Here is a 550,054-nt window from a genome sequence, read left to right on the forward strand (position 1 = left end):
TAATTCAGCCTTATAACACTTAGCCTCACAAAATCCTATGGTCTTTTTTTCCACCTGTGTCTTTAAGAACAAGATATGTTTTCTTCACGAATACACATCTAAGCCTTTCTCCAAAGAAATATAAACACAATATATGAATTATTTCCTTATTCCAGGTCTCAATATGTAGGCCTTTACCAAAGCATTATACTTGGGCTTACAATAGATACAGCTGTTAGCAATACAGGTTGAGTAAACACTCATAGATCCAGTCATTCCAAATTAAACAGAGATGTTCAGGACATATTGGGCATCCACCTACCCAACAGTGAGTGATTTCTGAGTTTAAGCATTGCCAGTTGTGTTAGGGTAGAAGTTTAGCTTGCTTCTCCTCCCACATTTCACACAAGACCAGAGGACTGCAATGAATTTCTTACTGCCAGATTTCCACTTCCACACTAAAAACAAACAACTGCAGTCTCAGATGATGTTGCTGCTCTGCTGTTTTTTCAGCCATTTGAGGAAGATTTCCATCTTTCCCTCTATGCAAAAGAATCCTGAGAATTCCTTAGAACAACCAAGAATAGTCATAACCTTTATCTATTAAGCTGCTCTTAACTGGACACAGTTATTTTCACTTCTAATATATGAGTGTGTATATGAGAAAATTTGTTATCTTTTTGTTTGATGAAGTTTCTTTATATCAGTCAAAATTTGCACAACAGAAAAATGAAGCCAGCTATAGCTTCTTGGTTCTATTTCAAAACCAAAGAATAAAAAATTTATGATGCTGTTCTGGAATCAGCCCTAAACATACATTCTTGGAATTGTTTTAAAAGAATTCTTTATTCCAAAAATAACTCCATATTACAATATTTTTGATTCAGTGCATGCTGCCCATATTAAGAGTTTAAACAGCTTTCAAAAGCTTAATCTGTGCTTATATCCTTTGTTTCAGGAAAGTATTGTGCAGCTTTCATTCTCTCTGTAACAGGTTAATTGGCTCTGTTATAAACTGAAATCTTGGTATTCCCATTTCTGCAACACTGGTCAACTTTGGTTCCTCTTTAACTTGTAATGGCTTCTGCCTTTGTGTTTTGGAGTGGATGAAAGTGTGTACAGCTCATTCAGGCATCATATTTGGACAAAGGTAGCTACTTTTTCCTGTATTGTTTTATAAACTAAATCTTGACTAATACCTTTCTAAGTGCGCTCCTATCCTAGCAGAATGCTCTATCACACCTTTTGATACACACTCCTCCAAATCTGGATACATTTTATGCTTATAAAACAGTCAGGAACAGGAGCCTACTCTGCATCTTACTGTATAAGGCATGTATTTACAAACGGGGAGCTTTTCATTCTATTTTTGACTTTTATCAACTTCACGTTAAACTGGAGAAAAAGACTTAACTTTGCATGAAGTCAGTGTCTCAACCACTACATGACAGATGTAGTGGTCCTCTCACACCTGGTCTGGCCCCATGAATGATCTATTTTTCTGTTGTGCAGAGGCACCGTCTGCTTAAGCACTTTAAAGCAGGCAACCTTTCAGAATAAAGTCCTAAATGAGTCATTTTCAAGATGGCAACAGTTCCTCAATAGGTAGAGCTCTTCCTTCAATCAAAAAGCCTAGAATTCAGCTCCTCACCTGGATGGTCAACTAATGATGCAGTGTTGACATTACCATATGCTGCTATGATGCTTTCAAAGGACAGACAGCAGCTGATGTCTTAGTGTGTATTAATAGTGAGAAGGGTAACACTTACCCATGCAGAACTATTTCAGTGATACTAACAGTCAGACTAATTCCTTCTCCATATGGATTCTACAAGGAGAAATATTAATATACATAACTGTCAATTAGCTGTTTTTAGCAGAATAACTATGAGATGGACAAAAAGTGATATTACACAAAATATATACATAAAGAATCTGAAAGCAAAATGGAATTATGTTATTGTGTATTAGCTAACACAACACATGTTTATACAACTGTTTATGACTATTTTAAATATGTAGTAACATTAATGCTGATGCAGTACAAAAATGAATACAGCTCAACTCCTTCGTGGTGCAACACATTTAATAACACATTAAGTAAAACACCATGATTATAATTTAGAATGAAAAACTGAAATAGAAATGCTGCTGAAGCACTGTATGAGAGAGTTAATAGTATTGTAAGAACTCTGGCTTCTGGAATTTCCTGCATTTTGAATGCCTGATTTTTTGTCTTGATACTGTACCAAAACTAAAAATTTCCTTTTAAATAAAGGCACAGGGAGGGGAAAAAAAAAAAAAAAGAAAAAAAAAAAAGCATGTTTCCTTAGGATTTTTCTACATGCCTTTAATTTCCTCAGCACATCTTATAAATTGCCTAAGCACAACCTTACAACTTTTTGTTTATCATCAGCTAAACAATGAGATAAGTTTATTGAGGAGGTCTCAGTAAAGAATAATCAATCATGTGCCTTAATGCAGAACAGAGCATTTTCTAGTTAGCTAGATCCATTCATTTCCATTTTTACAAATTCATTAGCATTAAGAGCAGGGTTAAGGAGAACCTCCAGCTTTCACTGGATGGAGCAGGGAACACAACCACTGAGGATAAAGAAAAGGTCTATGGTTTAGTGGGGAAATGTTGGTATTAACTAGGCAGTTGGACTAGATGATTTTGGAGGTCTTTTTCAACCTTGGTGATTCTGTGATACCTCCTGCTACTCTGGGAATTGAGCATAGCATGCCAATCTGCTCTCTACATTCTAGTAACTCCTTTCTCTGAAATTAATACTGAAAACAACTAAATACATTGTGATATGCAACAGTGGATGTATGACTGTGTAAACTTAGAAAAGTTGTTTATACTCTCCATATTTATCTTTCCATTCACTCCTGTTTTTCTTTTCTGTTTAGATGATAAAAACTCTTCACAATAAGGGCTCCACATGTAATTCCGGTTCATGTTAACATCACGGTCACCTCAAAGCTGGTCCAGAAACCAAACGTGTCATAATATCCTTAAAGTCAAGCTCTGTCAGCTGTCTGATTATAGCAGCTCTGCTGACTTCCTAAACACTGAATGCATATGCAGTCCATGAGTACTATTATTTATTCCTCTGCTTAAGAAGAAAGATCATCTAATGCAGATTGCTTTAATGTAAGACAAAAGCTGTTGTTTGCAGGTACATACAGGTCAATATGTTGATCAGTTTTCAAATATCAAAGGCTTATCTCCTTGAACAGCTTCAGACTACTCATAGCAATATTGTACAATCCTCAAATGTGCTTTGTTTTAATGCAAAAGAATACATAAACCAATCTACACAGTAGTCTCAGAATCTAAGTTTATTTGCTGGTCCCACATATAAAGACATGATATGAAATGTTACCTGATGCATGAGAGCAAATAGTAAGTGAAAATGAGAAGACTCCGTATGCAATATAAACAGTATCTGAGGTACTGAGCAAAGAAAATAAGGCAGGCTGAAAAGAAAACTTACAAAATCCACACAAAACGTACTCTTCACTGAGTCATTTTGCGAATATAATCATGGATAAGCCTTTTGCTGCCACCTGTACAGAAATCAATGTTGCACACTGTATTTCAGGATTGTGAAAGTAAGTAGCCTTAGTTGAACAGAACTTTATTAAAACTAGGGACCCAAACTTTTCTCAGCAAGTTTTATCCGTATTCATTCCTGCAGACAAGTTTAATTGCTATTCAGGGGCATTCACTTTAATCTGAAATATCACTTAAACTTTGTTCTCTGTTAGGCAGTCTTAATTAATCAGTATAGAAGCTATTCACAAGCTAAACTTATAAATACTACAGAACTAGCCTGCAGTAGACCAAAGCAGTTGTTTCAAGGCTCTTGAGATTACTAGTTTCATGAGTGTGCTCACATCATCCGTCATCCGTCTTACACTGAGATCATCAGCTTGTTCGTGAAAACTTCATGGTTTCCTGTACATCTCAGAGGCATGCCCTGGAGGACCACTGACACCTGGTGGACAATTCAGTCCTTCCCAGCAACACCGACAGATCCTGGAAAGCAATGAGCACTAGCTGATGGGCAGCAATCAAGCTTGGGGGGAAGTAAAACTGCACAGATTCATCAATAATTAGCCCATATCTCAGCACACAGGGCTGCTAGTGTAAACTAGCACAATCCTGGAAATGTGTGTTCTTAAATAGAGCCTACACACGTAAAAAAGAAAAAAGGGGGAAAAAAATCAAATCTAAATCTACCCTACAGGGAGCTGTCATAAATATTGAATATTACTGTGACTTGATCAGAGTGTACTGATGGCCAGCCATAAGTACATGCCAGGGAAGCATTAAGTTACAAGGTCTACCTTGTGTTTGTTAACTATGTGGAATTTGTTGGTTACACTTTAAATGTAGACAAACAGCAAATACACAAACGTGAAACCCTGTTAAAGCTGTTGGAACATCAACAGTATTGTTGGGTTAAAGTTTAAGTAAAGTAGATCTTTTTGGTGCTCTAAAGTAATTGGGAGTCCACAACCATCAGTGTCAGATATACAATGTACTTAGACCTGTTAGCACTGATTGAGCACCACAATTCACTCTTTGCTTGCTACAATTATCTACAGCTTGTAGATATTCTGAGGTTTTCTAACATCCAGAAAGAACACAGAAAACTTACTAAACAGCTGTAAGAATTCTCAGCAATTCCTCACTGCTTTCTCTCTGCAAAATGATTCAAAGTCTACCTCCTGGTAGATGGGCATTTCTATCTGTTAATAATTACTGAGCAATGGAAAATTATTGGTGTTTTTCTACACCTTCCCCACAAGATTGTAGCTTTGCAAAAAAATCTGCATCTATTCCCAAACCAATCTGTATTTTTCACTCATCAACAATATGATAACTCTCTATAAGTAAAAAGGTAAAAACCTTCAAAATAAATTACCCAACCAGACTATCTTAAATTATTTTTACAAAATGCATTGTTGTGCATACATTATCTAGTTGGCTGTGGAACACTGAGGGCAAACATTTCATAGGGGCTCATGCAAATGCTAACATGGCTAAGTTACATGCAACAAAATCCAGCCAGTGCCCAAAGGGGGAACAAGAGGGTGAATGTGGGACACTAATATGGAAAAAACTGTATCAAGCCACCACAAGAGCAAGACAGAAGGTGGGGATAGGAATGAAAGTAGGATATGTGCTCTGGGATAGTTTGGCATGACTCAGCCAGGCCTTGTAGCTGAGCCAGGTATCTGACTGGCACTAAGGCTGCCCAAAAGACACTGAGTATTGAGCAAGTTATCAAGTTTTTCACTCTCATCTGTGTACCAAGAGAAGTCCTGAATCTGCTGACTACTGATGCCTCTAAAGAATTTCACTCAAGTGGCCCACAAAGCATAGATATTTATATGCCATTCAGGTCTCTTCCTGCATTACCGGAAGAGCAACATACTGGGGGAAAAGTGGCTCTAAAAGGCTGCTTGATAATACATTCTTAAAGATCCAATTGCAAATCAGTAGACATTCATCAGTACAGAGATATACAACTTATACATGAAAGGCACAGAGCCTATGTAGCACTCAAATCCTACTCTGAGCATTTAAACTAAGTCTTCAGTATTTTAACAACGCTGGTTTCTGCACAGTAATGTGTTTTACCCACAGTGAAAAGCTGTCACATTTCTGCAGATACTAAATACATTATAATCAGGTCAGCTACTGGGTAGAGGAGATAGAAACACTAACCACTTCTACAAAATACTATTTCAGCCCTTTTACCTCCAGAGCTGAAAAGAAAGTATCTTCCTTCCAGAACCTAAAGGAAGCCTACAATCAAGAGGGGAGCCAACTCTTTGAAAGGGTAGACAACAGCAGGACAAGGGGACGTGGTTTTAAGTTGAAGGAGGGAAGATTTAGGTTGGATATCAGAGGCAAGTTCTTTACTATGAGAGTGGTGAGGTCCTGGAACTGGCTGCACAGAGAGGCTGTGGATGGAGGTGTTCAAGGTCAAGTTAGATGGCGCCCTGGGCAGCCTGGTCTAATATTAAATGTGGAGGTTGGTGGCCCTGCCTTCTGCAAGGGGGTTGGAGCTTGATGATGCTTGAGGTCCCTTCCAACCCAAAACATTCTATGATTCTATGACGATTCTCTCCCCTGTTGCCCTCCTTCCTCCCACACACATATTTTCTGCAAATATATCAGCAATATATTGTCAATCCAATTATACAACTGCGGGGGATGATTACTGTGACAAAATTCTAATTCACAAACATAACCTTTCTTATATGCTTGTATTTTATTGAGTATAGTTTACTGGGGGAGTAGAGATGGCCTCTACTTATCACTAAGGGCAAACAGATCTAAAAATAATTTTGTCTGGTTCTAATTGATAACACCATACTGGCAAATCTCTTCCGAAGAAACACTAAAGCAAAATAAGCCATTCCCGCTAGCATGCTGACCATCACGGTGGCGCCAAGAACTCTGGGCGCTCTCTTCTTGGCCACTCGAAATGCAGTTGGCAGAACTGCTGAGATCAATATATTGTTGACATGTCCTAAAACTTTGTGAAATGCTTTCCTCTTCAGGACACGCTCATAATATGCTTCCAAGTTCGGCCGTTTTCCATTTCCCCAGTTTCTTCTTGCTAATCCAAGAAATTTCAACCGATGCAACGTGACAGCAAGCGATACATCTGCCAAGCTGAAGAATTCACCACAGAGCCAAGGCTGACTTCCATCTTCTAATCAGAGATAAAACATAAAGAATTAAGAGCTGAAGAGGTACAAATACATGTAGAAACCTGCATAGGCTAGTTCAGTGCTACTTCAAAATGCTAGCAAACAACACCAACACTGCAGCTATGCTGGGATCTGAATGTTTTACCAATCCTCATTGATCACACCCTCTCTCCATTGTTCACAAAATCACTTAAAGTCTTAGGTTCAGCAGCCTAGCCTACATTTGTAAAAAAAGAACCACATTTCAGGTTCAGAAATTAAAACCAACAGCAAATGTATTTTCCTTGAGTACGTTTCTCAGATCTGAATTAAACAGGAGCAGAAAAGGAGGAAGGCTGTCGAGCTTTTGCTGAAAAGCTACTATTTGCCTTCAGAATTTATCATCTTGTCTGAATTGAAATACCTCTATGGTAGTTCATTCAACAGCTTCTAGCTTGCTGAAGATTTTCAAGTCAAAAAGAAGCAAATTAGATGACTAATGTACACCAAACACACCAGCTCTACACGAAGAGAATTTCTGCTACCCGTCCTTCTTTTGTGCCTCTTAGACCCAAAACCATCAAGATGTTTCAGAAATGATGGACATTCACACTCAAAAAGGACTATGCTATTCCCTCCTTATCTGCAACTTTTCACAGTTTTTCCCACAAAGAAGACATGCAAAAACACTGGCATGAATGTTCAGCAGCACCACTGCAGAAAAAGTGAAATTCTGCAATATCTCTTTGAAGTTAATTGCCATCTGAGGGAAGCACCCCACAACACAGGACACCATTGGTCCACTTCAACCAGCTATACAGGTCTGGAAGAATGCTCTCTAAGTAATTTCTGTATTGCTGAAAGGCTATCTGGGAATTAACCCAGTGCATTACGATGACAGAAAGGAAGATCAAAGAAGGTAACCTATGTGAAAGCCACTGTCTGCAGTGGCAGCAGCAATGAGGGATCTAAGCAGTAAGAGAAGCAGATGCTCAGAGATCAGCCAGCAACTGATAAAAACACTGTTCACAAGCTCCCAAAATGTCAATGCCTCAGACAAAACTAAAATAGGCATTTAATAGTCATATGTTTTATTTAATCCTACAAGGTCTGCCAGTTTTCACAAGCTCATCAATATGATACAAGTCAACTCATTGGAAAGCCTGTGCAGCATAAAAAGTAAAGGGCTGCTGGGAATGGCGACAGACTATTGGCTGAACAGGTTTCTACCACCCTGTGTGAGCTAAACCAATATTTGAAACTCTTTCGCTGTTGATTCAGTAGAAAAGTTAACCTAGATTTTCAACTGCTTTTTCAAATCTACTGTCTTAATGATAACTCATAATTATTACAACAGCTATTTACAGAGCCAGATGCACTATTATTGACCTGAGTAGATGCAGCTGATATTGACTGATGCTTCATGCAGTTCCCAGTGAAGTCAGAGGAAGAATTTTTATTAGCATTAGTGGGAGTTGGACCAGAATCTCAATAAGATGACTATTCCCATTCAAACAAAATTCAGCTTTCATTTAGGCAGATGGCAGGTATACACTTTCAAGGTTTTCAAGAGAGCAGGACTGTGCAATGATTAAACCACTTATACAAATTGCTAATTCTGAACATGCTACAAATACTAGCACCCTCTGTCCTTATGGTATTTAAATGAGATCCCAATTTTAAATAAACCGCTTTTACCATTAAAGTCAGGAGCATTATTGTAAACTGAGTCCTTCAACTACAACATCAAAAATAACATTCTGTAATTACAGCTATTCTTGTTTTGTTTATAAGATACTGCAAAATTGTGCAGGTAATTATACTCACAGTACACTGAAAATGTGATCAGGCACTAAGACTTTCACTCACTGACAGCAGCAGCAAACTGAACAAGTATTTTAAACGGTATTGATGTGTTCTGTGAAGTCAGATCAGTGTATGCTAAAAGTATTGCTTTGGATGCATTTAAAACAGACCCATAATGGTGCTGTCAGCCACTATACTCAGTCACCCCAAGCACAAGCATGAACAGGTTTTAGCAAGAATAATTCCTTACCTGGCGTTTCCTCATTTCGACGCTGCAACTCAGTCTCAACCTGATCCAAAACTTTCTCCAGTTCATCCAGTATTTTCTTTAGGTATTTTATATTATCATGATCCAGCAGTTTAGACTAAACATACGTACATGTTAGTTTCTTAATGGATAGAGTTCATACTTTTGTAAGATAAATTTCTACTTAACATACTACAGTACTTATTCATAAAATGTGACTCTTTTACCCACATAACTTTTGGATACTCCTAACAATTCAAATAGCAAAAGAAGTTACATTATAGATGTTAGATGGCACAGTTTGCCTCGTCCTCTAGGGTGCTCAACATCCCAACACCAACACTGATATCTACTTACCTATGAAGTCAGTGGAACCAGTCCAACACTTCAGCACACACTTGAAGCGTGTAGCTGATTTGGGGGATAGACTGCTTCACGCCTTGTAGGTTTAAACCACTGCATGACTATACTGGTAATGACAGGTGAAACAAATGTTTATGTAATGACAGAAAAAATCTGACACCAACAAGCTGATAATGAAGGGCATACAAAACATTTTGAATACAAAATATTTTCTTACTTTAAGGCGCTTCTGTTTTGCTATGTAGGCATCTTGAAGGTCTGGATTTTCTTCTGCAAGTTTTTTCAACTCTGATTCTGTATTACTTATTTGACCTGATATAAAATAAAAATAAATTAAAAAGGAATAACATAAGCTATCCAAATCCACTCCAATTCACAGGAACTTATTAGTAGTTTGTATAAAAATTCCACACCAAAGAAATGAGAAGTAGTACTTCAATGATGGTAGACAGTATCATCTTCTATGATATTACATATTAGGCATAGCAGCGATTGCCAGTTGTCTGGACTGGCTGCTAAAGTGAGCCTAAGCAAGCACTATCTGTTTCAGTATGATCTGATACGAAATATAATTTGAAGCAAAAGGTAGAGTTCACAAATAGTACAAGCCAAGTTTCTTATAGAGAAAGCTACAAGTCTGAAAACAGTTCTGACAAGTTAAACTGAAGTCATGATCATTAATCAGATGCACAAGGAGATTCCTCATGAAACTCTGTGGCTGAAAGGAACAATGGAGCCCTTGAAAATACATACAATATTAAAATACAAATAAAGCATTAAATACTATAATTCATACCAAAGGGAACACAATACAAAGTCTAGTTCAGGTATCCAAATCCAAGAAGAGAAGAAAAAAGAGCTGTGAGAACTGAAAGACTATTTGCTGTGAGTTTAAATTAAGCACATCTGAAAACTACTGAGTTTAAAACCAGGTTCATGTAGGGAGGCTCTCTGATACACAGGGAAATGAGCTACATAACCTGCAGTTATCTCCTCCAATACATTTTTCTTTACATTTACATTTTCTTTACATGATCCTTTAATACATTTTTCCACGGGAAAAGAGTATGTGTAGAAAAGTCCTCCAGGTAAAATATTGACTAGAGGGAAACCATGGAATATTTTACTATTGATTCTATTAGATCCCTGCTTCATCCTTCATCCTGATTCTATATTGCTGTGTTATTTGCACACGGGTTTAAATTGAGCTTTAATGATTTCCATTTGTCAGATGAACATAGGTTACTTACTTCCGGTGCTGTTCCCTGGAAACTTCTTTGTAAGTACAAACAAGATCAGAAATTAAGTATTTACAGCTGTCATAGATGTCATTTTGTTTTGTGTGGCATATTTTCCATCATTAGGAAAATTAACTCTATGGACATCTCAAAAGTGACACCTCCTCATTCCCATTTTCAAATCCTAACAGACTACAAAACAAAAAGTATAAACAAAAATTATTGAGTACTGAAACTAAAATCAGAAACATGCTCAATGTACTCTGCTTAAGACACACTAAAGACACAAGCTGAACACAATCCAACATCTTATGTTATGTGCACTCAGATCTATAACAGTACGTACTACGGATTCTGCTTGTAGCATAGGCTGGAATCATGGAGTCCACAGTTAACTCAGGGTGCAGAATGCAGCCATGCGTGTAGGCGTCCATAGGCAAGGAGTCTAAAAGCTCTCTGTAGTGTTGCACCCTCGGATAATACATGCTCCCTTCTTCCGGCATTAGTCTTGGCACTTCTTCTGCAATACAAAATTAAAGTTAAAAACAGAAGAACCACATGACTGATAAGAACAGTATTTCCAAAGTTACCTCAGTTAGTTCAGCTACCACTAATGACACAGCCATTGAGAGCTTTGCTATTCCCCACTCTTACTCAATACTTTGGCAAAATACATACACGTATGCTTTGGTTATTTGAATAATCCCATTTGAGTGCAGCATTCTACACAAGTAAATAATTAAGAGGCCTTCAAATCATCAAAGCTGATTTGACCTCTGCAGTACTTCTAGGGACAGGTGATAATGGCAAACAACTCTTCCACACTCTGACAACAGAGGTTCTGATAAGCTACTGTACCTGAAACCCTACTACAGCTGCAGTGCTGTGAAAACTGAACATTGCCTTACAGAAATCCTATCCATCATTCCTGCACACAACACAGAGTTTTACCCTGCCCTCAATCTATCCATGCTTTGCCTAATTTGGCCAAAATACCAGTACGAACTGCCTATCATGTGAAGTTTTCTCCACAGCAGAACCATCAAATCCCTGAAACACAAAAAACTGCTCCCTTCTTCCAATCTAAAAGAAAGCTATGCATTTTCTTCAAAATTGATAAAGGCTATTTTCCAGTAACACAGACAAGCAATGTCAAAAGCAACCATATGCAAGTATTTTCTTCCTACTTTTTACCTCTTCACTCCATTTTTGTCTCCAAAAATAACCAATGTGTTCTACTTCCTTTTTTATCCCCACAGTTATTCTGGAACTAACCCGCAATGTACATTATTGTACATTATTCTTTCTTTCTTGCAGAAAAGTAGGATCTGTCTGACAACGGCAGTTGTGCGGTTCTGTTGTATACAGCCTGTTCTGCGGCAGCCTCAGAGCAGAACTAGCACAGCACAGTGCTGTCATTTTTCTACTCCACGCAACCAGAATGGGTAAGAAAGACAGAGCATGTTTATTTACAGCTCCTCATGAACGTACTGGAAGATGGGACCAGATCACATTAAAGGAAGGCATTTTGTTCCATACCACCCAGCACCAGCACAGAATGTTTATTTGCAGGATTATAAAGATTTTGCCATAAAGAGCAGAACGATCACAAAGCGACACAGATCCAGCTCTAACACTGCTGCATGATACTTGTATATGTGAGACAGACAACAGACTGAAATGCCTATAGGATTACCATCTACAAACGTTGCTTCGAGATAATCAATGATCTGCGTTGTCTCACAAATAATATTTTCCCCATGAATGAGGACAGGTACTTCTCCAGACGCATTTAAGCGCATAAACCACGGCTCGTTGTGTTCACTCAGGGGCAGATTTACATCGTGTTCTTCACACGTTAGAGCTTTCTCAGCAATGGCTAGGCGCACCTGGAAAGACACGACCAGATTTAGCAGATATAATGCATTGCATACAGCCCAGCTCCACCCGGCAGGCCGGCTCCGGTTCTGTTTGCCATGCCCCACACTCTGCCCTGCTCGTCCCCAGCGTGATGCACGGACACTCCCTGCAGACCCGCACCCAGCCCGGGGCCTGCAGGCCGTGCCCGCCGCGGAGCCGCCCTTCAGGCGAAGCGGCTCGCCCCCGCCCTCCCCATCGCCGAGGCAGCCCCGAGTCCTCCCCCGTCCTTCCCCCTCCGCCCTCACCTTCTGCGAGGAGAAGGACTGCGTCCAGTGGTACAGCACCAGCGGTGCTGCCGCCCCGCCGGGCTCCGCCATACCCGCCCGCTGCTCCGTTGAAGGTGGGGCGGCCTGCCTAGATACAGCGCGGAGATGCTGGGAACGAGGGGGCCGGCGGAGGGACAGCCCTGCCTACGGGGAAACCGGCCGTAAAACCGGCTGCGGCGTTCCCTGGGGTGGTGCGGAAAGATGGATGCGCAGGTGGAAAGGTCACATGGCCTCTCAAAAAAAATCGTGGGGGGGTTAGGGGGGGCTGTTTGCTTTTCTTAAGCAGGGATTTTGATGGTGGATTCCAGGGTTAAAATGTTCCGTTGCCAAATGTCCCTCATTTACAGCCACAGAAATAAAGATATAGATGTGAAATAATACACGTTGCTTTTGCTTCCAGCTGTGTCCTATCAGTCTCAAGAGAGAAGACTGCTACATTACTATTCCGCAGTGACGGGGGAAGGGGTTGTATGTGAAGTCTTGGGTAGCACTTGATGAAAAAAACCTGAATAGCTTCCATCATCAGAAAGTGCCACACCGGCACACTCAGTTGCGGAGATGCAGTCTCAGATCACACCTCAAGGAGGAGGCCCAGCTGTGCAGGCAGGTTGCACTGCTCTCTGGCTGCCATCAGCCCCCTGACATGAACCATTTCTGTACACCAGGTGATGACCTGAATGAGCTACACCCCAACACTGAGTACAGCCAGAGCCTGAGGGCCCCTCACACCAGCTGTTCCTGTACGCCAAGTGATGAGCTGCCTGAGCACCATGTTCAGAGCTACATCCCAATGCTGAGCACATTCAGTTTTGTGGGAAAATCTGACTAATAAATAAGCAAGGAAATTAATTTAAATCCACTGAAAGAGGCAACAAGTCTTATAAAAGTTAAAAGGGATGAGCATACAAAGGTTTAGAGGCCTACATTTGAAGCAAGTGAGGCCTATGATTAAGGTTACATCAACTGCATGTAAGCAGTCTGCAATCAAATTATGACATTTTACAAATTGTTTTCTTAATTAACATTAGAAACAAACACGAGCCTCTAATTTTTTGTAAGTAATATGACTGTAGTAGATGACATGCCCATGTGTGTACCAAAATCCCCCGCCATAAGAAAGCTTAGATTAGTAAGTACTGAATCTCTTTAATTAAATATATTACAAATACTTAAATGCTTTACATTTCCAAATAAATAGTACTTAAGACAATATGAATTCATAAGGAAGTATGCAAAAGCAAATAATAATGATGTTTTCATTTTATTCATAAAGTGTTTCTCACTGGGCTCTCACACCCTAACATTTTAAAGCTATATGCTGTGTGTATTTCACAACCAGCACCAACACGGGGATCTGCAATATCCCCACAGTACTGACTGTATTTCTGATGACACAAGGTCTCTCTTAGAATATTTATGCATCACCTTTTTTGCTGGAGAATCCACTGGAGGGGGATAAAAAATATGTTTTTATCGCTTGGACATATTTGAAAAAGAATCCAAGAAGAGTAAAATGTTCACTTCGCACGTACATCCATGTTGTAACACAGTATCACAGAATTGTAGGGGTTGGAAGGGACCTCTAGAGATCATCAAGTCCAACCCCCCTGCCAAAGCAGGCTCCCTACACCATGTCACACAGGTAGGCATCCAAGCGGGTCTTGAATATCTCCAGAGAAGGAGACTCCACCACCTCCCTGGGCAGCCTGTTCCAGTGCTTCGTCACCCTCACTGTAAAGAAGTTCTTCCGCACATTCGTGCGGAACTTCCTATGCTGTACTTTCATCCCATTACCCCTAGTCCTATCCCCATGCACTACTGAAAAGAGACCAGACTCACCACTATGGCTCCCACACCTCAGGTATTTATAAACCTGGATCAAGTCCCCTCTCAGTCTTCTTTTTTCAAGGCTAAACAGACCCAGTTCCCTAAGTCTCTCCTCATAGGGGAGATGCTCCAGGCCCTTCACCATCTTAGTGGCCCTCCGCTGGACTCTTTCCAAGAGATCCCTGTCTTTTTTGTACTGGGGAGCCCAGAACTGGACACAGTATTCCAGATGAGGCCTCACCAGGGCAGAGTAGAGGGGTAGGACCACCTCCTTCGACCTGCTGGAATTAAGGAAGAAAGGAACAGGGAAAGCAGTATTTCCTACTTCTGACCTGCCCTGTCACAGACCACCTGCAAACATATTCAGGTATTTCTTACTCCTCAAATCTACTCATCAGTATTGCTACAGAATACTGCCACACTATCCATACAGAATGAAGCCTTCAGCTGAGGAACAAGGAGGTCCAGCATTGCTGGTGTAGGTGGTGTCAGAGCGGGGTTTATGCCACAGGCTGCTGGCAGACAGTAGGCACTCACCCCACAGCCAGGAGTGTCCATGGCAGAGCTCTCACCTCCCCACAGCTTTGCACGAAGCTGTTAGCAGAACTGACCACACGAGGCCTCCCTCGTCTACGAATAGGAGGCAAAGCAACTTCTCCCTGCCAGAGATGAAGAGATGCAGCTGATTCTTTTCACTTCTGAATGAACACCTGTCTACCTATGTATGTTTTCTGACATATGGTTTGATAAATGGGTTTTCTTACCATACTGATAACTGCTCTCTTTCTCTATATGTCCTCTCTTGGGGCTTTTTTAGTATTTTGAATTTATATAAGCATATATATATAAAATATGTATATGTAGTATTTATATGCACCTCTATAATGTTTTTCATGCCCATATTTGTACATTGTGAAAATAACATTTGCAGATACTACAAATAGATAAGCAGTATCAAAATCAACTTACTACACAATTAGCAGATGTATACATTAGGTCAAGATTTCTTCCTTACTTCAGCACTCCCTCGTATTGTCAGGAAACAACTAGGCCAGATCTGCCTTAGAAGTGATTGGTACAAGTAAAAAATGATCAGTTCTTTCTATGTATTCAAAATTAAGTTTTATTAGTCTGAAGGAAAAAGAATCACATGCTTTTTTTTTCTATGCAGAGCCATTATATGTGAAAAGCAGCTGGAATCTGCATATCCATTGTTAGAAGAATCATGGATTCAGTTCCAGGTGCAGAACTGGCAAGGCAGAAAATGGTGCAAGAGTTAATAACAGTTGGGAGAATAAGACAGATTCTATTCTGGACCTTCTATCATCAATATTTATTGGCTAAATCCTAGTTGCAGACTCTGCATTACAGGCGATGACGTGAGTCAAAAAGAGCATAGCACTGAATTCAGATACACAGGTGAGATTTAATATTGACACAAGAACTCTCGTTAAAAATTTAATATGACTGATGACTGACTTTTATGTGGCGTCTAATATGACTGATGAATTAGACATGCAACTATTTAGAAACAGTGAGAACACAGAGCAAAGATAAATCTTGACAGCCACAGTTCAAATGTCCATGCCCTAATGCAAGTATGTGTAAAAGGGACGAGATATGTGGGTAGGAATGGTGGCAGCCTAAATAATTCTTGTTAGTTAATGCATATTCTTAAGAAGTATTACTGAGTTGCAATTTTACATCCATCAAATCCAGCAATCAACAGAATTCAGTTACGCATTCTCAAAGTTACTTGCTATAGCCTACTAGGTTTTCTTCAGGGATTTCACAATATTCTGATGAGTTTCTGAACAGAGTTTCTGAAAACTACACTCAGAAATACTGCTTAATAATTATTTTTTAATAAAATTACTCTATTTCTAAGCTATTAGGAACAGTTCTGCAAATTCATTCGCTGAGTGAAGCATTCAATCACTGAATAGCCTTTCAGAAATGGAAAGGACCTTAAAGATCATCTAGTTCCAATAACCCCTGCCACTGGCAGGGTAACTTCATGTGCTCAGCCTTCCTTGAACCAACTTAAATGTGATTACTTGCATTAGTAAAAACTCTGTTTAAAAGTTCTCCTGTGCACTCTACCTTTGTATGTAGCATCCGGGTGTTGATTTATATCCTGCTTGTAATCTAACAGCGATGACAGTTTACTAAGCAAAGACTGTCATCATGATGAAACAGCACTACCAAGCACACTAGGTTTTGGCTGCCTGAAAATAAAATACAAAAAAATCACATACTAACACAGCACAAAAAATTAATGGAAAAAATAATAATAATATCTTAGAGCTATTGCCTGCAGCCAAAGCCACAGCACTCAGTTTTGAACTAGTAAAATAGATTATTTAGATGCTGAAACAAGGATCACCAAAGTGATTTATACTGATTTCAGTGGGTCTTAGGCCAGTTCAAATTCTAATGCAATCGCAGTGTAACTAGGATGACAAACAGGCACGGCCTTAAAGAAATATGAGGGCTCTGGAACAGGCTCCAAGTTTCAGCATCTTCAAAAATCTCTACAAACAGTTTGTTACATGTTTTATTGAAAATATGGTCAAAACTGTCAATTTACCTTATAGAATGAGCTTAAGCAAAACATTTGATCTTTTTTTTTCAACCAACTGTTCACAAACATATTTTTAAAGTACTTTAAAGGGTTATCTTAAACATCCAAACATTAGATTGAGAAATAGAAAAGCAGCTGCCAATAAGGAAGAGCCATTCCTCATAACAAAACTAATCATTAAAACAACACAAAAACACCTTTACATATTTCCTTTAAATGAGGAAATTCTTCTTTCTTCAGCCTTAATTCTTGCTGTTTCTTCATTACCTTTGAGCAAGCCTGGACTGAAAAATATACAGTAACAGGCAAAATATTTCTGTTGGCAGCCTTGAAACCACACTTTGAGAGATTTCAGACATCCCTGATAGATGAAAAAGTGCTTTTAACAGCTTAGGACACCCTCTGCTCTGGAGCGAACTTTACCAATGCAGGAAACAAGGACAGAGGCTGTTCTGCACTAAGCCAGAGCCTCCCTGCGTCACCCACCCAGCAGGAAAACCACAGGGGTTGGCAGGGCAAGGCCATACAGAATTCTCCCCTAGAGACAGGAGCCATAAACACGGACATAATATTTTGCCTTCCAGAGCAACACTTTGATTTTTATTCCAAATCACATAAATTACGCACCAGCACTGCAGTGTCTTTTCACAATTGTAGTACAAAAGAGACAACAGGGAAACCGTCAGCTCTGATATTATATACTTACTATATTTTCTCCATTTTGAAAAGCTGAAGTAATCTTCATTATATTCCACTTCTTACTACATCTGTATCAACCAACTGGAATTTTTATTCCTGATATTTCCCAGTGGAGGGCCCTGTGCATGCATGACTTACAGTAGTACCAGCCCTCATTTCTATGCCTGACAAAGGGAGACTCACAGCTCCTGTTACACAACCTTCCTTCTCTTCAGGCAGACAGCAATATCCGATTATGTTAGGCCTTTAGATTTTGATTTCTTCTCCATTTTTTCCTTCACACTAACAAAACTGCTATTCCATATTTGACTGATAATTTTTGAGGTTCTCAGCTCCTTACAAAGCGCTGATGAAAAAGCACAAAAGAATTGGATTATTAGCTGATACCATTTAGAAACCCTTAATTTGAGCCTTGATCTGAAGAGATTTCACTATAATTTAAATTATCATTTTAGTCTGTGGATAAGTCTTATTTTTTAAACATCTATGAAGGCAGTAATCAAGTATATTTTAGGTGTACTGAATATCAAGAAATGGGCAAATCTAATGCTTTGTGGATAAAGGTATTTTATGGCACCCAGTTATTTCCAGTGTCTTATGTCCACTGTAAGAATTACTTAAGAAATAAGGATTCTTTGACTTGTTTGTTAAAAACTATCTATGCCACTTTAAACCTCAAACTGTTGATGCCTGAAGTAAAAGAGAACATTAACTATGGCTGGACAAATTCATTATCAAAAACCACACCCACAATGTTCACCTACCTCCTCTTGTAAGCAAGACCCTCATTTATGAAAGTATAAATAGGACAAGATACACTTATGGGCAGCAATAGATCTGGGCACTGAATAGCTGCCTGTGTTCTTTTGGCACTGACTGAAATACACTGGCATGATTTTTTCTCAACCGCATAACGTCACTCACAAATAGAGAACAAATACTGGAGCCACTGCTCTGAAAACACACTTCATTTTACTGATCTCAATGAGATTTTCTTATGAAAATCTCATGTAGTGTATTACTGCCAGCTGACAGAATATTATTTAAAATGTAATCTGACAAAAAAAATATTAGGCTATATAGAGAAAGGGGTGAATTTAAATCCCGCGTGTGTAACTGATACAAATAAAAGCATGAAGTTGTCTCCGTGCCCTATGCAAGTGCAGAGAAGCAAGTGCAGCAGGTGATGGTATGTGTCTGAAATAACAAACCCTTTCCACTAACACCCCAGCTAATATACAGGGTGGGCAGGCAAAGCCCAAACTGAGAAGCCGAAACTAGCTTTTCAAATTTTAGAGAGATGAATACACTTGGAGGTCAGGGAAATGCACTATACCTCAGTTTAATTCTTACCATGTCTATTTTACAGTCCTCGTAGTAAAACACAACCATAAAAACATATAGAATCTGTATTAATAGATGAGTCAATTGGAACAGAGCTTAGGGACAAGGAAATAAAAATGTCCCCTTGGCCCTGAGGAGACAATCTGTGTTTTGAAGATAATTAGACTTTGAGAATGAAAAAATGCCCTCTAACATTTTAAATAGGCTGCTGTCAAACACCTTGAAAGCTCTCATACTTTAATACATTAAGTACAAAGTGAGAAACTACTGAAATAAGTAGGAATGGGGAAAAAAAAACCCAACTTTTTATTCTCAGCCCCTCTGACTTCACTTCAGAGTATATATCGATTCCAATTTTGACATTTTATATGACCTACGACAAAGAGCTATTTTTTAGTCCACCTTTCCTCCTTTACAAAAGCTTCATGTTTCAGTGCTTTTAAGTCACTTGAAAACAGAATCAAGTTAGCATGTAACAAGAAGAGGCTCATATCTTGGAGCAGTGTTTCTCACTGTGATCAAATCTGTAATCCCCTTAAGTTGTGTTTCGTTTGAACTCTGTCTTGTGATACCGTTTCCTCCCATTTTCTTGATATCTCATTGCTGGAAGAAGATCCCTCCTAACTTGAGCTTCATTTGTAATGTTTCATCGAAAGCCTTGAAAGTCTGGTAACCAGCAGACCTGTAGGGTGCTACAAATGTGATCTAGGTCTATCTCAGGTGAAAAACAGCATGACCATATTTATTGCTGATGCTATTCTGGGGTACCTATGACATTCTCCGATCTGGCTGAGCAATGTTCGCCCATTCATCTTTCAACACTCACTCCAAGCATGACAGGATGAAATAAAATTTACTGGTAGCAAGCTTACTTGCATATAAAAGACATATGTTAACAACTTTATTATACACGCACACACGTGTATAATGAATACACGTTTGTTTCAATAAAGGTGTTAAATATTTTGTGGCCTAAGTGGATTAGACCTTGAGGTAACATAAAAAGATAAACAAAACAAAACAAGATAAAACACTCTAGTCATTAAAAGATAAAGAAAATACTATACTAGATAATTCAGATTGTAGAGGCAGAAGCCTATATGTCACCACAAATTAAAACCCAACTTGGTAGGAACTACAAATTACTGTCTATGATATAAGGCTAGTCAACAGCAACCAAGATCAACTGAGCTATTTTACCAAGGTCTGCTGGGGAGGCATAATGCAATAGCTGCACTTCTGCTCGGGGTCTCAACTGTGGACAGCAGCTGTGTCTCCCAAAGTGAAAAGAGAAGAAAAAAAGACAAATACATTCCTGGATGTAGGATCATCTCTTCCAATTCAAGGCAAGCAGATTTTAGATATACAAATGTAAACACCACCATAGTCATTAGAAAGAGAGAGGCACTTCCTATGACTGATTAAATCCAGCCAAGCATCTACACTACAGTTTGTAATAGGCTGGGAAAAACAACATGCAGAACATTAGATTTAGAATAATGGCTTCTTTTTTATTAACAACTTACTGCTGCAAAAACATAAACTTTTATACAAAAGGATTTTGTTTTCTGTGATTACCTTGGGATGATGCTTTGATAAAGAACATAAGGGAATCTGTCTTAGATTTCACACTTGACAGGAGACCTGTTCTGCTAAAAAAAAATACCAACAGCCACAATGTAATTCAAAATTAAGGCTAAAAATCCTCCCAAACATACAGTTTATCTTTAGATAAAGAATAACGCAAGTAGCAATTTATATAATTAATACTTGCCAGAAGCAGATATGTATAACTTATTCATAAGGAGCTGCACACATGATTTCAAGTAACTTCATAAATACTGTACTGCACCTAGAATATAGAGAGAACTATCCAATATTCTGCTTTGGTAGTTATGTCTTTCAAAGAGTAGAAGCTGAAATTTCACAAGACAAATAGAAAACCATTTTGCAGCAATGCAACACTCTATTAAATGTATTTGCTAAGAATTATGTTTTTAAAGATGAAAAAATGGGCTACTAGTATAGGCCATGAAGCTCCATGTACACATGGAGAAGAGGTGTCGTCATCACACAAAGACAGCACAATATTACATTACAATTATTGGAATGTGAAAAAGCCAAAGAAAGAAAGCAAACTAAGAATAAACAAAATTTCATCCCATTTGGGAGTTTTTATTCATTTGCTAGGCTGACTACAACACCAAAACCATTGAAATACTTTTGTTCATGTAAAATAAAACATGAAAGCATTTTCAAGTGTCCAACATGCATGTTAACTGTTGTGCGAATAATGCTTTGTCTCCCAGAACAAATGTTCCTCAATAGTAACAATAAATACATAACTAAGAAGCATTTATAAAGACATAACATGCATCTCTTTGTCTTTCACTGTTTTATCAAAAATTGGCAAAGTAAGCTATATTATCCTCACCAACATCTAATCAGACTGAGGGAGTGGCTTATTACTAGAGGTACTTGCATCATAGCTGCTTAGCCCTGTGTAACCCTTGGAATACTAAAACCCAATTCTTTTATTGAGTATTTTGTAATAGAAACAAGCCTTAGAAGAGATTGTACTGTGCACAGAAATATTCATACAATATTTAACATCAAAGAGCAAATAGCTCAGCTTTTGCCTTGCTTGCAGCACTGATAATGTTTTCTCCATTATCTCACAAAAAAAAAACCCCAAGGTTTATACCTATAACTCATTTCTGGAATAGCAATGATTTTCAGTGCATTTCACAGATGAATTCATTCAAAAGAAAAAGTATTTTATGTTAAATTAATTGACAACTGCATCAGAAGCACTAACAAAACAAGTTTATTGGTAAAAGCAACAGCTGTTTTGTTCTGCTCTTGCCTGGTATAATCCAGGCTTCAAAGCCAAGGCCATAAACATGTATTTTAACAATGTTTTAAAATTTACTTCACATTTTAAAATGAGAAATATCATATCTGTTTCTATTTTAACATCAACTCACTACTTTTAAGGAAAGAAAAAAAGCAAGACATTTTAGTTTTTCTAAGAAACACCAAGGAAATTCAAAAGACACATCCCAGATTAAGACAGTTAAGAATAAATGCAGGTGGCCACACAGTCTCACCCAACCAGTAACTAACCAGACAGAACCAAGGCAGACCTTGAGAATCTCTGAGGTCCAGGGAGCAGATGGAGAACAGCAATCCCCAGTAAAAGTCAGGACAGATGCTTTCTTGAGATGCCACTGCACACATCATCAGGAGAGTGTTAGTTTCCTTAACCACAGAAACATGTTGCAGGAATGGAAAATACAGAGCAGGTATTGTCTACCTAATGAAGAACTTTTTATTTATTTATTTATTTTTAAAACCAAAACCTCTGTGAATGTCTGTAATCACTAGTTATGAAATCGATGATTGATGAATGGGGATTTAGAAGAAAGAATGAATAGGTGGCCTAAAATGTGGCAAACAGCCTAGATCTTTGCGAAGACAGCAGAGGTTCTCAATAGAGGTATTCAGGACCATCATGGCATGGTAAGTACTGAGTAGAGCTGCTGATTTTTTTTTTTTCCATTGCATAAAAACTATGTGTCTGAAAATCATCTCACTCATTAGCTAACTTAAATTATCTGAAGATTTGAGATCTCAAAGATGCTACCTTCCTACAATTTAAAACAAAACAAAATGCATCCAAGGAGAGGGATGTTTTACACATCTCTAAAATAAAAAGGAAGCGTTCCCAATTCTTATGTGACACGAGAGCTGATGCAAATGCTCCAAACTCTAGGAAAATCTTCTGTCAGGCCTTGGAATATCTATGGTATTCAAGAGCTTTGGGAGCTGCTGTCCATACTCCAAAGCACAGAAAAGGGAAAACAGGATTTCAACAACCAAGGACCCACTAGAAAGGTACATCTACAGTAAAACTACAGCACAACTACAGTATGATGTCCTGGGGAAAGCTTTTTTACTCACTAGATGAGTGAGTACATCAAATCTGGCATATCTTTTCATTTTAATCAATGGGGTAAACTGACTGCGAAAGCAGCACTAGCAGCAACTCGGCTAAACGATCATAGAACAAATAATATTTGTAACTCCTGGGGGAAAAAGAAGTAAAAAAAAAAAAAAAAAAAAGAGAGAGGAGAATAGAATTAAAAACAAAAGCTGGTAGTTCTTATGTATACTTTCAGATGCGTAAGGGCGATTGTTTGTATAGATGATCTGCAAACAGAATAATAAAACGATTCAGCTTTAAGAACAAAATAAAAATAAATCTTTTTGCTGGATTATTTTTAAGCTGGATTGGTTCCCTGATCCACATCATAGCTCACTGAAGAAACAGTTGTGCTGGCATGCACAAGCTGGAAGGCTTGGGGGCATGAAAATATATCAAGCCAGTGTCAGCCAAGACCATTGCGTTAAAATCACTAACTTAGATTTTCTCTCTACTGGATTTTATTTTATTATAAATTCCAGAAAGGGCAATCTGTTTTCATGAGGAAATAATATGAAGGGTATAAACATACACAGTTCATCTCAGTGTGAAGGGAAAAGCAGTATCACGAGACAAACATGACTATATCGAGAGCTCTTCAATGATCCTGAAACATTAGAAGGAAGTATACACAAGTAGAAAGTAGGTCAAATTACTAAGGGAAGAATATTAGAGAATAGCTCAAGTACGCAGGGACAAAATCAGAAAGGCCGACTTACAGAACAAGCTAAGGCTGATAAGGGGCAGACAGAAGCCAGTCAGGGAAGAGGAGGAGGAATAGCTGAGGGACAAAGCTGCCCTGTGGGGAGGAAAGCTTTCTGATTTAACTCAGAGATAAATAAACTAAGTGCTGAAAGTAGTCTCACTTCAGCTTCCACTATAAGGGATGTTATATATTTCAACCTCGGCAAAGTTCTTGACATTCATTAAAGGTGATCTGAGTAAAACTGCAGCAGGGTAGTACATGTTGTTAACAGTAATAGTTATTAATTATTAAGGTCTGTGGAATGTATCAAATAGTAAATCTGAACCAAATCCTCTAACATTCAATAATTTAATAACTTTTATTATTGGAAATATATAATTGGAGAAAGTTCAGAAAAGAGTAACAGAGACTTTCTAGGAGGGAAGAAACAAATGCTAAAGACTGACTGGTCTAAAGTGAGATGTGATGAGCAGCTTTCAAACATTCATGAATTTGCTGCAAAGAGCAAAGCAATTAACTGTTTTTATTATCCCTGAGAAAGCAATAGACTTGAATTGCATCAGTTGCAGGATTCAGGCTGCCATTTAGAGAACACTCGCTAGTGACAGAACTGATTCTGTAGATCTTTTTCAGCTGTCTCATTCTCTGGGTGTATTTTCATCAAGTCCAGAATTATAAATCAAACAGATTTGAAGGGTTGGGGTGTTTTTGTTTTTTTAAAGTAAAAGTAACCCTAGTGATGCATTCTCCTTTTTGTTCTGTAGACTTTAAAACAAACAGGCAGATCATGTTGACAGAAACAATATTTCATTATTTTCCTATAATTCCACAGGTATTAATAATACTTGCATACCGTATTTATAAAATAACCTAATACCTTCACACATTAAACAAAATTATCATTGCAATATTGCAATGCACTGAACGTCACTTGCATGGAGTGTTCCATTACTGTTAAAATCACTCGAGAAACAAAGATCATAATATAGATGCTGCATTTCCTTTTTTAAAAGTAAACCTCATTTTTATTTCCAATCTACTTTAGTTCTTGTTCAGAGAAATGCTGAAAACAAAAGTCTGTGTACAAAACATAGCCATCCTGTCTTCAAGTTATAAAAGGATTGGTATCTTTGTCTTGTAAGCTTCATCATTACTTTTGCAAAGAAAATAAAAACTTCATATTCAGTGAGCAAGAGTAGCATCTATGGAATTAAATATGCTATTTTACTGGCTAGGTTGCAGCTTCAAGCTAAAACTGAGGCTTACCAGTGCAGTTAGGGGAGTAGTTTTGTAATGCAAGGAGGTTGTGGATGCCCTGCCCCTGGAGGTGTTCAAGACCAGGTTGGATGGGGCCTTGGGCAACCTGATCTAGTAAACATGGAAGTTTGGTGGCCCTGCCAGGCAGGGGGTTTGGAGCTTCATGATCCTTGAGTTCCCTCCCAACCTGGGTCATTCTGTGATTCTGTGATAAAAAAGTCCCATAGCATTATCATGCCACTATTCACAGTAATGTATTTGAATTCAGCTTACTGAAAAGAAAAAAAAAAAGAAAAAAAAGTGATATGTTTTAATTAACAATTTATGTTAAAGTTATACAGAACTACATTTATAATTGTTCATTTAGACTCCAGGCACGCACACATAAATCAGCACAAATGTTGTCGTTGTTCATATGGATGCCTTTCAAATACCTACCTTGAAGCTTCTCTACTACCTCTGCTTCTTTCTGCCTCCCCCAGCAGTCCTGTTGTGGACTCACCTCATATAACATGTATAGCTCATCAGTTCAGCATCCTGCCTCTGTTCTGCAAAGCACTTAAGAACATTCTTGAGAGCTTTGCTTTATTTGAAAGCAAATATCTTACAGATGTTTAATTTAAAGCTCATGTGCAGTACCACTGAAGCAAATGGGATTACTAAAGTACTTAGAGTAATTCCCCGCTGAATCAGGCTTTTAAGAGTAAGAATAAATGTGCCTAATTTTTATTCATGCATCAGATAGCTATCAGACTAATAGTTTAAACTCAGCAGTTTTGTATCTAGCTAATATTAAATCGCTAGAGTTTAATGCCTTCACCTGTTGCATCTACCATCCCTGCATCGAGGATGTGTCTAAATACAGCCCTGCAGCACAGGTTTTGCATACACACATGTCCTTTAGATGCTGATGTTCTGCATATGCAAATATCATCACACAAGATAATCTCATTAAAATTAATATAAGTAAATAAACATAAACTACAAGCAAAATTACTATGCATTTTAGGATCATTAGTAAGTCACCTAAAGACCCGTCAATACATTTGTGCTAACAGAAAAACATATGTAACTCCCTCCTAAAATTGCCATTGGTCATCTCTGCCCATCCAGGCTCATTGGTTCCTATGATCCGATATTAACTATATGTAGCTTAAATCAAGAGAGTAAATTAAAGAACTAATAGACATTTTGTGAGTGTAATGCTTCAGCACCTTCTTTGTAACATCCTACTTCTGCTCCTGCTCTGTGCCAGCTCTGTCCTTGTGCAGCAGTCTAGGAATACACTGAAAGGCAACAATAAACCATCTTGGTCTTCTGGGATTCTAGGCTAAATCACAACAAGGCTTGTGTCATAAGAAAGAAAATAGGAAAGAGGGATCAATACAAGCAGAGTGAAAGCGGTAAGCTCCTCTGGGATCACTACTGTTTCAATCTTTTCCTTAGCTGAGAAATGCAAGATATGTAGGGCATAAAGCCTGATGAGCTCAGGAAAGAATCAGAGGACTCTGAATTGATCTTCTTCAGCAACACTACTGACTTTTCAGGCTTCAGCTTTCCACAAAAGCTCCCGTTGTACACAGGTCTCAGACCTCAGCTCACCATACATACAGCCTTGCCTAAAGATGCAGGAAAGACTGCCTGGTGTCTGTGACAGAGAAAAGACATTCTTGCCTGGTTTTCCACATTCCACAACTACAGTGTAAAATCCCCAGGGCAGAAAAAAGGCACTGAAACTTCCCTATACTCCCATGGACAAGACATATTTCTTCAATTTTGGCTTATTCTCTTCATATGTGTGCAAATATGTGAGCACGAACACTTCTATCTATGCATTTTCCAGCAGAACAAGAGACACTGCAGCCCCTTTTGGAGCTTCACAGTACACACTTTGCCTGATCAAACAAGATGATGTGGGACATGGCACAGTGATGGTGTTCATCACACTGCTGGGAAGAGCAGGTACTGCCCATATGAGCACAAAGACATGTGCAGAACGGTGTGGTGTGAAGCACAAAGCTTGACAATTTACTCAGCTAAAATTGAATGTTTAATACTTGCCACATTATTTTCCTTCAATTTAAGTCAAAACTGCTTATTGTTGAGCTGATTTCAGCATTAATTTCTGAAGCTTAGCTTCCAGCTTCTGATGGTTCATACTCAAACATTCACATACTGAAATTCTTCATCTGTAATTCAGTTTCTATCCTGAACAGTAATTCCTATGAACTTCTGCTAACATCACTCTGGCCATTTCTCCACACTTCTGTGTCCAGACAGCACCACTCCCTGTGATTTGCAAGTATGATTCATGCTCTTTACAAAATCCCCATTGAAAAGCAACATTTGCTTTCAGATTTTCTTCCCGTCTTGGTGTACGGCTGCAAATACACACAAAGCCCAGACTTCAGAAGAGATGCCCCAGGACAACAACACCTTTCAGTTCCTTCTCCACTAGTTCTATGCTCTTTTGTTTCTCCTGTCATTCACCCCCGCATTTTTATCTGATTATCAAATATCAAATACCCAGCAGAGGAAGACTTGGCAGTGCTTAACGCCGTTCTGTCACCCAGCGGCCGTGGAGCTGGGGCACAACGTGAGATTCTGTACCGAGTTCCCAGCGCCGTTCTTGGAAGGCGTTCGCGCAGCTCTCGAGGCTTGAGTTTCTGCGGCCATGTGCCCCTTTTGGACAGCAGGACTGGGGTGTGATTGAGGACGTGGACTCTGCACCTGAGACCTTAACTTAAAACCAGCGTTAGAGCCCAAAGACCGATACATTTCAGTCCCACCTGTGAGCGCTCTCTCTCTCAGGCTGCGTTCGCTCGCAGCACCCTCAGGAGCTCAGTGCCCGGACCCCCCTCACGCCGCCTCCGCCCGGGAGACACCTTACGGGGGCGTCCTCCCGCGCCCGCTCCCGGGGGCGGCGGTGGCGGCGGCCGGGGGCGGGGAGGGGCGGGCGGGGAGGAGCGGGGGGCGGGCGCCTCTCGCTGCCGCCGCCGGGCTGCGGCTGGGCTGGGTTGGGCCGGGCTGGGCGCGGGCGGGCGGCGGCGGAGCGCTCGCAGTCGCGAGGAGCGGCGGGGCCGGGCGGTAGGCAGGCGGGCGGGTGGGAGGCGGCGGCGGCGCCGCGCTCGCCCCGCTGCCCTGGATGACGGGCGGCCGGTTCGACTTCGACGATGGCGGCACCTACTGCGGCGGCTGGGAGGACGGCAAAGCCCACGGGCACGGCATCTGTACCGGGCCCAAGGGGCAGGGCGAGTACGCCGGCTCCTGGTCGCACGGCTTCGAGGTGGCGGGCGGCTACACCTGGCCCAGCGGCAACACCTACCTGGGCTACTGGGCGCAGGGCAAGCGGCACGGGCTGGGCGTGGAGACGAAGGGCAGGTGGATGTACCGCGGCGAGTGGTCGCACGGCTTCAAGGGGCGCTACGGCGTGCGGCAGAGCCTCAGCACGCCGGCCCGCTACGAGGGCACCTGGAGCAACGGGCTGCAGGACGGCTACGGCGTCGAGACCTACGGCGACGGAGGTGGGCGCCGGCGGGGGGCGCCCCGCGCGCGGCGGCGGCGGCGGTGGGGGGCGAGAGGGGGCGCGCCTGCGTGGGCGCGCTCGGCGGGCAGGGCCCGGCCACGACCGACAGCGGCCTCGAGCTGCCGGGCCGCGGGCGTTGCTCAACGCACGGGGCGCCACAGGTGCCCGGCACCGCACCGATGGGCGGCAACGATCGCTCCGGGGCTCGGCCGCGAGGCGCTCCCGGCTTATCGCTGTCTCCCAGCCCGGACTATAACCGCGGTCAGCCCGTGGCGGGGCAGCTCCCCACGGAGCTCAGCGGGCCTGCCGCAGTTTGGGAGAGGACTCCTTGAGCCTGGGGTTAGGGAAAGGCTGTTCACCGGAGGGTGGTGGGCATGGAACGGGCTGCCCAGGGCGGTGGCCCCGGCCGGAGCTCAAGGGGAGCTTGGAAGTGGATATTGAATTGGTTGCTGATGTGAGGAGACGGGAGTTGGACTCAGACTGTCCCAAGTCTGGTTGTACTGTGATTCTGCGACTCTTGCCACTGTTACCGTGGTAAAATACTGTAAACTTAAGAACAGAGAATCATTCCATGTTGCCGTGTTCCCTCCCTACATCGCTAAGTACAGTGGTTTACACTCATAAACTCAACTGTAGAGAACTCAGCGTTCCGGACATGAGTGAAACTTAGCTGCACCTCCGTGCAATGACTTGCACTGTGCTAAAATGAGATGCAGTCTGAAACACATCAAGACTGAACTGGTGATGGTTGAAATCAGTCCATGCACCATGTGCTCACCACAAGAAGACAGCCACGTGCAGTAGGTCCAGGTACCCCACACCATTTCAGCAGTGCTTTTAAAACCCAGACTTAGTGGGACCACTAAGGACTCAGCTCACTTGATGGGTTATTTCCACCTCATCTTACCACACCTGTGTTCTTTCATGTGCTGTGTGCAGAAGTAACCCCATTGTTTTTAACTTAGCTGTCTGCTGCTGTAACATTATCAGCATCAGTGGAAGTGCCACTTCAACTTGCATGGAACTGCTCTTCAACTTGATCTGGTGGTGGCATCCCTGCCCATGGCATGGGGGTTGGGACTGGGTGATCTTTAAGGTCCCTTTCAACCCAAGCTGTTTTGTGATTGATTTGTCCCATTGTAAAGGAAAGAGCTGATCTCAGTTTTAGGATTTGAGATGTGCTTATTTTTTAATGGAAAGGCTGCTTGCTGCTGTGTTGAGCAAACTGTGTTTGTAACGTGCAAGAAATAGAACTTAACAAAATTAGTGGTAAGTTGTAACTTCATAATGATGAGACTAAAGGACCAGGTATCAGATCTGTTGAATGATGCTGATCGCTGGTTTCTTTAGGGAGTTTTGTTAAGAGATTTCTGATAGAACTGTACAAATAATGTCAGAGAATGGGTGATTTTGTGTTATGCAGAAGGTGTTTACAGATGGAATCCTTTCCCTTTCTGCTCTTTCTGATATACAGGGTGTAGTGAATTGGGTGAGATTCATTTCTATGAGAGAATGCAGTGTTGTGGTTTTTGTACCCAGGACTCTTCTAATCCCCTTGATTATTGGTTATTGTCTTGAGGATTTGAGAGCCTCACCAAACTCACATAGATAGAATTTCAGTTTCCTTTTCAAGGCACAATAGACTTAGAAATTTGTTCAGAATTACTTTGTCTCGTAACTCAGAAGTAGAATTCTAAGTGGCCATAGTCTTGTTTGGTTATTGTTATTGTTTAGTTGGTTTTGCTTTCCAGAGAAGTAAATTGTTACTGAGTTTCACAAACTGAAGTTTCTTGTATCTCTGTCTTTAGACTTCTTGTGGATACTTTTCGTTTCAGTATAATACTGATGATTCAGTGGTAAATTCTGTAAATGTTTAGGCTTTAAACCAACAGGAGGCCCCTTGTCTGAAACAGCACTTGGTATGTACAGCTTCCTCTGTAAATTATTTACTTTTATTAACTGAAATCTGTTAGCAAGGTCTTTTAGACGTTTTGATTCATGTGGAGGGAAGGTGTGAATCCCGTTGATTGTAATGGAAACATTTGTGAATGAAGCCAGGTGATATGTCAGATGACTGCAGATGGATCTTTGTTTTCATGCTCTGGGTACAATGGACAAATCTGCACACTAGAAGAATGTCTGAAATGCCTTTACAAGGCAACCAGATTTACATATGTGCCTTTAACATGCTGTGAAGTAATTACAGGAAAGCTATTTCTGAGAATACTGGCATTGGAAAATGGTGGTTTTTACTATGCAAATTGCAACTTTGCTTTCAAACTCACTAAAATAGGAGCCTTTTTACTGCTGTGTTTTCTTCTTTTTCTATTATTATTATTTTTTATATATTTCTAATTGCTTTGATGATATTAGTAATTGAAGTTGAGGAAGGGGAAAGGAGTATGAACACTGAGAAAAACACTGAGTTACATGTAGATCATGGTCCCCTGTTCATTGTGCATGCTTATGCTTGGCCTTCAAGTGACCCTTCAGGTTGCACCCTACAATGATCTGGAGTTCTGTGCCTTTTCCAGGCTGCCTTGATTTCATTGGATCCATGTAAATCCACTACCCTACCTGAGAACTATTTACAGGTATTTACTATTTACACCCACCTGCAGAGGGACTGCAGCCTAATTTGCTGCTTCAGTACGTGTAAATTAGTTAGCACCTTATGATCCTGCCAGCAGTAGCAGTAACAGGAGTCCTGCTGTAGGAGCTGGTGTTGTTGATCTGTAGGCATCACTGGCAAATGCATGTGAAGAAAAGGCCATCAGCAGTGCATGCATTCATTGATTTCTAAGCAGTCAGCTTTCTAGGTGTTTGTTTATCTAACGTTTAGTCTGAAGAGCATGTAAAAACATTGAGGTGGCACCTAAATTATTAAACCACAGAAGATGAATGTAAAGGTTACTAGTAGGTCAAGCAGTTCCTAGTGCAGTGGCCACTCTGCTTTTTTACACAGCACAGTTTTGCATTTGAGCCACAAGTAGGCAATGGCATTAATGCATCTAAGATACACTTGGGAGCCTGGGGAAGGGTGACATGATGTAACTCTAAGGAGACAGGTTATGGCATTCTACCTTTGAGCAATTTGTCAACAAAAATAACATTTTAAAGCACACTTTTTGTTAGTTCTCAGGCTGAAAATATAAACACCTTCTCAGGGCCACCACAGTCAGTAGAAGCTGCTGCTGAACGGCTGTTGTTTTTCTGTTACAATGGACACCGAGCCTGGCTTTTAGAAAGTGAAACTGAACGAAGTTATTGTTATATGGTCAAAAACAGTTTTAAATTAGCTTTGTAATTACAGTGGTAATTAAAATTTTAGAAGTTGATCCTCAGTGGAACTGCTATAGACAGTGTATTATAATATAAGATGAAACAAGAAAAGACGTGTTGGTATTATCATTCATATTTGTATGGATTTGAAAAGGTATAGAGCCAGGTAGATACCTTTTCAACCAAGGCCATTTTATGATTCTACAGGTCTGCTGCATTTGTATTCTGTAAACTGTCCTCTATGTAACATTAAATATCTTTCCTTTAACATTTAAGTTAAAAAAAAATCAAGGAAAGCATCAGCTTTCTAGCACTAGTATAAAAATCTTTTCTTTTACGAATTAATGGTATTAAAAAAAAATTCTTGTGGCCTGCAAGACTGCATAAAATTCCAACTAAATATCTTCCAAGAACCAGTTCACTATAAATATTCCATTGCCTCATTTGCTCTTTTCTCTTTAGAAGAAACTGACATTGATTTTATTGGCCTAGCAGAAAGAAAAATCTGACAAGCAAACAACAGCACATCAGTTGTCCTCATTGTAATACCCTTTTGGGCAACAGTAACTACTTCTGTCTAAGGAGCAGGGAAAAATGTGAGTCATAATTTGATGAAATATTTTTGAGCTTTCTGTATTTTCAAGTCAAAATATTAGTAAGAAAAAATACAGCATAGGCAGGCCATGGTCGTTTCTACTTCTATAAAATCCTGTGCTGGAAGACATTCTCTCTGCTTTGAGTCAGATGCTCAAATAGCAACGTGGCAAGCCACAGTTACTCTGATGTAATATAATTCTGGGATATAATCACAATTAGAATTGGATTTATTATTTTCAAATGAAATTAATGAACTGATGCAGAATACTGGATTGTTTCATGTAGCAGTGCAGTGTACCTTGCCAGATTCTTAGCTTCAGCAAGTCATTACAGTAGTATGGCTTTTCCAGTTATAATTAAGGACAAACTGTAGTCATTTATGCTCATAAAAATTAATATATCTCTGTGAAATGTCTGTTTAATTAAGAAAAAAAAAACTACTATATGTCTGTATTCTTGCAGTATTTTCAGGATATGTCATATTGGTGTTTTGTGCTTGTGTCTATTTGTTCTTCTCCATATGCTGGGTTTTTTAAAATAATCATGTTTCTAGATTGAGCACCCTTACAAGCAACACAGCAGTAGGTATCCAGGATACAGAGAATGACAAAGAAATGAAGAAAGTTGTTGGTTTATGTCAGCAGCCATCTGTTAAAACAAAAACCTGAGTAGAATTTAGCACTTAGTAGAATTTCTTGAACCTATTTTGTATTATATAAGGAAGAAATGGCACAAATGTGAATGTAATTGCATGTTAACGTTGAAATGCAGCTTAGCTGAAGAGAGGTAATACAGTAAAACAGTAATCAATAGATAACTGACATCAGCACAGCCAAAATACTGTGCTTATAACCGTGCTTATACAAAGGAGATTGAATATCAAAGCAATTGAGTCTTTGAGCTACATCTGGAACTGTAGGTATTTCACAAATATATTTACTGAACTTTATTCAGTCATGGAATTTAATGTTTGATCCTTAGTTCTCTGAAGAATGATTTCTAATATGTATTCAGTTAAAGCAGAATGAACTCAAAGATATTTTAGGGAGAGCTTAATCATACTTCTGTATGAATATTCAGAGTCAAAATAGCTTTTAAAAGAAATAGTAGGTGGGTGAGAAACCTCTTTTTTTTTTTTTTTCTCTTTTTTTCCCCTGTTTTAAAGAAATTTCATAGGGATTAGAATGAAATGATCTTAGAAAGCAACTGTCTTCTTTTTGCCAGGTTTGAGGCACCTCACACACCTTCCTTTGGCTTTCAGAGCCCAGGCATGGGAGTGTGTCTTGTCAAAACGTGCCTGGGAGTGTGTGTCTTATCAAAATGAAAATGCTTGTTGAGAACACAAGAAATAAAATTGTCTGAAACAGTAATCTGATGATAATGCTGTTTCTTGGCTCAGATACAGCTTTGCCTGTACACAGATAAGCATGTCTTCTCATACCAAATACCATGTTGCTCTTCTTTGTACTGCTTTTTGAAAAAATACTCAAAAATAATTACGGTCACAGTATAAACAATGGAATGTAGTTATAGATAGGGTGGTGTGTCATACTCTGTCTATTACTGCCTCGTCTTCTGTATGTACTGCAGCACAAATGGAAGGCAAAGAGTAGAAAAGCTTTCGCATTTCTGATTTCTGTCACAACATACTGCAGAATGTAAATAGAAAAATAGTCTGACTGTATTTTTATATGTCACATCAGCCTTTTGTATTTTTGATAACTGTCAAATAGCTTGAATATTTTTTTTATCATTAAACCCAAGTTCAGCTTCTTCTCAAGCAAAGGACCTACTCTTCTGGGGATTACTCAACAGATGAGGTGGCAGTGAAGGTAGTCCGCTACTTTCCTGTGACTCGTCCTTCAGAAAGGATAGCTAAAGTGTAGCTTGCTTTATACTGCCAATATCTTAGGTAGCTAGTGTACTTTGTGATACTGAGTATACAAAAAAATGTTCATAGAAAGCAATATATACAGAGGTTTTGTTTGTAGGGTTTTATCCTTTACTTCCATTCAAATACATCCAAAATCTTTTTAAAACGTTTGATTGTACAATAGGGCTTTTTAACAGCGGTCTTTAGGTAGTCCTTGGGATCAAAACAATTCGGTGGGTTGTTGAATATGTCCCAACGGTGAGGTCTGCCGTTGTCTTAAAAAAACAGGATGTTTACTTATCCCACTAACTCTCTTTATGAGCAGCTGGAGGCCAGAGCCCAAGTGCTCTGCTTCCTCTCTGCTTTCTTTCCCTCCACCCTTCTCTCTCTTCTTCATTGATCACTTTAAAAAAACATTGAGGGAGTTCTGCCTTTCAGATTTCTTTTGAAATTTCTTCCATGGGCAGAACTGTTCAAAAAACACATATGATGATAGCTACAGTGTTTTAGTTGTCAAAATAAACTACTGCAGCTTGGAAAGCAAGGGCTTTGGTAAGGGGAAAAATGATTTATGAAAAAATGAGTAACAAAAAGTATTTTATGTAGTGCCATGTGCTGTAATTTTTTTCTTCTGTTTCTGGTTTCCATAAGCAGACTTAACAGTGTAGTGTTGCTGGTAGCATACTGAATGTAGACTAGTAGGTCTCCTACAACTTCCTAAATTTAATTTCTGCAAATTACTTTAAAAGGTACATACCAGGGACAGTGGACAGGAGGAATGCGGCATGGATATGGTGTACGTCAGAGTGTACCCTATGGCATGGCAACTGTGATCCGTTCACCTCTACGAACATCTCTAGCTTCACTTCGAAGTGAGCAGAGCAATGGCACCGTTCTGCATGACATCACTTCAGACAGTCCAGCTGGAACAAGAGGAGGTTTTGTGCTCAATTTTCACAGTGAAGCAGAAGCCATGGGAATTAAGAAAAAAGGAGGCTTATTCAGAAGAGGATCCCTTCTTGGTAGTATAAAACTTAGAAAATCTGAATCTAGATCCTCGATATCTAGCAAACGGAGCTCTGTCAGGAGTGATGCTGCTATGAGTAGAATTAGTTCCAGTGATGCCAACTCTACAATTAGTTTTGGAGACGGTGACTGTGATTATTGTCCTATGGAAGACCACGTTGATGCCACCACGACAGAAACCTATATGGGTGAATGGAAGAATGACAAGCGCAGTGGTTTTGGTGTTAGTGAGCGTTCAAATGGCATGAAATATGAAGGAGAATGGCTAAATAATAGGAGGCACGGGTATGGATGTACCATGTTTCCAGATGGCACCAAAGAAGAAGGAAAATATAAAAATAATGTTTTGGTTCGTGGAATAAGAAAGCAACTTATACCAATACGAAACACAAAAACTAGAGAAAAGGTGGATAGAGCAATAGAGGGTGCACAGCGAGCGGCTGCCATGGCAAGAACGAAAGTGGAAATTGCAACTTCAAGGTATGTTACTGCAAAATATATTTGCTTGTCATTGATTTCTCAGGGGAAAAAAAAAAAAAAAAAAAAAAAAGTGAGCTCTTATTGTTGACAAAGTATTCAGAAGTGCAAGTGTTTAGATATTGTCTTTCAGTTTCAGATGAGTACCTATTGGCTTTACTTAAATTAGACATATAAAACTTAGAATCTCAACTTACTTGACTATAGCTATTCATATATGTTCCATAATATGCCATAAAAGTGAATGTCCACGTTCATACATGTTTGCCATAAGTCGAGCTGCTGCAGTATGTCGTTACTGCATGGAACATGAAACTGCTAAGGAAATGTATGAAATTATGTGGGGAATGTGAAGTGACAAAATTATATAAATGTCCTCCGCTTATGCTTACTATATAGATAACTTCTGGGGAATCATCTGAGAGTCTAAAATTGTGCATTTTCCACTGGGGATCTTAACATGCAAGAGTTATCTGAGGGAGTGTGGTGCGAACAGTGTAAGAATAATGGTTGAGGCTTTTGTGCTTAGAGGCTGTTGATTCAGTTGCCAGAAGAGTATCTGCTGAAAAGGTTTGTGTGAGATTTCTTTAGCTCTGAGGCATAGTTCTCCTGCAGTGTGAATTCATCTGGCTTTTGTGACTACCACTTCAAATAACATTGGGCTTCTCCCCACCATCAAGTTTTTGAGATGGAAGGGAAAAGTGGAAGAGTATGATTAGGGAAAAGTGTCACTTCAGCAACAACCATACGGTTATCTGAAATGGAATTGTTATAAATTAGATCAGTCTAGACAGTGTTAATAGGTTTTACTATAGAGACTGGGAGCTCTTTATGAAGCTATTTAATTTTTAATGCCTTCAGATAAGTTTCTGTGGCAGTTTCTCTGTTGTTGGTTTTGGTCTGTTTCCTCAGGCGGGCTTTTCTTGAAATATGCTGCGGACCAAAAAAAGAACCCAGAAATGTGCATGAAAGAAAATCTTCCTGCTATTTTAGAAAGAGGCTGTCACATTACACTTACAGCTGAACAACTGATTCCTGATTTAGTATGGTCACTAGTGTATGTTCAGTGACTCTCCTTTTTCTGACAGTTGTCAAGAATACAGAAAAGACTGAAAACTACATATGTGGGAAAGCTGAAATACATGGATGGCTCATAGCAAAAAGTAGTTGAGACATAAATATGAAGAATTTAGTGTACTGTTCAAGAAGCTTTATGAGCCCTGGTGACCAAAGTAACTAGAGAGTAGCATATACTCTACTGCTTCTATAAATACATGTAAGGCATTATATGACAGCATGCCACATTAGTGAAGCAGAGCCGTAATAGCTAACTTTAAGAAGTTCCTGGATCCCATTCATGTTTTGTCAGTTCATAAGCCCTAGTTCTCAAAAATGAGTGACAGAATGTGTGGATAGGATAATCACCACTTTGAGTCAATATAAAGCTGTTAACAAAACTATGGTCTGAGATCCTTAAGATACAAGGTGCGTTGTATGCATTTCCTCCTTAGGAAGAGATATGTCTCTAAAGTTTTTTGTTTGCTGTTCCTTCTTCTCAAATTGCTTCTTCTTTGGGGCTATAAGTGTTTATTTATTGAAAAGAAATTCTTGAAAGCAGGACAAGAGAAGTCATCTATAGTAGTGCACCTGTGACTATGGACTGCATCTTTGTTTTTTCAGTTGAGTATCTGTCAGACACAGTCCTATGACTACCTGTACTGATATCAAGGTTGCAGGTATAAGTTTCCACTCTTCTAGCAGCCATTGACTGTACTGGCACAGAGTCAAAGGCAAAGAGGCCTGACCTAATCGGACAACATCAAGCATAAATATTACATCAACTTCTCTTGTGAGTGCATATGGGATTCATGTAGTAGAGAAGACGTGATGCTTCCCATCTCTCAAGTTTTCAGAATTCCCTTTAGGATCAACAACTGGGAGCAAGTCCATGGCATTATGTGAACTAAGGGACTGGCATGCTGGCAGAGTCAATAATACTGACTATCCAAGAGTCAGATCATCTGGAAGAGTTTCTAGAAGAGCATTCCAGACTGACTGGATTAGTCCTGTTTCAGAATAAGAGAACTTGCTTCTGTCATCTGGAGACTTGACATTCACTATCGATTTGTGATTGCTAACTGATAACTGTTGCTGTCTAGTTGACAGAAATGAAATACCTTTGATTTACGGTGAGATTACCCTATTACTGATGCAGAATATTGCAGATACTCACTGTGCTAGAAGTGTAGTGGTGGGAATTGAGCAATTACTTTCCTTTACTTAGGTGATCAGAGATTAGGAAGAGACTTTAGCTGCACCCATCTCTCAGACAGTAATTTTCCTGCAGTGTCTTAGATAACAGTTGTCTTGTCTGATTCCTAATGATCACTATTATGGGGTGGATGGAGAGGGAGAAATCCAGGAGTGCCACTCTTTCATTTCTCTAACATATAATACGGATACATATTTTCTATGATTCTACCCATATGGCCTTTAAAACTTTCTGTGCGTATAACCTGACTGATGTATGTCAGCAGCAATGCATTCTGACTCACTGTAGATTTCCACTGTGGAAGATCATTCTACGTACACCTTTCCTCTGACACACACACACATGGTTTTCTATTCCAAACAGCTACAAACCCTAACTTTCCATAGTCAGACACCTTCCCTTCAGGTTGTCTGCTCTTGCTGCTGTACTGTTCATTCCCTAAATGTTTGCTGAGCCAAATGAAACCATACTCCTCTTCATAGCTGCCTGCTGATCGTGTCAGGTTTGGCTGATAGTTTGACCTGTTGCAGATGTCCACGCAGTCATCAGCAAGATCAGCCACTGTTTTGCTTTATATTCTTGATGCCCTTCAATATCAAGAAGTCCTTAATAATCTGTGTAGTCACCCTTTCTCTATCATGACAGTTTGATGTATGAATAGAGATCTAAAAGTTGGCTTATATGTAGCTTCTCCGAGCGTGAATTTACAGTGGCTCTCTTGACTCAGCCTTTGGGGTTTTGAGGTATCTGTACTGAAGTGTTTAGTTACAGCAGCGGTGTTTCTGAAAAGACAGAAGAGGAAGCTTTATAAGAATGTGAAGTGTATGGAAAACTGGCATATCAGGCAAATAATTACAAGCCTCTGCTACCCAGATCTCTGTCCAAAACAGGTTACACATTAGCAATGAATAACAGTGTTTTTAGAGTGATAGTGTAACCTGGGAATTTAGTTTGTACGTTGTAGTGTTGGTAACTATACTTAAAATATTAAGGTATAAATACAAAAATCCTAGGTTTGGGGGAATTACAGAGGTAAATTAGATATAAAATATGTACTTTACCTTTTGGAAGATATTAAAAATCTCCAAATTTTACCAAACCAAGAGACAAACAAATTAGATACCAGATACTTCTCACTGAAAGGACTTTGAACTTCCTTTTTATTCCCATTATGTTTCTTACTTATAAGAGGTATGCTTTGGCAGTTCAGTATGAGAGACTGGATTTTCTTTTCACTTTGTTTTTGCTTACCAGAATTATATTACAACACTTCTTTTACAGTAAGAAAATGCCTTAAGTCCTCCTTGGAAGAGCAATTAGATTATTAACTTTGCCTCCATCACTACTTTTGATGGTATAAACTATAGTGATTTTGGAATTCAATTTAGGATTTGAATATAACCTGCTTTCTTATGCTGAGCATCTCTGGGTGCTTTTAAAGAAGAGAATGCTGTGAGTAAATATATAGCACTGGAACCAGAAAGAATGATGTTTGTTTATGGGCAGTCTTTCATGTGCCAAATTCTCTCTAGGAAAGTCAGAATTACAGGTTCAGAACTGAGAGCTCAGAGCCAATCTTTTCTCCCTCCAGATTGTTCCTAGCTAACGCTCAACTAGAAGTTCTCCTTTTAGCATTGCCTCTCTGGAGAAAAAAGAGCTTTGCAAGTACATAAAAAAGACAAGATAAAATGACAGTAAAAGAAATAGGAGTTGAGTGATAGCGGTAGTGGAGAGAAAGGGGAAAAAAAAGAAATGAATGGATATAAAATATTACCTTGTTGATCTTTTCCTTGTTCTCCATTAATCTTTCAGCTTATAAAACAAAACTCTTTGGAATAATTTAATAATTTGTATTGTCACAATATGCTGCAAGACTGTTTGCCCATCTGAAAAGTTACATTGTCAGGAGTGTTGGTTGTGTAAGCACCTGAGGTTTGACTCTGGCATAATGGTGCCTTTGTGTTAGGCACAGTACAAGCAAATCACCCAGACTAAAGACCTTGCAGTCTGGGAAAATGGCAATGTCCACCAAATAGATGGAAGCTGGCATGTCTGTGAAAGGGCCTGAGATCAAGATAGCAGTAAAATTAATATGTGCAGCTAGTAATATAGAGCAGTTTCTCCTTGTTAATTAGGTGTGTGTGCTCAGATAGCATTACAATGCAAGCATCCAGTCAGGGATCACTTCTAAGGGGGATTAAGCAGTGCCTTTTCTGCGGCCATTTCTTTCTCACAGCAGCTTTTTCTGACTACTCAATTTTATTTTTAATGTGTTGGAGTACAAGTCCACAGATGCTACAGCTTAGGTACAGCCTTTATATTTCTGTATAAACTGCTGAAACTCTGGGTCTGACTGTGTGCTGCAGGCAGCCAGCTTTGTGTTGTGGGGCTGCTGCTGAGTGGCCTCAGTCTGGTGGAAGGGCCACAGGAGGATGGGGTGGGAGGGCTGGCCTGTGAGCTGCGACCCAACACAATGCCTTTGGATTCAGTTATGCATGGGGTTACAGTGGCCTTCTGGAGCTGGTAGCTGTCTTGTGACATTTTCAGTGCTGAGGATAATTTAGAGAGCCTGTCCTGGCAGTGCACCAGCCAGGCCTGGGCCTGTCAGCTTAGCATTGGCTTAAAGATTGAGCAGAGCCTGCTCTGAACCATGCTGCTCACTTGTCTGCCCCAGAACACAGCGGTGGCAGTAGGGCAGCACTTAGCTTTCTCATAATCTCAATTGTGAGTAAATTTTTGGTATGCTGTGCTGCATGTGATGGATTTATTTAAAGGAAGAGCTCAGTAGCTAGTTCCTTCAGGCCTTGTCTGACCACTGCTCTTAGCTTGACCTTAACAGACTGATTTCCAGGAAGAACTACAGTGAGGTGTGTGGAGTCCTACAGTTTGTGTTCACTCTAGATTGCAGCTGCCAGAACTCCCAGCCAGTGCTGAAAAATGTGCACAGCATACAGCTTTCTGTGGTGGATTTGACCAGTTTTACCAAGCTTGCTTTACTTAAGAAACTGAAGGGGACACTTGCAAGACTATTGCTCTGCACATCTTTGAGGTGCTTTACTTATTATAGCTGAAATATGAGCATTGTGTTGAGGCACAGGATCCATCAAATACTGAATGTTTTTATATAAACTGCTTTAGTATGAAGTTGCTTAGGTTCAAAACATTTAGTTTTAATCACTTCTCTACACAGTATATTTGAATGTAACAAAATGCTGTGCAACGAAGTGAATTCTGTGTAACAAAATGAATGCAAAAGTAAGCCTTCTGCTACAATGGGTAGTAATTTTCATGTTAGTTCTGCATCCTTCAGAAGAAACTATGTGTTCTTTGGATCCTGTGAGTTACAACACTGACTTCAGTGGGGCATGTTTTCCCTCAGATCTCTGGTAAAAGAATATAGTTTTAGACCATTTCTCCATTATTTGCCATGGCATGAATAACGATGTCTTTGAAATAACAAACTGTATAAGCTTCTTTATTCAGGTTTGCTTTCTTAATATTTAATGCAGGAAGATTTCATGGCTGAAAATGTATAAAATTACTGTGCTAACATTCAGCTCAAAAATTTTAAAAGCCTAAAGTGCCTATATCAAAGTACACTTATTTACAACCAAAAGTCTGAATATTAATATTAACAGAAAAAAGATAAAAATAAAAATAAAAATGAAAGGCCTGCACTGATTCTAGTGTGGAAGCAAACAAGCATTTCTCAATACCTTCAGGAACAGTTCTATAACAGCAAATAAAGTGCAGCCAGTTCAGGAGTATGATTGGTCTCACTATTAGCTTGTAGTAGACAAAGATTTTGTTACCCCACAGTTACTTTTCTAACTTGCTTAAAATCTAGAGATTTATAGCTTAAGGTTGAAAGTGTTCTTTTCTTTCAAGACATAAGCTGACATTGCAATACTGCTTAAACTAAGCATGAAAGGAAAAGCTCTGTGTCATTTGTTTTTAAAATATATAAACTCTTTAAAATGCTTCTTTGTTTAGATGGATAAGGATTTTTTGCTCATTTTCCAGAATACTTGGTTTAGGAGCTGAATCATACAGTGGTAGTCTAGCAGATGTACATAAAAACCCAATAAGTTTTTGATTGTATTGAGTCATAGTAGTAAGAGACAGTTTTGTTTTGTTGATTGTGTTCGTTTGCTGGTGGACAAAGAATTAGATGAGCTGTTACTGTGACTCTTGTCAGTTACACAGCATCTCAGTTTTGATCTGTGTGTATTACCACAGTTGTTCAAAAGCTAAGCCTCCAACAACATCTGTCTCCACTGACTTTCAGGGGAATTTCTGTGATTGAAAGAAAACTCCATTTAAAATATAAAATCTGTATGGTTTGCAGTGGTCAGTCACATGTGATCCACAGGGTAAAGGCATGAGACTCACTGTATATAAAACATACTCAGAAACAAAGGTATTTTATATCTTTGCTGGTTTATATGCATAAGGCTAGTGTAGTGCTAGTGCAAGCTACAGAAATTTACTTGATGTTTCAATCAAAGACTAAATCAATTAATACAGACATTTCTCAGTTTTGCTCTTCAAAGAAATAAGGAAATTTGCAGTTTTTAACTGTAACATTCTGTACGGTAGAATGTTTTTCAGTTAACAACAACAAAAGTCATTCAAATGATGTAGTTTGTGCCCCTTGTATTGATCTCATAGAATATCTTCCAAATAATAACTTATTAATTCCATGAAAACTGGTGTCATTCATTGAGTGATGCTGTTTTCTTGAATATTAATTTATCATTGATGCATTTTTTGTTTTTTTCTAGCAATTAAAACATTTTTTTTTCTGTATTAATGCATGTAACAAACATTGGTTTACACTTCCATGTGTTGGTCTGCCGTCTTTTGACTACTTCATTATTATTTTCCTCTTTTATTACTATTCTGCTGATACTTTTATGTGCTTCTTCATTATTCTGTGGTTCTCTGCTTTCAAGTGCAAGGTGGAAGAGCTGATCTCTAGTAGAAGTAGATTTCTCCTCTATGAGCTTGTATTCTCTCAAAACCATTTAAATTTATATCATTTCCAACATACTGTTGACTATTCTTGTCATTCCCCTTTGATGCTTCCCCAGGTCTGTATAGATGTAGCATCCCAGGATTACATCATTCCTGAGCTCACCACAAATCCTGTCTGTTTTTGTGTGAGGGGATATTGTTCTGCCTTGCGCTTCACTTTTAGGATTAAATTGAACTTCATTTGTCTTTAAAGAGGGATCTGCAAGTTTTCTGTTGTGTAACGCCATTCACAGATTCTGTTGTTTAGCTGTAGACACATTTTTCCCAGATGTTTCATGAATGTAAGTGGTTCTTAAGACCTTGTGCGTATCCAGTGGCTGGCCTTCCCAATGCTTAAAATGGTGATATAAACTTGTATGTATTATATTCTGATTTTTAATTATTCTTTTACTTTTTCCTGTGTTCCTCCATGTGGGTTCCAGGCAGTTTCTGATAAGGAAATTGCTGTATTTCAGTCTTGGTACCTTAAAAACAGATTGTTTGAAAGTAATGGTATTACTACATTCTATTTGAAAATCAGGAATTTTCTTATGTTTCTAATACAAAACCAGTTAAACGAGAGTTCTCCACTCTTGTCTTCTAGGAGCATAAAAAGAAAGGCATATATTTCTCTTTTATCCCTCTGAGTCTGATAGGCTGACATTTAGGCTTCTTTACTCTTCATACTACTACAGTGTACCACCTCCATTTTACACTCATCAGTTTGCTGACGTGTAAGATGAAGGAGAGAATGTTTTCTGCTTCCGCTTTTACCTCACTTTCAGATTCTGGGGTGATTCATTACAACCATCTTCTCTTTCTCTGAATTTTTAAGTCATTTCAGAAGAAAAATGCATGAGATTACATCAGTCCTAAAGCTATGCAGAAGGACTTATAATGCAAATGTGGGAAGAAGCAAGATTCAAAGATGTCCTTCTGATAAGGCACTCTTTTGGCTGATGTGGACGTACTTCATAGCTGCTTATTGTGAGCTTAAGTTTTATAGCTGTCACTGTTAGAAACTTTGCAGGAAGAGTAAAATTAATAGATCTTAGTTATGACAAAAGATATAATAGCTTCATAGGAACTGTCTCTGCGTGTGTGTTCAACACAAGCTCACTTTTTAAGCTCCCTTTCTAGAATTTATGATATCAATTGTATAGGCATCTTAGGAATATCTTGAAGACGAAGTACATACTGCCTAGCCATAAGATTAAAAAATGTATTTCAGGTATACTAAGGAAGCCAAAATGTAATAATTTGGGTAAGGAGATGCCAGCTGTCAGAATGCTTTGTGAAGATGGACTGGAACATAGAGCATTAGGATGTCTTTTTCTTATGTCTACTGTCTGGAGTACTGCCGTTACCTTAATATAGCTTGACCAAGTTGTTAATTTTAGTTCTACTAAAAATCCAATAATTGCACACATTCTGTTTATATAAATATTATACACACATAGGTTGTCAGTCATTGGGATTGTTTTCTGATTCAGAAAGCAGCATGTTTTTTTTGAAATTGAGTTACAAAGAAGGTGGGAATAGCATTTGTCAATTCTGCAAATATCAACAGAGCAGATAAGCTGGTGAGCTTTTCTGATATTCCAGTTGTTTGATTTATATAGATATATTGAAGCAGTTGTTGATAGCTTCTTTTAAAAAAGTCCTTCCCTTTCTTCCTTTGGTGGCTAAAGGGCATCACTAACTGGTGCCAGATCAGTGTTTTGTTTTGTTGTTTGTTTTTTTCCTAATGCGGGGTTTATACCTTTTTCAGAATAAGGTTTTGTTTGAAGACTGAAATGGGACAAATGAACATTAGTGTGTGCGTTATATGCTCACAGTTCAGGTTACTCCAGCAAAAAATGCTCTCATCCTGCTAATGATTAAAATTTATACAAACATAATTATCTATACTTACTGCTATAGAGAAAAGATACTGAAGATTTTCCTATCATAGTCTATATATGTAAATGTAATAAGTTTCTGATGGACTAACTGCTTAGTGCAGCTTCTTGTTAGCCTTTGTTAACAGGGGGTTTAGAGAAGCAGATATGCATTTAGCTTTTAGCCTGCTGTGGTTCTGGATGGTGACTGCAGAAAGTGATGAGGAAGAATGACAATTATAATGTTCATGAAGGAGTTTGTCCTAAATTTGACATTATTTTTCTTTAATTTTTTTTAATTATTATTTTTTTAATCAGCATATATTCTAGGTGGCTTTTAACAGTTCACTCTTAAGGTTCAGCTTTGAGATATAATTCACCATCCATTTGTCTGCTGTTTGCATCTGTGATGATTGAAATATTGTTTAAGTGGTCTTGAGGTCTGTTAATAAGTTGTGAGAGATACAGTTCCTGAATGATAAGATGAACTTTTGCCAAGAGTCTACAGTAAGTGAGCATTGCAAAGGAGTTTCAGGCAGCTCAGAACACATAGATAGGTAAGCTTTCAGAAATCTCTAACACTCCTTTGACATCTGGATTTTCTCTGTTTCCCACAGAGTTAAGATTGACTGGAATCCTTTCAGAAAAGAACAGTATTACATTTTTGACAAGAAAAATGAATAAGCTGTGCTTTGGGGTTTCAGAAAGGACTGTACAGATACTGGTGTAGCAAAACTTGAGAACTGGCTTCCTTATGGTACCTGTCTTTATGTTTATTTGATACTTCACAATAGATTTAATGCAGAGGCATTTTTGGTTCAGTGGTTCAAAGAACATCCTTAATGATGTTCTGAGGGACCAGTCTGAGAAAAGGCAGCTTCAGCTGTTCTCAGGAGCCTCATTTGCTTCTTCAAGGCCCCTCACTACTCAAGGAATTGTGTTCTGCTTTCAGTATATTTGAGAATGGAAGAGATAATTTTCTCTGAAAAAAGAGAATGAATTGATCTTGAAAATGGTTATCCTCATATGTGAAATTATATATTCAAGTCAGTCTGTGACTTCATAGTGCTTATTTCAGGAAATAGTTTTGGTTTTGCACCAATACACTTGACCAGAAATAAAGTAGCAGTTTTCTCTGGATTATTTGCATTTCGAAAATGCTCACTATTAAACGTTAAACCAGTTGATGTAATATATTTAAAACTGAGATGAGTAATTGTCTCTTCCACAATAGAACCAACTTGCATGTTCCAATGTTCTTTACCTTTGTATTTTGGCAATTAATTGTCTCATTTTCAAATGAAAGTTTCAAGGGAGACAGAAGTTCAATTTATTTAGGTGCAAGTCAGCTGAGGAAACAGCTGTCTTTTCTAGGCAACTTTGATGTTCCCATCTATTAATAAATGAAACTTGGGAATAGACTGAATACAACTTTTAGCAGCTAAGTCTGGTTTTGTTTCAGACAACAGGTAAGGAGTGTGTTAATTCAGGTCAGTATTTTCAAGAATATGTTCTGTTCAGAGGAATCATTTTGGTGTACTTTGCCAGATGCTGCACTGAAATTGTCTATGCAGTTATTTGTTTAGCTTGAGGTGTTGCTGTCTTGGTTTGTGTTATGGGATTGATGTTTGGGGAAATATTTATGAAAGCTTTCAGTATTTGTTTTAGCTCTTCTATTCAGTTATTGTCATATATAAGTTGCTTTCCAACCACAAAGCAGCCTTACTTAGGAATGAATGCTATTAATGGGAATTTTATACTTTTTTCTTCTCATTTTTCTAGAAAAAGTAAATTCCTTGTTTATATCCTTACATTTTGGACCCTCCTATTGCTATCAGTATAATGCATTTTCTTCTCTTGGAAAGAAATGCATTAGATGGATTAGCAAAGTACTAAAAATATCTTTGCTTAACCACCAAATTATATAACCATCCGATTTCTGTCGGCTGCTGCTCTCATACTGTGAAGCATTTTACAAATCTGTATTTTACATCACATCCAGTGGAAAAAGAAAAGCTTTTTTTAAATTTATTTATTTATTTTTTACATCAGACCTTCTTTCAGAGATTCAAGTATGTTTTTAATTCCTTCTTTTTTTTTTAAATATTAAATATTATTTGTAATCCAAAAAGTAGAATGTACTGATGACTGATATCATTTCCAAATCTGAAAGTGCTGCTTCTTTCTTATGCTGTGTTATTTCTTTTCTGGCCACTCTAGTATAGTATGTCTGCTGCTTTCTTTGGATTTATGATTATTTTTTTTTTTGTCTGGGGGTTATTTCTTTTATGAATGATAATTTAAATCTCTACTGAAGACTGTAGATGTCCAAAACAAGATGAGTCACTTTCCAGAAAGATCTTTACAAATACAAGAGAAGATCTGGTCAACGTGACCAGCTGTAAAGCTAGGTGTCTTCTTTCTACACTTTAAGTCATACAAGTGAAAGGATTTGAAGGAGTTAATTAGTTCCAGAGGTCTCTGGAGGAAGAGAATATGAGAAAAATCATTCATCTTCTGTAAGATTAATTAAATCTTTTTCACTTCAAGATTATCCTCTAAATTTCTCTTAAAGATCTGAAGTTATTTAAGTAGTTCGTTCCACTACTTGACTACATAAATAGTACTGGTAAAAGTAGATGGTATAATTTAAAGGATTTTATGTGCATTGGTGAATAAGGAAAAAAAGAGGCTTAGTTTAAAAGGGCAGATAATTAACTGATCAAAAGTGTGTGATGAGATAAATTTATAGATTGCTGGCTTTTTTTCTTTGCTGCAAGAGACTGGGGTTGTATTGTGGTGGAGCTGCTGCCTATAATCACATTGCCTAGGGTTGGGCTGCAAGTTTGTTCTTTGCGAATGTGAGGAGACAAGTTAGCTCCTATCCTAAGGTCAACAAAGCATCACCTTAGTCTGCAGCTACATCCGTTCCACTGTTTGTTTTTCTATTGTGTAGCTATAATGAAAAAGGAGAAAAACAAATGCATGAAAAAAGGAAATGATGTCATCAGAGCAGTCAATTAGCAAGTAAGGGAAAAGACTATTATACAGCCAGCTGGCTAAAGGGCATGAGAACATCCTGAAAGATAATTGGGCATCACTTGTTGAAATACTTCAATATATCCAATATATTAACTTGCTTGGGGTTGATCAGAGTCAGTGCCTACAGATGAGTGAATAAGAACTCATCTATCTTTGGTTGTCCAGTCTCTGGAGCTTTTCCACTATACACATATAAAAGGACTGAAATAATCAAACTTAGCCTGCTTGTCATCTTGCATGCAATGATCAGCACCTCATCACTGTTGTTACTCAGCTACTTCTGAGGGGAGGAACCTGCAGCTAAGTAGGTGTAGGGGGAAAGGTTTGTCAAGATGTTTTAAAAATACCACTTTTAAAATGGTGCCTGTGATGTTACTCTTTTACGGAGAAGAAAAACGTGACTTTCTAAAGTTCTAATCAAAGAGCACTTAAATGGCTTATCACCCATGAAAGAGTGAGTGTAACCTGTCATCTTTAATTTATTCGTATAATCCTGTGCTGAAAATGCTAAACATTGGGTCTGCTGACATTAACAGGAAAACTCCCACTGATTCCAATGATACCAGGGCATCACTGATGGAGCAGTGTTCTTTGTGAGTTGTGTATTTTGAGAGATGGTGAGTTGAATGTACAAAGGCAGCTCAGTTAACAAAACCTTCAGGTTCTCAGCATGCAGTGCTAGGTGTCTGCTCTTCCTAATTCCCACTAAGACTAAAATTCTAGTCTTATTTTATGAGTTGTAGAGGAACTAATAGAACTTCCTGAGATGTAATCGTTTCTCTTTCCAAACACTAAAAGCTTCTGTAATGAGTCAGTGTGTCACATTCTGTCTCCTGTTACTCCTGCTGAATGTTGTGCCATTCTGCACACTGTCCCAAAAAATCCTGAGATTTCAGTATGGTGCAGCTCAGTACAAGTGGGAGTGACAGAATTAATTCTAGAAAGATAAGCCAGCTCAGTTACTAAGGATATCCATATTTCTGGAAATTAGGGAGGCTTGATTTTGAAAAGCCTAACTGTGCGGATACAGCTCAGTTTTTATTGCTCTACTAGAGGACCTCGTTTCTGATTTTGCATCTTTGTGAGAAAAATAACTTACAGATTTCATGTCCTTATGTTGGAAATAGCTGATCATATGGGTTGCTATTGCTTCTTTTTGGAATGCATTTGTTTTTCTGTTGTAAAGATCCTCAGCCTACTAGCTGATCAGGGAAAATAAAAAGCGTTCAGCATGGTTTGTTTGCTTCAGCTTTGCTTGTCCAGCAGATGTTTCTGGAAGGCCATCAAAATCATGGTGCCAAATTTCCCTGCTTATGTGTGCATACCACTTTGCTAGTGGCAGGGCATGCTGGGTGGCTCATCACACATGTGGTGGGACAGAAGCTCCTGAGGAAAAGGAAGGTGGTAGAACCCACTCAGTCAGCTGGATCCTAGCTGTGCTTATGTCCCAAAGGGTCTTCAGTGGCGGGCATGGAATGCGCTGTGAGATCCTGGTAGCAACAACCAGACAGCTGTGTGAAAGAGGAGCAATGGGAAAGATCTTGATTGAGAGTGGGTTGCTGTTACTTCCTAAATAACTCGATCAGCAGCCTACCCACACACTGCTCTTCCCCCGAGTATTTGTTGAGCCCTGAGCTGCCTGTGGGTGAGGTGAGTTGGCCTTGTGAGCCACATAGTGTATGTGCGCTCAAGCCACAAGCTGGACGTCAGGTGCACAGCTGATCTTGGTTACATGAGTTTACCTTCCAAGCATGCCACAAATTTCATCAAATTGATTATGGTGAGGAACAGAGTTAGAAATATATGACCAGGTTACAAGGACTGTGCAATGCTGAGGAGGGCACAAAATGAGCATACAATCTTGGTTCTCTCTGAGGCAGTGAATCTGTTGTACTTTTGTGGTACCATGGAAAACCATCCTTGTTTCTTGAGGCTCCTACCAGCTGAGAGTCAGTACAACTGCCCAGCTTCCAGTTGTGGAGCACACTTGCTTAGTGTTCCACTGTGTTGTGCATATTTTCTAGTCAAGTTTGTGTATGTACTCTCAAAGTGTACAAATGGAAAGACTGCATATTCTAGCCTTCTTTAAGAATAGTACCTGATGAATACTGGGTCACTTGTACATTGATGAAGCCCATTTAGGCTCTGTTAAAAAGAATTTAAACTACCGTGATTAATAGCATTATGCAATAGAGTGAGTTTTAATGGAATGTATTGCCATAGTTCCAAAGGCAGCTAAATATGTAGAATTTAACGTATGCTCTGTATTCAGGAGCCGACCTTTTGACAGTAACTGTGAGATAATATACAGCAGAATCTTGCTAATTCATGCTAAGGACTTAAAAGATTCATCACGGATTACTTCATTTTACAAGTTAGCAAGTAAGTGAAACATGATGACAAAACGGAAGAGCTGCACGCTTCTGCGGTATGTTCTCTGCTAATTTATCTTACTGGTAGCAGTTTAGTTGTAAGGATATTCACGATATACAAGCTAATGGATAGTGATATCATTAATAAAAGCAAAGGGATGTCATGAAATACAGGTTGTTTTAAAATATCTTTAACAAAACAAGAAGTCTTCTAGTTATGAGTGTGTGAGACCAGTGAATTAGTTGTAAAGGCAATAGATACGGGGTTTTAACATTACTAAAAGCGCTCTCTTTACATATGTGATATACCATGGAATAAGTCAAGCTAAATTTACTTGAGGAAAAGAGAAAACAGAAGTAGTATGCAGGTGCATGAGGTAAAAAGCATGTGAAGTTTAATCTTCTGGTTGAATTACTTATATGGAGCTAAACTGTCAAATTATGCTCAATCTTGAAATAGTATTCACAAGGTACTGGCTTATTTAAACACCTCTCATGCCTTGCAGTATGTAGTATGTTTCTTAGCCTTCTGAAGAGTGGAATAGTAAAATAAATATCTTGGGATTAGGACAGAGTGAATATCTCCATTAATAAAGTGTCTGCATTTTGTTATGATCAGGTTTTCAGATTTTTCTGAGTTGTGTTCTCATATTAAGTACTATTGAGAATATAATTGTACTACAGTTAGCATGTTCTTAAATGACCAGATAAAACCTTTCCATAACACCTTAGTATATTGCACTGAGCAATATAATATTTGTTATGATCTTAGTGAAAGGAGGAGCTGAAGCCTCTCTGGACTGGAAAGATCACGCACACTTGTTACTGTGCACTGGTGTGTCAGCAAAGAAGTCTGACTAAATAAGGCAGCGCATGAGTGGAGCTTATCAGTGCTTGACAGGAATATAGTCCTCTAACAGCAGATACAGAAGCCCATCTTTTCTGTGCTATCATTGGCTCTCTACACTGTACATGGACGTATGTCTATCGTCTAGTGCTGATTGTGCTCAAAACTTAGCTGTCTGCCTTTTCTTTTTGGTGTTATTTTATCTGAGAACTCATGCTAGTGAGCTGAAACCCTTATAAACCCAAATTTATTTACATTTGTATTTGTATTTCTATACATACATGTATTTGTATGGGGAGTACTCAGCTTTCAGTGTGTAGAGAAGCAATATACTGTCGCTACTGTTTTTTCTCCTATCAAATACACTGGAGTGGGTCAATGTTGTTTGATAATATAAACGAAAAATATGAAACTTCATGTATATGGGGGTGCCTTTATAGTACTACTGTGCACTAAGAAATGTTCTAAAAGAAAAAAATCCATAACATTACAGAATCAAGTCCTGACTGAATTTGCCTTCGTTGCTGTGAGGGACTGACAGAACTCAAATGAGTGACTAAGTTCCCAGTGACCTTTCTGAGTATGCTGTTGCACTTTGTGTATTTGCAGAAGATTTTTTTCCTTCTGTAGTAAAATACCAGCATCAGTATTGTTTCGGTATCAGTTTTGCTATTAAATGTAGTGTACTTGTCAGATTATTATTTTTTTACCCACTTTGTGCAAGGGTTTTGGGGATTTGAAGATTTTTAGAAATAAAGGCATTAGGACAATAAATCATCTTTAAGATCTGGTGATACTTGATATAGCTGGTCAGCTACCAAAGGAGGCAAACTTGAGACCTGCAGACAAATTTAATAGAAGAAATGAATTTATGCACGTGTGTGTGGACGTGCGTGACCTTTCATTTTTAGGGATATCAAATGCTAAATTCTTATCATTCCTTATTCAAACAAATTATTGACAGAAGTTTGTGTTACCCAAAGTAATAAATGTATTTTACACTGAGTGGGTTTTTTAAAAAATAGCAAAAAAGTGCCTTTCTGTTCTCCACAGCATGCTGTTGATTTCTTGTTGTTCCTGACCATCTTTCCTTTTTCAAGTCAAGAAGGGAAGAAGGGACAGATGGATGAATGATGATGTATTTTTATTATTATTGTTATTAATTACACTGAATTTATCTTTTATTATTAAATCTCCTTAATCTTTTTTGACCTCAGATGTGTTACCCACAGCAGGTTTTATACTGGAAAAAAACAGACTTGATTATGAATTATTGTGATATTACTGTCAATGTGAAGAAGATATTAATTTCTCAGAATAAAATCAGATCCAGTGCACTTGTGGCTTTTTGCTGCACACTGTGCATGTTTTCTGCTGCCCGATACTGTATTTTGTCAAGTCAATATCTTACTTATTTACTCTTCTATCTGCCATTATTAGCATCTTCCTATTCTCCCAACAGGATTGTTCACCCCCTCCTTGTAATCATTCATATGGGAAGCCACATAAGGAATGGGGAATGCTCAGCATCCTTCTGAGAACATTCAGAATGTTCAAAGACTACCTGTATTACATGTGTTATTTGCTTTTTCCAAAGCTGATTGTTCTCAGAATACGGTTTTGTTTTTTTTTTTTTTTCTTTTCACTCAAATGTAGTGCTTAAAAAAATACATCAACAAAGAACTGCAGTTTTAGTTGAAATCCATCTTCAGCAGTGCAATCAAGCCTGACTTGATTGTCCTGATGTGAAGTTGTAATTCAGTAGCATTGTTGTAGGCAATATACTCGAGATGTCTTTCTGTCCTCTGGAGATATCTGTGGTAATGGTACCAAAAGAATAAGCGGCTGATTGAGGCGCTTGCCAACAGAGCACTCATGAAAGGTTGACAGCAGACGTGCAGTGCAATGGACTGTTTGCCATGTGTTTGAAGGCTCCTGTACATGTAATCTATGTGTAGCTCTCCTCCAAAATAAAAGCTCCTCCACACAGCAAATAACATCACTTGCAGGCTGCCATTTCTCTACTGTGCTCAGAATATTTTCTCTTTTTGTTAGAATGTCAGCAACCCCCAAGTATTGAGCTGGATGCAGTACCATACACCTGTGTGTCCTGCATGCAGGGATGTATGATGTGAGCATGGAGATGCAGAACCTGGATGGCCTTGGTGACTATGTAGGAAAGCATAATAAAGCCCTTAAAATTCTTTAATAATTAAGATGCTTTTTATCTCCAGGAATATAATTAACAAATTTTATCTTTTTTTGTTTCTAAAAATATATTTTGCAAATATTTTAGTTACTTCAACCATATTAATTATACAAGTTTGTATTTTTGTGTTATTTCAGATCTATTTTTACTGTTGCCTTTATCAATATTATATTATGTTGTTTTTACACTGTGTGAAGCATCTCGCTTTCTAATGAAGGTAGTTAATGCAGCTCAGCATTCTGCAAAACGTGCCTTGTAGCACCTAAATATCTTCTCTCATGTAGGGGAAGTAATTTGCAAAGCTTAATAATATCATGGAAATTAAACCTTCCTCGATTGTCCTTGAACTTAAAAGCAGAATCTGTTCAGTAACTGTATTTTTAATTGCTGAATGAGACATGTTACAATTTTGTATACGGTTACTTGGTAACATTATGCTGAACTTTAAAAGGAGCAGAATGAAGTTTGGGGGCTGTGCTTAGAAACTTGTTTCCTGTGTAGGCTTCCAGTGCGTTTTGTGGAAGGTGTGTTAGGCACACACAGAGACAAACAAAGAGCTTAACATCACACACTAGTGTGTCACAGACATGCAGTCACTATCGTTTTGTACAAACAGGAACTAAAAATAAATACTTAGGTAATAAAAACATGAAGAAAAAATGACAGTCATTAATCATGGGAAGACATTTTCAAGCTGTAATGAAGCACCTAGCTTTGCTATGATTAGGCTGTGCTTTCAGCATCTTATTGTTTTTCTGTACCTTTGTGCAGCCAATGCTCCTAATTACTCAAAATACAAAACTTTCTGAGATGATTTTTATGTGACTATCCACTGAGTGTGAGCTATCGTTTGTATTCAATGTGGATGAAGTCCCACGTGGCTGATAGTTCATCTCTTCAAAATTTTCTTCATCTGTATCCATTTGTAATGGACTGTACTGTTCATCCTGCAAATCCAGAAGCAGAGTGTCTGTGATGTGCAAATAGGATTTCATTTTCTTTAAGTAAGACAATTTGAAAGCTTTCATACTGAAATCTATTCTATATAGATTATATATATAACGTCCAAAGCTGTAATTCACGTTCTTCAGCTTCTTGCAGAGATCAGATTAAATAAATTTGACAGGAAAAGAAAATCTCCTTCAGTTCTACCTGTTTGAATACATTATTGTCTTTTATGGGACAGGAGCCTTTGTCATACAGTACAGAAATAAAGTTTTGCATTTCTAAGCTTTTGGCAGATGCCTTTCTCACAATGTAAATATAAATTCTGCTTTAGAACACCAAAATGCTACTTCACATACCTGAAACCTCTAAGTGGGATATCCCATAGCAAATATTGCAAACCCTGTCCTATGGTAAATGAGAAGGACAGGTCCTGAGAACTTACACTGAGGATTAAAAAGAGTATTGCATAGACTGTGTGATAAAGAGGCCAAGGCCTGTTTTCTTTGTGTAAATATCTACAGGTTTGAAATTATTCCAGATCTTTTGTGACCTGTCCTTGTATAAACTGCTGCACTTTAAAATATTTCCTTGTTCTAGTAACTCTGAATGTACCAGAAGCAATTCAGTTGCTTTTGTGATTAAAAACCAAAAAGCTGTCCAAATAGTTGGTCTCCCTGCATTAGTTTCTATTGGGGTGATTGTCGTGTTTTCTGTGTGGGCTGTGAGGGGGGGATTGGTCAGAAACTCAAGTTGCCCTTTTAAAAGGATCTGGAAGCAGTATGAGGAACCTATTCCTCCTGAGAGGGGGAGCAGTAGTCTTCTCTGCTTTGCTAGGAAAAGTATGTGAGGTTTGTGAAGGTCATCTATAGTGTGCTAATGCGAGGGATACATTTTCTTTTCTATACTCAAGTTACGATATACTAAGCAAATATTTATTAACAGACCTTTCAGATGCAGTGTAGTGCCAGCAGCTGCACTCTGGACAGACAGGGTATGAGGGTTCTTCTGTCTACTTGCAGACAGCACCTTAGTTGTCTCACAGTATACAGACACAATGTGTTTCCTCCTTACTTCTGTTCTAACCAAATAAGACAGATTAAAGACAGGGGTGTTTCTGCTGAATTGGAGTGTTAGAATCACAATATATTCCTCTGCTCTGATTCTCTGTATATCTTTAGGCATTTTTTCTTTCAGCAGTTAAACAAACAGCTGTAGCACTGTCTAGTAATTATGCTTACGGCTTCTAGGCTTTGCTAAGTGTTCAACAAATTGCTGTAGGTTTTTTTCTTGCTCTGTCGTGGCATTTTACCTAAGTCCAACCATTTCAGATCTTTTCTTCTCTATACATCAAACAGCACTTTAAAGTAGTGTTTCTGAGGTGCATGTTTCCTTTATGAAGTTGTATTTCCCCACTTGTCATAGTTCCTCCCAGCCTTGCTGGGTGCTGGTTGGCTCCTTTGCACATTCTTCCAGCTGTAGAAATTTGGAACAGTCAATGGAACTGGGGAGATGCTTGCTTATACTGTCCTAAATTTGCTCAGATTGAAGGCTTAACTGCATTGTATTTCTACATTTCTACCACTATTTCCTTTAGCTTATCTGTAGACCGTGGTAAGGTTCTGTGCACCTGTTCCTCTAAATCTTTCTCCTCTCTTCCATCTTGTCCTGTCATGAAAATGCAGGGTGAGAAGGGGTGAGGGAAAGAAGATCTCTTACAGGAATTTCTCTTTCAGGGTTGTATTTCACTTTCGAGTTTTACCTTTGTCACTGTAAGATCATGTGCTGAAGTCTTGGCGATGCAAAAGCTAGAAGATGTTAAGAATACACTCCAGAGTGGGGGTGACAATTTGGCCTGTCTGCAGCTGGCTCCCAAGTGTCCTTGAACAAGAGAGCTTGGGAACAGGCTGCATGAATTGTCTTGGTGACAGCAGCCCACTCCTGACTCCCAACGGTTCTCAAACACAGCTGAGAGTGGGTAGGGATTTACTGGATGGAAATAATACAGAAGGGGGAATATCAGACTGGCTGGGCACTGGCATTACTCGCAGTTCACGCTGTGTATCTTGTGGAGTGGGGGAGTCAGGAGCCACCACTCAAGCTCTTTGTAGTCAGTTCCCTGCATTACCACAACAGTTTGCTTAGATGCTGCCCACACTATGGGGAAGAGAGTTAGCAATGGGAGAGCAGGACTCCTTCGTTTCCATCTTCCTGAGCATTGAGCATCAGCAGCATCTTGTTGCCATACAGGAAAAAGCCATGTCTGTGTATTTAGATGAGGCCCAGCAGTGTTTCTTCAGTCAGGTGCAGTGTCTCTTGTGTGGCTGATTGCACTGAAAGGAAAAAACAGGCTTCAAGCAAAACAGATGTGGCTGTGTTTATTCTAAGTCTCAACTGTTGTATTGCAGCCATATCTACATCTATAATGTTCTGGATATCTAAGCCCCGTGTCAGGGAATTACTTATTTGCATGCAGTTTTCATGTGACAGCAGGAGCAGTGTTGATCTCTTTATCCCTGGGGTTCTTTCATGCAGCCACACTACTGACACCTCTAAGTGTTTTATCTTGTCTCTCTTTTGTAGTGTATTATTTTATTTGTTTTGCAAGGCTTTTTGGTATTTTACTTAGCATTGAAGGTGATTACGCAGTTTGTATGTGAAAACCCTCTTTATGTTTCTGTCATAATACTGCTAGCTATCTTCTTTTATTTCCTCTTCCTTAAGATGTTTTGATCAGAGGGAATAGTCTGACACCTCCTTCTTTCAGGGAGATTTCATCAACAACCCTTTATTCTATAAATTTTTGAGAGCATCATTCTTGACTTTTCTGAGTTGTTTCCAAAATAATTATTCAGCTCTGCACAGATGTGCATTCTCTTGTCACTGGATCTGAGCTGTACTACTTGTACATCATAGATAATGTTAAGAGATTTTTGTTTGTTTTGATACCTAAAAGTGGCCATTTGGTGGTATAATTTACTCTCAGTCAAGATCTAATGTTCTATGCTCTTCCTCTGAAATCTCTCTTATGCTGGGCAGTTTATTTAAAGGCATTCATTCTGTTACATCGCCATTTTTAAGCACTGTGTTCTTTCACTTTTAGTTTAGCCACATGTCTTCATTGAAGTATGCAATGCAGCAAATGTTTGCTGACTAAAGGTCAAGCGATCCATATAGTTAGTGGTGCCCCTGCAGCGCTGAATATTTCTTTTGCAGGGTTGGGGCACTTTTTTTGTTGGTTTTCTTTTGTTTGTTTTTAAGTCACATTCCTCTTTCCTCCTGTATTTTTGGACTCACTAGCTTTGTATTACTGGCAGCAGGGTGCCTAGGATTCAACCAGAAAGGTGGGAACTGTTTGCCACAAAAGACCTCTTCAGCTTGGTCTGTGTTGTGCTCCTGGTATGCATGTAGCACAGGTTCATTATAAGAGCAGGCACCCACACCTCAGGTTTCACACTTCAGTGTCCTAATCACCAACAGAATCCCAAAAGATGCACATCATTGCAGATATTGCCTATGGCAATGTTTGCTGAATACTGACCCATATTAAAATGTGTATGCAGTAGATGCAGAGCTTAAATTCAGAAGAAAAAAAAAAATAATGTGGGTCCTGAAAATCATTGTCACAGATTCATGTAAGTCCAGACGACAGAAGGCAAGCTGAATATGTGTCCTAGCATTTCCTGCAGGTAGGTTTAAGATTCCTCATGTCCTAATGTGCTGTTTAGCACCTAATTTATGCATCAGGCATGCTTCCATTCACTGTGAGAGGTTCTAAACAATAGGATTTCTTTACTTCCTGTCTAAATGCAGCGCTGCTGGGCTTCGTAATGCTTTCCCCTCAATCCGTGTTCTGTATAAAATGTCAGCAGTTTTAACCTCCCTGTTTAACTAAGGTGCTCTGAGGACAAATTGTGCATGCTGCAGGAATGCAATAGAAGTACCCAGTAAAATAATGAGTGGATGAGCTTAGTGCCTGCCTCAAAGGCCTAACACAGATATGAAGGCTCCTGTGTCATTCTCTTTGCTTCAGTGGCAGCTAAACAGTTCGTCTTTGTTGTTGTTTTTTAATTAGAGTGTATCTGAACAGCATGGACAGAATTGAAGATAATTAAGTAAACTTCAGGGTGATGCAAGTTAAAGACATTGAAGTGGTTTTGTGGGCGAGGGTAGGAGCAGACTCAGGAAAAAAAAACAGTAAAAATGTATTTTTACGGACCCTTTAATTGACAGTAGACAGATAACTCCAAAAAATATATACATTTTTAAATTAGCCAAAATATATTATTGTTCTGATGATATGTATGAAATATTATGTATTTTAATGAAAAGATTTATTTTAAAATAAGTTGATAATATATCAGTTTTCTATAATACATTATTTAGGCTGCTGAGACTAAGGAATTTATGCTTTTGACATATCAGCACTTCAGTGGGATATGTTGTTCCTCAGCAAGGCATACTTTTCATTGACAGCTACAAAGGAGGATTTTTAATTAAAGTCATCATCATATTCTTTTTCTGTTACCAAATTTCTTGTCATTCCTAATAGAAGTAACAAGTGATTTCATATGTAATGCTCTAGCACTAATTAGCGCAGTTTTTTTACTGCATGTCTTACTAAAAGAACAGTAAATGTAGCTGAACTCGTGAATTTTGAACTAATGCTGTTTACATGTGCAAGTAGCAAAAGAGGATGCACCCTTCCCCCTTCATTGTTAAGTGGTAAATTGTTGCTATGGTGATCGCTCTTTCCATCTCATCAGCTATAACCTGGTTTTCCACATCAACTGAATAGCTGCAAGCAAAGCATGATCTTTATTAATTTTTTTATTATATCACTTAAGATTGTTTTGCAACATAGCTATTGTCTTAGGACATACTGTAAACATTGTGATACAGTGAATGTAAAGCAAGAGATATCTAATTTTTTAGTATATAAATCCATGCACTCATTAAAATAATATAACTGCCAAAAACTTTAAATGTGTTGTTTTGTTTGTTTGTTTTTTAAGCCAGCTTATTTTTGGTGTGTAAGATTCATCTTTTTTTTTTTTTTTTTTTTTTTTTTTTTTTTTTTCCTTATTATTTGAAAGACTAAGCTCAGTGTAAAGATGATCTCCGCTAAGTGATTTGTTGTTTTTTAGCTAAGGTGATGAAAACAGGATAGTTGTAGTAAAAATTCATGGAACAGCTTATTTTCTTGTAGTGTCAGTATGTGTGCATATTGAGAATGCAGAGAGATGCCTGAGCTGTGGCGAGAGTAAGCCAGGTGAGCTGTCGTGGCATCACCAAAGGGCAAGACATACGAATACGTGATCCTGTACATATACACAAGAGATTTGCGTCAGGAAATTCAAAGGCAGAATGAGCATGTGGGCCATCAAAATAATTTCAGAGACCCTCTCTCAGCCCCATTACAAGGATTTTCAGGAAATGGGCCAGATGTTGTGGCAAGCCTTAGAGCTTTTTTCTTTCTGATCTTTTTATGATTTTGTAAATAGTTTATTTGAACATAAATTGATGGTTCTATAAGACAGCATTTGTCTGTAGTCATTTCTGGTAGTGTTCATTGCAATCAGTCTGGTTTCTTTTCACGTAAGATTCAAAATATTTCCGAGTGCAACATTACTGTATTGCTGGGTAGCATATGTGTAACTCTTTTTTTCTGATTTTATTCATGTTCCAATGTTTCTTTTCTTTTTTTCTTTTTCTTTTTTTTTTTTTAAGGACTTTTTTTTTTCCCCAAAATTTCATCTGCTTTACATGTGCCTATTTTAAATTGTGTGGCATGGTCAATAAAGGAGCAAGAAAATATCTTCCTCAAATTAACTGTTTTCAATTTGTTGTCTGTTTTATGGTCCAGAAGAAGACCTGAAAAAGATAGGAGATATGTTCTCAATGGTTGTACTCCTGTATATCATTTTCATAGAATCACAAGGTTGGAAAGGGCCTACAAGATCATGTAGTCCAACCATCCTCCCATTACCATAGCTACAACAAGCCTCTAAACCATATCTTGTAGCTCCTCATCCAGATGCCTCTTGAACACTGCCAGGGACGGTGACTCCACCACCTCCCTGGGCAGCCATTCCAGTGCCTGACCATTCCCAGAGAGAAAAAGTTTTTTCCTTATGTCTAATCTAAACCTCATCTGGTACAACTTGTGGCCATTTCCTTGGGTCCTGTTTGTTGCCTGGGAGAAGAGGCCAAACCCCTCCTCATCACAACCTCCCTTCAGGAAGTTGTAGAGTGCATTGTGGTCTCCCCTGAGCCTCCTCATCTCCAAGCTAAACAATCCCAGCTCCTTGTGCTGCTCCTCATAAGATTTGTGCTCCAGACCCCTCACCAATTTCCCTCTGCAGGGCTTCCCTACCCTCAGGCAGATCAACACCACCTCCCAACTTGGAGTCATCTGCAAACTTACTGAGGGTACACTCAGTCCCCTCATCTAGGTCATCAATGAAGATGAGGTGAGGGACTCCACTTGTGACTGCTCGCCAGCTGGACTTAACTCCATTTTGTGTGAAAACATCCTAGTTATCATGTATGAAAATGTAAATAAGACTCTTACTTTCTTTGTTAGTAGTCTTTTGGGTTCTGTATACAGAATGGTATTTTCTTGTCTCAAAATACTGTGCTGCCATAAGCTTACTTCTCATTAGATGTTCCTGACCTTCATTTGCAAGGATGGATGTTTTTGAATAGTGTCAAAGACCATCTCTCTGTAGAGCAGTCTTTCTCTACTGAGAGAGTTGTACAAGCATAAGCATGTTAGCAAGCTAGACTGATATTTCAAGTAAGAAGCTCAATTTAAGTCTAGAGTAAGATATCTCGAATTAATAAATGCTTATATTTTTTGGAACTACTTGCACAACTACTAAAGGATTAATCCTTTTGACCAATAAAAAGCTCATTAAATAGCCTGACAGAATAATCCATGAAAATGAAGGATGCCATATTTCCATCCAGCTGTAGAGGATGAGCGGTGATTACGAAAGCACACTATAAAGTTGCCCAAGCCAAAACAGCCCTTACAGTGCTCTTGTAATACCTTGCTTACTTTGCCTAGCTCTGTCAGGTGTAGTGTTTAAGTTTCTGAATCTGAGCCAATTCTTAATTTCCAATCATGAAATTTGCACGGTAGTGCAAGCTGAGCCCTAGTGAAGGAATATCTCAAGCACTCTAAGGTATGAAATCCTTGCCTGTATTTTGCTATCATGTGAATAGGTCATACAAAGACTTTGTTGTTTTGTAGACTGGTCATTTTTTGTTGTGGGAAGTATACAAACAATTACAGCACTGAGAGCAAAACTGTTTACGAAAAAGAAGCAGCTGTTGTATATTTTGTTGTCACATTTTCCAAATTCCAACATTTCCTACAAAACCAGAAACAATTCCTCACAGAACTGAGCAGAGGATGACCCGAGGCTCTGTAGCCCTCAGCTGTAAGAAAATGGTTAAGTAGTCTTTTTAACAAGCTCTTTAGACTCCTGCTCATCCTTGTCAATGCCTTACTTTTTTCAAGGAGGTACATATTGGGTAAAGTAATAGAGTTTCAAGCATGTTTTAAGCCTGAGTACCAGGGATCAGCTGGAAGCATGAAACAAGGACTGATCTGAGTGGCTGAGAGTGAAAGAGGATGGTTTCTTTCTGCTGTGCTAGGAAGGGACAGCCCAGAGAGACTGTGGCTTCTTGGCAATACTCTAAAGCCACTGTGGTACTGGGCAGCTGACTGAGGAATATAGGGGAGGCCTTGAGGAGGACACTCACCATCGCCACTTCTTCAAGCAAACTATTTATTGCACTTTTTGTGGAGGCCAAAGCTCCTGGATCAAATGGGCCATGTCAGAGAGGCCAAGTGGTCACTGCCCAGCTTATCACAGGAGTGTCTGTTTCAAGCATTCATGCAGCAGCCTTTTCATCTGCATGAGGCACAGCTCCCTCAGGTGTAATTCTCTTGTGGAGAAGCAGGAGCAATTCCAGCTGCCTACTGAACAGCGTCTTCTCCATGTTCAGAGTGATCAGCTCTGAAAGAAGAGTGTTAGTTATTTTGTAGCCACCACAGTCTGTATCGCTATCTGCGGGCCTGGAAATGTGTCTTGTTCCAACTTGTCCAGGAGCTGCTGGTCAGAAGGTGCGTGGCTGGTTTTCAAAGCAAGGGTGGCAAAGAGGGTGCTGACCATGGTACAGACATGGAGCTACTGACATTTGAGGTAGAAGCTGTTGTGCCAGATATGCCTAACCATGTTCTGAAGAGCTGAGACTGCTGCAGAGCCAGGTTGTGGTTTTTGGCACTTCCGGGCACAGTTATATGGTGCAAAAATGTTTCAGTGAAAACCAAACAAAATCAGAACAAAACCACATTTACCATATAAAAAAGCATAAGGTAACTTCCTATTTTCACTTGGATGTCCAAAAGTGGGCACACTTATGTGTATTTAATATTACCAAACTTGTTTCCTGTAGCCATTTTGTCATTTGTCAATTCCGGTAGCTATTTCCAAGCTTTCCTGCTTGTCAAAGTAAATAGACTTGGTGGCTGGAGAAAAACTAGTAATAAGTCTAATTTCTTACTGATATTGAAACAGATTAGAAAACACAGCTACAACAATAAGCAAGTTCCAAATGTGAAGTTATTTGGGAAAAACATTCAAATTTTAAAGATTTAGTTTTAAACATTTTGAGTATGAATGTACTGGCTAGGAGACTTGATGTTCTCTCACTACCCCTTAGATGGGGAAAGAAAGACATGGAAAGCTGTGCCTGCCAGAGAGTAGCAATTGCTGTAGATTGAAAAACAGAGAATACAAGAGAAACAAGAATAGTTTAAGCTAGAAATAATGCTTTAAAAAATAAAATCCTCTTTTCTCAGGATTCCTCTGGACATGGTTAAAAACTGTGGTTCTAGCTTTACCCCTAAGTGTCAAGTTTGCACTGTTTTGTCTGAATGTAGTTCCACCCCTGACTTCAGGGATCATCTTCACTGATTTTGTTTGTTTGTTTTGGTCTTTGTAATTCACAAAGAGAAAGACAAAAATGGTCCAGGTGAAAGATCCTGTGGGCTGTAGTGAATTTTCTGAGCTCTATTATTTACATTGAGATTTACGGGTAAATTTCATTTGACCATGAATTCCTCTGAAGATTCAGTTTCACTAAGAATACTGTCAAATACTTTCAGTTCTCTCTTTCCACTGTGTAGCTAGGCCCTTTCAAAGCTTAATTGCTTCTGAGCATATTTTATTACCTTACTAACATGCTTGGCTTCTTGCCTATTAATGTTTCTGTTTTCTGACATAAGCCTGCCACTGTTAAGAGGCAATACCATTGCTCAGGGAACTTGCTTAAACAACACATGCTTTGTTCTTCTTAAGCACTCTAAAGAAATGTCATCTGAAGGATAATCGAGAGAAAGACTGTCAGACCTTTCGTAAGTATTGTCATCTGAGATGAGTGAGGCTGCTTGCTGTCCTGCAGCCCTTAAGCCCAGAAAATACGGAAACTAGTTGATGAGAGAAAAATTGTTCCATCCAAAAATCGTTGTAAAAATGGAGAGAAAAATAAGGTTTTTTTTAAGTTTAAAAGTGTCTGGCTCGTAGTAAGTAAATGAACAGACAACAGTGATGTAGAGATTGTTTTTCTTAGGTAAATCACATTTTTGCTGGGATTTTCTATACGTACAGTATTTTGGATTAACTATTCTAAATTCTCTTTTGTAGTCTTAGGATTATGGTGCCTTTTCCTAACGTGATTTGAAAGTGGATTGGATTTTGCTAAGTTGGAAAAGGTACTCACTGCAGAAGGAAGTAGGATTCATGGATTTATTCAGGGACATATCCATTGAGTAATTTTACTTGTGATATTGCCAGTACTAAGAAAAGAAGTTCTGAAGTTTTGTTTGATTCTTTGACATTATGCCCTATTAGTTAACCTAAGTAATAGATCTTTTTTTCTCTTTAGTTAAATTCAAGGATGGATACCAAATATCTTTTAAAGAGAAAGAAAAAGCTTCTGAATTCCGTATTTCACATTCTTCAAGTTTTTAAAGCTTGCATTAGATGAAATTCATAGGCTTTAATGCCGAGCTACTGCAGGAATAAGAGTAATTAGCTGGAGGTGGTCTCTTCTTTGCTTAATTATCTCATCTCCAACAGAGCTAAATTCAGCTCTTGACATCTGCTGGCAAAAATCTCATTCACACACAAGCAACGTTCAGCTGAAGCTCTGCAGTAGACCATGCTCCAGTCTCACCAGATGGCATTTCTTCTTCAGGTGTATATCACTCTGGGTATAGTGTATGCTTCTGGCAAGTTATACTGCCACATGGTTGCTTTGTTTGATTTTAACAACAGCATCCTTCATGGACCTATATCTACTTTAGTCTTATCACACTTGCACATAGTGTCATAAAGATAGCACAGGTAGTTCTTTATTATCCTCTTATGGTAAGAGAGAATGTGGTAGGTATTAAAAATACTTGCTCTTGGTTTGAACATTTAAAAAATCTTCCAGCATATCCAAAAATATGTGTCTATTGTGATCTTGTGTTCTCCAGTTCAGATGCCCTTGCACAGAGATTTTTAAACTACAGATAAAAATCTGAATACTTCAAATTTAATCTGTCTTGCAACCAACATAATCTTTCCTGCACAGTAACAACAAGAAGGACAAATATTATTTTTCTGGAAAAAAGAGTGTTCAGCTATTCATATACCTTCTCTTATCTATTGGAATGCACAAGTTGGGAGGTTCATGACCAAAAACCTAATCTTCGGAAGCAGCTTAACTGCCATGGCAAGCTGTCACAATAACTACCAATGTACTGATAGTCTTGCAGCCTACTGAGATCTAAGTTCAAGAGGTGATAGCACCATTTATGCTCCCAACATAGACACCAGTAGCCATAGTTACCCCAGTACCTTGATACAGATCTTGGTTATAAATGAAGAGCTCCAGCCCTCCAGTCATCATTGTGACCCTTCCCAAAAGCTCCACATCTTTCTTGTACTGGGGGCCCCAAACCTGAATGCAGTACTGTAAGTGGGTCCTCATAAGGGCAAAGCACAAAACAATCACCTCTCTCTCCTTGCTGGCCACCCCTCTTTTGATGCAGCCTGGGATACAGTTAGCCTACTGAACTGCAAGCACATACTGCTGACTAACATCAAGCTTTTAATCCATCGCCACACCCAAGTCTTCCAGCTTTCAGTTCTTTTCCCAGTGTATATGCATATCAGACACTGCTGTGGCCCAAGTGCAACATCTTCACTTGGACTTGTTGAACCTAATCAGTTTCATGTGGGCCCACTTTTCAAGCTTGTTCAGGTCCCTTCCTTCTGTTGTGTCAGCTGCACTGTTCAACTTAGTGTCGTGTACAAACTTCCTGAAGATGCTTTGATCACCCTCTCTGGATAACAGATTTTAAAAAGTAGTGGTCCCAGGGGAGACCCCTTGGGGACACAGATGCCATTTGAGACCAGCCTCCACCTGAACATAGTGCTATTGATCAGAACTTTCTGACAGTGACAGAATAGGGGGACCATTCCTTCTGTGTTTGGTGGTTTGCCCAGCACCAGCCCAATTGGCATCTCAAGGTAATATCTTGTGGGTGGTACTTTGAACTGAGAAACACCTGGCAGGTCACTTGTCTTCATATGAAGTACTATCCCGTTTTTCAGTCACTTTTTAAAACTGTGATCTGCACCAATGAGAGATGAGAATCTTCTTGTTGATTTGCCAGTGAGGTGTGAGTATGTGGAAGATTTGGGGTCATCATTAATGTGTCTGAAAACTCAAAAGACAGGCACATGGGAATGAATCACATCTGTGAGGTCATGTTATTTCAGTTTCTGATTCGGGCAGGATTATCCACATTAATTGATTGCTAAATTCAGTAAAAAAAAACTGTGGTGGGCACCAGCTAAAGTAAAACATGACTAATTTAGAAATAGGCAAGAAAAAAAGCTTGAATATTTTTACAAGAATTCCAATCTGGCCACCTAAGTTGTATTAATTATACAGAGCAATCCTGTTAAGCTAAAGCACACCTAGGGTCAAAGGCCACAAATGACTTGACCTTTGTGGAAGGAAACTATACACCTCAGCTTTGTGGCAGTTGTTTGGCTAACTGGTTTTGACAGCCAAGAAAAATCTTTTCATTTAGGGCAGAGTGATACCTCACTCTTAGGATAACACAGAAGAGCTCAATTTTAATGAAATAAAAGGGATCACTGTTAGGCAAGTAGCTTCACAAGAAGTAATGGACACACTAGGTAACCTGACCAGCAATTGCCTGGAGTATGTAGCTGTAGGCTTCGGGGCTTCTGGAGAAATTGGAATCATTTTAGAGCTTGTGGTTCTTCAACATGTAGATAACAGCACTGTATACACACCAAAAGAGCTGGGACCGTGAGCAATGGGAGATGGGCACATGTGCTCCTGAACACAGACTGTACAACTGCCAAAAGAGCATAATGTCCCAATATCCCTATCACAGTCTTCTCTTAGAAGCCAGCTGCTTCTAAGTACTGCTGCTGGAGTCACTTCTTTTTTCTTGGTCAGTATTCTTGCTTTTGAGACAATCGAATAGATTTAACAAGAATGCTGAGATCTTTGTTAAACTTGTTCTAGAAAATACAAGCTTTCAGACTCTCATCTTTTCCGTTAAGTTTAATTGTTTAGGAGCTAAGGCTTCTGTCTTTAAAAATCATTTGTCTTGTCTCATCCATGCAGTTTCAATCTTCTGTGTTAGAGACAGCTCTTATTTCCTTTACTCCTGCAGTGATTACTCTGTAGATCTTTTGCTTGACCATACTTCTTTACATGAGCTATAGATGCAGCTTCTGCTTCCTTGGCACTGTAAATGCCAGGCAGTTTCTCAAGGTAGATAAGAAAGACCATTTATTTCCTGTCCTAAAGCAATTCACAATTGTCTGTACATTTTCTCACTTGCAGGTTGGTAATACTTTATTTAATTATTTCGTGTTTGAATTATAAGACTGATGCAAAGTCTGCAGGTTTAGGGAGGTAATGCATGATATACCTGGAATTACCAATAAAGGTTTCTGTATCTCAGAATTCTCCATGGTGCTGTCACTGTTTATGAAATATATGGTATGTTTAAATTAGAAACTACACCTAGATAGCTTGGTGATGAGAGAGAATGTTTTGAGCTGTATGATTTGCATCCAAATAACCTGGAACTGAACAGCCTTGCAGTTTCAGTTCCTGTTCGAACCCAGAAAACAGGAGAAAAAGTATATTGTTCTTCTCTTTTAACAAATTACCTGAGAGGTTGCATTTCTACATATATGAATTGCAGTGAACATGCAGTATTGTGAAAATGCTAGACTGAAGAACTTCAAGCTTATATATATATATATATATATATATATATATATACACATATATTTCTACCCCTTCTGTGGAATTCCAGATTGATTGCCTTACTGAAATTTAGATTCCATGTTGCCCCTTCAGTAGAGGTTATTTTGTATCTTGTATTTTCAGCAACAATTTGACTATTTGAAATAGTACTTCACTACCAGACTTGCTGGCCTTTGAAGAAAAAGTGTTAAGTTGTAGTACTTCATAGCTGAATTTGCATGGTTAGGTTTAAGAACAAGAAACTGCCCAAAGCACTAACACAAGATTTCAAGTTATGTTGAAGAAGGTCCATAGAATTCAAAAACTAACATGTTATGGTACATTAGCAGTCTTCTTCAGTGCTGTGCTTCATAGCAAAGATTTCCTTAATCTCAGCAGGCATTTCGCTGCACATCTGTCTCAGAGAGGGTGAAAATGTTATTTATTTAATAGGATTCAAGAGTGAGCCTTTATTTACGATCAACTGGCTTCTCCTTTCTAGTTTGAAATCAGATTAACTATACATCCACTTGCTGCTGAGGCACGTTTGTGACAGAGCAGCAAGATGGCTATACTGAGCAGACCTTCACACTTTTAAAATATTGTCAGCTAAGCATAAGGTCACATGTTATGTTCAATGGATATAAACTTCACTGATAAATACAGCTGAATATCTGACTTGAGTGAGAGAATTTCATTGTTATTATTTTGCCAATTGTGTGAAACTGGAAAATCAATGAATTACCTTGTGATCATATTCTTGAATTATCAATTTCAGCAAGGTTTACTTTCCTTGCAGTATTTATTTTCCATGCTCTTTCAGTAATTCTTCAAGACCATCATCCACTCCTTTAAGCCCCATCAGTACAGGCTTCAGTAGAGGAACTAAGGCAACACTGAGGCTTACTGTGCTTCTGACCTTCATACTTGCCCATGGGGTTGATAAAATAAGGTACATATTAGGTGAATATGGATTTGTATAAACTCTAAGAAGGATCATCTCGGTACACAACCTGACAAGATAATGCACCCAGCCTACAAACCTGCTCCAGGACACTGCCTATCCCAGAATTTATAAACCCTTCCCCTGTCATGATGTATGCCCATAGCATGATGAGACTCCTTCAATGTCCTCAAGAAAAACAGCAGGCAAAAGTAGTCCCCTCTGACCTACTGGAATTCAGCCAACAGTAGCCAGCTACAGGAATTGCTGTAGTAGCACCAGTTACTTCTATAGTGTTACTTACTGAAGATATGAAGAGTAAAGAACTTAGTTGTAACATACGTAGTGATGGCTAATGCATTAGAAAGGCTCTTTTGCCTACACAGCACTATCACTCTGTGGAGCACAGCAAATCCAGTGCTTCATGCAAGCTGAAAAGGCTATAGTGGTTTTGCTATGGAAAAGAGAGAAGATGCAACATATTGCCCTCTCCAATACTCATCAAAGCTCCGAGATCTGCATTTGGGTGTAATTTTTGAGGCTCAGGAATTGCTCAGTAGGGCACTACGTCTCACAAAAATATTATTTGGTGTTCATTTTTAGCGTCAAGTTAGTTTTAGAAATTACACTGTGTAAATAACAAGGTGCTGTAAATAGCTGTTCATGATAGAAAACTAGCACAGGTTGTACAGAGAGGCTGTAAATTCTCCTGCTTGGAGATCTTTAAAGGCCACCTGGGTATGGTTCTGGGCACCCTCTTCTGAGTGGCACTACTTGAATAGGGTTTGGACCAGATATATAGACCCTTCCGACATCAATCATTTTTTGTTTCTTTGTGATATGTATCAGAAAGAGCTTTTTGCTGGAGGTAGTGGTCAGGTTATTTTGCAGATTTTTGTCTTAGTAGATGCTCCAATGCCTACTCGTAGGAATCAGTAAAACCCATCAAACTTTGTCAAGTCTGATAAATCACTTTATGTGAAAAGAGAAAAACAGGAAATCAGTATTGACAATATTGAGATATACTTCCTCTTTCATGGCATATAGTTGTATTTCTACTGAAATTCTGTTACTAGCAGCATAGAAAAGAGGATACTTGCTTGCTGGAAAAGGCAGGAGAAGAATGTCAGGGCTACAAGGGCTGTTCTAAGCAAATTAAAAGGAGCAAATAGACCGTGACTATTCAGAGAGGCTCAAAACAATAGAGTCCTTGAATCTGAAATAAGTTGTTACTTTTACATGTGATTACTACATTAGAATACAGAAATTAATCTTTAGCCTCACAGTGCAGATCTGCATGACTTCAGCTGAACAAAGCAGTTAAGGACCACTCTGAAGCAGGAATAATAGCCTGCTGTGAACTTTCAGCAGTGTGGACTCCACAGTGTGCCCTCAGGCATCTGGCTGAGCTCATCAGCCTTCATAGAACTAGCAGAGAGCAATGTCCTTTTTTTTTTTTTTACTTCAAATTTTCTCTTAGCTAGCAGGATATGGTGGTCATTCTTTCAGACTGGGTAGCACTGTAGGTCACTAACAGAGGGTTAGTGTATATACATATACTTATTTATGCACGTGTTACCTATGTGAGAGAAATTTATTTTAAAGCTATTAACTGTATCTGTTGTAATTGTGTTTGTAGTAAGCCCAGATTTTTTTTTCATGCTAGAGACAACAAAAACTGTGGAATAGCTGTCACCTGCCCTGTGTTTGAAATGTTTGAAATGATTGACTACCTTAAGGGAAGTTAGAGCAAAGTGGGAGGTCACTCTCTTCTCCCAAGTAACTAGTGATAGAATGAAAAGTAATGGCCTCAAGTTGCACCGCAGGAGGTTCAGGTTGGATATTAGGAAAAATTTCTTCTCTTAAAGAGTGGTGGAGCATTGGAACAGGGTGCCCTAGGAGATGGTGGGGTCACTATCCCTGGAGTTATCCAAGAAAGGTGTAGATGTAACTTGTGGGGATATCATTTACTGGGAGTGATGGTGATGGGTTGACAGTTGGACTAGATGATCTTAGAGGTCTTTTCCAAATGGAATGATTTTGTGTTTCTATGATTATTTTCAAATATAAGTCTACTGTGCTCTTTGTTTAAGTGGAATTACATGTTTACAGATGTTCTCGATTGTTAAGATTTCAGTTCCCTACAAGTATTATTCTGAGATAATGAGTGAAAGTTTGTGCTAAACTTTTGGAAAAGGGACAGGCAACACTGTGGACTGTTTTTTTCCCCATAAGTTTTAAAAAATCCTTAAAAAGCATACTAGTTCTGTATAGAGAATGGATTAAGCAATACAGACTTTGTCAAGGACGATGTTTGGCATGGTTCTCATGAATATATTTATTGATGACCAGAGCTTCTGAAAATTTTCTAGAATTATTCCAATTAGAAATAATTTAAAATGTATTTTTCATATTTTATTTCTCTTATTTTTACAAACATTTGAAAGTGATTAAATTCAGTAGAATGATGAAAAATACTATTGTTTAAATTGAAAACAGTCTCTTTTGATGCAAAGATACCTCCTAGTCTCTTCCTTTTCCTGCAAGCTGTTCTTATTTTTCATCCAGTTGTATTCCTGGGTTCCTCATTAGTTGCCTTCTTATGATCAAGGTCTTGAAGAGCCGCCATATATTGGTATTGATAGCATTCTTGTCATACCTCCCATTGTATTTCATTTGTCACAGGTGTAGAGAGCAGTGCAGTTTAAAAATAAAATAAAATTTGACAGGTGGAAAGTGCAGTGCTCTAAATGCACCCTAGAAATTCTGTAAGCAAATGATCACAGCAGTCCCTGTGTTCCCATTTCTTTTCATGGATTTATTTTTTGCTAAATCACTATTGCATGGAGTTCTTTGTCCTTGAAACTCATTTTTTAGGATGATGGAAAAAGATGCATTTCTACTCCCTATTTTTTTCATAGATATATCATCGAGCATCTGAAGCTCAAGAGTGTACTGTTTTTTGTTATGCTTCCAACCAGGTTCAGAAGTTGCTGTAGTCAACCAGCATAACTGGCCATGATGATCAGAAAAAAAAAAAAACAAATTGTTTGCTGGCAGATTTTCCTTTATCTTTTCCAAAAATCTCCTGTCTGCAGGAATTACCGTTAGGAGGCTAGGAAACTGGGAAAAAATATTGCTCTCTAAGGAGACTTAGTAATAAGATCAATTAAGATGTAGTCTATCCTATGAAGAAGGATAGACAAATGCACATCAAGATGTACATTCTAGATGTGCCTGGGAGCTAGTGACATAAAAAGATACTGTCTGTGAAATCATCATTGGGAAAATACCCGAGGAGCACAGTATACAAGGGTGGTTTTGTCCACTGAGTTGTATGTTGCCCCACAGGAGGATTTCCCTTCTGTTTGAAATTATGTTGCACTTATTGCTGAAATGGACGACTATATCATCTTAAGATTTCTTTGCTAGTGCTGAGATGAAGTACAATCAATAAGAAAGAAAAACTTCTCATTCAAGGTCCTGACAGAATAACGGATGGCAGTGAATACATCACATGAAGATGTATGTTATCCATGGGCTGATAGTCTGGTGTGAGTATAAATAATGCCAGGCTAGTGGGACACCTAAGGTTAGGGAGTGTACAGTGTAATTGCAGCTTGTCAAGTGACGCTTTGACAGTGACCTAAAACCACCTTTTAAATTCTGACATCTGCATGTGAGGTTTTTTCTGAGCATCTGGGAGAGTCTGTAGGGCTAGAAGACTGATGAGGGAAATAGAACTAACAGCTGTATGTTAAAAGTGGATTTTCAGAAATACCATCTTTTTTAGGATGCTATCCTTCATTCTCCTGAAATCTTTCTGAACTGCTGACCTCACGTGTGACTGGTATAAATTATAGAAACAGTTACCTCAGCACCCTTGAATTTGTGGAGCAGATCTGCTTTTATTAAAGGGGACCATAGGTGTCTAAAGGAGTATTCAAACTGGTTTTAAACAAGCAGGATTTTACAGGATTGAACCTGTAGTAAAAACGTAGGTTGATGTTCCCAATAAGATTGTTTACATTCACAGGCACAGCAGAATATGCTCACACTGACCACTGCAGAGTGATCATCCATGACATTCAGATGATCAGACTGCAAATGTTTAAAGTTTACTTATAGAGGAGTGAGAGGGATGTCTCAAATGAGGCACTGATGTCAGATGTCTGAAATACGTAATGTAAACATCCTCTAAATCATGTAATCTCACTTCCTGTAAACAAAAGACTATGTCATTTTTCTCACCAAAAAAATGGATTAAAGAAGATTTTTCGTACTCTGCCTAATATCATTTGCAAGATTTTGAAATCTTTTTTTACATGAAATTTATTCAGTGCATTTCAAAGTTGAGTACATCCAAATTTGCCTTCTAATGGCTGTACCAGCTGTGTCTTTCTGAAATATTGGCCTTCTCCATTTTGTCTTCTATATTTTCCACTGTTGAGTATCCATGCTTACACCATGAGAAGTGACTTCTCAGTGTTATTCCAATAATGAGTTAGATGTGAGATTGCAGAAGCTTAGGTCAAAAAGCTTTTCTTTTCAGAACTTTGATTGTTCTGTGGTTCTGACATTTCCCTTCTTGAGACATAGATGAGTTGGGTATTTTTCCATTAGTGGTTTTGTGGATTCTGGATTGTGTTGCAAGGCAATAACAAATTCTTGTTTACACTTGGTTTTTGTCTCTTAGTTGTAGAAAGACTACATTAAACCTTCCTTTTGCTGCAGCATGGGGCCATCCAAGCTGATCTCATACTCGTGTGCCACTTGCCATATCAGTCTCTCATACTGGCTAGGTTTTTCCTTTCTCTGTGTTTTGTTTCAGTACAGTCAAATGCAATGCTTTTTGGAATTATTATCCTTGAACTTTGGGATATACATAATGAAATATCCTTCTGGGTTTGGTTGAATCAGAAAGTTGTATAATCTGTCATATCTAATGCAGTACGTTTCAGATTTTATTTAGATGTTATAAAACTAAAATATTTAACTGCTCTGCAGCAAAACTCAGTTCACATGTGTCAACCCATTATTTCGATGTCTTCTGGGTTATGTTTTGATATGTGCATGAGTGAATTAGCTTTCAAGCCATTTTGATTTGCCTTATTTTAATTGTACATAATTTATGATACTATTTTGTCACAGGATCAGAAAGGAAAATTAAGTATGTTAAGTCAAGGCAATCTTATAAGGTATTAGACCTGTAATCATTAGATAAAAGTATGAAGTCTTTGGCAAAATCTACTTTTTGTTAAGGCCCGGTTTCTGGTGATATATGCTGTTAGCCTATAAATCTTTGTGGATGTAGACCTTGTTTATTTATGCTGTTACTTATGCTCAGGACTGACATCTGGCAAGCTAGCCAGTACCCTCAGTTTATTTTCTCAAGTACTGAAACTAGATTGACTGTCTGCCATTCCTATGGAATTTCCTCCATTTTATGAAATTTCCTCCATTTTTCATGAGTTTTTAAGTAAAATTAGTATTTTTTCAGTTCTTCTAATATGGAATAGAACTTTGGGGGGGGGGCGGGGGTTGGGGGAACAGGAGACAGTGGAAACGAATTGAGACTGGAAAAGAGGAGTTTGCTGAAGCAAATTCCATTAGGTGAGATTCTGTAGGCCAAGGTTCCAGCACTGTGCATATAGTAGCTCTGTTTATGCTTCACTACATGAAAGTTTGATGGCAATGCCAAGCTAGTCCAGTCCTTGAGTGAAGTCGGTTCATTGAGAGGGAACAGCATCTTGAGACTTAAATCCAGCAAGACATAAAGGACTTCAGAGAATTCTGGCTCTCTTTATTGAAGACATATGCTTCATTTGGTCAGTTCAGTCTGCACTTTATAAGCACTTTAAGTTTCGCAATGACACAGAGTTCCCATGTTGCAATATCCGTATGTAATTCTTTTACTGCCCTGTTTCTCTGAAACTCCCATTTCTTGTTGATATTCAGTGACGTCACCTCACTTCTGAGCTATACTATAGTACTGAGTTGCTGAGAGTAATGAAGGTGGAGCCTAGAGTTCCTAAGTAACTCTGTGTAGTTGTGCACAGACATAATTTTATCTTACCGTAAGAGAATAGTTTTCCACTCTGTATTATCTCTGAAAGAAGATGAGCAAGATGATTAGTGCACTTGAAAAATGACAGTCTTTTAATTGCTATATCAAAAAATGCATAGATGGAAATAGGGAAAAAAAATAATAATAATCTTCTAAAGAATTATTCCTTCCAGTTTTTCTCTTCTTTATGGTCTCCTCTTCTTCTTGAAACCGTTTTGATATCTGTAGGAATGTTGCAGAGTTCAACCTCCAAAAGATAGAATAAAAGGTTGTAAAATTTCATATGTGGGTGAAAAAAAAAAGCAACCAACAACACAGGATTCTTTGCTTACTAGAAAAAAATAAGTGAATTTTAGAATTGAGGGGAAAAAAAGGACTTTTTTAATAGAATTCCAGTTTCAGAAGGGATGATACAGGTAGCAAACTGCAATATGTGAAGTTACTCAGACAAACCTGACGATTGCCATAAATTAAACACATAGGTCTCTCTGAAATTAATGTTTCTTATTTATTTCCATGGACACTGCAATGGATACAAAGAGCACAATTTTTTTGCAATGGACACAAAGAGCACTACATTTTTGCCAGCAAATGTAGTGGTCAGATGTGATGGTTTGTCCAGGCCTTGGGAAATCTGGAAAGATTGTCCCAAAGAACAGTGCACATCAGTTTACATGTCACCACTCCATGGAGTGCCTTTTTGGTTCTGGCCTGCATCTATGACACCATGCCTTGTCACTGGTAACGACATGATCCAGGAAACTCTCACCTTCAGCCTCATGTTGGTTCAGTAGGTCCTGACAAACTTGCATATGGTGTTCTTTCTGTTCCTATGTGAAGCATTTGTGAGACTTACTTGGTGCAAACTTTGTGATATTCCAGTATTGCCACCATTGTTTCCAATATATTCATGCATGCCAGCCTCAGCAAGTTTGCTGAAGACACCAAGCTGAAGTGGTGCGGTCGATAAGGTGGAAGGAAGGGATGCCATTCAGAGGGACATCAACAGGCTGGAAAGCTGGGCTCGGGTGAAACTAATGAGGTTCAACACAGCAAAGTGTCAAAGACCAAAAAAGACATAGAGATTTTGGAAAGGGTCCAGAGGAGGGCCACAAAGATGATCAGGGGGCTGGAGCACCTCCCCTATGAGGACAGGCTGAGGGAGTTGGGTTTGTTCAGCCTAGAGTTTGGCCCTGCCAGGCAGGGGGGTTGGAACTACATGATCCTTGAGGTCCCTTCCAACCCGGGTCATTCTGTGATTCTGTGATTCTGTGATAGAGAAGGTTGCGGGGTGACCTCATTGCAGCCTTTCAATACCTGAAGGGAACTTACACCAAGGAGGGGAGTAAACTCTTTGAAAGGGCTGACAATAGCAGGACACGGGGAAATGGTTTTAAGTTAAAAGAGGGAAGATTTTGGTTGAATGTTAGGGGGAAGTTCTTCACTAGGAGAGTGGTTAGGCCCTGGAACAGGCTGCCCAGGGAGGTTGTGGATGCCCCATCCTTGCAGGTTTCAAGACCAGGTTGGACAGGGCCCTGGGCAACGTGATCTAGTAAATGTGTATGTTTGGTGGCCCTGCCAGGCAGGGGGGTTGGAACTACATGATCCTTGAGGTCCCTTCCAACCCGGGTCATTCTGTGATTCTGTGATTCTGTGATTTATCTCCATATGCAGTTCCCTAGTTGTAACCCACCAGTTCACATGGATGAGCTGATCAAGACACTGTTCATTTCATGGTGTGATAACTGTGCATGGCATTCAGAATGTTGCTGGTCTTTCACAATGCTGTCATCACTGTTGAAACACACCATTCACCACCTCACAGTGCGCACGTCCACTGTTTGGCCTCCAAAAACATGCGCTAAGCAGCAATGAGTGGGTACCACTTTTTCCTCATGAAGGAGTTCAGTCACACACCTTTGCTTCATACACAATTCCGTGTCAGGCACCATTTTGTCAAACTGCCCCTCAGCTGCCATCTGTCACATGGTGACAAAACGTAATGGAATGTTGGTCAGTTCAAACTTTACTGCCATAGCACCAACATGTCCCTCTGATGTCATGGGCCAACATAATAAAATAGGAGGCATTACTTTCTAAGCAGCTCTTCTGTATCTCTGAGTAATTTATGCAGGTTTAGACTTTACTGATTTATTTATTTTTCTACAACACAGAAACCTTTTAGTAAGTAACATTGCTAAGATTATTAATTTAGGATAACTTGTATTTGGGAACATAATTGTGGTCCATATATTTGGCAAACTGAAAAGTGAGAAAATTATATATATCAGCAAGTTGGAATCCCTGTGCTTAATAAAAGCTGAAAGATGAATGAAAGAATGTATGTTGCTTATGTTGTCAGTTGACACTGACTGGACATGAATTATAAAGAAATAATGGAAATACAAGATAATCTCAAGGGGAATGGACAGTTCTAAATGGAGTTTAAATTTAGATAAATATTACATAATGCATTCAAGACAAATGGTATTATATAGAAGCATTGTTGCTACAGAGTGCTAGATAATGTTTAAGCCCTTCAGCCCTCAGCATTCCCCCTCCAAGTCACTTTTGAGACATAAGTAGATGGAAATCTGCTTGTAGTGTTGCTGGAAGGGGACACAGTATGATCCTCTCCAAGTCTGTGCTTCTAATCCCTTGAGTGTAGCTCAGAATCCATCTATACACTTACCAACACAACCAACCAGAGAAAAAAGACATTGGTAGCAGTACCAGTTGTCTCACAGTCTAGGAAGCTTAGGCTTTCAAAGTCTGACTGATAGGAGTCCAAATAACATTTGTACTAATAGCAGTTATGCAGTTAATCATTGGTCCTGCAGCCCTTATTCGGTCATGATGTAGGCTGGTATGCTTACAGGCCCCACATACCATACCTGTGCCTTTTTTCTTGGTTGGGAAACAGAAGAGATTTTTTTTGAGTTTCCTCTTCCAAACGTTCTCATAAACATTTTCTTGTTACAGCAGTGGATGTAGAGTGCTCCAGAATAATAATAATAATAATAATAATAATAATAATAATAATAATAATAATAATAATAATAATAATAATAATAATAATAATAATAATAATATTGTAAAAGAGCTCTCGAGAAGATGTTGGTTGTTCAAATGTGGGTGATTTTGACCTGATATATAGAAGACTTAAACTCCCTGGATGAATTACTGAAAATGTACAAAGTGGAGAGACTTTACAGTGGTGAAATTATTTCAGGATACAAGTTGAAGGCTTTCTCACACTGTGTGAAATATAAATGGACTTACCTTCCAGTGGGGCTGTCTGGCTTTGCTATCTCCCTTTCAGTAGTCATCATACCAAACCAACATCTCTCTCCATAGCCTCTGATGATAACCCTGCTACTGGGGGCAGTCAGTGCAAGGCAGAATAAAGCAAGTACAAATAAAACATAATGCCAATGAGGTAATTTGGAAAACATACAGGAAAAGCAAACGTGGAAGAGAGAATGAGAAGAAATAAAAAAAGCAACTGAAAAATTATTTGAGTCTGACAGAAGTGAGTGTGCAGGAAGTAAAATAGAAAATAAAAAATCTGACCATACGATTGTAAATTGAAATAAAAAAGTACACATGCAAGTTAGTAAAGTATCCTGACACCAAGATAATAGAAAACAAATAGTGTGAAGTGAAAAGCATGTATTCACAGCTGAAGTGCACAGCTCTGTTAGATACAGAAGCTGGACTCTGCCCATTTCTTCTGTTTTTTTTTTCCATTTGCCAAGTATCATGCTGGTGCTCACTGAAAAGGCCGTTAGGGAGATGTCTCTGCACGGCCATGTGCACACATTGCTATTTGGCTGGCAGAAGGCCTGCTTGGGAGCATGGACACTGGTGCTGCTCTTCTGTCCCTGCTCTGCTGTAGCTCGTGCTGCCTCATCCCTCTATGCTGTGGATTTTTGGTGTATCAGCAGCACTCATTTCAGCAGCCACTCCATCCTGATCTGCCGGGGCTCCTGATTGCCAGTATGAAAGCAGCAGAACAGCAGGAAGTGATAGGTTAAAAAAGAAATGAAAGGTGTGAGTTAGAGCGGCCAAGCAAGGTAGCGTTCGTTTACCTTCTGTTCCTGTGTGTTCCTACTGTGACTTGCTTCCGCCCCACTTCATGTAGCCGAGCATCAGTAGCTCATTATCTGTGTCTCCATTCAGTGCTTCTGCCACTTTCATACATGCTTAGACAGGATGTGTCATTTGCTTCTTGGCTATAATACTACAGAAAATTCACATCAATAAACAACTGGCAGTACAATTTTCCAATACTGGTCATTTAGTATATTAGCTTTTAAAATTTCTACTGCAGCTGTGACAATAGCATTAGACTATTTTTACATGAGAATAGTCTGGTTGTTCTGTCATCACAATAGGATGATCAGAGTCTAGTTTATCCATGTGCAGACATTATTGTCTCATACAACAGTGTCCCAGTACTATGATTGCTTCATTAGGTTTATGCTACATAGACATAATTATGCAGGAGCTAAGAATAGCTCATCTAATTGAAAATAATGATTATAGAGAAAGAACAGTTTTGATTACTGTTACTAAGCGAGTACATACCGTACAACCATTCATGAACTGCATGGAGTACATATGGGATTATACAGTGTGTTTGTTTTGATTAACAATTTCTTTCCTGATCCTGACTACAAGTTAAAGGTATTGTTGCTTATTTGCTATTCTAACCCTTTTTTTAGAGTCCTAGGGGGACTGATGAGAAGGCAACTTGAGCTGATATTTATTCATTAAATTATGACAAGCTAAGCTTTGAAATAACATTTAGCATTTATCCCCATACACGTTTTAAGGAGGACATAAATAAAATCTTCTCCAGGCACCACAGATGAAACTGTCTGTGGGATTTTTTTATGCCAGTGTTTATACTAGAACCCAATGGGATTAAACATCTTTTTAGAAATGCCATGTCTGCCACACTGTTAATCTCCTACTCATCCAAGTCAGTGCTAACTTTTAATTCTTCCTTTGTCTAAAACACACAGAGCTTTTCTTTATTCCTTGAAAATAAAACTGAATTTTTAGATGGAAGTAATAGGAAATTTGAGGGTTTCATTTATTTTATTTCTTTTGATTAGTATTGCCAGGCCCATGGGATACAAATGGTTCCTTTTATTGTCCTCCTAATTTACTCCTATTTCAACTTTTGGCTAGAACACAATAAGAAAACTCCTGAGATGATGAAATTGAATGTAACTGTTTCAGAAATGTTATGAATCTCTTGAGTAGGTCTGAAAAACTCCACTGTTTTTGCCATGTTTAGCTTCCTCTCAGTTCTAATGAACCATTTTATAGCTCTAGGCTATCTGCTAGAGCTGAGACATGCAGCGAGTGCTGCAATCAGGAATTTTTAAACAGATGACCATTTAAAAATGAGCTGATGAAGGAAGACTGGGGGAAAAGCAATGTGATCACATAGTAACACAACAATCAACTTGCACAGTCTGAAGTGAGAGACATTTGCACAAGCTATTCTTAAAGACTGTTTTAAGAAATAACAGAAGGAAAAAAAAGAGAAGCCGAGGGCAGATTATTTTACTGTAGTTCAGTAATCCAAACAAATCCACATTGTTTTGGATTTGAAATTCAGTGAATTACAAGAATTTAAACATGTTAAGTCCCCATTTATTCAAATGCCTATTGAAATATCAGACATGAGATTTTTGATCCCATTCATTTCCACCACGGCCTGACTATGGGAGACATTCACAAATTTTTAGGCCAATATACCAGTTTTGTTATTTTCCCAGCATTGATCAGTGACTTTGAAATCATGCCATAGAATCATGGAATGGTTTGAGTTGAAACTGATCTCAAGGATCATCAAGTTCCAACCCCTCTGGCAGAGGCAGAAATGTAAAAGTTGTGGTTTTTTTTAAAGGCATTCTACAGTCTCTCAGAAGATTGTGTCTCCTGGTCTCAGAGCTCCCTGCTCAGGAGTCAGTGTAGTGTCCCAGTCTGACCTCCTGTACACTTTGTGTTCTGTGTGTTAGCATTTGACCGTATAATCATCTCAATTTCATTTAGATATTTCTTATTATTGTACTTCAGGAGTTTATCAGGCTAGGTTGTAAATTGTGTACCTACAAGTAAATACGATACAACAATGAGCAGGGTTGAAGAACAGAGAAGAGTAACTTATATGCTTTGATTTGCAGTTGTATAAAGCATGTGGGCATAACAGTGCAATTGTACAGTACAGCGCAATACTGTACTTTCTCATTATTGATGCAACACATAAAAGACTCCTGCATATAACCTGTTTTCTACTCTGTACAGAACTGCACATGCAAGAGCTAAAGCTGATGCTGCGGATCAGGCTGCTCAGTCTGCTCGTCAGGAATGTGATATTGCAAGAGCAGTTGCCAGAGAACTTTCACCAAATTTCTACCAACCAGGTAATTATAGATTGGTTTTGGTTTGTGGCTAGTCTTTCCTCCTCGCAGTAAAATGATTTGGTGTTAAATATTAAATATTATTCCATTTTGAATGGTGTCATTTTTACAGAAACAGTAGTTGGGTACTGAAGACTGTATGTTGCTCCAGGATTTTGTTTTCATTTTTTTTATTATTTGTTGATATTGCTTTGCATTAAACAGTGAAGTGTCAAAAAGTTGGAATCAAGCTTAGAGCTTTGGCTGGTTAATAGCTTATTCAAGATGATGCCAACATAAGACATCAGAGAACATAAATAAACAGAAATTGAGATTGTTTCTGTAATGTTATTAAGGGAAATACCCTTAGTGTTTTTACTGTCTGAGGGAAATCTTGACAGTCTTGGTTAGCTAAGGCCTGTTCTCTGGGAAATTCTTTGCCAATACACACATGGTTCAACAAGTTGCTTTAAAAAGGAGCAACATGGATTTTCCTTTATTTTTTTCTAATATCTTTCCACAAGATCAAAATGTGTATTGCTCCTTAGCTTAAAATCAAATGGGTAAAATGGAATAGCATTTATCCAATTCATTGTATTTTCAAAAGTCTTTCACCTGTCAAATGAGTAAAGCCATACTGTGTTACTGCTTATCTAGATCTTGTCTGAATCTTTATGCTAATAGAAATTATAGCTCTGAGACTCATGTTTGCTTGCCTTCATCTTCTGTTCATCTCTCTTTTAGATATAAAACTCCTTTATCCTTAATTGTACTCAGATTGTGGATGCAGGCAGATATAATTGCCCCACAACCAAAGAACTGTGTTTTTTCAGCACTCTTTAACAGTCCAGAAATTTCCTTCACTTGTAGTGTAAATGATTACTGTGTATAACTTGTTCTTAAGTCATTGTTAGTTAGCTTATTTTATTTTTTTCATTTTTTCTAAGTGTTCTGTAGTAAGGAGCAGTCTGTGTGTATTGAGGTTGGGAGGGCTGAGGCTTACAAGTCTTGCAGTCTGCCTTTGTATCCAGGCTTAAATGTGTCTTTCTTGGGTGACCATGTGTCACATGGGTAACCAGAACTCTAGACAATGCTCTACAGAAGTATTTCAAATAGTAAGACTTTACAGGCTTGAACATGGTATCAATATGTACCTTTCACTGTTGGAAATCACTTCTATACATCCTTGTCTATGTATTCATCATATTAGAGGCCCATATTTACTCCCATGATACTGAAATCGTTTTCTTTTTTTCATTATTTCATTCTTTTGTCAGCTGGTGAACTCTCAGTTTCCAGCAGTAGTTCATGTCATTAATCATAAGTTAAAAAATCCTAACTTTAGTTATGCTGAGAACTAATAGCAAGGACCATGTCAAAGGAAAACTTGGCTGAGGATGAAAATTAGGGAGTTAAAGCACCTGGATTGAAAGTATTTCAAAGCTGCTGAGCCCCTGAAATAAAGAAATGGCTAGAGGACTCAAAAGAAAATATAAGTACTTGATGGTATAAAATGTGACACCAAGAAATTCATCAGAAAAAGTTTTCCATTGTGCTAAGTTGTCTTGAAAATAACTTATGTTGGGAAAATGTATTTTTTCTCTGTAAGCTTAAAGAGCTTTGAGAGATCAGGAAGTATGCTGTCAGTAAGGAGTAAATGCATATACCAAATCAACAAGAAAGAGAGACAAAATTTTGTGTATATTTAGTGTAGTACATACACTTTTCTGTTAAAAAGTTAAGCATTTTTGTCTGTCTGAATAAGTGATTTCTGCATTACCTAAGGCCTAGGTGCATTTCAATAAAGATGAAAATCTTTGATAAAGCTCTCAAATTTCTTATTCTTAATATGAGACACTCTGGGCTATATATCATAGTATTAAACACAATTTATAATTACAGTGAATATTCATAAATCATTGTACCATGACAGTTCTCACTTCCCAATTGCTTTTCTCTCTCGTGTTATGTTCATTAAGACATTCATCAAGAACTGCCAAGAGGTTCTAGCTTTTTAATGTAGATCAAAATGAGATTGAAACGAGAACAAAGTGGTAGGAAGCAAAGTAGCATTCAGCAGGTATGAATAATAGTGTCAGTCTGAATCATGAAGATGGAAACACTATAGAAATCTTCAAATTTAGTTTGCCAGTAGATAAATTCCTTAATATTTGCATATTGGGAAAGGAAGTATGATTGGAAAGATTTAAGCCATAATCTAAGTGGTCAGAAGCCTACAAGGAGCTGTCTCCTGTAAGCTTGTTCAGCTGGGAGTCAGGAAAAATTTTACTTTTACTTTAGCTGTAGCAGAGATTTGGCTAGTGATTGAAAGATATAATGATGGCATATCTTTGCAGAGCCCTACCCACAAGGCTGTAGGTTTTGTGGATTGAACAAGTGTTCCAGTCTTTATGAAGACTGGACTTTACAGGCTTTTTTATTACCAAATAAAACAAATTTTGAAAAATGTCAGCTCTGACCTGTTTGTTTCCTCCAGGCATCACTAAACTTGCAGATGTGTCAGAAAAGAGCGTATCAGGACAGGAAACCAATGAAACCTGAGCCACTTTCTCATTCAGAGGAGTCATCTAGGGACAATTTGAGATTTTCTTTGCTTAGAGAAAAACAATAAAGGCTGTTTTATGTCACAGCCTAGAGAAGGGTAAATGACTAATGGAAAATGTAATAGAAAAGAAAGGCTTTTGGCACCCAGTAAAAAGGGGGAAGGTTGTTTTAATCTTGCACAAGTTTAATGGATGTGACTGACCTATTTATGCTAAATTCTATAAGACATCTCTAGCATTTACTCTTGTAAACATACTGTCAGGAGGTAAGCTAAAGTACACAGGCTGGACAGCTAAGCTGTAAGTGTCTGTATGCATACATATCCTGCAGCAAATGTATGCTGTTCTTTCATTCAGTTTGAATGAATAACATTTGATTACATGAAAGAGGGGCAAAACTACTTTGCTGCAGGGTAAGAGTCTGGGCACTTTACCATGGAGCAATTAAGCTCTGGAAATTGAAATCTGAATTGTTTTATGGCAGATTATTTGTCAAGCCAACCAGCTGCTTCAAGAACACATATTGCTCACCAGAAAAATTCTTCCAGCCTTTGACCTCCTGAGCAAGGCATGAGAGCAATCAAGAAGCGATTCAACAGTTAACACTTGCTAGAGAGGTGAACAGAATTTTAGATTAAATATATGAACAGCAAATGAAGATTTTCTAATAAAAAGAATTACTAGTATTTACCGCCATTATTTCCTGTAATGTTAGGGTACTGTTACAGAAAGAGTAATACTTAACATTCTGCAACCAAGTTTCAGAAATAAAAGCATTTCAAGCAGCAGGCAATTTCTGCAGATTTCTAATGTCTTAAAGAGAAACTGTGTTTTAAACTTCCTTATGACCAGATGTTGATGTCTGTAACCTTGGAAGAAAGCACATCCTTCCCATCTTCCTCCTCTCTGCCGTCTCCATCTCCTCCAGTTCACTAAACACAAACTCCATATGGACAGGAAGGAGAGATTTCTTCCTGGTGCTAATTAACAGGAATGTTCTGGCTAAGTGCGTGTGGACGAGGCCAGATATTTTTATTTAAGAAGCGAATTACAGTGAACATTTTTCCCTGATTAGAGTTACCAGCTATGCCATCAGTTTGTGCCTTAAAGCATAAGGAAGCTCACTAGTTATTCTTAGTCATACAAAAGTCACTTCATTTTTTTAAGTGATTTGACATACTGCTACATCATCCTTATACAACTGTTGTCTAGATTCTTCCCGTGACACCATTTCTCTACAATTTATTGCTTCCCTCTTCTTTTTACACGTCTGGAGAAGTCTACAGAAGTATACAAAGGCACTTGGGTTGTATCTGATAGTCAAAGTAATAAGATGGGCTGAAAGAAAAGGTGGGCTTCAAGTGTTATTCTTGTTCTGTTCTTTCTTTTTCTAACTATTGGCTAGCCGCATAAATTCCGAATTTATCACCAGTCCTGCCAAGTCCTAGGTATAGGTGCCCCCAGCCACCCATGTCATTTGTCCTGCTTAGTATGACGACTTGCTGTCTCAGGTCAATCCCCAGCCCTCCTGAATGCACTTGGAACAAGGAGCAGTCTTGGGAGAAGGCAAGGGAAAGAGAGGTTGCAAAGGAACCAGTTTCATTTTTCCAGGATGCTTTCTCAGTTTTTCCAACATACTTTTGAGTGACATAATGAAGCGACTTTCTTAGGAGGGAAAAAATGCACATAATTAACTTTTTAAACTAATAACAGAGAACCAGTTTCCTGCGGAGAAGTAAAGCTGATGAAATCACTGTAATTTTGTCAGGCTTTCATTATGTATTGAATTAGCTAATTTACATCTAGATGCAACTTGTAGGTTGCCTAGGAAAGACTATCAAATCTGTCTACAAAGTTAGCTGGACTATCAGGCAGCTAGCCTGAGGTAACTGCAGTTTTGTCACTGCTAAGTTGCTATCTTGAAGTTCCTTCTTAAAAGCTAGCCTTAGGTATACTCCCTGAGCTGCTCATACCATGAAAGAAAGAAGTTGGTGCTACCTTAGAGCTTTAATTGCCTCCTTTTTCCTGTTCAAAATTATTCATTTGCCCCAAAAAAAGAAGAACTAACTGCAGGACACAGAACCAGACCACTACCGCCCTGCTCCAATAAATTTCTATATTGGTCTGTCCAAGTGTCCATTAGCCAAGGACAAGATGAATTAAGGTCTATCACATGGGAGTATTATCACAGCAGTCAACATTTCCATTATAAATGCTATTTATAACTGCATCATAAATATTTGTTCCATGTTGAAGTTCAGCTAACAAAATCTATACTGTGAGAACTTTTCTTATGCTGTGAAATTTCACTAGAGGATGGTAACATATTTTTAAAGAATTTTATCATACTAGTACATACTTGAATTACATTGAAAAGGGTCTTATTTTTATTTTTTAAACATACAATGCATTTTACACAATGCATGTGGGTGCAACTAGTTCTATTTGACCACATCAATTAATGCTTGCTGCTGGGCTGTGGGCTTCTTTGCTGTTCTTTTTACAGGAAATGGAGAGTCAGAGATGTATTTTAGAGGAAACAGTAGAACTCTAGAGAAAAAAAAGTGATCTTTACAGCTGCATTCCTTATTTGCCAGTGCCTGAGAAATAGATGGCTAACACACATTTTATTCAGTTGTCACGGAGTTGTTTAGGTTGATCTACGTCCGTGTCAAGGGGGGAGCAGTAGGCCCATGGGCACCCTGACCCCAAAAATGAGGAGGGAAAAGGGAAGGGGGTAGGGAGATGGGAGCTGGGCTCAAGGACACAAACAGAGCAGCGGCAACGATCTTAGGAGGAAAAAAACTTGTTTTACTAACTAAGATATCAGAATACAAGATAATATAATAATGAATAATTAAAAATGAGGCTAATAAATCAAGGAAATAAGAGAGAGAGAGGTTTCCAAAGACCGAGAAGCCTACTTTGAAATTGAAGGTGCCACGGCTTGGAAGCACACCCACACCCACTGCCAGGCAGTGAGAGAGAGCCAGTGTCACTTCCATGACATATTTCCCTCTCTGACCCTGAGGTCCTCTGGGACGTGTAGTTCTTCTTCTCTGTGCTCCACATGATGGTATGATGTGGAATACAAATAGCAAAAATTACAAAACCATGACATCAGTGAAAATCTGCAAGACAACAGAAGTAGAAAGAGTTCGAAGACAGAGAGATCTAAAAAAGATTTATGGGATTCAGATTATAGACCTGAGCAATGTAGACCAATGTAGCATTTTTTAGAATGCTGTAGAAGATCATGGTGAGAATTTGGGGTGGATGAAGATTTCTACATTTTAGTCTTGTTGCAGCTATTTACTCAGATCTTAATCTGAACAGTTGGCAAATCCGGACTTGAAGCATAACCTGCATAGAACTGGTAATTGATTCTTTTTTTTTTCTTTTTTTTTTTTTAATTTTTTTTTTATGATGATGGTGATGATGATGATGATGAGATTAGACAGGGTGAAGAGTGTAAGAAGAAAAGGAAGAGGGACCAAGAACAGAGTAATCTGTGATTCTCTGAAGGTGTAGTTAAGAAGGATAAGAAAAATGAGGGGGAAGTAAGAGGAGGGATCCCAGAATTTAACAGAGGAAAAATGTTCCAGAAAAGGAGTATGGCCAGCCGTGTAAAAGGAGGGTGAAAACAGAGTACTCACACAAGGATATCAGCAGAAGTGGCTCAAGAAGATTAGGATCAGTAAGAGTTTGTTGGGTAGCTGCCAAACTGTGAAGAGTATTGGATAGTTTTAGAAAAGCGGAACAGTAAGGGGATATTGCAAACCAAGAGTTCAGTGTGGCTAACTCAGAGATAAAGGGAGAACTGACATTATGTCAAAAAGGTGAGTGGAATGGTGATTTCTCTTTAAATACAGAAGGTTAGGAATGTATTTGGAAAGATGCCTGAATAGGATGGAAGAGTAAACAGATCACATGGCTTAATTTTACCAGAATTAAACTGATCATTGGATTTGTATGGTTCTGGCATTTCCAGTGCAGCAGTCAGTTCTATTAGCTGACTTCAGACTCAGAGCATTCCTCCTTGATTCCATTGCTTGACGTAAGACATCAGTTTTTCCAGAAATTTCATGCAGCTTAATGAATACTGTTCTGGTTTTGGAGGCATTCAAGGCAAGGTTGGATAGAGCCCTGGGCAGCCTGATCTAGTGGGTGGCAGCACTGCCTACAGCAGTGGAATTGGAGTTAGATGACTGTTAAGATCCCTTTGAAACCAAGCCATTCTCTGATTCTATGTTTTTATGAAATATTGATCCTGAATATTGAAAAATATTGAATTGACCCTTTACCCTTCATGAAAATTGGAGCACCTCCCCTATGAGGACAGGCTGAGGGAGTTGGGCTTGTTCAGCCTGGAGAAGAGAAGGTTGCAGGGTGACCTCATTGCAGCCTTTCAATACCTGAAGGGAACTTACACCCAGGAGGGGAGTAAACTCTTCAAAGGGCTGACAATAGCAGGACACAGGGAAATGGTTTTAAGTTAAAAGAGGGAAGATTTAGGTTGGATGTTAGGGGGAAGTTCTTCACTAGGAGAGTGGTTAGGCCCTGGAACAGGCTGCCCAGGGTGGTTGTGGATGCCCCGTCCTTGGAGGTGTTCAAGACCAGGTTGGACGGGGCCCTGGGCAACCTGATCTAGTAAAGGTGTATGTTTGGTGGCCCTGCCAGGCAGGGGGGTTGGAACTACATGATCCTTGAGGTCCCTTCCAACCCGGGTCATTCTGTGATTCTGTGAAAATTGATAAAACCTCAAAAAGCAGTGAATATTTTTCATATCTTCCTAGTAGTGAATCTGAATGGCACACAGTTCACAAGCATAAATACTCATGTCTAGAGCCCAAACACTGGATGTATTTTACAGAATCACAGAACCATGGGGGTTGGAAGAGATGTCAAGAGATCATCAAGTCCAATCCCCCCTGGCTAAAGCAGGTACACTACCGTAGGTTGCGCAGGTAGGCATCCATTGATTATCTTCATAGAAGGAAAATCCACAGCCTCTCTGGGCAACCTGTTCCAGTGCTCTGTCACCCTTGCTGTAAAGTTCTTCTGCATGTTTGTATGGAACTCACTGTGTTCAAGTTTTAGGCCACTGTGCCTTGTCCTATCCCTACATACCACTGAGAAGAGCTTGGCCTCATCCATTTGCCTCCCACCTCCCTTTAGATATTTATAAAAATTAATCATATCCCCCCTCAGTCTTCTTTTCCCCAGGCTGAACAGACCCAGTTTACTCAGTCTTTCCTCATAAGGGAGGTGCCCCAGGCCCTTAATCATCTTCCTTCTAGGAGTCCCTGTCTTTTTTGGACCGGGTAGCCTGGAACTGGACACAGTAGTCTAAATGTGGCCTCCCTAGGACAGAGGAGAGGGGGAGAATCACCTCCCTTGACCTGCTGGCCACATTCTTTTTAATGCACCTCAGTGGTAGACTTGATTTTTTATTACTGCTAAAATAAAAAGGCGTTAAGAATAAAACAGAGCAAGGAAGTAAAATCTGCTCTTCCTACATGTTTGTGTGCGACCCAAGAGGCAGTGTATCTGACACAGCTTCAACAGTCTATTAACATTTTTTGTCTCACTGAGAACATGTTTTAATGTGGAATAAAAAAGCAAATCAGTGACTGATACACAAAAGGGGAGGATCTACTAAGAGAACAATAAATAACAGAGCCATAAGTATTTCGTTTTTAATATAAAGCTTGATAGACAAATCAGACCTGTTTTGATTCTGAACTTCACTGAATTTGTTTGATTTTCTGGTTTAGCTAAAAAAAGACATGACAACTACTAATTCATAATGTTTTCAAAAGGAAGATCAGCTGCGTATAGGTAGTTTTCCTGTCTGATTATAAGAGGAATGGTGAAAATTGTTGATGAGAAAAAAAAAAAAAAAAGAAAAAAGAAAAAAGAAAAAGTGAAAAATAGCAAGGAGAGAAAAACCTAATAAAATGACATAGAAATTGGTAGTCATTTCACTCTAGTCTTCACAGACTAGCAAAGTATCATGGGTGGCATGTTGTGTATTTTTATAGTGTGGTCAACAGTGTTATTTAAATGAAAAGGTAGTAGTGAAGTGATATGCTGAAATCACAAGCTGCAACAGATTAGAACGAATGTCTGTAATATTTCACATCTAGGAGAAACTGGGTGCTGTTATTCACTCCATGAATTATTCACCAAATTAGTTGGTAGAAATACCAGACTTAGTATTTAAGATGAAGACAGTGACCTCTTCCTCAGAAATGCTATGAGAAGCCCTTTGGGACTGGCAGACTCATGCAGTTTGAGATGAGATGTGAACCAGCTCCTGTTGAAGTCAGTTGCCAAACCCCTATTGAACAGGATGGTAGCCACACTCTTGAAATGTGATACAGGGGGAGAAGCAGCTGATACTATTCCAGTCTGCATATACAGAAGAAGCACGTCATGGAGAAGAGGAGTAATAGTCCTTCTTCTGCATGACGCAAGTGACATTCTGAAATACTATGTCTAACTTCGGGCATCATCGTACAAGGAAGGTGTGGGCACCCTTAGAAAAAGGATAAAAGAAATGTGATTTTACTGGGTAAAAAAAGTCTATTACTAGCAGACTCTTTACACAATTAATCTCTTCAGAGAATATGCAATTATGATAACAGAATTAAAGCTTTTCACTTCTGCACATCTTTTATGATCAACATAAAAGAACCTGAAAACACCACTGCTGTAGTTAACATTTGCTAAATTTTCCAGTGACTTTTTTCCAGCTTTCAGAAAATGAGTTCCCACAGAGGTTCACATATTCTTCTGAGTGATAACAGTGAAACATATGTTGGTCCTAGGCTTCAGCCTGCCTATTGCCTCAGTGCAGCCTGGCTGAAGTAGCCTCTTTTTTCAGTGGAAAAGCTAAAAACATACTTCTCTGGTTAGTTCATATTAAACAGTCTGCAGGTTCCAAAGAATACAGGTGCATTATAGTACATGTGTTATTTAACTGCAAACATTCACATTAACTACAAAGTGTACATTGTCCAGCCAGTAAGAATGAAGCCTGTTCTAAATACAAGAGCCCTATGCCAAAACCATAGTCTTGTAGAACAGGTTCTGCCAGTATTCATCAGCAGTGAGCTAGGGTAAGTAAAGAAAGCCCTGCAGTAATTAAGATTGCCAGTCATGAGCAATTTCTATACCCATAAGCTGATGTCCCAGTGAGGTGACGTGCAGCGCTCACTCTTCTGTCTATCAGGTGGGATAAGTCTGTTTCAAGTTTCTAGTGAGAACAAAATTATTTATTGCAAAATCTAGGGGGATACAAAATAAAAAAACACTGTTTATTTATTATATTCAGATATGTTTATGATTGGATGACTCAAATTCAAATATCCAGGAACTGCTAACTGCCTGGGTTTCTTACAGATTGGAGTGGCATTCATGCTCCTGTTCTGTCATCCTACTTCAGGACTCACAAGTTTGTGATATTGTATATGATTTGGACCACTTGCTGGAAGTCCATTTCCTTTTTTTTATTATTATTATTTTTGTCATTGCAGTTGCTAAGAGCTCAAGTCTAGGTGCTTGATTAGATGCGTTAATATTTTCAAGAGATTTCTTACAGCATTGTGAGATAACAGAATACCATGATCTTTTCAACAAATGTCTTTTTAAACTGAGAATCAAGCACTCTGTGTGAAATGCAGATAGTCATCCATTCACTGGCCATGGTCTTCTGGTGTGCAAACATCAGAGCAGAGTAAACACAGAAGCTTGAGAACTACCCTTTGGTTCTGTCAGGTGTGTACATATCCCTGATGCGTGTCCAGTAAATAAGTAACTCAGCACTCTTGATCTTTGTGAGAGGAAGTGTTTGATGTGGGCTTTTGGAAGGCCACATCATTTCTTTTTATGTCAAAATCAGGAAAATAAAGTATTGGCAGTATTTACAGTGTCTAGCTACTTGGAAATTATTTATTCTACTACATGATAAAGGGATAAAGTAGTTGAGAGTTCAATCTGACTGAAGTGACTACGCTGCATCAGCGCTTGCTGCAGCCTGACTTCCAGCCAATCTGTGCTTCCCAGCTCTACCCACATCATAAGCACCTCCTGATCAAACGTTCACTGCGCTGTCAGAAATGTGAACACAACCTCAGCAAACCAGAATTCAACCCAACATCCATCAAATTCAAGATCCAGATGGTTGCTGTTAACTACATCCCTGAAGTGAGAATCATGTCTATTCCCAACCTGCGCTATTTGATAAAGAGGAGCTTGAGTGTTTGAAGCTGTATATGAGACAATTAATGAGCAATTTCTCCAATTTCCACCAATTATGCCTTATTTAAGGAAGGAAAGTTGCATTTAAGGCTACATTGTTTAACAATACTAACTTTAAATCTTATTTGTAAGTGAACCATTTGGTATTCTATCTTTTACATCCCTGGTTGATAATGTGGCTTTTGTCAGGTTGTGGCAATTACATATTATTATGCACTATCTGTGTTACACTCTGAGGTCACATTGGTAGTACATAACTTGAAGGACAGCAGGCTGCCAGATCAAATCTCAACAGGTCCAAAAAATTAAATGCATGTAGGCATCATTCTACATGACATTCATGGATCTAGTGAGTGTTGGCACATGTTAGTTTCCCTTCTTGCCTACAGTGCAATCAGAGTAAAAAAGCTACCAGGAGTATCGCTTAAGGAAAAAGTAATTTTAACAGCATGAATATTCTGAATTAAGGAATTATTAGGAATATATATGTGCATCACTGGGAACAGGGCATTTCTTTCAAGGAGAATCCCACCTCCAAATTGACAATCAAGTCAGATACCCTCTTGCTGTCTGAGACCCAGACATCTTGCATATTTTTCTGCATTTCTCCAGCCTTTAAACAGCTGTTCCCTTCCATGCCCTGCTGCTGAGATGCTGTAATTGTCACAAAGGCGCTGCAGACATCTCGGGGGATAACATCGTAAACTTCTGTATCTAAATCAATCAGAACATATAATCTCTCAGAGTCCTGTGCCTCTTTGAGCACCTTGGATTATAGTCATCAGTTTCTCTATGGCTGTAATCCCACTCCCTCATACTCCAGGCCTTCTGTCCCATTGCAGCCTGCCAAGATGGCTGACCCGGCTGCCAAGCGTTGCTGAAGCCATAACCATAGCTACGCTCTGCTGAGTTCATCAACACATTCTACACATGATATTGCATAACCATCCATTCATTTAGTCAGAATTCAAGCCAGCAGTCTACCAGTTAAAAGCTTTTTTTTTTTTTTTTTTCCCTGTTAACAAGTATTACCTTTATAAAATTAAGAATAAAACAGAGGAAGTACTGGTGATGTTAATTATAGTTCTTTCCCCCCGCTACACACATCCACAATGGAGCAATAATAAAAAGCTCTGTCTTTATAAATCTTACTGAATATAGTTATTTGCACTTTCTTAGTGACTCACTGAATCTCTTCTTCTAACAGACCGATAAATTATTATATTTCCCTCACCTAGTTTCAATCCTGAATACTGAGGAATAATTATAAAATAGGTGTCCTGCTGTGAAAAATCCAATTTTGGATAATTGCAGGGGAAGGAAAAAAATGGTACTGGATTAATTGATCTTTATGAATGTTCATTGCAGTAGCAAATATGATGAGATCACAGATATTATTGCCAGTGGTAATACTTTAGAAAATTATTGATCACATCAGAAGATAGCAAACCAAGTGATTTTCACTTTTCTATTTCTCAAACAGTAAATAGCAATTTCTGTTAAAAACAGCATTTAAAAAAATAGTACAGTGCTTTTAGAAACAAAAGGCTTAAAATTTGGTTCAGTAGTATTATGACCTGGTTTTCTTCTAGGATGTAATGAGTATTCATAACTAACAATTTCTTTCTCTTTTGTTGTTTTCTGTTTTATAGTTTTAGACTGTGAACATTTCAGAACAAATGATTTCTCATATTATTCTAGAAATGCTCAGGAGTTAAAAAAGAGACCTCTAATCTTGACAGATTTGAGCATCTCTTCAGATAATTACCATGAATAATATGTACTGAAGTTTGCATATGGATTGCAGCATCTGACTTCAGCGACCAGTGGAAGAAATTTGATTTTGTTACCATTACTCCACAGACAATCAAGTAAATCTTGTAGGGAGAGTATAGAAGGCTTGTCTCAAGAACAAAATCAGTCTCTGTGGTAAAGAACACATCAACCTCTAGGTTTTAAGTATAGTTATGCAAGTTATGATGACCTAATTAAGCAAAGTCTCACAGGAAATGCCAAGTAATTCTCAAATTAGCATTTTTGCAGAGTGTAATTACAGCACTTTCCATCCAAATCCCTTTTAAGTGATTTAAAGGTTATGGTTTGGCCTTCAGAAATAAAAGCGAGAGGAGACAGAGGATGCTGTACCTCTTGCACAAAAGCCAGAAAGTTTACTGGTGGAGTGTCAGTCAACCAAGAGGACCAGGTTCTGTATAGCCTGTACTTAGCCTATAGAGTTTTAGAGGACCTGCATCAGTCACACATAGTCCTGGATGCAGGACTAGGCATCCACTGCCCTACTATGGTGAGAGGCTCTTGTTTGTATTGCTTAGTGTCTTAAACATAGCTCAGAAAAAACTGCTCTCTGTAGAATGAGACCTTATGTCCTAGTGAAGTTTTGCACGACATTCTCTCCCTGAAGGAACATACCTGGCACCATGAAAAGGCTTCCTGTGGAGGTTACTTATTGATATCAATAGAATTCTGTCCTAAGTAATTTTTGTTCAGGGAAAAGCATTCAAACCTGTATATCTGTTGCTTGAGATCCTTTGTACATATAAGCCAAATAAGCACATCTAAGGTCATACTGGAGTACATGGAAAGCTGCAAGAGACTAGGATCAATGGATTAATTCTCAGAGGATTTTGTGCTACGTTGAACTAAAATGTGCTAGAATATAGTATATTTAACTTGCCTAATACTATTTTAATTCAGTATTCTAGTATATATATTAATTCTGCATAATAGTAAAGGACTATTTTATTTTTAGTAAAAGAAAACAAAATGGGTGTTCTTTGGTCACTTGAAAATGCATTGTGGCAGTCTTACCACAAAACCAGAATGGCTGATATGTTATGATATAGGTCTGTTTTGACAAATTTATATATATATATATATATATATATATATATATATATATATAATCTGAATAATTTGGAGGATGTAGATTACACTGAAGTGCGGCAAAAGCATGCTGAATTATGGAAATTAGATTTCTGGCAGGTTATTGTATTGTACATATGGACTGAAATTCAGAAATGATCCTGAAGGGTCATCAGCCTACTGTAGGGAATTCTGGTACCTTCAACACCTCTGGAACTCATCCTCCCCTTCAGTTCCAACTTTTTCCTGTATCCCCATCTCTTCTTTTTCACACGGCCCAAAATCTGTCAAACTGGCTAGATTGAATAGGCAGGAGTACAGCTTGAAGCTGAAATATAAGAATAAATATCCACACCTTTTTTCTCACTATCCAAGGTACATTCTGCAGTCCTTCTTGAGCTTGAGATTTCATTCCAAGCTGATAAGACACAAGGTCTCCTAGCCTTCTTGGGAAACACTGCGTTTACACCATCCTGCAAGATGACATTTTTAGACATTGCTTGAGCCCCAATCCTTAAGCAGCGCCCTGATGCCAATATGTATACCTCACTAGGCTATGGGGGAAAGCATGCGGCTGTCACCTCTCCAAAAATGCTGTGGCAGAACCAGGCCACCCTTCTCTTCTCATTTTCAGGGCATGCTGTGCTGTCACATCACTTCCTGGAGACCTTCCAGGAGGAAGGACATGTTACACGAGAACTTTGCAAGAAACTGTAGTGTTAGAAAAACAATGAGTTTGCCTGCAACTAAACCAAAGCCCAACTCATCCACTGCAGTAAATTACATTTGTTCAAATTCAGGAAGGCTGAATGGAAAACCTCATCATAGCATACAGATTTCTCACAAGGGACTGGGCTGATCTCTGCTCTTTGGTGGCAGCAACAGTACATGAGGAAATGGCATGCATATGTGTCAGGGGAAGTTCAGGTGGGTGTTAGGAAAAGGTTCTTCACCAGAGGGTGGTCAGGCACAGGAACAGGCTGTCCAGGGCAGTGTTCATGGCACCAAACCTGTCAGAGTTTAAGGAGCACTTGGGCAACACTCTCAGACACAGGGTTTGAATTTTGAGTTGTTGAGAATTTGAACTCAGTGATCCTTGTGAGTCTTTCCCAACTTGGGATATTCTATGAATCTGTGAAGTGCTGTTCAAGGAGAGCAGCTTCCACCCTCATTTACATATATTACAAATAATACAGTCCTTGGGTTTTCATAAGCTATTTCCTTAATCTGCTGTCTAACTGTCACTTCAACAATGCCATCCAGCTGGAATCACAACAGTATGAACCAAAACTGCCTAATAACTAACACTGAGCAGCAAAAGTCCATCAGTTTTAAGAAGGCAGTAGCAAGATCAGCAAGTCACCATGGGAAAACACACAGGTTCTTCTACAAGGAAAGCTTATCTTTACTTGGTTAGAAAATACTTATTGGATCTGCTTTCCAGACCAGGTGGTTCTTAGGTATTCAGAAATATCATAGGAATATATCTACTGGTTGCTTGAACTAGAAACTGAAAAACATAACTCCTTTAGACTTGTGCTGTGAACATATATGTGTATATATATATATGTATGTGTATATAAAAGTCCTTGGCCGGTCTCCAAAGCTAACATCAGAACAGAGCCAAGAATTTAAGTATCAGAAAGATGTGGCTGGCAGGACTGGAAGCAAGAGATTTATCTCTAATAGCCATATGTGATGTGTTGAAGCGTATGGGAGAGGGAGAGTGGTTGCTTTGTTACACTGAAGCAATTCCTCAGTGTCTGATCAGACTCTCTCAGGCCTAACTTTGATGCAGAGGGTACACCTCATTTAGTTGAGCTCAGTGTTGCTTAGCATCAAATATTGCCATATACCCAGTAAAAATGTATCACTTTTAGCCTGTTTGTTTTTTGTTTTTCCCTCTACATGGAGAAAATGTAGTGTAGCCTGGAGGTCACAGGAGGAAAATCCTCTGTCCAACTTCAGAAGGTTTTTATAGATCATAGGAAACAATGAAGAAGACTGACATTTGTGAGACTCAGGTGTTTCTTATTAGAGTACCTTCAGTCCAAGCTCTGTGATATATTAACAGATCTCAGGTCTTTATCTATGTTGGGTAGTGGAGAGCTGTCTCAGGATGAGAATTTTCTGGGTAGATCAGAAGCAGAGATGCTATAGGGGTACAGGCAAGATCAGTTCGGGTGCTGCTTGAGTAAAACTGAAAGGCTGAAGCAAGGGTGTTCCAGAATGGGGTGCTTTCATTGTAGTAGACAGAGGGAGGAATCTAACATGAACATACGTGTAGATTTCTGTAATAAATAGTTATTACAAATAAACAGTTCCATGGTTTCAGCTTAAATGTTAGGCAGAGCTCTTCTAGGTACCCTTTCTTCTTAATACCACTAGTTTTATCTCCTGTTGAAAGAGAAGAAAACTGAAGTTTGTGTACATTAAAAACCCCAGCATTACCTTATATATCTCTAAAAAGATGAAAAATTTGTGAATTGTGACTGTAACTGACTTAATATGTGGTGACTTTTAGTTTGTGTTCTGCTGCCTTCCTCTTTTATCAGCAGATTACAGAATGCAGGCTTACCTTCTCAAAGAACCCCCTTAAACATCGTATGAGAACAAATCCTAACTTGTCTCGTCTTTTTCAGCAACTCCCTGTTTTCACCCCTGGTTTTCAAAGATACTGAAATCCTTGTGATTCTCCTGCTCAAAAGCAAATCTGTGCCAAGTAATTCTCACTCTCAGCAGTGCTTGCTTACTTACCAAATGATTCATAACTTCCGAAAACTTCATGCTACTCTTTGTTCCTTCCTCTCATCTCAGCTCTGTGTAGTGATGCATGTGTTCTGGCATCTGTAAAAACACCGTATCTGCCGAGCACAGCTAGAGTCTCCTAGAAATTCAAAGGAGGAAAATGTGTGCAGACATTCTTCCCTGGGCACAGAATTTCTTTGACATGAAAAACAAGTAAGCCTCACTTACGGAAGATAAAGAAATCAGAGAAAAATAGACGTACTAGCAAAGATAGAAGCAGAAAAATAGTTACACTGTATTTGGCAGAAGCAGTTCTGAATATATGGAAAGATTGTTGGAGTTCTTTATTAATAGAGCTCCCCAGCATCTGAATTCTCACAGGATTTGATCCTGGAGTCTGGGATGTGGCCTCTGAGAAGAAATTTAGAAGTTGTTGCCTGTTGCCCACTATACAGACAGGTTTACAGCAGTTTTATTTCTATTAAATCAGACAGACCTGGAGCAAAGCTTCTCAATCTGATTGTCTTTATGTGAACTACTGCATAAAAATGCACCTTGATCATCGAGTCTAGTGATAAATGTGCTCATGGGTATTTTGGTAGAATCTGGGGACAGAATATCCTTCATACCAGCTGCTGTATAAGTGTTTCCCTAGTGAATGTGAGAGAATTTGTCTTCCTAGCTTCTAAGAAGAACTGTGTTACCCACTAGAGGTGTTAACTTGGGTTTGCATGTGGTAAGTGATTTGTTCAGGAAGCTAAAGCCAGCATGTGAGAGTTCAAGGCACATATGTATGTGAATAAGACAAGCTGACATGCACACAAATGGAAAAATAAGTGATTCAAGCATTCAAGCCCTATTTCCTATGGGTTGTAAGGACAGAAGAAAAATTTAATTCTGAATGTTAAATACTTCCATATCAGACAAATACTATCATCGTAAGTTGAATAGATGAAGGTAATCAAGGAAAGCATAGTTCTCAGGAAAAAATAAAAAAATTTTTTAAATGGTGTAAGGTAAACCAGTCTTTAGTTCCTTGGACTTGGCTATTATTTTTATTTGTAGTCTCTTAGCTATTATTTTTATCCTGTGGCCCTTTGCAAAGCTGAAGAGGTAAGATCTTTGAACTGAATCAATAAGGATTTCCAGCAATTACCAGGCAGTACAGTAGCTTCAACTAGTGAGTCCGTTAGGGTAGATCCCTACAGAAGTCAGTGAATTTTTGGATAACACTCCTCTAGCCCCAGTATTTTAGCAAGGCCACCCAGTCTGACATCGCAGTGCAATACTTTTACTGTGAAGTCTTATTTTTCTTTTTAACAATAATATTTTTCTTACACTATTTTCCAGGGCCTGATTATATCAAGCAAAAATTTCAAGAAGGAATGGAAGTAAAAGAAAAATCTGAAGACAAAGTTCAGGAACAACCACCTACCCCAAAAGAGTCACCTCACTTTTATCGGAAAGGTACTACACCGCCTCGAACCCCAGAAGCAAGTCCGAGGTCGAGTCCTCCTCTTCCTTCTGAGCCTTCTCCTTCAAAACACCAGAAAAAGCAAAACGCCACTTCTGGGGCAAAACTCAATCAAGAAAAAAGGCTTTTAGCCACAGAGAACATAACACCCACGATTAACAAGCCTTTATATTCAAAAGCACCGATAAAGGAAGAAATAGCTGTGAAACACCAGTCAAAGCTTTCAGCCCATCACAATCCCACCAGCACAGAGAATGGGGAGTTGCATGGTCACTACCATGGTTATTATGTAAAAATGAATCCAACAGTGCTTCCACAGGAGCTTGGGGAAGAAGATGATGAATATGACAACCCATCACCATCAACAGTTTCACGGATACCACACTCACAGAAGCCAAGCCCTGCTAGATCTGGGGGTAAGCCAGATGCCAAAGAAAACAAACCTGAGACAAAAATTAAGAAACCAGAATTTGCTGCACCAAAGAATCCAGCTAATAAGGAGTCACATTCAGCCACGGAAAAAGAAGTAGTAAACAGCTCGGTGAGTACAAGAGAGCTTTTCACTTTTACTTTGCTTTTACCTCTTACTGCTGAGCTTTGTAGCCTGAAGACAGGCAAGACTCAGTCTTCGGTCAAATATTTGTATGGATACAGTCTGCTAGCTAAAATTGTCTGTACAAGAGTGAAATGAGGTGCACACATTCCAGTGCTTAAAAATGGAAGGGGGCAGCTGATATAGTCAAATATAAACAGGCTTTTGAATTGTATACCCTAGTGCATCCATAAATACAAGGGTATTGTTTATGCCTAAAATTCTGTGAGTGTGTGTTTGAGATACATATTTTCAAATATAAATATCTTTCCTTGCTTTTTTTCAAAACAATATTTGGTGTATCTTAGTTTAGTTGATAATTACTAAGTACTAGAAGTTCCACAGTTAGGCTTCTGTCATGATGTGGAAGTTACTGCATATCCTGTAGCTTCTTCCAAAAATCTTGTAAAAAAGTGAAATTTAAGATTTTTTTTCCATCACTTCTTCACGTGCCAGAGAAATGAATTGATGACAGTCACCAGGAGTTGTATAACTTGCAGTTATTCTCATCGTACATTTTAATGTAAATGGTATCAACACAGGAGCTGTAGTCATGTTCTTAAATAAAGGCAATTTTGCAAGCCAGATATAATGACAAATTGTTTAGTATTCTATTAAGATGATACAGTATTTTCTGGTTCAGCCAGTGTATGTTGCATTTTTAGAACTTCAGGCCAAAGAACATCACCAGCAAAACACTTTCAGAAGCCTCTGTAGGCTCCAGAGATTTAAGGAAAAGTCCACTGAGAGTAGTTAGTACAAGGTTACTGCCTCTAGAGCTTGGAAAGTTTATGAGCAACAAGTCATTGGAGACTGGAGGGTATTTGGGAAGTGTCCCTGTATATACTTGCTCTGATCTCATTCTCTAAAGGTGGTTATAATTACTCTTAGAGGTGGGATGCTGCCCTGCTGACTGACCCAGTCCAGACATTCTCCTCTTTTCATTTTCTTCTCTGTGTTGATTGTAGTTCTGAAACCATGCAAAACCAGGTTTTGTGCCAAAGTATGCACTGCTCCTAACCAGACTTGGATTTCAGTGTGATATGAAAAACTAAGCATTCTTCCTTGTCAGAAAATGGAGGAAAAAAATAATACTATAATTCAGATTACTATGGATTTGAATCTTGTTGTTTATAAGTAATGGAATTATCAGTAGTTGAGCTGAGGCTTATTAATGACTAATTAGCATTTCTGTTCCCTGTTAAGAAAAAAAAAAAAAGTCAAATTCAGAACTTGTGATGATAATGAAACTATTTCTGGCCAAGAGAAACTCAAGAATACATTAGTTGTAGATGCTGAATTAACCTACAGCAAATGAGGAAATCTAGATAATTATGATATTGTTACTTTATAAATAAGCATTGCTTTTTTGAAACATTTTTTGTACTCCTGGAAAGAAAAAACAACAAAACAAAACAGTGTGTCATTTTTAAGATAGGATAAACAAAACGACTCAATTAAGAGATCATGTTAGCCCAGCCCTGAGCAACAGATTTCATTAATAAATAATTTTAAAGTGAAAGGTAAAAGAATTTTCAACCAACATGCCCTGTAAAAGGTCTTGTCAGACAAGCTTGAAATCTTCAAGAGGCGGAGGAATGGTGCCCTCGGTCAGGAAGGTCATTTGGTTTTCTTTGGCAGTTACTTCTTCTGACAAGGAAGCCAATGTAATGCAAAGCCTAAATGTCACATTAAAATCATTTTTAAAAGACTGACCAATATTTATCAAATAGTAGTTGAAAAATGTCAGTAATTTGGTATTATTCTTGGATTAATTCTGCTACACTGCTTTATTAACATGCTTACTAGTGGCATGGAAGAGAATATAAATGTGTTCTGATAAAGTTTGCAAAAGACAGAGGAGTTAGAAACCTGATAAAGAACTACAACAGCAGATCACCGGTACGAACTGATCCAAATCACCCGATCAGGAGAGGTAACTGAGCATGAGCACTCAGTCTGCTGTTCATCATAAGCGTTAATATAATCCTTAGATTTACCAACAGGAAAGATTAAGCAAGAGTACGCGAGAGTCTGTTTTATCTGGGTTTGGCACTAGTGCAACCACATCTGAAACAAAATACAATATTCATAAATCAGAGATTGAAAATGAAAAAAAAAAACCAAAAACCAACAACAAAAAACAAAAACAAAACAAAATAAACCACAAGGAAAGGCCCATGAAAAGGAGCGAGAGTGGTTAAAACATATTAGAATGGAAGATTTGAAACAGAAAATCTGTTTGGCACATTAAATCACATACTGTAAGTACACACCCCAAAATAGTTTACAGTAAAATTTCAAAGAACAAGCAGCTGAAAGTTGAAGCTAGACAGATTTAAAGTCTTATTTTAAATTTCTATTAATGAGATTAATTAAATGTACCATCAGTTTTCATCAGTCCTCCCTGAGTAGTTCAACAAAGAACATTTTGCCAAAATTACGTCCTTTAGTTTAGCAAGGAGCTTATATTCTGTTTTGTGCAGATCAGACTAGATGTTCACAGTGGTTTTGTAATCTGCAAATCTGTATTACAGCTCATATCAGCCCTTTAACCTTTCAAATCTCACAGATATGACTCCTATCTAGGGTAATACAAAGCTGTCAGGCTCATGAATGTTTAGTGAGCACACAGAATTTCAGCCTGTATCAGAATATTTTCTTCAGCTCTGGTGAAAATAGGGCTCGAAGTAGTCCTTATTTTTCTTATATGGCATCCTGACCAAATCGTCAGTTGGAGCTGAGGGAGTTTTCACATTAAGAAACCAAGCAGTAAATCTGAACAGCTGTTTATTGACCTTCTAGAATAATCAGGATGAGGGCTGTGAACTTACAGTTTGTTATCTGGAAGGATGGAAGAGCAATCAGGTATAGCACATTAACTACTGTTTACTGATATTACAGCCCTCTGCTTCATTTGGAGCACACTAATTGCATTATTCTTATTATCAGCATGTCAGTAAGGAGGGAATGTAGAGCTTAGGAGATAATTTTTAATATAACATTTTCAGAAGAATGTTTTTCAAAGATATCTTCCATCTGTGTCTATAAATGACTCTGTAGAATACATTTCCTAAAAGTGAAAAGTTGCTAGAAAAAATAACTGATTAGAGTACTTCTCTTTATCCCAGACAGTTCTGAACATGAAGATACTTTAGAATCCCAGTGCTGCATTAGAGAATTATTTTGTTTTATTCAGTAATTGCATTGCTTTATATTCATTCTGATAAATTGTTGTGGTTTGAAAGCACTCACCTGCATTAGATCTTCCAATAAAGTTTAATATATTTGTTAGGGAATAGAAAACAGAAACAAACTCTGAAAAGAGTGAGGAAGTATGACTTGGGTATATGAAATTTAGTACATTTTATTAGATTAACTGGAAGTGCTCTGCTTCTTCCAGGTTTCCAGTGAGAGTGCATTAAGAACATAGATGTAAGACATATAATTTTTAGTTCTTCTTTCCACATATCTAAATCAGAGCTATTTCTCACATCTGAATGAAACACAGACCTTTAAGATGTCCATATGCATTGATTTGGTTAAGAAATTTATTTACAGCAAAGTCCACAGTAGTCATTTGGTTAATAAAATTTGCGGTTCGTATTTTCTATGAATCTGTTACATCTTTAAGAATGTTATTGAAAATCATTTATGCAATGTATTGGTTATAGTACTGATTGTGCAGGTATCCCTAATTCTGACATTATACTTACAAAATATCAGCACATACTCACACCCACAACACACTTGAAATACATAAATGTATATCTCTATGTTCTTATTTTCTACTGCTCAAAAAACAAAGTTTAGAATCGTTCCAGAGCTTCTTTGAAAGAGCAATACGACCCTGTCACAATTTTATCAAGGTAAAAACATGCATAAGAACAGGATGCCAATGTCTCTGTTCATCAGCTGTTCCAAAATAATTGCTAGGTTTTAGGCACTGACACTAGTAAATTGTAGGTGAATCATCCTTTTTTTCACCAAGTCTTCAGAGCCTTCTAGTTATACTATGCTACAGAGATTTCATTGGGACTTAATCGCAAACCATTAGTGTTGTTTCTAATTTCTCATTTGCAGCCTCTGGTCCCAGTATCAACTTGCATCCTCCTATCTCACCTTGAATGTGAGGTGGTTTGAGATAGACTTGGATTTGGATAACAAGTGGGACTGAATTGTAAAAAATGTCATTGTAATGTCTGCTTATGTATACGCATTTGATTTGTCTGATATGTCCTATGTTGCCTTAGGGCCAGGTACAAGCACAGGCACCAATGTTCTGTGTATGATGTTCCCAATTTTTGTATTGTAGATCAAGATTTTTAAGCCACACAGACTATTTAGCCTGGTTTTTATCTTTATCTAAATCATTACATTTGGCTGAACATTAACCCATGTGTTTCTGCTTCCATCTCTTTGTTTACTTAACATGCGGTTATCAAGGAATAAAATTACCATGATGTTAGGAAAATAGACCTCTGTCTGCCTGATCCTAAAAAATCTTTGAGCAAGAACTTTATGCTAAATATAATAGACATTCATAATGCAACGGGATTACAGGAGCAGTCTTAATACTTCCTGGCTCTCTGTTTTAGGAAAATAACTTTCTTCCCTCCCCATTCTGAAACCTAATCATATGGCTGTATTTTTATCTGCGTAAGTGGCTGACGTATTAGAACACGGAGGGGCAGTTTTTAAGCAGGACTGAAGGTTTTCTGATACAGCTTCTTTATTGCACCTGTGCTAGTCACTCTTGGACTCCTCAGACTAATTTTGGCTTTTGCTATTTTAAGCCTTTGCACTGAAGCCTTATTTATGGGAATTGCCATGAAGCATTAAATGTTTATTTCATAGGTATCTGAAGAACAGGTAGTAGTTAACTGCATGATAATCCTGGGTTGTACAAATATTGCTTGATCATTTTTTAGTTCATCAGGAAACTGTTTTTGACACAAAATCTTGGTTATTAGACAAGGAAATACACAGAACAGGTTGAAGGAGATGAAATTTATTTCTGTAAAGCATAGGCTTCATATTATCATAAATATATTATACATTTTTTCTTTGATCTTCATATAAAATCAACAATCAAGTTCTTAAAGTATTGTTTTCTTCTGTCTTTGTAGGCGAGATTTCTTGATTCAGGCTATAATCTCTAAGGTGGGGTTTTTTTGCCTAATTTATCCAGGGTTACTGTGGTGAGATTATTAAACCCATGCAACCTGAGAGATGCATCCATAGAGAAGTCCCTTCTTCCTCCACCAACCTTAATTTCTTAAGACTAATGATAGTGAGATGCTCTTTGATCTGCAGTCCCAACTTACCATTCAGTCAAAAACTTTCTTGTAGCTATCAGAATGCTGTTTCAGGATATCTTATAGGTAATGAGTAAGGCTCATTGGCTCCTTGAACTCCCGGTAGGTCTTCAGTAGGAATAAAACAACTTGATTTTGATGGATTTTATTTTAAATTAGGCAGAGTATTAGACACTCAAATCCCAGTGAATTTTAATGGCATCAGGCATTGATCTCCTTCATGCTTTCTCAGAATTTCTGTGCAGTTTTAGGTTGGAGGCTGAACTATAAAGAATCTAGTGACCTGGCTTTGGTCAAACCGAGTCCCTACAGATGCCAAACTCAAATCTGAGCACAAATCAGTAATGTAATCACACTCCTTGTGGACAGAGATGTAACATTAATGTGTATGTATTACTCCTGTTTGTCATGTGAGATTCTGGGATTATTTTTTTTTTTTAAGATAAGGTCACTCACTCTGAGTGACACATTAACACTCAGGACTGCCAAACTGAGAGATTTGTAAATCGGATGTTATTTCAAGTAAAGCAAGTTTTATTGTTTAAATTCTTCTGATGTGACTTTCTTGTATAAACCTCACAGTTTCCAAATGTAGTTGGTGGGAGTCACCTGTTCTGAAAGAATTGGTGGGAACTTGAATTTCCTTTGCGGTAGGAAAGCACAAAGAACCACAGCTATCACAGTTGGGACCGTGCTAGAAAGCGAAAGAAGAAATGAATCTCAAGTAGCACGTGAACACAGGCTGCTTACATTCCTCTGATTAAAATGTGGTGATGCCTGGATTCGCTCTCATTTTTTATGCTTGTTCTCCATTGCCAAGCTTCTCATATTCTTTGGTGCATAGTGGCTCACTTCCAGTAGGAAGTAGGGAGCACAGTTCCACTTCTGTTCTGTGATCCAATGGTTAAAACATACCACTAGTAAGTGGGCACTTGGTACTCAAAATTCCTTTGGTTAAGGTAACCCTAAACCCTAGTCTTCAGTTTCCTAGTGAATGTTTTTGACATTCTGCCACTAGGCCAAAGGCTAATGTTGCTACTAATACCATTCCCCCATGGCAAAATGTAAGGAGCATCCTGATGGTCACAGGCACTGATTGAACTTCAACACCTAGTTCCTTGGCATACGTATAGATGTATCTGAAGAGGTGCAGGGGGAACATCATGACCTATAGGGACTGAACTGCTAATTAGAGTGAGACTCCCCCAAGATTTAAGCAGTGCTTGACAAAACATATTTTGTGACTTATTCAAGAACTTAGCAGTCCACATCTAGCCTGTTATCATTCCTACTGTGTAAATGTGTGTTCTGGTAGATGTTTAAGTGACTGTTTTGGGATAAGAGTATGTGGTATAATAGCGACTCTAATGTTCAGTAGCTTCCTAGTTACAGCAAATTTTTAATTGCAAGTTCTTATAACTTATTATTCCAAAAGCTGCACAGGAAATGTTGTCATTGCCATAAAGCATAATGAACTACAAGGAATGCTTCTTGTGAAAACTGAAAAAAGAAATTCTGATTTCCAATGAAATGAATTCATTCTTCTGGAAGCCAGTGATCCTTAAGTAGTTCAACTTTATGGAGAGAGTTTGTGATGGGCTTTTTGTGATTCAGGAAATCATTGTCTGAGTAAAAGGTTTTTCTGTTTCTACTTGCACTAACTGCACACCTTAGCACATACAAATTTATGTGAAAATATGTTGCAGTAAACCAAATACATTGACAGAAGAATGGAAAAATTTAGGAACTCCATCTGTTGAATACGTTATTTCAAGTTGTTTATCAGAAAGCCTCCATGTTCACTAAAAACTTCTATAAGGTAAGGATTTGCAACCAAGTTTCAAAGTGGATCAAAGCAAGTTTTTAGTATTGCAAATTGAAATTTATTTAATTATTTATTTGTTTCTCCTGTAATATTACTAGTAGTTTTAGTGAAGTGGCAATAATATATATATGTTTTTTTCCTTTTAACTATCAAAAAAAAAAAAGCATTCTTTTCATACAGCACATCATTGTGCAAAACCCTGCTTCTGCCTTGTAATGGTGTCAGAGAAGGAACCCACTGTATGGATGAGGAACAGTGCTCTGGCTTCAAGTTTGACTTCTTTATTTTGTTTTCTTTTAAGCTGGCACCATTTTTGTTTTTATAGCTTTGTTTACGTTTGTACAGTCATATTTGTCAGACAGTTATTCTCAGTGTGATTAAGAGCTGTGTAATATTATACTTACCTTTATTTATCCAGTTCATTTTTATACAGATGATATTTAGGTCACTAGAAAAGAAGAGTTTAACCAAGGCTACATTTCATGAGCAGAGTCTGTGCTTTTGATATTTAGATAACCTTTCAGAGCAAAGCCAGATCCTGTTTGTTGCTGTGCACTATGTGAAAGATTGCATTTTTGGACATGTGGTTTAGTGGACATGGTTGTGATAGGTTGACAGTTGCACTGGTTGGTCTTTGTGGTTTTCTCCAGCCTTAATGATTCTATGGTTCTATGATTAATTTTGTTCTCTTTGTTTATTTTCAGGGCCCTAACTCAGTCATGATTGCCCTGGTAATGCTGTTGAATATTGGTCTAGCCATTCTTTTTGTCCATTTTCTAACTTGATTGGAAATAGGAAAGGTAAGCAAGGTCTTGTTTTCCTATACAGTCACCACATCCACCCCACCTCAAATTATAAAGATTGAATTTATTTGCATACTTTTAATGTTTCCTGCTTTAATTTTAGCTATGCCTGAATGTGATTCAACATAGTTATTTAATTATGTAACTGTTTTGACCCTTCAGTGAAGTCATGACAACTAGTGGTGTTAGCCCACAGTTCTCTGCAGTTGTGTCATCAGCCTTTTAAATGGCACCAGGCATACTCAGACACAGGGAAGGAGGCTTGGCGTTAGGATGATGGGACGCAAGAGAGATGAAACTTGGAAAATTCAGCCAGGGGCCCAGATCAGTTTGTCTGCTGATGGTTTGTGGCTTTGGGGTCCTCTGAAAGCTGAAGCAAGCAGCCATGTCGGAAAACAAACAAAATAATATGCTGAAGCAGCCCCACCAGTGAAGTGCGTTGGCTTCTCCATCTGTTCCAACAGAGTGTGACTAAACTGGAAATGTACGGAGCTGCACTTTTTGTTGATGGAAGCTAACAGCTGCCTTACTATTTTACCGTCTGATGTTTTTAGTGGGGAGATGGGAAAACGACTGCCAGAGGAATGTGGTCAGAGGATTCTGTTGCTGTGGAAGTGATTCCAGCGTTCACTCCTATCTCATTAGAAGAAATAGTTAGCAGCATCAGTCACCAGTCTTATTCCATTACCTGCTGCTTTTAACATCTCCCACAGTGTTCTGGGAGATTGAATTTCATTTGCCTGTGCATGATTCTGTTCATTCGTTGTTTGTGAAATTTGATGTATAGCCATAACATAGTGTGTAGTCCAACCTGGAGAGCGCTACCGGTTCTGCCTAGCAGCAGAAGCAGAAGATAAAACCTTTCTCTACTCTGAAGGAATAATTCTTAAATTCATTTTCCTAAATCTGAAGAGTCTATTCACATTAAGGTTTAGGAAACAATATACAAATACAATATGCAAAAATTTCTATCTTCCTAAAGAGCTCAAATGCTTATGGCATTAGCAAGCAAAATTCTTTGGAATAAAAAAAAAGTAAGAATTCAAAGTCGATATCAGCACATCCTAAGCTGGAGATGAAATACCAGAATAATGGAAGGAAGACAAAATGTGGAGTTTGCATGTTGATTTATTTTTTAATTTTTATTTATTTTTTAATTCTGGTGCTGTGATAATTAGTGATTTGAATTATTATGTTTCAGCACTGAGGTGTTTTGCCAGCATTTAAAATAACGTCTTGTCTGAGTGCTCATTAATGCCAGTGACAGTTAAGCTAATGCTCATAATAAACTATCGTGATTTTTAAACACTAGTTTTGTGTTGAATACATTCAGGTAGAGCATTTAGACATGTTAAGTGATCGTTTATCGATTTGATGCCTTCAGTGTCTTTAAAGTCCATTTATAATTTTACCTCAGCATTAAAAAATCCTCAAAATTTTTCATTTGGGAAGTTTGTCTTAAGTAGCTTCACAGCCCTTTGTTATAATGACGTGATCATGTTTCTTTTATGTGCCATTATACTGTAATTATTGTACCCTATATTAACCAAAAGCATGCTTACTTGCTGAAAATATGTGGTGTGATCATTTGGAAAGAAAGCATTTTAATTTGAAGCTGCAAAAAGCAAAGGGCTTGTATTACGGTTTATTTTATCTCTGATAGACAATATTTCATACGATATAGTTTTTGAACCTGTTTGTAAACTTTATAAGTGTTTGCATGGTGTAACAGGCGACATTCTTAAAAGTACATTAGCTATCTTTTGATGCAGCATATTAAAGTAACTTAGGTGCGGACTGAATAGAGTGCAGCGAAGCAGCTCCAAGCAGGGCAGTAACACCGTGGTGTTTTTTACAGAAGTATGTTGAGAATCCTGTGTTTTCACCAGTGTGGATAAAGAAGAAAGCAGAAAGAAAGCAAATGAAAATAAAGCTTGTATATTTATTTTTTAAAGAGTCAAAATTGTGTTTTAAATTTAGGAAGGTAATTTTTAAATAAGAACAAAGTTTTAAAAGTTACTGTGTAAGCCTTGACGTAATGGACAAAATGTTCCATCCAACAGTGAAATCACCCCCCATCTCCTTACGTGGAGAGGTAATTTTGTAACTGACATATTTAATTCCTATTAAATGTTTATTTAAAATACTTTATGCTCTGGAAATAATGGGTAACAAAGCTTATGAAAATGTTTATAAATTTAAGTAAGCATGTTAGTACCATTTATAAATATGTATGATTTATAAGCTTTTTTAAAACAAAGCTCAAACAAATTGTTGGTATTTTTCTAAAATGTGCACAGCTGTATTTTACATGAAAGGCTATTTATAATTGGTTGTTATACTGTACACTACATTTTGGACAGCACAATGAAGCCTGCCAATGTACTTAATAATGTCATTTTGTCTATTTAAAGTTTCTTGCTGTCAAAGAATGAACTCTTTATCTATGAGTTTATTTATAATTCTTGACCCAAAATGTATAATGTACAGTTTTCACAACTGTATTTGCTCTAATAAAAATAAGTTGGTTATTAATAGAGTTTCAGACTGGTTCTTCCTGTTTACAAATTGCTTTTGTCACTCTCCAGAAACAACTTTTCAAGCAGACTAAATAAACAAGAAATGAACCAGGAATATAAAGTGAAGTCTTGACCCATTTGAAATTATTGTAAGTTACTGTTTTCAACAAAATCGCTAAGGAAATGTTTTTAAAAGTACCTTTAAAAAAGAAAAAAAAAAAAAGAAAGAAAGAAAAAAAAGCAAGTTTCGTTATGTGTCTTTTTTTCATGTTCTGGGACACAATTTTGGATCTCTAAAATGTTGTATCTTGTATTATACTGCCTCTGCCAAGATGGTTTAATTGATCTTGTTTTAATCAGTGACTGATCCATTAGGAGCTGTCCTTGTAAACAACTACCTTATTTAGATTTCCCTTCTCAAGGTCTTCATGTGTTCACAACTGAAGTGAAGAATTACAAAGCAGTATTTTACACAGAGAAAATTCACCATTACAGTTGCCTTAAGGACATCACATTTGGTGAATTAGTTCATGAACTCAGGATTTTGTTTTCTGGTTCCTGTTCAGATCACTGTCCAAAAAGAGTAAGCCTTCCTGTTCAGTGAGAACATATTTGTAGTAATATTTGAAATAGGAGGGCTGCTCCAAAAGTGATGCCTCCTTTTTAGTTATTTTGGCCCATGCTTTCAGAGTCCGATATTGATGGTATAGCAGTAGAACTGAACCTTCCCACCAGCATTCTGTGACAGAGGGGCAGCCTGACAAAATGGTGTCTGAGTTGGAAGTGCATATGAAGCATAGTTGTGTCACTGAATTCCTCCATGTAGTGGATGTGAGCACAGTAAGGCAGTGGGTGATGCAGTGGCAATGGGTCACATCTGCTGGTGCACGTTTTTACATGCATGGGATGCAGGCTCTTGTTCATCACCAGTGAAAATACATCGCTAATGGTGAATCCTGTGATATAAAGTGGTATTTTGTAGCTCAGGATTTCCTCTCTCAAATGGTATTGTTGTGCACTTTGTATCTGTTGTAGCTTTCACATAAATAAACAGGAGGCATTACTTTTGGAGCAATTGAAGTAATCGTTTATGCCTTATTTATTTTTTTTTTAAGTCTACCATCATGCAGTTTAATTTTAAGAATTTGTATATTCTACATGAGAACCCTGAAGAAAATTTTGTCACTTCAGACAGAGAAATGTACGTTCTTTAGAACCTTAAGCAGACACCACTGAGCAGCCTTTCATGATCCACACTGATGGCTGACATTTTGAGATCCATGCGTCCGTCTCCTTCCATGTTCAGGAATGTAACGCTGACATGAAGTACTTCGTCAGTGAATATGAATGTGATAATACATGCAGGCATCTTAAAAGCAACAAACAAGCAAAAGATTTGCCCGAAAATAGAAGAAAAGATGTTTTCACAGTCAGCTGAGAAACAGCATCTTACCCTGCCCGTCAGTCTTCATAATTCTTAAAAATCAACATGGAAACGCAGGCTTTTTTTATGATGTCTGAAAACAGATTGTTCTTCTCTGAAATATTTATACCGGTGGTTTAGACTGATTGTAAATTGGTTCAAGTGGAGAAGCAGTTCCTATGTCTAAGTGAAAAAACAAACTGTGGGCACACAATTTAAAGCACCCAGATTTGCTCTACTATGGAAAATTTTACCGTACTTCAATGTGAGGGATTTTTGTCTCAGCAAAGCACTTTCTCCAGGCACAGCTGTGTGCCAGCCCACGGATGCTGTAGGCAGCGAGCCATCACCTTTTAATTTGAGGTCTGCTTTCTTGAGCAATTCCATTTATCTGATGAAACAAGGCATGGAGAGTACACAGGAAAATGGCAAGAGGGTAATGACAAGACACTAAAGATTGAAATAAATATGTATTGCTGCTTTTTAGCTTCTTTCCTTGCAAAAGTAAGCAGCAAGCAATGTGAAGAGTGTGTAACCTCTTCCAATTGCGTTCCAGTAGGAGATTCCGTTTGAAAGCAGAAATTTCATGACATAAACTACAAATGACTGTTCAGGTATGGACATATGTTAGAACAAAAATTAATGCAGCTGAGTGCTGACTTCGAAAGGAGTAAACACAAGACAAGAAAAGTTTTGAAATATTTACATAACTCTTAATTACATTATGCAGCCACAACAACCTCTCTGAAGATATGGTTATGCTATATTAAAGGATACTGACAGCACTCTGTATGCAAAGATAAAGGCCTGCAGAAACTCACTACTTATTGAGGTACGGTAACCTTCTTAGCTAGTTGTTATTAATAAAACATGGTTGTGAATTATATCTGAAGGGCTTTACTTACAGCTCATTTGAACCACTTAGAGAGGAGAGACCATCGTACATTCTGTTCTCCTATGGAAATGTAATACAGCAAACAAAGCAAATGAAGACTGGAAATTAAATAAGCCTTTCAAATGAAGTAGTCTTCTCAGTCTCTCATTTGATATTCACAGAAAAAGGAAAAAATAGAAATATGTGAAGTCTGAGTTTGAAGCTGAATATGCCAAAGTGCTGTAACTGAGCCATGCAGAGAATCCATCCCAGGTTCTTTTCTCTCGAATAAAGAATCTCCTCAGTAAGAGACATTATACCTCCTAACTTTGCAGGAGGTAATTTAGTTTCCATACACAGCATCTTTAAGGAAAACTGACCGTTAAAGGCTTTTAGACTTGGAGGAAAAAGTAAAAACGCACCATGTTGAAAGGTGATTGCAGCAAGAGCGGGGCTGGTCCCTTCTCACTGGCGACAGGTGACAGGACAAGGGCAAATGGCCTCAAGTTGCACTGGGTGAGGTTTAGGTTGGATATCAGGAAACACTTCTTTACAGAAAGGGTTGTTAAGTACTGGAATAGGCTCCCAAGGGAGATGGTTGAGTCACCATCCCTGGATGTGTTAAAAACCATTTGGATGTGGTGCTCAGGGACGTGATTTAGCAGAGGATTGTTAGTTAGGGTGGTACGGTTTGGTTATGGTTGGACCTGATGATCTTTACGGTCTGTTCCAACCTGAGCAGTTCTATGATGCTATGATTCTGTGTCTAAACAGTTCATAATGTGGCCATCACTGGAACAGTTGGGTCTACCCCTAAGCCCCATGAAAACAATAGCAAATATGAAGCATGCAAGAGAATTTGTTATAGTATCCTATGTTACTTCATTTTGTTAAATTAAATAAATCAATAAATAAATTTAATCCAGTCATCTAAATTTCATCGTATCGGTATGTGTTTGTTTCAGGTGATGTTTTTCATCATCGCTTGGGATGGGTTGTTGGGGGGTTTAGGTACAACCTGGCTGCACATTCAGTGCCATTTCTCCAAGGGGAAGGTTTGGAAGTGATTTTTCAGTGATGGAAAAGAACAGTATTTCCCTAATCAACCCTCCAAACAGCTTTTGTTGTAATTTTTCTGTGCTGCTTCTATTTTTTTAATTGCCATTTATCCTTCACTGCCCCTGCACCCCTCAATCTGGCAGACTGAATTCAGCTCATTCTCCTGTTCCCCACAGAAAGCTATTTGCCATTCACTCCAGTAGTTTATGGTTTTCCTGTCAAGAACACTTGTTCCAGTTTAACTCAGTATGGCTAGGGAAGGTATTTCTGTTGCAGCTTGTCCTACCCTGAACTACATGTCATGACACAAGTTCAATTTGGCCCATTTCTCTGCAGAGTATTGATGCTAGTTTATGTGACTGTATTCTAATTGCAAAGCTGCACTCACTGGTGGATGTGCACTCACAGTATCAGGGCAGTGATTGAGCCACAGTACTTAATGAGTCAAAGAGGAAATGACTGACAATCATGCACAGAGATTTATAAGGGCTCTCCATAACTCATTGAAACAAATGGTGTCATCACTGAGGAAAAAATCTGCTGTCATCTGGGTTATGAAGTCCAATATGAATGTCCACAGTAGGATTATGAAAAGGACTGTACAGACAGCTGGAGATGAGGTGCAACCGAGACCAGCAAGGAGTCATTTTGAGGGCTGTGGTTTACAATGACTGTGTGCTGTGGTGGTTGATGGATTTGGTACACAAACCTGTGGATTGTTAGATGGAATAAAATGCATCCTGTGTTGGAAAACTATTTTTGCTCACTTGCCTGAGCTTTTGTACGTCTCCCTTTATGTCATACTTGCTCATCAGGAAGCTTTGCAGAAGTGGAGGCATGCACACCTAAACAAGGGCTAGGTTTTACTTCCTTTTGCGGCTTTGGGATTGATTAAGTAGGGAACAATAAATGGCAGAGAAGGAATTGTGAACTTTAAGCTACAGATTTTGAACTCTTGCTTTTTTATGCTGATTTATCTGAATTAGAAAAAGAAACAATGGAGGTAAATCACAGAGTACAATTCCGGGTATTACTTTTCACAACAATAATTTGTATGGTAATCCTGAAATCCTTTGAGATGAGTCCTTGAATCTGAAAGAAGAAACTTATCTACCTTGATTTTGTTAATGGCACACAGTTCACTGAAAAGCATCTTGCCAGAGGCACAGTGTTAGAGCACAAATGATGACTCTTGACCAGGAGTGTTGAGAATGGCTGCCTACATTCGAGGTCCTCACTCTACGCTTAATGAACCTAAGCTGAAACATTTTGCAGCATTCCATTCAAAGACCTTTGTAGGGAAGGGAGGTGGGAAAGCGGGAAGAAATCAGGCATTTCTCTGAGAACTGCAGCCTATGAAAATGTAGAATCTGTGCTATTGCTGTAGGTTGAAAGCATTTAGGGCTGGATATTGCATCAGCCATTAGAGCTACAGGCTCTGTGTGGGCTGTCTGTCAGAATCCAACCCCGGCTCTGGTTCCAAGGGCACACAGGCAAAATGCTTGAGCTAGAAGGAAAGGGGGAGGGGAGGAAGTTCATTAGAAATTGGGCTGCATTAACTCTGGGTTAATTAAACCCTTACATACTTGCAGAGCAGTGTCGTTAGCTGTACTTAACATTGCAGTCTTACTGTATTCAGGACATGTCTCACAGAATATCTCTGAAATGTCGTGGTTTAAGATAACAGTGCTTAATTACTTAGCCGTTTTTAGCCACAAAGTACTTTTATCATGTAATACCACCCAGTCTTCAAAAAGACTGTATACTGCCTTCCATGTTCATTGTGACAGTTCTGGATTTTGTTTAGGCCACTGATGAGAAAGTCATGCAAGTACGGGATTGGCTACCATGGAAACAGGGAAGACATTTGAGCACCAGCAGAATTTCGCAGGGGCTAGGATTAAAAAAAGACATTCTGCAAAGAGAAAGTAAAAAGACATTTACATTTCAGCCAATGGCTTCCATGCATTCCTGCCATACCGAGGCAACGCATTCCTGGCATTGATTGCTACAAGCCTCCACATGTGGCCATGATATAGAGCAGAGCGTGCATTGTCAGGAGGGCTGGAAGAGAGTGTTTAGGAAAAAGGAAGTGCTGGCATGTTGAAGCTGAAAATAGAACAGAAAGTAAAGGAAAAAGAAAGAAGGAATAGAAAAAGCATCATCAGAAGACCTACATATGTTAAAGAGAGGGAAAAGGATTTTATGGAGAGAAAAAATAAGTACAAAGAAAGGGGATGATACTGGGTACATCATAAACTGCAGCTTATTCTGTACAACTGTGAAGAAGGTAGAAGACTGGGAATTAACCATCTTGGCTACATAACAGCTGATCTAGAAAGCTGCTTTCTGTGCCCACAGAGATTGAGACAAAAACAGATGGGCTTAAATTGCATGAAAATTGAGGTCTGTGTCAGGCAGGAAGAAAAACTGTATAATTGTAAGGATAATGTCTTTGGATTAAATAACTAAGAAGGCTGTAGGATTTCAAGGTAGCGTATTTTTACTCTGAACAGGATCACATGATGTGAAGGTTAACCATTATGAATCATTTTCTATGATTTCTGATATTTCCAACGGAATCTGGGCATGGTCAGAGGTGTGATGGAAGGTGAGCTTGTAAAGGAGAGTGAGCCCTTCTTTACATGAAGAGCATATCCACAAGGCTGGGGGAAGCAAAAGGAGGGTATGCTGCAAAAAATAAAATGCTAGGACAAGACAGATGGTAGGGCAGAAAACCTGAACAATAAAAGGTTAAGAAGAATGTGAAGATTTGACACATGAGAGGAAGGGAGAGTTCGCCAAATTAAATATGTGTATATATATATATATGAACTGTAAAGGATGTGTAGAGCAGAAAGGAGAATAAGCAAGAAGTGGGCTGGGAGTCCTGCAAGAACAGCACACTGAGAAACAGCCAAGGAGCCTAAAAAAGATCTGAGCAGAGAACCAACATCAAGAGTGCACTGGCTCTTCAGCAGCAGCTCAAGTGTCCAGTCCCTTTCTTTTCTCAGCCAAATAGATCCAATGGGATTTCATACCATTTTTAAACTGTGAGAATAATTGAAGTTTTCAGGAGGCCTCCTCTTTCTTAAATGTTCAAGAGAACATCTGTTTTCAAAGCCCATAGAAAACAACAGTTTATTGTTGCAGCAGTCTTGATTTCCACTGAAAGAAGTCAATAATGCAGGCACAGTTGCAGTATGATTTATTGATTTCTTGCTTTAAGCCACTCTAAGAAAAATATTTTATCCAATGGGACTTTCTCCCTATTAATATAGGATAAAACACACAAGAAAGAAATAAACAGCCATATAATTGTGCAGGCTTCCCATCTGAAATTCAGAACATTAGCACACAGCTACAGTTTTGCTTTTTTGTGAGCATCTGAAACAACAAAAACGCTGTTGGTATTTACACTGATTCGCTGCTGTACCAAATGTTGCATATGCTCTATAGACTGTGTTGTTGTGAGTCATGCAAAAAATTATGTAACATTTGGAAATACATTCAGTCATCTGCTTGCTACAGAAATACTGCTAACTGATTCTTCACTCTTTTATCTCTACAGTCTTTGTCATCCTTGTTAAGTGTTATTTGCATGCAACTTCCTCAGGGGGAGATGACTCATAGCCAGAGAGTAAGCTACTATGCTCTGTTGGCACCAATGGCCATATGTGCTGCTAATAAAGTGTTGTGGTCCCCTTATCCTTGACAAAACCATGTATTTCATGGGCCAATCATAAATTTCACCTCCTTTCCAAAAAAAATGTCAGTTGTCCAAAGAATTAGCATTCTCCCCCTCCCTGACCACGCACGTTTCAGCCTGTCTCTTGCCTGACCAGGCTGGTGGCAGAGCTTTTCCCTGAAGGCAAAAAAGTCTGAGAAGAGGGACAAATTTTAGACAGGGATTCCTTCCAATAAACCAAACCTCTTCTATCTCTGACTTACCTGAGTGCTCATCAGCTTATGCCAGACCCCACGAGGCTATGTGGGCACCCACACCCCTCTGAGGATTGGCTGCGTCACCCAAGCCCCACCTCCATAGACGTTGCTTTATTGTGCTCAGATGACTAGTGGCATCCAAACGATGGCTGGAAACACTGCTGGCAGCTCTGAGTTCTGGCTGACTGCACACACACAGCACAGGATGCAGCATTTGTGCTGCCTCCTCAAAACCAGAAGCCTCTAGACCAGTGAGCCAGTTGAATGATTTCATGCTTTGTGTCCATGCATGTGCTTCCCATGTGTATCTTGGACAGACCAAAGTCATTCACTGCTCTTCAAAGAAGTGGGAGGGTGTTTTTTTATTTTCTTGGGTTTTTTTTATAGACACACAAACACAAACCCACTGTTGTCTACTGTTGTTTCTTCTCAGCCAGACAGAAACAGCGATTTTACTATTTTCTGTCTGTATCTATGGACATTTCTCTCAGTTGGGCAGCCTGAAGACAGCAACAGTGTTCAGAGCATCAGCGTGGACATGTGATGCTCATCCTTTACCCAATAGACTGAGCACTTCCATAGCTCTATAGCTGCCAGAGTGATAATATACCACATGCACAGAGCACACATCCAGCTGTAAAGTCTGTCATTAGTTCCGCTGGGTACTTATACAAATATTTGTTTATCCAAGCCATCAGAATGTCTTCAGTGGTTGTCTGAATTGAAAGCCTGGAGTGTCTGAAACAAATAATAGAAGGCTGGCCTCAGCTGGCAGGGGTCTGAGTTGTTAGGTGTTCAAATACGTGAGATGCTGACTTATAAAGGAAAAACCAAAAAGGAGAAGCACTTTCAGTTAATCTTACAGCTACACACTAATTGCCTGACATTTCCCAGTCCCAACTTCACCCATCTCATGTTCTTCACATTAAAATGAAAGAGTGAAAACGCTGAAGGAAATGTATTTTCAAGCATGGGGAGAAGCACGACTTGAGTTTATTTTTGGTGGAAATGACCTGAGCTTCCAGATTACGGATGTATGTCCGAGAACTTCAAAAATGATGTGCATGTGGAAATGTTATGTCTACTGGAGCTGAGCGAGACGGGCTGCACACAGGCCTACTGCAACCAGCTAGCATCCTCTGTGTAGCTGACAGGGCTCATTTCATCTCAGTGTTACCCAGAAAATTACAGTCACTAGCCACCCATACATTCAGGATTTAGGGTAAAGAACCAGCAGTGGGACTTACAGCTGCAGGGCAGGAGCTGCAAGTGCAGGCACTGGGAAGCAGCATCCTCAGCCCAGCCCCATAGCACAGAGCACATGGGCTGGGGCTCCACATCCAGGGGAGGCAATGATGGATGTGCAGCACACAGCAAGCACACACACGTGTCAGATCACAACTGGGTGGGCTGTCTGTACCCAGAGCCAGGTGTCTGCAGCATGCAGGTGCATTAGGTCAGAAGCCATTTGCTGTGTCTTGGTACCTACGGAGCATTTTCAATATTCCAGCTACGCATCTACCAAAGCCCTGCTGAAATTCCATGAAATGCTAATGGCAAATTTAAACAAGCATCGAGGATAACAGCAAAAGTTACCGCTTGTGAGATGAAAACAGAAATGGTGCAATTCCATCCTTAGAGTTTGTACAAGTGACCGGGAGCCAGGCTGGTGCTGGGCTCTGCCCCATTGTGCCTATCGAGTGTCCCTGTGTTAGCAGGGAATGTCCCGAGGAGCTGGCTGGCCACTGGCATTTGGGAAATGCCAATTGTGTTTGCCAGGTGCTTGAGAACAACTATTGGCACGAAAGAGCTGGCATGACATGAGTGCACAGGCTGTATTATTCTTTCCTATTCTCTCGACCTTCTCATTGTCTCGGGGGACCGAACACAAGCCTGTTTCAGTGCATACGAAGTATGATGGGAGGTATTTACAGGTGTTTTTACAGTATATTCGTTTTAATGACATAGAGTGGAATTATGGGGTATTATTCCAAAAAAAGACAAGAGTGGTGAACCTGAAATTTGTCTGGAATATTTTCTGTGGAGGCACCGGGAAAAGCCAAGGAAAGCTGAGGTAAGAACGTTTGAACAGCTTACTGTTGAGCTTAGCAGCTGTATGACTGCGTCCTCCTGCATTACTGCCCAGACCCTAACAAAATGCATTAACCACTTTTTGTAACAGGAACCCTTGAACGTGTTCAGTAAAAAAGTACTGTTTCTAAAAATTATGACACAGATAAATTATTTTTGCAGTCCTGAGTTATCACTGTTGTTTAGAGAATGGGCTCTAACCTGGAATGGTGCAAACCCCATTGCTACAGCTGACGGTTTCTTTTTGATTTTCAAAATGCCGCTCAGTCCATCTAACCTTAATACTCACCACTGCAGAACTAATCCAAGTCGAGCACGAGATCAGATCTAATGCAGCAGGCTGGCGCACTCTGCTCTAGAATGAATCACATTGCCTTTAAATCCTTCACAATCCGTGTCCTTTAAAGAAGACACCGTCTCTCCCCTGAAGAAGAGGCTTTGTTCTGGGACCTGCAGGTGCCACCCATGGCATGTCCACATCAGAAACCTGTCCCTGTACCTCCCTTTGCTGTATTACTCCAATCTCATAAGTGAGAAAGTTAGTATTATAATTCAGTGACAATGATGATTAACCACAACTATTTATAAAATGCAGAAAACGTGACTGCAGTCAAACAGAATTACTGGCATAGCGGGACTGGAGTTCTTACAAGCTGATTTACCTTCTACAAGGAAGTATTATTTGGTTCTGAAAGAATGTTGGCTAGCAGCTTTGGATAAATGAGTGGCACAAGTAGAAAAGCCATACCAGAAACAAGAGCTTCCTATGTCTTCCTAACATGTTAAGATCTACCGTTCTCATCTGAGCATCCTGAGTTTTTCCATGCTTTTCAGATTCAAATAATTTGGCCTTGTGGTTTTTAAATGAAAGGTGAAAAAGAAATGCAAAATGCAATGTATTATTAGTGAATGTGCAAGAGGCCCCACTCTGTGCTAGATTTCCTTTTAACTCCTGAAAGTCCTCTTCATGTCAGACATCAGTGTAAAATGTGCCATGCTGGCCCAGCTCCAAGGAGGAGCAGCAGAGTGGGCAGATGGCAAATATTCACACCATTCAGTCTGGGGGACTTCAAAGGGCTACATTTTCATCCTGCTCATTAGTGATGTGAAAGTTACATGTGATAGTCTTAACCTTAGCCTTTCCTTCATCTCCCTCTCAGCCACCAATAAATCTCTGGTATTTACTGAAATGTACAGCTTGCTTAAGGACACAAAGATACTAGACATTGTTTCTCCTTGACTTCATAGAGACTATTCTTGTCAGGATCATCTGACTTCAAAATGAATGCCCATCCACTTCAAAAGTTTACCTAGATTAGAACTTCAGACAAGGTGGGTTCTCTTACTGAGAAATGCACCAGAAAGTGTAGAAAATTTAAGCTTTCCTAACACACAAACAAAACAGAGTATAACGAGGGTGTAAATAATTACTTGGAATCTAATAAAAAGAAGATTACTTATTACATTAATTCAATTGCATTAAGGATGTAATTAGCATCTGCTTAATCATAGAGTCACAGCAATTAAAGAATAAATAAAAACCCCACTCATTTAAAGGCAGGAGCACTCCTTCTGGGGAGGAAGGGGTGAATCGGTGGGTATACACATGTGCACATCTATCCAACTGTTTTCAGCGTGTTTGCTTGAAGATTAGATCTAAATTGAGATTAAAAATGAAATGAAACTGAAGCTCTCAAATTTGGGTATTTCACTACCTTTGGCACTGTGCCTAAACACATCTCCTCACATTCAGTTAAAATCAAGTCGAGCTGTGCAGAACCCATGATTCTTGGCAGATGCCATGGTAAATGTTGGGATGCTCGTCTTTGAGATAGAAACTGAAACCTTCCTACTAACAGATTTGGGATAACATTTGCAAAAGCAGCTACACCTCTTCACTGGAAGAAGAGGGATGTGAGCTTTACCATCTTCATGACACTTGAAATGTATGTAATACTTTCAAGATTTCAGTTTCTGAATAGCCACTTTTGTGTATTTTTTACATTTTCATAATAATATGATCTATTCCAATGGAAGCTCGTGGCAATATCTTGATTTTCAAACACTATACCTGGGATCCTTCACCATCCTTCATTTTAACAAAGGTACCTATGGAAACCATCTTGCCCACAGGGAATTCATGCATCTCTTCCTTTCAAAGCTACCCTTTACAACGCAAAGATTTAGACAAGTAATAGAATAGAGAAGGCATATGCACCATTTAAATCTTAAATGAAATAGCTACAGAAGTAAGCAGGAAATGCTACCGCAAGGACCCATACTAGAGGTATGGAACTCCTAAAGCAAGAAAGTAAAAAATTCATTCTAACTCTTGTAACCAATTATGTATGCTCAGTAGCAGGAGGGTGATGATCTCTCTTTTGTGGAGTAACCCTGTGATCATTAATCACAGCCTTGCTGTAACATGAACTTGGGTGACCCCAAATCCTATATCTCCTCTACCCATCTTTCTGTGTGCCAGAGAACTCAGACAAAAACCTGGAAAGCATCTGGTACCCCTCTAAGGCAGGTCTTGGGATCCCTAGATCACCCACTGTGTGGTGAGCACACATTTGCCCGCCCATGTCTTACAAATAGCTTCAAACCCCAACCCAAAGCAGCATATGTATTTTATGTACATTAGAGATTTTGCTAATTCATGAGCAGAGTGTAAGGGTGCCTTAAACCACTGTCTTGCAATGGCAGCATCCCATTTACACGCACAGCCACTTCAGATGGAAAATGTGTTCAAGAGTAGAACTTGAAATCCAAAACCAGGGGTATACCTATATATATACCTATATATTCTGTTTTGATACCTATCAGGCTTGAATCCAGGTGTGGGCTTGGGTCTTATTTATAAGCCTTTGAATAAGTCCAGATGCTAACTGCTCGTTTCGTTTGAAATAGAAGAGTCCATTTGCTCTTACATTAAATGGAAAGATAAATTAGTGGAACAACTCTTTAGTCTTTCGAATAGCTGTGTTACATTTCTGTCTTACTCTTCAGTTTATTTTGTCAAGTTCTCTTCTTTCTTACAGCTTATTCATATGGTATTCCAGTTCTTTTCATCCACCCATCTCCCCTGTTCCTACAGTATCTTTTTTGACTTAGTTTGATCACTGCTGACCAGGTTATATAAAATACTACTGTTTTCAAGAGTATCCTCATCCCACTGCTGTTCTGAAACATCATTCATCTTTGCAGCTTGTGTTGCACCTCCCAGAGACAGACTTACTCCAGCATCACACTCAGTGTTAGCTTTTGTTTCTCAGCAGAATTGTGCCCTTCACACGTGCAGTTCACTGCACAGCTTGATGAGCTCCCTGTGTCCTCAGAGCTCCCTCCAGTCACTCCACTGAGCTAACTGCACCCGCTGACTCCCAGCGTTCTTCTTTTGAGCTGCAGACAGCTCTGAGCCACAAAACCACACTGCTCTGCCTTCAAACCTGGGTGGGAATGGAGTCCAGTTATACATCCTGCTCTTGGTCTGGAACTCTCTCTGCTTGCAGCTTGGACACTTGACACTTCCTTGACACTTTAAATCACTCTGTGAGTCCTGCTGACTCCTTGCAGCTGAGCTGGAGGCTGGAAGCAGCTCACACACTGCCCTTCATGCCCTGGGGCTGTGCTCCTTGCTGCTGCTTAGGAGATGCAGAGTTTTGTTCTCTCACCCACCACAGTCGAAATGATCCCTGCCAAGTTATGGTAGCAGCCTTGTAATACGTATGTTTATATGCATTACCCCTGTGAAGCTGCACTAACCTGAACATTTTAAATAAATGGAATTTGCACCCAGAGCATATTAACAGAACAAGAACATTGGCAAAAGGGAACCAGTCAGAGTGTTCTCTAACCTCCAGTGAGAGAAGCAGGCACAACAGGCATCTTTGGCCAGGAACCTCTCAGACCAGCTATATCAGCAGGCACAACAGCAGCCAAAATGACAACACCCTGCCTATAAAGTCCAACACCACATCAACCACTTCTCTTTATCCTATCTATCCTGCAAGAGGTCTTCCACACATCTCATGTCAGAGGGAGTGAGAGTCCAGAGCCTGCTCCCCCCACTCATCAACCTTTAAACTGAGACTTGGTGCTGAGTTATCTCTAGCTGAGACAAGCTGAAGCTATTAGGAACAAAATGCAGACACTTTCCTTTGATTAGACAGAGAATCTCTTGAGCAGTGTGCCCCACCTGAGCAGCAGGAGGGTGCTGGCTGGGTCGGAGCTGCGGTTACTTTCATGGATAGCCACTTTCTGCACTCTCCTAACATGCTCAAGTTTCTGAGACCTACAAATTTCTTTCCTGTAGCCAGCACTCATTTATTTTCCATAGTATTTTGAAACCGTGCCTGGCGTCAAAATTCTATTTATAGTTTTATGTGCAACATAATATTTGCTTCAACCGCCAATAGAGTTGTTTATCATAAATGTCAATGGATTACTTACTATGGCAAATTAATTAGTTACATAAATGATTCTCTTTTTAGGGATGAAAGACCGTTAATGCCTGTTGGATTACTTGAGCATTACAATCCTTTGAAGATCTTCAGCATTTTGGGGTATTTAGTTCAGGACTGTTCAACTTTAAAGCAACCAGCGCAACCAATATCACAGAGCTCCAGCAAAGAGAGAGTTGTGCTTAACTCAGGCATTAACAGTACTTTGGCTCGAATGAACATGTCAGTTGTGCTAAATTGCAATGAAATTCCCACTAAAGCTTGTAAGATGGGAACTCACTATGAATTTATTTTGATCAGAGTTAATACAGAGACTATCTGCTGTTTTAGTAATGATAGGACAACTCTCATAAAGTATAAACAGCTGTTGCTAAGTGTCTAAACAGTGGTCAATTTTTACACTTGTTCCTTAAATAAATTTTTAAAAGAGAAGGAAGGAAACTGCAGACAAACATTCACATGGGTTTGTACTTTAATTCCCTTTGATGTTCTGGATTATAGTCACCTACATTTTATGTGCATAAGATGAATACGTATGCAAACAAATGATTGCATAGGAAATGTGTTATTGTTGATGTGAAGGGTACAGTTCTCCATGAAGTATGACAGACTATGTGCTCACAGATGGCACCACTACTACTACTACTACTAATAATAATAATAATAAACAGAGGAAGAAAGCCCAGATGCTGTCTAAGCTGACAGCGTGTTGTGGTGTAACCCAGCAGGCAGCTCAGCACCACACAGCTGACTGCCCATTCTCAGAGGGATGAGGGAGAGAAGTGGAAGAAAAAGGCAACAAAGTAGAATTTGTGGGTTGAGATAAAACTATTTGCTAAGAAAGACAGAAAAGGAAGAGAAAGGGGAATTAATAAAAGTAATGTAATACCATAATTTATATTTACAAAGCAAGCGATGCACAGTGCAATTGCTCACAACTCATCAATGCCCACACTGCCCCCCAGCCATCTCCCCTCAGGTTTTAAAGCTTTTTTACATGATGTCATGTGATATAGAATATAATTTGGAGTCTATTTGGAGATCAAATTTTTTCTTCCATATGCAATTTTGCTTTATTCTCTTCCAACTGAGAAACAAAGGAGTTGTAGTTTTGTTATCAGACTCTGTCAGTTTACCCTAATTTCATAAAGTTGGCAGGAAACAGCTCCAAAAACATCACTACTACAAAGCAAGGCTGAGCTCAAGGAGCTCTCCCTAGTGGGGATGCCTGGGTCAGGTCTGACAACAAGCCCCAAAGGGCACACAAACAGGAAAACTGGGAAACAGATGGAGCCGTGAGACAGGGAGAGGGAAGAGTGTAAAGCTGGTGAGTTCAGCAAACTGGTGTGATTTTTATAAACCCAAGAAGATCTTCTATTGGAAGGACTGCAGTCTGCAGCAAGCATCTGAGCTCTCTGGTGCCCTGAAACCTCCTCATATCAGGGGATCTGGAAGCGCAGCTTCCCCTCTTAGAAATAATGGAGCTGGTAGGATTCTTTTAATATAAGAAATGTTCTCTCCTTCTAACAGCAACTCTCCGTCTATCCAAAGGGAGAATCCCACAGGAGCTGAAGAAGCTGAGTAGTTTTGAGTAGTTCTACCATTGACTGCAGAAGTGTTAGAAGTACAAGCTATTTTTTGGTGGCTCTGGGTCTTATGTGTCCAACATATTAGCTTAATTTGAAATGAGATACGTGTGAACCATTCCATGCAAGCATTCAACAGGAAAGAAGTGTGTAACTCAGATCAAATTGTTAACAGAAGCGAGAATAGACATCAGACTATTAAAAATATACTTCCTAAGACAAGAAGCATGTAAAAATTCTCATCATTTTTACAGTGACCCCTCATCAAATGCACATTCACTTCTAACTTGTTGTCTATGGGACCTCCAGCCAAATGAGACAGCAAATCAATCTGAAAATAAATTAGGGTATTCCGCAGTCTTAGCTACAAAAAGTACGTTCATTAAGAAGCCACATGTGTGAATGCATGGTAAATAAAAGAACTGCTGTATGAAAAAAGTAGCAAATTTTAATACTCTGTAGAAATGTCCAGGTCCTACATAAACTCTTTTCTATTATATGACTTGTTTACTGCACACATAGTATTATGAGTTTTTAAGTTCGCACTCTGGAGATTTTAGCAGAAATCCAGGACATGTTCCGCTGACAGCTCCTCTGTTAGTCAAACCATGCTGTGCCTTGAGGGCTCCCTGCAGAAAACCAGCTTGAAAAGGATCTCAGGGGGTAAGCTCAGGAATTCCCTGCTACTTCCTAGCAGCTACAGCTGTGCTGCACCAGCAGTGCCTACACTGCTCCCAGGGGTGTCTGCTCAGCCCGGTCCCACAAGGCCCCAAGGACACAAGTTCTCCTACTTCATTAGGCAGCCTTCTCAGAAAGCCCTATGTGAAAAAAAGCATTTGTAACATCTGAATGCAGGAATGTTCACACATCTGAGGTGAGATTGCTTCAAATTCACCAGAGTGAACACTCAGCTGAGTAAGTTTCAGAAAATTAATGGCTAGTCCAAGGTGAAAGATGGTTTAGGTACATTCTCATAATCAGGCCTATGCCAAAGAGCAATTTAAATAAGGCTTGTCACAGGACAATGCTGTTCCAGCAGGTTGCAGAGCAGTGTAAACAGGCCGTTCTCAGCAAAATGTCACATGTATTCCCTCTTCTGTACGTTCCGACAGAATCCTGATCAATCTGGCAAAACGCTAGTCCAGATTTATACTGGTAATCAAGGATGAGGATCTGTATCCCAAATGCCGTTCGTTCTGGTGTTCTGTGTACAACCTCTGCACTTCTGAGAAATCCGTGGTTTATCTTTCACTGTAGGCATTTCCAGAAGGATGATTTGGTTTAAGTGGGAGAAATGTATCCGGAAAGCGTGATATCCCATCCCAAGATGGGTGTTTGGAATGCCTGCAGTGAGTGGCCTGATGGAGACAGCACTCTCTTATTCTGTGCGCCTACTGGGCCTGGGTTGTGTGTCACAGAATCACAGAATCACAGAATGGTTTGGGTTGGAAGGGACCGGAAGGATCATGAGGTTCCAACCCCCCACTACAGACAAGGCCACCAGTCTCCACATTTAATACTAGACCAGGCTGCCCAGAACCCCATCCAGCCTGGCTTTGAATACCTCCAGGGGCAGAACGTTGCTAATTCTGAAGGAGAGAGGAGCAGAGCTCCTGCAGAAATTCTATAATCTGAGCCTAAACTGAAGCTGGTTTGGTGTTCTTACCAGGAGATTCTACCTCTGGGAATTAGCTTGAGAAAAAAAGAAAACAACTCCCATTTCTGTTGAACTGTTCCTATTAGTTTTCAGAAAACCAATAATGTAAAGAGCTGTGCAGAAAGCTGTCAGCGTGCACCTAGAAATCAATGACATATCGATTTACTTTTCCTAACAACATTCACTCTATTCTTTTTGGTTCTGTGGATTCTATCTTTGGGTTATTTCAAGATGACCCATTAGGTGAGCCTCCCAGACCCCATGTCCCAGCCAAGAAGCAGGCACCTGAGCACTGCAGTGACCTGCAAGCCTGGGCACAGTGCTAGAAAAGTAGGAACACTGTTGTGTGACTGTAGATGTGATCCAGCACTGTGGTTTCCAGCATTTCTGTGAAGCGACTGAGGTGAAACAAGTTGGTGGTTGTGCTCTCACTCCCGGGGTGCACCTGTGCCTTCTCTAAGATGCTTGTCCAGTAGGAGGGACTGTGGTAGAGGTTTGTATTCTGGAAGTAAATAGAGGTTAATTTCTATCTTAAAAAGTTCACGCTTCTGAAGAGAGTAGAAATGTATGGCTCTGACAAAGCACTTTGAGACTGAATTGAGTCTTACTAAGAAAAATATACTACCAAAGGCAGGCCCAGAAAAAGGTCTGATATAAATACTCAACAAAAGAAGTGACTCTGCAGATGCCAGTTAACAAAGCTAGCTGGTGTTACATTCATTTCTTGGGCACTGTCTGAGTACGAAAGCAGCAGATTTGTTGTGCTGGGAGGTTGACGCTGTGAGTCTCTGTGCTGTGTATTGATGAGGCTGTATGCTATGCTGTGGGTAGGCTGGGTAGAGAGAGCAGCAACCTGCTGCACTGCGTGAGAACAGTGCATCTGCGGTGTGGGTATACAGGAAGGCTACAGCATGGGGATTTATCTGATTTCTGTCTTTATCTGTCTATCCCTTATGCCTATCACTTAAATACACCCACATCCGGAGAGATATGCATCAACAGCTTGAAAGCTCACAGCCTACATAACAGCTTCTGTCAGGAAGTAAAGAGTACCATATTAAGTTAAGACTTCAGTGCAAATAACACCAATGTTGCACACAGAAAAAAACCTCCATTTACCTCCACCCTGTTTACCCTCCATTTTAGGAACAGTGTCAAGAGATCTGTGTTGATGACAACCACCAGGTCTCATTTAATAAAAATTGTGACTTTGTGTCTTCAGCATCTGTATCCCTTTCTTCTTACACAGTGTTTTCATTTTAAATTGGACACAAATGTCAGCAGCATTTTATTAAGTGATTTTATTTTTTGCATTACATAGAGTGACTTTAGGAATGTAGAAAGAAAACTGTTAAGCAGTTGAACTCCTGAAGGGAAAGATTTCTCAAGGTACGACCTCACTGATGTTTGTTTTATTCTAATTGCATTGAGTGAGCACAATTTTCCGAAGTTAAATAAGAACTTTTAGGAGAAGCCTACAGGCGAAAGGCTGGGCAGCGCACTGCAGTCATGGTCACTAACAGAGCACTCAGTGGTCTTCAGGAGCTTGGTACTGTGCTTTGGCTGGAGTGGTCCAGCTGCCAAACCCCATACCAACCTCACAGACACAGCCTTGAGAATAAGACTTTGGGCTCTGCTCTTTTTACACTACCTAAATGTCAGCCGTCCAACTGTCAGCTCTCATTTTGCCATTACAAGTCTTGGATAATTTCCTATTCAACACTATTTCATTTGTGTCTGCCAGGACTAGAAAGTGAGACTGCAACTCCCAAAGCTGCACAATTCCATTAAAAATAAGTACGTAAATCATTAAAACATTTGTCTCCTGTGTTATAAAGAAGGAAAACGTGGCATTTTCAAGCTCAATAAAATCCGGGAAGTGAGAAAATCCAGGGTTTTACTGTATTTTGAAATATCATCATTTTGACATTCTGATTCACATGTTTTGAATGTCTTGAGATGGAAGTTCTATAACCTAAACACAGACTTTTAGCTTGCAGGCTGTACATCTGAAAGGAAACGGGTTTAATCAGCTAAAGAGAACACTTAATAAGCTTCTTAAAAAGAAGTGGAAAGAGTGTCTCAGTTCATATTTTACTGTCAGACCAGCTCAGTTCTGGCATAAACAATGAGGAGTACATCCCAAATTCAGTTTTCATTTACTAAAGGATTGTGTTCATGTCTCATAGCCTCCTACCAGTAATTAAAATGCTAAATATTGCACTGATTTCTTAATCTCACTGCCTTATTGTTTTTAAGGCTGAGACAGTACAGCACTCTCACAGACGTCAGTAAGCTCAGCAAAAAACAAAGCAGTTTCACAACTGAGCTCTGTAATTTAAAATGCTTCTTTTCTCTTTTCCCCTTTCTTTTTCTTTCTCTCTCTCTTTCTTTTCTGTAACTTAATAATCACGGTAATGAGAACCAGCCTGTGTCCCAGTTGTACTTCCAAGATTCTTATTAATGTGTGTACACCTTGTGGCACAGCTGCATCCTGTGCTGTCACTGTGTGAGACTGCAGCAGTTCCCCCAAAATCTCATGCTGGTAGGCTACAAAAATTCAATGCATGGGCATAGTTAAACTTGTTTTTCCCCACATGCATATTTTGCCCTCAGCAGCATTGAATTTCATCTGTCTTTTGAATTCATTACTATAGGACCTTGCTGCAGCTCTTAACAATAAATTTTTAAAGACTATTCTGTGTAATTTTGTATCATTAGCAAATACTGACGCTGTTATTCAGTCCATTTCCTCATAAATTTAAGAATATAAATGAGATCCTGCTGATGCCCCACCAGCGAGCTCTCTTCAGTGTATAAACTGATTGTATACAGAATCACCATGTCTATAATTCAAAACATGTTTTTGAGCAACAAAACTGGTTAACTAGTAGCAAAATGTTAGAGATATCATGCTCTCTTTTCTCTACCTATTACCTAAGTCTCATGACTGGTGAAGTTTTGCAGCTTTGAAGAATAAAAAAGCAGGAAGCAGGCATGGGGTTTTCTGTCTGTTTCAAGGGATTTGCCCTTCAGGAAAGAAAGAAAAAGAAAGAAAAACAATCCCACCAAAATAAAACCACTCAGTTTCATTTACATTTTAAAACTTCCTAACGCTGCTGTTCAGGTTTAATAATCAGAATAAAGAGCACACGGAGGTCTTTGTGATGAGATTTAAAGAGAAAAGTATTGGAATTCCCCATACCTTGGGCTTCATAGCACTAATGAGGCTGAGAACTCACCAAACAGAAATGGATTTTTTAACTTTCTGTCCACTGACACCATGAGGCTCAAAGGTAACCAGACAAAACATATTAGATTTCTGTATATGAAGTTGTACACAATACTAAGAAATTCCAAAGATCCAAAAATCAGGTGAAAAAAACACATATAACAGACCCCTTGGGGGACCCTTGGGCAGTATAAATCCGGAAACAAACATAATAATGGAATCTCCAGTCACCCTTGGAAACAGCTAGCTGTAGCACTCATTAGATAGTAGATAAGCTTAAGTAGATAAGGAGGAACAAAGATAAACCCATAGCTTGCAAATAAGGTCCTCCTTTTTCTTGGGACATCTCTCAGGTTACTCTTTGAGCTGTCAGAGCAGCACTAAGGAGAAAGGTACATACAGGATGGCAGAGCGTGGCAGTGACTTGCAGAAGGTCAAAGGGTCAGGGCAGAGCTGTAAACAGATCCAACCTTCCTACTTCCCTCTCAGCACCTTCCCACACTTTTGTTTCCTGGATTTTTCTGGGAGTCTTGTATTTAAAGGCTGCATTTAGAGACCATATAAGTGGCATTCCTCTTGTAACAGAGAGGTTGCTGAGCAGCTGCTGCTGCCTTCTCACCCTGCTTATCTGGTCTGTTCACTAGCAACCTGTCTGCAAACACTGAGGAAAATAATGTAAAGCAGAACAATAACCATTGGGAGGAAAGGGGGGGAATGGGATTTGTTTTCTGGCTGTTGTAAGACAGCTACTCTTTTCAAAGTGTTGCTTACAACCAAGGAAAAACATGAAGTGAAATGTAAGATATGAAGCATTTCTAAAGCTGCATCACGAAAGAGTACAATTAATCCATGCTGCGTTGGTTGGAACTGGAGTCTCGTCCTTCTCTTCAGCTGTGAAAGCAAGAAAACCCAACCCTTAATTACTACACACTGCTTCTGCTGCAAGAAATACCTTGTGTTTTGTTTTTTTTTAATAATTAATAGTTTTGTCATTCATGTAACTTTAGACTTCATCCAGTCGATGAACCAGTTGTTCAATTAAGCTGTCTCTTGACTTCCCAGGCTTGTCAGTTCAGCAGAAACATGCTTGGCTTCCTCCCCATTCACAGTGGGGGCTTACACCTGTTTTTGTTTCAGAATCAGTACTTCTCTAATGCCTGAAGATGCACGTTGTTGCAAGAACACTATACACTTCACAGTACACTTACTGCAGTGGAATTTGATTCCATCAGAGAAATGGAAATCACTGATGATCTGAGTGCAATAAAACAGCATGCCAGCAGTCTGTTTCTGTGGGGAGGGGATAAAAAAGCCAGAGTTTTCTACTTAGACTTACAATTTGGGAAAAAAAAATGTCTTCCTGAATGTTAATGTTATACATTCTAGATAAACAAATTGAATTTAACCCAAAGATTTCACAGGGTGTATAGGAATAGTCAAACTGACTTCTCGGTCACTCTTGAACATTGTGATTTCTCATCTTGGGAAACTGTAGTTTAGCTGTAATTAGATGATGAAGATCATGCACCAGTGATGACAACAGCAGAGCCATCATACAAACCTGCTCATGCAGCACGTGCTGAGCACATGGCAGAGGTGAGAGGAAGGAATGATGAAAATTGTTAAATTTTCATTAAAAATTAAGTTGTTTACAACTTAACAGGGGGATGAACAGCAGGCAGCACCTTCTATAACATAAACACATTGCCCTGTTTCTCTTCCCTTGCTGCCATCATGACCATGTTCCCTGCAATCTGAAGCAAAGCTAGAAGAAAGAATTCACTTCAATTCAGAGCTTGTACATCACAGTGACTCCACTCTGTTTTTCCCAAATAACAATAGGTGCCAATACAGCATAAAAAACAACCTAAAAATGATACAGAAAAAAAAAAAAAAAGAATCATACACAAGGGTTAAGGAATGGTAACAGTTCAGAAACCAAAAGATGTCTGTGGCTCGTTACTTTAGAATTTGTTACTCTGTCACAGTGACATTTTCAGTATGGTAATAATAATTCTGTAATTCAGTCAGTTTGAATTACTTTTATTTTTAGCATCAGTAAGATAATGCAGTCTTAACTAAACACATTTGGTAAATATCTGGTAAGTAATTCCTTTCCAGAACACCAAAATCTAAAGAAAAATAATCAGTATAGGCAATAGTAGAGGCAATTTAATTTATTTTTTATATATATATATATTTTTTTTGTAAAGAAGGTACAGGAAACTAGTGATTCACCACAGACATGAGTTGATAGCAGGAGGTTATTTCTTATGGTACTTTAGCAATAACCAGTAGGGACAGATCAATTTCATCAAATTGAAATATTCCATTATGATTAGTAATGATCTAGCTCATTTGGCTTGAGATAAGATTCATTCTTCTTCTGTGAATTATAAAGATAATCTCAAACATTGCTGAACCGAAAATGGAGTGGATTGCTCTTTGCAGAGACTTTATCCGTGCAGTTGCATCCATGCATGTCTTCTGAACTTGTGTCATCATTTCTGCTGCTTCTTGTGTTTTCTTCTCATTGGATTGAAAAAAGCAAATATTTACATCGGTGAAGCTTGAGATGTGTGATTTCACCTGGAGCATCCCCACAGTGCTCTGTCAGATTACCACCACCAGCCTCCTGCTCCACCTGCCCCTGAACACTGTGAACAGCCAGCAGTGCTGAGCTTAGACTCAGGCAATGGCTCCCATGGCGTGATGCAGTGCAACCACTTCACTTTTTTACTTGCCTAGGAGCTCCACTGAGAATTCTGGATTGGATTTCTGAAAAGCTCCACAGCTCAACATCTCTTGTAGGGATTAGGACAAGCCCTGAGAAGCATCAGATTGCTTGCTTCAAGCAGAATGATGGAGACTTCTGAATAGCTAAAGCAGTCAGGAAAGAAGCAAAAAATATAAATCCAACATTCACTGAACTTATTTTTGTTGTATCACTACAGATTTGTTTTTAAGAGTATGGAGAATCTCCCTCTTCCTCTGCTTTTGCCTACACTTGTGAGAAAATCCCTCCAAAAAAAAGGTATTTTAACAAGGGCTGCTCAGGAAGTAGTGCCTTCTATTTTATTATGTTGGTTCACACCATCAGAAGCAGATGTTGGTGGTATGACAGTAGAAGCTGAACATTCCCACCAATATCCAATATTTTGTTTACTGGAATAGGCTCCCCAGGGAGGTGGTTGAATCTCCATCCCTGGCTGTGTTTAAGAGCCATTTGGATGTGGTGCTCAGGGATATGATTTAGTGGAGGGTTTTTAGACTTAGGGTTCTGGTTAGGCTGCGGTTGGACTTGATGATCTTCAAGGTCTTTTCCAACCTGGGTATTTCTGTGATTCTATGATTCTATGATTTGTTGCCATGAAGCAGATGACAGTGCAGGTACAGTCTGACAGAATAGCATCTGACATGGAAGAGCATATGAAGCAAAAGTGTGTCAGTGAACTCGTCCATGTGGAAAAAATGGTACTGATATTCATCAATGCTTGCTAAACACTTATGGAGACCAAACAGTGGATATGAGCATAGTGAGGTGGTAGGTAGCGTGTTTCAGCTGCAACATGAGACATAAGCTACATCCCAGATGGATGTGCACAGCTGTCACCATACAAAATGAAGAGTGTCTTGATCAGCTCATCCACATGAACTGGAAGATTTAGCTTAGGAGTTCACAGAGCTGAATAGTGGCTTCAATGCATTGGAAATAGTGGCAATTTTACAATACAGCAAAGTTTGTTCTGGGTAGGCCTGTCCCAAAAATGCTCACACAAGCACAGAAAGAACACCATATCCAAGCTTGTCAGGCTGTATTGAATAAATATGTGGCTGAAGGTGATAGTTTCTTGGATCATATCATTACTGGCAATGAGACATGGTGGTCACCACTGTTAGCTAGAGTCAAAGGGGCAGTCCATGAAATGACAATATTTGAATTTCCCATCAAAAAAAAATAGGAAGGTGAAAAGATTCCGGTTTGACTTGATGGGGAGTCAACGTATCGTTTTCATACAATATTTTCCAAATAGTCACCATTTTGGCTGCAGATTTCATTTGTGTTGTCTTTTCACATGTATTGAGATAAATAAATCTGAATGCCAAACACCAAAAGCTCTGGTTTTGGAGCCATTTCAGCCATTTCAACACATCCTGACTTCTGGTATCAGGGAATCACAGGAGCTGCATACTTGAAGTACATCAGCAGCCACAGGCATGATGTGGTGGCAACACATTCTCTCACCATGGGAACAGAGAGTGTGGTAGTCCTGGTTCACTCTGTTTCCACTCCTCTGCATCTTTCCAAGGAAGCTCCGAATTGGTGGCCAAGTATAGATCACTGTCAACCACCTTGATGTCTTCTGAAGCTTCCTTTTTCCCTGCCTCCATCTCACACAACCATCTTTCCTCTAAATTGTACTTGCAGACTGGCAGGGATTGGGTTTCAGATTGCCACTGGTGTGTTTCATCACAGAAGGATTTTGGAGGCTCCTTGCCCTGGAGGAGCCCTGCAGACTTCCTGCCTGCTCACAGCAGGAACATGTGAGTTTTGTTCTCTTCATCTTCTCACCATCATCATTTGCTGTTAATCAGGAAGCCTGGTTGATTCTGTGGTATCATAAAACCCAGTGAGATGATGGTCCATGCTGAAGCCTGGCTGATCCAGCTTCCCACCACCAGCACAGCAAAAAGCTCTCCTTAGGACAGCGTAATCATATCTATCATCTGAAAACTGGAGATGGAACAGTGTGGAGGGGTTAGAGTAGAGGAAAACCTCCTTCTTTCCTAGGCAGGAATCTCAGGACAGTGCTCAAAACAAACTGGCACAAAGGACCTGAAAAATGTGGGGAGCATCTAATAGAAAGATCATTCAGAAGAATGCAATACCTTTGAATAATATTCAACATAATATTCAGAAGGAAATATATTTGATAGTGGTTTACTTGTTGCACTATAAGCTCTTTTCTGAGAAACAAGATATTCTATGTATTTTCTCCAAATGGGTTCTAGAAGGAATACTGGAGCAAAGCATAGAAAAAGTTAGGACTGACATGGAAATGGTGGTTAATATATAATGGTCTTTGAAAACAATATGTTAGCCTCTTCTAGTGAGCAGTGCCCACTGAAGACCCTGCACATATAATCATAGCATCATAGAATGGTTTGGATTGGGATGGACTTGCAAGATCATCCAGTTCCAGGTCCCTGCTATAGGCAAGGACACCTCTCTCCAGACCCTCTACATCCTAATACAAAAGCTCTTCTGTCTGCAAACCTGTTTATTAACCAGCTGCCTTCCATTCAAACAGTAAGGAGAAAATGGTTGATTATCTTCAGCCCCCATCCCTCCATTTGATATACGCACGGACACCATTACGAAATTTTTCCATGCTCATTAATGCCAATGAATGGCTTTTTTCTCTTCCAGAGAAAGAATATTAGCAGATTTCCATGACCCAGGCCTTTCTTTCTACAGGCCTGCTGGAATCAGTAGAGCTCGCACGGCTGTGGGCACTGACATCCCTGTGCAAGGGCTATCAGCTTGCATTAGTCACAACAAACCTCCTCCCATCTCGCAGGGCCCTTTTCACAGAACAGTTGCTGGACGAAGGTTGCCTTGTTTTTATCTCTTTTGGTTGCCAACAAATGAAATTATAAATGAGTGACAGGTAGGACCACATTCAGGAGCAAGGTTTTTAACAGAGACTTTCTTTGCCTCTGGAAGTTGAGCAGTAAAGCTTCTTCCTGCAAATCCTGGGCAGAGGGAGGGTCATTTTCTAAATCTGAAAGGCAAGCATAGAGGCTTAATTATGAGCAGTGGCCATCTTCCACTAATTTCATGATTTTGAAAGCTATTTCACAGGAGGCTGTGGGCACAGCTTAAAATATCTTGCCCAGTCCTTTAAAATTGACATTAAAAACAAAAGAGTGATTTTTCTTTATTAAAATAAAAAAGAGAGAGAGGGAGAGAGATAAAAAAGGAGGGAGAGTGGAGGGGATGAAAGCAAGGAAATTTGCAGCTTGTTTTGAGACATCAAGGACATCAAGAGAGCTTCCCAAAGCACATTACTTTAAAAGCCTGTTCCGGAGCTCATTTCCTTACCTTTCCTCATCCTGGCCTCACATTATGCTTTAATTTTAATTTCAATGCCTTTTATTTCCAAAAGCACTGCCTATTCACTAGGGTGTATGTGGTCATATTGAGAGGCTTGGTCATGCTTTAGCAGGTGTTGGTTAACAAGTGTTGCTGTACATTCCAATATAGGCCAGACACCAGCCATTGTTCTTAATCTCCTTTAAATATAGGATAGGGAAAATCTTGTATTATACATCAAGGTTTGTTATAGCATTAGCCCTACACAGATAAACATGTTACTAAAAGAGCTGCAAAATAAGTACAGAGGGACAACAAAGACAAAACACGATGTTTATTTCTGGGGCTAGTTTTTCTCTTTTGACTAAGTAATAAGATCAAGGAAAATGATCTTTTCCAAACGAGCAGAGGTGTTCTGTGAGAGGATTGCCTTGTCAGCTCAGAATTTTATCCATCTATGTGTGTTTCAAAGGAAATGCCTTAAAATCAGTAAACAGTGTACTCTGAAGACAATTTAAGGCACTTCTTACGTTTTGATTGGTTTACATCCTGCTGTGGATGTAGAGGAAGAACAGTCAGTGATGTCAACAACAGCCAAAAAGCACACACAGGAGCTGCAGAGAGCTCATAAACAGCACAGGGAAACAAGGACAGAAGAAGAAATGGGGGAACACCAAGTTTGTAGTCATTACTCTGCATTAATTTACCAGGTAATTACATTTACATAGCTAGTAAAGGCACTGAGTAAACCTCAGAGGAAAGGAAGGAGAAAGCACACTACAAGAAGTCCACAGATCTACGTTCCATTTCAAGGCACTTGCAATTACAAGAAAGAAAGACTGACCTACAGACCACACAGGAGAGCTTTGGCTGCTCCAGAATGCAACTGGCAGCTGTGCTGAAGGCCCACCCTTGCAGTCCATCTGAATGGTTCGCAAGGTCTGCAGCAGTAGTGTTCGAGATGTTTTGATTTGTGGCTGCTAATGTGTGCCTAGTCTCATAGTTTTAAACCTGCCTGTGCCAGATTTGCATTTCAGAGCTGCCTTTGGCTTGCCTCAATGGCCTGGCCCATTGGCCAGCTGTATACCACAGCCTGAGACTTGGTGCTGGATGCTGAGTCTACAGGCATAGCAAAGGGTAGCTGAGATAGTTGTTAGCTAAAACACACTTAATTCACACATAGTGATGCTGAATCAGTCATCCTGCAGATCATTAGACATGTTGCCTGCATTAATTTTAGCAGAAGGCAATTCCTTTAACACTAACATTTCTAGACAACTGTGATTTTAGATAGTAACCACCTATTTTCCCAGAAGTCCGTGTTCAAACAAAAGGGATGACAGACAAGAACATGCCCAATGGCCATTTCCCTCCAGCCTACAGCTTCTCACACAGTTAATGTGCCATTTCAGTCCTTCTGATGTACAGAACAGAGGAATCCCATGGGCTGGAATTAGTATGATCTGTTTTACCATTTTTGCTATTTCTGCCAAGTTATGCTGTGATTGTATTGCAGAATCATAGGATCACAGAATAACAGAATCCTAAGAATTGGAAGGGACCTCTAGAGATCATCAAGTCGTTATTGTTATTTATATTTAATGCTGATAAATTTAATGGATCAGGGCATTACCATGACAACCTCACAGAAAAACAGGATGTTTCTGTTCAAGTGGATGGTGGAATGGCTGCCTTCATGAGAAATTATCATTCTAAACCTCAATTTTTCATTCAGTAAATAGGGGGAGTAGGAATCACAGAATCACAGAACTGTAGGGGCTGGAAAGGATCTCCAGAGATCATTGAGTCCAATCCCATTGCAAAGTAGGCCTCCTACAGCAGGCTGCACAGGTAGGCAGCCAGATGGATCCCAAACATCTTCAAAGAAGGAGAATTCACAGTTTCCCTGGGCAGCCTGTTCCAGTGCTCTGTCACCCTCACTGTGAAGAATTTCTTTCATGTATTGGTGCAGAACTTCCTATGCTCCAGTTTATGTCCATTTCCCCTTGTTCTGTCCCCACAGATCACTGAAAAGAGGTTGGCCTCGTCCCTTTGACTCCCACACTTAAGGTATTTATAAACATTAGTAAGATTACCTCTCAATCTTTTTTTCTCAAGGCTGAACAGGCCCAAGTCACACAGCCTTTCCTCACAGGGAGATGCTCCAGGCCCTTTATCCTCTTTGTGGTCCTCTGCTGGACTCACCCCAGGTGATCCCTATCTTTAGTTCCAGGGAGCCCAGAACTGGACACAAATACTCCATGCAATTCCTGACCAGAGCAGCGTAGAGGGGGAGGTTCTCTTCCCTTGACTTGCTGGCCGCGCTCTTTTTAATGCACCCCAGGATCCCATTGGCCTTCTTGGCCACCAGGGCACACTGCTGGCTCATGACCAACCTGCCATCCACCAGGAGATATATGAATAAAAATACAATGCAGGGAAAACTACTGATAGGCTCAGACTATTGTGTGTGAAGCCGTCCATCACTGACTCAATGCTTGCAAGTCCTTCTCTATTTGCCTGAAGCTTCCCATTCTCTCATCATCTGGACAGGGTGGGAATTATTTGTCTGGTGCACAGCTGAATCCAGGCTCAGAGCTGCAGCTCCTAAGCATTAACAGAAACAATACATTTGCCTTCACAGCATGTCAAGAAACGTAGTCCTATGTGCTTTGTTTAAAAATAGTTGTAGGCAAATAAAGCAGCGCAGAAGAACAAGAAAAACTTGATAGGCAAATCCAGAACCTTGCTGGTGTACTTGGGACACTCAGCTGTACTCAGTGTGGCTTCTCAACCTCCTCATGGCCCCTGGACCTCCACGCACTTTGGGATATTGTCGTATCAGAGTTCTGCCTGCGTGAAAAACTGTCAGCTTGCAATCTGAAAGCTCATCTTACTGATACTTTATCTCCCTGTAAAGCTAACAGGGATGAATATACAGCATGTCTTATGAATGCTGCCTTTCACCATCTCCTCCAGTTTCAGCTCTGTTCCAAGAAAGCTGGACAAATAACCAAATGCCGAAGTGTATGAACCTGAAAGTCTGACACCTCACTAAAGGGTGTTACTCAAGTATCAAATATCTTATTTATCAAAAGTGACAAAACTTCACTCGGCCATACAGAACAAGGTGAGCCTAAATAAACCTCAGAAAGTTCAAAAAGGCCAAGTGCAAGGTTCTGCACCTGGGCCAAAGCAATTCTAAGGACAAATATAGGCTGGACAGAGATTGGACTGTAAGAAGACCTGCGGAGGACTTGGAGGCTCTTGTTGATGAAAAACTTAACACGAGCCAGCAGTGCGTGCTTGCAGTCCAGAAAGCCAATGATTTCCTGGGCTGCATCAAAAGAAGGGAGCCAGCAGGGCAAGGGAGCATGATTGTTCCCCTCTGCTCTGCCCTCCTGAGAACTCATTTGGAGTACTGAGCCCAGGCCTGAGGCAGCCAGCACAGGAAAGACATGGAGATGTTGGAGCAGGTCCAGAGGAGACCTTGTAGATGATCAGAGGGCTAGAGCACCTCTTCTAAGAAGGGGGGTTGAGAGAGCTGAGCTTGTTCAGAGACTAGACTTATATTAGAACCAAGTAATCTAGGTCTCTGATGCATTTAACACTTATTAATCTTATGTGACTTATGTTCCATCTACTTTGAGTCAGTTTTTGTTATTGCAGTGTTTGTCAACATCTACCTTATAGAACTGATAAGCAAATTACATTCCACAGCTTTCCTAATTCACTTGCTATTGAATCTAATCACTTATCCTTCTGCACACACTGGAGGAAGGAGGGAAGGAGGGAAGGAGGGAAGGAGGGAAGGAGGGAAGGAGGGAAGGAGGGAAGGAGGGAAGGAGGGAAGGAGGGAAGGAGGGAAGGAGGGAAGGAGGGAAGGAGGGAAGGAGGGAAGGAGGGAAGGAAGGAAGGAAGGAAGGAAGGAAGGAAGGAAGGAAGGAAGGAAGGAAGGAAGGAAGGAAGGAAGGAAGGAAGGAAGGAAGGAAGGAAGGAAGGAAGGAAGGAAGGAAGGAAGGAAGGAAGGAAGGAAGGAAGGAAGGAAGGAAGGAAGGAAGGAAGGAAGGAAGGAAGGAAGGAAGGAAGGAAGGAAGGAAGGAAGGAAGGAAGGAAGGAAGGAAGGAAGGAAGGAAGGAAGGAAGGAAGGAAGGAAGGAAGGAAGGAAGGAAGGAAGGAAGGAAGGAAGGAAGGAAGGAAGGAAGGAAGGAAGGAAGGAAGGAAGGAAGGAAGGAAGGAAGGAAGGAAGGAAGGAAGGAAGGAAGGAAGGAAGGAAGGAAGGAAGGAAGGAAGGAAGGAAGGAAGGAAGGAAGGAAGGAAGGAAGGAAGGAAGGAAGGAAGGAAGGAAGGAAGGAAGGAAGGAAGGAAGGAAGGAAGGAAGGAAGGAAGGAAGGAAGGAAGGAAGGAAGGAAGGAAGGAAGGAAGGAAGGAAGGAAGGTCAAAAATATCAACTGGAGAATGTGAATAACTGACTGTCTGATGTCAAAAGTTCTGAGACTTTTCAATACTGTTTAAAAATGCACTGTGCTAATGCTCATTTGTATAATGAGGATGCTAGACCATAAGGAAATGGTAGTCCTTGTGCTACCTCTTCTTCCATAACTTCTTGGTAATATTTAAATTTCACTTTCTACTCTCCTATGGATTTGATGTCAAATGATCAAATTTGATGCACAGATGAGGTGTTCTGTCCACAAAACTGTGTACAAGGAAAATTCCTGTTAGCCCAACAGATGGTGGTGTGCAGAGCAGCCTGCTGTGCTGCTCACAGCAGGACTTTCCTGCACCTGGTGGGGAAGGCAGGCCTTGAACCTACGCAGGGTACACATCATACCACTTCTCCCTCTGCATCTGGGCACAGAGGGAAGATCTGTGACCTCAAAACCACTTCTTTTTGCACAAAATCACTGACAGAGACCCACTGAGATTTGTTCATCTGCACATCAAGGAGTACCTCAAGTGAACCAAACTCCCATGTGTTCTGTTCACTTCCATGAGGACAATTCTCCCCAAATGTGACCAAGTTCCCATGCGTTGGAATGTGTTGCACGCAGCCTGTTTTTCTGGACAGACATTTCAAGACGTATCCCTACATATTCCTGCATCAAAGAGACTCCTGAAGAAATATTTAGGTTCAACGGTTAACTGCAACCAAAGGCGTTATTCCTCTTCTTGTTTGCTAAGCATTAGACTAGAAGGCATCTTTTCAGTCCCAGGATGACACAAGCAAATACATCATACAAGACCTTTCCTTAAATGAGGAATTTCCATGTTAACATTCATATTTTTATCCCCAGACTGACTGGAAGACTGTTCCAGACACCAATTCTGCAATATATAGGAGTCATGTAGTTTGGAGACTAAATTTTTGTTAAATGGGTGTCTTGTTATCTATTTATTAAAAAGCTCAAGGAAAACATCCTTAAACCTCTAAATAATTCCAAAAAGATCAAAAAAGAACCAAGAATGTGACTTAATACCAGTAGCTCATGCAATGGCATGCACTAGATGCAGGCCCTGAATTAATAAGCAAGCTTTATTATTTGTCTGTTACTGCAGCTGTTTAGAAACTGTTTAGAAACAGGAAGACAGAATCCCACTAAGGAATTTTACCAAACTGTGCCTCTTAGAGACAAAACTATTTGTTGTTCATGAACTAGTGATGACAAAGGAATGCCAGAAATATATGGTCCTATATAATTCTGCATTACTGGCTTGTAGGGAAGTTCAGTCACTCATATGACAAATTCTCAAGGCTGTGAAGTGTTCCTATACCTTATAACAACAAATGGGAAGTCACCAAATGTTTGAAACAGTGCATATGGTTTATTTTGTGCATGAGCTGCTGGGAATCCGTGATGCCTCAGTACCAAGTACTGTTTGCTGTGCAATACAATGACATCAAAGAAAAACAGCAGTCGACCTGATGTACTTGCAATGTTTTTTCATTCAGCACTCAGCATAAGTGAAAACAGTAGTATTGCTCACCACCTTCCAGAGAAGAAGAAAATCCACATAGTATGGGAACTGAAGAAGTACTGATGTTCAAACTCCCTCAAAGGTCTTGGAGGCACAGGGCAAGACAGTGTCTGGCTTGAGTGCCTGGCAGATGCTGGAGACACTGAAAAGTTTAATGTAAATACCTGAATCGAGTTTACTGAAAACCTTCATGTAAATACCCAAATTGAGTTTCAGCACTGAACTTTGACAAAGGAAAGCCAACAGTGTAGGAAAAAAAGAACAAAGATTATCTACCTACATGGGGCCAGGTGGGGAGTAAATATCACAGTAATTAGTGGATCCTGGAAACGCAAGACAGGAAAGGAGAAAACACAATAGAACAGAGCACTGCTTCTGACCTATGGGCTGAGATAGCAGGTGTGATTTTCTTAACAAAGCATGTGTGGAAGGATGGAGGTTTAAGTGAGAGGAGGTATAATTACGAACTTCGCTATGACTGTGATTCAGGTGTTTATGAATAATTCTTCACACTATCAAAAAATCCCCAGGGAAGGGAGATTTTCTGGTGCAAAAACCCACAGTGCCTGTTCTGATATCACAGATAGAAAACCACAGTTGTGCTAACCAGTGAGTTGATCTCACAAGATGGTTTATGAAGGTCCACCAGAGAGAAATACAGTGCCAGAATTGTCAGCTGGCAGATGAACTTAAAGAGAACCAAAAGGGTTCTGCCTGTAACAGCAAGAGTATCTTACTTGCAATGAAGTGAATCAGCATCTGCAGCCCAGATGGTGAAATGTGAAGGGCTGCAGTGCCTGAGAACAAGTGGGAAACTGTAGAAGGTGATTCTCAGAAAGGCTGAAATCACATTCTAGCAGACCTTAGGCTTGCTTTCAATACAAGAGACATCCAAGTCACTGCCTAATAAAATCAAAGTCTTTCCTGGGAAGGTGTATTTATTATTGATTCTGAACAGAACAAAATAAAACCACACAGCCACAAAATGCTGCTCACAGAAATGTATCTTCTGCATCACGACTTACTGACTTTTTACATTCTTTCTAACTTAAAAATTCATTTACAAAAAAAATACACTGGATCAAAGCAAAGAGAGTGTGTTCTTCCCCTCCCAGCATACCCTCTTGATGACTTAATGGGTCGTCTGCAGGTGTTAATACTGCTAACAGCAGAACAGATGAGCAGATATGATGCACAAGAGACAAGTTGCATCAGCAATATTCCCACTCAGCAAGAATGTATCTTTTTTGCTCTGTTACTGAGAGATGTAGAAAATAATTGGTAGGAAAGGAGTGAAAGAAAAAAAACTTTTTAGAGGCTTTTTTGGTTGCTTTTCCTGTCCAATTCTTCAATCCTGTTTGCAGTCAAAAACTTTTATTTTTTTCAAAATTTCATACTACAAAATACATCAAAATATGCCTGATTTGCACTTGGTCAACATGGCACTGCCCTAACCTGTAGCAGACAAACACTCCTTCATAAATGCCATGGCAAAGCAGAGCTCAGCTGCTCATGATTTAATTCACTGGTGTTGGAAAGAAACTTTACACTCAGGCTATCACAGAGCTCATTTTAATGTAGAGCTTTACAATCACTTGGAGGAAAAAAATGAAATAATAACATAAAGCAGCTGGCCTATTTCTGCGTCAGCACATTGCTCGCTCCACCTTTCACCTGAACATCCTGTGCCCCTTCTAGAAGTTCCCTAATTAACCCTTACTTTATCTTACAACTATCAAATGTAAATTAATAGTCATCTGGGCTCATCTTTCCAAGGTTACGCTGCATGGTGTTCACCTGCTCTTGTCTGTCAGAATTAAATCTGGAGACTGCTGAGTTGCTCCATAACGTACGTCACTTGAAGATACAGTTTTTCACCTATACAGCAAAGTGTGATCTTAATTTGGGGTTAATGAAGCAAACAACGAAGTCTCGGGGACTAAAAAAAAAGACAATCTACAAAATGTTTTTTTCCCTCTGGGATGGTAGAAAAGGGTGAAAATCCCTTTTGAGATTTCAGAGCCTCTCTTAACTCTCTTTTTAACACATGGTAAGTTTATTTCAAAACAGCTTTCATTGATAAGGAACAGAATTCCCTTAACTGACCTTAGACATATGCAGGCTCCCAGATGGTAAGGAGCGCTGCTTCAGGCTAAATAAGCAAGTGATGTATAGTGTACAAAACGAGCTGAATCCTTCTCCTGCTCTCAGTCAGCTCAGCTGTGAGTGTCTGCACACAGCAAGTGACTAACGCCCACCTTTGCAGTGCTGCAAAGGAAGTTTTATCCCCCTCGAGTCGCAGCAAATGCAGCCATTCAGATGTAAAGCATTTTCTAATGTATTAGTATTAATCTGTTGATTCTCTGTGAATAGATACGCCTCCTGTTTGCTTGGGAAAAGTCTGAGGGCTAAATTTGCTGTTGGAAAATAGTAAAATTTGAGGCAGCTGCACGCTTGCTTTTATTAGTGACTTCTCAAGTAAGAACCGCGAAACAGATTGAATGTTATTACACAGTGGTAGATGGGAATAAACTGTATTTATACAGTAACCTCTCCAGCAACCATGAGTTTGCAACTGAGGAAAGCAGTTATTTTAGAGCAAATAATTTTAGTAGGTATAACATTTCCCAGTACAAATTTTCACCCTTCGTACCTGGAGAAAGATGTAACAATTGAAATGAATTGCTATATCTTTCTATATCTACTCTGTTTGGATTTTAAACCCTTTCATTTTTTCTTTTACGTGGAAATATAAAAAAAATACAAGAAAGGAAACAAAACTAAATCCAGTGAATAAAACTTATAAGATCTTAGAGATTTTCAGATTGGTTTTATAATTTTGCTTTTCACTTCCTGATCAGCTTTAATTAATGATGTTAACTGTCATGTAGAATTATATATTAATATCTAATTAAAAAACAATAATTATTCACCCTAATATGTTACATTAATTATGTACATAAATAGATCATGTAAACTCATATTAAATTATATAAGTGCAACCGAACAATAAAACCATTTCCATTATTTCTTCATGCTTCTTTCTTCATTAATTTGGAGGTTAAAATACTTTGATTTCCTTTCAAAATGAAAATATAAGAACAACGTATTAAGGCTTCCACTTGTAAGAAGTACCTCAATTTGCAATTAATGCCAGCCAAACCTCAAAGCACTGCAAAGTAGTGCCATTTCTGCACTGTAATAGCTTCCCTTTTCCTTCCAAAGCACAACCACATGGCCTGCATATGCTCAGAATCACACTGATAAGTCCTAAATCTGTCCCTAGAAGAAAAAAAAGCGATCGGTAATGAAACAGGTTTTTGTTTCTGCTAATCTCAAATAGCTTTTGATTGAATGTGAAAGTTATGTCCACTGCTACGGAAAATGCGTACTCTTGTTAACCAGATGTGGAGAATTCAGCATCGACTGAGCAAAATCACATCATGCTTTTCTACCTTCCCATCATTTCCTTCATTTTCTCAAGTCTCTTAATTTGTCTGAACTCAGCTGCTTCTCTGTCATTTGTATCACGAACTAATCGGAATGTTTACGAAGACTAGTAGGCACAGACATGCACACACTTGCTCTCAGGTACATATACAAAAGTAATGGAAAATTACAAGTTTCTGCATTGGGTTACACCAGAGCCACCTGTAACAGGATCTGGAGAAGATAAATTCCTTAATCAGGGTACAGAAACAGTTATTTTAAGAAAGGCAGGATGTCTGGAAGGATCTGGACTTGGACATAAGGAAGAGATACTTTCTGCTTGTTTTGTTAGTGAAGAGGAGATGAGTTGGCTGGATTAAAAAACCGTATCTTGTTGGAACCCTGAGGCTAGCTAATAATTCATGTTTCAGTTTCCAGCAAGATGCTATTGATAGACTAGGTGTGTTGTACATGCCTACTGTTGCCCTTTTCTGGGCAGAATCAACTCCACAGTGCTCTGTATCCTGGGTCTTACATGGCTAGCAGAAATTCTCAGCTGGTTTAAGTGGGTGTAGCTCCATCAACTCACTGGGCGTTTGCCCAGTTACATCACTTGTTGATGTAATTTGAGTTGATTTATTTATTATCAAATTTATTTGAGCTTTAGGCAGATCAACCTCACTCTTGCCTCCACTATTGCCATGTAATTCTGATAGACAGTATTATTGGAACAACAGCCTTTTCAGATCTGTCAGACAACTCATCTAGGTGGCATTTCAGTGGCAAAACCAGCTATGAACTGACTGCAGGAACTGTGAGAGAACCATAAGGAAATCGTGTTTATGGCCATATTTTGTGACTTTTAATCATTCCAGTTCTTTGCCCGTCACTATTAAAAACTGCTATGGAGGAGGAAGAGATTTTTGGTGTTACTGCTCCAACTAGAAGATCTGAATCCCCATTTCTCTGCTAGAACCTCTTTATGAAGTTTGTATGCATGCATCTGTTGCAACTTCAGCACCATTCTTTTGTTTAAGTATTTCTTTTCCTCCCTGGTGTTTGCACCCTTGAGGCTTTATTGGAAAACAGTTAATTTTGCTAGGCTAAGTAACATGTTTTTAAAACATTTCTAAATATCTTTAGTGTCACAGCAACATAATTTTCTGCAAATATCATAATGTGAGTTAGTCAGTCTTAATTATGTATGACCAGGACAGTAAGCAATCTGCAGGAAAGGTCTCACAAGTGCTTTGCAGAGAGTCCTACAGAGAAGAAATTATTCCTGTGAAGCTAATCCCTATGGAACGTCTGCTGTGAATGAACTATTTGATATATTTTATATAATTTCTCTTTTCCACTCCTGCAGTAGATGTTTCTGACTTTTTTTTCCTTTGTATTTTCAACAGAAGAAATCTTGTCATGTTGCAAAAAGCAGCTGCTATTCTTTCCTAAACACATGAGCTTTACTTCATAGTGTTAAATACAATCCTAGTTCTGTTTCTCTCTTTACCAGTCATCCCTTTCTTTTCCTGTAGGAATCATCTCTGTCCTAAATCATGTTGTCAGCAAATTCCATTAGAAAACAAATGCTCCTTGTGACAAGGCCATTAATGAATACATTAAACAGGACTGGAGCCAGAGCTATGAACAGTACACCTTTCTGATCTGAGAAATCTTCCCAACACAGTCCGCAATTGTCTTATGGCTAGTTCCTTCAGCCCTTTTCTCCAAGTGAAATAATAACTTCTCATGTAGTCCCATATCAAAGGCATGAGTGAAGGCAGTAGAGTGCTACCCTCTCTAGCAAAGGTTATCAAAGGTGGATGTCTAGCTAAGTCTGTCACAGTCTCTCACACTGAACTTCATCCCTGTATTTAAATTCCCCCTTTAAAGTGTCTTTTAAATCTTTGTGTACTCTGAAGTCAGAGCTCCATACTACTGACCTGGGTGAGAGTGAGGGTGAGGTCTAGGAAAAAACAGAACAGATTTTCACCTTGCAGCCCACTTCAAAGAGAGCTCTAGTCTTTATTTCACTGCTCAGAGAAAGACCTTTGGCTGTTATCCATTGACTGGTAGCAAATCTGACTGAACCATCCTCACGGCTGCAGCTACCACTTCTCCCACACTGCACTGTAAAAGCCACAGCTGCCTGCTCTGGAAACAGTACTCCCAAACTGGCTGTACCTAGTGAAGACAGAAATTGCATTGTTTTGTGTTAGATCAAGGTCATATTGGTAAATAACTCCATTATTTAGTAATAGTGATACTGGATCATGACTCATAACATGTTCTGCAGTCCGTAAGTGGGTAGTAGAAGCTTTTAATTGTAACTCATAGAAGACTGCATCCCTGCTGTCCTACTACAGGTCATCCCATATACTGTAAGGTCATAGTAGCAGCTCTATAGTCATTCAAATCACTTTTTCTATAAGCTGCAGCTGTTCTCAGAGCTATAATAACTACTTCTCATATCCCTTTTCATGTTCTTCTTTCCCCCACATGCAATCTGTCTGTTATTCCCAAAATTAAAGCACCAAGCTTTATCAATGAGCAGTTAAAGTATGTGTGATGCCAGAGCTCATCATACTGCAAACATTGCTTGAACAGCTGAATGCCTCCTCTGGTATACCATGGAGTTGTTGATGTCACTATCACTACTTCTAGAAACAGCTGTTAACCAGAGTAAGATTAAGAACAAAATCACACGCAGATTTGTGAAGCATTCTTATTTATTTATTTATTTAGTTAGTTATTGTAGATCTCTAGGAATGGATCCAGAGGAAGGCCACTAAGATGATCAAAGGGCTGGAGCCCCTCTCTTATGAAGAAAGGTTGAGGGAACTGGGCTTGTTTAGCTTGGAGAAGTGCAGGCTCTGGGGAGACTTCGTTGCGGCTTTCCAATACTTGAAGGGAGCATATAAACAGGAGGAGGAATGGCTGTTTATGAGGGCGGATAAACCAAGATGGGAGATTTAGGTGTGACATTATGAGGAAGTTTTTCACACAGAGGGTGGTGACGCACTGGAACAGATTGCTCAGGAAGACATCCCCGGGGCATTCAAAGCCAGGCTGGATGTGGCTCTGGGCAGCCTGATCTGGTGGTTGGCAAACCTGTACACAGCAGAGGAGTTGGAACTAGATGATCTTTGAGGTCCTTTCAGCCCAGGCCACTCTATAATTCTATGATTCTATGATCATTAATAAAGCTTTCTTCAGTGTGCCTTTGGTGGCTGGCTAGCAAAGACTTAGTCCTCTTTAAGCTCTTTATTGCATCTTTCTTTTAATGGTCTCATATGTACCATATTTTTTCTTTCCAACCTTATAATCCACTTCTCTTTGAAGTGATTCATGAGTGACATTATGTCACTGCTGCCTTCTCTCTGAATGGCTTTCAAAAATACTATCATAAACTGAGAATGAAAGAAATCTATTATTTTTATAGAAAAGACTCATGAGAACATGTTTCTCACCATGTCTTGCACAAGTAATTATTGCTGTTAAATACATCACTACCATTTCAAGTAGAATCAAACCAGGAACAGAACCCAGCTGTGCAATAAGATGGTCTTTGAGACAAGGATTTTGCAGACAACGGAGACAACGACATGCTGTATTAAACATTTTCTTAGATCAACAATAATGGAAACTCCTTAAAAGTTAACACAATTTTCACCATTTGTGTCATTTGCTTTCTTTTTATGTGTCACTCAACTTGAACAGCGACAATTGCATTTGTATTTCAGCCAGTTCTTTCATCAGACAGGAAACCCGCATTGCAGTTGTTGTGTTGCAAATACTGAGACGGAGCATTTTGAAATAAACAATTCAAATAGGATTTGAAAGAAAATCTTGCAAACCCCTTAACTTAGGGTTTGTATAATCCAAGCCTGTAAAACTTAGCCCAAAGCTGACACGATGCATCTTCCTATGGATATTTAAAAGATGTCTTCTGCATGAATACCTTTCTGCATTTGTACAAAATACAAGAATGGAACAACATTTAGTGTTTCTTTTATTTCTGATTCTTCCTTACACAACAATGAAGGTTATAAAAGTGAAAACAGTGAAAGGTTGTATGTCTGGAGAAGAGCTAGATTTGATTTTCCTCTTTAGCCTAGAATATTTAGTGCACAGAATAGAGTGAACTGTTATTCCCCATATTTCTGCTCAGCAGCTTCTTCACAAACAGCAGGTAGAAAATAAGCTCCACTGTTTTCCAAAGTTCAGTGTAATTACAAGTTGTGTTCCGTGATGAACTTGATTTTTCTGCCACACAGAAGCATGGAAATGAAATATCTCTGCACACTAGAATTAGTGCTGTGTTGAAATAGCATCTCAGAATTCAGACATTTAGCTACAACAGGTAATCATTTCTACTTTTAAAAGGAAAAATAAAAAAATAAATAAAAATAAAAGAACTAAATATGTCTTACTGCTCTAGCATTTGGAAAAAAGATAATGTTGATGTAGCAGTTATTTATTCCAGATATCAGGCCAGAAAAGGAAGGAGAAGGCTGACACACAGAGAATAAGGCTGATACACAGCTCTGCTTCTTGTCTGCTGTAAGAAAAGTGCTGGGAAATTGTTCTGGGGACACTGGGAAGGGGGGAAATAATCTGATCTCAAAAAAAACCCCACTCTCAAATTATTTATTTTAGTGCAATGGAAGAGCCAGATTAACGTGTTTGCCTCAGCTTCATGTCTCATATTATTTCCCTTGGAAAAAAAAAAAAAAAAAAAAGGGGGAAATGAAGACTGGGAAGCAATCAGAGCTCCTGCAGTCTTTGCTCAGGAAAAATCTACAGCTGCAGGGGAGCTGGTTTAGGATATCTCCACAAATAACACTACACAAGGTCCAACTTCTGGGGAAAGGTAGCCAGAACAGTTGTCTCAGAGTGACCTCTTCATGCATCCCAGTCACAGAGATTATGGAAATGGTGATATGAGTCAGCATTTTGCTCCCTGGGTGACAATTCAGATTCAAAATCTGAGTTTGACACAGTTTGGGGAAGTTTAACTCCATGATTTTGAACTACTCCATCTCTGCAAAATTACAGACAGGGTCACTAGGTACTACGGCCAAGGAAGTTAAATATTTGAATATTTGATCCAAATATATGCAGCTTAATGTAAGCCTCCTTGCTCTGCCTCGTAATCAGGTTATATGAGCTGTTTGTAATGGAATGTATTTTCAATTGATCTTCTCCTGACTTTCAGCTAAGTTTTCTTCCCAAAACCATGGATATCATAAGACCCTGTGATTGTCAATTTCAGTCTTTATACTGTAGGGTAGTCAGCAAGATTAGCTTGAGCTTCTTCCCCTACAATTCAGGACCATGTGCCTAAGGGAACAATTCTACCTTCACATATAAATAAAGAATCTGAATATTACAGCCATAATCAATATGATGGAGCACAAAAGCAGCATAAATCCAGAGGCAAAAAGCACAAGTAGGAAAGGTTTTGAGGAGCTAGATGAGCTCAGCTGTGGGCCTGTTACAGCAGACTTTTATTTATAGCTTAGTAGTAGCACACATGCATTCCCCGAAGTCCAAATCTGGCTTGCATAAAACAGGCATGTGTCCAAAGGTGTTTGGACGGAAGCTGGGACAAGAAATACAGGCATGCTGCAGTAGGAGTTTAGCTACTGTTCAGCTGTCTTTCCTTTCACTCAGCATATTTCCTAGCTTCATATTTTTCTCTTAATTGTCTTTTTCCTAGCTTGAGCATGAAAAGGGAAGGAGTCTTGGGAGACAAGTGTTTCACTTGTGCTGAGGAAGGGGCAGAAGAACACAGTGGTGTACCCCAGCTAGTGAATGTTGCTGCAAAGCACCAGCTAGCAAGGCGAGATGGGCATGGAAGTCACTTTCCTTCACCAAGTAACTCACCCTACATCTGTGCCACATCCCCTCCCCTCACCTTCAGACATCCAACAGCAATCTACTCACAGAATGCCTTCTAGCCAATTGGCCAGTTAAATCTAGACAGCAGGCATTCTTCAGACATAGAAAATAATGAATATAAAAGATCAGTAGGCAGATTATTGATCCTTTCAAGGCTATTTAAAGCTAATTATAGCAATGGGTGCTAACTGAAGTAGCTGATGATTGCCTACAACAGAAAATATTGCCACAATCATGTTTACAAAATAATAATAATAATAATAATAAAAATAATAATAATAATAATAATAATAAAAGAATAATTCTAAAACCTGAGAAGTTATATTGCAGCATATGTATTCCACCTTATCTCTTCCAAAGGCAATTTACAGCACTTTGATTATTTGAAGCAAGGCAGCGTTTTAAATACAAACACACTTGTTCTGTCCTCTAAAGTTGGGTATGTTTCCAGCAATGAGATCATCACCAGCACTGGTGTGCAACTCCATGTGGGGTCTCACTGCAAGGCTTGGCATGTGTTAAACATGTCACTATTCTGACAAACAAAAAAAGACTTGAAGTTATTTCAGAATCTTTCCTTTACTCTCCCACTATCATTTCTGTTGATTCATCAACACAATACACATCATCTGTTGAAATCATTTCTTGATTTTTTTTTTCCCCAAAATAATTCAGCAACCTGGGTTTGTTGCAGCAAAGAAAGTAACAGTGCAAACTGCATTTCACCCAGAGCTGAGTCTATCTGGATTATCATCGCAATTTTTTATTAAACCAATACATTTTTAGAGATAATTGGTTCAAATAAGTCAAACCCAAAACTCCACTGGTTGTCACTTTTATCAGCAAGTATCAGGTGCTTTTAAATTTGTTAACCTCTTTCATGAAGTCTCATGGACAGGGATAGGTTTCTTTCTCATACTTTTGCAGGTAACATTTCCTCACATTTCATATCTAAATGATGTGAAGTTTTCTTGAAATTTTCCACTAAAATAAAAAGAAGCATTTATTTTTTTCCACACTGACACAAGTGGCTGATAGCAGAGACTTCTCATGTGAGAGAGAGAAGTCCAACCCTAAATCTAAACAGAGTACTCCTAGGACATGAACCCAGGTTATTCCTGGCAGCTGACCCAGCCCTCTTTGTCTCTTATAGTATTACATAGCAAAAAAAAAAAAAAAAAATTAACTGGGAAAATTTGATTGAAGCTATTGTGCTCCTGCTGGTTCTTCTTGTTTCCATGAACTGTCATTTTCTAGCAAGTAGTACAGTGGCATCTGAAATGCTTCAGAAGTAGCAGTCCTGAGTAGCTACTTATTTCTCTCCATAGACTGTTATTGAGTGAGCTGACAGCTATCTCTGATGCAGGCATTGCAGATGCCTGTAGTTTGAAAAAAGGAATCTCAGCCTGTTCAAAGCTGAATCACACTCTCTGTACCCATGAATGAGTCTTTGAGATATAGGACAATCCAGAAAGTTCTATTTCAGACATATTTCATGGATGAAAATCATTTTTCTGCCTACACTCACTCTCTGCTGAATCAATCAGCAGTCTTCAGTACTCCTGAAGAAGAATTAGACCCTGGATATGAAAAGAGAACATCCTGGCAGAACACAGAGTGCCTAATATTCATGAACCACTATTATTTTGCCTTTTCATTTAAATAGAGATCTCCTTGTACCTTGCTCAGATGGCATACTCGGTGCCTCAGGCAATCCTGTGCAGTTGGCTCTACAGCTTGCAAAGGCCTTGGCTGCATTACAAGTGTCATCTTTTCTAACAGATAAATTGTTCTTTAGCATTGCCTAAGTAATAGGATTTCCATCAGTATCAGTTTTGCATACCTCCTTCCCCTTTTTCATCTCCCTTTTATCATACAGACGCATTAACTGTGAGCATTGCAAAGAAGCTCTATTTATGTTTTAGTTCCCCCGAGTCCCTCTTGCCATCTCCAAGGGAATGGATAGCATACAGGATCAAGTTCCATATTCCAACCTCATGTCTTTTTTTAGCACCTACTTTAAAGAATCCAAGGCCACAGTGCAACAGACAAGGTTTACTGAGTGTGTACAGCACTTGTTATGCAGTAGGATGGTGACCAAAATGAGCTATGCTGTCTCAATGTGCCCACTTCCACCATCCGTTCCTACAAGTCCTGAGACTTGTGAGGAGTCAGCTGAGGTGATGGAATGGGGTTTGTGAATGCACAAGTGGCAGAGAAATGGCTTTGTGAATTCCTAGTAAGGAGATATACCGACAAGAAATTTGTTTACTTTGTTTAGCACATAATCTCTGTTATTAAATCTACATTTTCTTCTTTTCAGTTCTGAGAAATGGTAGTTTGACAGTAATATACAGCCACTTTTATCCCAAAAGAATTGTGTTTTATTAATTAAAATCCATTCCTCTGTTTAAATGATTCCCCTGATGACACAAATTATACATGGCATGAATGGTAGGGTATCAGGCTGAAATGTCCTGAAAAGATACATGGAGCGAGGTCATGCAAGGTCATTACTTCACTTATGGACAGCACACCCTACTCCCTCCTCCCTAAACAAAAGATTTCAATCTTGCTTTATGAAATCCAGACTTAAAATCCTCCCTGCCCTCAGCAGCTGGCCCCTCTTTTCCTGCTGCAGGAACTTGGCTATGACTTCTATTTACCCCTCATGCCTTCCAGCCTGAGCTACCCTGCCCAGCACTACTCCAGGTGATGTTCCAGCTTCTCACCCTATATCTTTTCAGCATCTGGCACTAAGAGGACAAATATAGCAAAACGGTACTATAGCAGCCTTCCTCACCAGTTCCCAAAGCTGAAAGACATGAGGAATGCAGACACTGAGATTGATCTGTCTCTTTAGGTAAGTTCTGAATAAATTGTAGCTGCCCAATGCTGGGTGAGAGTAGAAGAGTTTGTTACCCTACCCAGCATGACAACAAAAATAAACCCAAGATCTACCAGCAGAGAGAAAGACACACGAGCACAGGCTGACGTTTACAATATCTGCAGCATCCAGCTCTCTCCAGTTAGATGACACCAGTTAAGAAAGCAAACAAGTTGCACAGATTTTTCTGTTTCTACTCCCAACAATGTTATTGCTGATGGGGGATAGGTTGAGAGCAACAGCCAACCAAAGGAAACTTTAGCAAATGTGCAGTAATGTGGCTGCATCCCAAGTTGCCATTCAGAGTGTAATTCCACTCCACTGAGGACTCAGCAGGATTGGTTGCAGCAGATAAACAAGTCACTCTGTTATCCTCAAGTGTGTCAAATGCCACCACAATGCTGCCTGGAGAAGAAGGGACTGAATACAAGATTCAAGACCAATTCCTACCTGAGAAAGCTGAAGAAAAAGAATCTCAGCACTCTGCCAGCTGCTCCCTTTTCACAAGCAGTACATACATCCCACACTTGACCTAAGGCAAGGCTTGGAGCTGCGATACACTGACACAGTGATGGTTTTCTCTGTTATTTCTTATACAGAAAATGTTGAGGATGCAAGCAGGGGGATTTGGGTTCCCTCTACCACGGTCCAATGAACTTTAGACAAATCACTTTGGGTATGTCTACATTAAGAGAGTAAAGGCTCAAAACACCTCAGCAATTCCTCTGGGACCTCTCTAGGCCACGAAGAAGAAGCAAGGTGATAGAGCACAAAGTAAACTTTAGCTCACTGCTGGCATTTGGAAGTGTATTTCCTCTTGATATATCAACTCAGGCACAGTTCTGCATCAGCATTTCTGTATTTTTTGGGCCCCAGACTGTTATATCCCTGCAACACCATCCAAGTTCACCTAACCGAAAGGAAAACAGAAATAAGAAACAAAACAGCATAACCCTTTGATGTTCCCAAGTGGGAAGCAATATAAAAGCCCCCAAGAAATATCTTGCATGGCATGATAGACAGTGAATGCTGAGTCTGTGACATAGACCTTTCATTAGTGTTCTTGGAAAATCAATTACTCTTGGGTTCCTAAGTAAATATGTTTGTGTTTTTTTCATACTGAGTAGAATGACAGAATGACCCAAAGAGTATCAACTGCAGCCCAGCACAGCAGAAGTGTAACTTGTCACACAACAACAATGTGAAATATTTCGCAGCTGAAACTATATTAACATGACAGAATCTGAAGTCAGTTAACACTTCTCATTAGAGCTTTTCTTCAGTGTAACTCTTGAGCAAGATGTCCTTAGCCCAAACAAACCCACATTTAATGTTTCTTGAAACACTGCAGATGTTGCCATCTACCTCCTTTCCCTGACACACTTTCTTCTTGAGAAAAGTTCAAAGCCACAAGGTAATATTTGAGTCTCTCTGAGTAGCAAAGGTCGAGACACCTACCAGCCATTCGTTCCTAGGCAGAACTCCTGCAGTCTACTTGCAGCCATACAATGAGTAGTCAGTTTTTCTCTTGGACTTTAATTACATCACTTAGGGAAAAAATTCAACATTAATTCGGGGTCAGGCTATGGCATGGGAACTCATAATAACATACACAGTTTGCTCCTAAGTTTAGTTTCTACCTGACTCAAATAACAAATTTACATGGAAAGTGGCAAGCTCATGAGTTGAAGAAGCAGCTCAAACACTGTCAGTCATCCATTGAGCTCAGCTACTTAGTGCAACAGACATTACCAGAGTTTTACAGGCACTTAAATACTGTCCTCAAACAGTTACTTGCTGACAAATCAACAGAATATGGTCAGGTAAAGTGCCATTCATACATGCTCTGGGACTGCTGAGCAGGCATTGGCTGGCTAACCCTCCATAAGGGTTACTCAGTAGAGGCAGTAAAGCTCTAGTATTTATGACATTATTGCCCCCAGGATGAGGGCACTATACAGCATAAGCACAGCCAGTCTGCCTCATGTGGGATGGATGGGACCCACTGTCCTAGGGCTGCACAACCAGCCAGGCATGTCTGTGGTGCAAGACACATAAGGTGGGCAGTAGTGCTCAATGGCTTGTCTAGGATTCCTGATTGTAAAGCAGCCCAGGTGGAGTGACTCTTTCAGGAGGACTGGGCAGAGCAAAGAGGCTGAATTTGTTTCTCCTGAACCCTGAGAAGGTGCCACAAATATCAGCCACTCTTTCCTGCGGATAATGAATTGCACTATTATACTCACCACCCATTCACTGCAGATCATTATGTAAACTATTTGTGACATTTGAAACATGACAAAGCCACAAAGCCTAAATGCGCTGTCATTCTAAAGGTCCCAATAGAGACAAACCAAAACCATAACTCTGAATAACCTCAGATCACCCTAGTGCTGAGGGAAATGATGAGCAGAGAGGTCTGGCAGCAACACAGACCAGATGTCAGACCAGACCCTCCCCATACTGTTTTCTCACTAGGACCACAGAGTATTGCCCCTCTCCTCCCCTGAACCCCACCCTTTCCCTCCCACGGCTTTTCTTCTTCTGTTTTCTTTTTTTGCTAACAGCAGAGAATTGCTGTATCCCCACAGCAGTTTTCCTATCACAGGATGCTAAGCACTACTTAAAGTCCTTCATTAGCCACTTTCTGTAGATTCAACAAGTGGATCAATGAAATAGGAAAGCAGAAGCATCAGCAGGTGAATGCTGGCAAGCTTCCCTGAGCCACTTGAGGCTTTCTGGGCTCAGCTGCTTGCTCTGTCAGAAACAACCATCCCACAGCATCAGAAGAGGCACTCAGTCCCAGCTCCTGCAGTGCCAATCTAGCAGTGCTGGGCCGAGAGGTCCATGAGGCCATTAAAGGCAGATCCCACAGACCACCCCAGAGCTAATTCTGTTGTTTTGTCACCTCCCTGCAGAATTGTTTTCCTCACTGTTTTCTCACTGTACTGCAGATTGTTTATTCTTATGTATGTTGTTTCCTCTTGCGCAAAGAAACTGAATATAGCAATGAAACATCCAGTATACACTTACTCTTCCTGCTACCAAGTACTCTGCCACTGGAGCTCAGAAGGGACAGGTAATAAAAGATAAGAGGGAAATGCAGGTGAATTCCATATTCACTTATCCTTAGTAGTGATATTATCACTAATAGTGATAGTGAGCTACAGGTGAGCTATTATTTTGCCAGATGTAAATAAGGGTTGGGCTTGACATGCTTTTGAATAAATCCTCTAGTTTGGCAATCAAAGTGTCTTGAGTGTGTCCCCCACCCACACTTTAACCTATTGCTAGTGTACAAGCACAGTAGCTACAGCTGAAAGTGAAATGTCTGTACATCCAGAGATATCAAAGTGAACCAGCCTTGATCTCAAAGAGCAGTAATTGACCTCAGGCATAGAAGCCAGGAGGCTTAAACATGACATTTTGTTAATTGCAGCTTTTCTCAGCAGCAGCAGGAGAAGGGAAACATTTATTGCACGCTCCTAGAAATTCTTAGCAATCAAAGCCACTGGCAGACAGCATTGGTGAGGCGGCAGTGGAGTCAGTTCTAGGAAGCAACACCCACTAATGAAAAAATACTTTCTGTTAGAGAGCTGGGATGCTCTTTCAGACCGCCTCCAGCAAGCTTTCCTGCCAAACACCAAAGAGCTGTAGCACTGAGCATCTTTTAAGAAGGGAAAGGGAGTATTCCACTGAAATCTACTGGGCAGACTTGAAATGAGCTTATTTGGCTCAGTGACTCGTTAGTAGCACAGTCTTTATCTTTGAAAACCTTGCCACTTTCTTTTTCCTTCTTGTTCTCGTGAAGCAAGCTAACTCAGTTGACACAGCCAGGAACTGTATTATGATTCATAATTGTGGGACTAAGAATCTATTTTCATTGACTGGGCAACAGACAGAAAGCTGACTCTTAGGACAGCATGTAAGATATGTGTGGTATGTGGTAAGCTTTGTAGTCTTCTTTGGTAGAGGAAAATTCCCTAGATAAGGACAGTGGTAGGAAAAAGAAGGAGGAACCAGCAGAAACCTTCAAAGAAATCTGAGGTTTGTGTGAGGATCTTATCTCTTATGGAAAGAATCATTCTCTTAAGCTAAAAAATAAGTAGATGTTTAAACATCTAAACTTGAATCATCATGCCTCGAGTAAACCCTGCAAGCACAGATGCAAATAACTCTACTTCACCTTTGGTCTTTCTGGATCAAAGTGTGTCTCAAGGCAGTTCTGATGATTTTGCAGACTTTCCTCCTGAAAAGCCAGAGCAGTGCTCTCTCCTTTTATAAGATTAAATATTATTGTTTCTCAATAAATGTGTAAAACCCTGGTGATTTACAGGCACTTTAAGCCATATATGGTGTATATATATGTATATATATGTATATACGTGTGAATATATGTATATCTCATATTCACTCTGAACTGTAGACTTTTTGAAATCAGGGATTTTCATTAAATGTCACCACCTATTTGGGTTCCCCTCAGTTTATAGAACAATATGCTCATCAAATTAGACTTCATTTCAGGAGTTCAGTAGGCTAAAAGAAAATGAACTGTGGGCTCAGTCACCTTTGTACAGATGAATCTAGCATGTGAGTTCTTTTATTCATCATTTCCCTAGCAATAGATCCATCTCAAAGGGTTTTTTGGTAAGCTGATGTGTTTATACTTCCAACTCAGCCGGATGGTCTATGTATTTCCATAGGTTAGTAGACTCTGAAGGCACTGCCAGACAGCTACTATGCAAAGCTGCAGGAGGAGAGTGCTGCAGGGGACAGCAGGCTTAGGTGACAACAGCCCTTATCTCTTCCTGCCCTCCCTGTCCTGCCCGCACATTGCTCTCACAGTGCCCTAATGGCAATGCTCCCAGCATACATCAGGTTTTGGCATGAGCAGGAGCTGGTGCAATCACAGCCCTTGCAATAGACCAAACATCCAGCAAACTTCTGCCTCAGTCAGTGGAGGTATTGGTGCTCCTCATACCCAGCTGAGAGCATGGGAAAGATCTGTGCTCTCACACAAGCCTAGCTTGGCAGTCCACTATAAGGTAACAGTTGGTGATATATGCTTTCAGCACAGTGAGACAAGTGATAAATGTGGATATAAAAGCATGTTAACAACAAAACTAATAAAATACAACACAATAGCACAATGATCATAGGATGTAACACAAGACACAATTTGCCATTTGCAGATGGTGCATGTCCCATAAAAACGTCATACCAATGATGTCCAGCAGATTGCTCTGTTTCTGTTGGAATTCTGACTATCCAGCCCACATCGTGTTTGATAGCAATGCCCACCTGTTTTTGGTAAATAATAGCCTATTTTATATTTGGCGATTAAAGTTTCCAATCCTTCATTTTGAAAATACAGTGCCACATATTATGCCTAAGAATATGGTCCAAGCTGGAATCCTACCGTAGTTTAGGGTCTCAGAATGAATTACAACACTGCTCTAGCATGTAATTGCTTAACAGAGAAATCCAGATTCAAATCTACTCAAAGGCTGTAGATCCTATTTCATTCTCCTTTTTCCTTAGATCCTATTTCATTTCCTTTTTCCTTCATATATCTGCTAGTATTCCATTCCAGTCAAAATACTTTCCTTCCTTCATATATGTATAAACCTGGGCACATTACTTTGACAGAATAGTGCGTGGAACCTCTTTCTTCAGATCTGAGTCAAATTCACATTCCATTGAGTATCTAGAAAAAGGTAAAACACATTAGTAAGATATAAGTCTCATTGCTGTTGGCTGTAGGCAGGACAAAGTTCAATAAATGATAAGCCAAACTGGAAAGGCCAATGAATGATCATCTCTCTTCATTCCATTTTGACAGCATCAACACCTTCATCTTTATACACTTAAATTTTTGTCACTAGCTCTGCTGTGCAGTATTTTCTGCACCCAGAAAATATTATGTTTTGAATATCATAGAACAAGGATTCACTATCTACTAAACAATCTCCAAATTTGAAGCCACACCCAGCCCACTATCCTGTAATTTCTTGGAACACTGGTAAGGATGAATAATAGTGCATTAGTTTTAACACCAACCTGTTGAGGTATCCAACCCCAGTTAAAAGAAAGCTGCCCAGGAATTCCTTTAGAGAAGTAATATATGCAAGTTCAGCATGACTAGAACACACTGAAATATCTACATTTAAATAAAATCCAGTCTCATTAGGTTGCTTATTAGTTTCAACCACTTGAGCTCATTATAGAATACATAACCTATTAGCAAGTAGGTGAGTATAGCATGTCAAGACCACAAAAAGGAATAATCTTAATGCTGTAGGACTCATATTGGAATGTTTTCTGCTGTAGTATAAGTTCAGATTAATTGTTAATGTTTTTGTAGAGGAAAAAATATTCTATCCAAACTGCAATGTAACAGCTGTGATCACCGGAAAAGTGGCAGTCTTTCCGTCTCTAAATAAAGTGAACAGGTTTCTGTCAGCTTTCACCACACTGAGTCTGTCCAATAGATGTAAAACAATATAAAAATGTGTGTTTGTTTGTTTTGAACAGACAATGACCAATAAAACCAAACACAAGAGACATTTCTGAGAGCCCCCAGCATGTGAGTTTAAGTGAACTGGCTTCATATTATCACAGGATTTTTCAGCACTCTGTGTGTAGTAACACTCTAAGCCGTGGCTGCTTAGCACCTCTCAACACAAGGTACAGCCTGCAAAGGGAAATAACTTCTTGACAGCTTTCCGCAGGTCAGAGGGGTTTTTTGTGGTCTTTTGGTTGGTGGTTTTTTGTTTTCTTTTTTTTTTGTTTTTTTGGGGTGTTTTTTTTTTTTGGGGGGGGGGGGGGAGTTGGGTTTTTTTTTGTCTGCTTTTCATGAAATTTAGAAAACATGTGAGTGATCTTTTTGTTTCTATGGATGAGAACCAAATCTGTACAGAGAAGAAGTGCAGAGGACTAATGAAGTTCTTCTGTCCAGAGGTGGATTCCACCCTGATGAACTCCGTGTACTCTTGCTATAAGGGCAGGGACAGCCTTATCCAAACAGGGAGAGCAAAAGGAACCTGTGCATCCCCATGATTACATCAGGCCATGCAGGAGCTTGAACTACATCAGTCCAAACTGCATCAGTTCATCACTAGTGCTGAAATGAAGCTCCAGCCCATTTGCGATGCCTGCTGCTAAAGCTTTTATGTATACAAACATACATCCGCACACACACAATCTCTTTGATAAACTGTTATGTTTATTTCTGTCTGTGTTTAAAAATAAGCATTTCTAACTAGTGCTGATTAAAAGAACAATCATTTTTACCCACACATATAATGTTCAAAAGCTGCATACAGAACAAATTTAGTAGAAAGGTTTAAAATAAAAGAAAATTTAAAGAAGGGAAATAGAATAGCTGGGGCTTGTCTTGGAAAGGAAAGCATAAAGAATGCATAAGGGAATGTAGTTGGCATAGGGGCAATAAACAAAGTTAATTGCAGAAGCAAATAATAATAATAATAATAAAATTAACACTAAGCCTATAAAAAAGAATGGCAAAGCTAAATCAGAAAGTAATATTGGTGGTCATAATGTTGATGGATACATTCACAGTTTCAACCCAGAGAAAAGCAAACAAACAAATCAAAAGCCCATAAAAATAAAATATGCTTCTGGTTAAAATAAAATTTAAAATTATGGAAAAAAATGCTTTCTGTTTTCTTCAGAATTTGGCTTGGTATCAAATGTCAACATAGGAGTGACCTTGCATTCTAAAATACGGTTGATCCAGCAACCACTTAACTTTTCCACCTTTGCAAGGCAGCCTTGGGCAGTTCTCTGCTGTCTGTTGCTTTCTCACAGTGTCAGTGCCTGTGGCTGGTAGATACTGTTAATCGTAGCTTTTAATTTGAATCACTATTAGTTTCTTGAATACTTAAAGCAGCTATGCTAGAGAGCGAAGCGATCGCTCCCAGGCAACAGAAGCCACTCACTTCCTTTCCAGGGAATACTACTATTTCCAAGCCTTACTTTCAGGGTGATGCTGAATTATGGGCAGAGATGCTCACAGGTAACTCATCATTTGGGTGCCAGTGGGTGAAATAACTTCCTCTTCCTTCCTCAGTGCAAACAGGGAGTAGGGAAAAGGGAGGGCTGTGAGGGTGAGCCAGTCCCCATCCAGTGCCCACAGAAGCAGCTCAGGTTCAGCAGAAGCACATTGCTGGGGCATGCAGCACAGCAGGTGTTCACTTCACTGATGGACCCTCACACCACTGTAGACAGGTCAGTCAGTTCCCCAAGGCCTTGTAACCCAGCTCAGGTGGCGCCTGAGCAATCACGTGCAGCTTTAGTCACAGACAGGTTACAAATCATGCACACATCTTTGGGTAAATAATTCTAATTCTCATCCCCTGATGCATGCTTCCTCCGTGGCTCAGCATCTCTCATGCTGCTTTTCCTTATACAACTCTTCCTGCATGACCTCAATCACTCTCCAAGTTAATTAGTTTGGTTCTAATCAGTAAGATAATTAACATCTCATTTTAAGCAAGAAAATAGTTCTCTTCATTTCTGTGCTGTATTCTTAAATCTGACATTTGCTTCCCACTCAGTAACTCTAGAGAAGCTTCACCTGATAGCAAATCCATGTTAAGTGCTAACTGGGAGTCAGAATCCAAGTTAATTGTAATATTAGAAAGACTTTACAGCTCTGACTCAGAAGAAATACGTGTGATCACTACATGAATTACTGTTTAGGTTTCCTTTGAAGTTGAGTGTATAAAGGTGACTATTCAGTCAGTGCACACTGTTGGAACAAAACCATCTTCAAAACTTCAGCCTGCTGTGCGGAGCTGAGGGAGCCTGAGTCCTTTCACAAGCTAAAAACAACTCCGTGTTGCAGGAGATTTTTATGCCATAGGTAACGTACTAAGGGAATTTGCAAATAGAGAGGTTTTCAGGAATCAGGAGACCTTTAAAGGGAGAGAGTTTCAGAAAGATTTAGGCAACATAACTTATATTTAGGAGAGATTCTCCTTCACCTGTAAACTGAAATTTGCTAAAGGATCTCTTAGGTCCTTGCATTTCATTTTCTGATAGTCAACAAAATCCCAGGAGGTAAAAGCTTTATCTATACCTACTGATTTCTAACATTACTGACAACGTGAGACTGATTTCCACATAGTTTAAACAACTATTCCTCCAGTACTTCAACTCAATTGTCAGTAAAGACATTCCCAGTACAGCTAAACTTTGATCATGAGGCAGTGACTGTGATGCGCTGTGCCATTCAAATAAGTGCTTATTTTTCAGTTCCTTCCCTAAGATGGTAATAAGCTTACAAGGTACTCTGTGACTGCATAAAGGCTTCTCTTCATCAAAGCAAAGCTTTCTGCGGATTTTGCGAAAATGTGTGAATTGCACTGCTTAAAAGGTGACAAATGATTGGGTTATTAAAGACTGAATTGTAGCAGAAAGGGGCGCATTAAAAATGAGTGACAAAGTTTCCCAGTTTGAGCACATAACGACACGGCCTTCATATTCTCTTAGCACTGTTTGGAATTTCTACATAAAATTTCTTGCAGCAGTGACTTTTGGTTGTTTGACAGATTCAAACTGACAGTCTACAGGTGAATGGCTTTCTGCCACGTTACTAGTCTTGAGTCATTCACGAGTGCAGTGACAAGTACATATTATGTGTAGGCACTCATCTTACCAAGGACCAAGCTGTAAAAATCCTTCTAAAAAATGGCTTCATTGACTTAAGCAAGTTTGTGTCATGCTTCAGGATGCATAGAATTTGAGCCAAGTACAGAACTTCCTTTCACATTTGATTGCTCCTTTTTTATTCAGCGGAGATAAGCTCTTCTAGAGCTGCAGTTCGTAGAGCAGTTGTTGGTTTCACAAAGTGAGGCAGTAACAGCCACCTCCATCTTTTATTGTGGGCTTCATTCCTGCTTTGGAAGGGTTACCAAGATTTTAAAAGGCTAAACAGAGCAAATTCCATTTCTTTCTTGAACAATTTAGTATTTACATTGCTGGTTTAAATAGCCAGATTTTACATCCTTTTTCTTTTTTTCAACCTAAATGTATAGAGTAATTACAATCTGAAGCATGCAATCAACATTACGTGGCTTGCCTTCATACTCCTGAAGGGAATAATGCTCTCTTGACAACTCAGAAAATGCACCCTTTTAAGATAAGTTTTATTATTTGGCATATAAATTAGTAGTACCTGGTTTGTGTGGAAATCCCCATTGTTCTGCTGTAACTGACCACCTCCAGTAACAGGGCCAAAGCTTCACCCAGTAGGGAGAGCTTCACCTTCAGTGTACCTCAAAATGCATTGTTTTTTTCTGAGACTAGTTTCCCAACTTTCAGATCTCTAAAGATAGAGAAAGTAACCACCAAAACATCAATGACTTCGTCTAGGGTTTGCATTAATAATCTCGTGTTACAGTATTTTATATAACACAGACATGGTGTATTAATTGGTGGAAAATAATAGGTTCATTCTGCCTACAGTCTGTTTGAGAGAACTGTGGTCAATGTGATGTCCCTTGGAAACATGTAACAACATTGCAAAAAAGGCTGAATTTGATGTCAAATCTATGTAACATCAGCTTAAGTGTCAAGACCATTTATATGGCCAAGGCCCATCACAGTTAGGCCGCTGGCTCCACTTACAGATTGATTTTCCAGCAAAATCCTCCTGCTTAGATTTTGGAATATATCTCACTGTATCATGCTACATGATTTTCAGGCTGCTAATGAATTACAGTGGAAGTCACAGTGGGAAATAAGAATCAATGCAGTTTGCCAGCCATCCTCAGCAGAAAGCTATCTTACTCTGTTCCAAACCACAGCCACCTGGCAGTGTAGCATTTCTGGGCTGCTCTTTGGAGATGTCAAAAGATCTCATTGCGCATTACAAATTTAAGTGTTTTGGGGGGTCACTTTCTTGGGGCTTGAGGTTTATTGTAGGCTTTGAATCTGGCAGTTAATGATATTGCAAAGAATATTTATAATGTTTTTTACTAATTTCATAAATATTTATACAGTAACAATCAGAAAAGCAACTACCCTGATTACAAGCTACTTCCAGAAGACACCGATGGAATCGAAATATTAAAAACAAACAAACTGATCATTACAACTGTAGTTGCTAAATACCTTGACCTTATGCTTAATTTTAGCTCTTCTCACAAAATGGCATCTTAGTCATCCCTGTTGTATTGACAGAATGTTAAAAGAAAGTCTCTTCTTTCCAACAAATCTAATATTGCTGTCTGACTCACTGCTGCTGCAGCATTTTATCCATAAATACTTAAAACATCCTGCCACATTTGATTGTATATTTTATGTAACTGTTTACCCCACCTATATTTTTTTCTTATTTTCCTCCACATGTTCAAAGATTAAACCAAGATTATCAATTTACTCAATATTTTTTCCTCCGCCCCTCTCTATGGAGGGAGGCAAAATTAAGCAACTTGCAGTCCACTATTTTTAAGTTATTTCATCACAATATATAGATAACATTCTGAAATTAATTATCAAAGCAATGCATTTCATTTTTTTTTTATCTTATTAGTCATCTGTGAGTATTTTTTCTATATTTTCATATTCAGAATCATAGTCATAGAACTGTTCAGGTTGGAAAAGACCTTAAAGATCACCAAGTCCAACCATAACCTAACCATACTACCCGAACTCTAACAACCCTCCACTAAATCATGTCCCTGAGCACCAGTTTTGCTTTAGACAAGCAATTTCTTTAGCTTGTTTTTGCTTGCTCATTTGTTTTTTTCTTAGGAACTCCTTTCCTCCATAATTAAAATATTAAAATCTCCCAAGCATTTATAGGTGAGAGCAATTGTGTGTCTAGCAGCCAGAGTCACTGATATGCAGCCACAAGAATCAGAAAGGTCTGTTGCTGCTGGCAGTCTGTTCTTCTGACAGTCATATATGTAGCTTTCATTAATGATGACTGTTGATCTACTTCTCCGAGCTTTAAAGAAACAAGGAAAATTACACTATATGAAACGTCCCAGACATGGGACAGATTCCTTCAATGCCATGTATGATCATGAAGGGTAACTACCAGTCTGTTCAGCTGGTATTCAGAGGTGAAATAAAGTCAAGTATTCTTAAGGCAGGGTTAATTTAGGGTCAAAGCAAATAACAGATTATGCCTGAATGCAATGTGTTTTCCTTTATGTATCTTGTAAATGAAGGGCAGGTTTTTCAATTCTAATACTTTCAGCAGACTAATGCTGAAAATTTGCAGTGTTTTCTGTATCTATCTTTAATTGACATAGGGATTTTTCAGTTTAATTTCCTTTGTTGAAAGTAGTCTATGTTACTATATGAAATATACAGAAAAAAGAAAGAAAGAAAGAAAGAAAGAAAGAAAGAAAGAAAGAAAGAAAGAAAGAAAGAAAGAAAGAAAGAAAGAAAGAAAGAAAGAAAGAGAAGAAAAGGATAAAATGTCTAAATGAATTCTGACCGAAAACAATGTATATATATTAAGCAAACCGACTTCCAAATCCACACTGCATGAGAGATGTCAAACATGCTGGAGAACAAAATTCACAGTGGATGCTCCCAGCTGAGAGAAGTTAGTCTTTGGGACAAACCATTTATCTGCACTGATGTACATGAAGGCTTTGTGCAAAATGGGGATAACAGGGCCAGAGGGAGACCTTTATATTCTGAAAGTGATCATTCTGTCCTTTGAGCAAAGAGCCAGGCTTGCTATTAGAACTTTTGCTTTCTTAGTTATGGCAGAAAGAACTATAAATTTAAAAAAAAAGCACATTTAGCAGCAATTTAGTCTAAAGCCCAAGAAAGAAAAAGTCAGGCAGAAGCTTTGGGAAATGTTATAAGTTATTGGGCCAAACGTCTATCATATATATGCATGTATATAAAGCATATATATTTTTATACACACACATATATATACAGTACTTCTTTGCCAATAAAAATGTATGTGGAGTAAAGGAGGTTGTGGACGTACCCATCTACAGCAGGTGCGCAGTGAGCCATGTCTGGGATCCACAGACCCGATGTGTGTGCACAGGGACTGCTTTCTGTGACTGCCAAAGCCCACTCATTTCTAACGCAGCTGAGGAGACCTTCCACAGCCCCTTTCTCCGTCCTCTGTTCCCTGAGCTCTCTGAGCACGCCAGCTCTCCCTCCTCATCCCTTCCCATTACAAATGTCACATCCCCATCTGCTGCCCCTGAGCTCACTGTGCTGGCAGGCTCACATGAGCAGAAGCAGCAGCTGACGTTATTCAGCCCAGCGTGCCACACTGGCACTCCAAAGGCAATTACCAGCATTTTCTGCTGAGAAAAAAAAGAAAAAAGAAAAATTAATCGGTGCTGTTGCATGTCCCTTTTGATGCCTGTAGCACAGACCAGGACTTACCTCCTGCATCACCACCTCCAGCTCCTCACCCAGACACAGTACAGTTTATCTGCTCAGGGTGACAATGAGTGTTTTTCTCCTACCAACCCAGTCAGTGGCTGAATGATTGCTTTTGCATCCCAGAACATCCTGAGGTGTAAGATATGCTTTTGTACTATCTGAATTAGGTAGAATTTCCTTTCCGACCCCCATCCCAAGTGGTGCCAGCAGATGTGTGTTACTATGGTCAGCAGGACTTCTCCTTGTGTAAAATTATCTGTGCTTCCCTGTTTTATCAAATAATAATGCAGCTCAGAATGAGTGTGCTCTTACTGAAAAACACACTTTACAGGAACTGCTTCTTCTGATAATTACATATTTGGCGACAGAGGGTGAGGGGGTGAAGAAAAGCTATTTTCCCATCTGCAGAAAATCCTGACAACCTCTTAAAAACAACAGTAATGAGGGAGAGAAAAAGGATACGTTTGTGAATTTCATGCTATAGCTGCACAGTGGGCCTTCCTTGATTAATGTAGTTTTGCACAACTAACTGGAGATCTTGGCAAAGTACAGATATATCAGAATCCGTGGTTCTCACTGAATGTTTGAAAGCAAAATACTCAGTGAATGGCTTAATTCACACTATTTGAATTCTGACTGATCCGGGACTGAACCAGGAGACCAAGAAACAAAAAAGTGGATCGAAAGTTTCCTGACCCAATAAATGGAAAAAAAAAAAAAAAAAAGAAAGAAAGAAAATTAAAACTTTATCAGGGACTATCAGCACAATGAGTTCTTTGCCTCAGTCTTCATTGGTACAGTCCTGGTTGATTAAAAACTATGAACTAGCAGTGTGTGCTTGCAGCCTGAATGGTATTCTGGGTTCCATTAGAAGAGGGGTAGACGGCAGGGCAAGGAGGTGATTGTCTCCCTTTACTCTGCCCTCGTGTGGCCCCAGCTGGAGTACTGCATCCAGGTCTGGGCCCTGCAACACAGGAAAGATGTAGAGTTTTTGGAGAGGGTCCAGAGGAGAGCCATGAGGACGATCCAAGGGCTGGAACACCTTTCCTATGAAGACAGGCTGAAGGAAATGTGCTTATTTAAGGCTGCAGGGAGATGTCATTATGGTTTTAAAATATTTCAAAGGATTTTATAAACATGAGGAAATTTACTTTTCACAAGGGTACCTTGATAGTGATAGGATAAGGGGAAGTGATTTTAAGCTAAAGGAGGGAAGATTTAGGTTAGATCTCAGGAGGAAGCTGCGCACTCAAAGAGTGGTGAGATGCTGAAACAGGCTGCCCAGGGAGATTGTGGATGCCACATCCCTGGAGGTGTTTAAAGCCAGGACGAATGGCTTCCTGGGCAGCCTGATCTACCTGATCCATCAGTTGGCAGCCCTGCCCATGGTAGTGGAGTAGGAACTTGATGATCCTCGAGGTTCCATCCAACCCTAGCCATTCTATGATTCTGTGATTCTTTACTGAGTCCAAGCAACCTCCTTTTTTTGGAAGTCCTGAAGGTGAGTTAGGAAAAGTTTGGAAAGGAAGCAAGTAAAATAACAAATTTTGTCAACTACAAGCACCAAATGAAGAGAGAAAAGTGCTGTAGCAACTCTGCATGGAGAATGGGAACACAGAGCAAAGCTTTGCCTTCAGCTTTCCAGTCCATACTGGGTGACGCTGGGGCATGATGCCTGCATGAACTTGACCCCACAGAAATTCTGCCTCCTCACAGGAGAGAGCACAGTACAGCCGTCATCAATGCTGCAGTGAGTGGAAACATTCAATTATGGGCAGAAGAGAAGCCTAAGGCCTTGGAAAGGTCTTTGCTTTATAAAGTTGTGGCTCCTGCACTCTGTGTCGCAATCCTAGCTGCTGGCATGTGTAACCATAGCTCTTCAGCTGGAGCCACACTATAAAAGTCTGCAGCGTAAGCTGCTGAGCACAGATGGTTATCTGTAAATATCTCTATTTAGATACATAAATTCTAATTCTACCTCTATGTACTGTAAACATCTGTAACATGCATAAAGCAGTAAAACACAGGTTTATGAAAAAACATGGGGCATGTATTTGATTCCCAGTTATCGATATTTTTCTCCCACCTTCAGTATTTGCTTCTTATAATAAACACAGCATTTACTTAGTCTAACATCCAGAATTATTCAGGACAACAGTGATCTTGGAACACACTAAAACCTGTTTTGGGCTTTTATCTTACTATTGTTGGACACTTGTGAAAGGGGTACAAGAGGACATCATGGTGAGACTGCATGGTAATACCAATAAGTAAAATGGAAGAAGAAAAGTATAAATGCTGCATAATCACTGACATTTTAGGTTGAGAGGAAACTATTTACAGCTCTAGTAACCTGAATCAATCTTAAGCAGTAACACTCAGTGCTCAGAAGATCCTGACATGGTCTGAGGACCGATTGTATCTCAGATGTTTTCTACTGTCAGTTGGAGGTAATTGTGGCTTCTTGTTTCCAGCCAAAACACAGCTTTGTTTCTTATATTATTATTGATTTTGTCTTAGATTGTCAAACTAATAATTTTGAAACTATTTCTAATAGAGTATTTTTATTTCTATACTCCCCCCACTCCCCACCCCCCCACCCCCCCTCCCCCGCCCTGTCCCAGTGCTCAATTTGAAATACATCTCTGTGTGTTGAGATTAAAAGCTTTACTTCCACTAATTTTCACACTTTGAGCAGCCTGAAAAGAGCTGGTTAGCTCTGATTTCATGGTTTCCGTCGCTTCGAAGCAATCTGCTAGGTATAGCACAACCCAGCGGCCAGTGTGAGCACAGCTTCTGCATGGGCACAATTAATCGGGAAACCAAACCAAACCAAACCAAACCAAAACAGACACGCTTTAATTCGCTAAACCTAAAATCTGGGTATGAAAAGAGATTTCAAAGTACTTTTGGTAACTAAGAAAAAGTTCAAGCTGTAGCTCAGGGAACATTCTCCTGCTTCTCAAGGAGGCAGCCTGGGAGTCTCTGCCCAGCTCTTTGCTCAACACAACATAAAACCTGTGATGTGGTAGTTATAGCTCTGGATGGGTGAGCTCAGTTGTGCTGGGCTGGTGAGACTGGAAACACTCTTCCCTTCAGGTTTTATCAACATCTGCCACAGAACAACTTTTTGCTCCTCTGCTACATCTCTGTGCAGATGGAGTTGAACATTAGGATAACGACCATAAGTAAAAGAAGTCATTTCACAAGTTGGTTGTACAAACGAATTTATTGTTAGATGAAACAAAACAAAACAGAAAAGTATTTTTTTTTCCGAGACAGAAATTCTGTTGCATTTTAAGTTGAATACTTCTAATTATAGTACTTCAAAACTTAAAAATTCCTGTATTGATTTAGCATAGTCTGAAGTACTTGGCTTTTCCGTATCTGAATGCACAGCACTGAAATGCAGTTCTCAGTCTGACCATTTGCAGTTGTGGATTCATTGGGATGCTCAGCTCCAAGAGAAGCTGCATATATTGGCTGAGTGTGTGATCACAGTCGTGCTATAAATGGATAAGTCTCCATCGTGTTGCTCTCCAAACAGAACTTGATGTGTTTGCCTCAGGAAAACTGGAGTGCTTTATGTTTCATAAGATGGATTCCAGTTGTTTGCAGAAGGAGCCTCTATGCTTTGGATTTATTTGAAATGTTTGTTGAATTCAGAAAGCATCTTTTTTCACTATCATGGTGATGTTCAAGCACATGATAGTATTCTGCTCAGAATCATCAGGGAATGCTTGTAAAATAACATCATAATATCCCTAAAATCCAGGAAGAAAACGAGGAAATTAGTGCACAATGCTGCCCATTCTTGGCACAGTCACCCCTTGAGGTCTCAAGCTGCCTAGTGACCCTTTGGTTTAATGCTAAATCATGGTGCCAGAGATGTGAGAAACCTCTGGTCATAGTGATCAGCTCCGCACTGTGCGCCTTACTGAACACAGCATGGGCAGTGGTGGCCCAGCTGTACCCAGCAGCTCCCGGCTCACCTCCCCTCACAGAGCAGCTGTTCCTGGACAAGTAGAATCCTGTTTGTTCAAACCTAAGCCTTTATCACAGCTGCAATTCACCCATGTTTTCTTGCAGTGATCACTACTGTAAGCAACACTGGTCTTTGAGTCAGCTGGGCACCCACAGTTCTGTCCATGTATATCCTGCAGTCTGATCCTTTAAGCAGTGCAACTGTAGATCTAGCTGTAGTCTAGCGACTTGTCACACCCTTGCACAAACAGGATTAGTATACATCAGGACAAAAGACATCATCATCGCCCCTACTGAACTTAGGTCCTACTCTACCTCCTTTGAAACCTTCCTCTTCTGACACAAGCTAGTGATGAGCACTTGGGAGCTGAAGGGTTCTTTGGACTAATCTAAAGACCACAGTGTTTGTACAAGTTTCTTCTTTCTAGTAAAAGCTGATTAGCCATAAGGAAGCATCAGGTATAATCATGTAATTCTGCACTTCTGTTAAGTATGCTATTTTAACATTACTATCTATTTGAATAAAATGAAAAGTACCTTTGGAAACAATGTTCTTTTACCTTTAATGTCAAATTCTGTTTCAATCGTTTCTGTAAAACAGATAAGCACAATAAAAATGGTTACTTAAACATAAAGCTATCAGTGAAACTTCACAAATAACTTCAAAGCAATATAGCATATTTGGAGATCTGTTCTTCTGTTCTAGTCTTTTTGGCTTTTAACTGACATCCTGAACGCTTTAGATGAGAGCCTTTGTCACGCTAATGTTGGTTAGCTTATACTACAGGATTGACTCTTCTCTAACAAAACACATTCTATGTGGGTATAGATAGTATCTCTAAAACACCGCCCAGACACTTACCTGAATAAACTGTTCTGTATGTTAGTAGTGACCCTAGATCCTCTTCAGCTTTGTGTGCAGACCACTCAAGTGTAGTGTTTCCATGTCATTTTAGAAATGTTAGCAATAAAAGTGTCATAGTACAATAAAGGGTACTACTAATCCCAATTTACAGAGATGGAAACAACGCTATAAAGACATTAGAGAGTAGAATTTGAAAACAATTTTAGCAGAGTTCTGCCGCCAGAGAACTGCCTGCTCTAAATTCTGCCATCTGAGTCATGAGGTGAGGGGTGAAATCATGGCTTGACTAGAGCCCACCTGTGTGCAAGCTGTGATTTAGACACTTTGCTCTCAAATGGTGAAGCATTGCACCTTTCAGCACCTTAAGCTGCTGCCGCCAGGAGACAAAGGTTCCAGAGACAGAATGGACACCTCAGTGATGGTTCAAGTGCTATAGCGCAGCTAACCTTGATGAAGCTTCACCTTAATGTTCCCGGCTCTTCCCTCTAAGTGAGATGAATTGATCATAAAGAGAAAATTCTATACGCGTGGGTTGATCAGTTAGTCTTTTCAGAAATCTGCATGGTAGCAAGTACCAATGACCAGGTTATGCCACAGTCTGCAACCTGCAAGGTAAGGTTTCCCACTGACCTCCTTTCAGCCCTCCACACAGAGAATATTCGTCATCAGTCCCACTGCACATAACTTGTCTCCAGCGCAATGCTCTGGCACCTTCATACCAGACTGTGAAGACTATCTTCAAATAGGCGACATCACTTTCTAGTTAAGATATTGCAAGTAAAAAAAGAAGTAACTGGTAAGGAGGAAAAATACATGTGCAGACATACTATTTCGACTAAAAACTATTTTTTTCCTGATATTTCATTTTTTTAAAGTCCCTAAAAACAAATAAATATACATTACTTGAAAACCGTTCTTTCCAGAAAAAAAAAAAAAAAGTTGGTTTATTTTACCAAAAGGCATCAGTCTCAAGAAATATTAGTGACAAATTTCAAAATCTCTTTCAATTTCTTCAGCAAAGACAACAGTGTTCACTTAGCTCCATAGCTCTTCCCTAAGAGATTCCACACATATAATTTTAAGCAGGTATTTTAAACAAATAGTCCAGATTGCTGGTAGCCATCATAAAGTTACTTTACCAGGGAAGTAATCTTACCCCAGCTTCAGAATTTTCACGGAGCAGGTGAAGTTTGAGATATAGGTCACAGGCTAATAGAATCACAGAATATCCCGAGTTGGAAGGGATAAGGATCATCAAGTCCAACTCCAGGCTTCAAACAGCACCGCTCAAAAATCAAACTATATGTTTGAAAGTGCTGCCCATACATGTTTCATTACACAGTTTGCCAGCTTAAAACTGGTTTTAAAGATCAGTTTAAAGCTAGATTTACACACACACTCTATTACCATATTTCCAGTTTCTGGAGTGTGCATATTCATAGTCCTGATGTGCTTGGATATTTTCTCCCCTTAAAATAGCATGGGTCTTTTTCAGACCAGAAAAGGATGTATGCACCAAAAGTTTATTTGCTTTTTCTAGAAGTACCTGAGCTGACTCACAATGGTACGTGCAATGCCAGTCAGTGCTCTGAGCTATGGAACCTGCACAAACAAGTCAAATTCAAACACTCTTATTTTCACAAACAGTTTAGAAATCATCATTTCTGTCCATCGCTGTAGTTTATTCATTCCATTGTTAATCACAGAAAAGTATCTCTTAAATAAACTGACATTTAGGATGAAGTGGCAGTTTTTTGCTTGTGTCACTTATTATTTCTTTGCATTCGGACAATATAATTCTCTAGGCAATAGTGACTCACTTGGAATCCAGGTAATAGCAGCATGCCAGACGGATCTGTTCAGCATGCTGCAGGGTGTCACGTTAAACTTGAAATAATGAGCTGAAGAATCTACAGGATAAAATTATTTCATGTTGTTAGTGAGAATAGATTTCTCCAGTGAATTATTGAAAATGTATGTATGTATACACTTAAAGTAAACAAAAACACAATACAAATAGACCTAATATAAAGTATATATTATACAACTGTGTAATCTAATTATTTGTAGTAAACATTAAAGATCTTTTCAAATGATGCTCCTGATTGTTTACATGGTTAGAAGGCAAAAGCAGCATCAGATTACTTTGTGACTGAGAAGTAAGAAAAGTCATTTGTTGGATGAATTACAATTTGCACTCAAACAGGCAAGAAGTATGCTTCTTTCCTTTTCAAAGTCACACACTTTGCATTAGAATTATGCCATCAGGATCCTCTGATAAAAATATTCCTACTTATGCTAGCTGTGTATTATACATACTAGCATGTTGCCCAAGGCTAGCAGGCCAGCTCAGGTTGCGACAGTGACTTCATCATGATTTATAATGAGCTCTGTCTTCTATTTTGTGGATTCAAGCAAGGGTTGTGCAAAAGGACTGTCTGACTGCTGGTAATTGGCAGTCATGTTCTGATCTTAACTGCGTGCAGGAAATTATGCTAGAAAATGGAGAACAAAACACACCGTAGTCTCAAAGGCTCAGTTTGCAAGCTTAGGCCTAACACAGACGTGTTACATTTTTTAAATGAGTGTTAATGGAAAGCAAAATACCCAAGGTAAACATTCCCTCTTGTGCTTTAGTTTGTATAGATATTTTACAGGTGATATGCACTGGTAGTGCGCATAGACGAGCTTCTTTCCTTGAAAAATATCTATCTCCTAGAATTCCTGCCTTCCTGCCATTGAGTATACATGTTCACAAGGAGCTTGCTTGGCCCTCACAGCCTCCTTGTGCCTGCAGAACTGATGAAAAAAGTCAGTGAACTACATGGATCCCGTCACCTACTGCTCAGAGACAGCTAGCAACCAGCAGAGAAGCTGTCTTGCTGCCCCAGAGCTGCACTGCCCCCCAGCCTGGCACAGCGTCACATAGGCTGTTTTATTTTTCAATATTTTAAGTGTAAAATATTAATTAAATCAGTATGGGTAATTTGGACAATACAGAACTTCCAAACCAAATTCAAAACCCCTATCTTCCAGCTTTTCCTGAATCAAAATATGCCTCATGCTTTCTCTACTGAGTAGTAAACACCTTCCCTCTTAGCTACTGCAAGCCGCCATCGAGGTAATACTTAACATTTATGCAGCATGATTCTTATAACAGGGTGATTAAGACCAGAAATATACACCAGCTGAAACTCTTGTTTATATTTGCCTGATTCATCCAAGAAACATACAGAAGAGAAGGTTCAGTTTGCCTTAGATTAATGTAATTATTGCACACAGGACAGAAAGAAAAGAATAAGCTAGTTTCTACTTACCACAAAAAGCGTACGATAGTTCTAGATCTGATGATGTACAGAGAAATTCACTGGCTCCAGGAGTGAACAAAATGAAAAAGATAAACTCCAACATATTTACTTATTTTGATCGGTATTGGGCGGAATGCTTCATTTTGGGGAAAGAGGAACAAAAATGCAGAATGGCCATCCTCAGCTTCACGTCTCCAGGGAATATTTGTTTTGTTCTGTCAAATTCTCCTAATTTCCTTAATTAATCCTATTCCAGTGCTGTCAGTTATCTTCATCATTAATTTCATGAAGAAAAAGTATTTCTGCCTTTGTTGTTACATCTTCTCCAGACAGAACAGCTCATGTCACAAGTGAAAAAATGAAAGAGAAAACTGTGTGAAATGAGGAAGTGAGAGAAACTAAAAATACAATTACCAGAAGAATGTAAAAGGCAAATGGGGCTGACTCAACAGGAGCAACTGTTGGTAAGGCTTGATTTCACATGCTCACAAGGTTTCCTGTACATAATAAAGAAAACTTACACTCAAACGATGAAAGCCTAGTCCACTCTTACTGGTGTTGTAGTCAATAGTTCTCATATGTTTCCACACTGAATTTCTTACAAAGCTCATCATACCATAAGAGAACTCAGACATTATGGATATAATGCAACCAGTTAACTTGTAGAACCACTGAAGTTCTCCTCTATGTCAGCTACTACCTTCAAAGCTTTATCACGGTTATACTTCTTAATGACAACAACGTTAAAAACCCATAAAATTTCTACTAATGGGCTCTACGCCCCTCCCCCTAACTCTGTGACCTCTTCTGATGCTCTTCACTGCAATCTCTAGCAGAAAAGCTGGATCATGCAATTCATGCTGGAGCATCGAGTCCAAACCCTGAACATTTTGTCAGTACAGTACATGTTAGGGGGGTTGGAACCGGATGAACAGTAAGGTCCCTTCCAACCCAATCCATTCTGTGATTCTGTGACTTCAGCTTTATACAATTTCCCTGACAGAGTACATACACCCCACACAGACTTCAGCTGTTGTTTAACAGGACACTATAAAACATGCAAAACATTTGTAACCATGGTAACATTAGTTATATTTACAAATGGTCTTTTTTTTTTCCTTAAAAGTATCAGAGTGAGTAATAAAATAAACATAAATCAGGATGCCATAGTAGCTGGAAAAAGAAATGCAATAGTGAATCAGACACTGAAGAGTAGCTACCTCATACCTGTGGCCAAAGAAAACATTTGTTTTAAATCAAAAAGCTCCAGCCACTGATCTCGAGTGAGTCTAATCAGTCAGAGAACAAGCCAAGACTGACAGTAGACTCAACAGATCCAACAAAAGTCACAGGCCTGTTTGAAGTAGGTGGGAGACTGCACTGACTGTAGGGCATTGACATGAGGTGACCCTGCTGAATGTGTGCCCCTCTGCTGCCACACTGGGTCTTGCTTCACTGCACAGCACATTGGGTAACTGATGGACTCATCAGAAAGAAATCCGTAGATTTACAAGGTCATACATAAAAGCTCTCATAACTAAAATGAAGACAAACACTTTGTTGAATCCTGTGACTTTCCAGACCATGTTCAGTGCTATGATGTATTTTCTCTCACCTTGTTCAGTGCTATGATGTGTTTTCTCTCAGCTACTGCCATAAATGAAATAGATGAGGAAGGAGTCCCCCCTGGTGGCATACACAAAGACGTGGGGAAGCCCTGCATCCTCTGCTATTCCTTGTTGCAGTTGTACTGCACGAGACTTTTTCAGTACTTAAAAAAAATCGGCATAACTCAGCTTCATTTTTAAAAGGATCTGGAGTCTAATTAGAGAAATGTAACAATGAGTTCTACTGGCATCAGGGCTAAAATTTCATGACAATGAAGTCTGAAACCTTTTCTATCATGTTTGGTCAATAGTGTTCATTTTCTAGAGTATTGTGATCATTTACTTTCATTTCAAACTCCTTCACAACTACATTTCATAGCTACCGAGTCTCACATCCATTTAACAGAAGATAAAATAAATCCAAATTCAGCGAATTTAGGAATTTTCGTTTTGGCTACATTTGAGATGCTGAGAATAAAATGTAACAACTCCAAACCTCCTGATTTGTGTTTGAAAACCTTAAACAAATGTATAAGACTTTTATCTTTCTTTCTCAGTACATCCAAATAAGTGCTGAGACCGCATGTAATTGCTCTTTAAAATAATAACTTTGCATTTAGATCATTGGCTGCAGATGAGTAGTGTGACCAGATGAGCACTGAAATCTCCCTCAGGAGAGCTTTATAATATACTTTAGCATAATATCCCATTGCAAGAAAAAGAGAAACAAAACAACAAACAACTACAGAACCCATACCAACAGTATTCCAGGGCAGTAGAGGAAAGCACTGTGTTCCAAAGTGTTTGTCAGACAGAATTAAATATTATGGAATTGTGGCACATTATGGAAGTGGGGTCATGACCAGGGATACTAGGCAGAGCTGGAGGATTCAGCTCTTCTGTATACAGCTGACGGAGTGCTGGGAGTGCTGAGGAGATGCATCCCAGAGCATTGCACCAGTAGTGAGTTTGTGCCATAGGAGACAGTAAGAAAATAGCTGTAGAAAGGAAAAAAAGGGAGTGATGTGAATTATTCTGAATGTATTTTTTAAAATGCTGTATGCACTTTGGCTTAGTGATGTGATTTGGAGATGTCACTTTAAGCTATCTGACGCTGTTATAAGTGAAGTACATGCAGACAAAGCTTTAAACTGTAGAAATAATTGTGCTGCAAATAATTTTGTCTGTTGCCAGTAAGCTTAGAGTTTATTCTTTCCAGGCCAAGTTTAGGATCAAAGCTTATAGTTATATTCCAAAGTATACAATGAACCATTAAACTTGGCAGGAAGAAGAGAAAGCAGAGGATAAAGGCAGAAGAAAGGGCTGTGTTCTACTTGAGGCTGAACAGTCAGAAATCATACCACAGCAACACTGCCTACCAGGGTATTCAAGAAATTAAGACAGCTGGACAAGTTTTCTGCTTGCTCTTGTTCTTCTCTGCTTTAAATAGCCGCTCATTTGAGCTTATTTTAAGCTACTCTCTGAGGCCTGTATAGCTGTGCTATAATCTTATTACAGTAGATCCAACTCTTAGCTCACTTGTCCCATTTCTTGGGGGGGGCAGAAGAAGGCTATGTGGTCATGAAGAAATTGATGTTATGACTGTGGAACTCCACGGTAACCAAATTACAGCAGTTTAACAAGTTTCCACCTATGAAGTTATAGCGAACAGTCATAATAATTCACATACTCTACCTTTTCATGTTACAATTTCATTAAATTTCCATCACCTTAATTAGAGTCTCACAGTACGGTGCAAAAGTATCTACTCAGCTCTTCCTCATCTTTGCCAATGAAATTACTTTGGTGTGTAATAAAGTACGCTCCAGTGAAACCAGCTAATTTTAGGAAGTGTGCATAGGAATGTGAAGCACCTCAGCACTTTAAAGATTTCTCTTTGAAATCAAAAGGGGATCATTTTCTGATCAGAAGACTGAGGGTCGTGGAATAATTTATTTAAAAAAGAATATGAACAGATAGGTACTGCTGAATAATACAGATGAATAATACTGTGGACAAAGCCAAAGACTTTGAGAAAAACAGAAAGGAACACTGGTAAGAGAATACCACATAGCCAAAAACTGAAAAGAATCTGCCTGTATCCTGTTTTCCAATGAAAACAGCAGTCATCCACAACCTTCTGTAGAAGCTCTTAAAGCCAGAAGGGGATAGAAGACAAGCATCTAGGAAGGAGATTTGAGTCATTTCATATGTTCCTGCTCTTCACACCAGATTGAGCAAAATCAGTACTACAGTAAGATGCAAGACCCAGCTGCTTATAACAAGAAATGGGTTGGCACTGGAAGGCTGCAGGAGCTTGCAACTCCTACAGAAGGTATAGCCTTGCAAATAAGACAGCTTGTAGAGCACGTCTTTCAAAAGACTGAGCTTCTATATCTGTATTTCCTCCAGAATCTCTACTCACATGTATGTACACATTCTTCAAGTCTTATAATTTTTTTTCCATGATGCATGCAAGTTAGCTACAACTGAAAAAAAACTAGCAGAGATGAAAACATTTGATTGTAGGAAACCCTCTGCAATTATAACTGCTTTTCCCCAAAGGTATAAAACTGAAGAAAAATAAACAAGAAAATAGTGGTTCACAAAATTAAGGAACAGGGAATAAATTTAATAAATGAACAGGGAAGGATGTGGAGCAGATACGGAAAAATAAATAAATAAATAAAAACATATTAAGCCAGTCCTCTAGCAGAAATGTGTCAGTAGCAAAAGGGGCTGTTTTGCTTCATGCACATTTTCTAGCTTAGAAGGATGTCAATCATTTCACACTTTCCCACTTGGAAGTGCACTCAGTGCACTATGGAACACATCCAAACTTCAGTATCCTCAGAACTGGATTGTGCGTTATGATAAAATTATGGGTTCTGCAAACTATCTGTATTCAGTTAGACCATTCAGGACCCAAACAGAAATGCATCTATAAGTCTTTTTGTATTACATTTCCATTTTTTTTTGTTTGTTTGTTTCTTTAATTCTAACATAAAGAACACGATACCACTGCTTGAGTACTAATTTGCTCTATCTCAACAAGTTCCAGGGATCTAAACCAAACAGCTATGTTTAAAAGAATCCATATCTGAGAATCCCGCAATTACAAACAAGAACAGTCAAATGCCAACAGGAAATGCGACAAAAGCATTCTTATTTGGTATCCATAACAATGTCTATGAAGAATCAGAGCTTGTTTCCTGACTTAGAGTCTGCCAATCTTGAAGTAAATAAATTGTTGACTCGGCAGAATATTGTACATCCCAAGTAAATTTCACCATCCCCATTGCTGGAAAACAGAAACTGTTTTCACATTTTAATAAGATTGCAATTCTGTATTAAAGTACCATTCAAATAAAGTTATGTGATTACCATTATTTTCAAGGTGCACATTGGAAGTATAAAATACTTTTGTGAGACCACATCATGGCCACAATTATGAAGTACTTATGGCAAAAACCCGGGCTTTTTTCTTATTTATTTATTTATTAAATCATCTATGTGTCAGAAACCCATTACTAGCTTACCTGCATTTCACAGTCAGGAGATAAAGAGGTACCAGAGATAATATCTCCTTGGGTTTGTTTGTTTGTTTATTTTTTGAGAAACGTAACCACCTGGATGAAAATCTCTTCCTACTGTTGCTTCAATTCTTATCCAGCAAAATTCCAAATTTCAACAGTAAAAATGCTTTGCATTCAGAAGAAAAGGCTGAGGATTTTGGTACTGCTCAAGAAGCACATACACACAAAGTTGGGGCCTTCCTTTTATTGACTCTTCAAAACTCCTTCCTGTTCTTCCTCTTTGGCATTCAAAGATGAAGTTAACTTTACACATGAGCACAAGCAGGAATTAACACATCTGACATGAAAACAACATACAAATGTTTAATTTGGTGTAAAACATGACTTAAACAAGTACCATAATCACATGATTAGAATTATTACTGGCCTCCTGCCTTCAGTATAATGCATTAAACATACAAAAATATATAACCGCTTACTTATCAAGTGATATTGGCCTAACAGCGATAGATCAGGCTTTTCCAAATAAAGCTGCTAATATGAATCAATTTGAATTCTGCACATATTCTTTTTTAATTCAATAATTTTTTAAGCCTCAAAATTTTCAGGTCCTTTGTTATTTGTACACAAGGATCTGTCAGTTTATGTGACAAACCTCTGCTTGGTTCAAAAACATTCAAACCCAATTTCCAAACAGTACAGAACTAATTCAAACAAATTAGTCACATGAGAAGATCTTATACTCTTCACTTGAACTAAATGTGACTTCCTTTGCAGAGTTAAAAATCAAGACATATATTTCTAAAGGCACAAGCTCTAAAGAGTATTCTGCAGGAGATTCCCTTTCGTTTCCCTGGCTTTCATAAATGCCAAAAGAATCCATTTATACCACTAGATGCCCGTACTTCAAATCAGTACAAATATTTGTCTTAGCAAGATTTTCACGGCATAGACCTTACTTCTTTTCCGTCTCTGGGAATGGAGCTGCTTGGGAGTGTGATTCTAACCCAGGAAACCATTTAAGTAGCTGTGAATAGTGATTGCTGTGACCCAGCTATTCTTTCCATCATTTCCAGAGACCCACAGACCTCTAAAAGGAGGCTACAAGAGGAGTTAGCAGTAATATCTGCCTGTCTTTTGAAGTGAAGGCCAACCCTACTCTCATGGGATGAAAAGTAGTGTCCATTAAAGAGCCCGACCTTTCTGTGTTAAGTACAGTTTCTCTCTAATCTTAAAAACTTACAATGTGCTTGACAGGTAATGAACATTCCAGATTTTTTTTATATGAATCGTTCCTATTAAAGCAGAGATGGTGAGTGTGCAGAACAGTCCATGCATGTAACAGTTCTCCTGCTTAGTTAATAATAAAAAATAAACCAAGAACAAGCACAAGAAAAACAGAAGCTTTTTCAATGTATTTTGTGCTATTAACTCTGAAGAAGCTCTACATGTTTTTTACAGGCTTAAAAAAAATTAGTACATTCCAAAACTTACGAATCTCAAATGTTACCTGATACTTTAGAAACCGCAATACAGTTTAACTTTCTTTCACATTCGTAATAGTGCACAATGAACATTAAGTGACATTCCTTTTCTTTAAATTATTTTCTTTCACCATCTTTCTCTACCTGCTCGAAATCAAAACAAAAGGCTTTGTCGTAGCCCATGAGACGGTTGTAATCCTGAGGATCCGGGAAAAGAGTTGGATTAACAAGCATTGATTTAGTTTTAGCATAAAATGTTGTAAACATCTTGGTGATGTCTGGAATCTTTACATCTTTCTGATGGAAGACAGTTGCTTTTTCTGCCAAGATTGCATTGTACGTAATAGCTGTGTACGTGTCCATTTCCTCCTTATAATAGAGTCGAATTACATAGCCCTTTGTAAGGATATGCAAAGTAACTGGAGTAACGAATGTAAAAAACCCTATCACCCCATAAAATGCAGCTTGTAGAAGCAGGCTGTCAAATCCAATACCAGTTTTCAGTATGAGGTAGGGTGCCATGAACAGGTTGAATATGCTGGTGGAGTAAGAGAAAAATCTCACACCTACATAGAACAAAAACAAAAATAAGGTTAATACTTATAAGTAAAATTGTCTCTATAATTACCTGTGTTCTGCTACAACAAATTTTTGTCATTACTTGACTGAATTACTATTGAAAAGCCTTTTTAAAAACACTCTCAAATAGAATAAATCATTAATAAGTACCAGGAGGTCCAGTCTTCTCTTCCTGCCACTCTCACAGTTTGTTATATTCATGCTGGGTTTAATCAAAGCTAGTAGCTGACTTTATGTCTGTGATGAACTCTGCTATCATGCAATTATACAGATGTATGCATTTTTCACTTCACAGACAGGAATAATCATTAACGGTATGGATGGGTACTTCTCTCTTCATCAACAATCACATTAAACATTCAGTTTGCATTAAAGAGAAAATTTTGCTTGGTCTCACACTGTGTTTAATTTGAAAAATGTAGGTTATACTACATTCACAAGTATTCTGCAGCCATCTTTCATACAGACTGAAAGACAGCAGCCTGTACAAACATTTGAGGTTTTAGCAGAGTGGAGAGAACATCTGCTTTCTTAATGTTGCATTTAAATTGTTTAAATGTTATATGTATATATATATATATATATACATAAATATATAAAAGAAGCAATAAAGATCCTTTCAAGTTACACACCTAACACTGCTTTTGCTAAGTTTCCTTTATAAACCAATCTTCCATGTTCTGGGTGGTCAGAAGGGGCGGATGTGCTGAGGCTGCGAACTGCTACCCCTTGAAAAGATGCAACCTGGAAGATGAAAGCAACGTCAGTACCTATCAGCACTTCAGAGAATCATAGAACTGAATCATTAAGGCTGGAAAAGACCTCTAAGATCATCTAGTCTAACCATCAACCATGCCCACTAACTCATGTCCCTCAGTGCCACATCTAAGCATTTCTTGAGCACCTCCAGGGTGCTCCCTAGACATCCTGTTCCAATACCTCACCAATCTTCCTGAGAAGCTTTTCCTAATACCCAGACCAAAACACGAGAAGATTCTCTGTGCCCTGAACCTATTCCAAGCAACCTGAATTAACCATTAAGCTTAGGTTATATGCTACCGGATCATTTAGATTGGAAGTCCTCTAAAGTTCAAGCCCAATTGTTAACCAAATACGCCAACCCAGCCTCCCCAGCTCCAGCCCCTTTCCCTCCCGGCGCACCTCAGGGAGCGCCCCGCAGCCGCTCGGCAGCCGCCGTCCCCCGGCAGGCCGAGCCAGGGGCAGGCCCAGAGGGCGGCTGCCAAGCGGGAGCCCGCGGTGCGCCGCACCCCGCAGCCAAACGGGGCCGGGCCGGGAGGCAGCGGCACGGCAGCAGCCGGCGGCGCGGAGCAGCATGGCAGCCACGGCTCGTCCCGCAGCGCCGGTAGCGAGACACGTGGAGAACGGAACGGAACGGGAACGGGAACGGAGCGGTGCACACGGTGCAGCACCGCAGCCTCCGCCGCCGCCACGCAGCCACAACCTTTGGTTCCCCAGCAGGAAGGGCTCGGCTGTAACACAGCGGTGTGACTGAGCACGAAGCTGCGGCTGAGGTTATACCGTGAGAATGTCGGCAGAGAAAGACCTGGAGGTCCTGATGGACGAAAAACTCAACATGAGCCAACAGTGCGCTCTGGCAGCCCGGAAAGCAAATGGGATCCTGGGCTCCATCAGGAGAGGGGTGGTCAGCAGGGATAGGGAAGTGATTGTCCCTCTCTACTCTGCTCTTGTGAGGCCCCATCTGGAGTACTGTGTCCAGGTGTGGAGCCCTCAGTACAAAAAAGATATGGAGATTTTGGAAAGGGTCCAGAGGAGGGTCACAAAGATGATCAGGGGGCTGGAGCACCTCCCCTATGAGGACAGGCTGAGGGAGTTGGGTTTGTTCAGCCTGGAGAAGAGAAGGCTGCGGGGTAACCTCATTGCAGCCTTTCAATACCTGAAGGGAACTTACACCCAGGAGGGGAGTAAACTCTTCGAAAGGGCTGACAATAGCAGGACACGGGGAAATGGTTTTAAGTTAAAAGAGGGAAGATTTAGGTTGGATGTTAGGGGGAAGTTCTTCACTAGGAGAGTGGTTAGGCCCTGGAACAGGCTGCCCAGGGAGGTTGTGGATGCCCCATCCTTGGAGGTGTTCAAGACCACCAAGGTCTTGCCCACACCTTGTGTGCCCCGGTGGCGCAGTGGTAGGAATTCCACCTTGCAACACCGGAGGCCCTGGGTTTGAATCCGCCCCTGTGGCGCAAGTGGTAGAAGTGCCGCTCTGCTACACAGGGGCTCGAATCCCGGGGGTTGGACTCAATGATCTCTAAGGTCCCTTCCAACCCACACCAGACTATGATACTATGATGATGATACCAGGTTGGACGGGGCCCTGGGCAGCCTGATCTAGTACATGTGTATGTTTGGTGGCCCTGCCAGGCAGGGGGGTTGGAACTACATGATCCTTGAGGTCCCTTCCAACCCGGCTCATTCTGTGTGAGATTCTGTGAAACGTGCACAGATAAACATGGCAGCACTGCCAAGGACGAGCGGCCGGGCTAATCCTGGCGCTTTGTTGGCCAGCCATCGTGTACACTCAGCATCAGTTCCATCCGGCCCCGCTGCAAACCTTGTTATCGCACCTTCCCAGCCCTTCTTCTAACATGGCGGACAACGCCTCGCACCCCCCATAAACTACAGTTCCCGGCATGCCCCCCTCCTGCCGCGCAGCACGCCGGGAGCCAGGCGCTCTCACTCCTTCCAAGGGCAATGCGCGGGGGGCCGGATGTGCGCCGTGACCTAACGGAAGCGCTTGGGAGGCAGCTGGCCCGATACGGCGGGGCCCTGCGAGCGGGGCGGAGGGAGCGGCACCGGAGGGTGAGTGGTGGACAGGGCTCGGCACGGCCGGCACAGAGCTGGACCCGGGGTCTGCCCTTGGGAGAGCAGCGAGCCTCGCTGCTGAGGGCGGAGGGCCCGGAGCGCTGAGAGGAGAGGCCTGGAAGAGCCGGGGGCGTGTAGGGAGGTGGTGTGGGAGGTACACAGGGGTTCACAGCCTGCGGTTCTGCTGCTGGGAGCGAACAGCGCGTTAAAGTCTCTGTTAAAGTCAACCCGAATTCCACGCGCCGCAGGGAAAGGGGCTTTCCAGCAAGCTGCTGTAATTAAATATCGCTCTTCAACTTTTTTTTTTTCCGCTACAAATGACGTCCACCCTCTTCTCACGCCGTGCCCTAAAGAAAGGGCAGGAACTAAGGCCGAAAGAATTTAGGATGCGTCCTCTGGGGTTGTTGTGCCAAGGCGTGAAGTGCTATGGCTGAAATGGTCGGTGGATGTAAGCAAAACCGATGGGGAAGAGCGATAGACTGACTGAAGTGTTGTAAAGGAAACGTGCTTCGGAGCAGCCCGTGCTCCTTAAAGGCAGACGTTGTTTTAGTGTAGGTGGCCATGAGCTTTGATAAGTTACTGATGGCTTTAGGTATATGTGTGAAAAGTGTGACACTAGCAGGCAGCTCTGGGGGCTGGTGTTACCTATAATACGTAGTATTATTTAAAGGGGCTTTAAAGATGATTAATATTGAGGATTGTGATATGAGCATTGCACTTTAGGGAGATGTAGCCATAGGTTTGCTGTTTACTTGGGTTTGCTCTGGTTCTGCTGCTGCAGAACTTCAGTTTGGAATGTAGATGTGTGTATATATATATACATACATCTTGCAGACCTTTAGGATAAGAACAGCCTGTATTATGAGTATCCCCTCCCATACTCAATTTTCTTACTTTTGCTATGCTAACAACAAAAGCATAATTGGGAGTGAAGTGCTATTTATTAACTGATAGGGTCCTTAGAAAGGGAGGTGTTTCTCTCTAATACATCTTGAGATCAGCTATTTAGTGTGTAAATAATTTTTTTCCCTGAGATTTGCCATCAACACTGAGAGATTTCAGGTATGTGATCTTTAGAAACTTTAATCACTTCTGGCATTTCTTTGTAATAGAGAAAAATCACGTGATATTTTTTCTTCCTATTACTGAAATGGTGATAGACTGATGTACCAAATTTCTTATAGTCCTAATGTGAGGAGTTAATACTGGTTCAGTGAGGAGATCCAGTTTTGTAAGATACCCTCTTCTGTCTCTCACCTTGTAAATTTTGCCCAATCCATTTGCCCCTTATACTTTCTATGGGAATAAATTAATATCTTTTGAAAGCTTGCTTAACTTCAGGTGGTTTTGCTGTGTTTTTTTGGAATTCTCTCTGCATGCCCTACATTTTGTCCTAGAAATATATATATATATTACTCTGATTATAAATACATATATGTATTTCAGAGTAAAATATCATTCATATATATATATATATATATATATTTAATCAGATGTATATTTATATATTTAATCAGAGTAAAATAAAGGAATTTTTATATAGGATTTTTATAAGTTTTCTTGCATCTGGAAAGGCTCAGAATGTAGTTACCATTGTTGTGAGGTAGTTTGCATAACTGTAGTTTCTGATGAATGTTTCTGATGAGAGACCAGAAGTTGACACTGTATTAATAATTTGGAAGCAGCTTTATTCCCTCTACCAGCTTGAGATATAAAGTAACCAAGGTTTTTCTTGTATATTAGGGAGAAAACTCTGAGACTTATTTTGTTTGTTTCTTTTGGGAATTACTGGAAAGTTTCTTAAGAAAAAAGAATACCTTAAATAAAGCGAGGCCTTTGAGACTCCATACCTGGCATTGTATCTCACCTGTTTGTTTGAAGTAGCATTCAGCTTTAGCTGAACCTTCCTAGTAAATGAGCCGATCTGGCAATCTTGCTATACTAATTTTCCCTCTAAATATGTTTCAATCCATATTTACGTTATATTTTGTGTACCCTAAACAGCAAATATTAAACTGAAGATTAGTATTTTTAAACAAGCTTCTCTTTAGGATCTACATTAGGACTATAGTTTGGAATTTAAGAGTAAGACACTATTGATTTTGCACACAATGGCCTTTCTTTTCTGAAGATTTCTTCCTGATTTACAAATGACACTCAGAAAATTCCACATCTGGCTTCTCAACAAACCCAGGAATTGTGAAGGCATTTTTGCTATTTGCCCCACGTTTTCCGTAAAGTTGATCTTACAGAACACAAAAATGCCACCAACTGAAGCGTACAAAAGACGTGTGTGTGCCTGTACTGCACAGCTAATGAATTGGAAGCCTTTTGAGTTACCCTACACCAGAATCTGAGTTTCAGACATTTCTCTGTGGGAACAAAGAATCTGAGTGCTTGCAAATGTTTGCATAGATTTAAGTTTCTTGCGCTAACTGGACTAAAAAGATGACGTTCTGGAATGTGTGCGGCAGTTGTGTGTGTTCAGTTAAATTAACATAGGCCCATCGACCATATTTTAGCCTTCTGGGCTTAGAAGGTGTAGAAGGAATCACAGAATTGTAGGGGTTGGGAAGGACCTCTAGAGATCATCTAGTCCAACCCCCCTGCCAAAGCAGGCTCCCTACATCACGTCACACAGGTTCTGGGTGTGTTGGTTGACAAACATGCAGTTTTGGCCCTAAGTTAGGAAAGGGGTTGTGGGCTTTCCTTTTTTCTTACATTTGATGCTCAAGAGAAACAAAATCAAAAGTAAACTCACTACACCACACTATTTCTTCTTGGGGTTGTGAGGAGAGTAACGTATTTAAACACAGGAACAGGAACGTTTGCTTTGTGTTGACAATTCTGGTGGTTTATGATACTCATATTCTATCTCAAGGTGTAAATGTGTTACTGCTTCCACTAACTTGTGTAAGCTCATGAACCAGGAAGGGAGTTGACTGAAGAAAACAAGCTGTGGCTTGTGCAAGATCACGTTAATAATATCTCAGATAACTTGGGTGCAGTTGTTGGAAAGAAGATGCTTTTCACTAAACAATCATGTTGAAATGTTCAGATCTTCATAACGTATCATGACACACTTCTTGATCCAGAAGAGGAACCAGTACTTGCTAACAGTGTTTTAGTTTTGTTACAGATTTTCCAAATTTCCTGTTTTCTTTAGCTTGTATCTTTTACTGGATTGATCCTTTTATGCTCTTTACTGTCAGTGTTTTGTCAGAAGAAAATCTATATATGTGACTCTTAGTCACAATTATCACTTTATTTATTTATTTATTATTGCACATTGTTATGTCTGAATAGATAAAGTGGAACCAAGTTCCATCCCTTGCTTCCAAGGTGAATATAGTGGGATGTATGATGTTACTATCTTAAAAGTAGGTAGGCTTCCTGAGCCTTCTGTTTTTAGCGCTGTTATGTTACTTTTGTTCTGTATTAGCAATGCACATTTTATTCTTTGTTAATACTGTTATGTTCAACAATTGGACTTAAACTAAGGAATAATCTTGGCGTGCTTTTCCCTCTTTGCTTATCCTTTTGATGAATTGTATTCATCTTCATTTTGCGAAGCTGAACAAGCAAGACTTTCTAATTTTTTTGTTATACAGCAGGCTTTTTGGTCATGTCAGTAGCTCCTTTCCATAGTGTTTCCAATTTGAACTACTTCTGCCCAGGTAACCAAGAAGATCAATGGCATCCTGGCTCGTATAAGAAACTGTATTGCCAACAAGAGCAGGGAAGCGATTGCCCCGCTGTACTCAGCTCTGGTGAGCCCATACTTCAACTGCAGTGTTGAGTTTTGGGCCCCTCACTACAAGAAAGACATTGAGGCCCTAGAGAGTGTCCAGAGAAGGGCAGCAAAGCTGTGAGGGATCTGGAGCCCCATCCAACCTGGCTTTGAATGCTTCTAGGGAGGGGGCATCTACAGCCTCACTGGGCAGCCTGTTCCAGCATCTCACCACTCTCCTAGTAAAGAATTTCTTCCTGTCAAACTCTACCCTCTTTGAATTTAAAACCATTTCTCCTTGTCCTCTTGCTACGTGTCTTTATAGAAAGTTCCTACCCAGCTTTCTTGTAGGCCCCTTCTGGTACTGGAAGGCCACTGTAAGGTCCCCATGGAGCCTTCTTTTCAAAGAAGATAATGAATTTTCATACAGCTTCAATTTATGTGCTGTTTTTCAAGACCAGTGAGTCACTTCTTTGTGTGATAATCTGTTGCCCTTTTGTCACAGTTCCTTAGTAGCCCTTTTCAGTTCAGCTGATGAACATTTGCATCATCTTACTTTATTCTGTTAGACAATTGTGCTCATATCGCACTATTTTAACACCAGATGATTTTCCTTGTCCAGACTCCATCTAGTTTGCCTTCCTTTCTTGTTATCAAGGAAATAGCAGATTAACTTCTTACATGCTAGGTTACTAACATGTGAGAGCTTGAGTAACCAGTGGGATTATTTCATACTTCCTTGCCTGAAATGGTTATGAAAAAGAGGAGATAGAAGAAATCAACACTCAGCACTGAAGTACTGTTGAGAAGTGAAGCTGTCTGCAATAGCAAGAAACTGCAGCTCTCAGAGATCTGACTCTCTTGACTTTGCTCAGGAATCTCTGTAAAACCTCCTCCAAGTCAACTTGCTTGCTTTTTTTTTGTGGAGATGAGGGGAGCAGTCTCTTCTGCTTTTTCACGCCTCCTTGGGATCCTTCTCAATAGTGAGTAATGGCAGCTCATGCGTCTGCTTGTTGCTCATTGCTTTTCATAGCAATTAAATGAATTATCAGAATTCTTAGGAGACTTTGTGCTGCCCCAACCCCCGGGTTTCTGCTGAATAACTACCCAGAATCACTGGTCATTTTTTGCTGAACCTTTGGGCACGCAACAGTACGTCATTGATTTGTGCTGGGTTAATGTTTGGAGAGTAGCTGTAGACACGAAAGGAATTTTAGGACAGCAGGTGGGTGGAATTTCTCTTTCATAGTTTTCTTTGCCACAGCAGAGATGCAGTTCAATATAGAGAACTGCACGCTGAATCTGAAAATACTAGATCTGTTATGCAAACAAGTGCTTTCATTTCTATAATCCTTTCAAATCGTTTCATGGCACATAACATCTGCAGCAAGCTGAGTGTCAGCTTAGAAGCAGTGGAATTCCTGGTTAACTTACCGTGTGAATACCTACATTAAATATCTGGAGTAGATTACCTAAATGACATTGATGTATGTGTCATGAACTCTCAGTCATCTAGGAAGGGCAGCTTGGAGGGCCAGGTATTTAATGCACACTGATCAGATTGTTCGTTGAGCCTTTTCTTCTCCAGCCTAAATTCCCCAGCTCTGTCAGTCTCCCTGTGACTGACAGATGCTCCAATCCAGGTTGCATTTCAGTGTATTTTGTACTGAGGAACCCAGACCTGGACTCCACATGTATCCCACCAGGGCTGAGTAGAAGGGGAGGATGCCTTCACTCAGTGTGCTGACAGTCGTGTGCCTCCTCGATTAGTCTGGGACAGTCGTGCTCTTCTTTGCTGTAAGGGCACATTGCTGGGGTGTGTTCTTGCAATCCCACAGCCTCTCTACCAGCACCCTTGGATCTCATTCTGACTGAGGCACTGGTTGGCCTCCAGTCAGTACTGTTGCATAGTGTAATTCTTCCAAAGGTGCATTTGCTGTTGAACTTTGTAGAATTCCTGTTTGCCCTTCTCCAATTTGTTGTGGTGTCCAGTGAATACCAGGATACCCTCATGATGCAACAACCCCTCCTGTATTCACAATATACTGAACTGTTGTCTGACTTTTCTTCTGTAGACACACTGTTTATTCTCTTCAGTGCCTTCTGCGCTATGGCGGAACTTGCTTTCTTTATCTCCCTGCTACAACTGTGTGGGTGGTGGCTGTGGTAATACGAGTGTAACAAGCTCCTGAAAAAATATTGGCATGATCATCAAGGGCTGTTAAAAACTATAAAGAAACATTTTCTTAGCAAAACTACAATTTGGAGATTCTAGAATTTGGTAAGCTGGTGGGATATATATGGCAAAGAACAACAACAAAAGCCAACCCAAACCAAGAAACACCAGGTTTCAAAACAGTATTTAGTGTCCGTGACACTGTATGCTTTGTGTTGTCATATTCTTTTTAATAGCCATTATAATAACATAAAAGTTAATAACTAGTGCTGACTTAAGAAACTGTATTAGTGACTAAAAACATTGCCTTGTGTATTTTCAGACGCTCCTATTGCAAAAGCTGTGGTTGAAAAGAAATAATTTTTTTATAAGAAGAGAATGGGTAAGTGGATTTTTCTTAGGTTTTCATTGCTGTTTGTCACGTGAAACATTTTAGCTCTTTAATTGTTAAGAGGAGTTGGGCTATAAGACTCTTAAGTGTTGATCTTGTAGCTTTTTGTGTGAGAGTGTGTGTGTTGTTTTTTATTGTAGCCTGAAAACTTTGGGGAACTTCCTGCTAATGTACTTTTTAGAGTATTTTTGTGTGTGTGTGTGAATGTTTGTTTATTGAGATAAATATCTGTCTAACAGTAAAATGTAATTTATCCTTAATATACCAAATGGTGAAAATGTATGTGCTAAAGTAGAATGCCTTTGTGTTTTATCGCACAAAACTTTTAAATACGGAACAAGAAAATTTCCCTCTATAGCAGCTGAAATTTCTCAGTTTTCTCATTGTTTGCTAAGGTCAGTCTGTTCAATTCCAGCTAAGAGATCATAATAAGGACTGACAGTTAAATTACTGTGCGTGTGAAACTTGGTTAATCAAACCCGTCTCACTACAAGTGATGGTTAATGAAACAAGATTGGAAAGATTCTGGTGCTAGCTATACTTCTTCTGAAAAGTATTTTATTATCTATGGCACTGATGGCAAATTACTGACATTGTCAGTAACTAACTATATAGTAATTCTATTTTTATTTCAAATTCACAAAACAACTTAGTTGATGAGGAGAATATTATATTTGCTATAGCAGCAGGTACAGTGAAAGATAATACATTATAGTTAATGTACTTTATATTTTTTTGTTTTGTTAGAAATAAAAACAACAATAACAGCAGATGTCAAGTTTGTAGTTTGTTTTATCTCTGTACTCCTGCGTGCAGTCATGAAATACTGGCAGTGGATTACTCTTCTAGAAGCGTATAAGTATCATCTAATTTTCCAAGCTGTTAGAACTTTGAAGACTTCCAGTTTTACTGTACTGCCAAAATTAATACTGTCCTGAAAATTAAATCTTAGGTGTGGTGTCGATTTCAAGTATTAATTTCTAACAACTGAAGCAATACTTAGCATGTTGGTTCTGTACTCCATGCAGTATTTGAAGTATGACATTAACTTCCCAATCTGAATATGATAGAAATTGTATATTTATTGAGTTGAGATTTTCTTTGCATTTTAAACAAAAGTGGAAGAAAGGCTTAAAGTTACGATAATCTTTATTACACTTCACAGGAGTGCATGAAGACCAACTCCAAAGTCATCTTGGTTCTGAGCATGATGTGGGTTCAGAATAGTCATAGAATCACAGAATTGCAAGGTTGGAAAGGACCTACAAGATCACGTAGCCCAACCTTCAGTGATTCCTACCCCAAAAAGCATGTTGTCAAAACAGATAGGCAGGTACATAGTAAGACAAAAGAGGGGGAAGAGAGACAGGAAAAGCATAGTCAAAACCATTATGGGGTCACTTCACAAACTTACTGGGTTTTTGTGCTTTCTCACCAAAGTCGCAACATGAATATGCACTAATTTTCTTAGTCTGACTGGCCAGTGAGCAAGGAATTCATTCAGTTTCAGCTTTCTAGCATAGACGTACTTGCTTTGATCGCTTTCATTTCTACTGTACTTCAGAAAGCATTTTTTCTCTTGTAGTCATTATTTCTAAGATATTAGTTTCATATTCAGATGACTTTTAAGTTATAAGTACTGGCATGCCAGAGGTGGCAATAATTTTGTGAATAGAAGTAGCATGTTCTTCAAATGAGTAAATTATCATCTGAAGGAAAATTTCTTTGCTACACAGATTGTTGAAATCATGTCAGAATTTGATGATGGAGAGAGGGGAGATGTTAATCAAAATAGATACATTTTCTAAAAATTCCTCTTTTGAAATAGGTCTCCAGACTCTTCAGAGAAGTCTTGAAATGTGCAAATATTTACCTTATTTTTGGTGGTCTGCAGTGGTTCTTCCATCTGCAAACGTGGTCATGGGAAAGGCTCAAGCTTGTGTTCTTAGTAATTGGAATCAGTCATTGTATACTGAAGCTGTTGTTTTCTGTCGCAGATGGAGAGGAGAAAACATACGGTGGGTGTGAGGGCCCAGATGCGATGTATGTGAAGTTAATATCTTCTGATGGCCATGAGTTCATTGTAAAAAGAGAGCATGCATTAACATCAGGAACAATAAAAGCTATGTTGAGTGGACCAGGTAAGTGTAACAGATGTAATCCTTTCATGTCCTTCTCTTTCTCTGTTGAACTATTTGAATTTCTGTTATATAGTGGACAAAAGTTGGAACAAATAATAACTTGTTCAAACCATTTCTAATTCCATTTCCATTGGAATAGTCCACCTCTGTGGTGCATTGTATACCATATAATTGGACTCTATGTTTCTGGGCAGCTAATAATTTTACGATGTTATTACTACCACTTTCCTCTGTTAAATGAACTTGTGGTCATTACATGAAGCTTGCAGCTTTCAAATTCACGACAAATGACTCCATTGCTACCTTGGTGGTTGAACTTCGAGTATTCACGAAGTCATTATGTCAAGGAGTACTTGAGATTAATGGCACAATTTAGTGTAAGTTTGAAGTAGAGATAAATTAACCAAAGGGAAAGCCCTCACGTGTTACTAAGTTTGTGAGACTACTCCTGGTTTAAGTGTTTGAATTAATTGTTGAAGCATGAAAGGGTGGAGAAGAGAATGAGTTGACTTGCATGTTTTCTTTCTTCTCTACCCTTGTCCCAAACAATTACTTTTGGTCAGTTAAGTAGAAGTAAGCTGTATCAACCTCTGATCCAAATATGGTCATTCACTTTTCAATTGTGATGAATGGAATTGCTGCCAAGATCTATTTGCTGAGTATACTTCCAAATTACTCAATAATAGTTGAGCAGATTAATCAATTAAAATTCTCAGCTTAATATTCTGTAAAATAAACATGAAAATACATTGCGGATCCATTGTCTAATTCAGTCCGTATCTGCCTCCGAGGTGTGCAGGAAGAGTAGTTACAAAACCCGCTCCAAATTTGTTCTGTGATCTGTAACAATATGAAGAAATAAAATGCAAAGAGGGCTGGAAAAGTGTCTCTGTAAAGAAGTCAGCATTTAAGCATGTTTTACGTAAACATTTGTAAGATAAACAAGTTTGCAAGTAAAGTTATTCTTACTGCCTACAGGCCATAATTTCACTGATGTGTAAGCATTTTCTATTTAAGTATGGTGGCATTGTCAATATGCTAACAGTTGTGTTGCTTCCTACTGTTTCTATTATAGACTTTAAGGCAGATTGGCTTCAGTATGTGTGTTCAGATATTTCTACGCAAATATATGTAGCCATTAGTAAATGGCTCTGCTTTGTGGTTATAATGAAAGGGATCTCTACAAGGATATTCCTTTAGAGATGACTACATGCTGCTAGATCACCTATAAATATGGAGTATATGTTAGTGGGCTTTGTATTGTCTTTCAGCTTATTAAGTTTTAAGTTGGGAGATAAGAAAAGCAGTGACAAAGATAAAAGTAGAGGAAGGCTGTGGGACTAACAACAGGATGATTTTGTATTCTCTATGTCATGCTTAGAGGGCACAAAAGAAAGGTTCAAATATACTTGCGTTTTGAGATTTGAGCTTTGGGTAAAATGTTCAAATCTAGCAGGGATAAGCCCTTACAGTATGTAACCTTTCCTCCAGTACAACTAGGGTTTCCCTCTTTGTCCCTACATGCCTTTTTTCCCACAGCTTGTCAAGTTAGTGTATCTTTAAGGCTTCAACCTTGCGTCAAATCTGCCAGAAACCATCCAAGAAATTCAGCCATAGTGGGAGGAGACAGAACTGATGAGTGTGCATATGAAAATATGGAACATATGTAAAACATTTTTTTTTTCTTGAGGAAGATAAATAATAGCTAAATAGATAAATAATAGCTAAAATTTTGTATGTATACCTCTTTTTCTAAATGATATTGTGAGCTTTAGTGCTGAGCACATTGCAGTTTTAGAGAACCTCTCGAAAGCAAGCATCAGAATTACACGTAAATTACTGGTGCAGTGGTTCAGAATATTAATGTGTTGCAGCCTAAATGAACAAACATTTTCTAATGCAAGGGATCCTCTTATTTGTGAGGGTTATGAGTGCAAAACACCCTGCTTTGCACTGAAGAACATAGCAGCTAGGAGTATGGAACCCAGCAAGTCTATTTGGAATATGTTGTATTTTTATGCTGTATTTTATGTTGTATGAGAGTGGTTAGGCCCTGGAACAGGCTGCCCAGGGAGGTTGTGGATGCCCCGTCCTTGGAGGTGTTCAAGACCAGGTTGGACGGGGCCCTGGGCAACCTGATCTAGTAAATGTGTGTGTTTGGTGGCCCTGCCAGGCAGGGGGGTTGGAACTACATGATCCTTGAGGTCCCTTCCAACCTGGGTCATTCTGTGATTCTGTATTTACTGTAGTAAAGTGTTTCATTTTGTGGTGAATTGAGATTCTGATTTTTTTTATTTGTTTGTTTTCCCACAGGACAGTTTGCAGAAAATGAAACAAATGAGGTGAATTTTAGAGAGATCCCATCCCATGTCCTATCCAAAGTATGCATGTATTTCACCTACAAGGTCCGCTATACTAACAGCTCTACGGAGATTCCTGAATTCCCAATTGCACCTGAAATTGCACTGGAACTTCTGATGGCTGCAAACTTCTTAGATTGTTAAATAAAATAAATTATAATAAAAATGTAAAACTTTTTTCAGTATTTAATACATGTAGTTAAGTTAGTAACTTTTTTCAGATAGCATGTTGCGTGTGTGCTGTTGAGAACTGTAAAGTTCACTGCAGAGGCAATTGTCTTCAGTCCTTTTGCATATAGCAATCATTCAGTTGAGATTTGTTTTGCTGCTTACACAAATAAGGACCTTTTCACAACTGAGACAAATAAACAGATATGCCAATTAGTAGATGGCTATGCCTTATCCTTTAGGTGTGGTAGAATTTTCTTTTAATACAGTGACTGTATAAAATACTGGAGTTTAGCTTAATGCTCTCTAAAAGGTAATTATAGTTAAACACAAGTAGTTGTTTAGGGTTTCTAACTTTCTCTTATTGGTCAAGTTTCTAAACATCTGAACTTAATCTCCTTTATAAGGTGGCTGTCCTTTAGCATACTTATACTAACTAGATTAGAAGTGCCCTCTCTAAGGTTTGTATACTGACAGCAATATTCCATTTAAGTTGGAAGTGGAGTACGTAGGAGAATGTTTAAGGCCTTTAGTTTAATCATCATTTAGACAAGTGAAGAAGTGTATTTGATGCAATATTCCTTTCTAACCTGAATTTTCTCCTTCAGTAATTACAAATATTCAAGTCACTAGTCTGTACAGTAACACCGTGATCATACTGACAGTGGCTTTTAATCTGTGTATATTCTGTGTAACGTATAAAGTTGTTCTTAATGTACTGTCACTTGGCCAGATATGGATTCTATATAGTTTCAGTTATGATTTATTTCCATTGTTGTGGTGGATGACGTACTGTATTTAATCTTTAGATTAGCAGTCATTCCAGTTTTCTCAAATAGCAACTGAAATGATAGCAGTTATTCTATTCTTTACCTCTTCCCTGACCTCTCCCTAAAATCCACAGAAAAAGACCCTAAATGTGGAGGCCTTGTATTCGATGGAAAGGGCATTAAGAAGATGTTTTAGGAGCTTTTTTAAATAAATGTAATATAGTTATTTCCAATGTTTTTACAGATATTTTAGAGGAAAAGGATTGGCAAGCCACTCACAAACTAGAGTGAAGCACATTAGCTCTTATTAATTCCTGCTTCCAATTGCCTATATAGATGGTTCTTAGTTTAAAACAAATTTCCATGAAGCAAAAAATGAGAAAAAAAAAAATAAAGAAGAACTGAGACGAAGTTGCTTCTTGTTCAGTCACGGCCTGAAGAACCCTCCTGCCAAAGTAATCTGTAAATGAGAATGTGTCATGAAAAGCAATGCAAGAACAATGTAGTTAGCATTTCCATCAGCTGTCTCTGATTCACATTTTTTGATTAAGAAATGATTGTGCTCTTTTATGGAAAAGTCTCACTAACAGATGCTGGGATCTCTTCATTAATATATTAACTAAGGGTGAAACTCTTGTCTAAGCCTGATTGCCAACATAAACACAATATGAGCTTTTCCAGACAAAAAATGGTAACTTGCATAGGCCGCGCAGTCTGCCTATGGACGAGTTCAGTTCTGACAAAATGAACTTACTCTGGACTTTAGCAATGCTTGATAGACAAGCATTGTCAATGTGTCAACATGTTGATAGATGAGCTGATGTTAATTCACATCACACACTTTGGCACAATTTATCGTGTTTAGCATGGGGATGTTTATGATTAGATTGGTTTTGCATGATAAAGCTGAAGGGTATTGCAAGGCGATTGTCTGAAATCCTATGTCTGAGCACTATGGTCAGTGCTATTAGTATCTCATTTTCAAGAGCACTAAAAAGAACAGAGAAATATCTTGTTATGCCGCTTTTGTTAGCGCCGGTAGGAATATACTCTAAAAGCTGAAGAAGTACTGACGTAGATGTTGAAGTTCCAGCTACGCTGCAGGCTGACAGTCTTAAGTTCTTCAGCCATTTTTAATAGTCTCGAGGTCAATGACTTGAAACTCAGACTGTTTAGTTTAAAATAGAAGTAAAAACAATGTCATTTAAAAAAAAAATAATAAAAAATAGTAATTTGTTTTAAGCATTCCAAAACAACCTCTTGTTGAAATACATTGCGTTTTATGATTCCATGCTCCAGCAGCAAGATAAAAATACCTGTTTTATTTCTGAATGATAATTTCATTGTTTTTTCCTTCAGCTTGATGTATCATACAGTAGCTTTGAACACTCAGGAAACGCAGTAGTGTCCTAGAACACACTATTTGCAAAACCACTGGCTGTTAAGAAAACTAACCTGCAGATTTCTAATGGGGAGGGGGGCAGAGGGAATTAGTGCAATTTCTTTGGTAGTGACATGGGTGTGCTATTAACACATTGGAAAATTACCACACTTAACCCCTGAGTTCTAAATAAATTTCAAAATTGAAAATTTTTAAAACCGTGTTTTTGTGGATTTGTGACTTATGTAGCATTGTAATATGAGTGTGTGGTGAATAAATTGCTAGTATTAGCGTTAGCATTTGAGGGTTTTGAAACATGTATAATATTAATATAATATTAAGAAGTTTTTCTCCTAGTTCCGAAGAATTTTGTTGCTTTAGACAGTGTTTAGATACCTTTGTGCTCCTCCGAATTGCAACGATTCAGTTCTTAAAAGGCCTAATACTGAGAGAGAATGGCATTCCTAATGGCCTCAAAGAGGATATTTTAATGTTCCACGTGCTATAAAACTGAAATCTCTTTTGTTTAGTCTGCTAGTTTTGTATCTGCGGATTCAGATTTTGAACTTTGGCCGTAAAAAGTTATAATCATCTGGATAGGGAGCTAGCAGATATGGTTTAGTGGTTTGCTGTAGGTATGGTAAAGGGAGGATGGTTGGACTCGATGATCTTGTAGATCCTTTCCAACCTTGTGATTCTATGAAATTCTTTACTGACTGCTGGGTTATGGTTTTTTGCAGTACAAGCAACTGACAAAGTCTCTGATGGCCTCCAACGTGAAATGGCTTGTTCAGCTGGAGCAATCTGAAATATGTTTTGCAATACAGGAAATTCCCTTTTGGTTCTGAGGTTTAAAAATGGAGAACTTGTCATCAAGAATCACTAGGCCGTTATGTTTAATAACTGTATTCAACACATTCTTTAAAAGGAATTGCTTTAATAGTGGTAATGTGTAGTTGTTTCTACATACATCTTATTGATGCAAGTATGCACATAATGTCATTCATAGTCATGAGTTGCTGAAGTGTCTATTTCCCATCCTCCCTTTTGTTTTGTTTTTGCTGTTCCTTTGAAAGGGACACCCAGCACCTAAATCTTGATCTATATGATAAACCACAAGGAAATTTTCAGCCCGTGTTTTATGTCAACCTATATTTGCTTTTAAATTTTGTCTCAAACGTTGCATTGTAATTTAAGAGTACCAGCTATTGCAGGGCTGACAAAATCACAGTAGTGTATAGGAGTCAATGAGAAACTGCTAATTGTTAGTCATGTGTGAGGCTCACTTGAGTGTTGGCAGTAGGGCAGCACTGAGAGGGGAATGGTCACTTTTTATAAGCTCAAGTTTTTAAAAGCGTTATACATCATGAAGTTTTGAGCGTGTTACTTGTACAGACATAGGTTATGGTGCAATCTCTTCTCTATGGGAGAAAGGTCACTGAGATAAAAGAAAGTAAAACATTCTGTCATTGCCATGTTACTGTTTTGTGTTTACAGAATAGAGGATTTTCCTCCCACACGATATGGGAGAACTTAGCATGTAGGAAAGATCAAAATTACTCTGACAAATGGAGTACTTCACCCTTTTCTCTTGTATACAACGTTAGTCATGTAATGATTTGTAGCCTCACATGTTGACTGTAGAACTGGGAAACTGAAATTGCCCTTAAAATTTGTACAGCATTTTAGATTGGTGAAAGTAACAAGGTTTTGGATGATGAACTAAAATCCCGGTGAAGAAGTTATTGGTTCTCAGGATAGTGTTGTGTTATGAGTTGTGTGAGAACACAGACAATGTTGGTGACTGACTGGTACTCCTTATTTAATGCCTTTTTGTTTGTTGTATTTTTTTAACTTATAAATACAATGAATTCTTTTGATATTAATTATTAATTAATTAAAACTGGCTTTTTAGATGAGAATTAACAGCTAAGCTTTTTGTCCCTGTTTAAAAAATAACGCAGGTATCCCAATTGCACTGAATAATAGAAAATAGTTGGAAATCATCAAAATGCCCACTACATGAAGCAATAAGTAATCCACGATTTTTGTCTTCAGTTGCTATAAATTCTTGTTATTTTGCTTAGTTAAAACAGAAATGAATTGAATATTTGTTAGGTTGTTTATTTCTCTTGCATAAATAGTTCTTGGCTTTGTTCAGTATCACTGAGGCTGAAAAATAACTGGGATCTATTCGCATTTGGCATAAAGGATTTCATTTAGCTTCTTATACAGGGGAAAGCTTTTTTGCATTACTGTAGTAGACTGGATGTATATAGACTGGATGTATAACGCTTTTCAGAAGTGAGACTCCATTTGAATCAGAATTATTTCTAGTCAATTACTTGAAATATATAAGCAATCTGTCTGTTACACGCTATCATTTAAACTGTTTTCAGATAGTGATAGAGCACTTCAATTATGAAAACTACTTGTTGTCACTTAGGAGAACTGATAGAAGGTATTTAGCTGAAATAATCAAGTAACTACACGTCCTTTTTATTTTCTTAACACAGGTAAGACTTTGTTTCAAGGAAGACATACTGTGTATGAAGTCTTGTCTTTCTTAAGGGGTATTAAAAAACAAGCAGAAAGAACCCCTAACCAACAGGCTGAGTTAGTGATGGTGTTTATAATAAAATCTATTCACATACCCCTTGGGCTTACCGGAAAAGCTTTCAATTCACAGTCTTAAGATAAAAACCTAAGCGATATTTGTATTTAAATCTTAACTGTATTTCTTATCAGTGAGTAGAGTCTGAGCTCTTTGTATGTGACAGATGCAGTAATCATCCCACTTACAAGAGCTCTGGGAAATTATGCTTCAATGTGGAAGAACATTTAATAATTACATAATGTCTCACTAATCTGTATGTCTATTAAATCGATTATAGGTCCTATGCTGTCCTTGTTACTTAAGTTTTGTAGCTATGTATATATTAAAATATTTATGTTTATAGGATTTCTAAGAGTCAGAAGAGTACTGGTGCCAAAAGCATGGTTTGACTATTAATTCAAAGTGTTAACTGCAGTGTACTACTGAAAGAGACAGTTCCCTTCCTTCTCCTGGCCTTGTGTCCTTCTTTCCTTGCAGTAATTAAAACTGTGTGTTCACAGAATAGGACAGATTCTTTTTCTGATCTGATGGAAAATGATCACATGTGATGAAGCCCTGCTCTCCTGGTAGTGACTGAACATCTGCATGACAGTGGGAATTAGGAATGAATTCCTGATTTGGTCTTCCCTGTGCACACAGCTTTTGCTTTACCCGTTAAACTGTCTTTACTGGAATCCATGACTTCTCACCTTTCTGATTCTCTTCCACATCCCATTGAGTAAGGAATAAATCAGCAATAACATTTCAGAGGCAAAAGACATCTTGAAAAGATAGCACATTTTTGGCTATTTATGTAGTTCATTTGTGTTCTTGATACACTTTTGTCTTGGTTTGATTCTATGCCTTTTGCTTGTATGACACAGACGGTGCTTTGTGCAGGTGCGTCAGGTTTGTGTTTATCAGAAGATCTCTGTTCTACAGACGTTTTCAGCTCGGTGCCTATGAGCTTGGCAGTGGGAAAAGTTGGCACAATTCCTCCGAGGTATGTAGTCCTCTGTGCTCCTGAGACGGAGTCTCCTGGCACTGCAGATTATGGTTGCTATGTTGCTGGAGCCACAAAGGGAGGTTGATGTCAACGCGCAGCTAACTTCTGTGGGAGAAAGAGATAAGATGGAAGGCTAAAATGTACAGTGCTCTCAGACAAAAGAAACCAAGTGCGTGTTATTATAGTAGAGGAAGAATGATAATAGGGGAAAGCAGAGGAATAAATATTGGTAATGATAATGGAAGGAATGGAATGTAAAGATCACAGATCAGTAAAAATAGGAAGCTTCTGGCAAAAAACAAAGTTGGCTGATGCAGGACAAGGCTGCACTAGCCCTTATACTGAAGCTCTCCTTCACAAAACCCACCACAAATCTTTCAGTTCCTATCTCTACAGCTGCAACAGATTAAGGGTTAACTGCATGAGTGTTTCACATTTTGTCTAGGTAAGGGTCAACACCAAATGAACAGCAAATTACACTACAACCAGCTCCTTGTGAAATCCACCCACGTTGGGATTTGGGGCTTTTCATTGTTTAAATTACTGAGTAACTTCGAACAAAGAATAGTACGAGCCATCACAAAGTAAGGGACAAAACTGTAAGGAAGAAAATACTCATGTTCATTAAACTTTATTGCAGAGCTGAAAACATATTTCTATTGATTACAGTTCTTACACACACTTCTGTGCCTCTTCATGACTTCTGACCTTGATCAGTGTTTTCTAGAACAAGGTTAAGAAACGGAATACAATGGCTTTGAATCAGTCTTGTCATCCTGTGATTACATCAACAAGAATAGTCAATATGTCCATGTTTATAGCTCAACACATGTCCACTGCTTAAACTTGATGTTCTTGCTATCTTTGTGGCATATGGCGTAAAGAAATGTATTTTGGGATAAACATATGCTTGAATCATGCAAAAATATCAACATCTAGTGAAACAGTATTGTAACTGCCCAAGACAGTTATGAAGAGCTTTGGGGAAAAACAAAAACAAACCTTCTATGTCTATTGAGTGCAGTAAATCTCTGCGATCAAAAATGTATTGAGAGGCTGTATCACTTCTAAGAAAGCATGATTCTGAGGCTTTTGACACTTCAGTGTGGCTTAAGTGAGGGCAGTAGAGCAGTGCCAGCTCACAGGGCTTCAGGTGTCTATCACGTATGACCGAGAATTGAGGTTGGATTTAGAGGGCAAAACGTATAGGATTCAGCTGACATGGCAATAGTTCTTTGTTCCATCCTTATTTCCATTGGGATGGTTTCATTTCCTACTCAAATTGACATATATTCATTTCTGTCATCAGCAAATTCCTCTGAAGCCCATAGGCTCGTTCCTTTCTGCATCTAGCTCATGGAGCAATGATACTCCCTGCCTTCTGTTGGTCCTTTTATTCAGAGCTCTGGAGTTTGTACGCTTGCTTTACCAACAGTAACACTGCTGACACTGATACAGTTTGCAATCTGATGCCACTTTGTGCTGAGCTTTTGTTTTTCTCCAGATAGCCGTTCTCAAAGTTGAAAATACATAAAAATATACTGGAAGGTAACACTTAAAGGTGGAAGCAATACCTTGCATCACATCAAATAATGTGAATACAGAAAGTAAGCAGGCTCTCAGATGTCTCAGACCCATCTTTAGTCCTAACCTTAAGGTGGCAGATTGCAAAGGTAAATATAAACAGAACTATTGTTCAGCCATTTACAGAATCACAGAATTATCAAGGTTGGAAAAGACCTAGAAGATCATCCAGTCCAACCATTACCAGTACTTCCAGGCTAAATCATATTCCTCAGCACCACATCCAAGCGTTTCTTGAACACTCCCATGGTCAGTGACTCCACCACCTCCCTGGGCAGTGCATTCCAATGCCTGACTACCCTTTCTGAGAAATAATACTTCCTAATGTCCAGCCTGAATCTCCCCTGTATCAGCTTAAAACCATTCCCTCTAGTTCTGTCATCGATTACACGAGAGAAGAGGCCAACCCCCAGCTCACTACAACCTCCCTTCAGGAAGTTATAGAGAGAAATAAGGTCTCCCCTGAGCCGCACCCATTAGGCCACCTCCAAAAGGAAAAGCAGGTGCTGCATGTGGTGGAGGGGTGATCCAAGAGGGGCCTTTGCAGCCTTTCAATACCTGAAGGGAACTTACACCCAGGAGGGGAGTAAACTCTTCGAAAGGGCTGACAATAGCAGGACACGGGGAAATGGTTTTAAGTTAAAAGAGGGAAGATTTAGGTTGGATGTTAGGGGGAAGTTCTTCACTAGGAGAGTGGTTAGGCCCTGGAACAGGCTGCCCAGGGAGGTTGTGGATGCCCCGTCCTTGGAGGTGTTCAAGACCAGGTTGGACGGGGCCCTGGGCAACCTGATCTAGTAAAGGTGTATGTTTGGTGGCCCTGCCAGGCAGGGGGGTTGGAACTACATGATCCTTGAGGTCCCTTCCAACCCGGGTCATTCTGTGATTCTGTGATCACCATCAAGTACAGGCGTGAGGGGGCTCATAATGTCCATATTACACACAGCAAGGCCGGCTGTGAGCAGCCAACCCCTCCTCAGGGGGGGGTCCCCGCTCCCCTGCCCAGCCGGCGTTTCCCAACGGCCTCCGCACGCGCGGCCGCCTCACGGCACCCAGCCGGGCAGCCCCTCCGGCCGGCTGCAACCGGAGGCCGCCATCGGCCCGCGCCGGCTCTTCACCCCTCCCACACATCGAGGGCAGCGACACCAAGGACAAAACCCGCCCGCCCTCCTCTCCACGGAGCTCCGGCGCCCGCCCGCCCCGCCTCTTCCCGGCGCATGCGCGGCGGGGAGGGAGACGGGCGCGCGGTGCTGCGTGTGTGAGGGTGCGGGCTGGCGGCGCGGCGGGAGGGGGAGGATCCATCATGGCGTCCATGCAGGTGAGCAGCCTGCGGCGGGGCCGGCTGCGGGGCCGGGAGCCGGAGCGAGACGTCGCCCGAGCGGCGGGAATTCTCTGAGGGAGCGGTGCGGGTGGTTGAGGGGAGTCCGGCGGTTCCGTATGGAGGGAGCTAGAGGGGTCCGGCGGAGGGGCGAGCTGAGGGGTGAGGCCGGGGCCCGGCTGTGGAGAGGGGAGGCGGGAAGACAGCGGCCCTGTGGGGAGCGAGCTGCTCCGGGAAGGGAGGCCCAGCGGGGATGGCCCCGACCCGGAAAGTCCTCGGAGGTGAGGTGAGGTGAGGGGGTGGAGGGGAGGCCCCGGTATCGTCTCTGTCCCTTGGTGGGGTTTGGGGAAGCCGAGGGGTTTGCTGGGGGTGGGGGGGACGCAGGGGCAGCCCTTTGAGACCCCGTTAGGTCGGTGATAAGGACGTGGGCAGGGGATCCGTCTGTGTGGGGCTGTGATTGTCGCCGACGGGGGGGCTGCGACAGCGCTCGGACCCGCGTGGCCCCGTTGTCCCCTCTCTGTGTAAAACGAGATCGTGATGCAGCTTCAGTCCTGCGGGAGGCTGGTTTGGCTGGGGTGGATGGATGGGGCCGCTGGAGGTACGGTGCTGTGAAACACCCTGCTGCTTGACAGGTCTTTCCAGCTGAATTATTTATTCATACCTGCTCCGAAGGAGTGAGTCTTAAATAGTAGTTACAGAAATTGCTCTGCAAGAATGGCTCGCTTTCACTGTGTGCTGTTTGGAGTGGATGGGGATTTACTGTGACGTGCCCAGGACAAAGGATCACTGGGTTTGGTGGCTGTAGCCTCTGTATTTTCTTACCTCACCTGTAACTGCTCTGCTTTACCTTATTTCTTTTCACATTGCATTTAAATGTAGGTGGTTGAATGCTTCTGTTTTCTATCTCCAGTTGCTGTTTCTTTTCTTGTTTTCATTCTGGTAATTTTTTTTTTTTTGTCGCTGCTAATTGGACAACCCTGGAGTGTAGAAATAATCAGATTAATTGTCCTGATAGCCTGGCTTTAGTATTAGTGAGAGTTAAAATGTCAGAACGGTGAACCTTACGGGGTAAAAATTCTACCGGTGATGTTGAGCGCCATAAAAATAACTGTGTGTCTTTCTGAGTTATTGAGATGAAACGGGATCAAGAACTCGAACGCACTTGAACATACTGTACAGAACGTTCTTGATTTAGCAGTACTTTAGACAGATAGTCTGATGCGTCTTTGATTTATCAGCTTAATCTGGCAGATGCGTTTTTGTCATGCTTTTTTTTTTATGGTTAAACTTCGCAACCTCAAGTGCAGAATTGAGGCAGTCATTCATGAAGCAGAACCTTTTATAAGATTCGGGCTGGACATTAGGAAGTATTACTCCTCAGAAAGGGTAGTCAGGCATTGGAATGCACTGCCCAGGGAGGTGGTGGAGTCACTGACCATGGGGGTGTTCAAGAAACGTCTGGATGTTGTGTTGATGAATATGATTTAGCCGGGAAGTATTGGTAATGGTTGGACTAGATGATCTTCTAGGTCTTTTCCAACCTTGATAATTCTGTGATAAAGCGAGAAAGGGAGTTATAAAGGGAGAAAAACAATATAGGGAAGTTACAGTTCTGAAACATGAAGGAGGGAGACGGTCTATGGGCCTCAGTATGGCTGTGCTGTTGTATTTGGCCTATAAAATGACCTTCTGTAGCTTGCATCACCCTTGTTTCCTTTTGATCCCTTTTAAAAAGAGAAATAGTGATTATAAAAAGTGAGGCTGTTTAGGAGGCAGGAGTGACAAATATTGGCTCCATAGCGGGTTGTGTGGAGGTTGTTCCCTTCCTGTAAACATGGCTATCGTAGGGCTGATGTTGTAATTGCTTCCGTTTGAGATGTAGTTGCTGTAAGATCATGCTTTAAATTGTGTCCTCTTGTCTCTTGATGAGACAAATTTACGGAGCTCCTTATGTTTGTTTATATCCTGCTATTTGTATAACGTTCTGAAATAATGACTTTTTTTCCTTGAATTTTAGGCATTTGCTTACGCTATATTAAAAATCTAGATAAATGGAAAAGAAATTCCTTAGGAACTGTTGTTTTGAGTAAGTGGGAAACCTAAACCTGTGTGCTGTAAAGATGCAAGCTGCCCAATTTGGACCCTTATACTGGTGAACAAGATATGAAGGCTCTGAATTACAGAATCACAGAATGACCCGGGTTGGAAGGGACCTCAAGGATCATGTAGTTCCAACCCCCCTGCCTGGCAGGGCCACCAAACATACACCTTTACTAGATCAGGTTGCCCAGGGCCCTGTCCAACCTGGCCTTGAAATTGTAATTCTTCCAGTGAAGAACATTTAACAAACAAAGGAAGCTGCTGCGTGTCATTCTAAGTGATTTTTCCATTCGGTGTTATTGAATTAATCGGTGCTAACATTTAATATGCGAGTCTGTGAGCATACTGTTATGGCAGCGTCATTGGTATTTCTGATAAGCACGGTCCGTTGGTACATAGAAGACATTTCAGTCTTGTTTTAAGCTGCTATAATTTTGTACAACGATATAATGCTCTTGGTCAATTAGACTTTGATTTTAGGTATTCACCAGAATTTCTGTGATCAGCTCAAAGAAATGCAGGCATCCTAGGAAGAAAGCTTTGAAACTGTGTCAGAATCACAGCATTGTAGGGGTTGGAAGGGACCTCTAGAGATCATCGAGTCCAACCCCCCTGCCAAAGCAGGCTCCCTACACCATGTCACACAGGTAGGCGTCCAGGCGTGTCTTGAATATCTCCAGAGAAGGAGACTCCACCACTCCCCTGGGCAGCCTGTTCCAGTGCTTGCTGCTTTTTGCCATGGTCAGTGAAGTAACTACTCAACCTGAGTAGCTACTATAGCTCAGTTGATGAGATGTAGCTCATAAAACTTGTGAGTATGAGTCATTGTGTGCGTATTGAAGTTTTATGCTTTGTTTATGCTGGACACCTGTTGTAGGTTACTATAAGGCTTCTGCTAGAACAATAGAAGTCAGTGTTGTTGTGATCCTGTGTCTCGCTTTATAACTACCATCCAAAGCGCTGACTAATTTGCTGTTGGATTGATTTTAACTTCAGTTGGGCAAGTGGTGTTTTTCTTTTTTTTCCCCAAGAATTTCTCATAAAAGTCCAAACTTGTGCAATTTCTTCCTGGAAAAAGAAATAAAACAAACTGTAAAACTGTGACTACTGTAGAGCAAGCGAATGGAATGCAATGCCAAATCTTCTCTAGCAAGTTCGTCTTTGGGCTTAAAGCTGGATATGATGTAAAATATATAATTTCAGTGCTAAGTGTTGCGTAGACAATGCCTTTTCCTAAGCCCACAAGTAACAATTGTTTACATCTAAAACTTGGAAGATCACTGTATCTGAGGTCTTAACTACTCCTGTTTTACTTCTCTTTGTTCTTAATGCTGAGTTCCTTGAAGCTTTGGGTTGTGGCAGCGTGCATTAAATGGCTTCACAAACATCTATGGGAACTGCTTTAGCCGTGTATTTGATCACCTCTGGTCTTTTCATTACGTTAAGCACGTGAAGCTTGTACCTGTAGATATTTAAAACTGATTAAATTCAAAGCTGATGTAATTAATGACACGCGCAACTACTGGAAAGATTGTAGATTGTCGGCCTTCAGAAGGCATTTGTGTTATCAGGACTTCGGTTTATTTTTTTTTTCTTTGCCCTTGAAAACTGCCTGCTGTGCGGCCACCATCAAAACACCTGCACACATCAAAATCTCAACGCTGCTGCAAAAGCAATTGGCTTCTTGTTTTCCAGATGTCAGGAAATATAATGTTTGAAATATGCCTGTGTTCATTTGGGGGGGGGGGGGGGGGGGTAGGAAGGAGAGAAGGTAAGGGGGCAAGAAAAGAACTCAGTGAATACAACTTTGAGTGGAACCTCAGTGCTGTTGTGTGTATTGTGTGCTGTTGAAGGTCCAGGCACAGAATGCTATTTCTGTTAGATTAAATATTGTTAACAATGAAAATTAAGTAGCTGCTAGAGCTGTATAAGTAATTCTGGGGCGTAAACGTGGTGGGGTTACTGGTAGCAACTACATGACATAGTTAGTAGTGCTTGTGTGTGAAAGAGAGGTTTAGATAATAATCAGATATTAAAACCAGAAGGTGCTAATACTGTCACTTAGAGCAGAATGAGCAGAGTTAAAAGCATTTCTCCTGTCCACTAAGTAGTTGCCAGTCTCCAAACACAGTGAGGTAAATGTAAAACTTGAATTTGCTTTTACTAAAATGAGTTTGTTTAATTTGTTGGGTTTTTTAAATTAACTACTTAGGATGGGCTGGAAGTCCATTGAAGATTCACAGCTAATATTTCAGTTCTTTTAGGCCCTAAGGAGTCTCACGTGCTTGTTATTGTATCTACACCTGTATAAAACGATTTGGGAAATACTGAGCTGTGCAACAGCTGCAGTATTTGTGGGCTAGAATAGAAGAATTCCCTTTATAAATAGAAGGCAATGGGAGACTTCAGTTTATTAGAAGCTGATATACTGGGCTAGCAGCAGATTTGTCTCCTAAATAGGCCAACTATATGTCTGGACTATGGAAAACTATGAAAGCTTTCAACCTGCTATTTTGAACATTGATGTCACATCAGTGTGTGTATTATTTGAAGCACTAAGATAAGAGCAGGAAGACATTTGCTGTGAAGAACTTTTATCCCAGTTGCTGGTAGACTTTTTTGTTCACTCCCATCATAATGCTCTATTCCTGCTCTTAGGTTTGAGAAGGAGAGTGAGAGTGGGGCAGGTCTCTTCTCACTAGTGACAGGTGACAGGACGAGGGGAAATGGCCTCAAGTTGCACCAGGGCAAGTTTAAGTTAGATAGTAGGAAGAACTTCTTTACAGAAAGGGTAGTTAGGTACTGGAATAGGCTCCCCAGGGAGGTACTTGAATTGCCATCCCTGGTTGTGTTTAAGAGCCGTTTGGATGTGGTGCTCAGGGATATGATTTAGTGGAGGGTTTTTAGAGTTAGGGTTCTGGTTAGGCTGCGGTTGGACTTGATGATCTTCAAGGTCTTTTCCAACCTGGGTAATTCTATGATTCTAAGGAGAGAATAGAAGACAATAGATTTGCAAAAGCCTGGGAATGTTGTTGTGTTAAGCTGTGCCCTTGGAAAGCTCTGGGTTTGTAAATAATAGTCTAAAGCAGCTTAGTTTAGCTGATAAATGAGGAAAAGGTGGGCGATTGAGCACTTCAATTGTTTGGTCAAATTCCATCAAGCAGAAAATTTCAGACTAAACACTTCACTATGAAGTTATGGGATGTACTGGTGATACTGCAGGAGGTTAAGTGGTTAAATTACCCCATCTAGTATGGAAGAGGCAAGGTGCAACTTCCATGCAGCTCATCCATTGTCATAGCTGTGCACAGATAGATTTGCTATAATGATCATATCTCTTATGTAGCCTTGTTTCACATTCATAAGAGGAGCTTTCAAGTAGTTTGCAAGCTGAAGTTCTTGCCGAGGTTGGTGGTGATGAGGATGAAGGTCATTCACTCCAAAAAATTTCTGCATCTTTCTGAAGTAGCAAAGGACTGACAGCTGTGCACTTTGGGTTGTGTTTTGCCCTTTGTATGGGCAGAGGTGGCAATGTTAGAAGTGAAGTTAAAAGCAAACTGAAACAAAAAGTAATCTTAAAGTTTTTTTTCTTTTATAGAGGCGGTAAACAACCTTTGGCGGTAGAACATAGGTGAAGTAACCTGCCTTCTGCCTGCTTATAATAACTGAGGGCTTTCAGAAGGTGTTAAGGAATCTTGCAGGTTGTTTCCTCCCTTGGTCACCCACCTCCCCTCCATCAGAGGTCACTTTCTCGCTGGAATTAAAGCAGAGTATTCATGTAGGGGACAAAAAGAAGGGGGTGGAACGCCACCATTTGGTGTTCAGTGAGGAAAGGACAGAAGGAGGTGATCGGGAATGCTATTTGGCGTTTTGTATGCAGTTTTAATGAGTGCTTTTTGATAACAAAACCAGAGTTGTCATATTTTTGTTCAACTTTTAAAGTACTGCTTGATTAGCAGTTCCTGTATGTTTGTTAATATATGTAAGTTTACCAGAGTGTAGCAGGTATTGTCTCTAAAGTAATGGAATAGAAATCTTTGTGGAATTCTATGCTGCTTATATAGATTGGGGTATTTCTTAATTGGAAATAGCAGCCAATAAAGAGAAGGGATAAAGGAACTGAATGAATTGAGACTTCCCAAATTTCCTCCCTGTCCAATTTTAGTGATATGGATTAGATGAGTATTTAAATCCTGTTATAGTTTGTAGTTTCCAACTTCTCAACCCAGTCGTATATCTTGATTATCCTTTATAAGAAATTCCCTGGTAGGCGTGTGGTTGTCCTCATTATGCCAACCCATGCTATTATCGTACATTCCTTGCTTGAACTGAAGCAGCCTAAATGATGTCCTTCAATGACTGAATCATTTGTTTGATTTCTTAGTGCCATGTGGGGATTTCCTGGGCATTGTTTTGTTTGAAGAATCAATTCCAAAAGCAGATTATTAGCTGTCTGTTTTCTTCTTCATTAGTGGATTTCATTTAATTTGCTTTAAAGTGAAAGGTTTAGTGTCAGAAATGGGATTATCTGGTAAAAAGCATTTGGGGCTGTGGTGTGCAGAGTGGCTTTGTGTGTGGATATTGGCTTCTATTTAATTGTTTTGTAGTTTTCCTTTAAGGTTGATCTTGTCTCTTAGCCACTAATTCGGTCATACTATTTATTCCTTGTATCACAGAATCACAGAATGACCCGGGTTGGAAGGGACCTCAAGGATCATGTAGTTCCAACCCCCCTGCCTGGCAGGGCCACCAAACATACACATTTACTAGATCAGGTTGCCCAGGGCTCCGTCCAACCTGGTCTTGAACACCTCCAAGGACGGGGCATCCACAACCTCCTTGGGCAGCCTGTTCCAGGGCCTAACTACTCTCCTAGTGAAGAAGTATGTAGAAGAGGAATAAATTGTTGCTCTGACCTCCTGGGCAGATATTGAGAAATCCACAGCATTCAATATTCGTTGCTTTGTTTTAGAATATCTTGGGGTAGCGCATGTGAAGATAATATCCTGTTTACTGAGCTGAGAGGTCAGCTTCGCAACTCGCCCATCCCTCCCCATTCCTAGTGGGATCTTAAAATGTTCAGAACAACCCAGTGTTACGGGTGGAAACTTCTTCATTCTCTACCTTTAGGTTCCCTTAAGAAGAGAGCGGTGCACAAAATGCCTGATGTTCAGGACTTGAACCATGGATCGGTCTGGGAGAGTAACGTGGAACTGGGCTGCCAGATGTTAACATGTTTTATTAGAAATAAGAAGGAGGGGACTAATCTGCTTCTGCATCTGAGTACAGATTGCAAACCTGATATTCAGCCAAAAATAGATCAAACTGAAAAACAATTCTTAAAAATCAAATCCTGCTTTATTTTGTTATGGACGTATTATTTTGGGAAGCAGCTTTGCAGTGTGAAGCAGCAGCTCTAATTGGGCACATCAGACAATTCATCTTTTTTCCTTCCTCCTCTGGGCCTTGATTAAAACTTACCATAAGAACTTTGATTAGAAACAATTCTCTCAGGATTGTGATAGTCGAGTGTCTGGGTGGCTTGTGGCTTTGGGAGTCTGGGCCAAGTGATTTCACCTGAATAATGGAACATGTGAGTGATCTGCTGCAGCTTTTTTGAATGATCCAGTTGTTAGGAAACAGCATTTCTAGTTTGCAGTAACTGTCACTTGCATCTTTTCTATTGATTGCTTTTACTTTATAGGTAATAGGTAATAGTCTCATGTGGGTTGGAAGGGACCTTAGAGATCACCGAGTCCAACCCCTGGGATTCGAGCCTCTGTGTAGCAGAGCGGCACTTCTACCACTTGCGCCACAGGGGGGTTTTGAACCCAGGCCTCGGTGTTGCAACGCGGCATTCCTACCACTGTGCCACCGGGGTATACTTTACTTTACATATACATATATATATTTATATTAGCTGTGTCTGTTTTTAAGCTTTACTTGTTTCTCTTCTGTGTGACAGCTTTCAGTATTTAAATTTGGCTGTCTAACTAGAGTAACCTGGAAGCAGTTGCAGTAATATTGCTGTTAATAATGTGGTTTTTTGTTTCTGCTGTTTTTTCTTCCCATAGAAGTGTTGCTTCACTAGCAGAGCTGTTTTTCCTGTGTTTCACATTTCGTATCCCCTGAGATCCGAGGTGTTTTTCAGCAAGAAATATGTGAATGGAAGAACCGAAAAACTGAAAGTAGGGTTGTTGCTGCTCTTGTTGTTTCCAGCTGGTGGGTTGTGCCAGCAGACTTGTAACAGCTCTGCTTATGAAACAGCATGGTGGTGTTGTCACAACAGAGTTGTTACAGCTATTCTGGTACGTGGTTACCATTCGCCTTCATTCAAGGCAGGAACACATCTCTTGCATGTGAAAACTTCCTCTATTCGAAAAGGATGTTTTCATGAAATAATTTGTGACTTGAATGAGGGAGGAGGTAAAAACCTGTAAAACAAAATGTAAGGGTTTTTTGTTTGTTTTTTTGCTAAGACTTTATTACAGGATGCTTTTTGTGCTGACAGTTGTAAGTCTTTGGATGTGCAATACAGTAGTTCGCAGTTACTGGAGAAATATTGTTGTGTCCTCTTGGGATGCAGTGAATTGAAACATACAGCAGAAGACTGGAGCACTTAGGGGATTAATCTTTAACTTCTATTTATGAGTTAGCTTTTCTTCCTTGCCGGTCTCAAAACAAGATAAAGATTTGCATTTACAGTGTAGGTCTTGGTGGCCTTGGAGAGCTATTCCTTTCATGTTTTATCACAATAAAGGAAGGGGATTTCTGATGCTTGGAAATAGATTTCTAACAAAAATGACTAGCAGATTTTTTTGAGATACTTATCCTTTCTAGTGTATAGTATTTCAAAATTGCTATTAGATTTCTCAGTGTAGTTTTTCCATGTCCCTATGATAGCATTTAACTGACTGGCTACTGAGTTCTCTACTGCTCAAAGTGAAAAGGCTGCCACATCCCAGCTCAGTTGCCCATCCCAGCTTATGTCAGAGAAAAAGGTGTGATGGTGGAACACTTCCTCCAGCAGAAATGAAAGGAAGCTGCGTACTTGTTTTCCACTGAAGCTTCACTGCTAGAGAGAGTTGCTGTAGCTGCCCATACTATGTCCTGTCTTCTACTGAAACTCCTCTTGGATCTCTTAACTCAGTTTCTCAAATTGACTTCAAACTTTTGGAAGAGAGAAGATTACTCACAGGTGGTGTATTTGACTAAGCTCATTATTTAGTTTTCAGTTTACCCTTTTAAAGAGCTGCACCTCTTAGGTGACATTTCTTTAAATACCGGAATATTCAAGAATTGCAGAAAATTGAAGGTATACAGTCAGCATTCTTCAGGTTTTTGTTTTTCTGCATCATTTTCCTTTGTGAAGTATATTCAGCTCTAAGGAGATAAGTCAGGAATATGGGCACACTATTGAATTTGGTTGCATTATGGCATTAATATTTTATGGCTAATATAACAGTGTATGTGTATTTTGCCCACTCCATTTATGAGGTCCAGTACCTTAATTGAAACAGTATTAATTGGTTGCTTTAATAGTTCTCAACATCCTGTGTATTCGTAGTTGGTTGTGACCATTATTGCCAAGGGTACCTTACTTTCTTACACTTTTGGGTTAGGTTTTTTTGTGGTTTATAGCTTTGTCGGTCTTATAACTCTCTGGGGTTCAGTTTTGTGAAGGAGGGGTGGAACTATTAGAGTTGTGATAATGTGCTTAGAGCTGGAAATAGATACCTGATATTGTGATATATAACATCTGGGTTAATGGTGCATGGTAATCAAACTCACTGATTCTAGGGTCTTCATTCTGAAACCCTGTTGCCAACTTCTGAATCTTCTCCTATCTTAAGCTGCCACTCTGTCCCTTTTTCCACGTTTCTTTCTATGGGGTTTTGCCCTGCCTCTGCTGCTTTATATGATTCTTCAGGAATCAACACAAGTGAGAAATTTAACTGTGGCATTTGAGATGCCAACTCTAGAGCCAGCGCAGTAGCAAAGGAAGATGTGTGCCATGTTGGAGAGGGAAGAACATATATTTTTGCCTAGCAAAGGTTGTTAGAAGCTATTGACTTTGGAGATAAACATAAACCTGAACTGTGGCAGACAGTGGCTGCCATCTTTTTGGATTGAAATGATAAAGTTTGTTGTCAGCTGTCTGAGAAGCTGGCAGGAATTCTGTTGCACCCGGTTAATTTTATTCCTGGCTCCATATGCTCGGAGAAGTCTTAACGTGTTTGACACATGAGAAAATCTGTGGTGGATAACAGAAAGGGTTGCACAAATCCTGTTTGACAGAATTAGCAGTAGAATCCAAGCCATTGCTATGGAAGGCAACTTTAATTACTTGAGTAAACTTTTAGGAATTGATGTTTGAATCAATGTTATGTTCTTTGTTTTCATCCTTGAGTTGCTCATTTCTGTAGAGGTAGGTGAATTAAGTTGTCTTGGTTTCAAAGGCTTCCACCTCTGTGTAAATAGTCGCGTGGACTGCTGGCTGTGCTGTTGCTCTTTGCTTTTTGCAGCTGGTTATTCCTTTATCTAAAAGATTGATGTTAGCTACTCTTGGGTTTCTGATCTTCCAGCTCATTTCTTCCCATTTTCTCTACATAGTGAATGTTTTATATATGATCCTTTTTAGTTTAGTTTAATTGGAAGTTGTATTAGAAATGTTAAGCATAAAATCCTCTCAAAAATAAGTGATCAATTTAAGATTGCTTGTACATTTTTCATTTATTCCCCTTTTTGTAGGTAACTCCTTGACTGCATTCAGTTTTATTTTGTTTTTTTCCTCGGTTGCCTTAAATCAGAAGTGGCCAAGCAGGATGGGAATGTCTGTATGACAAGATGGATTAGCACAAGCATTGGAGTGATGGACTTATGATATGAAATTGAACAGTACTGCAAGCATAAATCCCAAGAGCACATAAATGTATAGAAATCATCTGGGGGAGCAATGGGGGTTATTGTGGGAATGAATAGCTGCACTAGCTGTGTTTTGACTTAGAGGAGCTGCTTGAGATGTTGAAAGAGACTTGAATGTGTGATAAAAAGAGCGATGTTCTTGGTTCATGTTACGAAAAAGAAGCAAAGCTAATAACGATATTTACTTTAGATTTTACAACACAGCTGGAGACCTGCCAATGAGGAAGGACTGCTGAGTGTCAAAGTGCTGCAAGTTCGTAGAAGGAAATACGAATTTACAGTGGAAAGCTGTTTATTTTTTTTTTTTTTTAATTTATTCCTCTTTCATCTAGAAAAATGGCTTCTGGAAATCACCGAACCAAACAGTCTCTGATACCTGTAGGATATCAAGGCTGCTCTGAAAGTAATGCCTCCTGATTTATTATGCTGGCTTATGATGTCAGAAGGGAATGATGGGGGATGGCAGCAGATGTCGAACCCTTCCACCAATCTTCTATTACATGTTGTTGTGCAACTGATGGCAGCAGAGGGGTGGTCTGACTAAATGGCGCCTGACGTGGAAGTGTGGGTGAAGCAAAGGCGTGCAGTTGAATTCTTCCATACAGGGGGGAAGAAGACACTCACTGACATTCATCAGTGCTTTCTGAACATTTGCACAGGGAGGTGGTGGTGGGTGGCGCATTTTAGTGGTGGCAAGAATGGGTCAACTCCTCTGGTGCAGATTTTTATGAGCTGATGAAAATGAATTAATAATGGTGATGACAGGTTGAAAAATAGTGTTTTGTGGCTGGGTATGTGCTCTATCAAATAGTTATTATTGTATTCTTTGGATCTGTTGTTGTTTCCATGGAGGTAAATAGGAGTATACTTTTGGGGTGACCTGTGTAAATAGAGAAGTTATACGTTGCTAGGACATCCATTTTGGCAGTTCTTAAAAACAAATCATATAGAATCATAAAATTAAGGATGGAAGAGACCTCTAAGATCATCTAGTCCAACCATCAAGCCGTGCCTGTGACAGCTCTAGACCTTGTCAGTCAGTGCAGCATCTCCTCTTTTCTTGAGCACGTCCAGGAGCAGCGATTCCATCTCCTCCATGGGCAGCCTGTTCCAGCACCTCGCTGCGCTTTCTGAGAAGAATTTTTTTCCTAATATCCAACCTGATAACCCCGTGGCAAAACTTAATGTTATTACCTCTTGCCCTATCACTAATTGGAGGAGGGCAACCCTCACCTGTTCAACTTTCTTTCTGGTTACTGTAGAGAGCGATAAGGTCTCTCCTGAGCAGCCTAAGCAATCCCAGCTCCCTCAGCCACACCTTATAAGACTTATGCTCTAGACTCTTCACCAGCTTAATTGCCCTTCTTTGGACATGCTTCACTGCTTCAGTGTCTTTCTTGTCATGAGGGGCACGAAACTGAGCACAGTACTCAAGGTGCAGCCTCATCAGTGACAAGTATAGAAGGACGATTGCCTCCCTAGTCCTAGTGACTGCACCATTTCTATTTTCTTTTTAGCTAATCTGCTCCAGGACTATAGTGAGATATGGGGTTATTGTGATCGACCAGGACCCAGCACTTGGTCTTGTTGAAGCTTATACAATTGGCCTCAGCCCATCAATCAGCCTGTCCAGATCTCTCTGTGGGACCTTCCTACCCTCAGGCAGTTCCTCCCCTCTGGATGTCATCTGCAAACTCGCTGAGGGTGTACTAAATCCTCACACCCAGATCATTGATAACGATATTAAACAGGGCTGGCCCTGGTAGCAGCCACTGAGAAACACCTCATGTGACTGGTCACCATCTGGATTTAACTCTGATTACCATCACTCTTTGGATCTGGCCATCCAGGCAGTTTTTTGGTTGGTTTTTTTTTTTTTTTTTTTTTTTTTTTAAATGAAGAGCACACTTCTCCAAGCCATGAGCTGCCAGCTCCTCCAGAATACTGTGGGAAACAAACTGTAACGCTTTACTAAAGTCTAGGTAGATTACAACCACAGCCTTTTCTTTGTCTATATGGGTAGGTCACCTGGTCATAAAGGGAGATGAGGTGGATCAAGCAGGGCCTGCCTTTCAACAACCCACAACGCTGGCTGGGCCTGATCCCCTGGTTGTGTCTCACATGCAGCGTGATTGCAGTCAAGACTGTCTGCTCCATGACCTTCCCAGTTCTGAGGTCAGACAGGCCTGCAGATCCCCATCTTGTTGAACTGGCATGATTTCCATTCTTTTTCTATGTAGTAACAGTTCTGGAAGTGGAACAGTAGTTGTTTTTTGATGATGCAAGTATTTTTTTACTTGTATAACTGTAACTTTTGAACGAGCCAGCAAGAAAAAATGTGATAGAAATTAGTGGATTCTTTTTTGTCTGCCCTTTGAACTACAAAAATATCTCAAGGTATTACAGCTGTAGTTTAGTTGAAGCGAAATTACTCTGATTCAGATGAATGTCTGACTGAGGAAGGGAGTTTTGTTCTGTTGAGCTGACAGGACCTGTCAAAATGTATTTTGAGGGCAGTCTGTGCTTTCTACCATGTGTTCTGAAAGCAGCTGGAAATGATTGTGGATTTTAAGAAAATACAGAAGTGACAACAAATGGAGAAGCTGCTGTTGAAAAAAGGATTAAAATCAGCAAAATAGGATTCAGCAGAGAAGGCTACAATGTATTTAAATGGGGTGGAGGGAGGAAAGGAGAGGTTTAAATGTGTCTAGGTCACAAAGGAGCTGCCCACAAACCACTGTTCCTTTGGTGAGGCTGTAGGCAGTGAATGCTGCTGTGGGTTAGCCACACAGAACAGACAACTAGATCCCATGCAGGTGCTCACTCATACTATCGTGTGATGGGGAAAAGAATTGGGAAGGTAAAATGAGAAGTTGTGGGTTGAAGCCAACACAATAAATGAAGCAAAAGCTGCATGTGCAAGGAAAGCAAATAAGGAATCCATTTGCAGCTTTGCATTGGCAGGTAAACATTTAGGTATTTGCAGGAAGTCACAGTTACGTCATGCATAGGGGTCACTTGGGCAAACATAAACTGTAACTCCAAACCACTGCCCCCTCTTTTTTTTTTTCCCCAGCTGTTACTGCTGACCAGGACTTATGTGAAATATCCCAGTGGTTATTGGGGCCAGCTGTCCAGTTGTGTCATGTCCCTATTCCATTTGTCTCAGCCTCTTCACTGCAGTGTGAAAAATAAAGAACTAGAGTCTGTGTAAGCGCTGTTCTGCAACAACTAAAACATCTGTGTGTTATCAATACTATTTTTCATCTCAAATCCAAAATACAGATGCCTAGTCGCTACTTTGAAGAAAATTAACTGTTCCAGCTGAAACCAGGGTAGAATGCAAGTAAAAAAGTGTTGTTAAGGTAAGCTGAAAACAGAGGTCTGTACCTGTAAGAAGAGTAGGAGGAGTGATTTGGTGTCATTTACTTCACTCGCGTTTCTTACTGTGCAGAAAATTATTCCAATTGCAAAAGCAGCAGAACAAGCAGAGGTGAGGTAACATGGGAAGCAGTAAAGGCTTTTAACTTCGATGATATTTAAAAGTATCTTTGATCTGTACTTACAGTAGAAAGGTGAAGAGGTGACTTCCTTTAGTAATGATCAAACTTTAAGTTTGTGAGCTTGTATATATGAGCTGGCTAAGATTATTGAAAAGGTGTTCATTTGTTGTCCTTTGTCTTGCTATGTATGCTACTTCTAATGTCAGTTTTGTTGCTGAAAAGCAGTTTGCTGCGTTCATGGCTGTCAGACACAAGGAAGTCTTTCCTCCCTGTGAAACAGTCACTTTTCCAGTGTCTAATTTCAGAAACTTTGGAGAGTGCTTTCAGAGACTTCTGATTATCTTTAGCTGCTTTGTGTGCAAGAATGAAGGGTAGGCAGCAGCTTGAAGAATGTGGTCTTCGTCCTTTCTGATACTTCACAGAATCACGGAATTATAGGGGTTGGAAGGGACCTCTAGAGATCATCGAGTCCAACCCCCCTGCCAAAGCAGGCTCCCTACACCACGTCACACAGGTAGGTGTCCAGGCAGGTCTTGAATATCTCCAGAGAAGGAGACTCCACCACCTCCCTGGGCAGCCTGTTCCAGTGCTTGAGACAACATCTGAAGTAATGTCCTTAGGGAGCCCCGCTAGAAGAATGGCTAGGAATGTATTGGAATGAGTTCAGCAGATGGCTTCCAAGATGATGAGCGTGCATCGTGTACACGAGGATATTCATTCTAAAGAAGAGAAGACAAAGGGGAGTTCTTACTTATGTCTTCAGTAGCCAGATGGGTGCTGGGGATAACAAACTATGACTCCTCAAAGCTAGAAGCCAGGGAGCAACGAAGAGATTGGAATGGGAGATATTTCAGTAAGATGTAAAGAAAACACTTTATGCTGTGAGAGCAGTCAAAGGGAGGAATGGATTGACCAAAGGAGCCAATTAAGACTGTTTTCTCAATGATAGTTAGCTCTCACTTTTTCAGTATTAGAATGAATTCTGGTGAGTAGACTGTTATTCCCTCTACAGATTTTGGTCTGGTTTCTCTAGGGTACTGGACAGCATCTTCCAGAGGAGTTCTGTGACTGTTAGTCTGCAGAAGAAGTAGAATTTGATGCTTTATAGAACAAATTTTTAAAGCTTCTGATACAAGCGTATGATGAGTCCTGGTATGTTTGTCAGTTAATCTGTGAGTGATTCGTATGACATGGTTGATCAAGTGTTAAAGAACAGTGGGATTGTATATTTTACTTTTCCAAGTGGGGAAAAAAAGTTATATCCCAAAGCTTCAAATCTTAACTGTTTGTCATTTTGTCTAGCAAAAGGCATTCTCATTGTGTAAAGAATGTCTTGCTTCTATCTTTAGACTGCAGTGGATAGAATAACACTTAGGAAACCTTAGAAGCACTCTTTTCACCTTGACCTGTCTGACGGTTTGTCATGGTGGGGACTGGAGAAACCTGGAAATTGATTATGTATTTTGTAATCCTTAGTGCTAGGTAAGCCTTACATGTCATGTAAGGACATTTGGAATAGTAAGGATGATGGAAATGGACTGGTAGGCTGTAAATGTGAAAGTGTTGGCAAGAAAAGGGAGAATAAGATGTGTGAGACCCTTGACTTTTCTTGTTATATGAACAGCTTGGAAATGACAAAATGTATTCATAATGTTTTATGGAGATAAAAAATACTCTTTGAAAGCATTGCCAATGGTAACACTTTACAGAAGTCCTGTAGTGTTCTGTCTGTTAGTTTGTATAGAAAATGGTTGCAGTTACTGACTTATCCATGTGAAAATAGGTGAGACTTCAATGACCTAGTGGTGTACTACTTCTATAAATATTACTCTGCAGGCTTTAAGATGCAGTTGTTTATAAGTTAAAAAGTAGTTTATTTTTGGCAAAACCACATAATCCTGTTTAGTTTGTCTTCTGTCCTTTGGGATGACCTAGAACAAGGAAAACACACCAATGCCACGTAGAATTATCTTGAACAACAAAGAGAAGGAAGAGTTATACTTTTAACAGCTTGGCAAATTAACTGTAAATGCGATGCTATACGGGGATTACGGAACATCTACTGTTAAGAATAAAGGCACAATTTACATCTTTACTATATCACAAAACTCTAGGTACTCCTATGTATTCTATAATGCAAAGATGGTTTGCTTACTGATGATGTAAATGTTTAAAAAAAATTGAAATGACAAAACTCTGATATTAAGGCCGGTGAATCTGCAGTTTGACTTCTTGGAGCTGACTTTCTTCTTCCTTTGCTTTTAATTACACTTTGTACTTAACGCTAAATTCATTTAAAAATCTTAGCTTTCAGTAATTGATTAAAATTTACTTAAGTGCATGTGCTTATTGTTGAAACTCACTTAATGTTTCAATTATTCTTTACAATTTCTCTTCAGAAAAGATTACAAAAAGAACTATTGGCATTGCAAAATGATCCACCTCCAGGAATGACTCTAAATGAGAAGAGCGTGCAAAACTCAATTACACAGTAAGTATATGCCTGTATGTATCTACACTGTTTAGCTTTTTCTATCAAGCTGAAAATTGTAAGTAATGAAAAGTCCCCTCATGCATCTTCCGCTAATCATTCCAGGTAACATTTTGATCTTCTGTTTTTTATATGGGGGAAAAAAGCATTTTTCTCATTAATGAGCATATTTCTGCAACGTACTTCATAATCGCAGGATCCAGCATAGTGAGTTCACTGAATTTGTGTTAGGCAATTTTACTGTTTAAAACGTGGCAATTGGTATAAACTCGTCTTGGTTTGGGATAAAGTAATTTGAGAAGCTCTTGCTGCTGCTACCCTGTGAGACTCCTCTAAATTTCATCAAAGAACAGAGTAGCTGATTTAGATTTATTTAGTTTCTGTTTCAGTGTTATTAATTTCATCCATTTTTTTTCTAAAGGAAGTGGAGAAAACTTCTTAAAAAGCTTCTGTGCTTAAAAAGCAAAGTTGCTGGAGTTCATTTTTTTGCACTGTTCTTGCTGTGGTTTTACTAATCACAAATAAAACTGAAACAGGTGTGGTTAAGTATCTCTGCATTTCATTGAAGTCAGCAGATGATTTCCTTGTACTAAATTTTTTTCAACTGATACCGAGACTGTGTTAACAATTTTGGATAATTGAGTCAGGTTTTTCTTAGCTTAATTTTAGGGAAATGTTAGATTTCTGCATCTAGTAAGATTTCTGTATGAGAATGAATCTCAGACTATGTTTTCTGCAATATGTTTGACACTGATTGATGGATCAAAACCAAACACTGAGGTGCCTTGTTGAAGTTGTTTCATATTTGTATTTCTGGTGATGGCAACAGACTGTGCTACATGAGGTTTTGTGCAACTGTTGCTTTTTAATGTTCTTGCCTTTTGTGATACTTGAAGCAGATGAATGTTACTGAAACAAATTGAAGTAGCGCCTTCCAGAATTTGTTACTAGTAACAAACCTCTGTGCAATTCATGAATTGCAAGTTTTGTTTCTTTACTTTGTCCTTCAGGAAAAAAAAAGGTAAGCATTTTAATTCTCAAAGAAAACTCAAAAGTTTTTCCTCTTCTTTAAAGAGAAACAGTGACTAATTTTACAGAAGATGAGAAGTTGAAGGATTTTGTGGTTTTTTGTTCATAGTTTTCCATTATTATTAGGATCGCTTTGTTACCAGAGTGCTGCTACATTGTTGTTTCTTTGTTGTTTGTTTGCTACATGCAATTTTTATACCTTTCAATACCTTGCAAATAGAAACTTCCTGTTTCCAGTCCTGCTAGTTTTTTTTTCCCCAAATTGTCACTGAGTAAAAAAACTTCCTGCCATTATAGATGTTGTATATACATGTGTGTATATTTATATATATTTGCTCTTTAAGGGTTTTCAGTTCCAAGTAGAATGTTCTGAGATGATTAATCAAATTGCTGTTACAGTATAGATGTGTATACACTTGGGTTTGAAAGGAACTGAATCAATTAATTGAAGCCCATAATGTAACTGGGTCATTTTAAACTCAGTTTAATTGGTTTCTTTTTAATACACGTTAATTATAAGTTTGGCTTAAAGAAAGAAAACAACAACAACAAAAAAACAATAATACCTCAGTCATAAAAAGAGCAGTTTCCAGAAAGAATTACCTTCTGCTTTTGAAGTGAAACTAATTCAAAAAACAGTGTCTATGTAGTTCTCTCGTGCTGCCTGACCTTAATTCTAATGTTAGTATACTTTCTTTTCCACCTAAAGTTGTGAAGAAGATCCCCTGCAGACCAAACCTTATCTTCTCTTGCTTGATTTCTGGCACATTGGAATTCCCCCGTTCCTGTGTTCTTAAGATATGACTCTTAAAAGTAGCCGGCTGTAAGGGTGGCTAATGTAAAGATGTTGACCAAGATGGTGGTAAATAGTCAAAGGTTATTAGTAAAGAAAACTCACCAGTGTCGATGCCTTGACCATAAAGCTGAGGCAGTCTCCACTGGGGAGCAATCTCCAAGAGATGCTGCCTCAGTGGTGGTCAGCCCTTAAATGAGGTCTCAGAGGAGGTGGAGTCGAGGTCCACCCCTTCCGGGAGCACAGCTACATTACTCTCACCTGTGCTCCCGCAGCTGACCCAACACTTGCCTCAGCTGATTAATCAGAGGTTCAAGCTGTGATTTCCCATACACTGTTACTGATGGATGCCAACATCTGGAGCATCTTGCAGACTAACTCCCTGAGCAGCCTGAAGTCTGCTCTCTCTGTATCCAGTGCTGAAGTTTTGGTGGCAGTTTTCCTGTCACCAAAGATTTGAAACTCAGCTGCTTTATGGTCACCGTAGCCAAAGATGGCTACTGAGTGCCACTTCACTGGCAAGACTCTGTTTACAAGTAACAAATTTGGGAGGGCACCTTTCCTAGTAGACTCCTTTAGTAATCTCCTGGGCCTATTTATATCAGTTAGATGATATTCCCAGTTAACAGCTGGGAAGTAGAAGTCATCTATAAGGACAAGGGCAACTGTTCTAGAGATATCCCTTAATTCGCTGTAAAGTAATTCATTGGTGTTGTCACTCTGGTTGGCTGATATGTAATAGGTTCCTGCAACAGGATCCTTTTTATTTGCATTCCCCCTAATCCTTACCCAGAGGCACTCAACTGTGTAATTGCCAACTGTGTGCACCATACAATCCAACTCTGTTATATACAGTGGCACCCTTTACTTCAGCTGCAATTATAGGACTCTTCCCCATTACAACAATTACCATATTACTGTTTGGGATGTGTTCCTCCTGTAGAGGATGACAGCAGTTCTGTTGGTGCTGGAGGTAATATTGTTTAATGGCTTTATAGACAGCATGGACTGTGGGATTGAGTGCAATGTCAGAAAGTTTGAAGGTAACGCTAAGCCGAGTGGTGCAGTTGACAAACTAGAGGGAAGGTTCTACAAAGGATGGTACTAAATGATCAACAGAACTCTGAAGTGATGGAATTGACATAGCATGGTGTTGCTTTTTGTCATGAATGCTGCACAGAACTTTTTTTTTTTTTTCCTGGCTAAATTAAAACCAAAACATGTCAGTTTATTCCATGTTGTGATGGAAGGATCAGGTACAGAAGAAAAGTTCATCTTATTTACAGTTGCAAGTCATCCATTTTCCATTTTTGTTTTTCTATGACCTTTTCATTTTTTATGCCGAACCTTTACAGTTCTGCGGTTTCCTTGTGTGACAGATTATGTAGCATTTTGCTTCTGACTTCTTCACAGATGTAAGTGCAGGAACATCATTCCCTCTCTCCCTGGGGATGCAGATTTTATTTTAATGAACTGTATTGATGATTTCCTTGCCAGAAAAATAGAAACGTGGAAGGAGAATGCCTGCTACTCTATTTTATTCCAAGCTTATTTTTGTATAAGAATAGTCTTTGGAAGTCTTCTATGTCAGCTGTGTCTCACATAACAGGGAATTGATGAGTCTGTGATGAGTTCAAGTCATAATAATTTGCAGTGCTATGGCAGTGTCTGTATATGAAATACCAAGCTTGTTTCTTTCAAATGTGGGCTTGATGCATTATTCACTTCTGTAATAGCTATGCTAATGGAGAGTTTGGAAGATTGGCTGCATGGCAGTTGATTTTATTTGTCCTGTGCTCAAGAAGTAAAATAATCATCTTTTAGTCCATAATACTATTTTGTTTCTCCATTCTTAGGTGGATTGTAGACATGGAAGGTGCTCCAGGAACGCTATATGAAGGGGAGAAATTTCAGCTTCTATTTAAGTTCAGTAGCCGATATCCTTTTGATTCGCCTCAGGTATCTGCTTTCCTCCTTCCTACTTAATTCTGTCTCTAAGTAATAATTGTGTGGCACATGCTGAATACTAATGCCATTTGTATATCCTAAGGTGAGGTTTAGTTGTCTCTAGAAAAAGCACACCTGCACAATATGTTTAACATGAATTGAAACAAGTGAGATGTAGTGCCTACTACAGTCCACTTAATTTCATGGAAGATGAAAGAATGGTGTATTCTTGAGGTTTCTTTATACACTATGAAAGAACAACACAGAATAGTAGGATGGTTCCTTTTGTTGCTGCACACGAGTGAACAACAAACAATTCTTTAGTCTCCTCTTCAGCTTCTATGTCCTTTCTTAACCTCTTCTACCTTCTCTACTGCCATTGTTAATATGGCTGTCAAAATACTGTTCATGTGGCAGGAATTCTCATGAACACCTGGCATCTCTGAGAGGTCTGCAAATCTAGTGGTTATAATTAAGGTGTGAGCTACTGCTTTCATGGCAACATTAAGTACTGGAGGGTCAACATTACTACTAGGGTGTGGAATGAGCTCTGTACATCCATCTGTCCATTACCTGAGAGAAGTTAGGCTTGGAGGAGGAAAGCAGGTGTTAAGTTATCCCTTCAGCTCTCCTGAGAATGAAAGAAAGAAGAAACAAGAGTGCTTTAGTTCTGGCCCTGTTTCAGCTCAAAGTTTGAAGAGTCATCTCTGCTTTTCTCATGGCTGTTGAAGCTCCAGCAAGGAGTGAGCTGCGGCAGTCACATAAACTGTAAAAATATGTATCTGTAAGGATTAAGGTGAAAACTAGAAATGCTTGTTCTTCAGTCTCAGGTTTTAAGGAACAAACTGGCACATTCCATTCCCATCTGCATTCTATCAGGTTTGCAGTAAGCTTCTCATAGGTGATCCATAAGACCCACTTTGTTTTGATTCCAAGGGGGTACTGTTTGTACTCTTTATCTAACATGTGCATGTGACTGTGTAAAAATTATTGTAAAACAGCAATCTAGATCAGTACACATAGACAAATGTATTTATTTCCTTGCAAGCATAAAAGGCAGTTAAGAATTAAAGCACTGGATATTTAGTTCTTGTTATGGCTAAAATTTCCATCATGCTGTTGTACAATAATTCTCTGCTTTAAAGCTCTTGATATGTAATTCTTTCTCCTATAAATCTACTTCCTCTGAATTGACAATTTGTTTCTCCTGTTCAATCATTTGATTGTTTTCTGCCTTGAGTGTTGTCTGTTAAGCATGCATGCTTAACTAGTCCTGGTTTTCTTGTAAAAATGGAAACATTAGTTAGAAATTAAATACTAAGTTACAGAGGTAAGCTTTTCAGTGCATAAGAAATACCAGACAAAGATCATTCTGCATCCACTTTTCTCTGCTGTCATTAAAAAAATTGCATGCCATTTGAAAAGTAGCTTGAGCTTTCTCACCTCATTTGTGATGAAGCTGAAACTTCTTTCTGGTAGTCAGTAATGAGATGAGGTGTGTGTACACGTACCTGAACTGAGAAAATCTTAAGAAGATGTTGTGATTTGAGTGGTAGAGATTTATTATGCCATTTTATAAAAGATTACGGTGCTTATGTTGAATAAGGAGCTCAGGAGGATAATGCTGCTGTGAGGATTTTGGTTTTTACTCCCTTTTCATTGGTCCTGAGCTGACCTTACGTTTTTGTCAAACTTATTGTAAGAGCAGTAATTGTCAAAATTGATTTTCTAACCTTTATTTTTTAATAGAGAGAAGTTGAGATTCTCAGTGCTGTTCTCTGTTGTTTGCTTCTGTTAAAAGAAAATTCCACTTAAATAACAATTTAAAATATTTCCAATGTGATAATGCAGTATGGTTGTAGGAGTCCTTTATGTTCTAGTTAATAGGATTAGTGCATTTAACTCTTCTTGAGTTGTCTAGAATTTATATCCTATTGTGTTCAAAGAAATACTGATTTGTGAATCTAACCTTCCTAATAGGCAGTTGTATTCCCTAGGATGTTAAAAAAAAACTGAAGATGCAAGATTTAAGAGTTTGCTACATCTGTTGCTTTTATGTTCTTTCTATTTTGTAACTACTCACAGGAAAAAAACTGCATTTAGTCCTTTGTGCTACTTCACCTTCACAAGGCTTTTGTCATTTCATTTTACATTTTGACTAACAGCTCAAAAAATGAATGAATGTAATATGGTATATTGTGTTATTTCTTGTAAATGATAATGTCAGAACCTGCTTTTTTATTTTTATTTTTTACAAAATCTGCATAGTTTTATTTAAAAGTTGAACAATAGATTACATTTTGATGTTTTATTCTTTTTTTTAGGTCATGTTTACTGGTGACAATATTCCTGTTCATCCACATGTTTATAGCAATGGTCATATCTGTTTGTCCATTCTAACAGAAGACTGGTCTCCAGCTCTCTCAGTGCAATCTGTTTGTCTTAGCATTATTAGCATGCTTTCCAGCTGCAAAGAAAAGGTATGAGGTTTTTTTTTGTCCTAGAGTCATTGGCTTGGGTTGGAAGGGACCTTAAAGATAATTTAGTTCCAGTCCTCTTGTAATGGGCAGAGTTGTCTCCACCTGCGTATTTCAGCACCATTGGAGTAGAATAAGTGAAAATTATTGGTTTTCTACTTTGCAAAGTAAGATTTTTTTGTTTGTTTGTTTCTGAAATACTAAAATAGGCAAACCTGCTACATACTTGCCAGTGACAGTGGCGCAGTGGTAGGAATGCCGCATTGCAACACCAGAGGCCTGGGTTCGAATCCCCCCCTGTGGTGCAAGTGTTAGAAGTACTGCTCTGCTACACAGGAGGCTCGAAACCCGGGGGTTGGACTCAATGATCTTTTAAGGTCCCTTCCAACCCGCACTATACTGTGATCTGTATTTCTGCTGTTTGAAAGTATTAAGCTAGAACTGCAAACTAAATAGTACAGTAAATATTTTGTAACTTTTTTTATGGCAACCTGTTTGTACTACTTTATTGGAGAAGAAGCATAAATGAATACTTCTACTTGTACAAAGTCATTATGTTATATTAACATGTAAAGCCAAATTCTTGCAGCTCTGTTAAAATTATTTGTCTCTAAAGGCCACTCAAAACAACTGTTGAAATGTCTGTTTTGCAGATACCTGTGATTTTGCAGTTGTACTATTTTTATTGACTTTGATCGCTTTTATTTCAGAAAAGTAAACAATCTGAAGCTGCTTTTTGGTCATACATGAGTGATGCGGACTTCTATTGTAAAAGAGGTTGCTCCTTTACTCTTGACCATTAGCTTTGGAGTTGAATTTGTGCGGAAGTTAATTTGGTCAGAGCTCCTACATCTGTGCTTTCCCGATATGCATATTTAACATATCCCAATTGGTCCTAGTCATGTGACTTGAGTAGTAAAATACCTCTCTGACTGTTATATCCTCCTACCTCTGAGTTTGCCCAATGATGACTCTTAATAAGAAAACCAAAGAATATGAAATACTGATCAGACATTTGTTGATGGCAACTTAACCAAAGTTTGTTTTTTCCACTCATTCCAAGCTGGAATTTATGGGTCCAGGATGGAAGGGACCTCAAGGATTATGAAGCTCTAGCACCCCTGCCTGGCAGGGCCACTGAACTTCTATGTTTACTGGATCAGGTTGCCCAGGGCCCCATCCAACCTGGCCTTGAACACCTCCAGGAACGGGGCATCCATAAGAAAACTTATTAACTTCTTAAATAGTTCATGTATTTAATATATGGGGATTGTTTGATTATTTGTAGGTCTTTTTTTCTGTTGCAGAGGCGACCTCCGGATAACTCATTTTATGTAAGAACATGTAACAAGAATCCAAAGAAAACAAAATGGTGGTATCATGGTAAGTATTTCACTAGGATCAGGAATTTTGAAGGGTAATCGCATTGGATGTCTTAAACTTCTGAAATCAATAAGTTTATGAAATGCCGTTTCTCAGATACTTGCTGTGCATTTTGTTAATTTCTGTATGTTTAATTTTCATAATTCCCAACCAAAATTTAAACAGCACAGATTCGCGTGTTTTTAATTGTTGGACTAAATTTGAGTAATAGTTCTTGTCAGTTGTCTCAGTCCGTGACAGGCATTAAGTTTTAGGTGGAGGAAGTCCTTAATTAAACTAAAAGTGTTTGTTTTTTTGTATTGGCAGTAACACTTCTAAGGCTTTCGCTGCAATAGAAATACGCTTATGTGTTTCCAACAACCACATATTTTCTGTTAATTCTGTTTTGAGTCAGAATTTTCAGTGTGAGACAGTTTGGGTGACTTAAAGGCTCTTAAGAACTTATATTTAGAAGTGTAGTAATAAGGCTTTACATGTACATGATAAATATGTACTGAAATTTTTCTATTTAAATGGTGTCTGTAGTGCTGGTGCTGTGTTGTTGTTGTTTACTTTTCCTTGCCATCTGCTCTCTATCTGACTTGATACTGTGTGGACTCTTTTCTGCTTCAGCATTTGTCATCTTCTCAGAGCGAGGGTTGGCTGTATGTGCTAGTTCTGTCTGGTCTGGAAAAGAAAGTAAGGCAGGATGGGAGGGATAGAGAGAGGCTGTGGTTTTCTTTTCTCTTCTCTTGTTGGCCAGTAAGTTCTTGGCTTTTCCTAGGAAAATTCTATTAAATGGTAGTTATCAGAAGCCTTTGTCGCTGGGAAAGAACAGGAGAATGCTGTTTGCTTAGATGATGTAGGGAGGAGCTAGTCTTACCTTTAGCTGAAGCATCCATCATAAGACATTCATTTTTCTGCTGTCTCCCCACCCCAGGGAATGTTCTGTTCCGTATGTGAAGTGAGGTCAGGTAGTTTGAGATAGCAGGACTGGAGAGACGGTGCTGCTTTCATATGTAAATTCCTAAAAACCTGGAGATGCCTTAACAATAAATGTTTGAGTTTAATAATACTTGCTGATGCCCATGTTTTTTTGTTTTTTATAAATGGAAGTGGAACAGAATGGAACTGTTACTTATGGTGCTCTGGTGGTCTCTCTAAAACAAGCTGACTTCCATCACAGCAAGGCCAGTGCTGTATGTCGTAGGGTATTTGAGTGGTTAAGAAACTTAAGACTGCTTATCATGTTTTATCATTATCATAACTAATGCTGTTTTTCTAAGTGACTCCAGTAATACTTACACTCTTTCTCTGCAGGGATAGTAGTCTGGATTTTTCATCTTCGCTAGATTAAACAGATATAGACTCTTATTTGTTACAAACTCATTGTCTTCAGACGCTCTCTTTCAAAGCTCCTGCTTCCTCATAGTGATTATCTCTTTGACAGCTACAAAAATGCTAGGTTATACTCAACATCTCCTTCAACTGTACGTTGAGTTTCACATTGACTTCCTTAAGAGTTGGTTGTGCTGTGTCAAAGATTAAAGGGAATCTTCCAGATAAGGTTTTTGTAGCCATCTAGGCTGAAATTGGTTTCAAAAAGCTGTTGTCTATTCTTTTGTGTTGTCAATAAGTAGAATTTTATGTGTGTGTGTGTGGGAAAAGTACATGGCAGTGGGGATTGTTTTCAGCCAGCACTTCCTTACTGCTTTTGGTCTTTGATTTATTTTATTTTATTTTTAGGAGGTGTTTTCCCTGATATTTCTTCTAAACTTCTAATATGCTGCTTAAACACCTCTTCTGTCTCTCTTGCATTCTTACCTATTTTTTTATCCTTACATGTATAACTTTTTTGTTCCTTCCCCTCTTAACAAAACAAAGGCTCTTCCCCCTTTCCCCCCCCCCCCCCCCATATGCAGTATTATTGAGGTCATAGGTTTCTTGCTAAGAAAACACTGTTTGCTGCTGCTTGTATATTTACTGTTTATGGATTTAGTAACGTATGCTGCTTGTATGGCTGCCTTTTCTGTGTATGCAGGGTTACAAGTAAGTGCATTAAAAATGACCAGGTAGTAAGTTTGCTTTCTGTTAACAAGCTTAATATCTCCCATTACCAGTTGCAAATATTTTGCAGGTTGATGTGTGGAATAAAAGGTTTAAATTGGTACGTTTCCTCAGGCAAATATTTATACTTAAATATGAATGTATAGTGCAGAAACCTCTAGCTCACTATATTCTTTTATAACAGGTCCAGTCCCAGTACTTAGAATTCAGTGAATATAAATATTTTCACATTTAAAGTTTTAATGTTACAGTGGTGATCTGCTGCTTTTGCATGAGTCGACCAGCTATAGTTTGTGTTGATTCTCGAGAACTGTAAAAAGAAGTGTTGAGATTGGAAGCATGTGGGTAAACCAATTCTGCTGACACTTTCCGATATATCTTCCTTATGAAAGGATTTCTCAATTTCATAAATGGATGTAGACCTGCTTTTATTTCAAGGGGGGGCAAAATGTTAAGCATATTTGGTTTTTCCTTTTCCTAATGATTGTCTTTCTAAATATTGAATGTGCTAATTATTGTCCTTTCAATTGACTGCTTGCCAATGGTAATACACTTACGAATGTGTGGGTAATAGTTTGTAAATTGCGTATTTTATATTCTCGTCTCTTTTTTTTTTGAGTCATTATTGAACAGAATTGTGAACTTTTTCAATTGGTGTGTTTCTACTGCGACTTAATTTCTGTGCCAGGAATTGCTTATGCATACATCACCTTGGTAATTTGGGCTTGGTCTGTTTATGTATTTACCATAAATACTCTTTTTATTTTTATTTTAAAGATGACACATGTTGATGCCACCATTTTGTGATCCTCGTAGCAGAAGATAGTCCTACTGAGAAAATGAGCACTTTGATCATTCAGTCTTTGAACTTTAACCTTTGACTGGAAGTGACCTATAGGCAAAGAAGACTACTTCCTTTGACTGCATTTTTACTAGTGTGCATTCTGGGCGCATGTTGATCGCTGGTTCAGTCCATGCAACTGACATGCTTTTATTAGTCATACAGTATTAATGCAGGTGTCCAGAAATGTCAGAATAATTCCATTATTTTTATTTTAAGCTTTTGGAAGAATTCCAGGTCTTCATATATTGTGCAATAACACTGAACTCCTTGGCGGTTTTGGTGCATCCATTGCCGGCAATGGACATTGTACCAGGGAAAGGTTTTGCTCCTGCCACAAAAAGATTGATGCGTAATAGAACTTAGGAAAGTTTCAGATATTTGAATTATAAGCAAGGGATCTACCTTTACCTTAAAAGCCACCCCATTCTTTTGTATTTGGATTCTATGCACTGTGATCACAAAACTAGCAGCATGAGTTAACATGCTTAGCTGAAGGACTGTAATAAGATCATTGCATATTTATTAAATTGTTTGTCTGCTGTCAAATTGTTTTGACATGGAAGGTTTTTCAAGTGACATTGGCAGGGAGGTACAATGTTATCCCTATGGTGAAATAAAACTACTTTTTGTATATAGTTATTCATATCTCTGAAGCAAAGGTATGAGTAATTTAGGGTATGAATGATTTAATCAAGAATTTATTTTGGAGATAAGAGAGGATGGCAGTGATATAAACTGAACTTGCTGCAGTCCATAATTGGGCTTGTAATTTGTACTTTAGAGCTTTTTCCAAATAGATTGCACACTGTTATTTCCTGCTAGCCATCAGCATGAGCCCTACTGCCTACACCAATATTTCATTTATTTATGTGTTTGAAAGAAATCATATAACATTTTTGTTTGCATTCACTGTTTCTTTTGTTGTTGTATGTCATGTTTGAATGTTACAAAATATTTTGATTGAAAAGCTTTGTCAGAAGATATTTTCATGTAAATTATTTCTTTACCTTGTAAGCATCATCTTGTCTTTTAATCCTGTACTATAAAAAGAAAAAAAAAAATACATTTTTGACAGAGGCTTAATGTTTTGACAAAAAAGTGTGGACCTTCTTATTTAAGTTTAGACTAAAGTATATTTTCTTATCTTGCTTGTCCCTCACAACCATTATGTTTTGTTTTGTTTTTCTTCCAGGCTTTTACTTCACCCCTTCCTTCCCCTCTCCCCTCCCCCCCCAAAAGAAAAAGATGAAAAAGCCTAAAACCAGATTGATGTATTTTCTATGGAGCAACATTTTATTGAAATAGATAGTTGTTCTCACCACTCTGTAATATTTTGATACTGCAATTAGGTTATCTTTTTAGGAAGCACTTTTATAAACTTAATACCTTTACACGTATGCAAAATTTCTATGACTTTTTTTTTTTACTGTTGCCTTATTGTTGCACTCAAAAATAAAGAATCAAGTGGTCAATATGTGAATGTTTAGATGAAGCAACTACTTGATTAAAAATGAAACAAAACCAGAAAATCAACAGTGACACAACCCAGAAAGAATAACTAGAAAAAGAAACAAACAAAATTGGCTGATAGTACTGAATTTTGTAACTGCTGTATAATAACTGACAAATTTTATAGCCTTGTACATACTTCTCTGTTATCTAATGTTCAAAACATTTTTACAAATCACAGAAGCATAACTCAGGGTGGATAGAGTTCAAATGGATTTGCTTTGGAGAAGTATTTTGTACAGCAATTATTGATATTGTCAGTGAAGTGAGGCTATGATATACTTCAGGAACTGCTATTTTTTCTACTGTATTGAAAATATCTCTTGGCCTTTAAAACTCAATGGTAAAATCTATATAAATTTGATGTGTTTGTATATACTTTCACAAAGAGCCTTTAAAATCTAGAATTCAGATTCTTTTAAGAGCCAAAAATAATCATTTTAAGCAAATGAAATAGTTGTGCTCCTAACTTTTTATTTAGATAAATTTTATTGCTTTAAGTTAATCAAATCTGTTATTTTTGGAAATGTTTCGTATGAATGAGCAGTGATCTGAATATTTAAGCTGTATATTCTTGTTAACTGCTCTTTATTATTGATTGAAAGGATTGTCACATCTTTGAGAAATTCATGTATTCTCATACAACTGATCTAGGTAACGGATCCTTTCAGATAGCCCACAGTGAAGAGACCTTATCTCGATACAAGGTAACGTGTCTGAAGAAATGGTTAAAGCGCATCTTCTCAGATACTTAAACCTTTCCCTGTGTTGGATTGCCATTCTACAATACATGATTTCAAAGAAGCTTTATGACATACTGTATGTATTCTTGTTGGAGATGTAACTCAAAGCATTATGGTTTTTTTTGATCTTTGCTATCGCGTGGACTACGATGAAGTTAACTAAATTTATGCTGCTCTTTAATGAAATCCTCTATAATAAGAGAAAAATCCAAGGTAGATTGGAGTTTACCTCAAGTCTTTTAGTTTACAGTAGAAATGCATTCATTGGTTCTCTTGTAGATCTGTTGGTAAGTTCTCCTATATACAGAGGGCAAGGACAAGGCCTATATACCACTCGAGCCCTCAAAATAATGCAACTATTCTGACAGTGCTATGGTGGGGGTTTAAATTAGATGAAGCTGATGCCATCCTTTCCATAGGGTGACCCTGTGTATGTAACTTTCTCTCACTCGGAGTTTCTCACATGAAATGGTTACAGAATTGGCTTGAAATGATCTTGCTTTTATCTTGTGTCAATGTTAATGTTGTTAAACACTTTGTTTTTGTGTTTAGTGTCTTTATACTATAACACAATAAATTCTTGTTTTAAAATAGATTACTACCCTTGAATATAAGTACGTGTGGACCTTTTCATGGTGGAGTGCAGGAGCGTTGTGCATTATGTTCAGCTGCTCTTGAGACAAAGCTGTTTGTACTTCCTAAAAGCTGTGATGGATATCCAGGAAGGGATTTCTGTAGTACTGAGGTGTCTCTTCTTTCCTCCAGACAACACCTGTTGCAAAGCTGAAGAAAATGATATCTTTAGAAAACAAAACAAAAACTTAAGATAGAATAAATAAAGGAGCTGTGAGATTACTTTTCTCATAGATTTTTAAGTAGTTCCGTACTGTGGTTCTTCATTGTTTGTCAAATGCTTTATATGTCAACGGAGAGTGGGAGTTTCAGATGTTTGTTTATATTTAGGGGAAAGAGAGTTTCTGTTACTTGATTAGCATTGATTGTTCAATGAAACTTATTATTACTTTCCATTTGGATCAGTTTATCTTTAAGATGTGATAGCTTCTGTTTTGGAAAAAGGCACTTCCATGATATCTGAAAAAACCATCTTTGTGGAAAATTTGGTTTTTAATGCACGTGTCATATGTTATGAAGAGTCTTCTGTGTGTTTGATTTTTAGTTCTCACTGTGTTTGAAATTCTGGCCACACATAGTTAACAACAGCTAAGGTTTTAGAGGTAAGGATTTCAGGAAAACATACAATTTCCTTGTCAGTAACTTTTAAAGAGCGGATTACACAAACACTTGCCATGAAAAATGTAGGTATAATGAATATTAAGACTTTTTGATGGGGTTTTTGCTTCTATTGTTGTTGTTTTTAATGTAGACATTTGTTAAAATTAATAGTTTAAAAGAAGAAATGGGAAAAAACTACGTGTGGCGCTCATGTTTATCAGATATGTCTTGTTGCTTTGTGATTCTGGAGTTACATAATACCTGCCTTTGTTGGGGAAAGCTGCTGTAGTTTTTGCCTCCTTGATAAAGAGTTCAGCTTTCTGTTGCACTGTACATGTAGAATGGAGCCTCACGAATCCTCATCATTGTAAAAAGGCAGCTGAATAGTTGGGTGTTAAACTGAATAAAGAAAACTAAGTGGCCGCTGTAATATTCCATTCCAAGCGAGAGGGTTGATTTGGGACTTCATTTGTAATGCTAGTACTTGTTGGCCTGTTGTTTCCAGGCAGACCAGCAGGCTCATAAATACCTTAAAGTAATTAGAGGAGTAGAAAACCAATCCTTTCTTTTACTGTATTAAAACATAATTCAGAAATACCAATTTGAAAATATTTTGCTACCGCTGTTTATTTTTACTGTGATATCAGCAGTGAGAGTTATTTTATTCTCATGCCATATTTTTTCTTTCAGGTTTTAACTACTTAAAAAAAAAAAGTTTGCCTTTTAATCAGTTTTGTGACACTGACTTCTCTTGTTCTGCTCTGTTTTCTGGTATTTAAAATCTCCACAGTAAGTCCTTTAAAATCCTGTCTTGTCTTCAGCAGTAGAGGAACCTATTCTGTTTGAGCACTTCTGAATGGATTCTGTCAAGAAGATCAATATTTCATCTTTTCAGATGGAATATTCTGAGCCCTTTCTCTTCCCAGAACTGCACTATTATCTGGATAGCATTTGTGCAGTCCTTCGGTGCACAGTGTTGCATCTTCAGAGATGAGATGAGCAGAGCAGGTTTCCAGCTATTTAGCATTCTAGTTAACTGCCACTCAAAAGGAAGAACTTGTTCTTCTCTTTCCGGCCTCATGCTTCACATTCAGCCTTGTATCTAGCTTTGTCCCAGTCTGCACTGAGATGATTTGGTATGTTAAACAAGTAGGAAATGAGCAGAGTAGAAAACATGAAAATCTTTTTATCCTTCAGCAAATCGAATCATTTTGCTTTCGTGACCAAGAGTTTTGAAGCTAGTAAAAGAAATTGTACAGGGAATTAATACATGTTGGTTGAAACTCGATTCATATACTTAGAATGTTCTGCGTAATGTGAAGTACTAGACATTTTGTTTTACAGAAACTGAGTTATGTACAGTGAGAGTTCTGAGAGCTGGAAGTCTGGACTGCCTGTGGCTGTCTGTGGTTGAAGATATTTTTTCTGTATGCTTTAGCTCTGTTTTCTAGAAAAAATCCCAAAGGTCCAAAGTCTTCCTTATGTCTCTGTTTAGATGCCTTAAGTATCTGTGCCCAGGACTTATTTTGTGTTCCTCTGCTCTCCCCTTCCCCTCCTTTTAACAGTTGTTTCTAAATAGCAAGGCTGCAAGCACTTATTGGTATGGATGTTTTTGCATATTGTTTTTTGTTAGGATTGTTATCTTTTTGTTGTTCTTAAGTTTGCTTTGTAGTCTGCTGCTGCAGGTCTGTTTCAGAATGCTTGAAAGCTCATGTTTTGTCTTGCGATTGTCTCGTCTCTTGATCTGTGATTTGCATCTTTGCACTTGCTATTATTTTAGACGTAGCTTTTAGAAAGAGAGAGCATCGTGGTTTTCAGCTTGTCATTGCTTAGGTGGAACAGCTGGATAAGAGGACTGAGATAACTACTGCTTTGGTGCATTATTAACAGAATCACAGAATTGTAGAGTTGGAAAAGGACCTCTGGAAATCAACTAGCCTAACTCCCCCCTGCTAATGCAGGTTCCCTAGAGTAGGTTATACAGGAAAGCATCCAGGTGGGTTTTGAAGAGGTCTCCTCTCAGAGGACACTCCACAGCCTCTCTGGGCAGCCTGTTCCAGTGCTCTGTCACTCTCAAAGTATATTTTTTATTTTCCCCACAGTTGTGAAACTTTATGTTTCAGTTTGTACTGGATACCCCTTGTAATGTCATCAGGCACAACTGAAGAGAGCCTGGCCCTGTCCACTTGACTCCCTCCTTTCAAGTATGCAGAAGCATACATAAGACCCACCCCCTAGACTTCTCCATGCTGAGCAGTCCCGGGTCTCTCAACCTTTTCTTATAGAGGAGGTGCTGCAGGACCCTAATCATCTTTGTAGTCCTCCGCCAGACTGTAGAAGTTCCCTGTCTTTCTTAAACTGAGGAGCCCAGAGGACACAGTACTTCATGGTTAGCAGCTTGCCAATTTTTTTTCCTGATGAACTCTTATCACTGAGATTGGAGGTTTTTGATAGAAATCTACCCCATTTGTCATCTTGTCCCTTTCTCTGAAGTTCCTGTTGAGAAGGCAGATTAAATGTGATGGTTTCGATATCTATTTTTACTGGATCACTAAAGAATGGCAGCTGTCATTCTGACTGACTGAATTCATTGCAGAGGATTGGCCTTCTCTCCCTTACTCTCTGAACTGTTCATATGTCTACAGAAAAATATTGGTAGCTGTGTTTCATGAGATTAAGTACACTTTTTAATTGAATGTAGACAATTTATTGATGGTTAGTACTTAAAAAAGTAGTAGTATTGAAAGTATGTATCGCTAAGCAAACGAGCCACAAATGCCTATAAAAATACTCGTCATCCATATGATTTAGAGTATATGTAGCCTAAAGTCTTGGTTTGCAACAGTATTTGAGTTTTCAGGGAGAGAAGAAACGGGGGGCATCACCCTGCACTGATGTGCTGTATATCACCCTGAGTTTAGTGCTCTTTTCAGTCTTTTTATGCATCTGTGTATTACCAAATGCTCCAAGCAGCAATTTCCATTTTAAGTATCGTGCTGAGGTAATGGTTGACTTTGGTCTCCTTAATAGGCCAGGCAGTCCTGTGCTGCGAGTGATTTTCCAAATAGTCCTGTGAATTGTGTTGACTGATGAGGGATGCCATATGGAGATAAGCTGTGCTTACAAAGAGGGTTTGGAGGGATTAATGAGAGGTTGAAGATCAGTTTTGATACATTTCTGAGATTCTTAGAATATTGGTGGTGGCTGATGGTAGCGTAGGATGGTTTTTTGAAGATGGCAACAGTAATTGCACTAAGGTGTGTATTTTACGTTATGAATCTCTTGAAGAAAAGTGGATGAGGGCAAATGCACAGGCAACCATGGCAATCATGCAACTGACGGAACAGCCAAAGTTCTTTGATTTTTGATCAAGATCCAAAGGAAGTACTGTTGGAAAACCTGTATCAATTTGCCAGAATGTGCTAAACAAAGAAAAAACACCGATCCAGTCAAACTGCAGCTCAAAGGGTGGAGAGCCTTCTCTACAAATGGAACGAATGGCTTTCTCTGTACCTGTACAATAGTTGCTCCAGGAATCCCAATAAACTCTCAGCCAAATAGACGTTATACTTTGCCAGACAAGAGATTCTGAACTTTTACGGATAAGTGGATCTAATCTGGTACTTTACTGTATGTTTTTGTAACTGAGAGTCCTTTGATATCTTCCTTTATTTAGTCTACAGGAATTTACTAAATTGCATCACGTGAGTTTTCCTTATATCACAGGTGTTGCAATGGAATGTTATATAAAAAAGCTTTGAACCTTTTCTTAAAAATCATGCAAATGCTTCTTTTAGTCTTTTCACTCATCTAGGTGTCATCCATGTTTATATTATCTACATCTGTGCTACTTGGTAATTTGTCTTAAGCTCATTTCAGCACTTAGTGAAATTTAACAACATTTTAAAGGTTTACTATTTGTATGTGATGTGAATTGGCTCTAGAAAGGAATCTTGCTACCAAGTTTATGCTAAAACTTGGCTTCTTGGCTTTGATCTCTGCAGTAGTTTTATGTCTGAGTGGATATTAAATATGCTTAATAAAAATCTTGCTTTGGTCACGCATTAATCTGGATGGAGATCATTGCATATCCATCTTGATATCTATGCTATATTTTACCGCATGTATTTTTAGCTGTTCATTTTCTTCGAAAGTGAAGGCTTCTGCCACCTTTTACATCTTCATTCTTTGTTTTCTTAGTGGTAAAGATGAAAAAGAATTAAAAAAAACTTGAGGAAAAGGAGGTGAAAACTTGCAAGTTTAGGTCTTGGAGTTGAAACTTAAGGGCTGTCTCTCCCTCCCAGCCTGAATTTCACTGCCAAGGATATGTTTTGTTTTCAATCTTTCTTTTAATGGATGTATATATAAAAACAATAATATACCTGGTTTCAAAGGGAGCTGTATCTGTAGAAGTGTGTGTGTACATAATGGATGAGAAAGGTCTGGCTCAGTTGAGTGCTATAAAGCAGCGTTTTAGAACAACCATCCAATTAACACATTTATATTGTATCTTAAAATATCTTGAAGTCCTTTAGACCCATGTTGCCATTACCCTGACAGCACATAACTGCAAACTGATAATGTGGTGGCAGTGCAAGATAAGCTTTTTATGGATGTGTAGTGCTTAATTTTTCTTAGCAGACACAAAAGACCTTTACTAAGGGTAATAAACTTAATTTTGACAAGGTTGGGAAGTCATGCTAAGAAATCTTCTGAAGTCCAACAGAATCCATCTAACAAATAATTCTTATTTTCAGGATACATTTTTAGGATATTATCTGTTGTCCTATGGAGAAGTTCCAGCACTAGTCGCTATAGCATGTGCAATATGTGGCTAACTACTTGCATGGTAAACTCATCCAAAAATGGCTACTTGGCAGATGAAATTGGGTAGTTAAGTCACATTTGATGTATGTGAAAATGCATAGATTCGGTATTTTTAAATGATGTAATACTGTTTAGTAATGAAAAATGAAAGGCTTAAATCACAGAATCAGTAATTGTCTTAAAACAGGATAGCATTGGAGTTGTAGTGCTGCCAGTTGTCCTTGCTTTTAGTGCTTCCATTCGAGAGTTCACTGTAAGCTTATGAGCATATGTAGTCAATAACTTTGCTTTAGTGTCCAATTGATTGTGCTAAAGCTTGTGTGTCATTATGGACTTCTGTTGAGGGAGAAGCTTTTTCCTATATGAAGAGTCCACATAATGTTGTGTACAGAGGGTTTCTTTTTCTAACTGTGTGAATTCACGTATGACTAAAATAGTCCATGCTCCAAGAAAACAGTCATTTAGAGTCTTACTCATTTGCCATAGCTTTGAATTGCTGTATAATTTTATAACCTTGCCCAGTTGCCTTATGTCCTCTTTTTTCTTTCCAGAGAATGGTTTAATGTCGCTGGAAAATAGAAATCCTTTTAAACTTGTTGCGGGGTGTATTCAGTGTCCTGCAATAAAAGGAGTATTTTAGGAAGGCTAGGCGTTGTCAGCTTTATCATCCATACCACAGCAAGGTAGTTAAGGTTGCTAATGTAGTGCATAGCATGGTTTTATTAGTTTACCTTGCATAGCTGCATTGGAAAGCAAACACGCTATGCATTATGGAAAGCACCTTTCTACTGATTTGCTGACATTCAGCCTGGTTGTGATCTCTTAAATCTACTTCAGGTAAACTTATTACAGTACAAGAACATATTTGACTGAGTGAAATACTTAATTGTCATGTGCAATGTTGGCCTGAACTGAAAGGTTTGAAAAAGCTCCAATTCCTGCTTCTTTTGGGTGACTTTGCCTGTTAAAGTCTTTGACTTGAAAAATGTAGTAGCTGTGGTTGTGGTTAGGTGCACCCTCTCACCAGCACCATCAACATTCTTAGGATGGACCCTGGTGTGCAGACAGAGCTCTGCTCTTTGGAGCGTGGCTTTGTACGTGTTTGAAGTGTGCTGCTGTGATCTGTGTGCAGTGAGGCAATAATTAGAAACCAAAGCACTTCAAGATGGGTGCGATGCTTTCTTGCAACACAGTCAGTGGAAACGGCACCACGTCTGGACTTGTCTGAAGGCTTCTTTACATATCAGTAAAAGGATGGGGGGGAAAAAAAGCTTGTAAACAGCAGTTTAATCTTACAGAATCTATTGCTGCTTTGGCCTGTGATTACACTTTGGCTTTCTCGTACTTTTCTCATGAGTAAAGGCAACATAATAAGTAACAAACCCTCCTAATTCAGAAGCTTAAACTTTCTGTGTTTGTTGTAACAGAATGCTGATATGTAACGATCCCTAGGTTAGTAATTCTTGTATTATTCTCAGTAATTCATAAGGACGTGGTTACATCTGTCTTCGCTGCCTGCAGTCAGGAGATTTGAGGCACTGATTAACCAGAATCAGCTTTTTATTTTCCCTCTAAAGCACCATGGTCTGTGTTTCAGAGGGATAACCCAAAGCTGGTTCTTTGTAAATGCAAGGAAAACATCAGAAATATGAGTTTTCTACATTCAGTGTAGATGGTGAACTTGCGTGCAGTAACTGAATGCACACACACAAGTTCATACAGTTACCCTGCCTAATAAGTGGATGTGCATAAATATTCATGGCATTCTCTCCAGTTACAAGAAGGTGGGTTGTCTGTACGTGAAGTTCTTACAGTTCCATGTGTGGAAAATAAATTAGGAGAACGTGTGATGATGCAAATAGCTGACACAAAGCCAGCCGTGTCTTTGTAACCCAAAACAAATTAAATGTGTAAATTCAAAGTAGAGGTTTAGACCTGGCTTTATTGCAGTTTTGGATACATGAGCAAGAGTAATTAATACTGTGTAGTTTTCTTAATGTCTGAGTGCAATTACGGCTACGGACTATAAAATAATTTGCCGGTATAATTTTTCAATTTTTGCTAACGTTATTAAAAGGGTAAAGCATTTATTTAGGCAGGGCTTGATTATTTCCAGCGCTGGTCTATGAGTACAACAGGAACAAATAATTTCAGGGAGATGCAAAGCATCAGGATTTGGGTCAGTGGGACAACTAATGAAGAGCTGCCTGTCATACCTTCGTGTGGAGAAAATTAGATGCAAGCTGGTGGCTGTAAAGACATTACATCATTTTGTTTGGATTCACCTTGGTGGTGTGTTCTCGAATAACGATATTTATAAAGGAATGGGGGATCTGAGACTTGTGCAATTTAATTGGAAGTGATGAAGAACATTGAATGTATGCTGACAAGCGTTAGTTGTAATTCTTTTTGATTCTGGAAGTGATTGTGTGGTTCATCTGCTGTAGGGAACTCACATTTTAGATGTGAATCATGAGAGATGATCAGTGAGTTGTTAGAAGTCTTTATTGGAATATGAAGAACAGTTTCCATTAGTTGAGAAAGCTGTGTATTGTATTTGCAAACTACTCAGTCGTGCCATGGTTTGTTCATGTCTGTCACTCTGTGTCCTACACAAGGTAATCATGGTTTTAGGCACTTGTGTAACACACGTTGTTCGTGAATGTACATTTTAAAAGTAGAGCTAAGGATGAATATTTTGTCAAAGCCTGTAATGAAAAGGTGTCAAAAAGGGGATGTAAAATCTTCACCCTTGAGTGTTTTCATAGAATCATAGAATGACAAGGTTGGAAAGGACCTACAAGATCATCTAGTCCAACCGTCCTCCCTTTACCATACATACCTACAGAGAACCTCTAAACCATATCTCATAGCTCCTCATCCAGACGCTTCTTGAACATTGCCAGGGATGGTGACTCCACCACCTCCCTGGGCAGCCATTCCAGTGCCTGACCACTCTGAGAGAACTAAACTGAGTGAGGCCCTGAGCAATCTGCTGGGTTCAAAGGCACAGCCAGCTTTAACATCGCCCCGACTTTAAAAGGAGTTGAGAGGCTGTAGAGCAGATGAAATCCAGAAATCCCTTCCAACCAATTCTACTGCTCTATTGTATAGGTTGAAAACATGCACCTGCTTCTGTGGTTCTGTCCCTCTCTTGTCAAGTACATTGCTGCATGGTGGGCTTTTTTGAGGGCCCTGTGGGATCTGTTGAGGGGTAAAAACACATTTGCTGGTGACAAAGTGTAGGGCAAGTCACAGCACTCTATTGTATATGTATGAAGCAGAGTGGATGTATGCAAGAACCATGCACCTCATACTGTCAAAAATCAGGATTTGTAATGATTCTGTTAAGTTGTTCTTACTGAGGGTACTGACTGGCTTTTATCCTGTATCTTATAGTAGGAGGAAAAAAAACCTCAGTCATAAAGGTATAGAAAATGTAAGTAATGACTCATCTCTTACAGAATCTGTCATGACCCATCTTCTAAATGACCAGCTTTTGTGCAAAAGCTTTCATAGTAGCCTCACAAGAAGTATTTGCGTTATTCCCCATTGATATATTACAGCAGAAGAGTACGTAAGGAATATCCTGCTGTGTTCTTCAGCTCAACTCTTAAATGAAATACAAGGTAAGGAATGTCAGAAAACTAAACAACGGAAGGATGAGAAGGGAAGGATGACAAGCTACCACAGCTGAATCAAGGGTGTGTATAAAGCTGTCTTAGCAAATGCTGCATTCCCCAAAGTGTATTTAAACAAATTATGTCACTGTAGCGTTCTGTTGGCGTGAATAAAACCTCGCTGTCGCCTGGATACTCACAACACCATCCTGTCACTAAGCCTCAGTATGTGTGTTTGGTGTGTAAATCACTGCCTCTAATACACAGGCTTATGCAACATGCGTTTGGGGTGCACTATTAGTGTGTGATTATACCCCCAGCATCTGGGAAGCTGGTTGGGCTCAATCCATCCATTATGTTCTTTGCTCTCAGCTGGTGCCCCAACCCCCTGTGTGGTTTCCAGCTGGTTTCAAAGAATATCTATTTGATACAGCTGATATTTCAAGATAGTCAGAAATTGATTTCGCCCATGCCTTAGAAAAATAAAGTTATTACTTATTTCTCAGCTAAAGGAAGGTTTCATTGCTGAGAAATGACATTACAAAGTGCTTTCCATTTTGTTTTTCCCTGCCCAGCCCTATGTGACAAGCAAAGCCCCGAACGATGGCTCTAGGGATGATGCTTTGGTAATAGAACCATAGTGTTGCTGTTGGGTGGAAGCCCTCCAACAGCAGCAGTGAGTGCTGAGGGCTTTGCAGCCTTTCTGGGCAGCTCCTGGCTGGGAAGCCAAGGTTTTGACACTGCTGCTGCTTGGGGCTTCGGGGCCTGTGGCTGCTGCTCCATAAGGGCAATCAGCTGTAGCAGCTGCCCTCCTCTTCACCACGTGCGTTGCTGCAAGGAGCCGTGGTTTGATCGGACATCACGTAATCCGCGTGGACTGAGATGCTGCCATCAGTCGCGTTGATGACATTCAGCCTTCCTCTCACCACTCCTGCCTGGGAGAGGCGAGGGGTCACGCCTTATAGCGAGGCTGTTGTTACACGCGAGGAGGCAGAGCGAGATGAGTAAAACCCAGTTCCAAAAGCTGTTCTCCTGTCGTTCCTCACCGCCGGGCAGCGAGCAGGCAACAGCTCCCGGTGCGGTGTCGGCCTGGGCCGGGCTGCCGATAGGGGGCGGGTCAGGGCCAGGGGAAAACGGGAGGCAAGGAGAGGTAAAGCGCTGCGGGGCTGCGCTCGGAGGAGGTGAAAGGCAGCAGCAGCAGCTCGGCGTGTGACAGACAGCTGCCGCTTAGACGGGCGATAACGCAGCTGGAGTAAAAGCTGCTTTTTCACGGGGCTCTCTCCTCTCTTGTGCGCAACGGAAAAAAACGTGAAATTAAAAGGACGGCGGGGGTAGCAGGGCGAGCGCCGGAGCGCTAACACGGCTCATCCGTCCGCCCGCTGACAACTTGCCGGCGCCGCGCTCTCTGTGCTTGTGTCGCTCTCGTACGGCCGCAGGCGGAGCCGGCTCGGCCGCAGCACACGCGGATAGCGGAGCTCCTCGCTCGGTGCCGCGGACGCCGCCGAGTCAGTGACCGGGGCCGCTGTGGCTTCGCACCTGCACGGTGCTGGCAGCGCCCGGTCCGCTCCGCCTCGTCCCTACCCGGGCACTGCAGCCCCGCAGCCGCCGCGCAGAGCCCGACCGAACCGGCCTGAGCGGCGCGGCAGGGAAGTGGGGCGACGGGCCGGCCGCCCCGGTCCCCGCGGCTCGGCTGCCGCTAGAGGCGCTGCGCGGCCTCGCCGGGCCGGGAAGGGATGTGGACGGGGCCATTCGTGCTGCCGGAGCGGGGGGGAGCGAGGCCGCGGAGCGGCGCCGGGAACACGCCGCGGGCGCCGGGGGTCGGCGGGGCGATGGCGGAGCGGCGGGCGAGGCCGGCGGCGGGCAGCGGGGAGAAGGGCGGCGGGACGGCGGCACAACGGGGCCGCTGCGGGAGCGCCGGGGGGAGGGCGGAGTGGTTGGGGCCGGCGGCGGCCGCCGCGGCGGCGGGGTCAGTTCTCTTTAGTGTTTGCCGATGTTAGAGGCGGCTCCGAAGCGTCCCCGGAATCAGGTAACGGGGCCCGCCGGGCTGCCCCGCTCCCCTCCGCCGTGAGGGGAAGGGCGGGCGCGGGGTGGGGGAGCCGAGCCTCGGCCGGAGGGGAGGGGGCTGCCGCAGCCATGATGTCCGGGTTCTCCTCCTCCTCCTCCCCGCTCTCTCCCCTCCCGCCGGCGCGGCGCTGCCCCGAGCAGCGGCTCCGCCGACCCCCGTGCGCCCTCCTGCCGAGGCACCGCTGCGCCACGGCGGGATGGAGGAGGGGGACGGCGGTGGAGGCGACTCCGCCATCCGCCCCGCGGCCCTCGCCGCCGCCGCCGCCTCCTCCTCCCCCGGGCGCTGGAGCCGGGCAGCGGACGGCCGCTACGGGCACGCAGGTGGGCGCCCCGCCGCAGCCCCCGGTCCGAAGCTGCCCTCGCCTCGGGGCCGGGCGGTTGTGCTCGGCTCGGCGGGGTTGAGGGCTGGGCCTGCCCGGAGCAGCGCGGGGAGCCGGTGCGGACTGAAGCGGTCTCGTTCTCCTTGGCCTGCTGCCCCCTCCCCGCCCCCGGTGTGCCCGCTCCGCACGGCGGGTTCGGAAATTCTTCCTGCGGTTCTTCGTGCTCTCGCACGTCGCCCATCCGTTCGTCTGCGTTAACGTCCACTGCCTTCATTTCATTCACCGTGCTCTTCGCCTGAACTTGGGACAAGGTCCTAAACTTTTGCCAGCAGGACTGCGCCGTCGTGCTCCCAAAATGGATGTCAGTGTTCCTTCCATGAGGCAGCTGGCCGTGCAGTGCTTCCCGGGGGCTCAGCAAGCTCGAAGGCTGCGGGGCTGTGTTTGAGGTGGAGTGGAAGGAGTGGGATGCATTTTGCAACAGGCCGAGGCCCTCCCTGGCCTTCAGGTCTGTGGGAAGAGAAGACTCATCCTGAGTGCGATGGGGTCTGGATGGGGCTGCTGGGTGCGTGCCTACAGCTCAGGGCGCTGCCTGCCCAGCCCACGATGCCTAAGAAGCACCTTTCCTGGCAATGCACCCACTCAGCGTTGCCCTGTGGCAGGCGAGCTGTGCCTCTGCCTGCTAAGGAGTGTCCCCTGCGCAACTACTGTAGTAGTGAATAAAGTCTGTTGCACCGAGGAGTGGGTGGAACATCCCTTCTGCTACTCCTCACTGTGCCTCGGTGATTACTGAGGAAATGCGTGTGGATTGCCGCAGGGCACAAGTAAAGCTATGGCTCTGGTGGAGCTAGGTGGGGTTGGTTGCACTGTGCTCCTGTGATTGAGTGCAGGTTACTTTGTATCTCACCGATATTACTGCTGCCCAGGAGTAAAGCCTGAGATGTACAGTGACTCCAGGTTGGAAATCTGTTTTCTAGACACAGGGAGATTCCACAAAGGCGTTGTTGTGACGCTGCTGCCTGTAAGTGGTGCCAGGTCTGACAGTTCCCTGAATGAAGCCTTTCTGACATCCAGCAGCACTGTGTGATTCCCAGCACTGACTTCCAATCGTGGATCCTCTGCTTTGCCCTAGAAAAACTCCTGGAGAGGGAGATGCCTGCTCTTGCTGTGCTCACTCAGATTCCGACTGCTGGAAGCTGGAGTGAGGCTGCTGCTTGGTTGTGGTTTGTGAGGGAGAGTGCAATTCAGGTTTTCCTTGCTTGAAGGAACTTCTTGATGATGTTTGGCTTTGGCAGAGGCCATCCAGTTTGGGTTCTGGTCAGGCTGCAGTTTGGAGGCGGAAGACTTTAGATCTCATTCCCAGGTTCAGCTATAATGTCAGAGTAATAACACCTTTGAATAATCTTCAGTCCTGAGCTGTGAAAGTGGCTTGTAAAAGAGCTCCCTAATTTTACATGTAGGAAAACTTGGTCAGAGGTGTTTCAATGACTTGACCAAGTTTAAAGAGGCAATTAACTCAATCAGCCCCTTCCTTGGGGGCAAATGCCAGAGCTGAGTCTCCCACAGAGGTTTACAAACACAGCTCCATGGCCATCCTGGTGCGTGTTGGTGAAAGCTGGGTGTGTTGGGGTTGTGAGATGCCATGGAATGACCTTGGAAGGTTAGATGATGTGGCAGAGCAGGTCAGCAGTTGCAGCGCTGCTCCTCCAGCCTCTGGGAGGGCTGCACCTGTCGTGCTCTGTCTCTTTGCTTTGACCTGCCTGGAGCATGTGGCTATTGATCTGCTAGTCCTCAAAAAGAAGAGAAGCACTTGGATTGATCGTGTCTGGTCCTTCAAAATGCATCCTGTTGCAATATCGTGCAGCGAGGGAAGCAGTCCTTGTAAGGTGTGCATATGCAGCGCTACTTTCATTGTGTGTTTGTTTCAGACATCCATGTAGACGTCTGCATAGATTTCGTCCATTAGAGAGCCAAATATCTGCTTCCTCACACCACATGTGGTAGGGAGTACCTAACCTGTGCTCTGTAGCATAACTCTGATAACTTCTGTTAATGAGCCGCCAAAGCTTCACTTCTCTTCCCTTGGCCATATCGATCTCCTATCAGCAGCAGCAACAAAGAGTTCCCTCAGATAGACCTGCCTTTACCAGAACCAATTATGGTACGTTTCTCATCTTTGGATCACACCCACAGCCCGTATTTCTCACAATAATGCCTGATTTTTCTCCCTCTTCCCCAAAGAGGAAGAAAAAGGAAGGAGGAGGATGCTTTCCTAAAGCACCTATGGGTGCTGTTGCTGGAGTCTGTGCAGGAGAGCCCTTCAGGTGTTCGTGCTTCCCAGCCACCCTTCTGCTGGGCTGACCTTGTTGATATCACACTCATGTGAGGATCAAGGTTGTGAGAGCCTGTGTGGAGGTCCTGACCTGAACACTCCTCCTTCCCTGCTTGCTGTTCATTGCCTGCTGCTGCAGTACCTACAAGTTCAGGGGTTCTGTTTGGTAAGGGGGTTTATGAGGCATGAAATGAGGGTGCTTAGAAGCAGGCGGGGAAAAGAATGAGGTGCACATCTCTGTGCAGAGAGGAGGGATCTGTGATGGTGTAAGTGTGGGGGGAGCCGAGCTGGTTGGAGCATGTGGCACAACATGAAAAGCGGAGAAGTGGAATCTGTGCATAACAATATAATAAGAGCCAAGTGCCCTGCTCTTAGTGCTCATGTCTGCTCATTGTCAGTGAGCAGTCACCATCACATTATCCAAAGTGTGTTTGTGTTAGAAGAGCAAGAGTTCAGTTAAACCCCCTGAAGTGGTTTGCAGTGCCTTGGGCTGGGAACTATTAAAAATAAAAACTTCTTGTCACAACTTCTCATCTGAAAATGACTTCTGAAAACCTGACTCTGGTGGTATAAGACTGAAGTCACACGTGTGTCTGTAGCCTGCAAAGTTGGTTCATACTGCGTCTCCAAAGCCACGCTTGTGTTTTTAAGTTGATGGTAGTTGAAGTGTTTCCTGATAGTGAAACCTGTGCGCCAGTGTTAAGTGTCCTCACCTTTGTTATGCCTTACTTTTGGTTTACTCACATATGCTTCTGTATAGTACATGACTAATGTGTAACAAATTTATTGATACTTTCTCTAATAAAATAAGACAGTTATTTCTTTTTCCTAGTAAATAACTTCCTTCATATAAAGTGTTTAATTTTATAGCTCTCTATTCCCACGATCTTCTAATTTAGTCGCTGCTCAAATAGTAATGAGGGTTTCTTTGTAGACTAATTAGAATTTGGGCACAGATTTCAGATGGTGTTTGAGAATGATCATGGTAATAACCAGTGGCCAAGTCATACAGTTTATACACTGGGTTGTCTTGCTACCCTTAGATTCTGGCAGAAGGCAGCTTGCTAAGATGTTGACCATAGTACCACACACTCAAAGGATGTATTTACAACCTCTTGAAAATCTCCAAAGGATTGCACTGCCGTCAGTTGTGCTTACAGTTTCTCTGCCTGCCAGCTTTGAGGAGCAGGGAATTAACACTGGTTCCTCCTGGCTGCAGGGAACGATTCAGAGGGGGTAGGAGACTGGATTTCTTAGGAAAGCTTCTTGCAATGCACATAGTCATCTCTGGGAACAAAAAGACTTCTATGAAAGTCAAGAAACCTCATTTTTACTATTATTGCTATTCTTAGTTTCTTTCTTTCTTTCTTTTTGAATCTGCTCTGTGTTTGTTGTTTCTGGTTTCTTGTACAGTAAACCCAATTAAGAAACGTGGTGTTAGACAATGTAAGGAGATGTCAGTATTCCAGACGTGTAGATTGATTTCAGCCATTGAAGCTGTATTTCTTTATTAAAAAAGAAAAAAAGAAGTTATAAAATGTACTGGGTTAGCTGACTTTTTGGAAAAGAGAACTTTTTCTGTGTCATCCAGACGACGCATCCGTACAACTGAAGTGCTCTGAAGCCAGTGAATCATCATGCACTGTTCCCAAGGTGGAACTGCAGAGTTGGTACAAAGCAATGTTGGGTCAGTTTGTAACATATGCAGTTGTACTGAGACGAACAAAGGACTGAGATACCGTCTATAGGGGATCTGGCTGTGTTATTAGATAAGGTAAAAACAAGAAGTACTCTAAATATTTCTGTTAGAAATTCACCATTCTTTCTCCCGTTTGATCCTCCTCCAGTCCTGCATATTAGCTTGTGGGGCTTTTTTCTTTTCAGAATGTGGTAAACATTTTCTCTTCTTTTGGTTTCAGTCTTATGTTTCTAATAGTACTAAACCAGCCTGCTTTGAGCTGTCTTCCATCTGTGGTGGCACTATTTCTCAGGTGGATGTTGCCAATGTTGTATTGTGCTAAAGAGAAGAGTGTACACTCAGGGTATATTATTTTTGCAACTGGTGGGAGGCTGGGAATCTGGATGAATATACAAAATGACTACAGAGAGGTTTTTGTGAAAATCTTTCTGTCTGTAACTCAGTCCATCACACTTACAGGTCTTGTATGAAATAGGCAAACTCTCTGCTTCCCTTCTGCAATTAAGGCTGTCTGCCCATCATGAAAAGGGCTAAGAACTTATCCTGGATCAGGAGGCAGGTAAAACTTACCCTGCTTTCTGAATACTATCTCTAAACTCTATTGGATGAATCCATAAGGTTAGATATGGGATTAGACCTTTTCAGGAAGGGAGAACACCCACATGGTCTTCACTCGTTTACGACTGAGTGGTCTTCATCAGTTAGGCAAAGCATTAAGCAACTGAAAAGTCACTGAAGATCACAGAATCAGAATGGCCCAGGTTGGAAGGGACCTCAAGGATCATAGATATCCAATCACCCTGCCACAGGCAGGGCCAACAACCTCCCCATTTAATACTAGACCAGGTAACCTAGGGCCCCATCCAGTCTGGCCTTGAAGGTACCAGGACCAAATCCCATTTCTTGGGACTGATGAAGCTATTATTTACGAGGATGTTTCGAATGTGGACTTGAAGCCAGCTGTAGGTTCCAGGAGAAGAATTAACCCATCAGTTTTCTCCATCAGTTGCATTACAGGACTGTGAACTCACTGCAGCGCAGGCTTTGGAGGCCCTTTTTTATGTGACCATTACATTAAAGAGTAGCTTTCTTTGCTATTGTTGCAAATGGTAGCAATAAAGTCAGTGAATGTTCTGGAGCACAAGTCTTACGAGGTGTGGCTGAGGGAACTGGAATTGTTTAGGTTGCAGAAGAGGAGGTTCAGGGGAGACATTATCGCTCTCTACAGTAACCTGAAAGGAGGTTGTAGCAAGGTAAGGGTCAACTTCTTCACCTAGGCCACTGGTGTTGGGACAAGAGCTAATAGCCTTAAGTTTTGCCAGGGGATGTTCAGGTTGGATATTAGGAAAAGATTCTTAGAAAGAGCAGTGAGGTGCTGGAACAGGCTGCTCTGGGAGGTGGTGGAATTGCTGCTCCTGTCAGTGCTCAAGAAATGTGTAGGCATAGCACCTGGGGACATGAGTTAGTGGGCATGGTGGTGCTGGATTGATGGTTGGACTAGATGTTCTTAGAGATCTTTTCCAACCTTAATAATTCTTTGATTGTAAGTCCTGTACAGTTTACCTTTGCTTAGACACCACAGCCATCAGGAGCAGAAGCGATGTGGTTGCTCTAAAACTAATAAAGCTAATGGCCTAGGTCATTCTCAGCTTCCTGATTTCTTCAGTTTTGGCAGCCTAGTTTTTTATTCTAGTTTATGCATTTTCCTCTTCATTTCACTATCATAAAGACAGGGTAGGGCCTCAGCAAGACAGGGTAGGGCCCAGCACCGTGGTTGTACTTGTTCAGTCAAGGCAGTTCAAGTTCCAGGGCCCATTTTGCTTTATTAGTTTGAATGTCTGTGTTGTTAACGATGGATTGCACACCTCTGCTCCACAGCTTTGAGTCTGCGCGTTTACCAGAACTTTTGACGCATAACAGCCAAGATGTTGGTTGGCTTTCTGGGCTAGGAGCACTCCATCCCTTTGGTACTGAGGGTCATTCTTGTTGACCAGTGATAAGACTCCATCAGACACATATATATGAATCCAAATAGCATGTATTTTCTTGGAGATCTTAAAAAAGGGGGCCCTCCTTCCCTTTTTAAGTGTTTTTTATTTATTTGATTTTTGTTTTGATGGTGAGGAATAGGGTTCTTAGATCAGAAATGGACCAGAGTGTTAACTCCCTGCAAGTTCAGAGCAGGTTTTTCTTTCACTCTGATTTAGAGTGATTCCTGATTCACAAAAACTAACTTTACCCTGCTGGAGTTAATGCCCTGGGAGTCCTGAAAGCACAGTAAGTGGTAAGAAAGATTCCTTTAAAGTGAAGCTCAGAGTGTGATCCATCTGTCCATTCAGTCATGGACCTGTACTTTTACTAGCAGTTTTGGCATTCCTCTTATCTGCAAACTTCTTTTTCATTGTCACTCAGTTGCAGGTTCTGTTACCTTTTATTTTGAATCTTTTCGTGTTCCACTGAATCAGGTTGCACTTCCAGTCAAGGTTGTCCTTTGTTTTATTTGTAATTCTGTATCTGTATAAAAGTTCTTTAAAGAATTCAAAATTTCAGTTCACTGTTTCTTTTCCTGTAATAATTATGCTTATAACTTTCTCCAGTCTGCAGAATCCAGGCTTTTCTGAATCATCAGCTATATGGATTGAGATCTCTTATTTGCTATCCTGTAATATATCCTACTCCTAATCATTAGTATGTAAGCAGTTGGAGGGAAAAGTCTCCTGCTTTTGTCATGCTGATTCTGTGTACTCACAGTGTGCTCAACTTGAACCAAATCTCTTTTTACTAGCCTCTTTTCTGCTGTTTGTTGTTAGTTTAATATCCTCCTCACTGATCCAGCTATGGAGATTAACCTCTTGCCATCTTGCCAGATGCGTGTTAGTCTCTGCTGTGCTGGAATGTGTTTGCTCAGTGTTCAGCAAGTTTTTAATGTTTAGCTCCTCTCTGATCGTATAGGCAGAAGTTTTTCTTCAGTGTTTTTTGCCTTTGCTAATTTACACCAGCTGAAAGGATCTGTAAGTGTAATACTGTTATTTTTCCCCTTTCCAGGATTGACAAAATCTTCTGTAATCTGCACCTCCTTGTGGAGATAAATATTTTTTTATCACACCACTTAAAAATGTCTGCCCAAGCATGGATTTGCTATAAGAAATCAGCAGGCCATTGCTTTACTCATGCACTGTACTGAGTTGTTGCTGATGACTTTTTGCATTAGCAGGATGCTTACAGAGTCTGAATTGATGGCTGTTTATTACATATGTTTGGAGAAGTTAGCTTTGTCCTCTTTGGCTTTCTCTGAGACCTTTTCAGCCACATGTCTTTTCCCACCTGGTTTGCTGGAGCTGAGTTAGTATCACCAAGTCACAACCGACTAAGTGGAATCTTTTCACTTCCATAATTTTTTACACTCTGTTTTCATTGCTGAGCAAGGCTTGTGTCATCGGTTTTGCAACAGTTCATGACCTTGCCCTCAAACTTAGCGACTCTAAACATTCCTCCAGTTGAAAACAGTTCTTCAGCCAGATAACTTGGTACAGCATATCTAGTACTCAGTAATTATTTTGCCTTTATTCATCAACTAATGAGGACTACATGTGAGACAGAGGAAGAATGCACTATCTCTGGACTCCACGCAAAGCTCCCAGTCTGACAAGGTAGGCTACATCTATGAGCAGTGTGCCCATTTTGTCCCTTGGTAAACAGGGAGCTAGTCCTAGGAGGTGCATTGAACTCAGCTTGTATTCAAGCATCACAAAACGTGGATATAGGAGAGCTGAGAGAAGGGGGAACTCAGGAGAGTGACTCATGAACGGAGGTGAGAATTTCACTCAGACTTTGAAGTGAAGCTGCAGCATTTTGGAAGCTGCAAGAAACTTAAAGTTGGGCTGTGAAATGCTCTTTTTGTTTAAATATGCTTGTGGATAATTAAACAAATCAAAACAAAAGGCACATAAACCAAAATGGTATCACCTACTTTCAGTAAAGCATTACATCCACCACTTTGTCCACTGAAACATCCTTTTCTGAAGGTCTTGGAGCTGTTATGTTGGGGGATTGATTATAGAGAGAGGAGGGCTGGTTGGAAGAGCCATAAGAATTTGTGAACAGCTATTTTGAGATGTTAAGAGTAAAATTACCAGTTGTTAACACAAAGTGGGAAAAAATGCAGCTTCTTTTAAAAACAGTAATTGAATGAGAAGCTAGAATCTGTGAAGGAGTTCAGCTTAGATGCTGATATCACAAATAAGGAACCAGTTACAAGTTTTTGAGCAATTGTGTAGTGGCAGCATGTCAAGTCTGAGTCATGGGTTTTCATTGACTTAATCTCCTTCTAAACTTTTAAGCTGATGATTGATTGTTAAACTAGTGGCTTAGGCCGCCCTTCTTTTCGGCTATTTTTCTTCATGAAAAAGCTTAGTTACTCATTTTTGTTTAACCTAAGGCAATTGCGGTTTATCTGCTTGACATCTGTAGTTAAAGATGGCGTGATGTCCTCTGCATACAATAGCAACCAATGACCATTTCAGTGCAAACTTCTTTTCATTCTTGGTGCAATATGTAAATGGTTCACTCAAATGACTCATCTCAGAAAATACAAACCAAACAAAAATGTACAGTAACACCACGTTTTACTGAAATTCCACTTCCGTGCTCACAATTTCTGGAGTCACTAAATCTTCATTTTCTTCAGCCTTTCTGACGTGTTTTGTATGGATAAGTGCTGGGGTAGCTGTGAAAATTCGGCACTTAGGGTCAGTGTTGGAGAGTCTCTTGATGATTGTCCTGCTCCACTGACTATGGAACCAGGCGGTGTCATCTTTTGAAGAGGTTACAGGTGTGGCTGTGTATTGCAGACTGGCTGAGCAGATGCGTGTTTTCAGTTTCCAAGAAGTCACAGGTAGTTCAGATCACTTCCTTACCGCGACTGTTAAGAGTTATGATACTACTGTTGCCTTTTGGATTAGTGGTTGCTTCCGGTCACAGCAAGCTAATACAGAGAAAGACATGACCCTCTAGTTTTGTGCATCGTGTTTTGCATGAAACAGCCTAATCTTTCCCCTTCGTGCTGTGGGTTAGGGGCAGATTGAAGAGCGTTGGAATATTTGACAGACTCCATTTTCGATGCAGCAAGTTGACTTTTGTTACCTTTTAGTCTTCCTTTGGCACTTTGAGTTGATGGTCTCATTCATCTCCCTCATCGTTTCACACAGGAGTCTTGTAATTACGCTTCTGAAACTGCCTTAGGCCAAGGCACTTTCCCCAAGAGATATTTGCTCTGGTCACAGAGTGAGCACTGAGGAATTTCCTGATGTTTGAATTTTTCTTCTGACTCACTTTTCTTCAGTGTCCTTTGATAGCAGCAAGGTTTTGTCCGAAGAACAGCAGTTCTTTTTTCCGTATTGGTTCAAGATGCATATTATTGAAGTTTGTCTACTTTGGAACTCTGCTACTTATTTGCCAGTGAAGTTTCCCATTGACACAGGTGGCTCTCTAGCATGCAAAGGACTGGCCTCTATTTTTTCTGATAGGCAAGAAACTGAACTGTGTTTGTGTTCTGGGGTCACTGGGCTTTGCTGAGTGTTGTGAGACACGATGCTGCCTGTGTTACACCTTTCTCAGCATTTTGGTGTCAGCCTTCCAATCCCCTTGGGAGCCAGAGGGATGGCCTGTCCTTCCTCTCCTCACTTTCTGCTGAGGTTCCCTCATTACTCATTTTCAGACTTCATGCAATTTGCATGTGTAAATTATAACCAGTGCCCTCATCCCTCCATTTTCCCTCATTCCTTAGGAAAAGGCTGATCTTTGACAAACACGTTAGGTGTGGCTCTTCAGTCTGCAGTGCTTCTCACAGGAGTTTATTTGCTTCCCTAATTATGTCTGTTAGTTTTAATAAGGTTTATTATCACTTGTTTGTCTAAGACAGGTTTGACTGTAGCCTTTGAGTTGGCTCCAGTTGTCTGTATTTTGACATCCAGTGCAGTTGGAGGTGGAAGTTATCTTGTCTAGTCCTTAGCCATTGCCCAGCTAACCCAAAGATAGCGCTTGCCTGTTGATCGCCTCGGCTGTATTGATTAGCGGTGTAGTGCTTCTGGTTAAACACATGCAGTAGTGCCATTTCGCTGCCTTTTGACATTGAGGTTTGTCTGAACCATCTGCCACATGAAATGTCAGATGTAACATCAGTCTTTGAGAGAGGTCTTGAGCTTCTTTGAAGGTATCCATATGTAATGTTTTTTGGACACCTCAAATGGTGCTCTTAAACTGTGTATGGATTATTGATTTTCACACTGTATTTCCTTTGACTCTGTTGGGGCACTTTGCTTATATTTGGAAACCTAAGTTATGGCTGTATTTACTCCTCACCTGAATCCTTTATATCTTGCTGTACAGCTTTGTCATAAGGTATAGATGCACCACACATGTGGTTGGCCCTACAGATCACACATTTTTTGTCTTGGATACTTTAACTGTAGTGGCATTAAGCAGTTTACTAGTTCTAAAACATTTACTTGTTACGTTTGTTTGTGTTCTGATATATAATATGTATTTCAAGTTGTATGAATCTTATCTCAGTTGCAGGATAAGAAATTTCTGTTCTAGTCCTCTTGCTAACACCTGATAATTAATAGCTATAAAAATCCTCACCTTTGACCATTTTGTTTACTGAGAATGTCTTAGATTTTAGCCTTTTGATTCCATACTTAGTTACCTTATTTGCCTGTTTTATTTTTGTTTGAAAATGTTCCCATCTATTCAAAATTAGTAACTCTAAAAAGAGTCGTTAGAAAATGATTAAATCAGTGACAGATGTAAGGTATTTATTAACAAATAATGATGGTCTAGGCATTGATTCATGCTTTATGTAACAGCTAGGATCGACATAGCACTGGAGATTAGGAAACCAATATAGTTTCATTGTGAAAGAAATAAACATGCAAGATGGAACAGATTCTAGCACAGTCTTCTTGTTTTTGGTTTTAATGTTCTTGTCCTGTGTAGCAATTAAAGGTGGTTGAGGTTTGAAGAAGTGGCTGAAATTATGAGTGAAGATTTTTCATCTGTTGAATTTCTTTTTTCTTTTTATTCTTCCCCTTCTCTGCTTCTCTGGTTTCTAACCAGCAATGGAACCCTCTTCAGAAAACTTCACTGATCGTATATAGAAGTTTGCAAAAGGTATTTCTCTGCAGATAATATCCTGACAGAAATAACTTCTGCATTTTCTGGAAGTCTGTTAGGATTTCATGTTCTGACCTGGCGAAAGCCCAGAGAAATCTACAGCTGCTCGTTCTGCCTGCGTCTGCCCGGCCTTCCAGGGTTTGTGTGAGCCACCTTCTGCTGCCCTCAGAAAGCCAAGGAAGCCACTTTCTCGAAAGCGCAGTGTTTAGTTGTTGTTCTGAGGTTCAGCTTAGTGCTGAGCAAGCAGGTGAACTTTTCTATCGGCCTTGCAGCTCCATTAAACTTGAGTGTTCCTCTGTAATCTCTGTCCATTCACCTTCCTCATTGTGTGCATTTTTATCTTGGGCTGTGAATTGTTTTATCGGACTAACTCAAATAAAAACTAGTGATTTATTTTTTTCTTATACCTTGGGAAATTAAAATGCTTATAAGGCCTGATTTCACTTACTGTCATATATTACTTATATGTTAACTGTTTTGTAGCTGTGTCCAGGTTTCTGCTGAAGTTAAATTGTCCCATTGCAAGGCATTGAAGAGAAATAATAATAATTAAGAAAAAATGTAGGACAGTGTGAAGAAGCAGAACTTCAGTGTATGGTTTGGCAGGGAAGCTAAGCTGATTAGCACAAGTTGAAAGGGCTAATTGCTTGCACCCATGCCAGGTCATGAGTTTATGGCTCGTTGTGTATGGGCATAGACTTTTCTCTGATCTGTCCCTTGCTTGTGTGCTGGTTCAGTGAGGTATCTTAACAGAGAGCTTTGTGGTGGTGGAAGAGTGGACACGGGACTGCCCTCAGCTGTGGCAGCTGAGCATTGGGTCAACTGGCTGCTGTCACACCGCCCCTCTTAGGTCAAGAAGCAACAGATTGATGGAGAAAGGTGCTGAGTGCAAACAGTGTAAGGACCAGCACCGATGGAGTCATCTTTGTACACCCATTTCATGTGTAGATTCTCAGTTTTGCATATTTAAAATGTATACATAAGGTAAATTTTATTACTAATTCTAGAGAGACATCTGCTCGCTGTTGCTTTAACTCATGCTTCTGCTAACCTGTTTCTGCGTGGCTATCAAATTATTTGATTTTAGGGAACAGGAAAGATTGAATTAACTGCTGCTTGGATGGTAATGCAGAGCTGTGTGTGTTCTGTCATCCCCAAATCAGCTGCCAGATACAGCAGTACCACAGCAAAACAAACAAACATGAAGCTTAGGACCGGTATAATATTTATGTGTGTGTGTGTGTGTGTGTGTATACATATATGCAAGTATATATATAGCAGGTATTGCCTACCATATATATGTAAAACGTAAATATTTGTATGTTATACTTTTGCTTTAGAGATTATATGTTTGTATCAAAGTATTTACAATAAAAGTGAGAAGCAGCACGTAGGAGGTATGTTTAACTTTTGGCAGTTTTGTATGCTATTGAATGAAGTCGTATCAGGAGAATCAATGGGTTTAATGAATTTTAAGGCTAAACCCAAACCCTCTTTGGTTAGGAGCTTATGTTAAGAGTTCAGTGACCTGCGATTTGCAGAAGAGTTCCATCAACAAGCTACTAACTACAACAGAGATTGGTCTGGAAAACAAAATTGAGATGCTGCTTGTTTAGACTCTGACCACAGGCTGAGCTTTTCAGTCTTTTCATTGTTGTGGATGATAGAGTAAGTAGTACACTTGTTAAAATTATAGATGCTGCACAGCAGGGTTGGAGGAGACTGTGGACATTTCAGAACTAGAATTATGGTCAAGAAAAATGGAAACAATTGTCTTTTTTTTTTTTTCTTTCATCTTTTTTAAGGGGATTCTAGGAAGACAAAAACAAAGTCTCATTAGCTGCAGAACGGTCAACCTCGCAAATAAAACACAGCATATAACATGCTGAGTAGCAGTTCTGTGGTAAAGGACCTGGAATCATAAAGATGACACTGCTGTGAAAAGCAGGCACTAATTAGAATCTTTAACTGGAAGTATTGAATATATGAGATACAAGATGTCAGTGTCTGGTTCTCATTGTTAGCTTTTGTAAAACATTGAAGTGCTATGTGTCATTGGTTTCACACTTGTTCATGGAATGGACTATGTACAATTTAGTTGCATGACACAGCAGTGTGAGCATGCGATTAGCACACTGCTTATATGTGTATTTTCACATTCTGCTCAGATGAACTTCAACCCTCCAATTGCTGTTTGAGTCATTAGCTTCTCCAGCTGTGTTGCTTTTTCCCATGGAAGCTTTTCTTTTACGTCAGGTTTTTGCTGTTTGTAAGGTTAGCATTTTGAAAGTACGTTTAGCATGAAAACTTCTTGCTTGTGTTTCCGCCTTCCTTGCTGTCTTACCCGAGTTTTTTCTTTCTTTGCTTATTAGACTAGTTTGACATACTCTAAGAATCATTTTACCTCAGTGTTTCATTTGTATCTTATATCCCTAATTGAAGGGTACAAGCCAACGTATGCTCTAAAAAAGCAGAGGATTCTTAATCATTAGGAAAAACAGAAGTAATTAATAATGTTGTGTGGAGCTTTTGAGCATGGCATGGGTCATGCTTAAAAGGTGACATTAATGGGACATTCACATTTCTTCAACATATTTGGAATCTATGCATATAACTAAATTTCCAGCTTACAGGAAAAATAAATGGAATACCTGACAGTGGTATTTTCTCTTTAAAGTCTGAGGGTTTTTTGTTCTGTTTTTTGAAGTGAGAGAAAAATTCACAGCTTGCATAACGCTGAATGAGAAAGTTAATACCAAACTGCCTACTGACACCTGTGTAATTGCATGGATACAAAAGGCTTTCAAAAGCTGAGATGAAGAAAAATGCAGTTACAGTGTATTTACCTCCCTTTAGGAGTCTGGTGGGGCCTTTTTGGTGTAGCTGTGCAGGATAAACTAAGAGGAAAAGCACTGCTGTGTTTCAGAAGGCACCCCAGGCTTTTGGCTCTAACTACAAAACTTGTGGCCTTTGTGCCTACAGACTTCAGCTCTGTGTACGTATCTGCAATGAGGACTGCAAAGTAATATCATTGCTTTGGTGCTGGCGTGGCAGTTGGGGACTTCATAAAGGAACAAAGCTGGCAGTCAGCAGCTGCACAATAAAGATTTCCAACAAAGATCCAAGTGTTTAACTTTGTGCAGCACGAAGAAAAACTCCTTTGTGGGCCCTTTGATGTATCAGCCCCATGGAGGGAGCTGGTTAGCCACTTGAGATGAGGTGTGCGGCCTGTTCCGGCTCTACCCATAATGGCCTAATGAGTTAGCCCTCTTTTATTTGCTGGATTTTCTTACAGATATCCACGTAGAAGACTTGCTGTTGTTTTGATTATGTAACTGTGTTTTTATCTCTGGCAGCTCAGTAGGATCTCCCTGCCTTGAGCCCTACATTTTGGGTTGGCAGTGAGTGGCTCTGTGCTGCGGGGCCATGGTGTGCTCACTGCTCCTAGGATGCCATGACAATGGTACGGAGGTGGAGATGAGTGGGAACATAAAGGTGTTCTCTGACATCAAAGCTCATTTACCTAATAATGTGAAAAGGACATTGCAGTATGTCTGCTATATGCTCTGTTGTTTCTGTCTCAGTGGGTTTTCAGAACTGCTTACAAGTCAGTGATGTGTGTGTCATCAGTATTATATCAGTGGAACTTCGGTCTGTAACAGCTATGTATGTACTCCATAAAACACAATTTTTATCTGAGTATTGGTATGTTCTACTTTCTTGAAAAGAATAAATTCTCAAAATACTGGAAGATAAAAGGTTGCTTGAGAACTGAGAGGGCCTGAGGTGTTCAGTAGCATCTCATGCAGTATGATACGAGTGGTCTTTCTCACACTCACATTTGGAATCTAAAATGCTGTAAATAGCCCAAGGTGTTCCTTAAACTTAAATTATGACAATGATTTTTCATATTATTTACGTTAATGTCATTTTAAAGATGACATTTAATAACCATGGCCTGATTCTGCCATTATTTACTTTGATACTTACAATTAAGAAACTTTTTGAATTAACTCTGATTCATATAAAATATTTGAAATGAGTATTGTGTACATAGTTACATCAAAGAGTTCTATATTCTCCGTCTTGGGTCCCTTTAACAATACTGCTGTGTTCTATGACTCTTTCTGTTAAGTGGGAGTAAAATGTTTGCGGTCTGAACTTAGCCCTTGAGTTTGAACACATGAAGTGTTTGAATGTATTTCAGCTAACTGTGTATATATATGTCACTGTTAGCATTTTACCTATGATATTTATGAAAAGGGCAAGTAATTGCACCTCAGCTTCATTTCTAATTATTATGTTTTCAATATTGGCTCTCCAGAGGTTAAAATCAATGTGTCTTCCCTAAGTAATACAAATAGCCTTCCAAACTGATCATCATCTTCAAAGTTCAGTTACACAGTAATATAATTTTCGTTATATGAGTACAGCTGCGCTGAAGTAGTCCTCCTGCACAGTGTATGTAGTGATGTAGGATTTTATTCCAACTTGTGTTTCCTTTTAACAACTTACTTGGGTATTTTAAAAAAGATTTGAGAGGGAAAGGGTCAAAAATACCGATTTAATACCCCAAAAATTGCACAGAGACTATTTGTTTTATTAAGACCCTAACTAGGAAGGGCTTTTTTAGATGTTAAATGGGATTTTTGCTCAGGAACAGAGAATTACCCAGCAAACGTAGCAAGGAGCTGCACAGTGGTGATGCTCCGTGTGAAGGATAAGGTCTCACTTCATGTCCTGCACCTTGGTCAGAGGAACCAGAGCTGCAGCCAGCAAAGGTCCCAAATCCCAGGCTGTGTATTAGTTGTTATGAGATCATCTCTCTCTGCTCTATGTTTAGTTTGTATGAGCCCTTAAAACACACTTGGTATCTGTTACTGGATAGGAACAAGTGATAGTATCAGGCCACCCTATTTGTATGTGGTCATTGGTATCTGGCATATTCCAAGGTAAATGATTTAGGCGCTGCATTTTGGGCAATACAGGAAATGATGTAAATGTTGATGTAAATACTGTCATTTGATATAAAAAGTGCAAAAGCTCCCAACTCATGCGGATTTGTTTATTGTAGTGATAAACAATGGCACAAGTTAAGATGCAGACGACAGCAAACCTGTCCGGCCCTCCCATGTCCCCCATGGTGCTACCCCTGCCAGTTACAGCCGCAAACACTCTGGGCCTGCCTCCTGCCATGAATGGATCCATTCCGGAGTCGGCTGCCAGCTGCAGCAGCCCCACTGCTGGCCTTGCAGACCCCACACCCGCCAGCAACCCACCAGGTAAGGTGGCTCAAGTGCATTCTGTTCAAAGGAGTCATTTTGTTCACTTGTTAATTAAAAGATTTAAAAAAAAAAAAAAAAAAAAAAAAAAAAGTCTTAAGAAAAAAATAAGGAAAGAAGATTCTGTAGAAAAATATTTTGTCGGGATTGGTTGTTTACTAAGTTAAGTCTCTTTAACTGAGACAGATTTACAGTGGAGTGCTTGTTAGTAATATAAAAGCTCAGAAAAGAACATGCCTATTTTGTCACATTCGGAGTATCTTTTACAGAGAAGTTTTAGTTGAGCAGGAAAGCCTCCAAGTGTATTTCTCTTCCCTGGAACAGAATGTCTTCAGAATGCTTGGCAGTATTCGGTGTTTCCTTTGTAGCCTAATAAGTGCAGTAGTTCCTATGCTGAACTGGGTATAAAATGCAGAAATGTTATCATAATAAGTTAAGTGAGCAGGAAAAGCATGTGCTACGGTTCAATACAAGTAACCTGAAAAAAAGAAGAAAGCTAAGTAAGTAGCCTAACGAAAGTAGAACAAAGTCCTTAAATAAAGTGTGGAAAGATCTTTGGTAGTGTTTTGAGAGTGACTTTATTATTATAAGAAAAATTGAGAATTGGGAAGAAGGAGAGACCATAGTGTTTCATCTGTGTTTTATATTGCAACCTTCAAAGTGTCGAGATGATATTCTGAGAGCACAGTCAGTTCATAGGACATGTTATGCTCCTGAGAATGAACTTTAACATAGGAAGTGTAGCATATGTTTATGCCCATCTCCACTGTCATCTGTATTTTGAAAATATATACTTTGAACTGCACGTATTCAAAGTGATCATTATATAGTGCATATTATGATTGACACATAAAAGGTGTGTTAACACTGAATTTAGCATATTTTCAAATGATATGTTTTAGCCATAGTACTTTTCTTTTAAACATACTACTACTTCTGCAAAGTTTACAGTTGTGAAGTGTACCTCCCTCCACAAAAGCTTTACAGACTCTTTGTTTGCAGCTCCTCTCCAGGATAACATGGCAAACCCCAAAGAGAAGACTCCAATGTGTCTGGTAAATGAGTTAGCCCGTTTCAATAGAATTCAACCCCAGTATAAACTTCTGAATGAAAGAGGGCCTGCTCATGCCAAGGTAAGGTCACAGTTCCAGGTTATGAGCCAGATGTTGAATGTTGAACATATTATGTCTTGATCTTGACAAGCACGATTGTAAAACACAACCATGCTTCTAGTGTAAAGGGTTTCTTACACTTATCTATTTTGCTTTATTATTTTCAGTTTCAGAAAGTACGCCTATGTTTTCTTTGGAGCTCTGACTTCTACCTTTGAGTTTATTGTTGGTCTCTGTAAAGACCTCCTGAGGGTCTTTCCACCTTTTCTATATCGTTTTGGAGCATGTGCTTTTTAGATGTGTGAATCCTTCTCCCCAGTTGGTGTGCCTCTGATAATTAACTGAATTTATTTCATGGTAGCTCAGGCTGCTAGGAAGCTAATCATATGTAGTGATAATAAGACTCCTAATATGATTGTAGCATTAAAGTTTATAGTGAGCTGGCAGTTAGTTCTTGTCATTTCTCATGTTGTTTCAGGTATCTGTCTTCATTTTGTAAGTAGGAATTAGGATGCTTTCAGGTGACAGGGAACACAGAGGGTTGGTCTCATAGTGATCATTTCAAATGATTTTTAATATCCTCCCTCATTATATGTATACTCTGGGGGAGGAGAAAGAAGCCTGATTAAGAGAGAAAATGACATAATTAATAGCTGTGTTGTACTGAACTGTTTCTGGTGTGGCAAAACCGAATACAACAGTGGGCTTGAACTTGCAGATTAGTAAAGCTGCAGAGAGCAGAGAGATCCTCTTGTGCCCTCTGGCCCTCATTTCCCACACCCATCATGTCAGATAGTGCAGAGCTGATGTAGATTCCTGATGTTCTGATTTGGCTGCTGTTGTGCATGCTGGTGGAAGTGATGCCAGCAGGTACAGGACTGGTGAGGTTTGGCAGGCTTTCAGGATCATTCATCAGAAACAAAGATTGAGTTCTTTGCCTGAAAGCATTTGGCATCAGATGATTCACAAGTTGGTTGACTGTAGGTTGTGATGTATTAAGTTTGTTATGCTTTCTGTAACCTTTTCCTATGATGTGGCATGTTCATTTTGTTTTCCATGACTGCAGTTTAAGTGCTTTGGTCATGCAAAAAAGCTGTGCTCTGGGGGTTGGAACCTTATGATCCTTGTGGTCCCTTCCAATCCAAGCCATTCTATAGTTCTGTGGTTCTATGATATGAGTTGTATTACATTTGTATTATAGCTTAACTTTTAGCCGAATAAGATACAGCTCAGACATATTCATTGCTATTTTCCAAGGAGCTGGAATCGTTGGAATTGAGTCTGTGTTAAGTTCACTTTTGAAAGACAGATTTTCCACGAGTTTCTTAGTTTTTCTGTTTTTTGGTTTCCCTCTTGTTTTTTCTAATTATCCTCATAGTGATCAAAAACTGTTATGTGCTGTACAGACTGGCTGTTGCTAAGAAGAATGTTAAGTGTAATGTTGTCCTGTGCAGCAAGTGAGAATGGCACTGGAGGAGAGAGAATAAAGAACAAATATGATAATGCAGGTTGATATACCTTTAGCCTTTGGAAAGCACAGATGTGGGAATTTTGTCTGTGTTAGCAGTTTTACGTAGTGTGCTGCTTAGTTTCCCTGATAAAATGTGTAAATCAGAGTGGAGTCTGCTCTAGAAAACATGACCTAAAGGATGTGTTGCTGCTCTCCATTTAAGGAGTCTCACTTTGCTTTGTTCACACATGTAATGTGTTCCTATCCAGTAGTGGCTTTCATGGTTTTCAGAGCCATGCTCAACCAGACAGCAGCCTCTGATATGATCATGGTAAATTTTTACATCCTTTCTTCTGCTTGTCTTTGGAAAGTAAGTTTTGACAGTGAGGATGAAATGGGATACTAGAAACTGTGGAGCTGTGAGAGAAGTGACATTTCTTAACGGTCTGCTTAGAATGTCTGGGGGTCTGCCCTCTTTCTGGAAAATCAGAAGCTCTTTATTAGCATTAGTTGTGTCTCCAGGCAGATTTATCAGATGGATGTTCCTTTCTTGTGTACTTCTATGTCAGTGTCATCCCAGGAGACAAACCTGAAAGAAAGAAAGACCAAAGAAATTAGGCAGTGGTACAGAGATGAGGGCAAGTGCTGGGGGACATAGCATTTAAAGAGGCTGGGGAAGAGAAGAAGGTTTGGCATGCAGAAAACATAAGGAGGGAAGAATTGCCAAACTGGAGAAGGGCTGACGTCAAGAACACAGCACAGTGAAAACAAGCACAAAGTCTTTGCATTTCTGCTGTCTTGTTGTCAGGTAAACATAGGGAATAAATACTTCCACAGAAAATTGGTGGGAAATGCTGGTCCGTTCATTGCAGAACTGTGAGCTTGGGCCTGAGCACTTAACAGTTTCATTGGCTATTCCAGACTTCGTTTTTAGCCAGTTTTATTCCTTTAATTAAATACCCGCCTTCTACCTGTTTCATTAATTCCTACCTATTGTGCAGTTTACTTACTGATTATTTTCTTACAGAAGGTTTTTATTAGAAGGGTAAGTAAGAAGGCTAGAGCTCCAAGTACACAAGTTTTCAACTTGAAATGTTCCATTTTACTGCTCTAGATAGGCTAACTTAAATCACTTTAAAATGTATAGAGAAAATAACTATCCAAATGAAAATTCTGCTTTATGTTATGTAATTTACTTTATACTGACTCTAGTACATAGATTTCTTTGTGCTTGCATCCAGTAAGTTATACCTACCTCAGAAGATGGGCTATCTTAATTTACCATGTGCATCTGATAGTTATATCCTGCTTTATATAGTTAGAATTTGTATAGAAAAGAGTTTAGTTTCCTATCTTTTCTCCTCTTGTTGTTAGCTGCTCAATTTTAAACAGTACCTGTACATATCATTCAGATATGTCATCTATATCTAGATTATATATCCATCTATATTCAGATTTATTACAAAACTAATGGTTTTAGTAGCATGCTTTACCTGTTATCAACAGGCAGAAGTGACTAAGTTAAAAAGTGTGAAGAAATGTGATCTTAACTGATCCGTATATAGTCTTCCGTGACAATTATTACTTGGTTTTAAGAGTATTCTTTTTTGATGTTGCTATTTCAATTTGCCAGCTGAAACACCAAGTGTTGTCCTCTGTTAAGGACCCACTGATATCTGTAAGAATCAGATGTGTTATCTGAGAGTTTAATACAATGTAAAGAGGTGAAGTATTCTCTTTGTCTCATAGGTTTTCATACAGATTGATGTATGTGCAGTGATAATCGTGCCAGTGTTCACTTGTTCTTTGTCTTGAAGATGTTCACAGTGCAGCTGACTCTTGGAGAACAGACATGGGAAGCTGAAGGAAGCAGTATTAAAAAGGCCCAGCATGCTGCTGCTAGCAAAGCTTTGAATGAAACTACCCTTCCCAAACCAACTCCTAGACCGCCCAAAAATAATGTTAACAATAACCCAGGTATGACATTTTCCTCTGTGTAATAAATCTTATTAGAATGTTGTAATAGTATAACACTGATTAGTATGTTGAACAAGATGTAGGTTAAGATGGCAGATGAGAATCAACCTAGTTCTTTTACAGGCAAGATTAATTAACAACATCTGCTGAGTTTGCACAGGAGAGTTTTAAATGAACAGACTTTATAAAACAATTGAATGTAAGTGAATATTGTTTACATAAGATTCAACTGTATACAAAATGATTGTATGTGATCAACACTAAACTGAAAAGATAGGAACAAAGTGGTCAACATTGCCACAGCAAAGGCTTCTTTTAAAAAAGAGTTTTAGCTATTTTCCCAATGAAAAAGCAAAATTTTACCAAGTCTTATCCTTTGACATTATGTCTGTGGTATAAATGTAAGCTCAAGTTTTGGCATGGTTTTTCTTCTCTGAGGGTTAGTTTCAGTTTCTGGCATTATATGTTTTCCTTCTTGGCAATTTGTACTATTCAGAAGCCTTAAACAGCTTTAAAAGTTGTTTGAACAATTAAAAGAACATACTTTGCTGACTTGCATCATTCATCTTGAGGCGTTACCTGTAAGTTGCCTTCTATACATGCAGCACCTTTTGAGTGGCTGACAGCTGCATGATTGATGTGATCTGTTCTGTCTTATTCGAGAAAGTTAGTAAAAAAAAAAATCAAAACAACTTGTTCCTAACTTTATTTCACACTAATATAAAGGAAGGAAAATAGTGAGGAGAAAGGATAGAATCTTGCTTTCTTACTTCTTTTTCTTTCTTTACACTCCTTTTTTTCCTTCTTTACTTTTTATGTCTGTTAGGTCTATTCCTTTCAGACACTTTCTTACAGTGGAGTCATTTTGCAGTTAATCTTCTCTGGGCTGTGAGAAAGCAGGACCAGCTTGACCAGCTTCCTTGAGCTTAGGAGTGTTATCCTGAGCATTAGACATTAAGGACTGTTCACGAGTGATGCAGTAGGATTCTCATGTTCCATTGGAGATCAGTGCGTTGCTTCTCCAGGACACTGGTTTGATCCTGGGTCATTCACAGTCAGGGTGTTCTTAGCTGTTCTGAAAGTGGGTGGTACAGATCTCTGTTAAAAATGGATCCTGAGATTTTATTCTTGACATTGCACAGTACCACTCAGCTTCTAGATTGTTTCTTTTTTTTTTTTTTTTTTCTATTTTTGGCTTTTAGTATAATTTGTAAAGGGAAAAGCTGCAAATAAAAGAAATAAGCATTAAAAGAATTTATTAAAAACTGTCATGTAACGCTGTATTTTGTTTTAAGTACAGTGTATTATATATTCAGAAGAGAAGGCTGCAAGGTGACCTGATAGTGGCCTTTCAGTACCTAACAGGAAAGAAGAGGGCAGACTCTTTAGCAGTCTGTGGTGACAGGACAAGGGGAAATGGTTTCAGACTCTAAAAGAGGATAGATTTAGGTCAGATATAAGGAAAAAGCCTTTTACAGTGGGGATGGTGAGGATCTGGAAAAGGTTTCCCAGAGGTGTGTGTTGATGCCCCATCCCTGGAGACATTCAAGGTCGGGCTGGATCAGGCCCTGGGCTGAGGGGCAGATGGCCTTTATAGGTTCCTTCCAACTCTAAGGGTTCTATGATTCTATGATCTTCTTGTCCAAATGCTGTTTTTGCATTTGTAGTATGTATCTGGATTCATAGCATCCTTGCTTTGGAATATATTGAAGTTGTAGCTGATAGAAGTTTCTGAGTAAGGACTGCATAAAAACTTCCATCATCTGGTACATAAAACCTGAATGGCAGCTTGGTGCTTTATTTGAACTGTTTCAATGCTAGATTCAGTTGTAATTCTTGTAACAATATTTTGTGAAAATACCAGCGCCTTCTTATTCTAGTGTATGTTTAGCTTGTTCAGGGTTTTGTTACAGCAGAGAATTGAGGAATATGGTAGATGAACATATTCTTGGAAACAAAGTATTCAGATGAGGCTGTAGTGTAGCTTCATGTTCGGCATTAATGCAACTGGGCAAGTGGTGGTTCTGTTTTTGTGTTCTGTCACCAGTAGATGGCTGCAGTGGCATTTGTGTTCAGGAGTTCCAGTTCCAGTTTTGTTAGATCATTCCTCTTAGATCATTTGTTTTTAGTTCTAGTCTCAGAAAACCTTTCTGTCTAACTTCTGTCATAACATTACCAAGTGACTACAGTAATGTATATTCCTGCCTGTTTGTTTCAATGCCTCTGTACTTGATCTGTGATTTTATTTAGTGGTATTCAGTGGGAAGAAACATTGCTCTTTCATTTTTATAATTTCAGATTATGCTTTATTAAAAGCACTCTGCAAAGATGAGTAAACAGCTTGCTTATTATGCTGATTTTCTCTTTAACCTATGAAGATTAATCTACTGAAACTGCATAAAGTTTTCAGTGTTCTTTTCATTGCTTTTGATTTTATTGGCGTCTATATTCTCATCTTGTAGAGGTGGCAAAATGTCATTGTAGCTACTTAGTTTTTGATTTAAGAGCAGTGAATAGCTTCTGAGTTTATTACAGCTCTCTTGCTGCTCATCTGTGTCCTGCGTGTGTGTTCTGCAGCATTTGTGGTTTAAGTACCTTATGTGTACTCTTTGATTTTTTTTCTTTCCTCAGGCAGTATAACTCCAACAGTGGAGCTGAACGGTCTGGCTATGAAAAGAGGAGAGCCTGCCATCTACAGGCCATTAGATCCAAAGCCAATCCCCAATTATAGAGCAAATTATAATTTTCGGGGCATGTACAATCAGAGGTTTGTACTTTTTCTATTATTTGATCTTTTTTTCTCAGTTCTTTATTAATGTGTGTTAAATCTTTATAAGCTTCATAGAATGGGTGAGGAGCTTTATAGAATGGGTGAGAATTGTCTGGATGAGAAGCTATGAGATCTGGTTTAGTGGCTTGTGGTAGCAATGATAATGGGAAGACAGTTGGACCAGATGATCTTGTAGGTCCTTTCCAACCTTGTGATTCAATGATTCTATGAATATTTCAGGGTAAAATAAAAGTAACATTTTACTAAGGAGAGTCTGTGCAGCCTCATTTAGAAACACACAACCTCCTTTATAAAGAAGACAGGAGCGCAAAGCTTGAATGTAAGGAACTATGATATGTAAAACAGTTGTTTCTATTTTTTTAATGTGCAAACTGGAGTTATGGTCCCCAGCTGTGTCAGTTAGCATACAGGGCATTAACCTCAGAGAGGGCATTTGTTTTGTTATTGATATTTAGTGTCATGTTATTGAGATCCTTAGCACTAAAAGTGAAACAGGATTTTCCTAGAAATTGGTTATAAATTTAGAAAGACTATTTTGGAAGCTAGTTTGAAAACACTCTCCAAGTTTCCAAATTTTTACCATTCTGCACTGCCAGCTATCTCAATTCCTTAATCTTCAGTATTTGGTGAGTAAAAATCCTTTATTCCACAGTTATTTCACATTAGAAGCCTATACTTAGAGACCTCCATTGATCCTGTAATGAAATATCTTCATCTTTGATATTTGTATGATTTTAGTAGAGACAGAAAAACTGTTCTACTTCAGCCTGAATAAAATATTATTTGAATTGAATGTGACAATTTGAGACAAACTTCAGGTAATACATGTATTTTTTGCATCCCTGAGGGCTGTTTCTCTGAGATTTCTTTCCATTCTTCCTGTTTTTTCTTTCCCAGAGGAACTGTGTTTGATCGGCTCTTTCAGAATTAGGCTGAAACTCCAAAAGCAGTATGAACACTGTTAGACTTCCCAACAGAATATTTTTGCAGTGAAATATGTTCTCTTTCTGCTAAAGGGTTTACTTGATGGATTCTGTAATAATTTTATACACCTCATAATTACCAAGAAGTTTATGACCATGAAGGCCTGAAAAGTGGTTTTGCTTAGATTATTCTTGTTTGAAGCTGAATTTGTAGCACTGTTTAAAAATTAGGCAGTTTGAATTGAAAATGCGAGATGAAACAAACAAACTGGAAGAAAAATGTTTTCATTATTCTACAGAGCAGAGTGTCTGGTTATTGTGTTACTTGTGTTTTATTTTTTGTTGCTGCTGACTAGAGTCACCACTCACATATGTCATCATTTTAGTGGCTGGATATTGGGCCTGAATTGAGCTTTGTTGGTATCCAGAAATCTTACATTATTCATTTTAAATGCTTTTGTAATGACATTATTTTGACTACTAGAAAAAAAGGCTACACTGGAAAAAGTGCAAGTTAGTAAGAAACATGAAACTGGAGATTCTAGAAACTCAGCTTAGTTACTGAAATATATGTATGGAAGCAAAGCCTCAAGTTAGCAGGTGCTAACTTTAGAGATTTGTTTTTCTTTGCATGGGAAATGTGTAGCATGTCTAGTGAAGTCTTTAAGTTTACTTATTTCTTGAACTTTGTTCCAGTGTTAGTGTACAAATGGTATATCAGCATTGCTTTTAAAGGTTCATTAAGTAGCAAATGTATTTGACTTTTTGATCACAAAACAAATAGATGAGGTGGGACAGAGGCCAGAATCTCCACTTGTCTGCTCTGCTGTACTTAGCTGAGTGCAGTAGGCTGTGCAGGATGGTTAATAATATGGTGGATGTAAATTAATAAGTAACTAAAGTAAATAAGTAGCAAATAACTATAGCTGCCTGTATGCATGTGTGCATATGCCTCCTGTGCATACACTTGCACACACAGTAATACCTGAGGAAGGAAGAATGGTGCCATATAATAATATCTAGGGACTTGTCCTATGTCAGAAAGAATTGTTTATCAGCTTGTTTTGCATTGGAACGTGCAAGTTCATTATGATCCCATAAAAAAAGCACTTGGACTCAGTAAGGTATCATTTGAATTCTGTTTGTTAGAGCTCACATCATAAGATAACGATATAAATGACCTTATACCCTTTAAATGCGGTAGTGTTGAAACTTCAGATTTGAAACATAGCGTAGCATATTGCCCTCTGTATTTCATCAGCTTCTGACTCTAGATTGAGGAAATAGCTGTGTTATTAAAACAGATAGTAAGTATGCAGAAAAATCGGAAGACTTTTTATTTTTTAGTATTGTAACTAAATTCCCTTTCCTCATCTCCACTTTAAAAACTGTGCTTTTCATGGAGGTGAAGATCCAGATTAAGATGAGGAGATTGTTTTGGGGGAATTTGATTTTGGCAAGGTGAATGACTTGAGGGGGAGAGTAAAGAACTGAGTTCATCTCAGGACATATATTTAGAGCAGATACACCTTGTGTTTCAAGTGGCACAAAAGATCCTTTTCAGGAGCTCATGAAAGTGTGGTCTGAGAGCTGCCATTTGCATGCAAAGCTGAGAGCTGGCTTTCACGTTAGCCTAAAATGATTTGTGCTGAGGTGACCTTGATTCAAAAGGAAAACAAGCCTTTCCCACTGGCCAGCTTGAAAGGGAAAAGTGATGAGACCTCCTATGTGAACATTCTCTTCTGGGCACTGTTTCTCATGCAGCCTGTGCTCCCCATATTCCCATAGTTATCCTGTGGTTTTCAGGAGCACCTGCTCACACTTCTTGTTGGTTGTTCTGCTCTTAGTGGTGCTGCAGTGGGGCAGATGCTGAAGGCCAGCTGCTTACTGAGCTTTGTGTGTGCATGATACCAGGCTCAGTAATGTATACCAGAAGCTACTGCCAAGGAGAGAAGAGCTTGAAGGAACCAGCCTGACTTTTCATTCAAAGGTGGTGTATATGGTTTGGCACTGGGTTGGCAGTACTGGGCCGTTGTCATTATGTTGCATCTGGACCTGAGCTGATCATCTGTGTAGTGCTGTGCTGAAGGACATGAATGTATTAGCTTTGGTCTCCAGTAGATTAAGTATCTATAGACTGCAGTTCATACTGGATTGAGATAAGACTTTCAAAGCTTTTTCATCTCACTCATAGCATGGAGTCCTCTCCAGATTATTCCAGTAGAGTCTATGCATTAGATTTAGTACTAGGAGACTTGATTGCCTCTGATAAGGTGAGCTTTTAAGAAAGACTCTCAGCCCTGAATCCAGCCATACTAGACAATATTTTTTAGATGACAAAGGGCTCAATTCTACTTAATTATAATGAAAAGGAAAAAAAAAGACTTTTTATCACTTAAAATTAACCAGGTGAATGCTACCTTTTTTAAGCCTCTCAGTTCTGAGCAATTTTGCACTAGAGGCATGTGAGGACTTTTTGGATCAAACAATGTGCACTACAGAAAAGCTATTAATAGTGAACATTGCATTTGGTATGGTTTGTTTTTTAACCTAGCAACTTTACAAACCAACCCTAGGGAAGTAAGTTCTAATGGACTATGAGCTAACTCATTTCGGTTGCATCTCATTTGGGAGAACTGTCAGGCTGCTCAGGAAAGGACAAGTTTTGAAACAGTAGGTCGGGTTTGAACAATATTGGCAGAACTGAGGATGAAATGTGCATGCTATTCATATAAATAGCCAGCGCTAGAAACTCCCTCACACCCCTCAGTAGGCAATTCGTTTAAACTATGTAGGAGTTAAAAAAAAAAAAGAAAAAAAAGAAAAAAAATGCTGTTCAAATTAAAGCAATTAAACAGTAAAACAAGGTATGAGTTCAGACCATATGCTTGTCCAGCTTGCCTTGTTGTACTGATTGCTTGCAGTGGGGTATTTTGTCTTCAATTAGAACTGCAAAACAATTCTCCCTGAAGTTTAATGGTCTTGAAGTATTTTCAACTGTAGAATGTCCATAAATGACAGAAAAGTTATATCCTACAGACTTACCCAAACCGAGTGTCTTCAGCCAAGAAATAAAACCACTAGAAACTGAACACCAGCTTTTGATGTTTCAGTATGGAAAGCAGCATCAAAGAGATCACACAGCTCAAGCCTTGTTGTCTGGGAGGATTCAGAAGTTATTTGCTTATTGTATAAAATTCTCTAGAATGCGTCTCACCGCAATCTAGAAAGCTTGAAAAACCTTAATTTTTTGTTTAGTTTTTTTTTAAAGCTTTCAAAATTAAAAACACTTGTGAAGTATAGGAACAAAGGAAAAAACAACAGCAAGCTAAAGGATGGGAATATAGTAATTAGGGCAGTTTCTTGTTTGGTTTTAGGGAATTTATATGGCGTGTTAGTTCTGTAAAGCACATGTCACGCAAGATGGTAATGTCCCTGGGATAAACAGCAGCTTCTGTGCACTGTGATGGTTCCTTCTGCACTGAGCCTTCATGCTAGTTTTGTTCAAGGTTGCTTCTTCCTGCGCATGTGTTGTATACTACAGACTAAGAAGAAGACTATTACCTTTCTCTTTAGTACATGAGGGAAGAGTGCAAAGACCATTCCTCCTTGACTTTTTCTTCACAGCCCAGTCATTCTGGGCACATTTCTTTGTTGTTAGCAAGCACTTCTTTACAACATCAAACTTAGAGAAGTGAAGAAGAAGCACAGTCTTGCCTGTTCTAGAGCCAGCCAAGCTGCCTAGCCTTAAGGCACCAGGCATCTTCCGAAGTGTGCATGTATATCCTTCCTCCTGGGCTGAGGGCTGAGCGTGGGTCTGTTCATTTAGGCTTAATTGCTCCTGTAAATATGTGTATCGGCCCTCTGGGTCAATGTCCTAAATACAGAATAAGAGCATTTAAATAAGTGGCATAGTAAAAAGAAGTTTGGGGGACCAGTCTTTGGTTGATTCCATCTGTGGACTTAATGCTCTCCAAATTTAGTCTGACTGAAAAGAAAATAGTGTGATTATTGGATAAATAACTAAAATTGTCAGATTAGATAAATAAAAGATAAGACAGATGAGAAGATACTTTGAGTCTGCTTAGCAATGCAATCTAAACCCTCACCCAGCTTTGTGTGTTTCACAAAAGTTACTTAATGCTATGGAGAAAAAGAAGAATCTACCCGGAAGAACAGCTGCGGATAATGTAAGCCAAATTTCTGAGTAGGCTGCACTGCAGGATGTGATACAAAATCTATCGAGACTGTCTCCAGAAGTACACCTGCAATTGTACAGCCCAAATACCTAATGTACAAAAAGAGGATGAAGGCTGAAACAGTGCAGGCCATTAGAAGTCCTTCTGTGCCACCTGAGTTTACTGTAGGAGGTGATGTTTGTTCACAGAGAGCCTCATCCTGAAGCTTCAGTCTGAATTTTGGTTATTGAAGCTTTTTGCAACAGAATTGGATTTAATACCCAGCTGTGCACAAAGCAGATGTTTTCACAAACATATATACTCCAGCTCCAGGGCGACCCTAAGTTGTCCAAACATAGTGCCATTTGAGGCATTGTAAGGTCTCTGGGATGTCAGACCAGCAGATTTGGCAGAACATCTAGAAGAGACCACTACAGAGTGACAGATGAAGGCAAGGTATCCTAGGGCTATTCAAATCACCCTGCATATCTATGCTTGGTCAAGAAACTGAACCCCTAAAAGCAGGGTTCACTCAGTGTGCAATTTTAGATAATCCACCAGGACTCAGCTATTCATGGGAAACTTTTGGTTTCTATAGGGGAGTGATGTGTCATGTCCTGCAGGTATCTTTGGTGCACAACTGTGTCCCACATGGTAGTGTGTGCTCATGTTCAGGCAGCCAGAGACTAATGCAAGGCTGGGAATCAGATCCAAGCTCACATACCTCAGTAGCCTGTCCACTGGAAGGCTGTTGTCCTGTTATAACCAGCGGAAGGCCTGGTCAGTGCAGTTGTCAGTCTGGAGCGCTATTTGTTTTGCCATAAGCTGTCTGCATTTTGTATGGGTCTCTCCAGGTCTTCACTGTAATGGCAACTTAGTTTTCTACACATTATTAAATGTATAAATTTTGACGTCTGAATCTAGAGCTGAATCCTACTTTAAGAAGTAATTCTAAGAATGTTGGTGTATAACAATTTTATGAATGCTGTAGTGGGAGTTGTCAGGCTATGACAGTGGAAAGATTGTAAAAAGATAAAAACCTCTCCTCAGAGAGAAGAAGTTCCAGAAGAACAAACTCTTCAGAAAGAATGAAAGAATGAAATCTTTTCTAGTATGCGGTTAATAACAGCACTAATGAGAGGCAGGCAGACATATGTACTTTGTACTGAAATTATTTTGATTTAACTAAGTCATGTTTTGCTGCAAAAAGCTGTTAGGCTTTTTGCCATGATCAGTGCCCTGATTCCCAGGGTGAACAAAGCACTTGTTCATGTAGCAATTTGGGCACTGGGGTTTTTACCTGGTTACAGTCATTTGATGTAACCTGTAGTGTGCAACATCACTCCCCTAAAATAACCAGAAGGAGCCACTTTGCCTTGCTTTTCCACTAACTGTTGAAATGTTTTGTCATTAAAATGTGTGTTTTGTGAATTAAGAGGTGTAACGATGAAGGTATTTACTGAGTGATTTTGAGAAAACTCTCTTCTGCATTCCTTACCCCCTTCTCCCCAGTGTTTTGGACAAGTGAACAAAAACACTTTGGGAAGAGTTTGAAAAACTATGTGAGAGCAGAAATAAAAATTTTGGCTGAAATAGATTTCCCTTAACTTAGTGTAATTTTATTCTGAACAACAGATGTGGATTTCAGAGAGTTTAAGAAAAATAGCTCTAACAGCAATGGAAGTGATGGTTCAGATCAGCAATTTAATTGTTCAGCTGGAAACGTCTGATTTAGACCATTAGATGGCAGCATGAATTTGTGTTTTGGTACAAGAATTTCGCAGCAGAAGCACTGTAGAAAGTTGGCTTCTTCTGTAGTAGAGCTTTTCCTTACTTTAACTTGTCGTAATTCCAGTATCAAACTGTCATTAAAGTTGGTTTACTGCACTATTTTACCATTTTCTTCAAGCCTTCTTTTATAGTGATTGAGGCTGTAGTGCAACAACTTTAATGTCATTTTCACTTTTATCTGTAAATGTATTGCATGCAAAAGGTACAAACTGGTTAGCAGTGCAAATGGAAGCGTTGGGCATATCTATAAAAAGCAAGGATTCTGCATAGCACTGAATTTCTGAAGCTTAATCCAAAAACATTTCCTTAAGGGTTAGGCTGCAAACTGGTCATCAAGCCCACATTCTGTTCAGTGTAATGATGCTCTCTGATGGTGTGGACATTGATTGTCTTGAAAGGGACTGAGATTGCCAGCTGGTTGTTTATTAACTTTTGTACACTGCCAGCTGGGACAGGGATACAGAGCAAAATCTTGTACGTCAGTGTTATTACCCTGCTGGTGCATCAGTGTAATGGTGTAATAATCCTCTCACAGGTTTATAAAAGAATTCTTTGTGTTCATCTTCTGCATGCTACATTTCACTTCCCCGGCCTGTTTGTTCCCAGTCATTGCACGCCTCCCACACAGACATATTGTTGTAAGGCAAGCGCTGAGTACAGCTGTGCTAGGGTTTTTCTTTGCTAGTATTTGTTTCTAGGAAAGGAAAAGGGAGAAAGTCAGTCCATTTCCTGTTGGTTTAAAACAGCAGAAACATCTGTTTGTCTTAAGATAGTTTTCCCTAAAGAACAGTGGCAAGGGAGCTTGCAGGTGATGAGCTTTGCCATTGCCAGTAGCTATCAGTTTAGACAATAGTGATTAGATTAGTCTGTTAAAAAATAAAAAAAAAATAAGAAATTCCTCAATCTGTCAGAAAATGACAGAGGATATTTATTCCTGCAATAAAAGCTCTGACAGCTCATGTTTAATTTCTACAGTGTTTTAAATCATAAAAAATGCACTGGGTATCTGGGATCAGAAAACCCAGATCCTGCAGTGGAATCTACGGGCTCCATTAAGCTCGTCATGAAAGCTGTTTTTCTGTAGTCGCCTCATCCTGTTACGGTGAAGTTTCACAGTGCTCACAAAATGGTGTTAGGTGATGTGCCTTGACACAGGGAATGGATTCGTTCTGACATATTCATGCTATTGCTGCCATCCACTACGTTAATGGGTGCATTTAACCTATCAAGAATCAATAAAATATATATTCTTGAGTGTATTTACAATCTTACACTGACAGCTGTTAAAAATGGTGTTATGTAGCTTCAAATTGAGCTCACAGGATATAGGCAAAACTCTGTGGATAGTTTTCCCAAGTGCAGTGTCGCTGCAGTAGAGCATTTAGCTGCTTCGTACTTCTTTGTGCCTAAAATGTGATACATAAGGAATAACATTTTGCACCATTGTATTCTTCTGAACTGTCCTCACTCAAGAGTGGGTAGTTTTATCAGTGACCTCTTGGCCCTATTTACAGGGGAACTTCTGAGCCCAAGTACTTTCTCCTTCTCTCCCTGTCTTGCTCTTTTTTTTTCTAACTTTATTTGATTTCAGGATACTGTGAGCTCCCCAAACCACTTGCATTCTCGCCCTGTCTAGTTGCCCTTTCCTTTTTGTAGTCCTTAGCTCACATTGTGATTATTTCTCCTGAAGTTTCCATCTGTGGACAGAGTTTGGGTAGATTTCTTTCTTTGGACTTTCAGACTTCTTCCCATCTCATCTCTGGAGGAGGTACAGGTCCATGCCCTCCAGTGTCAACTGTGATTTTTCTTGTTCTCGCTTAGGCTGAAAAGTATAAGGATGAAATAGAGTTCTTCCTCATCTTTACTTAATGGATGTCTACCAGCACTGTTCTTCCACTTGAGGGTGTTCTTGTAAACTTGATTCAAGAATCTTCAGAGCCAGCATCTTTCCTCAAGACCCAAAGTATTTCTTTGGTCTTTTGACCTTGCAGTTTTCTGGGTGTCCCCCAGTCCTTTCCCTATATCTGATTGCTTAAGGACGCTTTACTATCAAGATACCAACAGAAGACTAGCATTATTGGTGTGTATGAAACTAAATACTGATTTGGAATGCTCTCCCAAGAGTAGGAACATTTAGAGTGTGTTTCTTTCCACAGTTAGCTTTTTATTCATGCTTGTCTTTCTTTCCTGTGGTTCTACTGAACTGTGGATCTGTAAGACATTATCAAGTAGAAGCAAGCCCAGATGCCCTCCTTTCTTGTTATGGCCTTTCTGCTGTGTCCGAAACATGAACCCTGATCATCAAATGTATTCTCTGTTCTTTGCCTGCTTCTGTTGTAATGCCGCAGGTCAACTACTGTTAGAGCTCAAATGATAGATTGAGAGGACATAATTATTTGCTGAGGGAAGCAAGCAAAAAAAGTTAGTGACTAATTTTTACCAGATAACAACTCAATAAGGCCTGACTGGAATTGTAATGCAAACAGCATCTTTCCTAGGCCATGGTCTTTGTCCCTTTTGAACTGGAAGTTTTGCCACAGGCTGAGAAAGTATAAAATTTCCTTAAAAAAGATGTCTTAAGATTCTTCTGTGACGGGATTCCTTTACAAATAAGTCTAGAATAGAAATTCTCACCAACCAACACTATAATGTAGTTCCTTTTTATGTCTTCTCTAAAGCAATAATCTTGGTGGCTGCTTGTTTTCTGTGAAAGAAACTACAGTTAACATCTTTTCAGAATGCTAATTCCCAGAATCTTCTGAAGATCTGCTTTTCTCTCCAGGACCTTTTTAAAGAAGAATGCCAGTTTAAGTTGGTTATTGTCAGAGAAAGGGCAGCTGAACTCACAGCATCATGTACTTTGGCACCAAGAGTTGTTTGTTTGAGTTGTTTCATTGAAATGGAGCATCATCTCCAGTTGTGATCAAAAGGGAAATCATCTCCAGAAAAACAAACTAACAAAAAAACCCAACCAAACAACAACAGCCTTTCTTAGCTTTGAGTCTCTTTTCCATGACAAAAGAGGAGAAAATGGAGTCTGACCATCTTACTGACTTAGGTGGAAGTCTGGAATTCATGCCAGTGAATGCCATGAAACAGAAGTGACAGTTCTTAAGAAGACAGGCAGTAGCCACTGCACCTTATTTCTACTCAAAAGAAGTAACTCTCTCTACCGGATTTGTTTATTCAATCAAAAGTCAAATCAGCCATATGCATCTTATCAATAGTCTTTGGTATCCTTATCCTCAGAATCTTTTCATAGTCCCTGCTTTCTAACATGTAATCCCATAAAAGCTTATAAATATTTCCTACATTTCCTGCTTTTTAGCAATTCTAGGATACTGTGTTTTAGTATAATGAGCTAACACAATCCAACTTTTATTTCTGTATTAGTATTACTTTGATTTCTGTATTAGTATTCTGCATTGAATTGTATTCAGTGGACTGGCTGAGGCAACTCACCGTGTGCATCAGTGACCACTGTTACTGGACCCTCATTGCAGTCATTTATCATTTTATTAGCTATCACTGTATATTTCCTTCTTGGTCATTGGTGTAAATCTCTTACATCCACTAAAGTTTAAAAAACTGAAACACTGGAAGAGAAGTACTATGTCTGGTTTAATAAATGTTCTCCCTAGGAAATACTGCACTTTTTATGTCTTTGCGTTGGAAAGAACTGAAGTACTGAAAGAATTCAGCACTCTTCTTTTTTCTCTCATACCATTTTGCCCTTTTCTGTCTTTGCTGTAATTGATTAGCAGACCCTTCCCTTTGCTTCCCAAGGCTTCCCTTTCCTTTCCAAGTCTTCCTTTGCAAGGCCATCCTTGTTGTTGCTAATCCTTGTCAATTTACTAATGGGATTAGTGCATAGCAACACAAGATGTGCTCTGTTCCCCATTGGCCAAGCTCTCTCTTTCTCCATGTTTCATTTGTTTCCAAGTCTGATGGTAAAGGTGGTCAGATTTCTGGACAGAAGCTGCTGCTGGCTGTGATGGTGCATTTTTAAAGGATGATGACTGATGAGCTCTGAGCACACGCGCTCTCAGTTAACTATGCTCAGCTGCTTAGAGGAGGCTTGCTAAGCCATAATTAAGTGTGATTTTTCAATTTGTTCTTAGTGTCAATCCTTTAATTGCCAACCTTAAAATGATAGGCTAAATTTTGACTCAGGAGAACGCAATTTAGTTTCTGTATGTTTACATTCCTCCAAGTGGGAACAGAATGTACCTTGATATGCACTGGTTATTTCAATTTAACTTAAATTGGATGGGGAGAATTGCTCTTTAAGCTTTCTTGGGCCTTCTTTCTCTGTGCATAATGTTAATTAATTTCTGTGAAGGCCTAGCCCATAGATGATTTTGTTTTTTATTCACATCGTATTACCAGTATGATAAATGCATGATATATTTTATTTTCTCATTTGCTGAGTCCATAGGCTGGCAAATGACATGATTTTTTTTTTTTTTAATGTGAATTTCTTATGGAGAAGGAAAATGATATTGTAGTCAGATATGCAACACTGTTTATGTTCTTTTACTGTAATGGGTATTTGGACAGCATTCTCAGTAACCACTCTGCGTGCTTGTAAAGATTAGTGAGTAATACAGTTCATGGGAAATTTTATGAGCAAAGTAGATAAGAGTTTGAGATGTTTGTCTTCTGGATGTCTGTTCTAACCTCTAAGTATGCAATGTACATCACAGCTTCATTATGTTTTCTCTTTTGTTCTTATTGTACTTGTTTTTATGTCACGGAAAAGAACATTTTCTTTTTACTTATATTTATCTTTTTCTCCCTCCCCAACCTCCATCCCCATTTCAACACTGACCACTTGACATTTCACTGCCTTAAACTCTGGAGGCAATATTTCTGTTATGTTCTTATAGTGTTTATGCTATGTCTGCAGTCAAGAATAAGTCGATGTTGTGTTGACCATTTTCATGACTTAATTGCTTGGTTGATAGATAAAAGTACTTCTCCAGAGGAACATAACATTTTGTTCTGTGCTCTCTTCTTGGTTTTTGTTGTTATTTTTCACTTTTATTTCCCACACTGTGTCCCTTGTATAGTACTTCGGAAGGTTCATGTCATGATCCTTTTTTTTCCATTTTTTCTTTATACTCCTTCACAGCCTTTTTCACCCATATCTCATAGAATCAGAGAGTGGCTTAGGATGGAAGGGATCTTAAACATCATCAAGCTCCAACACCCCTGCCATGGGGACACTTACATCAACTTTTCTTTGTTTTGAAAGTTTACTCAGACTGGCTTTGAGTCCCTTCTTCCACTTTTAATAGGGGCTTTAGACTGAATCTCCCAGTAGAGGGAGAAATAAAAGCAGAATCAGAGAACTTTCTGTGCATGTGAGCATCTGTCTATAATTGGTGCTGCAAAGCCAGCTCGGTATGTTTGTTGTAGTACCTGCTAGGTTGATCTGTGATGCTTAAAGTATTCTGTAGCTTTCTGTTGGCTTTTCCTAATTACTTTCGATACGGAACACTCGTCAGTGTACATATTCTTTATTGCAGACGGTACACATATTAGTGGCATGTGCAGAGAGTAAATATTGAATATTTATTTTCAGCCAAATATATGTATTCAGCAACTTGGAATTCAAAGATAGAGTGATGTGGCAATATTGTTGTCTTATCATCACAAGTTCTCCTGGGAAGATTCTATGGTAGATAGTATTACTGAAACTGAATCCCCTCCCCTTTTCTTTTTAACTTAGAATTGTTTGAAGACATTTGATATTGTGATAGTGAAAGCGTGAGTCATTTTTTTTTTCTTATGCTAATCACGTTGTCTGAAAGAGCTGAATAGTCCCTGACCCAGTGTAAAGGGGAAAAAAAAGTGAATAATCATTAACTTAATTAAATATTTGCAGAGTCAGCATAAATTTTAAAACAAAACTTAAATAAAGACAAGGAAGTAAAACAGGTTAAAAATCAGCCTGATGTTACCATATACTAAAGGTAGAGTATGTCTGACTAATGCGTTAACCTCGTATGTGTTAGCTCATTTTTTAGGTAGGCAGTAAATATTATTTAGTGGTTTTCAGTGAAACATCTGATAGCATTAGATAAGACTTCTGTTTTCATTAAAATGAAGGAGATGGGGATTTGTATGAAGGATGCAAGGTGGCAGAGGAGAACAGAAGTGATCAGTAGTATTAAAAATCAAACTTGGAGGAAGCTGAAGTGCTGTTCCTCTTCCAGGTTCAGAAGCAATCTTTTAAATTATTTTAAATAATTTAATAATAATATTTTAAATTATTAACTTGTCATGTTAGGGTTATTCAGATGGAAATCTCGAAACAGGATAGTCATCTGAAACTAGTAACTGTTTGCAAGGTAAACTAAGAACAACTGGTTTGATTGAACCAGAGGAAAGGCAAATGCAATTTTTAAGAATGTGTTGAGCAAGGTATTTCTGGTAAAGATATATAAATATTTCTGTTATACAGAGCATTGTTGGTCTTTCGTAAGGTGTGTCATCCACCAATCTTAACCCTTAAGTTCGAGAACAGGACCAAGTATAGGAAAGGACTGTGAGGGGTTATCAAGACAGTGGGAAGCTTTTAATTAAGCATGGGATTCTAAAATACCTTGAGTTGGTCACTTGCAGAAGAAAGGCTTTGTCTCGCTTGCTTAAAGATTTTGGAGGGTGAGGAAGTGATCTAGGAGAAGACAGCCAGACTGACCCAGGGATAGCAGGCTGTGATTCTTCAGAGGAGCACTTGGAAAAGAGTCATTGTTTCTTGGTGTTGCTATGGACCTGTGGAAAGAACCAGAAGGTAGACCATGTGAGGACAGAAGTGGCTGTGCTGGATGTTTCACTTAGAAAAATAGGGCATGGCCAGGGAACAGCTGCGCTAAGCAACTTGCTCCCCCAGAGAAATTTCAGGTGGTATGGAGAAGAAGGTGCTCACAGTGAATGCTGTTTCCTACTCCACTGCACAGCTTATGGCTCTGTCCCTGCACTTGCAGAACTCAGAGCATTTTTCTGGTTAAGCCATGTCTGCAGGGCTGCCATTTCAATTGAACTGGTGTGGAAAAGGAGCAGAGAATGACCCTTCAGCATGGAGCTGGCACCTGAAGAATAACTTTCCTGTACCAGATTGGATGTCATGTTTTAGCAGCTCTCATCGTGGCCGTACCAGTCCTTGTTCCTTTTCACTTTAAATACAAAATGGAAATAGGATAATAATAATTTCTATAACACTTCCATACTGGGGGAGTTAATGGATTTAGTCATTGTTTTTTACATAGGTGAAGAATACCTTAAATTTAGACAAAACCTCACTGGAGTTATTAGCTGGAGGCTCAATCTAAATAAACTTCCTGGTTTCCTTATGCTTCAGTTTGCACTTGTTTTTTTAGTCCCTTCTAAGAGTATAGTAACAATATTTATCGGAAACGTTTGTGCCATTGAGGAATCCAGAGAAATGCAGTATGAACACATAGTGCATGCACTAATACTTTATTTGTCTTTGTGTGTGTGGATTTGATGGCCAAGAAGGAAGAGGCCCCAAGGGCTCCTTAGTATGCAATTAATATTTTGGCTAGAAAAGCAGCAGATTGTTTCAGTATGCTTACATGTTATGACATCATATTCCAGTAAAATTATAATGAACAGAATTTTTGTTTGTCTCTGTGGCAAACCAAAATGAGTTTTCTAATTGTCAACAGACCTTGGTGATTTATTTAATTATAGTGGCGCCCGCTCACACCAACTTAGTTAAGGTCTGTCAGCATTTCTGTTATGAACCCCTCTTTTTAGGGGTTTATAACCAGTTGTAAATATTTGCTCATTGCTGAAACTTGGCATTCAAGGTCACAACCGTAGAGCAAATACCCTTTTTCAGGTTGACTATTCCTAAGTGATGCCAATGGTATTAGCTAGAATGCAGATTTCTTATTCTGTTAAACTTAGAGGTAATTAAGAGTACCTGCTTCCCAGACCTCGTATATGAAGGATCTTCTTAGGGAATCTCATGTCCAGAAATGACAGATGAAAATGAACTTGTTTATAGTAGATTATGTACGATTGCTTGTTAATGTATTATCTTCTGTCACATTCTGATTGAGTGTATCATTTCATATCTGCATTGCCTTCTGTCGTCTTCTGTTCCTGTAGTCTTGTCATTTGGATGTTCCTGACAGGTTTTGCTCTGTGGATTGTGTCAGTATCACCCAGGAATGTTTCTACATAAGAAACCAGAGAACAACCTCAACCTGTGTACTATGCAGGGAAATGCATGTTATTTAAAAGTAGTTAGTTTTAAAACCTAATGAGTCTCTGTGTGAAGCGCTGCTGTTTGACATCCTGACTGTTCCAGTTCTATGACTGAACAGACCTGCAGAGGGCTGAGGAGTGTAGTGCTCAAGTGCTTATCACAGAAATTCTGACTTGATATGTTACTGTGTAATAGTCAACAAATTCTCTGTGAGTGTCCAAGATTATTTTTCAGGCCTTTGGGCAACTCAGGCATGTCCTGGGAAGGTTTGTTAATGATCAGTGGTAGACGTGACATCTTAACTTTGTGTGGTGTTGAATGGGCATGCCTCTCTAGGACCCAGAGTCACTCTGTGTTAAAACTCAATGTAATCATTGCATCGTGCTTTCAGGCATAATATTATGACTACTTTAAAGGTTTTTGTTATTGCAGCTTTTATCCTTGCACTGAAAATCTGAGGATGCTTTGTTTCTATTTGACGCATCCCATGTTGTAGAAAAACCAATGTCCTCACAGATTTTGGCCATTTTCTAAGGATTTCAGGTACTCCTTTGCACTTCCTCAGCAATGTTCACATTATCAGTGCTCTTAACTCAGCCTGAGGCCATGCAGAGCAAGAGAAGTTTAATCAAAACCGTGTAAAACCTAATCATTCTACTGATGCCAGAGAGCTGCATGAGGCTCTAGAGCCACAGGCTGAATATCATTTTCCACATTATCACATAAATAACTCCCTAAACACCCTGTAAAAGAAAAGGTGGGGAGGGGGTGAGGGAAAAAGTGAGGGCCTGTTGTGGCATATGAATCTGTAAAATGCATTTGGGTTCATAGACTTTCCTCCATTGCTTGTGATGGAGAGAAAGCTGAGTTTAGTAGCTTGACAGGCAGGAACTTCTGATGGATGCAGATGTGGAATTTCCCCAGATCTTTTCTTCTGCTTAAAGATGACTGTATAGTAATAAAGTGGGATGTGCTATGTAGATACCTGCTGGCTTTACATATCCTCTGGTATGGCGCAGCCAGTAGGGGCAACTGTTTACAGAGCAGTTTCTACCTTTTCGTTCTGGATTATCAGGTTGCTTCTTGTGGGATGGTGGGAGTGCTGGAAACTCTTTGAGGAACTTGAGAGTGCCTCTTGCTGCAGGGAGAGGATAGCTAGCAGAGACTGCTGCTCCTAAGTTCTGTCATTACACCTGATCAAAACATGCATTGAGCTTTTCATCCATCTACATCCTGAATAGAGAAGGCCAGGTACCCTCTCATTGGATATGAGGGAGAAGCCCATAAAAGCACCGTTCTCAGAGGCAGCCAGCTGAAGGAGCACCTTGCACGGTGCCTCACACAGAATGGGGCCAGAAGCTCTGCTGAGGACAGTGTGTGTGTGCTCAGTGATGGTGCTGGCATATCATACCACACGATTCCTAGCTCCAGCTGGAGCTGTCTCTGATGTATGGAGACTTTGAGTCAGATCTCACCCTGAAGGGAAGATGGAGCTCTCCTGATCACCAGCTGCAGGAGTGCAGGAAGCTGCAGTTGGGGGCTACAGATCTTTATTACCATGTAATGAAAATGCAGGAAGATGTCAGGAAGCTGTGCTGGCATCACTAGAAGTGATGAATGAGGGACTGGTTGGATCTTCTCTGTGACCCTGTGGGTATAAGAGTCTGATTCTCAAATGAGGAGCAAGGAGAGTCAGTGCTTACTGGTCTGGGAGATGGGGAGTTCTGTGATGATGAAGGCTGGAGGTCTGAAACTTCTGGCATCAGGAGGAAGGTTTCTGCTCTACTATCAGTTCTGCAACTACAGGTTCAGTGCCATGACAACAAAAAAAAAAAGGGTTTCTGAAGCTCACAAGCATCCAGCTGAGCTTGAACCCCACAGGAGCACGAGAAGGAAGTGGTTTATAACAATGGGCAGCATTCTTCTGCAAGAGACAGAGCTCCTCATCTGTGAACCTGACCTCTATTCAAAATTTGCTGCTTGTCTGGGACTTGGAAATTGTGGAGTGACTGCCAAGGGTTGTCTGTTCCTCAGTATATTACCTGCTGCTGATTTCCATTCTGTGCACCAAAGATATTGCCAAGAGTATAACATCCATGACTACATGACAACAGAGACTGGATTTTTACAGTTGTTACACACTTTGTGAGAATCACTACTTATAGAATCTTAGAATCATAGAATCACAAGGTTGGAAAGGACCTACAAGATCATCTAGTCCAACAGTCCTCCCTTTGCCATACCTACAGGAAACCACTAAACCATATCTCTTACTTGAAAGAAACAAGATCAAGGGATCTTGCCCTTGGTAGGGCAAGCATTAGGTCAAGCATCCTAGTGGATTCAGGGGAGAGAGAGAATGGAATTGATCTACATTCAAGTAAGGAAGATGGACCCAGCTAGTAAGGAGAGGCAGTGTTGACAAGAGAGATCCTGAAATAAACAAAACAGGCCAGTGAAGGCCTCCCTTAAGTGTATGTACACAAATAAGGTTAGCATGATGGGGATTATCACTGTTGGATTCCCATCTGAAATGCAAGCATACTAGCATACTTAGCACAGGGAACAAGTGAGAGGAAAGGGAGGACTTCATGCAGATGCAAGGCTATAACCTCTCTGGAATCACAGAGGTGTGCCGAGTTAGTTCATGAATGAGGGGTACTATAATTGGTGCATACAGATTAGGAAGGGCAAGCTGGTATGATAAGGAGAAAGTATTGTGCTTTATGCAAGAGTGTGGTGAGAATACATGGATTTCTTCCAGGGGATGAATGATGCGGTATCTGATAGTTCATGGGTGGGGACCCCATTCTGCAGGGTAGAATCCTGCAGAATGCATGATAAGGAAGAAATAGATGAGGTCTTTTTCAAGAACTGGAAGAAGCCTCATTGTCACGGGCCCTGATCCTCATGGGGGGCTTAAACTCCCTTGTAACTGTTGAAGGTACAACACAGCAGGGCACGAGCAATCCAGGAGTTTTCTGGAGTGCGTCCATGATGACTTGCTCGTGATATATAAGGAAATACTAAAAGAGCCATGTTTAGTTTGGAGAAGGGGAAGCTGAGTAGGGATAGGGAGTTGACTGCAGTCTTCATTTAATGTGATGAGTGGTTTTAAAGAAGACAAAGTTAAGAAGCAATGAACATGTGTTACAGCAAGAGAAATTACAGCTACATGTGAGAAAAAAGTCCTCCCAGAATGGGTGGTCAAACACTGGAGCAGACTGTCTGGGGATGTTTTGGAATGTGCATCTTTGAAGATACCAAAATACCCTGGACAGTGCCTGAAAAAAAATGGTAGAACTTCAGAGTTCAACCCTGCTTTGGGCACTGTATTGGACCAGATAACCTCCAGGATCCTTTCCAACTTGAGTCATTCTATAATTTTATCAAAATTTTACACAAGAAAATGCATTTCTGGCCCTTAATAGTTCCCTATAACTGTGTTAAACTATAAACAGGAAAGCAAAGTAAGTGCCCACTTTCTGCATTCATAAAGGCAACTTAGCCCTCCAAGGCCCTATAGCTGGAGGCTTCTTGGAGCCAGTATTATGGTTTTCCTCTTTCTGTATAAACATGTTTTTAGAACTTGACACAAAGTTCAGGGACAATAAGAATGGGTTGCAAATTCACAGTTGTTTGAGCTTGAAATGTGCTGCTAACAGAAGAAAATGCATTTTGTTTTGTAATTGAAACAAATCAGCTTCATGTATTAATGAAAAGTCAGTCTTCATATGAAAGGTCATTGCATAAAAATAGAGGAAGCGTGTTTTAATAAAAGGCTTTTTAGTGGAAGAAGTACTTTGCTGTATTTTTGAGTAATTCTAGTACTGTTTTAGTGGACCTATCTTTCTTCCAAGCTTTCAGAATTTGGGGGTTTTGTGTATTGTCATAAAGTAGGTACAAGTTAAATGTCATAAAGGAGAAAACATTTCTGAAATGTGTATGTTTTTCCAAGGAAAAAATCTCCAGTGCATTAGAAGAAACACTAAGGAAAGAGCCTCTGGCAGACTAGACCATAGAATATGAAACAAATTCCCTTACCTGCATAAAATATGATTGGAGGATTTTTGGTGTTTTTTCAGAATTTTCTGGTAAAGGATTATTATTTTAGAATTCGTTACATAAAATTATCTGTTCTAGATTACTACTTCTCTGCTGCTTTTGGGGAGTGCATCTTTTCTGTAGAACTCACTGATGTAGACAAGCTCTTACGTTTGTTGTTGTCAAGCTGCTTTGACAGTACCTTCCAAAACCAAGAATGACCTCGTGGCTCTTCATTCACTGCTAGCAAGGGACATGTCAGGGTAGGGAGTGTGAGTTGGGTTAACCATTTCTGTTACTGAAAACAGAGATGTGGAGTTGATGTGAATAAGGGTACTGCTTTCTCTGAGGTATAACTGTGTTAGTTCATAGGAAAAGTCTTCAGTTTTTTGCTTTATCTTTCAGTGCCTTTCAAACATATTCTAAACAACACATCCTGCCATTATGCTTGGAAATTTTTCTGTAAGGTGCAAAAAGGAAAAGCAGTAGGGTGGCAATTTATGCTTTTCTTTCAGCACCTGCAAAAAGTTTGGCTACCTTGGTGCTGGAGGAGAGCTTTTGGTTCTTCTTGGCCTAATCCTCTCAGGGCTTAGGTCATGAAGACCGCAGCACTAGGGTGCTGATTTGTAGAACTGCCTAGCTTGTTGCAGAGGTGTTGAAATGGGAAGTGAAGAGCTGGTGTGCATGTAGGAGCTGCCTTTCTGATCAGTTTTCATGTATTTGAGAGGTCTCACTCTGCTCTATATCACATACAGTTGATGGTTAAAATCTGTAACTTAGATTGTTGCTTTCTAATGCATAGAAAAGCATTAACTTGTTCATGACTTCTTTACAGGTATCACTGCCCAGTGCCTAAAATTTTCTATGTCCAGTTAACTGTTGGCAACAGTGAGTTTTTTGGTGAAGGAAAGACTCGCCAAGCTGCTAGACATAATGCTGCAATGAAGGCCCTACAAGCTCTCCAGAATGAGCCTATTCCAGAAAAATTACCTCAGGTTTGTGTTTCAGAAAACATGCTGTTCCTAACCTTCATGTTTTGGTACCAATCTACTCATCAGTTTTTCAGTGTTTAATTTTAAGTGTTCTGTTTTCGTATTAGCCCCGATAGCAGAGAAGCAATGCAAAGAAATCGTTAGTGTTGTTTCTCTATAACTACACACCTAACATAGAACAAGACTTCAACAATGAAAATAAGTAGGCATTTAAAGATGAGATTGTCCACAGTGTAAGAGTTTATCCCAAAGTCAAGAAAATGTCAGTGTAATCAGTGCCTTTATGAAGAATGAGTTATTAATCTTAAATGACTGTCATGCCATGAACGTGGTCTTAAGTGTCTTGTTGCCAGTGTGCCTAAGAACATGGCTGACGTCACCGACGTCTACTGCAAAACTGTCTGATGGTTTTAGTCTTTCTGCTTTTTGTTCCCCTTTAGAATAATTAACTCTGTTACTGCTGTGTATGTAAGTGGTGTATATTGCTACTTAAAAATGAAAAATTGTCATTTTAAATTAAATTGGCAGAAAAATTAGTCACGGAGAATTCATTGCAAATTGAATGTACGAATAAAAACAACATTATTTTTAAAACAGAACAATAAAATTGCTCAGTCAAATAAGCAAAAAATAATGGGAGACAATCTTGTTTTTTTGTTTTTTTTTTTTAAATCTTCAATGTGGAGGATAGTACATGGTATAAGGAAGTAAATAGTATATGTAAATTACCTGGATGCATACCTGGTTTATGTACAGAGATTTAATAGCCCTTGTGCGTATGATATTTACCTAGGAAAATTAATAAGATCTCTAACCTTCATGTCTAATTGGATCTATTTCGTGTCTATTGAGATTAGTGTTTTGTTTGAATGTGTAGGCTTTTAGGAGATGTCACCATGGCAAATGGAGTTTCCTATATTCTTGCAGCATTGAGCTAAGGAAGTAACTTCATTCTCCTCTTCACTGCCATGAAGGTGGTGAAACTGAATCAAATCCACAACTAGCTAAGAGAAAAATTGAAGAACTGTCAAAAGAGAATAATGTGTGTTAGGTGTGTTGGGAGTTGTGTGGTAGTGATAAGATCTGTGGGAGTGCTGTGACATTCTGGTGCAGCAGCTGAAGGCCATCTGGGGTGCTGTAGGATCTCAGTAGCAGATGTCTGTGGGCAGGAAAATGAACAAAGTTCCAAGGAAAGCCCATGTGTCTTAGTCATGCTGAGGCTACTGGTTGCAGGTAGGGAAAATGAAAGATCCTCTTTGTCTCTTTATGGGTTAGGGCCATAGGGGATTGGAGAAGGCTGGAAGTGACTCTGGATTACCCAGAGATACATTATATGGAGTTGGGTGCACCTACCCCAAGAAGTGCAGGCTAAAGAATTTAGGGCCTCATGTTAACCAAGGATTGGGCTCTTCCCTGCTGCTGGTCATGTGAATTGCTAAGTGGTGGGATGTGCCCTCACCATGGGATTGCTCCACCTTTGTAGAGCTATGCTTCCTTAAGTGGAACTGAAATGCTGAGATCAGCCAGGGAAGATGTGAGATTTCCCATGCCTCGCACATGGATCAGAGCCAGTACATGAGTCTCACTGATCCTAGTTACTTGACTGGTGGAGCTTCTCTGGCCAGTGCCAACGTGTTCCTGATGAGAGTAGGAAAGGGAGAAGACAGGCCTGCTGAGGCCAGGCTGGACCTGCATCCCACTGGTGAACCTCACTGGAGTAGGGTCTGTGGAAAATAGCACACTAAGTACAAGGTCTTTAACTCTGATCTTCAGAACTCTGTTTGCTTAAGGAGGCTTCCATATAGTCTTTGTTCATTTACTTCATCAATATTAAACTGTTAAAGAGTATTACCATCTTAGAGCTTCCTTGAGCAAATACACGGAAGGTGAGCAGAAGCAACAAATGATCAGCAAACAGAACAGGAACGTAGGTGAATCTGAAACTGCTTACATAAAAGAACTATTGTGTATCTGCCAAAGCACCTTACTATCTCATAGATTAGAGGCTAAGAAGGGCCTTACAATTAAAGTGTCAGTTCTGGAATGAGGATCAAATTTAAATTCAAAGTACTTGGGACACTCCTGAGCATGTTTTACCTTTGTGAAGCTGAGGAAGACCAGGTAGTTACTCCACTGTGTTTGGTGAAAGGATATGCAAGGGCTGAAATTTTAAGGGAGGAGGGATATTCAGTGATTTTCAGTATTAAGTCTGTATAGCTCTGTATTATTTTATGTAAACTGCCAGTGAGTAGTTGTTTCCCCTTTCAGAGATAAATTATACGGTGTGAAGCTGAATGTGTCTAAATTCACCTAGCTTCATTTTCTATCTAATCAGTGTTTTCTTATCACTGCTAAATCTAAAAGCAGCTATAAAAAATATTTTCCCTCTATGTATTTAGAGATTACACTTAAGTAATATTAAATCTTTTTGTAGAACTAATGGTTTCCATAATGTCTTGGTGTAAATTTGTTTTCTTTCTAACCAGCTGCTCATCTGTTTGACTTTTTTTGTCCGCCTTTCAGATTTTCAGTTTATAAAACACAGACTTAATTGAATACCATATTGTGTAAGATTTTCACTAAAGTTGTTTACAAAATTATGTTACTCCACTATTTGTTTGACATTCTGTCCACCCAAAGATACATTTTTGGTTTTTAATACTGTCCTTTTAACTCCATTCAGCTGATTATTTTCAGGAAGCCTAAGTCCTTCACTGAATCAATGCTTTGCCTGTTCTGTAATGATCCACATTCTTGACTTCAGTCATACTGTACATTTCAGTGAGTGAAATGAGCTAGAAGTCCTACATAATTTCATTCTAACTACCCTTGTTTCTGCTTTACACTGTACCCTTTCTTTTCAGCAGGTTCTGCAGACTTTTATCAGTTTTGTCTTGTATTTAGCTCCAGATCAATGTCAGGGATGTAAATTGCTTTTACAGAGTGAACCATTTAGTGAGACAGAAAGTGCTCCAAAGACTGTGTATTTCTGCTGGTGTATTTCTGGTCTTTCTTTATACAATATATATTAAGAGTTAAGATACAGTATTGGTAAGTGCCCTCGTTGTTCTGAAGAACCTGTTACTTTTCACTGTTATTTTAGCTTCAGTATCTGGATTTTGTAGCTGTGCTAGTGGCTGAAGATTTACATCAGGCTTGATTATGTAAGATGGGAGCTCTGCAGGAATCCACCTAGTTCATCCCAAACTTCTTTGATGTTTACCTCCACTAATAAAAAATTAGGAGCCTGGCCAAAATTAAACGTCTCTTTAAACATTCAGGGCACTGCATTTTGAAAGTAGCTGGAAGGTCAACCTCTGTGAACTAAGTAAAAAGTGACCTAGGAGAGTGACACCAAAAGGCAGCAGTTGCAGGAGATGATATCTGGTCCCCTTGCCGGTGGTTGTCTGAATAAAACAGGGCTTACCCTAAAGTGCAAGGCAAAGGCAAATTTTATGCAGGATAATGTTTGTATGTGCCTTTTGTTGTTTTATCTCTAATCTTCTTTGTTTGTTATGTTCCTATGGATAAATAAATAGCTCTCTGTGTTGAGCAAGCTGCTCTCTGTCACTACCTTTTCATACTGGTCGTTAATTCCCAGAGGGAAGCTGACAGAGGGGCCGCTAAGCAGCTGGACCTGCTGGGGACACCTGTAACCTGGTGACCCAGTCAAAGCACAGGAGGGTTCATTCTATGCCTTCTGACAAAAGTACCGTCTTCAGTCTTTCTTGAGAAGTACAGGAGACTTTGTCCTTGCTCAGAAGGGGCACCACAGAGAGGCTGTTAAGCGGGTCACAGGGTCTTTAATATTTGTGTTCGAAGCTTGTATTCAGATGATTATCAGCCATGCCATTTATAAGACTAAAACCCATGGAAGTTATTTTGCCCTCTATCATTGGTTTGTAAAATAATGTGTTTGTGTTCCTTCAAAACGAAGCATTACTGCATCATATCGGGCTTCACAGATCAGTGGGTGTCTGGCAATGGGGGTCTGAGGTGGGGTACGAACGTCGATTCACAGTGTGACAGAAGAATGCCATTAATTAATTGTGTACTCTTCATTTCCAGAATGGAGAAACAGGAAAAGAAACAGAAGAAGATAAAGATGCAAACAAGTCTGAGATCAGTGTTGTGTTTGAAATTGCTTTGAAGCGCAATATACCCGTCAGTTTCGAGGTATGTGTTCCATATTATCTGTTTGCTGAAAAAGGAACGAAGAACTCAGCACTGAAATTCAACACAGTTAAAATATTTAAATTCATGTAAACTATAAATAAATGAGTTTGGTATTATCATAGAATCATAGATTATTGTGAGTTGGAAGGAACCCAAAAGGCACCACACAGGACCACCCAAAATTCAAGCCCTGTGTATGCTGGACACAGTGACTAGAAGGATACTGTGAGAAACAGTATCAAGAGCTTTGCTGAAATACAAAAAGAAAACATCAACTGGCTTCCTTCCCCTGGTCATCTAGGTGCATAACTGTCATGAAAAGACACTGAGTTTGTTAAGCATTCACCCTGTGAATCTGTGTTACCTGTAACAAATGACCAGGTAGCCTTTCAAGTGTTTTTCAGTAACTCCTAGAATAGTCTTCTCCACAGTTTCCCTAGGCACTTAAATAAGACTGGCAGGGCTGTCCTCTGAAAGATTAACCAGCTCCTGGAATGGTATGCTGGTATCTATAATGACTGATTTGTATCAGTACCTGACAAATTGAGCTTCTACTATAAAGTGAGACATTCTTTCAGAAAAAGTATAATGCTGATACTTGGCTGGAAACAAGTAAATTGTAGGAAGACAGTTCATAAATTTTCTGTATAATACTATGAGATATAGAATCAGTGGCCACACTCATACTGACCTCAGATAATCTTAAAAACAGAGTTAGATGAAGTCTTGTCACTCATAAGCTAGACAAAGGAGCCAAAGATATTGTGTATTGATTTTGACAAGGAAGTTCCTTGGTATAACAAATGTGAATGTACTTCAAGAATGGAATCTATAATAGCAAAAAAAGTACCAATTGGAAAGTTGAGAGAGGAAAATCTCAAGGATAGAACTGGAGTGTCTGGGGGTGTTGGTTTATCATCTTGCAGCTGCTTGGGAAGTATGTAATTCCTATGTATGATCAATGCAATGGAAAAAATATGCCCGTGTTTTGAAAGGGAAGAGAAGAATTAATGCTTCAGTTTTCACACAAGTTATTTTTTACTTTAAGTATTTAAAAGTACTTGGAACAGTTCCACACAAATCAGTACAATAAAATACAGAGAGGTGAATGGTCAGAGATCAAAGAATAGCTTGGATGTTGGAATGGAAAGAGGCGTAGAGCTTTGAATACGTTTGTAACTTTGTTCCTGTGTTTTAGCTTATTTAAGGGAGAACGTTTGGTTAAGGAGAGAATGAAGGAAGAGATACTTAGTGCAGGAAAAGTCTAATGTGTCCTTTGTCAAAGAATGTTAACAACATTGATAAAAGACATTTTCTTGCTCTCCTGACAGGTTTTGTGTTATTTCCTATCTTTAAATCTAAGTGACAATTCAAGATAGGATTTTGATTTAACTTGGTACTAGCTTGTATTTCAATAAGTCTGCTAAGCAATTATGGGTAATCCCCACGATCTGATGTTTCTAATAGGATTTTATTTACAAATGGTTTTGTGTTATTCCAGGCAGGCATCAAAGCTTTCTTCAGCTTGTTTTTGTGCGATGGCTATAAAATGATCTGCCTTCTCTTCATCTGATGAAGCTTTGGCAAATGTTCCAACAGTGCTGTGTTATGCAACTAACTAATGGTCAAAAAGATACATAAAGTTCTATGTAAACACATTCTCAGAATTGCATAAGGGGTGGAAAATAAGGAGAGTGTGCAGAACCCTGGAGTTTTCTTTTTTTAATGTAACTGTTCAAACTGTACACACTGGAACAGGTTGCCCAAGGAGGTTGTGGATGCCCCATCCCTGGAAGCATTCAAGACTAGGCTGCATGTGGCTCTGGGCAGCCTGGTCCGGTGGTTGGCAGCCCTGCACATGGCAGGGGGTTGAAAGTTGATGGTTGTTGTGGTCCTTTTCAACCCAGGCCATTCTATGAGTCTGTGATTAGGGTACTATGGTTAGGCTGCGGTTGGACTTGATGATCAAGGTCTTTTCCAACCTGGGTAATTCTATGATCCTAATTCTATGACTCTATGATTCTATGAAACTGTGCACATGGTTTCATTCCAGCTGTTCTGCCAGTGTGAGTTCTGTTCATCCTGTTTTGTATAATGTGGCTGATTCTAATTGCTTAGGAGGAAGAATTTTAAAGAATTCCTATCTATTAAATTGCTGACTGAAAATAAAACAAACCAAAACAACAACAACAACAACAACAAACATTCAGTTCTGATAAGAAAATAAGCTTCATACCGCACCTACTCAAGGTGTTTCCTTACTTAACCTTCATTTGTCAACTTTTCAGCCAATATACAACTCTAAATCATACGTGGGCAAAATTTTAAGGAGAGGTACAAAGCTGCTAGGAATTGTCAGAACAGGTCTGGGATTTTACCTCGAGTTCCATCCTTGAGCATAGACCAAAATGTTGCTTTTTTGGTTCTCTTGCACCATGAATGTTTTTTACTTACCAAACTTGTTAGTAATGAGTTAGGCTGGCCTGAAAGACAAACTGAGGTTAACAAGTTAAGGTGTTAGAAGAAATATGTAGAAGTGATACATTACTCACACCAGGCATCAGATGCCTTAGGATGTTTGAGACTTGTTTTATTTCCCGTATTGTTTCTGGTCACAGTGAGATGAAAGCTCAGTGTTTTGAGATGGGAGCAGAGAAAACTGCTGTCTCTGAAATGCTGGGCTTGTTCTCGGCGAGAAGTTTTGTGCCTATCCAGCTGCTGGTCTCCTGGCCTTTAGGTCTTTCAAACTGGATGATAGATGTACTGAATAGCTCTCATTCATCTGTTTTAATAAATCATCCAGTCTCTTTTTTTTTTTTTTTTACTTTAAATTGGGAAAATCTGACACATCAGCCCACACAAGCACTTGGAAATATATTGGTATTTTCTAAATAATCGTGGATATAGGTGACATGTTTTTGCTGACCTGTTCTTTGTCTTCTCTATTATTTTTTTCTAATGTCCATTTAATCTTGTCATTGTCTTATGTTTTTTCTACCTGTAGTCTCTTTAATGATTGAAGCAGTGCTCCTCTTTCATTGTAATTGTACTGCTGTTTTTCATTTGTCAGTGTGATTCATTGAATTGAGCCAAATTCACTCTTGATGTAACTTGACCTTAGATGAGTTTTGGCCCCATGTGTTTTCTCTTGCTGGAATTATTCTTTAAATCAGTGGAACAGAAAAGAAAAGTTTATTGAACTGTCACCCTTAATCAAATTCTCAGCTTTAAATTAGCCATGATTTGATCCATAGGTCGTATCTTTCAACTGAGGAAATGGTTTAATGTACTAATGCATATAGTGTTCTTGGAGAGCAAAGCCTGAATTTCTTTTAATGTTTTGTGTGCCCAGGCTTATAGAACAACTGTTTGAAATCATGTGGAGTAAAAAGATCTAAAATCTGAGGTTAACCAAAAATGTTGTTAGGTAAATATTTTTTCTTTGCTAAATTACCAATTTTGGACTTTCAGCTTGATCCAGATCCCATCCAAATTCGATGGGGTTCTTTCCATTGACAATACAGACTTTTTTCATATACTCACTAACGAAGTATATTCACTAACAAAGGAACAGTTTTGAATGTTTTCCAGGCAATTATTTACCTTGTGCCACATGCTTATATGTTTAAAAGATGAAAATCACAGCAGAATACATTGGTTTTATATTCATGCACATGAAAATATAATCAGGTTTTATATTAAAATTCTTTTCCATATATCGTGTGCATTTATATATATGAGAAAACTTATATAAAGCTAATATTTAAGGAACTCAGTAATTATGTTTGTTAAGCAAGTTATGTTGTACTTTTTCATCTGGTCAGTATATGCATTGTTGTATATTTTATTAATGTGCTGTATTGCATGTAAGTAGAAACACCTATGTAATGCCACTAATAAGATCACAAAAAGATTAAGGACTCTAGTAGCATTAATTTAGCCTTATTCTTTACAGCTGGCGTAAGACTTGGATAGCACTGTGCAGTAGTCAGTTAAGATGCACACTAATGACAAAGGAAAGAGCAGTGCTGAAGGATGTAGTGAAGGAACATAGCTCTACTGTGCCTGCAGTGGAACGATCCTGAGAGTGCAATCCCCTGGCTTAGGCTGGGGGCCATGAAGGCATGGCAGGTTCTCACACTTCACCTTCAAGTGAGGCAATGTTGAAAATGCTTCTGGAATCATTACCCTGAATCTGAGAGTGGGAACACTCCCAGACTGCACTGTAACCGTTGCGTCTAGCAAAGATGCCCCCTTATTCTGGGAAAATGTGGACAACATGTGAACAAAATTGTCTGTTAGTTTTCATTTTGTGTCTCTTTATTGAGATATGCTGTGATAATTGTATTTGCTGGGTGAAAATGCCACAAAAGAGAGTTTAAAAAAGAAATACAAGCCTAGGGAGGCCTCATTACAGTGTAACTGCAAAACTAAATAATGCAAGGGACATGACCTTGATAAAAAGAACTTTAATACAAAACATGTTTTAATAATATTAAGGTTGAAGGTTCCAGCCCATTAAAAATACAGTTATTGCATCAAGAAGGACCTAGCACCTTTACCTCACTTATCTTGCACTCAGGCATTATACGTCCTCAATGGATGGTTTGGTGTTACTGCACCAATTGGTGTTACTGCACCAACTGGAAAATATATATTTGTATTGCTTCTGAAGACAATGGAGAGAGGTGCCTGTCAGATGCTCTAATCTCTCCTTGCACGCATTACATGTAACAATGATTAAATTAGGTCGCTGCTTCCGCCCATCAAACAAAATAGCTGAACCTTTTCCCAGATGAGGTCTCTAATTCCTGATAGACATTATCCAGACCTGGAAGTGTTGAGTACATGAATAGATGGCTGTCTTAGCACGTGCAGTACTGTGATCTATTGATAACTACATCCTAACAGCATTGCTTCTTAGGAGGATACTTCTGTGCATTGAAGAGTGTAGACAGCAGAATCCTAAGTAAAGACAAAACCATTCATAACTTCCTCAATTTCATTTTTTCGTATTATTGTGACTTTTAGTAATGGAAGAGTACTTCTTCTCAGTGTTTTTCATCCTATGTATGTTTGGAAAAGGGTGAACTAAAATTTCCAGAACCAATTGGTTTTTGTGTGAGTGACAGTGCTTCTCTTGATGGTTCCTTTTCATACCAATGGGAGGGACAGCTGAGAGTCGTGGAGACAATGGTAGGGCAGCCTTTGTAGTGGGCACGATGTCTCCGAGCTGTGTGCTCTGGCAAGGTAAGATTGTCTAGATCTTGTGAAAACCCATCTTAATGCTTTTGAGTAGGAGAAAAACTTTGTTGGTATTGAGTATGTTGCAAAAATATAGGATAATTTGACTTGAAGTACTTTTGTTTAAAAGGTGATAAAAGAAAGTGGACCTCCTCACATGAAGAGCTTTGTCACACGAGTTACAGTAGGAGAATTCACTGCAGAAGGAGAAGGAAACAGTAAGAAGCTCTCAAAGAAACGTGCTGCAATGTCTGTCCTACAAGAGCTGAAGAAGCTTCCTCCTCTCCCTGTGATTGAAAAGCCAAAACTGTACTTCAAAAAACGTCCAAAAACAATATTGAAGGTATGTGTCTGCTCTTGTCAGAGTTAAGAATACTTGCTTGGAAAGCTACTCAGATTTTAAATGAGTAAAGGCTTGTTTGCCCTTTCCTGTCAGCATTGTTACTAATTTGCTTCTATTCCATACCTTACTTATTTATTTAATTCTGACAGTGCTGTGAAATTCTCCAATGCAATGGCTTGTAAGGATCTGTCTCTTAACTGAGCTCACATCACAGCAAGAGTTAGTTCAAGTGTAGCTGAGGATCGAAGCCTCCAGGCAGCTCTGTACATTCATGAGGATTTTTAGCATCATCTCCTTTGAGAGGCCTCATTGGAATATACAGTGGTTTATCCCAATTCCTTCCTCCTCACTCTGATTTGAAGGGAGAGAATATGAAATACTGCTGAAGTGTTGTACAGTCCATCTTCCTCCCCTCATGGAGCTGGATTTGGGAGTTTCCTGCTTTCAACATCAGTGTGTTGATTTTGGAAGAAACACAAGAGTTTGTTCCCATCTCAGCCTAGCATGTCACTTGTCATACTTTCTTAGTTCCACGTGCCTTTGTTAAGGTTAGCATTTCTTTGATAATGTCCATCAGCTCTCAAAAACAGGTTGAAAATGTTCTGAAGGCCAGTTCATGGAGGATTTGTAGGCTTTGAACCATTTCTCTGTTAAAATGTATGCAGTCTCAGAAGATGTTCATGTGCTTTTGGCTTCACCAATGCGACATCACTTTAGGGTCTCTGGAGTCTTCTAAGCTCAAGTTTCTTAAGTGGTGCTTTTATTCTTGGTGGCAGTAGATTTATTGCTACTTAGAGAATTCAGTTATCCTGCAGTGACACGACTTGGTTCGTTTACTTATCCTCAATTTGTACAGAAACAAAAGACCATTTGAAGTAATCAATCCTCCGCTTGACCCAACAAAAGCAGCCACAGAGTGTCCGTATATTTATGATGCATCACTTCATTGTCTCAGCACTGAACAGCTAATCAGATTAACTTGTCATCTTTTTAGTCCTTATGAAGATGCTTTGCAAATGATCAAAATCTTCTAAATGATATTTTATTTTAGGAAGTATTATTTTGTGAGGTAGTAGTAAACATTTTGTACATGACTTTTCATTCTCTGTATGTTGGATGGTCACTTAGACCTATGCAAAATAATATTGCTTGAAGTATACATAAAGCATACTTAGCTGTTCAGACCTGTTTTAGATTAGTGAAGATGATGGGAGAGTTGGGGCTGCTAGTGCTTGGTGTTACAGTCACTTTTGTCCCCATAATATGCAGCCTCAAGGCAAAAGCTGCAGGAAATAACAGGGCACCTTCACATTTAAAACCTATGCTTTGGAGTAATGTTTTAGGGCTTAAATTTCATCTCTGTTTCTGAGAAGGAGAAAAACAAAACAAAACAACTCCTCAAGTTTTCTAGATTTGATAACAGTGGTGATGATATGCAGCTCTTGATAAAATGCACAGCTATATCCATGTCTTTCATTATGTTAGGCTAGGTAACATAATGCCAGTCTGATGTGAAGTTTTAAATATAGCTTGGATTTGGTCTTCATTGAGTGTTACCAAGATGGATACTGAAAATAAATTAACATACAGAAGTGTGACCATTTGAAATCTTCATATTGAGTACATTGAGAGCAGAGTCATGTAGGAAGAAACATCTTGTGCATGTAGATTCTTAGGAGTCTGAAAAATTGGAAAATATGTTAGTTGCTTCTTCATCTTCCTTATTTTGTTTGCCCTCAAAACAGGACAAGTGATTTCCCAAGGAAATCTAAGTTAATTAGATAATTAGCTCCTACTGAAATTCATGGGATATGATTCTCAAAAACCACTAGGGAAAAGGTTGCATTAAGTTACTTAATGCAGAACCACCAACATCAATGCAGCTTTAAAAATCTGAAGGTTGAGGGATCTGAAAAAAGGCTGTTTTCTCTGTCTCATGTTGGCATGTTTTGCTCAAGAAGCATGTTAAGGGTATAACCAAATAAAAACCTCTTCTTATGCTGTATACATAAGAATACATATATACATATACATATACACTTTGCCATTACAGTCTTGAACTGAGTCATCCAAAGTTGATGATGTTATAAACAGACATTAATAGTGAAATAATAACCTGATGGTGTAGGAAACTGTTACCTTTGGAATATTAAGTCTTCTGAAATGCTTTTGTTGTGTCTGTTTCTTTTAGTATAACCTGCACATATTTTGAACATCACAAAGAATGACAACAATAACTCCTTGATACTTGTGCATATATTTATGAGGCTGTATCTTATGTCCTGCACTTTATTTAGCCTGCTCTCCCTTTTTCTCTGCCTGGCTCCTTGCCCACACAGCTGCCCTTGTGCATGACATTGTCTTAATTCTTTCACCTTCATCTTCTCTAATGACTTCAATGGTAACACTATAAGGATTCACAGCTTTCTTAATATCATCTCTTTAGGTTCTTTACCACTTGTTTGCTTATTTGAGAAGCTGAAATAAGGACAACTTTACCTCTTCATTTGTGCTGCAAATGAAGAATAGCTATCACAGTAACATTAAAACTATTCTACATTCAAACATCATTTGCATTTTTAAGTTCTTCTGTTGTGTTATGTTATTCATCTGCTAAATAAAACCTCAGATAAATGTGTTTGAATCTTAATTTCTTCTCTTTTCCTTGGGCTTTAAAAACCCTGTTTTCAAAGCTGTTTGCTATGAGAGAGAATTCATTATATGAATAATTACATAAAAAGGATTTCAGAACTAGTACAAATAGGTTGTAAGGACTGTGGATTTTTACCTGTGTAATCTTGGACAGAAAAATTTCTCCATTTGTTTTCCCCATCAGATCTGTTTTCCCATTATCAATACATTTTGAAGCATTTGAAATACTTTGTGGGTGGCTCATGGCATGTACCATTTTTAGCTATTGTAGATTTTCTTTGTATTTTCTAGCTTCACTGCATAAAAACATTTTGAGGGTAAATTCCTCTGGCATGCAAACAGAGCAAGCTTTTTCCACTTTTAATTGCATTGTAGGATGCAAGACAGGAATGCTGAGATGGAAACTATGAGGCAAATGCACCTTCCTTTGTTATATGGCAAATCTTTTTTGTTCCCACATAAAACCACCTCTTCTTAATGTACTGCATGTTCAGCATTCTAGCAGCCTATTTTAAGGATCACGGGGAAGGGTTGTAGAAATAGGGCAATGAAATATAATGGATGAATCTGTATTTTGTCCATCTCAATAGGATGTTCGTAGATAGATTAAGGTATTAGTAGCTCACCTTTGATAGATATGCATGCTACATGCAGCAGTGGCAGACAATAGGGGGTGTGAAATTTGCTTATTTCTCTCAAAATGAGTATTAGAGAAGAGGTAGTGAAACAGCTTAGTGTATATACTATTGATATATAGTGAAATAATGGTTCTTTCTTTTAAACCTATTTTAGACGGGGCCTGAATATGGTCAAGGAATGAATCCTATCAGTCGTCTGGCCCAGATCCAACAGGCCAAAAAGGAGAAAGAGCCAGAGTATGTTCTTCTTTCAGAGAGAGGGATGCCTCGCCGTCGAGAGTTTGTTATGCAGGTACCATCTGCTGTTGTGTCTGAGACAGTGCCCTTGCTTTGTCATGTTCTATTATGAGAGAAATGGTGGCATAATGTAATGCTGATTCCTGTGTGTTTAACTTTTTTGCTTTACAGTCAATTATACAAGTGGAATATGAAACACAGTACCTGTGTGAACTTCTTTGCAGTTGGACTAGATAATCTTTGAAGGTCTCTTCCAATTGAACTACCCTGCCCTATTCCTTCTTTCTTTTGGTGGTAGAAGTAGAGTTAGGACCCTAGAGATGTTTTCCTTGTAGCAGTTTTACATTTTTTATACTCTGATTTTTGTTTCACCTAGTGGTTTCTGGTTTTATCCCTAATGCTGCCCTTTGTTTGTAATTGAAAATAAAAATACTTAAGTTTTTCTTTTGGAAAGTTTTGCAGTTGTTAGTCAGTGTTGCACTACAAACAAGTATTCTGAAGTATGAAGAATATACTCCATATTACGGAGTGTTTTGGTTTTAAAATATGAGTACTGAAAATGTTCTAAGAACTCCTTTTAGATTTTCATCTGCTCGGGTACTTCTGTTGTTACTTGAATTATGACAGAAACAGCCTTCCGTCACATGTTGTAGCCTGTCCAGTTAATGGATTTAGATATAATACAGTAGGTCATTAATGTTTCTTTGACTTTTAAACTGGAACATTTGCAGAGATTTGGTGTAGCCAATATAATATATACTGTGTTTTCACTGGAAGAATTTTGTGCCAGGACAATCCAGAACAGCGAACCTGAGCATGTTTTGACGCGCTGTCCATAAACCACACCAAAATGTCACTTCCGATCATAAGCAGAGTTAATGATGTAAGAGCATTTTCTTTTCAAGAAAAAAAGTTACATTTTCACTGAAGTCTTTAAATCTTTCCTTCATGTCTATCTAGACAGGCTCGCAGTCATTGTTTCCTTGGATCTCAGTGAGAACTGTTTTTATATCTGGAAAATAATAATAATAATAATAATAATAATAGTAACATATACACATATGTAGGTTTCCTTTTGTTTTAGGTTCTGATTTATGAGTATAATCTTGGATTTGCAACTCTTTATGCTATTCAAAAATGTCTGAAAAAGACCATATTTTTTCCTGTGCTCAAATCCTGCCCCAGTTAGAGATGGTTCCATGTGGAGTCAGCAAAGTGCTGTGTAAAACACTCCAGTATTAGAGTGATGAGCTGAGAATTTGGCTTTCCACTGAAGGATTCTTACTATTGGTAAATTATTTGGCTTGAATAAAAAAAGAATCTTAAGAGAAGGCCTGTGAAGAAAAAAAAAAAAAAATCAAAGAAATTTCATAGAGAGTTTTATTTTCATGTATACTTCTAAACACTGTAGCCACATATTTACCCTTTTCTAATTCTTTCACACGAAAACCGTACCTCAGCTTCTTCTGCCTTCAGGAAGTCTCTGTAGATTCATTATGATGTGCAAAAAACCTTATCAGAATAAAAAGCCTTTGTATAAACTACTTAAACAGTGTTTTCATTTAATTTAATTGAATGTGGAAGTAAAATATCTAAAGATAATATGTTCATTTTTATCTGTCACACAGAAAGCAAGTTTAGATGTGATGAAATGGATCCAATTACTTGTCCTGACCACTAGATAAACAGAAGAAAACCTCTGATGACATTAGTTGGTGTTCTGTTCCCAAAGTTAATTTCAGAAAGCTCTTTCTCTTTGTAGTCAGGCCTTTAATCCTTGATAGAGGTTATAATAATAGCTAAACCAGTTTTACAGGTCTGAGAAATAGCAGAACATTGATTTATTGTGGGTTACGTTATAAATTATCATTTTGTCTTGTCCCATTAAAGTCTCTTAGTTTTATTGCATATAAGCACGTAGTAGATTGGCTGTTTTCTGATTGAAATCTCTGAACTTCATAGAACATAAAGGTTTTATATCAAGGTTATTAATATTTCTGTTCTATGAGGTTGAATCTTTTTGTTTAATTATGTATGTATTTTGAAGGGATATTCACGATCATTTATTTACATCCTCTTTCTTCTGTTTAGAATTAATAGCTATTTGAGTAAGAAAACTTAAAAGTTTTAGGGAAATAGATATATGATAATTTGAGGAAGGTGACTAATTATTTAATACCATAAATTACTAAATAACACATACTATTTATTTAAGAACTGTGTGCCTATTTTTGTCATTGTTTAAGCTCCCCCCGGAATACTTCAGCTCGTTGACCTCTAATCTTTCTTTTATTCAGATTGCCTTGAGTATTTTATCATTTTTATTTTATTATGAGTTTTTCTTTTTTTTTTTTTTTTTTTTTTTTTTTTTTTAAATATGGTTTGGAATTGTATATTATTTCCAGAGATAATATGGAAAATAAATGTCTTAATGGACAAAGTGAAATACAGCTATTCAAGAACTTTGAATAATGCACGAATGAACTGCAGTGACAGTACTAATACCTCAGATCAGATGCATACAGCCTCAATAGGTTAAAAGTTGTACCAAACTCAAGGAATGAGCTCGAAACTTGCTCAGTAGAAACACAGGTCCAGCAGTGAGGGAACCTTCTTTCCAAAGAGAGTTTCAATAAAAGCTTGTCAGATGTGAAGACAGAAAAAGGAAACAGCTCTTATTCCTGCATTTCTTGCAGTGCAGAGAGGTGGAAGGAATGTGAATATGGTTTTCATCTTTCTGAAAAGCCACTCTTTTTGAACCACAATCTCTGGGTCATTGTTTGTCTCTGCATTGTTCAGGATATTGCCCTGCTGATGCTGGAGAGCTGCTGTACAAGGAAGTCCAGTTTATTATATTGTTAGGAGAGTGAGGAACATAACTGGAAAAGATGTTCAGCAGAGAGAATGGGGTTGACACAGATGCTGGTGGAAAAAAAGATAAACAGAAATGTAGCTCTTTGGTATGAATTTGTGGATCTTCTTGAAAAACCTTTAAGTTTGGAAGTGATATTGTAATCCACTTTGGTACTGTTCTTACTTTTACAGGATTGCACCCATATCAGAAGAGCTGATGGTAGGTCTACATGATTATTGTGTGGTGATGTTAAAGGGTCATTTTTGTAATTATGATCAATGTTTTCTTTTTAAGGTAAAAGTAGGTAATGAAATTACTACAGGAACTGGCCCAAACAAGAAAATAGCTAAAAGAAATGCAGCAGAAGCAATGTTGCTACAGCTGGGTTACAAAGCCTCTACTCCTCTTCAAGACCAGACAGAAAAGGTGAGAACCAATTGTTGTGATGCCCAAATTTTACCTTTGTCTAGATTTCTTACCTGTATCAGCTATTCCCTTGGTACAAACAGAACCTTAAACCTGTGCACTGCATTGCTGGGTTACATGTCAGAGATCAGCCTTCATTTCACAGCAACAGGCAGTAAGAGCGATAGGGATCCGAAATGTAGTTCTAGAAGACAGTGTGTATGCAGAAGTGTACATGTAATGTGTGCTTATATTTCTGCTTGAAATATGCTTCTTTTATGCTCCTATAGGTACAATGAGAGGACACCTCTTCTGGAATAGAAAGAACATTGTCATTAATTTTCATACATAAATGACTCATTGCTATTTGTCTTTCCATTGAATTTCTTCCACAGCCATTCTAGAAAAATAATGGCCTTTCCAGCTTTTTAATGGCTGAGAAAGAAAATGTGTGTCAATATTTTCTGCAGAGGAAATATTAAATTCAAGTGTGTCATATTATGTATTTCCTTGGTAGCAACGTGCAGCTTAGCACTCCTGGCCTGTCTTGACTTCATTGATTAAAAGTTCTGTAATCAAAGTAGGTGTTAAAGTTTTACTTTTTGTGTCCTGACAAGATTGAAGCAAGGCATTTGTCTAAGCTGTAGACTCTGGACAGCTTCTGTCATACACACACACAGGGTGCCCTGCGTGCGTATATTTTGATCACAGCTTAAGTGTTTGCTGTGGATGCATATGCTGACTCTTGACTTCGGTCAACAGACTGTTCTGCTGGGCTTTTGTAGGGCCACGTGATAAATCTGTATATAGTGCTGCTCAGTTGTTGGGGAAGGGGTGATGCTGCTTTATTTTCTTACTCTAATTAATCTGTTGCTTACAAGTGCATTGTACAAAATAATATTAATAAAAAACAGTAAAACAGATGTAATTACATACTTGCAGAAGTAGACATCTTAGAATTAGTGTAAAGCACAGAAGAATATGATGCAGCCCAGCATATGATTGGTCTTCTGGGCTGCAAGGTCACTTTGCTAGCTCATATCTAGCTTGCCATACACCAGTACACCCAAGTCCTTTTTGGCAGGACTGTGCTCTACCCTTACATCCCCCAGCTTGTACTGACAGTGGGAATTGCCACATCCCAGGTATGAGACCTGTCCTCCCTTTCCACAAAGTGTCTACCTTGTTTACTCTGTATTCCCTGTGCTTTGAGCATATTGGTTTGTACCTGATGAGGAAAAGCAGGGAAACGGCCATTGAAATAGTGTACTCTTGCCTCTCTTTTCTCCAAGAAAAATGTATCCTCTAGTTATCTGTGGTATGACATTAAGTAGTCAAAACCTCCTTATCCTCCTTAACCTCCTTATCTCCTCGAGAGCAGCCCTGCGGAGAAAGACTTGGGGGTCCTGGTAGATGAAAAGCTGGACACGAGCCAGCAGTGTGTGCTTTCAGCCTGGAAGGCCAACCGTGTTCTGGGCTGCATTAAAAAAGGGGTGGCCAGGAGGGAGAGGGAGGTGATTGTCCCCCTCTACTCAGCTCTTGTGAAGGCCCATCTGGAGTACTGTGTCCAGGCCTGGGGCCCCCAGTATAGGAAGGATGTGGAGCTCTTAGAGCATGTCCAGAGGAGGGCTGCTAAGATGATCAGCAGGCTGGAGCAGCTCTCCTATGAGGAAAGGTTGAGGGAACTGGATTTGTTTAGCTTGGAGAAGAGAAGGCTCCATGGAGACCTCATTGTGGCCTTCCAATACTTGAAGGGAGCGTATAAACAGGAGGGGGAATGGCTGTTTACAAGGGTGGATAGTGATAGGACAAGGGGGAATGGTTTTAAACTAAGACAGGGGAGGTTTAGGTTAGATATTAGGAGGAAGTTTCTCACAAAGAAGGGGGTGACGCACTGGAACAGGTTGCCCAAGGAGGTTGGTGGATGCCCCATCCCTGGAGGCATTCAAGGCCAGGCTCGATGTGGCTCTGGGCAGCCTGGTCTGGTGGTCTGTGACCCTGTACATAGCAGGGGGATTGAAACTAGATGATCATTGTTGTCCTTTCCAACCCAGGCCATTCTATGATTCTGTGAACTCAACTTCTGAAATGTATCAGAACCATGGCATGGTTCTGCAGAAGCAGAAGATGTGAAAGGACAAGGACAGGACAGTAGATGAGTAACCCTGTGCTCTGTCCAGACTGGCAAAGCAGATGGGTCCTGTCATAAGGACTGGCTGCTGTTTCTCCTAAACATCTCCTCTGCTTTCTCATCTACCTCATCTACTGAAGCAAATGAGCACAACTTGGTCATGGTACAGAGGCTACATTGTTGCAGGGTTTTCTCTCTGTGTGTTGCATCTCAGTTAAATTTGAAAAGGATCATTTGTATTGCATTCCTGGATCTGATGAGCACATTTCTCTATGTTTACACATAAATCTAGAATACTGACACCCCATTTACTTTGTAGATTTTAGGAATTGTTTTATTCTGAACATCTTTTGTTGATTAGTTCCTCTTCCTGTATCATATAGTGTACCCAGCATTATGCATTACCAATTCTATGATTCTATAATAAAATCCATGTGAAGACAATTACATTCCTCAAAAACTCTCTATATATTAGAAAAATAATAATAATAAAAAAAAAATCACAGGAATCTATTTTGGTTTTACTTATGTAACTGAGTGGATTCCTAGCAAGTAAATATTTTTAAATTGCACTCAAAGTACTTTGCATTATTTATGCATTCTTTCATAGGCAGATATTAGGATCTTCTTGTTTTAGAATGTAATTTCTCAGTAGTCTGTGTATATTTTCAGTTGAGAGCTGCTTATAACATTTAATTTTAAGTCTGATTTGGTAACATTGAGTAGAAGCTAATCCTTGGAGAAATATTTATATTTCAGTGTTAGGCAGTAGTTATTAATGTTTATTCATGAAGGGTACATTCCTCAAATAACCTACTTTAGACCAAAATTAAGATATGTCAGCAAAGATATGTGAGCAGATGTGGCAATCCCAAGTCACCCTCCTTAGAATTTCTCAATCAAATTTGTAAATATGGGTGTTCTGCTTAAAGAGTAGTTTAACCTTTTCTTATTTGTCTATTTCTACCTGTTTCAGCTTGGAGAAAACAAGAGTTGGAATGGACAGAATGTTGGGTTTCCTGAGCCAACAAGTAGCAGTAAGTATAGCTTTCTACATTCATATTTATTCTTAGTTCTTTTAGTCTCTGTAGGATTCAGATTATTCAAGCTAATTGAAATGCTTTCTCTAAATTTGCAATTAGATTAATTAACTCTAAAGTATTCTATATGTGTGAATGTAGATGTGAATAAATGCAGGAATAAGAAGATTTTCATTTACCCTTGTTTTCAACATTTTTTTTTTTAATTTTCTCATTTAATAAAATCAGCCATAATTTTATTAAACCATTGAGTCTTAGTGGTTTTTAGGGGATTAGAGAAGTCGTCTAAACTACAGGGTCAGTATCACGTTCCAGCAAGGTTGTATGTATCTTGTACCTTGTGTCTTGCCTGGTGGCGCAGGGGTAGGAATGCCGCGTTGCAACACCGGGGCCCGGGTGTTCGAATCCCCCTGTGGCGCAAATGGTAGAAGTGCCGCTCTGCAGCACAGAGGCTCGAATCCCGGGGGTTGGACTCGATGATCTCTAAGGTCCCTTCCAACCTGCATGAGACTATTACTATTACTATTACTATTACTATTACTATTACTATTACTATTACTATTACTATTACATATAGGTAGTGGTCACAAAAGAACAAAACTTTGTTTGTTTGGAACCCTGAGATAAATCTCATTTGGTCCAGTGAACTTTTATGGACTGAAAATTTCTCTAGAGTTCACATCAGCTTCCACTCCTAGTTGTTTCTGTCTTCCTCCTTGAGACCTGTCTGTGGATCCAAAGACATGGGAGAACTTGCTGGTGAAGACCAGCTTTAATTTCACTACAGACACTATAGTTGTTAACAAATAGGATAAGCATATAGGTCTTTCTGATAGATTATGCAGGCAAACGAGATGATTTATCACTTCTGTTCTGCTCTTATGGGGGCTCGCCTGCTGTACTATGCTCAGCTTTGGGTCCCTCAACTTAAGGAAGTCATAGACATGCTGGAGAAGTTCCAGAGGTGGCTACAAGGGAGATTGGAGGGCTGAATGTATCTCTTCTATTAAGACAGGATGAGAGAGTTGGAGTTGCTCAGCTGGGAGAAGTGAAGGCTCCAAGGGGACCATATAGCAGCCTTCCGGTACCTAAAGGGGACTACAGGAAGGATGGGGAGAAATGAAGGATAAAGGGTAATGGTTTTGAACTGGAAGCAGGCAGATTTAAGTCAGATACAAGGAAGAAATTCTTCACTGTGAGTGTGGTGAGGCAGCAGGACGGGTCTGTGAGAGGAGCTTTTGAATCCCTGGAATTTTTCAAGGCCAGGCTGGATGGGGCTTTGGTCTGGTCCCTGGTCTAGTGGGACATGTCCCTGCCCCTGGCAGGAGTTAGAGTTAGGAGTTAGACCATTTGGCATCTCTTATTTGGATTTCTAGTACTTTTATTCTAGTAAAATTACTGTTTCCGGTTAGCCCAGCATATTATTCATCAGTTACCTTTGGGAGGTGGGTACTCTGTGTACGTAATGCACTAAATTTGAACATAAAACTATGTGAAATAAAACTGAAATAGTAAAGTGAATCTGTACGTTGTAGTACAACAGAAACAAAAAAGTTATGTATTTTAGTGGAGTTGAAGAACAGATTCCATTGTGCTTTTATTATGTAGTTTGTTTTGGCTGAGAAATACCCTTCAGTCTGTATCCTCCTACATGCTTGATGTGTTTTTAGTATTTCCTCTTACATGTCCTTGAAATTTCTCCTGTTCCCCTGTCTCGTGTGCTTTTGTAGCTACCATTGCAGCAGACTTCATTTCTGTTCCTCCTACTCATTGGCAAAGCTTCTTCTCATTGATTTACTTCTTTACCTTTCATCTTCATTTCACAACCCAGAAGATGACTTCAAACAAGAACCTATTTGTTCCTTGATTTGGAAGGTCTTAGACATCTTCCACACGTGGAATAACAGAGACATGAGATTTTTCCGTCATGCTCCTGGAAGTGGTGTTGAAGCCAGTATTCTCTGAGCATAACACAAATATTTGCAGCCCATGCAGAAGATGTTTACTGTCAACAGGATGCTCATTTATTTCTTAGGATTTGACATAAGCAAGTACTCACAAAAACAAAATGTGAAATAAATAAACAACCCTAATGCAAACTGTAGTGTCTTGGGAACATTCAGCTTTTGATTTTGTTTTTCTGGATAGGCATAATCAAACATTTCATACATTATGTGTTCTAGGAGAAGCTGTAGATGAGGCATAAAACATTGAAAAATGAAGAACAAAACTGTATAAAACTCAAAGGAAAAAGTATTTGAAGGGTTTTTTTAATGTTTCTAAAAGGGAAAATGAATACTTCCATAGTTTTTCTGTTTCCCTACACTCGGTTTTCATAGACTAGATTTTCTTTATCTATTTCCAGAAATCTTAGTACCCACAGAATAAATAGTAAAAAACTAATGATAAAACAGTTACTTTCAGAACAAGCCCACCTCTCTGCAAAAAAGGCGTTTTGTTTTTACTGCCTAACGTTTTATTACTAGGGATTCCTGTGTGACTTTACAATCTTTGTTCTTCAAAGTACATCTGCTCCTGCTGTTTGTTCACCACCTGAAATCATAATCATTTGTTTGTGACATCACAGTTAATCACTGTGAAGATGGTTAGATTGTCACCAACAGATGACAGTGATTTCAGACGGTAAATGAGCAGCAGGAGCAGATGATCTCCTAAGGAAAAAAGATACTTGATCTCTTGCAATTGTTCTCAGTAGAAAACAAGCTATGAAAGGAAAAAGCAATTAGATATTCAGAAGTTTCTTAAATCTGTAATGAGAAACTTCAGCATTTGTCCACAAACCCTTATTATATGGTTACATTCAAATTTGTATTTAGAAATCTCAGGGTGTTTTTTTTTTGGTTTTTTTTTTGGGGGGGGGGGGGGGTGTGAAGGAGAGGGGAGCAGAGGGATGGAGTTGGGAAAATAAATGTACAATAAATAAGTTATCAACTTTTATATGGGAGTATCTTCACTTTGGAGGAAATAAAATTTATGTGAGCTACATAGTTCTAGCACTTGGTGGTTTTATAAAAACTTTTTAAAATAGTCCTCTGTAGGCTTATTTTACAGCTGGGGATTTTGATGAAGCCTTACAGTAGTTAATTTAATACCTCTGTATTTCTATGAACAGTAACAAAAGTGCACAATTTGGGAGAAAAGTTTTTATTTTATACTTCAGACATTTAAAAATGAAATTTATCTGTGTTATTATTATTATTATTATTATTTTTGCTGAAGTATTTAATTCCTTCTGGGGTATTTCAGAGGTGATTTCCAGTGCATTGTATGCATTTTTACTCAGTACTAAGTACTGTTGTTTCTGGAAGGATTCAGATTAGTGTGCCTGTATGTGATATGAGATTTGAGCACAACTAAGGTATGTGAAACTGTTGGTCCTCCTCCATTCCCCACATGTCCCTCCTTTTGAGATGTTTTGTTAGGTAATAAAAATAATGCAAGTTTTGCATCTTCAGATGTGATACCATCATTGCTGAGTATAGATGTGTATTTCTGGCATACCTAGTATTTTAAACACGCATCTGGAAAGTTGAGAGGCTTACAATGTAGGTTTGGTTTCCTTCTACATGAGAAGGAGAGTACTCACGAGGTACAGAGTAATCTGGGTAATGGAAACCTCTGTGTGGAGATGTGTATCTAATAATCACTATGATCTGCTGACAGAGAATGAGGAATCAGGTATCGGCAAAATGCAATATATCCACAGGGAAAGCATGATGTAAAGGAATCATGACATTGTACTGTTGGTTATCTGTTGATCAAAACATTTGTAAGTGAGGGCGCAGTTATGTATTGTAGTGGTTTACACAGAATATCTTCTGTGTATTTTATGTACAGATTAAACAAAATTGTTACTAGCAACTCGTTCCTTGGTTCTTGAATAGCATGGATTGGGTGTAAATAAGAAACATACACTTGGGCTGTGAGAGCAATGGTTTGAATGGGCTCAGACTGAGAAAGAACCCAAGTCTTCACTTTCTAGGAGACTGGTTAACCACAAAACCTTTAATGTATAAATGGGTATGAGAGAACTGCCACCATGACAGTAGATAGCCTGCTGTCTGCATAGTTAAATTCAGCTTTTGCTTTTCCAAGTCTTCTAAATTTCCTATATGAATTATGTTTGTTCCTTTCCTTTGAAAAAAATCTGAGTGGGAAATATCAGCACAAAGCTCTTTTTTTTTTTGATGTTAACTCTCAAATTCAGATTTAAGAATCTAATTCTGAAAATGATCCGCACTTTATCCTTTTTGTTCAGCCAAGCAAACTGAGCACTATCCCACAATTAACTGCATTTCTCTAAATTATTTCACATTTCTCCTTTAATCATCCCCACCCTTTTTCTCACCTGGAACCTGCCATCTACATTGCCATTAGTCTAGAGTAATAGTTTCCTTGAAGATCTTGAACTGAGGCGTTCTTGCTGTCAGAACCAAGACTTAATTTTCCATTCTCCCCTCCATCCTCTTTACTTACATCAAACATCTTAGCCCTATGACTTCCACTCCCCCACCGCTTTCTCCTCCTCTGATTTCATCTTCACTCATACCTACGCTGTGTTTGTTGATGTCCCCCTTGACCTTCTTAGCTTCAGCAACCTCTCTATCCTTGTCTTTTAGACTTGCTCATTCTTTCATCTCTTCTACACACAGGTCATGCCTTTGTTTTCATCATCACAATTCTCATTCCCTTCTTAATCTGTTAATGAATAGTCCTGCTTGCACAGGTCACTGTCTGGTTGTACTTAGGCACTCTCCTAATTACTTCACACCCTCAAAGATCACTTTCTCGCTGCTTTTACAAGCTCTGTGATCTGTCAGCTTACTAGCTTCATTTACTAATAAGTATAGTATCTTTCTACATTTATATTGGTTCTTTTCAGAACCTGGTTCATCTAGATTGTAGATTGCATGGGACACCATTATATTGTTGCATCCTTGCTGTGCAGAGATTATAATGTAGAAATAATGATGTAGGTGTTTTGTTTGTGTCTATTAGAATATTTCATATTATATTTGTAGAAATTCTCCATTACAAAGATTGTCTTTTTTTTAAAACAAAAATGTATGCTCCCATAATCATCCAAAGTAAAGCTGTGAAATGTTTCTATGGATTTTTCTCACTAGAATTTAACATTAATTATTACATAAAATATATATAGTAAAATATATAAAGTCTTCTGGGATACTGCAATTTCAATTTGGTGATACTGAAAGAGTTTCAGTAAAATCAATCGATCTGTCTATCTGTCTGTCTACCAAGACCTAACCTCATGAAGAACTAAATAGCTTTTACTTAAATGTCATGGTTATTTTAAGGTTAAGCTAGAATTTTAACAAGTGACTTTATATAACATCAGTTTGTTTAAGATCATGTAGACGAGATCGTTGATGGAAGGACGTTGTGTAATGACAAAACATTTTTTCATGTCTGAATATAGCGGTAGCTGGTGACTTAGAAATACCACAGATAGTTGTGGTGAGTAGATAATGATTGAATCTTGGCTTTCCCAGCCAAGACTGTGTGTAGACTATTACGGAAAACGTAATGGATGTACTATTTGCCTATTCACTTGTTTGACTGATATTTTCTGAGTTCCTGCCGAGGTAATAAAATTGGAAAATATTCCAGTATTTAAATAGGCTTTTTTTACAATGAATGAAGTATGAAAACATAATTACTTTTTATGATAATATTTATATTTTTTTGGTCTTGTTATTGAAATACTTATTTACAGAAATTCTCTTTTTTCACTCCCAGCGAACTTGTAATGGAATATAAGACAAGTTGAGGACTTGCCAGTTCTGTGGAGGAATTGTTGCAAGTGAAAATTCTCCACGTCTTAAGATTTTGTCCATTTTAACTTACATAATAATGAAATCAGAGTTGGATTTGGCTCTTAATTTCTCTTACTTGATACCTTAGTGCAAAATTTTGCAACATATTTTCAGCAGTCCAGTGGAAGGCTTTATTCATTCTGAACATGGGTAGCATAAAGTGAAGTTGTTGAATAGTTATTGAGTTTTTTTATTTGGTTCCAAGAAATACTGATAAACTCTGTGAACAATCTTTTTTTGTTTTAAATCCACTGATGGGTTATTTCAGAGATAACAGTGTTAAACAATTTATGAGCAAGTCAAATACTGAATTATCGTCCATTTTGTATCACTAGACAAGACATCTAAGTACTACTACATGCTTGTATCCCATACCATTGGTTGTAGTGCAAAGAACAGCATGTTCTCTACAGGAATGTCAGGGGAAGCCATACACCGTCAACAGGGGTTCTGACGCACCAACTGTAACTTTTCTGTTGGACTGCCGGAGCCCAGGTAGAAAATTGTAGTTTGTGGTTTTGGTTTAGACCAGATATACTGAGTTGCCTTAAAACAGTCAATGAGTGGCCTTGAAACTGGAAAAGTCATTGAGCAGATACTATACAGCAGAGTATCTCTACCCTGTTGATCAGGAAAAAAGAGAAAATCAGCTCTATTACTTATGTGGATTGACAATGCAAACCTGGTGTTGTAGATCATCTTTTGGAGCTGAATGATAAAATCAAAATCTTAGCTTTTCATATTATCTGATCTTCCTGACAGAAATAGGAAACTGAAAATGGGACAGCAGTGTTACTGGTGTAGATGCTACCAGTAGTTGCAGGCAACACTGTCATCATTGTGAACTCAGAAGGCCCACTGCTATGTGGTAACTTGTCTCTGTCTCTATATCCAGTAAATTCTGCTTTACAGTCTAATTACATTCTCATCTATGTCCAAAGCTGTTCTAGGGTTCTATCGTGGTGGCCCATTTGTAGAAAAGTCTCCTTGTCCTTTCTGGCAGGGGGACCTTTTAGACAAAGGATTAGGGTTAGAAATAGCACCACTTCAGCAGATCTTTTGAAGACTGCCACTGCTGCTGCTATAAAAAGAAGTGGAAACAAAGCATGGAGATGCACTTCAAGGGACAGGCTCATGAAGGATAAGCCACTTTGCATCACACATTTGCCTTGGAGTCTAAATTGTTTTGCAGTTGTGATAGCAAAAGTAGACAATGGATGATGAGATTTATTCTTAGGTGAGAGAGGTCTTTGGTATGGAGTTTTCAGAGACTGTAGAAGTTTGTAAGAGACTGCTAACAATTACTGCCAAGGATGAGTAAGACATGTTTTTCAAATATTAGTGATTACATTGCATAGCTTGCTTGGATATTTTTGTAACACATTTGCCCACAGGTTTAAATAATATAAATGGAAATTATTTTAACATGTTTCCTGAATGTACCTCTTAGCTATGTCCAGCAGAAGGTGCAATGTTGTTGGGCTAAGTGGTAGTATTACAGTTCCAGTGACTCTTAATAGTTGTGATGTTACCTTTGAATTACGACAAAGTCAGCATGGGATGGCTGTTCAACAGAGACATAAAAACCTTTTTTGTGGGGGGAGGGCGGGGGGGAGAAGGGAGTGAAAAACTAGCAGATATATGGAAGCATTCACCTAGAGCTGTTCTCCTGCAACACAAGAAAGTGGTAGAGCAAAAGATTTCTTTGTCCCACTTTTTTTTTATTAAAGTGCTTATTTGAAGACTAATTATGAGAAGTCTTGGAGAGTTTTGATCTGACTTTTATTTCTCTGTTGATATCATACTCGTTTTGTGATAGCGTAGTTACCACAGTAACTAAATTGTTAAATATCCTTGAAGGATTCAACAGAGTTGAAGTAAGCAGACAACAGAGACGTGATATTAAAAAAAAAAACAATTCCTCAATAATATGTTACAAATAGATAATGAATTACAAAAAAAAACAAAAAACAAACCAGAAACAGAAAAACCGACAAAAAAACACATACTTGATGTTTTCAAAGAGAGCAAGTTTTATTGGATTTTACAGCAAGTTTCTAAGAGGCTCCATGAAACATGGGCCCTGAGTATAAAATCTTAATTGCTTGCAACTATATTAATGTAATGGCTGGAATATTACATTACTTTGTTTCCAGAAATAATCAATGACTGTAATATAATATCTGCTCTTTGAGCCAATGTATGATTTAAATTAATTATTGCTTATAAAGCACTTTGAAGTCTGTAGCTGAAAGGTGTTGCATAAGAGTAGAAGTACTATTATTAATTTAACATCACCATTAAAGGCAGTGCTTTAGATGCATTTGCTATACTTTGCTCAATATCTTTTTATTCATCATATGCTGCATATTAGTTATTTTAACATTTAGAGAGCTTAGTAATCTGGAAGTATTCCAAACCATTGTTCCAGACAGCAGTTAGACATTTGGGTGGATCATGTAAAAACAGTGAAATGGCTGAGAAAGCATGTAAAATGTTTGTTTTAAGTAATATTACATCAATGGGACACACATCTGCTGTTCTGGATTGGGTTTTAAACGTCTTGAAACTTTTTTTCTTTTTCTAATTGTTGCGTGATCTTTATTTTCTGGAGAACGAAGGTCTTGTTTTTGAAGAAGTATGTTGTTATAGACTCTGTTCAATGTTGATTTTCATTTCTCACGTATGTATTGAAAGTCGGGTTTACAGTGAGCCAGGTCTTAGGAGGTGCCGAACACCTGTAACTCAGTGTCGTTGTTAATGTTTGTTTTTGAAACCTGACTTCAACTACCAGCATCTAAACTATCTATTTTAACTTCATTCATATTGTCTCTGGTGCGAAACTATTTGAAAGTGTGATCAGTGATAAGCCTTGGAGGCTGTAGTCTTAGACAAAGGGTATATTACCACTCTATTACATTATGATTATGCACTATAGAATAATAATGGGTGTTTACACAGCTGCTGTTCTCTACAAGTTTATATTCTACCTTGTCTCGGATGGAGAGAAAGACACTTTGGGGACCCCATCCTCCATCTTTCCTAGTAATACTGCTGAGAATTTGTTCTTAGCTCTGGATTTCAGCACAAGGTCACCCTTGTTCTTAGGACTCTTCAGCCCCACACAGGCAGGGCAGGCAGCAGGCACTTGGTACAGGTGTGTCCAGCTCTGCCTCAGTACTGACACAGTGCTGACAGCAGCATTTCTTTCTAAAACTGAGATATTCGTGAAGCAGAGCTCTATCCTCTGTTTTCCATGTTCTTAAAGAGAACAGCAGCACACTCCAAACTAGGCTCACATAACCCCATAAATAGGTCCTTTGCAGAACTTTGCCAGAGCTTTGTGAAGGTTATGAGCTGATGTTCTAACTCTTTAAAACAACTGTTAATTTAAAAGCCAAATGTGTGAGTAAATCGATTAAAAAGATTCACCTGTGAGCAATTTGCTGAGTCAGCAGTGAGGAAGTTCAATTTTCACCGCGTGGTTGAAATGGAGGATATTAATCACTGTAATATTTTTAAAGTCTTTTTGTTGTAGATGTTTCACTTAAGAATACCGCTTGGATTTGGAGCAGGAGAGTCCTTTGCAGGAAACTGGAAATTATTTCTCTTCTTCAAATTTATTTTGCAGTCTGAGATGACTTTAATATGTATTGCAAGTGAATTAAGCATTGGATGCTTTGGTTTCTCTTGAGATAACTAAGTTAGTTAAAAAATAAGTTTATCATTCTTAAAATGAAATGCTATAGGCTCAAGTTCACAGCTGTTTTTTTCAGGTGTACACTAGAAAATCAGTGTGTTATTATTATGAAATTAAACATTTCAAGCTCATTTTTCATTTTAATGATGATAAGAAAGGAGTTTTCCTCTTATATCAGCAAAGCAGGTACTTGTGCTTCCAACAAATATTTTGCTGTGTATAAAATTACCAAACTTTATCCCTAATTCTGCGCATTTTTATACACAAAGATATTAGTAAAAATGCTTAAGTACATGTTCTTGTTTTGAGGGTGTTTAGGATCAAGATGTTCTCTAAACATATTAAATATTTGAAATGTGGACCCATTGCTCCTAGTTTAGATGTCACTAGAAATATTTGAATGTTTCTGCAATTCACATAAGTGTAATTCTGTAATGTTTGCTTTAATTCCTGTTGATATTAATCATGACACATGCATAATTTCTGTGCTAAGCATGAGTGTTGTCCAAGACAAGTAACTATTTGCAAACTATAAGATGCTGTACATGCGGCTGAATGTTACAAAAATTAAAGAAGATTGAAGGGCAGGCAGTTGCATAGGAGTCATGAGCACAGGAACGATGTGGCTGCAAGGCCATTTAGGATTACTTAAGCCCAGGCTGCTGTTGTAATTCAGCAGATGCTTAAAGCCAGCTTCTGAGGCACTGCAGCTACTACAAGGAGCCATTCTGCCCTGCTTTTGTCTCCAACTGCTCTTTCTCATGAGCGTCACTGCATGGTCCTACAGGTGCTTGTGCTGGCACAGGCAATAGAGCAGCTGGAGAGAACAAACAACAGCTGTAGGTGGGAGAGGGAAGAATGACTTCTGATGGTGATAGTGCTGATGCAGGCCAGTTTAGAGTATTTGTCAAACAACAGCCTAAATTACTCTATCAGGTAGGAGGCAGAGGGTTGTACCGAAATGATGATATTGCTACTATTCTGAAGCAGCAGCTGTTCCTCATGGTTTGCAGAACTCAGGACCTTATTTATTCACATTGTATATTCTGTGCTTGTCACAGTTTTAGAGTCCAGAAGTTTTTAACTACTTAAAAAGGGTGGTGGGGGAGGAAGAAGAGGAGCACTTCAGGTCTGCTTTGCTTCCAAACAGTTTGGTAATTTCATTTACAATTACTGTGGAAAAAAAAAGTTACTGCTTTTAAGTGCTCACTTTGTATTCTGTTGAAAAGCATGTTAATGAAAATTGTCTACATTCCATGACCACTCTAGGGTAATAAGAATGATCTCTGCTTTTACTTTCAGCACCAAAGGGAATACTCCATCTCTCTCCTGATGTTTATCAAGAGATGGAAGCAAGCCGCAACAAATCAGCCCCTGGTACCACTGTAAGCTATTTGTCACCCAAAGAAATGAGCCAGACTTCTAGCTCTTTCTTCAGCATATCTCCTACAACAAATAGCACAGCTACAATTGCCAGGGAACTTCTCATGAATGGAACATCCCCAACTGCCGAAGCCATAGGTCTAAAAGGAATATCTCCTGCTTCCCCGTGTTCTGCAGTGCAGCCTTCAAAACAGCTGGAGTATTTGGCAAGGATTCAAGGCTTTCAGGTATGGGAGGGGGAAAATGAAGCTCTTCAACCAGAATCATAGCATTGCCATCATGGTTTTACTCTTGCCCTCTTGAATTGGGCTTGCATGTAACTTATCTTGTAAAATTAGCTCATGTCCAAGGCAGTTTCTGGGTCCAGGAGATACAACCCTGCATCAATATACAATATATATGTCCCTCCTCTTTTTTGTTCCTTCCTTCCGTTCACTTTACTACAGCCCGTCTTTCTCTCCATTGTTTATTCTCTATAAAGAATTACAGTCTTAAATCATGCTTCTGCTTGCACTTCTTTGGGTGTCTCACCACTTGGCATTCAAAGCTTTACTAACAGCTCTGATGCTGGTTTCTCATGAGCTCAGATCCAGATGACACTAATGAATTCCCTTAACTTTGCATTTGTCCTCTGGTTTGGGTTGTTAAAACTGTTCCTCTGCTTCCCACACTGCACCTGTTAACTGTCACCTGTAGAACAGAGTTTCTATCAGAAGGTGCGATCTAGGAGCAGGTTTAGTATCAGAGCAGAATAGATTGTTTTTCACATCACAGTCAATACTAGAGAATGTAAGATGTACCGTGCTGAGTCAGCGTGCTGGTCCTCAAGCACGCTGTATCCAGCAATGGCAAACCCCGTGTATTTTGCAGGACAGCGAAAGCCTCCTCAGTACATTGAGTCATTTCTGCAGTGCGGAAGATGGAGAATGAAATCCTCTTCCTGAACACCATTACATGCAAAATTACATGCATATTTGTGTGGTACATAATGTTACAGTGTTACATCATTGAAGGATAGGACCAATTATGTAGAAACATACTTTTTCCTGTCTTAGAGGCTTTTTTCTTTGCTTTTCTTTGTTTGTTTGTTCCTTTTCAGAGCTGTGAATTTATTTCATTTGAAAAAGTTGGTTTTATGTGTTCTAGCATATGTCATTTGATCATGTAACCAAATTATGGAAATGGAAGGTCTCTGTTAGAATTTTTTGCATGCCTGATAATGATATTTTTCATCAAAGCCCATGTAATTTACAAAGTATACAGTTGTTGGAAGTGATATAAAAGAGGCTACTAGAATTATTGAAATAGTGTCAGATGTTCTGTTGGCATAAGCAGTATAGTTAAATTACATTTGCAGACATCAGCTATAACCCACTGTAGATTTGACCTAACAGTGTTTCTGTCTAAAATGTACATTCATTCAAATTTCTTTTGGCTTTCATTTTCAACGTGTAATTTTTTATTCAATCATTTGAATTTCTCTGAGTAGAAGAAACAATAAAATCTAAGCCTCACATTATGCGTTTAAGCCGCTAAGAGGAATTCGGTTTATCTGAGTTCCACTTGTTACCTGCCGTGCAGTAGAAACAGATGAATTCTGATGAAAAGAAATTTAATCCCTGATGTTTTCACTGCCTGCTTTCACATCTTGTCAGATTGCTTGTGTCGACTAGTAACACTTTATTTTCATAGAACCGATGCACAATTTATGTTATTGTTTTGATTCCTGCTTGCCTGCAGTATGTGGTGACTGTAAAACGATTAGTTGCTTGTCCTGTTTTTTGTGGGGGTTTTTTGGTTTTTTTTTTCATGCTTTGATTCTAGTTGCTAATGTAGAGATTGTTTTTAAAGGGTCTTACCTTGAGCCAAAAATATAATCCAATTACTCCACAACCTAGACTACTACATTTTACTTGCCCTGATTCAAATCAAGAAGTTTGGTAGAGAATGTCTATTATTGACATATATCTTCCATGTATGTAACTGCTGATTTTACATCATGTTAGAATGCTTTTTAACACCTCGCTTGGATAAGTCTGGTATTGATGTGAAACTCTGACACTGCTAGATCCCTGAACTGAGGTGGAGCAGTGAACAGAATCTCTGTGGGAAATGGCTTAGCGGCCTGGCAGGTGCATATCACAGGTCTCTTCACCATTTCAGCCTAGAAAGCTCTTTGTGTTCAAGAGTCTAAAAGCCTATTTCTTTACAGGTTAACTTTCTCAGGCATATTTACCAAGTAGAAAACTACTGCATTTACAAACAGATAGCTTGTTTCATGTTTCCTGAGTGACCCAAAATGATTTTTAAATTGTTAGCATGTATTTGTATTCTGGTCCCAATGATAACCATAGTTTTGTCTTTTATTGAAGAACATACACATTCTGTTCTGTTACAATGTATTTTTGGATTTTAAAAAAAAAAAATCAATAAATACTCAGATGATGTTTCATTTGTAAATGTAAATACATGTTATTTCCTCTTTTGAATGTTTATCTGAACTTCATAAGTTACAAGGAACTCGTATTTAAAATGTGATGATTTAATTTAAACTCTGCTAAACTCAGTCATGTATATGATCTTAGTCATGTTCTGTTGTAAACCTTCAATATTAAGTTATTTGACCAGTGTATGGAAAAGTGCTAAAATATGTATATATATTACATTATAATTCTAAAGATATTTGTAATTGATAAGCAGCAGTTCAGTGTCACTGAAAAAAAATACCAACAACCAAACAGGTGTTTAGCTCAGATTCTTTCAAGGCTTGGGCTTCAAATTACCAGTGATAATTAAACAGAAATACTTTACAAGCAAGCCTTTACAAAGTCTGAATGGAGCATTTTTAGTGCTCCCTTCATATTAATGTACACTATCAGTTAATTGTTTTGCCGACTTTGCCCCAGGTGTTCTTTAAGGAAAAAATCATCTTTGATAGAATTGCTGTTTTTAAGTGACTGTGGTATTTTAGTCATTGTTTTGCAGCTAGATTAGTTAAAGTTATTTTTGGTGACCATGCAAGTGCAGTAAGTTCTTCAGGGGATTTGTTTTTGTTCAAAGATCAGAGAAACTCTTTACAGATAAATAATGTGAGCCTGCAGTTGTTATGAAGGCAAAACATGTGTTGCAGGTAGCTCGTGTACAGTAGGAAATGCCCCTGGCAGCTTCCATGGAAAACAGATAGCAGAAATGTCGTGCCAAGAGTTAATGATCAATGACTCAATGATCCTTGTGGGTCCCTTCCCATTCAGGATGTTCTGTGATTCTAAAATGGAGGAAGACGTGAGGGAGAGCCCACTGTCCCCTGCATGGCTGTAGCACACTTGACTTGCAGCTTTGGCAGGATTTAGGTATGTTAACTTGTTGTCTGTGGTGGCCATGTAATAAGACCTCACACAGAGTGCAGTATGTTTCTACTTCTTTCTTTCTGAATACAGTGGTTACACAATTGATCTCTTTCTCTTTTGCTTTTTTTTTTCTTTTTCTTTTTCTTCCCACATCTGTTTAGTGGTTAAGCATTCCGTTTGATCAATAGAGTGATTTGAATGTTGTACTGTTGGGCATTTCTGGATGTTTCCCATTTCCAGTGATGCAGGAACACACTTGGGAGGGAGTCCTGCTGGACGCTCAAGTCAGGTTTCCTTGTGGCCTGTACATTTCAAGTTGAAGCAGTAGTTTTGAACTGATCTTTGTGTATTTGCATATTCCTCACAGCAGGACCACAGGTCAGATTTTATAATGTACTTAAGTACCATTTTCAAAGCTGACACAGGCACAATGGATGCCCACAGCAAGTCATTGAGAGGTGTGAAAATGTCTAGAAAGGTAGATGCTTCTTGGGATTTTCATAAACACCTATGTAGATTAAGTACCCAACTTCCAGTTTACTTGTAAGACTTGCTGCTCTACATGTTTCACAAATTTTGGCTTCTGTCACCATGGACTGTGATACTCCTTGTGAACCCACTGCTTAAAGTTAGCATACCTATGCAATCCCTGCCCTGCACTGTGTTGTCTGATTCAGATGTGCCCAGGTCTCTCAGGACAGTCTCAGATGCTTTGGATTTCACTCTGATGTGATCCATAATACTGCTTTCCTCCATGTCTGCTCACACCTACTGCTGTGGTGCAGTTACTCATACAGGAACAGCAAAAAGGGGAAGTCTTGTCTTTTCCAGACTTAGTGTAGTATTTGAAGTAGCCATCAATTTTAGCTGAGGCCTTGCTGTGACCAATTTGTGTTTTCTCTTTGTGGGTTTAACTTGCTAAATACTACAGAAGGGTCATTTGTCTTCCAGAGTAAAGGACAGTGACCTCCACATCCACCCCTACTGAGTTTGTGAAGGTATTTGGATCTTGTTAACAGTTATAATGACAGTTGAAGAGTTCCTGGTCTTTTTAATAATAAAGAGTTTAGTCCTGAAACCATTTCTCAGGGAGATAACTTAGAGACCACCATGACAATTGGATTTGAGTTCAGTGGAAATTCTTAATACAAAAAGAATGAGCAAGGAATCCGGCATTAAGCCTGAAGTAAATAATTGAGATACAAATTGTTATCACAACTTTTGTGTATATATTCTTGAAACTTGATGCAGTGGCCTTCAACTTCCTTCATTAACATTTTGTTCCCAAGTACAGCAACTCATTGATGATAGACGAAATAACAATTTCCATTGAAAAGATCTCTTCCAAAGCTGGTTGCAATTAAGAGATGTTGCTTATTTAGTTAAATTAAAATTCATTTCTCTTTGCTGGATGGAATCAGCTCTCCTTTCGTTAGTTTTTGTTAGCTGTGTGGCTCAATGAAATATGCATACTGTATTTGCTAGAGCTCCCTGGGAGAATTGACAGTAGCTATTTCCCTCCTGTTTTCTTGCCTCTGAAGCTGTTTTTTACCTCAGTAAAAACAATACCTTACCCTTTTTCAGTCCAGCTTCCAACTTCCCACAGCAAGCAGAACAAATTCTCTGAATTAACTCTGATTATTGCAAGAATTCTTTGGTATGGGTTGCAAGGCTAGGGATAAAAGCAGGCAGAAAAAAAAAAAACAACAAAAAAAACACCTAAGCATTCCCCATTGATTCCAGATTTAGATAGCTACAGAAAGAAGAGTGATATATTTATTGTTCTGATGGTTGGGTGAAAGCAGAGTGAGAAATGCTCAATATTGCAAATAATTCCCAGCAGAGTTGAAATGTCCTGTCTTGTTTTTTTCAACATGATGATCTTCATTTTTGTTATTACTTTCATCTGAATAGAAGTATAGAGTCATAGAATTATCTGGGTTGGAAAAGGCCTTCAAGTTCACCAGTTTTTGACTGTCAACCTGAGCTACTGAGTCTGATCACTTAATCGTGACCTCAATGACGTTCTTTCCCTCAAGACAGGAAACAGCTTCTTGCTTCTTTCAGCCTTTCTCCTGGCTCACTGTGTTGTGTAAAGTGCCCCCATGCTGTGCCACTCATCTCTTCTTCAGTAGTTATCTACTGATCCTACTCTGCACAAATTATACCTATAATTTTAATCATAAGTTTAATCATTTTCAGGTGATTGTGTTGAAGTGATCAAGTGTTTAAGGCAACTAAATTGTGGTAAAGTTAATGAAAACAAAGACCTATCTCCAGTGCATCATGAAAGGCCAATATGATTTTGCTCAGAGGGGAAAAATGTCCAATCTATTGTATTTGGATAGGAAAGTTTCTATGTGTGGAGCCTATAAAATGAGTATAATTGTAATTACAGAGTTTGTTAGTTGTCAGAGAAAGTACAGTTTCAAAGTTCCCTGCAGATGAATGAAAATGATATGTTTTGTCAAGTGTTCCCTAAAACCATTCATGAATAGTGTAGCAAGTGCTAAAATCTAGAATGTAAACCCAGATGATGCTGTTCTGTCCCTGAGCCTGGTAGCTGCAGAGAGATTTGCGGCCACTGTCAGCAAAACAGCAAAATGTCTGAAGCCATTGAGTTTAAAGATCTCATCACTAGTTCAAGCTGAAAAATATAAGAAATAGTAAGGAAGTAGCATCGGTCTTTCTGGCATCATTAATTTAATGCAGATTTGGAAGCTTTGACAACAAACTGTTTTTAAATAAGTATTTCTTTGAAGATGGTCCTATTTCCTAAAGCAAGACAAATTGGGATTTAAAAAAATTAAATAAGGCTGTTAAAGCAATTACTGCTTCATCCATATATGTGAAACCCTTTGGAGTAGCTCAAGGGTGATTTTTGCAATTTACTATCAATTCCTGTTGCAACAAAACAGGCACTGGAATTGGGCTTTTGGATCCTCTCCCTGTATGTTAGTTCTTTGTCTAATTGATTGGCGCTGTACTTGCTCATTGATCAAATAGATCAGTTTCTATAGAATGATGTGTGGAAGTCAACACTGAGAATATCAATTTCTGGTTTCTGCAGAGGGGCAGCATCTTCCTCCGTGTTTTTACTGCACCATCCTCAATGGTCACTACCAGAACCTCAGCAGCAATCTTTGTCTCTTACCAGCAGGAAATACAAACATCTACTGTAGAAATAGGTGACAAAGTCCTCGTTATTTTTGTTTCTGTCTCTTCCTCCTCCTTCTTTCCCCTCGTGACTAATGCTGAGCATGGTACTACATGGTATGGAATGTTCCTTTGGCCACTGGTGCCAACTGTCCTGGTTCTGTCCCCTCCTTGTGCCCCCCAGCCCATCAGTGCATGGCGGTGTGAGAAGATGAAGCCTCCTTGGCTCTGTGCAGCATTGCTCAGCAATAGCTAAACATTGCTGTGTTATCAGCACAGTATTGGTCGCAGTTCTGAAGTACAGCACCATACAGGCTGCTGTGAAGAAAATTCCCCCTCATCCCACCCAAAGCCACTGCAGCTTTCTAAATTTCACTGGCATTTTTACAGTTCTTTACTACTAGGCAGAGATCGGGAAATTGGAGAATGCTCTTATCTGTGTGAACTTACAGTCTTTGTTCTCTGGAGAAAACTTACACTGTTTTATCAAGTTATTTTGTTACAAAATTTCCTCCTTTATTCAAGAGGACCGCTAGTATTGTTGAAACTGTAATAGAGATTAGCAGGGGAAGAGGTTTACTCTAGGCAAGAGCAACAGATTAGCCATGATTTTATTGACGATTTCAGTGGTGTTTGTGATTCACACAGCACCAGTTAGGAATACAGCCAGAAGGAGGGACTGTGTGTATCAGCCAGCAGCAAGGTGAGGGTACGGCATGGGGCTCGTGGTAGGCCCAGCTTGATCTGGACTGAAGGAACTTAGTTCTGAAGCAAAAACCCTTAGCAAACAGCATGAAGGGATGAAGGATGGTGAAAGAGGCGAGTCATCTCTCAATGTGACATTCAGGTGAGGCTTTCAGAGGCTTTTTGCTCAAAACTCAGTCTCCTTTAGCATCAGGAGCACAAATGAAGTGCTACTTTTTCCAGCAGTGAGATGATTGCTTCTTGAGTTAATTAAAGCAGGATGATTCTTTCCACACAATGTCATGTATCTTAGCTAGTGCACACAAACAGTCTATACTTGGGACGGATCTTTCAGCAAATTCAGGCAGCTGGTTCCATACGTGCAATTTCACGGTGATTCTTTTCCTTGTTCATCAGTATAGCATTTTGGGATTTCACGCATAGTGTGTAAACAGTGAATCATTCACACTTCAGCTCTTCACTTGGGTGGCAACCTTCCTAAATAAGAGGAGTGTTCCTGAAAATGTATTTCCATTGGCACTGTTGATATGAAGGACTTTCTATCTCTAGACTGACCAAATTCCCCTCTCACCTTACCCAGCTGTGGGCAGGTACCCAGGGATCAGCTCCTCACTGGAGCCACTTTCCAGTGCCGTGCTCATCCTCTGTCAGTTCCATTAGCATTCCTTTTGTTCTTAAGCATGTGGTGAGAACAAGGGATCCAGACCCCCCACTCCACTCTCCTATTTCCATTGACTGTGAATTATAAAATTAATTTCAGTTCCTGTTGCTGCACGTGCAGTATTTGTCTGAGTCAGTATGTGAGGCGAGTAAGTTGTTTCTGAGAAAAACATCAGGTGTAATATATTGTTTTGTCATGCTCGGTAGTGATTTCTTTTCTAAATAACTAGTTTTTCTTATTTTTATCAGGTCTTTCTCATTCTTTGTGGGGAGTGATCGTGTTCAACGTTTTAAGTTCCTGCATTAAGTTTAGACAACATTTAACATTTAAGTTACTACTGTTACTCTCTTCTACGTCTGTATTAAATATTTTAGTTGTGGAATGCAGGAAGGGAACCAGGCAGCGAGTTGCTCTTCAACATAATTGTGGTTTTTTATAGCATGCCATGTCCCATTGCATGACTTCAGCCTCCTGCCACAGGCAGCAGAAATTGCTCTCTTCTCTCTTGAGTGCTGGCTCTTGAGACTAGGATGACTCGCTTTGCATGTGCTCCACAAGAGCATCATCCTTACTAATACAAATGCTTACCAGGGGTAGGGTCTAACAGAGGTAAAGTGATTGGTAGGTCCCGTACTGTACTGATCATCCCACAGCAGCAGTGTCAGTAGCCAATTTTCTCTTAGTCAGAAGCAAGCATCACGTCCAGAGGTAGGAGAGAGCTGGTTCTCCTTGGCCTGACTGAGCACCTTATGTGTATGGTCAAACCTTCCCTATCTCCCATGTCACTGGAGACAGGAGCTCCTAATATACACAACTAGTATAAAATAATGATGTGTAAGCTTCTTTGGCTCAGATAAACTGATTTTGCTGTTAAGTTGTGTTATATATTCTCTTTGGGAACTGTGTCAAGTTTTTTCAATCTTATTCATACTTCTCATGCTTTTATAGGTGGCAAGTGTCTGCCTAGCTATGGTCAGGAATGTAAAATACTGCTGCAACGAACTGTGACAGTCTTTTGATGCTTACTGTTATCTATTTCTGGCAGAGTAATGGTTTATTTCTTAGTCTAAAACCTAGGATTGTATTTTAGTGGAGATTTAAGGCTACAATACAACTGGTATTTGAGCTCTGTAGGAGAAGAGCACGCGAGAACTACTCAAGATTTACTGCTGGGCTGTCAGTCTTCGGGCTACCGCGTGGCTTCCCCCGTCCTGCAGTAGCTGCAGTGGAGCCCTGGCCACTGCTGGGAAGCAGACACTGCGATTGATGAGCCCGAGGCGTGCTAATCAAACATGTGTTTTCTTGACACAATGATTGTGTTATATATCACATATGAATGTACAGGCCTTTATCTTTCCTTAATGATCTAGCAAGGGGTCTTTTTAAAATGTGGGTGTTTTTCATGCACTCCTTAGATTTGTTCCACAGGGGGTGACCATTAAACACATCTGACGGGCATGCAGTTAGCCAGCTCCCTGCTGAGATTAGTAAAATACTATATTTAGTAATCGCACTACATCAAGGAACTCCAGCATTGCAGGAAACAGTTTGATTCAATGCTTTTGCTCTGATTCTTTTTAATATATTTTGTTAAATTTTCTCTCTTATTTTTTCATCTGGGGCAATTTTTTTTCACTCCATTCCTCTTCTGTTCCGCTCTCACAAATGAGGTGTATGGGACTGTAAAGCAGATCGGAAGAAAGCAAAGTGGTATTCTGAATCTCTCTTGTGACACTTTGTGTCTGGAGAGACTGATCTCTTGTTTCTTGAAGAGATGAACCTGTTATTTGTTAGGAAAGCTCTATGAGTAATACAAGGGTTCAGGTTTGTAAGTACTAGAATATTGTATTATGAAAGCTTCTGGAGTCAACTTTGAGGGAATGGTTTGAAAATAGCAAGCAGATTTAAGTGTTTTTTAACCATTAGTATTTCTCCACCAATAGATATGCATGAAACAGCATTTGAGCATCATCAGGAAGGTTTGAATTGTTTTATTAGGTCACCTGACTGCCAGTAGATGAGTAACAGAGAGGGTAAGCTGAAAGGCTAACGTGGCAAATATAAGCAGTTCAGTGGGCAGATGAAGGAACAAAAGTACTTCACGAGATATTTGTCCAATTCAGAATTACTGTTTCAAAATCTGATTTTTGAATTCATTTTAGTTGGTTTAGTTAGCTGTAAAATCTGTGTAAAATCTGTGAAGTAATTCTGTAAATTCAGGATGAAAGTTGGTGCTTTCACTTTAAGGGGCAGATTTAAAGAAATAGCATCCTTTGTTCTAACAAAATAGTCGGGGCTTGTCAATCCAGAAGATTTGTGCCTTGCCGAACATAATGGCATTTTATTACCTAGTTTATTTCTGCCTAGCATTCTGAGACTCCCGCTGATGCTTTGAGTCAGAGTAGTTTTTGGTTTGGAAACATGAACTCCAGTGTCACAGATGACTTCTTTCTTTTGGTGATTCGTATTTTTTTTTTTTTTTTAAGTTAATAAATGTTCAATAAAGAAAGTGTTTGGCCAGACAGAAGTTGTGTTTCAAACTGTGAACATCTAAGCAGTGCTGTGTGAAAATAGCAGCTTTTCTTTTCCCTCCCTTCATCTCCAGTTGGTGCAGTCAGCCCAGCCCATTGCTGACCATAGACGAGTGAGTTTGTGCCTGTAGCAGCTCTCTTGCCTTCTACAGTTATGTGTCAGTAAAACTTGACCCTTGTTCATGCATGAGGGATGCTCAAATCCTGACATGCCCACTGAAGACCAGGAGAGTAACTTTCATGATGTTAGGGACATTGTGTTTGTAGAATAATGTATGCGGGTTAACTGTGGCTGTTGTCTGAAGTTGTGTATTGGTCCAGTGTTTGAAGCAAGCCTGTTGCAAGACAAGTCCTGCAATATATTTACCGTTTTTATTATAACACACGTGCTGAAGGATATCATAGTGAAGCTAGATTCGAGAGATGTGTATTTGTTTAAATGCAAAAGAAGTGGGAAATTTCATGCTCATGGAGCACCATTATGATAGAAGTAACCTTAACAAGGACTCGTTACGCAGTTTTATACACTGCAGCTTAGTTTTTTCTCTATAAAATAGCATACATAGTTGAGAACTTTGGCTATGCCATTCCACATTCAGTTGTGACATTGTAAACATTCATTTTATATCTTCCTTTTTGCAAAGCTATAAGTGGACATCAAAATATTTCCATCTCTACAGCAATTTAAAATATTAAAAACAAGGGCTAAATTTCAACATGGCTGTAAAATATCTTCAGATCTTCACATACATTTCTGTATGCATGCGCCTGTTGGGTAGTGCTCCTGCATGCATATTCGTGCCATACAGCTTGTTCCTGTGTGACTTAATCTTTTAAAAGGATATACAGTTGCATCTCCTGGGAATATCAAACATAAAAACATGGATGTATGAGTAAATCCACTTGGATTTTGGCATGTGCTCATGGAAAAAAAGTCGCCTAGGATTTATTTCATTGTTTTGATGCCTGGGATGCACTTTGCGTTTTATGTGCAGCAGTTTTGTGCCCTGTCTACACAGAACAATGGGGCGCTGTGTTTGGGATTCCTGAGCGGGTTATACATGATTTATCTCAGACACTGGCCGTGTGCAGTTACCCAGGAGAAAAGCGAGCAGTGCTGTGTTCTTTTCCCAATAAATGGGCACTCATTTAGAATTATTGCCAGGATCTGGCAGTGGCACTGCTTCGTGCTGTGTAGAAGTACCTTTGAGCACACAGTTACACGTAAATCACTGCTAACGGGCTGAGTTCTTGAGTTTTAACTCAGGAACTTGCACAACCCACACTGCAGACATCAACATGTTGGCCATTATTTTCTAACCAAATTGTAATGCTGTTCTATTGTAAGAAACCTCTGTTTCTATGCTAACCAAATCAAATATTCCAAATCTTAATGATGGAAATTTCATTGCTGTTCAATCCTTAAAATACACATTAATCCTATAATTATGAAAAATTAAAGCCTGAAAATTAGGATGTAAATTATAATTATTCTCAGAATTTATTTATTTTTTTATTTTTTATCTACATAATATATGGAAAGGGAAAATGACCAGTTCTGGCTATGGTTAAGTCATTCCTCATGGGCTCTAGATGTGAGCCCCCACCGCCTCCTCTCCTCCCCATCACAGCTCTTTAACCACAGGCACTTAGTAACTTAAATAAGAAAAGGATTACTGCCGTTGTTAATCTTAGCAATAGCTGTGCAAGCACTCTTGGAGCACTTGGCCAGCCTTCAGTTGCTGCTCCTCTATCACAGATTCTGAAGGAAGCATTTGCTACGCCTTTTGTGTTCCCCTGCCTCAGATGATAATGATATTCTTAAAGCAGTTTTATAGACATTCAAGATCCTCTCATACTTAGTCATAATAGCACAGACATGTCAGACGAAACATTTACAGTGTATTGCTGGCTGAAAATCTAGAACCATCTGCTGCTATTTGGACTATTTGGTAACTATTCAACTTCCACCATTTCTATCTGAGTGCCCATTCTGCTCAAATCAACAAATACCTCTCCACACTTAGTTGACAAAAAGCTCTCAAACTTAAGATTGCAGATCACATTTGAAGGAGGAAAATAAAATAGTGAGTTTGAGAATGCAGTGGCTGGGCTGACAAATGCCAAAACAGGACATTTTACCAAACTAGGATATTGGTCACATATGTGCCAAAATATAGAGAAATAAAAATGAATGTTTCTTGCTGACTGTATAAATCTGTAGGCTAGAGAGACTCAATGAAAGGACAGGATTCTGTTTTGTCCTCCTTTTGAAGTTGAATCTTTTGATTTTATATCTTTGTTTTCTGTAATTAACATCAAGAGTGTTTATTTTGGTTAAAATGAAGAACTTCAACAGAGCAAGAAATAATTAGAGGACTGTTGTCTAAGAAATTATGAAGTAATGGCCTCAATCCATTAAGATGAGGCCAAAAAAATGCATCAAGAAATTCTTCCAGGGAAGTTAAGCCTAGAAAGATACCAAAATTCTGAATTTATTGCAGTTTCAACATGGAACTCAAAAGTAGGGTGTGGATCAAATCTGGTATTGCACATGATAATGTGATGCGGTACTTTTAATTTTCCGTCTGAGTGTCTCCTGTTCTTTCATCTTGTTAACTTTGCTTTATTCCAGTGAGCATTAGTGTATTGTAACTTTATTCTTATTACTCCCATCAAAAATGAGCCAACCACATGCTAAGCAGTTCAGAAAGTTCCATTTTTCTATTTCTCCGTGTGCTCTCTGCAACATGTACTTTTCTAGGTCACCCGATTTTGCCCCTTTTGCTGTGTCACATTTGCAGGACAGAATCTTCCTTGTCAGTTTTTCTGCCCCATTTCTCCACATTGCTTTCCCACAACACATACTGGGCAGAATATCTAGCTTGCAACTAGATACTGCAGTTGTGGAGTCTTGATAAGTTCTTGTCATAACAGTAGTCCTTGACATTTAAAGAACTTCAGTTTATATGTGCGAGCCAAATTTCATACCTTCATACTTCTTTCGATTAATCAAAGTTAAACCATTGTATATGTGAAGGGGCCTCTTGTGGTTTCTAAGTAAGTAGTATGGCTTTTCTGGCAGAGAGCCACAGGCAATTTAGTAGGCACGTATTGTGGGGGTTGAGAGAGGAGGAGAGACAGGGATAATCCAGAAAGCTTTAACAAGGGCTGAGTGAAATCAGTATTTCTGTGCTGACTGCAAGAACGTTGCATTCTGTATCGAACTTTTAGCAACAGCTAATTTATATTTTTTTTCAGTGTGTAGTCAGTAAATTAATTCTGCAATACAGCAGTGATTTGATTTTCCTCTCACTCAACCAGTCTTGCGATGATTTTGCCTCACTTGAATGATTCCCGGTTTGCACCTGTGGCGGGGAAGATATAGGCACAGTGAATAGGGTGTGCATGGTTTACAAATCAGCATCATGAATGTTGCTAAATCACTTCCAAGGAACAACGTGGCTCCTAGTTGTTCTCAAAAATAATTTTGTAGCTTACGTATAAAGGTGAGGCTTTCTCACATAACCTTTGCCTGAGATCTATACAGCTGTAAATAGATACTAACATAAAAGGTCTGTCTCCAGCAGAGCTGATCTCTCTTTCCATTTCTGACAGGGGTCACATAGCCAATGTAAATTACCACCATAAACCAAATTCCATCTCTCTTGTAGAACAAAGTGCTTGATCTGCCTGTCTAGAAGCCGGGAGCTACATAGCAGATTGTAATATTTCAGCAATTCAGCATGAGTGGCAACGTGTTCTTAATAATGAAATGCTGGCAACATTTAACTTAATTTTGTCTCGACATATTAAAATCCATCCTTTCTGTAGGGGATTTAAGAGCTATCTGAAGGGGGACTGAAGACAAGAAAAATAGTCCAAGTAGAAGCAATAGCTTCCTCTGTATTTCATGCAGGAGTCAGGTTTAACATGTACATCTTGACGTTAGTAAAGAATAAGTTACTCTTAGAAAAAGATAGCCTAGCCATCTCAGGAAGAATGTGAATTCTTCACCGTGCTATCCGTCATTTTGATTTAATTACAAAATCAAATTAAAATATACAACAGTGTGTAGCCATGCCAAGTAAGTTAGTGAATTTTATTAGATATGGCATTTCAATTGAAAAATGAAAACTGTTACTGCCAGGGTTTTGGAGGTGTAATGACTTACATGGATGTTTTATAGCCAAGCTACAAAATGTTCAAAATGGCATCTGCCTTTGAAACTATGACTAGAAACTAAGTTCTTGTTATTGTGTAGGTATTACATCTTGAGTTCAGTCTAAAAGGCTGTAGGGACTGGAGAACATAGCATTTGTAAATTATCCAACAGTTGACTCAGAAAATTTGGCCCCAGTACAATATGTGACTACCTAAAATATTTTACACAATCCTTGTTTTGTATTAGAGATGAATTCAATGTAAATGTTTGGAATTCTTCTTACAAACTTGTTGAAAAGGGACAGTATTGTAGCATGACTCCCTTGTACAAACCTGGTGTTTAGCAGATTACGTATGTTATTCTGTTATAGGTACACTACAGTGATAGACAAAATGGCAAAGAGTGTATGACCTGTTTGACACTGTCTCCTGTGCAGATGACTTTCCAAGGTATCGGAAGCTCCATTGAAGCCAGCCGTGACCAGGTATAATACCTTCACCCACACTCCTGTACTTTTATTAATATCTAGTTAGGCCAGAATGTCAGCATTAGTAAGTTTATACATAGACACGTCTTTTGGTTGTTGTATGGCATGTTCTTGTCAATGGGATTTGCCTATCTCACCATGGTAAAATCCTGAATTTCTAAGGATTTCCCAAAAAGGAGGCAGAACTGTGTTCCCTTTTGCAGATTCTTAAGACACGTTAGGAAAGCCTGAAGGACTTGCTTTGATTTTGTAGTCAGATGTAAGGTTTCTGCAAAGGTCTTGTTTTATTTTAAATATGTATCAGTTCCTGTCTGTCCTATTTTTACTGGAAGATTGTGAGTAGCTGGAAAAACAAAGAGATGAAGCCATCATTTCTAACCATCATCTGTCACAAGAAACTGTCATTTGAGGGGGAAAAGGGATTTTCAGTCAGGCTGTGTAAAACTCCCATTTTGTTTGGCTATTGTTAACATATTTAATTCAAGCTTTGGGCAAACAGCCAAGAGAAAAAAATGTCACTCATCACCCTACTGCTTCCAATGGGAACTGAGGGGGACTTCCATTCTACTCCTTTTGTCCTCCAGTAGTCTCATGTGTAAAATAAGACAAGACACTGATATTCCACAAGTTTTCAAAGCAAAAAGGAAATAAGTACAAGAAAACTCAAAACCACACTTTGCATCTTTTAGATATTCAGTGGATTGGAAAAAGGGCCATTTTTATTTGATTTCACAAACTGTCTTTAAATTGTTCTATTCTCACATTTACCATCCATTTAATCAGAATCTGTGCAAGAAAAGGGAAAAGTCACCTGAAGAATTATGAGAATTAGTTACCTTTGAGAAAAAAGTTCAGACATGTAGCCATATTTTAGGTGGATTTTGTTTCGTTTTGTTTTGTTTTAATTGAAAGTCTCTGAGTTAGTTGTTAACATAAACTAAGCCCATTAGTTATTTACATGGTAACATGAGGATACTTCCTGTCCTTAAGTGTTTGGTGTTTTACAGTAATGGAGAGCTGGGGTAAGTCAGACGACTTCGACAGCCGTATTCCATTGAGTCCTCATTTCGTCCAGCAATTTGTTTATGCAGTTCTAAATCCGCTCAGTTTTTCTTTCAGTAAAGATCGCCTTTTAAAATTTACTTATGTCTCAAATACAATATTTAGACATTTCCATGAGTATAAGGTGGTCCCTGTCAACTTGCTAACAACTACATTCTGGGCTACCAGCCAGCTTGGCCTTTGTCTTAGCATTTATTTAGGCTAGAGTATGATATGTAAACAGAAAAAGACGTTGTAAGCAAAAAGTACGTTTAAGTCATCTAAATAATTATATATTTAAGAAGTCTAAATGAAAAAGTGTTACTGAGCTTGAAAAGTTAAGCACCTAGATATTAGGAAATTCCAGATTATGTGCAGCATTAGTTTGTTCCCAAGAGTACTCATTCAGTGCTCAAAACAGGACATGCTTCTGGGAGGAAAGAAACTGCATACAAAAAATATAGCTGAAGATTACATTATTGGCTGCACACAAATGGGTAGAATTAAGCCTGTTTGGGCCATTACGAAACTAGAATTTCTTAATCTTGCTTCAGTTTGCAGTTTAAGTAACGTTCCTTCATCATTTCTTTTAGTTATTTAATTTTCCACATAGCTTTTAAAAAGAGAGAAAAATGATTTGTCTTTGCATGATGGGGTGGTTGTTGCATTAGTGAACCCACATCGCTTGTGCAAAGATTTCGTCTGAGCCAGGAGCAGAAGAAGATAATCATCTCAAAGCCAACAGGCTTTGATCACAAAAGAGATCCACGTGCTGGTCAGGAGGCACAAAGTTCTGCTCATCCCCTTTCTAAATGTGAAAGGCATCCTGCTTTTGGGGGAAGAGACATGCTACTGTCAGCTTTTATTTGGTATGGGGAATGGCAGGACTTGGTTGAAGCGTTATTTGCCATCACCTAAGTAAACAGAGAAAAAATAGTAATTAGCAACCAAACAGAACTTACATAATGTGTTGGCCAGGCACTGGAATTAATTAGTGATAGAACTGGATCTCATAATAAGTGATTAAAAATAATTTCCATTTCTTTTTAATTTCTGTCTGATTTGGTATAATTTTACTTTTATTTTCCTGCAACTTCACTCGCAGCAGGCTTATGTGATACCCTTATGTTTATAAATATAAGAAGCAGAACTGCTGTACACTGTTAAGCTGAGTTGCCCTCATTTCAAAGTTTCAAACAGAATAAATGCAAGGTAGCTATATACTACTGTAAAACTGGAAACTCTTCTTTAAGTTAATTCTGCATCATCTATTTTCCACTGTATAATCCAGGAGGGCTATTCATCTGTATGGCTCTAATTTCAGTGCATAAGTGTTGATTTGTGTCAGCTGTGAGGCCTGGCACAATTTGATTTAAGGATCTGTCTCTTTCTATGCTTATGAAGATAATTCTACTCATGTTGAGTTTAAAATAGTGACTCTGGAAATTCAGCTGGTTTTTTGTGTTGGTTTGTTTGATAGGTAGGGTTTTTTTAAATTTTGCTTTTAGTGGAAAACTGTCTCAGTAAGACTGGAATTGTTTCACTGTCAGAAGGTGGTAGAATCTGTTATGTGAGTGTGTCCAATAAGGCAAATGTATACCAGAATTGTCATTATGTTGTTGTGGCAAAAAGGCTACAGCTGGCCAAATACCTTGATCAAAAAAAAAAGAAGCAAAAATAAGAAAATCAAGTTTCTAATAGTGCTGTAGTCTTCTTTTAGGGCTGAATTGCCTTTTGTAGCATAGGAAACTCTCTCTTTTCACATCCAGTGGTAGATTTGTACCCAACAGATCCCAATGTGGCTGCAATCCTATGTAAGTGTATTGCCTTGCTGTTTCAGATGTACCAAGTTGTGACACAACACTTTGCAAACTCACTTGCTCTTTTCCAACACATAGTAGGAAATCTGTCTTTTCATTCCTTAGGCTGGTTTAGATTCTTTGTTTGAGAGGAGTCATTTTTTATTTTATTTTTATTTTTTTTCAAACACTTTATCATTTGAGCAATTTCAGATTGTAGCAAATTGTTCATACTGGTAAGTTTATAAGTGTGTATTCCAAACATCTGACTGACAGGATGCGTCTCATTTGGTTACGGAGCAGTGTTTTCAAATCTATCACTGTTTTATCATTTTCCTTTTGGCAAACAGTAAGGAAAAAAGAGAAACATTTCTACAGTGTATCTGTAGTCAAGTTTGTTTTGTTGGCTTTTGCATTCACGTGTGCCAACTTCCTCAACAGAAACTTCATGATTTTTAGAATATTGTTTCATGAGTTATTTCTTTTTCTATTCTGTTGTGTGGTGTCTAACATCATCCTTCTAAATTTCTCTTTCCTTAATGGACACTATTATTTAGATGGTTTTTTTGTTGTTGTTTGTTGCTTTGGGTTTTTTTTCCACTAGAACTCAGCTGCAAGCTACTTTTACTTAAAATAGTCACCGCCTGTAGTCAGTACCATAAGTTTCTAGAGATGTTCTCCACTCAGTATCAGTTACAGGACTTGCTATAATGGTATGTAGGTTAAATTTGATGGTCTGTGAAATACAAGAAGTCAGAATTAACGTAGTTTAAGTATAAAAGTGATGCTTCCACTTCATCTTGAACAGCTTCTGTATCTACACATCTATTTTACAAGCTTGCAATTAGTATTTACTTTATTGTAATGGTTGGTGCTTTTCTCAATGTTTCATCTCTGAATGTAGGACCTCAGGAGCGTAAATACCCTTGTGGTTCTCATAGCTGTGAAGAAAATCCTAAAAAAAGGAGAATCTTGGGTTCAATCTTAAGGCTTGCAGAGAAGCAAACAAATCGAAAGTATGAACAAAGCAGGGGCAGGAATAGGAGTGGAAGACCTATGGATGAGGTAGACTTGGTGAGAGAGCCCAGCAGGGATGGGGAGGCTGTGCTGAAAGGATGATGCTACACTGAGCTGTTTCAAAAACTGCCCGTGAGAACGTGGAAAGACAGCAGCAGTAAACAATGGAATGAAACGTTCTGTGTAGGTAACCCTCACTGTTGGCCTGCAAACAGATGTTCCTGGTCAAGGTTAAGGCCTTATGCTGATGCCCAAAGGTGAGCAGATCCTGGAGAGGTGGCGATAGTTCTCTGGGGACAAATGGCCTTGGGGATGGCTGACAGGCCTGGGACATTAAAACTTAGGACAAGGTATAAGGAGAATTTGTTATAAATACAAATACTTAATACATATGGAGGTCCACATCTCTCTTTTTTCTATGCTCTGAGTTTGTAGAGCGTGCTTAGGAACATCATCGAGGGAAGTTATGTCAGCTGGAGTCACTGACTAACCTGTGAGAGAAACAAGGGCAAAAGATTAATGGTGCAGTTAGTGATGATATAGAGGATGGGAATTCATCCAGTGCTGTAACCAAAGAAGATGAATGGGATTAGGATTTTTGCTAAGGTACATTTCCAAATCAGAAAAGTAAAAAAATAAATAAATAAAAATTGTTTAAAGATTGTTTTACTGGATATTGCATTAATTCCTGCTTGAAATGAAATCATGCTGGACTGCAATTACTGTTTTCTATGTGTTCAGATTTACTTCTCAGTAGATATTTTTTATCCTGGACATAGAAAAAAATAAAAAAGAGAGAAAGAGAAAATGATAGGATTTTCTTTAAAAAATACTAGTATTTCTTCTTTCAACTGGTATTGTATGTTTCCCTTGTCGGCTAATTTCTCCTTTATTTACTGTCAATTCAGTGTTCATCTCTCTGGGGTGATTTCCTCAATAAAATGCGAAGGGTTTAGTATGACTCACTGAAAACTTTCTAGCCATTTTCCCAGGGCTGGGTGATTCCATCACAGCCCCTTCACTACCAGACTCCTACCTGCTCTTGAGAAACTACCTCCCGCAGCCAAGGCTCCTGCTGTGCTGGTGTGAGCTGGCTGGCTGCTGCCATTTCCCTGACAGCTCCATAACCTTCAGGGCATGGCCAGAGCTGAGCTCCTGGTGCTCTCCAGGAGACAGTTTGCTTGTGACAGAAATGTAAACTGCTTTTGATACATAGCACCAAGCTTCACTCTTCTATCACTGTGTTGGGAAACTTGCACCTCTTAAAGCTGACACTGAGTCAGGAATCATCCCAGCAGGTTTAGGTTAGGCTCACCAGGTTGTTGTCTGCTATTTTGTACTTTTTTCCTTGTCTGCTCTGCTCCCCATGACTGTACAACTGCATTAGTACGCTGTGTCCGTAGCCTTTATCTTCTGTTTCACATTAGCTCACACTGGATGTACGTGACAGAACATTTGCTTTTCCCTGGCAGCAGCTGGATTTTTCCTTGATGAGACTAAGATCAAACGTCTGTATTTGTTCAGAATGTGTAATCTTTCATTTTCCAAAAGTGAGTTACTAATTAACTGCCAAATGGGAACAAAATGTAAACCAAGACACTGCTGTCTCCCAGACCCTTTCAATGCTCTCATTCGGGGCTTCTTGAGTAGCTTCCTAATGTGAATGCCTCTCACCGAAGATGCAGAACAGCGATTTTCAGCACTGTGTAGGTATGTTTGTTTACGCAGTAATGTCAGTGGGATATAAAATGCTACTGTTGCAGTCTGCGGGTATCTTGCGTATTTGTCATGTAAACGATGATGACTGCCTGTATTTTGGGTCTGTTTCCTTCTCTGTTAAGAAAAATATCATGAGGTATCCATGTGACAACTGTAGATGAAGTTTCACTACAGTAGCAAGGTTGACAGAATCACAGAATAACTGAGGCTGGCGGGACTCTTCACGTTCAACTGATCCAAATTATGCTCAAACAGGGACATCCAGAGCAGGATACCCAGGTTGGCCTTTGAGTATCTCCAAAATGGGAGTCTTTACCTTGGCTCTTTCTTTCCCTTGACTTCATCTCCAGCCCCAGCTGTTGAGTCTTCTGCTTCCTAAACCACTGAGCTGGTATAAAGTAATTCAAGTTTTTAGCCTGCTAAGGTGAACTGGCCCACAGAGAGTAAGATGAGTACCAGAGCCAAAATGAGAGAGACATCAGGACAGACCAGATACAACAAGTGAGATGGAATGGGTGGCATCCACTACTCACAGTAGCTAGCCAGTAGATCAACTTCCTATCTTGTAAAATGTCACTTGAAGAGGGTGAGACAAAATTAATTCAGTAGAAAGGTGATTTTATTGTATAAATGTTTGGCTTATTTTGCTTTCTTGAACCTGTTCCCTGTTCAGTAGCATGATCTGGCATAAAGAAGAGAACAGGAATGCACGCAGAAGAAGGAAGAGCAGGATCATAGCATCTCTAACCCTGAGCTCATAACCTATAGAATTTTAGCTGCTTTGGATCTGCACTCTTTGTAATTGCTTGTACTAAAATACCTAAGTGGGCTTTCAGTGCAGTGCAACATGTGGAAATGAAAAGAAAGGCATGAACAACATGCAGTGAACCAGCCTTCCAAGGACCACAGACCAGCTGCTTGCTATCTTTTGTAATGTGTTTCTAGTTTATTTTGTTGTACTGTTACTTTAGGCTCATTGGGCCAATTGTGAAATACAAAAATATTGATTTTTTTTTCCTTTTTTTTTTTTTTTCCTGCTGTTATTGCTGTCAGGGAAGGCAAGAAGATAAAGGTGTTGACAAAACTTAGGAAAGCTGAAAGTATCTGTTTGCTGCTTTGTCACACTGCTGCAGTATCACAGAATCACAGAATCGTAAGGGTTGGAAGGGACCTTCAGAGATCATCGAGTCCAACCCCCCTGCCAAAGCATGTTCCCTACACCACGTTGCACAGGTAGGCGTCCAGGCGGGACTTTAATATCTCCAGAAAAGGAGACTCCACGACCCCCCTGGGCAGCCTGTTCCAGTGCTCCATCACCCTCACCGTAAAGAACTTCTTGTGCACATTTGTGTGGAACTTCCTTTGCTCCAGTTTCTGGCTGTTTCCCCGTGTCCTGTCTCCACACACTGCTGGAAAGAGTCTAGCCTCGCCACTTTGCCCCCCAAAGGGTATTCAGCCCATTTCCAGTATCAAGAAATCTAACAGCTTTTTCCCTGGCAGGAACAGCCAGCTGGAAGATAACAGGTGTAGGTTCTTCTACTCACTACTCAGTAGTTAAAAATGAATAGACAGAGTCCCAGTAGGCAAAAGTTGGTGACAGAGACGGAGCCCAAAATGAAGTGAAAGTAGACCCCTCTAGTACCTTGTCTTGCAGTTGGGATTGACAAGGTCTCATCTTTCATCTTGACTTCTAATGAGCAGTGTTTTCAGTCAAATAGCTATATATTCATTTCAGTTTCTAGGTCTATTAAAGTCTTCCAAGCCTTTTGAATTAAATCTAACACTCATCCAAAACCCAGTTGCCTGTTTTATAGGCCCTTCCATTTTAGACTGGTATTAGGAAAATATACACTCTACTTTACTGGTTACACTGTACTTGCCAGAATTATTTTTCACACGCTAATCAAAGTAATGCCATATCTGTTTGCTGATACATTTTTAATCACTTGTCATTCAAATAAGTTGCTTAACACACTAATTATATATTTGGCATTTCATCATACATTTCCTTAATACTTCTACAAGACAAAATAATGGTTTGCACATGTTGCATCTGAAGAATTGTGCCTTTGCCAAAATTATGTTTGCCACCTCGCTTTCTCCCTCCTCTTGAAATAACACGACATGGCTGGCATTATGCATTCAAGTACTACAAAGTTTCAGAGCTTTTTGTCTGAGTAGTTGTAATACAACTAACTGGACCTACGCAATGCAAGTAGGAACTGAATGTGACATCCTATACCCCTTCATTTCAAAGGGGCCAGGATCTCATAATTAATCTTCTGACAATAGAGAAATGGAGGAGGTTGGGTTTTATAAACAATTGCGGGTGAATAGTCATGCTTATACACTGTGAAAGACATTAGGATAGCAAAACAGACCACTCCCTTCTGTCACTGGTTTCATTTGGTCCCACTGGTACAGTAAGTGGCTATCTGCTCAGAGTTTTAAAACCTTTTTCTGTTTAAGATGGGCCTACATTCTGTAAGCAGCCCTGATGGTGGGCTAGCACAAGAACTTCTGTACATTTAGACTCTTTTCCAGCACCACCTTCCCCCAGCCAACTTTTGTTACCTGTGTCTACAGAGCTTCAACACTCATCTGTGTGTAGTTTGGCCCATGTCTGTAGTACTAGAGCACTTTTCTCAGTCTTTTAGACAAACTTGTTTATATTTTGGGCAGGGATAGGATTACTGGGAGAACAAAGGAATAGTCAAGTATTGGGAAGAGTGTGAAAGTAGCCCTGCATACATGCTTGTGCGGCAAGCTCCTGTCCCATTTGAAGTTCAGTTCTAAAGTTACTTTCCTAGCTGTGCAACTTGAATTGGTGCAAAAACGGTCTGCATCTCTGTGGAGCATTAGGAAGATTGGGAGTTTTGTTTTGGAGTGCCAAGATTAAACTCAGTTCCTACAGATTTGTGCAACTTACTACTTTGAACAGTTTTTTGTATTCTTCAACAGAAATGCTTTAAGAGCTGAAGATTTCCTCATCTTGATTACTGATGATTTACATGAGAAAATGATTTAACCTTTTTCTACTATACCTATCACTGCCCTGATTAGAGAGGTAGTGTCAGAGATGCCCAGGGAAAAAGGTGTTTCTATTCTTTAGCAGAGCCCGTTTAACATAGCATAACAATTTTCTCTTGTCTCTCAAATTCATTTTGTGTACAGTTTTTTTGTAATGCAGAATCACCCAATGAGAACATTCACCTGTATGAGACAGGAAGAAAGGAGTCACCATCTGGCCTTCTCTAAAGCATCAAATGTGTGGCATTCTCATTTAATGCAGGAGCTCCTGCATCCCCAGAAGCTTCTCATGTACTCATCTTCTCCATCTTGTAGCATTACAGACCGCCTGAATTCCAGTACTGAAATGTCTCATTCCAGTGAGATCCTTCACATATGCTAAGTGTAAGAGTGCTTCCAAGCAATTTACTCTCTCAAGGATCCAATGCTAGAGATAATAAACACTAAAATGGAGATATCGAGCAAAACCAAAACAATGAACTCTTAAGTTAAACTCTACATTTCATACGTATTTCTTTATATCTACTCTTTCCCATCATTAAAGAGAATGGGCGACATAGTTTTTTGCAGATCCTTACGGCTGTACAAATAATTGATTTTACAGTCCAAAATCTCCTGTCTCATCCTTCATCCCCTCAAAAAATAGTTCAGATTGGTCCAAAATAAAGAAAAATTATCCTCGCCAAAAACAATAACTCGTTTTGTAAGTGGGCTTTTGTAGTGAAACTAGAAAATTGGCTAAGATTTACAAAAATTGTGGGAAAGATGTTTAATTATTTTGCCTACTGTCTCTGTTGTTCATGCACTCATGCAAGATGCAGATGATGTAAATCTTATTCTATCCATGTTGCCACCTCATGCTACAGGCCAGTAGAGTTAGGTAGTCACAGGCATATGAAGCAATAATCTTGGCATGGCCATCTCTTCTTTCACTGTTTAGAGTGTTCAACAGGGCTGTGTGAGCTGAGGAATTTGGGCAATCTGATTTCATTATACCCTATAAAAGATCAGCTAGCATGCTGTTCTGAAAACTGAGAAATATTCAGATCCTGAAAATCAAAGAACTTGATAGTACAGTTTTCCATAGTCCAGTCCCTACCTGTTCCCTATTGTGCGTGTCAGGTTGCCCTAGGAATTTGTGGATGCCCCATCCCTGGAGGCATTCAGGGCCAGGCTGGATGTGGCTCTGGGCAGCATGGTCTGGTGGTTGGCAACCCTGCACATAACAGAGGGCTTGAGACTAGATGATCATTGTGGTTCCTTTCAACCCAGGCCATTCTATGATTCTATGATCTTGCTCTTTTGTTTTAACTAGAGATGACCAAAGCTAAGAAAGCATAACAGATAACTTCAAAGTTTCTAAAGTTGTTACGCTGTTTACAGTTGAAATCGAGGAACACTCATCCCAAAATTGGGAGCAGATTTGGTCAGGGCAAACTACTTTTTCCAGTGTATGTATTGTTAGGACAGCACATGCTTCCCCCTGGGCAAGGCCTGGGGAGCAGTGCACATCCAGCTGGTGGCGGCATTGCCAAACCTCCTGGCTGCTGCTGGAAATGGTTGGAAGTTGCCACATGGATCACTTGGCTGCCAGACCAGCTACAAAGACAATTTCAGGTAGTAAGACACGTTCAGCTAGTCTCTGCTCTCCCCAGCAGCACCCAGGAAGCCTCCCTTCTATAGTTCCTGTGAGCATAACATGCAGGCAAATTGAAAGCTTCCTTTCCTCAGCATTGTAAAAAAGCACCATGTTTGTGTCAGGACTTTTAATACCCAGTTGTGTGGATGTGTAGGGGACATCTTGGCATGTATTTATTGCTAAATCTGTTATGTTGTCAGCATTGGTCTAAGTAAGACCAGTGCTGAAGGTAGGATTGTGTGTGCTGGTGGCACTGGGGTTGCAAGCAGTCCCAGTCCCTGTACCTGTCACGCCTCAACTATTCACATGAAAAGCACACCTATTACTGATACATGGCTCCTCCCAGCAGCTTAAAGATTCCAGCTGCTTTCTGAGATCATAAAAGGCCTGCTCAACCATGACTTCAAATTGTCAGGCTATTCAGCAAGCCAGTCCTATTTCAGACTACTCCCTAAGTATTTCATACTTCAGTGTTGTTGTAAATAATGATGGTCATTTGTTTTTAGCACAGCATTCTGTGTGAAATTATGAATTGAGGAGATTTCCGTGCTGTTATATTTGATTCAATACCCCATTGTCACTGATGTGAAGTGTTACACTAATACACTGTCATTCATTTAGCAGGACAGTGGGACCTGTATGAAACTTTGCTCATATGAGGGGGCCTTAACAGTGCGCCTCAGTTTATCAGTAGGGGATCTGTGGATGGATTTTGGAGTGTGCCAGAGAGCAGGATCATTCTTTCAGAATTAAAATTCAACAGGGATCGATATGTAAGAGAACTTTGTTTCAGTCTTTGTATGCATGTCCATCCTTGTAAGAAAAATAATAGAGGGGTGGGGAAAAAAATAGAAAGGAATATTTGGTATAATTTTCTAATTTCTGAATAATAGTTATGCAAGAAGACACAGGTTTTAGAGGAAGTTGAGGAAGGGAGAAGAAGGAATCAAATGTTGGCTTGACCCCAAAATGCATAAAGCCTGATTTGCCCTTACAGAACAAAAATACTAGCACAGAAGTCTAACACGCTGAGAAAAATTACACAACAGTGTAGATATGTCAAACTACCTTGAGAAAACTTGCAAAAAGTTGAAAGGTTTTTGGCCCTTGTTTAAGTGAACTGGATCTTGTGGCATTTCTTTGGAACTCTTATGATAAGTAACACTTGAAACATTTTTGATCAAATAGCTTTTCTCAAGCAATTAAACGTCCTTAATTTAGAGGCCAGTTCAAATGATTGCTTGTTACCTTCATTTAGCAAAGGTTCAACTGCTGTGGTTTTCTGATCCTTTTAAAAAAGGCAAACAGGGAGAGTTTGCACAATAGAAGTTCTTTTTTTAATTCTGAAATTAATTATTTTGAAATATCTCACAGATTACATCAGTTTCTTACTTGCATTCATGTTGCAAGATGGTGACTATTGTATATTGCTAGTGATGCATTAAATTAGTTGTTTACATTATAAAATCTAAACATATTAGAATCTTTTGTGTTTGTCTTCAAAGATTCCTATTCTAATAAAGCTTTCTGAAACAAGTAAGGTTGTCTTTTTTGTTTAGTTAATGCATCAGTGGAGAACCTAAAGATCTGTAGCCTTTAGCCATCCCTGTCTGTGTTTAGTAGAGTGTAAGGGAATTGTGTTTGAGACACTATATATTTTAATTTACAATGGGAAGTTATACCTTTAACTTAAGCATTTTTCAATTAGGAAGAGCGACACCTGAGCCAAATGTAGGCAGAAAGTGTCTAAAATCATCTTCTTTCCTCAAGGACTCTGTTTTACTTTGGCTTTTAATTGCAGTAAAAGTGGTACATACTTAAAAATAAAATTTTGGCTGCATCCTTCCTATTTCTGATATCTGCAAGTCCCTCCTCTGTTCAGAGTGATTCTGAGGGTTAAATGGTACAAAACCAATATTTAATAAAGTATATTTAGAATTTTAAAGAAGCCTTGCAATTTGGATTCACATATTTGTTCTTTATCAAATACTTTAATAGATACAATAAAAGGGGAAAAGGAATAGCAAAAGCTGTCAGCTTTAACATGGCTGGAGTGGCTCTGTGAAAGTAGCTTTTACTTTTGAGGGAAGTTCATGAAAACATTTTTTGAACCGGAGGAGCTCCTTGAAGAAGCAGCTATGCAGCACAGCAATGAAAGTCCATTCCTTACCCTCAACAGATTCCTCTTCAGTATGTTACACCTTAGATTTTCAGCTGGCGGAGAGGTTGTTTTACTGCACTCTAGCTCATATTGTATCTGCCTTATGAATCTGGATTTTAATATGCTTAGGCATACATCCTCCTTACAATGATCATGAAAAACAGCAGTATTTTATTTACCAATAAAATAAACAAACAAACAAACAAACAAAACCAAAAAACTTGCGTTAAAGTTGATGACCAAATAAAATTGTCACAGTTATTTGTTATGTGAACAAACATCTCTGATAGGAAGAGGAACAAAGCAAATCTTAACTTCAGAAATGGCTTACTTTCTGTGTACATGATATGCCCATTAGGATAACAAGCCAAGAGCACTTTGTGTTTAAATAACCTGTAGAGAATACAGCAGTATAAGAAGCTCTGAGTTATAGTAAGACTTGGGAAATGTAACAAAATGAATGATGGAATGAGGGGTACGGTACCAAAACTGGTTGGAAAAATTATGGAATTTGATAAAATTAGGAAGCACATTAAGGAACATCTTGTATCAGATTATGACTAAACAGTAAGAAAAATGGTAAGGTGTAAAATGGTGGTTTCAGTAAACAAGACTTTGGACAAAAATTAGATGAGGTGAAGACCTCTGATTAAAGAAAAATGGGTAGCATTTTAACGTAAAATGGAGAATTAAAAATATCTTTACATTCCTTTTGCTGGCAAGGTGTTTTTAATGAAAGAAGGTATGAGAATGTGTTAAATAGTAATACATATAACAGCCAGCTAGAAATTGTTTCTGGGGCTGTCACTTGTTGAGGTATTTAGGCAAGATGTACTCCATCAGCAACCGACTGCACACTGATGTGTGTAACAGGACATCGGCACTCATGGTATCTGGATAGTTTTAGTGAAGTTTGAAGTAAATCTTGAAACTTCAAGAATAACACAGGAGATCTGAAGTCTGGCATACGAATTAAAGCCCCAGGAGAAAAACTGAAGTCAGCATTTTGAATATACCCTCTATTTCTAGACTTCTGAGTAGAGATACCTTAATCTGTGGTAGCCAGAAGCAAAGAGCATCCACAGCTTTTAAAAGGCCTTGTACTTTATCATCTGCAGGAGCTTTACCCATTCTATTTGTATAAGATATCAGATAAGTAGCCACACTGCTGGGTTGATAAGAAAATCTGAATTTTTTTATTTTGTTGTCCGATTGTCCTCATCCCATACACATTTTCCTGTTTTTATAGGTCTGCATATGTGTTGTCCCATTAAGATTACTCAATGATTGGTCTGTGCAAGTGTACATGCAGTCAGAAATGCAAGTTCATCTGATGTGAATGGAAGCTGATCTGAAGTAAAATACCCACTGTTGCTGCATTGCCTGGGTTTGATGTTCAGGCATTGTTTTGGCTAGGATCTTGTCTAAGTGCGTGAGAATAAAACACAGCATCTCAAGAAGTATAGCTGATGTTCCTACAGTTAGTTTTTAATCTCCAAACTGCATAAAAACTGAGGTTTCCAGTCATATCAATGATTTCTGTGGTATTATCAAATTATTTGTGTTTTGGACCCCTTTTTGTTCTATTTTCTTTCACAAGATATTGTGACTGGAGCTTGTATGGATATTGCCTCCTGTAAGGCAATGGTAACTGAAGAGGAAATCTGGTCTTTATTTTAGGAACAATGATTGAGAACAGTACAGAAAGGCAAAAGCTCATTGTTCAATCACATTAAATCACAACACTAGTCCAGAGTATGGATATATTTGCCGGGCTGTGTCTTGAAGAGCCACATTGTCTTGTAGACCTCCATTTAGTCAGTGCCTTTTCTCTCTTAGGCTTTCCTTCTAAAATGTCATTCCAGGGTACAAATTCATACTGAAAGAGAAGGAGCAGCTCAGAATATCAGAGAGGAGTATGTCATTGACATTTCAAGCAGGAGTGCAATATGGCTGGGGATGGTCTTTATCAGATGGAATGAGCCTCTGGGGTACTTGGTGTGAACTTCTGTGTTCCTGATCACATTCTTGTGCTCAAGGAGAAATTAGGAAGTAAGCAAGCCAGCTAAGAGAGATATAAACAGGCGTGTCCTTTAGCTTCTACTGTGCAAAGAGTCCAGAAAAGTTGTTTCAGGTGTTTAAGTAGACTGTGCAAGTATACCAGTGCACTGATGGCAGAAGACAATGTTTTGGAGTTTGCAGCTGAAGTTTTCCTTACATTCCTTGTATGACAGAAGAAAGTGAGGGCTCAAGACCACTTTGCTCTGTATGCTGAGAACAGATGGGCATTTTTCTGCTTGTCTGATCAACCTCTTACGAGATCTTGTTTTGGACTGTGTTATCCTTTGGCACCTCTCTCTGAAGTTCTCTCTTGGAGTAGGTAAAGCCAGTACATTGTGAGGTTATCTCACAAGCAGAATAGCTGCAATTTCTTTAGTCTCATAGTACAAAGAAGCTTGTACATACTCACCTTCTTCTCCCAGTGCTTGTTCAGAATAGTCAAATCTGTCAATACACTTAAACTTTGAAGCTTAAAGTTTAACATGAACAAGTTTTGGAGCATCAATGCTGCCTGTATTGGTAATACACTTTCCTTTTCTTGATATTGTTCTGACTGTGCATCTAAGGGTCTTAATTGCTGTTGTAGCCATTATGCTTCTTTTGCTTGTGCAGTTTTTCCATCTATTATTCTACTTGTTTTTTTTCTGAAATAAATGAACTGTATCTGAGTGAGATGGAGTCTATACCATTGCTGATTACCTGTTGAAAAATTGTATAATGTTTGTATCTCAACATTACATATACACTCCAAAATAGCTGCCTTTCTATTAATTCATAGTCTGTGTTGGGAAGGAAGCTGAGAATGCAGCAAGAATGTATCGCATGAGTTAAAAGTAGGTTTTTATATATGGCAAACAAGATTCAATTTACCCTAAATTTCATTATTTCATGAGTTGCATTCCTTGAATGCTGGCAGTAAAGTTCAAAATGTTGATATGCTGGTATGATTAGGATGCTTTTGATGAATGTGAACTGTGTGAGACTGGGCTCCTATTCAGAATCAATCAATCAGTGCCCAGGGAGGTTCGTAAATAAATGTCGTTAAAGCGTACATTTGCTGAGGGTGTATCTGTGTTCTCTAAATAATTGCCTGACATGTTCTCTGCCTAATATCCTTACATAGTGTCAAACGTTACAGACCAAATAAACCATAAAAATACAACTCTTCTGTCTACAAGCCCACAGGAAGTGGCAGACCTCTAAGCAGTCCTGGTGAAATCAGTTATTAACCCAGTCTTATGTCTTATACTTCTACAGTCTTAAACGAAATAACATTAAATCTCTGATTAGGACAAAGTTCTTACAGATTACCTCAGAGCAGAAAATGTATTCACCAGCTGTCTGTGCAATGTAGGAAGTAACGTATATGTGTTTATTCTCATTGAGGTTACAAAAACTTAAATGTCTGATTGCAGAGCCCGTATGCATGTAGTTAAAATTAACTCAGAGGGATTACTTGTACATAAAGTCACTCAGTTACGTAGGATTTTCAAGATCTGGCCTGCATTATATGCATCTATCAAAGTACTTAAAACAGCTTGTCACTGTGGTGTATCTCATATAAATTAATAATCTGTGTGTACATCAGATACGCAATCAAATTATATTTCACATTTGAAATATATTTAAAATATTTTCTTTTTATATAAATTTCTTCAGTGCAATGTTTTTTCTGCTGAAATCTGAGATGATCTCTTTAATTGTATAGTGTTGTGTTTCGGTAATTCAAGTCACAGTGCAGGTGGTACATGCAGTTTACTGATGTTAGAGATAGTATTTAAACAACTCCATGCTCAGAGGTAGTATATCAAAAGTTTTTAAATTGAGGGTGACAGGAACTGGTGCTGCACTTTCATGTTATCCAACAATGTGGAAGAATTTTGACATACAGCTGGAATGATCAAACCGCACCAGTTTTACTTTCTAACTTCAGTTGACATGAATTTCAAAGGTATTTGGAAATTATTAAATTGTGTGCTATGTTTGGAGAGTTAAAAGTCCTTAGGGAACTTGTTTATTACCCCTGATAGGAGGGGGCTTGCGGTCAGAAAACACTGCATAGGTATCAGCAAAACTGATAGATTTTTCCACAAATCTCTTTTTATGTCTAATTTGTGATACATGCAGAAGCTGTGGTTTCTGCAAGAGCTGTTACTATGAAAGTGAAACACGCCACTCCTAATCTGCCCACATTATTTCACAAATGTATGTCTTTCATCGATACAGAAAGAGACTGGGTTGAGATTAAAATAAGGTTACATCAGATTGTTCGTATTTGGTGTAAATTTGGTAAACATAATTAACAAGAAGCCTAGATTGGTTTGGTGATACATATTTGTTTCTAATTCACATTGTAAGTGATCTGATTTGTGCAAATTTAGGAAGTGATGTAGGATATTTACTGGCTTGTTGCTTTTTGTCTGAAAAAAAAAATACTGGTACATTTTGTTACAAGATTGTTGTATTGCTTAAAACTGATGCAGCTCAGAAAGCAGAGCTTTAAGTTTACAGATATGCACTTGGTTGTAGGCTAAACACCATATGGAATTTAATGTTCTCTGTGAATTCTCATTCTTTGTCTGGTGTCTGATAGCTGTTACCATTCGGACTTAATTTACTTCTCTGGTTATATTCTATAATAAATGAGATTTTCAACATCTAAAGAAGGAATTGAAATTACAAACAAAAAAACAAAAAACAAAATGCTGTAAAAACTCATGGTTGTATGTTAGCTGGGAAAAAGGTATTTTTGAAACGGCTGCCTGGATTTGTATTTAAGCATTTACTTGAATCTTACTACAGATAATTTCCCTACATTTTTACTTACAGTAAGGTCCTTTATGTCCCTGGTGCCTTTTGCTGTCCTAGCACCAAGCGACTGCTGCATAGTGACGCATACCTCAGCGTAGCAGCTTGGTTTCATAGTTATCTGACAGAACAGAGAGTGATCATTTGGTGTTTGCTGTACTTATCTGCTGCAATAACAAAGGATTAAATGCGTCCTCACTCCTATGCTACAGTTCTCACACTTTCCCTGCTGGTCCAGATGGGTGAGAGAGAAGTGTTGTTCCTACTGAAACTCGGCTGAGATGGTAGGAAGAAATTAGTTATTAAGAAATCAATATACGTCTCATTAAGTGAAAACAGTGTCATGTGTGATAGTGATTTCTGTTAAATAGAAGCCTACGGGGGAAAGGATTATGGCATGTGATTGAGACACCTGTTGAGAAAATAGGCAACTATTGACAAGGCTGATACATGACTGAGTGACTGCTCTGCTAGTCTTCACATGATCCCCACAGAGAGCAAGCTTCGACCGCCTGCTAAACAAGGGCTGTTTGAAGTTTCTTTTTAACATTTCCAAGACGTTAATTCAGCGGGACATCTCCACCGGGGTTCTCCATGTCACCAAATCAGCAGCTGTTGAAATCCATTCACTTCAGCATGAGATGTTTGTGTAAGTTCTTTTTTTTTTTTTCTTTTTTTTTTCTTTTTTTTCTCTTTTTTTTTTTTTTCCTTTTTCTTTTATTTGTGACAACAGCAAAATAAATAAAACGCTAAAACTTCGGCACTACTTAGCTCGCCTATGTGTGAGAACGGCTTCTGATGGCAACTGTAGTTGCTAAGGCAGAATGTTTATTTGCAGAAAATACGACAATCTGAGTCGTTTATTGTGAGACACAAAAAATACTGGCCTTAATAGACATCTCTGTGACATTTTTCCAATGTAAATATTCAGTTAACTTCTGTGCCAGCCATCAAACTCGTGTAAAAAGTGTTTTGAAACAGAATTGTCTTTGTTTTTCAACCCCTCGAAAATGTTAAAAGTCTGAAAGCAAATGTTTCCTATTTTTTCCAGTTAGTAAATGAAACGCTGTTTCTTGGGTAGGAAAACATTTCTATCTGACTCACATTTCCCTGAGAAAACAGCTTGTATCATAGAATTAGTTTAGTTTGAGGGGGAAGCAGAACAAGGCAAGACATGTAAACATATTACAAAGCTCACTTTGATATTTAAATGCTTTTTTTTTCTTTTTCTTTTCCTGTCCATCTGAAAAAAGGTGTGGTGAATGTAGTCAATTGTAAATAGAAACTCTGTATTTTCGGTCAGCTTCATTGTTAAACCCGAGAACTGCTGACCACATATGAAGACTCCCGGTTTGAGCTGTTTCTCTTCTGTTTATTAAATCTGTTAAGACTTAAGTGTATTTTTACAAGTTCATTAATGTATTCCATTCTCTCTGATGTGTTTTTTCCCACTATTATCAGATTTCATTATATGGGACGAATTATCTGATCAACCCATTATACAGCCAAGCAGCGTTAAGTCTGATTGGAATTTGGTCTTCCTTCAGTTTACAGGGGGAATATTGTGTAAATCAGACTCTCGGGTTTCAGTGGGAGGCACAGGGCTGCACAGCATCCATTTGTCAAGTTGATTGCACCTCAGCGAGGTTGCATTAGCTTGTCTTTGAACAGAAGTGAAATCCTATGCGAAGCTCCCCTTTCTGTCATTTACACTAACATCCATCCTCTTAAACCAAGGCCTCAGAGAAAAACAAAGTGATGGCACAATATCATCAGTCACTCAAGTTGTCTGTCATCTGTTTTCTTAAGGAAATGACTTTTAAGTTAGTGGAGCAGAAAATCGAAGAAAATTAGCAGAAGGTTGTTGTGGAAGTAGGAGGAATTTTTTAAAATTGCAGATGTATGTGGGGAAGTCCAATGGCAAACAGCAAGTAGAAATGCAGTTGGTTCCGGCTTTTGGTTTCGTGTTAATGGAGTGCCAGCGTACCTGATACGTAATAATTCAACTCTTAATGAAACTTTATTCATAAACTTGAATGGGGCTGTAAACGCACAATAAAAAGCTGGTATGCACATTTTCAGCTTTTATATCAGCGACTCTGTTTTACGATGCTGAATACTCGAGCAATTTGCACTCTTTTCCATGTGTCAGGAGAGCTGTGTGTGTATCTCAGAAATGTTAAGCTGGAAAGGCTGTTGTAAACAGCTCTGAGAGGGTGCTTGGGAGTTTTTTGAGTCTGAGAACTCAGTTTTTACCCCAGTGCCCATGCAAATGGCATCAGTAAGTAATGTGACTTGTTTAAACTGATGTACCAACCACCTTGTGTGGTACAGCTGCAGCAGTGTCTGTAGGGTTAATGGTGTAAATGAGCAGAAAATAAAAATGTGTACATTCTGCACAAGATAAAAAGCACCACATTGGCATAGACTTTTTTGGGTTTTTTTCCCCTCCCATCTTTCCAAACTCTGATTTTATTCACTCCAGATTTTTAATTTGAGGTGCTTGGTTCAACTTCAGTCCATAAGATAATTAGTTTTGTCTTGTATAACCTAAGGGAACATTTTCACTGTATGTTTTAAAGGAGGCTTATGCTGACTATTTTAGCTTAGAGCAAAACAACACACTCCGAGTTTAAAATAAAAACTGTGAGCTCTTGCAACAAACCACTGTGAATTTTGAATTTATTTGGTTATTTTTGAGTAGATACTCCTTCTAAGGTCTTTCCAGACATGCAGTAAGTGATGTGACTAGCATTTGTCAAATGTGCTTCTTCCTTCTCTTTCTTTTCTCTCTACCCAAGGGAAATTGCATGAATGTTTTATTTAATTATATGCTACAAGTATAGTAGTCTAAATCTTACCACTCAGTAACAGACAGATTCCCAATCTTGTTGCAGTTATTTAGGATGAGAACCTGTTTTCTTATATTCCTTTTCCTTGTTTCCTTATATTCTTTTTTCTGTGCACAGAACTGCACAAAATGGGGCAGCTTATTTTATTGCTGTCTCTTAACATAACTTGGAAGTTTTGGGTGGAAAATGGTGTGACAGTACAACATTCTGATATTCCTTTAGACGTATGTAGTAGCACATCATCACTTGGAAAGAAGGAAATGTAGTCAACAGTTAGTCTTTTAAATAATGTGCAAAGCATATACTTGTTATGTTCATTTACAAATGTAGTTGTCAGCTGGTTTAATTCTTCAGTCAGTAAATGCTCAATTTTTCATGTCCTTCCCAAAGAAAAATTAAAATGACTTTGCAATGTTGAATATGCTTAAATTTGAATATCTTTACTCAACAGTGACATTATATATGCTAAAGTCAGTCAGATGTGTAAGGGTCTGCAGGATCAGATCATAAATAAATCTATGTTTCTCCTTCAAAATAAGTCTTAAAGCATTTTAGAAGCCAATTGTTTTTAAATGCAGCATGCAAAATTATGAAGAAAGTTACAAATTATAGAACTATCAAGTACGCTGCTCATGCAGCTCATGTTGCATTGAGATATATATTACTTCAGGTTGTGCTGTGAAGATGGTAATGGCTACATTTTACACTTCTTTCCCTTTTATAACCTAATGTTAACAATTAGGAATTTGGGAACTTGAGAACCCTAGTAGATCAATCTTGATTAGTTTATTTTTCTTTGTAAAGATTTTGATAGCCTGGTAATGCTTTTGTTTGAAAGAGTATTCTTTACTTCCTCTTGCGAGGGATGAATTATTGTTACACCCATCTCTTCCTCTGAAATAGTGAAAAACAATTTAGGTAACTGAATCTTTGATGAGAAGACCTTAGATTGAAAACTCTGGCATTTAATTGCCCTTTTACTCATAATTCTTCTACATTTAACCTCAAAGGTGATTTAAAAAGTTATATCTTAATTGCATAGCCTCACTCAATCATTAGTACTTTGCTTTGCAGCAATTTATTACAACTTTATTTCCCCGAACCATCAATGAAGATGATGCTGAATTTTATATTAGCCAAATGTCCTTTTGAGATTAATTGTAGTAATATAGATTTTATGCATGCTTTTCAGCTTTAATATCTGTGTTATTTGGGGCTGTAGCTGCTTAAGTAGTTCAGGGAAACCTCTGAGTTTTTCCTGAAGAACTGATGCCTTTGATTTATTTGGCAATGTGTGTCTGCAAGAGAAAAGAATATCAGTGCAGTCTCTGAATTGCTTCTTTCTAGATATTTTTACAGCTTACTCACATGGGGTTTTCCCCTTTGAAGATGGTAGCTAAACTCCCATTGTGAGGTGAGCTCTGTGATCAGGCACCTCAGAGATGGGGCTGCGGGCATAAGGGCTTTGCCACAAACGTCACTATTAACATGGAGCAAGTCACTTATGCTCTCTTTAAACTGTGATTCTCTTTCATAATGTTCTTTTGGAGATGACTACATCCTTAAAACTTTTAAGAGTTCCAGATGCTAAGGCTGTGGAATACCAGGGAAACCTTGTGTCAGGGCAAGACCACGGCAGGATTCACTGTGAGCATGTTTCCTGTTATGTTTTCCAGTTCATTTTGATAGGTAGTTAAATACGCCAGATAGAAAAGAGTTGAGCCCACTCTGTGTATCTGTCATAATTTAAAAAACTCACATCTTTTACATGTAGTCCATACCCAAATTCTCTCTGATTAGAACCAGCAGCTACTGCTGTCTCCTTTGCAAGCATTTTTGCTTGCCCAAAACTCCCAGAGATTTCAGTGGATAAGGCTAGTTTGATGAATACTTTAAGCCAGGTGTGCTGACATTGATGCCAAATGCACCGTCCTGCCTTCCCCCACTCCTGGCTGCTCATTCCTGACCCTCTACCACTCTTTCCTTTGAGCTCTTGCAGCTGTTTTTCTTGCAAGCAGTGATGGAGGTGAGGATGGGGGAGGACAGAACTGTTTCCTTTGGCAACACCACTGGCACAGCCCACAGAAATGTTGGTTTGGGTGCCGACCCCGGAGTCAGCTGGATGAGACATCACAGGCAAACCAGAAGGATCTCAGCAACATTCCAAAAATGTACACTTTGGGGATGTGTCTTTGGGTGAAATATTGTGGAACTTAGTGAGTCTTGCACCCTTCTTGTAAGGAACAGATAAGGTAATTTTCATAGCAGTACAAACAGCAGCAGCTTCTGCCCCAGTTTCACCTTCCAAAACAAAAGGCTGTGTGGGGATGAACTGGTATTTTAACTAAGTAGAAGAAAGCTATGACTGAGTGTTAAATCAAGCTCCCTGGAAGTTGGGAAGATCTGGAAGACAATGACAAGGAGAAAGTAAAAGAGAGGAAGCAGGAGAAAAACGCTTAGCAAAAGAAGTCAAGGGAAGATAAGAAAGTGAAAGAAATAATTAGATAAGTACTATGACAGTCCCTTAAAAGTCTGTGCCCTGGCTGAAAGTGCTTCAAGAAGGGATGGCAGGAAATTTTTGTTGTTGCGTATCTCCTGCATTCAAGGAAAAAGGAGTGATGTTGGGGGCGGGTGATTTCAGAGCTGTTTTTTTAACTAGATATGCCTAAAAGACTCTTGACTTCATAATTTTCTTCTCCTAATAGGAACGGCCCTCAGGGCCTCAAATTTTGGCTAATCATTTAGGTCAAAAGGGTAATAATAATGTAGAAGACCATGAATTAGAAGAGTACCCTGGGGAAAGCTTGACCCAATGCAGAAATAGAAAATAGCCATACAAAATTCTGTAATGGGATCCTCTGAAGCTGAATGAGAAAATGAGGGCTCGTACAAATACATTTGCCATCTAATATGAAACATAACTCCAGAAGTATGTATTTTTATTCCCTGTTACAAGACTGAAACCACAGAGGAGTTACTGTAACACTGAGGCTGAACTAATCCCATCACAGGATCAGATCTTGGTAATAAATAGTTCCAGGTGTGATCCAAAGAGCAAGAATGTTTTGATTTGTTTAAACTGAAAGGTGTGGAGTTTTTTCAGTCTTTCCACTGACAAGGGAAGGTTGTATAAGGTGTGTAACTGTGGTCTCCAGAAAGAGAGACCTTTTTATTGTGTAGCACTTTTCAGCAATATATCTCAAACATTTTATCCAGAAAGCTGATAGCATGTGCTACAGGTAGGGAGATGAGGCACGAAGATGCTCAGCATCTTGCTAAAAGTCAGCCACCATGCTGATGGCAAAGCTGGAGGTATAAACCCTGGTAAAGAACTCTACTTATCTGCTTGCCCTATATAAAGAGCATCCTTCTTTGTCATGAAACTTGAAGTTTGTTATGGGAGAAGTTTGGGAAAAAGCTATTATTTCCTATATATTCATCCTGTAAGTGGCAATGGCTCAGAATAGAATGAGCGTGTGTTTAAAGATTGTACCATAGATGAGCACAACGATAAAGGACTATGCTAGGGTCATGCAGACAGTCTTATGGCCAATGTCTCTCTGTTTTCTAGTCTTCAGTTTTGCAGTTTTATGAACTATGTCTAATCAAGCACTTGAATGTCCACAAAGTAGGCTGTAATGGTATATTAGGTTGCTAACCTAAATTCTCAGTACCTTTCTACAAGATGCAGCTGTCCTGGCAGCAGATGGCATAGCAGCAGATGATAGAATTGTATGCTGAAGAGGGAGTTGCCTAGGGCTGGTTCCTGGGACACTCTAAACAGTTCTGTATGTTTCTGCACCATAGGCCCTGGTCAGAATTTATAGAGCTGCATCAGGGGCACAGGCTGGTGGTAAGTTCCACTCACAAGTCAGGAACTTATGAGCGGGAACAAATAATTGAATAATTCATAAACTTTTGGACCCCTTTTTGCCCCTCAAGCACACAGCCAATTGTTCTATAAAAGACAGTTTGTAAAGCTCTGTAAGTAAAGCTGCTTAGCTCTTCTGCCTGTAGGTATTTTCAAGCAGTTTTTATTAGTCCCCATTATCAGGAGATGACTAAGCTGACCACTTAATTTTTGTGGAGTTCATACACTATAATAATTTACTTTTTATCTCCTTATTAGGGTTTTACAGCCTTATTTACATTGTAATAGCAGTAGTGATCTTTTGCATATAGTTACATTGCCTTTGATTGGGAACAACGCCAAGAAAACTGAGTGCTTCGTGATTTAATTATTTGTGTTCTTTGCAAGAGTAATTAAAGGATCATGCCAAAATCTTATCAGAGCATGAAAATTTAGCATACCGAGACTGAAGCTATTTAAGTGGCATGCCAATGATTTATGTGCTGACAAGATTCCTTTTTAGAAACTCTCTCTTCACTACTGGTAGTTAGAAGTGTAAAGAATGCAGTTACCAAAAAGCGTTAGAAGGAAGAGGTTTGCAACCGGCTAGTGACTGTTGATGTCTTAGGATCAAAAAATATCACCAGAGAAATTGATCTTTCGGAACCAAGCAAATATTTGATGAGAGTCAGCCAGCACCAATACAACTATTCTTTCTAATCCTTTTCTAAACTTTTACCATGATGTTTTGAGCTCTAGTTACTTGTTGGGAACGCTGCTGTCATATGTAAGCATTAAGTTGTTTCAGAAGTATTTTGGTATAGGAAATACTAGTGATTAAGTTATTCCATGAAATCAAAAAAGCGAACATATATTATATTCATTCTAAGCCATGTATATCTACCTGATTTTTTTTCCCTAAGTATTTCTCCATCAGGTTAATGAATACATTTTCAGGCAACAGATTTGATCATCTTCAGTGTAACACACTTCTCCTGGCACACCTACCGTGGCCTACAAAGTTAATACACATCTTTTCCTGAAGAATTTTTGAATACTTAAAAATACCAGTCTGATGAAGAAGGTGCTTAAAAGCATTTCATTGCAGATGCTTGGAGAAAAAAAAAATATTTAATAAGATAGCGTTCAGATCTGCAGATCATGTTCAGCATTTGAAAAACATCAGTAGCACTGAGTCAATTTGGATTTCTCTATTCAGCGACTAACTGATCCCAGAAAGAATACCGGCAGCGTCCTGCAAAGTGCTGATCTTCAGCACTTTTAGAGCTTTGCAGAATTGATTTCTCAGTCCCAAGGCAATTGTCCATATCATGAAAGTGCTGAATACTATTGTAGTCAGAAGCCTCTGTTTGAGAGCAATCCAAGAAAAAATACCAGTATTTTGTTTCCAAGTTCTTTTTGTGAAATATTTGGCTCCAATACACAGAGAATTTTCATAAGGCTCTTTGAAAGTCTCTTGTTAGAAAAAGTTGTATTTTTTTTCTATGTGCATAGCTCATTTTTAAACCAAAACTAACTAAAAGTTGCCATATAAGCTTTTTTCTTAATAATCAGCGACAATAGCTTTATTTGTACCTCCCCAGAGAATTAATACCCTTAATGTATTTAAAATATTTGAGTAGTCATATAAAATAAGCAACACAAAGGTGCCATATTGAATTCATTAACATTTCTCTCATATGTAATACCAAGTATCTAGATCCTTATAATTTTATTGGCAAAGGGAGCAAGTACACAGCTCTACATACCAGCTGGGTTATGAGCATCTAAATGTTAAGGCACTTCCACAGGCCCATACTCTGTTTTGTTTTCCTGCCTTGCAAGTGATTTTAATATTGGTTATGAAGTCCCAACTGCTGAGGCTGTCTCCAGACCGTACTTAGTCACAGATTTTGCCTGTTGCATTACCCATCTCCTCTGTGGAGAGTGGGGTCTTGCTCAGTCCCTCCCTGTCCATTATATGCGGGGCTGCCCTGCTGTTCTTTGCTCACCAGAGCAGAACCACCATGCTCAGACAGCAGCTCAGCCAGGCACTGGGGCTGCCGGGCCCTGCAGAGCTGCCATTCCCATGGCTGTTGTTGTCTGGAGGAACAGGGGACGCAAAGAAAGCTGAAGGTAAAAGACGGGTCACTGGTTTGCTTTTCTTGTTCTTTGATATGAATAATTGTTGGAAAACAAAATGTAATTTTCACCTCAAAAACAGAAATTAGTACCATTTTTGTTTGACGGGGTGACATCTTATGTTATTAAAGAGAGCCTCAGATGGCTGCTAGGGATTAGTAGGGAAAAGCATTTCACTCGTAGGTCACCTGCATGGGTCTGGCCTGGGGAGCAGATGACTGACAGCTGCTCAGATGCAATGTCCATGGGAGGCCCCTGTGAAGGAAGCTGCCTGCTTCCGTCTGGTAGAACAGTGTCAGTGTCACCAGCCCATAGCACCACGGTCAGTAACCTCTGTGGCTTTCCTGCCTGGAGCTCAGCCTCAGGGTGGTGGGACTTGACATTGGTGGGACATGGGGCCTTCTGCTGCTGTGCTGCACTTGCACAGTAAGCAGTGTTAGATCTGCAGCCTGTGCAAGCTCTTGCACAGGGCAAAATTATGCAAGGAAAGCTAGCAAGAGCCTCTCCAAACATGCTCTTCCCTTTAAGCACGAGCATTGCTGTGTTGTGTAGCCATGAAGAAAGTAAGTGCCAAAGGATTCATTGCCCACGACTTTCTGTCCCAGATTCCTCCCCACAGCATTTCCCTCTACCAGGCCTCACTTTTACCTCTTTCGCTTGCTGCTACACTTTCCCATGCCATTTTTTCCTCCCTTGTAAACAATGTGAAGCAAGTATCTAATGTTATCTGTAGTGCTGACGCAAGAAAATTAGACGAGGTATATTACAGTTGAGTTCAGATTGCTTTCCAGAGAAAACTGGTTAGGTCAATTTACTTGGCACTGTGTGCTGCTTTAATCTTAACTCAAGGCCTGCTGTAGATGTACAGCAGCTGGGGCTGATGTCTTCATGCATGGTTGCAAGTCAGCCAGTTAATTTCTGTTTGTTGAGAGGTAGGAATCAAGCAAATTTTTCTCTGTTGAATGAAAACATTGTGGTGCTAGTAACAGGTGGATAAGCAGTGCTGGATAAGAAAACAACCTGGAATTACTGCCTAAACTTTGAAGAGCTGGATTCCACAGCAGAGAAGTCACAGTTTCATTCACTTTATAATGGCAGTAGTGTAACCCCATATCTTTTATTAGAAGAATTAAAAAGGACAAACTGTCTTGACAAACTTTAGGATAAAACATGTCACTGATGGAAAGACACTTCAACAACAGTCCAGTGCAGTAGGCTGCTAATAGGGGTGGTCAATGTATTGATAAACCTTTATGCAGGCTACAGAGGCTAAGTTGCTCTTCCTATCACGTTGACATGTGTTCAGGCTCTGAATGACCTCTCAGGCTATCCCCATCAAGTTTGTTGCCATATATCTCTAGAGGTACCTTTGGCTATGTGGTATGTGACCCATGGGTGGATGAAGTTCCTGCCACATTCTGTGCAGTCCGCAAAGATTAGCATTACATTCACCAGGACTTTTGACTTTAAATAAGTCCTATTAAATAACGGCTAAAGAATAAGCTACTTTTAAGTAGATGCTACTTAAACATCTATGTTCAAATGAAATATAACATGTGAAAGCTATTGCCCTGCGCCTCACCCTACTCACAGTTAGGTTTCTGTGACATTATTGGTAGCCTAATTCCAAATACACCTCTGCGTGATTCCTTAAAATTACTTAAAACTGTGTATTTAGAGTATAAAACTTTGGTTCAAATGGACAACTAATCCTAATAGTAGAAAATTAGACCAAGGTCTTTCTCCTCCCACTTCTACAGTTAGGCACCTGTTTCCTCTCTTTCTGGGAATCCTGAGTTATTCCTTGCTCAGTGTTTCAGCCTCAGTTCAGGCTGTGATGTGGGAAAGGTGAGAGAAATAGAAGTAGCCTGAGGAGATAAAATCCTTTTTTTCTACCTCGGTCTACTCTAATTCTCTTTTTTTTTTTGGTCACTTTTTCCTGTGTCTATGTTTGTAGAAGAAGACCATTCTCCCAGTCACCATATCATTTTATCACCAAACTTTCTTTTAGTGCAGCCTAACTTCTCTCATTTAGTGCTGAGGCACACATAAGTAGTGGAAAATAAATTCAGACTAAAAGAGATGAGTAGTCATCCCCTCTTACTCTATAGCTGTATTACTGCTGAAGTTGGTATTGTTAAACCACTGATGAAGCAGTTAAAATTCAGGGACCTTTTTTTTTAACCAAAGAATCAATAGAAGGTATCTTGTGAAAATCTGCAAGGGTTAGAAACAAATCTTCTATGTTTAATTTCCATAGAATATGTCTCTACAGCTACTTATGAAGACGTCTAAGGTACAAACTTTAGCCTGATATTTCCTCTGAAACTTGCCTGCCTAGATGCTTAGAATGCTTTCCTGTATAATTCTGTATTTACCTAAATCTACAGGTGAAAAGCCAACTTCACACCCAGTAAAGCCTTACTGGTTATTCTCTCAGGAAAAATTAATACATTTTCTTTGCCCAACTCTAACACATGCTATCAAGTTAAGCTGTTAAGATGAACCTGTCTGGGACTGTTCTGTGGTCAATGATGGAATGGCTGGCAGGCAGGTAAGACTCCCTTGTATTTCCATTGTCCATTAAGGTGACCGTTAGTTTGACACTACAACTTAGCTTAATTGGTAGCTGCTAACAAAAGAAATGATCTCATCCTTTTCTGGACATCTTGCTCTCATTCTCCTGGTTGCACAGGCACCTACAAGACTTGCTTTAGAGGGCTACCCTGTAAAAAAATGAGATTTATGGCTCCCCTTAGGAGTTGGTTGGGTACCCATAGTGGTTGAGGACTGGGGGCAGGAGTATGTTTCTAGTGGAAGGGGAGAGGCTGGGCAGCTTATTTTAGCAGTGACATGGTGTTAGATGGGCTTAGTCGTCATCTTGCCAAGCAAGCCTTAGTATTCTGTAGAGAACTGCATAATTGCACTATTCCACAGTAGACCTGTGGTTCCTGTTGTGAGTCAGCCTATATAACTGAATTAAGTTTCCAAATGAATCATGCTCCTAATGTAGTCCATCAGGCATGGCTGCACAAACCATCTGTTAGTGGTGACACTTGCATGTATACCTGGCACTGCCACCCCTTGTGTCAGTGCAACTGTTTGGGTCTGTGGGATGAATGAGTCTGGAAAGCTGGCCAACGTGAAATGTAACATCTATTTTCTTGGCAAATAGATGATTATAGCAGCATAATTAATAGAGCAACACAGGGGCTGGAATGGCAGTAGGGGAGGAGAGAAAAAAAGGAGGAAAGACCTGCTTAGATATTGGCATCAGAAGAGATATCTTTATAACCATTGCTGTAATAAATGCTTAGCAAAGGTTTTCTTTATCTGAAGTGTAAGGGACATCTGTTTTTGGAGCAGAAGTTCTGAGTTTACTCATGCTCCCAGTTTGCCATGCTAGGAATTGTGACACTCTTGAAGATTAGAGTAGTAGTCCAATTTGCTTCATGTTGTCAGTCAAAGTGAGTGTGACTCTGATTCCTGAGTATGGGGTAAGATAAATCAGTTGTCTGACCAAAACTGGCAGTAAGTCAATCCTTGAAGGAGCTCCTGGGATTAGATAGAATTTCCAGGGTAGATTGTTCACTCAGTTTGAAGGGGAGGAAGGGGCTGAGAAAGAGGGGAGTTTTGCAGGTGTCACATCACGTGTTCAGGAATGTACTCACATTACTGGAAATGCTGAACTGGAGCAGACAGTGTAGGTGACAGGACAAATGTGGACCTGCAAAATATTGCAGTTATATAAATATACCTTTATTATTGTCTGAAAGTCTTACACATACAGTCTTTGAACTTCAGCTCCCTATTCACTCTGTTGCTATTTTAACTGTCATCGTGCAAAGAGCTGTGGGGCCAATGTGTCCTCAAACAGATTCCAAGCAACAGTAAACTGAAAGGGAAGGAGGATAGAAGAATCAGTCCCTCAGCACAATAGTGGTATTTTTCAAACAGCTTTGAAGCGTTTGAATGCGTAGTGTTCTGCAGTTGCCTATAAAGTTCTCTGATGTCAGTCAGAGCAAATAGAAATCTTGCCATATGCTCCAACCTTCTTTTTGTGTGGCTGTGGGTTATGTGCAAATCTTTGAGGTGGCTGGTAGAAATGTTGTGAGCATATTGGGTGCTTGCATGAGTCAGGGCGTGACTTGCAATGTGCTCAGCATCCCACACTGATTGCAGCCCCTTGAACTGGAGTGCACTCAGCACCTCACCACGTCAGGCTCTTAGCGGGTGGACTGCATTATGTTACCTTCCTCAGAAATCAAGTGCTGCTCTTGTCAAATCATTCTCTCTGCCCAAATTTGTAAGGGTAACCAAACTTTCTCCCAAGTAATTCCTTGCTGTTACTTGGCCCTGCAGTGTACGGAGGAGGCTTGTCACGCAGAGAAGCCTGTGAGTCAGACCTGTAGGGCATGTCACTGTCACGTCAGGTTCTTATGCTGAAGCTAAAAAAAGTTTGTGTCAATGCTCCCCATTAGCCGCTCTAATTTTTAGATGGAAACTTGACTGTCACTTCTACTTAGCTGCATCACTTCCTAACATACAATGAAGTGCAGGTTTTGTTTTGCTAGCCCGTACTCTGTGTAAAGGCTTGATAACAAGACCTGAGATGTTGATTTGTTTATAAATGAAGGCTGGTGTTTCATGTTCATTCTTTCTTCTGACACTTCAAAACAAAGACAGAGTTACCTATGTTCAGTTTTGTTGCTTTTCCTAGTCAAGAGACCACTCGTTTTATGCTAATTGTAGGTAACCTTTTAGTCAGAACAGGATCACCTGAAGTACTTTTAAAGTATGTTTACAGACCATAGCTGTATGCTACATAAGGTTTTAAAAACTGACTATTTCACGTGTGCAAATGTGCTTAATTAGTAAAAGTTTAAATGGTTGAACCCCGGTCCTTATTTTACGACTTTGCTTTACTTCTAGTTGTTTCTGTGACTAACTTCCAGCTCCAATTCACAGTTCAATTGTTTTCTATGTAAAAAATTTTTCTCTTGGTTCCCCTGAAAAATTCTGAATTTCTAATTATGAAAGGAAGCTGTTTATCGTTGTTTGAGGTGTCTGTTTGACAAGCAGTCATGCAGAAATAGTGCAATGTGTAGGCTCCCAGCATAAATAGAAGCAATCATGATCCAAACTGTGGATAAGCAATTAGAATAATAACTAGAAATAAAGAAGCTTTATTTGCGTTCCCTTTTCTGAAGCAGCTAAGGGTAAGTGCAGAAACCGATCCTTATCTTTAGTTTTTCCCTCCAAATGAGGATAAAATTGGATTTAAGAATAAGATCTTATCATATAAATTTAGCTTTATGGAGGATGTACTGTAGACTGTCAAAAATAGTATGCCTAAGGCAAATTTGCTTCTGAGAGGAAGAATGCAGTAAAGCTTAGGGTCATACTGAAATTGAACTGCAATGTATTATGAAATAGTTTTGTTCAGTAATTCCTGGATTGTTACATTCAGATTTTTCAACCACTACAGTTCTCTGTTGATTCAAAAAATCCTCTGGTAAATGCCAAGGACTGGCAAAGTTAAGGATCTCTTTTTTTTCTGTTGAAGCTGTTCAAAGCAAGAAGGAGATAATAATTCATTCTTTAAAAGATAATGAATATTGACCTGAAGCTGTTAAGTGTATTTCAAAGAGATGATTGAGCATCATTTCAGTGAAAGTATACCTGGTGAAAACTGCCCATTATGTTTGAGTAATAGATCTTATATAATTCATATGTCTAAGAAAACAATGAAAGTTTGGTCTCCTTTTAGATGTTTCTAACCCTCTGAACTAGGACCTAGAGGATGAGGCCAGACAAGACTGCACATCATGTATCATCTGTACGGTATCTAGCACAAGTTTATCAGACCTAGTGCTGCCCTAAATTATACCAGAACAAACTAGTCTTCTGACTCTTCATTACATAATCTACTGAATGTGAAAGTCTTTTTGGATTATGCTTTGCTACAGGTTTGTAAATGTTCTGAAACTAACAAAGAAGCAGATGAAACCCACTTTTCTGGTACTGACAGTTCTTGTTTGTAGACTGGCTTTATAAATAACTCCAGGACATCTGACATCTTTTTCATATAAAATGTGTTGGCAAAAATTGGCATGAATTGGTTCCATTTCATCAACTTTCTTTTTGGTTCTCTCTCTCTTTTTTTTTTTCTTTTTTTTCCCTTTTTTCCCCCCCCTTTTCTGTGGGAGTATTTTATTTTTTTAATCATTTTGGAATTTGGAAGTTTATTCATATCTCCGTAAGCGTATATTATTTGAAGGAACACATAATCCCTTTTAGGCAGCAACTTTTACAACATGTGGCGGGTGCTTCTGAATCAGCATCAGGAGTTGGCATCTCCAGTACCTCCTTCATCAGATGCAGCGAAGTTTCATCAGAACTAGTAGGAGAAACATTTTTCAAGCGAATGTAAAGAAGCAGTGCTTCTTTACTCAGGGAAAGAAAGAAGGCTGAGATTGGTTATTAAAATGAAAAACATGAATGCTTCAAAAACTGTCTTGGGTGCTACCTTCAAATTTAACAAAGAATCAAAAATTTCTAATTGAGGATAGACATTGTTGGTAAGTGAGAATTGAATATGACTCGGCAGTGCTCCGTTGCCTTTCTGTTTGTGATGGGATTTGATGATTTTCCATGTGTGGAAACTCACAATGCAGTATATCCTCTTTCTGCCAGGTCAAGAAAAGAATAAAATGCAGAATAATGTCATTTTCAATCTGCATGGTTAGACTAATAAGCTCCCCTCAGCCTACTTTGTCCAACTTTCTGGTCCATTTGTTGTAACTACTGGGAAAATCATCTGAGCTCACTGTTTAAAAAATACACTGGAGAAATGTGTTAGAGCTCTTGAGATTGTTGCATGCTCTGGCAGCCTCACTGCCATGTGTGGGAACAAGAAATGTGTTACCAGCAGCCACTCTTCCCTCCATTCCGTTTCTCCAGATGTGACCCACAAACATGGGCTGGTGGGAGAACTGCAGCAGGGCTCTCACTGCAGGTACCTGTTCCTGATGCATTCATCATATGCACTCAGGAACTGCTGAGGTCTGGACCCTCAGAGTAGTCACCCCGGTGAGAGCAACATTCAAGGTCAGGTCCTGAGGAGCAATGGAAATGTGTGGATCGTGGCCATTCTCCTGTCTGATGCTCAATTCCCATCTAATTCTAATCTATTCAGATCTTCTCCCTCCAAAGCCCTCTGTTCAACTCATTGAACTCTGCAAGAAATAATTTAAGGAAATGCTTCAGGCAATGGAATGTAAGCCTCAAGAAAGGTCCAAAGGTTTCTTCTCATAATGGGATCCCAGCATCTCTTATATTTGTGGATTGCCTGATCCCTTTCTTTTCCTTCTTAAATTGGATATTTATAAGAAAGAAAATCCACAGTGTTTCAGCTTTCAGGAGTTCAGTGGGAAGAGCCTCTTACAGTTTAGGCAGGTATAATCCTGATCTCTCTCACCAGAATCCCCAGTTGGAAAAACAACTGGGAGAACAGGTCACTTTGTGTAAAATAATAACTCTAGGGGATTCATGGCTTTGCTCTTCCCAGATTATGAGCCCAGACACAAATGTCTGACCAAAGCAATGGAGCCTTTACAAAACCTTTCCAAAGGAAGGGCTGGATGTTTAAACTGTTTTCCTATCCCAACTCAGAGAATGACTGTTCTGTCATTGTATATCAACAAATAAACTTTTAGCTAAGCTATGGGAACAAAACCAAGTGGTTTTGTCCAGTAATAACATCACGGTGGAGTGAGGATGATGCAGAAAACTGAATTTCCAGATCTTAATTTTTGTCTCGTATTTCAAATACTCTACTTGAAGTTAATTGATGACATTCTATCTTATTTTTATTTTAACTTTATTTCACAAATATATACATATATATTTTAATGGAAACCACAACATTTCTCAGTGTTGAAATCCATATTCTTTGATAACTTAATTCCGTTTCTGGATGCAACAGACCTAGATTCCTTTCTACACTAAATGAAAACAGAGTGCAAGGTATTTAATATCCTGTCATTGAGACAGTGCAAGCTCCTGCTATACAGTGAGTAGTATATTAGTATATGATTTTTTACTATTAAAATGGTCTGGTAGGCTAATATAAGAGTAAGATGTGAGGATAGACATTGTTTTTGCATCTAGGCTGCCCTATATAATTTCACTCTGTCCAAATTTTTGAACAATCTTCTTTATAGTAATAGATGCTACTAATTCTTCATAACATTAATTATTTGAAATAATTGATTTTCAAATACTGAAGACAGAAGAGCATGATATTTAAGACTGCAAGACAGTGCAGTGTCACATGCAAATGTAGTTTTAAAAAAGTAACGCAAATTTCAGTGTTGGTTAAAGGGGAAATTCAGAGCTCTGTTGGTTATAAAAATCCACATTCTCTGCTGAATTCATGATCTACAGCTGTTCACAACTTCATATACTCTATAGTCAAATAGGATAAATACCCACTTGGGCTAGAGCAGCATTGGTAACCTGATAATTTTCATTATCATGAATGATAATGATATAATCTTTCATAATCTGAATTCTGTACCCAGTACTATTGCACTGTTGCCCGGTAGAGCACTGAGACTGGCAGGGATGGAGGTAATGTTCTTCTTGGCAGCCTGTATGGCGCTGTCCTTCAGATTTGAGATCTAAACTGTGTTGGTAACACACGGATGTCTCAGCTGTTGATACACAGTGCTTGCAGAGTTTCAAGGTCTTTGTTTCTCACTCTGCCCTCCAAGGGAGTGTGTTAGGGTTGGCAGATGTCTGGGAGAGGGCCCAGGCAGAACAGTGAATCCAAACTGATCAAGTAAATGTTCCATGCTTTATAATCTTATGCTCAGCAATTTGTTTGGGGGGGAGCTTTTCCAAAGTAACCATCGCTCAGACACTGGCTGGTCTGCAGTGGGAGGTGATAAGGGGTTGCCTTTGCATCACTTATTATTTTCCTCTCTTTTAGTTTATTTATTAAACTATCTGCATCAACAATTGTTTTTTCACTTTCTATCATCCAGTTTTCCCCATACCTGTGGGGAGGAATGAATGTTATAATAAAATTGTGGACTGAGTATCATATGTTACTTTTTTCCTTTCTCCTTTGCTAGCTCCGTTGGGAATGCAGTACACTAATACACACCATTCCAGGCAAAATCTCATATGTGTTCTTTAAACCTGATATTGCAAAGAAGTGACAAAGCCATAGACTTTGAGTGTGCCATGTACTAGGCTGAGTGACAATAGTTTACTGACCTGATCTACACAGAAATTAGATAGTTTGACCTGTAGCATCTTCCTTGCTCACAGAAATATCTCCATTTCAGTCCTATCATTCATTTATACAAAACTGGAAACTAGAGCAGAAAATGTGACTTGGCCTTTTATTTTTTTCATATGTATAACTTCTCATGGATCATCCTGTCTGTTCCAAATAGATGAGAGATTGTGCTTTCTCTACAACACAAAAGCAAACACTTCAAAATTCAGTTTCAATTTTCACTTATACGCAGCGTGTAATTCAGTGGTCTGGAAATAGGCATGAAATCATTTCTCAGTAGTGTTCGTTGATAGCACAAGAAGAGCAGAGTGTTAAATATGGTAAGTCATAGAATAAATTGCAGCCAACCTGCTGGATTCAAAGAAGGTTCACAGTGACATAGTTAACCACACAATTATTCATCAAGGAACAAGAGATCAAAGCCATACTGACAGAATGGAGAATTTTAGCCTAAAAGTAAGTAAGTGATCAGGAGTGGGCATCTGAATAAGAGTTCCCATTACAGTATTCAGCCACAAATGTGTTGGATAACAGTAAGTATGCTACAAGGTATATCCATGTAAACGGCATTGGTCAAGTTGGTACTGGAAGAATTCATCAAGTCCCGATGTCAGCATTTTTGAAAGGATATGGAAACACTGAGGTAAGTTCAGAAAACAGTCACAAAAAAAAAGTATTTGCTGGAGGAAGTGGGGAAAAACATCTTCTGGTGAGAGACTTGCAAGCTCATTTGGTTTAATTTGTAAAAGGGAAAACTGGGAGCTGACTTGACTCTGTCAAAGTGCTTACAAAGAAAAATTGTTGATTCCTAGGGGACTCTTTGATCTAGCTGAGAGGGACATAATAAGAACCAATAGCAAAATTCTGTAGGTTCTCAAATTCAAATGATAAAAGTGCATTCTGTAAGATGCTCACCAGTGGAATCAAGCTGCTAAACATCTCTGCAGTTCTGTGGGTCAGGATAGGATTTCTATATTCAACGCATATATACAGCATTAACACAATGTGACATACACAGGAGGTCAGAGTAGACCAGCTCAGGTTTCTTTCTGGCTTTATGAAACAATGACTGCATGTGGTTTGTAAGTATAGCACAGAAATCTTGCTAGCCTGTAACTTTCTTCATTGGTTCATGTAGCACTGAACAGTAAAATCAACACATGATTTCACAGAGGAAGAAAGAGCTAAGTGGACAAAAGTGTGTTGGAGTGAGGTGGCAACTTGTCTTCATATTGAGGTCTCTGACAAATTCTTAGGACTTTATCCTGCTACCTGAGGGTGCTTCTTTTCGAAACTGATGTTTTGGACAAGTCTCTTTTTCACTTCTCTTTGGGAATTGAGTAGTGAATCCATTTTTTTTTTGGTTGACCTGTGTCGCTATCTCTGTGCAAGTACATTCTGGCTATGACGTAAGTAAAACATAGTCTTCTTCCCAACATAGGAGAGGAAGACTGATATCCAGTCTCTGGTTAATACAAGCATAACTCAGAAGTGGAGCTTTGTGAATGGTTTATATAGCCAGCCTCACATTTGGGTAGCTCACTGTTTTCTCTGAACAGTAAGCAGGAAGAGTTGCTTTTTAAATTCTTATGTGCAGCCTACATCACTCAGTCCTTAACTTTCTCACTCAGTGCAGTGACTGGACAATGCATGGTGAACCCATGAGTGCTGAGTGCTGTGGATCACCCTGTGGTTCTTTATCCAAGTAACAAGTTGCTTCTTTCACACTGCTACTACTTTTTCAGCACTGGGTAATTTTTTTCTTTCTTTTTCAGTTAACAATGATTAATACTTTCCTGTGGACACTGTGCTTTACCACAATGTATGTTTCTTTCCACAATATTTTTCTGCTTGTAGAGTGAATCTATGTTTGCCCATGCTTTATGACTGTATGAAAGCCTGAAAACTACAGAGGAAAAGTTAAATAAAAATCTCAAAAATGTATGATGATTTGATTTGGGCTTTAAAGCTGTGGGTTTAAACCCCATCTCAGGTCTTGAGCACACAGACCATAACACTCAGTTTGAATATTCCCTTTCTGAAGCATCGTTCAAATAAAAACACAGTCACTTTATTATTATTATATATTATATCTATCAGAAAACTACTCTTTTTTCTTTTGACATCTTTTTCTTCTCTACAAAAATGTATATTATTTTCCTCTGCAATCTGAATAGCTGGATTTGGGGTAGAAGGTTACCTTGCAACACTGAGGGATTTCTCCTTAAGCCACAGTACTGTGCAGTACTTTTCATTGACCCCAGTGCTGGCTTTTCGTTTCTTCCCCAATGATACTGAGAACCCATTAACAGACTTAAGCATATGCAGACTGATCTTGCACAAATCATTATCTCTGTATAGTTACGCTTGTACAAAACAGAGTTCTGCAAGTGCTCAGGGTACACCTAACTCTTCTCCAGCACAGTTCCCTCTAGATTCTGTTGTTTTTCTTCCACCTACCCAAAGGAGCCCCACTATTTGGTTTTAAGACTTCTCAGGCTATGCTGCAGCAATGTGCAGAAATTATCACAGCATGAACAAATAACAGCATTCCATGTTTTAAACCTACTGAGCAAAAGTTCTAATACCCAAAGCTTCTTTGTTACATAATCTTGGATGATTTTCAGACAACTACCGTGCTTCCAGGTAGGGATAGTTGTGTAGTTTTACCTATACCAAAAGAACAGAGAGAGACATTTACAGAAACTGATTCCTTCCACCTGTTTATTTGGGAGATAGCCCAAGTATCACACTCCAGAGATACCTATCTCCTTTGACTCACAGAAGACAGTGAACTTTGGTCATATCCTTGGTGAGTTTAGGGTGAGGAATGGATCCATTCATGAATTACTAGCCTGCCATCTCTTCTCCTACCGACAGTTTATTGGGGATTTTATTAAAGTAAAATATACTGCTTGTTTTGGAGCAAATAACCTTATAAATAGGAATACTTTGAAGTTTTGCAATGGCAAGGCATGCAAAATCAAGTGTAGTGATGTGTTCTGATATTTACATACATTTTGAAAAAAATACAGGGCATTGGATACAGCTAGACCTAGGTAAGTGGTACATAGTATTATATTCTTGTCTCATCAGTTTTAGTAGTGGAGCTCCTACTCTGAGCAGTCCAATTCCCAGTAATTATTCCTCTCCAAAGAAATTAAGAATTTTGTTAGCTTGAGGATGGGCTCCATAATCTACTCATATTTAGCTCTAAGAGAATATGTGTTTCATTGATAGAGGAGAGAAATATGAAGGGATGAGTTTGAACTGGAGAAAAAATGTTTCTGAGTGAAGGGACACATTTAAATGTTTAACCTCTGCTTGTATTAGCCACTTCTTGGTTTCTATGAAAGCTTCTTGGCATGTGCCCTGCCTGGGGTCGTGTAGGACGTGGGAGAGATTGTGCTTGGATGTCTGAAGTACTACCAGTTGGGGGGGTGGGAAATGTGTAGCATTCCAACAGATATAATTAATGACAAGTGTTGTTGTCTTTCTCCTGTGCCATCCACCCACTGGCTGCCTGGTGCTGACCCCTTGCTGTCCTGCTGACCTTTCCAAAGTTTATTTTAAAAAGGCATCCTTGCTTTTCCAAACTTTTCAGCTGGGCTTCCCTTGGGCTTCTTGTTCAGTGTGTGCCCATGACTATGCCTGTATCCACCACTAAGTGATCAGACACAAGTGTTTCCATTAGAAGGATGATTAATGGAACCGTGCTTGGGAATGGAAAAAGGCAAGTGGGTAATAGAAGTCAAGAAACGTGTTAAAACTGAACAAAGGAACTTTGTTTCTTTGTTTCAAAAGGAACATATCACAGCAAATTGGCCTTACTCCATCACTTGCTTGGGTCCTGCCCACAACAGTAAAATATTACAGTTGTTTCCTCCATGGTAGGCTTCAGAGAACCTTGTGCTTTCAATCCATTTCCCAGTGAGCAACCACATCAAATAAATCTGCCGGTTGAATTGGCTTCTTTGTTGGCAGATTTAGATGTAGGGTTTAATGCTGCGTAATGCAGGTGCATGAAGTTTCGTACATCTAAGTACGAAGTAATAAAACAGTGCTCAGGATTGAAGAGTATATTGGAATCTGATCTAGCTATTGTGAGAGTGCAGCTGTCAAGTTACTCCTGCCTCGTAGCATTCTCCAAAGAGAAAAGGGTGTGACTAAGTCCCTCATTTGCATGACGAGGATCACAGAACATTTTCTGTAAGATCCCAAGCCGCACTTCACCCTCTGCTTACCCTTTCCTCATTATGGGATGTTAGATGCAAAAGAACTTCTGTTTTCTTTAATTAGACCTTGTGGTTAGCCCTTTCAGTGCCCAGAGACAGCATCCATTCCCTCAGCCACACTGACTTGAGCATGGATGGCAAAGCATGGGCATGGTGACTGATTTTCACTGCTGAAAAGAGTTGGTAAGAATGGTGGATGAGGCATGATGTGAGTACTATTCCTGGGAGGAGGCTAAGAACCCCACATGGCCTCTTCACTGGAAAAGCTGAGGGCTGGAGTTTCTAGAGCTACTGGTAAGGCCTTCCACGATGCTTTGTAAAGAAGAAGCTTCCCTATTTTCTGTGATAAATCAGGACTTTTGTTGCTTGTTCTTTCTGGTCTAACAGTATATTAAGAGTTTTAAGAGGAAATGATAATGTTATCTTCCCACAAGCCAAACAGAAGGGACAGTTCCTCTGCCTGCCAAACTTTGCTGTTCATCAGAAATAATCAACTCTAAAGACTTGGTAAGTTGTTATTCAGCATGTGCACATGTGTTCTTTATGGAATCAATTTCTTAGGGCTAGAGCTTGACCCTGTTGCCAAAGCAAGAAAAACCATGCAGTTCCACCATGGTGCAATGGGGACACTAAGGCATGGGGCTGGAGCTGCCGTTTTCCACTTAGCAAACCGGATGTGAATGAAACTCCTTTGCCACCTGTACATCAGCAAAAAAGTTTATTCCATGTTTTGTTTGTTAAATCAGTTCTGCACGCTTTCCTGCCCTGCCCCATGTCTGAATCCCACAGTGCACAATGTGCTGGCGAATGGCTGGTGATGGCTGGCATCTCCACGTGCCTGCACAGAGGAAAGGGCAGCCCCTCCCCTGCATAGCAAAGGCATTCTGTTTTTATGGCATCTGGGCTGCTGCAGCTGTTATTAGGAGGGGTTTGCTCTTTTTAGAATTTATTAGCAAATTAAGCATGACATTTAGTGAAACATGCAGTCTACATTGTGAACGTGTAGCTATTGTGCAAAAAATATCAGTATATGACTGCCGCAGTTTATTGGAAACTCCTTCTTGCCCCTGTCCCAGTGTAAGGTGGAAATTACATTCTGACTGAATGTGCAACTTAGAAGTACATTTTTCCACTTTTTTGTTTTGCATTTAGAATTCAAAGTAGTATTCAAATTTAAGTTAGAGTTTCACATGAAAAACAATGTAAAAATGTTGGGGAAAATTGATTGTCATGAACTCTTCATATATGCCCAGTTTTCATGATATCACTGCATCACATTTAGCACAAGAGAACTAGTGATCACTACAAGCAAATATTACACTTCCTGAAAAGTGCTCTTCAGGAACAAATGCATTGTTAACTCAACATGCTACTGCATGTGTAAATAAGGTCTAGAAAAAATGAGATGTTGGCAGTACAAGATTAGAAGCACATATGGCTGTATGAGGGAACAGCCTTTATGTATAAATGCTGAAAATACTTTGTTAAGAATAACAATTTATTCATTTATATATATGTATATATATGCTGTTTTCTTAATAAATAAAATGTTCTCAGCCTGTTAAGTCTAAAAATGACTTAGGTTTTTTCCCCCATGATTTTTGAGTTTTAATCAGCTACCACTCTTCATTTCTTTTACATATATATGTAAATATATATTGGTATTTTTTTTTAACTGCATTTGAATGATTGCTATTCCTTCACTGTATCATTAATTGTTGCATTCTTTCTGGAGAGGACTAACAAGCTTCATCAGTGTACTACTGCTCCTTTTGTTTTCTTTTGAATGATTAATACCTATTGCTCATACGAAGTTACAGTTCAGTCAGTTTTAGCCTAAAGAAAAGAATGAGATTAATGTTAGGGAAATATAAATAATTAACCAATTTGCAGAGGTGGTTGATTTCCACAAAGTAAGTTTCTTTACTAAGTGCAAGTATGAATGATAAAATGTCTCTATGGCATAAATAGAAACCAAGAAATGCCACTGCTTTTCCCAATACTTGGGAAAGGGAAGGTGGATGTTTCATATCATTACATTTTTATTTGAGTAAAATAATTTCCAGCCTTAAAGCGAATGGAGTGGAGACAGGTCCAAAATTATCGTAGAATTTATTTTCACAGCAACTGGCTTAATCCAGTGCTTTACAGTCCTTTGTATTTTCTGGCTTGTTCCTTGTGCCTAACCTAAGAAATATGTAGTGTTTTACACTTTGGGGACAGTATCCATAGAGAACTGGCTGTATCCTTTCACAACTCTTTTAGACATAAGGGTATGTTAATTCAGATAATTTACTTTTGGCTGCCAGGGAAGGAGAAAAACAGATATGCTGTTTGGTAGATACATATTTCTAAAAATTAGGCTGAATATTTCCATATAGCAAGAAAATATGAGGACAAGACTGTTTCATGGAGGAACAGGTTGAAGTGCACTATAGGTCCCAGGCTTATTTTTGTGTAGTTGGATGTGTGCCTTAGTTTTGTAAAGGCACACAAGAGAGCTATTACCCTCACTATGGGAACTAAGTTGTCTTCTTTGAATTTAAGAAAGATATTCCTTATTTATGGGGAAAATGGTTAGATAAATGTATAACTATCCCTTACTGGTGACTGTTCCAGGAACTTGCTTTATTTTTTATTAGAACCATTATGGTACTATCTTTTGCAGACTGACATTGGTTTACATGGCAGTTGGGATGATCTTCTCCAGTTGTATAATCACAGGCCAGCATGTGAAGTCTGTGGGTGGTTGTAAGAGATTTTCTAGGCTTCTTTGTTTCAGGAGTTTGGTGTCCAAACATTATACGATTTGTTTATACTGATTTCATTGTGAAGGCAATAATAAGTCTGGTCTCCTCCTCTCTTTGTTGTAACTGGATAGCATGACAGTTATCTCAAACATGGTTTCAGTGAGGTCTTATTTATGCTTGAAAAATATCACTGTATGGTGTGCATGGCTATCACTGCATTTTGTCCTCTTCTGGTGGTAGCATTATAAAGCTAGCATTTCCTTCATGTTGTCACTGTACTGTTTAGTTTATATGGCAGCTACAAATACCAAATTCTTAGCATAAAATAAGGTTGGGTGTAATGTTTTACTGCCATTTAATTTAAATTCATATATTCCTTTTAGTTTTACATTAGTATTTTTGCTTCTATTCTGAGTGTGTTGATTTTAAACAATTTAATTTTGCTCCATCGTGGCAGAGTACAATTGCTAGTAGCCTGATCCTGGAAATCCTCTCATGCAGTTTGAATGCATGAGGATGCTTATCGGAATTTATTCGCATAAAGACAGCTTGACTAATTAAGGATTACTATTACTTAATAAAATCTTTTATTAAGATACAGCTGTATAGTAATTAGAACAAATCGTATGGAATAAATATTAGGCAGAATAGCATCCTGAAGACTTTTTTTCTCAGCTGTGGCTAAAGCAGTTAGTTTTGGTTTCCATGCTTTACATGATAATGCTGACTTACTCAGACACTGTTCCTTTCACAGCCTGAACATATTCTTAATGACAGGCCACTGGAGGCACACTAGTGCATGTGAAGCTGTTTGTCTACCTTCCCAGATAATCAGAAACGCTGTATAACAGAAAGTTAACATACTCAGGCTCACACGGAGAAAGCACAATATAAGGAATATGATTGTGTCCTACAGGTTAAGAAATCACTGAAAGGCAAAAGTAGTGGATTATGGTTTCTGCTTTTACCACTTCTGAGCGTTGTGTTAAAGCAAGAGTTGGGTGAAGAACAGAAATGATCTAGGGGACATAGGGTGCTCCTCAGAACAACTCAGTAATTGTTATGATCATTTTAGCTTGCAGTGTCAGGCTCTCTCATGCAATATCTTTCACTTGTGAATCTCAAGTTATTCTTTCTGCATAGCCCAGTTCAACAGTTTCTCTGTCACTGAGCCTCAAGATCAGATTCTCACACTGGAGTTAGTTAGTTCTGTGTGTGAACCTGGCTTTGCATGTGGACTCTGGAGAGCAGCAGGAGTTCAGACAGGTAGCTCCATATTCAGCTCGTGGCTTTCTTGGGTTCTTCAGAGAAACCTGCCGCTTCTCTTACACGTAAATAAAGAAACCAAGTACTTAACTTTAGACCTTTGATTTTATTCCAAGGATATGCTATTTAAAACCTCGCTCTTACAGTGCCTAACTTGTAAGCACCTAAATTCTTTATTGAATCTAACTCTGACAGGTTATTTTGTAACTAGCAAGATTTTGCATAAGCTCTTTTTGACATCTGTGGTTAATGGATTTTAATAATAGGTGCTAGAATGAAATGATAAAATAGCCGTTAGCAGATCTTCCAGACTAACAGCCAGCTGTTCTGCAAAGTTATTGGACATGTATCTGGGTGGGTTTTTTAGACTGTAACTGTAAATGGAGGAAAAACAGGTCCATAGTTACAGAGCTCCATTAATCAGAGTCAAGGAGTGCCTAATCTGCATTGCTGAACTGCCAGCTGGAGATGTTCCTGAATTTAAGAAGTCAGAGTTCTTGAGAAAGCCTCCCTTCTGCTTGCTAATGTCTTAGTTTAAGCGCTTGCTGGGTGACGGAATACCCCGTTTGTTCCCTTTTTAGCAAAGAAGCACAGAGGACAGCATTCATGGAGATAACCTGGTTGAGTATTAAATGTGGACGTTGGTGACGGGTTGGAGATTCATGATCCTTAAGGTCCCTTCCAACCCAGACCATTCTGTGATTCTGTGATACCTGGAAGTGCCTGGTTCCACAATGTTAGTAATCCTTTTCTCTTCCTACCTGTTTGGGTAGCAACCAGAAGTGGGAATTATTGACTGTAGAGCAAATTCAGGTACAGAAAAAATAACATAAAAGTGGAAACAGATGCTGAATCTGAGGGTAGATAAAGCCTATCTATTAAAAAGAAGAGCTGTAGGAAATAGAAAACTTGGAATAATACTGTGAAAATTATGTCTGCCACTTCACAATGTGGATAGGGAAGTAGCAAATACTGATTTTAAGTAAGGATTAATCCTTCACCTCAACCTGCATTTGCTAAGTAGATGGTTAAATTTCTTTGTGCAATAGCAGGGTTGGGCTAGTCAAAAATAAACAAAGTTTTGCAGTGCTGTCATTTAACTTGATCACTGAAGTGATGATTTGCTGAAGGCAGATTAGGTACTCTCCATTTTCTACTTCTCCTTTAACCAATAGTCAAATGTCCCTGAAAGGCAGAATTCTGAGGCAAAAGGAGAAACGATTTAGTTATGACACTGCTCCTATAGTGTAAAAAGACAGGCTGAAGTATTTAATTTGAAGAAACAAAATGTGTTCAAGCATGGAAAGGGAATGAGGGTACAAAAATAGTATAGTTTTCTTTTGTTGCTAGAAAACCAGGGCATTTTCCATCCTCCTTGCTGTACAGTAAAGACAAATTTCAGGCCACTTGGAAGATGTTTACATCTTCAGAAGGTTGAGTCCAAGCTTAAGGCTCAGCCTCTCCACCACTGCACTGAAGGGCTAGGTGAAGTATAGATGGTATTCTACTCAGCAGATTCAGCAGTGCCCTCCATGTGTTCCAGATACCATCAGAATCCTCAGATCCAATTGGTAAGTTGGAATTTATACTTGTAATCTAAAACTGTAAAATGTCTGGGGAAGAAGATAAAAAATAAGGCTTTGCAGCTTTTCTCTTATGTTAGTACGTATGGCACTTGCCATACATTAGCTCTCCCCTAAAAAACTGTTTTATTTTGCAGTTCACCTCTAATTCCTGACTCTGAGAGCTGGGATTGCTGGACGCTGTGTGCTAGTGAGGAATGTATAGGAGCTTAACAGCAGGAGCAACAGACCTAGGTTAAAAACTCAGTGACCAGGAACAAACGTGCCCTTTATTTCGTCTCCCTGCTAAAACCCTAGATGCAGTTTATTGGCTTTAAACTTTTCTCATTTAGTAGAAAAATCTAAGCTCAAGTGTTTCTTCTTAATCACAGGCACTTTAAATGAGACATATATGGCTCTATAAATTAAAGTTGCACAGAAGTATTCTTTGTTCAGAAGATTTGGAAAATGTTTGACAGTTAACTGTTAAGTGGTATCAAAAATACCTGGAATTTCCTTTAAAGAAGTGCATGCCCCTACTGAAACTGACAAAATCAAATTTACACCAAAAGATGATCAAAATGTGCTGCTTGATCTCAAAGTCAACAGCAGAGTATCTGCCTGAAAAATATTCAGCTAAATTTGTTCCCCAATGTCACACAGCAGATTAGTGACAGAGTCGCTCTTTTGAATGAAACAGACTTTTAATCCCACGTAACACATCAAGATTCCAAGTTTTTTTTTCACTCTGAAATGAATTAGAAACCTCCTGAAATTTTTTTCACGCGGAAGAGCAAACCAGTATGGATGTGTCACCCCACACATACTCATCAGCCTAGGGGTCATGTGTGGCACTTCCCTGTGGTTTTTTGACCACCGTCTGCCCAGGACCTAGAAGGACTTTGCTCAGAACTGACATGTTCTCATAAAAAGTTTTGTGTCTTCATTCAGTGTTACTCTGAAAAAGAATTTTGACCATCTCTCCTCTTGACTCCTAGTTCAGGGTCCCATCCAGCTGGCCACACATCCCCACTGACAAATATGTGAGTCACCTCTTTGAGGGACAGCAAGATCTGCAGCATCTTCATAATACTTCTGGTGTAATTTTCTTCTTGGATTGTGGGTCCTGACATGAAAAGGCCGGAATGAAGGATATGGTGTTGTGCATACCCAAGTGAAGGCAGGGAGCCAACAAAATGCTATTGTAATTACAAGTGAACATTCTTGTATCATAAAACTGCAAAGAAAAAAGCTATAAATCAGAGCTGTCCTGGTGGTCCCTGGCAGCAAAGCACAGGAGATTTGAGCTCATTCCCTTAGCTAGCCAAGACTGGGATCCTCATGGAGACAGCAGTTCATTCCAAGGGAAGGGCATTCCTCGTGTCTCCTGAGTGATGGTCATGAAACGCTGATTTTGGTGGGAGTCAGATCCAGCCTTCAGCCCTGCAGGAGTGATGGTCTAAAAGTGCTGGCCATTGTGGAAAATAAAGCAAGTAGAGATCTAGAGGAATTTTATCTTCAAGTGCTGTCAGGGTGTCAGTAGCCTGCCACTTCCAGTTAGGTCTGCATTATTGTCTACATCCCATATTCAAGCATTCATTGTTATACCCAAGTAAGTAGGATTGTCCACGGATTGTTACCTAGTTTTGTTGTTCTATATACTCGGTGCTAAAATACTGTAATAAGAATAGAAAAATGAAACTAAGTAATAGCATCCAAAGTATCTCTACTGAAGTTCCTGTCACTTATAAACATGGACTCAAACATCATCTTCATTTAGAAATGTGTCCTTCTGGTTTCCTGAAACATTTTTCCTTTTTTTTTCTTTCTTATTTCTCATGGACATACAGCTCTTTAAAAATCATTGACCTGTCTGGATGTTTTACCACTTTCAAGAATAAGCCGGTAGCAGGAGAGTAGGAAAAGCATCAAAGCTGTTAGCGTTGGACAGGTTTCTAGAAACTTTCTGTAACATGGTCTGGGGGGAGGAGGATACTTCCTGTGTACCCAAAAGATATGGCTTGAGCTGAGCCCACATTTACAAACAGTTGGGGAGGGGCAAAACAAGATGATCTACTGTTGTGAAAATAAAAAATATAAAAAAACAAAAACAAAGAAAACCCACAAAACTGAGAGTGTGCAAGTGCTTACAGCAAAATAACCCCCAAATTGACAGCTGCACAAACAGCACTTGCCTAGCAGTGGTAGTCAGTCACTAGGAATGCCCAGTTTCCCATCAGATTAGTAAGAATTCATAATTAATAGCACATTTAGCGTCTCCTCTGTACTGAGATCACAACTTAATCTGCTAACCTGGTTGTGGAGGAGGTAAAGGAGATGGAAATTCAGGGTCCTGCTTTGCTGAGCACATTATCTCCCTGTTGATAACAGTGTGAGATGAAGACAGACAGCTTTTCCAGAATCAGCCCCTCCACCAGTTTAAGATCTGCAATCCTAAAAGGTGAGGCGCTCCTTCCTTAACAGATGTGACCCCCTTCAACTCTGATAAACTTCCTGAAAAGATGAGGGAAATCTGTGCCACACAGGATGTGCTCAGCACATTGAGGGATTGAGTTAGTAATGTCCCTGATAATTGTGGATACCTCATTGTAGGAGTCAGTTTTTATTTAAATTTTTTTAATAGGAGTATACACATCTGTCTTTATACCCAGCAGCTTTTCTGGCCCACAAGAAGTCCTCTGTGAGTTTCCCCAACTGAGCTCAGTGGGATCTCTGTCAGCTGCAAGATTTATGTCATCTTTTTCAGTCCTGAGAACTGTTCCTTAAGCTTTTCACATCTGGATTTAATTGGAAAGACATTAAAAGACATTAAGTGTGCTGGAAAAGCATATTTTAGAGAAGATCTTTATAGGCACTTCCATTAAAGGAGCTGATGGTTGTAGGTTAAAATGGGATGAGGATAAGCCATCAACAGTTAGCAAGGACAAAATTACATTACAAACTGCTTCAGATGAGAATTTCGGCGTGTAGCTCTTGGGCTTGACTCTGATCTCACTTAAATCAACTTCAATTAGGAGAAAAATACTGGTTAATGCGGTATAAAAATACACTGAGATCAGAATCAAAAACTTTTGCCTTTTGGAAACACTCAGATTTCTAATTACATGCCATCTGTGCTAAATATAACACTTTTAGCTGTCAATCTAGATTTGGTACTTTGTTGGACATACACGCACACTTGTAAAATGAGACTTGGAGAATGAAGAGAGGGATTGGTCCTTACTGCTTTCAGGGTGGAAGTGTCCTTCTCTGAATGCCTGTATGTAGACTGCAAGAGTAGAGTTACACTGAAACAGAGATAGTACGCAATTTAGTATGTGGACTTTGCTGGAGATGTTGTTATGCAAGAATCCAGATCCCTAAACACCCCATTGTTCAAGCTCTAATGTGCTGCTTGAATGCGCCAAGGGACAGCCCTCTGTATTAAGTGTAATCTACTGCTTTTGTCTTCAAAGTCAAGTTTCTTGTCGTATTTAGACTGACACACACTTATAATCTGCGCTAATGGGCTTGAACAAACACTCTTTCATTTTAAAACAGCTAAAACCAAGGAATTTGATATTAAGGAAATCATTTCCATACCTAAATTAAAGTGCACAGTCTTTCAAAATAATATTGTGTCAAATATTACAGAACAAAAATACAGAATTATTTTGTAAACATTGGAAGGAAAGATAAAACATTTCAACAAAAACCCATTTCAATGAAACAAACAAGTTTTTCAGAGGTGCTCACTTACCTGTTTCTCTTTGAAGGGAGTCTCTTAATCTGCTATGTTGTGAAAAGTATTTAATATTAATGAAAATATTACCTTGCTGTGTGGTAGTGGAAGGGATGGGGTACTTGAATTACAGTCATGTGGGTTTTTTTTCCCATCGTAGCATACTTTTTCTCAGAATCTCCCCATCTCTCTTGGGCTATGATAAAATGCACATAAACTAGTAAAAGTGCCTGACCTTGGCCAGCCATGTTTGTGCTTGAGCACAGGCTTTATTTCAGTTTCCTTATATAGAAAAACAAGAGTAATAAAACTACTTGTTATCCTTGGGTGCCATTTTGTCTTACGAGGAACATACTTGCAAGTAGAGATGAAAAGCATTTAAACATTAATGATTGTGTTTTACAGGTAGCATTTACTTGGCATGGAAATATAAGCATGCTGAAGTAACACCTGATCTTTAGAAATTTGTTGTATACTAATTTTTACATATCAATTTCTGTATTATTTTGTTGTATATTAATTTTGATATGAATTGGATTTGAGAGTTCACAGGAATCTTTTAATATTCAGTGAGTCTAAATGAGCACTTGCCTAAGAAAACCGCTTAAATAAAAGAGTAAATGCTTATATCTTGTTTAAATACAATACACTTTAGAACTCATTTGTTTTATTGGAACAAGTTCTGGCTACCTGTACGTTACTAACAATATGCATCAGGGCCCATTTCCCAGTGGGGAATGACAGGGTCTTTACCTCGTTTCAGTACTGAGGAAGTGCTATGAAACAGTACAGAACTGTGGCCATTGTCTGTTGCACCGTGTTTTTGAAGTCACCATGAAATCTTACGCAGCCAAGAAGCTCAGTCTACTTATTTAAAATCACGTTCTCCTGCTACACACATAGGGTTAATGAGACTGGACTTGCAAATCTACACAGGGATGTGTAGAAATGCCTATAAATAAATAATTAAATAATCATATATATATATATATATATATATTTTTTTTTTTTTTTTTCTGAGAACGCAGCTGACAAGGATATTTTCCAGCCTTCAGTGGTGAAAGAGACAGTGATTCATAGCCTTTCTTCCCTGCTGGTGCAGCATTTTGCCTGAGGATATACATTCTGCTGTTTTTAGTTGTAGGTTTAAAGTCATTCTTCTTAAAATCTCTTGCAATTTTTGTCTGCAGCTTCTCAACCATTTTTGAGTGTTGCTTACATTGTGTGATATACCTCTACCTGTTCATCCAGTCACTAGCATCTAAATGCCCTTATCTGTAGTTACTGAAAGAACCTCTGTTACTTTGGTGTCTACCTCCTTCTGAAAGGTAGTACTTAAGTAGCTTCTGGCTGAGGATACAAAGTTATAGGCAAGATTAATTTGAATTTTAATTGCTGTCTGGTGAAACTCTCTTGCATATAGTGTAAATGCTTGGACATTTATCTTTAAATCATTTGCACTATGCTGATTAGTAAGTTGTGATGATGCATTATTCTTACCATCTTTATTCTTTATAACAGTTGAAGGAAAAATAAGAAATTTAAAAATAAATGCGATAAGATAAAGACTGAAAAGGCACTGAAATGACCTGACAAAAGGAGCTTGATTAGGATTGAACTGTTGATACTTGGGCTAAACTTTCACACCTCACTTCTTCACTGTTATAGTGAAGAATATATATACACCTCAGTAGACACTAGCACTGAACCTGAAAGCTCCTCTGAGATGTTCAGAAAGAACTACTAATTTACTGATTTCCAGCATCAATTGTAATGCAAAGTTAGCATTTTGTTATCACTTGAAAATATTGTTCCTCACAATAGAGTATGTGTGAAGAGAAAGAAGTCTGAGAAGATGCAGATTTAAGAACACTTCCTCTCTGAGTCTCGTACAGAACTTTCAGCTGTCCCTTCATCTCGTACACTCACCTGAGAGTAAAAATGAATTGAAGGTTGGCTAACAGGCTGCCATTTCTGCCCTGGATTAATCTCTTGTGCTAATATTAAGTTTCTCGTTCCATATTGATTGATCAGGCACTCTTCATTAAAAGCAAAACAAAACAAAAGCAAACAAAAATCTCATACCTTTTCATTATTTTAGTAATTAAGTGTTTTTCATGTGTTTTTCTCTCCCTGTGGCCAGGGACCATTAAAACAATAGAACTGTCTCACCTCAGATAATCATGCTGCTCTTTCATAGGTTTTAAGGTAATGCTTCGCCATTCATTACTTCTGAAATTATTCATGGTCACAAGGATGGTGATGGGTTACCTAGTGTGGTAGTTCACATGCTAGAATACACCAGTTCCTAACTGACTCTTGACTCAGCTAGTTCCTTTGCTTACAATCCCTTTACTTACAGACCCTTGACAACAACCTGTGTTGAAGATCTGCAGAAATAAAATGTCATGTTGAATAGTGTTTTTCACTCCATCCACTTCTTGTAATATTGAGAGGCATGGAGGGTTTCAAACCATGAATATGTGTGTCCAATAAAAGTAGGTGGATGAAGGCGACATGGTTGCTGTTGTTGATAGAAGCTCTGTGCAATCTGTAGGGAAGTTTGTTCAAGAACAGTTAATCCTTACTTTATGATTACCCCTAGAAAGCTGGCAAGGTCAGATTTTACGTTGATTGTATGCCGTTTTAAGTGGTGAATGCATGAGTTGCCTTGGGATAGCATTAACTACTGCATGGGACTTATTCTAAGCTATGTCTGTGCAGCTTCCTTCTTAGTTCAAAGATACTGGATTCCTTCTATCCTCTAGCCTTCTTTTCTTGACAGGTGCAATCATTGTCTTTAATTGTAGTGCCTATCAGGTGACTGTTCATTTGTGCAGACATTAATCAGTTTGGAAAATGCTGCTTCCATGTAAACTACATGAGCTAATCAGATTATAACTGTGTTTTTCATGCATATCATAAACGGTGCGAGGAAAGGGCTTAAAGTCATTTAATTAAGGTTTACATTGTGCAGTGTGAAAAGCCTTTCTGACTTTAATTTTTAAACAGATGTTAACATTGGTTCACATGAAATCTAATCAACTGGGGAGAACAGTGCATTGTGAGGAAAGCAGAGAGAACTCCTAGCAGAAATGATCACTTCCAGTGCAGTGAAATCATTTAGAACAGAAGCTGTTGGGAAAAGGGGTTTATTTCAATAACCATCTCCTCATTTCATTTTAGCTTATATGTTGCCAACCTGTTGAATCCAGGGGGATTAAATTAAGATGTTAAGAAGTCAAATCTTAGCTACCTCATATGCGTGTATGTAAGTCTACACATGCAGATGTATCTTACCTTTATGCGCCTGTGTGTGCACTTTTGGATGTGGACAAGTTAAAGGTGGAGGCTTGGTCAGAAATATCTTCATCAAGAGAAAGCAAAAATAGTCAGAAAGAACAATATTTTTAAAAGCACACGGAGTTTAATAGTTGCCTAACTTTGGAATACTACATCCTCAGACTCACCTCAACAGCTGTGGTGTTGTTGTTTTTTTTTTTCCAATTGCTTTTAAATGTGAAATTTAAAGCTACACATTGAAAAGTCATGAAATGCACGTCATTACTGATGCAGACAGGATTTCTGCAGTGCTGTTGCACAAATGATACTGCCTTTTAAGGCCTCATCTGTCACAGAGCAGAGAAGAACCTTCCCGGTTTGGGGAGCACCGTTTCTTTCAGCTTAGAAAGCAGATGAGCACTGAGTGTTTGTAAATATACTTGTGAGCAGATTGATTCATGCATCAACTCAGCTGTTTTCTAGGCTTTTGACTTGCAAGGGTAATCAAGGACTGGAATTTGATGCGTTTGTTTTTTTGACCTGGCATGCCAGCATTTTCTCAAGCGTACACTCTTATTTGTTCATGTATGTTGCATGTGGTTTACAGACACCATGATCACAAGTCATTTGCAGACTTAACCTCAATCTCAGACTCACCTATTAAGATGGTAAAATCTTGTCACAGAATCATAAAACCATAGAACTGTTTGAGTTGGAAGGGACCTTCAAGGGTCATCTGGTCCAACTCACCTGCAATGAACAGGGACAGTTAAACTAGTTTGCTCAGAGCCTGGTCCATCCTGACCTCGACTGTCTCCAGTTATCCATCACCCTTCTGGGCAAGTTGTTCCAGTGCCTAACCACCCTTATTGCAAAAACCTTTTTCCTTATATACAATCTAAATCTCCCCTCCTTTAGTTTGAAACTATTTATTTCCCTTTGTCCTGTCCCCTTCCTTCTTATAGAACCTCTTTAGGTATCAAAAGGCCACTATCAGGTCTCCCCAGAACTTTCACTTCTCTGGACTGAACAGCCCTGGCTCTCTAAGCCTGTTCTCATAGGGAAGGTGTTCCATCCCTTGGATCATTTTTGTGACCTTCCGCTGGATGCACTCTTAACAAGTCTAAATCTCTCCAGCACTGAGGACTCCACATCAGAACACAGTAATCGAGGTAAGATCTCACCAGCGCAGAGTAGAAAGGCAGGGTTACCACCCTCACCCTTCTTACCACACTTCTTTGGATGCAGTCCAGGATACAGTTGGCTTTCTTGGTTGCAAGGATACTTTGCTGGCTCATGTCCAACTTGCCATACATCAGAACCTCCAAGTTCTTCTTGGCAGAGCTATGTTCTATTCTTACATCCCCCAGCTTGTACTGATAGCAGTTTTGGTGAGCAACAGGTCCAGCATTGTATCCCTCCTTGTGGAGATGTCTATTGCCTATCTCAGGAGTTTATCCTCAATGCATTCCAGGAGCCTCCTGGATAGTCTACAACTCACCATACTACTTTTCCAGCAGATACCAGGGTGGTTGAAGTCCCCCAGCAGGACAGGAGCCTGTGAACATGATACTTTCTGTATCTGGAGGAAGAAGACTTCATCAACAGGCTCCACTTGGTTGGGTGGGCTGTAGTGGATCCCATGCACAACTCTCCCTTTGTTGCCTCTGTCTCTAACTCTCACCCATAGGCTTTCAACTTGCTAATGGCCATTCTTCAGGGACAGCTCTTCATACTCTATTCCTTCCTTGATGTAGAGGACAACACCTCCACTCCTCCTACCTCCCTTATCCCTTCTGTCCTTTATTACCTGCTGTGGACCCTTTCTTCATTCAGAAAAACAACAAAATGAACATTTTCAGTTTCATGGACCAATCTGAAATGCAATATGGATTTAAGGGGAAAAGCACGAAGTACATACTATGCTAAAACAAATGGGAAAAAGTTATCATGAGGATGTGGGCTTAAATGCACATGGGCTAGTGTAGTGCCTGTCTGCAGTTCTAGCTAAAAGTATGATCTAATGTTACTAGATTGTCATTACAAGATGCTTAATCCCCAGAGTAAGAAACAGGAAGAATATTTGCAAGTTTGAATGCTATTTACTAATTGCCAATTGACTTGAGGAAAGTTAAAAAATGACTGGAAACATCCATCCCTGTCCTGACACACACACACAGTAATACTGGAAATGGCAGCCAAGACAAACAGCTAGCAGTGCGGTGCATCCTGTTGGCATCGTATTTTTGGCACTGTTGTAGCTACATAGAAAACAAGTGATACAAGGAATGTGTAAGGACATCTGTTCTGTAACCTATGGGGCTTCACTCACAAAACAGTTATAAAATCTTCTGGGGGAGAGAAAAAATTCTCTGTATCTGTGCAGATGCTCTATTGTAAGAAAAATATCAATGCAAGGAAGTGTTGAGCCTTGAAAAGAGGAAATTGTTCACCAGATTCACTGTCAAATGTTTCATTCTTTTCTTTCCTTTTCATTTAAGTTATCTGCCATTCACAAGTTAAATTTAAGCCAAGCCATGTAAATCCGTTGGGACTAATAGAACTGAATCATAGATTAAATTAGCCTGGTGTCTGCTTGCAGCGCTTCTTCACTGCCGTTTACTTGGGTTCTGTGTCACTGCTAATTATTCAGGTCACAGCCTTCAGCTACCAGCTTTCTTCCTGAATCCAACATCTTCGTGCCTGTCTAGGAGTATCACAGGGCAAGGAGAAGCATTAAAGATATCTATAAGGGTCCAAAGTATCTCACTCTATCTGTTGTCTACTGCTCTTCAGTCACCTCCCACTAGTAGATATTTTTAAATGAAAGGAACTTTCCCAAAATACGAAAGTTGTTGCAGAAGTCAGGATATATATAGTTAGGCTTCCTCCACAGGTGACCTACAGGGAGAAAGATGTTTTTCCATGCAAAAGAAATCAAATTTCATGTAAACCTGGAATACATTAGGAAACTGGATGATAAAGGGGGTCTGTGAGTTGTAAGAGTTTGGGAGGACTTGGGGAAGGAGAGCAGCTGGAGATCCTGGATGGGAGAGCATATAGGAGTAGGAAAAAGAAGAGGCCTAGGTAGGGAGAGATTTGTAGAGAAGTAGAGGTGTTTTCCTCTGCTCTTAAAGAAGTCTAAACTCCAGTAGTTATTAATGAGGGAAGACCAGGGGCACTGGATTGGCTTGAGAAAGATGAGGGAATGAGACATAAGACAGGAAGTCGGGACTCAATGGTGAGAAGCCCAAGATTTTGAAAATATCAATTTCCAGAGCAGCAAAGGTGGGAAACCCATTGATGAGGATTGATGTAGGGGAGTGTCTCTTCAGCAGTGCTCACACCAGCACCTGGCACTTCCACCTGGAAGGTCAGGAATACCAAGTACAGGATTCCTGCTGCTTGACTCTTTTAAAATTTGCTTTTAGTAATACGCTATATCTGAGATCTCACCTTTATATCACATTTGTATTAGGGAAGAGCATGTTTTGAAGGATGAAACAGAGGAATTGGATTGTACCACAGTACAAGCATTAGGATTTGGATTTTGTGCTGTCATTAAGAATGTATGTCTTTACTCATCTTTAATCTTGCCTTCATTTTACATATTTCCTTGAACTATTCTGTATTTACATCAACACCCATATAGTAATGGCCCGTGCTTACAGGCAAAGGATTTCATAACTGTGTATTGCAGTATTTCTTCCCTTTTTGATAGAAGAGGAAAAGACTTTTCCTTTGAGACAGTGGCTCATATTCCTCCAGGACATTCCAAAGCAGTTTTTTTCTGGAAAACAGATATTAAGGCTGCTCTGTAATCTGTGTGATACTGCTTTGCAATAAGCAGTTCTGTGAGTAGAACAGTAGAGAGTAACAGATGCGCTTATTCAGAGCAATTCTAGAAAAGAAGATTGGGTTGGTCCAATTAATATTTTGATAATTTGAGGGTTTCAGTGACCACTTATCAAGATCATTCTACCCTGCATGATTACCTTGTGATCTAATTTTGAATGAAACATTACTTGGCACTGCTCATTGCTATGATCAGGTCCTCTCAGTCTAAGCCACTGTACAAACAAATAACCCGAACAAACCATCCTTTCACAACAAGTTTACAGTTCACATGTCAGACCAGGAAGCTAAGAATGGATATTAAAAAAAGTAAACAAGGTAGGTTAAAAAAAAAAAACAGATTGGATAGCAATAAAGCTGTAGGAGGAGCAGATATCTCAGCTTCCTTCTCTCCTAGTAAAGTTCCCTGGGCTACTATAGATAAGAACAAATGAGATCTGATTCTTTGTTTATGTCAATCAGGAAAAAAATAGATAAAAGAAGAAAGGAGATTCTTGTGTGCCAGTCCTTACCCCTTGAGTTGTTAGTGGCTGGTAGTCGATAGCCCATGATCAACTGAAAGACAATACAGAACAACCCTGTGTAGGGAAGCACAGGATCCCAGTTCCAGCCTCTCCCTCACTTGCTGAGCAGTGCTTACATTGCATTGGAAATAATCCCACAGAGAAGAGCAGATGGGAGAAATTAGGATGTAGAAAAGTGTTGGGTAATTGGAAGAAACAGAGAATTTGAGAGAAAAACCTTGTTGCCACTGGGAAAAACTGGTTTGGCTGGAACAAACATAGTGATTTAGCTGTGTGATTGAGATCCACAATGGAAAGGTGGATGGTGATCCTATGGGAGCTGAGAATATACTTCTGAAATGGCAGGCACTGTCAGGTCCCATAAGAAAATGCAAATATGTCAAGAAAACTAGAATAAATGGGGAAAGAAAGGATACTGAAGGATGAGAAAACTGTTAGATCCTTTAATGGGAGAAGTTGTGTCCGAGGTGAAGGTCTGAGGTTCTGCCATGGCATGGAAAAGTAATAGAAAGATGTAGGCAGCAGATAATTTTAGATGAAGGGAATCATTATATGAACAGATGGGAATAAAGAACGAGTAGAGAGCAGGACAGATGTCAGATACAGGGGCACAGAGCATGCGGCAAAAGAAGAGTGGACAAGAAAGTAACAGTGATAGTCTGATGTTTAAGAAGTGTTTGGCTTTTTATTTGCATGCTAGCACAAAAAACCATGAAACCTCACCGTCAAAAAAATTCCTCCTCATGCGTTATGGGTGGGAGTACAGGGTACAGCCTTCTGAAGCTTTGGCAGCTAGTCATTACTATAGACAAATCTGGGATACGCGGTCTTTTATTTTAGGGTAGCCTGGCAATTTTTGCACTGTTTTTCATCTTGCCAAAATACACATTGTCTGATAATATTTAAGTTGTATAAACATACCTTTCAAGGGAAGGAGCTGTTGAGAGAATCCAGGCAGAGAATTAGTTTGGGAGCAAATCTAGTACTTTACATTACAATGGCAGCTCCTGTTTCTAACAGAGCCTCTGCTGTCCAAAAGGAGCGGGAAATGAAGATAGAGAAATTGATTCTTTCTGTCCCAGCAATGACAAAGAGAGCAACTTCCAATTTTCTAAACAGCAGTTGCTGGCTTCACCATGAACAACAGTGCCAGAGAACCTGCAGTCAGTTCCAGTATTTGCAATGTCACCTTGGGTGACAATATCTGTGGAAAGCCACCTCTTTTTCTACTCTGTGATTAATGCATCTTAGGTGGGAGTGATTAAATAGAAAGTTCTGCTTTGCCTTTCACCTTCAAGACAGGAGAGGCTTAATTTGTTTTATTGTTCTGGGTGTGTTTTCAAAGCGAGGCACATGGTGCCCGAGAATTTCATAATCAACCTTTGCTAAATTAATTAGAAAAAATCATTTGTCTGTTGCCAAAGCAGCTAGAGGAAAGAAGAACAATGTGCTTCTCAGAACTAAAGCAGGACTCATGAAGCTGAGGGAGAACTCTGTCAACAAAAAAAGCAATTATGCAGAAAAATGTGAATGAAAAATTGGTCATTATTCTGATACTTCATAGTTGTTCCACATTGGCTTTCCCTGTTTAGCGCAGTTCACTAATGCATGAGACATCAGTCTGCTGTGTTGTTCAAGTTCCAGCTTTGGGGTGCTGGCAGTGCCCTGCTGCCCATCTACCTGTTGCTTACATCTTCTGTAAGACAAGATCTGCAAGCTCCATAGGAAGTTCTAGGAAGTGTGAAAAAGAAAGCACAGGGGGAAGGTGGAGAGCCTTTTCTAGCCAGAGAAGCAAAAATCCTAAAAGTATATCATTTTATTGATGTAGATGGTGCAGCTTTTGTTAACACATACAGAAATCATTCATACACCGAGGAAGAGGAGGGTATCTCCAAACTTGTCCACAAACAGAGTTGTTTGTCACGGCGCTGTTCTGTACCCTCTTTATAAGCTCTGCAGTATAGATGACTTCAAGATACCGACATTACATCCTCCTCCATTTGGTATTAACACAGCTGTGTCAGTGGGTTTTTAACAATTCATTTTTTATTTAGGCAGCATTAAGTGCCTTGAAACAGTTTTCAGAACAAGGACTGGATCCAGTGGAAGGGACTCTGAAAGTTGAAAATGGATCACTTGAAAAGTAAGTACCATTTAAATCCTTTGCATTTTAATGCCTGTGTGGCATTGTAGATAAGAAATATTAATTAAGAGCTTAGTTGCCCTTTTAGACCTGTGCAAAAACTTCCTGCTGGAATTTGCGTAGTTTTTGACAGTTTGAGAGGATAAGCGGGATTTCAGGTTTAGTATTACTGATAATATTTACTAATGAACTATGAGACAGTCAATCTTCCTATGGAAACCCTAAAGAAGAGGATTTTCTGTTTATTGTATGGATTATCTTTAAGTAGCATAACATGATTTTTCTCCAATGTATTGTAACACGTGATATTGCCTGTAATTAGGATAGTTGTCTGCAGTGAGTTCCTATGTCTGCAGGGCAAATTTTACCCTAGAGAATTTAAAAGTAAGTTAAAAATTCTTTCAGGTCTTAAAAACTCTTAAGCAGAATATTATCTTTAAGCAGCAGACAATGGATACAAGTTTCACACTAGATTTTCGAATATTTAGCCAAGTTGGGTTGTCCATCCAGTACGGATTTTTTTCCCCCGCTGTTACTATGTTTACATAAAGTCTTGTATTACCACATAAATTAGGGAACAATAGAATAAGAGAAAGGAGACTAGAAGCGGCGTTGGGAGTCTTCAATAGATATACCGTGGCTATTTATAAACTAATTTAATCAGAAACAATTTTCCATATGATCTCATCAGCATAGTATTTGAACATAAATATTGTTGTTTCACTTTAAAATGTTACCTTCCACAGTGACCTTTGAATCTCATGTGCCATCTGCTAATAAACATGTCTTAAAGATGTGCAACCCTGGACCTTACCACTCTTGTTAATGTATTAATCTTTCAGACAAGTCAAGCATCTGGGAGAGAAAGCAGACAATAAACAGACTAACTCAGGCACCATTGCTCAGGACTGCAAGGATTCAAAGGCTGTCGTCTAGGAGCTTCCCAGCACCCACGGCTGCCACTGCATCCTTATAAACCTGTCAACACGCAATAGGGTGTATGTGTACAAGGAAATGAATGACTAATACCATTATTTGAGTCTTATGTGAAGACAACACTATTCTAACACAAGAGATAGTATACATGGTACTGTTTATTCAACTGTGGAAAAAAACAAAATTGAACATTTCCCTTAGTACTTGAGATCAGAGCATAACTCAATTGCCCAGAGGCAGAAGAAATCTGATCATGTTACTGGAGGTTAAAACAACAACAACTAATTAACAAAAGTGTTAGAAAAAGAAAAAGAAAAAAGAAAAAAAAAAAGAATAAACATTAAAATTGATTAATACTGAGGAAAACCAGTCAGCATTGTTTCAGTTATACAGTTTTTCGTAGTGTAGTTTTAAGTTCAGCTTACTGTTTTTTAAATAATGCTTGGATATTTTAAAATTAACCAATGACAGTGCTGTGAGAATTGTAGTTGTTGTCTTCATATATAGTCATACGGCTTATCTTTTTATGCAGACATTATGCATTCTTCATTCTATATGAATATGTATGACTTTAAGATGCACTACTCAGAGTTGTATGCAAACAGAAGTTTAAATCATGAGAAGTATTTGCTTAACATGAACAGATGTTAGTTATGATCAGTCTCAATATACTCCGGGAAAAAGCAAATATGGTATTTGATTTTCCTTGCCATTGTCAATTAAAGAGGCGTCTTGCCTCCAGGCGACGTTCCCCTTCAGTTCTGCTCTCTGTTGTGTGAAGCACATCTACACCCCATCTGTGTGTTGTATCAGCCCACCGTTTGCATCAACTGAGTGTTTTTAATCTCTGCATTCTGACCAACAGCAAAAAGTAGGATTTGCAACCTTGTCAAGCCAAGGTAGGAAAACCGTTGATATGGAGATCGTTCTTTTGTGAAAGGAGCAGCAGCAGAGATAAGGCCTGTGGCTGCGCTCTGTACCAGCATATTCCATTTCAGTGTGTGGCCAAATGCAGTAAAACCACATCAGTTCATGTGCACAATGACAGTGTCGTCTCTTTCTTTACCACTTGCAGGCAGACAGCTAAAAGAATGGGTTGAAATAACAGCACAAAAAGCAATTACAAACAAATGAAGGACTGGCTACCATGCCAATACCTGGGTTCAGTCTTCCCCTCCCCGTGTTGCCACCTTCTACAAACCTACTGTGTTACAGCAGTGAACCTGGCATGTATGTCACTTATTTGTCCAAAACAACTATTTTATTTTTACAAACCACTTGCAATAAACACATAAAGGAACTGCCAACTGCATAACAGTCCTGACAACATTGCACAAGATTTCAGAAGCATGTAAACCAGGGATCACAACCCTGCTGACTCACTCAGGAAAGCAGCACTGTAAGGAAATGGTGCAAGGTACAGCAGCATTGATTCAGCTCTAGGATGGGCTTGTGGGGTAATGTGTATCATGCTCTTACAGAAACAGCAGTCTCTGACACTGAGGAGTCCTTCTTTCTGTTTCATATTTCTCAGGGGTATGTTTCACACTCCTGAGGAGCCTCTGTGCTAAGAGTCTGCAATTTCTCAAGGTTCTGATTCTCTGATGTGCAATAGAGTCAGGAGCAAGCAGACTGGTCAGTTTCCACAGAACCGGGAGGTTTCCAGGGCTGTTTGGCTCTTGGCAGACTCAAGTTATTGAGGTAGCAGAGTATAATACCTAGCTCTTGCACACTGTATTTCTCAGTGATACCTTACCTGCCTGAAAGAGCAGAAATTCTGTTCCTCCTTCATCTTAGCAGATAGAAGAGCTCAGAAACAGGCTCAGTCTGTTCTATGGCAGTACCTTCCAGTATGCAGAATACAAATGGCATTACCATTGTCTCACATGGAGAGCAAGAGCAAAAGAAAGGACAAACAGGTTCCTTGATGAGTCTCTCCTCAGGGCAGGAGGCTGAGCATGCTGGGTGGGTGTGACGTGGAGACTGGCAGTATGGTCTCTTTGGCACAAGCAGCACTTCTGCAGTGTGTTCCCAGTTCAGTGACTACATAGAAACCCTTTGCTTTGAACTGGTTTGCTCAGAAGGTGAAGGTGCAGCTTGATCCTTTCTCACCCACAGCAGGAGGAAAGCTTCCCATGCTCAGCAGCAGCAAACCTTTTTATTCAGGCACTGGTGTCAGCAGTAGTGCATAGTGCTCAGGCACCTATAACGCTGCCAACATGATGCCATCCCCAAGTCACAACCACAAAAATGTATCCAGTAATTCTCCAGTGATTGCACTGATGTTAGCTTGCACTCACAGGATCATAGAATCACAAGGCTGGAAAGGACCTGTAAAATCATCTAGTCCAACCATCTTCCCATAACCATTGCTACCACCAGCCACTAACCCATATCTTGTAGCTCCTCATCCAGACATCTCTTGAACACTGCCAGGGATGGTGACTCCGCCACCTCCCTGGGCAGCCATTCCAGTGCCTGACCATTCTCTGAGAGAAAAAGGTTTTCCTTATGTCTAATCTAAACCTCCTCTGGTACAACTTGTGGCCATTTCCTCGGGTCCTTTTTGTTGCCTGGGAGAAGAGGCCAATCCCCTCCTCATCACAACCTCCCTTCAGGAAGTTGTAGAGTGCAATGAGGTCTCCCCTGAGCCTCCTCTTCTCCAGGCTAAACAATCCCAGCTCCCTCAGCCACTCTTCATAAGACTTGTACTCCAGAGCCCTCACCAGTTTTGTTTCCCTTTGCTGGACACGTTCCAGGACCTCAATGTCTTTCTTGTAGTGAGGGTCCCAAAACTGAACACAGTACTTGAGATGTGGCCTCACCAGTGCTGACTACAGGGGGATGATCACCTCTCTGCTCCTGCTGGCCACACTATTTCTAATGCAGGCCAGGATGCCATTGGCCCTCTTGGCCATCTGGGCACACTGTCGGCTCATGTTCAGCCAAGCATCATCAACCAACATCCCCAGGTCTATTTCTTCTTCATAGTCATCCAGCCACTCAGCCCCAAGCCTACAGAGCTGCATGGGGTTATTGTGGCCAAAGTGCAGGACCCGGCACTTGGCCTTGTTGAACCTCATCCAGTCACCTCAGCCCAGTAATCCAGCCTATCCAGATCCCTCTGAAGGGCCTCCCTACCCTCAGGCAGATCAACACTACCTTCCAACTTGGTGTCATCTGCAGACTTTCTGATGGTACACTCAATCCCCTCATCTAGGTCATCAATGAAGATATTAAGCAAAATGGGCCCTAGTACCGACAGCTGGGGGACACCACTTGTAAAGGGTTGCCAGCTGGACTTAACTCCATTAACCACTACTCGCTGGGCACAGCCCTCTAGCCAGTTCCTTACCCAAAGGAGAGTATACCTGTCCAGGCCGCAGGCAGCCAGTTTCCCCAGGAGAATACTGTGAGAGACTGTGTCAAAGACTTTGCTGAAGTCTAGGCAGCCTACATCAGCGTGTGCATGCAGGACAGCTCACCACGCTCTGAATGGGCAAATGGCAGCCAAATGCATGCCACCCTGCCTGAACTCAAGGTGGCTCATCTGACTTCCTCCATTCAAGACAACAGTAAAGCAAGGTCATCTCTGTGAAATTTTTGCCGTGTCATTGCTGGTCAAAGTCATGCTTGATTCTCACTCCATCTGGGGAGAGAGGGAAGTGATGGTGCTTCTTATTTTTCTCATAACCATAGAAACACTGAGTAGACTTTTGGGGAGGCCATATAGTGGCAGGACTTCTGACTGTTTTCCAAATGTAGGACCAGCTAAAAATTGTCATGATCACAAGTCAGAAGGTTTTGTGCATCCTGAGATAAAGTACACGCAGATGGCAGTTTTAAAGCATCTCCCAAGCCACGGGTTAAAAGCCTCTCCAAAGAGGCTCCAGTGAAGGCTAAGACAGAGCTTTTCCTGACATAAATCTGAAGAAAGAGTTCCTGCTCCCTGCCGATACAGATGGGAGCACAGAGACCATTGTGCAGAGCTCATCAAGATGCTGCACCTGAACTCCATTATGTCATTTCAGTGCTACTAATGCACTCTGAGGCTCCCGTCCCAATGCAGAGACTTCCATTTGTCTACCTGTGTCTCACACACAAGAAATTTCTCAATGAAAACCCTGCAGTATAAACACACACATGTATAGAAATGCACTTTAAATGTAGTTTGGCATTATCCCTAGCAGCCTCCCAAGAGCCTAAGGAAAATTCTTGTACCAGAGATGTTGCAGCAGCCGGTCGACTCATCTCTGATCTTCAGTCTTGTTGGTTCACAGCTGTTCCTCTTTGTGTCTGAGCTGGCAGCATCTGAAAGCGGATGAGAAGGACTTAAATCCAGTGATTTGAAAACGAGTTTGTTTTCCCTCCAGCATCCCCTTTGTTTTCTGATTTTGCTTCCCAAATTCAGATAAGGGTGTGTAAATAGGGGCATGTGAAACAAAGCAATGTTTACATTTACTTTGTTTAATAATTAGCCAGAGATGAACACTGAGAAAGGATCAGTATGTTTAGAAAGCTCTTACTGGTTCTAAAATGGCTGAGTTGGATTCTTGTTTTTTGTTTGTCAGTAATTAGTCATTTCTCATTATTTTTAGATTATGTTGTCTTTGAGGTAGAGATTTGGCCAACCTTCTGTTCGCAAAGCACGAAGAGTAGTATATTTGCCTGTTTAGCCTGCATCCCACATATCACATCCTGCTACCCAGGGCACTTTATAGATGAGTGAATGCCATACTGATGTGGATCTGGGGTGCATGCTGACACTTAGGAATAAGGCTGGAGACATTGCCTGTCTAGCAGAATACAGTGGGCACTGTCGAGCGCTTTTTTTAAACCCTTTTTTAAGGACTCAGAGCACAAATTATCATTAGTTCTAGAGCTACAACCATCATTAATCGAGAGGAATTATGCTTCAGAGAAAATAAGACCCTCAGGTACCCTCTCAGAAAATCTTTTCAACACCTTCTGGAGATCAGTGAATTAAGAGCTTGCACAGGAAAAGCCTCATCACAGAATAAAGGTATCTGATGGGGCTTGAAGGACGGGAATTCAAATGGTTGGTTTTATATCTGAGTTATCATCTCCAGTTGCACGCTGGCCTGTCAACAAATCAACACTCTCTGGAAGTTTTTGTTCTCACTTTGACACATGAGGCACCGACTTCCAAAAGGACAGATGTGCTGCTTCCAGTAAACTCAGTGAGCAGCAGGGCACAGAGCTGGAGAAGGGGATGCTGATCACAGTGGCCCTTCCCCTCCCCGCTGCCATTCACAGTGGGGATGAAGTTATCCTACAGCTGTTGTCCCCACCAAATTCAGCAGAAAATTCTCCTAGTGTATAATTTCACCTGGCTGAAGTGATAGTTACAGGATTTAAGAGATTTGGTGCTAACAGTTGGCCTTTTTAGATGGTCTTTGCATAATGAGTTCTTGTTCCCTTTCCATCTCTCCACTCTCACACGTGTGGATGGGGCTGAGCCACATTGGGTTTTCAACATCAGAATGGAAGTAGTTGGGACGAGTGACTACAGGAATATCCCCTTCTTGGTGGCCTGAAATGACAATGAAATCAAATCCTAACTAAAGAGTATGCGAGGCCCTTGATCTCCCTGACAGTCCTTTACTACATACGTTTTATTGGCGAGAGGCTGCATGTTTTTCTTGTTCTCTTTGGCTTGCTCCAATTCCCCATGAAGCAGCAGAAAGTTTCCCACTTCCTGCAGTGAGAGCTGAGCAAAAATGTTAAGCCGGATTTGTTTTCCAGCTAACAAGCAGAGGATTGGTGGTTTTTCTTTTTTGTTTCAAAACACAGTGTAAAAGAATACACTTGTAGAATCTACCCTCTCCCTGAAACACACAGGGTTTCTCCATTCTCATTTGTAAGCAGATAAGATTTTTTTTCTTTGTTCAGTTAAGAATGGCCTTTGCACCCCCAGAGAAAAATCAGCAGAGGGTGGAAGGTTATTTTTAATGACAGTGAAGACAGGGACATGACAGAGCCCTGAGTACCTTGTTGCATAATTCTGTACTCTTTGGGGGAATGTTGTTCTGTGACAGATGGGAAAGGCCAGTGATTGTCCTTTGTCAGCTTCCTCACTGAAACACAGGAAGTTATCAGCAGTGAGCTACACCTAGAGCAGCAACAACCAACACCAGTGTTTGCTGTAGCACCCCAAGGATACTCCACAGAGCTGCCAGAAGGGATGTCCTGAGTGGCTCCTGCCTTCCCTTTCTGTGGCCAACAAACCATCTGTGTGAGATATGGGGAGCAGCCTCCCTCTGGGTATTTACCTCTCATGCAGGTTTTTGACTGTGTGCAACTGCATTCCCAAGGCATCTTATGGACTGAGCAAGTGTGTGCGCATTGGTAGTTCAGATGCGTATCAAGTGTCGTGGTGGTATGATTTCTATTATTCCACATGAACGGCACTGGCTTTCAAGTTTGATCATACAGCTTGTTATTTGCTGTATGCTGTTAGTCATGGTTGGCTGTGCACTTTTGTACTTGGTGTTTTAACTCTGTAGCACTTCAGTACAAAGGAAATTTAAAGAACAACAATGACAATGTTTCTAATCTGTTCTTAATTAAATAGCCTTCAATAATTGATTCATGAGAAGAAGGAAAACAAAACAGAGTGGTAGCTAATCTGAAAATATAACTTACTCAATGGCCAAAGTTTCCTTCTATCTGCAGTGACCAGTATTTATGAAAGCCTGAATGCCAGTGGAGATTTATTTGACAGCACTCAATAAATGAGGGCAAAATTCACCCAACAAAAGGCAGGTTGTGCCTCTCCCTATGATATATTAAGATTTCTTTGTACATTAAAACAGATCACATAAGTCTACTTATTTACTTTTGCTTGTGATTAAGTGTGTGGCATATTTTCCTTTTTATAAGCCACCATTACTTGTTAAAAATAGTCAAGGGCAATAAAATTGAAATCAATATAGTGTGATTCTCTGCTTCAAGATGGTCCCTTTCTACTTGTCCACCCATACCCTGTCCCCCCAGTTCACTGTAGTTGAACTGGACCCGAGACAGGTTTGTTATTATTGCAGTTATTTAGACTTAAAGACAAGAGATCTTCCCATGTGGTTCAAAGTGAAGAGCACACATGTTTTGGTATGGTTGGAAGAAATGAAATGCGAACGTATGTGGTATAACACACTATACTACCTATTCCTGAGATATGCCTGATTTTTTTAAAAATGAAAGGCAACTCCAGGATCAGCTGAAGTTTGTCCATTTACCTCAGCAAAGCAAAAAATTTAATCAAATATCGTCCCCTCAGGCCATGTAGCTGGATCAAATATAATAGCGATAAGACAAAAGAACTTACACTGAGCTGTCCTGCCTTGTATTACCATAAACTGAAAGCAAACCAAACTTAACTTTCCCCTATACTGAAACAAAGTATAAAGTAAAAGAGATGCAAGATATTTTTCCTTGTCAAGGAAGACGTACCAAGCCAGACTGCAGTACAGTAACTGTACTCAGACCAGGTATTACACATGGCTTTACTAAGTTATTAACTATTTGTATCACTGGGGCTATCGATTGCAAGTTCAGCCCCAGTGATGTCTCATAAAGTTGGGAATTGTTTGCAGATGGATTAGAAATACTGCAGGTAGGTATCTGGTAAGCAGAGACTACATTTCCCACATACAATAGATGGTAGAAGCAAACAATTAAATAAGCACAGAAAATAAGCAGTTCCATGCAGAAGAAAAGTCACCAGGCCTCAGGCTGCACAACTGATTTATGCAGCTCACTGCAAAGATGCTCTTATTATTGTGAAATATTTGTTGCATGTGATCAACGAAGCACAAAGATGTTGCTACTATTTCAATGTTTCTTCTAACTCATAGACACAATAACCCAAGGGCCAGCATGTTAATAGCGCTGACCCAGTTAAACCAGAAAAGACAAGATTTTCATGTCATCTTCTGAAAATCTGATCCCAGCTGGGCACAATTGTCTTCAGTATCACCTTTCATTCTGAAACTGCTTTGGAAATACTGGCAGATCTACCAGTGGTGATGAAGTTCTAGAGAAAACCAAGTGGCTTGCAGAGGAAGAAGGACGCTTGCAAGGCCTTGACACCATTATGTTCAAAGTTGCACTGCAGACTTTGCAAGCGTCTGGAGTGTGAAGGTGATGTCTACACAGATCTGAAAAAGATTGTGCAAACATTTTCTTGAAGCAAAGACTTGTGAATAATCAGGAACTCTTCTTTGTTTTTTTGTTTGTTTGTTGTTGTTGATTTTTTTTTTTTTTATTATTTTTTGCTACTTTCTATTAAATTTTTACTTACCAAAAAATCCCCAACAAACCCTTCCCAAAAAGTTGTGGTTTGCTTTTTCTTCTACAAGCAGAAGTTCCTCACATTCTGTTTCAGTTAAAGAAGAAACATAAAGTAACGATTGTGGAAAAGAGGACACTACTGGACTTTTTTGAACGTATGTGTAATATGTTTTCTATACTATATATCTACTTATCTATATATCAATATATATCTCAATGTATTTATATACATACCTATGCTTTGCCTACATTCTTGATAAATAAACATGTAGTTGTCTTACGTGAGGGCATGCCAGGTGTGGAAAAGTCTCGATGTACCCTGGATCTAACACAAAAGATCTTGAAGTCCACCAGCAGTCTCTGCTTCAAGGCAGAAGCTCACCCAGAACCTTTTCCATTTCTGCATGGGTTCAGAAACATCCCAGGCCTCACCAGGTACATGTTGAGGGTCTCTTAGCAGTTTGGGCAGCATACATATTACTTAGGGTACTCATAGAGTGGAATGCAAGAGGTTGGTGCTCCAAACTTTTTCTGTGGATTAGTGAAATATCAATATAAGCTAATCACAAGTCAGCTTTTCATGTTCAGCTCCTTGACTCTTAACCATGAATATTAAATTATTTTGTTTGAGTGAGATAGTTTTCGCAGAGATGTGAAGTTGCCCAATGACCTCTGTATGTTGTTGGTTAAGTATTCTTTGAAGGTGGAAATGTGTATTTTGCCTGCTAATCAAAGACACTGACAAAAATGCACAGTAATCTCACCCTGTGCATTCTTACAACCTGGTCTGGTCTTCAGAAGCACTTTGAAAGTAAAGCAAACGAACATGAAATACATGTACCACCCTCCCCATAACGAAGCATAAGCCCTATTACTGAGAGGGAAATTACCTTTCTTCATGACTATTCCACTCAACTGATGAACTTCCCTCTCTGCAACAGGTGATGTAAGTCTGAACATCGCATGACCATGACATAATCAGCATCTTCAGAAAACAGGCTCAGTCTCAAGGTTTTCTGGACTCAAAACACCTATAACGTCTGAAGTCAAAAGGGCATTATGTACTAAAATGTACCTTAGCATTTTTTCCTTCCTAGTTGCTTTTCTATTTGAGAAGTTGTATCAAAACATCACAGATTCCTTCATGATTCCACGTCCTCTCAGCTCCGCTCTTGCTTGCATTTTTGCTCTCTCTGTTTAAATCTTTTACTTTTGTTTGTCAGCTTGAATTAATTCAGATTCAACCTATCAGTATTTCAGAAAGAAAAGGAGAGCAAAAAGTGAAAGTGCTTTGGAAATAAAATTAGCAGCTTTATGTTATTGCTTAAGGCCTTCATCAAAGAACAATTTCTGCAGCATTCCCTGAAGTCAAAGAAATCTTAATATAAAAACGGTCAATAGTTTGGCAAAACCCAGACCTCCTGTGTTATGCAATTAAAGGTTAGACAGAGTGATAAGTGCTTTAATTTTCCTTTGGAGATATTGGTCAGATTTTGGATTAACTTAAAATGTTTCCTGTGTATTTCTTCCCTATTTCTTCAATATTTCCTGTGGTGCAGAGGAAAAGAAAATGCTTTCCCAAAGCACGGCAAACTCCGAGATCCATAATTCTGTATTATTTCTTCTAGTGGCCTGGAAAGGCAGTGGTATAAATTCCCACACGGGCTTGTTTGATGTGAGTTCTGTTAGTATTAATTATTTATATGGCACTATGCGTGTGCATGATTCTTTATAGACAATGGCTAATATCCCCCAAGAGCTTGCAAACCAAATGGCCCAGTGGTGCTAACACTTCTTTAGCTTTCCTAGGACTTACTACCTGGAATAATCCACTGATGTCAGTGGGCTGCTTACACACTGGTAAGTGCTCTGCTGGGTAGGAAGTGTTTGCAGGATTAAACTATAGTTAAAACATGACGTGATCATTGGTGATGAGGGGCAGGGAAGGCAAGTGTTTCAGCAGTAAGATCATGCTGTTGCTTTGGTTATATGAAGGTGTCAAGGGGTTAGGGCATTTTTAATGTTTTATGTTATTTGTGATGCTGTTACCAAGAAGGAAAAGCTCAGCTTTATAGGCCACACGGAAGAAGTGTTTTTTGGAGCAGGAAGATTTGCTTCAAATGTGGGGAGAGGCACAGCTTGTTGCGTGAGGAAGTGGACTCCAGAGGTAAGGAGGAATGCACAAGAGAGATGCTGACCATATGCTCTGAGAGTCTCCATCCTCTGCTGCAGCAAGCACGTGTCCGCTGGATCCTTGAATGCTTTTATTAAAAATAAATAAAAATTGAGGGCATTTTATGAAGATTCCCAGTACATTTCCAGCTCTTGGCAAGACCCCGACACATCTGTGACATTTAGCTGATAGCCTCCTTACTGAAGGGAAAGTTGCCAATGAATCCTTGTGCAACTGTTTATGCTGCAAACCAAAGCGTACAATTGCCAGTTTCAGTCTTACAACATAGAGAGCGTTTTTCCTCTTTAACTGAAAGTGTGGAACACAGCAGAACTTATAAATGCTGAGAAAACAACCAGCTGAAACAAGTAATAAGAGAGACATCAAGGGTGACAGACAGTGGGCCTTCTGCCCAGTGAGACACGCAGCTAGGGCACTCTATATTTTTAAAAGCAGCCCACAGACTTTATAAAGAATATAGGATTTGTGTGTGGCAGGAAGAAAATTGTTCAAGGATTTCAAACTTCAGAGATACTCCATCCTTCAGAGAAACACTCTGTCCTCACAAATGTTCAAGATGAGATTGGATGAGGCTTTGGGCAGCCTGGTCTGGCATGTGGTGTCCCTACTTACGGAAGCAGTGTTAGAATGAGGTGGTCTTTAAGGTCCTTTCCAAACAAAACCATTCTGTGATTCTATGGAATGCAACCAAAGGAGAGGGAAGCTGCCCTCACTTAAAGGAACAGACTAGCAATGGGATTGGGACAAGGTCCGAGAGGAAGACAGAGGTAGCAGAGAGGCTTGAGTCACTGGCCTGGTGTTAGTGGAAAAATGTCCTGGGAGGTTTGTCACATGAAGACGTCTGCACAGAATTGTGGCTTTGCAGTGACAAGGCAGCAGTAGAAGTGGTGTGTGCAGCAGACTTCAGCATCTTTTCACTCCTGGTTGAGTGAGAGAACCTCCACCCTGCCAAGGGCTGTAGGGATATATGAAGTGGCTGGAGAAAAGTTCTGTCTTTTGGGGGTAGTGTGGGAGCACGTAACTTCACTGCAGTTTTGCTTTTTCCCACAGCTCCAAGGGTTTAAGTCTGTGTGAAAATAATTGTAAGGGTGAAAGTATCAAAATGATAGAAATTAGCAGGGAAATTCAAACAGGAAGATGAGCTTCCATCCACATTCTACAGCATGAATACTTTCAGTTTTCAGCATTTTATGGAAAATGAACAGGTGCCAAAACAGTTAAATGAGACATCTACACTTGGAGGGTGAGGATGGCACTTGCATGGAAACAGGCTTCCCCAGCCCTCACTCTTCTGAATCCCCACAACTTAATCCCTCTGTGATCTGTGGGACTTCTCTTTCTCCTGAAATAGTCCATGATACGTGACTAAATTTGTTTCCATACATTTTTTAAAGTTTTTAAATAATTCTGAAGTGCTCACAAAGAGCACTTAAAGCAAACAGATACATGAAGGCAGATCCACAGATTATGGGACGTGGATACTCTAAATTTTCTCTTCCCTTTTTGGTGTTTAACATGTTTCAGACAGTATTCCTGCTTTCTCTTACACATTTGACACTTTTTAACCTGAATGTTTGTACTTCATTAGTAATATGCTTTGAATTCAACACAAAAAGAACTGGGGCTGTAAATAGCCAGACCTTCCTGTCTGACAAATCTTTTATGTATGACAAACACAAAACTAACCGAGAAGTGGTGTGGTTCTGATCTCATTTTCCTTACCATACAGAGAGCTTGTGATGTAAGAACCCTGTGTCTATTTACCCAGTGCTTCTGACACTTGAGGTGAAGCTTTTATTGGCACAAGGTACACTAAAGTGTCAGTCATAGCAAAATAAGCCATTGTCCCCACAGATAATTAGTGTGCCTCTCCCCTCTTATGGGCACATTTTCAAAGTTGCTTATGACCTCGCGTGTCAATGTCGTCACACATACCTTAGTGGTAATGCATGCAAAATAACACCAGACATGTGACCAAGAAACACGCATGATCTCTCTTGCTTACAGCCAAAGGTAGAGCTGATGCTTCTCAGGTCCATGAGTCATCTTCTTGTCCTTTCTGATGTCAACCAGCATCTCACAGTAGTACGAAGTGGCTTGACATGTTAAATCAATGCAGATCCAGTCTGGTATTTTCAGCAGCAGTGACTTGATCCTCTGTAGTGGATTGGTGAGTACAGAAGGACTAGAAGAGGTGCAATGGCTTGAAGTGAAGAAGGTAAAGAATCACGGCCCTTTCACATAGCCAGGCCAAGGGGAAAATCCACAGAGAATGATCATCCTCACTCATTTGCTGAGTCTTGGGACTAACTGTGACATGGGGCATCACCTTAGACCAGGCAGATGTGGCCTCTGGATGTGTTTCAGCTTTATGTAATATCTTTGCCAGTCTACAGCTAAAGAATTTAATGTTAGTTTTGCACTGAATTGCCAACAGAAATCCTAAGAGGTTTGGTCTCAAAAGCATACTGCTAAGTGTACAGGGAATATTGTCTGGATGTAATTAAACTGACATTGCCCAGCAATTCCATAGATCTCTTTGACTGGTGACATTAATATATGGAGCAAGCATATGAATGGATTAACATATACAGTCCTATAATTAGCTGTGTTATTAAATTTTATAAGTAGTTGGGGGGAAAGGGGCTTGTTTGCCATCTGTTTAAAAAGTATCTCTCTTTCCACTGAAATCTGGATATAAAAAACATCAGACATGTGGGCATGACTGCCTTACATACATTACTGGGATTATTTCCCTTGAGTTAACCAAAGACAAGTGTGATTCATGTACCAGTAGAATGCTGCACAAAAATGTGCATAGCATTTTTTCACATAACGTTCCTTTCCCTTCACATTGTAAATTATGATTTGTGTAAACATCATGAATTACAGATTTTTGTTGGTTTGAGGTTTTTATTTTTTCGTAATGAACCTCAAAACTATGTAATGGAAGAGCAATTATGCCAGGCTGTATGATACATTCTTCCTCGATAATGACTTTTTAATCCTGTTCTTGTCACAACGGAGTAACGTAACCGCACAAGCATTTGCTTCAGATTCCCTAGAAAACTTGTAATAATGAAATTATGGTTTTAAGACCCAGACACACACACACTTACACTGACTTTGAATAGAAAGCATATTTGTATAGCAAGAAGGGAAAACTGGAGGAGAAAGAGATCTGTATTGGGTATTTAATCATTAGTCTTAGTTACATGGAAATAGTCTTCAAAAAGTGAGAACTCTGCATTATAAAAGACTTATGGCCTAAGAGTACGATCCTAATTCACAAACTCTTCAACAGAACTTTGTCACTGAGGTGTCCCATGGAACTTTGTGCTCTGAGAGCACAGGAAAGTGAAAGCAGATAAGAAAGACAGATACCCACACCTGAAAACTTACAGGGTGTGAAAAGACCTCCAATACAGTAGCAGAGCACCACAATAAAACAACAGTATTTGTATATGTAGCCTTATTTTTAATGCCACATATCTTTAGAGTGATGAGCAAGCATTTGTGATTTCCCATCAACCATTCAGTGGCTCCTGCAACATGCAGATAAACAGGTTTTTCAGAATGAATATATGACAGCAGTACCTGATGAAAATGTAGTTGAAAATAAGGAAACCTGGATCTGAATGGCTTTTCCATCTGCCTCACGTTGCTTGAGAGGTTGTTCAGTTAAAACAGAGGCAGAGACCCACCCCAATATTATAAAGCTGAGTTTGGAGTTCATTCTCACATCTGCAAGGATTAAATTTAAAAGTTATGATAAAGCCATTGTGAAGGTGTAGCACAAACCAAATGGAGAACGTAAAGGGAAGGTGGCTGTTAGGTGCATCAGTGTGTTCAATCGAACTTCAGGCCTCCCATACGGTCATCAGAGAGGGCTAAACTTTCAGCATGGGTACTCTGAGTCACTGCCTGGAGAAGCTGAAGGGGAGATTATTTATACATCACATTAACCACACAGGAGTATATAGGGGGTCTAAAGTTCAGGATCTGAGCGTGAATACCCCCCAGAAGGTGTTGAGTTTGCATTTCTTTCTGTTTGCTGCTGTCCTCTAGGCCCCCATGAGCTCCTCTAAACCACATAATAGAAGCCCAAGGAACTTTCTAATTTACACCAGCCAGAAACAGCCACTATCAGCAACCCAGACTTAAGTTTCTCTGGTCATGACCTTCTTTCTGGCAGTAGTAAAAAACAAGTTATATGCCGGTTGTTTGTCCCTGCGCAGAACAAAGTGGCCAAGACAAACTATCTGGGTATTCTTTGCATGCAAAACAAGAAAAGAAAATGAAAACCAAAAAAACAAAGCTCTCTAACAAGGACTCTCATCCATCTGTTTTTCTTTAGAGATGTTGTAACATTAGCTAAATATCACTTATTTACACCTGAAGAAGTTAAATGATCTTGTTCCCATGAACTCTCTTACAAATGCTGTCCTGGTCTGCGATTTATATAAAAGTAGCTGTTCCCTTAATTTTATTCACAATAGCTTCATTCTTAGCATATGAACCTGCTTTGTCAGTATTCGCTTTGATTTATGGAAGATTTCAAACTACCAAAATAACTATCCCTTTTCTTTTCATTAAAGCTAATCCCCACAAAGACACTTTCATCTGCTGATTAGTCATGCTTCAGTGATCCTTGCTAACCAGAGGCTAAGTTATTGATGTGTTAAAGATGTAATCACAGAGATTCAAGACCACTAAAGAAAATTCAACGTGTTGCTTGATAGTGTCAGAATTTAATAGCATCTTGCCTTATTTAAGCAGCCTGGGTAGAACATGCTCAGCAGCATGCTCAAATCCCCTGCTAGTCCACATGCAAATAAGACCTGATTAAAAATTGTTTAAAATTCACATATGAACATGGCACTATAGGCCATGAATAGAAGAGGTAGGGATTTCCAAAGTACAAATTGGGAACACCATCCCCACAGAGCAGAAAACAAACCAAACTCTGAATTCCCCCTCAGTTTTCTGAGATGAAGAGCAACACATTTTCCATCATAGCTTGTACATGTAATTGTGACATATTTGCCATCACAGCATGTATTCTCCAGGCTTTGTCTCATTTCAATATTTATTTAGAAATCATCTTTTATACATAGACAGTTCTGAATGCTGTGTAGATGATGACAAGCTACAACAATAAGCTCATATACCAGCAGTAATTCCCTATTTGCAAAGACGACCATCCCAGATACTTAATAGATGTTCTAAAGAGAATGAAGACTCATGGAGCTCTACACCTTGACTTAGCAATAACGGAAGTCTTCAAGACTAATCCACCTGCCAGCAAGGCAGCTTGTATTACACTGCAGGGAGGGAACATGACAAGCCTTAACCTCCATTTCTGGCAGCTAGCACCTATGTGTCACAGTGGTGATTAGCAGATATGTGAGGCACATTTACATTCATTAAAACACATCCTTTCTGCATGCACACCACAGCTTTCCTCTGTTATATATGTATTCAAGCTGATGTTTCACTGTGTTGATCCTAACAAACAGCTCTGTGCTGTCTAGGAAATTAAATATGAGTGAGACACCCTCTAAATCCCATCTGGCTTTACAACTGTTGGTCATGGTCTTCAGACAAGAACCAGATTAAGTCCCATGTAATCAGTTTTTAGGGAATAAATTCAGCTGCCATTGCCAATACTTATCAAGATCTAATTAAGATCCACTTTAAAGAGGTCTTCCTCTCAGGTGGATGACTGCAAATTAATGATGTTTGGAGGTCAGTGTAGTTGCCACAGTCATCTTGGGTCTGAAAATGGGTTAGCCATCTTTGTGTGCCCTGAACCAACACAGCCTGCTGAGCCTGAGATGGATGCCTTCAGAGCTAGGCAATGTCATTACATTGCTTCCCCAGACTGAAGGGGACAAGAGCACAACAAGAGCACAAAGACACGACACCCATACGTTGGCTCAAGAGGTCTCCAACCTGGGCTGACACCTTGGTGTCAAGATGGGAGCCAGGCACAACACTAAATGTCTCTGCAGTTCTTCTGAACCATCTGATGCTTCTCTTCCCACAGCCCTGTTACACAGTTGGGCACTAACTGCACTGACTCAAATGTTCACTTCGTCTCATTTTCAAAACCATTGTGTGGATGAACTTGTGCTCCTTCATCACTCTTTGTTGGATGTGCTGCCATCTGCTCCAGGAAGAGATCTTCCATTCCATGATCTTAACATGCTTGGTGTAATAATCTTTCTTTGTCTTGGATCAGTATAGCTATATGCCTTTCTTTCCTTCTGCCATTCAGTCTCTGCCAAGTGCTGCCCTCTGGTAGACTTGATTTCTATTTTGGGTTTTTATACCTTCAGGTTGGTCTCCTTTCTTTTCATGAGCTTGACAACACTGATGATGCCCTTTCTGCCCCATCTGGCCTTGTATTAGCAGCATTCTTTTGTATCGCTGATGTTTTTCCAAATGGATGCCGTTTCACCCATATTTTGTCAGCCTCTGTTATTTTACAGCATAAACTCATCATCTGTCCTAGCTGCTTAGTAAATCCATGAGTTGGATCAGAATCTCCCTTTCCTCATGGATATTAGACACAGAGCAGTATGTACAGGGTTCATGGCAGCCAGCTTTCTGCCTCCTTTCTGTAGCAGCTGCTTCTTCATCTGATGCATTTCTCTATGGACAGAGTCCAGTTCCAGGGCAAATACTGTTCTTCTAGGAATGTTCTTGGAATCCTCTCACTGACCTTGGTCTGTAAGCCCAAATCCAGTGAGCACATATAAATCGGTCCATTGCTAATTTATGCTGGAAAGACCCACTCGTTATAGCAATAGGTCATTGATACGTATATTTGAGATCTTCGTTTCTAATGGAATGGGTTCTTCTCACTCTTGCTGACTTTCAGTTCTGGACAGGTATCCTGGTCAGGTAAGACTAGTAATTTCTCCATACAGTCTATCAAAGACTTGCTACATCCAAGGCATAACTGACACCTGGGAGGGGAGGACGTTGAGCTCTGAGCCACAATCAGACCTAATCCTGCAGATTGGCGCTATACGATGCTATCTTTGTTCTGTGATGGCCATTTGTTTGGTATTGACATTGTAGTAAATGAAACCAAATGAGGCAATAAAAATTTTATCCTCATATGTATAACAGGGGTTTGTATTGCATACAGTTAGGACAGTCTGACAGTAGGCTGCCTGGAAAGAGAAAAAAAACACATTTCTGCAAACACCCAAACTTGCTAAAGCTCTGACTTGAACCAGGCCCACAATTTGCACTCAAACATTTAAGGCAAGTGATTAGTTCCCATATTTTGTGCAGCTTAAATGGAAATCTCAAGAACTGGACTTCCATTTTGAAATACCTTCATTTCTTCACTTTGGGAAAGTGATAAATTACTGTGAGGAACTGATCAGATTAAAATGTACAAAATCACTCATAACCTGTGTATGTCAAATTCCAAGGCAATTAGGATATTACTAGTGAAGAAAGAGATAGTGCAGAGGAAAAACATATTTTTACTGTGACCTGTCAGTTCAGTGACTCAGAGACAGCCTATCTGTACCAGATCTGTGAAGCAATCCAGAATGTTTTAACCAGCTGGGATGGATAATGCTGACACACATGAGACAGAGCCAATAGTTGTATCTCACAGAGGCAGTAACAGGACTTAGGGTAACTAACAGGTGTTACGTTGCTCTAGAGGCTTCAGGGGATCCCATCCTAGTTTTATTCTAGTGAAAAACAGTTAATTTTGCATCTACACTGTCTGTAGACCTCTAGTCATTGCAAGTGGTACACAGGTAGTGAATTTGTATAAGTCTTTGAGTGGCTCTTCATTGATTTTGCTGTTTCTGGACAATCACCCATGGATGTGGGTAGGAGTGCTCCTTGTTGCTATAGTCCAGGTGGCTTTGTTCACTCTGATACTGAGGCAGCACACAGCCTTTCACTGCCATTTTTCAGATCTCACTGAGAATGAGTAAGTCCATCTTTCTCAAAGGAAAGAATTAATCAATTTGTGAATGCTGATTCACAACCCATTACCAACAGCTTATCAGCCCTTTTTCTTCAAGATTTCACTGGAATCCTGATAAGATCATATTTCTTGATGACAGTATAACCAGAAAGTTACCCCTTATGTGAACTTGTGAGTTTTTCCCATCTCACTCCAGTCTCTCTCCTATGTGGAGTGTTACCTCAGAGCAGGAGGAGCTTCTTCAAAGGACTGAGCTAATGCAGCCTGAACGTCTGAAATCTACTGCCTCCACATGAGCTGGCACATGGTAGCTTCTCTGCAGTGGCCCCTGAAGAAGCACACCTGGGGATGCTCAAGACTGGAGCATCTTCTGCCTATCCCAGGCAGACTGTTTTCTCTATTGAGTGAGCTGTTTGTCCACCGCACAGGTTTTTTTGGTTTTTTTTCCCTAGAAGGCTTGGAGTTTGCCTCCAGTAGTTTTCTGATACGTCTCCAGTAGTCTTCCAACATAAGATAGATGTATGACTAATAAAGCGGGAAAGGAATTATGGAAAATCATTTCACTAGAAGAAGGCAAAGTAGAGGGAGAAAAGCGCCTCCCTTGACCTGCTGGCCACGCTCTTTTCAGTGCACCCTAGGATACCATTGGCCTTCTTGGCCACAAGGGCACACTGATGGCCAATCTGTTGTCCACCAGGACACTCTGATCCTTCTCCGCAGAGCTCCTTTCTATCAGGCCAGCCCCTAACATGTACTGATATGAGCAGTTATTCCTCCCCAGGTGTATTCCTCCCCATCACTTGCCCTTTTTGAACATCATAGATTCCTCTCTGCCCAGCTCTCCAGTCTGTCCAGGTCCTATTGCATGGCAGAACAACCTTCTGATGAGTCAGCCACTCCTCCCAGTTTCACGTCATCAGCAAACTTGCTGAGGGTGCATTATGTCCCTTCATCCAGGTCACTGATGAAGATGTTGAACGAGACTGGACACATAAGCTCTTTACTTGCTCCTTCCTTATGCAGAGCTCAATGCATTCCAATTGTTCAGTGACAAAAGAGCAACTCCAATGCCTTGTCCTGCTGGCCTTTCCTAAAAAGTACATACCCATCCATGACAGCATTCCAGTCATGCAAGTTTTCCCTTCATGGCTCTGTGATCACAGTGAGATTGTGACCCTGTGGTGGCTGCATACAGACCTCTAGTTCTTCCTGTTTGTTCCTCATGCTGCATGCATTGGTGTACAGGCATTTTGGAGGAGAAAAGGGAATGAAGGCAGGTTTCCCTAGAGGGATGCAGGAGGTTCCTCCACAGCTATCCACACCTTTGACATGACTGGCCTTTCAGTTCATGTTATGGGAGGCATGTTATTAAAGGCGTATGTTTGGTGGCCCTGCTAGGCAGGGGGGTTGGAACTACATGATCCTTGAGGTCCCTTCCAACCCGGGTAATTCTGTGATTCTGTGATTCTGTGATTCTGTGAGGCAGCTAAGGAACTTTGGTCACTGTTATAGTTGGCTTAGATTATTCCCCAGTCAGTTGCAAGGGCGTAAGCTTTGCCATTTTGAACCCCACTCCCAAATCCTTCAGATTAGAGTCATCTCACTAGGTTGGGGAATCTGCTGCCAAAACATGCTTGGAAACACTCTTTGGTACTATTCAATTTACCAACACTGGAACTGGCAGCATGTCTGGAGCAGATGTTGTTTTATTCTTTCTACTGTATAATTCATAGTGACTTGAATGCCCCTTTCCTAATCTAAGAACTCCTAGATTCAAGAGCAACAACTCCTGGCTGGTAAAAAAGATATTTCTGGACAGTACTTCTGTGAACATTTGTGATAGCAATGCTTGGCTTCATGCATATGCACAGAAAATGACCATATGTGAGAAAGAATTTGCAGAGAATGTAAGTGACAGCATAGAGATTTTTACTTGTTTCCCAGGGCACATCCAGCACTTGGTGATGTGGCTGGAAGTTGTGAGATTCAGCTCTTGTTTGGAAGCCTATGGGACAGGAATCACTGGTCTTGCCTCTTTTCATACCCTTTGGCTATTCATGGCATAGAAATTGTCACTGGGTGTTGGCAGACTTATGGAGAAGGGAGGATGAATAACACTTGTAAACAAATGCATCTTTTATTCCAGGACATTCATTCATCAGGAAGATTCATACAAGGTAGTTGTGTCTAGGAAATCAGAATATGATGTCATGCTGCCTAAGTAATATCTGCCATTACCTGTGAGTCCATAGGTGAATTTGTATCTTTCAGAAGCCTTGAAAATAAGAAGTAGCTTAAATATTTTCCAGTGATCATGGTAAAGCATTGCTGGTATAAACACTGCAGGGTGGTACATATTGTCTTCTACTTTATCAGTGGCAGAAGTTTCCCAGTTCTGATAAGAAGCCACGAATGCTGGTAGAGGTGTTACATGGTGCCTCTTTATTAAAATCAGTAAGAAACTTAGAGGCTATGGTGTTTCTTCCTCCACCACTCCAATTATTGTTCAGAGTCAAGTATCAGAATAATTCATTTTTTGCTAAAGACCTTCACATTGCTTTTCTTAGCAGATCTCAAATACCATACAAGGCACAAATTCACAGTTCTGCATGCAAGTATGAGAGGGCATTCCATCTGGGACCAGGAAGGAAAAGAACATTAATGTGAGCTTACTTCCAACCAGTTCACATAGTGCATTTCCTCCACTAGCTCTCCACCACCCACAATCCCAGCTGGCTTTGGATTTTTCTGAACACCCAATTAAATGTACAGGACATACAACACTTAGAATATACCTAAATGTGATAAAATTCCACTCTCATCACCACGTCAAGGGGTCCCAGGTTGTGGATCACAAATGTAAATGAATGCAGCTGAATGCTTTTCCATTTTCATTTTTGTTTTTACCATGGGGTTTGAAGTGTCACGTTCTGTAATATAACTTCCCTTTTCTGGTCACAAACAAATGACATCTGTCCACTTTCAGTAATAAACCTGAATGGAGGAGACATTTCCTTTTAGCTTGGTGGGCCCCTTCTTAACCTTCGGAATCCTTAACCTTTCAGCTGGGGAAAAGCTAAACTTAAAAAAAAAGTCCCCTACTGATTAAACACACTAATGAAAAGAGTTTTCCTTCAAGCCCCTGAGTACTGTTTGCCTCACACAATCTCAAGCATCCTGATACAGTTAATGTTTGAGGAGCTGCTTGCTTCTCCCACTCTCATTCTTACATCATACAGGAAACCCCTTCAGGAAATGAATATTCGGTTATCCTTCTCCTCCCTCAACACTTCAGGTTTACCACTCTAAGACAGAAAGCATACAAGGAAGAATTTAGCTGGGGTAAGAGCACCAGAGAAGCAGGCCAAACATGTTTATATGCATATCAAATACCTTGATTTTTCTGTCTGGCACAAAGTTCAGTCTTCTTTCTGGAAATGTCTCCATCAAATAGTCTGGGTTTCACTGAACGGGAAAATTTCACTGCTTATCCCACATTGGGGTATGTCATTCAGAGTTGTCTAGGCTGAATTCGCTCTGTGTCCCACAAAGTCTCAGTATGCATATTCAAAGAAACACCTCTCTACAGTGTCATGTGAAAGAATGGGCTTCCAGTCCGTATTGTGTCCCAAGCCTGTTCCTTCTTGTTGTTGCAACAGTGAGATGCAGCCCACTCTTGGAAAGGCAAGAGTGTGGTTTAGATGGGACTCACTCAACTCTTTTTCAGTCAGGAGCAGGGAATGACTGAGGTTATCAAGATGAATAAAAACTGGGAAACAGATTGCGAGTAGTCGTAATGCAAAGGTCATTTATTCTTTTGTTCTTAGTCACCATAAATACCAGACACATAATTTTAAAGATTAGATTGTCCAGGGCAAATGTGTGGTAAGTCTGGAAGAAGTAATCCAGTTACTCTGTGAGGAACCACATGTCCTCCCTTTCTGATGATTTATAGATCTCCTTTCAGAGAACAAGGAAAAGGTTTTCCTGCCTTCCTCAAGCTACAGCTGAGGTCTGCAGAATGGCACCATCCCTGCCACCAAAGCAAGTTAAGTGCTTTCTAGACAAGTGCTTTTTCTTTCTGCTGGAAATGTAGGTATCCTGAAACTGAAATGTTTAATTGGTGCGTACCAGTTCTGACTCTGTTTCATGGATTCCCATTCCTTGGCTCTGGATCTTCTGCAGCCTGCCTGGCCAGTCACATCGACAACTCAGGCTTTCTGTCTTGCAACATATTCAGAAAATCTCCTCTTGGTTTCAAAACTCAAGGAAATCCGCTGAAAGAATAGCTTCATTTTTTTCTCAAAGCAAATAAGCAGCTATCACCAAAGATTGGAGGGATGGTGGGAGTCACTTAGAAAGTCACCCTTCTAGACGCTCATCATCACAGTCGGAAACAAGAATTTTCTCTTAAAAATGACACTATTCTTTGCTATGAACTCGTCAAACAGTTTATAGAATTGTAGAATCATGAAGTCATGGAATCATAGAATCATAAAATAATTAAGGTTGCAAAATACTTCTAAGACCGTATAGTCCAACAATTAATCCATCACTACCATACCCACTAACTGTATCCCTCATTGCCACAGCTCTTTGCTGTTTCTTGTAGAAGGCCCTCAAAGTTTCCATGGACAAATAAGCTGGTTCCTTCCTGACATTCCTCCTAAGGAGCACTGCCAGGTCATGACAGCCTGAGTGAATTTATTCTTCATTGGGCTATAATAGGCACTGCAGCTTTGCTGTGCTACTGTGGCATATGGCAACTTTCAGCTCTCTTTAACCATAGTCCCCTCAATTAAGTGTAGCCTTTTCTACATAGCATCCCTCCCAGACTAAGTGGGAGCATATTTCAACTCGGGAAAATGCAGCTGTACTTCTCGCAGCACATGAAGGAATTTCTCTGTATTGATCCTGCCTTGTTTGACAGAGATGGTGAGATATTAGCTCTTGCCAGCACATGGCTCCTGGGGCCAAACTTGGACTGAAGGCCATTATGGTTTCTGCTATTACTAGTGGGAGTGCTATGCTGGTTTGGGAAGTCATCAAATTATCTGAATTTTGGGATGTTACTTGGTAAGATGAAAAGATAAATCTAACATGGAAGTTATTGCTCCCTGACACTCTTTGTTTCCAGCGTTTGTCCAGAAGATTCTCAGTAGGTAACCAGCCACCCAGAACTCTGCTCAGTAGCAGTCAGAGCATCTCAGCATCATCCCTATCAGTGCCATCGTTCTCCAATGGTGTAGATGTGCTACTTGGAAATGAAACAAATGCGTTGTAAATACCACGTACACCTACAGAAAAGAAATGGGTATTTACATGTTTATGTATTTCACAGAATCATGGAATCGTAGGGGTTGGAAGGGACCTCCAGAGATCATTGAGTCGAACCTCCAAAAGCCATTGTGCCTACTGCTATTGTAGGGCTCGCAAGAATGTTAATTTAAAAAACATAATACACGAGACTTAAGCAATTATCATAATCTGGTTGTCTCTTTCTCTATGGCCTTCTGAGGTTCTGATCCTTCTAGGCTTGTTCTCACAGCTTCTTTCTGCTACAAGGATTTCTAGGAAAAGCAACATCAGATCTCCTCAGACGAATCACAGCACTTGGCCACACAGAATTCTGTTGTGAGATGAGGGAAAACACGAGGACACTGGTTAGAGATAGTTAATTGTAACCCCTGACCCTGACTTGAAACACAAGAGCTTGGGCCGTGTCACCATATGTGGGTCACTGACTTCAGAGCCTGTGGTTGCATACTGTTCCCATCTCCAGCTCAGAGGGGATGTTCTCGGAGACAGCTTAACTTTATAGATCAAGAGAAGTTCACTCATAGTTTATATTTTCCAATATTTTCATGGTGACTAACAGTGTTATTGAACTCCAATGAGGGCAATCTCTCTGGCCTGGGTGACCAGGCCCACCATGCTTCTTGTTTCAGAAACCCTGTGGTCCAGCGCCTTATGGGCTGTCCCACGTCTCCCTGACCTGCTGCAAAATTGTTATCATCACTCAGTTTGCTCCTGATGAAAGTAGCTATTTGAAGCAAAGATGTAGCTTGTCAGTACCAGAGAACTTCACAGCAAGTATGACGTAAGCTCTCATCTTCATAGCAGCTGTACTGCCTAGAGTTGTCTCTAGGTGCCTCCAAAAATGGAGCTTAGCTGTGACCAGCAAGTTATCTGGGGTGCCTACAAACAGGAGAGACTGAGGTTGAGGGCAGGACACTGGACAGGCACCAGCAGCTCTGAAACCTTGGAGAAGAGCCCTGAGCAGAGACAGCATGTGGACATGCATGCGATGCTGATATGCCTACCTTATGAAGGCGATAGAAACATGTTTGGCTTGGAAAGTCTCCGTGGTAGTACAATGTCTGATTGGTTTAGAAAAGCTCCCATGTAAAATGACCAACAGCAAACCTTGAGAGAATTCTTTCATAATCAAGATCATTTTCTATCCCACATGCAGGAAAGCAGAGGGATATTGCAAGAGTGGGAGATTTTGCTAAGCGGATTAACATATTAACTAAAAAATAAAGATTGGACATATTTGGAATTCTAGGATAATCTTGCTTTTCTGGTGACAATGGAAACCACTCAAGCCCCTCTCCCACGCTTACTGTGGAGCTCAAATTCATTCTAGCCAGTTAATTCATGAATTTATCTGCATTGTGCATGAAAAAGATATGTCTGCGCCTAGAGCACATGCTGACATTTGGTCCAGATGATCTAATGATTGACATGTTTTGATTCAGAAACTGCATACAGTAGCATTAATAAGATTTATTTTTAAACTCCGAATTGATCTTTTCTGAATTAGTTACTTCAAATTTGTTTCCTGTACAGCATCTCCCTTTCATTTTGTCCATCCAATCTTATAAACCTGACTAGGAAAGAGCTTTTAAAAACCTCCTACATTCTCAGCTTAGCCTGAAATGTCAGACCTCCACGTCCTAACATGGAGCCTAATGTGAGCCCATACAGAGCCTGAGGTGGTCTAAGCTGTGGAGATATCCCTTGGGATAACAGTGTCCACTTTAAACTGTGTGCTGCGACTTCATTGAAGGATTTTGCTTTCACTCACAGCCATGGCTCCTGCTTGTCTTTCTGTGCTACGAATACACATTTGGCTAAGCAAGTTGATATGCTGACCTTAGGCAGCTCTGGGATCCTCAGTGTGGTCCCTGCCTCTCATCAAAGAACAGTCTCACACCCTCTGCAGAATCACCTGGGGAACCTTGGCCCTGGAGATTATTGATGACATCCTGTTAGGAGAGTGCCCAGAAAGCCAACATCTCCACAGGGGTGCAGGGTGCTCCCACTGCCTGTGTTATCTCCAAGTTGTGTTAATGAAGGTATCCGATATGTTTTCTCAACTGCCCTCAGGGGAGCCTCTTGCATCAACCTGGTGAGCAGTTTTACTGCAATTCATGTTTGTAGAGGTTTCAAGCAATTCAATGCATTGGAAAGGACAAAGAGCCCCATGGGAAATTGGGCCCTGTGGCACAGCCATGGGTATGGTGTGTCTGTTAGCCAGCCAGCTGCCATTTACATTTGGGCAAATCGATCTCAACATTCATATCTACCCAAATCTCTTGCAACTTAAAATTATTTCCTTTTTCTGAGCTGTAAGGACAGCTGAAATCGCTCAATAATTAATGAAAAATAAATGCTGTAGTGGTCTTCTGTAGGAAACTTCCAGTGGGTTTATATGCATATCCGTATGTGTGTTTATGTACATACACACACATAAACAGACTGCACAGTTACAGCAGGGGGCTTTCTATTTTACATTCTGCTTGGACTAACACTTGCAGTTTAATACCAGATATCACTGTGAGACATAATGAGGGTCATTAAAAGTATTTATTAGCTTATTAAACTGAACTGCCTTCACTGTTGCAGCTGGACTGTGTTTTATAGAAAAGCCAGCAAATCCCCAAAGTCACACAACAGGAGCCCAACGCACTTTAGCTGATGACAGTGTAAATATCGAATTTACTAGGGCTAGCAAGTGGCAAACACAGTTCTGGTATATTATTTAAAAGCCTGCCATGAGGCACAGTACGTAATTCTCAACTCATAAGTGTAGCACTGCTCGGTAAGGAAATATGAGAAGAATTTGATCAGATTTAGTGATATTTTCGGGGACAGAGTTTAATTACTGTCAGCCTGAAAGCTCTTAGATATTATTTGCAGGTCTGATCCAATGATACTTGGAGGACGCTAAGAGGAAAGACTGCAGTAGGCTACATGGGTTTAGCATGGGTTTTAAATGTGATATACCACAGCTTTATCAAAATCTACACGTTAAATAAGTATTTTATTTATTTTTAGTTAAGTTCAGGAAGGAGGTCAGAGGACCCATCAGGCTCTGACTGTGTAATGGTGTGTGTTTCTATGTGCATAGGCAGGTGTTCAGTAGGCAACAGCCCTTTCTGCTGATTGCAGCGCACATTTCTGATTTTTGAGAGTTGACGGTATCAGCTGCCTTTGGATGTGAATGCTTCTTTCTCAAGGTGATTTCTCATTTTAAACATTTGATGGACTGTGATAATGTGGTTTTCTGTTTTTCCACCATTTTCTCTGCCGTAGTTGTGGGTGAAGGTGAGAACAATGTAAACACAGGCCTTAGTTTGACTGCTCACAGCCCCTTGGTTGAGGGTAATGACTTTAAGGATCAGCTGGTGCCTAGCATCCACTATAGGTACAAGGAGATGGTGCACAGGGCTCTGCCCTCAGCAAGAAGCTGGGCTGGTTTCTCCTGGCCCTGCAGATATTACAATGACTGAGCTCATGGAATTACGCCAGGGTCATGCAGCCCTTTAACCTTAACTTTCCAGTAGTCCTGCATTTGTGAGGATGATGGGAAAGGCTACAACCCTTTCAGACATTTCTTGAGCTGTTCCTTCAGGGCAAAGATGAATGGGCAAGTCCCTGGAGCAACTGCTAGCTGCAGTATCAGCCACACTTTTGGCACTAGAAAAATTCACATCACCAAAAGAAAATCAGAAAGGGATTAGTCACAAGGAAACACTCTTTGTTCTTAAAACATCCTCTCCTGCAAACTCATCTCTCAAACCTGCTCTGGAAAAGAGGCTGCCAGGGTGTTGGGTGAGCAGTGTTGCCGAAGGCAGAAATGCTGCTTGGTCATTTTGAGATAACCATGACTAAGACTGATGACCACACAAATCTGTGGTCCACATTAATAATAATAATAAAAATATCCCATGCCCCTTTACACTGCCATTACAAGGAACTCATGAATAGTTTTGCATCATTTTCCATAAAGTAAAAGGAAAACCCCTGCTGAGCTATTTTTATTCTCAGCCTATCTCTCTGTCCTGCTCCAACACCCACAGTTCTCCTGAAGATACAGTCACTGCTTACTCAAAGTTCAAGTGTAGGGGGACCTTGAGCTGTTCTGCCAAAAGCTTTCCCCTTTCCTCGCCACCCCCGCCTGAATCACTGGCAGCAAACATAATAGCAAAGGGTGTCACATTCATTTTACTGTAATCCTGCAAAGCAGACTGGAATATTTGTCAAGATTTCTTGTAAAGCTGGATGCAAGCAACTCTGTGCGTACACGTGAGCACACCCAGTTGCCAGTAAATAATCTTGGACTCACACATTTGCAAAATCAATGGTTGATTTGGTCCTTTTCTTAAAATTAAGAGTGTGCATTCAAATTATTTTCAGAGACTTACTTCTCCAAGCTTTGTTCTTCCAAACACTTTGTTACATTTTCTACACTAACAGCGCAGAAGTGTGTCCCAGATAGCTGAAAGGCAAGAATTATAAGTACCCACACCCCTATACATACATTTTTATAATGACTTACACTGACACAAGCCAGGAAATTCAGAGTTCAGTCTCACATGGCCTTAATTCATACCTTTGAACACACAAACTCTTCTCTCTATAGGGCTGTATTTTATAAATAACCAGTGGGACTTAACTCCAGATTTTTACGTGGCCCTGATTGCATTGGCTCTTCCTTTTTCAGCTTTATCTTTTACAAACTTTCATGCTCGTTTTTGGAAAGACATCTCTTACAAAGGGAGATCAGGGAAGAATTAATTAGTTTTCTGTTAAGCTAATGATGTTTTGGAAGCACTGGGGTATTTTTTCCATTTTAATATATCTTAGGCCTGCATGTGCCTTTTATGTTCTTATGAACACTGTGGAAAATACTGCAATTAACTGATTTAAGAACTCAACAGTTAAGAAAAGCCAAAATAGATTGTTTGCACAACCTTGTTCTCTTGTCTTACACTTACATACATAGATGGCTTTCACTTAGGGTTGATCCCAGTTCGCTTTGGCCTTTGCCCTTATCACTCCCTCCACCCTCTCTGTCCTGAGTCCTTGTCACCCTGGACAGCCCAGCCCTCCAAAGCACTCATCACATCACAGCCTCTCACACCTCTAACCTTGTTTTTCCAACCTCTTCAAAGCTCCTGGCCCACAATAGCCAGCACCTTCTCCTATCAAAAAGCGTGGTTTGTCAATGAACACTCTGACACACAATGGTGGTGTATTTTGCACAAAGACAAGTACATCTTCTACCAGCAGGTTTCCCATACATTTTGTTCACAGTCAGAAAGGAATAAAAAATAGCCCCACTCTGAAAATGAAGACAGAGGGACGCCATGGGGTCTAAGGCCAAGCGCTCTGCACTGGTGCAAGCCAGTTTATTAGTCTCTGCCTGCAGCCTTTGATATCCATGGATCAGAGGAAGGGGTGATGTCCTAAAGGGCCCAATAGTGGTGGAAGAGGCTTCTGCAGAGAAAACTGGGACCCTGACAAAGGGTGGTTCCTTCTTCTAGGAAGAAAGCCCAAAACGTTTAACAGAATCACAGGACCACAGAATGGCTGAGGTGAGAAGGGATCTCTGGGTCCATCTGGTGCAACACCTTCTCAGGCACAGATATCTAGAGCAGGGTGCTCAGGACCTTGTCCAGGTAGCTCTGAAGATCTCCAAGGAGCAGATTACACAGCCTGTCTGTGTGGCCTCTTCCATTTCAGCCGGAGGAAAAAGCAGCAGCAAAGCTTCACTCCTGCACAAGGAAAATCCTTTCCCACATGCAGATTCCCAGAGCCTTCCTGGGCTGAAGCTGAGCCAGAAAAGAGCAAGGCTCTTGGGCCAGCAAGGCAGCGCAGGCAGGACCATGGCTCTGCAGCTGAGTATTGTGGATCTTGTCTGGAAAGCAGCTGAATTCTGTTTCCTTTTTCTCTATTTTCCTTTTAAATTCAGTGACTGGCCATTTTTAAAAATGCATGCTCAAGGCTCTCCAGAAAGGACCTGCAATGTCATGACCCTTCCTATACTCCGTGTGCAATCCCTGCACTGCTATATTTGTTCAGAAATGTGATTCTGAAAGAAGCCTGAGGAGAAGCAGCATAATGAGCAGAGCGCTGGCTGACAGTGATGTGAAGCAGGGAGCCATAGGACTGTCACCTGCAGTCTGAGACCTCCAGGGAAAGCATAGTTTCTGAAGTTTTTGCAAGTAAACAAGATTGCCTCACAGAGACAGCTGACTCCATCTTTAGTTTCCCGTGCAACACCTGCAGCTCCACATATTTGGCTAAAGTTTGGGTTAAAAAGGGGGTACATTAATATAATCAAAAGGGATGTAATGAATTTAACTGAGTGAATGGTTTCTAAACACTCCACGGTCTTCTGGGCTATTGACTGTTGGGATCCTGAACTTGAAAGTTTGTCAGTCCTTTCCAGAAATACCAGCAAGTGCTAGGAAGGATACTGAATGCATCCTCACTGTCAACCTGATGGATCCTGTGTCTCCAGACCACCAAAGAACAGCTTCCACCCATGTGGAGATATTCCTACTGCCCTCAAAAGAGGGACTTCAGGGCTTCAGGCCTTCTTATCCCTCATATCCCACCATGGTGCACAGGATGACAGTCCAGGCATTGCCCACTATGCAGTTGATCATAAAAAGCATGCAAGATCCATATTCTATAAAGAAACTTGTCCCAGTCATAATCCAAATACTCCCTTAACCCTGTACCATCATTCTCACTCTGTCCAGCTCCTCAATATGGACTTATACACCCAGCTTTGCTTATGGCATCTTCCAGCACTCGTAGAATCATAGAATCATAGAATGACCTGGGTTGAAAATCACTGAGTTCCAACCCCACTGCTATGTGCAGGGTCACCAACAACCAGACCAAGCTGCCCAGAACCACATCCAGCCTGGCCTTGAATGCCTCCAGGGATGGGGCATCCACAGCTTCCTATGGCAACATATTCCAGTGCGTCACCACCCTCTGCGTGAAAAACTTCCTCCTAATGTCTAACTTAAATCCCCTCTGTCTTAGTTTAAAACCATTCCCCCTTGTCCTATCACTTTCAACCCATGTCATCCATTTCACTTTGCCAATTCCTTCCCACCAATCTGTTCCTTAGTTTACTTTTCTCGATGAAGATTTCTCATTTTCTCCTTTTTTGAAATGATGTCCTCTCCACACTCAAACCTTCTTACAAATCTTCAGAAAAGACCTGATGGCAAAGAGCACCTTGTTGGCTGTTCTGTTGTGTGGACAGGTGAAGCAGCCAACAGAAACAGGGAGTTTTTTGTCTTTGTGCCAATGGAGGCACAGCACTGCCTCCACCACTGCCAGCAGCCTCCAAGAGTACAGAATAACAAAATAAGAACAGGAAAAAAAGCCTGGCAAATGTGGTACTTTAAGCAGATTTGGTTAAAAGGCTTCTTTACACCACTTGCTTTGTGTGGTCAGAATGTTGATGTGGTAGAGAGGCAGTGGAAGCTGTTTTCTTGCCTTTTGCCAGAGGCAGCATCAATTGGCTGGGTTTTATATAGCACCACTTATTACAAATACATGCAAAACTGCTGTGAGCAGTAAAAACATCGATTGCCATGAGGACAGATTTGACACAGACTAAATTGAGTGGTTTGGATGCAGATCCAGGGTACTGAACAAGGGAAGACAAGGCTGAAAGTCCTGTGTTGTTTTGGTGTCTGCATTCAGAACCTCTCTACGAGCCAGATCCTATTAGCCAGATCCTATTATCATTTCAAAGTGAAGAAACTCAGGAAAATATTGTCAGAAACAACTGGTATGTGCAGGAAATAACAGATTTAAAACCTAAAATCTCTTTTTCCTTCTTTTCTCTTCTAGTCCACTCAAGTTTCAGTTGTTGCAAATGCCTTTCCTAAAGAAAAGAAAGAAAAAAGTTTGCGCAGCAATTTGAGCTTACTCTTTGTGGAAGTCTCAAGTTTGAGCTTGCGAAAGTATTTTGCTGTGTCTTTGATTCAAGACACAAGCTGCTCAGCTCACTAAAGCTGCTCAGATCCTGCAGCTTGTCATCTGGTTGTCTCCCCTATCCCTGGCTGTGACCTAAAAGATCTGCCCCAGTGAACCGTTTTTATTATCCTGTGGGTTTGGGTTTTTTTCTGTTGTTGTTTTTTGTTTTGTTTAGTTTTCCAGTCTTTCTCCCAGCGGAGGAGCTTTCCAAATTCATTGATATGCTTTTGTGAATTAGCCATTGGGATGCTGAGAGCACAGGTGCTCTGAAATGCGTGCAGTTGAGGTTACAGTATAGATCTGATCTGTTGACTTTTGAGTCTGATTGTTAAGAAAAATAAATGAATAGAAGAAGAAGAAGCATCAATTGACTACATTTCATTAGAGCTTTCAGTCTGGCAAAGAGGCCAGAGGAATTTCTTGATCCTACATGTATCCTCTATGTTTAATTTTGGGAACTGATGTGTAATATCAAACAGATTTAATGAATTGCATCAGTTCCTCATTCAGCACATGCAGAACTTTGCAGTTGAAGTTTCCCAGTTGATCCATCCTCTTCCCCCCAGTCATAAATAAAGTCAGGAGTGGAAGATTCCCTTCAAGGAAATTTATCTCTTTGACAGTCAAACAGGTGGCGAAGTTAATGCTAAGTCTCAAGAGAACTTGGTTGGTAAGAATGGCCCTGCAATAACTAACCACAATGATTTACAAGGGACTAAATTGCCAGATTAGGCCTTGATAATTTTTCAACTCTTGACTTCGTTATTACCTTGTGGATCTGGATCTTACATCACCTCTAGGAATGCTTGGGATCAAATTAAAGTGGAAACACCTGGTTGAAAGTCAGTTCAAAATACGGATTTGAGAATGAGGGGGCTATTTCTGTGTGCTGGATCTGCTTTCTGTGCATGGTAGACATCTATAAAGTCATTTCACTGTGTTTGAATTCTGCATTCAGTGCCAGTCTACCATGTGTGTTTTTGCTAGCAACCACTGCTCTTTGTAAACACATCCGCAGACCTGATCTGTGAAGCTGATGCAGTTGTTAGACCTGTGAAAATGGTGTAGCAGGTAAATGAAGTGCCCAAGTGAGGTAAATTACATGCTTCAAGAGCTAGTCCAAGATGGAAACGCATGCTTTGATCTAGCGCAGTATGACTTGATAAGGAAGAAGGCAGAGAGAAGATAACAAGGGTTTGCAAAGAAGCAAGATGATACTACAGGACATGTAAACCATTTTTGTTTAGTGGCATGTGAGATCTGGATAACAATTTTTGCTAGGAATTTGTAGACTTGAACAATACAGTGATGCGTTCAGATGCCCAGTGCCATGATGTAATGGATGGAGGCAGAGTAACACTGTGAAACACTATTTGTGGGCAGATTTTTGCAGTCAATAAGCCTTCTTTCCCTTTATTACTCAACTGCCCCTCCCCAGCACTGGGCTCCTGTGAGGCAGGGATTCAGTCACGATCACAGAACACACAGAGCAGATCAGCAGTGGGGCCCTTCTACAGATCATCAGGTAGAAAGTCAACAGCTTCTCCGGTTAAGACTGCTACCAGACCAAGGTGGTTATTTAAGCAGAAATTGAAATAAAAGAGGCGTATGGGTGGTGGCTGTTTCAACAGAGAAGCCTTCCACTCACCCAATGAGTCCTGCTGATTTTGATGGGAGCGTGCCTGAATGGCTTTGGGTGATGAATCTGGCCTAACAGCCTTGATCCTTGAAAAGCAATCAGCTTTACCACGGCTGTGGTCTGTGATGACAGAACTTGGCCTTGAGGCATTTCTCAAGCGTGTTATTCAGAGACCAGGATACTGGTGGCACTCAGAATGCCCATCTTTTTGTCCCTCTAACCACTGAACCGCTTTGCCCTCTTTATAGGTGGGAGGTGACTGTCTCCCACCCCTGGCTGCTTTCTGCTTGAGAAGGCCTCACTTGTGGAGAAGTTAAGGGATCTGGGAGCTCTCCACCATGAGGACACTCGGCACTGCCCCCCCATCCCTGCCATCTGACTCATCCGTGCGAGCGCCAAATGCCAGCCTGGTGTTTATTGTGCACTGGGTGTGTCAGGAATATTTTTCTTGGCTCTTGTGAGGACAATAGGAGCCAAAGCAGACTCAGCCCACACAGCAGCACAGCCAGCCCTGCCAAAGGCCTCAGCTTCATTCCAGCTTCATAAGGAGGTGGGACAGTGGCTGTCCTCTTCATGAGGGCACAGGAAGGCAATATATCTGCTGCTGAAGGATTAGTTTACAATCTTCAGCACAGCTCTGTTTAGCACCCTGACCATCTCTGCATACTCCTGATCACTTGCCTGATTTCTCTTACTTTCTGCTAGGTGAGAAGGGTGTCAGGGTATGTGCCCCCTGCTTTTCTTGTCTGTGGCTAAAGATGCTTTTGTCCAGCTGAATGGCTGTGAAGAGCACAGCTCACGGGACAGCTTCTCCAGCTGCAGCAATGCCAGAAGCTTGGGCAAGAAAAATCACTGCTGTGTGTGGTAAATCACCCCCACTTCGTTTGTGGGTGCTTGAAACTTCCCAGCGTAGGCTGGGAGAGAAGCAAGAGCACGAAAATGACGGTAAATAGCTTCCTTTTCCCCTCTGGAGGCTGACTCGGTCAGCCATGTGAGTCTGTTCCTGACCCCTGGGCCAGGCCCGGCAGCCCAGCAGGGAGAGAGGCGAGGATGCGGCACCTTGGCAGGTGAGAGGCCTCACAGTCCTGACCGCGACACTGGGATTATCTTCAGGGAGTGAGACTTGGGGAAAAACTCCAGACAGTGACAGAACAGGAAGTTACAGCAGCTGTAGGAGCTGTGGTTAATGAATTTCCCAGTGGGGCTTTAGCTTTTGCTCTGCCTCGTTCCCTTTGGCCCACAGTGCCGTATTAGTTTCTCTGCTTCCCAGCCATCCCAGTCCCACAAGCTGTTTTGTGTAAGAATTTTCAAGGCAGCAGATTGTGTTATGAGTCCCCAGTGAGAGAATAATTTTAGGTTCAATTCCAAATATTTAGTAACAAAGACTCGCCTTCCCAAGGTGAATCCCAGGAACACTGACAGCATCTCCACATCTGATCGTTCAAGCATCAGGAGGAAGGAAAAAAAAAAAAAGAAAATATGTTTTTTTGAGAAAACAAGAAACTTGGGTCTCACAAGCTCAAGGGTCGTGGAATTTCATGTGCAGTTTTGCCCTTTGGTAAAAAGGGGCTGCCTTGGCTGACCTGACTGCTCATATTAGATGCTCTAGGTCTTCAGAGGAGAACCTTCACAAGGGACTGCAGATATTTATAATACCAAAAAGCCAGAGAACATTAAAAGCTGTTTCTTGGAGACTCTGGGAACACTTACCTCCAGGTCTATCGTACTTGCTCATATCAGCTAAAATCTTGCTTTTTGTCAGGAATGGATAATTTGGGCATAACTTTTCTTCCATTCCCTGCTCCAGTCCCAGTCCCATCCTGAGATGGACAGTGGCTTGCTGAAAGTCATTACGGTTTTCTTTCAGTGAAACTGAAATGAGTTATTTTCTTGAGAAAACCTCCACCACCAGCTGTGGCTTGTAAGCACTCTACCTATACATAAAGATTCCATATTAAATCATATTTCAAATTATTTTTTAAAACTTACTCCCAAAGCTTATAAACTTTTCATACACCTGGCATTACTGTGGAGAGCTTTTTTTGTTCTGCTGCCTAGGAAGAACACTTACACACCTTCTAATTGCTCTCTTTGTTCTGCTTTGCTTCACAAAATAAGGATGTAAAGGAATGCTACACCTGAACAGACAGCCTGAACTATCACTTGACCAATCTGAATTTTCAGAGCCATCCTAGCATCCAGGAATCTGAATTCCTGAACCTTGGGAACTCCCAGTTTAGCTCTGAGACTAATGAACTGCCTTATTTTGCACATATTAGAAGATGATGTATCACGTGAGCCACACGTTACTTTCACATGTCAAAACTGTTAGTTAAAGAACCAGAGAAATGGTCACTTTTGTAAGTTCGGAAAAAACAACAACAACAACAACAAGGAGAACAACTGTTTACATGATTTTTGTTTTGAATCTCTGCAAGCAGAGAAAAGCTGGCATTTCTTATCAGGCTGTTTGGAGTGTGGATACAAGTGAGAGAGGAGAAAATCCATGTATCAGTGTTTTTGCTGGACCGTTCTGGTTTATGATCCCTCCACTGGAAGCCTCGGTCTCATCTGCCTTGTGCTTATTTCCCACCACTGTGAGCACTTGTTAGACAAGAAACTGGCAGTCCTCAGCATGTCAAGCACTGCAGTTCACAGGCAAGCCCTGGGAAAGCTGAGGCCTTGAGGAAACACTCATCCCTTGGAGCTTATGTATTCGTGTTAGGGCTCCCACTGCTTCTACCAGAAGCAAGATTGAAGTAGTAGAAGCAGCATGGCAAGAGCTGGTGATCAGAACTCCCTACAGACACCGCATAAAATGAAGAGCACCTATACTATGTTAAATGAAGCTGGAAGAGTTTACAGTTATTGCAAAATGTAAGGGTATATTTACACAAGCATACATGTAAGTATGGTCATCCCAGAGTAACTCCTGAGCTGGGATGTGTGTGGACGAGTGCTGGCAGTGTCCTTCAGACAATGGCTGGCTGCAGCTGAGATCCAGTGGGGACTGGATGTCAGCATGTGGCCGGGTGCTGTGTGTGCATGAAGCTGCTAACATGGGGCACGGAGAAGAAATCCGTAAGGCCATATTAGCACCCCATTCTTCCTCTCCTACCAATAATCTGTCCCTGGACGCAGCAACTGGCTTTGCTAATGGCTCTGTTTGAGCTGATCCCCATGTCTCAGTGCCACAGCAGCTTTTATCAGTAATTGGATTAGGAAAGAAAGGCTCCAATTATCAAAGTGTCATAGACACTGGGACAGGCATATTGCTTGCTGAAATGTTTTTGGTCAGAATGGGCTAACATTTGGAAGGCAAGTTGGTCAGGCTGTGTTTAAAGGAGCTGTTTTTGAAAACACATTGCAACTTCTTCATTAAGAGCCCTGCTTAGGAAGGGGGATAAAACATCCTGCTGATCTAACTGATGTACACACACACACACAAACTATCATGACTTCTATGCATTCATCATTTAGTTCAAAAGCTTTTTTTTCTGCATTTTGTGGCAGACATTAATTGTTTGTGCATAGCCAGCATTAAGGAGTTGGTAAGTATGCAAGCTGTAATACAGTTTCTGAAGTTATTTTAAACATTTGGGTTGTCCACTTAAACTGTGTTTAAATGAAGTTAGTACAGATTTCTTCGCTTCTTTGATGGCACAATAAAGCCAAACTTTCTGTCACTACATGCATCAGTATTTAATGACCAGGTTGAATCATGGCAGGCTGGTTAGGACACCAGGTTTGGGGAATTTCTGTAACTGTATTTCTAACTTTGTCAGGGACTGCCCCTAGACTTCTCAGCTTCACTATTTTTTGCAAGGAAGAGGAGCAGCTGTGTGACTAAACACCTGGAATTCAGGGTTAGGAGCTTCCTGACTATGTCAGCCCTAAATCAACTGCCCTCATCAACCAGCTCTGCCTAACTGCATTTTGGGGGCAGTGAGTAAAGCTTCTGCCTGGGAATGACAGTTTTATTTCCTTCTTGTGCAGCATGAACTTGTAAGCAATGAGTAGAGCCCCAAGCTTGTGTACTCAGAAAACTTAGGTTTAATGCATTAATGTGCAGAAACAGACTCTGCAGCTAAGTACATAATGGATTACCACTTAGTGTTGTGATCATCTGTTTTTGTTAAATAGATGCTTAGGAACACTTTACTCAGAGACACTGAGAAAACTTAGGAATCAAATTGAGATGTTAACACTTTAATAGGTATTAAACTCTTGTGCAGATGCACATGTCCAGAACCACAGTGATCACGGTATTATCCTTTAATTTACGTGCATTTGCTATGCATCTTTGATTCCTCTGAACTGCCCAAGTTCCTCATAAAGACGAGGCTTTTCAGGGTTTGTCCACATACATAAGCTATGACAGTTTGTGTCAGTGTTTATATTGAATATAGAGAGCAAAGGTTGCTCCTGGATTCTTCATTCATTATGAAGTGAAAGGATATGGTTCCTGATTAGGTTACCTCAGCAACAGGTCTTCTGCACCAGTTATACGATGTAAGGTAAGGTATGCACTGTGCTCTAATGATTCACCACCTAACCAGGCCTATCTGCATGCAGGGAAAGAACAATCTGTACTACAGTAGGCATCTAACTTTGGTGCTCCAAGCTGCAAAGAAATTAAAACATAAAGTAACCAACACGTACATGGTGCAAGAGATTGCTAACACCAAAACTGAAGATATTTAAAGCCTAAAATTGTCTTTTATCACTCAGACAAGGAAGATACTCAACAGCCCCTGGGCAGGCTGTGCCAGTGCTACGTCACCTGCACCACACAGAGTTTTTTCTTGATCTTCAGAGGCAGCCTCCCGTGCTCTAGTTTGTACCCACTGCCTCTTCTGCTTCTCAAAGCATAAGCCAAAGCAAGATACCATGAGATAGGACTGGTTGTGAGAATACATTTCTGACATACCAGTTATACTGCAGCAACTGTCCGTGTACATCATGACTAAAACAGGATGAAAAAATCCCCAGATCCTAACTCAGGTAGTGCCTGTTTCTCTCCACTGACAGTTAACCCACAAGCGCCGCTGTAGAGGTGCCAAGAGCATGATCTGCCATGTGTACTAGGAAAGCAGTGCTAGAGAGTGATCTTCAAATAGCTGATATACATGACTACAAGCCTAGTGTTGTTAAGATAGGAGCTTTCTGTGAAATTTTCAATGATCTGCTTATTCCAGCTGGTGGTTACAGCATGATAAAGACAGACAGATACCAAGAGGTGTGTCACGTTTGTTCACCTAGGTGTAACAGGTGATGTCCTATAGAATGAAGGAAAACCTTCCCATATCAAATTGCGTATTTACAATATTCATTTAAAACTTTTAATCTGATCTATTTACACAGTAACTGTCATAGTTTCTGATTCCAGTGCTAAAGGAAGCTGAGTGCAACACTGAATTTGCAGCAGTTTAGGATAGTCTAAGCAGGAGAAATCTCTATTTGCCTAGTCACAAGTCGTCAGTTCCTGCTCTTCATGCTGCACCTGTGCAACTGGAAAGCCATGAAGCCAACAAAGAAATGTCTTGGATAGGTGACAATCTTTCTAATGTTCTGTTCCTTTCCAGGCATGGCCAGAGTTGACAGAAGTTCCACAACTGTTTCCAAATCAGTTTTTTTCCTGAAGTGGAGAATCTAACACTTTGAATTTGTTACATGTGAAACTTGAATTGAATCTCAGTGTAGCATTTTGAAAGACATGCTATCAGTTCTGCTAAATCTGTAGTTATGGCTGTCTCCAGGGATGTTGTATGCAATAACATTGATATTACTTGACAAACTAAAAAGAAAATATAAGATTAGTCTCAAAGGACCTCTTGACAAGCACTTAAGCAATTCTTCTAAGATCTACATGGCATTTGTTATCTCCTTTCTCTACATGCAGCTAATTGACTTTTGAACAGGAGATTGAAAGGTAAGGGTCTGAACGCTTTTAGATACATGGTCACAGAGGGCACCAACCATGAGCCTCAGTCAAACAGTTCAAACAGAGAGATGATCTATATGTTCTGGTATAGTACAGAGCTCACAGAAACCAGTATGATAATGTATCTGCTTACTGAAGTAGAACTCTACAAACCCTGAAATCTGCTTTCTAAGTTCGTCTATTACCCTCATAAAATGGTATGATGCTTTATAGGAACTTCATATTATGGTCAGCTTTTTATTTCTCCATTTCTGTCAGAATAGGAAGCGTTTTGGGAATCAATATATCAACTATAAAAGCTACTTCTCAGTCTCAGACAGCAATATAGATTAAAACACATTAGAAGGGGGAAAAAGTGCATTAAAATTATGCTGTGTAATAGAATCAAAATTTGCTGTACTTACTCTTAGTGACTTTGCTGCAAGAGCATGAAGTTAATTACTTCCCTGGGGTCAAATTAAGAGACGTTTTCAAAAGTGGATGGAATTTGGAATAAGCGCTAATGTAAACAGTTTCATCTACTTTAAACTAATTTCTAAACAGGTTTAGTTAAAACACTATTCTCCAAACATATAAAATAAAAAACAACGTATGTGTGCTATGTTCATGTAATGAGTAATAACAGTGACTACACTGAAACATTTTTAATCCCTTAAAATCACATCCACACCAAGTTATTTTTACGTATATCTAATGAAGTTCTATAGAAAACCAAAACTCTTCAGATGCTCACTGACCAATTACACCATTGACCAGGCTAGAAACTAGAAAGCATCAACTGCTAAAGCTTAATTTCACGGTACTTACTAATGCTTAAGAGATCGAACTAAATCTTGTAGTTGACAAAGCGGACACAGGAACTGAGCAATAAGTATGTGAACTGTGTTGATGACAAAGAGCTATGGAGCACGCACAAGTAGCTTGAACTAGTCTTTCAAGGAAGCATTCCAATCAGTGATTTAAGGAAAAGGTGGCTCACTTTAATAACCACAGGCATTGGTCACTATGTAACAAGACATTCTAAAAAAAGTAATCACAATTTGTCCAATAGTAGTTTACAAGTGGATGGTATACATTAAGATACAGAGGTAGAAGTTCACTTTTACAATGCTTCACTAATACAGATTACCAAATTCAAGGCACAAAATTGTTTGCTTTACAAAAAATACTGTAAAAATGTCGTTTGCTGTTCTACAATGTGAGTACAATTGAAAAAAAAATCTTTACACCCTTCCATACTCCACATGTAAAGTTGCATCAGGCGTTACTCTATTTCTTATTTGCTAATAGTTGGCGTACGACCAGCAGTTACATAAACAGTTTGTATCTCAGCTGAGTTGCTTTGTCTTTTAGGCACAAGTCCAGTTACAGAAATTGAGTACAACAGCTTACTCAGGGGGTGGGAGAACTCTGTCGGAAATAAGTACTACAAAAAGAAACATAGTCCATAACAGCAGACCGGACTCTGACATATATGGAGGGAAACAGAACAGAGCATAATTCAAATCAAGTGACTTGAAAAAAAGTCAATTTAAATCACTGACTGCATTCCTAGAAAACCAGATGCCCAGTACAAGTTTGAATGTAGTTCTGATACATCCACTTGTCTTTGAATCTGCAGAGATTTATATCTTTGTTTAAACAGAATACACACAATTGGTACAAAAGAGAATTACACCACAAGTTGGCCATGTGTCCTTTAGAGAGCTTGGGTTAACAAGCAAAGAGACGCAGTCAGAAACCATCCTTGAATTTGCTAAAAGGTGATATGCAGTAGCTTAAGTATCAAGATTTCCCTCCCTGCCTCTTACCAAACACCACTGGGAAAAACAAGCAACTTCTGAGACACACATCTTCTGGTTGTACACAATTTTTACACATCTTGGTAAGCTGAGGAAGAGATATCACACAGTGCATCCCTACAAGAAGTAGTATGACTAGTTTACTGTACATACAGTGAGATTCTAAAGGACAATGGTGGCGGCTACACTGTAAATTCACCTTGTTTACCTATCACATTTTCCAAGTACTCTAGTCAGTTTTATTTACAGTATATAAAAAAAAAACATTGATTTTTAGAGTTCAATACACAGGTTGAGGACCCAAGAGAATGCCACAGTAAGGTGATAACTTTTTGCATCTCTTAGATGCAAGTGCACTTCACAATTCACTCAGGTAACATTATCATATTCACCTATAAACATCAGTCCATCCAAACCAGTGTTAAATTCCATTTTTTGCTTCGTTGTTGTTTGTAGCCTGCTTCCTTTGAGCAATGAAGGGGTACATACACTTGTCTGCTCCCAAAAACCGGTACATGCACACAACCGCTTCAAAGGGCAGAATACTGCAAAACACGAGTTAGGAAATTGTTAGAAAACAGCATAAAAATGCAAAAAAAAGCTCTGTTCATTATGTACTTGGGCTTTCAAATGGAACATAACAGCTATTGCAGGGGTTTCCTATAGCAGTTCAATAGAAGTATTTTCCAGGACATTTTAATAAGAAAATTGACATTCTAGGGACTCAGTCATACAGGCAGGCATAAAGGAGGAGGAAGAAGTTATTTGTTCGCTGGCTATCAGCTTAGAACAGATTTTCTGCTGCTTCTTCACAAACCTGTGACAAACACACCACAGAAAGTCTACTAACAACCAAAAGCAGTGCCAGAAGTCATCAGACATTTAGGAAAAGCTAATTTGGAATTAGCATTAGTTTATGCAATTCTTTAATCACCGGATGTCTAACAACTTTTACACACATTCTAAACTCAGCCATCCATCCTCAAAAAGAGGTCTGAAATAATGAAAGCAATTTCCTCTCTTTCCCCTTCAGATAAAATTCCAAGAGGTAAAATGAGATGAATATCTGGCTACAGACCCTCCCCTTCTTCCTATATCTATAAAACACTACTTTTAGGAGCTCTCACGAAGGACTAAGATGGGGTCTCTACAGCCTCTGGAAACAGCATGACAGACACTCATTTAGTGGAAAGTAATGCACAGAATCTAGGCATTAGGAGTAAGGATCACTGAAATAGATGTCACTGGTACAGGTGTCTTTGCTGGCAGTCGTACTGTTTGTGCAGTAGCCACTGGAGGGCCTTTGATCTAAGTGCTGCTGCCTGGGGCATGGATTATGCAGAAGCTTTGATCTCCCTGTTGGAAGCTAAAGTGTTGAATGCAAGAAAACCCTAAGGGCCTTTGATGTGACCGTTGTTGCAGAAGGCACTGCTTGTGCACAGAGCACTGAAGTGCCCTCTGAGCTTCTGGTTGAAGCTAGCTCAAAGACTGTAGTGTTCTCAAGTTGTTGGCAAAAGAGACACACACATACTCTCTTCCAGCAAAGATGAGAGCAGTCAAGGTCCTTCCTAGTCTTTGGAGACTCTGTCCACCAGGAGAGACTTGAAGCAGAGAACAACTGCTTTGTAAGTACAGCAAAAATCCCAATGCTATCAGTTTCAACCAGCGCTCACAGGACAGCAAGATTTTAAAGGTTCCTACTACACACTTAAGGTTAAAGAAACAGAAAAATCCATACAGCTGTGAAACTGTTCTCTACAAACTAGCATGCAAGTGATGATGCATCAGTGGAATTGAGCCAACTCCTGTATTACACTGCATCACTGAAACAGAAGGCTACTTACAGAGTTCTCATCCCAAACCTGAAGTGTTAGACAGAACAAAGGAGATGATTCCTTAAAATAACCCTTCCTACAAACAGACTCTGCAATTTGGTTCTGAATGTGCAGATTTTCAGTTTGTTTACTGTATTGATGCAAGCCCTAGAGAATCTGCAGGCAGGGCCTCCTCCACACAGCTCCTAGACACAAATAGTTACAGGTTCCTTTGCTGGAAGCTTCCTTACTCCCTCATTCCTAAATAAGAAGAACTCACAGAATGGAAGAAAAGTCTGTTGAAAAGAACATGAATCTAATGATAGATAATAGAAATGCAAAACTAGGATGTACAATACATAGTATCACAGTTTAATGGAACTTCCCAAGATAGCAACAGACACTTATGTAAGCCAAGAGATGAGAATTATGACTAAACAGCACCTATGGCCTGTACAGGTATGACAGTGTTTAAATCAAGATAGTGGACATGTTAATGTACTTTACCAGCATTCTGCTGCTTGTATTGCCAACTAAGTGGCATTTCAGATGTTACCTTTTCATGAAGGTGACCATGTACATGAGGCGAGGTGTGCAGATCATTGGCTGGTCTGTAAGGATAGCTCTCATAGCCTGCTTCACACAGTATTCTGGTTTCAACGGTGGAAGAAAAGGCTCAATTTCTTTTCTGAAACATTTTATTAAAGCTGATTAACCAAGATATATCAAGGACTGCCAACATAGAGAGTTCATTAACTCACTTTCTTTTGGAATGCCTTAGCAAAAACAAGTAGTTCAACTTTTGCTTTCCCTACCCAGTTATAGGAAATACAGGTCAAAACTTGTGCTAAGTACCATAGGATCAAGGAAATTCAGAAAGTCCCTTTCTGGGGCCAGGATTACTGATCACAGTAACATATGAAAGCAGACATAATATTTATTTTAATATTTTTATGGTAATGAGCTAAATTATTCTCAAGTACTTTTATAAAACTACAAACATAAGAGAGACAAATTTTACTCACCTGATCCTGCACCCTCTGAACATTCCTGTATCTACAAGATAAGGGCAGACTAAAGTTGTTTTGATTCCATCCTTTTCAGCAGCTTTCAGTTCATGGCTCAAAGACTCGTGAAAACCTACAGCTCCAAATTTGCTAGCACAATAATCCTGTGTTGGGAATGAACAAGGGGGGGAAAAAAATAGCACCTTAAAAGGGACAGATATGAATCACGTTTGAAGCCAAAGCATATTTGATGTGATCCTACACAAACTTAGAAAGTAACAACAAAAGACACCCACTGAAAATAGCATCGCATCAACTCATCTGTTACTTCTATTTTAAAGCAATCAGCACAGAATCATGAAAACAGAAAAGTTGAATGTATGAGATTAACTTGGATTTATGATTCTGAATAAGGGAGATTCGTATGGCAAGTTACTCTGTTGAGCAGTTTGCTTAATATCAAATGCTGGAATGGAAGACTGAGAAATCTGATACTACCTGGGGGTCAGATTTGAAGGAGCTGGTTTTCAAGCATATATCAAGCGAATTTGGCAGGGCATGGGTGGAGAAACTTGAAATGTTTCACTTTTTGTTAGTTTCAATAGAAGGTATAACAAAGATTTGGTTGTATTACATAGTTAATTTTAGAAAATTGTACAGTTTGCTTATCTCAGAACACTCAGAATTCAAAAATAACTGCAGAGACAGCAGTCACATTCAAGTTCTCAGGTGGATGTGCCCATACCCACTGTCTAAGAAATCCTCTCAAGAATTCTCAAGAAAGTAAATACATTTTAAAAAGCTTTAACTTACACCAGCTTAACTCATTTCTGCTAATAAATAAACAAACAAACAAATAAGGCAGTTTAAGATTCTGGATTAAGCCTAAGCTACACGGAAAAAAAACCCACCAACCCCACATTTTACAAAGTAGTAAGACCATCATTCTGTTAGACTTATTAATTCATTTTCGCTACTTGAATGATTTTTGTTCCCACTTGCATCTGTACTAATAACCTAAAATGCAAGCTAATATGCTCTAATCCTTACCCGGTTTTATGTATCAAACGAGTCACAGAAACTGGTGTTCTCAAATGGCTGCTAGGACCTAGATGGCCTACTGCTTATAACTTGGAGCCTAGTAAGGCAGGTGAGTCACCTATTCTGTAAGGAAAGTAGGTAGCCATTTTCTCACAGATAAAGAAAGAAATAAGAAACATGATTTCTCAAAAATCCTTGCCTTTGACTTCAGCCTTAGCACTGCATTTCTTGGCAGAAATGGGTAGGTGGATACCTTCCAAATTACCAGTAGTTACCAGGCTACTCAACAGTCATTCAGCATTCTGAATGAAATTCTATCCTAGGCCTTCACTCCAAGTGGCAAATGCACAAATACAGTGTCTGCTTGAGTCCTGTGGATCCTACTCAGAGCGCTGTTATTTGGTATCCATATTACTGTAACCTCCAAATACCTTTGAAGATTTGACTATTCTCTCTAGCTGCTAATATAAAAAACAAAACAAGCCAGATTAATACAATCCAACAAACCTCTACTCCAGCAGTACTGAACAGTCCTAAAGAACTTGCAACTGTCACAATGTGTCCATGATTCATTTCCAGCATCTTCGGAAGGAATGCTTTAGTGGTCTGCAAAATAAATAAAACAATCAAGTAAAAGAAAATAAGTGAACTACTACATTAGTTATAAGTGTTCAAAACCTTTACCTCAGTTTATTATAAGGAATTCAGGAGATCACTGTATAGATTTGGAACTTCTTGGTTTTTCAAAAAATGCCAATAGAAAATCTATAGTATGTTTGTGAATTCAGTCAACAACGATCGTATCTCCAGAAATGTGAAGGTTAAAAGATCAATTGAGCTCAGACATGTTTATTTTTCTGCAAGAGACTAGTTATCAGAAAGAGATAATTCGAACCTAAAGTGGAAGTCACTTCTTTTTTAAAGGCAGAAAAAGGAATGCAAAGTGTTTAATTACGCTATTCAGTATTTCTGTGTTAAGATCAGTGCCAATTATCAGCTCTAATTATTGATGATGTATTTTCTCAGCTAGATATGGTTGGTTTTATCCACTTAACTTACTCTGTGCATTTTGCAGCAATGAAATGTTGGAGAGGCAGCTGCTTTGCTGATGTTACCTTTCACATACAAAATACACTAAACATCTGCTAGTTTGAACTGTTTTCCATCTTTATTAGTATCCATTAGCACCGCTCTAACTAAATGTAGATGTATACATCCATTATTAATTCTGTATCTGAAGGGTTTCAAAGATAAAACAAAATCAAGTGTCAAGATGAATGCTTTTAACCAACACTTTAATTATCTCAAGGTCTGTTTGTTTAAACACCCAAATCAGAGCTAACACCTTTAAAAAAAATAAAAATCTAAGTGATAAACTGAAGTCAGTTCTCAGAAGATCATCTCTCCTATAATATCTAGTTCTGTCACCCGATTTTGAAGCGAACTCACACTAACTTTTTTATATACTATCAATCAGAGCACCATATATGCTTGAAAACAATTAATTAGAAAAAGGGTTTCTTCAGCTATTATTTACTTCAGCTTGTAGGTAATCAGCATACTACACTAGAACACTTTTAAGTTGCCAAAGAATTACAGATAACGTACGTTAATCACAAAAGCATGTGGTTAATATACAAATCTACTCATGGCCAAGCTTCTTTCCCATTCTAACTCAGGCAGAACTACAAATTCTTTGTCCTCCCAGAAACCAAGTCTTCCCATGTAATTTGGATCCAAACCCAGAGTATGCAAATGCCCCTGAAGTATTTGCTGCTTGCTTAATTGTTGGTCTGAATCTTGTCAGCTGCATTGTTAAAGAGACATGCAAGCTACAGCTGAATCCATCTAATTCCATTCTTATGCTGTCTGCATTTTCCAATCACAGACGTCAGGATAGTTTTGCTCTAATGATTTTCACATGTTCTTGTACAACGTTTTTGCCTGCAGGTGTTAAATGACTAATCCAGACCTCCTAACACCACACAAAAGAGTGTTTTCACTGGATAGCTGGCAGATGATAGAAGATTAACAGACCTCCTGACTCCTTGACTTTTCTACCGTTGATTCATATAACTCCTAGATTCTGTCATAACTGTATAACGAAGCTAATTACAAAATATAATCTGAGAGCAAGCTGTCTTGCATTTGTTTCTTTCCTCGTGGCAGGGATCTCTAAACCTCTTATACAGAGACTCAGACAAGAATTTAGTTCACTTGTTAGACTAATCTGTGCCAGGCACATGAAGTTTCAGCCTCTCTTCCCATGTTGTGTGGCAAGAAAGCCTGGTCATCACGAGGCAACACAGTCTCAAAAAGGTAAGAAGCTTCACTTTTCTCAAGTTATGCAGTACGTTATTTCTCCGCAGTCACCTCACAACACTGACCACTGTGCACGGGGCCAGGTCTTCCACATCAACTTCCTAAGACAGCAGAGCACCCAGTTCAGCCCTGCTAACAATTTACTCTCCTCCAGAGCATTAGTCAGTTCCATCAGCAGTTTCCACTTAGGTCTCAGTTATCTGTCCACATCACATTGGAATGACTGATTGCCACCCCACACTGCCAGAAAGCGTGATAATGCAGACTGAAACCCTGCCTGCAAAGCACAGGAACAGCAGAAAGAGGCACTTGCCTTGGAGTTTGTCCCTCAGGAGGGGAGGGAGAGAAAGAAAGGAAAACGTAGCAACAGATTTTTTGTCCTATCACATCCAAGACACAGATAAAAATTATCTGATAGGAGAAAATCAACAAGGAAGTGCTTCTCTTGCTTCTTTAGGCTTTTCGGGTGGTTTTATTTTCTTATTTTCTATGATATTGTAGCCTTCTTTCTTTTTGTCTTTTTTTTCCTTTCTTTTTTAGTGTCAAGAGTTGTGGAGGAAATATGTTGAATTGTAATTGTGCCCATAAATCCATGCTATTACCTATCCTTACGGTTGATAAAGATAGTTGCACCATCAAAAACGTACAAAACACAGCAGTCAACTATCAACACCTCGCTAAATGGATAACAGCAAGTCATCTTGGTGCTGCCATCCTCCAGCCATCTGCTGCAGCTTGGAGTTAGTACTTAAAAACACGCATGGTGAGAGGCAGACACACCCTATTGGGGGACACATTTCCAGTCTCAGAGTGAGGCTTGCCCACTGCTCCTCCCAACCTCCTCTTGCTGAGAAAAACAATCCCAAAGTGAAGTTATTCTCTTTCGTGGTATATGCAATCCCCAAATAAATCAGTATTCTTACTGAGCTTCTGGCACAGCCTACTTCGTTGATCAAAGCAGCTTCCTCCATACTCTGGTCCCCAGTTTTTCTGTCTGTTACATAAACCAGACCAACCTAGTTTCTTTCAGCTTCAGCTACATCTGCCTACCAGACCTGACATCTTCTCTGTGCTTGTCGTGATGCTGAGAAAGCGGTTCAAAGTTCGATTGATTCAGGGGCAAGATGCCTCTTGGGTGGCCTTCCCATCTGGCATTTGTCTGAACAGGTAGCACAGCCCACATTCGTTTTCAGAGGTGATGCATGGACACACTAATCCTCTGCTAAAAAAAGTATTAGAAGATACTATGCAAGAAATGTGGTACCATCCATGGCATTAGAGGTCAAGAACCAGGCCCCCAAAATAACTGAAATGATTTAATCAAACTATCTGCCTTCAGGTTTGATCTTTTAATTTCAGTTTTACCTCTCACAGCTGCAGAGGAAGACATATAACTAAAATCATTTAAGTGGTTCAAGTTGGAGCGAGGTCTTTTATTAATGACAAACGCAGTACACTTTTCAACACAGAGGATAAGCCAGCAAGTACAGTAGATGAAAGGAATTTATGCTATGAGGAATCAGGAAAGGTACACAGAAATATAAAGTTAAGCATCTTCTTTACTCAGAATTGCTCTCTTCTTATTTTCCTCTCTCCCAGAAAAACAACAAACAGAAACAAGTCCAAAGTATAGTACAAATAAGTTTTCTAACCTGCAGTTCAAATTAGACAAAGCAGGAAGGTAGTACAGGCAGAATGTAAGAAACTACTCTGAACAGAGAGCAGAGCTAGTTCTTTTATTTGTTTTTGAGACTGTTTAATCTTTATGTTCAGGCTCCATAAAAGACCACTTCCAAATCTTCTAAGTAATTTCCTCCGTGCTTCTGAATATATAAGTAAGAACAAACTACTCCCAGTAGCTGTAACATGTATTCCACGTGCACACAGCTTTAATGACTTATTTCTCATAAGTGTGAAACTGAACAAGCATTTACATGTCACTTCATAGCTTTCGTAATCTGTTCTCAACATTTTGGTTTACGGCAAATTAACTTCTAACAGTCTAGCACTTCTTCCCTCCCCTTCCCCAAATTCTTTAGTTCCATTCTTAATGAAACAAAACTCAAAAGATTGTGCAACACAAAGAACAGCACAGCTGCAATGTCAAGACAAATTAGCCTAAATACAGCAAATGAGAATATGAAGAAATACTCTGTTTGGGAAAGTGATTTTTTTAATTAAATTTTGGAGTAATTATTCTTAAAGTAGAAAGCAAGCCTACACAGAAAACAATGTTAGATGTATGCAGCTCAAAACAGTGAATACTGAATGCACAAAGCACACCGAAGTGGAAAAGTACATGCTACCTCATGTTTATAAACTTGCTTTTATATTAAAGAAACAATAAAGCAGGTACCAATGTTTCAGATCCTTTAAAGTTTCTATTTTTCAATACAGTATTTTTTTCCATACCTTCTGTCTTCCACCAACACCCAGCCACCCTTTACGACTACTCTGATAACACAAATAAGGCAGAAATTCCTTTGGCATAAAGGGATGGCTTATTCTCCATATGACCCCTTCATACAAGGTGGACGGAATGCAGCTATTTTTCAGGGGCTGATAGGAACAGGCAAGTCTTCCTACTGCTGTTGTTAATCCACAAGAGTGGCATGCTGGTGTAACAGATAATGATTTTACCTAAGGCACGGCTATTCCTGATTGTCAGATGCATAACAGTATGAAAACGTACAATATTTGGGTAACTGCATTGTTTTTTATCTTTGTGTTAAAACTTTTCAGGAAGATTCAGAGTTGGTGACATTAGTCACAGACCCATCTAGATGACTCTATTTAAGCCAGCAACTAAGGCAGCAGGAGTCACAACAGCCTGCTATCATGGCTAATAACATGAAAGTATTAATTTGAATCAATGGAGACAGTGATTAAAAAAAATCCCAGTTTCTATTTAAAATGCATCTTGCATCCTCTCTCTTCCTCGCATGAGCATTTGATTTTATATTCTTTCCTTTCTTCGTGGATCACAGTACCGCACTGCAGGTTCTCCTGCTTCCATGTAGGTACAGCACATGGCTGCCATGGGTACTATGGTTAGGGTACTATGCGTAGGCTGCAGTTGGACTTGATGATCTTCAAGGTCTTTTCCAACCTGGGTGATTCTATGGGGCAAAACTCAGAAATTACCACATGCCCCAGTTTTCTTTCCATTCCAATAAGTGGAAAGTAAGGCACAGAAACCTGACAAAAGAAAACGCCAAACTGTTCTGCAAACCAGCTGTGGCAACCTACGTCTTAAAGTAGGTTTTTCCAAACTGGATAGAATAGCAACAGGGTGCCCCTGCATGTTGAAAGGAAAAGTGAGGCACCTGAAAGGCAGAAAAAAACCATGGAAAACTTACCTGTAAATATACTGAAGTTATTTTCAACTGTAGTCATACAGTCTCTCTTCAGAAGATAACCACTTTAAATACATTTTATAAACGTGGGGTAAAACTTCATTCACAGCATTATAACAAAAGCCATTGCCAAATATTTTTAGAAGAGTCTTGAATGTATACTGTAGAACCATGTAACTCCCAAAGGAGAACTTATTCTCATTATAGGCTATAATAACCAAAAATACCTTCTCACACACCAAAGCATACCATTACAAGATTGGATTTAACTGTTCATTTCCCTTTTATTTTTTTAATTGGTTCCAATTAGAACTGAGTACAACAATTAGACACTTACACTATCATCTCAATTACTTCTTCTGTATTATATCCCCACCCTTCTTAAATTCCAGTATACAATTATCTCCAAATTATTAGTTTAAGGTGAGATTGACTGTGCAAGACTACATCAAAAGTCCTGAACTGGACACTAGAAAGACAGCACAGCAGACACAGCTGTGTTGTTAACAGGCTGACTACAGAAGGCAGATAGAAGCCCACAACTACTGTTGACCTTGCAAATGTAAGGGACCAAAGTTGTGCTTCAACTTAAAAGGAGCTCAGATGTCTCTGCTGGCTGGTTTTAAGAACCACTGGGCCCCCTCTGGATAATTAGCCACTGTCTAAGTAAATATTTAAATAGCCGTAGAGATCAGCGCTATTTTTGATCTTCAGTTTCTATTCTCAATTAACTATTGTGAAAAACAAGTCAGAATTACGTAATTTTCATAAAGTAGTGAATTAAAAAGAACCACGCATTCCTCTGGATTGTTCATGGGTGATCATGCCCAGATCCTTCTACGGTAAAAAGGAACAGGAGATACATATGACCTCCTCAAACCAAGCTGCCACAGACAGCTGTACTAAAAGCATGGAATGAAACTATCTGAGCAGGCCTTGCATTCAAAATAAAAACCTAGCACTTCTAATATTTCATTTCAAAAGGGGTCCCTTAGTTATTTACCTCCTGGCAGGCAACACAACCTTTAATCTCTCACTAAAGCTTTATTTGTCCTTTACATAAAAACCCACTGCTTTGGGACCACGGGGATTCCTTTAATATTGAACTGCAACAGCAGTTAATGCTTAACGTACATGCACAGTAATAACGTTACAGTTGCCTTGCAACCAGAAACTCCTGAAAGAACAAGAAGTCCATAAGGATGACAAGTAGCAAGGAAGCAAAGTCACACAGGGGCACATGTAGGGCTCTGTGTGCCCTACATTTGTAGATAGAGTGAAACTACAGATAAAATCTAACCAGGTTAAGAGGTGAAGGTAACAAAATAAGTACTCTAAAAAACTAAGTCACCGAGACAACACCAGATAATTGAAAACTGTATTTGATTTACATAGAAATATATTTATTTTCCCTCTCTCTAATGTTGTGTGAAATAGGACTCTGAAGTACACAGAGTCTTCACCTAGTGAAATCATAACCTATTGCTTGAATCAATTGTTTGGCATTTAATTATTTTTAATGAATCCATATTAGTAATTAACGTTCCTGTTTTCTCCTCTCTCGTGGCTGATCCATCCACAAAATCCCTTGCTTGTCAAGGGACACACAATCAGCTGAGAAGCATCATATCTGTAGAAAACTAGGTTAAACCTCATTTATGGAGGTTTATAAGTGGGTTTTTTAGTAGTAACAAACATTTACCATGCTATTTGCTGAACAAATTATGTTATAATCCATAGTTACATATCTACACTGTTTTGCATTTGTAGTACTTAGGGTGCCATTACAAAATTCCTTGAAATATCAATAGCTACCATTGTTTCTTGTGAACCTTTCAGCTCTTGTAGTAGTTCCTCTTATGCTGAATAAACTCATGCTGAGTGTATCAGAAGAAAGCTGAAACTGAATGAAGTAGTTTCCTTAATCAGAACTTTGTGCCAGAAAGCTGTTTACAATGCATAGATAGTAAAGATAAGATAAGTAATGCTAATAAAAAAAAAAAAAAAATCACAGGAAACTAATACCACTAGTTATCTCTCAGTCATTAATCATTGTTTTCTACTCTTTACTACCAGAACTAATTATGCCAAGCCTAGAACAACTGAACATAGCCTGGCTAAATTGTCTTTTGTATAGTTTGTTAACAGGGCTTAGTTAGAAAGGGGTTGTTTCTACAGAGAGTGGAATATGAAAAGTGCTTAAGAAAGGACCTTGCAACAGAGACTTTTGTTACCTTATCATGTCACTACATTCTCTCTCCCTCCCCTTTCGTTTAAGAGCTTCATTTCCTGTGATATTACCCCAAATTGCATAACTAGGACTGGAACAGAAAACAGCTTTGTTCTCCCTTTGCTCTGAAGTGTAGGAAAGTACTCAAGCATGCTACCTAAATAACAGAATTCCTGCTTCAGAAACTTTCTTCTTGAGAGTCAAGATGGAAATTCTATCATTGCCTAAGGCTTATGGCAATCTAGAGCTAATCCGACTCCCAGTTGCCTTACATAAACCTTTTCCTTGTGTTCACCACCATAGCAGCACTTCAGACACCTTTACCTAGGGCAGGTACTTTAGGTACATGTACCACAGACAAAAGCAGTCCCAGTTTCTCCTTAAGAATGTTTTGCTTGTTCAGAGAAGCCACTGCTTTGTGTGCTTTCTGTGCATTCAAGCTGAACTACCCCTGTTAATTCTATACCAGCAAGTGGAAGTTAGAGCTTTCATGTTACTGGTATGCAGCTTCCACCTTTTTGCTCTTGAGAACTTTTGTATTGTTCCCTACTGAGAAGAAACAGGTTGTAGATTTTTAAAGCTTTTAAAATTATGTCCACCCACAGATGTCAGACTTCTATTTACATGTCTGGTCCTCCTAATGAGTGTATTCTGCACCAGTCGTTTCTGTGGAAGCATGTGGCTGCCTTTCATGGACATACTTGTATATATTCTACCATACATGCACATAAACTTATCTACTTTGATCTGTACTTACAGATACTGCTTGCACAACTGTTTAATATATGTGCATCAGTATATTCTGCTACTTAAGTCACCAACTGTACAGTTAGGGCTCTTCTCTTTTTGCAAATCTTTGATTTCATGCAGCTATGAATAATGGAGGACGTTCTCCATTTAAGTCAAGGATACCAGCTCCCTTCCCAACAAAACATTCATCTTCCTCTTGCACAGAAAAGTTCATAAGCAAGCAGAGACCCTGCATTCTTTGTCCCTGTGTTGAGTTTATAAAAAATACAATAAAAATACAAAAAATAAATTGTATAATATATATATATAAATAAAGTATATATCTTAGGGAAGTATGCTAATTTCTTTGTTACTTCTCTCCTGTATCCCCCATATACTTTTGTCTGTAATATATTTATCATACTCTAAAATAGCATCTTTTCCATTTCTACTCTTTCTCCTTTGGTCTAGAGACCTTACAAGTGGACGAAGTGAGTCCAGTAAGGCAGTGTAGAGCACCTAGATGAGCATGTTTTGAAACTGACTGTTTCAAATGATGAAATTTGAAGATGAGCATGTATTTTCAGCTGACTCCAGGACAGCTGAATACCGCATTATCTTCAAAATGAAAATGATGTTCCCCTGCTATCAGAAGCCCTCCACTGACTAAGCTTCCTTGCCAGCTTCTTAAAGGTATTCATTCAGACCACTCACAGACAATTCTGCCTACGTTGAATTTCAATGGCTTTTAAAGCCCAGACAGTACAATCGTACTGGATTCTCAACAGCTAGCAATGAGCAAGGGGAAGAGTTAATCACCTTAAGAAGAGCAGAGCAAAGTTTGCCAATGATTGTGCATTTCAAATGCCAAACTGAAACTGTAAAAGCTGAGAAGTTTCAGTAGTAGGTTAGACAGCATGGTAAGAGGGCTGTTGGAGGCATAACTACGCATTTAGTACTGCCTCACATTGGAAAATAAATGTGACAAATGTCAAGTGGAACTTGGGAAAAAAACTGCATATATGCAGGCTTCTCTGCTCAGCACAAGACATAACCAAGCATGAGAACCAAAGCTTACAGATGAAGTAATCATGCTGAAAAGATGAACTCTTCCCTTCTGCCCAAAGATATCTCAATTAGGTGAATTGATGTTTATTGTCTACAAACAACATTTCTTTGTGCTCTCAGACTATAGCCACTACCAAACCATGATTACTGTTCAATTTAAAACAGGCACTATACACCTGGCAGAAGTCTCTGAAAAGTAACATGCAGTTTCAAGCGAACAAATTGCTTTCTTTAAACTACTGTATTAGCATCTGAGCTTCCCATACACAAAAAACTAACCGAACTCCAACACCACTATAAGAAGCTAAGGGACTTAAGTTACATTTCCAGTAGAAAGCACTATCAACATCATCTTTTTCCACAGGCAGATCTGTCAGTAAAGACCTAACCTGCATTTATCCAAATGCCAAATTTAAAGTTACTTTAGAGTTTTCTGGTGAAGCAATATGAGAAGTTAACAGTTGGCTCCTTCTTCCCACAAAAGCTGGGTTTAAGCCCTGTTGAAGTCAAATGACTAGAAATTCTGCTTTGTTTATATACTGACAAATGGCCCAGTCAAAGGATTTGTGGTATTGCAGAGCAATGTTGACATTAGTGTAACAAACACATTAGTCCCTCACCTTCATTAGCACAAGTTTGTAGCAAATGTCCAACCATTTGGAGAGCAGTTATTTATTGCCAGCTATGTGATAATCTTGACCAAAAAAATGAAAATGTGCCATCGTGAGTCAGTGAAAAATCCACATAACAAATTCATTTTAGAAAAACTATTAGATAAGAGCTCAGAATATTCTGTTCAGTGAACAAGAACGCAATCCAACTTCCAAATACACATTCTTCTCCAGCTTGCCATAAGCTTAGTCATGCTCTGGAATACTTGGTAACACTTAATATTTTAGTCTGCATATTTCCAAATATTACTACAGAACTGTACTTAGGGAAAACATGAAGTCATCACTCGTGCTTTACAATCTACGTAACTGACTTTTGAAAATGAGGCTAAACTAGGAAAAAAAATGTCTGATTTCTTTACGTACCTTAAGACAGTACCTCCACAGCACTGTCATTGCTGTACAATATCCGCATGCAGATGAAAGCTGAGTCACTTCACTCACCCTTCCTAACTCAGTAACTAGGTCATTGTTTCATATAATTACTCTTAAAAAGAAAAAAATAAGGAAAGTAATTGCACCATAACTGAATATCTCACAAGAAAAAAAAAAACAAACAGGATTAACAGCTGTAGAGGTCCTGTCTGCTGCCACATGGTTTTATCCTACTTCCAGTCTCTTTGACATAAGTACTATTTGGTCAGTGCACGTCTAAAATGTTGATGAAGCAAGTGTGGTCTCTAAGAAGCAAAACTAATCAATTAGGCCAAGAAAATGAAGCTTCCCTCCGGAGAGTTCTGTGTGCTAAACTAGCTCATCCAAGGATCATATATTCAAGGGATGCCCCCATGCTTGCCACCACTAAGCTGTCCTTAATTTTTTTCCTGAGTCAACAGAAATTGTGGCCAAGTTATATTTAAGCATATGCTCAAGAACTTATACAAACTAGTGCTGTAAGTGGAGTGCTTGAGAAACTGTCACACAAGTTCAAACAGATGGCAGAAGTGACCAGGGCACATTTAGGTGCAGAATTCAACAGCCAAACAAACTTGAATTTCAAAAGGCTCACACCAAGAGAGTCACCTCTGCTCTGCAGCTGTTTCTGCATTCCTTGGCCTATAACGCCCTCCCCTCCTGATTGTGATACCTCACTTGTGTCAAGTGTTAATTTGGCTGGCATATAAATCATTATTCTAATACAATTATTTACAAGAACAAAGCGTTCATTCAGAAGTTTAAGCATTGATGTAAATCTCTTTCCTGCTTGTGACATATCTCCTTTCAAACCAAATGATAAGAAACTGAGATGCCAGCAGTTTATGCCCACTTACTTAAGACTGTAGCTATACTTTTAAATACACATTTTTATACAGACTAAGAAGCCTAAGACCACGGCCATAAGCACACAGCATCACATGCGACTCAGCACTAGCTTGCCTGTGTAGAAATACTTCTACCATTCTTCACAAAAGACACACATGTATCGATTACTCAATTTTATTGTCAGTGTGAATAATTAGAAACCTTAGAGGCTGGGGAGCAAGGTTTATCAAGTAAATGATGCTCTGGCTTTTACAGAGGACTTCAGAAAGATTTAATATTACAAATGCATAACAAAAACTCAGGCAAACAAACAAGCAAAAACCTCACACACACAAACACACAAAGATCCAGATCAAGTTATGAGATGTACTGGGAAAGGATAACACTTTCCAGCTCATACAGATAAAAAGTAGAGAAGATTATAAAAATGTGGTGCTAAAAGAAGGCAGGAACAGTGCTGGAAAACACAACATTCATCTTCCCTCAACCCATCTAGTCAGAGTATTCAACGGCCCTCAGAACTACAGATAAGGATTGCTAGCTCACATTGTTCACTTAAGGCTGGTTCTGCCAACAAGGAAAATACTGGGTTAGCAAGACACTTATTTAGATTTAATTAAGACATCTTAATTAAAATTACATTTCTCTGTATTTGAGTGCACAAATACATCTGTCTTCTAAATGTGTGTTACTGTCACTTGGTTATTACAGAAAGGTAATAACATGTTAAGATCCCATTAACATCATTGCTTTTTGTAAAATTATAAATGTTACTTTAGACAGAACAACTGGTAACTTAAAATTCTATCATACCCCATCAGAGCACTGCTCTTCCAACCACCACAGGACAAAGAAGGCATATGAATTATTTTTATATGGAGTATTTCCCAAAACAGCAGAGGCACCCTCTCCACTTCAAGCTACATTAAACAGCACAGTGGCAAGAACTATCATTCCATTCAAGGTTTCCTACTTCCCCAGTTTTTCCATAAGTAAGACCATAATATCAGACCAAAGTCAGTGTAGAGGTTTTTGCTTATTCAGCTGACTTAACTCATTCCAGAAGAAGGAGGTATTCAATCACCACACCGATCACTCAATCAGCATCATTTCTTCAGAGCAGATTAGCAGTCCTGAAAGCACTGATATGGTTTGCTGACAAGTCTCTAACCCTCATAAAAAAGTCACAGGAGACTGAAGTGTGAGATTACCTCAAGGACCTCTTCTTTCCAGGGTACACTGCACTTCCAGATTTATTTTAGAAGGCTTTGGAACCACAACCCACTAATAATTGACTAATACTTAAGATGTATTTCAATTAGTTTGAGAAGTCTTGGCACGTTCTCCTCAGAGTAACTCTCCTTTCCCTTAAAGGACCCATCACATTGCTTTAATGTGAAAATAATATTGCTTTCACCTAAACTCCGCTAACTTCAGCAAGTCAAGCACATGTACGTAACCGGCTGGCCACATGGTACACCACCTTCACATACACCAACCTACAGGCAACAAACAATTAATGGGCTGCAATTTGAGAATCTTTATTTTCTGTTTTTGAGCCCAAGTTCCATACATCTTTCAAACGATGCAGAAAATTCACCTCAAAAGCATGCCTGGGAGCAGTTACAAAAGCTGGAGCATAATTGAAGCACTTTAAGACCCACTGAGCCATCATTTCAGCTCTCTGAACTGACAAGGACAAAAAACCACTTGACACCATTACAGAAAAGGGAGATGCATGGATTCAACTGCTCTTTGAACAAAACAGGTCAGCACTCTCCATCACGCAAGTAAGATTACCTAGCACAGAAAGTTAGCTTTGTAACACACCCAAAGAATCTTCAAAACATTCTTCCCACTGTCCCGATGGAAATGTAGCCCATGAAGCCAAGAGCTCTAGGAGTTGTTTTGCTAGAGCTCCTCTCTCTCACTAATTTATTGCTTGAATTCATACAATTCCTACAGATGAGAAACTAAGGTTTGTTTGTTTTTCTTTTAAACATGACTGAGACTCATCTACCTCCCCAATTCAATGTGTTCGGTAAGTCTTCTGGTCAATAAGTACACATTTTAATCCACACCTGTGTCTGCTCTCAGAAGTGATGCAAGATCCCTTCCACAAGTGAAGCAGAGACATCTAATCAGATGTGTTTCTTAAGTTTATTTCCTCAAAAAGTATCAGAAAACTGGAAAATAGTCAACAAAAGACAGATCTTTTTTTTTTTTAAAACAATCGCAACAACTTAAATATAACAAGACAAGTTTATAGATTCATACAGATTGTAAGATGCAGGTAACCAACTGTTACAGATTAGACAACTCCAGGTTGGTAACAACTGTGCTTGACAAGGTCCTGGTACACTATACTGTACATCAGTAAAGAAAGCTCTAAACCAGTAGTCTCATGCCCACTCGTGCTCCAGAAATGCACATACAGCCATTTATTTGCTTATGCTCTTGTTAAGTACATTGCTGCATAAGAGGGTAAAATGGATGTTTTAGAAAACTACATCTGGAAGACAGTATTTTCCTCAACTGATAGAAGATTTCCTCTATTTCCTTGATAAATAAACCCAAGAACATATGAACCACAGAAACATACCAAAGCACTTGCAAGATTTAAATATGACCAATACCCTATTTCTGTAGCTAAGAGCCTGACTGCTTTTGGTTCATTTTCATTACCCAGCATGCTACTGCATTATATGAAACACATGTGCTGTCTAGGGTAATTTACTGGTGGCATGTAATTGGAATCATTTTGCAAGGGAAGAGTTAGTTTTGATGACACTTTTTGGATCATATACACATGGTTTGGCTTGAATTTGATCCAACTCATTTTTCAAAGAAAAAAAAAAAGTCAAGAACTTATAAACTTCGTCAGCAAACTTCTTTGGACACATTATCATGACATTAAAAATTAAGACAGCTAACTCCACTCATCCACAATGCTAAATACAGCTAGTTGGCACATAAATAGAATACCGTGTGTATATTTTATCATAAACATTAGAACTTCAGAAATGAAGACAAAAATTAAACTACTAAGCCAATAGTTTATAAAAGATTTGTCCTGGTACAGTTTCAGATGCAGCTTCACATAATTAAGTTATCTTTTCTTCTGTAGAACAGTCACCGAGCACACTTGATGGGCAGCATTTTCATATTTAAACCAATCACAGGTATGAGTTCTATTGAACACTGGGGAACTGTATGAGATTAGAATCACAGAAACCTCAGAGCTGGAGATTAGATCAGTACTTATAGATAAGCCACTTATTCTCCAAGGTTTTAGTAAGTCTTTCAGACAGATTAAGCTGGCAACTGCAATACCTGCATAAATATGTATTTAATCCAGTACCTTTCCAGCTTCCACTAAGCTTTTTCTTTAAAGATTTGTTTACATTTAGGGGATTACATAGTCCAAAATATCTAATTTATTCAAGCAGCATTTCCCTCTTACACAGTATCTCTCCTCATATTATCAGCATTGGACCATTTAGAATTTGTTATATACCTGCAAAGGGAGATGTACATGCATAACCTCAGAAACAGAGTAGTTTATAAGTGAATGGACAGTAATGCAGCAATGAACAAGTCCAGGCTTTAGCTTTCCACTTTTTAAATATGACACAGCTGGAGCTAAATGCTTTTGCTTCCCCCTTTTGGTAAGTTGAAGAGAACTCACTAGGAGGAGAGCTTCAAATTGAAAGTTTCAGAGCACTGAGACAACAATAAAAAGCAGGAGTGGTATCACTGTTCTCTCAGAGCTGGATACTGAAAATCTGCTGTACAGAAGGATCTTCTTATCACAGAACATTGTGGTGCCTGATCATCATCGTGCTTCATTCAACAACTGAATCTGGGAGGAGTCACCAGGAACTACTCTGAGGTACAACACTAATACTTGTCTATTCAGCAGTGGCTTTACAACTTCACATTCAGGCAGAATAATAGATACAAGAAATCTCAATCCATCCTGAAATAATTTGTACAGTAGTTTTATCGAATACTATTCTATGATCTAAAAACATGTGCTGATACTTAAGTTAAGCTTTATTGTAAAACATTAAGGAAAATAACCTTTCTGCTTAAAATAGATGAAGCAACAGCTAAATCTTGCGCTAACTAAACATTTTTCAGGTCTGGATCCTGACATAAAGAACTCCCTGTCTGCAGAAGTTCTGTTCCAGTAACTGGCAAGTGCAGCCAAGTTATTTCTTGCAACAGACTGGCAAAAAGATACTGTTATATTACTGCAACAGTTTTATGCATCTGCAAATTATAGTAAACCAGAGCTGGCTTGTTTCAAACTGAGAATGCATTTTGCCCCTATGTTTTCAATATCAGAAGCATTCAAGTTATCACAGCATGAAATAACAGGTTTTTAATACTGCAATGGATTTTATGCTGTGGAAATTGCTACATGATGCATTGGTGACATGTTTATATAGAACACACATAGGAAGGCTTATACAAATCATAGATGTCAGCAAAATGGAAAGCATCTGTTTAGGCTGTGGTATGCTGCTAAAGCTCTCCTTGCTGCCAGTTTGTGATATGGTACACAGCCCAGTTAGAGTCACAACAGCAGACCAGTGACAGGCTTTTGTTTTATTGCCTACTGCAGAGATTCAGCAGCCTTCGAATCGTAGCTGCTCACGGAAAACAAGTTCACCTGCACAGAGAACATGCAGTCAACCCCATTTCAAGGGCTTCAAGGGGACAGTGCCACAGTTCCATTTGACATTTTTATGTAGAAACACACCGAGGCTTGTTAGTGATCAAAGTATGAGGGAAAACGTACCGTGTTACACAGGAGAGAGAAGAAACAACGGAAAAACCAAAAGACTCCAAAAAGCACAAACACTGAACTACTGAGCAATGGTACACAAAAGATTCATGTCAATACAAAATCCTTTTAAAGCTTTTTGGATGAAACATCCTTCAAGAATAGTTAGAAGTCTACATAATGCTCCAGAGTATTTCCTTTGCTTTTGGACCACCAGTTTAGCTGACATGGAAAAGTCTAGCTGCATAAGACTTCACACATCTAGACAGATTGTTTTATTTAAGTCAGCATTGACTTGCATTTAAAAAAAAAAAGAAAGAAAAAAAATTGGCTTCAAATCAGCTGATTCAGATGATATCTTATGAATTAAGTATTATTATTTTCTAATACAAGTCCACCCACTGTTGGCCAAGCCAGTCTTTTCTGAGATCAGGAAGGGGAAGACTAGGAAAAAGCTTTGCCAAGAGCAAAAAAATAAATAGAAGGAAAAGCAAAGCAGGACACAGGATCTGCAGGAAGCACACATAAGAACAGATCCTCTAGTAAATAGAAAGGGTGTTGACTGCTCCTTAGAAGATTACGCCAAGATCTCAAGTTGTAGTTAAAGGCATTTGATACTAACATTTAGAAATGAATGAAACTTGTGGAAATAACAGTCACAGCAATACTAGACTAAGCTTAATATTTAATTACTCTAAAAGAACACACACAGGATGCTTTAAAAAGGCCTCCGAAACAATGTTATAAATAAGTGTATGACTTAGGCCTGAAGGAAGAACAGCTGGAGAATTTAGGATCCTCCCATATTTTAATTCCTGGTGATGTCATAATTTAGAGTTCTTGGAAACTTTGTCAATTCTGCTTTTAGACCACATCAATAACAGCCATTAAATCTGTGTACATCTCTGCTTGCTTCAGCATCAGTTTCACTTTTATGAAGGGAACATGCAGAGCAATTAAATGTTGTGAGGTCTTATGCGCTTTTTCAAACCTTTCAAATTGCCCAAATTGCCTTAAAATATACTTTAATAGTTTCTAAACAATCTCATGTGCATTGAAGTTTAAGCAAACTCTCTGCAAGCTTTACAATACATTGGAAAAAGACTGCTCTGCCATTAAGTATTTCACAGTGCAGATTTGAAGGGGCTCCTTTAGGGTTATGAAACAGCATTTAAGTTCCACGTTAAAGCCCCAGGTTTGTGAGGCCCTTCTAAGTTTTAAAGAGGAGGATTTTACAAAATTTTATCATCCAAAGGTAAGAACAGCCAAAGAAAGCTCAAGTCGAAGCATATTTCGGATTGCTTAATCTTTTGATTGTTATGCAAGTGTATTTCATAACACTATTTGAAGGACCAAAGAACAGTTCAATACTAACAATGGGCTCAGTCTGACAGCTAATGCTAACCCAAGTGTGCATCGTGCCCTCCTTCAACACACTGACTTACATAGCTCCACTCTACAGTGAGAGTAAAAATAAAACTCGCAGGGAAACAAGATTTGGGCAGACAAGAAGAGCAAAGATCAAACAGCTTCATCAAATAACTTCTCCTTGATAACAATCTGCTAGTTACAGTATCACCTCAGAATTAGCTTTGAAGATTTTTCTTACTTCTACCAGTAGCCCCAGGAGAAAGCTATGATGACAAATACACAGGATTCCCCAAAAAGTGTTCTTGGCTTGATTTCTTGGCCTTCCCTCCCAGCCACCAAAAGCAACAATTTGCCTCCAAGGCAATTCAAACAAGATCTCCAGCAGGGCTTCTAATAAGCCTTTTTCTCCCAAAGCGAGCAACTTTGCCATTGCAACCGTCATCAAAGCAGCATCTTAAAGCTGCTGACATTCTGCTTTAAGACTGCAGAAGGAGGGAGAAAAGTCATTCCTTAATAGCAACGACCTTTAATGTAAATTCAGAAGTTATGATTGCAAGAGATTTCATATATGGAGCTAAATAAGTGAGTGAGATTGTGAACTCAAGATTCTAAGAGCACAGAGTCAATTCAAAGTAATTTATTAATAACTTTAATACCCACCATTACCTGTTAGACATTAAAAAAGAAGCCCACAAAGTGGAGAGCTTGCAAATGAAAGGGATCAAGTGCAAAACCAAGGAGACGGGAGTTAAGCAACAACAGTTGATTCCCTCAAATTAACTGATAGAAAAGGTAATATATGAACATATAGTTACCCAGAAATGCGCGTGACAGTTGACCATCATGGTCCTCTCAATCAGCTCGTCAGGACACTCCAAAAGGTGGTGCCCGGAGACCACGCCAGCATTGTTAACCAGGACAGAAACCTCTCCAACCTCTTTGCGGACCCTCTCCGCTGTCGTGTAGACATTTTCTCTTTTGCCCACATCACAGGTGTACGTGTAAACCTGCAAGCTGCAATGGGGCAGCGCATCTTTCTCTCCGTCTCCAACTACTAGCAAATAAGAGAGGAAAGAAAAGAGAAAAACGTTCTTAGGTGCATTTCAGCAGGCAAATAAAGAATTGAGCAAAAGAGCAAACTTACTTCCAACGCACTAAAACTTCTGTTTACTTTGGTGTCACCGTGGTACACGGGAACTCGCCTGCTCGCTAGCGCTGCCAGCTCTGAGAGCCGGGAGCCGCCGCGGGGACGAAGGGACACTCAGGACAACGCAACGTCCCGCCCGGCTCCCTGACAGGACGGGAGGTCCCCGGGGCAGGACGGCCGCAGGTGGGCTCCGAGGGGCAGCGCCCGGCCCCGCTTACCTTTGGGGGCGGCCTCGGAGAGTTCGCGGTAGATGTGTCGCACCATGCCCGCCGTCTCCTCGTTGCTCTGCGTGTTGATGTCCCACAGCACCAGAAGCGCCCGGCGCCGGGCAAACTCCAAGGCGAAGAGACGGCCCAGGCCGCTGCCCGCCCCGGTGATCAGGCACACCTGCCCCGCCACGCTCTTCTCTTTGGGCCGCACCAGCCACTTGGCAGCGGCCAGCACGAACGCCCACAGCACTCGGAAGGTGACCACGAACAGCTCCAGCAGGATGTTCATGCTGGCAGCCCCTCGCCCCCGGCCCGGCGGCCCTCACCCCCGCCCGCAGCGGCGGGCACGGCGTGGAGCGGAGCCTCCCTGTCGCCCGGCTCCGCACCTGGGGCCGCTGTTCTCGCTAGGACAGCCCGCTACCGGGGGAGCTCCCGCTGCCGGGACTGCCCCGCTCCGCCCGTCGCCGCTCGGGACGCCCCGTGCTCGGTCCCGCACCCCACGCCCAACGCAGGAGCACAGGGAAGGAGATCTCCGCCCGCCCCGTCCCCACACGCCCGCGGCCCCGCTGTTGGCAGTGAGCATCTTGCTCGCTCGGCGCCCTATATAGGGCGGGTCGGGCGGCTCGGCCCCTCCTCCCGGGCTCCCCAGCCCTCCCCCGGGCCCGCCCCGCATTCCCTGGACCCCCACCCCCGCCGCGGCCCCTCCTCGCCCCGCTCTCCCGCCCCTCCGCCGGGGGAGGGTCCGGCTGCCGCTCCAGGCCCGTCCTGCCGGCTCCGCAGCGGCTCCCCCCTCCCGAGCGGTGCTGCCGGACGCCGGGCCGAGCCCGCCCCGACTACATGTCCCAGCGTGCACCGCCCCGCCCTGCAGCGCCACCTGGAGGCAGCGGCGGGAACGGCGCGCTGCTGGTCCCGGGAGGAGGGCGGAGGGCGGAGGGCTGCACACAGCAACCGGAGGGGAAAGCGGGTTCTGCGCTTACAGCCCATTTTCACAGTATCACAGTAGTATCACAGTATAGTGCGGGTTGGAAGGGACCTTAGAGATCATCGAGTCCTTGGAGGTGTTCAAGACCAGGTTGGACGGGGTCCTGGGCAACCTGATCTAGTAAAGGTGTATGTTTGGTGGCCCTGCCAGGCAGGGGGTTGGAACTACATGATCCTTGAGGTCCCTTCCAACCCGACTCATTCTGTGATTCTGAGTCCAACCCCCGGGATTCGAGCCCTGTGTAGCAGAGCGGCACTTCGACCACTTGCGCCGCAGGGGGGATTCGAACCTGTGGCCTCCGGTGTTGCAACGCGGCATTCCTACCACTGCGCCACCGGGGCGCACTCAATTGTATCGGTGTTTTATCGCACACCTACGTGCTGGTGGATGTTATTTACCTCCCCCGTTATAGTGAGATCGGTGGGATGTAACCCGCCTTAGGAACGCACCTACCACCTCGGTCCGGCACCACCGCGGCCACCCATACGTGGGGTCCTTCCCCTGCGCAGGGCCCTGCCCGCGCAGCAAGCGGCTTGAGTTGTCCCCGCGCATGCGCGTGCTCTCTCTCTTCCGGCGCCGATCATGGCGGACAAGGAGTAAGTGGCCGCCCTGCCCTGCCGCAATCCGCCGCCATCCGCGGCTGTGGCGGCGCCTGCCGGTGTCCTCCGCCGTCGGGACGGTGTTTGCCGTTCACTTGCTGCGTGGCCTTTGCTAGTGACCTGGAGGGTGGCTTGGGGGCGGTGGGAGGTTGGGGCTGAGCGCGGTGGCGATGAGGCTGCCGCCTTCTCGGGCCCTGCCTTTCTGCAAGCTGCTGAGTAGCCCGTATTGAGGTGGGGTGAGGAGGTAGAGTCGGCATCGGGCACGGCTGTGTGGGGTGGGGAACTGCGGTGGCTGTGCTGGGATGGGAGGACTCGCAGGCGCTGGTAGTACAGGAGCAGGCCCGACCTGTTAGTACCGTCTAACACGTGTTAAAACATCAAGGAATTTCAAATGCAAGTTACGTTGAACGTCATGAATGTAGAATTTGATTATTATCAGGCTTTTCTCTTCCTAAAACTACTCCCTAAATGCTTCGTGAAGTTGAATTATTAGTTATTTTTTATAGGTGTTTACAAACCGAGCAATAATATGTCATACTTCCTTCTCTTAATACAAAAGCTGATGTTTTCAGGCTGTATTGAAGCCTGGTGATGGTGAGGACAAGTTGTGTGCCTCAGTAAACTGACAGGAGTCAATGAGGCCTGCGTGTATGTTGTCTCTTGTTGCTTTTGGTGTTTATGATGTGCTGGTTTTAGTAAACTTGGGTTTTAAAAGTGTTTTTCTTGTCACTTAGGGCAAAGAAGGTGCCATCTGTCCCGGAAAGCCTCCTGAAGAGGCGACAGGCTTATGCAGCTGCAAAAGCCAAACGTTTGAAGAGGCTGTTGGCCCAAAAAAAGGTGAGTGCTGCATGACTCCTTGCTTGGATTCTGTCTCTTTTGTAGGCAGGTCAGCAAGCTGCTATCACTGCTGACAGAAAGCACTCAGGAACTTGATAGCGTTTATATCATAGAATCACAGAATGACCTGGGTTGAAAAGGACCACAATGATCATCCAGTTTCAGCCCCCCTGCTATGTGCAGGATCGCCAAGCACCAAACCAGGTTGCCCAGAGCCACATCCAGCCTGGCCTTGAATGCCTCCAGGAATGGGGCATCCACAGCCTCCTTGGGCAACTTGTTCCAGTGTGTCACCACCCTCTGTATGAAAAACTTCCTCCTAATATCTAACCTAAACCTCCCCTGTCTTAGTTTGAAACCATTCCCCCTTGTCCTGTCACTATCCATCTTTGTAAATGGCTCTTCCCCCTCCTGTTTATACACTACCTTCAAGTACTGGAAGGCCACAATGTTTTCTGAATGTTTAGATATGAATTATTCACGAGAGGGGGTCAAAACTGTGTATAAAGAATTAGGTTTAGGCAGAGCTGAGACAAAACATTCATATAAGTTAATGCTCAGCAAGGAAAGATGTTATCTTCTGAGGATAAAGCACAATATGTGGTAATACATTGTTCAAAATAAGCCACTATTGCAGTGTGGCACAGTTCTCCACATTTTAGTTGATTGATGGTCATCCTGGAATCCACATTATGGACAGATGCACCTGGTACATCACCAGGAACGTGCTGAATGATTTGAAGTTGATTTTCGTGTATTAAAATGCATTATATGGTCTTAAGTAATGTTTGGTTTTTTCCAGTTTCGGAAAGCGCAAAGGAAAATCATCTATGAAAGGGCCAAAGCTTACCATAAGGAGTACAGACACATGTACAGACAGGAGATCCGCATGGCCAGGATGGCCAGAAAAGCCGGTAATTACTATGTTCCAGCTGAACCCAAGCTTGCATTTGTCATCAGGATAAGAGGGTAAGAATAAGAGTACGTTATTTATATTCAGAAGCACTGAAATTGTTTCTTTTTTGTCACCTCCCTTGTTTTGTGAGCTTAAATGTTCACATAAATCCAAGCTTTTGACAGGATGTTTGGGAAAGTACTGGCCGTCATGTTGATGATATATTAGTGCTGTAGTTCAGTGTGAAGTCCTTTTGCTTTGTGTGTGCTGCCATTGGGAATCCTTGATTTATTAAAGCACAAACAAAGCAGAACAAGACGTGCAAACTGTTAGTCTGTCTGAGTTCATCTTGATGAAATTATATACCACTGTTCCCTACTGAGTGCTATTAGAAGTGCTTGTTTAACTGTGTTCTGGTAGAAGTGTTAGAGAAAACTAACAAGAGAATTATATACAGGAGAACACAAGGATACGTAGTTAATAAGTGTAATTTTTGTTTGAATTATTTTTATGGACTTAAATCTCCTTTAATCCTGAAATACATAAATATGATAACACACAAAATTTACTTTGTGGAATGGGTTAAATTGTGATGTGTTTTAAGATAGAAGGACATTACTGTTTATTTTTCTGTTTGGGTTTTTGTTTCTTTAACGCTTGTTATTGCTTCAATGTTACCAATATGTTTTCAGATGTAGATAACTGATGCTTTTTGCTGTGTTCCTCTAGTATCAATGGTGTCAGCCCCAAGGTCCGGAAGGTGTTACAGCTTCTTCGCCTGCGTCAGATTTTTAATGGCACCTTTGTGAAACTCAACAAAGCTTCCATCAACATGCTGCGGATTGTTGAGCCCTATATTGCATGGGGGTGAGTAACATGCTCAGTTCTATCGAAGTAATGCAAATGTTGTTTGCCTTGGATTTTGCTATACTAGTCTTGCACATTTTCCTGTGCTCAAACTGTTTTTAAATCAAAGCAGGGAGAGCACGAAAACAGGAAAGGCAGTGTTTGCTATATATGATTATTCTGTTGCCAGCACTGTTGCTGGCTCTGTAGGAGTAAAGTTTACTTCTCTGTTACTTTTGTGTTTACTTTTGGGATGTGCTGGAATTAACTCGAATTGTCTGCTATTGAAATTCCATTTTGCATCCAGCTTGTACAGTTCAGTAACTCTTACCTGGTATTTCAGTTATCCCAATCTGAAGTCCGTGCATGATTTGATCTACAAGCGTGGCTATGGCAAGATCAACAGGAAGCGCATTGCTCTGACTGATAACTCCCTGATTCGGAAGCGCCTTGGTAAATACAAACTTCACTCTACAAAACAAGAACAGAACTAGTTGCAGTTGGATGACTAGTGCTAAGCTGGACAAGTGTCCTTATTTGTCTCTTGGGAATCTAGTGATTAGTAGGTCTATTTCTGTGTTAATACAAAGCATGCAGTGATTTTCATTAGGAAGTATTGAAAGTAAAAGTGTTGAGAATCAAAGTTCAGATTTTAGATTTGTAAATTTTGACTGTAATTCCCTTGACCTTTAATATGATGGTGGATATTTCTTCCTGCTCCAACACTTATTTCTTACAGAAAATTCATTATACATTGCTTTGAAGTTTCAAATTTAGTATTAGAATCTGCTTGTAACTTAGACCTTCATGCTCTGGCAAACAGGTCTTTTAAAGTTCCTGTGAGAAGAAGTAGCTATTAAAGCCATCAGTGTATTTTGTCAGAGCACACATGGTGGTCTATTGTCAGGAAGTAGATCGAGCTCTAAGAGGCTCCTTTTTTCCAAGTTATACCAAGAAATAGTGAAGTTTCTCCCATCTAAGTCTCCCTTCCAGTCAAAGTGTCGTGTTTTATGCTTTCAAATTCAGAAGGTACAGATATTGTGTTACTACCACCTGCCTTCTTAGCATTGTATTTCATGAAGTTCACTTGTAACAAGTCACTGAAGAACTCAGAATGACATGAAGAAAACATGCTGTTGCATCATTCAACTACACAAATTGTTTAGTGATTTTCCCTGAGCTACGTGTAACTTGTGTCCATGTGTATTTAAAAGTCTATTTTCTGAAGATCCATTGAGCAGTCATTTTGTTCCCCATTGCTGGACACAAATACGAAAAGTGTCAGTGAAATAATATTGAGTCAGCTGCTACTGATGGGATTTGCATTGGAAAAGTTAGTCATGGGCTGTATTGACAAAGTGGATGCTTTTTCACACAGTGATAGATACGGCAGTCAGACAGTTTTTAGCTTGTCATTGGTAGTGGCTTTGTAGACCTTGTAGAAACAACTTTTCTGAATTCTAGGAAAACTTGGCATCATCTGCATGGAAGATGTGATCCATGAAATTTACACTGTTGGCAAGAACTTCAAAGTTGTGAACAACTTCCTTTGGCCCTTCAAGTTATCCTCTCCTCGGGGTGGAATGAAGAAGAAAACGATCCACTTTGTGGAGGGTGGAGATGCTGGTAACAGAGAAGATCAAATAAACAGACTCATAAGGAGAATGAACTAATGGTAAGATACAACCAAATGTTAATGTTATCCACTATTCTATCTCTGCTATGTAGGCTGCAGTTGTTCCTGGTTGACAGTTCAGTTGTGCTTGAGTGGTAGGTACCTGGAATAGCCGAGTAGAGCAGTCTTTGTGAAGTTAAATGTTGATTATAGATGATACGTTTATGAAGTAGAAGCATTACTGGTAATTCGTTTTCCCTTCACTAATTGCATGTATGAAAGCATTGTTTGGATGTTACGATGGGAGACCTTTAGATTTTGGCTACAGTTTTCAGTTCTCGTTAATAAGCTTTTCATACAGTTACTGTTGTGATGGTAATAGAGTATTTCCTCATATTATTGTCTGATTTCTGCTAAAAAGAAGGAAGTTTATTTAGGATTGGGAAAAACTAAATTCTAAATTCTCAATTTACAGCATTTTAATGGTCTAAAGTTTCAGCCTAAGGTTTCATTCAGAATGATTCAACTCAGGCTTTCATATTACCTAAGGCTTTACTTTAGAAAGACTAATTTGCCAATTTGAAGACGCTGTCCTTTAGAAATGGGAAGTTTCATTGACACATCACTTAAAGCAGTTTGGAAGTGTTAGTACCTGCTTCAAACTGTCTGTCCTATCATTCGTTGTTATTCTGCTGTTCCTGTTTTAGTGATAAATGTTGACCATTCAAACACAAAGCTTTGTTTCAGAAGTCTCGTATTTCCCATCTTTCCAGCTTTCTCACACACTAAGCCAGCTTCAGTGTTGTCCCTTATCAATTTTCCCTTAAGGATAAATGCCTTTTTGCTACATCAAATATTCTGGAATTTAAGAAAACTTTGTTGTTTCAGGACAGTTGGAAAAACTAACAGGCAAAAATGCAATTTACCCCAAACTCCTCAAAGACAAGAAGCTTTTGGTTTGCTTAAGAACTAGTAATTTCCAAGGGCTTGATTAATAAAAATAGCAGGTAGTAATGAGATTTTAGAGCTAAAAATTGGAGTAGAAGCTATTTGTTATTAATAGGATTATTAGCATACTTCTTAAAATTATAATAAATTGTTCTTAGAAACATGTTTTTGAAGGGAAGGTGTTCTCTGCTTTTTAATCAAGCTGTGCTGTTGTGTTTTTGGTTTTTTGAGCTCTTTCATATCTGCTTGTTTGGTGGCCCTGCCAGGCAGGGGGGTTGGAACTACATGATCCTTGAGGTCCCTTCCAACCCGGGTCATTCTGTGATTCTGTGATACTCTGTGCAAGAAGCCAGAGACAGCCTCATGAGATAACCTTCTCATTGTCTGGCTGAGCTGTTTTATTGAAGCTTATATGCAGGCTGTTCTTCCTCTCTTCCAAACTTCTTGCATAGTCTTTTGTTTGTCTTGTTGTACAAAGCAGTGGACCTTTAAAGAACTGATTACACAGCACATGGAAACCTGGCTCTTCAGGAAAATAGTTGATTACCAGGGACAGCGTTCCCATAAACCTTCTTAGCTTGCCTACGTAAAGAACTGATTTGGAGAAAGCAAGGTGCTCTAATGTTTGTTGCCCTGGGTGGTGTTATGTTGCTCTTGGTAGCATTCTCTAGAAATTTTATGTTCTCCCAGGTGCTTCTCTAAAGTTAATCTGTGAGTCTTCAGAAGAAAGGTTGAGCACAACTGCTATTACGTTTCTGTGTGGTTCTTGAGCATAAGATGAGAGATACTATATTTAATTCACACTTTTCTGTCAGTGTAGATCCTTTGCCCTCCATCTTTACTGTCGAGCATCTGAACAGTACTGGCAGACATCAGGACCTTACTCTCTTTCAGTTTAAGCTACTGGATGCTATTAGCTCTTAAACAGACTTAAAAAGGAACTTGAGACAAGTTTGCTTTTTGTTTTAATCATTCTGTGTAAACAACACCCAAAACTTACTGAAATCAGGGTTATTGGAGAAGATATTAAATACATTCAGTGCTTCAGGATGTCTTCATGTAGAGAATTGTTTTCTGCTAAGTGTTCAGAAAAATAGGAAAAGAGATAGCAATGCTTTAAATTAGAAGTGTTTTATTCAGTTAGTTCTGTCAGTGGAAGTTGGTGTATTCAGTGCAGAGATGTCACAAAGTTTGCAAGACTATTGAAGTCTGGTAAAGAAAAAGTGTTCTTAGGCTGCATGATTAAATGTAAGAGTGTATGAACTCTTTGGGTGGCCAAAGTAGTTTCAGATCTGCGTGTGTCCAATGATACTTGTTTCTTTCTGTTTCAGATTCAGATGCCCAGCTGCAGTTTTTCAAAGTCTGGTCTGTTAATAAAATCTTCTTGCACAAAACAGTGTCACCTCAGTTGTTCTTTTGGTAACCCTTTATTATGGCAGCATTAGTTGATAAGATGATGTGGAATAACCTCACTAAAACAATGAATTACTCTCTGAATTGCCAGTATGCAGGTAATACTGATTTCAGCTTCAGTCAGGCAAGGGATTAATTATTATTCTATTGACAATAAGTATGTGAGAATTTTTTTATGTGAAGAATAGTCAAGGTTAGATCTGTTGTTCTTAAAACGTTAAGATGCTGGTTTTAATGTCATAGTATTTACTTCAAGCTCTAAACAACTTCAGATTATTATTTTTTTACCAAAGGAAAAATAAAACGCAATATGCAAAAAGTATTTGAAACATTCTGAGTAATTACTCTGCTTTACCTGATATATTTGCAGTGTTTTAGTTTGGATATCATGGAACTGGAGATGACCAGATTTGTTTGGATTAGGGTGAGTGTTGCTGGTGTATAGGACTGCCAGAGTCTTACAGTCTCACAGTCTCGTGCGGGTTGGAAGGGACCTTAGAGATCATCGAGTCCAACCCCTGGGATTCAAGCCTCCTGTGTAGCAGAGCGGCACTTCTACCACTTGCGCCACAGGGGGATTCAAACCCGGGCCTCTGGTGTTGTGAGCGGCATTCCTACCACTGCGCCACCGGAGGCGCCAAAGAGCGTCTTATAGAGGGACTGTTTAAATTGCAGAACTTTTGAATGGAACTTGCATGCAGACTGACATTATGGGTGCCCCCCACTGTGGAGGCTTTCAAGGTCAGGCTGGATGGGGCTCTCGGCAGCCTGGTCTGGAAGGAGTTGTCCCTGCCTGTAGCAGGAAGTTGGAGCTGCATGGTCTCAATGGTCCCTTCCAACCCAAACCATTCTGTGATAACACTGAAGGATCTTAACCTGCTGGGACATCCAATACAATAGATAAACAGATTGCATCTATTCTATCTGAATGATTTTCTCAGGGATGAGCTATCTTTATATACTGCACTAACAAAGGATACTGATACTAAAATTAACAGAAACGCCAGTTTGTTAAAGCTTGCCAAATACTAATTTTGTTATATCTTTATAAAATGGCTCAGGAAGTGAAGGTGGTGGCTTCACTGGAAATAGCTGAGTGCTTTCAGTAATGACTAGGGAGAAATTGTTGAAAGGACTGAATGTCATTTGGTAACAGTGTTTACAGATTGAGCCACTCAATTATGAAACCTGAAGATATGTGACAGTTCCCCTGCTGTGACTTTGGAGCTCCGAAATGTATTAACACAGTTCATTGTGACTAAGGTGAAAGTAACACCACCTATATCCAATTAAGCTGATAGTTGTACTGAATCAGACTGGATCAGTTCATTAGATTTTCAGTGCAAGTAAATAAATATTATGGGTAAATAAGTGGATTTGTGGGTGAGTGAAAACCATTGAAGTACTTCACTTTTAAATATCTTTTTAATGGGATAAGCGGTCTGATCTGTAATAGGAAAGCATTGTCATGAAGCTGTTGGATGAAAGGAAAAAACTTCCCATGGAAATTAAACATTGCTGTTAGAATCATGGAAAACCTTTGTTCTCATCTGGATCTTGTCATGCTACAGGCTTAATTGTATTAGTTTAAAGCTGCACAGATAGGCAGTAAGATGTAGGGGTTGGTCACCCCTTACGCTAGCACAAATTCAAGTATTTTAATTACGCTCACTGGGCATGTTCCATAGTGTGCAATTAGAGCAACAGCTCGTGGTTGGATAGTTAAGGTCAGAATTTGTACTGGAAATGAGGCATGATCCACTTACACAATGCATGAATGATATACATCTTGGAGCATTTATGAAGTAATATGAGTTAAAAATGCTGAAGAAAATCACTTGGCCCCTAAACAATAAAAAATGTAAATCCTTTATGGTAAAGTTTGGGGTCTTGTAAACATGTTACTTTCTCACTGTTTACAACTGCCAGAGTCTGACACGTTCTGGGATAATATTTCTGTGAACTCCTCTTTCAGAATGGCCATCATCTTCCTTTCTTTTCCTCAGAACCGAAGCCAAAAGTTTTACCTAACAGCCTTTGGAACAGCAACGGGAGACTTCTGAAACACTAACAACTTGCTTATAAAGTTTTCAGGCATGCTAAGGTTTATAGGCTTTACAGTTAATTGGTGTTCCTTTGCTGGTGTCCAGCTCATACAGCTTGCTTCACTATCACCAAGTGTAAAGTCATACATCTGGAAACAGAATGGGAGCCCATCCCAGGCATCAGCGTTTTGAGAGAAGGTTAGGAGACATGATGGATAGTCAGCTGAACGTGAGCTCCCACTTGGCCAAATGCAACTTTTGGATGCTTTAAAAAGGGAATATCAAATGGTATGGGGGAGATAATATTACTTTTGTTCCAGTAGTGCTTATCCATGTGCCAAATGCGGTATCCAGTTCTCATGCCAAGAATCAAGAACATGCTTTATAATACTAAGAGAGATTAATTTATTCGGTTTAAAGACAGACGTGGTTACAAAACAAGGATCTACCTATAATTACCTCCGTGGAGAAAAATAGTTTGATAAAAGAATTGTTTGATACAGCAAAGCTACAATATGACGAAATGTCTTGAATTTGAGGCCAGATGAAATTTGGCTTCAAATTAAACATTTTTAAAGGCAGATAATTAGCCAATGGAACACTTAATTGGTAGCGCGCCAGGTCCTTTGTCAGTGGTCATTTCTAAATTGAGGTTTGTTTCTTCTTTCTTCCCCTTAAAACGCATGATGTATTTCCAAGAGTTTTGTATACAGCAGTCATAGAGCCTCTCACTGGGTAGAAGTTAATAATGCAATCTCTTCAGGTACTCAAAAGGACACAAGTTAGACCCTTGCTTCCATATAACCAACTCACAGCAGAGTTCAGAACATGAGTACCATGTGTTTATCCATAGCACGCGTTTCCACTCCTGCGCTTTGTTAGGAGCTACACTGGGATAATCGTGCTTGTACCTGAGGGCAGCTGTTACTGAAAATCTGCTCTCTCTTAACTTTCCAGTAAAATTCAATGGAAGTTTTCAGGTCTCAATCATTCTGAGCATCTAATATATAGAATACCACAACAGTATCTAATAACATCAGTAGGGTGATGTTTAAAGTTTTGATACTAACACTGTATATCACGCATCATTATAAGGCCTCCAAGATAGAAACAAATTCACTCTGAGCCAAGATATCAAAAAAGGAGAGTCATCAGGCTCTGAACATCTCTAACTCTAGTTTGAATAACAGGTGGACTCTTATCCTTCTACCATCTTTTGCCAGGCACTGTTTAATATGACTAAAGCATAGAACATGGCTAAATGTTAAATGGTAATCATAGAACCATAGAATTAATACCAGCTTTTTAAATTTAAAATCTTCTTGTTGTATTTTGCTAATATCTTCTAATGCTGGAATATCCTTTGGTAAAAAGAGGAAGGAAAATTGAGGTAAGCTTTTCTTTATAGAGACAGTCTATTGATATCTCCCATCTTTGTGAGAGAAGCCAGAAGGATTGAAATCAGCATAAATAATGGGTGGTGGTACAGTTGTCTTGAGTTAGACATAGAAAGTGCTATTAAGGTGTTAAAGAAGAAATTAAATCAATTATTTGGTAGTACAGAGCTCTAGACTACTCTAGAAGACTAGAGGATCTAGGACGTACGTGTTCCATTTATTTATAACCCGAAGTGTTGAAGGTGAAGAGGCCTTAGCTTTGACTTGAGCATAATGTCAACTGGTAGGTGGCATTGCTTTTATTATTATTGTGGTTTAGTTTTAACGATCACTTTGTCAGATTGGAGCCTGGTGTTTTGGGAGGCCTCTGCATGATCTTTGCTGTTTTATTTCACATTACTACCTCAGAAACTGCTGCTCTCAAGTGTTTTGAGGGCATGAACCTTGGTAGACAAAAAGTCTAAAACAAAAACAAAACCTCATTTAATCTTTTAATTTATTTTGTTTGCCTTACCGCATATAATTAAGAATGATCTAGCTCAGTGAATGACTCTAAAGGCATGTATTTTGAATAGTAGTTCAGGCTAGCTCGTTTCCAGTACCTGGAAGGACTGAGTTAACTTTCTGCTATCCTGTCTGCCTGACATCTGGCTTCCTGCTGTCAAGCTGTTTGTTTCTCCTCTTTTGGATTACAGTCTGGCTGTCTGAAATGAACTACTGTTCTACAGCTTCCATTGCTAAAGCCTTTGTATGACAGCACTTTTCTTAGCAGACTTTGAAGTAATTATCTGATATCAGTACTACTGGCTTCTTTCTGCTAAGAGAAAAGCCTAAGTAGAAAACACTATTTGCCAAGGTTTACATGGCAGGATAGTAGGTGAGCTAGAACTCATCCCAAAAGAGCAGGAGTGGAATCTACAGCCTTGAATTGTGGAATTAAGCTTCCATTGCTGCTGGAGAGCAGGTATCTGTGGCTAGTGGAGGGGTTTGTGCCAGCTGGTGTCCTATGGTCAGGGAGGGCTCTGACACCTGGTCACTACAGTCACAAATGAGGACTGCACAATCTCTAGTGAATGCTCAGTGCCTTGCAATTTCTTCCTACCTTGGCAAAGAGGTAAGTTATGGGCAGTGATTGTGCTCACAGATACTACAGAATCCAGTGAGACATGTTGAGGACTGTGAACATTGCCTTGCATGGAACCAAACTGGCACTAATTCCTGGTAACTGCTGCAACAATAGGCAGCAATGATTCTGGCAAAGACTGCAAATAACCCTTCCTTGTTCAGTCAGAAATCCCACAGCGCATCAATTTATTTTTGTCTTTATTGCATGAGATAAATCCTCTTTTCAGACCACAGTACCCACATTCATATTGACTGGGAAAGTTTTTGCCCAAATTAGCAGATGATCCTTATTTTGTGACTGAAGGCAAAACTGCAAACATGTACATCTCTATATGGACTCATTTGCAGGGCAGAAACTATCTTTGCCCAGGCTTGTTGATGAAAGGTGTCCCTTCAACATAAAAAGTGAAAGCATTTATAGGAACCACATTCTGTTTCAGTGATTTATTACCATCGTAGTGACCTGCAAAGAGAGAATGAGACAGATGTAAATGTATGCAGACAGTGTCTTTGCCATTATCAGCTGTTCAATGTGAATAACTGTACTAGATGATATGGCAGCTCATAGTATTCCACTATGATCCCTGGCAAAGCACTAAGCCAGATAAACACTCATAGTGCAATGTCAAATAGTAGGACATTATCTCTAGCCTCAGAGCAACACTTAAATGTGATTTATGTAGCAAGAGTGTGCTCCATAATGACAAGAAGATAATTTTTAAGTAAATGGTAATCTCAGTAGATAATAGGGATGAAAAAATAAGTTGAATGAGAGCTCTTGAAGTCAATCACCTGCTAAAAGTACAATAACCTCAAAGTTAGCTCAGGCTGCTCAGAGCTTTGTTGCTAGAGTTCTCCAGGGATGGAGGCGTTACAGCCTCTCTCCATATTACCCAACTACACTCATGCTTTGTCTCTGCTATGGTTCTGCCTTATTTTTCATCCTCTCATGCTACAGTCTGTGACTCATTCAGGACAGCTCTCCAGCAGGTGACACTGCTGTTGCTCCAGCCCTGATCTCCGGGAGGAGCACCCAGCACACCCTGCAGGCTGTAGGGCTGCATCCTCACTTCCAGGTTCTTCCTTGGGCTAAGCCCTCAAGCTTGTTCATACCTGTTCCATCTAGCAATGACGGTAAGTAAGGTACGGGGGTACTGAAAGAGAAAGATGTCAGTTAATTCTACTTTACTGTAAAGAATTGAATTCTATTGCATTTAAATGACTGTAAGCATATACTTCTTTATTTTCTACATGCCTGGCTGGAGAACTCAGGCTATTACTTTCCAAAACTATCAGAACTTGCAGTAAGAGCAATGAGATCTGTATTTTATCATATAAAGGCCTATTCATCACAAATACTTTGAGTAAAGCAGATCCAGAATGCCTCAGATTAGGCAACCAAAACTAGCAGATAATTTCAAATGTAATATTTGTGTGGTGTAGCTCCTTGTCTATAACAACAGTAAAATAATTTGCTTTGTGAGACACACGTGTGCACCCTAGTGAGGAAAATTCCTAACAGTCTTCATAGCTCTGTCTGGAAAACAATATGCAGTAAATCAGTTTGAAGGCCACACACTGAGTAAGCAAAGGAAAACAGTATTGAATTGTTGTTCATTGAGTGAATGTCCTTTATATGCTACACTAAATGAGGCAAGAGTGCTGCTGAGTAAAAAGCTTAGGACTGTGTAATGATGTGACAACTTAATAACTTGTGCTAATGGTCAGTGAACAAAGAGTCTGACTTCCATGATATAAACTTTAGTACAGTTATGTTATGGAGCCATTAAAATAGAAAGAAGCTGCTCATCAAAAGCATCACTAATCATTTAACAGCCTTCCCTGCTAATCACCATTAAACATTTTTGTCCTTCATAATTTATCGACCTTAATTCATCTGAGGAAGACAACAGTGATGAAAGCGTAACTGTTCGGAAGGAGGGAATCTGGCTTATCAGCTGGAGGAGATGCCTGCTTTCCAGGGGGCTCATGATTGTGGTTTAGCTCTTTTGGACCATAGATGTCTATCAGACTTTGCTACTTTATGTGGCCAAAAGCCTTATAAACCTAAACCTTTTCTGCCTTCTTGCTGCCTGTTTCTGACTGGTTGCTTTTTCATAGTATCATAGAATTGTTTGAGTTGGAAGAGATCTTTAAAGATCATCTAGTCCAGCTCTCCTGCAATGAACGGGGACACCTACAGCTATATCAGGTCGCTCAGAGCCCTGTTCAGCCTGACCTTGAGTGCCTCCAGGGTCAGGGCATCCACCACCTCTCTGTGCAACCTGTTTCAGTGCTTCACTATTCTTATTGTAAAAAACTTCTTTCTTATATCCAATCTAATCTCTCATCTTTTCGTTTGAAGTCCTTTCCCCTTGTCCTATCACAACAGACCCTGCTAAAAAGTCACCTTCTTTCTCACAGCCCTCCTTTAAATACTGAAACACTGCTCTCAGGTCTCCCCAGAGCCTTCTGTTCTCCAGACTAAACAGACCCAGTACTCTCATCCTGTCCTTGTAAGGCAGGTGTTCCATTCCTTGGGTCATTTTTGTGACCCTCCTCTGGACACACTTCAACAGGTCCGTGTCTCTCCTCTACAGAAGACTCCACATCTGGATGCTTCATCGTTGTTATTTTCTCCAACTTGAATGAATTTGATTTATCTATCAATGATGAAAGATGAAAAACAGGATAATGATTACAGTTATCTGAACAGAGTATTAAGCAATGTGTCAGATCACTCTGAAAACCAGCATCTCCTCCAGGTGATGATTTTGCTTCTGCTTCTTCACTTCTCACAGCATCCACACTGTCCTCATGTCTATAAATTGTACTTAAGTCTTGGTGTTTGTGAAGTTTTTTCTCTGATCCATATTTACACAGAATACATGTAATTAGAGGTTGGACAAAGAAGGTTTTAAGTAAACAAAATAACCCAACAAAGAATTAAAGCTAGATTTAGCAATTCTTGCTGCATTTCTTGTTCCAAGAAAGAAGCAACCCGGTCTTTACTCTTGTGGCACCAGAAGTACAAGTACAACAACAGAGAAGTTGGGCTGATGTCAGTGTTTTCCATAATAGCTTCCTTGAGATAGTCTTTTTAGCAGTTGGGACTTACTGCAAGATTGCAACTCTAGTACTGTTGAGAGAGAAAGGAGAACACACACAGACACCCTTCTGGGAAGTGGGCAAATGATGGTCTGGTTTTCTTCCAGCAAATAAACCAACAGCAGCTAGATTTCAGTCTGCTGTAGAGATTTCTCACAAGCAGATTCTCTCTCAGTGGAATCAGGTTAACTCCTTTTGCTTGTTCAGTGTTTTCTTTTTAACAACTGCATTACTTTCCATAGGAAACTGTGTTTACAGCATGGTCAAACACACCCCTGACACGGCAAATTTGCATATTTTGTACTGACATAGAAAAACCTTTGAGTATACAGAGTAGTAAGTGCTTCATTGCCTCCAACTATGCAGACAAATGATGCAGATGCCTCTGAGTAGCTATGCATTGAGATGGCTCAACATGAACTAAATATTTTCATGTTAATTCTTGCTTAATGTTGGAACATGGAAGTATAGAAACACTGCAGGCTGTTCCTTGTGCTACCCAGCACACCACAGAAGATTTGTTATTCTATGCAGAATCCCAGGTTAGGGCTTGCTGAAAAAATCATACGATATGGAGGGTAAATAAATAAGCCTTATGAGGACTTAAAGGCCCGAGGAGAATAGCACAGACAAGAGGAACATGAACAGCTCCAGCACATTTCTGACTGACTCATTATGACCCACTGCTATCAAACTGCACTCATAGAATCACAGAATGCCTTGGATTGGAGGGGACCTCAAGGATCATCAAGTTCCAAGCCACTAGATCAAACACTAGACCAGATTGCTCAGGGCCTGATCCAACTTGGTCTCGAACACTTCCAGGGATAGGGCATCCACAGCCTCTTTGGGCAACTTGTTCTAGCACCTCGCTGTTCTCATGGTAACAAAGGTGCTCCTCTACATTAGAGATTTAGCATAAATCTTCCTTCCTTTAGTTTAAAACCATTCCCTCTTGTCATATCACTACCGACCCACGTAAAAAGTTGATTTACCTCATGTTTATAAGCTCCCTTTAAATACTGGAAGGTCACAATGAGTTCTCCCAGCAACCTTCTGTTATCCAGGCAGAACAGGCCCAGTTCTTTCAGCCTGTCTTCATAGAAGTGCTTCAGCCCCTGGTTCATCTTCATGGCCCTCCTCTGGACCCTCCCCAAATGCTCCATATCTTTCCTGTGCTGGAGGCTCCAGACTCCAGCTGGGTCCTCATGAGGGCAGCGTAGAGGTTCACTTACCTCACCCTGCTGATGGAACCCTTCTCACCCCTCTTCTGATGGAACCCAAGATACCATTGGCCTTCTGGGCTGCAAGCACACACTGGTGACTCGTGATAACTTTTTCATTAACCAGAAACCCTAAGTTCTTCTCAGCAGGTCTACTCTTAAAGAGTTCTTCTCACAGCTCGTATATACATCTGGGATTACCTCAACCCAAGTTCAAAATCTTGCACTTGGCCTTGTTGAACCTCATTAGGCTCACAAGGCGCCACTGCTTGAGTTTATTGAGGTCCCTCTGGATGGCATTCCTTCTTTCTGCTGTATCAGCCTCACTGTTCAGCTTGATGTCATTAGCAAACTTGCTGAGGGTGCACCCAATTCCATCATCTATATCACTGATAAAGATGTTAAGGAGTATTGGTTTCAACACAGATCTCTGGAGGGTACTGCTTGTCACTGGCCTCCACCTGGGCATGTAGCGATTGACCTCAACCCTCTGGCTGCAACTATCCAATCAGTTCCTCATTCACTGAATAGTCCACCCTTCAAATCTTTATCTCTCTGATTTTTATTTAAAGCAAACAGAACCCTTATTTTTGATGGAAGATCCTGATTAGGAAGGCACAACCTGGTGTCCTTATCCATGTCCATGAAGGCCAAACCTACGAAGTTTGAGATGGATTGTCATTAGATTGTCTTTAAAATACACTTTACACCAAAGATTCTCCATCTCAGGTATTCCCTCCCTCACATCCCAAACATGAGAGTAAGAAACTCCCAACTTTCTTTTTTCTTCATCTATTCCTACCTTTCCTCCTTTTGCACACACACCCCGGTCATTTTGGTGAGACATGAGACATAAATAGAGCTTAGAAAATTGAATCTGTGGTGATTTTCTGAAGCAGTTTTGCTGTCCTGCTTACCCAACTAAATCTAAATGCTGTTGCCAATTATTTATTTGGGAATTGCTTTAAATAGAACCATTCAGTTCATGCATCTATCTGGCACAGATACAGGGAAACTTAGATATTGAACCTGATCAGATTTTCACCATTTAAATGTACTGAGCATTTTGTAACATTTTTTAAAGCAATTTGCCTAATGCATGTGAGCGCAAAAGCTTATATAATGACAAGGAAAAGTTATTTTGGGGATATTGTTTATCAATTCTTGATTGTCTTGTTTACAAAAAACAATAAGGACAAAAAAAACCAAAAAACAAACATGCACGAAGATAGAAGGAATGCTCTTTAAACAAAAGAATCAGCATGAAAACTGTGCATATTATAAAACTAAAATCATTAGAAATTCTGTTGGTGTCTTAAATATTTATCATAAGGCTGTGTCTATTTCTAGTTTGACAGACTCAAGATTGTTTACCAAATAAGGCAGCAGATTGCTTAGTTCCTTGAGATAAGCCACTTATTTCAATATTATTAAACAATTCAATCATCATATTGAGAACCAGATGTTAAAAATTATTTTCCACAGTTTCCACAAAAGTTTTCTGGATTGCAGCAAGGATCATAGGAAAATAATTTTTCCCCCCATTTTGTTTATAAGGATCACAGCATAGCAGCTATTTAAATTAAACAGCCAACAGCTTCTAATAATGCTAAAACACCCAACAATTGGCACTGAAAAGACTTTTTTAATAAAAAGAAAACTATGCAATTATTTGGCTAAGCCAAGTCCTGAAACTCATCTAGTTTAAGGATAGTTGCACAACAGTACCTGGATATTAGTGTCCTAAATATTCTAGTAAAGACTCATAGGAAAAAAAAAGATTATCTGTGTCACAGTGAAGGGTTCATCCCAGGACAGAGAATTATTGATAAAGTCATGGAATTGTGGGATCACCAATGTTGGAGAAGATCTCCAGGATCGCTTCATCCAACTACCCACCTGCCACCCCACTAAACCCTGTCCCTTAAGTGCAAAATGTGGCATTCCTTGTTCCAAAGATTTAGACCTACATACTGGGCATCTGTAGTAGCATTTGGGATAAATGACTCCTGCAGCTCTACTTAATGAAGAAGCCCATGTCGAATAGTAAGAAAGTTTTTTCAGGAAAGAGATTGTTCTGAATGTCCATAATATGACTTGATTGTGGTTCAGACTCCTGAGAAGACTGCCAGATATTACAGTTAGACAGTTGATGAGAATTAGAGTGACAAGATAATTATCTGAAATTCTGAAGAGCCAGAGCAAAATGATAAATAATTCAACTACAGAAAAGAAAAACTTTACTTCTTGGCATGAAATATATGAAAAGGAACATCCTTTTATTGCTGCAATGAAACTAAATCATGGGCCATGTGTTCAGAGACTGATTATAAGAGTTTTCTGAACCAAGACTTTATAGTCAGACATGCAAATTTCAAAGAAACATTACTGGAAAACATTAAACAGATAATGTTTTTGACTTGAACTGGAACATGACTTAATACAACTATCTGTATTTCAATTGGTGTTTTGGGTTTTAGTGGACAGAGAGATGTCAACACCCAACTCTGTCAAATGCAAGAAGTAGTTCCTTGTGAAAAGAAGAAACAAAAGAGAAAGAAGAAGATGTTTTTCAACTTTAAGACCATCGGAGCACTGGTTCGGCTTCCCTGTTCAAGCCCTTGTGTCCAGGCTGACATGCTCTTCAACTACATTTGTACGAGACAGCAAAAATTTTGGTAAAGCTTCTGAAAACACAGACCTGCCCAGAAGTTGTGATGAACTGCCACAGATAAAGGGGTTTTCTCATTTCAAGCTAACTAGATAGAGGAATTGACTATAGAGGAAATACCCTGCAAAAACTAAATAGATTTTATTATGCGTATTGCACATTGGCAAGACATCAAATCTAAAACGTCAGAGAAAGAGTTCATAGTAATACGGGCAAATAGAGAAAAAATCTTGTCAAAGTCTGATACAAGTACAAATTCAGCATGTTAAAGAATGGCCATCTCCACTTGGAAGATTCACACTCTTTAAAACAAATCCAGACAAAAGTATATGAAGATCTTGAGATACATGGGACAGTGGATAAATAACTAAGACAAGAAAGTACAGGTTTTTCAAATTATAAAACCCAGGCCTGCTTAGACATTCAATTCCTTTTTTTTTTTTTTTTGGCAAACTTCCCTAGAGATAATTTTGAGTATCATCCTTAAGTATCCCGTGTACTCCTCTTGCTGCAATGCAAGAGGAAAGAAAACAAAGAAACCTAAAAAGAAAAACCCTGCAACTTTAATAGCTGAGTCATCAAATATTCTCACAGAGAAGATCAGAAGGTTCTTAGTGTGATTTGTGAATATGCATTACTGTAATACTGAGATACAAAGAATAGTGTGTATACACATTTATATCACAGTTGGCAAGGTAGCACAGTGCAATTCACACACTTTTACCTGTTCTGCTTTCTTACATGACCCATAGATAAAGGCCTGAAATGGAATATGAGTCCTGCTCTGGAAATAATGCATCCTAATTTCTTATGTTGGCACATGACATCCGTGGAAGATGTTGGTGTTAAGCCAGTAGAGGCTGAACCTTCCCATCCATAGTCCATTTCATTTTGTTGCTGTGTGACAGATGGCAACAGAGGGGTAATTTGACAAAATGATGTTTGACACAGAAGTGTGTACAGAGCAATGTCATAAAATTGAATTACTCTATTTGGAAAAAAACTGTACCCATTGAGAGTCATAAACCCTTGCTGAACATTTATGGAGAGCAAACAGTGGATGTAAGCACAGTGAGGTGGTGAGTGATGTGTCTCAGTGATGGTGACAATGGTCTGAAAGATAAGTCATGTTCCAGACTATGCACGGCTGTCATAGCACAAAATGAAAACCATCTTGATCAGCTCATCCACATGAACTGGTAGGTTACAACCAGAGAACTGTATGTGGAGCTAAATATCAGCTTCAGTGTGTTAGAAACAATGATGTCAATGCTGGACCCCTTTATACATGTGGCTGAAGAGGACAATTTCCTGGATTGCATCATTGCTGGTGACAAAAATACATAGCTAATGATAGTGACGTTTGAAAAACAGAGCTTTGTAGCTGAGAATTTATTCTGTCCAATATTGTGCTCTTTGTAGTTGTTGTAGTTTCCATGGGAAAAAAAATAGGAGGCATGACTTTCAGAATGACCTACCTATTTATACTTCCTAGCTTTACAGAAGAATAACTATTCAGCAAGCAAAATCTATTTTCTCTGTCTGGTAAGACCTAAAGATTCATTTTGTACTGATGTGTACATCCAGAATTTGTGGAAGGATCCCATTTTCTAATCTCGCACCACCATAACATTATACAGGAATAAAAGTTGGACTAATTTACTACACTTTTCACGTTCTTTATGTGTCACCTTCAATTTCTGGGCTCTAAGATATAAAAAGTGTTTATTATCCTCTGAAATACCCCCACGTTTTTAAATATTCACTGAAAATGCTTAGCAAACGTTTACCATCCACTGATTCATTATATAGGCTTGTAGGAATTTCAAAGCTGCTAAGCACCTGCAGCTCCTGCAGAATGCTGCAGAGATCAGAATGAAGGTTTCATAATTTTCCAAAGGCTGCCATTCACATAGTGAAACTCAGCATATTTATTTCCTCACATTTTGGCACTGTGCATTAAAAAAGATGTGTTATCTTCCTAAACCAGGGCAAAACATTTGTCAGCGCTTATGAGATCTGAATGGCTCTCAAGGCAGCTATCGTGTTTAGTCAAATTTGTTTGCAGACCATGATATTTTTCTGCAAATCATGCCACATTTTCTGCTTAATTGCTGGACATCGGTAAAGAAATGATTCACTCAATACAGTATTTCTTAAGAAGTTTTCAGATCAAAGATAAAGACCAATAATTTGGCAAACAAGAGCTTGTCTAGCAGCAGCATGCAGCATTTAAGGAGTACGTCATTTTCAAAGCCGGTATGTGCAGATATGGAATATTTAACAGAGGTTCATTGCTGTCCTACCCATCCTATCCAAAATACCACCTTAAACCATAAATGGCCACAACTGGAAGCTGACATCATTTAAGACGTATATTCAAATTAAAACTGAGCTCCTTCTGATTTTCAAGCTGTATGTACTGAAGTAGTTATTTTTTTCTATTGTCTGAATGTTTTTTTCTCTTTAATTTTTAAGAACTAGACAGTTGTTCTTATATTAGATCTGGGTAAGACAGTGGAATTGTATTCTGGGAGGGACTTACCACTAAGAACAAGAAAGCAGGGAGAAATTAATAATTAGGAATAAGATGATAGTTGTCACCCAAACGCTACATGCCAGGAATTGTCTTTTTATATATAAAATAATTTGTCAAGACATACACCCAAGGACCTGGAAATAAACCAGGAAATATCATATTCTTAGCTGTGCACAAGTATTATTTCACTAGTTTTCACGGGCAAATATAGAAGAATACTTGATGTATGAACAGTAGACAATTGGTGGCTGTAGAAGAGGTCTAGGAGTCTATGTGTCCCATGACAGCACATGCTGACTGATGCTAATGCTTAGAGATTTCAGTTCCCTCTGACCAGAGCTCCTGTGCTTGAGCAGGAACATATCCAGAAGATTTCTGAGTTATTCTGTAGAAAGTTAGGGATACAATCAGTGTCATCATTCAACTCTGAGTGTAGGAATACTCATAAAAGCAAATTTTAAGCGAAGAAAGGTACCCCGTTGAAGAGACAGACACATTTATAGCCTTCAGTTTCAAGTTCTGCAGACAGTTAAAGACTGGAGATTCTTCCTACCCCCTCAGTTCAGTTTATTTTTTGTGCATATTCTTGTTTGTTTTTTGGGGGTTGGGGAGGGGAAGGAGGAGACGATTAAAGTCTGCACTCTTTTGAGATTTCTTCCAACATGGATGCAAGCTTCTTTTATTGTGTTCAGTAGCAGCTTTGGGTGCCAGTATTCTGGAGCTAATAGAAAGAGACTGAAATGTCTGTTGCCTGGTCCTTGTACAGTACAGTTCTTAGATATTTTTTCCTCCACTATTTCTTTGCTGCTGTTTTCATTAATACTGCCTTATCAATAAAAGGCTTTGTAAAATGTAAGACAATTTGTGCCAAGTATGCTGCTTTCCCCAGAACCCTGGGATAGAAAAGGAGAAAACAGAAGAAATGCGCTTAGCAGTTCTTCTCAACATAGTCTTGAAAATCTTACGTCAGAGACTGTTTGTAGACTGCCATAAATAGACAGAAGAAGCATACTCCAGAGAGAACATTCTCTTACCAACCATGCCACCCGTGCAACAACAATAGTTGTCCAAGAGGCAGAGAAGAGCTAAGTTCCAAGTTTAGTGGAGAATCACATAGTTTGGAGGAAACTCACATTTACTGGATTGTTACATGGGAGAAACAATGCCACCCAGTGGAAGTCTGAAGAAGAAAATGTGCTGAGGTGAAGAGAGTGGAGAGGATTTCCCTGATGTTTCAAAAAGTCAGGAAAAAACTATTTATCTACATAAATATGAAGCTATTATAGAGCAATATTTATCTACATAAATATGAAGCTATTATAGAGCAAATTTACCAGCAAAGTAATTCACCAGCAGACTAGATTTAATGTGGTGCAGCTATATATTTATCCATAGAGATATAAAATATGCATCACCCAATTGTGATATGTATGAAACACATTGGTAAGGAAAAAAAATTGCTGAGTAGACAAAGCAAGGAAGTAATTTTGGGATTTCAACAGCAAAGAAAAACAACTGTGTTCACAAAGTAACATTTTGAAAAACCTGATTTTGCCTGTTAGCTGGTCTTTTAGTCCCTTACTATATTTATTTTCTCCTTTATTCTCAGAAATAAGTGTAGTCCTTCAGTCCTGGCACACAAGATGTGGTGTATTTGTGTACTTATTAAAGCATCACAGTGTATAAATAATAACTTGTATTTTAATGGGACAAATGTATGACAAATGTATTTTACTAGGACTAATCATACACTTTCCCAAATTTTGCCTATCTCATTCAAAACATGGAATATTAAGTGATGTTTCTAGACTAGATGACCAGTGAATATAAGACTAGTGACTAGATGACATTCTGAGTGCTAAATATCCTGTATTACAATTATTATGTCTTGCATTCAGTTTCTTCCCACTGCAACTATAGAAAGGACAATCATTTTCTTCACCATTTTTTAAACAGACTGTTATTTAGAATATTCTTATAGCCAAGCTTAGTAAGAGACAAGAAGAAAAACACAATGATAACACAAAAACCCCTCTTTTAAAATAAGGAAATTTATATTTATATAATATTACATTTATTTTCACAGTTTATTAAAAACATCACTGAAATGAATATATTTAACAATCTCTTAGAAATCGTATCACAAATTAATGGTTATTGCAATTATTACAGAATTTTGTTCTAAATAAGGAGCTGATTTAAGTAAGAGAGACTTTCAAAAACACAGATGTAATACACAGCTTTTTTTTTAACCAAGTTTTGTGGTAGGGTTCTTTTGAAAATGACTACAGTCTAGATATGTTATTTTTCTTGGACTTATGGTTGTGTTATATCAAGAAGCCTTAGATAAATGTTGTGAGTTAGCATCATACTGAAACACAGCATACAAACAGCAATAGAGTTGTTCTCTGTAGCTCCACTGTTTCCTGCAGAGCTCATGGCTACTTAAGAAGTTCTTGTGAGCAATCTCCTTCCTTTCTAGCTATGGATCTCACTCCTGCACAGCACTCTACATATCTCAGGTATGTGCTGAATCTCTAAGCCAGTGCTAAGCCTGATGTCAATTAAATCATCATGGTTTAGAAAATCTCCCTTTGCTTCATCAATACGTGTCCATACTGTTAACCAGAAACAGTTGTATCCACTTTATCTGCTCGAATACACTTGATTTCCTTTATTTTTTTCTGATGGGGTACTTAGATGAAGGATGTTGATTGTTGTTCAGTATGGCTTCTTACCCATGTAAAATTGCATCCAATTTTCTTGTCAAATTCCAGACGGGGAAATTATAGCTCAGCACACCCCAGAGATTTCTATGTTGCTAAACTGAGTATTAAAGCCAAACCGAAGATGGCAGAATTTTCTATGGTATGTCTTCTATTGGCAAAATAAATAAATAAAACAAAAACAAAAAACAACTCATCCCCACAGCAATAACAAAAGCACAGAGCCACTGTCATTTCTGTAGGAGCTCTTCTTTCCTCACAACTGTTCAACTGTCCCCAGTTTCCAACAGTGTTCTGCTATTTAATATTCTCTTCATATATAATATAACATAAAGTTATTATATGCCTTACTACAAACTATTTACCTCCATTTTTCCATCTCTGCATCTCCTCTGCCCCCAGTTTCCAACAGTGTTCTATTTAATATTCTCTTCATATATAATATAACATAAAGTTATTATATGCCTTACTACAAACTATTTACCTCCATTTTTCCATCTCTGTATCTCCTCTGTGCATACCTGCACTCCCCGCTGTGCCAAAGTACCAGGATGCTTTGCTCCCATCACAGTTACACTTCTCTGCAGAACGAAGTAGTGTGATAGTGTGCTCCTCGCTTCCCCTTCTTTCTTTCTCTCAGCTTCCTCCTTCGGCCTGGCTTTGCACAGAAGACCTTGCACAGGAAGGCAATGAGCAACAGTGCTCATAACAGCCTGGCTAGAACAGATTAACAACCATAAATATGTCTCAGACCGGGGAGCTGAAAGAACTGATAGCAGACACTTGGTTCAACAACTGAGGACCAATTGAGCATGAGTCTAAAAAGCAATCCTACGACTGAATCTGTCATCTCAATCCATTAACAGTGAGCAGCCTAAGAGCTCCTGGAGTTACACCTGTACAGAGATCTCTTACACCCTGATGGCATGATATCTTGCCAACACAAATCTTTGGTAAGTGACTAACAGGTAGTTTTAGACTTTGCTAGCTTTGTAAAGATTATATCTTACATTGACTGTGCACGTATAATCCTTAGATATAAACTATTGACCAGCCCTGGGTCTCAGAGTGGATTCAGCCACACCTAGGCTCCTTACCTCAGTGGTTTAGGGTGTGTTGGAACCAGGAGGGTCCACTCTGAACCTTGCACCTCAACAAGAGGGTCACTTACACGAGTGTATGTATTCTGCCCTCTGTACAGTTAACAACCAAGTGTATCCAGACGTCTCTAATCTTGTAAAGTAGCTGCCTTATTTACAATTAAACTTTGTGAAATCACAATATGTACTGGAGAAGTTATTTCATCACTGTATTGAATACTTTGGATCACACAAATATATCTGATCTGGAATATTGCTGTCAATTATCAGAAAGGAAAACAAATTAAAAAACCCAAACTCTTCATAATAAGATTGAAGCCAGTCACATGAATGTGCCATTCCAGAAAACAGGGAAAAAAAAAAAAAAAAAAAAGGAAATGGTTGGTTGGTAGGTAGCACACTCAATATCAAGCTCAGGCTCAGTTTTGGGTGGATGATAACTGGGCTTGTTTAGCTTGGAGAAAAGAAGGTCTCTGGGGAGACCTCATTATGACCTTCCAGCACTTGAAGGGAGCATATGTACAGGAAGGGGAATGGCTGTTTGCAGTGATAAGTAGTGATAGGACAAGGGGGAATGGTTTTAAACTAAGACGGGGGAGATTTAGGTCAGATATTAGAAAGAAGTTTTTCATACGGAGGGTGGTGACGCACTGGAGCAGGTTGCCCAAGGAGGTTGTGGATGCCCCATCCCTGCAGGCATTCAAGGCCAGGCTGGATGTGGCTCTGGGCAGCCTGGTCTGATGGCTGACAACCCTGCACATAGCAGGGGGTTGAAACTCAATGATCATTGTGGTCCTTTTCAACCCAGGCCATTCTAGGATGATTCTATGATGATGGAAAAGTTTTACTACAGGAAGTGTGTATGTACTTCACATGAACCTAACTGACATAATGAACCGAGCAATGCTTGCATAAATAATTTAATGTACAGTAATGCATGTGTGTTTGACATAAGGAAAGCAGCAAAGCTGGTTAAAAGAGCTTTTGGTCTCCAGCCTTCAACCCTACTGTTTGTGTCTGGCCTCCATGCTGATCTGCCAGCAGGGAGCACCGTGAACTGAGTCAGGGAGGTGATCTGAAAGAGAAATCCAAGAACTTGAAAACACTGAAATGCATGAGAGAGGAGAACTGTCCTACATGCAGGTAGAGCTACATGTCCACAGATTGAGTTGTTCTCTCTCTGTTGAGGTAGAAACTTGTTTTTCCACAAGCCATTCATTCAGCACAATACAAAAGCACTGATACATTCACAGAGCTTTAGGAGCTTATTAAGACCTTTGTTTTGTAAGGTTTTGAAGAAAGAATGCAGGAAGTACTGAGCATGCTTCATCACTTATTCCAAGGCCAGGTCTGTCTTGTACTCTTTTGTCAGGATGGCTGAACAATGACATCCAACAAAGGATTAGTTATTCCTTTTTTTATGTAGAATGCCTGTAAGAACAAAGAGAAAAAATCCTGTTGGAGTAGCAGAACTGCACTAACAACAAGCAGTGCAATTCTGGCAGTTTGTCTGCAGGTCTGTCCATGGCTTCTCTTGTAACAGCGCTATTTAGTGACATGAAGAGCCAGGCTCATGAAGATAGACTGAATTGCATGACACTATTAACTTAACCTGGAAATTAGAGATTAGAACGTACTATGGGATTTGTTCTGTTTTGGAAGGGAAAGGTAAATTTTATCATCTTTTCACTGGCTCCACAGAAACATAGTTTCAGAATTATGTATCCAGCAAAACTGCCATTCTTCTATAAACATCACTCAAGAGTAAAATGATAATATAGCTATACATTTAACTTGCTATCCTCTGGACATAATAGCTGAGACTGCAAGATTAAGCACCTACAGGGAGTTATGACAGATAGCAAAGCAGTATCATTCATGCTGCATTCGATCTGTAAAAAACTGACATGTGTATATACCTACATTATATCTGTGTTCTTAGTATATAGAGAGAGTACCATGTTGGAAAGCAGAGCACCAGACCTTGATGGGGTTCTTTTTTTTTTTTTTTTTTTTTTTTTTTGTCTGAAGAAAGAAAAAAGATGGGATGGTTTGGCAGCTCTAGAGACTTAAAGTAAGACAAGGTAGTGCATCACTCTGCTCACTATGCCTCAAGAGAAAAAGTGGAGGTATATTCTGCTCAAAATGAGTAGTTAGAGAGACATATGGGGCATTAACATTAGGTCATAATAATGACATTGGATATATTTAAGAGCATCAATGAACTAACTCCTATTAAAGTCCTTTCATAAATTTAAAATGAGAGGCAAATTATTTTGAGAATGAGTCCTTTCATGTGCTCATCTTGCAGTGCTGAGATACTTGGTTATGAGAAACTTCTGAAAATAGCATTATAGAACATGCAGGAGACATGCACCTTTTTTGCCATTATTATCATGCCAAAAGCACTGCTTCTCCACCTGGAGATGCCATGTAATCACCTTCTGCCTTATTTCCATCAGAACATGAGCGAAGTTAACATAAAGTGATAGTTTTCTGCTAAAATGGCTTGTTGTGATTGCTCAGGGAGTGGCTCATGAGCGAAGAATGGAGCAGTGAGGCAGCAGTGGACAGTGACACTTTGGCTTGAGGCAGGTGAGTAGCCAACCTACACTGCCTTATGGGCAGACAGTACAGGATCTTGCAAGGGAAATGCAGAATTCACATTGAAAGGCTCCTTCATGCCAAGGAATGCACTTGGAAAAGCAGACCCTACATGTGTAGATATGTTACAGCACGGCTATTCAAAACCATATCTACTATAACATGAGACGTGGCGGTGCCAATAAATGCAGTGAAAAGGCAGAAACTGTTTCACAACACAGGACAGTAAGCACATCAGTTACTGACAGGCACACAAATAAATAGGTTCTTGAAGCCCCCAACATTTGTTTGCCCTGGCTGATCTTTTTTCGCTGGCTAAATTTTTTCAACAAGTCAAAAGATTTGTGGGTCATAATAACAAAAGACTGTCAAGGAGAAAGGGTGATTTAATTTTATGACAACGTCTATGGGCTGCTCAAGCAGAAGGGGGATTTGACATGTTTTAAATGAATACATTTGAACTTATCAATGAAGTTTTCTTCTACAACTTACTGCTTTTTTACTGTACTTTCTGGTTAAGTCATTCATATTCCATAAATCCAAATGAAGGACGATTGAGTAAATGATTTCCATGGATGTAAATGAACCACATTGATTTAGAACCACAACAACCCTTTCCATGAAATCTTTCTGTAATGATGAAGTGTTCTACCTGTCAGTACAGACTATCATTAAAAACACTGGGACACCAGCAAAGGGATTAAAAATTAGATGTGAGTTTTCAAAGAAAGATCTCTGTGATTTCAGCAGAGGAGGATAGAAAACTTCTAAAACTAGCTGAAATTATTTATAAAACCCTTTGTTCTCAAAAACATACCCTGTAACACATCCTGAAATCCTCTGGATATCGGTTTTGTATTCTTTATGAGTAAGACCCTCTATGAGGCTGACTGTGCTTTATATTGTTTTTATTGTAATGCCAGCACACTATTCCAACGAGAACAGAGGATGCTGACAGATAGGATTACTTCAGATATATATTGGGGAAAGACTAGACCAGCATAGAAAATGGTGATAAAGCAGCCATTATGGTGATTCTACATCACCCTCAGACATTAAACAAATAGTTAGAAGACTGGCATGTTAATGGAAAATTGTTTAAGTTAATAAAAAGAAAAGCTATTAAAAAACTCATAATGTCAAGAAATTCTTTAAGCTCTTTGTGATGGGAAACAGAATCACCCAGTGGAATGCAAACAAATGTTTCTGTCAGCTATAAAGAGATCTGGTCTCCATTACCGAGGCTGTCATGACATCTTGTATTTGTGAGGTGGATTTCTGAAGATGTCAGGTGTGATTGTCAACAACATGTGCCTCCTAACCAGCAGGTACCATCTGGATCAGCCAGATCTCTGAATCATCCATGCTGCTTTTGAGAGGAACAAACCTTGCTTTTTCAATCAATCTGCCTGTGCAGCAGAAATTGTTGCTTCTGACCCACATAGGCAGTAACACAGAATTCTTGCGGCCAGAGACGAGTCTGATCATTGAGGGTGGCCTTCTGTTTTTCAGAATTCCATGTCTGCCTGAACTGATTGCAACACCATGGATCCACAAAGCAAAGCAGTTGAGAATGCTCGTTTCTGAGGTATACAAATATCAGTGAGAGTTCACAAATCTTTTAATTGGACATATATTTCATCACAGTCTAACAAAGTTAGAGAAGACACAAGCGATGACAGGAAAACACGCAGTGTTGTCCTTTAAGTTTTAGTAAGCACTGTGTTCCCTTCTTGTTTAATTTTTGAAAGAGTCTTAACAGACCAAACGCCACTTGTGACATTTACATGAGTCTGTTCCTGGAAACAAAGATGTGCACATAGGCAGCAGTGGAAGAAATAGAGATTCTACATTCTCAAACTTTTAACTTATTGTGGTGCTTACAATAATATAACTAACTAAATAAATACAACAAAAGCAAACAACAACAACAAAAACCCCACATTACTACCACCACCAACAAAACCCAATACCCAAACAACTGAAAACCACTGCTGTGTTTTGGATCTAGTGAACATGCAATCATGGATTAGCTGATCCAGGAGAACTCCGTCTGGGGAAGAAGATTTAGTTTCCTGTGGCATGGGCCACCTATACAGACTAATCCTGAAGCCATGCAGACATGAGGTAGGATGCAAGTGAAACACTGGGAGCTGGCAGCAAGGGCCAAAGTACAAAATGCAGATGGAGGGTAAACTGTAGTGATTCTGCTCTGTTTGGCAGCAGCTCACCATCACATTGTTTAGCTGTAACATTACACCACAACCTCAGCCCGAAAGGACGCAATGCAAAAAATTACAATCTGTCTGCCATAAACGCCTCTCTAAATTTCTAGAATTATATCACCACATTTTGAAAAGCAGATTGCAGGAAGAGGAGAAGACTTAGAAAGAGCAAGAAGGAAAAAACATGCTCCTGTCTTTCCCCAATCTGAAAACCTGGGACATCATCAAGCTTGCACGTTTCTCCTTTTCACACTGCATGGGTGGAATGCTGTCATAATGCTAAATCTTAATACAAGCCAGTAACAGTGGTGATCCAGTCTTCTGATTCAACATGCAGTACTGCCTCTTTCACTGAAATGATTTACAGCAAAGAAGCAGCTTGATGAGCTCAGAGACCCTCCATGTCCAACTTTAGTACAACAGACTCTGCATCTCTAAATGCACTTTAAATAGCTCTGCTATATTCATGGATGGTATCTATCTAATTAAAAAAGAGGACTGTCTTTGTTTTTTTTTTTCCCTGTATCCATTGATATCTTGATGTTTATATTACACAACAATAATAAAACACTTATATTTAATGACAAAAATGAAGATCTTGGGGAATTTTTTGCATATGATTTAGAAATGCAGAAGGAAATGAAGAAAAAATCCAGAAAACCACCTTTAAACATTAAAATAAAACATAAGCCTTAATGATATTTTAAAAAATATTAAACTTTAGTTAATTGTAAAAGTGAAAACATCACCAGCTTCTGCACTGTGCCAACAGGCTTTAAAGTTTGAGTTCTGTAAGACCCTACTCCCAGTAATTATATACTATCCTCTCTTTCAAACTTATGGCGTTTCCAACTGCACATTTGATAGCCATGCTTGACTAGGCCTTCCAGGTTGTTGTACAGCATTCTGTACACCACTGTGATGTTTCATGCTCCTCTAACTGGCTGAGTTTCCAGTTACTCCAATTTATCACTCACAATAAATCACTCCATATTTCTAAGTATAGCTGTATTTTTATGAGGCCTTCTAGGCCTACCACTTCTTCCTCTCTTCTTTTGTGAAGGAAGAACAAAGTGCTCAACCCCCTCAACAGGAGGTACTCAGCAATACAGCCAACAGGTAAGCTGACAGGTTCGAGGACGGAGCAAGATGAGGGAAGAGAGCCTTATCCCCATCATCTCATCCCAAGCACTTCACAACCCTGAATAATCAGAGAGAGCCTTGAGTGGCCTTCCCCCACACCCTACCAGACAGAAGACAAAAACTTGATCTTCTACCTGTGATAAACCTAGTCTGGTGATCCCAAGGAATACCCACACTGGGGTAGAATTTGTGGTGCTTCCATATATGTAGGGTTAGATCCTGATGAAGCCTTTGTACTGTGCTTTAAGGAAGCTGCAAGCCAAGGTCAAGAACTGCTGTGGGATTTTGGGATCAAACTTGGTCTGTGGTAGTGGTGTTTGAGTGACTGGATGTAGGGTATTTTAGAGGCGCCTTTGGAGTAATATATTCTGTTGCTCTATGGAATCTTACCAGAGGGCAGGTTATACATTTTGAACAGGCTCAGTAATCTTTTTGTTTTTCATTGTTTCCTCCAACTTCAAATAGCAAAGAGACTTCTATCCTATTGTACTTAGATGCAATGAAGAGCCCACTGTCACAAGACGATCTCTCCACTGTGAAATCTGAAGTTCCAGTGACTATCATCTCCTAATTCACAAGCTGGTGAAACACATCCTTTGTGTGCATACAGTTGTCTGTTCTAATCCTAGTTTTTAACTTGCTTTTTTGTTCTGCTGTGCATGCAGTTGCAGTGGCAACTGGGACATGGAGTAAAATTGGAGAAAAATAATAGAAAACAGATTCTCATTGTAACATGTAATTACATCATTTCCTCAGATAATATTTCAGCAAAATACTGTAAATTCATTATTTTCCCATGAAAATATTTGTATGATAACGGTGTTGTATCTCTGACCCGTAAAAAACTATTTTTACATTAAAAAAGGATATTATTTTTTCCTGGCATCAGCTATTTCTAGGGCCCTTTAGAAGAGATATTAAGTTCTGCTTGTCTGCTTCTTGGGGCCTGGCTTCAAAAGTCATCTGCTGCAAGATCCTGTCCTTTTGAAAACTCTTACACGACTCCATTAGGAGCCAGGTTTGTGAGGAAAAAAAGCCAAATACAAACATGTACAATATGTTACTGTGTTTGGTTACTTCTGGCAACACCATGAAAAAAATCATTCATTAAAATTTACTTTTAGAAGTATTGTAAGCTCATTTTATTTCTTTGAATGTGAGCCAGAAGAAAACCCTTACCACCCTGATGTGCTTTCTTGCTAAGGCAGGCAGGCACACTTGATCGACCAGAGATAGATGCTTGCTGGGAAATATGTGATTTTGCTTTTGCCTGAGGAGCTGTCAAGCCTGTTGATAGCAGATTCTCCAAAAATGAGCTTTTCAAATGCTTAGCAGCTTTGGTAATCCTCTGAATGTGTGACAAAAAAATCATTACAGGTGGAGAACAGGAGGCTCAGGGGAGACCTTATTGCTCTCTATAACTACCTGAAGGGAGGTTTTACTGAGCTGGGGGTCGGCCTCTTCTCTCATGTAACAGTGATAGGACTAGAGGGAGAAGGAGAGAAGATAAAAGCATTAAATCAGTAATAAGATTTTATCTTTTCTGTCCTCCAACACTAAGTTATCAGACGCCATTACAAGCTAAAATCAATGAAGCACTGCATAGCCAGGAAATGTCACTGACATGGTATCATTCCTAACAAGATTTTGACAGAATCATTACCTTGTGATTCTCTACTTTACTGGTTTGATACCACAGGCCTGTGGTGCAACCCCTCAAATCCAGAACCACTGAGAAGTTTAAATGTTGCTAGAAACTTCCTTAATGGTGACACTTTGCAAAATGTCCAGACTTCAGATGGAGGTGGGTGAGCAAAATGCTGGGAAAGAATATCGAAGGAGTACTGGAGTAGTGAACTGTTGGAGGGTTGAAATCATGGCCTGTAAAGCACGAACCCTTTGTGTTGCCTCATTGTGGCAAAAAGGTAATGCTTTCTTTGGAAATCATTAGGAAGGCATGCCTTCCCAGTAAATGATCCTTACAAGTTGCTTTTGAACAATAATACATTTAGCATAAGAATTTAGATTCTGGAGTAACTGAACTTTATGAGGTTGGCTTTGTTTCACTGTGGAACTCTTAGCTTAGAGCATTACAGAGTTCTGGCTTTGTAAACACATCTGTGAACAAACTTGCCAAAAATAGAAGCGAGATGCCACTCCGTGTTTTCTTAAATTATTTTCTATCACTAAGTGTTTCAAGAATCTTTCTGCCATAGCAACAAAAGAAAAAGGCTCGCTTATTAGATTTTATATGTCACAGAGGGGAAATAAAACCAAACAAATATTATGCTGCACATCAAACCATGCACATACCCAGCATATTAAATAGGGAAAAAAATCTAATAAAGCTGGATTCTCTCTCATGAAACAGAGAAGCAAAATTGTTAGAGATACTGCCCAGATATTCAGATTCAGCCATCCAAGTCTACCCCTGGGGGGCCTATGCATTGAAACAGGACAGTTATAAAGAATAAGAATGTATAAGATAAATGTTGAACTCATGACAGAAATAGGTGTTGTATGGAAGTCTGAAATCGAGACTTTTCTATTGTCATTAGGTGTTAGAACACATCCTTTGTGTTCTAAGAGTTTTCTTCAGCAAAGAAGTTCTTTCAGTGGCCTTGATGCCATTCTACCTGGCAATTGCAGTCTTTTTGTACAAACAGTGCTCTATATGCAGTATCACTGCCCTGTGTGCAGTATCACTACATTCTGCACTTCAAAACTGTGTATGGACTCTCTGGGTTCTGTTAGTCAGGCTTCCTGAGAAGGTTGCTCAAGAACTATAGGACAAGAATGAATTTCCTAAGATATTTTAAAAATCATTTGGTAAATTTACGCAAAGGCAAGGAAATAACAGGTTTTAAAGATTTTAATGTCAGTTTACAGTTTGTGATGTGCCTCAAACCTGCAAGCTTTTTACATTTAGTCTTAGCACTGTAATTGTCAATATGCATTTTCACTAATTGCTAGGTTCTCTAGCTGGTACAGCAGTCTTTCCACTAACATCACTGCAATCTTTGCCCTGCTGCTCTTCATCCAGCAATTAATTTTAGTTAGAAAAAGAACTGGTTCCAGTTTTAAGAGGAACCCTATATAATCATCAGTAGAAAGCAGGAGCTTACACAGAAAGGTTTATAAGAAGGAGGAGGAACCTTTTCCCATTTGCCCACAAGTCACAGATTTTCTTTTATTAAAACTGGAGATAATAATACCTATCATCTCCCTTTCAGGTCAAGTAATAAGCAGTAGCTAACTGCTGAAATAAAGAATGTCCTCAAAAGCTGTGTGTTATTAGCATTCAGGTGAAAGAAAAAGAAAACACTTTAGAGTGAGACATTAAAGGGTATAGAAACTTCATGGAAAGAAAACACCGGTCTTTGTAATCAGAGAACGAAGTAGGGGACCTGTCAGACTGAGAACTTAGAGCTCCCACTGAAATCACTATGAGCTTTAGATGTTTAATATATCTTAAAATCAAATCTTATAGTTGTGTATTTATAAGAAACAGCAGCAATAGCATGTGGGAGGCAAATAGCAAATTCTCCATTAGTAAAGAAAGATGTCTTTGTAACTTGAACTGTAAAAAAGCAGAGTTAAACCTTAATTCATCTGAAATATAGCACACTGACATCTTGCTATCTCTCTCTACAACTTAGGGGAGGAGGTGGTATGCTTTATTTCAACTTTCAGAAATGTGTTAGGCAGCTTTTTGCTGAGACAAATGTTCAGTACTTGGCAGAATACGGCATGTTTCTAGATGCTTGAAAGGTTTGAAATTTCTGGTGGACATGGGAGCTTTCTGTGCCACCAAGATTCACACTAAGCACATAATTCTTTCTCTCTGTCCTGTGGTAGTCCACCATACATTTAAATGCAAATAACACATCAGTTTCTGAATCCACAACTTGCTCATGTTAACCTATTCACACATGGCAGCTAAAATTAAGAGTTCAATGCCCCCTTACTACTGATACCAGTGGGGGCAAATGGTACTGGTGATACAGACATGAACTGTTACCTGCATGAGAAAATTAAACACGAAGTTGTAGACACCACAAGAATTTTTGAGGCTGATGGGTGATGAACACGACTACTCTGGTGCTTCTGTTCTTATGTATTCTCAGGTTTTTCCAAAAACTTATGCATGTTCAAGGATCAACTGAATCACAGCCAATGCCAGAGTTTTCTTACAGCATTATGGGTTCTTAGAACAGCACTGTGAGCTGGCACACTTGTGGTGAGTCTGTAAGGGGTGGAAGCCATAAACACCTATGGAGCACACAAGGTGCTACCAAAGTCAAAGCATATTGTGTAGCAGCTGGTAAGAAATCTGTAAGAAAGTAGTGCAGAGAGAGAATGAAACAGACCAACTTCTCCTCTGCTCCTCAAAGCATGCTACCCAGAGAAGCTGTGGATGCCCCATCCCAGCAAACGTTCAAGGCCACCTTGCATAGGGCCCTGGGTAGCCGGATCTAGAGGGTGGCAGCCCTGCCCATGGCAGTGAGGTTGGAATGGATAGTCATTAAGGTACCTTCCGAACCCAAGCTACTCTATGATTTTAAGTCTACTAAGAGGGAGGGCAGTCACAGTGTCTCCGTTACTGCTGATTGCAAGAGAAGGAGTTTGTCACACGTTCCCTTTATTCTAGATTCCAGTAGTTAATACAAATTATCAACTTAAGAGCCAGATGTATGAAATGAAACAAGCTGACTGTGGAAGAAATTCAACCTCTTACGCTTACTAAGGATGTAGCCAACATTATTCAGTGTCAGGATATGGACGTTGTAACACATTAGGTCAGATTTCTGGTACAGTTTTTATGCACGGGTGGTTTCAGACATCAAAGGGAATTGCAATAGTTATTTCCACAGAAAACAGTTTCTCCCACCAGTTCCACACTGGCCTGAGTTACTGACATGTGCTACCCAATTGTTAGCCACATATGCAGTGGACACCTGAGGAAAAAACTTGCATATTCTCTCTAAGAAAAAGTTAAATAAAAAAGAGTTGTTCTCAGGGTAGCAGCTGTGTAATGGATTTAGCTTGTCCTGAATAAAAGGCAACAAGACTTGATGTAAGACTGCAAAGTACAGAAAGTATGAAGGCTTTCAGACTCGTTTTCATGTTTGTCAGCAGTTACACACCTTTCATTAACTGCGCTGAAACTGCTTTGATGAGTAGCAGTCTTATGGTGGGAGTGAAGGGTCTGCAGTGTTATGTACCTTAATTATTAATTACAAGTAAATAAAGTTTGAACCAGCACTTTTTTTCTTAACTCCTCTATGGTTATCTGTCACGATGATACATTCCCAGGCTTAATTTGTTTAGATCTACATAGATTTTGATAAACAGTAAGTAGATGCTGTTGCATGAGAGAGAGGGATAAGATGCTCATGAACAGCAAGTACTTAATAAACATCAGGTGTTGTACAAACAATGTCTACAGAGCAGAGTTCAGGAATCAGAAAGAGCACAAATCCTGATGTATTTGAACTTCTCCTTGGAAGACTGCAGTGGAATTACCCACACGAGCATTTAACTGAGAACCAAATAAGTGTAGCAGTCATGCTCCAGGGAGCGTAAAGCATCAGTAATAACCCCACCAGTTTCAACATGCCAGTCTGTCAGTTGCCAGTCTGGCAATTTTTAAACTCTAATATATCTTCCAAGAGAAGGACAAACCTCAAAGGGAGTAAAAATGTGTCACTTTGGAATGACATAGAGAAAGACTTGGTCTTAATTTTTGTTTTCGTTTATTAGCATACAAAGAACGTTTCTCGAGTTACTTAGTGAACTCTGATGATCACTGAAAAAAATGTTACAGATCTCAGTCCAAGCCGTACTTGCCTGAATGATTTCTGTAACCACACTGAACGCAAAAAGACGAGAGTTTCCTTGCTTACTATTTAGATTTGGTTCAGATAAATCTCCTAGAGAAATCTTCAGAATACTTATCAGTCTGATAACATGCCCATCTTTCAACACACCAGCAGAAAACAACAAGAAAAAATAGGGATTATTCTGAATCTTTCTTGAGGAAAAAGGATAGCAAGGCAAAAAATAAAATAAAATAGCCCCTCATCCCCTCCTAGCCAACTTTTTTGTTGGGGCGATGGGAGTAAATAGAATGATACAAAGAAGACACATTTCCATTTCCGTGGACTGAGCAGTTCAAATGTGCAGAAAGTACACAGGTTGGTTGTTTGCTTACCAGTGTCTGTCTATGAAGTGATGAAGTCAATACCCGCCTGCTACCTCCAGGAAGTGGTGGTGATGATGGCTTTTGCACAGGTCTGTGATTTCTCTAGATATCTCATTTGTTCTGGTTCCTGCAGGAATTATCTCTCTGTCTAGCTTGTATTCTGAGCCTTTCTCAGGCTGGATAGGCATAGTCACTGCATGCATGCTGTGAGGTCTATTTTACTCTGTTTATTCACTGCACAGATTATGTGATACTGCTGCAGCTCCCTCATGTTTTTGGCACTTGCCTGGGCTGATACTGTGAATTCAGCTGCATTATAAGGGTGAAATCACACTTCATCAATACCCATTTTAAGGTTTTCTCATTTTACCGACCATATGCAAAACCAGTGTGGTCCAACTGCCAGCATGCAAGTCAGATATGAGTAGCTGGATGCTTCCCCTGCTTCTCTGCTGCTTCCTCAGAGCAAGCAGAGAAGGGACTTTTAGCTCTCTGAACCAACAACTGGCTGTAGTTATTAAGCCACGTGCGCTGTGTGAGTAAAGAAAGCTCCAAATTCATCTCCTGATGCATGTCTGCATGTATACACTCTTCTGGTTTCAGATCTAGGAGATATCAAAGCTGCACAAGAAGTCCTAAGGAAAGTGTCCTAAGTGTCCTAAGGAAAGTGTCCTCGTACTGGGAGGATTGCCTGAGGCATCGTTCTCAGTTCAGAGCTCTTCAGCCCAGAACATTTTCATTACTTCAGGCATTGATTTCAGGACATTTTCTGAGACATTAATGCTCTTCAGTCACTGACACAGAGGCACACAACGCCCTAAAATCTGACAAATCTCGCATGATAATTGCTGCTATAATTTCCCAATTTTAATACATTATTTGTGAATCTATTTGTTCATATTTCCCAATAAACAAATAAATATCTAATTCTGTGAATGTGATTTGCCTCAATAAAGACACTTCCAGTTTTCCAGTCTAATTGTTATTTCTTTTCCCTTTCATAATTCCCTTCCAGGAGATCCTCCCTTCTCTATTACATGCTACTCTTTGAATTCCAAGGTCCTTAATAGGTTTTATGTGACCATTTTCACCAACTGAGCTTCCACCTTTGCTTATTCAAATTTAATTGTCCCATCAAAAATCTTTCACTTTACCAACAAGGATGTGCTTGTTTGTCAGCCTACCTGTCACCTTTTCCTGAAATTGGCTTCCCTGAATGCATTTCTTTCCCTGGTTAGGACTAGGTCCAGTGAATCCATCATGGGGTTCCTGCATTTCCCACTGGATGAACTGGACACCATTCCTGCCTTCCCTGTCCCTTCTAAGACAGAAAATTAAAGGTGTTTTCTCTTCTTTCTTACAACTCCTTATTACTGCTTTTTTTCTCTTTTTTCTCTTCACTTTCACCACAGTCAGTCAAGTCTGCCTCTTCTTTCTCCTCCATATGAAAAGTTCATAAAGTCAAGACATACATTCTGTCTGTACAGTAGAATGCTTACTATTTTTTTATCCTTTTTCTTCCCCATCCTGCTATATCCTTCCATGCCTGTATTCTACCTAGTGGTCGGTGCTGGACTTTGTCAGGAGACTAGGTCGTGTCTGATCCTTACTTGAGGTAACTGCATCTTTCTTTTGAACATTTGTTTTTAAATTTATTGGGTCTTTTCCTGCCCCCATCCATTCCCCAGTAGAGATGCACCTACCTAACAACTTTGGTTTCACTAAAACTATTTGCTATTTGCGGCTATAGACAGCTTAGAAGCAGCTCCAGAATGAAAGAAGCCTACAGGAAAGTTAAAAACTAAAGGCACAGATAATATATTTGTGTTTGGGCCCAATCCTAGAGAAAACTCCCATTAAACGCACCTGCACAAGGAATGGAAGATTTTCCCCAATCAAGTTTTATAGGAAATCTATAGAAAAAGAAAGTGTTTCCAGTCTTTGTTTCGTATAATTATTTCTATCTGTCTTCTAGAACATGTGTGTTTCTTATGACTACAGTATATTCAGTTGTAGTTTAAACAGTGATAAGTATATTTATAGATCTGTGTAAAACAAAATATTACTAGCATGTCAGCATTTGGTTGATCTTCACATTCTTGGCTTCAGAATGGTTTAAAATAAAACATACACACAAAGCAGGGTTGTTTTTTGGCTCTGGTTTCCTCATTTTTGCCCACAACAGACCTGGCAGATGTGGGATAGCTGGAATGTGCATATCTAACAATTCTCTTCTGTGCCATCATTTGAAGCTGTAGGAGTGCAGCTATTTGGCTGTAGCACGAACAGAGTGATGAATGTGATGAAATACAGATTTCATTTATGACCAGGGGATAAACGCTATTCAGGTCACAAAAACAGATTAGCGCATGGGGACAAAAAGTTCATGAAGAATTCTTTTTTGGAGGTGGAGGGAAGAGTGTTAAAGAGCTGCCCTGATTAAACTGAAATGACTTGGTAGTTACTGGGAGTATATAAAAACAAATACAAAACAGGAACCACGAAAGGATGCAGGCTTCTTAATTGCTGTGGCCTTGGGATGGCCTTGCTGGAGAATCACAGCCTGATTAATCACGATAACACAGAAACCGGATTGCTTCACAGAAGATTTTACATTTGGAATTTTGTGGAAAAGTTTAAACTGTTTCAGGGGCCTCAGACCCAAGACAAACCCAAAACAAATGAAAGGAAATCAGAGAGCTGTAAAAATGAGTTATGAACCAAGACCTTCTTAGAATGGCTATTAAGCCTTGATCAGTTTATAACAGATCAAAGAAAGTTCTTCCCAGCGTGGGCAAGACTGTTACAGCAGAAACTGTGCTATTACCAGAGCCAAACCCTTATCCTGAGTTCAGATGTAGATGCAAGCTTGATAAATGAATCTATTTTTAAAGCTGACCGCTCACAAATCTAAATGTGAGCAAAGGTGTTTTAAAGATGGATTCAAAGCATATAATGCTCTGCATCTGTGTGTTGGATTAACTTAAAAATTGAGGTTTAAAAAATAATAATCATAAAACAAATAAAAAAACCCAACAAACCGAAAAGCATCAACAGACCCCCAGAACTAGAAAAGCACTCGTTACCATTTCAGGAATAGCAGGTCAATCAGCATTTTTCATCAAAATGAGCTCAGGAGGAGTTTTTCTTAGGTAAGAACCTCAGTAATAAATAGAGAGATATCTCATGGATCAGATGGAAACATCACAGAGATCTTTATTTAAAAATAAACCCATTTTCCAGTACATCTATCAACTTTTTTTCTGCAGTTTGAATATTCTTTCCAGGAGGCCCTATCTATACAGCATTTTGCATCAAGCAGGGCTTGGTGGCTGGCAAGGCTTCCACATAAGAAGCAGGGAAATGGGAAATGCTTTCTGAAAAGCCTCCACTGTGTCCCACGTAGTTCAAAAAGGGTGCGTCTTACTGGAAAAGCCTTCATGGGAGAGGCTGACCTGAGTGTGTGCGGTCCTTCTCACAGATGTCCAGGTGGGGAAAAGACTTGGCAACTAATACCGGAATGATATGACCTAGCGAAAGATGGGAGATAGAGATCTTTCCTGCCACGCTGGAAAGTTTAAATACTGTTTTGCCTCTCATAAAAAATCCTGTGGATCTGGGAGGGGAAGAGAGCAAGCCTTTTCTTGCTGTGGGTAGGTGGATGCGGGTGTGGAGAGGAGAGCAGAGGGCAAAGAGAAATGAAGGACTTTCAGCCTGTTCTGAACTTTCCTGCAGCTTTGGGCTCTCCAGAGGAGTTGTTTATCTCTGTCACAGCCACAGAATGGTGATAGATTCACTTACTCAGCCGGAGTTCCACTGGTGCCGTCTCCTGAGGCATCTCTGGTATCACAAAAACCAGCCATTGGCCACCATTCTGAGAGCTCTGCCCTTTACAAAGGGATATACACCAAGGATGATTCCCATTGGTACTGTGACTCATTTCCACATCTCCAGAGGCAATCTGGGTGTGAAGAAATACTTTACAGTTGTATAAAGAAAGGTTTTCAAAGCATCAAGGCATGGTATCTTGCTGTTTCAATACAAAATGAAGCGCAGGAAGGACATGACTCTGGGTTGAAGGAACTCTGTTAGCTCCTAATTTCTCCACTGGCTTTGGTGGAGTTTGTCCAGTTTTTTACTGAGCAACATTCAGCATCTGGCAGAGTTTGCAGAACTTGTCTAATCAGATCCACTCGGATTTGCTGTTTTCAGCAGCTGAGACATTAAACCATTTCACCGCAGTCACCAGCTCCAGGATTCATAAGCAGAGAGTGAAGACATGACTTGTTCTGTAATGTCATGCATTCCCATGGGGAAGTATATGTCTTTCCATGCTTTTTTCCACCTCAATTGCTTAAGCTATTCCTTGACCTGTGCTCTATAGTCAATTAGTTCGACATGCATTTGTTACACTACTTCTGAGTCTAAGATTTTTTTAATCATCTAATGATGATGGCTGTCCTCCTCCAAAAACACTTCAATACAATCTGATCCAATTGGTCGGCCTCATTGGAGTGCTGAGCCAGCAAGTTGTTTGAGTGCCAAGAGTCAATGAAGCCAAAAATAGGGGTCAAAAGTTGCTTTTAGCTGGCACATACCTCTGGCAGGCTTTGTAGAATATCCTGATTAAAGCACTTGTTAAGCCTTGACAGAATTCTTTTTCCTCTTATAAATACAGTTTTTTCTGATTTAATTTTTTACTTTCCCCGTGCATTTGTGAAGAGGCCTGTGGTCAGGATGATGGAGTAACAACCTGAAGCAAAAAGCAGGATTTCTGTCACACTGGAGGGATTTTTGCCACTCTAGATGAGTAACTGATCTGATGACGGGTGCTACCTTCTGCATCATCCCAGGATCATTTGCAAGGTACATCACCACCACCACACTGCAACAAAGAGTGAAGCAATCTTGGAAACTGTTGCACTTAGTCCAACAATCCACCAGATGGTGCAAAGAAATAAATCACCGTCAGAGGGAAATTTCACAGCAGAGCTCCTTGCAGCTTGAGCCGCTGCGCAGCAAAGCTTCACCTGAATCCCAGTGGAGATAGAACTGAGCGTCGCTGAAAGTAAACAGATATGATTTTGTACGCTTTTACAGCAATGCAGGCAGATCAGTGGCTGTTTAGCGTTGCTTTCACGTGCTGATTTGCTAAATTCAGACACAATAAAGTAGGCAGAAAGCGCAATTGGATTTTTTTATTATTGTTATTATTATTTTTTCCCCCAGATTGTAATGGATCTCCTTGTATGTTGAAATGCGGAAGGCAGGAAAAGACATGCAGAATCCAGTCATATTCACTTATATTTGACTTCAAGTAAATCTAGGATTAATCGATGGGTGACGTTTCTGCCCCCACGTGGTGAAAATCTTGATGGTTCTTCAGTTCTGGTGTAGTTGATACTGCCTGGGTTGGGGCTGGAAGAAACCTCACAAGTTCAGCATTTCTAATTTGTGCTTGGCCCAGATTCAACAGTGTGAAGTTCAGATCATTAGGTGTGAACCAAACTTATCATCCAGGCACTTGGCATTTGGCTTTTGGGTGTTATTTAGAATCATAAGTGATCAAATACAACACAGAGCGTGTCATTTTGTCACAAAAGGAGATATTCTAATGCTTCTGAACAATAACATTGCTAAAAGTATCTTCATTCTCTTCAGATCAAGTCTCACACTTAGGATTATTGGCCTTGTTTGTTTCACATTTGGATTTCTCACTTTATGACAAATGACAACTGTGGTTCATTATATCTCCTATGCTTTCCTATCATATCCTATATTTTCCTTGCTTACAGTGTGCTGAAATATATCAAGTGGGTTATTACAGGAGAGGGTAGTAACAGGAATCTACACACTGCCTATAATTAAATTTCATCAAGTCAAATAATGAATTCAGTCCTCAAAAGTTTTGGAATTTGTAAGATCCTGCTGCATTGGAAATATGCTTCATATGTGCACATAAAGGAGATGAACTCCTCTACAGTTTATGGTCATTTTGTGCAGTATGTGTAATATTGGGCCTGTTGTGGATGCTCTCTTATGCTGGATCATAGTAGAATTATTACTAATGCTGCAGCCATTGCATTTGCTGCACTAATACTAAATTTGTGTACCACAGGACATTCTGCCACTCCACCAAGATAAGTATCTCTGGAATGGGACAGCAACACAGCTAAACTGTGGTGAGGATTAGATCGCTATGGAAAGCTTCTGTTATTATAATATAGGTTTTTATGGGCCAACACCCAACTCAGACAGACAAACTTCAATCTGGCACAAGAAAGCAGCCTAGGTAGCATGTGTCTACCAACCACGTTACACTGCACCATTTCTTTTTCTGGTGGACAAAGACAGGACTTGCAGGAATTTCAGACTGCTTAAGCCAGACTCCTGCACAGGTCAGCTCCATATAGCATCCAAAACTGTTCCTGATTGCAGGAGGATTACCTGAATACCTCCCCACAGTGCACATTTACTACTCCTTTCTTGAACTTTCCAGTTTTCAGTGGGGTGTAGTAAAATAGAAGACAAGCTTATAGGTATTTTTTTAACCTTTCTGTTGGGAACAATCTTCTTTAATAGCTGCTGCAGAAAAGAAATGTTGAATTGCAGCTAATTAGGATTTTTTATTCCTAAGAACTTAGAGGGCAAGTATTCATTTAGTTAACCATCTGTCTATGCACTTCTCCCTCTTAGAGGTTCATCCCATAAACACTAGATAAAAATAATTTCTTTTCCATCTTTCCTTAGATAGTCTATTCAAACACAAAGTTGCCTGTCTCCTTTGGAAGGACCACTGGAGAATCAGAAACCATTTCAGCACAGCCTGGACTTTTCCAGGAGAGCTGAATTTTACTGTTGATTTATACCCTCCCAAGAGGAAAACTTATTTTTCTGTGACCACTAACTGCAGAAGGAGTCTTAAAAACCACACACATAAGCTGAAAAGTTTCAGCAGTACCTGAAAATTTATGTAACTAGTGACATTTAAAGGAGTCAGTTCAAATGTCATTTTTCTATAGAAAATAATAGATGTATTTATAGTGTAATTAACAGAATAAGAAAATAAGGTAGACATTTATGCAGAATCCAATGAAGGAAGATTTTATCTATGGGATAATCTTTTCCCCCTCAAAGTAGTCTCTTCAGACTTAACCTTCAGAAAATTTCTTTCCTCTTAGATCTTTGAATAGGCAAAGCCCTTGGTAAAAACCTCCAGCTATCCTAGATGTAAAACCTCTCTTTGATTTTTTTTCCTTTTCTTCAGGAAAGAATTAATTCTTTCATGGTTCTGCTCAAGAGGAAAGAACTTGATTCTTGATGTCAGGAAGAAATAATGAAATCTTTACCGATACATATTTCAGTTCTCTCAACACATTTAAGAACTATATTCTACTGCAATGGGGAAAAGATAAGTAAGCACTCTGCATCAAAAATATCTGAATGTTTTTGAACTTGATTACTAGATCAGTACTCATTTCATATTCTTATTTTTGTATAAGAATATATATGTATATCTAATAATAGGTGATGTCATTTTTGGCCTAACTGAATGATGTTAAATACAAGTAGGTAACACTGTTAAAAACATGATCCAAACAAATAATGGGAGAAACGACAAAGTTAGCACACCTTTCCCAGAGAGGCCGTGACATCTCTTTGACATTTGTTCCTTGGAGATCTTCAGAGCTGGCTGGATATGGGCCTAGGTGCTCTGCTCTCAGTGCCCGTGCCTGAATAGAGGTTGGGCCAGATGGACTCAGAGGTCCTTTCCCATCGCTGTATTGTGATCCTGTGAAGACATAATCTTGTGAACCACACATCTTCCCTGAAGTAACAAGTGTTTTATCATAAATTATCTTTGTGTTTGTGAAGGTCCAGTTTGTCCAACCCTCAGCACAAGATAAATAGAGCTTCAGGAGAGAGCCGCACTCATGCAAAAGTGATGCTGTTAACAGGATTAAGAAAAAGTGGTGCCGCTGGTAAGACCATAGAAGAGTAATGCCACTTGTAGGCCCTTAGAGGTGGTGAAATTGCATCTAATAAGTTCTTTGATATACCAAAGTGTTATTAGAAATTATCAGTAATCATATATAGGAAAAAACTGACTCATCCAACTGGTGATAGGGTCACTGGCTACAGACCACTCCTTCTCAGGAAGTGGCTTTCATCCAGAAAATGTTCTCTTTTCAGAGGTTAGGACTTAAATAAGCACAGGAAGGGGTGGATGCTGGGTCCACTTATTCTGAACACAGGAGAAGCACAGATTAATTGCTTATACCTGTACCTCCTGGGCTAGCCACCTCTTCACCAGTTGTTCATTCCTCAGGTCAGGCCATGACAAAACAGCTCCCTTACATCAGTGAATTAAAAGACAGGTAATTCTTCAAAGGCTGTGGTCTGAAAAGTGAAGGACATTTGTGGTTGCTCTCCACACGAACATCTAAGGATCATTAAGTGCTTGAGTAATCTATCAAGCTCCACTCCCCAGTGTCTGTGACAGACATCAGACACAAAGGTAAGCATCTGAAATCACTGAACAGCAGAGACTCTTTGAGTACATTTGCTCCTGCAAGCAGTTCTAGCCAATCAGAACATAAAAGTGTTCCCCTTGCAACAACATTGCTTAGTTCAGACAAGACTACTAGTATTGAGAACTGCTGGTACCTGTGCATAGTAAAAGAAGGCAGTGACAGTACCTTCTAAGGGGATAAAAGCACTACAGAGCAGCAACAAGGAAAACTGGTTTACACCCTTCCAACAACTGATGATATGTCAAAAAGAGTTCAATCCCTATCATCCAGAAAGATACTAATCTCTTGGCTGCTAACTCTTAAATGAGGGCGAAGAGAGGTGGATCCAGGCTTCACCCCCACTGGTCCCTGAGGTGCATTGTTTGCACCTGAGCTCTCTCGATTAGCCATGCCTTCTTACCTAGTGCTCAGCCATTGGTTCAGGCTGTGACCTGGTAACCTATCCATCTCTGAACATACATCTCTCTTGGTTAAACTCCTTTTGTTCCAGTTCTTTCAGACCTTTTGCCAATGGAAATGTAACAGTTACAACTTGTTTTATATTTGCTAAATGGTAACCAGAATTTCATCAAAAGATGATGTACAAAATTTGGCATATTTTTCGTTGCCACCTCCCATAAAACCCAGCATGGTCTGGGGAAAGCATGCTAAAACAGATGGTTTGTTTCTATAACTGTGCTAATATCTACCTGTAGCTACTGTTGCTTATAGAGTTTTTTGCAAACAAACATGACTTCTCTTTCTCTGGATTCTCACTGGGCATAAATCTCATGGCTATATTATTGTGGTACTGAACCCCAGCTAACAGAAGGTATTTTAGTACTAGCTCAGGAATGTGTTTAGCACAGCAACATGGTTCCCAGTCAGTAGGCAGTGTAAGCTCGTGATTGCCCTCAAATGATTGTGCAGACATTCTCTATTTCACTTCTGTAAAGCTGAGAAAAGAAGTTGAATTATAACCATAAATGCCATAAACACACGAACAGTCACTGAGATCTTAGTGGCTAATTTCATCTTTCCTGGTACCTTTGGTATCTCAACCCAATCCTTTCTAAGGGCGACAGCTGTTCATAAAGCATGCAATACTCATAGATCCTTCAGTTCATGTGACTTTGTCAAGTTGTAAGTTTCCTCTTCATCCATCCAAATATATATTTGTTTCAGTGCAGACAAAAATCTTTATTTGAGTAACAGTAACAAAAGTAAATACCTAAACATATTTCAATACCTTCTGTATCTTACAGATTTTTCTCTTCCTTCTCAATTCAAACTACTATGTCTTGCCCATCTCTCAGCAATTCTATCAATACTGTTAGTTATCTAGTATCCTGAACTTTGAATTTCAGCATAATTCAAGCAACTTTACTCTGGATAACAGCTAAATCTTTGTACTTGCTGACAAACGCTTCATCTGAAAACAACTGGGTGATCTTCAGAATCCCACAACCAAGAAAATGAAAGGCTGTTAAACAAATCTGTGCAATTACTCATCTAAATAAAAAATATTTATTTCTTGAGTAGCTGAACAAAGGAATGTAGTTTCCCATGGATTTGCATGCTACTTCCCTTCTTGTACTCAGACTCCACTCCTTGCTGCAATATAATCAGCTCTTTTTCTACCTGCTTTATGTTTGATTGAACAAGAAATAGCATTTTGCATTGATCAAATGGATGCTGCATCACAGGGCAGAAACACAGCTCTGTTAAAACTGCTTTTCCTTCACAGAGGAATCACTTTGGTCTTTCTATAATTTCCTGAAGGGAGGTTGTAGTGTACTGGGGATCGGCCTCTTCTCTCATGTAACCGGTGACCAGAGGGAATGGCCTCAAGTTGCATCAGGGAATATTCAGGCTGGATGTTAGGAAATACTACTTTTCCAAAAGAGTGGTCAGGCACTGGAATGGGCTGCCCAGGGAGGTGGTGGAGTCACCGACCATGGAGGTGTTCACAGAACATTTAGATGTTGTGTTGAAGAAAATGGTTTGGTGAGAACTATCGGTGATGGGTGGACAGTTGGACGGGATGGTCTTGCAGTTCTCTTCCAACCTTGGTGATTCTGTGATTCTGTGATTCTAGACACCTTCTTATTTTTGTAAAGCTTACAGTAATTAACACATTCAAGATTTCTCTCTGTGTCAAGTGCATTTAATTTCTCTGACCTTTGTTTTCAAATGGATGTAAAATCTTTGTTAACCTTTCTTAAATGAGTTAAAAAATAAATGAGACATGGAGGGTATACAGATTTTGCTTCCTTGCTAATCTGACTAATATACCCATTCATTCAGTAGGCTGCATGAATGTATCTCCTAAACTTTTATGCTACATTTTTAAACTACCTTACCAATATATGACTTGGAGTTGTCAGAAACATTCTCTTCATCTATTTGTATGAACTGTATAATGCTGGACAAACAAGTTGCATAGTTAGTTAATACCTCTGTCTGAAATGCTTGGGAGACTTTGGGGGACTTCTGACAAATCAAAAAGAAAAAAACAATTAAAAAATGAAAAAAGTTAAATAAAACTAAATGCAATGCAAAAACATAATCTCTGACAAAAACATTATTTGGCCATAGCCTTGTAATTATGTCAGCTTCAGCCTGGACGAAGACCAACCCAAAAATGTTAGCTCAGAACTGCAGTTGAAGAACTCTCAGTGATCCCTTTGACATTTTCAATCATTAAACTAAGAAGTTTCTTCTGATATTTTTCAACTTGGCAAATAATTTTTTTCAAGATGTTAGGGCAAGCTTTCTGCTACTGGTGGAGCAATGCAGGAAAGGACATATTTTGAGGAGAAAGAAGACATGCCCCTTGTGTTGCAGGGAGCAATAAAGCTCATGGAACCTGGTGAGAAGAAAATGGGTCATTCCTACATCCACACGTCTGGACTGAACACATCTTTCTAAAGGCCTGTTGTGCTACTAGAATCATATACAATGCAAACGTTTTGCCCATTTCTAACCCTCGCAGGAACCACTCACTGCTTCTGGAAGGTATTTGCCACTGGGCTAAGAGCATTCATGTACATAAGACTGGTCCAGGACACTTTGGCACAATACATACATATACATTCAGGAATAAAGTTGAAGGAAAGCTGTTAACTGCTTTCCTGCAGAGAAAAGGCAACAGTACTGGCATAGGAAAGCGTATTGCAAAAGGTGGTCTGGCATCTTATTTGCAGCATATTTGAATGCCGTTTCTTTCTTTATGATCAGGGATCATGTTGGATATTTTTCTTCATATGAAGGGCATATGTAAAATTCAACATGAACTCTCAGTTCTGAATTCCTTTGTAGTAATGGAAATGTAGAGTTAACTCTACAGCCTTCTGAATCTGGTAAATAGAGCTTAGTCAAAAGAGCTTCATAGCTCTTCTCATGTATTTAAGAGGATTGTAATATAAATGAAGGAAAAAGTGGGTCACAATTTTGGCAACTCTTTTTCCTTCCCTCTATTTTTGGTCTCAGAGTAAAAGCCTTCAACATTTCCTTGTATGGACAAAACAATTAATAAAAAACCCCAAACCTTACAATGAAGGCAACCATACAACTAAAATTGCTTTATTTTACCAGTGAAGAAAATACATAAAAATGGGCAACAGCCCATAAAAACCCCAATATCATACCACATATGGTGTGAACTGATAAAATTAGTTCCTTCCTGATCTTTGGGATCACTGAGGAGCAGTTAGAGAATCACAGAATCATCATCATAGACTCATAGGATGGCTGGGGCTGAACAGTACCACAATGATCATCTAATTCCATCGCTGGTGGCACCGCAAAGATGAAAGGAAGAGGCTTTGTGTTATAGGAGCATTGCCATGCAGTGCTGATTGCCTATAGGGTTTCAAGCAAGGAAACACCAAAATAATAGATCAGAGCACCCATTATTTTGTGTTGTGTTCACGACAGTATTTGGCCCCTTATTTGCTATGGTGAGTTTCATTTGCTGGAAACCTTCATCTCTCTTTTAAATGATCATTCTTTGGTTTGAATCAAGCTTTAAATGGGAGTCAGTGAATGCGCTCCTGGATTTCTGTATGTGTTTGCCCGGTGGGATAGGTTGTAGTTAAGTGAAATGCATGGTGTAAGCAAAGAGAAATTGCTGTATGCAAACCATAATTTTTGCGTACTTACTGTTTGGAGTGCTGATGAAAGGGATGTATCACAGCATTTTTATCATGTCGGCTGCTCTCCCTGTCTCACTGCCTGAAGGGTGGCAAAGGGCCCCTTTCATCTGGAGGATTATGAGGCCATCATGGTAAACAGCAACACCTGGTTGGGTTGACATTGTTGGAGCTTTCATCTTTTGTTCGAAGTTTTGAAGTGTTCCTTGTGGTTCTTTTGTTCCCCGAGTCATGACTTGATGTTTAGCGAGATCAGGGAGGAGCAGCTTCTTGCTGGAGTCATTAATGTGGATGGGGAGGGGAGAAGACAGTGGCCAGCTGAGTGCTTCCAGAGTCCCAAGGTTGGGGATGGCCCTACAGGTTTGGAGCTCAGTTCTGGCTGCACAGAGGGTGCCTGGATCTCTGCTTCTGCTGCTTTCACCCCAACAAATGCTCCTTAAGAATGAAATGCAACATGCCGCTTGGCTTCATACCTCTTAATCCCAGAACAGGAGTCCATCCACAAGCGGATGAGAGAAACTGACAACAAAGGACTTAGCAAAGAGACACTGACAGAGTCAGTGGGCAGTGCTGCCAGTTTCTGCCTGCACTTGTAACCAACCACCCAGCCTTGCCACCATCACACTGGCTTCCTGAGCTCATTCATTTACTCTGGGGGGTGCCTGCAGGGCCTGGAGCGTGCAGGAGTGGAACGGGAGGCTGTCCATGAGGCACTGTGCTCGGGGGGATTTCCCTGGCTGGACCATTGCATGTTCTCTGCCTTGCAGCCTCTGAATGCAGACAGAGCCGGATCCTGGTGGGCGAATGCCAAAGAAATCTCTTAGTTGGTAGCCGAGTCTCATACTTGCCTTTATGATATTCTTTTAACGTCAAAGTAAGATTCATATATAAAGCAGAGCACCCAAGAATATATCTCTAGTAATGGTGACAGTGAAATGTCATTTTTGGATGGAATGTTTTTATTTCCCTTCCTTTTTAGTCTCACCTTTTTTAGTTTTCTATCCACTGATTTTGCCCAGAATTTCCAACCTGTGGAAATATATTCCCGTGTTTATTTAGCACTGCTGCTTTTCCTGTGCTAGCAGTATGGATTTAGACATTGGCTCATCCTTTAAGCAGTTCAGAGAATGACTTCAGGAAAAGTCCTAATCCAGCAAAGGTGGATTCTTCAATAAGGAAAAATACAGCTCAGATTGCAAGAATAAAGATGGAATGGGTCTTTGCTGTGTTCTGCCTCTTCCAAGCATGTAAGATTTTTCACTCAGGGGTGGTGACCCCAGCACTTGCTCTTGTTGAACCTCATCCCATTGGCCCCAGCCTATTGATCAGCCTGTCCTGGTCTCTCTGTGGGGCCTCTTTACCCTAAGGCAGATCAGCACTTCCTAACAACTTGCTGTCATGTGCAAAATTATTGAGGGTGCACTGGATAGATGCATAATGCAAGGGGCTTTGACTGGTTTGCCTACAGAGGAACCCACATTGGTGATTCTCTGAGCAGCAGCAGCAAAGCCTCACATGTGGAGGCTGACCAGATTGCAGAAGGGGAACAGGATACAAACAGTTTGAGGAGCTGCTTCACTGACATTTCCAACACTGTTTTGGTAAAGGCCTTCGCTAAGCACAGTGACCTGAGATAAGCACAGAGTCAAGTTTAACATGCCTGAGAGGAGGATCTGGAGAGGAGGATGTCAGAAGTGCTCCAGTGTTACCATGATGACTGGCTTCCCACTTGCCCCCCATTGTAGTTGCACTGCTTGGCACTGGAAGGCACCAGCCTGGAGCTCCGGCTGCAAGGCTCCGCCAAATGCAGGAAACAACAGACACCCAGAGACTGGTGAAGGGTCCTAAACCAACAGGCGGTACCACCCTCATTTGTAAATACAAGTCACCAAGCCCTGGCTTAGATGAGCCAGGATCCTGTTCACAGGACTACAGACTTCCATGGAATAGCCATGTTCTTCTTTCTTTTTTTCTTCCTATTATAAATTTTGCAAACAGATCACTTAACCCAGAGCAGAACAAAACCACGTGTAATTAGCTGTGAAGTAAGTGACACCATTCAATTCATGAGAATTTTGTTTTCTGCTTGCTCAGAAGCACAGCACTCAGCACAGGATATGATCTGCAGTAAGAAAGGAACACATCTGACACATTGGAGTCCTACTGGGATTTGGCAGTTTATTTCCATGAGCTGATTGTCAACAGTGGGGGAATTAATGACCACGTTATAAGCAGTGTGCATCTGCACACAAGCACTTATGTTTGGCATGTATAGTGTCACACGTGCAATGAAATTAATTACAGAATTATGTGCAATTATGGTTATAAGTGTAACACATTAAGCAGTCTCTTGCCAACTATTTAATGCACGTACTCTCAGTAAACTCATTTTTTTCAAGGATTCACAACTCTTTTCAAACATATACTTCAATTTAAGCAGTTCCTGGAGTTAAAGTGGTTGACTTGTGATTTATACTCTGCTGATGGGGACATTTTTTTTTTATTTTCATGTCCTTTTAAACTGCTTATTGTAAAGATTTCTCCCCATTGCAGTGTTTCTTGTGCCACTTCTTCTTACTCTGTTCCCTCATTTTTTAACTGACTTTCCCTTTGTATTGTCCTGTCATTATACGTACCCAGAACAAACAAGGTATGGAACAGTGTCTGCCATTGGTTTGTGTCTTACTGTATTGTGGTTAGGATGGAGTAATTAAGGTGAATAGACCCAGGGTTCCAACACCCCCCAGGGGCAGCCCCAGGTCCTGCAAGAGCAGCTCCGGCCCTGCTGCAGCCCTCACCATGCCACTCACGTCACACTCTCAAAGAGCAGCTGCAATTCCAAGGAGGGTTATTTCATTTGGCACAGAATCTTTTTTAAATGGGTAGCTTCCCAGACTTATGCTGAACAGCAACGAGCAAAATTAACTTGTAGAATTGTGTGTAGAATTATCATGACCAGTGTTCTAGCTGTATCAGCCAGCAACTACATCCCTAAGATGCAATCGTTATTTCATTTTTGTAAGCCTCTTCCCCATTTTCAGATGTCACAGAATGACAGAATTGTAGGGGTTGGAAGGGACCTGCAGAGCTCATCGAATCCAGCTCCCCTGCAAAGCAGGCACTCTACAGCAGGCTGTACAGGTAGGCATCCAGATGGGTCTTGAATATCTCCAGAGAATGAGACTCCACAACTCCCCTGGGCAGCCTGTTCCAGTGCTCCATCACCCTCACTGTGAAGAAGTTCCTTTGTATATTGGTGTGGAACTTCCTATGCTCCAGTTTGTGGGCATTTCCCCTTGTCCTGTCCACACAGACAAATGAAAAGATGGTGGCCATGTGCCTTTATCTCCCACACTTAAATGCTTATAAACATTAATCAGATCCCCTCTGAGTCTTCTTTTCTCAAGGCTGCACAGACCCAGGTCACCCATTTCCTCATAGGAGAGATGTTCCAGGCCCTTTATCATGTTTGTGGCCCTCAGCTGGACTCTTTCCAGACGATCCCTGTCTGTTTTGTACTGGCAGCCCAGAACTGGATACAGTACTCAAGAACCGGATACAGTACCATATACGTATTTTTTACTTCCATAACTCAACACAACCTTCTGTTTGGGAGACAAACAGCAACCTGTTTGTGATACACACCTGCAGCGTGTATCGGTGCTTTTGACTGAGTGAAAATTCATACATTCAAAATATGATTGCCAAGAATATAAAAGGGATCTTAGGCAGCTTCTCTTCCCAGAGTTTCATCACTGGCTGCTGAGCTCATAGACAGAGCTGTGTTTGACGGGGGCAGTGCCTGAGCACTTCACACAAAGTGGCCAAGGAGCAGTGCTGCATTTCTGCATGGCTGCATTTCTGCATGGCTGCATGGCTGCCTTCAGTGCTGCAGGAGCTGTCAGTGCTGGTTGTCTCCTGGCAGTTGGAGGCATTTGGGCTCCCCAGGAGTAATTTTGCAGAAAGCCTAAGAAAAGAGAAAAAGCAGTGTGTTTTTACAGACAGCCTTCTAGGGAGAACAAAGCGCTTCCCTTGATTTCTGCACATAATTTAGGGATAACTTAATTAGCTTCACTGAAGTCATGCTAATTTACCTTAGGTAAAAGTGATTCTCTTTCTCCTTTTGTGAAAAGGGAACAGTGTAAATTTCCTGATGTTAATTAAGACAGAAGCAGACTATACCTTCATGTATTCAGTGCAAAATAAGCAAGACTAGAACACAGCCCAAACTCCAGATTACAATCACTGGCATGGTCATCGTTTGGCACAGGCATCCGCAGCAGCTGGGATTTCTGCAGCTGGCTGATAGAACAGCATAAGGAGGAACGTGTTACAGAGGTGCTTGAGAACTGGTGGGTTTCTTTCCATGAAAATATCAGAGATTTGGGAAAGCTTTTTTGAGGGGCAGGTGCTACAGAGAGCCACTGTGCCAGGACCGTGGGGAGCTGCGTGGTGGGGTCACCATAGGACATAGAAGGTTCCAAGTTGGAAGGGACCCACAGGGATCACACAGCACCACCCAGACCTGGTGTCAGAGTGGTGTCCCAACACTCCCTGAGCTCCGGCAGCTCGGGGCTGTGCCTGCTGCCCTGGAAGCTGTGCCATGCCCACCACCCTCTGGGGCACAGCCTTTCCCTCACCCCCACATGCCCTCCCCTGACACAGCTCCATGTGTTCCCTCAGACCCTGTGGCTGTCAGAGAGCAGAGCTCAGTGCTACCCCTCCACTCTCTGTGAGGAGCTGCAGGGTGCCATGAGGAGCTGTAGGGATGCCATGGGGAGCTTTAGGCTGCCATGGAGCTGCATTCTGACATGAGGAGCTGCTATGAGGGAGTCATAGGGCTGCCTTGAGGGATAACTAAACACAAAGACTACTAATACATTTCTGTTATTGTTTCATCTGAGGACCTCTATAAAACAGTGTAAGAGATTATTCTTTCACACCATTGTCTCAAAGTTTGCTGAGGACACAGATGGACAAGTCCTGGTCAAGGGTTGAGAAATCCTTTGTCTAAATCATAGAATCATAGAATTACCTAGGTTGGAAAAGATCTTGAAGATCAAGTCCAACAGCAGCCTAACAATAGTACCCTAACACTAACAACCCTTTGCTAAATCATATCCCTGAGCACCACATCCAAATGGCTCTTAAACACATCCAGGGATGGCGATTCAACCACCTCCCTGGGGAGCCTATTCCAGTATTTAACAACCTTTCTGTAAAGAAATGTTTCCTAATATCCAACCTAGGGACACATATGGACAAGTCCAGGCAAATCACAGTCAGAGTTGATGAAATATTTTGTCTGAAGATTTGCAGTCCAAGGGCAACGATAGAGAAAGAGATAAGCCACAGCTTAGTGGCTGGGAAGCAGTCTTTTCTCAAGGGAGATGCCATCTCGGGGGTTCTGCACATGGCTCTTACCCAAGTACCCAGGAATGCCACATTGGCAGAAGAAGGATAAAAAAGGGACCAATAAACATGACATCAGGTGCTTCACAACATGATTCCTGCATGCTGATAGACTCTCCTGGGCCTGCTACCTGAAACTTGCCCCTTCCTCTTGGGCCTGCTCTGTCTCTACCTGCTTGCTGCCTAAGGCCGGCCACTCTGCTGCTGCTCTTCCCTGCACTTTTGCCTTGGGGCATTGCAATGGCATGCAACAGAACACTGCTAGGTCTTGGTGGTGACTATCCCTGCTTTATGCAATTTTTGCTTCTTTCCTATATTTCCTATTGCCCACTTTCCCTTCCCCATCACCCTAATTCATAATAGTTGCCAGTCCTCCCCTTCCCCATCTCCCTGATTAAGATTTGTAATAAGCTGGTTGGACCACCATTTGAACTCTTTGTTTCTTAATCTCATGTCAGGTATACATATATCAAAGAACCTCCTCTCCTTCCTATGAATTGGAGCAAGACAAACAGCTGTAATAAATAATGGTTTTCCTTATCAACATGTGTGGGATCGCAACCTTCCTTCCTTGCAATTACCCTAGAATAAAGATTTTCTGCTAACTCCAAGTGGCCCTCAGCGTGAGTTCCTCAGATCTGAACTTTACTTGAGGATAATCAGGGTTGTTTAATTTCTGAGCAGCAGCTTCACTGAGGTAATTGATTTGTTCTTGAAATCGTGGTTTCAGGGAAATGCTCTTTGTAATTTCCTCAGCTGATATTTCATGTTGTGTAAAATTGCAGCTGTCACACTGCTTTGTATCACAATATGGTTTTCAATGGAAACATATCACCAGCTACAAGTGATTGTTGAAGGAAGTTTAAAAAAGGCACAGAGAAAAAGAACCCTGGAACTGTGTATTCTTTGAAAAGCTATAGAAAAATTCATGGCAAAATACACTGAAGTCTATGGACAGCAACTGTACTAATCGCAGTTCATGGAAGTAATATTTTTTTGATGAATAATGTATGCAGAATGAAACTTATTCAGTACAGTTCATCCTTTAAACAATGCCTGCAAAGATATGACAAGCAGCTGGAGAGATCTTTGTGGTGTGTGTTAGCCATGAACACAAACTACCAGTAAGCTATTAGGGAAAGTGCAAATCGTCCTTTACCTTACAAAATCTGTGTATTACAGAAACACACAAAAGGCTTAACTGGAGCTCTGCTAGCCAAGCGATGGTACATATTTTCAACATCTATGCCCTTGTGCATTTTCAAAAGCCTCCTAATTTGTAGCACTTAGAGACCAAGGCATGATGGGCAATGGGTGGAGTGAAGCAATGCTGCGTGAATGAGTATTGGCAGCTGGGTGAGAGGTGTAGAATGGGTATTTTATTCCTCTATCCAGTTGCCCTCTGGGATGCCAGGCCCTTGGCAGATGGACATGGAAGGACATAGAAGAGACAGAGGGCACAGCTGAAGTGAGGTACATTTTGAGCAGGCACAAGATGACGCTATTGGCGAGAGGATGGCCAGGCACTCTGCTGGAGACCAAGGAAGCTGTGGGTTCTCCATCCCCAGTCAGAGTCGGAGCTGGACTGGCCCAGGTCTGCAGTGGAAGCAAACCTCCAGGCTGGCCACATCTGAGCAGAGGACTGGAATTGCATTCTTCCAAAATTTGTCTAACATTTTTTTTGTGTGTGATTTGCTGTTCTTAAATATACGTATATATTACACATGTTATATAAACATTTAATTATTGTGTATTTGTATACTTAGAATATATCATAGAATCACAGAACAGTTGTCTGGAGGGACCTTTCAAGATCATGTAATTCCAGCCCCTCCAGAATTGATTGCCATGTGCATACTAAATATGTATACATCAGCTATGTAGTTGCTCGTTTCTCAAAGGACACCATGAGTATTGAACTGAAAATCTATCTGTAAAATGGAAGTATGATTGAAAACCACACCAAGATATTTTGAATCCAGTGATGTTTCTTATAATAGAACTAAAAGAAATCAGGCTTGCATGTCACCCACAATCTAACAAAATGTGTTTCTATCACATAATCTCTAATTCTAGGGTTTGACCAGTTTCATTTTATTATTTCAGCTTCTGCTTTTAGCTGTAATGTTTTAAAACTTCCATTGGAGATCTCTTGGTTTGCTTCATTTCATCTCATTCTATTCCTCAGTTTTAGACAGTGACTATAGCAAAGAATGTTTCTGATTTTCCTGAAAGTCGTCATTTACTCACAGTGATTTCTGACAAATGCTCTGTTGTACAGTTTCCTTTTTATGATAATTGCATGGAATGTGCATATCACCATTATTTCCTTTAAGCCATTTGGATGAAGATTTGCTTGTACATAGACAAAAGCTGTATACCTTGGCTTTCTGAGTTTTGGTTGCATTTATCTTGCTTTATTTTTCCATTTAAGGATTACTCCATGTTTAACCAGCATGGAAATAGCACAGAATTTGGAGGTTTATTAATATCTATAATACAGAGCATTTGTGTCTGTCTCATGCATTGAATAAGATGATAGAAATGGGAAAAGATAAATGACAGGATTTTACAACTGATGTAGCAGCTGTTTTTGTGATGGAAAGCAAAGCCATTTCAGTCACTCTTATTTAATATGATTGGGTGTAGCAAGGTTATGCACTTGAGGAAGAACTGACAGAGGGAGCACTCTTAATAAGGGACAACTGAATTGTTGTGTACGAAAGAAGTGTGAAGCAGAAAGAGAGCAGTGAGACTGAGCCAGAGGAAAGCCTGGAGCCTGAACCTGTTGAGCGTTAAATCCTCTTCCCAGGAATGTGACTCATTTGTAGCAATCCATGTTCCAAATCAAACCATCAGCAGACACATCTGCCTTAATCAGGGAGTATCTTTTCCAGACATTTTCTGCACTAATGGGACACATTTTCTGTTCATATTTTGATGGACAGAACAGTGCAAAAAACAGTCATCCTAAGTGAATATTTATTGTTGTATCTGACATTATTAAATGCCAAGCAGACATTATTTTACTGCTAGATTTTTAAAAAGATTCAGAAACACTCTGCAGATTAATGCAATTCAAATATAGGTATTTCAAATGCATAGTGATATTCACAGTAATCAGTATAAAAAAAAAATCAAATCAAGTCAAATCAAATCAAATCAAGCATTACTCCTCCGTTTTCACATACTGAGTTTCCTGGTAAGGCTTACAGCGTCAGGATACGATGAAATTATTTAAAAGACCAAAATGAACAGCCACTTGTTTAATTGCTGTAGACTTTTATGCCAGGTTAGACCTATATTTGTTTCATCATATGGGAACAGTCCCATTCTATCCCAGACAGCCATTTTATTGTGAACATTGCTCTGCACTGCGAGACCACACCTATGCCAGAGGTACTTGTTTTCTTCCTACACATTAACTAACTTTGGTTGTTGAGCAGCATTGACACCAGAGGCTGTTGGGCTCCTTACCACAAAACCATTCCTCAAGAGAGGCTGAAATACAGTCTTACCCATCACTCTATGATACAGTGCACAGAGGGAGAGAACAAAGAGGGAGGCAAAAAACTGAAAAAGAGAGCAAGAAAGAATATCCTCCATGTGATCTTCTGCTTTGTGTTGATTAATAGCATTGCTTGTTCTGCATGACAGTTACTCCCAGTGTGAACTGATAGATCATCCAGGGATCTTACCCAAGCCAGTTACCCATTAACTCGTAAACAAAGTATAAATATTAATTAATAATTCTTGGTTTTACAAAGTAAAGGACCCATTAAAATCAGGCAGCATGGAGATTTCATTTAGAAACACCTGCTGTCTCTCTGACTAGGCTCCCATAGGCAAGGTTCAGTGCGACGGCAGTGTCTTTTGAGGGTCGTTGGATGCCTGGGAAGCAGCAGCAGCACTTCTGTACCAAAGTGTTTCCCTTCCCCTATGCATATTTTAAATGAGGTGAACGTGCCCTGTCACTCACCAGCTCCATCAGCTCCTTATCTTAGCAGCTAATCTTGCTGCAGGTAGTAAAAAAAATTACTGCAAGCTATTAAGTTTCTACTAAAATGTCAAATTCTGTGGAGTCTTGAAAAGAAAATGAGTGTATAGTCCCATTCCAGCTAGACAGATTGAGTTTGGTGTCCACTATGAACTAAAAGATTTACTCTCCAGATTGGCTAATTCCTTGAGCATTAAATGCCCCACGAAAGGGAGCAAACATACTATTAATAACTCTAATGGCTAAAAAGCATATTATTTTCAAGTGATTTGTTAATCAGCATGAGTTCTGCCTACAGCTATTGCAATCAGTCATCTTTCTCCAGTAGTAGCTAGTGTCTTAATAAGGAACAACAAGGGATTTGGAGGAGCTAAAATTGTTCAGGCTCGAAGGACGATAACAGAAATTATTAACCAACTTGGATAAAAGCCACCAAACAAGATGGGAATACTATTGGAAGGGCAGATTGTAAAGCCTCATTGGAAACAGATAGAGCCAAAGAATGAGTTTGTGAGAACGTCTGTTCCGAAGCTGCTTCCCTCTGATGAAATTCTCATCCATAGTTTAAAATGGGAAGAGGAATTTTCTTGCATAAGACATCAGTGACTCATGGCTGTGGCTGCAGGAGGGACCTTGGATTTCTGGTTGAGCCTGGGGTGATGAAGCTGAGCCTAGAGTCCCCTGCAGTGCCCACAGAGCTGCCTGCCAGACCTTGGTTGAGTTCTCAGCTAAGCAAACAAAATGATGATAATTTGTTCCTTAAAAAAGAAGAAGAAAAGAAAAAGAAAGGGAAAAAAAGGAAAAGAAAAAAAAAAGGAAAAGAAAAAAAAAAAGGAAAAAGAAAAGAAAAAGAAAAAGAAAAAGAAAAAGAAAAAGAAAAAGAAAAAGAAAAAGAAAAAGAAAAAGAAAAAGAAAAAGAAAAAGAAAAAGAAAAAGAAAAGGAAAAAGAAGAAGAAAAAGAAAAAGAAGAAGAAAAAGAAAAAGAAAAAGAAGAAGAAAAAGAAAAAGAAAAAGAAAAAGAAAAAGAAAAAGAAAAAGAAAAAGAAAAAGAAAAAGAAAAAGAAAAAGAAAAAAAGGAAAAAAAGAAAAAGAAAAAAAAAAGGAAAAGAAAAAAAAGAAAAGGAAAAGAAAAAGAAAAAGGGGGGGGGAAAAAGGAAAAAATAAAGAAGGTTCTTTGCTGTTTATGCTTCTTTTTGTCCTTCAAAGCAAAAAATAAAAATAAAAATAAATAAAAAATTTGGGCTTGGCCCCAAAACTCCAGCATCCAGGAAGGGTTGTTATGACAGATGTGGTGAGCACCAGAATATCTGTTGGCAGGGGAAGTGAAACCATTGGAAGAAATTGCCCAGAAGTTGTCTAATTAAACAATTTGTGAAAACATTGTTGTCGTTGCCTCAGACAGCCTGGTTTGTGTGAGTAATTCAACGTTGTGTGAAGGCTGGATGAATGAATCTAATCTGTTTGAAGCTTCTGGCTTTATTGGTAACATTTTATAAATAAAATAGCAATACAGAGGGCTGTAGAATCCCAGTGCTCAGGTGGGATGCACATGATGAGATGCAGGTAGTGGACTGTAGAACACCTTCTGGGCAGGCACCCAGCACCCAAAGCACAGGGCTGAAGGACACAGCCCAGAACCAACGAGGCCACTTTGCAAAGCACAGATGGGCTTTCTAGGATGTATTTTTTTCTCCTGCACTTTTTAATTACTTCTTAAATCTGGGATCTTTTTAAAGCAAGTCAGGAACATTGAATTACCATTTTAGGTTTTTTGTTTGTTTGTTTGTTTGTTCATTTGTTTGTTTAGAATTATTAAACTGTTTTTATTACATTTTCAGACTTTCTATGGAATAATAAAAATTAAAAAGCTTAGATTGAGAAACAACTCTACAACATTTATTAGATGACTGGCATCTATGAACATAAGATTTCTTCATGAAATTTTGTTAATGAACCCACAACAAGCAGGGGAGCATTTAGGTGCCCTGATGTACACAGGTGGTTTCCCAGCAGGTGGCCAGCACTGGCATTCCTGCAGTAATTGATTAGCTCAGGTGTACAAGTACAGCACTGATTGATTACCTATTAAATAACACTCCATTGCATTTCTTTCAATTATACAACACAGGATAGCTGTTGCCAGCCAAGAATTCCATGATATCAGACATATTGATGACTTATAATTGTTTATTTGCATTTGGAGCTGAGGACTTGGAGCAAACCTCTGTGAATGGCCACGAGGAGCACATCTGTATCACACAGACAGTGTGCTGGGCTGGAGGACGAGGGCTTGGATGGGTCACTGGGCTTTGTGACAAAGTACTGTGAACAAAGGGGACAGTCCTCCTGAGCAGGGCTGAGCACAGGATCCTGCCCTGGGCTCCAGGTGGAGACACAGCAGCTCAGGACAGGATCTGAGGAGGTGGTTCCAGTTGGGGAGGCCCTGCACTGCACACCCACCTGTTGATTTAATGCAGCTGAAAGCTGGCACTGCGCCTTGCATTGCTCGTGCAGTTTTAAACACACACAACTCCCAGATACTGGAATTTTACAAGGCCACATGCACATGTAAAGCAATCCTTTTGCTATTCTGAGGCAAAGGGAAGCTCTGTTCTAAAAATCTAACAGCTCTTTATGGCCATGTCTCTCATCTGATTGCTTTGCATCATTTCTGTGATCTCACTTCAGGATGCATTTTGGTTGGCTGTTTGTGAGAGCTTTTGTTAGTGGTGCTATTCTGGGACTGCATCCAACTTGCTCCTCATCAAGACCTCTGAGAGAAGTTTCCACATGAACCAAAGCCCTTAGAAGTCAGAAGTTTGAAGAGGAGATGCTGCAGCCAGTGAGCAGTGGGACATCCAGGGTCAGAACTATCATTACAGGTACAACAACAACTCCACTGCTGTTCCTACAGCCTAGACATGGCTGGGGGGGGGGGGGGAGAGAAGGGTGGGGAAAGGGGGATCACACATGCCCCATTCTAGCAGCCCCACTATCTGTACCAGGTTGGCAGAGGCTTGAACCCCCTGAGCAGTGCTGGGTCTGCTGGCCTCTGACACACTCCTATCCAGGGCTGACCTCCAGAACAATTCGGCATGAACAGGGGCACCCAGAGCATCAGCAACATAACGAGAGGAGGGGTTGTTCTACACATGCTTCTTTTTCTGAAGAAATCTTTTCGCCATCATCTCCCAGTGTGCTTTTTTTTTCCCCGCAAAGCTGTGATCAAAGTCTTCAAACATATGGCTCCATGGCAAGGCAAGGATTTCCACAAGCTCCTGGACTCATCCTACCGCTCCAGACATCAGCTTCTTGGGCAGTCATACACATGGCTGGGATCCTTTGGGCTGTTTCTAAAGAAGGTTGCAGCACTACATTACAGAGCCGAACCACTGCCTTAGGAAAACTATTCAGCAGAAGCAGCTAAATAGTGATAGGATGAGAAGTAATGGCTTCAAAGGTGTGCCAGAGGAAGATTTAACAGCCCTACAAAGTCCATCCTCCTGAAGATAAGAACAGGGGAGAGACCTGAAGAACATTCAGAGCCATACCAGGACTGCATGGTGCAGTGCAGCACAGTCAGGGCGCTCAGCATGGCCACAGTCATTGGGCAATTCCCAGCCCCAGCACCAAGGACTCAGGCTGTGCTGGTGCTACAGAGTCATGAGAGAGGCACTGCAACAGTGGGAGCTCTGCACAGGGGCTGTGCTGAGGGGTGGGCTGTAGGAATGCAGGAGTCATGCAGCCTCAACATGTGTTGGTAGCCATGGCAGGGGGGGATTTGATTCTGCCAGAAGCATCATAGCAGGGTACAGCTCAGGTATGAGGAGACAACAAGGTGTGTGCTGCAGAAGACCGCAAGAGTAAGAATTCATGAGTAGCCATAGTTATACATCTTGCTGAACAGATTCATTTCCCAATTTTAAAATGGCATTTGTTTTGTCATGTTTCTCATCACCATTAGTGCATAATGGGACACTGTGCATCAGTTTAAATGAATTCATAATGTGTGCTGTAGCAAGTCTATTGAATAGGAGATAAATAGGTGATTATTCTGACTCTGCTCTGATGAATGGGATTACTTATGGAGTTATGTGCCACTTCCACAACCTTTTATGGAGAGAGATACCATAAATCAGAGCAGACTGGGTGACCCATTAGATGCCATAGCCAAAAAAGAGGAGGACTGACTACAAGAAGTAAACCAGAAAGGACTGACAATGCTAGATGCCAGCTAGCACAGATCAAAGAAGACTGATGAAATGTGAAGACGTAATGTGGAGACTTGGGTGACCAGGACCCTCTTAAGGGAGTAATGTAAGGATGCAATGAGAAAAGGAAAGAAATGAAGGACTTGAGACTGGTACAAGGCAAGCTTTAGGAGAGTCATGGGCACATTCACAGGAAGGTGCATCCTTCCAGCATTTCCCTCTGGGCTTGAGGGAAATGAAATTAATGGTGGGGAAAGGAAGGAAAAGAGCAGGGAGATGCCGTAATATGTATGTTCACTTTTACACAAAGGCAGAAGAAATGAATTAGTGAGAATTTAGCAATGATATCTAGAAAGTTAGAAGGTAAATGATGTGAAGTGGCCACAGATGTATGATTATTTCCTGAGGACATCAGCTGAATGGATGATGGATATTGTTGCCCAACATTTAAAGAGGGGATGCAGGCTGTAAGAAACACAGAAATGGCTGTGCTTTGGACAGATGATCAGGAACAAGGGAGAATGGACCTGAGGTCCTGGAATCAGAGATGAGAACAGATATCTTGGGTGGAAGGAACACAACAGACAAGGTATAACATCCAGGACACAGTCTGACCTGCTAGCATTAAGAGAAAATGGCATGAGTAGGAGGAGGTGCTGGGCATAAAGTGTGTGATTTGTACCATACAGGATAATAGTTCTGAGAAAAGCACTTCACAGGGAGCATGTCACATTGCAAGGCATCACAGGAGACAGGTAAAGCTGTCATTCAACTACTTACAAAGGCTGACAAAGATAAAGAAAAATTTTCCAAAGTACCCTCTGAAAGCAAAATAAAACTCAATTTCAGACAGCTTAACGATATTTCATCACATTTTTGTGGACACTGAAGCATGATCAGAACTAAAATTCAACTTGGTTAAGAAGTGAGAAGAGAGATGGGAGTTCCTAGGAAGAGCCCGGCTGATTCATCTGCACTTTGATGCTGGAAGGAGAGCTGATACTAATGTGCAATGAGTAGTTTTGGGACAGTCTCTGGAGATACAGAAAGATCGGCTGAACTTTGGTGGCAAGGACATGCCCCAGGGAACCACCATGTGCCAAGGGAGAGGGGACTCAGATCAGGGGATGAGGTCACTTCCCACTTGGAGAGATTTGTTTCACATTTGAAATATTGTAATAAAAACTCTGAAGTTTTTGCTGTGCTGTAAGAGAGATCCTTCTCATATTGGCAATTGTGACATTGTGGGAAACTTCTAGAACAGACTGAGAACAGGTGGTCTAAATGGCAGTGCGGGCTGGCCACAGGATATGTAGCATAGTCTCTGGTGCAAAAAGTAGCAGTGACTTTAGTTTGGCAAATAGCATGGGTGGCATGGAAAGCCTGAAACCACAGAAAAATGCTGAATCATTAATAGTAACTATAAATGACTGGAAAGAGTGTATATAAGGGAGAACTCATACATATATTTTAAGAAAACATAAGCATTACTGTACAGGCCTTACTAACAATGAAGTTTGGTTGTATAATGCTGAAATTTTATGTTTGACTAAGAGATTCCCACAGGAATGAAAGTAGAGAAGGGTTACAGCTGCAGTCAGTGACTGTCTGGACTTAATGAGCCAGAAGATATGAACAGAAGAGCTTCTGCGTCAACACGATGAGCCACTGGTCAGACTCAGTATGGATCACATTTGAGTCCCAAAGGCACTGAGCAGTGTACATTCCTCCAGTGTCACAGGCTGGGCAAACTGCTCAGATGTTTTCCTTCTGGATGAATGTCAGTTTTCCAGCTGCAGGGTATATCCCATACTCAGAGAGTCGGCCTGGTATTGTCCCCCATAGCACTTCTGACCAGAGCTTCTGTCCTTCCCAAACACTGCTCTAAATACATGTCTGGCTCCTGACCCACAGAGCAAGTGGATCGCAGTCAGACTGCAGTGATATGCCCCCACCTGGAGATGAGCAGGATCTCATGGTCACAGCAGGAAATACCCCAGACTGCCAGCACCCTGACAGGCAGAAAAGATGTTCAGGCAGAGACAGACAGTCAATGAAGTAGTCCCTCAGAGACTGAATACATGTCCCAGGTGTAAGGGATACTACAAGAGGACCATGAGAGATTGCTTGACAAGTTGGCAGTGTGGTGCTGCCTGAGATGGAGCTCACATCTCCTTACTGAAGGAGTGACAGATACGGTTAAAAAGAGTTGGAAGATGCACATTGCACTGTGTCCTAGGGTCCTAGCAGCAAAGACTGCCCTTATTTCTGTTGTCAAATACACATTCTCCCCCAAGGGCAGCTGGTATCTTACATATGCCAAGCACTCAAAAATGCCGCTCTGTCACCGTGTCATGGTCTGGTCTCATAGAGAAGTTTATTAGACTGCCTCTCTATTCTTCAAAGAATAACTCTGTATCATTTACAGAAGGCTTAGGAATGCCATGTGTAATGTGTGCTTTAAGTATTTGTTTGTTCTTACTTGAGCGTGGCTTTTGATGTAGGTCTACCCATTACATAAAAGCCAGTAAGCTAGAAAAGGATGAAAGAAAATGAAATGGTCTGTATCATATCATTCTGTATAGTATTTGTGTATACTGAATATTTCATTTATTCTGTAATCTGCAGATAGTTTGAAATTGAAAAGCCAGGCTATTGCAATGGCAGCCCTTTTGTTCTTGGAATGAGTTTGGCTTACTCAAGCAAAGCAAGTGAGCACCTGATTAAAGGCAATATCTATCTTTAAGGAAAAAGGCTGTCATTCTGTTGAGCTATTGAGCAACTCCCAAATTTATTTAGCACTGTACATGACAGGAGCATGAATGGACTTCTTCCTGTGAGATGCAGTCACATCCATGGCAAAGTCAAGTCCCCACTGTCCTGTCACTGGAGGGGAGCCCAGGAGCAGTGGGGGCTCTGGGGCATGTGCAGACACAGCACTTGGGATGTGAGCACACAGAGCAATGCCCAGAGTCCATGGGGTAGGAGAACCATACTTAGGACACAGGTTCAGGGAAAACCCGAAGTGATATGCCAGAAGAAATACCACATGGGTAGATGAGTGGGATGTGCAGCCTCAGAGCAGTAATCCTCGGGGCTGGAAATGAGAGGATCTGGATAGGAAATGTCCCATCCCTGGAGACAGCCCTGGGAAACCTGATCTAGCTGTGGATTTCCTCATTCACTGCAGGGGGGGTTGAACTAGATGGCCTTCAGAAATCCTTTCCAACTCTAAGGATTCTATGATTCCAAAAAGGAGAACCAAGTCACAGAAAACAACCCAGTGCATGGGATACTGGCTGAGCAGGACCATAGGCAACCCAGTGCCCTCAAAGTCTATGGTGGTAAGAAACTCTTTACTCACTGCAATATTCCTGGAAATCTGGTGTTGTTCCTAAAATGCAAAGCATGGCTGAGATTTCCTGGAATGAGAGAAGAGAGTGAATGTCTGGAGAACAAGTGGTGCTTCCCTCCTCCCATATATATACATATGTAAATAGCTTGTGACCCTGAGAAAGGCAATTCACAAGGAAAACTGAAGAAGATACATAAAACCCTTTTAATCTTAGCAGGAAAAGATGCATTATGGAGAATGAACAAAAGTGTTCTTTCCATAGCAAGAGCTTCTATTTTATTTACTTACTTCGGTTTAAACAATAACTTGTTGCTTTCTTATTTTGAGACAAGATGTAGGATTCAGAACTATGGTGATCAGAAACATGGTTAATATTCAGCACAAAAGTGCAGAAGGCTGATTTTTTTCACTGAGAGAACTTCACACACCCCAGCACTTCACTGGAGGCTGCTAACCCTGCAGACAGTCCCACAGCCAGAGTAGCACCGCCCCTCATCTGCTGGGAGGGGCACTTCAAGTTCTGAATGCTGAGGTACAAGTAACCAAAGAGCACAAGGAAGAGGAACAATCCCCACCTTCTGGAATTCGCACCCAGCAGGGGGCCAAGGCACTCTAGGACTCCTCTCTCCACTCATTGCTTCCTTGGCAGCTGGAGAAGAGAAGGAGAGTCACAAGGAGCCACGTGAAAGCACTGCAGCATCTCTCCAGACTGCATTCATCAAATCCCACAGGCTGAACCTAGCTCTCTTCTATAGCGTGAACTGTGTGCTCAAGAGCAATGCTCTATGCAGGCAGGATGCAGAGGCAGGTAGTCAAGTAGAAAAAGATGGACTGTACAGGATTAGCACAAAAGACACCAAGCTGAGTGGTACGGTTGACATGGAGGAAGGAAGGGATGCCATTTGGAGGGACCTTGACAGACTTGAAAGGTGGGCCCGGGTGAACCTAATGAGGTTCAACACAGCAAAGTGCAACGTTTTGCACTAGGGCCAGAAGAACCCCAGGCACCTGTACAGGCTGGGAAGAGTGGTCCTTGAGAGCAGCTCGGCAGAGAAGGACCTGGGGGTCCTGATGGACGAGAGACTCAACATGAGCCAGCAGTGCGCTCTTGCAGCTTGGAAAGCAAATGGGATCCTGGGCTCCATCAGGAGAAGGGTGGTCAGCAGGGATAGGGAGGTGATTATCTCTCTCTACTCTGCTCATGTGAGGCCCCATCTGGAGTACTGTGTCCAGGTGTGGAGCCCTCAGTACAAGAAAGACATGGAGATTTTGGAAAGGGTCCAGAGGACAGGCTGAGGGAGTTGGGTTTGTTCAGCCTGGAGAAGAGAAGGCTGCGGGGTGACCTCATTGCAGCCTTTCAATACCTGAAGGGAACCTGTAACCAGGAGGGGAGTAAACTCTTTGAAAGGACCACTAATAGCAGGACAAGGGAAAATGGTTTTAAGTTGAAAAAGAGGGAAGATTCAGGTTGGATGTTAGGGGGAAGTTCTTTACTAGGAGAGTGGTGAGGTCCTGGAACAGGCTGCCCAGGGAGGTTGTGGATGCCCCATCCTTGGAGGTGTTCAAGGCCAGCTTGGACAGGGTCCTGGGCAACCTGATCTAGTAAATGTGGAAGTTTGGTGGCCCTGCCAGGCAGGGGGGTTGGAGCTTCATGAACCTTGAGGTCCCTTCCAACCCGGGTCATTCCGTGATTCTGTGAAAAGAGACTGAGTTGGGGTATCTGAGATCCTCATGAGAACCAGCAGTCAGATCTGGCACACCCAGACCAGTCTGGTTACAAGAGAGGGGAAGAGGCCAGAGAAGTCCCATTTTTAATCTCACAGGTTTTATAGGATTTTAGGCAATATCCATGAGATTTTATTGAGCAGAAAGAATTTTTACATTTCTGATTGCAACAGTTTCTGAGATCATTCTGCTCAAATCTCATCAGACCTCTGTATTCAGAAGCTCATCTGCTTGCAGAAAGTGATCAGACTTCAGCAAAGTGAGAGTACAAATGGGAGGAAACAAACATGTCAGCTAATGGACAATGGAGCCAGGAGTCTTAGCAGTAATCAAAGAAAAGCACTGTGAGCAGTGCAGGAAAGTGACATACCCCTCTCAATATTATAGATCAGCTTTTACTGAACTCAGCAGAGCTGTCTCATGTGGAGAGTGTTTATGCAGAATGGCTTCATGAGAAAGGACATGAAGAGATTCCACTACTTAAATTGTAAAAGAATGAATGTGATTAAAGACAAAGACGGTCTATCCTAGGGCCGATCACGGGCTAGGCAGCTGAGAAGAAATCAGTATGTGAAAAGACAGGGTATGTAGCTAAAGATGAAATATGTATCTAGAAGCAAGGACGGCCTGAGGGAAAAGCAAGATGTGTAGCAAGGTGTAGACAGAGCTGCAAAGAAAAAGTATCCATAAGACTAACCACAAAGGTCAGATGAAGTAATGTCTAATTCACCAATCCTGAGCTTTACTTTTGCAATATGCATGAACTTATTACTGATTGTATAAATAAGATGCTGTAACACCTAATAAACGAGGCTTGTTGACCATGATAGCATGAGACTTGTCTCCCGCGGTTACTTCCAACAAATGGTGACCCCGACGTGATAAGGAAAAAAGGGTGCCACGGGTGAAGAACTGCGTTGGGTTCGGGTCCGGATTTCACAGCCCGACGGACGACGAAAGAGCTAAAATTGGAGCTCCGCGTCTCGAGTGACCACACAGGTGGGCTCGACCGACACGTGCTGCCGAAGCCTGGAGGGCTGCAACGGTACCGATGTGAGTAAATATGGACAGGCAAGCAGCATATAATTTATTTTCCGCTTTTCTTAGGCGGAGACAGTTTAAGGGGATAGACTTGGGAAAGGAACTCCCTAAGTTATTAGTGTACGGGTATGCTAAAGGGTTATTTCAGAATCCGCATTTAGTGCATGATCTTGCTGAGTGGCGTAAATTTGGAGATGCAATTTTTCGGGGAATGATAGATGGGGAGAAAATAGTTAAAAAATGCGGGAAGTGGTGGCGTGTTGTTTATAATGATTTGTTGCAATATCAGGCAGAAAAGGAAGCGGTAGAGAAAGCTAGTGCTGCGCAGGGGAGGAATAAGAATTATAATGAATGGTCAGATTGCCCGGGGCCCCCTGCAGTGTCCACCGTAAAGTTGCCGCCGGCCGCCGAGCCTGAGTTGCCAGTGGCTGTGGAGCCGAGTGCCCCGTCTCCGTCTCCCTGCACGTCTGTATCAGACGAGCCGCCTGCATCGACCATGGCGCTACAGCCGGCCCCCTCGACCCCCCTTTGCAATGAGCCGCTCCCTGGGGCACAGAGTGACCTGGCGGAGGCCGTCGCGCGGGAGCGGGGGGGGGCTTGGGCTGCGCTGGCGCGGGCTGGTTTAGAGGCAGGAGACGGTGAGGCGTTGGAAGCGGTGCGACAGGCGGTGCTGCCGGGGCGGTATTCGCCTAATGCTGCAGGCGGGACACAGGCTGCTATCAGTGCTTTAGATTGGAAGTTGTTGTTACAATTGAGGTCTACGGTCAGTCAGTTTGGAGTAAAAAGTGAGCCAGTGAGACAGATACTGGATTATATCTGGAGTACTCAGGTTTTGTTGCCATCTGATTGTCGGGCTATAGCTAGGTTGATTTTTTCGCAGCACCAACAACTGCTATTTAATGCTTATTGGGAAGAGATGTGCCAACAGAGAGTTGCGATAGTTAGGCAGCCTGGAGATCCCTTGTATAATGTCACCGTTGAAGAACTTTTAGGGGTGGGTCCTTTCATCCGGACGGAGGCCCAGGCTTTATTAGGACCAGTTAAATGTAGGGAGTCAATGTATCTGGCCAGGCAGGCTGTGGATAAGATCAAGGCACCAGGTGGGTTGTCGTCTTATATGGGAATCCAGCAAGGAAGAAATGAGGATTTTGGAGCGTTTCTAGATAAGGTAGCTGGAGCCATAGAGAAGGCTGGAGTACCAGAGTACATGAGGGAAATAATGCTAAAACATTGTGCACTTCAGAATTGTAATGCTACAGCTCGTGGCATTCTAAGTACTTTGAGGAGTAACTGGACAATAGAGGAGGCGTTAGACAGACTATCGAGCGTGCCCACGGGGGCTCAGGCTTTCATAGTTGAGGCTATTAAAGAGCTAGGGGTAGGATTAAAGGCACAGGCTGAGGCTTCTCAGAATCAAATGTTAGCAGCCCTTGCACCCCTCCAAGCTGCAGTCGCTACAAGCCCACGCTCGCAGAACAGCTCCCTCATGACATGTTTCCGTTGTGAAAAAACTGGCCACATCCGTCACGAGTGCCAAGCCACTGGGATTTGGCGCAGCAAGTGTCAATCCAACACCCACAACGCTGCTGTATGCTATAGGAAGTCGGGAAACGTGAGAAGCAGCGCACGAAAGAACAGCGGCCGCGCTCCGATACAAGCTGCCGTTCCCAGCCAGCGGCCGCCTGCCCCCCCGCACACGTCGCTCGCCGCGTTGTCGGTCTCTACAGCACCCCCGCCCTCTGCTCTGCCCACGTCGTTCTCTGCACCTCGCCATGCCGCCCCTCCCTCGTCCTGCGCGGCTGTGTCTCTGCAGCCCGTGTGTAACGTGGTTAAAGACACGGATGGACTGAAACCAGGGGATTGTTGTGACCCAGGTCCAGTAGATCCAGAAAGAGAATCGGACGCATTTCTTCCTGATGATACTTTGAAGGAAGCAGGAATGACAAATTTCCCTACAGCGTACTGTGATGTCTTAGAGCAATGCAGAGAAGAAACAATATTAAGGGGTGATGCTGACACGTTGCAAACCTTTCCTAATCAGGTCCCCCATTTGGAATCCCTGCCTTATGAGGCAGTGAAGGAGCTAAGGGAGTCAATAAGAACATACAGAGTTCGGTCAGCCTTTACATACAATCTTTTGGTTACAAACAGTGACACTTACGCTATGACCCCTCACGATTGGAAAACTGCGTTAAGAATGATCCTCTCTCCTATGCAATACACCGTGTTTGTGACAGAATATCAGCTACATAATTTGACTGATAGCTCTTTGCCTCAGACTCGGACAAATCCCTGTGACACAGCACCTCTTCAACTGTGTCAGACAAATGTCACTCACATTCCTGAATTTGGCCGTCTAAAATATGCACATGTAACAATAGATATTCATTCTTCTTACATATTTGCCACAGCACATACAGGTGAACTCAGTCATGACACCCGTAAATACTGGTTATCTGCTTATGCTGCTATGGGAATCCCACATACTACAAAAACAGATAATGGGCCTGCATATACCTCTAAGGCTACTCAAACTTTCTTCCAAGAAGGGTGTGTTAAACATACTACAGCCATTGCTCATTCTCCCACTGGACAAGCTATTACTGATCACATTTCTCAAACATTGAAATCCATTCTTATTATTAAACAAAAAAGGGGGAATATGGGAGACACACTACAAGAAATATTATGTAAGGTTTTGCTTGTTTTGTTTGTGCTGAATTTTTTGAATCATGTTCATAGAGATACAGCTTATGTGGATCGTCATTTTGAGGCTTCCCCGGTGCTAAAGGAACAGCCTATGGTTAATGTTTGGAATATGGCCATAGAACTTTGGGACTGTCCTCTACCACTGACAACTTGGGGTTGTGAATATGTGAATATGAATATGAATATGAATATTTCCACAGGGACTGGCCCTGTGTGGGTTCCAGCATGATATGTTCGGTCTCATCTGAAGGCAGAAAATAGCATCCAGCCTTTATAGTAATTGTAATTGTGTGTTTCTTACTTAGTGGTATTGCTTTGTAACTTGCTGTGTTATAGATAATATTACTAATAGTTTGACATAGTGTGTGATTTTCTGTTTTACCAATGCAGTCTCAAGATTTGGAGTTTAAGGCATTAGCGAGGATGTTGTGTGCTTCTTCTATTTTAGTAATAGATCAGATGTGTATTAAACAGGATTTGATCTAATCAATGCTAGAATCTACAGGAATAGCTCTTTTAATGTTTTAGTACTGTTTGGTTATGATATTATTAGCCTATTAATTAGCTTTTCTTAATTTGCAAAGACAAAACCTGGAAAGGAATCCCAGGCAAAGAGATGACCCTGTATCATAGAATAGATACCTCTTTTACATCCAATTAATTGGGATCTGAAAATATAACCATGCATCATTTTAGACAAAAGTGCACGTTAATAGAACTAAATTTGATAGTTTATTCTGTTTTCCAAGCAGGTGTTCCACTTGGGCTCTATATCACGCACTGGCCATGCGGATATGGTGTACAACTGGAAGAAATCCTTCAGACTCTGAATGCAGGAGAGAATCTGTGATGGATGAGAGAGGAAATGTGCACCTTGAAGCAGGGGACGCCCTGCTGGCACTACCTGTCGCATCCACCACCAACACAGCTTGCTGTTTCTCAAGGGTCAATAAGTATTAATGCCCCTAGTGATACTCTAGTACATTTGTCCTCTAAAATTGGTTCTATTTGACATGCTAGTCCATTAAATTGTGCGATCATTAATCAATTATTAGCCCAGATAACTCAGTTGGTAGAGCATGGTTATGAACATCTTAAAAGCATTTATTGCACAAATTTTAGTGGTCATTAAAATCAATATATCAGAGTATACAAAAATTGAAGACTTTTCCTGATCAGTTACAGATTAACACAATGGGACCCTCACGGATTTATTTTTAGGTTGAAGAAACTTAGGTTGCAGTACAAACATGTTTGTTCTTTTTAGTAGGTTTAACAGTAATGTTGTTATGTTGTATTTGACTTGTCTCTTTTTTCACTTTTAGAGTATTGCCAATCGAGGTCTTGATTGAGTTGTAATAGTTATGTCATTAATATAAGTAGTGTTGTTATTCTATAGGCAGTATCTTGGAATTGTTGTAATACAAGAAGAATTCTACGGAGCAGCAGCCATGGATCGAGATGAGGAGTTCACAGAGCAGCAGCTATGGAGCAGGATAAAACTACTTGAGAACTGATTGAACAAATGAACTGAACTGCTTGTTAAATATGATTAATCGGTCGTTGAACTGAGCCTTTTCATTTTAAAAGAAAACGGGGGAAATGTGGAGAGTGTTTATGCAGAATGGCTTCATGAGAAAGGACATGAAGAGATTCCACTACTTAAATTGTAAAAGAATGAATGTGATTAAAGACAAAGACGGTCTATCCTAGGGCCGATCACGGGCTAGGCAGCTGAGAAGAAATCAGTATGTGAAAAGACAGGGTATGTAGCTAAAGATGAAATATGTATCTAGAAGCAAGGACGGCCTGAGGGAAAAGCAAGATGTGTAGCAAGGTGTAGACAGAGCTGCAAAGAAAAAGTATCCATAAGACTAACCACAAAGGTCAGATGAAGTAATGTCTAATTCACCAATCCTGAGCTTTACTTTTGCAATATGCATGAACTTATTACTGATTGTATAAATAAGATGCTGTAACACCTAATAAACGAGGCTTGTTGACCATGATAGCATGAGACTTGTCTCCCGCGGTTACTTCCAACAGTCTCAAGCTTTAACTCCAATGATATCTGCAGAGCTATCACTACTTTCAGTGTACCTTTCAGTGAAGGTGAAATAACGTCCACAAAGAAAGTGTAACTCCAAAGCGAAAGGCTGAGCAGACACTTCATACAGAAGCACAGCTCCTGGCCCACGCACTACTCACTGCTTGGTCCCACTGGGTGCAGGACTCACCTGCAGGCCAGACCTAACACATCTGGCAAACACGGTTCATCAGACTGCTAATGGAAAGCAAAGCTGCCCATTACATGCTCTCTGATGTGCTGCAGATACAGAAAAATGAACATATAAAATAAGATCACTATCAACTAATTTCCCATTGGTGTTTTTTGGTTTTTTTTGTTTGTTTGTTTTTGTTTGTTTGTTTTTTTTTAAATAGAGAAAACTCTCTGGAGAAGGGAGAAAGAATGTTTAAATATTGATTTAATACAGAGAATGGTCTGATGGTAATACATTTTCAGAAACACTCTTAATGGAAGGCTCCATCACAGTCATACACTGCTTCTAACAAACGCTTGGGCAGAGTGTTTCTCTCATTCCTGAGGTATAAGCACACAGAACAAAGCAGAAATTTTTCTCTAACTCCATAGTTATACTATGTTCCACGGGCTGCATCTGGCCTGTGGATTGTTGTTCCTGATCTATATGTTATTTTACCTCACTTTATATTATCTTGCTCCTGTTTCTTTAAGATATTCCATATTTTAAAATGTCATGTTTGTGTCCTTTAGATTTGGCATAAGAAGCAGCTGGAACTGGGCTATCTCCTCTAGCTGAAGTAGGGCTCATTTAACACAACATATTTCACTTCTTCCCATATGCTGCACACCCACAGCATTACACAGCTATTTTTCCTCCAAGAGAAAGCACACCCAACTCACAGCCTCCACACCTGTTTTAGCTCCTGTATCCAGACTAATCAAAAGAGGCTCCACAGAAGATAAGAGAGCAGTCAGACATCCTCTGTTTACTGATTTACACATCACACAGCCTAGCCTTGTGAAAGCAATGTTGAAGAAATGTAATCGGTTTATTTGCACTGTGACAGCCGCGTAAACCACAGAAAGGAATGTGACAAATGAAGCCATCAGCTGTGCTGTGCAGGGAGTGAATACATTACACTTCCAATTACCAAAGTAGATAATACATTCCTTAAATAGGCTGGCACTGAAGCCCAGAGCCATTGTCATGGCACCACTGAGCATCCCTAGCAAGGCACTGGGTGAGAGCACTTCCCCTGAGGACAGGCCCCAGATGAGGCAGGAGGTGATGGCCAATCTGGGCTCATGAGGTGCTATCAGGGATGGGGCTGACACCACACATAGGGGTGGCAGGAGAACAGGGGCTACACAGTGCATATCACTGCTGGAGCAGTTGGGGTTGCTGTAGGGAGAAGTCCTGGATCCAATGATCCTGACATCAGAGATACTCTTGTGGCATTTAAACTGATAGGACCCATATACAAAACGATTCAGGCAGCTTTTGCTCATTAAGGGATACAGTGTGGTACACAGCAGCCCTGAAAAATCTCTGCTTCTGTCTAGCAAACACTAAGGGCCTCCGAGCCACTAATCTGACTGTAAAGTTAAGAAGTTAAAGCATAGGGCCACTTAACCTTGCTGTGAGGAGACTGCATGCCTTCATGCATCTCAGCAGCTATGCTCCTTGGTGCTCTGTCAGTGAACCCCATGGCTATGCAGTGCAATGGGCACTATGTGCTTGGGGCTGCATGGACACTGCACCCACCCGTCTGAAGAATCCTGACCTCCTAGTAGCCACCCCATGCCCCCATCTCTCCAGCTCCTGAATTCTTCTTCACACTGCACTGTGTTCCTCCAGCTGGGACCCACAGCTCAGAAACTGGACAAGAAATGTCAGAGCCATGTGGATTAAAAGGCACCTCAGGAAATTCCCCCGCTTTGTACAGGCCAGCAAAAGTTCTGCTGCCACCGAAGTTGTCATTGGCTGTGGGGGGTGGAGGAGGGGGGAAGGCTGGGCAGTGTTTCTAGAGGCACACAGCATACTTGTGCTGCTCACAGCAAAGAGGACCTTAGAGAGACTGAAGCTGTGCAGCCTCTTAGCTTCTCGTTTCATAACCCATTAACTTTACACTGTCCAGACTGCCTGATCCAGATGAAAGGTCTCTGATTATCTTTCCAGGTAAATTAATGCCTGACATATTTTGTTATTAGGCTTTGAAAGGCCTAATAAATAAATTTACTAGACAATTTCTTCATTCAGTATTGCAGTTTAAACCAACAGACAACAGCAGAGAAATGGTTCATTGAAGCTAACTGCCAAATAGCTGGTATCATGATGCAAATCAACCCTGAACAGTGCCCAGCAACACTTCTGGTCCACCTCACAGCACACAAATACAACTCCTGCACACTGCCTTCTTTGTGCACAGGCTGCTGCAGTCTCCATTCAGCTGAGCAAAGGCTCAGAGCTTCTGTCCTCCCCCTTTCAGTACAGTTATCCCTCACTGGGGGCACAGAGCACATACAGTCCAGTTAATATCCAGTTAATACAGAAATGTTAACAGTAAAACTGTATGTGCTGAAGGCCTCCGAAGTTTAAATAAATATTCCTAGTAAATGTTATGAAAACCTCTACTCGTTTCATGAGAACGTGTTCCAAAAAGGCTAAAGGAGATATGGTTTATTTACACGAGTCCCATTTTGATCTTCAATAAAAATAACGTACGGGCTATGTTGGACTGGATGGTACTGCACACCAAGCAGGACAAGGGACAAATCCCATTCATCTCAGCCTGTGGAAGCAGGAGATAATACCATCGTAGGAAAGCAAGCAAAATTTTGTTCCATGTATGCTCCAGTTTTGCAGCCTCCAAAGCATTTGAAAACGAAGGTTCAACTGATTCTTTTGCAGGAGGGAACCCAGTTCAATTCATTCCCCTTATAAAAAACTACAAGAACTATAAAAACCAAAAGAGAAAGAAGCATGCTTGGAATTGCTGTGTTTGCATATAAGGCTGAAAATGATCCCAGGTGAGCAGGGAGAGTGTTCCTCTGATCATGGCTCAGCAGGAAGGCGCTTTTCATTCTGCAGACCTAAGGTTTGTCCTGGGTTAGGCATGGTCCATTGTGACAACAAAAACAGAAGAGGTTTGGTGAGCTCAGACCAAGGAGCTGGAGTGGTGAAAGGGGTCTGTGGTGTTTCTTGGGCCAGTAGACTTAACAAAGCTTTAGGTGGGGGTACAGACAAGAAGTTTCAGGTGCTGCAAATGGCAAAATTTTCAAGAAAATACATGAATGAAGTTTCCTACCTTATCTTCCATCTTCCCAAGAACCTCACAGAAAATCTACAGACACCCTCCTACATCTCCCTGTTTCTGCAGCAGGTGTGGCCAGAGGAAGAGACGGGAGGAAGGAAAAGTGATCGCTCCCCCAACAGACTAAGGCCAAACTAGCTGGAAGAGGAAGCTTGCAGCCAGACTGCTGAGGGCTGGCTATGCAAATCATGAACGTATCCCATTTCTGTAGTGTTTTTAACTTCGCATAAATATAAAAATGAGTATTTGCTTTTGATTTTTAAGTTTTAGCTTAGTTACATACCTGTGTCAGTTATCTTTCTTGGTGCTTGTTTACTTGAAATTAAATGGCAGAGAAAATATGTGTCTCATGAGAGCCACGTAAATTGTTCCATTAATGGAACTGGATAAGCAAATTGCTCTTTAGATTATTTTGCTATGTGACTTAGGTAGAACACCTCATGACAGGAAATAGGATATTATTCTTTGCCAGGCTGTTTGTCTGTCTATAAACGGGTCACATGGAGGGGGGAAATAACAGTGAAGAATGCTTAAAACACCAGTTTTCCTCTTCTTGCTTGTGCTCATTCCTGTCTTGTGCATGATCCAGCTTTTAAAAGCTGAATGCTGAAGACAATACAAACTGTACGATGTATCTGTTAATGTCATAGGATGACAAAATCACTTTATTTTTTTCTTCATTATTAACCAATTGATTTATTTATTTTTTTTACTTATTCTATTTTTTATTATTTTATTGTTTATTAACTTATTTATCTTCATTGTCACATCTGTTATTCCCAGCTCATACACTGCATATGGAAATTTTACTATGAGATGAAGCATCTTTGACAAAAAATGAAGCTGTGAAAAGCTGGTAGTTTCCCAACAGTCCTTTGTAAGTCCAACAATCCTTTGTAACAGTCCCACAGGCTGCTAACCTCAATGATCAAGGGTTAAAAAATACTGAGTTGAGATAAACTAAAAATATCAACAACTTGAGTATTACTTAAAAATCGTGTTTCCCTTGACACAAAAGCAATTTCATTTATCTGCACCATTTCCTTCCACTTTTATTAGCTGTCTAAATCTTGGAGGCAGTTTCGTAAATCCCAGTCTTACTTTTATCAGTTTGATAGGTCACACTGAAAATAGATAAAAGATGCTCATGTTTTGGGTTTTTTTTTTTGTTTTTTGTTTTTTTTCCTGCTGTATTTGCAGTTCTGCCAGCCACTAGCGTAAAGAAAATGGTATATAATACTCATATCCTTGAGATTGTGTAGAGTCAGGAAGAAAAAACCCCACAGTTTATTAGTAAGTGACTTGGGACTCTTCAGCTCTGAAACTGTACTTGTCTCATTCTTTTCATACCTCGTCCACAAGTGAAAAGGACAGAAGCTTTTCTTTTTATGCAAAAAGACATTCTTATGAAATAGGAAAGTTTTAGCTTTCAGGGAGAATCTGGAGGCTTTAAGGAAAAACATTAGACATAGGGAGACTCGTGATGAAATTTGGAGAGCTGGCAACACCTCAGTCAGGCTTGTTCTTCATTTCTATTGAAGCTGAAATGAAAAATGCCAAAAAGTGAAAAACCTGATAAACCAGCAGGAAACAGTCTTGCCCAGTCAGCTTTTTTTCCTGAAATAAAAGACAAATCTCTGTTAAAAAATCTACTCACAGTTTCAATGAAGTCAAATTGCAAGATCGGTTCTCATTGACTCCAGCATTAAAACAGCATGCTCACTTAAGGGTTTGCTCAAGGGAACAGCGAATACTCTAGTACCAGGTTTAGTTTTGAATATCCTTGGACATGATAAGCCTATACCTCTTGAGAAGTGTGCTGATGTAGGCAAATATTTTTCTTACCGTTTCCATATCAAGATGAATTTCTGCTTATTTGCTTTGTTATGGAATATTTCAAACCCACACTGAACATTGTGTTTCTATTTATGATTAAGATAAGCTGGTTTTAGCACATTAAACTGACATTTTGAAAATTATTCAAGAAAGTGAGTTTATTGGGTAAAGGCTACAAACCCAATGGATGAAATATGTTTAAATATTGCAGCTTTAAAGCACTCTGATAAAGAGTATATAGTACTGTGTATTCAGTATCCTTTAAATGAAATGGTGATGCTACTACCAAGTCAGATTTGACATCACAAAATCCTTTCTCCAGGTAGTACCTTAGGCCAGTGCAAGGCCCCATTAACATGAGCAGTGCCTGTGCTGTCGTATATACTTTGGTTGTATGTGCCCACCAAGTCTCTCTCATTAGCACTGGCAATTAAGCAGACTCAGAGTTACTGGATCTCCTTGTACAGCTGTCTGACAATAAATCAGGTCATTAAATAAATAAACAAATAAATGCATAAATAAAGACCAACATTTATCTGATTCAGTAAGCTGACCTGTACCTCTATTTGACCCAAATGTTAGACACAACAACAGAAGTATGCATGGAGTAAAGGTGGAAAGGTAGGACTACCCTACCTTAAGAAACCTTAACAAAGGTTAAGCTAATCCTGAAAATGATCCCTGACATTACATGTTTGTCCAGGCCAGAAAGTTGTGGGTGGTTTGGATGGTTCTGTATTTCCACTGCCCTGCCCTTTAGGAAACCATTCCAGCCTGCAGGAACTGGGCTTAAGGAACAGAGCAGCTGAACTGACAGGTCTCATTTGGCAGTGTTTCACCTTTTCTTCCTGCAGGTGTAAATAATCCACCAGATGCTAAGCAGAAAGCACAAGGGCTGGATTCATTTTTCTTCTTTAGGTCAACTTTTTACTACTGCAGTAAAAATGATTGTGATCACTTTAAAGAACACTTTGGAAGTCACGACAGCATCTAGCACTGCATTAGCCTTCTTCATGATACTATAGGGCACAATTTTGAATTTGCATTTATTAAGATGCTTATTTGGCCTTAGTGTTATTTACTTTCACCTACTTAAAATCAAATGAATTTTAATACTATAGACAAGATTTCCATTAGGAACCAAATGTGCAGTTTGAGGTAGCTGCCAACACAGTGTTTTGTAACTTATGGTATCAGAGAGTTGTACACATTTAATGAAAATTTTAAGCAGTTGATTTAAAAGTTTATATATCACAAAGCAAATTCCCCACTACTATCTTTGATAGTAAGCAAAAAGCAGTGCTTGAAAAATAAAGGAAGGTTATTTTCTATGATCTAGCATGGAATTATTCTGTGGAACAGAAAATTCAGCTATTTGTGTTGCATTTGTCTTTGAGCATGGGGAAATATCTAATGAATACTGCAGTGGTTTCTGTCTTGCTGCTGTAAATGAGGAGCATGATGACAAAGTTAACTGTGTTTACTGCACTTAAGTGACATGTAAGCTCAGATACATCAACACCTGTTTAATATGAACAACTGAATACACAGCAGTTCAGTACACTTAGACACACGGTTTACAGGAAACAGCTATTTTTCCTCGTTGATGCTGACTATATCCTTGATAAATAACTGAGTGATTCAAATGCATTCTAAGACAGATCCTTTTCTAACCACATTATTTCTAATGCAGGCCAGGATGGCACTGGCCCTCTTGGCCACCTGGTCACATTGTCGGCTCATGTTCAGCCAAGCATCTACCAACACCCCCAGGTCCATTTCCTTTTCAAGGTCATTCAGCCACTCTGCCCCAAGCCTGTAGCACTGCATGGGGTTATTGTGGCCAAAGAGCAGGACCCAGCAAAATACTGTCAAAGAATACTGTCAAGGTCACAAAGTAAGCTATGAAAGGAATATGGCAGAGTTCCTTTCACTGGAGGTGTATGGCCAAGTTTGAAATTGCAGGTCTTGTCCAGATTAATTATGAGTATCTCCAAAAAATGATGGTGATACCACAGCCCCTCTGGACAACCACTTCCAGTGCTTGATCACTCTCACTGTGACAAATGTGCCTTCTCTTTTCCATAGATTAAGCTCTGGAAAAGAGGTGATAACAGCAACCATTAGAGCCTATTGAGAATTAGCAATCCTGCAGTGGCCTGCCAGGCTGCTCTGGGGAGACATTGCTTGCTTATGGTTAGACTTCCAGCTCTCCAAAACAGCACTTGTCATTACAGAAGTTCATTCTTGAGACAGCGTTGCACAAGCAGTGTCACAAGGCTATGGCTGTTTGCTTGCTGGCTAGTTGGGATTTACCACCAATAATTCCAACTGTTTATAAGCACACCACCTGTTGTCTGAGGGCACAACCAGAAACTGGAACTGCCTTGTTCTATGTTGTGTTTGTGTGCATCATGAATCCATTTGCTATTTGTTCTAGGAGCATTTTTAATCCCATTGCTTTTAATAAGCTGTGCTGAGCAGTACTCATCTTGCTACTTTTAGATTTGGTGATATATAAAGAAGCAGGAGCCCATTTTTGTCAGTTTGTTGGATCCAGTTATGAGAGGGTCCATTGGTTTCAGTGCAGTTGTACAAGTAATTGATCTGCTTTTTGTGAGAAGTCGTGTTCTGTAGATGAATGAAAACTTTTTAAAGGGAAAAGATCACCTTCTTACCAAGATACTTCCAGAAGGAATAGGAACCAATGTGCAAGGATTTTGAGAAGACAAATAACACTGCAAGGAAACATTTTTCCTCTGAGATCAAGACAAGGAAGGTGTGGAAGCAAAGTTTGAAGTATCCTGCGGCCAATGGTGGAGTTTCATAGATTTCCAGGTAACTGAGCCTTTGTGTGAGTATCTTATATCAGCTCACATGTGTCAAGGTCTTTAATATTACCTAGAAATTTCAAAACCTCTGTAAAACCATCCCCATGACTTACTTTGCTCTTTCAGCAAACATCATCACCTCAAAATGGACAACTTACGGGATGTTGCAAATCCAGAGACTATTTCCTTCTGACAGTGCAGTTTAGTCCTTGTGGAGTTATCAGGTGATTATTTCATCCCTAGATTCACTCTCATCACTAGTTTTTTCATAAGAAAGTGAGATGGATCAGTTTTGCTATTTTTATCTATATTTTGATCCCTCCTTCTAATTCTAGAAGATTCAGTTAATCTTGGCAGGAGACAGATTCTCTTCCAGCAGTTGTATTACAGTGATGAAACATGGATTTCTGCTGAGACTAAGCAAGAGAAACTAGTGATGAGAGTAGAGGGAATGGCCTCAAGTTGCACCAGGCGAGGTTCAGGTTGGTCAGCCACTGGAATGAGCTGCCCAGGGAGGTGGTGGAGTCACTGACCCTGGAGGTGTTCAAGGAACATTTAGATGTTGTGCTGGGGGATATGGGGAAATATCTGTGGCAGGCAGTCAGTTGGGCTAGATGATCTTGGAGGTCTTTTCCAACTTTGGTGATTCTGTGATTCTATTCCATGAGAAAAACATAAATAAATTATTTAATTATCCAACTGGGATGCAATTTACAGACAGCATTTTAAGACAAGTCTTGGCAGTGTGGTTCCCATTAGCATCAATAAAGTGCACATAATGTGAAGATAACTATAATCCTTTTGCAGATTAAACACTTGGTGCTGTCAAAACTTTTCCTAATGTTATAAATCCAAAGACATTTTTTCAACATGGGTGAGTATACATTTGTTTACATATGAGCAATTCCAGTAGTTCTGACTGTGTTGGGTGAATAGAAATATCCCTTCAAGACTGATGTTGGTCTGCCAGAAAAAATACTTATGAATGGGTGGCCTGGATGGCGTAGGTGTTCAGGACCTTTGAAAGTCACACCGAAGGGTCTCTAAGTATATAATAAGTTTAAAGAGTATTTTAGGTTTCAAAAGTTAATTCTTCATGCAAATAGACAGATTGCTAACTTAAACAACAAAACAAAACTCATCCCAATCTGCATGGATATACATTGAGTGCAGCAGTAGGATGGTTTTGTGTCTTGTGAATTGTAGACACAGACGGTAATCCCATGAAAAAAGTCCTTTCTCTCCCTCTGAAACATAAACCTCTGCATGTGATAGGTCTAGTTTTGGTCTCAGTCGATATCTTATATCTCTATATAAGATATATCTCTTATATCTCTATAATATATATCTCTTATATCTCTAGCTGTATAAAAAACCTGTGTAAAGAGTTTCAACATCAGACTTGTAGAAATGTTGCTCTGATGTAAATAAAATGAAGTTCATGTGCAGATAATTGCATGAGGAATTGGAAAACATGTTTCAAATATAGAGATATATAACTGCAGGTACCCGCTGCTCCGCAGACCTCCACTTTTGCTACTACAGCAATATGAGGATCCAGAGAAACAGAAATACAGCTGAAATCTTCAAGCTAGATAGCAAAAGAAGGCAGTTAAGAAAAAGAAATAAGCAAATCAAGAAACAATGTGACCCTAAAATCAATTTTCTCTTTAATGTTATGCAGCTGTATACATAATACATACATTTAAACATGGAGATATTGAGATAAATTCATGCCCGTGAATAAGTGGGTCTCCTGGATGGGAGAAGTTGGCACTCCTGTTGGCACTGGCTGATGAGATATCTATTCTGCTCCATCTGCAGCAGGAAAGCTGAGCTGCCACCTGTCTAGTACAGGGCTGGTCTGCCTTTACCACCTATCCTCCCCAGCAGGGTGTGAGTCCTTGTTATCCATGGACTAACCCCTTACTTGTGAGCTTCCCTTGCCTACAGAAGCACCTATATATCTCTTAGGGACCTACAAGTCCTGCCTCTGGAACCAGAAGATGGAGGATTATACTCAGATCCTATAGTATATGAAAGACCAGACTGGGCAGTGGAGTTAAAGTCTGAACCTCCAATGAAGGCAAGCGCCAGAACTGACCTGCACAGCACTTCTTCTCTTTGCTCACCAGCTCAATCCCAGCTGAAGTACTGTAACAGGTTTAGTAGTTATGTTACAGGAAGGATTCAGGGGTGACTGGCTGAAGCTACGTGTATCAAAACATGGCTATTTGGATTACCATGGAATCTGGTGACTTCTCCATTATTTTCCGCCTCTAAACTGGTGCTTCATTTCCGCATGAAAGGGTTTTTCTGCTTAAGCACTTATCAGCTTGCAACTTCTGTGGCTATTCTATATACTGTTTCTAAGTTGATTAAGAAAAGTAAACTTTGCTAGATATGGTAAGATTTCTGTAAAGATCTGTGCATGTATGGCAATACTTCAGGGTTCCATAACTTGAAAAAGATTGAAAATGTCTCCGACTTTAAAGTGACTTTCACCATAAATCATCTGTCTCTGCTTAGAAATTATGTTGTGCAGTGTTGAATGCCTGCATTGTACAGTTGGCAAATGACTGGAAATAATCTTTTTTAAAACCTCTGTCTGATACACTTGGGTTCTTTTACTGAAAAGAGCATCAGGAAACATCAGCTGGAACTGGTCCTAAACTTGACACGTCTTACTTTTCTGAACAGCTGCTTCTGCTGTACTTGTTACCACAGTGCTGGATGAACTTCCATCGCTGTACTTAACAGCAGGAATAACATTTGTCTTAGTTTAGTTTAGTTTAGTTTTGGTTAGATGACTTACAGAGAGATGTCTCATCAAAAATCCGACTTTACCGATTCCATCATCTGACTCAAAAGCTTTGTTCATTATTCTTCAGCAGCAAGGCATGTGTGGTATTCAGATAGATGAAATCATTCAGAATATTCTAGGCGTTGCACAGGTTAGGTGTGTGTATTTCAGAATGCTTCCCTGCAGCCTGAGAGCCAAAATTGGCCCCTCTACACTAACACAATTCCCCTGACTTAGGTGAAGTGACAAAGCTGTAACTAATTGGACTAAGCATGCAAACATTTGCTCTGCACAGCCAAAGAATAACCCTGGCTCCAAATGTTTTTTCCTGAATACATTTTCATGGTACCTGGCCTCATTTTAGCCTGAACAATACATTTTTTATCTACAGACACTAAAAATAGCTCAAGTACTAATTAAAAAAGAAAAACAAGCTGTGACAGAAAACAATAAAGGCAAGGAAATGTGAAAGCATTTTTACATAGCCAGCAGCTTCCCTGGCACCATTTCTAGCTATGAAGAGGGTTATTAGCAAGCCCAGAATTATATAAACAGCTTCCCCTGCCAGCTCCTGGACAACAGAATCATCATTTACTTACAAATTATTCAAGTCAGCAAAATCCACCTTTTCATTAGACCAGTGGAAAGATTGGCAGAGGTTTCTAAAAGTGGGATTATAATCAGAAAAAAATTGACTCTTTCTCAACAGTTCAGTGCCCTAATTTCATCCACTCACTGCTGTTCCTGCTTTCCTCACTGACAGGACAGGGTGTTTATCGCTGTGAACACAATGTGCCCATCAGCTGCATGAGAGGTAGCTTCATTCCTCCCTGAAAAATGTGCCAATGTCAAAATTGTTCACTAGCTCCAAGATGCTGAATCTTTGCTACTAGAAGTGAAAGTGGAGAAAGGAGAAAATGAATTCCATTTGGGACTATGCTAAAAACGGTTAACCAGCAAGCAATGCAAAGGTGATCTGGAGTTAATGAAGAATTTTGCATGATTTTAAATGATTAATTTGAGGATTAGCTATGCATCTCTTCAGCTTTCTAACCTGCTGCAAAAGCAGGCAAAAGGGCCAACATCAGGGCTCCCATTTGCCCTAAGTGACAAAGCATGCACGCTCTCAAATGCCAGGGGAGCAGAGGTTGGGATGTGGGAAACTGTGGCACTGGGAGCCCTCAGGCAAAGCAGGAGGCCCTGGTTCAGTAAATCACATAACTTGGAAGGAGCAAACAGTCCTACCAGTGGGGCGTAATCAGGTTATGCCAGTGCTCAAGGGCTTTGCAGTATAGTGGTTGTATCTCTCACTATTGCTGGTTCCTGTCTTCAAATGGCAATAATGGTACCTCCATCAAGATAAGAAGTAATTGATTTTGTCACAGCTACAGAAAAGATGAGGCCTGTAGCTACAAAACAACATGCAAAGGTATACTTAGAGTTGAGCTATTATTACTTCATAATCCACATTCTCTTTCGTCAGACAAAAGATATAGATGTGGCCTGGTAGACTGAGGGAAAAGTCCTACAAGAGAGTCAAGCCAGTGTAACTGAATTGGTGCTGGTGGACACAGCCTTGCAGCAGTCCTGCTTCCCATCACCTTGCTGCCCTGGGCTGCCTCCCCATCCTCATGCTGGCTCACATACTTCAGTTCAGCTCAACACCATGAACCTGAGAAAGGTGAACTCCCAAGGAAGCCACAGCAGGGATAATCTGCAACCTTGCTTAGACTGAGCGTACAGATTGGCCTAACATTTTTTTGCTCAGCAGTAGTTGAGTTTTGTGTTGATCCCAATACTTGGAAATTTCTTCAGTAACTTTCAAGGAAGGTGAAGGCCTTTAGAAACCAGCTAAAATTATCTTGACAGATAACCCTGCTCTGTTCCCACTAACTTCCAGAACTCAAGCAATTTCATGCATCATTACCAGTCCCAGCCAAAATCAATGGTTGTAATTGAGATGTAGCATGTAAATGTAGCTCCCATGATAGGACTCCATCTGTCGGGCTTCCAGGGCAAAGCGGATACAAGGTAAAGGCTGTTTCTACAGCAGATGACTTTTCCCCAGGTACTTAGCATGCTCTCTTACAGCAGTTCAGTGTACAACAGCTCAAGCTAGTCACTGAATATCTAACAGTATGGACTATGAAACCATAAAAGCTTTCTTTTATGTCACCTACAGTGACATAAGTTGGTTGTTAGTGAAGATAAATTACTCCTCATTTTTCTTACCTATGAAATGGTGCTGTTGCTTTAAGCAATGTCAGCAACACGGTGCTTTGGCTATTCACCTGAGTGGGGATTAATTCTTATCAGGAGAAAGTCTGCTTTTCCAGAACAATGGGAACAAAGGCCTCTGAAGCCAGTGCAGGCTGTGGCTGACTGGTGTACCCAAGCACGATACCTCTGTAGAACAGAAACAGTCCACAGCCTTTGTGGTCACATCATTCATTGCGTAGCCCTGATCTAAAACTGAAGCAGGTTGCTT

At 39.8% G+C, this 550,054-nt stretch overlaps 9 protein-coding genes and 1 long non-coding RNA gene across 33 annotated transcripts; 5 read left to right on the plus strand and 5 right to left on the minus strand.

The window, feature by feature from the left end:
• Window positions 1-3,312: 3,312 nt before the first annotated feature.
• On the minus strand, window positions 3,313-12,620 carry GDAP1 (ganglioside induced differentiation associated protein 1). Of its 4 annotated transcripts, none has more exons than XR_014942515.1 (7): window positions 12,519-12,620; window positions 12,050-12,242; window positions 10,700-10,873; window positions 9,333-9,427; window positions 8,756-9,221; window positions 6,442-6,722; window positions 3,313-4,027 (listed from the first exon to the last, which is right to left on the minus strand). XR_014942515.1 is itself a non-coding variant. In XM_015855797.3 (7 exons), exons 1-7 carry the CDS (start codon window positions 12,588-12,590, stop codon window positions 3,956-3,958), a joined length of 1,002 nt encoding a protein of 333 aa, XP_015711283.2. In that variant the 5' UTR covers window positions 12,591-12,620; the 3' UTR covers window positions 3,313-3,955. The 4 variants fall into 4 exon arrangements, 2 of the variants coding, with proteins under 2 accessions (XP_015711283.2, XP_015711282.2); XM_015855797.3 differs by having other exon boundaries at window positions 8,756-8,870; XR_014942514.1 differs by lacking the exon at window positions 3,313-4,027 and having other exon boundaries at window positions 6,257-6,722.
• Window positions 12,621-27,929: 15,309 nt separating this feature from the next.
• Window positions 27,930-110,326, plus strand: JPH1 (junctophilin 1). 6 transcript variants are annotated; one of them, XM_032442765.2, is made up of 6 exons: window positions 27,930-28,465; window positions 34,969-35,725; window positions 81,005-81,123; window positions 98,907-99,571; window positions 107,470-107,565; window positions 110,157-110,326. In XM_032442765.2, exons 1-5 carry the CDS (start codon window positions 28,087-28,089, stop codon window positions 107,548-107,550), a joined length of 2,001 nt encoding a protein of 666 aa, XP_032298656.2. In that variant the 5' UTR covers window positions 27,930-28,086; the 3' UTR covers window positions 107,551-107,565; window positions 110,157-110,326. The 6 variants fall into 6 exon arrangements, with proteins under 6 accessions (XP_032298656.2, XP_015711277.2, XP_015711276.2 ...); XM_015855791.2 differs by lacking the exon at window positions 110,157-110,326 and adding an exon at window positions 107,672-110,103; XM_015855790.2 differs by lacking the exon at window positions 110,157-110,326 and adding an exon at window positions 107,731-110,103.
• A 38,307-nt stretch (window positions 110,327-148,633) lies between these two features.
• On the minus strand, window positions 148,634-167,974 carry LOC146761738 (uncharacterized). 2 transcript variants are annotated; one of them, XR_014942517.1, is made up of 3 exons: window positions 167,696-167,974; window positions 160,352-160,417; window positions 148,634-149,033 (listed from the first exon to the last, which is right to left on the minus strand). It is a non-coding gene; the product is annotated as an uncharacterized LOC146761738 (long non-coding RNA). The 2 variants fall into 2 exon arrangements; XR_014942516.1 differs by lacking the exon at window positions 148,634-149,033 and having other exon boundaries at window positions 159,800-160,417.
• Window positions 167,975-171,318: 3,344 nt separating this feature from the next.
• LY96 (lymphocyte antigen 96) lies at window positions 171,319-176,640 on the minus strand. 3 transcript variants are annotated; one of them, XM_085537281.1, is made up of 5 exons: window positions 176,275-176,640; window positions 174,778-174,867; window positions 173,588-173,716; window positions 172,653-172,682; window positions 171,319-171,872 (listed from the first exon to the last, which is right to left on the minus strand). In XM_085537281.1, exons 1-5 carry the CDS (start codon window positions 176,366-176,368, stop codon window positions 171,862-171,864), a joined length of 354 nt encoding a protein of 117 aa, XP_085393407.1. In that variant the 5' UTR covers window positions 176,369-176,640; the 3' UTR covers window positions 171,319-171,861. The 3 variants fall into 3 exon arrangements, 2 of the variants coding, with proteins under 2 accessions (XP_085393407.1, XP_015711289.1); XM_015855803.3 differs by having other exon boundaries at window positions 172,630-172,682; XR_014942518.1 differs by lacking the exon at window positions 171,319-171,872 and adding an exon at window positions 173,319-173,442 and having other exon boundaries at window positions 172,632-172,682.
• Window positions 176,641-181,637: 4,997 nt separating this feature from the next.
• On the minus strand, window positions 181,638-184,899 carry TMEM70 (transmembrane protein 70). The gene is made up of 3 exons (XM_015855802.3): window positions 184,633-184,899; window positions 184,104-184,215; window positions 181,638-183,458 (listed from the first exon to the last, which is right to left on the minus strand). The coding sequence occupies exons 1-3, from the start codon at window positions 184,804-184,806 to the stop codon at window positions 183,010-183,012; spliced, it is 735 nt and encodes a 244-aa protein (XP_015711288.2). The 5' UTR covers window positions 184,807-184,899; the 3' UTR covers window positions 181,638-183,009.
• Window positions 184,900-186,239: 1,340 nt separating this feature from the next.
• Window positions 186,240-197,491, plus strand: ELOC (elongin C). Of its 2 annotated transcripts, none has more exons than XM_015855795.3 (4): window positions 186,240-186,306; window positions 192,538-192,597; window positions 194,604-194,747; window positions 197,061-197,491. In XM_015855795.3, the coding sequence occupies exons 2-4, from the start codon at window positions 192,594-192,596 to the stop codon at window positions 197,249-197,251; spliced, it is 339 nt and encodes a 112-aa protein (XP_015711281.1). In that variant the 5' UTR covers window positions 186,240-186,306; window positions 192,538-192,593; the 3' UTR covers window positions 197,252-197,491. The 2 variants fall into 2 exon arrangements, with proteins under 2 accessions (XP_015711281.1, XP_085395564.1); XM_085539438.1 differs by lacking the exon at window positions 186,240-186,306 and adding an exon at window positions 192,092-192,320.
• Window positions 197,492-205,842: 8,351 nt separating this feature from the next.
• Window positions 205,843-245,601, plus strand: UBE2W (ubiquitin conjugating enzyme E2 W). Of its 5 annotated transcripts, none has more exons than XM_015855787.2 (6): window positions 205,843-205,927; window positions 222,855-222,946; window positions 226,625-226,727; window positions 229,040-229,195; window positions 230,500-230,575; window positions 245,242-245,601. In XM_015855787.2, the coding sequence occupies exons 1-6, from the start codon at window positions 205,913-205,915 to the stop codon at window positions 245,331-245,333; spliced, it is 534 nt and encodes a 177-aa protein (XP_015711273.2). In that variant the 5' UTR covers window positions 205,843-205,912; the 3' UTR covers window positions 245,334-245,601. The 5 variants fall into 5 exon arrangements, with proteins under 5 accessions (XP_015711273.2, XP_015711271.2, XP_015711274.1 ...); XM_015855785.2 differs by having other exon boundaries at window positions 245,344-245,601; XM_015855788.3 differs by lacking the exon at window positions 245,242-245,601 and adding an exon at window positions 233,399-236,312.
• A 1,765-nt stretch (window positions 245,602-247,366) lies between these two features.
• On the plus strand, window positions 247,367-444,353 carry STAU2 (staufen double-stranded RNA binding protein 2). Of its 4 annotated transcripts, none has more exons than XM_015855779.3 (15): window positions 247,367-247,423; window positions 264,057-264,264; window positions 265,267-265,397; window positions 268,644-268,803; window positions 271,435-271,570; window positions 291,608-291,767; window positions 295,833-295,940; window positions 301,315-301,527; window positions 304,972-305,109; window positions 308,203-308,334; window positions 311,421-311,481; window positions 322,345-322,652; window positions 337,361-337,474; window positions 396,177-396,265; window positions 397,108-398,243. In XM_015855779.3, the coding sequence occupies exons 2-15, from the start codon at window positions 264,066-264,068 to the stop codon at window positions 397,199-397,201; spliced, it is 2,043 nt and encodes a 680-aa protein (XP_015711265.2). In that variant the 5' UTR covers window positions 247,367-247,423; window positions 264,057-264,065; the 3' UTR covers window positions 397,202-398,243. The 4 variants fall into 4 exon arrangements, with proteins under 4 accessions (XP_015711265.2, XP_085395567.1, XP_015711266.2 ...); XM_085539439.1 differs by lacking the exon at window positions 247,367-247,423 and adding an exon at window positions 262,551-262,648; XM_085539441.1 differs by lacking the exons at window positions 396,177-396,265; window positions 397,108-398,243 and adding an exon at window positions 444,168-444,353.
• Window positions 437,512-462,909, minus strand: RDH10 (retinol dehydrogenase 10). Of its 5 annotated transcripts, none has more exons than XM_085539442.1 (6): window positions 462,807-462,909; window positions 460,835-461,070; window positions 442,725-442,823; window positions 441,195-441,340; window positions 440,726-440,857; window positions 437,512-438,900 (listed from the first exon to the last, which is right to left on the minus strand). In XM_085539442.1, exons 1-6 carry the CDS (start codon window positions 462,907-462,909, stop codon window positions 438,777-438,779), a joined length of 840 nt encoding a protein of 279 aa, XP_085395568.1. In that variant the 3' UTR covers window positions 437,512-438,776. The 5 variants fall into 5 exon arrangements, with proteins under 5 accessions (XP_085395568.1, XP_015711268.1, XP_015711269.1 ...); XM_015855782.3 differs by lacking the exon at window positions 462,807-462,909 and adding an exon at window positions 461,385-461,953 and having other exon boundaries at window positions 460,835-461,073; XM_015855783.3 differs by lacking the exon at window positions 462,807-462,909 and adding an exon at window positions 461,385-461,952.
• Window positions 462,910-462,922: 13 nt separating this feature from the next.
• On the plus strand, window positions 462,923-469,491 carry RPL7 (ribosomal protein L7). Its single transcript, XM_015855784.3, has 7 exons — window positions 462,923-462,953; window positions 463,691-463,793; window positions 464,596-464,762; window positions 465,418-465,555; window positions 465,878-465,987; window positions 466,999-467,209; window positions 469,429-469,491. Exons 1-6 carry the CDS (start codon window positions 462,940-462,942, stop codon window positions 467,205-467,207), a joined length of 741 nt encoding a protein of 246 aa, XP_015711270.1. The 5' UTR covers window positions 462,923-462,939; the 3' UTR covers window positions 467,208-467,209; window positions 469,429-469,491.
• Window positions 469,492-550,054: the final 80,563 nt, after the last annotated feature.

This window comes from Coturnix japonica, chromosome 2 (assembly GCF_054131305.1).
Source record: "Coturnix japonica strain WE chromosome 2, WE-NBRP24, whole genome shotgun sequence".
Classification (NCBI taxonomy): Eukaryota; Metazoa; Chordata; class Aves; order Galliformes; family Phasianidae; genus Coturnix; species Coturnix japonica.

Coding starts and splice junctions, on each gene's coding strand:
- GDAP1 (XM_015855796.3), bottom strand. CDS start 12,590: ATGGCGGAGCCCGGCGGGGCGGCAGCACCGCTGGTGCTGTACCACTGG. Junction 9,428..10,699: donor TGCTACAAGCAGAATCCGTA/GTACGTACTGTT, acceptor ATTTTATATCAG/GTCAAATAAGTAATACAGAA. Junction 6,723..8,755: donor TCGAAATGAGGAAACGCCAG/GTAAGGAATTAT, acceptor ATCTCTGATTAG/AAGATGGAAGTCAGCCTTGG.
- UBE2W (XM_085539445.1), top strand. CDS start 206,047: ATGGAGGGAGCTAGAGGGGTCCGGCGGAGGGGCGAGCTGAGGGGTGAG. Junction 206,209..222,854: donor GACCCGGAAAGTCCTCGGAG/GTGAGGTGAGGT, acceptor ATTTCTCTTCAG/AAAAGATTACAAAAAGAACT. Junction 229,196..230,499: donor TTTCCAGCTGCAAAGAAAAG/GTATGAGGTTTT, acceptor TTTCTGTTGCAG/AGGCGACCTCCGGATAACTC.
- STAU2 (XM_015855779.3), top strand. CDS start 264,066: ATGGCACAAGTTAAGATGCAGACGACAGCAAACCTGTCCGGCCCTCCC. Junction 308,335..311,420: donor TTCAAGACCAGACAGAAAAG/GTGAGAACCAAT, acceptor TACCTGTTTCAG/CTTGGAGAAAACAAGAGTTG. Junction 396,266..397,107: donor GAAAATGGATCACTTGAAAA/GTAAGTACCATT, acceptor TTAATCTTTCAG/ACAAGTCAAGCATCTGGGAG.
- JPH1 (XM_032442765.2), top strand. CDS start 28,087: ATGACGGGCGGCCGGTTCGACTTCGACGATGGCGGCACCTACTGCGGC. Junction 28,466..34,968: donor CGAGACCTACGGCGACGGAG/GTGGGCGCCGGC, acceptor TTACTTTAAAAG/GTACATACCAGGGACAGTGG. Junction 99,572..107,469: donor AAGAAGTAGTAAACAGCTCG/GTGAGTACAAGA, acceptor GTTTATTTTCAG/GGCCCTAACTCAGTCATGAT.
- RPL7 (XM_015855784.3), top strand. Junction 465,556..465,877: donor GAGCCCTATATTGCATGGGG/GTGAGTAACATG, acceptor CTGGTATTTCAG/TTATCCCAATCTGAAGTCCG. Junction 465,988..466,998: donor CCTGATTCGGAAGCGCCTTG/GTAAATACAAAC, acceptor TCTGAATTCTAG/GAAAACTTGGCATCATCTGC.
- ELOC (XM_015855795.3), top strand. Junction 194,748..197,060: donor AGCTATGTTGAGTGGACCAG/GTAAGTGTAACA, acceptor GTTTTCCCACAG/GACAGTTTGCAGAAAATGAA.
- RDH10 (XM_015855782.3), bottom strand. CDS start 461,664: ATGAACATCCTGCTGGAGCTGTTCGTGGTCACCTTCCGAGTGCTGTGG. Junction 461,074..461,384: donor CTCCGAGGCCGCCCCCAAAG/GTAAGCGGGGCC, acceptor CTTATTTGCTAG/TAGTTGGAGACGGAGAGAAA. Junction 442,824..460,834: donor ACTGTCACGCGCATTTCTGG/GTAACTATATGT, acceptor TTTATTTTGCAG/ACCACTAAAGCATTCCTTCC.
- TMEM70 (XM_015855802.3), bottom strand. CDS start 184,806: ATGCTGCTCCGCGCCGCCGGCTGCTGCCGTGCCGCTGCCTCCCGGCCC. Junction 184,216..184,632: donor GCTGCGGGGCGCTCCCTGAG/GTGCGCCGGGAG, acceptor TTCATCTTCCAG/GTTGCATCTTTTCAAGGGGT. Junction 183,459..184,103: donor CTTAGCAAAAGCAGTGTTAG/GTGTGTAACTTG, acceptor TGTTCTATGTAG/GTGTGAGATTTTTCTCTTAC.
- LY96 (XM_015855803.3), bottom strand. CDS start 176,368: ATGTTGGAGTTTATCTTTTTCATTTTGTTCACTCCTGGAGCCAGTGAA. Junction 174,868..176,274: donor ACTATCGTACGCTTTTTGTG/GTAAGTAGAAAC, acceptor TTTATCCTGTAG/ATTCTTCAGCTCATTATTTC. Junction 172,683..173,587: donor GTGTGGAGGGCTGAAAGGAG/GTCAGTGGGAAA, acceptor TCTGTTTTACAG/AAACGATTGAAACAGAATTT.